The 515,132-nt window shown below is 36.6% G+C and overlaps 20 protein-coding genes, 1 long non-coding RNA gene and 1 other non-coding gene across 33 annotated transcripts; 8 read left to right on the top strand and 14 right to left on the bottom strand.

Annotated features, from left to right (window-relative positions):
- Positions 1 to 47,018: 47,018 nt before the first annotated feature.
- Positions 47,019 to 131,040, bottom strand: ctdp1 (CTD phosphatase 1). Its single transcript, XM_039680874.2, has 13 exons — positions 130,424 to 131,040; positions 128,929 to 129,012; positions 128,638 to 128,731; positions 127,477 to 127,605; positions 125,590 to 125,740; positions 123,708 to 123,798; positions 121,176 to 121,342; positions 119,037 to 119,969; positions 111,560 to 111,701; positions 110,283 to 110,507; positions 104,281 to 104,437; positions 78,599 to 78,810; positions 47,019 to 48,771 (listed from the first exon to the last, which is right to left on the bottom strand). The coding sequence occupies exons 1-13, from the start codon at positions 130,693 to 130,695 to the stop codon at positions 48,618 to 48,620; spliced, it is 2,811 nt and encodes a 936-aa protein (XP_039536808.2). The 5' UTR covers positions 130,696 to 131,040; the 3' UTR covers positions 47,019 to 48,617.
- Positions 131,041 to 133,296: 2,256 nt separating this feature from the next.
- On the top strand, positions 133,297 to 146,147 carry adck5 (aarF domain containing kinase 5). Of its 3 annotated transcripts, none has more exons than XM_039681140.2 (15): positions 133,297 to 133,417; positions 136,432 to 136,523; positions 136,604 to 136,753; positions 137,627 to 137,702; positions 138,031 to 138,231; positions 139,151 to 139,291; positions 139,456 to 139,569; positions 140,992 to 141,123; positions 142,580 to 142,663; positions 142,741 to 142,822; positions 142,916 to 142,994; positions 143,075 to 143,166; positions 143,752 to 144,004; positions 144,211 to 144,327; positions 145,427 to 146,147. In XM_039681140.2, exons 1-15 carry the CDS (start codon positions 133,394 to 133,396, stop codon positions 145,527 to 145,529), a joined length of 1,740 nt encoding a protein of 579 aa, XP_039537074.2. In that variant the 5' UTR covers positions 133,297 to 133,393; the 3' UTR covers positions 145,530 to 146,147. The 3 variants fall into 3 exon arrangements, with proteins under 3 accessions (XP_039537074.2, XP_039537073.2, XP_088978678.1); XM_039681139.2 differs by lacking the exon at positions 133,297 to 133,417 and adding an exon at positions 135,025 to 135,471; XM_089122552.1 differs by lacking the exons at positions 133,297 to 133,417; positions 136,432 to 136,523; positions 136,604 to 136,753 and having other exon boundaries at positions 138,036 to 138,231.
- LOC148971009 (uncharacterized) lies at positions 136,655 to 142,845 on the bottom strand. The gene is made up of 3 exons (XR_016147212.1): positions 142,713 to 142,845; positions 142,180 to 142,266; positions 136,655 to 136,771 (listed from the first exon to the last, which is right to left on the bottom strand). It is a non-coding gene; the product is annotated as an uncharacterized LOC148971009 (long non-coding RNA).
- On the bottom strand, positions 145,672 to 169,073 carry cpsf1 (cleavage and polyadenylation specific factor 1). The gene is made up of 38 exons (XM_039681135.2): positions 168,920 to 169,073; positions 168,443 to 168,618; positions 167,985 to 168,012; positions 167,746 to 167,879; positions 167,575 to 167,655; positions 167,333 to 167,484; positions 166,144 to 166,290; positions 165,688 to 165,827; positions 164,420 to 164,530; positions 164,227 to 164,320; positions 164,059 to 164,146; positions 163,836 to 163,967; positions 162,645 to 162,696; positions 162,471 to 162,562; positions 162,315 to 162,389; positions 160,671 to 160,751; positions 159,582 to 159,674; positions 159,350 to 159,463; positions 158,798 to 158,939; positions 158,531 to 158,709; positions 157,423 to 157,562; positions 157,153 to 157,330; positions 156,831 to 157,037; positions 156,654 to 156,743; positions 156,434 to 156,577; positions 155,341 to 155,493; positions 155,031 to 155,147; positions 154,272 to 154,362; positions 154,113 to 154,197; positions 153,035 to 153,176; positions 151,555 to 151,707; positions 151,294 to 151,470; positions 150,082 to 150,148; positions 149,962 to 150,009; positions 149,722 to 149,877; positions 149,498 to 149,627; positions 147,944 to 148,082; positions 145,672 to 146,603 (listed from the first exon to the last, which is right to left on the bottom strand). The coding sequence occupies exons 2-38, from the start codon at positions 168,584 to 168,586 to the stop codon at positions 146,556 to 146,558; spliced, it is 4,344 nt and encodes a 1,447-aa protein (XP_039537069.2). The 5' UTR covers positions 168,587 to 168,618; positions 168,920 to 169,073; the 3' UTR covers positions 145,672 to 146,555.
- Positions 169,074 to 169,924: 851 nt separating this feature from the next.
- parp10 (poly(ADP-ribose) polymerase family member 10) lies at positions 169,925 to 179,030 on the bottom strand. Of its 2 annotated transcripts, XM_039681136.2 has the most exons (12): positions 178,934 to 179,030; positions 178,621 to 178,694; positions 177,855 to 178,027; positions 177,491 to 177,733; positions 176,715 to 176,945; positions 175,335 to 176,323; positions 174,132 to 174,347; positions 173,917 to 174,046; positions 172,040 to 172,987; positions 171,238 to 171,371; positions 170,976 to 171,150; positions 169,925 to 170,580 (listed from the first exon to the last, which is right to left on the bottom strand). In XM_039681136.2, coding segments are annotated over exons 2-12 (3,540 nt in total). In that variant the 5' UTR covers positions 178,623 to 178,694; positions 178,934 to 179,030; the 3' UTR covers positions 169,925 to 170,281. The 2 variants fall into 2 exon arrangements, with proteins under 2 accessions (XP_039537070.2, XP_039537071.2); XM_039681137.2 differs by lacking the exon at positions 178,934 to 179,030.
- Positions 179,031 to 179,060: 30 nt separating this feature from the next.
- Positions 179,061 to 180,224, top strand: polr2k (RNA polymerase II, I and III subunit K). Its single transcript, XM_039681111.2, has 4 exons — positions 179,061 to 179,217; positions 179,519 to 179,582; positions 179,734 to 179,826; positions 180,029 to 180,224. Exons 2-4 carry the CDS (start codon positions 179,522 to 179,524, stop codon positions 180,049 to 180,051), a joined length of 177 nt encoding a protein of 58 aa, XP_039537045.1. The 5' UTR covers positions 179,061 to 179,217; positions 179,519 to 179,521; the 3' UTR covers positions 180,052 to 180,224.
- Positions 180,225 to 182,040: 1,816 nt separating this feature from the next.
- Positions 182,041 to 195,375, top strand: spag1a (sperm associated antigen 1a). The gene is made up of 8 exons (XM_039681018.2): positions 182,041 to 182,509; positions 183,715 to 183,814; positions 184,240 to 184,392; positions 187,230 to 187,384; positions 190,861 to 191,002; positions 192,515 to 192,641; positions 192,828 to 192,954; positions 194,640 to 195,375. The coding sequence occupies exons 1-8, from the start codon at positions 182,152 to 182,154 to the stop codon at positions 194,642 to 194,644; spliced, it is 1,167 nt and encodes a 388-aa protein (XP_039536952.2). The 5' UTR covers positions 182,041 to 182,151; the 3' UTR covers positions 194,645 to 195,375.
- A 767-nt stretch (positions 195,376 to 196,142) lies between these two features.
- rnf19a (ring finger protein 19A, RBR E3 ubiquitin protein ligase) lies at positions 196,143 to 229,329 on the bottom strand. 4 transcript variants are annotated; one of them, XM_039680769.2, is made up of 12 exons: positions 229,160 to 229,329; positions 214,890 to 215,739; positions 208,091 to 208,299; positions 207,228 to 207,372; positions 206,921 to 207,083; positions 204,365 to 204,479; positions 203,405 to 203,566; positions 201,466 to 201,679; positions 200,821 to 200,964; positions 198,926 to 199,526; positions 197,029 to 197,143; positions 196,143 to 196,706 (listed from the first exon to the last, which is right to left on the bottom strand). In XM_039680769.2, the coding sequence occupies exons 1-11, from the start codon at positions 229,188 to 229,190 to the stop codon at positions 197,063 to 197,065; spliced, it is 2,715 nt and encodes a 904-aa protein (XP_039536703.2). In that variant the 5' UTR covers positions 229,191 to 229,329; the 3' UTR covers positions 196,143 to 196,706; positions 197,029 to 197,062. The 4 variants fall into 4 exon arrangements, 3 of the variants coding, with proteins under 3 accessions (XP_039536703.2, XP_039536702.2, XP_039536701.2); XR_016147211.1 differs by having other exon boundaries at positions 197,029 to 199,526; XM_039680768.2 differs by having other exon boundaries at positions 196,143 to 197,143.
- A 4,767-nt stretch (positions 229,330 to 234,096) lies between these two features.
- Positions 234,097 to 248,250, bottom strand: pabpc1b (poly A binding protein, cytoplasmic 1 b). The gene is made up of 15 exons (XM_039680801.2): positions 247,541 to 248,250; positions 245,623 to 245,816; positions 245,394 to 245,509; positions 241,198 to 241,337; positions 241,026 to 241,120; positions 240,805 to 240,942; positions 238,910 to 239,005; positions 238,464 to 238,736; positions 238,291 to 238,381; positions 237,279 to 237,389; positions 236,058 to 236,203; positions 235,903 to 235,987; positions 235,690 to 235,820; positions 235,515 to 235,613; positions 234,097 to 234,476 (listed from the first exon to the last, which is right to left on the bottom strand). The coding sequence occupies exons 1-14, from the start codon at positions 247,731 to 247,733 to the stop codon at positions 235,521 to 235,523; spliced, it is 1,902 nt and encodes a 633-aa protein (XP_039536735.1). The 5' UTR covers positions 247,734 to 248,250; the 3' UTR covers positions 234,097 to 234,476; positions 235,515 to 235,520.
- Positions 240,643 to 240,783, bottom strand: LOC120485477 (small nucleolar RNA SNORA5). The gene has a single exon (XR_005623901.2). It is a non-coding gene; the product is annotated as a small nucleolar RNA SNORA5 (small nucleolar RNA).
- A 3,062-nt stretch (positions 248,251 to 251,312) lies between the features above and the next one.
- On the bottom strand, positions 251,313 to 270,930 carry ywhaz (tyrosine 3-monooxygenase/tryptophan 5-monooxygenase activation protein, zeta polypeptide). The gene is made up of 6 exons (XM_039680696.2): positions 270,697 to 270,930; positions 266,288 to 266,590; positions 258,764 to 258,887; positions 253,783 to 253,946; positions 253,566 to 253,661; positions 251,313 to 252,145 (listed from the first exon to the last, which is right to left on the bottom strand). Exons 2-6 carry the CDS (start codon positions 266,576 to 266,578, stop codon positions 252,086 to 252,088), a joined length of 735 nt encoding a protein of 244 aa, XP_039536630.2. The 5' UTR covers positions 266,579 to 266,590; positions 270,697 to 270,930; the 3' UTR covers positions 251,313 to 252,085.
- Positions 270,931 to 274,246: 3,316 nt separating this feature from the next.
- On the bottom strand, positions 274,247 to 279,004 carry znf706 (zinc finger protein 706). The gene is made up of 3 exons (XM_039680951.2): positions 278,849 to 279,004; positions 277,825 to 277,960; positions 274,247 to 275,091 (listed from the first exon to the last, which is right to left on the bottom strand). Exons 2-3 carry the CDS (start codon positions 277,957 to 277,959, stop codon positions 274,996 to 274,998), a joined length of 231 nt encoding a protein of 76 aa, XP_039536885.2. The 5' UTR covers position 277,960; positions 278,849 to 279,004; the 3' UTR covers positions 274,247 to 274,995.
- Positions 279,005 to 279,338: 334 nt separating this feature from the next.
- On the bottom strand, positions 279,339 to 290,899 carry rnmt (RNA (guanine-7-) methyltransferase). Its single transcript, XM_039681239.2, has 11 exons — positions 290,806 to 290,899; positions 290,269 to 290,420; positions 288,458 to 288,596; positions 288,204 to 288,326; positions 286,290 to 286,405; positions 285,988 to 286,169; positions 284,126 to 284,290; positions 283,765 to 283,882; positions 281,773 to 281,874; positions 281,644 to 281,677; positions 279,339 to 280,073 (listed from the first exon to the last, which is right to left on the bottom strand). Exons 1-11 carry the CDS (start codon positions 290,822 to 290,824, stop codon positions 280,036 to 280,038), a joined length of 1,188 nt encoding a protein of 395 aa, XP_039537173.1. The 5' UTR covers positions 290,825 to 290,899; the 3' UTR covers positions 279,339 to 280,035.
- Positions 290,900 to 291,290: 391 nt separating this feature from the next.
- Positions 291,291 to 295,975, top strand: mims1a (mitochondrial inner membrane scaffold 1a). Of its 2 annotated transcripts, none has more exons than XM_039681219.2 (5): positions 291,291 to 291,416; positions 291,701 to 291,740; positions 292,353 to 292,742; positions 294,160 to 294,271; positions 295,564 to 295,975. In XM_039681219.2, the coding sequence occupies exons 3-5, from the start codon at positions 292,381 to 292,383 to the stop codon at positions 295,828 to 295,830; spliced, it is 741 nt and encodes a 246-aa protein (XP_039537153.2). In that variant the 5' UTR covers positions 291,291 to 291,416; positions 291,701 to 291,740; positions 292,353 to 292,380; the 3' UTR covers positions 295,831 to 295,975. The 2 variants fall into 2 exon arrangements, with proteins under 2 accessions (XP_039537153.2, XP_039537151.2); XM_039681217.2 differs by having other exon boundaries at positions 291,292 to 291,416; positions 291,698 to 291,740.
- Positions 295,976 to 299,573: 3,598 nt separating this feature from the next.
- On the bottom strand, positions 299,574 to 379,079 carry ldlrad4a (low density lipoprotein receptor class A domain containing 4a). 4 transcript variants are annotated; one of them, XM_039680962.2, is made up of 7 exons: positions 378,929 to 379,079; positions 354,739 to 355,192; positions 345,909 to 346,011; positions 343,966 to 344,103; positions 307,837 to 307,991; positions 305,102 to 305,155; positions 299,574 to 303,223 (listed from the first exon to the last, which is right to left on the bottom strand). In XM_039680962.2, the coding sequence occupies exons 3-7, from the start codon at positions 345,937 to 345,939 to the stop codon at positions 302,696 to 302,698; spliced, it is 906 nt and encodes a 301-aa protein (XP_039536896.1). In that variant the 5' UTR covers positions 345,940 to 346,011; positions 354,739 to 355,192; positions 378,929 to 379,079; the 3' UTR covers positions 299,574 to 302,695. The 4 variants fall into 4 exon arrangements, with proteins under 4 accessions (XP_039536896.1, XP_039536895.1, XP_088978681.1 ...); XM_039680961.2 differs by lacking the exon at positions 345,909 to 346,011; XM_089122555.1 differs by lacking the exons at positions 345,909 to 346,011; positions 354,739 to 355,192; positions 378,929 to 379,079 and adding an exon at positions 343,471 to 343,572 and having other exon boundaries at positions 343,966 to 344,085.
- A 3,811-nt stretch (positions 379,080 to 382,890) lies between these two features.
- Positions 382,891 to 392,924, bottom strand: seh1l (SEH1-like (S. cerevisiae)). Of its 2 annotated transcripts, none has more exons than XM_039681100.2 (9): positions 392,664 to 392,924; positions 391,697 to 391,747; positions 391,408 to 391,554; positions 390,743 to 390,954; positions 390,561 to 390,659; positions 389,058 to 389,198; positions 387,992 to 388,149; positions 386,833 to 386,980; positions 382,891 to 383,155 (listed from the first exon to the last, which is right to left on the bottom strand). In XM_039681100.2, the coding sequence occupies exons 1-9, from the start codon at positions 392,772 to 392,774 to the stop codon at positions 382,972 to 382,974; spliced, it is 1,251 nt and encodes a 416-aa protein (XP_039537034.2). In that variant the 5' UTR covers positions 392,775 to 392,924; the 3' UTR covers positions 382,891 to 382,971. The 2 variants fall into 2 exon arrangements, with proteins under 2 accessions (XP_039537034.2, XP_039537032.2); XM_039681098.2 differs by lacking the exon at positions 382,891 to 383,155 and adding an exon at positions 385,545 to 386,080.
- Positions 392,925 to 393,700: 776 nt separating this feature from the next.
- On the top strand, positions 393,701 to 405,594 carry ptpn2b (protein tyrosine phosphatase non-receptor type 2b). The gene is made up of 10 exons (XM_039680911.2): positions 393,701 to 393,897; positions 394,990 to 395,080; positions 395,202 to 395,302; positions 395,961 to 396,059; positions 396,729 to 396,866; positions 396,999 to 397,208; positions 398,047 to 398,208; positions 398,311 to 398,507; positions 399,619 to 399,720; positions 404,938 to 405,594. The coding sequence occupies exons 1-10, from the start codon at positions 393,841 to 393,843 to the stop codon at positions 404,960 to 404,962; spliced, it is 1,182 nt and encodes a 393-aa protein (XP_039536845.2). The 5' UTR covers positions 393,701 to 393,840; the 3' UTR covers positions 404,963 to 405,594.
- A 3,843-nt stretch (positions 405,595 to 409,437) lies between these two features.
- On the bottom strand, positions 409,438 to 413,770 carry psmg2 (proteasome (prosome, macropain) assembly chaperone 2). The gene is made up of 7 exons (XM_039681194.2): positions 413,582 to 413,770; positions 413,279 to 413,450; positions 413,134 to 413,192; positions 411,740 to 411,858; positions 411,253 to 411,426; positions 411,055 to 411,175; positions 409,438 to 409,694 (listed from the first exon to the last, which is right to left on the bottom strand). The coding sequence occupies exons 1-7, from the start codon at positions 413,636 to 413,638 to the stop codon at positions 409,614 to 409,616; spliced, it is 783 nt and encodes a 260-aa protein (XP_039537128.2). The 5' UTR covers positions 413,639 to 413,770; the 3' UTR covers positions 409,438 to 409,613.
- Positions 413,771 to 419,581: 5,811 nt separating this feature from the next.
- On the top strand, positions 419,582 to 435,253 carry ncaldb (neurocalcin delta b). Its single transcript, XM_039680943.2, has 4 exons — positions 419,582 to 419,737; positions 431,616 to 432,012; positions 433,507 to 433,612; positions 434,997 to 435,253. Exons 2-4 carry the CDS (start codon positions 431,635 to 431,637, stop codon positions 435,089 to 435,091), a joined length of 579 nt encoding a protein of 192 aa, XP_039536877.1. The 5' UTR covers positions 419,582 to 419,737; positions 431,616 to 431,634; the 3' UTR covers positions 435,092 to 435,253.
- A 2,791-nt stretch (positions 435,254 to 438,044) lies between these two features.
- Positions 438,045 to 461,780, bottom strand: grhl2b (grainyhead-like transcription factor 2b). Its single transcript, XM_039681241.2, has 16 exons — positions 461,443 to 461,780; positions 458,927 to 459,113; positions 456,566 to 456,633; positions 455,902 to 456,247; positions 455,762 to 455,820; positions 455,518 to 455,674; positions 453,850 to 453,961; positions 449,371 to 449,465; positions 446,749 to 446,907; positions 445,924 to 445,981; positions 443,954 to 444,093; positions 443,559 to 443,596; positions 442,511 to 442,602; positions 440,214 to 440,299; positions 439,334 to 439,398; positions 438,045 to 439,231 (listed from the first exon to the last, which is right to left on the bottom strand). The coding sequence occupies exons 1-16, from the start codon at positions 461,460 to 461,462 to the stop codon at positions 439,117 to 439,119; spliced, it is 1,797 nt and encodes a 598-aa protein (XP_039537175.2). The 5' UTR covers positions 461,463 to 461,780; the 3' UTR covers positions 438,045 to 439,116.
- Positions 461,781 to 481,763: 19,983 nt separating this feature from the next.
- On the top strand, positions 481,764 to 491,996 carry mc5ra (melanocortin 5a receptor). Its single transcript, XM_039681020.2, has 2 exons — positions 481,764 to 481,910; positions 490,176 to 491,996. The coding sequence occupies exon 2, from the start codon at positions 490,248 to 490,250 to the stop codon at positions 491,235 to 491,237; it is 990 nt and encodes a 329-aa protein (XP_039536954.2). The 5' UTR covers positions 481,764 to 481,910; positions 490,176 to 490,247; the 3' UTR covers positions 491,238 to 491,996.
- Positions 491,997 to 507,741: 15,745 nt separating this feature from the next.
- On the top strand, positions 507,742 to 513,198 carry cthrc1a (collagen triple helix repeat containing 1a). The gene is made up of 4 exons (XM_039680928.2): positions 507,742 to 507,988; positions 509,752 to 509,970; positions 511,381 to 511,597; positions 512,946 to 513,198. The coding sequence occupies exons 1-4, from the start codon at positions 507,869 to 507,871 to the stop codon at positions 513,086 to 513,088; spliced, it is 699 nt and encodes a 232-aa protein (XP_039536862.1). The 5' UTR covers positions 507,742 to 507,868; the 3' UTR covers positions 513,089 to 513,198.
- The last annotated feature ends 1,934 nt before the right edge of the window (positions 513,199 to 515,132 follow it).

Genomic DNA, 515,132 nt, shown 5'->3' on the forward strand with positions numbered 1-515,132 from the left:
CTCTGGAAGGGTCTAGAGCCTCCATTTTTGCACTCAGGTCAAAGTCTCACGGCCCTCTATCATAATCCAGAGTTTTGAGAAGATTGGAGAAACTTAATTTTTCGCCCAAAAATGAAAAAAAACAAAAGGGGTAACACTGTCGTTTTTTTTTCGGGTCGAAATTTTGAATTTTGATATCTCAGCTCTGGAAGGGTCTAGAGCCTCCATTTTTGCACTCAGGTCAAAGTCTCACAGCCCTCTATCATAATCCAGAGTTTTGAGAAGATTGGAGAAACTTAATTTTTCGCCCAAAAATGAAAAAAAACAAAAGGGGTAACACTGTCGTTTTTTTTTGGGGTCGAAATTTTGAATTTTGATATCTCAGCTCTGGAAGGGTCTAGAGCCTCCATTTTTGCACTCAGGTCAAAGTTTCACAGCCCTCTATCATAATCCAGAGTTTTGAGAAGATTGGAGAAACTTAATTTTTCGCCCAAAAATGAAAAAAAACAAAAGGGGTAACACTGTCGTTTTTTTTTGGGGTCGAAATTTTGAATTTTGATATCTCAGCTCTGGAAGGGTCTAGAGCCTCCATTTTTGCACTCAGGTCAAAGTTTCGCAGCCCTCTATCATAATCCAGAGTTTTGAGAAGATTGGAGAAACTTAATTTTTCGCCCAAAAATGAAAAAAAACAAAAGGGGTAACACTGTCGTTTTTTTTTCGGGTCGAAATTTTGAATTTTGATATCTCAGCTCTGGAAGAGTCTAGAGCCTCCATTTTTGCACTCAGGTCAAAGTTTCACAGCCCTCTATCATAATCCAGAGTTTTGAGAAGATTGGAGAAACTTAATTTTTCGCCCAAAAATGAAAAAAAACAAAAGGGGTAACACTGTCGTTTTTTTTTCGGGTCGAAATTTTGAATTTTGATATCTCAGCTCTGGAAGGGTCTAGAGCCTCCATTTTTGCACTCAGGTCAAAGTTTCGCAGCCCTCTATCATAATCCAGAGTTTTGAGAAGATTGGAGAAACTTAATTTTTCGCCCAAAAATGAAAAAAAACAAAAGGGGTAACACTGTCGTTTTTTTTCGGGTCGAAATTTTGAATTTTGATATCTCAGCTCTGGAAGGGTCTAGAGCCTCCATTTTTGCACTCAGGTCAAAGTCTCACAGCCCTCTATCATAATCCAGAGTTTTGAGAAGATTGGAGAAACTTAATTTTTCGCCCAAAAATGAAAAAAAACGAAAGGGGTAACACTGTCGTTTTTTTTTCGGGTCGAAATTTTGAATTTTGATATCTCAGCTCTGGAAGGGTCTAGAGCCTCCATTTTTGAACTCAGGTCAAAGTCTCGTGGCCCTCTATCATAATCCAGAGTTTTGAGAAGATTGGAGAAACTTAATTTTTCGCCCAAAAATGAAAAAAATCAAAAGGGGTAACACTGTCGTTTTTTTTCGGGTCGAAATTTTGAATTTTGATATCTCAGCTCTGGAAGGGTCTAGAGCCTCCATTTTTGCACTCAGGTCAAAGTCTCGTGGCCCTCTATCATAATCCAGAGTTTTGAGAAGATTGGAGAAACTTAATTTTTCGCCCAAAAATGAAAAAAAACGAAAGGGGTAACACTGTCGTTTTTTTTTCGGGTCGAAATTTTGAATTTTGATATCTCAGCTCTGGAAGGGTCTAGAGCCTCCATTTTTGCACTCAGGTCAAAGTCTCGTGGCCCTCTATCATAATCCAGAGTTTTGAGAAGATTGGAGAAACTTAATTTTTCGCCCAAAAATGAAAAAAAACAAAAGGGGTAACACTGTCGTTTTTTTTTCGGGTCGAAATTTTGAATTTTGATATCTCAGCTCTGGAAGGGTCTAGAGCCTCCATTTTTGCACTCAGGTCAAAGTCTCGCGGCCCTCTATCATAATCCAGAGTTTTGAGAAGATTGGAGAAACTTAATTTTTCGCCCAAAAATGAAAAAAAACAAAAGGGGTAACACTGTCGTTTTTTTTTCGGGTCGAAATTTTGAATTTTGATATCTCAGCTCTGGAAGGGTCTAGAGCCTCCATTTTTGCACTCAGGTCAAAGTATCACAGCCCTCTATCACAATCCAGAGTTTTGAGAAGATTGGAGAAACTTAATTTTTCGCCCAAAAATGAAAAAAAAACAAAAGGGGTAACACTGTCGTTTTTTTTTCGGGTCGAAATTTTGAATTTTGATATCTCAGCTCTGGAAGGGTCTAGAGCCTCCATTTTTGCACTCAGGTCAAAGTCTCACAGCCCTCTATCATAATCCAGAGTTTTGAGAAGATTGGAGAAACTTAATTTTTCGCCCAAAAATGAAAAAAAACAAAAGGGGTAACACTGTCGTTTTTTTTTCGGGTCGAAATTTTGAATTTTGATATCTCAGCTCTGGAAGGGTCTAGAGCCTCCATTTTTGCACTCAGGTCAAAGTTTCACAGCCCTCTATCATAATCCAGAGTTTTGAGAAGATTGGAGAAACTTAATTTTTCGCCCAAAAATGAAAAAAAACAAAAGGGGTAACACTGTCGTTTTTTTTTCGGGTCGAAATTTTGAATTTTGATATCTCAGCTCTGGAAGGGTCTAGAGCCTCCATTTTTGCACTCAGGTCAAAGTTTCGCAGCCCTCTATCATAATCCAGAGTTTTGAGAAGATTGGAGAAACTTAATTTTTCGCCCAAAAATGAAAAAAAACAAAAGGGGTAACACTGTCGTTTTTTTTCGGGTCGAAATTTTGAATTTTGATATCTCAGCTCTGGAAGGGTCTAGAGCCTCCATTTTTGCACTCAGGTCAAAGTCTCACAGCCCTCTATCATAATCCAGAGTTTTGAGAAGATTGGAGAAACTTAATTTTTCGCCCAAAAATGAAAAAAAACGAAAGGGGTAACACTGTCGTTTTTTTTTCGGGTCGAAATTTTGAATTTTGATATCTCAGCTCTGGAAGGGTCTAGAGCCTCCATTTTTGAACTCAGGTCAAAGTCTCGTGGCCCTCTATCATAATCCAGAGTTTTGAGAAGATTGGAGAAACTTAATTTTTCGCCCAAAAATGAAAAAAATCAAAAGGGGTAACACTGTCGTTTTTTTTCGGGTCGAAATTTTGAATTTTGATATCTCAGCTCTGGAAGGGTCTAGAGCCTCCATTTTTGCACTCAGGTCAAAGTCTCGTGGCCCTCTATCATAATCCAGAGTTTTGAGAAGATTGGAGAAACTTAATTTTTCGCCCAAAAATGAAAAAAAACGAAAGGGGTAACACTGTCGTTTTTTTTTCGGGTCGAAATTTTGAATTTTGATATCTCAGCTCTGGAAGGGTCTAGAGCCTCCATTTTTGAACTCAGGTCAAAGTCTCGTGGCCCTCTATCATAATCCAGAGTTTTGAGAAGATTGGAGAAACTTAATTTTTCGCCCAAAAATGAAAAAAAACGAAAGGGGTAACACTGTCGTTTTTTTTTCGGGTCGAAATTTTGAATTTTGATATCTCAGCTCTGGAAGGGTCTAGAGCCTCCATTTTTGAACTCAGGTCAAAGTCTCGTGGCCCTCTATCATAATCCAGAGTTTTGAGAAGATTGGAGAAACTTAATTTTTCGCCCAAAAATGAAAAAAAACAAAAGGGGTAACACTGTCGTTTTTTTTCGGGTCGAAATTTTGAATTTTGATATCTCAGCTCTGGAAGGGTCTAGAGCCTCCATTTTTGCACTCAGGTCAAAGTCTCGTGGCCCTCTATCATAATCCAGAGTTTTGAGAAGATTGGAGAAACTTAATTTTTCGCCCAAAAATGAAAAAAAACAAAAGGGGTAACACTGTTGTTTTTTTTTCGGGTCGAAATTTTGAATTTTGATATCTCAGCTCTGGAAGGGTCTAGAGCCTCCATTTTTGCACTCAGGTCAAAGTCTCGCGGCCCTCTATCATAATCCAGAGTTTTGAGAAGATTGGAGAAACTTAATTTTTCGCCCAAAAATGAAAAAAAACAAAAGGGGTAACACTGTCGTTTTTTTTTCGGGTCGAAATTTTGAATTTTGATATCTCAGCTCTGGAAGGGTCTAGAGCCTCCATTTTTGCACTCAGGTCAAAGTCTCGCGGCCCTCTATCATAATCCAGAGTTTTGAGAAGATTGGAGAAACTTAATTTTTCGCCCAAAAATGAAAAAAAACAAAAGGGGTAACACTGTCGTTTTTTTTTCGGGTCGAAATTTTGAATTTTGATATCTCAGCTCTGGAAGGGTCTAGAGCCTCCATTTTTGCACTCAGGTCAAAGTATCACAGCCCTCTATCACAATCCAGAGTTTTGAGAAGATTGGAGAAACTTAATTTTTCGCCCAAAAATGAAAAAAAAACAAAAGGGGTAACACTGTCGTTTTTTTTTCGGGTCGAAATTTTGAATTTTGATATCTCAGCTCTGGAAGGGTCTAGAGCCTCCATTTTTGCACTCAGGTCAAAGTTTCACAGCCCTCTATCATAATCCAGAGTTTTGAGAAGATTGGAGAAACTTAATTTTTCGCCCAAAAATGAAAAAAAACAAAAGGGGTAACACTGTCGTTTTTTTTTCGGGTCGAAATTTTGAATTTTGATATCTCAGCTCTGGAAGGGTCTAGAGCCTCCATTTTTGCACTCAGGTCAAAGTTTCACAGCCCTCTATCATAATCCAGAGTTTTGAGAAGATTGGAGAAACTTAATTTTTCGCCCAAAAATGAAAAAAAACAAAAGGGGTAACACTGTCGTTTTTTTTTCGGGTCGAAATTTTGAATTTTGATATCTCAGCTCTGGAAGGGTCTAGAGCCTCCATTTTTGCACTCAGGTCAAAGTTTCACAGCCCTCTATCATAATCCAGAGTTTTGAGAAGATTGGAGAAACTTAATTTTTCGCCCAAAAATGAAAAAAAACAAAAGGGGTAACACTGTCGTTTTTTTTTCGGGTCGAAATTTTGAATTTTGATATCTCAGCTCTGGAAGGGTCTAGAGCCTCCATTTTTGCACTCAGGTCAAAGTTTCACAGCCCTCTATCATAATCCAGAGTTTTGAGAAGATTGGAGAAACTTAATTTTTCGCCCAAAAATGAAAAAAAACAAAAGGGGTAACACTGTCGTTTTTTTTTCGGGTCGAAATTTTGAATTTTGATATCTCAGCTCTGGAAGGGTCTAGAGCCTCCATTTTTGCACTCAGGTCAAAGTTTCACAGCCCTCTATCATAATCCAGAGTTTTGAGAAGATTGGAGAAACTTAATTTTTCGCCCAAAAATGAAAAAAAACGAAAGGGGTAACACTGTCGTTTTTTTTCGGGTCGAAATTTTGAATTTTGATATCTCAGCTCTGGAAGGGTCTAGAGCCTCCATTTTTGCACTCAGGTCAAAGTTTCACAGCCCTCTATCATAATCCAGAGTTTTGAGAAGATTGGAGAAACTTAATTTTTCGCCCAAAAATGAAAAAAAACGAAAGGGGTAACACTGTCGTTTTTTTTTCGGGTCGAAATTTTGAATTTTGATATCTCAGCTCTGGAAGGGTCTAGAGCCTCCATTTTTGCACTCAGGTCAAAGTTTCACAGCCCTCTATCATAATCCAGAGTTTTGAGAAGATTGGAGAAACTTAATTTTTCGCCCAAAAATGAAAAAAAACGAAAGGGGTAACACTGTCGTTTTTTTTTCGGGTCGAAATTTTGAATTTTGATATCTCAGCTCTGGAAGGGTCTAGAGCCTCCATTTTTGCACTCAGGTCAAAGTTTCACAGCCCTCTATCATAATCCAGAGTTTTGAGAAGATTGGAGAAACTTAATTTTTCGCCCAAAAATGAAAAAGAACGAAAGGGGTAACACTGTCGTTTTTTTTTCGGGTCGAAATTTTGAATTTTGATATCTCAGCTCTGGAAGGGTCTAGAGCCTCCATTTTTGCACTCAGGTCAAAGTTTCGCAGCCCTCTATCATAATCCAGAGTTTTGAGAAGATTGGAGAAACTTAATTTTTCGCCCAAAAATGAAAAAAAACAAAAGGGGTAACACTGTCGTTTTTTTTTCGGGTCGAAATTTTGAATTTTGATATCTCAGCTCTGGAAGGGTCTAGAGCCTCCATTTTTGCACTCAGGTCAAAGTTTCGCAGCCCTCTATCATAATCCAGAGTTTTGAGAAGATTGGAGAAACTTAATTTTTCGCCCAAAAATGAAAAAAAACAAAAGGGGTAACACTGTCGTTTTTTTTTCGGGTCGAAATTTTGAATTTTGATATCTCAGCTCTGGAAGGGTCTAGAGCCTCCATTTTTGCACTCAGGTCAAAGTTTCACAGCCCTCTATCATAATCCAGAGTTTTGAGAAGATTGGAGAAACTTATTTTTTCGCCCAAAAATGAAAAAAAACAAAAGGGGTAACACTGTCGTTTTTTTTTCGGGTAGAAATTTTGAATTTTGATATCTCAGCTCTGGAAGGGTCTAGAGCCTCCATTTTTGCACTCAGGTCAAAGTTTCACAGCCCTCTATCATAATCCAGAGTTTTGAGAAGATTGGAGAAACTTAATTTTTCGCCCAAAAATGAAAAAAAACAAAAGGGGTAACACTGTCGTTTTTTTTTCGGGTCGAAATTTTGAATTTTGATATCTCAGCTCTGGAAGGGTCTAGAGCCTCCATTTTTGCACTCAGGTCAAAGTTTCACAGCCCTCTATCATAATCCAGAGTTTTGAGAAGATTGGAGAAACTTAATTTTTCGCCTAAAAATGAAAAAAAACGAAAGGGGTAACACTGTCGTTTTTTTTTCGGGTCGAAATTTTGAATTTTGATATCTCAGCTCTGGAAGGGTCTAGAGCCTCCATTTTTGCACTCAGGTCAAAGTTTCACAGCCCTCTATCATAATCCAGAGTTTTGAGAAGATTGGAGAAACTTAATTTTTCGCCCAAAAATGAAAAAAAACGAAAGGGGTAACACTGTCGTTTTTTTTTCGGGTCGAAATTTTGAATTTTTATATCTCAGCTCTGGAAGGGTCTAGAGCCTCCATTTTTGCACTCAGGTCAAAGTTTCACAGCCCTCTATCATAATCCAGAGTTTTGAGAAGATTGGAGAAACTTAATTTTTCGCCCAAAAATGAAAAAAAACGAAAGGGGTAACACTGTCGTTTTTTTTTCGGGTCGAAATTTTGAATTTTGATATCTCAGCTCTGGAAGGGTCTAGAGCCTCCATTTTTGCACTCAGGTCAAAGTTTCACAGCCCTCTATCATAATCCAGAGTTTTGAGAAGATTGGAGAAACTTAATTTTTCGCCCAAAAATGAAAAAAAACAAAAGGGGTAACACTGTCGTTTTTTTTTCGGGTCGAAATTTTGAATTTTGATATCTCAGCTCTGGAAGGGTCTAGAGCCTCCATTTTTGCACTCAGGTCAAAGTTTCACAGCCCTCTATCATAATCCAGAGTTTTGAGAAGATTGGAGAAACTTAATTTTTCGCCCAAAAATGAAAAAAAACAAAAGGGGTAACACTGTCGTTTTTTTTTCGGGTCGAAATTTTGAATTTTGATATCTCAGCTCTGGAAGGGTCTAGAGCCTCCATTTTTGCACTCAGGTCAAAGTTTCACAGCCCTCTATCATAATCCAGAGTTTTGAGAAGATTGGAGAAACTTAATTTTTCGCCCAAAAATGAAAAAAAACGAAAGGGGTAACACTGTCGTTTTTTTTCGGGTCGAAATTTTGAATTTTGATATCTCAGCTCTGGAAGGGTCTAGAGCCTCCATTTTTGCACTCAGGTCAAAGTTTCACAGCCCTCTATCATAATCCAGAGTTTTGAGAAGATTGGAGAAACTTAATTTTTCGCCCAAAAATGAAAAAAAACGAAAGGGGTAACACTGTCGTTTTTTTTTCGGGTCGAAATTTTGAATTTTGATATCTCAGCTCTGGAAGGGTCTAGAGCCTCCATTTTTGCACTCAGGTCAAAGTTTCACAGCCCTCTATCATAATCCAGAGTTTTGAGAAGATTGGAGAAACTTAATTTTTCGCCCAAAAATGAAAAAAAAACGAAAGGGGTAACACTGTCGTTTTTTTTTCGGGTCGAAATTTTGAATTTTGATATCTCAGCTCTGGAAGGGTCTAGAGCCTCCATTTTTGCACTCAGGTCAAAGTTTCACAGCCCTCTATCATAATCCAGAGTTTTGAGAAGATTGGAGAAACTTAATTTTTCGCCCAAAAATGAAAAAGAACGAAAGGGGTAACACTGTCGTTTTTTTTTCGGGTCGAAATTTTGAATTTTGATATCTCAGCTCTGGAAGGGTCTAGAGCCTCCATTTTTGCACTCAGGTCAAAGTTTCGCAGCCCTCTATCATAATCCAGAGTTTTGAGAAGATTGGAGAAACTTAATTTTTCGCCCAAAAATGAAAAAAAACAAAAGGGGTAACACTGTCGTTTTTTTTTCGGGTCGAAATTTTGAATTTTGATATCTCAGCTCTGGAAGGGTCTAGAGCCTCCATTTTTGCACTCAGGTCAAAGTTTCGCAGCCCTCTATCATAATCCAGAGTTTTGAGAAGATTGGAGAAACTTAATTTTTCGCCCAAAAATGAAAAAAAACGAAAGGGGTAACACTGTCGTTTTTTTTTCGGGTCGAAATTTTGAATTTTGATATCTCAGCTCTGGAAGGGTCTAGAGCCTCCATTTTTGCACTCAGGTCAAAGTTTCACAGCCCTCTATCATAATCCAGAGTTTTGAGAAGATTGGAGAAACTTAATTTTTCGCCCAAAAATGAAAAAAAACAAAAGGGGTAACACTGTCGTTTTTTTTTCGGGTTGAAATTTTGAATTTTGATATCTCAGCTCTGGAAGGGTCTAGAGCCTCCATTTTTGCACTCAGGTCAAAGTTTCACAGCCCTCTATCATAATCCAGAGTTTTGAGAAGATTGGAGAAACTTAATTTTTCGCCCAAAAATGAAAAAAAACAAAAGGGGTAACACTGTCGTTTTTTTTTCGGGTCGAAATTTTGAATTTTGATATCTCAGCTCTGGAAGGGTCTAGAGCCTCCATTTTTGCACTCAGGTCAAAGTCTCGTGGCCCTCTATCATAATCCAGAGTTTTGAGAAGATTGGAGAAACTTAATTTTTCGCCCAAAAATGAAAAAAAACAAAAGGGGTAACACTGTCGTTTTTTTTTCGGGTCGAAATTTTGAATTTTGATATCTCAGCTCTGGAAGGGTCTAGAGCCTCCATTTTTGCACTCAGGTCAAAGTCTCGTGGCCCTCTATCATAATCCAGAGTTTTGAGAAGATTGGAGAAACTTAATTTTTCGCCCAAAAATGAAAAAAAACAAAAGGGGTAACACTGTCGTTTTTTTTTCGGGTCGAAATTTTGAATTTTGATATCTCAGCTCTGGAAGGGTCTAGAGCCTCCATTTTTGCACTCAGGTCAAAGTCTCACGGCCCTCTATCATAATCCAGAGTTTTGAGAAGATTGGAGAAACTTAATTTTTCGCCCAAAAATGAAAAAAAACAAAAGGGGTAACACTGTCGTTTTTTTTTCGGGTCGAAATTTTGAATTTTGATATCTCAGCTCTGGAAGGGTCTAGAGCCTCCATTTTTGCACTCAGGTCAAAGTCTCACAGCCCTCTATCATAATCCAGAGTTTTGAGAAGATTGGAGAAACTTAATTTTTCGCCCAAAAATGAAAAAAAACAAAAGGGGTAACACTGTCGTTTTTTTTTGGGGTCGAAATTTTGAATTTTGATATCTCAGCTCTGGAAGGGTCTAGAGCCTCCATTTTTGCACTCAGGTCAAAGTTTCACAGCCCTCTATCATAATCCAGAGTTTTGAGAAGATTGGAGAAACTTAATTTTTCGCCCAAAAATGAAAAAAAACAAAAGGGGTAACACTGTCGTTTTTTTTTGGGGTCGAAATTTTGAATTTTGATATCTCAGCTCTGGAAGGGTCTAGAGCCTCCATTTTTGCACTCAGGTCAAAGTTTCGCAGCCCTCTATCATAATCCAGAGTTTTGAGAAGATTGGAGAAACTTAATTTTTCGCCCAAAAATGAAAAAAAACAAAAGGGGTAACACTGTCGTTTTTTTTTCGGGTCGAAATTTTGAATTTTGATATCTCAGCTCTGGAAGAGTCTAGAGCCTCCATTTTTGCACTCAGGTCAAAGTTTCACAGCCCTCTATCATAATCCAGAGTTTTGAGAAGATTGGAGAAACTTAATTTTTCGCCCAAAAATGAAAAAAAACAAAAGGGGTAACACTGTCGTTTTTTTTTCGGGTCGAAATTTTGAATTTTGATATCTCAGCTCTGGAAGGGTCTAGAGCCTCCATTTTTGCACTCAGGTCAAAGTTTCGCAGCCCTCTATCATAATCCAGAGTTTTGAGAAGATTGGAGAAACTTAATTTTTCGCCCAAAAATGAAAAAAAACAAAAGGGGTAACACTGTCGTTTTTTTTTCGGGTCGAAATTTTGAATTTTGATATCTCAGCTCTGGAAGGGTCTAGAGCCTCCATTTTTGCACTCAGGTCAAAGTCTCGCGGCCCTCTATCATAATCCAGAGTTTTGAGAGGATTGGAGAAACTTAATTTTTCGCCCAAAAATGAAAAAAAACAAAAGGGGTAACACTGTCGTTTTTTTTCGGGTCGAAATTTTGAATTTTGATATCTCAGCTCTGGAAGGGTCTAGAGCCTCCATTTTTGCACTCAGGTCAAAGTCTCACAGCCCTCTATCATAATCCAGAGTTTTGAGAAGATTGGAGAAACTTAATTTTTCGCCCAAAAATGAAAAAAAACGAAAGGGGTAACACTGTCGTTTTTTTTTCGGGTCGAAATTTTGAATTTTGATATCTCAGCTCTGGAAGGGTCTAGAGCCTCCATTTTTGAACTCAGGTCAAAGTCTCGTGGCCCTCTATCATAATCCAGAGTTTTGAGAAGATTGGAGAAACTTAATTTTTCGCCCAAAAATGAAAAAAATCAAAAGGGGTAACACTGTCGTTTTTTTTCGGGTCGAAATTTTGAATTTTGATATCTCAGCTCTGGAAGGGTCTAGAGCCTCCATTTTTGCACTCAGGTCAAAGTCTCGTGGCCCTCTATCATAATCCAGAGTTTTGAGAAGATTGGAGAAACTTAATTTTTCGCCCAAAAATGAAAAAAAACGAAAGGGGTAACACTGTCGTTTTTTTTTCGGGTCGAAATTTTGAATTTTGATATCTCAGCTCTGGAAGGGTCTAGAGCCTCCATTTTTGCACTCAGGTCAAAGTCTCGTGGCCCTCTATCATAATCCAGAGTTTTGAGAAGATTGGAGAAACTTAATTTTTCGCCCAAAAATGAAAAAAAACGAAAGGGGTAACACTGTCGTTTTTTTTTCGGGTCGAAATTTTGAATTTTGATATCTCAGCTCTGGAAGGGTCTAGAGCCTCCATTTTTGAACTCAGGTCAAAGTCTCGTGGCCCTCTATCATAATCCAGAGTTTTGAGAAGATTGGAGAAACTTAATTTTTCGCCCAAAAATGAAAAAAAACAAAAGGGGTAACACTGTCGTTTTTTTTCGGGTCGAAATTTTGAATTTTGATATCTCAGCTCTGGAAGGGTCTAGAGCCTCCATTTTTGCACTCAGGTCAAAGTCTCGTGGCCCTCTATCATAATCCAGAGTTTTGAGAAGATTGGAGAAACTTAATTTTTCGCCCAAAAATGAAAAAAAACAAAAGGGGTAACACTGTCGTTTTTTTTTCGGGTCGAAATTTTGAATTTTGATATCTCAGCTCTGGAAGGGTCTAGAGCCTCCATTTTTGCACTCAGGTCAAAGTCTCGCGGCCCTCTATCATAATCCAGAGTTTTGAGAAGATTGGAGAAACTTAATTTTTCGCCCAAAAATGAAAAAAAACAAAAGGGGTAACACTGTCGTTTTTTTTTCGGGTCGAAATTTTGAATTTTGATATCTCAGCTCTGGAAGGGTCTAGAGCCTCCATTTTTGCACTCAGGTCAAAGTCTCGCGGCCCTCTATCATAATCCAGAGTTTTGAGAAGATTGGAGAAACTTAATTTTTCGCCCAAAAATGAAAAAAAACAAAAGGGGTAACACTGTCGTTTTTTTTTCGGGTCGAAATTTTGAATTTTGATATCTCAGCTCTGGAAGGGTCTAGAGCCTCCATTTTTGCACTCAGGTCAAAGTATCACAGCCCTCTATCACAATCCAGAGTTTTGAGAAGATTGGAGAAACTTAATTTTTCGCCCAAAAATGAAAAAAAAAACAAAAGGGGTAACACTGTCGTTTTTTTTTCGGGTCGAAATTTTGAATTTTGATATCTCAGCTCTGGAAGGGTCTAGAGCCTCCATTTTTGCACTCAGGTCAAAGTTTCACAGCCCTCTATCATAATCCAGAGTTTTGAGAAGATTGGAGAAACTTAATTTTTCGCCCAAAAATGAAAAAAAACAAAAGGGGTAACACTGTCGTTTTTTTTTCGGGTCGAAATTTTGAATTTTGATATCTCAGCTCTGGAAGGGTCTAGAGCCTCCATTTTTGCACTCAGGTCAAAGTTTCACAGCCCTCTATCATAATCCAGAGTTTTGAGAAGATTGGAGAAACTTAATTTTTCGCCCAAAAATGAAAAAAAACAAAAGGGGTAACACTGTCGTTTTTTTTTCGGGTCGAAATTTTGAATTTTGATATCTCAGCTCTGGAAGGGTCTAGAGCCTCCATTTTTGCACTCAGGTCAAAGTTTCACAGCCCTCTATCATAATCCAGAGTTTTGAGAAGATTGGAGAAACTTAATTTTTCGCCCAAAAATGAAAAAAAACGAAAGGGGTAACACTGTCGTTTTTTTTTCGGGTCGAAATTTTGAATTTTGATATCTCAGCTCTGGAAGGGTCTAGAGCCTCCATTTTTGCACTCAGGTCAAAGTTTCACAGCCCTCTATCATAATCCAGAGTTTTGAGAAGATTGGAGAAACTTAATTTTTCGCCCAAAAATGAAAAAAAACGAAAGGGGTAACACTGTCGTTTTTTTTTCGGGTCGAAATTTTGAATTTTGATATCTCAGCTCTGGAAGGGTCTAGAGCCTCCATTTTTGCACTCAGGTCAAAGTTTCACAGCCCTCTATCATAATCCAGAGTTTTGAGAAGATTGGAGAAACTTAATTTTTCGCCCAAAAATGAAAAAAAACGAAAGGGGTAACACTGTCGTTTTTTTTTCGGGTCGAAATTTTGAATTTTGATATCTCAGCTCTGGAAGGGTCTAGAGCCTCCATTTTTGCACTCAGGTCAAAGTTTCACAGCCCTCTATCATAATCCAGAGTTTTGAGAAGATTGGAGAAACTTAATTTTTCGCCCAAAAATGAAAAAGAACGAAAGGGGTAACACTGTCGTTTTTTTTTCGGGTCGAAATTTTGAATTTTGATATCTCAGCTCTGGAAGGGTCTAGAGCCTCCATTTTTGCACTCAGGTCAAAGTTTCGCAGCCCTCTATCATAATCCAGAGTTTTGAGAAGATTGGAGAAACTTAATTTTTCGCCCAAAAATGAAAAAAAACGAAAGGGGTAACACTGTCGTTTTTTTTTCGGGTCGAAATTTTGAATTTTGATATCTCAGCTCTGGAAGGGTCTAGAGCCTCCATTTTTGCACTCAGGTCAAAGTTTCACAGCCCTCTATCATAATCCAGAGTTTTGAGAAGATTGGAGAAACTTAATTTTTCGCCCAAAAATGAAAAAAAACAAAAGGGGTAACACTGTCGTTTTTTTTTCGGGTTGAAATTTTGAATTTTGATATCTCAGCTCTGGAAGGGTCTAGAGCCTCCATTTTTGCACTCAGGTCAAAGTTTCACAGCCCTCTATCATAATCCAGAGTTTTGAGAAGATTGGAGAAACTTAATTTTTCGCCCAAAAATGAAAAAAAACAAAAGGGGTAACACTGTCGTTTTTTTTTCGGGTCGAAATTTTGAATTTTGATATCTCAGCTCTGGAAGGGTCTAGAGCCTCCATTTTTGCACTCAGGTCAAAGTCTCGTGGCCCTCTATCATAATCCAGAGTTTTGAGAAGATTGGAGAAACTTAATTTTTCGCCCAAAAATGAAAAAAAACAAAAGGGGTAACACTGTCGTTTTTTTTTCGGGTCGAAATTTTGAATTTTGATATCTCAGCTCTGGAAGGGTCTAGAGCCTCCATTTTTGCACTCAGGTCAAAGTCTCGTGGCCCTCTATCATAATCCAGAGTTTTGAGAAGATTGGAGAAACTTAATTTTTCGCCCAAAAATGAAAAAAAACAAAAGGGGTAACACTGTCGTTTTTTTTTCGGGTCGAAATTTTGAATTTTGATATCTCAGCTCTGGAAGGGTCTAGAGCCTCCATTTTTGCACTCAGGTCAAAGTCTCGTGGCCCTCTATCATAATCCAGAGTTTTGAGAAGATTGGAGAAACTTAATTTTTCGCCCAAAAATGAAAAAAAACAAAAGGGGTAACACTGTCGTTTTTTTTTCGGGTCGAAATTTTGAATTTTGATATCTCAGCTCTGGAAGGGTCTAGAGCCTCCATTTTTGCACTCAGGTCAAAGTCTCACGGCCCTCTATCATAATCCAGAGTTTTGAGAAGATTGGAGAAACTTAATTTTTCGCCCAAAAATGAAAAAAAACAAAAGGGGTAACACTGTCGTTTTTTTTTCGGGTCGAAATTTTGAATTTTGATATCTCAGCTCTGGAAGGGTCTAGAGCCTCCATTTTTGCACTCAGGTCAAAGTCTCACAGCCCTCTATCATAATCCAGAGTTTTGAGAAGATTGGAGAAACTTAATTTTTCGCCCAAAAATGAAAAAAAACAAAAGGGGTAACACTGTCGTTTTTTTTTGGGGTCGAAATTTTGAATTTTGATATCTCAGCTCTGGAAGGGTCTAGAGCCTCCATTTTTGCACTCAGGTCAAAGTTTCACAGCCCTCTATCATAATCCAGAGTTTTGAGAAGATTGGAGAAACTTAATTTTTCGCCCAAAAATGAAAAAAAACAAAAGGGGTAACACTGTCGTTTTTTTTTGGGGTCGAAATTTTGAATTTTGATATCTCAGCTCTGGAAGGGTCTAGAGCCTCCATTTTTGCACTCAGGTCAAAGTTTCGCAGCCCTCTATCATAATCCAGAGTTTTGAGAAGATTGGAGAAACTTAATTTTTCGCCCAAAAATGAAAAAAAACAAAAGGGGTAACACTGTCGTTTTTTTTTCGGGTCGAAATTTTGAATTTTGATATCTCAGCTCTGGAAGAGTCTAGAGCCTCCATTTTTGCACTCAGGTCAAAGTTTCACAGCCCTCTATCATAATCCAGAGTTTTGAGAAGATTGGAGAAACTTAATTTTTCGCCCAAAAATGAAAAAAAACAAAAGGGGTAACACTGTCGTTTTTTTTTCGGGTCGAAATTTTGAATTTTGATATCTCAGCTCTGGAAGGGTCTAGAGCCTCCATTTTTGCACTCAGGTCAAAGTTTCGCAGCCCTCTATCATAATCCAGAGTTTTGAGAAGATTGGAGAAACTTAATTTTTCGCCCAAAAATGAAAAAAAAACAAAAGGGGTAACACTGTCGTTTTTTTTCGGGTCGAAATTTTGAATTTTGATATCTCAGCTCTGGAAGGGTCTAGAGCCTCCATTTTTGCACTCAGGTCAAAGTCTCACAGCCCTCTATCATAATCCAGAGTTTTGAGAAGATTGGAGAAACTTAATTTTTCGCCCAAAAATGAAAAAAAACGAAAGGGGTAACACTGTCGTTTTTTTTTCGGGTCGAAATTTTGAATTTTGATATCTCAGCTCTGGAAGGGTCTAGAGCCTCCATTTTTGAACTCAGGTCAAAGTCTCGTGGCCCTCTATCATAATCCAGAGTTTTGAGAAGATTGGAGAAACTTAATTTTTCGCCCAAAAATGAAAAAAATCAAAAGGGGTAACACTGTCGTTTTTTTTCGGGTCGAAATTTTGAATTTTGATATCTCAGCTCTGGAAGGGTCTAGAGCCTCCATTTTTGCACTCAGGTCAAAGTCTCGTGGCCCTCTATCATAATCCAGAGTTTTGAGAAGATTGGAGAAACTTAATTTTTCGCCCAAAAATGAAAAAAAACGAAAGGGGTAACACTGTCGTTTTTTTTTCGGGTCGAAATTTTGAATTTTGATATCTCAGCTCTGGAAGGGTCTAGAGCCTCCATTTTTGAACTCAGGTCAAAGTCTCGTGGCCCTCTATCATAATCCAGAGTTTTGAGAAGATTGGAGAAACTTAATTTTTCGCCCAAAAATGAAAAAAAACGAAAGGGGTAACACTGTCGTTTTTTTTTCGGGTCGAAATTTTGAATTTTGATATCTCAGCTCTGGAAGGGTCTAGAGCCTCCATTTTTGAACTCAGGTCAAAGTCTCGTGGCCCTCTATCATAATCCAGAGTTTTGAGAAGATTGGAGAAACTTAATTTTTCGCCCAAAAATGAAAAAAAACAAAAGGGGTAACACTGTCGTTTTTTTTCGGGTCGAAATTTTGAATTTTGATATCTCAGCTCTGGAAGGGTCTAGAGCCTCCATTTTTGCACTCAGGTCAAAGTCTCGTGGCCCTCTATCATAATCCAGAGTTTTGAGAAGATTGGAGAAACTTAATTTTTCGCCCAAAAATGAAAAAAAACAAAAGGGGTAACACTGTTGTTTTTTTTTCGGGTCGAAATTTTGAATTTTGATATCTCAGCTCTGGAAGGGTCTAGAGCCTCCATTTTTGCACTCAGGTCAAAGTCTCGCGGCCCTCTATCATAATCCAGAGTTTTGAGAAGATTGGAGAAACTTAATTTTTCGCCCAAAAATGAAAAAAAACAAAAGGGGTAACACTGTCGTTTTTTTTTTGGGTCGAAATTTTGAATTTTGATATCTCAGCTCTGGAAGGGTCTAGAGCCTCCATTTTTGCACTCAGGTCAAAGTCTCGCGGCCCTCTATCATAATCCAGAGTTTTGAGAAGATTGGAGAAACTTAATTTTTCGCCCAAAAATGAAAAAAAACAAAAGGGGTAACACTGTCGTTTTTTTTTCGGGTCGAAATTTTGAATTTTGATATCTCAGCTCTGGAAGGGTCTAGAGCCTCCATTTTTGCACTCAGGTCAAAGTATCACAGCCCTCTATCACAATCCAGAGTTTTGAGAAGATTGGAGAAACTTAATTTTTCGCCCAAAAATGAAAAAAAAACAAAAGGGGTAACACTGTCGTTTTTTTTTCGGGTCGAAATTTTGAATTTTGATATCTCAGCTCTGGAAGGGTCTAGAGCCTCCATTTTTGCACTCAGGTCAAAGTTTCACAGCCCTCTATCATAATCCAGAGTTTTGAGAAGATTGGAGAAACTTAATTTTTCGCCCAAAAATGAAAAAAAACAAAAGGGGTAACACTGTCGTTTTTTTTTCGGGTCGAAATTTTGAATTTTGATATCTCAGCTCTGGAAGGGTCTAGAGCCTCCATTTTTGCACTCAGGTCAAAGTTTCACAGCCCTCTATCATAATCCAGAGTTTTGAGAAGATTGGAGAAACTTAATTTTTCGCCCAAAAATGAAAAAAAACAAAAGGGGTAACACTGTCGTTTTTTTTTCGGGTCGAAATTTTGAATTTTGATATCTCAGCTCTGGAAGGGTCTAGAGCCTCCATTTTTGCACTCAGGTCAAAGTTTCACAGCCCTCTATCATAATCCAGAGTTTTGAGAAGATTGGAGAAACTTAATTTTTCGCCCAAAAATGAAAAAAAACAAAAGGGGTAACACTGTCGTTTTTTTTTCGGGTCGAAATTTTGAATTTTGATATCTCAGCTCTGGAAGGGTCTAGAGCCTCCATTTTTGCACTCAGGTCAAAGTTTCACAGCCCTCTATCATAATCCAGAGTTTTGAGAAGATTGGAGAAACTTAATTTTTCGCCCAAAAATGAAAAAAAACGAAAGGGGTAACACTGTCGTTTTTTTTTCGGGTCGAAATTTTGAATTTTGATATCTCAGCTCTGGAAGGGTCTAGAGCCTCCATTTTTGCACTCAGGTCAAAGTTTCACAGCCCTCTATCATAATCCAGAGTTTTGAGAAGATTGGAGAAACTTAATTTTTCGCCCAAAAATGAAAAAGAACGAAAGGGGTAACACTGTCGTTTTTTTTTCGGGTCGAAATTTTGAATTTTGATATCTCAGCTCTGGAAGGGTCTAGAGCCTCCATTTTTGCACTCAGGTCAAAGTCTCGTGGCCCTCTATCATAATCCAGAGTTTTGAGAAGATTGGAGAAACTTAATTTTTCGCCCAAAAATGAAAAAAAACAAAAGGGGTAACACTGTCGTTTTTTTTTCGGGTCGAAATTTTGAATTTTGATATCTCAGCTCTGGAAGGGTCTAGAGCCTCCATTTTTGCACTCAGGTCAAAGTCTCGTGGCCCTCTATCATAATCCAGAGTTTTGAGAAGATTGGAGAAACTTAATTTTTCGCCCAAAAATGAAAAAAAACAAAAGGGGTAACACTGTCGTTTTTTTTTCGGGTCGAAATTTTGAATTTTGATATCTCAGCTCTGGAAGGGTCTAGAGCCTCCATTTTTGCACTCAGGTCAAAGTCTCGTGGCCCTCTATCATAATCCAGAGTTTTGAGAAGATTGGAGAAACTTAATTTTTCGCCCAAAAATGAAAAAAAACAAAAGGGGTAACACTGTCGTTTTTTTTTCGGGTCGAAATTTTGAATTTTGATATCTCAGCTCTGGAAGGGTCTAGAGCCTCCATTTTTGCACTCAGGTCAAAGTCTCACGGCCCTCTATCATAATCCAGAGTTTTGAGAAGATTGGAGAAACTTAATTTTTCGCCCAAAAATGAAAAAAAACAAAAGGGGTAACACTGTCGTTTTTTTTTGGGGTCGAAATTTTGAATTTTGATATCTCAGCTCTGGAAGGGTCTAGAGCCTCCATTTTTGCACTCAGGTCAAAGTTTCGCGGCCCTCTATCATAATCCAGAGTTTTGAGAAGATTGGAGAAACTTAATTTTTCGCCCAAAAATGAAAAAAAACAAAAGGGGTAACACTGTCGTTTTTTTTTCGGGTCGAAATTTTGAATTTTGATATCTCAGCTCTGGAAGAGTCTAGAGCCTCCATTTTTGCACTCAGGTCAAAGTTTCACAGCCCTCTATCATAATCCAGAGTTTTGAGAAGATTGGAGAAACTTAATTTTTCGCCCAAAAATGAAAAAAAACAAAAGGGGTAACACTGTCGTTTTTTTTTCGGGTCGAAATTTTGAATTTTGATATCTCAGCTCTGGAAGGGTCTAGAGCCTCCATTTTTGCACTCAGGTCAAAGTTTCGCAGCCCTCTATCATAATCCAGAGTTTTGAGAAGATTGGAGAAACTTAATTTTTCGCCCAAAAATGAAAAAAAACGAAAGGGGTAACACTGTCGTTTTTTTTTCGGGTCGAAATTTTGAATTTTGATATCTCAGCTCTGGAAGGGTCTAGAGCCTCCATTTTTGCACTCAGGTCAAAGTTTCGCAGCCCTCTATCATAATCCAGAGTTTTGAGAAGATTGGAGAAACTTAATTTTTCGCCCAAAAATGAAAAAAAACAAAAGGGGTAACACTGTCGTTTTTTTTTCGGGTTGAAATTTTGAATTTTGATATCTCAGCTCTGGAAGGGTCTAGAGCCTCCATTTTTGCACTCAGGTCAAAGTTTCACAGCCCTCTATCATAATCCAGAGTTTTGAGAAGATTGGAGAAACTTAATTTTTCGCCCAAAAATGAAAAAAAACAAAAGGGGTAACACTGTCGTTTTTTTTTCGGGTCGAAATTTTGAATTTTGATATCTCAGCTCTGGAAGGGTCTAGAGCCTCCATTTTTGCACTCAGGTCAAAGTCTCGTGGCCCTCTATCATAATCCAGAGTTTTGAGAAGATTGGAGAAACTTAATTTTTCGCCCAAAAATGAAAAAAAACAAAAGGGGTAACACTGTCGTTTTTTTTTCGGGTCGAAATTTTGAATTTTGATATCTCAGCTCTGGAAGGGTCTAGAGCCTCCATTTTTGCACTCAGGTCAAAGTCTCGTGGCCCTCTATCATAATCCAGAGTTTTGAGAAGATTGGAGAAACTTAATTTTTCGCCCAAAAATGAAAAAAAACAAAAGGGGTAACACTGTCGTTTTTTTTTCGGGTCGAAATTTTGAATTTTGATATCTCAGCTCTGGAAGGGTCTAGAGCCTCCATTTTTGCACTCAGGTCAAAGTCTCGTGGCCCTCTATCATAATCCAGAGTTTTGAGAAGATTGGAGAAACTTAATTTTTCGCCCAAAAATGAAAAAAAACAAAAGGGGTAACACTGTCGTTTTTTTTTCGGGTCGAAATTTTGAATTTTGATATCTCAGCTCTGGAAGGGTCTAGAGCCTCCATTTTTGCACTCAGGTCAAAGTCTCACGGCCCTCTATCATAATCCAGAGTTTTGAGAAGATTGGAGAAACTTAATTTTTCGCCCAAAAATGAAAAAAAACAAAAGGGGTAACACTGTCGTTTTTTTTTCGGGTCGAAATTTTGAATTTTGATATCTCAGCTCTGGAAGGGTCTAGAGCCTCCATTTTTGCACTCAGGTCAAAGTCTCACAGCCCTCTATCATAATCCAGAGTTTTGAGAAGATTGGAGAAACTTAATTTTTCGCCCAAAAATGAAAAAAAACAAAAGGGGTAACACTGTCGTTTTTTTTTGGGGTCGAAATTTTGAATTTTGATATCTCAGCTCTGGAAGGGTCTAGAGCCTCCATTTTTGCACTCAGGTCAAAGTTTCACAGCCCTCTATCATAATCCAGAGTTTTGAGAAGATTGGAGAAACTTAATTTTTCGCCCAAAAATGAAAAAAAACAAAAGGGGTAACACTGTCGTTTTTTTTTGGGGTCGAAATTTTGACTTTTGATATCTCAGCTCTGGAAGGGTCTAGAGCCTCCATTTTTGCACTCAGGTCAAAGTTTCGCAGCCCTCTATCATAATCCAGAGTTTTGAGAAGATTGGAGAAACTTAATTTTTCGCCCAAAAATGAAAAAAAACAAAAGGGGTAACACTGTCGTTTTTTTTTCGGGTCGAAATTTTGAATTTTGATATCTCAGCTCTGGAAGAGTCTAGAGCCTCCATTTTTGCACTCAGGTCAAAGTTTCACAGCCCTCTATCATAATCCAGAGTTTTGAGAAGATTGGAGAAACTTAATTTTTCGCCCAAAAATGAAAAAAAACAAAAGGGGTAACACTGTCGTTTTTTTTTCGGGTCGAAATTTTGAATTTTGATATCTCAGCTCTGGAAGGGTCTAGAGCCTCCATTTTTGCACTCAGGTCAAAGTTTCGCAGCCCTCTATCATAATCCAGAGTTTTGAGAAGATTGGAGAAACTTAATTTTTCGCCCAAAAATGAAAAAAAAACAAAAGGGGTAACACTGTCGTTTTTTTTCGGGTCGAAATTTTGAATTTTGATATCTCAGCTCTGGAAGGGTCTAGAGCCTCCATTTTTGCACTCAGGTCAAAGTCTCACAGCCCTCTATCATAATCCAGAGTTTTGAGAAGATTAGAGAAACTTAATTTTTCGCCCAAAAATGAAAAAAAACGAAAGGGGTAACACTGTCGTTTTTTTTTCGGGTCGAAATTTTGAATTTTGATATCTCAGCTCTGGAAGGGTCTAGAGCCTCCATTTTTGAACTCAGGTCAAAGTCTCGTGGCCCTCTATCATAATCCAGAGTTTTGAGAAGATTGGAGAAACTTAATTTTTCGCCCAAAAATGAAAAAAATCAAAAGGGGTAACACTGTCGTTTTTTTTCGGGTCGAAATTTTGAATTTTGATATCTCAGCTCTGGAAGGGTCTAGAGCCTCCATTTTTGCACTCAGGTCAAAGTCTCGTGGCCCTCTATCATAATCCAGAGTTTTGAGAAGATTGGAGAAACTTAATTTTTCGCCCAAAAATGAAAAAAAACGAAAGGGGTAACACTGTCGTTTTTTTTTCGGGTCGAAATTTTGAATTTTGATATCTCAGCTCTGGAAGGGTCTAGAGCCTCCATTTTTGAACTCAGGTCAAAGTCTCGTGGCCCTCTATCATAATCCAGAGTTTTGAGAAGATTGGAGAAACTTAATTTTTCGCCCAAAAATGAAAAAAAACGAAAGGGGTAACACTGTCGTTTTTTTTTCGGGTCGAAATTTTGAATTTTGATATCTCAGCTCTGGAAGGGTCTAGAGCCTCCATTTTTGAACTCAGGTCAAAGTCTCGTGGCCCTCTATCATAATCCAGAGTTTTGAGAAGATTGGAGAAACTTAATTTTTCGCCCAAAAATGAAAAAAAACAAAAGGGGTAACACTGTCGTTTTTTTTCGGGTCGAAATTTTGAATTTTGATATCTCAGCTCTGGAAGGGTCTAGAGCCTCCATTTTTGCACTCAGGTCAAAGTCTCGTGGCCCTCTATCATAATCCAGAGTTTTGAGAAGATTGGAGAAACTTAATTTTTCGCCCAAAAATGAAAAAAAACAAAAGGGGTAACACTGTTGTTTTTTTTTCGGGTCGAAATTTTGAATTTTGATATCTCAGCTCTGGAAGGGTCTAGAGCCTCCATTTTTGCACTCAGGTCAAAGTCTCGCGGCCCTCTATCATAATCCAGAGTTTTGAGAAGATTGGAGAAACTTAATTTTTCGCCCAAAAATGAAAAAAAACAAAAGGGGTAACACTGTCGTTTTTTTTTTGGGTCGAAATTTTGAATTTTGATATCTCAGCTCTGGAAGGGTCTAGAGCCTCCATTTTTGCACTCAGGTCAAAGTCTCGCGGCCCTCTATCATAATCCAGAGTTTTGAGAAGATTGGAGAAACTTAATTTTTCGCCCAAAAATGAAAAAAAACAAAAGGGGTAACACTGTCGTTTTTTTTTCGGGTCGAAATTTTGAATTTTGATATCTCAGCTCTGGAAGGGTCTAGAGCCTCCATTTTTGCACTCAGGTCAAAGTATCACAGCCCTCTATCACAATCCAGAGTTTTGAGAAGATTGGAGAAACTTAATTTTTCGCCCAAAAATGAAAAAAAAACAAAAGGGGTAACACTGTCGTTTTTTTTTCGGGTCGAAATTTTGAATTTTGATATCTCAGCTCTGGAAGGGTCTAGAGCCTCCATTTTTGCACTCAGGTCAAAGTTTCACAGCCCTCTATCATAATCCAGAGTTTTGAGAAGATTGGAGAAACTTAATTTTTCGCCCAAAAATGAAAAAAAACAAAAGGGGTAACACTGTCGTTTTTTTTTCGGGTCGAAATTTTGAATTTTGATATCTCAGCTCTGGAAGGGTCTAGAGCCTCCATTTTTGCACTCAGGTCAAAGTTTCACAGCCCTCTATCATAATCCAGAGTTTTGAGAAGATTGGAGAAACTTAATTTTTCGCCCAAAAATGAAAAAAAACAAAAGGGGTAACACTGTCGTTTTTTTTTCGGGTCGAAATTTTGAATTTTGATATCTCAGCTCTGGAAGGGTCTAGAGCCTCCATTTTTGCACTCAGGTCAAAGTTTCACAGCCCTCTATCATAATCCAGAGTTTTGAGAAGATTGGAGAAACTTAATTTTTCGCCCAAAAATGAAAAAAAACAAAAGGGGTAACACTGTCGTTTTTTTTTCGGGTCGAAATTTTGAATTTTGATATCTCAGCTCTGGAAGGGTCTAGAGCCTCCATTTTTGCACTCAGGTCAAAGTTTCACAGCCCTCTATCATAATCCAGAGTTTTGAGAAGATTGGAGAAACTTAATTTTTCGCCCAAAAATGAAAAAAAACAAAAGGGGTAACACTGTCGTTTTTTTTTCGGGTCGAAATTTTGAATTTTGATATCTCAGCTCTGGAAGGGTCTAGAGCCTCCATTTTTGCACTCAGGTCAAAGTTTCACAGCCCTCTATCATAATCCAGAGTTTTGAGAAGATTGGAGAAACTTAATTTTTCGCCCAAAAATGAAAAAAAACGAAAGGGGTAACACTGTCGTTTTTTTTCGGGTCGAAATTTTGAATTTTGATATCTCAGCTCTGGAAGGGTCTAGAGCCTCCATTTTTGCACTCAGGTCAAAGTTTCACAGCCCTCTATCATAATCCAGAGTTTTGAGAAGATTGGAGAAACTTAATTTTTCGCCCAAAAATGAAAAAAAACGAAAGGGGTAACACTGTCGTTTTTTTTTCGGGTCGAAATTTTGAATTTTGATATCTCAGCTCTGGAAGGGTCTAGAGCCTCCATTTTTGCACTCAGGTCAAAGTTTCACAGCCCTCTATCATAATCCAGAGTTTTGAGAAGATTGGAGAAACTTAATTTTTCGCCCAAAAATGAAAAAGAACGAAAGGGGTAACACTGTCGTTTTTTTTTCGGGTCGAAATTTTGAATTTTGATATCTCAGCTCTGGAAGGGTCTAGAGCCTCCATTTTTGCACTCAGGTCAAAGTTTCACAGCCCTCTATCATAATCCAGAGTTTTGAGAAGATTGGAGAAACTTAATTTTTCGCCCAAAAATGAAAAAGAACGAAAGGGGTAACACTGTCGTTTTTTTTTCGGGTCGAAATTTTGAATTTTGATATCTCAGCTCTGGAAGGGTCTAGAGCCTCCATTTTTGCACTCAGGTCAAAGTTTCGCAGCCCTCTATCATAATCCAGAGTTTTGAGAAGATTGGAGAAACTTAATTTTTCGCCCAAAAATGAAAAAAAACAAAAGGGGTAACACTGTCGTTTTTTTTTCGGGTCGAAATTTTGAATTTTGATATCTCAGCTCTGGAAGGGTCTAGAGCCTCCATTTTTGCACTCAGGTCAAAGTTTCGCAGCCCTCTATCATAATCCAGAGTTTTGAGAAGATTGGAGAAACTTAATTTTTCGCCCAAAAATGAAAAAAAACAAAAGGGGTAACACTGTCGTTTTTTTTTCGGGTCGAAATTTTGAATTTTGATATCTCAGCTCTGGAAGGGTCTAGAGCCTCCATTTTTGCACTCAGGTCAAAGTTTCACAGCCCTCTATCATAATCCAGAGTTTTGAGAAGATTGGAGAAACTTATTTTTTCGCCCAAAAATGAAAAAAAACAAAAGGGGTAACACTGTCGTTTTTTTTTCGGGTCGAAATTTTGAATTTTGATATCTCAGCTCTGGAAGGGTCTAGAGCCTCCATTTTTGCACTCAGGTCAAAGTTTCACAGCCCTCTATCATAATCCAGAGTTTTGAGAAGATTGGAGAAACTTAATTTTTCGCCCAAAAATGAAAAAAAACGAAAGGGGTAACACTGTCGTTTTTTTTTCGGGTCGAAATTTTGAATTTTGATATCTCAGCTCTGGAAGGGTCTAGAGCCTCCATTTTTGCACTCAGGTCAAAGTTTCACAGCCCTCTATCATAATCCAGAGTTTTGAGAAGATTGGAGAAACTTAATTTTTCGCCTAAAAATGAAAAAAAACGAAAGGGGTAACACTGTCGTTTTTTTTTCGGGTCGAAATTTTGAATTTTTATATCTCAGCTCTGGAAGGGTCTAGAGCCTCCATTTTTGCACTCAGGTCAAAGTTTCACAGCCCTCTATCATAATCCAGAGTTTTGAGAAGATTGGAGAAACTTAATTTTTCGCCCAAAAATGAAAAAAAACGAAAGGGGTAACACTGTCGTTTTTTTTTCGGGTCGAAATTTTGAATTTTGATATCTCAGCTCTGGAAGGGTCTAGAGCCTCCATTTTTGCACTCAGGTCAAAGTCTCGTGGCCCTCTATCATAATCCAGAGTTTTGAGAAGATTGGAGAAACTTAATTTTTCGCCCAAAAATGAAAAAAAACAAAAGGGGTAACACTGTCGTTTTTTTTTCGGGTCGAAATTTTGAATTTTGATATCTCAGCTCTGGAAGGGTCTAGAGCCTCCATTTTTGCACTCAGGTCAAAGTTTCACAGCCCTCTATCATAATCCAGAGTTTTGAGAAGATTGGAGAAACTTAATTTTTCGCCCAAAAATGAAAAAAAACAAAAGGGGTAACACTGTCGTTTTTTTTTCGGGTCGAAATTTTGAATTTTGATATCTCAGCTCTGGAAGGGTCTAGAGCCTCCATTTTTGCACTCAGGTCAAAGTTTCACAGCCCTCTATCATAATCCAGAGTTTTGAGAAGATTGGAGAAACTTAATTTTTCGCCCAAAAATGAAAAAAAACAAAAGGGGTAACACTGTCGTTTTTTTTTCGGGTCGAAATTTTGAATTTTGATATCTCAGCTCTGGAAGGGTCTAGAGCCTCCATTTTTGCACTCAGGTCAAAGTTTCACAGCCCTCTATCATAATCCAGAGTTTTGAGAAGATTGGAGAAACTTAATTTTTCGCCCAAAAATGAAAAAAAACGAAAGGGGTAACACTGTCGTTTTTTTTTCGGGTCGAAATTTTGAATTTTTATATCTCAGCTCTGGAAGGGTCTAGAGCCTCCATTTTTGCACTCAGGTCAAAGTTTCACAGCCCTCTATCATAATCCAGAGTTTTGAGAAGATTGGAGAAACTTAATTTTTCGCCCAAAAATGAAAAAAAACGAAAGGGGTAACACTGTCGTTTTTTTTTCGGGTCGAAATTTTGAATTTTTATATCTCAGCTCTGGAAGGGTCTAGAGCCTCCATTTTTGCACTCAGGTCAAAGTTTCACAGCCCTCTATCATAATCCAGAGTTTTGAGAAGATTGGAGAAACTTAATTTTTCGCCCAAAAATGAAAAAAAACGAAAGGGGTAACACTGTCGTTTTTTTTTCGGGTCGAAATTTTGAATTTTGATATCTCAGCTCTGGAAGGGTCTAGAGCCTCCATTTTTGCACTCAGGTCAAAGTTTCGCAGCCCTCTATCATAATCCAGAGTTTTGAGAAGATTGGAGAAACTTAATTTTTCGCCCAAAAATGAAAAAAAACGAAAGGGGTAACACTGTCGTTTTTTTTTTCGGGTCGAAATTTTGAATTTTGATATCTCAGCTCTGGAAGGGTCTAGAGCCTCCATTTTTGCACTCAGGTCAAAGTTTCGCAGCCCTCTATCATAATCCAGAGTTTTGAGAAGATTGGAGAAACTTAATTTTTCGCCCAAAAATGAAAAAAAACAAAAGGGGTAACACTGTCGTTTTTTTTTCGGGTCGAAATTTTGAATTTTGATATCTCAGCTCTGGAAGGGTCTAGAGCCTCCATTTTTGCACTCAGGTCAAAGTTTCACAGCCCTCTATCATAATCCAGAGTTTTGAGAAGATTGGAGAAACTTAATTTTTCGCCCAAAAATGAAAAAAAACGAAAGGGGTAACACTGTCGTTTTTTTTTCGGGTCGAAATTTTGAATTTTGATATCTCAGCTCTGGAAGGGTCTAGAGCCTCCATTTTTGCACTCAGGTCAAAGTTTCACAGCCCTCTATCATAATCCAGAGTTTTGAGAAGATTGGAGAAACTTAATTTTTCGCCCAAAAATGAAAAAAAACGAAAGGGGTAACACTGTCGTTTTTTTTTCGGGTCGAAATTTTGAATTTTGATATCTCAGCTCTGGAAGGGTCTAGAGCCTCCATTTTTGCACTCAGGTCAAAGTTTCACAGCCCTCTATCATAATCCAGAGTTTTGAGAAGATTGGAGAAACTTAATTTTTCGCCCAAAAATGAAAAAAAACGAAAGGGGTAACACTGTCGTTTTTTTTTCGGGTCGAAATTTTGAATTTTGATATCTCAGCTCTGGAAGGGTCTAGAGCCTCCATTTTTGCACTCAGGTCAAAGTTTCACAGCCCTCTATCACAATCCAGAGTTTTGAGAAGATTGGAGAAACTTAATTTTTCGCCCAAAAATGAAAAAAAACGAAAGGGGTAACACTGTCGTTTTTTTTTCGGGTCGAAATTTTGAATTTTGATATCTCAGCTCTGGAAGGGTCTAGAGCCTCCATTTTTGCACTCAGGTCAAAGTTTCGCAGCCCTCTATCACAATCCAGAGTTTTGAGAAGATTGGAGAAACTTAATTTTTCGCCCAAAAATGAAAAAAAAACAAAAGGGGTAACACTGTCGTTTTTTTTTCGGGTCGAAATTTTGAATTTTGATATCTCAGCTCTGGAAGGGTCTAGAGCCTCCATTTTTGCACTCAGGTCAAAGTTTCACAGCCCTCTATCATAATCCAGAGTTTTGAGAAGATTGGAGAAACTTAATTTTTCGCCCAAAAATGAAAAAAAACGAAAGGGGTAACACTGTCGTTTTTTTTTCGGGTCGAAATTTTGAATTTTGATATCTCAGCTCTGGAAGGGTCTAGAGCCTCCATTTTTGCACTCAGGTCAAAGTTTCACAGCCCTCTATCATAATCCAGAGTTTTGAGAAGATTGGAGAAACTTAATTTTTCGCCCAAAAATGAAAAAAAACGAAAGGGGTAACACTGTCGTTTTTTTTTCGGGTCGAAATTTTGAATTTTGATATCTCAGCTCTGGAAGGGTCTAGAGCCTCCATTTTTGCACTCAGGTCAAAGTTTCACAGCCCTCTATCATAATCCAGAGTTTTGAGAAGATTGGAGAAACTTAATTTTTCGCCCAAAAATGAAAAAAAACGAAAGGGGTAACACTGTCGTTTTTTTTTCGGGTCGAAATTTTGAATTTTGATATCTCAGCTCTGGAAGGGTCTAGAGCCTCCATTTTTGCACTCAGGTCAAAGTTTCGCAGCCCTCTATCATAATCCAGAGTTTTGAGAAGATTGGAGAAACTTAATTTTTCGCCCAAAAATGAAAAAAAACGAAAGGGGTAACACTGTCGTTTTTTTTTTCGGGTCGAAATTTTGAATTTTGATATCTCAGCTCTGGAAGGGTCTAGAGCCTCCATTTTTGCACTCAGGTCAAAGTTTCGCAGCCCTCTATCATAATCCAGAGTTTTGAGAAGATTGGAGAAACTTAATTTTTCGCCCAAAAATGAAAAAAAACGAAAGGGGTAACACTGTCGTTTTTTTTTGGGGTCGAAATTTTGAATTTTGATATCTCAGCTCTGGAAGGGTCTAGAGCCTCCATTTTTGCACTCAGGTCAAAGTTTCGCAGCCCTCTATCATAATCCAGAGTTTTGAGAAGATTGGAGAAACTTAATTTTTCGCCCAAAAATGAAAAAAAACAAAAGGGGTAACACTGTCGTTTTTTTTTCGGGTCGAAATTTTGAATTTTGATATCTCAGCTCTGGAAGGGTCTAGAGCCTCCATTTTTGCACTCAGGTCAAAGTTTCACAGCCCTCTATCATAATCCAGAGTTTTGAGAAGATTGGAGAAACTTAATTTTTCGCCCAAAAATGAAAAAAAACAAAAGGGGTAACACTGTCGTTTTTTTTTCGGGTCGAAATTTTGAATTTTGATATCTCAGCTCTGGAAGGGTCTAGAGCCTCCATTTTTGCACTCAGGTCAAAGTTTCACAGCCCTCTATCATAATCCAGAGTTTTGAGAAGATTGGAGAAACTTAATTTTTCGCCCAAAAATGAAAAAAAACGAAAGGGGTAACACTGTCGTTTTTTTTTCGGGTCGAAATTTTGAATTTTGATATCTCAGCTCTGGAAGGGTCTAGAGCCTCCATTTTTGCACTCAGGTCAAAGTTTCACAGCCCTCTATCATAATCCAGAGTTTTGAGAAGATTGGAGAAACTTAATTTTTCGCCCAAAAATGAAAAAAAACGAAAGGGGTAACACTGTCGTTTTTTTTTCGGGTCGAAATTTTGAATTTTGATATCTCAGCTCTGGAAGGGTCTAGAGCCTCCATTTTTGCACTCAGGTCAAAGTTTCGCAGCCCTCTATCACAATCCAGAGTTTTGAGAAGATTGGAGAAACTTAATTTTTCGCCCAAAAATGAAAAAAAAACGAAAGGGGTAACACTGTCGTTTTTTTTTCGGGTCGAAATTTTGAATTTTGATATCTCAGCTCTGGAAGGGTCTAGAGCCTCCATTTTTGCACTCAGGTCAAAGTTTCGCAGCCCTCTATCATAATCCAGAGTTTTGAGAAGATTGGAGAAACTTAATTTTTCGCCCAAAAATGAAAAAAAACAAAAGGGGTAACACTGTCGTTTTTTTTTCGGGTCGAAATTTTGAATTTTGATATCTCAGCTCTGGAAGGGTCTAGAGCCTCCATTTTTGCACTCAGGTCAAAGTTTCGCAGCCCTCTATCACAATCCAGAGTTTTGAGAAGATTGGAGAAACTTAATTTTTCGCCCAAAAATGAAAAAAAAACGAAAGGGGTAACACTGTCGTTTTTTTTTCGGGTCGAAATTTTGAATTTTGATATCTCAGCTCTGGAAGGGTCTAGAGCCTCCATTTTTGCACTCAGGTCAAAGTTTCGCAGCCCTCTATCATAATCCAGAGTTTTGAGAAGATTGGAGAAACTTAATTTTTCGCCCAAAAATGAAAAAAAACAAAAGGGGTAACACTGTCGTTTTTTTTTCGGGTCGAAATTTTGAATTTTGATATCTCAGCTCTGGAAGGGTCTAGAGCCTCCATTTTTGCACTCAGGTCAAAGTTTCACAGCCCTCTATCATAATCCAGAGTTTTGAGAAGATTGGAGAAACTTAATTTTTCGCCCAAAAATGAAAAAAAACAAAAGGGGTAACACTGTCGTTTTTTTTTCGGGTCGAAATTTTGAATTTTGATATCTCAGCTCTGGAAGGGTCTAGAGCCTCCATTTTTGCACTCAGGTCAAAGTTTCACAGCCCTCTATCATAATCCAGAGTTTTGAGAAGATTGGAGAAACTTAATTTTTCGCCCAAAAATGAAAAAAAACAAAAGGGGTAACACTGTCGTTTTTTTTTCGGGTCGAAATTTTGAATTTTGATATCTCAGCTCTGGAAGGGTCTAGAGCCTCCATTTTTGCACTCAGGTCAAAGTTTCACAGCCCTCTATCATAATCCAGAGTTTTGAGAAGATTGGAGAAACTTAATTTTTCGCCCAAAAATGAAAAAAAACAAAAGGGGTAACACTGTCGTTTTTTTTTCGGGTCGAAATTTTGAATTTTGATATCTCAGCTCTGGAAGGGTCTAGAGCCTCCATTTTTGCACTCAGGTCAAAGTTTCACAGCCCTCTATCATAATCCAGAGTTTTGAGAAGATTGGAGAAACTTAATTTTTCGCCCAAAAATGAAAAAAAACAAAAGGGGTAACACTGTCGTTTTTTTTTCGGGTCGAAATTTTGAATTTTGATATCTCAGCTCTGGAAGGGTCTAGAGCCTCCATTTTTGCACTCAGGTCAAAGTTTCACAGCCCTCTATCATAATCCAGAGTTTTGAGAAGATTGGAGAAACTTAATTTTTCGCCCAAAAATGAAAAAAAACAAAAGGGGTAACACTGTCGTTTTTTTTCGGGTCGAAATTTTGAATTTTGATATCTCAGCTCTGGAAGGGTCTAGAGCCTCCATTTTTGCACTCAGGTCAAAGTTTCACAGCCCTCTATCATAATCCAGAGTTTTGAGAAGATTGGAGAAACTTAATTTTTCGCCCAAAAATGAAAAAAAACGAAAGGGGTAACACTGTCGTTTTTTTTTCGGGTCGAAATTTTGAATTTTGATATCTCAGCTCTGGAAGGGTCTAGAGCCTCCATTTTTGCACTCAGGTCAAAGTTTCACAGCCCTCTATCACAATCCAGAGTTTTGAGAAGATTGGAGAAACTTAATTTTTCGCCCAAAAATGAAAAAAAACGAAAGGGGTAACACTGTCGTTTTTTTTTCGGGTCGAAATTTTGAATTTTGATATCTCAGCTCTGGAAGGGTCTAGAGCCTCCATTTTTGCACTCAGGTCAAAGTTTCGCAGCCCTCTATCATAATCCAGAGTTTTGAGAAGATTGGAGAAACTTAATTTTTCGCCCAAAAATGAAAAAAAACGAAAGGGGTAACACTGTCGTTTTTTTTTCGGGTCGAAATTTTGAATTTTGATATCTCAGCTCTGGAAGGGTCTAGAGCCTCCATTTTTGCACTCAGGTCAAAGTTTCACAGCCCTCTATCATAATCCAGAGTTTTGAGAAGATTGGAGAAACTTAATTTTTCGCCCAAAAATGAAAAAAAACAAAAGGGGTAACACTGTCGTTTTTTTTTCGGGTCGAAATTTTGAATTTTGATATCTCAGCTCTGGAAGGGTCTAGAGCCTCCATTTTTGCACTCAGGTCAAAGTTTCACAGCCCTCTATCATAATCCAGAGTTTTGAGAAGATTGGAGAAACTTAATTTTTCGCCCAAAAATGAAAAAAAACAAAAGGGGTAACACTGTCGTTTTTTTTTCGGGTCGAAATTTTGAATTTTGATATCTCAGCTCTGGAAGGGTCTAGAGCCTCCATTTTTGCACTCAGGTCAAAGTTTCACAGCCCTCTATCATAATCCAGAGTTTTGAGAAGATTGGAGAAACTTAATTTTTCGCCCAAAAATGAAAAAAAACAAAAGGGGTAACACTGTCGTTTTTTTTTTGGGTCGAAATTTTGAATTTTGATATCTCAGCTCTGGAAGGGTCTAGAGCCTCCATTTTTGCACTCAGGTCAAAGTTTCACAGCCCTCTATCATAATCCAGAGTTTTGAGAAGATTGGAGAAACTTAATTTTTCGCCCAAAAATGAAAAAAAACAAAAGGGGTAACACTGTCGTTTTTTTTTCGGGTCGAAATTTTGAATTTTGATATCTCAGCTCTGGAAGGGTCTAGAGCCTCCATTTTTGCACTCAGGTCAAAGTTTCACAGCCCTCTATCATAATCCAGAGTTTTGAGAAGATTGGAGAAACTTAATTTTTCGCCCAAAAATGAAAAAAAACAAAAGGGGTAACACTGTCGTTTTTTTTTCGGGTCGAAATTTTGAATTTTGATATCTCAGCTCTGGAAGGGTCTAGAGCCTCCATTTTTGCACTCAGGTCAAAGTTTCACAGCCCTCTATCATAATCCAGAGTTTTGAGAAGATTGGAGAAACTTAATTTTTCGCCCAAAAATGAAAAAAAACAAAAGGGGTAACACTGTCGTTTTTTTTTCGGGTCGAAATTTTGAATTTTGATATCTCAGCTCTGGAAGGGTCTAGAGCCTCCATTTTTGCACTCAGGTCAAAGTTTCACAGCCCTCTATCATAATCCAGAGTTTTGAGAAGATTGGAGAAACTTAATTTTTCGCCCAAAAATGAAAAAAAACGAAAGGGGTAACACTGTCGTTTTTTTTTCGGGTCGAAATTTTGAATTTTGATATCTCAGCTCTGGAAGGGTCTAGAGCCTCCATTTTTGCACTCAGGTCAAAGTTTCACAGCCCTCTATCATAATCCAGAGTTTTGAGAAGATTGGAGAAACTTAATTTTTCGCCCAAAAATGAAAAAAAACGAAAGGGGTAACACTGTCGTTTTTTTTTCGGGTCGAAATTTTGAATTTTGATATCTCAGCTCTGGAAGGGTCTAGAGCCTCCATTTTTGCACTCAGGTCAAAGTTTCGCAGCCCTCTATCATAATCCAGAGTTTTGAGAAGATTGGAGAAACTTAATTTTTCGCCCAAAAATGAAAAAAAACGAAAGGGGTAACACTGTCGTTTTTTTTTCGGGTCGAAATTTTGAATTTTGATATCTCAGCTCTGGAAGGGTCTAGAGCCTCCATTTTTGCACTCAGGTCAAAGTTTCGCAGCCCTCTATCATAATCCAGAGTTTTGAGAAGATTGGAGAAACTTAATTTTTCGCCCAAAAATGAAAAAAAACGAAAGGGGTAACACTGTCGTTTTTTTTTCGGGTCGAAATTTTGAATTTTGATATCTCAGCTCTGGAAGGGTCTAGAGCCTCCATTTTTGCACTCAGGTCAAAGTTTCACAGCCCTCTATCATAATCCAGAGTTTTGAGAAGATTGGAGAAACTTAATTTTTCGCCCAAAAATGAAAAAAAACAAAAGGGGTAACACTGTCGTTTTTTTTTCGGGTCGAAATTTTGAATTTTGATATCTCAGCTCTGGAAGGGTCTAGAGCCTCCATTTTTGCACTCAGGTCAAAGTCTCACAGCCCTCTATCATAATCCAGAGTTTTGAGAAGATTGGAGAAACTTAATTTTTCGCCCAAAAATGAAAAAAAACAAAAGGGGTAACACTGTCGTTTTTTTTTCGGGTCGAAATTTTGAATTTTGATATCTCAGCTCTGGAAGGGTCTAGAGCCTCCATTTTTGCACTCAGGTCAAAGTCTCACAGCCCTCTATCATAATCCAGAGTTTTGAGAAGATTGGAGAAACTTAATTTTTCGCCCAAAAATGAAAAAAAACAAAAGGGGTAACACTGTCGTTTTTTTTTCGGGTCGAAATTTTGAATTTTGATATCTCAGCTCTGGAAGGGTCTAGAGCCTCCATTTTTGCACTCAGGTCAAAGTCTCACAGCCCTCTATCATAATCCAGAGTTTTGAGAAGATTGGAGAAACTTAATTTTTCGCCCAAAAATGAAAAAAAACAAAAGGGGTAACACTGTCGTTTTTTTTTCGGGTCGAAATTTTGAATTTTGATATCTCAGCTCTGGAAGGGTCTAGAGCCTCCATTTTTGCACTCAGGTCAAAGTTTCGCAGCCCTCTATCATAATCCAGAGTTTTGAGAAGATTGGAGAAACTTAATTTTTCGCCCAAAAATGAAAAAAAACGAAAGGGGTAACACTGTCGTTTTTTTTTCGGGTCGAAATTTTGAATTTTGATATCTCAGCTCTGGAAGGGTCTAGAGCCTCCATTTTTGCACTCAGGTCAAAGTTTCGCAGCCCTCTATCATAATCCAGAGTTTTGAGAAGATTGGAGAAACTTAATTTTTCGCCCAAAAATGAAAAAAAAACGAAAGGGGTAACACTGTCGTTTTTTTTTCGGGTCGAAATTTTGAATTTTGATATCTCAGCTCTGGAAGGGTCTAGAGCCTCCATTTTTGCACTCAGGTCAAAGTCTCGCGGCCCTCTATCATAATCCAGAGTTTTGAGAAGATTGGAGAAACTTAATTTTTCGCCCAAAAATGAAAAAAAACGAAAGGGGTAACACTGTCGTTTTTTTTTCGGGTCGAAATTTTGAATTTTGATATCTCAGCTCTGGAAGGGTCTAGAGCCTCCATTTTTGCACTCAGGTCAAAGTCTCGCGGCCCTCTATCATAATCCAGAGTTTTGAGAAGATTGGAGAAACTTAATTTTTCGCCCAAAAATGAAAAAAAACAAAAGGGGTAACACTGTCGTTTTTTTTTCGGGTCGAAATTTTGAATTTTGATATCTCAGCTCTGGAAGGGTCTAGAGCCTCCATTTTTGCACTCAGGTCAAAGTATCGCGGCCCTCTATCACAATCCAGAGTTTTGAGAAGATTGGAGAAACTTAATTTTTCGCCCAAAAATGAAAAAAAACAAAAGGGGTAACACTGTCGTTTTTTTTTCGGGTCGAAATTTTGAATTTTGATATCTCAGCTCTGGAAGGGTCTAGAGCCTCCATTTTTGCACTCAGGTCAAAGTTTCACAGCCCTCTATCATAATCCAGAGTTTTGAGAAGATTGGAGAAACTTAATTTTTCGCCCAAAAATGAAAAAAAACAAAAGGGGTAACACTGTCGTTTTTTTTTCGGGTCGAAATTTTGAATTTTGATATCTCAGCTCTGGAAGGGTCTGGAGCCTCCATTTTTGCACTCAGGTCAAAGTTTCACAGCCCTCTATCATAATCCAGAGTTTTGAGAAGATTGGAGAAACTTAATTTTTCGCCCAAAAATGAAAAAAAACAAAAGGGGTAACACTGTCGTTTTTTTTTTCGGGTCGAAATTTTGAATTTTGATATCTCAGCTCTGGAAGGGTCTGGAGCCTCCATTTTTGCACTCAGGTCAAAGTTTCACAGCCCTCTATCATAATCCAGAGTTTTGAGAAGATTGGAGAAACTTAATTTTTCGCCCAAAAATGAAAAAAAACAAAAGGGGTAACACTGTCGTTTTTTTTTCGGGTCGAAATTTTGAATTTTGATATCTCAGCTCTGGAAGGGTCTAGAGCCTCCATTTTTGCACTCAGGTCAAAGTTTCACAGCCCTCTATCATAATTCAGAGTTTTGAGAAGATTGGAGAAACTTAATTTTTCGCCCAAAAATGAAAAAAAACAAAAGGGGTAACACTGTCGTTTTTTTTTCGGGTCGAAATTTTGAATTTTGATATCTCAGCTCTGGAAGGGTCTAGAGCCTCCATTTTTGCACTCAGGTCAAAGTTTCACAGCCCTCTATCATAATCCAGAGTTTTGAGAAGATTGGAGAAACTTAATTTTTCGCCCAAAAATGAAAAAAAACAAAAGGGGTAACACTGTCGTTTTTTTTTCGGGTCGAAATTTTGAATTTTGATATCTCAGCTCTGGAAGGGTCTAGAGCCTCCATTTTTGCACTCAGGTCAAAGTTTCACAGCCCTCTATCATAATCCAGAGTTTTGAGAAGATTGGAGAAACTTAATTTTTCGCCCAAAAATGAAAAAAAACAAAAGGGGTAACACTGTCGTTTTTTTTTCGGGTCGAAATTTTGAATTTTGATATCTCAGCTCTGGAAGGGTCTAGAGCCTCCATTTTTGCACTCAGGTCAAAGTCTCACAGCCCTCTATCATAATCCAGAGTTTTGAGAAGATTGGAGAAACTTAATTTTTCGCCCAAAAATGAAAAAAAACAAAAGGGGTAACACTGTCGTTTTTTTTTCGGGTCGAAATTTTGAATTTTGATATCTCAGCTCTGGAAGGGTCTAGAGCCTCCATTTTTGCACTCAGGTCAAAGTTTCACAGCCCTCTATCATAATCCAGAGTTTTGAGAAGATTGGAGAAACTTAATTTTTCGCCCAAAAATGAAAAAAAACAAAAGGGGTAACACTGTCGTTTTTTTTTCGGGTCGAAATTTTGAATTTTGATATCTCAGCTCTGGAAGGGTCTAGAGCCTCCATTTTTGCACTCAGGTCAAAGTTTCGCAGCCCTCTATCATAATCCAGAGTTTTGAGAAGATTGGAGAAACTTAATTTTTCGCCCAAAAATGAAAAAAAACAAAAGGGGTAACACTGTCGTTTTTTTTTCGGGTCGAAATTTTGAATTTTGATATCTCAGCTCTGGAAGGGTCTAGAGCCTCCATTTTTGCACTCAGGTCAAAGTTTCGCAGCCCTCTATCATAATCCAGAGTTTTGAGAAGATTGGAGAAACTTAATTTTTCGCCCAAAAATGAAAAAAAACGAAAGGGGTAACACTGTCGTTTTTTTTCCGGGTCGAAATTTTGAATTTTGATATCTCAGCTCTGGAAGGGTCTAGAGCCTCCATTTTTGCACTCAGGTCAAAGTCTCGCGGCCCTCTATCATAATCCAGAGTTTTGAGAAGATTGGAGAAACTTAATTTTTCGCCCAAAAATGAAAAAAAACAAAAGGGGTAACACTGTCGTTTTTTTTTCGGGTCGAAATTTTGAATTTTGATATCTCAGCTCTGGAAGGGTCTAGAGCCTCCATTTTTGCACTCAGGTCAAAGTCTCACAGCCCTCTATCATAATCCAGAGTTTTGAGAAGATTGGAGAAACTTAATTTTTCGCCCAAAAATGAAAAAAATCAAAAGGGGTAACACTGTCGTTTTTTTTTCGGGTCGAAATTTTGAATTTTGATATCTCAGCTCTGGAAGGGTCTAGAGCCTCCATTTTTGCACTCAGGTCAAAGTTTCACAGCCCTCTATCATAATCCAGAGTTTTGAGAAGATTGGAGAAACTTAATTTTTCGCCCAAAAATGAAAAAAAAACAAAAGGGGTAACACTGTCGTTTTTTTTTCGGGTCGAAATTTTGAATTTTGATATCTCAGCTCTGGAAGGGTCTAGAGCCTCCATTTTTGCACTCAGGTCAAAGTTTCACAGCCCTCTATCATAATCCAGAGTTTTGAGAAGATTGGAGAAACTTAATTTTTCGCCCAAAAATGAAAAAAAACAAAAGGGGTAACACTGTCGTTTTTTTTTCGGGTCGAAATTTTGAATTTTGATATCTCAGCTCTGGAAGGGTCTAGAGCCTCCATTTTTGCACTCAGGTCAAAGTTTCGCAGCCCTCTATCATAATCCGGAGTTTTGAGAAGATTGGAGAAACTTAATTTTTCGCCCAAAAATGAAAAAAAAACGAAAGGGGTAACACTGTCGTTTTTTTTTCGGGTCGAAATTTTGAATTTTGATATCTCAGCTCTGGAAGGGTCTAGAGCCTCCATTTTTGCACTCAGGTCAAAGTCTCGCGGCCCTCTATCATAATCCAGAGTTTTGAGAAGATTGGAGAAACTTAATTTTTCGCCCAAAAATGAAAAAAAACAAAAGGGGTAACACTGTCGTTTTTTTTTCGGGTCGAAATTTTGAATTTTGATATCTCAGCTCTGGAAGGGTCTAGAGCCTCCATTTTTGCACTCAGGTCAAAGTCTCACAGCCCTCTATCATAATCCAGAGTTTTGAGAAGATTGGAGAAACTTAATTTTTCGCCCAAAAATGAAAAAAAAACGAAAGGGGTAACACTGTCGTTTTTTTTTCGGGTCGAAATTTTGAATTTTGATATCTCAGCTCTGGAAGGGTCTAGAGCCTCCATTTTTGAACTCAGGTCAAAGTCTCGTGGCCCTCTATCATAATCCAGAGTTTTGAGAAGATTGGAGAAACTTAATTTTTCGCCCAAAAATGAAAAAAATCAAAAGGGGTAACACTGTCGTTTTTTTTTCGGGTCGAAATTTTGAATTTTGATATCTCAGCTCTGGAAGGGTCTAGAGCCTCCATTTTTGCACTCAGGTCAAAGTCTCGTGGCCCTCTATCATAATCCAGAGTTTTGAGAAGATTGGAGAAACTTAATTTTTCGCCCAAAAACAAAAAAAAACAAAAGGGGTAACACTGTCGTTTTTTTTTTCGGGTCGAAATTTTGAATTTTGATATCTCAGCTCTGGAAGGGTCTAGAGCCTCCATTTTTGAACTCAGGTCAAAGTCTCGTGGCCCTCTATCATAATCCAGAGTTTTGAGAAGATTGGAGAAACTTAATTTTTCGCCCAAAAATGAAAAAAAACAAAAGGGGTAACACTGTCGTTTTTTTTTCGGGTCGAAATTTTGAATTTTGATATCTCAGCTCTGGAAGGGTCTAGAGCCTCCATTTTTGCACTCAGGTCAAAGTTTCGCAGCCCTCTATCATAATCCAGAGTTTTGAGAAGATTGGAGAAACTTAATTTTTCGCCCAAAAATGAAAAAAAACGAAAGGGGTAACACTGTCGTTTTTTTTTCGGGTCGAAATTTTGAATTTTGATATCTCAGCTCTGGAAGGGTCTAGAGCCTCCATTTTTGCACTCAGGTCAAAGTCTCGCGGCCCTCTATCATAATCCAGAGTTTTGAGAAGATTGGAGAAACTTAATTTTTCGCCCAAAAATGAAAAAAAACAAAAGGGGTAACACTGTCGTTTTTTTTTCGGGTCGAAATTTTGAATTTTGATATCTCAGCTCTGGAAGGGTCTAGAGCCTCCATTTTTGCACTCAGGTCAAAGTCTCGCAGCCCTCTATCATAATCCAGAGCTTTGAGAAGATTGGAGAAACTTAATTTTTCGCCCAAAAATGAAAAAAAACGAAAGGGGTAACACTGTCGTTTTTTTTTCGGGTTGAAATTTTGAATTTTGATATCTCAGCTCTGGAAGGGTCTAGAGCCTCCATTTTTGAACTCAGGTCAAAGTCTCGTGGCCCTCTATCATAATCCAGAGTTTTGAGAAGATTGGAGAAACGTAATTTTTCGCCCAAAAATGAAAAAAATCAAAAGGGGTAACACTGTCGTTTTTTTTTCGGGTCGAAATTTTGAATTTTGATATCTCAGCTCTGGAAGGGTCTAGAGCCTCCATTTTTGCACTCAGGTCAAAGTTTCACAGCCCTCTATCATAATCCAGAGTTTTGAGAAGATTGGAGAAACTTAATTTTTCGCCCAAAAATGAAAAAAAACAAAAGGGGTAACACTGTCGTTTTTTTTTCGGGTCGAAATTTTGAATTTTGATATCTCAGCTCTGGAAGGGTCTAGAGCCTCCATTTTTGCACTCAGGTCAAAGTTTCACAGCCCTCTATCATAATCCAGAGTTTTGAGAAGATTGGAGAAACTTAATTTTTCGCCCAAAAATGAAAAAAAACAAAAGGGGTAACACTGTCGTTTTTTTTTCGGGTCGAAATTTTGAATTTTGATATCTCAGCTCTGGAAGGGTCTAGAGCCTCCATTTTTGCACTCAGGTCAAAGTTTCGCAGCCCTCTATCATAATCCAGAGTTTTGAGAAGATTGGAGAAACTTAATTTTTCGCCCAAAAATGAAAAAAAAAACGAAAGGGGTAACACTGTCGTTTTTTTTTCGGGTCGAAATTTTGAATTTTGATATCTCAGCTCTGGAAGGGTCTAGAGCCTCCATTTTTGCACTCAGGTCAAAGTCTCGCGGCCCTCTATCATAATCCAGAGTTTTGAGAAGATTGGAGAAACTTAATTTTTCGCCCAAAAATGAAAAAAAACAAAAGGGGTAACACTGTCGTTTTTTTTTCGGGTCGAAATTTTGAATTTTGATATCTCAGCTCTGGAAGGGTCTAGAGCCTCCATTTTTGCACTCAGGTCAAAGTCTCACAGCCCTCTATCATAATCCAGAGTTTTGAGAAGATTGGAGAAACTTAATTTTTCGCCCAAAAATGAAAAAAAACGAAAGGGGTAACACTGTCGTTTTTTTTTCGGGTCGAAATTTTGAATTTTGATATCTCAGCTCTGGAAGGGTCTAGAGCCTCCATTTTTGAACTCAGGTCAAAGTCTCGTGGCCCTCTATCATAATCCAGAGTTTTGAGAAGATTGGAGAAACTTAATTTTTCGCCCAAAAATGAAAAAAATCAAAAGGGGTAACACTGTCGTTTTTTTTTCGGGTCGAAATTTTGAATTTTGATATCTCAGCTCTGGAAGGGTCTAGAGCCTCCATTTTTGCACTCAGGTCAAAGTCTCGTGGCCCTCTATCATAATCCAGAGTTTTGAGAAGATTGGAGAAACTTAATTTTTCGCCCAAAAACAAAAAAAAACAAAAGGGGTAACACTGTCGTTTTTTTTTCGGGTCGAAATTTTGAATTTTGATATCTCAGCTCTGGAAGGGTCTAGAGCCTCCATTTTTGAACTCAGGTCAAAGTCTCGTGGCCCTCTATCATAATCCAGAGTTTTGAGAAGATTGGAGAAACTTAATTTTTCGCCCAAAAATGAAAAAAAACAAAAGGGGTAACACTGTCGTTTTTTTTTCGGGTCGAAATTTTGAATTTTGATATCTCAGCTCTGGAAGGGTCTAGAGCCTCCATTTTTGCACTCAGGTCAAAGTCTCACAGCCCTCTATCATAATCCAGAGTTTTGAGAAGATTGGAGAAACTTAATTTTTCGCCCAAAAATGAAAAAAAACAAAAGGGGTAACACTGTCGTTTTTTTTTCGGGTCGAAATTTTGAATTTTGATATCTCAGCTCTGGAAGGGTCTAGAGCCTCCATTTTTGCACTCAGGTCAAAGTCTCACAGCCCTCTATCATAATCCAGAGTTTTGAGAAGATTGGAGAAACTTAATTTTTCGCCCAAAAATGAAAAAAAACAAAAGGGGTAACACTGTCGTTTTTTTTTCGGGTCGAAATTTTGAATTTTGATATCTCAGCTCTGGAAGGGTCTAGAGCCTCCATTTTTGCACTCAGGTCAAAGTTTCACAGCCCTCTATCATAATCCAGAGTTTTGAGAAGATTGGAGAAACTTAATTTTTCGCCCAAAAATGAAAAAAAACAAAAGGGGTAACACTGTCGTTTTTTTTTCGGGTCGAAATTTTGAATTTTGATATCTCAGCTCTGGAAGGGTCTAGAGCCTCCATTTTTGCACTCAGGTCAAAGTTTCACAGCCCTCTATCATAATCCAGAGTTTTGAGAAGATTGGAGAAACTTAATTTTTCGCCCAAAAATGAAAAAAAACAAAAGGGGTAACACTGTCGTTTTTTTTTTCGGGTCGAAATTTTGAATTTTGATATCTCAGCTCTGGAAGGGTCTAGAGCCTCCATTTTTGCACTCAGGTCAAAGTCTCGCGGCCCTCTATCATAATCCAGAGTTTTGAGAAGATTGGAGAAACTTAATTTTTCGCCCAAAAATGAAAAAAAACAAAAGGGGTAACACTGTCGTTTTTTTTTCGGGTCGAAATTTTGAATTTTGATATCTCAGCTCTGGAAGGGTCTAGAGCCTCCATTTTTGCACTCAGGTCAAAATTTCACAGCCCTCTATCATAATCCAGAGTTTTGAGAAGATTGGAGAAACTTAATTTTTCGCCCAAAAATGAAAAAAAACAAAAGGGGTAACACTGTCGTTTTTTTTTCGGGTCGAAATTTTGAATTTTGATATCTCAGCTCTGGAAGGGTCTAGAGCCTCCATTTTTGCACTCAGGTCAAAGTTTCACAGCCCTCTATCATAATCCAGAGTTTTGAGAAGATTGGAGAAACTTAATTTTTCGCCCAAAAATGAAAAAAAAACAAAAGGGGTAACACTGTCGTTTTTTTTTTCGGGTCGAAATTTTGAATTTTGATATCTCAGCTCTGGAAGGGTCTAGAGCCTCCATTTTTGCACTCAGGTCAAAGTCTCGTGGCCCTCTATCATAATCCAGAGTTTTGAGAAGATTGGAGAAACTTAATTTTTCGCCCAAAAATGAAAAAAAACAAAAGGGGTAACACTGTCGTTTTTTTTTCGGGTCGAAATTTTGAATTTTGATATCTCAGCTCTGGAAGGGTCTAGAGCCTCCATTTTTGCACTCAGGTCAAAGTTTCACAGCCCTCTATCATAATCCAGAGTTTTGAGAAGATTGGAGAAACTTAATTTTTCGCCCAAAAATGAAAAAAAAACAAAAGGAGTAACACTGTCGTTTTTTTTTGGGGTCGAAATTTTGAATTTTGATATCTCAGCTCTGGAAGGGTCTAGAGCCTCCATTTTTGCACTCAGGTCAAAGTCTCGTGGCCCTCTATCATAATCCAGAGTTTTGAGAAGATTGGAGAAACTTAATTTTTCACCCAAAAATGAAAAAAAACAAAAGGGGTAACACTGTCGTTTTTTTTTCGGGTCGAAATTTTGAATTTTGATATCTCAGCTCTGGAAGGGTCTAGAGCCTCCATTTTTGCACTCAGGTCAAAGTCTCACAGCCATCTATCATAATCCAGAGTTTTGAGAAGATTGGAGAAACTTAATTTTTCGCCCAAAAATGAAAAAAAACAAAAGGGGTAACACTGTCGTTTTTTTTTCGGGTCGAAATTTTGAATTTTGATATCTCAGCTCTGGAAGGGTCTAGAGCCTCCATTTTTGCACTCAGGTCAAAGTCTCACAGCCCTCTATCATAATCCAGAGTTTTGAGAAGATTGGAGAAACTTAATTTTTCGCCCAAAAATGAAAAAAAACAAAAGGGGTAACACTGTCGGTTTTTTTTCGGGTCGAAATTTTGAATTTTGATATCTCAGCTCTGGAAGGGTCTAGAGCCTCCATTTTTGCACTCAGGTCAAAGTCTCACAGCCCTCTATCATAATCCAGAGTTTTGAGAAGATTGGAGAAACTTAATTTTTCGCCCAAAAATGAAAAAAAACAAAAGGGGTAACACTGTCGTTTTTTTTTCGGGTCGAAATTTTGAATTTTGATATCTCAGCTCTGGAAGGGTCTAGAGCCTCCATTTTTGCACTCAGGTCAAAGTCTCGCGGCCCTCTATCATAATCCAGAGTTTTGAGAAGATTGGAGAAACTTAATTTTTCGCCCAAAAATGAAAAAAAACGAAAGGGGTAACACTGTCGTTTTTTTTTTCGGGTCGAAATTTTGAATTTTGATATCTCAGCTCTGGAAGGGTCTAGAGCCTCCATTTTTGCACTCAGGTCAAAGTCTCGCGGCCCTCTATCATAATCCAGAGTTTTGAGAAGATTGGAGAAACTTAATTTTTCGCCCAAAAATGAAAAAAAACGAAAGGGGTAACACTGTCGTTTTTTTTTCGGGTCGAAATTTTGAATTTTGATATCTCAGCTCTGGAAGGGTCTAGAGCCTCCATTTTTGCACTCAGGTCAAAGTCTCGCGGCCGTCTATCATAATCCAGAGTTTTGAGAAGATTGGAGAAACTTAATTTTTCGCCCAAAAATGAAAAAAAACGAAAGGGGTAACACTGTCGTTTTTTTTTCGGGTCGAAATTTTGAATTTTGATATCTCAGCTCTGGAAGGGTCTAGAGCCTCCATTTTTGCACTCAGGTCAAAGTCTCGCGGCCCTCTATCATAATCCAGAGTTTTGAGAAGATTGGAGAAACTTAATTTTTCGCCCAAAAATGAAAAAAAACGAAAGGGGTAACACTGTCGTTTTTTTTTCGGGTCGAAATTTTGAATTTTGATATCTCAGCTCTGGAAGGGTCTAGAGCCTCCATTTTTGCACTCAGGTCAAAGTTTCGCAGCCCTCTATCATAATCCAGAGTTTTGAGAAGATTGGAGAAACTTAATTTTTCGCCCAAAAATGAAAAAAAACGAAAGGGGTAAGTAACACTGTCGTTTTTTTTTCGGGTCGAAATTTTGAATTTTGATATCTCAGCTCTGGAAGGGTCTAGAGCCTCCATTTTTGCACTCAGGTCAAAGTTTCGCAGCCCTCTATCATAATCCAGAGTTTTGAGAAGATTGGAGAAACTTAATTTTTCGCCCAAAAATGAAAAAAAAACAAAAGGGGTAACACTGTCGTTTTTTTTTCGGGTCGAAATTTTGAATTTTGATATCTCAGCTCTGGAAGGGTCTAGAGCCTCCATTTTTGCACTCAGGTCAAAGTCTCGTGGCCCTCTATCATAATCCAGAGTTTTGAGAAGATTGGAGAAACTTAATTTTTCACCCGAAAATGAAAAAAAACGAAAGGGGTACCACTGTCGTTTTTTTTGGGGGGGGTCGAAATTTTGAGTTTCTCTGATCTTCTTGAAACCCTGGATTCTGATAGAGGCCCATGGGACTTACACCTGGATAGACATTGTGTTTGACCGATACAGAGAACATCAAGGGTGCTACCAGGACACGGCGCACAAAAGCGGCTCAACCAATCAGACGACTTGTTGAGGGTTGTGATGTGCACTGTGATGCAGCAAGAAATACACTTTTCTCCAAGACAGGTAAACAAGAAGCAATGCCAGCGACAAGTTCCATCTGCTGAGAGTACACTATCATGGATTGGAGAAATGCTCAATATGCTACACCTGAGCTTCCTTCACCCTTGGACATGGGATGGAAACATGGCGGGTCAGGACTACAGCCCATGTCACAATCCAATACCTGAAAGTTGCCTGGAAAGTACCTGTAAAAACAATACACAACACGCCAGCACAAATGCCGAAAATTAGGGCTGTTATGCACTGCAATATGTGCATGTCAGAGTGATGATGACCAATGTCCTTGATTAAATGTGGAGTTGTAGTCCTCAAGTATACCAAGGCAAGGGGTAACCAAAGAACTTCGAAAAGGACAAAACAAGCGTGCCGCACAAGCCCTCAAAAGTGAAGCCAAAACGTCTCGATCGCCCCCCTGTGACTGGTCCCAGTATAGCTCATAACCCCCGCCTCCCCATGTTATTCAATGGGACACGAGACCAACTAAACAATTAAATTACACTTCACATATCCTTTTTCCAAAGATAGTTTCTGTCATTTACTGTAGTTTCTATCACGTTGATGTAATTTCAAGTGTTCGTTTTTAAAATAAGTTTGTTTTTAGTTAGTTATGTGATGATAAAAACGGTGCTCTGACATCATGATTGACAGCTGTGATTGACAGGTTTTCTGAGCGAGGTAGTCACTGAAAGCACCAGCGGACTTTTTTTAATAATGTTGATTATGTGGTTAGTAGTTGTATTTACCTTATTTTAACGAGGTTCTGCAATCAGCAGACATCATTGGAGAAGAACAAAGCAGACAGAGGACACTTAATGAAAGTGCGGGGCGTGTGCTTGCGTTTGATTCAGCGCGAATGAGGGCGCGGCCTTGATTTCGCGGCTTTACTTCCTGCTCACGACTGTTTGAAGAAAGAAAAGGTGAGATTTTACATTCAAACTGGGACAAAATACAGCTAATATTAATCACATTGATGACAATTAAAAGATTAGAGGAATTACGAGGATTATTCAAAGAGGATGATCTGACTGAAAAGCCCATTGAGGTATCTAATCCTTAATCTTAGGATTAATTCAGTGCCGTGTTATGAGATTTTCACACAACCTCAAGACATGCAGCAGTGTAGCTGTGGGACCTGAAATGATTCAAACATGAAAACAAGTCAGTGCAAACCTCAATGTCACAAGAGTGTTTTCAGAAACTCATTCACTATAAATCGACATCGGTATTCCAGATGTAGTAGTTGAGGGTAAAGGCGAGTTCATCGCACTGAAAGACTAATTAAGTGTGTTTTATTGAGCGCTTTCAAGCAGGTGGATGAAACAAGATCATAGAGATAGGAGGTGTCCAGACTGATTTACTCCTATACAACACTACTGAAGCAATACTGCAAGCCTAATGAGCTTACAGATCATTTTACTTTAGGGAAATCCAGCAGAAACCAAGTGTATTCAGCATTAGTTTGTATTATTGATTTTCATTTAGTCCTAGTGAACAGATGTTTTTTAAACAGACAAAAATCAATTCAAAAAGTAAAAAAAAAAACACCCAGTTCGTTGTTGTTTTTTTTGGACTTTTATCCACAAAGGATTATGCTGTAAAATACGATTTTATTTAATTTAACATAACTTAAAATATGAAATAGGACAGAAGTTGCAATGTCATTTTACGGACATTTTTGTTATTCAGACTTAGTAAAAAAAAAAAAGTTAAAGCTAATAAGTTAAACAAACTAAGATAAGTACAACAACTTTATTATGTAATGTAAAATGCAAGATTATTGACCTTAGATCCATAAGTTATACAATTATTATTTCTACGTTTTTATGTTTGATGTTTGCATACTCTGTAAAAAAATATTGTTGGTTTAACTTAAAAAATTAAGTAACCTGGTTGCCTTAAATTTTTAAGTTGACAGAACTGAAAAAAGTGAGTTAATACAATGAAGGGGATTAATTTAATCATCAGAACTCAAAATAATAAGTTATCTGAACTAAATAAATTAAGTTGATTTCACAAAAGAAAAAAATGTTGTGATGACATCTTGAAAAATTTTTTTTACAGTTAAGTAGATAAAATTAAGTTAAAATAAGTTTTAAGTTCTCTTAACTTATTTTCTTTTACAGTATAAGTGATAACCTAGTTCATCAGTGCTACTGCATGATTGTTGCTATAACACAAAACACTGCATTCAACAACACACTCACAAAAACCTGAGAACACTGGTTTATAAAACAAATCTTTATTAAATGAAAAGCATTTTCTTTGTCAAGTACGAAATAGAATGTACAAATACTTTACATTGTTGAAAACATCAACACGATGAAAATGAAAGAAAATATCCGTCGAAAACGACACAGGTTCCATAACTGCACAAACCTCTGAGAAACATTTGAAACTGAGTTTTGAAAACTGAACACTGGACGCCTTAACGCCTACAGGTCCAGATCTGATCAGTGTGTACAGTGATGGTTCAGGGTGGCACGAGAGCCAACCAAACACCCGGTTTAACGCTAAGCCAAATCAAGACGATGATATCTGTACACAGTGACATCACGGAGTAAAAAGTGGCATTTCAATGTCATCTTAAAGGTCACAAGCATCAATTTGGAGGTAGTTACAGGAAGAGTTCACACAAACATTTACTCACACTCATGCCGTCCCAAAGTGTTATTTCCTGTCTTTTGTGAAACATCAGCTCAAGTGGAACAAAAAACATCCGTGTGGATCGTGACTTGTGATGTCAAGCTCCAAAAATGAACAAATGCATATGATACTTTAGTGTGAGTAACAAACTGATAATATTCCCCTCCACAAAGCTCTGAAATATTTGGTCTTGTGAGCAAACGTCTGCATCAAAAGCCTTAAATATTAAGTAAACGATGATTTTCTTGCATTTTCCTCATCTAAAGTGATCATATGCCTTCAGGAGACCTGAAATATGGATGCAACTTCTTGGACTATAACATTAATAGTCAAAAATAATAGTCGAAAATGACTTTTACCATCCACTTTCATTGCTTTAAAAACAAAAAAAAAAAAAAAAAAAACGGTTGCGCAGGCATTTGGATATCTCATTTTGTGTTTCTTGAAAAAAAAAAAATTGTAATGACATGAGGATGAGTAAATGATGACAAATTATAGCTATTTTTTGTGAACTATTTCTTTAATATGCAAACAATTGTAACAAGCCAATCATAAGCTGTAAATGGAAATTTTCTCTTGCGAATGTATTACAGATGAAGTCATTTTACAATTCCTATTGTCACTAGTTCCTCACACTTTCAAGCAGTTTTTTGGTAATAGTGGCTTTGGGCGTGGCTAAAGGTGCTGGTATTCTGGGATTGGTGCGGCACAGTGTCAATCACACACAGATGACGCACAAAACAAAAAGGAAACAGACAACACGGGACACATTTGGACTGCTGGTGAGGAACACAAACCCCTCCAAATGTCTTCTGAGAGGTCCATGAACAAAGGTCTCTTTGGCATTCGTCACCAATTAGTTGACATATTTCTTTTCATTTAAATTTATATAAAAATTTGTTTTGAATCGGGAACAAAATAAGTAAAACATCATCAGACACAGAAGCTCTACTTCCCACACCGCTACGTACTGTAAATTCACAATAAAACGACTTTGTGTTGAACTCGTCCTACTAAAACTCTATCTGTACATGTCTATCTACTTTGTAAACCCCTTTGTTTTATTCTCACACACACACACACTTACTTGCGCTGTATAACAGCGACACAAACACACGTTTTGTCTCAGGTACCTTATGAGAATAGAGTCAAGTTCAAAAGCATAGCCGATCAATCAGCTCACATGAAATCGTTTAGCTCCGCATCCAGCGCAGCGGCCATCTCGTCCGCCTCGGAGCTGCTGCCCTCCTCATTGGAATCTTTACTGGAGCCGCCACAGTCCTCATCATCATCATTATCATCTCTGGCCTCTTCCAGTTTTCTTTTGCAGCCCCTAAAGACACAAAATACAGAGGAGAAGATGTTAAGAATTTGAGAGAGAGAAATTGGTAATGCTTCCTTTTACAGTCCTGTTACCCATGTACATATTATGTACTTACTGTAGAAATTACAATTACTGGGTAATAACTAGGTACTACCCCTAACCCATGTACTTGCCTTATATTAGCCAGGTAAAAGGAAGTAAACGGCATTTGTACTTCCTGTAAAAGGAAGCGGCACCAGAGAATGTCTAATTGAAGAGAATTGGCACTGGCTGGTTACTTCGGGTTTCTGGACTGGCTGCAGTAACACGTCTCTGTCCATGTGGGGGCGCTCGCGGTCGAGTGCAGAATGAATGGGAGTCAATGGGGTTTCAACCCCAGAAATCCACTTTTCTCAGGATGTAATTTTATGTCATTCGACTTTTGGCCTATAATCTATATTAAACTTGCGGAATCAACAATAAAATCAATAAAATGTTGATTTAACGACAAGCAGGTGAAAGAGACACATTTAGCCGTTTAGCCCCATAGACTCCCATTCATTCTGCTCTCGCCCGTGATCACCCCCAGTGGAATTCTAATGGAACTGCAACCAAGATGATACACAACGGGGCTAATAGGAAGTGCCAAGGCTCTCCGGTACATGGGCTCTGGCGGTACCGAGAAATTCTCATTGGTCCGACTCCATAGTGGACTGGTTGCCAGGGTTATGTGTTGAGCGTGGTTGAGTCTAACTGGTTGCATGAATACTGCTCCTGAGTAGATGAATCATTTAAAACGTGATGGCCTATTGACCATGCAAAGAATTCATGTTTAATGCTAATTGTCAAAAATAGCCCATCAATCATTCCTCTGCCTGGAAGAATATCTCTCAGCAAGATTTTTTAAAGGACAAGTTCGGTATTTTACAATTAAAGCCCTGTTTTACGATAGTTTCTGATGAAATAGAATGGTTAAGATTGTTTTGAGCACATCAATGGTGAGTTTCACGTCTTTGTAAACTAACGTTTTATGAAGGATCGTTCCTGTGCACCTATGCTACCATTGTGAAGGTGTGGGGGGGCAACCACAGAAACTGAAAAATCTCGAGATAGCAGTGTCTGCCTAAAAAACAATCTTAACCGTTCTATTTCATCAGAAACAATCTTAAAACAGGGCTTTAATTGTAAAATACCGAACTTGTCCTGTAGCCCTCAATCGGGTCATGGGGTCTATATGACCCCAGTCGACTTTTACTTAATAAAAAACAAGGTTTCCTTCATCTCAGTGGAATAAGATTTTGTGACTTTTCATACATTATCTATCTATACACACACAAAAACTGGGCTTGATTCGGTTGTTCTGAAGGTATGTAAAAAAAATGTTTAGACTTCTGGTCTTCGGGGTCAATATGACCCCAAATTGAAATGAATGGGAAATGTGAAAAAAACTAAATATATTTTCTTCATGTGTCAAAAAAATAAAAAAAAATAAAAAATCCGGCATAAATCTGAAAATTTTTACACAGAAATGAAGCCCTAGTACTAGAGCATAAATGCAATGTATCATAAAAAAAATAATATTTCATATGCAAGCTAATGGTGTAGTTGCGGAATTGTGTGGTAAATGTGTACAAAAGTACTTTATATCTCCAAAAACACAGCATTAATGAATAGATGAGAAGTAAACAAAAAAAAATAAAAATATATATTTTTTGTGCAATTGCTCAATCAATAGTTGGGGTCGTATAGACCCCGAAGCCCAGAAGTGTAAACAGGAAACGAAGACCATTTGAAGGTTAAAAGAAATTAATGGTGTGTTTACATGACAACGACATGCTTAAAACGGACACGTTTGTCCTTTGACTTTTCCCGTGTACAGATGACACCATTGTCAAAACGACCACCATTAACACGGATCCGCAAAAATGACTAAAAACGCTGTATTCTGCTGCCAGGCCAGTAGATGGCGATCAACACGTGATACGCATTTACATGACATCATCGTTTTCAGAGATTAGTGTCTGTTGTTTACATGAGAATGGGTTTCAAAGTGCAAATTTTTCAAAACGGTCTCCAAGTTTGCGTTTTCAGGCACCCAAACCGCACAAATTTTTACGTTTTTAGTTGATAATGGTGTCAAGTAAACAGAAACTTTTATTCCGCATGGACACATTAAACTGATGAAAAGTGACATCAAAGACGTATAATGTTACAAAAGATTTCTGAAATGATGTGCTTTTCAACTACAGGTTTGGAAAGACTGAATGGATTTTCATTTCGTGTTGGAAACGTCAGCTTCACATGCATGAAAGCCATTCGTGTCGACACTGACATACACACACAACTACCTTGTAATCCAGTTTTGAAGAAGATATAATAATGCTCTGCCAGAGCTAAATAACCGATGGCTGTCATTATATCTGCTGATAGTACTGACAGCTGCTTTGATCCCTGGACAGTGTATGTCTCTCATTTAGTGTAATGATGAATCCACTACCACCTGCTGATAAAGAACCAGTCTGACTACATGAATATAACATAAAAGCAAAGAAAGGACAGAAAATGAAAAACATCAGAAAAGAAAGTCAACCTGACAATGGAACAGAGCATGTGTTTGATGTTATGGACCGAATATGGGGGAAAAGAAGCTCAGTATTGCGTTCACATAACCTAGCATAATTATAAGAAATGAAAGCAAGAAGTTTGTCTCAAAAAAGTTTTTAAAGCCTTTTGAGCATTGCAGCGTTATCATGCAAGTACACTGTGCATGTAAACAAACGGCAGACTTTAGTTTAACAGTGATTCATAGCAGCACACAAATTTGAGTCTTTCATCTTCGATCAAACCACAGAGCAAAGCACAATGCTGTTATTCAGACTGCCATTATTCCACAGTCCTTTTCTTTATGTGATATGGTGGGTAAATGTGAAATTGGCTACAACTCCAAGAATAAAGAAGAATATGAAGGTTATAAAAAAAAAAACTTGTGAAAACTGCACGGGGAGTTCATTAAGGTTATCATCATTAAAACAACAACAACAAAAAAACAATTATGAAAGCGAAAACTAGCCAACAAAATCATTCATTACATTAAAACAAAAAATGGGATTTCAAAACTACATAGAATTGGATATAAAAAAGGACTTGTTTGTCATATTTTCTATCAATGCTGGATTTTTACCACAAGGTTTTTAAATATAATACAAAGGAATTAAAATAAAAAATAAATAAATAAAAATGATGCCCGAGTAAATCTAAACTATAAACAAAATAAAACGGAAAATAAAAGAATCTAGTGAAATTATAATATCAATACATTGGTCTGTCTGAAAGAAAAATACTAGGGCTGTGAAACGATTAATCGCATCCAAAATAAAAGTTTGTATTTACATAATATATGTGGGTGCAATGTGTATAATTATTTTATATATATATATATAATACACACACATGCATGTATATTTAAGAAAAAAAATATTATTTATACATTAAATATTTATATATATATATATATATATATATATATATTTATATAAAATATATAAATCTGTACACAGTATATACATGAAAATACTTCTTAAATATATACAAGCATGTGTGTGTATTTATATATAATAATTATACACAGTGCACCCACATATATTATGTAAACACAAAATTTTATTTTGGATGCGATGAATCGCGATTAATGGTTTGACAGACCTAAAAAATACACATTACACATCACAGAATAAATCAAGTTTGAAATTATCCTCATCTAACACAAAACAAAAAGTAAACTGTCTGAAGCCAATGAATAATTTCACCTCTCACAAACACATATGGTTTGGTAGCAAAACCACAAAGTTTTACTGGTATTGGTGGTGACTACTGAACATGTTGAATAGCTGTATTCTTGATTTGTCTGGAGAGTTTTTTGACAACGCCTCAACTCTAACCCACCAACTGTCTGTGACCCCGCTGACTCAACACCCCACAAGTCTGAAAATAATATGCATGTTTTAGATGCCTCAAGAAAGACCATTGGGAATACTGCTGTCAGGCTGGAAAACCAGCAGGACAGATGGAAATAGACGCTAATGGCACGACGGCATAAAAAAATAAAGGAAGGAATATCTCTATTTTCAAAAAAGCTGTCTCACTCCCTCAGTCTTTCACTGTCTACACGAAACGGATTACATAAGCACAAAGGCTTATGGGGAGGATGTGACTGCAGAGCAAAGAGTTTGTTCCCTCTGAATGCACCTAAAAGATTTAAACAGGACAGACCTCGCACAGCCAAGAGAGAAAGAAACAACAACTATAGAAAACAGTGAAATTAATTCTTTCATCTGTGGAAGTCAAAATAGGATTTGTGGAAAACTGAAGGAAGGTAAGCAAACGATGGCAAGCCACTTTTAAAGCCACAAAAGAGGCATTCAATAAACCGTGGAGGTTTAATGATGTGCGTTCGATTAAACCCACATGGCTTCATTCGTTCTCATACAGCCACGTGTTAAGCACCAGGACGGGGTGTATTGACTGAAGATCGAGGGAGGGTAATTGATGGTCGTACATGCATGTAATGGTCAATAAGTGCCACATTTTGTCCAGATGCATCCTCAAGAATAATTGTGAAGATGAGGTCAGAACGGGCATGTGTGAATGAGGCATGAATGATCCCAATCACCATTCAGAAGATCATTTCAGACATAATGGATTTTATTTAAGACGGACCAGACCGCACACACACTCCGAGTACTGTGGCCCATCAATTACTTGGAAAAAGCGTCATAGCTTGAACCAAAAAAAATAGATCAGAGAGCTTTTGTGTCAACTAAGTACAGCGCAAATAAATAAATAAATAAAAAGAGTTTAAAAGCACACGAGCATCAACACTGCATCGCTGTTTTCCATCTGTGAGCACCCACCAAAATCAATGTTTGTAGCTTTTACTCTGTCTGTGTTCGGTTTGGGGTCATCTACACTATCGTTTAAAAGTTCAGGGTCAGTAAGATCTCTTTTGCTCACCAAAGCTGCATTTATTTGATTAAAAACACAGCAAAACAGCTATATTGTGACATTATTATAATTAAAAATAACTATTTTCTATTTGAATATATTTTAAAATGTAATTTAGTCCAATCTTCAGTGTCGGATGATCCTTCAGAAATCATTCTAATTGGCCAAGAAACATTTATTATTGTAATCATTTTTTTTTTATTTAGAAAAGGGACAGTGTACATTAATAAACATTCTTATAGCCCGAAGGCTAGTTTTCATTGGTAGTCCCTTTGCCAGATGTTATTAGGCTCTAAACTAGAAAAAAAAGAGTTAAACATTACAGCAATACAACAGTCATAAAACTAGTATACAAAAAGACAATATATATATATATATATATATATATATATATATATATATATACACGCACAATTAAACAAAAAATAGAAATTAAAAATATTTTAGTTAAATATGAATGAATAGGGCTATAATAAAATGAATAAAATTTTGAAAGATGTGCTTGCTACATTGTGTTTCACAGGATTCTTTGATGAATGGAAAGTTCAAAAGAACAGCATTTATTTGAAATATAAATATTTTGTAGCATTTTTGAAGCCACTTTTGATCAATGTATTGCATCCTCGCAGAACGTTTACAAAAGAAACTACAGATACAAATGGACCAAATATTGATTTTTACATTGATTGTTACAGCAACATCCTGTGTAAATAGGATATGTCAACACAGGACAATTTTTGTTCAACTATTTCATCTTATCCTCATTTGAGTCTGGATCACGCTCTTTAAACAGCAGGATGTCAGAAAGTGCTGTACGGTCTAAAGCACTGCAGAAAATAGTGGGACTCTCAGTCTTGTGGACTGACCTGCAATGCAATGCAGCAAAAGGACAGTCTGAATGTTTTAGGTAAGTTTAGTTTTTCAACAAGTAAAAGTTGGTCTGGAAGGGATTTGCATAATGGTTGTTTACGACACACTTTTGGAAATGCAATGTCACTTTAATTTATGGCTCTATCCCTCGCCATCACTCTCCCTCCTGTTATTCTGCTAGGAGGCTTCCTGAAGTGGATGTTAAGCGAGTATAATGACCAAAAAGGTTTTTTTTTTTTACTTAAATTTCTATGAATACATTACCGTTCAAAAGTTTGGGGTGAGTATGATTATTTGTTAAGAGAAATGTAGAAATGTTACTAAACAAAGGCTTCTGCTTTGACTTTATGCCTCCATGTCACCCCAATTACCTGCAAGCTTCTCCTTTTGTCTATATGGTAATTTCTCACGTGTTATGATGCAATCGTTAGCCTATTTTTACAAAAACGGTTTCTAGGAGGCCATAATACCTTTTGTCTTTTATACATTGTCGTTTCTTTAGAAATAATGGACAAATGGAGTCTTTGTTTAAAAAAATAATAATAATAATAATAATAATAATAAATTTAAAAAATCAATTAAAAAAATGTAATAAAATATAAAAAAAATAAAAATAAAAAAATAAAATAAAAATGGAGTCTTTGGATGCCTCAGATGTAAAGTTATTTGCTGTCAATGGAAGGCTAACAGCAGGTGATGGTCTGCTACAATGGCGGCCCCCGAGGTAGCTTCAGTTTCCAGCTGATGAATTACCCCCTTGGGTTTTTCCATGCGCAGGAAGATGAAACAATCTCAACTTTTCAGAATGCTGAAGCGCACCCCAGGTCATGTGACAAGAACCAACCAATCAGCTTTGCCCTAAAATTGAAAGCTCAGTGAACATGATGTGGAGAGCGCAGTTCATGGTTGCATAGCAACGACAGACTCCACGGGAGCGCAAGAGCTTTGGAAAAAGGAGACAGAGACTTCCACACATTTTTAGACGCAATATGTGAACGGGCCCCTTAGTCAGCATAAGAAACTTCTTTCAGAAACTTCTATAAAACACCAAAAAAAATCTACACAGCCCCAAACTTTTGAACTTTTGAAGATTTTACCACTAAAATTCACCTCACACAAAAACAGCTTTGCACTAAACAGCTAAGAGGGAAGAGACCCTGGAAAAACATATTGTCACACTTGACATGCTGCCAGCACTTATTAATTTAAGAAATTTAAAAAGAACAAGCTCATTATAAGCCAATTAAACTCTAGCCCTGAAAAAATTAAACACCCCTAATTAACACAAATGCTTATAAAGCCAAGTTTCTTGACTTTCTTGAGTTTATGTACAGTAGGACAAATAATTGTTCCAACATTACCCCAGTGTTAAAAGCAAAACGAAGATTAAACAAAACAACACATTGAAGAGTACTTTTCAATTAAAATTTGCTGTCAGATGACAACAGGTCAAAAAATCCTTTAGATTAGGCATCTTATATTGCCAGACAGAAATGTAAGTCATTGTTCTCTGTAAATTCGAAACAATATGAGGGTGAAAAAATGATGAAAGAATATTTTTTAAAGCTATCGGTTTAAAACAGCGTGGAATTTTGACACCGTTTTGTTCATATCGTGCTTCTAAAGAAACATTTGCAGAAATGTTCAGAAGTGCAGTACACAGAGAAACAACAGAGAAAGAGAGAGGCAGATATGAGAGGGAGGAAGTCCATGCACCTTCTCATCCATCATCTCAACAGCCGTTCACAGTGTTTAATCTATCACAGGTCTGTTCTGGGAGGACATAAAAAGAAGCTAGCCCTATTCAAAGATCATCCATTTACCCAGAAGCCCCCGGACATAGCGGCACTGACGCATCAATTACAGCATGCATTAGAAATGCAGCTACAGTAAGGGGAAAACTCACCATTTATCGACAATTACAAAGTAACTAAGGAGTGATTGCTGCGAAATTTCTAATTTATCTTTATTTAACCATTGGAATAAAATATGATTATGTATGTCCGCAAGGAACCTCACTAACACCTTCATTAAGCAGTCAACGGGCAACTTATTTCTGCCCCATTAACTTCATAAACGTGCCATTCATACCTGACTCTAGTGAAATCATCATTAGTGAGGAAACAAGGATCTTCCAAACAGATCCCATGGGACATTACAAATCCATATCCATATTAATCTACGTTCCCTTTGTCCATTGTTTGTTTCCATGGAGAACTGACCCAAGACAAGGGAAGCAGTAATTAAATTACTTTGGCAGTATATCATACTCTTATTCTCAAGAGACTTCTGATGGATCCATTAGGAGTGAAATAATGGGCTTCTTCTGTGTGTTATTGGACAGCCCATAATATTCACCGGCTGAGGAGATTGAATGTAAAAAAGCACCTACAGGTCTGTTGCCATGGCATTAAGTGGCGGCCTTACGCCTCAAAAATCCTCTGAAAGCGGTTGGAGGAACTATACAGTGTGCAGATGGGTGAAATCCATTAACAGAAATGTTCTAAAAGCACCTTCTTTAATTCAGATTTGACAACGAGAAGAACAACTTAACTGTATGACGTGATGAAAGGGATAGTGCATCAAAAAATGAAAACTGTAATCATGTCCAAAACTACTGTATGAACATTTATTCATCTTTGAAACACAATCGTCCCTCCTCTGAAAATCCATTCCACCAAAACTATAAATCTAATCCATATGAATCGAGTACGCCTTTTCTCAAGAGACCCTTGCGTTAAAACAGATTTTATTTAGGCTTTTATTCACAAATAAACATCGATCAATGTACAGAACATCAAATATGGTTGTGCGGTTTGTTTTCGTGTGGTAAGCAAGTATATTTTCACATTCATTTATGGTATTTGATGTGCTTGATCATTTTTTACTGTATTTGATATGGATATCTTTTACAATGACTTCATGAACTTGTTTCAGTTTTGGACTTTCAATAGAGGGACCGAAAACTCTCAGATTTCAATAAAATATCTTCAAGACGAACAAAAATCGCACAGTTGACAAAAAATGGCATTTTTTTGAGGTGAACTAACCCTTAAATGCCAACTAATTTTAGTTAAATTGATTTCTTTGTCAAATTACGTAAGGAACACAATTCTTTTAGATAAAAGATTTTTAAAAGGATTAGAAAACTGTGTTAAATTCAAGTATCCAAACTTTCGACCACTACACTAAGGCACAATTTAAAGGGGTGATGAACTGAGAAATCAAATTTTCCTTGAGCTTTTGACATCTAAGAGATCATCATATTATAAGAATATCCTGTACGTTTCAGAACTGGTTGAGTTCTTTCAAGATCACCATCCAAAGAGCAGCGTGGACATTCCACCTCCTTTTGACTCATGGAAAAAATAACAGCAAATGGACTTGCAAAGACGTGATGGTGAGTAGATGACAAAACATTAAATTTTGGGTGACCTACGGGACTCGCTCCTTATCTGGCTTTAAGAAAAAAGAAAGAAGCTTCACTTTAACTCCTCCCCATTAAAGCATACATTTGAAACACTTCAAAACAAAACACTCAAGAGCCAAGGTTACGTTTGGATTATTAAAAAAGGGACTTCATTCCCCAAAGCAAAATATCTAAAATAGTACTGCTGATCAAAATGTTAATTATCACGCTAACAGTCTGCTGCATATTCCATAGTGTTCCCCAAAAGTGCTCTGTTCAGATTAATAATTAATTAATGAAAGCTGATGATGAGCACTTTCGAATAGTTGATTCTGAACAAAGCCGTCAGCGTGAAGAGGCAGGGGAGAAATGCGTGTACACTTTCGGTGATAATTAAGTTAATATGGCGACTGGGGCCTTTTACAGACAAGCAGCCAAAATGAATGCCCATGAATGTGTGTACACATACACAAAACACACATGCATAAGTATGGAGAGACAACAGTTTTCATCTCTCCTCCCACAACATGCTCTAATTGATCCTCAGGGAACCGCTACGCTCCAAATCCACGTAACGACACCACACATTTATGTTGCAGGAAACACATCTGAGAATCTGCAATCCACATGCAATCTAAAGTGCAATCAACAGGGGATCTGCAAAAGCATAATATTATTGTATATTTATATTAGATGAGTGGTATTTGCTAAGACAATTTTCACAATTACAACAACTCATATTTACAGATTTTGACATTTCATAAGTGTTGAAGCTAATTTAGAATATTCTTAAACTTTATTTTGCATTTAGTCAATATTTCAATTTAAACTTTTTTTTATCTTTTTTTTCAAATTAAACTTATTTAAATACTTATGTCAATTTTTCATCTCATCTAAGGCTGTCACTAGATTATTTTGTGCGATAAACAAGCAATTGGTTGATTTTTTTTTTTAGTAACAAAAATAGAACAAAGTGAACAATGACTTTAAAATATATAACAATTGGCTAATAATAATGATATGTCATTAATGACTCGCTCTCATGTCGTTCCAAGCCCAGAAGACCACCGGAACACAGTTTAAGATATTTTAGATTTAGTCGTTTTCTGTCCCTCCATTGTAAATGTATGTACGGTATAGTGTCCTTGTCCAGAAAGGTAATTAAGACATCATCAAAGTAGTCATGTGACATCCGTGGGTTATTTACAATGTTTAGAAGCATCGAAAATACATTTTGGTCCAAAAATAACTAAAACTACAACTTGTATTCGGGTTGGGTTCAAATAAATATGGCAAATGTCTTCCTCTGTGTCTAAATCCTTAGATTTGTTTGTGAAGATTGTTTTGTACGGCGCGTGTCTCCCTCAGACCGTAAACGAAGCTCAGGCGCACTGATATCACGTCAGCAGCGTCACTGAACGCGGATCCACAACAGAACCGGAATAGATTCAGATTAAGATTATTTTTATTTTATTATTTTCATGCCATGTCAGCAGTCAGAGCTATTTTCATGGCCAAAATCCATTTATGAAAATACAAAAATCATATAAATACAACAAAAACAAAACAAATATAAACAAGAAGTCATATTATACAATAGATTTTTTTTAATTAACATATGATTAAAAATCCAGAACCTTTTCAGGCATAATCTCATTAAATATGTCCTTCAAAGAAGTAACTTCATAAAAGAGCCTTCTGCTTGCAACCAGAAGAGAATACAATGCTGAATAAAGTCATAGTTTTTGTTATTTTTGGACCAAAATGTATTTTCGATTCTTCAAAACATTGTAACTAACCCACTGATGTCACATGACTACTTTGATGATGTCTTTATTTCCTGTCTGGACTAACAACAAACATGCATTTTCAATGGAGGGACAGAAAGGTCTCGGACTAAATCTAAAATATCCTAAACTGTGTTCCGAAGATGAATGGAGGTCTTGTGGGCTTGGGATGACATCCCAAATCATTAATGACATAATTTTTTTTTTTTTTAGGGTGAACTAACCCTTTAAAACAAGATGAACCGAAATGCATATTTAGAAACTTGATATATTGAAATATGATGGCATATTTCTACTCTCGTCTGTGAAATGTGTCACTTTGTTGTTGTTGTTTTTTTTTGCCAATTACACAATAATTCAGATTCATTTTTTAAAAACCAAGAACTCAAATTTAATCAAGTAATTGGGACATCCTATTCTAGTCTTTGTTATCATAGAGGGAAAAAAATCCATGAGTAATCCAGTAATTGCCAACCTGATAGCAACTCCAGCATTACAATTTTCCAGTCAAACAAACTCTTCAACTTCCAATAAAAAGTAGCCAGATAGGCTTCATAGGCTGGAAATCAAATATAAGTGTTAGGTTGCCTTAGAAATAATGAGTACATGACAAGTACTTTTCCTGGAATCGTTCACAGGATTTGCCGTAAGAACAGCGAGAGTAAGGGTCAAAGACCCAAGGGCTCTTTATTCACACGTGTCAACCGTGTTTCATTAGCACCGAGCACAAACTCAAAACCACCACTACAGACTTCCTCCCTCAGGTTTCAACCTGACGATCCAGAAAGTTACAAGTGAGAGAACTCCCAAAGATCTCCTGTGGTTGTTCAGAGTCTGAGATGATGGACTGTGCTGCGGACAAAAATGGTCTCAGAGATCATTAAAATCCTAAGCAGGCGGGCTGCCTCGATGTAGTTTAAATGATGAGATCTTTATGAAGAACAATGCTCTCGCTCCCTCATTTAGGAGAGGTCCTAAATCCAAGGCTGCACTTCTAACTTTCTCCTGCCCTGAGGACACAAGATCAGGAATTTCCTGTCCGAGTCAGAACAGGGATACTCCTGATAGGATGTAATGGGAAGTGGCAGAGTTTGGTGCTCCAGGGGGGAATGACGCCTCTGATCACTACATGAGGCGAATCCTGCCCTCAGGCATCTGCCAGCCAACGGTTCAGAGAGAATCTCAACATGGTCAGTGTTTGGGAGGAGGACACAAGCCTAACTTACGGCCGCTTCGTAACGGTCTGCTTAACAAATCTGTGTGGGTTCTTGGGAAAACAGGGGTTGGTTTAGAGTTAGTTGAATGTAATCATGCATAATTGATAGTTATTACTACAGTAATACATGTAACGTGTAACAAATACACTGTAAAATAGCGTAACCAAACATTTCTCAAAGAAAAAGAAAGGCTTACATACATATTATATGTAATATATCCATTCTTACATTTTAACTGATTGTAAATAATACGTATATAAATATGAAATAGTTTTAAATATGGTATAATGCCAGGATCAGTGTTGGGTGTAACTAATTACTAAGTAATTAGTTACTGTAATTTAATTACTTTTCCCTTGAAAACGTAAAGTAAGGGATTACTCTTCTGATGTAATTGAGGTAAATACTGTGTATAGATCAATCCGAACTCACAGCGATTCGTATGCATTTTATTAGGTGTCTAAATTGTATGACCGCACTCGTATAAATTCGTATGAATTATTGTAAAATATGTATGAAAAAAGTGTGAAATGTCTTGAGATCAGACATAAAACAATAGTGGGTTTAACATCAAAATGTATTGTCTGATGTTAAAAAAGTGTGTTTTTAATAATGTAACCTTCTCCACCTTGGTCAGTTTAAGGATAATTCATGCAATTTTATAGAATTTATTTGAAAGAATTAAAACAGATTCATGTCTATCCTTGTATTATTATAAATATAAACACAATCATGCAAAGAAAAAAAGCAGTAACCCCCCCCCCCCCCCCTTTAATATAATTTATTAATAAATTTGTATTTTTGTGTGCGATCTGGTGTTCTTGAAGCTGTGGTTGGCTTGTGGATCTTGATGGTGAGTGAGTAGCGAGGCGTACTGTACGGAGAAAAATGCTGCTCTGTGTTTGTTGTCTCCACTGGACCTGCCTCAGACTAGATTTAATGATGAGAACATCCCCTCTGGGGAAATGATAAATACTGGGCTGATTCAATCATGTCATCGATGACTGAACAACATGAGCATCGGGAGGTCAGTAAAATGTGCTCTGCTGCGCCTTATCTCAACTGCAGCGATTTTTCAATTAATCGAATAGTCTAAGGAAGACTACTTTTTTATTTTTTGGGAATATCATCAAGTGTGACAGGATGGGACCCATATTTTTCATATATTTTTCAGAATAACACTTTTAATTAAAAACATTGTGACACATGGTCACTGAGCACATAACTTAAAGGCAGGGTAGGTAGTAGAGCCAGACCGATATATCGGCATTTTCCAAATTATCGGTATCGGCAGTTATATTGGCCGATAAATGAATATTTTGTATCATATTTTGATAATTAATATTTTAACAAAATTTGTGACTATCATGTCCAGTTTTGCTGCTGTTAAATAAGCCGAGAATGAAGCGGAATTAGCTAGTAATAGTTACATTATGTTGTTACAGTGTAGTCATTTTAAATTTTGACAATGTGACTGAAGTATTTCTTTAATAACGCGTGACAGTTATAGCAATGAGACGCATCATCTCTCCTTGGCCCGTTAAATTGAAAATGTATGTTTTACAATTTGTTGCGCGTTTCTGAAATACTAATAAAGAAAAAATATCGACCGATATATCGGAATATCGTATTTTAAAACCAATAAATATTTGTATCGGTATCGGACTTCAAAATCCTTTATCGGTTGGCTCTAGTAGGTAGAAATTTTCTAAAAACTTTTTCCCAAATTTGTTTAAACGGTCTATGTATACCAATACATAATTGCAGCACTGAGAGGGCTACCGACACTCGATGTGTATACTTACTTTTTCAAAGTACTTCCTTTTTAATTATGTATTGTATAGACAGTTTAAACAAATTTGGGAACCTACCTACCCCACCTTTAACATGTGGACAGGTAAGTTAGCTTGCAAATGATGTAGTGTTAGGATAACGTTATTTATGTTTTATTACATTTACATTTATTTATGCATAAATGTTTTCCAAAGTTAAGCAAGTCACACACACTTTTGTGCAATTCCTTTTATGGCAGTATTTTAGAGTAAACACTGGTCATAATCTAACCACAACTAGGACAAAACTCATATTTACTGTATGAGTGTCTAATTTCTTCATTCTGCCCAAAAACACTTACCGGCACTACAGTACAGTAAGCGTAAGCGTTGATTTATCAACGATTCTGATTACAAATCAGGGGAAAAGTTTGAGCATCTTGAGTTTGAGCAAAGTTGATATAAACTGAGTATGAGGGGCACCATGGTACACATTAGTGTCTATGTCCATAGCGTTTGCATAACAGCTTGATCAGAGTGCTTTAACGCCACTGTACTTTTAATCTAATAGCTTTAAATGTGCTCACTTTAGTGTGAGAGAACAGGATTTAGTTACGCAGTCAATTAACTTTTTAGAGCTTTTCATTTAAACAGTTTCGGCAGCGGACACTAACCTTTTGCCTTTAGAGCACTGATGCACCACTAATGGAGTGTCTCATTGTTTACAAGAGTTGATAAAAGCCCACTGGTATTTTACTTTTGGTAAACAACATTTTAGTCAATGGCGTGAAACTCCAAGTACGATAAAGAATGAAAAGCACTGAATCGCCACTGCATCATAAATCACAGAGAAGTGAGCAACAACAGGTCAGTTTATTTAGCATCTGTGTATAAATGCCGCAGTCAGTGTTGGTTATTTCTGTATTATTATAAGACTTTTAGTGCATGCTAGAGGAATGATCCTGCTCTACTTAGTTTTATATCAAATCTATTATTAAATCTAAAATAAAAAAGTGATTAACTAAATTATCTATTGATTAATTAACAAAAAAAGGCATCAATAGGTAATAAATGCACATCAAATTCATGTGCCCTCATAATTTGAATCTAAAATATTAACTTGCCCTCCCACTTCCGATGACAGGGTGCAAGGTCAGTAATCCATCCACTCCAGCAACCCATCACTCACACAATATTGCAGCAATGGCAAAAGACAACGATCAAATCAATTCCCAACGGACAAATAAAGCCTATGTTTTTTCTCGCTCAAGAAACCATTACACTCAGATATACATCACAATATTAAAGAAAAGACAATCTGAAAACCACAACTTCCATTTCATGCCAACTCTAAAACTATAACAAAAACTACAGTCAACACTCATAAGTGTCATGAACACATCCTGTTTAATTCCGCATTTTATACAGTGGCTCACTACTGATGTAATGACTCAATCGGCCATTCAGCATTAAATCCCGTTTAATGATGAGAGAAAGACCGCATGAATGTAATGGAAACCTATAATTGCATAATGTAAACAGAGCTAGGGATCTGGGAAGCTCTCTTGAGAATTGCCTTCATCTGGACCCATGTAACAATGCTAACAGTAATCCTCAGCAATAGCGGGCCTGTGCCAGATTATCTAAATGGGCAGTGTGTTACCGGTGTTATACAGTGTTCTGTCATTTTGCTTTTTTATAGAAATATAAAAAAAGATCTCAACTCTAAAAAATACTTTTAATAGTTTCAAGAAGGCGAAAAAAAACGTACAAATGTTTTGGTTATTTGCCTTCATTAGTGTTTTATATAAAAAAAAAACCATCTAGTTCAGTTACAATCATAAACTGAAAGCGTCTGCTCAATTTAGAGCAAAAGAGTCGAAGCCGGAGTCAGATTTCACTAATGTGAAGAGTAAGGAGAAATGACTGACGGGACGAAGGCAGAGGATTTGGTGCAGATTCGTTGCATCATTTACAAATATCTTAAATGATATTTAATCAAGATATTTCTAAATCATTTATAAATATCTTTTAAAAAAAAAAGTTAATTGCAACTTTTTTTCCCTCAGATTTGCGAGATATAAACTCGCAATCAGTGTTGGGTAAGTTACTCTAAAAAAGTAATTAATTACTAGTTACTAATTACCTCTTCAACAGTGTAATTAGATTACTGTACTAATTACTCTCTCTAAAAAGTATTTAATTACTTTTACTTACTAATCCCATATCAATCTCAACCAGCTGAATAATACAAGGATAGACATGAATCTGTTTTAATTCTTTCAAATAAATACTATAAAATTGCATGAATTATCCTTAAACTGACCAAGGTGGCGAAGGTTACATTATAAAAACATACTTTTTAACATCAGACAATACATTTTGATGTTAAACCCACTATTGTTTTATGTCTGATCTCATGACATTTCACACTTTTTTCATACATATTTTACAACAATTCATACAAATTTGTACGAGTGCGGTCATACAATTTAGACACCTCATAAAATCATACGAATCGCTGTGAGATCGGATTGATCTATACACAGTATTTACCTCAATTACATCAGAAGTAACTGTAATTAAATTACAGATTAATGAAGAGTAATCCCTTACTTTACATTTTCAAGGGAAAAGTAATTAAATTACAGTAACTAATTACTGCAATTGTGTTATAAAGTAAGAATTGCGTGATATGAATTTAAAATTGCGTGTTAAAGTAACTGAAAGATATAAACTATCAACTCAGACTTTTTTTATTGCAATTGCGAGTTTATATCTTACAATTCTGAAAGAGAAACTAAATCACGAGTACACTGTTTTCTCTCCTCAGCACATTACTTGGAGACCACTTCAATCACTCGGATGAAACGGCACATTTATGAAAACTCTGGGAAACCGAAGACATGTGAGACACAAGATCCAAATTTGTATAATCTTCCTCTGAACAGCAAAATGTAAAAGCCCTGTTCTCTACAAAAGCACCTCTGGAATATTCATAAAGTGGGTGTCAATTTTATGCACCGTCCTCGTTTTGTCATTCAAATACAGGCCGTCTCCACATGAGCCTGAGTCATAACACAACAAGCATTTCAGTGTTTTAAATAAAATGTAATAAAATATGACTGAGGTTTTTTTTTTTTAAACCTACACAAATTAAATTAAAAACATTATGTACTTTTATATTGGAAATATATACACTAATGTGTTTAAAGAAATGCTTAATGTTAATAATGTTTAGTCAAATAATATTTTAATAATCTAATCTAATGCAATCGTTTTAATTATATACAAGTCTGAAATGCACAGGGATTCTTATTTTGAAATATTTCTAAACACCATACTGATGCTATCATGTTATATTTGAACTGCTTTTTGCTTGACCACAAATGTTGTCATTTCCTTGTGGATATCACATTAAATAAAATAAAAAAATAAGTATAAAAACCAGTGAAGCTAACTGTTGGTTACTCACCCCTACATTAATGCACAAAAGCCTTGGTCATTAATAAAGATAATATCATAATACCAACTAATGCAATTTTGAAGCATTTCTTACACTGGACTCAATCCCTCATCCATCGTAATATTTATTCGTCAGCAGTGACTTCGGTATCCATCACAAAACATGGCCTCCATCTACAAACATGGCTTCATCACCAATCAAATCTTCCATCACCCAGTGGCTGATTGATTTTTCTTATGCAAACAGCATCCATCACCTGATATCACCACAAGCACATTCACAAGCACAACGCACCAATTCTGACTCAATCTGCTGAGATCTGCTCCAATTTCACTTTTTGCTCTTTCCAAAATTTTATTAGCCTAGTTTAGCATAACTTTAGGACATTAATGAGCAGGATTGATTCAAAATGTTAAGGCACAAGGGAATGGACTCATGCCATGTCCCATTTCAAATAAAAATCTGGGTCCCTTTTCTCAACTAATGAGCACATTATGACACCTAAATATGTCAAAAAACTAACATTAGACATGCACTAGTGTTTTTAGAGAAAAATTTGGAGTCCATGAGATGTTTTTAAAAAGAAGCCTCTTCTGCTCACAAAGGCATTTTTCATCATTACTCCAGTCTTGAGTGTCCCATGATCCTTCAGAAATCATTCTAATATGCTGCTGAATGATATTTTTTGGGGGAAAACTGAAAATTGTTTTCTGATGAAATAGAAAATCCACCATGGCTGTAAACTCAAAATAAAAATTTGAAATTAAACTCCTGTGATAGAGTTATTAAAGACTGTGTGTGACAGAGTGGAGGCTAGTGAGACTGCAGATTTAAGACATGTCTGACATGACTGCTATCACTGCAAGAGGACAGTCTAACATCCCATCACAGGAGACAAGAAGTGACATGTGGACAGAATGGACCAAACATTTGAGCAGCTCCATCACTGCAGTGATCCAGCTGGACATGTGACAGGACAAGACCCTGCTGTCACACACTAACCCACCTTGAACACCTGACAATAAACTATGGAAATGATATAGTAGTGTAAAAACAGTGCAAAACAGACACACCCACCAACACACACACACACACACACACACATACAAACACACTTTTATACACATACACACCAATAAATTTTGATTACAAAAAGTATGTTTCGATTTTTTAAAAATCACAGCTTCATCGCGATGTTACGAAACTTGGTGACTTTTATGGCATTATGTATGTGAACACACAAAAAAATTTAGGTAATGATCTGAGCATGCTAAGTGGTCTTAAAAAAATTGTCACACTTGTGGTCTTTGGTCAAAAATGACCCCATAGGAAATGAATGGAAAATTGTAAAAAAAAAGAAAAAAAAAAGGTGAATACTTGTTTTGTCATTTTTTTTAATAAGAAATAGTTTTTGAGATTGTTTCAACTATATATATACAAATCCAACAACAACAACAAAAAATGTGTTCATAAACAGCTGGGGAATTCACATGCCTCTCCATAGAGAGCTGTACATGCTATCTAGTGGTTACACCATGATTCTACGCCTTTTCTCTATACTGTAACTAGATGGTGCTAATTTTCTTCAAAAAAATTTTTTTTTTCTGAAGGCCTAGACTCTATATTAAGCTAAAATACTGCATTAATATTTTTTTGAAAAAAATAATATATATATATAGAAAAATATATATAATATTTAAAAAAATATATATATATATATATTTTTTTTCTCCATGGCAAAAATAAACCATTAATATTGCATAAATATTGATAAATTCAATTTAATTGTCTCAAAACACAAAATTAAAAAGAATAAATATAACAGAACAAAAATAAATTGCATTGGTTTTACTGGGTTGGAGAAAGTTTCATTTTTAGGTGTCCGGTCACTTTTGACCGGGAAGATAACAAGTGTGACTCCGAAACGAAGAGCACCTGAGGGTTAAAGTCAGTTCAGCAGAATAACTCATTTGGATTAATTGCAGAGTGAAATCAATACTTTGCACTGAGCTCAAGTATTGTGCCGGTTCTGTTTAGTAATTGGAACAGATGCGATTCAATCATTGTTGGTTTAACACGAGAGAACATTGTTTGGATCAAGACAACACAGAGATTTTCTAAAAGAAAAAAAAAAACCATTTAATTGCATATTTTGAAAAGTACATATTCAATTATCCAATATTGCAAAAAATCTGACATGACTAGCAGGAGATTGCCGGTCGCCTGGAGAATGTTACTGCATCATTAATGCTCTGACAGACAAGCGTGAAATCACAATGTCAATATTCATCAGAGGAAAAAAACAATGAGAACCATCCTGGGAAATATCAGCAGGTGTGTGAGAGCATTGAGCTTGTGTCTGTGTATTTGGTGTAAAAAAAACCTGCTGTACACGAGTAATTAGCACACTGAAAGACGAATTACACATGAAAGTTTGAGAACCAAACGGCTGGGTGGAGGTCCATCTTAACAGGTTTCCTAAGCCATACTGTAGCGTTTAACAGTTTGTAAAAACTTATTTTGTATTTTTATGATAATGCATTCCTTACTGCAATACAGCAGACCTTTTCTAGACTAGTAATGCACTAATCATGATTTAAATGGCCAATTCTGTTGTCAACTTTTTTTACAAGCCAATTCCGATACTGATTACTGCTTTTTTTTAAAGCAAATGTATGTGACGTGTTGCTTATTTTCACTATTACAGGCCAAATTGACCTTACACAAAAATATCTGTAGCCATTTAAAATTAGATTTTATTCACAAACCAAACAAAGATGCTACATGCGTCACATGAGCAGTTGTTTTTTATTTAAATTACATTTATATATATATATATATATATATATTATTATTTTTTTGGGGGTAATTTGCATTTTCTTTTCTTCTTGTGAAATCATGCTACATAAATCTTCAATCAGAACTTTTTTGAAGACAGACACTTCCCTTTAAAGATACATTCATATAAATCCAGACCAATTGAATATTTATATTTTTCTTCCTATAATCCAAGTATCACAGTCATTGAGCTTGCTGTGTCTGGTACAGTATTTTCTCTGCAGTCTCGCCTTTAGCGTGTCCTGTCTCTTAGCCTGTGTTATCATCCTATTTATAGACTTCTCAATATTTCCAACAAATTACATTTTTTGATAAATTATTGCAATGCAGTTGTGAAAGTCCGGAACAGATATTGAAGAAAATAAAAAATAAAAAATAAAAAACAATTTATGGTGGCGAACCGGTGCATCTCTAATCTAGACCCTATAAGCTGCAAAGTGGACTAGACTTTGTCATTGACATGAGGATAGCGATCAGAACTCTCTCTCATTGACCTAAACTCTGATCCATCTGCCCAAAATTAGCTCAGGTTAATATTTTATATCAGCGAGAGTCACGGGTCCTTTATTATACGCAACCTTCAGAGGGCAGAGCATGTCAACTGATGTCTCAGGAATGGTCTTGAAATGATCCAGAGGAAACTCAGTTCCTGCTCAAACCAAGGCTATTTCCTCATGATTCATGACTTCCAGATACCCATCCAAAAAAAGCACTGACAGAATTCCCAATGTATGGCAGATGAACTCACATTGATTGTGCCAGCGGCTGTTTGCGTGACTGAGGCAAAGCAGTTATGGAAAGGAGAAAAAGAAAAGACGACTAGCTCTTCAGAGGTTTTGATCTCTGTCCAGAGCCTGAAGGGTTTTGCCCTGTAGCATTTGCATCTGTCAGCACAAATGTAGTACAAGTTTCCCCAGAGAATTACCGCCAGAAGCTGTGCTACAAACAATCACTATTCTTCTTCACTTTGATGGGCTGAACGTTTTCTGTTATGCTCTACTTTTAACCCATCTCATTATTATTATTTTTTTTTAGAAAGAAGCCACTTATGCTCACCAAGGCTGCATTTATTTAATCAAAAAATACAGCCAAACAGTAATATTTTGAAATATTATTAGAATTTTAAAATAATTTTCTATTGGAATATATTTTAAAATGTAATGTGATGTATTCCTATGATGGCAGGTTGTGAGGTTTAAATTAACTTGGAGCATTTTGTTTTTATTCAAATATCATTCTGGCAATTAGCTCACCTGAATAGTTGATCATTATTACATAATTTAGTACAGACCTTACTGTTTATCTGTCAAATTGATGCATTTTGAATTATATATGTTTTTTATATTTGGAGATTTTCATGTTAACCCAACCTCTGTATTTCCACAACGTTGTAAATGAGAAACAGACACACTACACCTCCGGCCATAGTGTTCAATTCCTCCATTGATAATGGGTCTTGTTACTCCAGTTAAGCTTGTATAAGTCAACAAGCCCTTTTTTAATGAAAACATTAATATTACCTTTCTGTGTCAAATTGATATGCTAAACAGGTCATCTGCCATAGGCCAGAGAACTGTAATCCCGGTGGAGGAGGAAGAAACACGGGCCTAATTAACCCCAAATTGAACGTGATTTTGCTTTTGGCAGTTCTGTAAACTGGTTGTTGTATCTTTCTTTCTCTATTTTAAGGTAGAAGGAAGTTCTTCTTAAGTGAAGGACTAGAAAGCTGCTATCTCGACAGGGGTGGGAGGAAGAAGTCCCATTCTTGTTGTTTTATGTCCTTTATGGGCTTCAAGCTGAGGAGCTCAACATTTAATCACATTAAACCATTACCCAACCGCAGAGAAACTCCATAAAAGCTGTGTTTGGCTCCTTACCAGTTAAGCAGTTTATTTCACATATTTATATATATATATATATATATATATATATAAGTGGTGTTTAAACTGCGCCTCGATGACAAAACATTGACATTGTTAACATTAACAATTTGAAAACAAAGTATAATTTGAACATATTTGTGTGATATGATAACTTATAAGCAAAAATTTTACAGACTTTTGATGGTTTTTGTTCGCGCCTCAATAGAAAGCCGCATAGACTAAAAGACCTGGACTAAATAAATCTATTTCATAAACATCGAGACTTAAATTGTCAACCCAGGTCTAGCTTCCACACAGCTGACGTGTGGATTTACCTGATGTATCTTTTCCATGTTGTGAGAATGAAATCAAAAGACAGTCAAAACACAGCATAAGCACTAATGAAGAAATTCATTTTTGGCTGCTGAAATGTTGATGCATCACTAATGGGAACCACCCATAACACCTTAGCAATCTCATAGGTAGGCCCAGACAACCACCCACAACACTAACATCATGATGGTACATTTACTGCACAGGCCAACACTTGAACACAATCTTTCTTTCCGCATATTTGAAAAAAAGAAGTCTTTTTCTGTGAATTGCGGAAGCCAAACGCTTTGCGGCTCAGTCGAATATTGATCTGCACATTACAGGCCAGGGGAAGAACTGAATGCAAGCTTATGCAACAATGAAACACTGTATGCACATTTATTTCTCAAGAAAAGTGAACCGCACTATGAAATAATATAATATATAAAGAGTTCAGATGCAAAAGCCTCTAAATGCCATTTGAAATTTTCTTCTAAAATGATCATTTTTATCAAGCTTGTGTATTTAAGTTCAGTAATTTCACTTAAATGGCAATGAAAATTACCTATTAATTGTAATTTAAGTGAAATTACTGAACTTAAATATACAAGCTTGATAAAAAATGGTCATTTTAGAAGAAAATTTCAAATGGCATTTAGAGGCTTTTGCATCTGAACTCTTCATATTTTTAGATATATATAAAAAAAAAAGTAATCTATATATATTTTTGGAGATGGGAGAGTTTATCGCACCTTTAAACAAAATATAAATAAAATAAAAATAAAAAAACAATATATTACACAAAACTGACAAAGGGTTAAGTACCATACATTAGACCTTTATGGCTCAGAATAGAGTTCATATTCGAGGAGTAAATCTAATTTTATTCCAAGGCTCAAACTGAGCAAAAATATGCAATTTGGATATTTATTTGGCAAAAAATAAGATGAAATTCTAACAGCTTGTCGTGTAAATAAATGAGATTAACAGTATAACGGACTATACATAAATTTCATATAATTATCAGCTGTGCATCTACTGTAGATCTCTCTCCTAATAATATGTCTTATTAAGATGATATTTAAATGCTTAGTTTTATAATCAAAGCTATGTGTTTTTTTTTTTGTTTGTTGTTTTTTTTTTCAGTTGGGTCAAAACATAATGCAAAGCAACACAATGATGATTGAGAGTTGCATCATATTTGATCATATATATCAAAACTATTTTTCGGCATTCATGTGGCGCGCAACTTCATGCTCGTGCGGAGGGTATAAACCCGGCTTAAGGGTCTTACTTTAACCTTATCAAACAGCATTCCTCCAGGACACACATGCAGTGAATGGATTATAACGACTCCAGTTCAAACGATGATAAAAAGAGCTTTTTAATGTAGAGTAATTGGAGGTTTGCTCAAAAATGCATTGGGAAATAAAAGCGGCAGATTACAGGGGAAAAGATTAGACGTCTAATGTACAATAGATGAGATTTCAGAGCACAACAACAGGGAGAATGTAATTAGAGAATCAGGGAGGACTTTGTCTAATCATGCTAATTAAGAAGCATGCCAACTGGGACCTACAATCGTCTTTTAAGCCGGATCTTTCATTGCCCTTTGGGTTTGTGAATGCGGGCAGGGTTTGAGGTGCGATCTCTGCTGTGTGGAGATTGTAAACAAAGCATAATCTGACCAGCTTTCTGTCCTAATTTATGATTACCTGTCCTAATTTTTGATTACTACTAAAATATGTGATTTAATAAAAAAATAAAATAAATTATATATATATATATATATATATATATATATATATATATATATATATATATATATATTATACTTTTTAGAGGACGATTTACCTTACTTTTTAAAATATAATTTTATCTTGCCAAAAAACTAGATTATGTTTTATTATGACCTTTTAGCACTAAAATTCAGTTTCAATTATTAAAAGTGTGTGCGTCAACTTCGCAATGCGTCAACATCGATTTTTTGAGGCGCACTCTTGTCATAAATTAATATATTACTGTTGATTCATAATTTGTACAAAAAAAAAACAGCGCTAAAATATCTATTTAGGAGTCTTAGACCTTTCCAACGATATATATCGTTTGTCATGACTAGATTAGGATTTAATAGTAATATAGTGAAGTAAATTTAGGTTGCCCGTATAGTACCAAGTGACTTAAGTTAAGGGGTTAATGGGTTTCAATGGGGCCATTTTTGTGCTGAGAGGGAGTTTTTTTGTACTTAATGCAAAAAAAAAAATTATAAAAAATTAAGAAAATGACAGTGAAATAGTAAAATTCCAATTAAAATACACTCCTGTGCCAAATTTTATGCAGTTAGTATTAACACAGGCAAAGTGATAAAAAAAAAAAAACAGAACTGAAAAGGACAAAAATGTCCATAAGGATGACATAAGGCTAATCATCATCATCTTACACAAAAATGTTCATACCAACAACATGAGATGCCTGGATTGAGGAAAGTGATCAACATGATTGATATTCAAAATGGTAAACACACGCTGATCTGTTTACAGTTTGTATATCTGCAGTCCTTTTTTTAGCTTTCTAATTGATGAAGCTTTTTGGGCCAGACGCGAGGGGAAAAAAATGTCAGCATTATTATATTTATTATAAGGACAATTATTTCACTTGCACTTTTTAAATCACATTTCAATAAAATATCATCATATTGTAATATAATATCACAAAAAAATTGTTCTCTTAAATCAACATTTCTGCACTACTCCATGATATAAAGCTCTCATAATAAAATAATGCCAAGCTAAACTTCATAGCATTCTCTGCCAATTGTAAACTTTTTTTTTTTTGCTATGAACAACAAAAGCAAATCAAGATTACAGGAAAACAAGACCACATGCCGTGTGTGATTACTGATTTGGCAGTTTGGGGTACTTGACTTGAGACTTGAAATACGAAATATGAGTGAAAGGTCATCCTACAGTTTGTAACAGCAGCTGCGGTGTATTGTTTATCACTTGATTATGCTGTTCATGTCTCCGTCTAGTGATTATTATTTAATGACCATCCTATAAGCAGTGACATTAGTGCCCACACACTGATCAGCAGAGAGCCCTACAACTCAACAGTCAAACCTTCTTGACTCTCCACAGCCACCAACGACATAAATCAAATCATCTCAACCGCACAGGACAGTGAGTGGAGACTGATTGCAATTGCAGGAGCTCTGAAGATGCAGAGGTGGATGCAATGCTTCATTCTTTTAAACATAGGTTTTAATTGTATTCCTATGGAGATTGGTCTTGCCAGGTTACCTTAAAAGAACGAACTCGGAAGGACCCAAGAACAAAGAATGCATCAACTGATCGTCCGAGCACATTATAATTAGCAGCCTATGCACAAATACAAAATAACAACACAAACGTCATAAAATGACTGCAATTGCAGATATTGAACAGAGATGGCGACAAAGAGGAAAAACTGCGGACTGCAGCTTTAAGATTCTTTCATAGTAAAAAAGAACAGGAACTGAAACTGATTCCTTATAGGTACATCCTACATGCACAGTGACTGGAAAACAACAACAATATTATCACAGGAACACAAATTATATGCATATTCTGAGAATAAATAATTCATCAACAGGATTTGATTATCTCCAAAAGTGCAGCTTGTCTTGGCGGGAAAATGCGCTATTTACGGAAGCTAACCTTTGGCCGCCGGGCAGAGGAATCAGTCTCAGGTGGGATCTGTGTTTGAGATAATCTCTATTATTCAAAAAGCCTGCAGCTGCCAGTGGCTCTTCTTCCATAACCACTGAGCATTTTGTCTAGCAGTAAAACGGTTGTTTGAGTCGAGACTGGTGGGCCATTCAGAAGAACAACAGGAGTGATTGTGACTATCGGATGAGCTAATCTACATTTGGCAGTGACTTCGGTTTTTGATCAACATGGCAAAGGCCAGTTCATAACTGCGGTCCACCAGAGAGACAGATGTTATCGCTCACGATTACCATCGCAGAGAAAAAGACAGGCACCAAAAAACATGATTATTTACAATACACAAAAACCAATTACACACACGAGCATGACTGAAATACGAAAGCTGCGACAGAGGATATAAATAGAGTTAGATATTTCACATTAAATGTACGGAAACAACGGTACGTTACGTTCCACAAAATAAATAAAAAGTAATTCAGGTTTCACGCCATAACTGTTCTTTCATATGAGAAAACTACCGTCCAATACATCCTGAAACGGAAACGAAAACTGAAAGATCTTCACGAAAATCCGTCAAAAAAGAAGTTAGGTTTAACTTTTAGAAATTATGACAAAAATATATCACTACTGTACAAAATGTATTTCTCATATTATTATTTCTAAGAAATATCATACAACCAAGAAATTATTGATATCGTATGATACAGAAAAATAATATAATAATAAATAATATTGTGATAATATTTTTGACCATATCGCTCAGCCCTAGACTAAAGTTAGAGTTGTGAGTTGAACTGCAACTACATTTTTCCTCATTAACCAGCAGTATCTCTGTGCACATTTATTTGTATTCACAAAGAAAATGTCCTATTCACTTCGTTCATTTAATGTGGAAAAATTAGCTTGCTTCATGGAGGGAAAAGATTTAAAAATCAGACTTTAATGAAAATTGCATTTCTCCATCACAAAGCAACGCACAGAGTGTTTCCATGGCATCAAATCCTGCAACAGCGACCATTTCCAGCCAATTTTAAGGAAATTGGCAGGCCAACTTATTAAAACATTGTGGTTTGACAAACTTTATATTGCTCCCAAATGAAACTAAAGGCAATTAAGGCAAATGTATGTGCTCTCTATGAGTTGAAACTTTTTGTTTAAAGTGGTTTAAGAAAATAATTTTTTTAATGAGGTGCTATAAAGAGCTAATGTAATTATGGTAAAGACAAGACTAAATTGTGTAGAGTAGGAGGATGTTGTGCACAAATGCGGTCACCCCCTTATATACACAATATATACATAACAGAGCAAAAGAGCTTTGCTAATGGTGGAAAGAGTTGCTGTCGTTCAGCCTTTTATTTCCATGCTAATAACCAGAATATGGCTAATAGCTAATGATTTATATATCATCTGATGTCACTTTCAATCAAGGCCAAGACACTTTACCCGCCCCAAAAACAGAAACATTTAGGATGATTAAAAAATTTACTTTAGAGCAGTTCGGTTGTGTCCAAATGCAATGCACTGACTGACCAAAGCTGTATCATAATTCATAATTGGGAAATGTGTGATGTAAAAAAAAAGTTTAAAGGGATAGTTCACTTTGAAATTAATTTTTGATATGTTTAAGCTTAACTCAAGGACTTCTCTGTGCATGCTCTTTGAGGTGGTGACCATAGACCTCCATTATATGACTGACAGACAAGAACGGTTTGACCTAAAAATATCAAAATTGAAAATACAGTGGAAACAAAGACACCTACATCTTGGATGCCCTTGAGGTAAGCTAAAACATAGCAAAAATCAATTTCAAAGTGAACTATCCCTTTAACACTGACAAACTCGACTGCAAAATGGTATACTGTAGGCAAATACAAGTTCAATGACAAGCAGAATGAACCCTAATTGTAAAAAAAAATCCAAGTTTGTTTTTACTTGTTCAACCTGACGTAATAAATAATGGGTTTGTCGAAAAGTACAAAAACCTTTCCCCTTTTCTAATTTCACTGAGATTTTTCTTGGAAATTGTAAAAAAGGAAGAACATGAGAAAAACCAGGTTCTTCTGAGAAGCTTTAATCACTGGATCCAGGTCCTCCTGAAGCCAAACAGACAGTCTGAGACACTCAAATAACTTATTTTTCTCCTTTACTCATCTCATTGTTCACCGTTCTGAACTCCAGACGATTACACTACTGCATTCATTCAGTTGACACAGGCGGTAGATGCAGCGCTGTGGGCTCTGAGTCACTGCTAATGACTGCTGGAGAGCAGAAAAAATTGATAAAGTAGGACAGGTCTAATATTCCAGAGGAAAATTGGTTGCAGTATGAGCCATATGATAAAAGAATAACATGCTTTCCTGTCCGTTTAGCTCCTTCAGACAAGAGCGGGCCGGCCCAGAAAGCAGCTCCCCACACATGCTGATCTGACAACTTCCTGCTTACTACACTAATGTCGGACAGAAGTCTGGGCAGCGGGTGGGGCATTTGTGCTTGGACAGGAGGATGTAAGAGGACGTGACCCCACCTTCTGCTAGATATCTGCTTCCAGACATTGCCATGACAACCGGCAGTGCTATTTGCTGAAGACGGTGGCAATTTCAGGAGTACAAGGACCTGCTGGAAAACGGGCACGGCCGTGTGTTGCTAATCAACTCTCACACCACTGAAGCAAGAGGTTTAAAGTAGAGCCCGACCGATGAAGGATTTTGAAGGCCGATACCGATACAAATATTTTTGGGTTTCAAAATCCGATATATCGGCCGATATTTTTTTTTTTAGAAACGTGCAACAAAACATTAACAGATTTCCCTAACATTAGTTATTTGTAGTTATTTATGAGTTTTAACTAAAAGTAATATGAAAATGCATTTTATAAAAAAAACTTGTTTCTTTTAGTCACAACAGAACAGACTGATGATAGTGGCATTAGCTAGCTTTATGGTAGCTAGTCTATGATGAGCGAACGTCATACTGCAAATTGTAAAACATACATTTTCAATATAACAGGCCAAGCAGAGATGATACGTCTCATTGCTATAACTGTCACGCGCTATTAAAGAAATACTTCAGTCACATTGTCAAAAGTTAAAAGGACAGACAGTCAACTACACTGTAACAACGTAACATAACGATTACTAGCTAATTCCGCTTCACTCTCGGCTTATTTAACAGCAGCAAAACTGGACATGATAGTCACACATTTTGTCATGCTTATTTGAGTTAAGAGAACTGATGGAGATGTTCTTTTAATTGTTATTCAAGCGATGTATGACTCGTGACCAACTCAACGAGTGTTGCCAACAGTGCCCTCTGGTGGACAAACTATACAACTCCAACACTCATGACATGGTTCAAGCGTGTTTCGTCCGTTTTTATTTTATTTTTGAAATATTCATTTATCTGCCATTATAACTGCCGATACCGATAGTTTGGAAAATGCCTAATATCGGCCTGCCGATATATCGGTCAGGCTCTAGTTTAAAGCTCAAATCACAAAGACCTTATGTCACTTAAGTATGCTGTTTTACAATATGCTATAATGAAATTCATCATTTGAGTTTCGCCAATTTGAAAACAAAATTAAAATTGTCCTTTACTAGTACTGGAGATTTAATACCTGAACATGTTCCCTGTTACAGAGGCGTCTTCTCTGGTTGATGTTTGGGCATTTTCCTCAACAACAGTGGCAAGTGGCGAACCGTGATCTGATGATGGGGCCTTCTGCTTGCTCGTGGGGAGTCTCTCTTCCTCATCCTCCTCTGCCTCCATCCTTTCCTTCCCTTTTCCATCGCTTTCATTGTCACTCTCCTCCCCGAGCATGTCATCCACCTGCCCAAAAGAGAAGTCCAATGCACAATTAAAGATTTATATAACAGCTAGATAAGGTTTGAAGTTATGCAGCATATTTATTTTATTTACACACTGCCAAAACGTCAATTTAGCTCAGGGACATTTTCTGCTCTATCCAACTCTTTCTTAAATAATGTGTTTTTATTGCTTCGAAGTCTTCTGTAACTTCTGTGTTAAACAGCCTTTTTGCATGTGAATGTGAAATAAGTAACAAGTAACAATAAGCCTCTTTTTTTATTTCTTTTAAAGCCACATTACATTGTGAGAGAACTTTTTAAAAAAAACATTACCAGAAATTAAGGGGTAAGACTATAGGTACAAAAGATTCATACCACCACCCAGAGAATATGACCATGTAACGGGGTTCGGTTGTTATGGGAAGGAGGAAGTTTAAAAATAAATAAACAAATACAAAATGAAAGTATAAGCCAGCAGCACACAAAACACAACATAAAATCAGGCCTTTTCCTCTCTCTATCTTCACTGTCGTAACTCCTCCTTTATGCATCTCACAGGTTTAGTTCATTATCACTGACGCAACCGGCTCGCACCGTCCTCTCACGTCCCTCGGACTCGCCCTGCTCGCCACAGACCCCTTTAACATGTATGAATGTTAGCACCCAAGTGTTTAGCCTTGGTCTGAGCTTTCACTGATACATGTTAGTGCTTTCATAAAGCCAGACCAGGGGGTTCAGATCACCCCAATTATTCTTAGCAAGAGTTGTTAGACAGGCACTGGCAAAAATGATCAGCAACTTCACATACGACTGATCTCTCAGCTAGCCCTGTGTAATTGCGCTCTCCTCCTCTTGGGAATAGCAATCACACACACCTTCCTTTTATTATTACAGTGAATGGAGCATCTGAAAAAGCCTGCAGAAATATGCGGAAGCCCCGTACACACGTTATAAATGAGCTCATGGAATGATGTTTAAAAAAATAGACCCACAGAACTTTTTCCAGTTTAATGTGACAGATGCGTATAATGAGGGCGGAAACATTCAATTAAAAGTAGATTGTTTGTGAGGAGTGTTATCTAGAAGCATCTTAGTAGATGGAACAATCCCCAGTCACCCATGGGATGTACAGCACTATACCAAATCTAAAAAGTGAATTAAAATCATACTTTACAGCAAATTCTAACATTGAAGGAGTCATTTACTATGCCTAAACCATCGGACGAAAGGTCAAGGGGAGGATTATTGCAATGATCACAGATTAAGTGCATTAATATTTCGTTCAAACTAGAGAATTGTGTCAATTACCTGGTATAAATTGGTATAAATCTCTCTCTCTCGTCAACACAAAATGTTATTTGCCTTGGATTATATCCATTGACTGAATAGTAAGGCTGGGTAATAAATATCGATTTCTCGATATTAATCGATTCTCATTTTTACGAACCGATATCGATTCTTAAATCTCAAGAATCGATTAGTCATCCTGTTTCATTTGAATGAATGGGGCTGCGCATATCCAAAAAAATCCCCCAAAAAAATCCCCAAAAAAACATTTATAGTTAAAAGTTGATGATGATATCTAACAACGCACATACTTCAGAAAGTATAACGAATAAAGGTGGCATAACTACTAATTACAATAGATCATGTTTTTCGGTCAGTAATTCATACTGTAACATTCGTTTGTTCGTTGTGTCAAGTTGCTGTTTGTTCGAAATAACAAACCTGTTTACCCGAAGGAACACTCAACAAAGTGCTATTAGAAGGCATCCTATCATAGCTTTTTGGTACATAATGGCTACCGTAGATGCAATGCGCATTTGAAAAAGCGAGGGGCTGGAGAGCATCAATTCGTTTAAATGCAAAATACATTTTCACCACTAGATGGGAGAAATTCCTACATATTGTCCCTTTAATATTTCTGTTCAAACATATTGTAATATGTTGTTAATTACATTAATGTTAACTAGCATTAAAATGACTGAAAAAAAACAAAAACAATCCACAACACCCAATACGTCAGCCAAGAATCATAATATTTTTCAGAGGTGGTGCATGTTTTTACATCTCAAATGTGCACCAACAAATCATGCATAATAAAAACATCAACGTGTATTCAGAAATAAATAGGCTCAATTTTGATTTCATGTTTAATTTAAACTACTATCACTGTAAAACCTCTTCAGCTGAACTTCTCATAATATCCAATATCCCAGCAGACAAGCACATTCAAACGATATTTATAAAGCTCACTCAATCACTCAGAAGTCAAGTCAAATGACATTCTACATTCTTCTCACTATGGGTGTCATAATATAAGGGTATTTGTTTGACGATAACCTGGAATTTTAAAAACTGAAATATTGATGTCACGTTAATATTGTAAATAATTTAGCACCATTAACTATGTGGTTGACACTAATATAAAAGATAATGATATTGCACCTTAACGCTGTTCCTCACCTGTTATAAACCGGAAAATAGAAGACGGTGTGTTATAAATGTAATAAATGACATGTAATAAAAATGATATCGTGACAGCCCTACTTCTCACTAATTACTAATACACAAATCAACCACAGTCCACATTCACTAAAAACAAAAATAGCGAATAAACCAAAAACCAGTGACCAAATAGATCAGCACCTCTAAAGAGACCTAGTGCTGGCATAATGCAAAAATAATGCATAAATAAGCAAGGAAAGTGATAAGGGCAAACAGATGGAGCAAAGAGAGAGGCAATTCCCCAGATGCACACATCATTAGCTTGTTAAGACAGCATTTTGCTGGCTTCATCACGGCATGAAATGAGTCACGGCAAATTTGTGCCAGCACATATGGACTTTAACATACAACCTGCATCAGTCATAGAAAAAGCAAGCGTTACATAGAAGATTTGGATTTGAGGGTCGACAGGCTGCCATTACCAGAGCATATTTAGGTGAGGCACCCACATTTTATTAAAACGTTTCATCACAGTATAATTACGCAAAGATGCATGACTCAATAAAGATTAAGGTCATAGGCTTTCAGAAAACCTCATTATACAAATACAACCAAATAATCTTTCAAATGCTTCCACCTTTGCTTGCCATGGTCTACATAAACAAGCGCAAAGTGTGCTAGTAGCTTCAACTTTTGGGTCAGTCAGCCTTACAGCCGACATTTACCAATCAAAGTAACTGGGAAACAGTATTACATGACCTTGCTATGGAGCCTTATATGTTGGAAAAGTAAGAAATCAAAGCCTTTCAACTTTGTATGGGCCACAAAACAAACTTTGTCAGTGTCATTCACAAGTCAATAAAAGCAGAGACCCACCAAGTCAATGAAATGAGATATTGAGAGATATTGGGGATTTGGTGGTGGCTGTTCGCCAAGGGTGCTTTTTTAATATTTCAAAATTTACTTTCAGACACTAGACTGACACGAGTGCAATCAAACAAAGATCTGTAAAGTTAAAAAACCTCACTTATATTACATGTCTTCTCCACCTTGAGTTTGTCTTTGATGAAAACAATTCTCACAGTGACAGAACAGCATTGATAAATCTTGTTCTTGGGATGGAAAAGCAGAATAAACAGATAAGCTCACATTAAAGCTATCACTCCAGTGGGAAAGGTTATTAATTACTAAAATTTGTCTCAATGAGCTAGTTTATAAGGGGATAGGCTTGCACAAATCAAACTACATTTCCCACGATTCTCTGTGACAGTTCACAAAGGGTAAAGCTCTTCATAATATTGCAAAAGTACTAAAAGTCAGGCTTTGTTAAGTTAAAACGAGGAAAATTTGGCACATTTGGAAACATCAATGTGAATTTCATTACTAACAAGAATCGCATCATAATTACAATTACAAACCACTTCTGTGTTTGTAAGCATGAACTTGTCAGCAACTTTTAAGAACACTAATGTGATGTCGAGGGAACATGAAGCTCTCCAGCACACTGTGGGTTTCTCTCTCTCATTTTCAGCTCAGCAAGGAGTCAAGCACTGATATATTAAAGAAAGTAATTAAATTACATGTCTCATCATTCTCTCTGGGTAAATGCATTACATGCTGTCTGCGACTGTCTGAAGTTTAAGGCGGCTGGTTAAGAGGGCCACCAGAATCGCTACAGCTCCACGCAGACACGTGGCTGTTGAGTAAATTTGGTATATTTGAAGATTGCTGAAAACCTGATGAGTTAGTTCAACTCAAAACGTTTGAGGAAACCGATTGCCTTAAATCATTTAAGTTTATTAACTCAAACAATTTAAGCATAAAAAAATATTTGATTTGTTTCCAAGTAACTCAATAACTTATTGTTAAGATAACTTGGGTAAATAAAGTTAATAGTACTAATTAGTTACTATAACTTAAATCTATGAAGTACACTGTAAACCCGAATAAGTTGGTAGAACTCAAATCACTTTTAATAGCATAAACTTAGTTAGCTTTAAAAGCTAATCAGCTGACGTAGTAAATGCTAACATATTAGAAACAGTATGTTATAAGCACTTGCTGTATGAGCGTAATGGGATAATTTGCTCTCAAATCAAGCTGAATGCACCACTTGTCACCATGACGGTAACTATCCTAAAGCCAACATTAACAGAAATTCTTCTAAATTAGCATAACAAAACATTAATCACTACTAAATCTCACACTTGACATTAATATTACACAACAAAAAACATTATATTGCACTTAATTTTAGCGTTTACACTCTTTCGAGTGCCATCGGCAAAGCATGCTGGGAAATAGATATCCCAGCCGTTTCAGTTAAACTTAAGTTCGTCTAAATTACAATAAATAATTTCATAAAACTCAAAACAATGAAACAGTTCAGTTTACTTAAAATATACCAGTTCTGTGAACTTGAAAGAAAAAGAAAGTGCTAAATACTCATAAAAATTAATTTGACTGAACTAATTCGTTGAATTTAAGTTTGTCCTACTCTAACCAATTAATTATTTTGACCGTTAGGGTTTACAGTGTGTGATCTCAAACGAGGTCATACTCAGATGTGGCCAAAGCATTGTGGTAAATGAGAAATATCCTGGGATTTAGCACATTTGCTCCATGTCAAGCTGTGATCTTTAGTGCTTGCTTGAGAGGTTTGCGGCTGAGTGTAATGGTGTTTGGGATGTTTTCTTGGCACACCTTAGGCCCCTTAGTGCCAATTGGGCATTGTATAAATGCCACGGCCTACCCTACCCATGTCCATCCCTTTATGGTCACCATGTACCCATCCTCTGATGGCTACTTCCAGCACCATGTCACAAAGCTCGAATCATTTCAAATTGGTTTCTTGAACATGAAAATGAGTTGACTGTACTAAAACTACCCCCACATTCACCAGATCTCAACCCAATAGAGCATCTTGGGATGTGGTGGAACGGGAGCTTCGTGCCCTGGACGTGCATCCCACAGATCTCCATCAACTGCAAGATGCTATCCTATCAATATGGGCCAACATTTCTAAAGAATGCTTTCAGCACCTTGTTGAATCAACGCCACGTAGAATTAAGGCAGTTCTGAAGGCGAAAGGGGTCAAACACAGTATTAGTATGGTGTGCCTAATAATCCTTCAGGTGAGTGTATATATGACATCACGTAACCATCTGACAGATAGGCTTCATGCCAGTCAGATGAGGGGTGCCTTTAGTATGTGCATATAACACTAGTTAATAAGGAGTAAAAAAAAAGTATATGTTTAACTTTAACTTAAAAGTAAAAGTCAAAAGTACGTTTTTGTCCTGCCTTATAACTCTTATATTCCAATTGAGTTTGACTCAAAAGGTCTGGATGAAACTGACAAGGGTGTCTGGCAATTTAAAATTTCCCAAACTAGTGAAAGACTAATGCATGACTACCCTCACTTCCACATGCACATATCTTGCAGGAAAACAAATTAGTGAAGACATTTCTTTGCCCGGAGCATGAGGGCAAAAAAGGCTTACAATGAATGCGGTGCCGAGTGTCAAATAGGGGGCCATGCAGATTTGCCTGCCAAAGCCTCGCGTCCAAATAACTGTCACCCAGACTAATTTGGAATGGATTTTTTTCGTAATATGGCAGCTGTCTGGGTGAAAACATGAAGGCTGACTGGGAGAGTTTCACAAAGTGCCGCTGGAAAGGAAAAAGCATTTGGACACATTACATTATTCATAACCTATAAGGTAAAAGATATTGCATGAACTCAGTGATGCTATGTAAAGTTCCCCAACACACCTCAAGGCTGAAGTCGAGCTGACATACTTTACAGCCCATCACAGTACAGTTGAATTATTTATTACAGCTCCCGTGAAATATACAGCACAGATTTGGTAATGTCTCAGAAGGTTCCTCTGAGTCCACACGGTAGTTTCTCACCATAAAAGACGAACACCCAAAGCTTGAAAGAAGGAGAGAGAATATGATGGAGCTCTTGCTATATTTACATCTATGAACTGTAATATGAGGGTTGCATGCATCTTTTATTTTAATTTTTCATTTATTTTAAAAATTATTTATTTATTTATTTATTTATTTATCACGAAAAAAGATTAAACCTAAATAAAAACATCACAATATATTTACAAGGCACAAACAATATTTATAAAAAGAAAAATCCATAAAGAATATGATTGTTTTAAATACTCAAATCATAGCCAGGCATTTACCTGCTTGACCTGAATCTGAAACACTTTGCTAGCGGCTTAAAAATACAAATAAAAATCGCCCTTAACTCACTTATCACAAATACCCCTAACATAAAGATCTTCCACCTACACAAAATGACACAAATGCACAAGTGAACATAGTTAAATGGCTAGTCTGAAGGTATAAGTCACTGTTCACGTAGCGCACTAAAACACAGAGAAGATGAAATACTCCAAGGCACTCAAATGATGAAGTAAAATGCCTTTAAATAACTGGGCTTAATCATTAAAAACAGTTAGCATTTCAGCAACACTGCCTTTTTCAGGATCCCGTGTAGCCAAAACACAAAGATTGAACTGTTTTTAATGATTTAGCCCAGCTAGGTAAAGGGTTTTTACTTCACCACGAGTGCCTTGGAGTCTTTCATCTTCATGATTTGATGTCTACCTCCAGTTTATCCAACAAGCACCAGTCTAAAGACAACCGTGTAGCACTTTCTGCTTTCTGTTGATTTGTAACATTATTTGTACATATATTTTTTGTAATGTACACACACTGTATAGTACGTATTCATGCGCACACACACACACACGGATGGGTTTCAGCATTCAGCACATCCACTAAAACACGGCATATTTATTGCAATATTACCAATAGAAAAGAGCAGAGAAGGTCATCTATAATTTCATTAGTGTTTGCTGTGTGAAAGTACACTCACAATGAGACAAGGCCGACGAAAAGTACACAACACTCACTGGGAGCACAATCAACCTTGGTACCCCATTCAATTGGAAATATATGAGGCAGTTCAGGTAAGTGTGAAGAAATAGAGGATGTTACATAAATCTTCTGGGCATAGAGTTTGTTTATCTGGTGCAATTTGTGGGAGAGACAAGACTAAGATATTGAGCCTGGACTCAAGGTCAGGTTTACAAATTCTCTTTTGTTTGAACAAAGGTCTGATGTGAACTGGCAGGGTTGGCTGCAATAGGGAAAATTATTGAGCCAAGTTGAGTGTATTGGGCCAATTTAAGCCATGCATGGCAACAGTGAACCTTCGGAATAGAGGAAAAAGAAAAACATCAGCTACATTGTTTTTTTAAGTGTATGTTCAGCCCTCCATGTGAAATATTTTACGGTTTCTACATCTCACAATAAAATCTTCAGAAAAATAATTCTCTTTGAAGCCACAAGCACAAGCTGTGTCTTCAGAGTATGCTATGAGCATATCTAGGATAAATGGAGAGCTTCAGTACGCCCTACAAAGACAGCGGCATAAAGACCTTTAGATCTTCAGCAAGACCTGAAGCAGCACTACAAACATTCAGGCCAGGTTTATGATTCTGGTCATGTTTCTATTAAAACCTAAAAGCTTTGTCCACAGAATAATAAAAAGAACACAAGTACGACTAGCAGAATTTAGCAAATGGATAAAAAAAAAAATCAGTGTTTTCTACTCTTGCCAGTGGGGTTCAATTTTACAAGGAAAAAATGGATAGACATGCACACAAAGAAATTAACATTTAATGTCCGTTCAAAACAACCCCCTACAGACAACCTTCACATATTAAGGTTCAAAAAATCCCATTGTGAATCCTTATTTTCCACCCCGAAATGTGAAGGCTCTTAAATTGATCATTTCAGATATTTAAGACTTTATATTGACCTATATTGATCAAATGGCATTTAAGGTCACGCAAGAACAGCCTTACACAAAGCTATAGTGTGGCTTTAAAATATTTATTATAATGTTTATAATTATGGTAATATTTTACTTAAAAGTCTTTATGTACAATTCATTATGAATAAAGGTATTCATAATGTGAGTTATAATACATTATTAATTGTAGCCCAAGTTAAAATGCATTGTATTTGCTGATTCCCTATTACATCTGAAATTGGTTGTTTGTCATGTGTTTTAATGGATTATACTTTCTAAAGGTGTAGCATAAGTATTCCAATGTGCTATAACTGTGGTTACAATTATTTATGAGATCATACAATGCATTATAAGGTGCATTACAAGGCATTCAAAATACGTTTATGATGTATTATAGCCAAGTAATTAGCCAAGTCACACCACCTGACCCTCAGTTTGAGTTCTGAACAAATCCAGATCAGAACACTAAGACCAAAGTAGTTTTCATTTTGTTAACGGAATCTATGCTGAATAAAAAAATAGATGGCAAAATTAACACTAGAACAAAGTCTCCACTCCATATCTTTTGCTCAGCTTTGATAGCTGAAAAATGTAAAGAGCTGAGAGACAGAGAAAAAGAGTTTCCAATCTTCTTCAGTGTTGCTTAAAATGACAACTTGAGAGGATAATTTCATTCCTGTCTGGAAACCAGGCTTTTCAATTAGAAACAGTAGAGCTTTGGCTTGAGGAGGGATGACAGCATTGATGAAGATGGCGACGATGATTACAGAAGCACAAAATGACCTGAGTGACAATGTGCTCTGTTCCACAGAGCTTCCTGACCAATGCTTGAGACGTCCTGACAACGTCAGCACTTTCAGCTACAGTGAAAAGGACATTTTTGTCACTTAAATTGGGTGAAAGATAGGATAAAACTAAAGAATACGCAAATATTTACATGAACATCATAAATTTTCATAAAAAAGTGATACATTTTAAACAAGACTTGAGTTGACCGCGGTTCAGCACCCCTGGAAACAGTGAGTGATCGCTGTGGCATTTGCGGAGTCCTTTACGTCGTAATGCCATGTGATGTGTGGCCAGTGCTGAAGATCATTACTGTGAGACAGACTCGACTCATGAAGCGACGCGAAAAGGCAAGAGTCTGTACTAGACATGCATCAAAGCTCTTATAAACTGGACCCTTCAACTTCAAAAATGTCTCTGATGTTAGAATTTGCAAAGCGAGAATTAGGCTGCCAAATAGGGGAGGGGGAAGAATCAATTCACATCTATCGATTTGTAACGATTCACAAATTTCAAATATACATTTTTTGTTAAATGTTATGTTTTACACTTATTAAACTTCGCCATACTAAATGTTACTGACACGTTAGAGTGTTATAAATCACAAGCTGCGAATAAGGACATACGGTGCTCATGCTGATAGACACAGTATTTACGATATCAATAAGCCATTCACAGGTCTTCATCTGCCATGTGTTTACATTATACACAAAGTTTGAAGCAAAACGGTTAAAAATAAGAGGGTGATTTCAAAGCATTTTGAAAGTGACACACTTCCTGCTGCCAGTTGGTGGCGCTATACCTTTGACTCACAATAGTCACATCCATGTGATTGGCCACCTACAGCGAACACACTGCGAAAGTTTCATCAAGATCAGTTAATGTATGCTGAAGTTATAACACACTTCCTGTTTCACATTTCTCGCCATAATTTCGTTTCCACGCCACGGCCAAACCGTTCGAGATATCAAAAATCCCCTCGCAAACTTTCATTCTCAATGTCTTGACTTCAGACTGACCAAGTTTCATAGCATTTCGATCAGTTCTCTGGGAGAAGTACTTTAAATTCCATTGCATGCGTTTTCCAAACAACCCTAAATAGCTGACTTCCTGTTGGGCTGGGGTCAAAAGTAAGAGTGTGAAGTATATATGAAACGATGAGATCTATATGTGTACCGAGTTTCATATTATTACATGCAAGCGTGTTTGATTTATGGACCAAGTTTTCGGACCTCGTTCTAGGGGGTGCTTTCGAGCCCCCTGCCACGACCGGGGACCAGCTTCTGACCGGCCCTGATGGCCGCGGGTTCTGACCCGTGTGCAAAGTTTAAGAGTTTGAGCACGTCAAGGGCCCCAAAAGTGCCAAAAAGATAGTAAAATAATAATTGTCCTAATTTTCCTAAGGAAAACAATAGGACCTTCACCTTTTCAAGGCTTGGGCCCTAAATAGTGTAAATCTGCAGTTGGCTTGGAGATGTTTAAAAAAATAGCACACAGAAAAAAACCCAGCTAAATAATCCTACTGTCATAAAACAAAAACATTGCAAAACACAATTTCATGACTGATAAGCAAAATTGATGGCTGATAATTTCTTTTACCCACTATTGGACCCTTGTCAGAGAGGACATGGAAAAAAAGTCATTTTGCAGCTCAAACATTTTTTCATGACGCGATAACAAACCTAATTGATTCTTGTTCTCCCGTTATTTAGTATGCATATTGGTCAATGTTTATACGTAAATAAAAGCCTAAATTAAATCTGCTCAGCACTTTTTGAAGTTTTTGTTGCATTGACTTTCAATAAAGGGACAGACTCTCTAATTTAATTGCCTATATCTTCAGTTGTGTTTAGAATATGAATATGTGTTTTTGGCTTGGAACAACATGACTAAATGTTGCCAATTTTTATTATTTTAATTTTGAATGATGAACTAAGATTTTAAATGTCATAATTTTGCACTTAACCTGAAATGCAGGACAAAAGAACTAAATTCTCTGAAGAAATACATGTTTTTTTGGACCCAGCTTGCTAAATAAAATTAGAGGCACGAGTGGGTGTACAGGGCATCTTTGAACAGCCTGTGATAGAAAAGCCATTAGCTGTAATCAAATTTCAGAATCACTGAACACAAACAGACCTCTATTATCAAATCTCTGCTGACTGGACCTTAGTGATAAAACAAGGAAAGAAGCCTTGTCTTCAAAAAAAAAAAAAACATCAAATTACAGAAAAATATAGTTCTGGGAACTGTTTTTCTGAGTAAAGAAAAGGCAAAGGCTGGTACGAAAGCATTTCACAGCTGATGCCATTTCTAATGTATATATATGTACATCAGCAGTGGATGTTTTCTGAGGCGATGGGGGGATGAAGCCTTATCAATCACACATTTCACTCTCGATGTCAACTGATGATCACAGAACCAATGCCTCCAGGTTTGTTAAAAACATTTGGTGTCAATCTGGATAACAAGTGGGTCTCAGCCTCAGACACCACACTCACAAACTGCCTACAGTGGGTTCACTGCTTCTCTGATGCACATAACTCAAATTTGCAAACAATTTACAAAATCACAAGCTCTGATTTGACTGGCTGGCATTATGCAACTTCTCTATCAGGGCCACAAAACTCCAGAGCTAAGACAAACTTTGCTTCTTAAAAATTACAGATGGAGCAAAAGAACCAGACATTTCAGGGCTTGATGCTGCCCCAAAAAAGGCACATCTAAATTGACACTTATAAGTGAAAATATTTTGCTCAAAGTGCATTAAAAAATAGCTTTAGAGGTGCAATTAAAAGTATTACAATGATTTATATGCCTACTTTAAACTGTATAAACTATAATAAACAGAGTATTCTGCTGACACTAGTAAAATCAATATATTGAATAATATTTTAAATAAATGTTCTTTCCTTCCAGTGATGGAGAGGACCAGAGAGAATCAACAAGTGTTTACTTTGGATTAAATGCCAGTTATAGATTGTTGTGCAATCAAAATATCAATAACAATTGGACTTCAAATATTAATTATTTACTATTGTTGGCTACTCATTAAAAAAGAAGAGGGCGATAAAATATGCACTCTTAAAGCATATTACAATATAAACACCATAAAAAAACATCGTCAACCACCCATATTTGATTTATTTAATTTAATCACAGCCTCAATAATCACATTAGGCCGGAACGCAGATTCCTATTTTTCCACTCCCAAATTTAAGACCTCTCAAAATTGTCATCTGTTATACCATATCAAATATTTAAGAGTTATGACCTCAAATTACATAAAACTAAATTTTAAACCCAGATTTTAGTGATTAGATTTTAGACTTTTTTATATTCGCACATAGTATACGCTCCTATTTTACAGTTCGTACACATAATTTTAATGAAACGCTTGCACTGTCGAGCCCTGCATTTAACAAGCTCTCCTTCTTCACTTTATACTTACTTTCCTGCCACTTCACTCACTACTGCATCATGCAAATAAGAAGTTCCCGTGACAATTACATTCTTCAGCTCCACATCCAAAGTCATTTCACAGCGTGAGTACTCCAACACCCTCCTTTACCCGCCTGAATCTACCATACATTCCCATGAGTGAAGACACAATGATTGTTTTGACTGTATAGAAATATCTTTAATGTATCTCAGGTCTCTGCACTGACGACTGGTTTGGATAAATACAGACTTTATGAAACTGCTCCTGCCATTCCTTCCTCACAGGCCTGACAATGAATGGACCCCCATTAGGCACTATAATCAGCCAAGTATCTTTCCACATTAAGGATTCCTGTAGGTCGTGAACCTCAATGGCGGAACTAACAAGAGTAAGACCATTTCTCGTCATGTGCTGAGACTTATCATTTTTTTCATGTCATAATGTAACTTTGTTATGCAAAAAACACACAAAATGTGCTGTAAATATAAATATAATGTAACATTTTAAAATGTTTGTTTCCTGTGATGGCAAAGCTGCTATTACTCCAGTCTTCAGTGTCACATGATCCTTCAGAAATCTATTTAAAATGCATAATCTGCTGCTCAAGAAACATTTCTTATTATCAGTGTTGAAAACCAGTGTTTATTTCAGGATTATTCAATAGCCGCGTTTCCACTGCCGGGCCAGGGCCGGGCCGTGCTAGTGCGTGCCAGGGCCAGTCGCGTTTCCACTGTCACTTCCGGGGCTTGATCGGGGCTTCCTCAGGGCCAACGGCCAGGATTTCTGGCCCGTCGAATACCTTGGGCCAGAGGGGGCCAGCTCGGGCTAGAGGCGTGCTCAAGGTAAAAGGCGGAGTTTATCGGTGTTATGGAACATTATGATCTGAAGCAAGATGCACATAGGGGTGTCCATGTTTAACCTATTAACCGTTTAAAATTGCATAACATTTTAATTTGAACTCTAGGCCTATGCCAAATGCTATTCAAAAATATATAGGCTATAGGCTACATATCGACGAATTTTCAGATATTTGTTTGATTTTTTTTTTGCCCCCTAAACATTTAAAATATTTGACAAATTAATATGAAAAAAATATATATTTTTCTGGTTTTCTGAGGCCAAATTAGAACCTGGAAATGATATTTTCCCCGCAGTGCTGAATGAGAAGAGCCGTACAGCCTACAGAAAGGTGATTTATAAGCTATAATAAATGTGTCTGATAATAAAATAATACAAAATAACGAGGCAGTAATTGTTTATTAATAAACTATTGTTTTCTAAATCATTTTCGGCTAAAAATCTCCATCTCCGGATGCACATTTAGAGAGAAATTAATTAGCTACATAATTACATAGTCAGAAGATATTGGCTTTCGATTCGAATTTGTTCGTTTTAAATTGGACATTTAAAGCTTTAATCTACAAAGGATATAACCCCTGTAGACTAAAGCTTTAAATGTCCAATTTAAAACGAACAAATTCGAATGCGGTGGCTGTTTCAGGTCTCGCTCTTCAGTTCACGGAGATCATGAAGCGCGCCTTGATTAATTGTTAAAGCACAACGTTTTCTTGTTATTGTGAGTTTACGCAAATAAATGTATTTGCGAATAATGTATTATTATTTTCTGTATGACCAGAAATGAAAGAGTATTTTAAGTTGTTTCCACTGAAAGAAATGCAATGAAACTGCAAGTGTTCACATGGGCGTCTCGCAGCCATCAGTGCGTGCTCCACACACATAATGCGTCAAAAATATTGTGTTTATTTGTGCTCTATCTTTTTTGGATAAAGGCGTCTTCTATACGCAGCCTAATAAAATGTTACAATAATGATGATGGTTATTATATTATTATTATTATTTGCAGACAAGGAGTTTTTGACGTGAAATGGACGCTTATTTTCAAGTGGCAATTTCAGTTTGAAGGGTGATGGAAATGCGGCTTTAACTGCTCCGTAGCCTAGGCTACTTGCTGCGTTTTATTTCTATAAATTAATTTCGTTTCAAATGGGGTCCAATCAGTTATTAAAGGTGTTAAAAATTAACTCTGTATCTCGAGGTTGCGGCGCGCACACTATGGTTAAGCGCTGTGGGGCTACTGGCCCGGCAGTGGAAACGCAAGCCCGGTGCTTGAGGCCCGAGGCCACTAGCTCGGCTCGGCTCGCTGTTAGCTCTGGCCCAGCCCTAGCCCGGCAGTGGAAACGCGGCTACTGAGTAGAAATTATAAGGGCTATTATTTGAAATAGTAATCTTCTGTAACCTTATAAATCACTATTAATATTTCCTTGATGAATAAAATAATCCCATTATTTTTCTGAAGGATCATGTGACACTGGAGACTGGAGTAATGTCTGCATAAAATTCAGGGATGCCACCACAGAAATGCATTACATTTTAAAATATATTTAAAAAGGATACAGTCATTTTAAATTGTAATAATATTTCACAATATTACTGCTTTTATTGTATTGTTGATCAGATAAATGCAGCCTTTGTGAGCAGAATTCTTTCAAAAAAAATTAAAAATCTTTCTGACCATGTTTGAGCTTTCAAAACAGCCTGAAAGCATGTATCCATCACATCAAATAAGAACCACTTTACTCTCAGAGAATCATAAAAACGCTTACCATGAAGGCTGTTAAAAACTTGAAGCAAAGTTGGTTAAAACTCCTGAGACGAGTATAAATATGTATAGTCTATTATTTCCGCTGGTATTGTATCATACAATTATCATCAGCAATAATTATGCGCTGCTGCCCTATATGGCCCTCTAATGTCACTCTGTAATGCAATACATCTTGCAGTTGCAAAAATGGCCTGTATTCTTGACAACTTAAGTGCTGCGTGTGAAGTGGGTGGGCTTATGGAGTCATTTATATAAAACCATAGCTTAATTATATGAAAGTGAATATATTTTGAGGAAATCATGCATATTGATACAGACCTTTAACACCCAGCATGCATGACTTAAATTGCAATGCATTTGTTATTCCAGGTCTGAGGTTCCATTAAAGTACTTCATTTGCATTTTAAAACATTTGAAAGTGACAAAAAAAGTGCAACTCTGATGGCATAATTTAGGAAAAATGATGATTTGGTTTTAGGGGAGAGGCAAAACTAAGCTTTGCTAATAGCAATCTCTCATTTGGAGCAAAGTGAATTTAACGCCCCTCGGTTTTAACTTTCAGGATTTTTTTCAAAAGAAGAGGCGGAGCTGAAGTGGGGATACAGAGAAGACGGTGTTCTAATTTATCAACTTGTTAGCACTTAATGTGGTGCTAGCAGTGGTGAGGCGGGTCCTAATGAAAGCTGAGGTGTGTAATGTGCAATGAGGCTGATGACACTGTGCTAGAACTGCAATCAAACACACTTCATCACACACAAAACGGACTCACAGTAACAAATATACCAGCTCACTCCTGCTTCAGAGTAAGGCACGACTAGCATCACAGACACAAACACACAAAAAACTAAAAATTTTGTTTTAACAAATACATAATTTTTTTTTACATTACTCAAGGTTGTCAATTTGCCATCAGCAATTATCATTAAAAACCATGCAAATATTGATATTATTAGTACAACTCAATGTATGGCTTTTGCACTTTTTAAAGTACACTTTTACACTTAAATACCCTGATTTAGGGTTTTATTTAGTCATAATATAGTATAAGCCTTACTATATACACCCACAGCGTATATTTTTTCGATAGTAAACCTCCAAAATAAAAGTTTAACATTTGAAAAAGAAGAAATAATAATAAAAAAAAACATTTATATTTTCATTTTCAATTAATAATCCCAATAAAATCATTAAAACTATTTTATCTTTGGGTTTATCTTTTATATTTGGGTTTATTAATGGGTAAAAAAAAAACTGGTGACTATGATGACTGAAAAGAAAAAAGCTCACCACTAAACTGCTACTGCTTTTCAGTCCATTAGAAATCACCAGGCCTAATTTGCAAAATCCCTTTTTAAAAGTGGGATGCCTTGGGTTAACTCCACATTAGTTTGGGTAAACTCCATCACAAATGCGCATCAGATCTCATCACGAAGCAGCAGAAACCATGAACACATTTCTAATGCACCCCAACTGCCAATCCTCTGGGTCACAGCACACAACTCGTGTACGCAGTGGTTGTTGTTGAATGACTGCCAATGTGTGAAAGTGTGTATCCGACCGAATCTTTGCCCCCCCCTGAGAAAACACCAACAGATCTGATAACATATTGCCCTGAACATATCTCTTCCCCCCACATGGCACAAGGACATTAAGAAATAACCATTCAAAACTGCATGTTCAAAATCTTTGAATGCTGAAATCTAATACAGGACTTAACATTTGTAGTTGAGATGTAGTCGTGTTTCAGAGTGAGGCCACGCTCCTATCAAACACTATTGCGTTACTGCAAGCTGCTAGACAAGATAGTAAGACGTCTGGATGAGAAAGGTCACGTGTGCACATTATGGTCTCACAGTCCTAAAATGCTTCCTGGCAAACCGGATTGTGATTTCAGAATGTGGCTCATTGGTGACATTTCAATGCTGGGTTTCATACCAGAGTATAACTGCCAGACAACCAATTAGGCTTTATTTTTCTCATTCAGAGCTTTCAGAACATTTGAGAATGCCAAAAGGCATTTAGGCTGCAGAGATAATAGAAGCAGATTGACATTTGAAAACGAAAACTCAAATTTCCCAGAACGCAAGCATATGTGCAGCTTTTCCCTTTAATGCTAATGTTTCAGGACCAAAACAACCTGGAGTAACTGCTATTAACTCTTTGAAAATAAATGAATAAAATACATATCAAATCAAACAATATGTTTTTTAGTAGTCCAAATGAAAAGAGCCTACCCAGCACTACTCAAATTCACAGCATTCAGGCTTACAGTACATGCAACTTTTCTTTGAAATTGTAACTGGACCAACCCAAACTGGATTAGCTGCTACTAACTCTTTGTTTTCTACAAACCTTATGGGGTCTTAGGTGTTTTTGGGGTACTTGAGCTGACATTTGCGCTTTTTTCAGTTACTTACAAACACATTAACGGCACAGGTAAAATTACAATCTATTTAGCACAAACAGGGCTACCATAATATGTGAGCAACATGTATGTGTTTTTGAGAGAATATTGTTTATACATGGTTATTGAAAAAAAAAAAAATACAGTTTCTAAAATATGAGCCACAAAACACATACTAAATATGTGTCCACAAGACTTCTGACTAATGGATGTTGTCATCTAGAGTTTTTGCTTCAAAATGACCTGAAAATCATCCTGCCTAATCACTAGTTGGCAAAATGAACTACAATACTCTGAAGCAGAGTCCAGCGAACAGCTTTGGCATTTAACTGGAAACCTTTTGATCTTTGTATATCCTTTAGATCAGGAGATCCCATGAGGCTGCAGTTCACTCAGACCCTGAACTTATATGAACTTTATGTTCCAGACATGGAAAATGTCACATTAGCACAAAGTGCTCCAGTCTAGCAGTGACGATCGGATTTATCTGTAAGCCGTGATGATGTGTAATGCCGTATCGGTTTATGTGTAAGCCGTATGACCATAGTACGGGGTTAACGCGTGATCACGTGCATTGTCGGCTTAATACACACAATCGGGTTAAGAACATGCACTCTTTTATTTCTTCTATTTCTTATTTTGAATAAACTGATATTGATTCTTAAATCCAAAGAATCTTCTATAAAGAAACTTTTAGTCTGCTGTTTTCAGTTGAGTAAACCAAGCTTCACTTAACATTATTCATAGCACGCCTCCCCTTCAAATAAATCACAATAAACTTTGGGATTTGTTACTTAGTTTTTATATTAATGTCTTCGCTTACAAATTCAGTCATTTGTATTTCAAAAATCAAACATTAAATGTAATTTTGACACTCTTTAATCACTCTCGTACTTCTGTTCAAGCTGCACGTGATCTTATCGACTCTACCTCCTTATAGTAAATGAACAACATACGGTCTGTTGAAAGTTACAGTACAACTTACTAAAATCCATCATTTGCAGTGTTTTAACCGCAGAAAGATGTCAATAAAACTGCTTGTAAACAATGTCACAATGCATTGCTAAATACAATGCATATATATTACATATTCAATATGTTTTTTCTTAATCTGATTTCAATATTTAATGTACATTTGATTAAAAATGGCGAAAACAAGTTATGATAGCCACTGTTTAAATGTTTATTTAAAAAAAACTAATTGGAATAAGCAATTATATCCACAAAAATTTATGGTTTCACTTTATTTTGATGTTGACTAAGTAACATTGCACCTACATGTCTTCAAACCCTCATTACAGTTTTAGTAGACTTGGGTTAGAATAAGTTGATATGTAGCTGCGAAGTTATGTATAGTTAGTAGAATGTCTGTTGGAGGACCATCACAATCAGGAGTTAGCAGATATTAAGCAGACAGTCTACTAATAGTCTTATTGAGAGTTAGTTAACATGTGTACTTATGGTTAACAGAATGTTCAAAAGGTACCATCAAAATAAAGTATTACCAAAGTTGTTATTATTATAAAAAGTAAGCTTTATGTGCAATTTAAATGTGTGAACACAATCACTTTAAGATTAAAGTAATGTACCGACTAGTGTTGGGTATCGTTTGAATTTGAACGATTCTGATTCCGATTCTGATTCCTTGTTTCGATTCCGGTTCCTAACGATTCTCGATTCCGATTCTTTTAAGAGGCAGGGTCAAAAAGGTTTAGCTAAACTTGCTAACCAACGGCCTTTCTGAAGGAAATACTCCTTCCGTCACAAATACTCCTTCTGTCACAAATACTCCTTTTGTCACAAATTTTGCATTTTGCCGAGATTTCGTTATTTTTAGAAAAGTGAAGCCACACTTTGGACCGCCGACGTAAGGTACTCATGTTCGACTCACGCGGTTATGCCAACACTTCCGGTAGACGCTTCTTCGTTGGTGTTGTTCAGCGGTTTCTTCTTCCGCTCGGCGGACTGTGAATATCGAAACTAGGAATCGAAATTTTAACTTTTGAACGATTCCGGGAAAAACGAAAAGTTAGTCTCGGTTCCAATCGATACTCGATTCTCGATACCCAACCCTAGTACCGACTGACAGGGTTCCCGGTTTAGTTTAAAGCATTAGTTTGTCAATAGACCATTTCACAAGATGTAAACAACACTGGTCCAGAAGCACTTCCTGATTTAGTTTGTAGCTGTTTTCTTTATTTCACATGTAAAGAAAACATCTTAAAGATGTTTGTTTAACTTTTTGATTCAGTTTTAAATGTTCTGTTGGTTGTATTTTATCCCAGCTTTTATGTAGTGTTAAAAAACTGAAACAGGAAGTGCTTCTGGACCAGTGTTGTTTACATCTTGTGAAATGGTCTATACCCAGCCCTAGCCACTAGTAACAAACCATTGAAACCTTCTCACATTAACAGCTTTCATTCAGGTCAACATGCTCATCACTTCATTCACAAGGTCCTTCCAGAGCCTGAAATTACTTAGTTTGTGTGACAAAAATCTGTTTTTCAGTGTTTGAAAGGAGAAGATTAGTGCTACCACAGTCAGACGCCAGAACCCCAGCCATTCCACAAGTTCATTCCTACTTACTCCAAGAAGCCATGCTAAAAAAAGTACATACGAATGCATCCCTTTAAAATGTGACATTTCAAATAGCAATTTTTGTTCAATCAAACTCAGCTTTGTCATATATTACAAGCTGCTACAGCTCTCTCCACGTGCTACATTTAGAAACGATTCTATTTCCATTCAGGTTTAATGAACAAAGGACAAACCCCCTAGATATCCCAATTCGCAAAGTCCCAGAATAATAACGTTGTGGTTTCCTGCACCTCATTTGGGATGTTATATTTAGTGAATAAGGGGGGCTATTCAACAAAACCCCTGTTATGCTGGTAGAACAATGGGGCACAAATTGAGCAGTGGCACATTGTACCCATAAGTGACAAAGGGAGAGAAAATGAGCTTAGGAATGGATCAAAAACAGGTTGTTTTTACAATAGTCTGACTGCAGTCTACCTCTGAAAGTGCACAATGTGAATTTCATTTTATAGGGTTTCCATTTGGGGATATTTACGGCCTAAATAAAGTCCCTAAATAGAAGGTTGCTATAAAGGTGGAGGTTAAAGGTTCCCAGTCATTTAAATATTAGATGCCACATCTGTCACCATTGATACTTCTGGCAAATAGATAAATCCCACTTTATCATGAAAACTGACCTTTTGAAAGTACAACATGCATTATTTCCATAAAAAGCGTTCATGAATTTGGGGTTGGTAAGATTTTCTAAATGTTTTTTAAAAAAAAGTCCCATTCCCTCACCAAGTAATTTACGTTTTACAATTCACAGCCATTACTCCACTGTGACATGATCCTTTAGAAATTGATTTACTGCTCAAGAAACATTTTTTACTATTATTATTAATGTGGAGGAACACATTTAAAAAGAAAAGCAACTACTTGAAATAAAAATTATAATAGAATACAAATTAAACCAAATTTTATGTCACTTTTTGATCACTTTGAACTTTTGGAAAAATGTTTAATTCTGTAAAAATAAAAATCATACTGAGCCCAAAGTTTTGAACAGTAGCATTTAAACATATTATTTTTCAAATGGGCTAAATGTAAAATTTAACAAGATAAGGGTCATATCAATGGCACAAGCTAATATGCGTGTTCGACGTAAACCTGTCATGTTTTCAATTGTGAAATGAAAGCTTTTCATTTCCTTTTATAGAATAAATGAACTTTATCTTGGGATCCTGTCAAGCTCTTGGGTTAAACTTTGTTTATGTCTGACATATTTGTTCTGGCATGAGCAGTGCAGACTGCATGTGCCCTTCAGAGGCGTTGAGAGGTGTTTATACCTCATCCGTTCACCCTGGCATGACTCTCAGAAGTGACAAGCAGCAGTGAGGACAAAATATAAGCTGAACCAGCAAGATGCAGCAGTGAAAAGTAGTTTCCAAACTTTACCCAACAAAGGTATAATATTTCTTGTTTAAAGGGAAGTTTACAGATCCCATACAGACATCCCTAAAGCTTAATTGGCAAAGCATGACAATGTTCAGCTCATTGGTTTGACTTTGAGAAAACACAAGTTGTATATAATCAGTTGTCATTAGCAAAATAATATGGATGCCGTCTAAACATTGTGATATCCTCATCCATCGGCCCAACCCTAAAATAGGCCTTTTGTGCACATAGATCTTTGAGTTCAGCTCATGAGAAATGGGAAATGGGGGCAAAAACAAAAGTGTTGCATTTATAATTCTGTTCAGTGTAAATACATTTCTGGTTTTTAAACCCATATATATTTTTGTTTAGCTCTCATCATTGATTTTTTGAAGTAGTAAAATTATTATTTGAGATATGACTTTTATATATGATATATACTTAAAATTATTTTTTGTAATTGTTGTTTTAATTGTGTCAGATCGTCAATAAGATAAAGAACAAGTAAGAAAAGCATAAGCAGTGTTTTAACCATCTGCTCGATTACTAAACGCATGTGGGTGTCACCTCCCTGCATCTCAAGAACTTAAGTTAGTGGATAAAAATGTAAACGCATTTATCTAAACAAGAACAACTGAGCAATGGGAAATTTCAAATCCCTTCACCTGTGTAGAAGTCACCACTGAGTTAAATGGTAAGACGTGGCTTCGCTTCAGCTGTGTGAAGGTGAACAGAAAAAAAATGAAGCTATCTGACCTGTGATGCGCAACACTGCTGTTATGAACAGTGTCAGCAATGACAGGATTTTGACATGGACTGCTGAGATGTTATAACTGCTAAGCGGAGAACTGAGACAGGCCCGACAAATGAGAAAGAAATCAAAGAAGCTCTGAAGCGATGTTTCTAGGTCAGTGATTTTAAGAGGGAGCCATGAGGCACATCTTCCTCTTTCACACTTCAGAGAGAAAAAAAGTGGAAGACAAGACAAAATATAAAAGGAAAAAGCTGAAGGACAAAAAAAATCATTCCATTTAAAGTCTGACGCAGCACTTTGAGCAATGAATGTGTAGCTGGTGGCAACAGAATTGGGATAAAAGAAATAATACAATTTCATGCACACGTTTTTTTTTTTAAATCACACACCCATGACCAATTTAAAGAAATCATTAAATTAAATCGTTAATAACGCATAGCCAGCCTGCAGAAATATGACCTTAAATGAAAAGCAGGGTCAGAAGAGGAAGGCTGGGTGGAGATGTGCTCATAATACATAAGCAAAGCAATATAAGTGCAAAGATTCATATAACGCAGCAATAATACCGATGCAGCGTGCTGGCAGGAAGATAGTGCCCAGTTCTCCTATTATTCACTCTTAGAAGAAAAGGTTCTATATAGAACCTTAAAAGGTTCTATCAGCGCTACGTATTTGGAACCCCTAAAAGGTTCTATACACTCTTAAAAAAGGGTTCCTCTGGGTTCTATATTGAACCCTGGGGTTCCATACTTGGCTAATAGAACCTTTTACCAAAAAAAATGGTTCTATATAGAACCGTTTTGGAGTTCCATATATGAAGCGGGGGATGGAACCATTTCTGGTTCTAAATAGAACCATTTCTTCTAAGAGTGTTGTCCTTTATGTCTGTGTGTATGCTCATTAGAGCACGACCGATAAATGATTATGAAGGCCGATACCGATATAAATATTTGTTGGTTTTAAAATCCGATATATCGGCCGATATTTTTATTTTATTTTTTCTAGAAACGCGCAACAAAACATTAACAGATTTCCCTAACTTTAAGGTTTTAACTAAAATAATATGATAATGAATTTTATTGTTTCTATGTTACTTTATTTTTATTGTTACTTTATTGTAAATAATATGATAATGAAGTTTTATTGTAAGTGATTTTTATTGTTTATTGAATTTTATTGTCACAACAGAACAGAGGAACATTAAATATATTAAAGTTCTGATAAATAAAATAATAATTAGTCCCTTCATTGCCTTATAAGCAACCTGGAACCTGGATCAGCAGATTGCAGGATGTGTGGCGCGTTATACACGAGTGTTGCCAACAGGGATGGCGTAGAGCGCCCTCTGGTGGACAAACTATACAACTCCAACACTCATGACATGGTTGAAGAGTGTTTCGTTCATTTTTATTTTATTTTTGAAATATTCATTTATCGGCCATTATAACTGCCGATACCGATAGTTTGGAAAATGCCTAATATCGGCCGATAATATCGGTCTGGCTCTAATGCAAATGAAAAGTTTGCCCTTACTTTTAAAGTAAGGGAACATTTTTGATTAATCTGTTCCTCAAAAAAAATTAAAAATGTTTATCATTGATTAATGTTTTCCATTCACTAATTTAAAAAAGCCAAAAAAAAACAACAACATTTGCTTACATGAGCTTTACATTAGCTTTAAGGAGTACGCTTTAGTATTCCATTCTTAAATCTACTGAACTTTCTATTTAGCAAATGCATCTTTATTAGGCAGGAACATTTTAATTTTCCTTTTAAAAAATTCTTAGGAATTCAATTTTCGCTTTGCTGTGATCACAGTAATTTTCTTCTTACATGTCCTCTTCAAACAGTCTTTCCATTAATATTCAGCAGCTTCTGATCTCAGAGGGTGATTAACATTGGCTCACCGTCAGGGAATGTCTTTGGGATATTTGTTCAGGATTTTTAATTAGCTTTTATGAATCTTAAAAGCTCTGTGTGGGGGGGGGGGAATATAACTGTGGCTGACATGAATTAAACATGTAACGCCACAGTAAACAACTCGATACATGAACTATCAACACAAACAGCAATGAAACAGAAGAATAAACATTAACAGGAACACCAAAGTTTAAATGCATCTATGTCTGTCTATATATATATATATATATACACATACACTCTCCGGCCAAAAACAGAAAGCCACTGTTTGGATTTGGGAAAATAGTTATGAGGCAAATGCTATGATTGGATCGTTATGTTTCTAGCATGTTACAGACCTTATTGACAAAATCTTTGATTTTGAATGGGAATGAAAGCAAGGCTGAGAGACATACATACATCTCTTCAATGGGCTGTACTGTTATTTAATGTGTTTTTTGATTGTTCTGCTCATGAAACACTGGAAAAATATCTTTCCAAGAAATTTAAACAAAAAACTGTGCTGTGTAAAATTAATCTAGGAGCTTTATACAGCGGGTGCCATTAGAAACACGACAAGTCTATCCCTCACAGGCTCACTTTCATACCTGCTCTGAATAAGGTCTATATGTTCGGTAACAGTTCTTCTAACCCTAATTGATGGAGTGTGTAACTTTTCATTTCTTAAACAACCATGTAGGAAGACTCATCATGGCAATATTCCAGAATGACAGCGCATTCAATGACAGAAGATTCATCAGGCTCAAATTGTCAAAGAATGGTTGGGAGGGAGCATGTCAACTCCAGCAAATCCCAAAGACTTTCAATGAATTTAAATCTGGACTTTAGGTCTGGATTTGCCAAATTCATGTGTGAAAATTATTCAGTTTTTGGCCAGTGCTCCTAGTATATTTCCTTAGTATTTTTTCTATTGTGTTTGTAAAGTAGACATAAATTACATGCGTATGTAAAAAGTTTGTGTTCCAACTTTACCATATTTTGGGGACCCAGAGGTGAGCTAAATCTAATGAAACCTCCTTTTGGAGATATTTAAAATTGTAAAAACGCAGAAAGTTTTCTGTTTGGGTAACTATATAATTATTATTACTATTATGGGTCAATAACGATCAGTGGCTGATCAATCTGAGCACCTGAACACAGTGCAAGTTATCGTAAACCACGTGTGCTCGCACATTAAATAGAGCATACTTTGAACAGAGTATACTTTGGTCTTTAGGGTTAGAGTGTGGGTTATGGTATAGTAATTATAGCTAGCAATTTATAAAAACAATTGATGTTTTCAGATAGCTAAGATAACGTATGTATGTGTGTTTAACCTCTTTATCCATGCTGTCCAGATCTTCTTTGCAGAGTGTGTAGAGTGGCATGGATTCAGACATGCTGGGCTGTCGTTTCCTGCGTGAAGGTCCAGGCTGCTCGTCGTCAGCACTCGATCCTGCAGCCGCGTCCCGCTCCTGAGACCCCTGACCTGACCTGAACAAACACATCAACAATCAATCGCTCAACATTCATACTCTGGTGAAGCAAGAAGCAGTTTAATCAGTCACTGGGTCAAATATGTTTCTCAGGCACTACTGGTTGAGTTTGCTCTGACAAAAAGCAACACAGAACAGCAGCGCAGCAACAACACCTAAACATACACACAGCACAAGCCTGTCCACAGCCCACAGTAAACATTCAATCACATCTCCACTTCTGTCAGAGGAGCCACAACATGATAATTATGACACATAACAGGGCAAGAGATGGTCAGAGCAGACAGCGTCTGAAAACCAATAACATCACTACACATGCTCCTGCTGTGCAGTCTGTTTAAACCAGTGGTCACCACTAGAGCCAGACCGATATATCGGTCGGCCGATATTAGGCATTTTCCATAATATCGGTATCGGCAGTTATAATGGCCGATAAATGAATATTTCAAAAATAAAAATAAAAATGGACGAAACACTCTTCAATCATCTCTACTTGGCCTGTTATATTGAAAATGTATGTTTTACAATCTGCAGTATGATGTCATCTATTGCTAAATTATGGCTCATCATAGACTAGCTAATGCCACTATCATCAGTGGAAGACCGCTAACGTTAACATTAATGAGCTTGGAAACCACAATGAACTTTTTCTGCCTAAATAAAGTAATTATTACTGTATTTATAACTCGCATATCTCTAGTTACAGTCCCTGCATTGTAAAATGTAAGTTAGACTTGCGAGGAGTGAACATTTAGAAAAAGTATCAAACGTATCTTGTGCAGAAAAGTTAGCTTTTCTTTTACACGTGTGTGAAATCCAACAATATTTAATAAAAAAAAAATAAAAAAAATTATCGGCCGATATATCGGAATATCGAATTTTAAAACCCCAAAAAATGTGTATTGTTACCGGCCTTCAAAATTCTTTATCGGTCGGGCTCTTGTCACCACCCTTTTTAAGCACAAGATCCCTTACCTCGGCCTTGATAACAGGCAAGATCTACCTATTAGGAATGTCAATTAACATAAATCCACATATTTGATCATTGTTTAAAGGTGCTGTGTGTACGTTTTTTATTGTACTAAAGCTTAAAAATAGGAAACTCACTTCTACAGCCAGTTATTTTACTTTAAAATGAGCGGTCCATGTCGGGATGTCTGTGCAATGTTGTTTTAGTCTGTGCAATACCGCACATTGCCAGTTCATCCAATACTATTTCACCACCACAGGTTGCCAGGTGGCGAGAGAAAACGGCATTTGCCATGGAAACCAGCGAACAATATTATATTTTATAAAAAAAAATTGTATGTTATAAAAGTATCATTTTTTTAGGCAACTCTTATTCATATTCTAAAGGCCAAGTTTGAATAACATCATTATGTAAAACCCATTTCAAAACATTGTAACAGTAGACCTAGACGCCACATGCTGACCTGTATATCTCAACAGCAGTCTTGGAAAGGTCAACATGTCAGCCCATCAGAAATAATCACTAGCCAACCTACTGACAAAACACACCTACTGTAGTTCAAACCAGCAAGACATGGACTTAAAACATTGACTTTCACAGCATAGACAATGTGCACCGATGCATCATGGTAATTAGCAACAGCCTCTAATGTAGCACATCTATGCTTTGAAATTTCCAATCAAACGTTTAACTCTTGTACATTCTAGAGCTGTGGAAGGCATAATGGTTTCCGTAGAAACAATCTAAAAAGGTCCGGCGGGAAAGCTGTAGACTGGTCTGTGAAGCAAACATCTCTGAAATTACTAAGGAGACAGAGGGACGATGGAGCTTATCAAACCATGTCTTCTGCTGATATGAGAGAGACTTGACTGACACTAGACTGCACTGGGAGCTTTACTGGACAGAGCAACTTCAGGGATACAGGTGTGATGACTCCATCCTTTATCTATGTGCATGCATAGATATATTTTTATAGGGATGCTCTAATCAAGATTTTTACAGGCGATATTGACTATAGGATTCTTTTCATTATGATTGGCTGATACTGATCCCGATTATTCAAGTTGTATATACGATCTCTGTTGGCTGTCACTTTAAACCCCTTACATCCTGAAGGCATTTTCATGTCCATGGTCTCATTTGACAAAAAAAAAAAAAAAACCTTTAAAAGAATTAAGAAAATAGATCTTGATCATCTTTCGAGGTTCTTATGTTACAACACTGGACACACAACATGGATAAGCTATAACAGGTAAATTTCAGCTCTGTGAATTAGCCTGACAAAAAACATTTAGCATTTTTAATTGATCTTATCTTTTTCATTCGATGTGCAAACAAAACTTCATCAAATATTACATTGTAACATGTCTACGATTTAATAATCACAATGAGCTTTGAGTTTTCTTATTGTTTTTGTTACTTTTTTGATATAAAACAGTCAAATAATTCAAATTCTGTTAATTTTATAGCAAAATTCAAACCATAAATGTTATTATGACACTCACAAAGAAAATCTAGTTATAGACCTAGTGGAATTTCTTGTTATCCTTGAAGCGCTTCAAACTCTCAGGAGCGCTTAAAGAACTGGTCTTGGATCAGGGTCAGATATTAATCGCTCTCTCGAGCACAATGAACATTCATACTAAATCAGACAATTCCCATTGCCGTAGTTCGGCAGCTCATTTGTATGATGTTGTGACATGTGACAAGGCCCACATGAAATCTGCTACCTTTTCATATATTTTAATATTTAAAATAAAATGCTGAAAACTTAGGGAATGAACTCAAGCATGGTTTAAGTTATACAAATCTGGGTGATTTACACTTTGATGGAAGAAAGCATGATCAAATTAGCCATAATATTTAATAATGTGTACTGGATGAAGGATATCTTACAATATTATAGAGATTATGGTTTATAATAAATTATCGATTGACCAAGTCCAAGACGTCATTAAAAAGACTTAGAAGTCACATCCTAATTCTTTCATTCTCTAAAATATTTACAGGTTTCCCAAGAGCAAGGAAACTCTGACAAATTGGCAAAGTTTTTAGACATCTGTCAACCCTGTCGCCTAAAAACATCTTTCAGTGGCACATACAGTTCTTTTCTGTTTTGCTACCTAGCAACAAAAGACAAACATGGATGATTTTGTATTGATGCTTGTGTCCTCTCATTTTCTGTTGCCTGGAGACGTCCTCTCGACAGCAGCACAAGAGCACTCACTGCCAGCCTACATGTGGCGTGCCGTAACAGGTCATCGTGCAGTCCAGCTATTCATTCAACATATCAGGCCTGCTGTAAAGTTGAGTGCTCATTATGATATATTAGTTCAGCTTGCAGATGCCCAGAGTGTATCTGTCTGGAGAGTTAGTCAGGTACAGCGATTGTTTAAATATTAAATTTAGCTGCGAACTCTTGTAAATGGCTCCTAGAGGACAGTGTATTGCTTTATTAAATCTGCAGCCAACTGCATGGACAGCAAGTGCAAGGATAAAGCAGAAACAAGACAAATGGAAGGAGACTGAGATCAAGCTAAGAACAAATGTCTAAACACAAGATCAGGAAAAGTGTGCACAATCCTTCTCCTGCAGAGTTGAGATCCAGCTATAATCCACACCTAAACAGCCAATCGATTTCTCCAGGTTTTTTTTTTTTTTTCAAAATCACATGCAGGAGTGGCACTATGGGTTAAATTTGAAATGAAAAGTAGCTGGAGACAGCATCTCTGTCCCAATTTGAGACACTCTCGCACTGTACTCCCTAATTTAATGCACATAACACACACACACAAAAAAAAGAAGAAAAAAAAAGGAAAAGATAGGGACTGATGAGATGTGGGGGAAGGTTATCTTATATTATATTATCTTATATTATCTTATTATATCATATTTTATTTTATGCAGGATTGACAATGGCAATTGTTACATAGGACAGTCCCTCCAGAAAAACGCGCTTATGCGATCGCTGAATTCAATGCAAAATCAGCCAAAGTCCGCATACTTATGCGAGGGCCGCATTTTTTCAAATACGCCGCACTTTCGCCGCATAAATTGCCGATTTCCGTGCAAAATATGCGGGGTTTGCATGATTTCATAATCCTCGCATTTTCGTTACAAAAAAGTCACATGTATCTTAGCAGAAAGTTGAAAAATGTTGCGTTTGCTTCACACAAGAGCTGCCATTTCCCCCTGTTTCCATGGGAACATTATGAAGTGACGCAATTACGCGACGGGATAGCTCACAGCTGAAGTTAGGCCAGACAGACTCACGGAGGCGATTGACATCTCACAAATCGAACTCGTATAACTGTCTGTCACACGTTCTACCGTCACATCGTTACTTAATAAACAGCATAAGATAAAAGTAGCATCAAACAGAATTTACCCGCACACATGGGGTGTTCGAGGCGCACACAGTTCAACAGGGAGCGCGCAGCTCTTAAAGGGGCCACACCTTATTTACACTCGTTGCAGTCTGAAATAAAACAAGATGAGAAATTAAATATTCCCAGCACTTTCTGTGATGTAGTATGCTTGCTTATCAAAGAAATGACTCTTTACATTAAGGTAGTAGCCTAGTGAGAACAGGGTGTTGGGAAATCACTTTTTTTCCTCTTTTTCATCAATCGGCAGTTTTTGCAAGTTCCCGCAATTTCATCGCATAAAATAGCATAAATATCCCGCATAATCCATCGCATTTTTAAAGAAAACGGACCGCGTAATCAAGGATTTTTGGCCGCAACAATCACAAAAAAACTCTGATAGGAGGAAGGATGGAAATAAATATCTACCAACACAATATGGGCAGTATGATGGTAGTGGGGAATGGGATGGTGATTGTAATGACAATGGTAATAAATAATAAATGGTTACTTTGTTTACGCATACACACACATACCCACACTCACACCCGCTCACATTCACACTCAGATCAAACACTTAAATCACTCTTGTCACTGCTGGAATTATGGATTTACAAGATCGCTCACTACTGCACTATGTTGGTTTGTTTGTATGTTCGTCTGACTGTTAAATAAAATAAATAAATAAATAATAAAAAAAAAGAAAAAAAGAAAAGTAGCTGGAGCTTAGCACCAGAAAAAAGTATCCTAGAAGTATCAAAAGTGGTCTATACGACTTAAAATCAAAATATAAGTTTCAAATATAAAAGTTGTATTAAACAATTTTTATGATGTTTTTTTTATAGTAATTTTGTATTCGTTCTCGTTATACTGAACAGCATGGGCAGGATCTGTTTTTAAAGTTCTCATTTTGTGTTCCACTGCAGACAGAAAGTCACACAACTTATGAGTAAATAAATATGGTGAACCATTTCTTTTCTAATTTATTTCTCTCCTGAACAAATGCTGACGCAGGAGGTGCTGATTTTTTCTCCACTTCTTCGATCAGCATTTACAAGCTTGTTTTTATTATTCACTTGTCACAGCAATGACCAAAGGTGCTGATGGAATTTGCAAATAATTTCTGTTTCACAATCTCAGGGCTGTCAAGGCGCCATGCTTTATTTCTCGCAGATTTTATTTAGAGCTTAAAGATTAATGCGAAATAGACTGCATGAGAAATCCAATAGGTGCTGGGAAAGAAAAAGGCAAGCACAGCATACGGGCCATCTAACTGACCAGGCACATTTCCCACTGGCCTTTTATACAAATGCCTAATACGTATAAAATCAAACATCATATATCATTATACTCCTTTACTGTGCCGAAAGTGCAAAAGTAGAACCATAAAACATATTCATGATTCTGATACAACCATGAGCATTACTATGACTGTTATATTTACACATGAACATCTATCTGAAGTATAAATAAAAATTAAAAATAAACATAAAAAGTACATCACGTACCTGAGGGTGGACATATCTCCTTTAGTCGACATGGACGATCCATGCGAGCGCAGATAAGAGGGTGGACGGGAGGCCTGGGGACCCCGGCGGATCAGTTTGCCGGTGACGGGGTCATAGGTCCGCATTTCCGGTGGTGCAAGAGACTTGTGCTGAACAGGAGGGGCCTGGAAGAGAGGCCTCGGGACGGACCCCTGGAGGTCTAGAAATGCGGCGGGACTACTGCTCCTGAAGGACGGTGAAAGATGTTCCACATTTTCGTTTTGTTCAGATTGCATATCACAAAATGCCACCAAGTTATGAACCACATTTTCTACTATTCCTCTGTGTGTCATTATCATTATAGTGGTGGACTTCTCTGTTCTCATAGGATTAGAAGAATTAAAAAAACTTTACTTATTCTTGTTGTGCATGGCCTTTAAAGGTAACACAAGTATTTCATATCGTCATCTATCAGTCATCTGAAGCCATATGATGACTTTAAGAGAACAAACAGACTGAAAAATCATGCTTGACAGTCGTGGTGACAGCACTTTTCATTGATATTCTGCTGTGCCAAGAAGGAAATTCATGTGCATTTGGAACAAAATGCCATTTGTACTAAATAATTTGAAATTCTTTAATACTGCAAAAGTCAGTAAATGCTGAAGGTATTTGATATTCTATGTGTGAGTGTTGCAGTTCAGCGAGTGCAAAACACAATGAGAATACTGATAAAACAAAATGTTGTTGCTACGGTCTTAGGCTCAATCCCGTTTCACCCATTGCCCCTATCCCTTGTTTTCGAGTGCATCCCTTGACCCTTAAAACAGAGTTACAAGGGCCAAAGGGGTTGAAATATTCCCCTACTAAATGGAAAAACCCTTAATGAACCCGATAATAAGTTTTTATAGGATTTTATAGGATTTCTAAACAATGAAATGGGGCCAAACACAGTCTTAGTATGGTGTTCCTAATAATCCTTTAGGTGAGTGTATTATTATTATTATTATTACCTGGGGCTAAATTAAAATGTTTAACCGTTTGCGAAGCCATCTCACTTTTGATTTGCGAGGCATTCTGGGAACTTTTTCGTAGCCCTTCGTTCGGATTGTGTCTCTGAAAAATCTCCATTTCGAGGGCTATGTAGGCCTACCCTTTTATCGCAAAAAGAATCGGGACTCCCTACCCCTAGATGTGAACGCACAAAACGGAGTGATAGGGGCAAGGGGTGAATTAGGATTGTGTGAACAAATGATAAAAGAAAAGCAAGAAAGACAGAGGCGAAGGGAAAGACTTACCTGTGTGATTTGTTATAGTCCTCTTTGAGAGGAAAGAGTTGCTCCTCTATTCGCTCCCAGCGCTCCAAGCAGCCCCACAACCAATCAGGATTTACTACATGAAGATGTTTACAGTCCTGAGCTTGACGAACTTTCTCTGTACCTGACAGAGACACACATATAAATTGAGATAAATAACACCACACTTTCAATATGCAAGTTTCTTGCCAGTGTTCACTCCACTATCAGCTGAGAGGAATGTACAGAGTCACAGGCATGCACATCAAACTATTGTCTTAAATTGCAGCCATTTTATAAAAGAATACACTACTATTCAAAAAAATGTGGCTAGGAAGATATATATATATATATATATATTCTTTTATATTTTATATATATTTTTTATATTCTATTATATTCTTTCTATTCATTAATCATGAATTATAAATCAGGCACAAAAAAATAATTACCACCAAGGACTGAGCCATTTTCAAAAAAATGTTTAAAGACACATATTTTTCTTAGGCACCTGACAATTAATACTAGCACTTACCTTTTCTATTCTATTCACTTTATTTTTCTAATAAAAAATAAGTAAAAAGAAAGAAAACTTGCTAAAACTTGTGTGCTTGACTAACTGTAACTTGTTTCAGCACTTGTACACTGTTGGTCTGATTGTTTCTATTGTTCACATTTGTAAATGCTTTGGATAAAAGCGTCTGCTAAATGATTAAATGTAAAAAAAAATGAATTAAGCAGCAAACCTGTTTTTAACATTGATAAGTGTTTCTTGAGCAACAAATCAGCTTAATTTCTGAAGGATCATGTTACAATGAAGACAGGAGTAATTTCAGCGTCATCCTCACAAGAATAAATTATATTTGAAATTATATTTAAATAGAAAACCTATTTTAAATTGTAGCAATATTTCAGAATTGTAATGGGTCTCATTCACTAAAAAATGCAAACACACACATTTGGTGTGAAATCTGCGTACCAACGTTTTCATGAACAAATGATTCAAAAATGTACGCAATTTCATCTTAAATATATATTCCATCACATACTGTGAAAGAGTAAGAAAAGCTGCATTATAGCAGCTTCAGCAGTGAGGTTTCTCTGAATAATATTTAACGCAGATATTTAAATCTGGGTCTGTATAAAATAGGAAAGCTCTTACATGGAAATGTTTTGGGTGTGTTTTATGCAAATGAATAAACTCATGCATGCGGCCGCTCTTTTAAAATACTTAGAATACATTTAGAATATAATGAAAGTTTATAAAATATCTGCAATAAAAAAATAAAAAACATTCATAGAATCAAGACTGGACATTTGAAAAGACAACAGCATTAAAACTTTCTACAATAGCTTTTATGGTGGAATTTAATCATCGAAACCCAGAAGCAAAAACATCTTGATGAAGTGATTGGGTTCATAAAGTATTATTATATTACAGGAGATTTGTATCGATTTTATTGTTTTCAATCTCCTTGCATTTTGATGCAATTTAATGCAGAGTTTTGAGCATGTGATGACTGAAGAACAGTTACACAATCTGCCTGCTGTCTATCTATGCATACATATTTTTCTACCATTGTAGTCAAAATTGAGTGGCGCTATGAGCAAAAGTTATGCTTGTCTTATCAAACACCACTAATCATGTTGGTCCAAATAGGACATGTATAAAATCTGCTCACATCCACCTACTGACTTTCATTATGGAACGTCCTGTTTGGCTTCTCTTGTCTGAATTGATCATGTGTTAAGTTGTGTCCGTAAAAGCGAGGGATTAGAAAGCGGGAAGGACATCCACGCAATTACACAATCCAGCCACCATAGAAATAATTTGGCATCAAAGGCTGAGATCTGTAAAAAGCTGTCAAAAAAAAAAAAAAAAACAGTATAGGGAGAGAAAATTTGGCAGCTCGTTGCTTATTTTTTCTCCCGTATGGCTTTGTGGATTTCAATTCCAGTCTTCCTCTCATTAGCTGTTCAACATTTAAACCATCTTGCGGTTTCCGTGTTTGGCAGAGCCGAGGCTGCTGTCAGACAAATTTGGGGGGGTTAATATGGCAGTGTGGTGACATTGGAGTGTGGAAATGTTTGCTTAATGCTTAATGGTGGCCAATTAGACAGCACTCGACAGTAATTACATTTGCACTTGATCGTCCAAGTGTGTGTCTCAGTGTGTGTATGTGGGCTTTTTCGGGGGTGGATGGTGTCAAGATGAGCACAGAGGAACAATAAACTCATTTGAGTTTGAATAAATAAAGTTCATGAAGCTCCAAGACTGTGTGTCAGACTTGATGTTGACCTTCGTCTAATTCCCATCCTGTTATTTACACTTTAACCCTCTGGGGTTGTTCGGCCCAAATGGACCAGGAAGAATTTAAATAAATTTTTTTTTTTAAATCACAGCTTCCTCGGAATAGTCAGAAATTTGGTGACTTTGTTGGTATTTGGTATTTGAACACCCAAAAAAATTGGGGACAGGATGTGAGTAGTCTAAGTGGTTGTAAAAAAAATAGTCACACTAATGGACCCGCATGGAAAATGAATGGGAAATTGGCAAAAATGTGAAAATAGTGAGTTTTTTGTGCATACAATCTACAAATCAGCCACGATCTTGAAAAAAAGCACACAAAAGTGAAGGGGTGAATCTATAAAACATCAAGAGTGCAAAACAGACACATCCAGACACACACACACACACACGCACACAAACACACTTTTATACACAAACACACCAAAAAAATTCAGATTATACATGTGTTTTGCATTTTTAAAATGCTCAGTTTGTCCACCAGATGGCATCCATCTCATTTCAAAAATTGCTTTTATGAGGCCTAGGCTTGACTCTAAAATGAAATACAGCTTTAAAAAAAAATTCAAATATTTTCCATTTTTATTTTATTTCGTCCATTTTTATTTTATTTTTGAAATATTCATTTATCGGCCATTATAACTGATGATACCGATAGTTTAGAAAATGCCTAATATCGGCCGATAATATCAGCCTGCCGGTCTATATCGGTCTGACTCATGTCACGATTCGATACATATCACGATACTGAACTCACAATACGATATTATTGCGATCCTCCAAAACATTTAGTAAAAGGTTAAAAAAAATGTACTGTTGATTGAAATACTAAATTTGGTGTTACATTAGGGTTGGGTATCGAGAATCGACTATCGATTGGAACCGGGACTAACTTTTCGTTTTACCCGGAATCGTTCAAAAGTAAAAATTTCGATTCCTAGTTTCGATATTCATAGTCCGCCGACCGGAAGAAGAAACCGCTGAACAACACCAACGAAGAAGCGTCTACCGGAAGTGTTGGCATAATCGCGCGAGTCGAATATGAGTAGCTTCGTCGGCGGTCCAAAGTGTGGCTTCACTTTTCTAAAAATAACGAAATCTCGGCAAAATGCAAAATTTGTGACAGAAGGAGTATTTCCTTCAGAAAGTATTATTTCCTTCAGAAAAACCTTTGGTTAGCAAGGTTAGCTAAACTTTTTTGACCCTCCCTCTTAAAAGAATCGGAATCGAGAATCGTCAGGAACCGGAATCGAAACAATGAATCGGAATCAGAATCGTTCAAATTCAAACGATACCCAACCCTAGTGTTACATTGGGGTGGAAATGAATGGACTTGTGGGCTGGTAACCCAATACACAGGACAATAGCGACACCAGAAAACAAATATTCATGATTCTGAAGCTGAAAATACAGAATTATTTTAGACAAATATGCTTACACTATCACTGACTAGATATATTGAAAATAATGTAGGACACTTTTTACTGGTAACATAATACATTTGGCATTTCAGGAGTCAGGACCCAAAAGTATTCCATTATACATTATTTTCAACATTATATATAGTAGTTTAATGTAGTACTGGCACTAAAACTCTGCAAACTTGATTTTTTTTCCCTCACACTAGGGGGAACTATACAATCACATTTCTGAATTGTTTTTATACATTTATTGTTACACCCCTACAAGATTGTCAAAGTCACTTTCCAACATCCTCACTGACACTCAAAATTAAAATCGTGGCGTGCATTTAAAAGAAAGCCATTGTGCTATTGTTGGAAATGTTTTGTCTGGAAAAGAAAAGGAGGCTCGAGTGTCTGCACTCTGCAGTCAGTCATGACTCGACAAAAGAGGGCATCATAGTCAGAGCTGTGGTACACCTGGACTTCACAGGAACTGTCATTCAAATCCTATTCTGCTACAAACATCAGATTCAGGTGAAAACTGACATCTTTTTTTCTCTTACAGATAATGAGCAAGTAAGTAGAGAGAAACAAACAAAGCGCTAATCATTTTACTAAGCCCATCATTTGTGTTGACCTCTCTAATTAGCACAAAGTTGAGAAAAAGTTCATCTCCACTCCTTATGACAATGCACCAATCAGGCGAGTCAAATATATCTCTTTAAAAAATTACCAATCAACACCTCTATGAGATCTGCTCATCACATTAACAAAAGGATCAAAATAAACCACAACTTAACACAGGGCACTGTGCATTTAAATAACAGATATGAGTAAGCAGACAAACCAGGACCATTTGGTGCAAAATAAGCCCTTAAATGTCTATTTATCACTAAAAAACATCTAATTGTGATTTTTCTGATAAAAATTGTGATTAAAAATGAGCTGTAAAAAGGGCAGCACAAGTTGGTCAAACGTTTTATGATATCATATATAATATGTGTATACTGGTGTATACTATAATATAATAATTTTACAGTACAAACTGTAAAATGACCATTACCCTGTTAATTTTCAAACATTACATCTTCGATTTTGCCAGAAGACCTTACAGCTTCTATTTTGTTGACAACACTCATTACAAGTATTGGAAGACGGTCTCATGTTCACAAATGCGCGTTATAGTGACCTAAACTCAGATGCAGAGTTGAAGCTCGAGTGGAGCAACATTTATTGTGAAGACACTGAAAACACTGGATCATGAGCAGCACACGTGCTATGAACAGAAGATGCTTTGCTCTGAAAGACGCAGCACGTATATTTATTCAATCAAATCCCAGCTTTTGAGATTTGATAATCGCACTAGACCATAACCCCAATTTCAGTTTTATTTGGATTATATTTACGCATTTTTCCAAAGTGACTGACAAATTAGGAAAAAAGTTAGTAATGTAAGTGTACAGAGCGTTTAATAAGAAGATACTTTATAAAGATAGTTCACTTCGTGTATACAGACAGGAGCCATCTTAGAAAGTAGTCTCGACAAGTGGATATACAGTTCAGGTCACAAACTTGACTTGTCGTGACTGTTTTCCAAAGATGGCTCCTGTCTGTATTAGTGTTAATTTCGTTAACGAAAACTAAACGAAAATATTTTCGTCAACGCACATTTTTCACCGAACGAAAACTAGACGAGACGAGACTAAAATCCCGACTAATAAACAATAACTGGGACTAAATCAGAAATAATTTTCGTAGACTAATAAAGACGAGACGAAAATGCAGTTCGGTAAATAAAGACTGGGCTAAAATCTATGGACATTTTAGTTCACGAACAAAGACGAGACGAAAATTACATATTATTATATGATATGGTTTTGTCAAATCCCGTCTCCTCCTCCGCCTCCTCCTCGTCAGCTCTTCCGCCACACACCCACTTTCAAACCTGGAGCGGGCGGGCACAGTCAGTCAGAATAGCCTACACAACACTGAGCAGACAGGAGCTGGATTCACGGTGAGGCGGCGGCGACAGGTTAAAAGTAAAACATGCTTTGCACGGGGCTCGGGAGAAAGAAGAGACGTGATATATGGACACATTTTGATGATAAACTAACTAATGATGGCTAACTTTCATAGCATTTAGTATCCAGGCTGGCTATGTTGCGTTAGCTTCTTAGCACGTAGCGACCGTAGCCAGTTGTTGATAAAATTGTATGTGAAGTTAAATTTATGCTAACTTAGATATGTTATACTGGCCGGGCAACTATAGTTTCAGTTACATTTGATTAAAGCAGACAGACGCTTTAAAAAGATTAGTTAAAAAGATTTCATACGTTCTAGCAATCTATGCCTTGTTTCACCTTAAATACTGTACCTTTATATACCATGTGAACTAGCTGGCAGGAAAGCACTTTTGTTGTATCAGTTGGAGTTTTTTTTTTTTCACAACATTGACCTCAAATCTATTTATTTTATTATTCTATGTGAACTAGCTTTAAACAGACAGCACTTGTGTTAAGTTCATAATACACTTTATTTTATTTATTTGTTTCCTTTGTCAGGTGTATTTTATTTGTTTTAATGCAAGCATTTGTGTTTGTGTCTTTGAACCTTAACAATGTTCAAAATAAATATGCAAATATTGTCAGAACATCTTCCATGTCTGCATGTGTTCCTTAAAATTGTGTTTTTTTATCAAAAAGATGAGAGAAAATGTTGAAATGTGAAATAATTTTAGGAAATGTTAAATATTATCTGCTGACAAAAAAGTAAAAGGTTAAAATGATGTCCTGACTAAAACTAGACTAAAATGTTGACAGTTTTTTTTTTTGACTAAAACTAAACGAATAAAATTATGTTTTCTTGGACTAAAATAAAGACTAAAATGCTCGACTTATAGTCGACTAAAACTAGACTAAATAAAAATGGGATGATGTCGACTAAATGTGATAAAAACTAACAAGCGATGCTGAAACTGGACTAAAACTGAAACTAAATTTAAAAATGGCTGGTAAAATTAACACTAGTCTGTATACGCGAAGTGAACTGTCTTTATAAAGTATCTTCTTATTAAACGCTCTGTACACTTACAAAGTTCTCAATGCTTCGTTTTGCATGTATAGAGCCTTATTATGTTACTGCGTTAGTGTGGGGCTATTTTGAGTCTTGTTAGTGGTATAAACTAGCGATTTCTTTTTACTTAATAAGTAAATCCCCCCATTACTAAACAGTTTTTAGAGATAAAACTCTTTACATTCGATTATCATGAAAACAAATCTCAGAGAACGGTTGACTAGGTACCAATGTTTTATTAGACCAAAGGTTCCTTTAAAGGGATACTCCACTTTTTTTTTAGAAATAGGCTCATTTTACCACTCCCCCAGAGTTAAACAGTTGAGTTTTACCGTTGTCCAATCCATTAAGCCGATTTTCTGATATTTAGAAGAATATCAGTAACCAAACAGTTTCTGGTCTCATTGACTTCCATAGTATATTTTTTTTCCTACAATGGAAGTCAATGAGACCAGAAACTGTTCTTCTAAATATCAGAAAATCAGCTGAATACATTAGAAAACGCTAAAAACCCAACTAAACTGTTTAACTCTGGGGGAGTGGTAAAATGAGCCTATTTCCAAAAAAAAAAAGTGGAGTATCCCTTTAAATATGCGCGACTGCTAATATTTTATACATCTTCAGCTTCCACTGATTGTGACTGACAGCATTGAGACTTCAGATAGTCAACCCACAAATGAATCTGACAGCGACTCACCTGCACGTGCAGCGATAAGGTGGGTGGTGCGGTTAGGGTCTTTGTCATTGAGCACCAAGGTCTTGCCAATCTTGGCACCCAGTGCCTTGGCGTGATACCACTCTCTCGTGCGCTCCATTGGGTAGTTGGTGGGATACAGGCCGCTGAAAATGATCGTAGCGCCCTCCAGCGTGCGGCCTTTCAGTTCCGGAACGATTTTTCGAATGTCCGGAGTCTCTGAACTTTCTTTCCTAAGGAAGGCCTCATAGCGTGAGTAATACTCAGTGTGGATTCGAACCAAAACCTCCTCTAAGTAAATGAGGTGGTCGTCCTGGTCAATATCTTCCTCTTCCTCATCATCCTCGTCCTCCATACTGTGATCTAAAGACTCCTCACCCATAGTGACAGCTGACTGCTCACTGTTTTGAGACTCTGTTTCAACTTCCTTCTTGTCGGAACAGCCGTTGCCTAAATCACCGAGACCCTCGGGATCTGTTTCTGGGATATCATCCCCCTCTGTCCTCGGTTTGTCCCCATCATCCTCTTTGATTTTACACTCCTCTGTTTTTGTTTGTTTGGTTTTCCCAGCGTCCACTGGCTGGCCTTCGCCGTCACTGTCAGATAATCCCATTTTACCCTCGCTTTCGCTGTCGCTCGAGAGGTCAAAATCCAGATCATTGGCAGCAGTGTTTGGGAAGTCAGTCTCACCTGAGGTAGATGTCACACCTGAGCTGCCCTCGCCCTCCGTTTTCACATTACACTTGTCATCTTTGCTCTCACTCTCCCCTGTGGGATGAGTCCTCTCATTGGCTGAAGCTCCCTGAGTAGTGGTGGTGGCAGAGGACAACTCCTCATGCCCAGTTTTTCTGTCTTTGCTGGATTTCCTGAGGCCGTTTCTCTGTTCCTCCTGTCCTGATGATTCCAAGTTCTCTGAAGGTCGCCCAGCCTGGCTACCTACAGCATGGTGACAGAAGTAATGCTTGGTTAGTATTAATATAACAATTAGTTCTTTCAAACATTCACTCTAGATATAGACCCCTTTTGCACCGACGTCACAGTTACGTCACGGCACTAGCTGGAGTCAAAACAAAGTGAGAACTGGAGGCGGCCAATACAAACCAGCACAGATTCGGCTACATAATAAGGAGCTTAAATCAGTGTTTCCCTTGCGGCGACCCGCCCCCCCCTAAAATGCTGACGAAATCCAGTCATAAAAAAGGATTTTACTGTATATTTTCGAGGAATAAATAGAAAGCGGTTCAGTACACTTGAAATAAAAATCGCGATATAGACTAGTGTGTGTGAATATTAAACCACAAATACTATTTAAATACGAATCCTGTTCATATGAATCGTATGGTGCAGCCGACGCGCAGTTTTATTTACCACACACACATACACTGAAGACACACGTGTGACGCTTGCGCTGTTTTTTTGCCTACATGAAGACAGAAATGATTGAACTTCCTCTCCAGGCTCTAGATACACTCTGAAAGTCACTTTGTGATCATTTAACCGCTTCATTTGTAAAACTATCATCATGATGATCATCATGACAAACCATAGACTGTTAAAGTGACAAACACACAGAAACTCCAAAGGGCTTCACGGCAACCCGTCAAAATAAAAGTTCGGTTTAACTCGACAGAAATATATTACTGTTGTACAGTAGAAATAGGAAATGTCCACATGTAATAATACTTTAACACTAATACGAATAAATGATGAATTTTTTAAACAAAACTGAATTTAAGGAATAATCCATGTTTTAATTTTAACAGTAAAGCTCATTGTGCAGCCCATTATTTGACAAAAAGTTTATGATAAAATTAGTGTTTTATGGCTTAATTTTATTACCAGCAAAAACACAGAATTAGTGTGAATTTTTTTCATATATCTATATATTTAAAAAAAATAATAATAATACATGATTTGAATTATTATACATTCTTTTTGATGTCTAATAATAATAAAAAAATTACATGCCCGCTCCGCTACAGTAGCAGGTTGTTTAGTGTACTTTTATCCGTACAGAGTTGCTCTTGTCACAAGTCACTTTAGGTTAGGATACTGTCTAAGAAGGTAGCCTATATGGACTAATAAGACATTAGGGAAGGTCACTTGGGTAATTTTGCAGTTCGTTAAATGGAGTCACATTACCTTTTTTGGCCATCTGGGCCTCTCGTGAGCCCGGTGGGGCGTTGATGTCACCGGTGCCCTGGAAGTAGATATATTTCTTCACTGTGATGAGGTTGGGGGCGAACTTCCACACATCCTCTCTATCGTCTATGATGCACACCATGGAGTCTCCACACGGGAACAAATTTCTACAAAAGGCACACCAGTTTTTATACTGACATTTTGATATGCTCACATTTAGCAGCTGGTGGTCAGTTATGGCTAAATGAACAGAACCCAGACAGTGCCAGCCTGCCAAGACCAAAATGTCAATGAGCATTTTATAACATTAACATTATACCAAAAATAGTGTGTCCAAATACTTTTTGGATAATTAACTTTTCTCAAGGTGATTTCTAGTGGATTATATGAGTTCTGTTCTTCTTGAAAAATTATTTTTGTGCAGTCTCCCTTTCAAATAAATACCTTGATCATTTGTTATTCAGACATTTTGAAGTATCTTGAGCATTCAAACACGTTTGGGGCCACACCATAATGAGTATAGATTTATCTGTAAATGTCTGGTACATCTGAACAGCCCACGGACATCTTTCTAACAGCTTGAGTTTTGAAATGGCAAACAAAGCCATTCACACTAATCGAAGCACTGGGTGCAAAGACTCGGCTTCTGTACGTTTATCGACCTAAAGAAAGTAATCTGTGTGCAGTTGAAGTCTTTATATGACACAGGGAGATCTGTAAAACTGTTCTTCCTTCAAGGTCAGTATAAAAGCTCCATATGAAGCCCACACATATCCAGAGTCCGTCATGAGGAAAGTGAACTGGATTTCCTGCAGTGTAGTTAAAGCTTAAAACAATAAAAAACAGTCTGTGCCAGGAACCCTTCAGATGTTTTTATCATCAAAGCAGGATAATACTATGATATAATATTAGTGTATGTATACATTTAATGATTAAAATGTTCAACATTTAGCTTCCAAGGTTTACGGAGTGTTTCACCTCAAAGGAAATAACATGAAGGATGTAAATGAGAAACGAATGCTTGACAGAAATGGGATATATTTTCAGAAAGATGGGAAAAACCTAAAAATGCAAGGTTGAAGGTTCAAAAAATATATAATTCCTTTGAATATGACATTAAGATGATCATGTGGCATAAATGACTACGTCACGCAGTGCCCAATGAATATAATGTGGGTGAAAAGCAGGGGTCTGCAAGACTGCACCTTATATCGGCGCTTGAAAGCAGTCTTAGGAAGAGTCAGAGCTGTTCTCTTCAGTGAACGTGCATTCGTGCAGAGAACTTTAGTTCACACTGCTGGAGTCAAGAAAATTACTGCCAGCATTTTCAAATGAGGTTGACTAAGTTTTATGCTTAACAAGAAACCCTCTTTGGATGCTTGGCTTTTATAAAAAGAGAAAGAAAGAATGCTAATGTAATTTATTCGTGTTTTATTCTAATAAATTAATTTATTATTTCTAAATTATAAATATTATTTATAAATTATTTAATTTGTTCGTCCTTGCAGATGACACAGAATGCTTTGGATGCTAATGTAATTTATTCGTGTGATGATCAGCATCATTACTCCAGTGACTCCAGGAAGTTATCATTACATGATCCATCAGAAATCATTCTGATATGCTGATTTGCTGCTCAAGAAACATTTATTGTTATTATTAATGTTGAAAACAGTAGTGCAACTTAATATTTTTGTGAAAACTGACCTTTTTTTTCTTGAAAGTTCAAAAGAACAGCATTTATTTTAAACAGAAATTTAACATTAAAAATGCCTTTACTGTCATTGTTGAACAATTTAATGCTTCCTTGCTGAATAAGTTTGGTAACAATTTATTTTAAGGTGATGTAGTTACATGTTAACTTTATAAATGTACTTCAGTATAGTAATAACAGTGAATTATCCATAATTACAAGTAACTAACCCTAAAACAAACCCTAACTGTACCTCAAAAGTACGGAAGCGTATTGCATTCACTTGCAATTACGAGATAATTTTTCATGGAAAAAAACGTTTTTGCTTTGTTTTTCTGAATTAACGAGTTAATTATATCAGAATTACGAGAATTTTTCATGGAAAAAAGTTTTTGCTCTTTTTTTCCTGAATTAATGAGTTAATTATATCAGAATTACAAGATAATTTGTCATGCAAAAAAGTTTTTGCTTTGTTTTTCTGTTCTTAATGCAGAAGAAATCCATGAAAAATTATCTTGTAATTCTGAGATAATTAACTCATTAATTCAGAAAAATAGAGTAGAGATATTTTTTCTTCAAGTGAATGCAATACGCTTACATACAATAGTGAGTACATGTAGTTAGTTAATATTACTCGGTATTGATTTGTTTAAGTACAACATAACCTCAAAATAATGTGCAACCAAAAGTGAATTTCTTTTGACAAAAAGACAAACTTTTGAACGGTAGTGTAAATGAGTAGAATATGATGCTTCATATCAAGAAAGACAATGGAAGTGTAAGACTGAAATGAGTGAAACTTGTCAATAAAAAAAAGAAATGAGTGAAACATGCCTCACCTGAGGTTGCCAGTCTTAGAGTAGGGGTCGATGCATTCATCTCTAGACATGATCCGATGTGAGAAGAGTTTCTTTTCAGGGTCTAAAAAACCTTTTTTTTAAAAGAGAAAATGTGGAATGAGTGAGAGAAAGAGAGAGGAAAGGATAAAGTGTAAATTAGAGCTGGAAGCAGAGCTATAAACACAGTGATTTCGCACAGACCGCATTGAGACTATTTACAGCTGTAATAAAAGGAAAAATAAAACAAATCAATGCTTTTATGTTTCCAAAGGTTGACAGCGCTGACAAGCTTTCAATCTCCTGTGTGCGCTTCCTACATAAATCACTTTAAATCAGAAAAGTTGACCCATTCCTTTTTTTCTGTTTTATCTACTGATGTGTCTCAACAAGACTACAGAATATGGGTTTATGGGAAGTACTGATGCCAAAAACTTGTTAAAATATGAGAACTACAACTCAGGTATATACACCTGAAAAAGAGAAAGGTGATCTACTGTGCCAAATAAATTCAGCAAAATCCTACCTGAACTAAAACCAAACTGTACACTCTCAAAAGATACCAACTACAGGTCCCATAAAATCTAGATAAAATAATTAACACATCACAAATAATGATTGCCATTATAACATATTTAGATGCCCAGACAATGGAACATTAGTAAACAGATTTTATCCAACGCAGCTAACGGGACACTGAATGCAGATGACACTTTTCCATGTTTGTTGTCAATTTGTTGCTCTAAATATTCAGCAAACGATGTACTTCTCAAACTAATAAAAATACTGAGAATATGAAGAAATGCTGCCACCTGGTGTCATAGTGAATTCAATTCTGGTGACATAGACAATTCAATCTCTAAGAGTTACAAGACTGTTTTGCATGTTTACCATTCAAAATTAAAAAAGTCTGATCGCATAGATAGATCGCAGAGATTGCTTCTTAACAAGCCGCATGTTTGTAGCACAAATGGAGCAGGACAGTTTCCACATCTAAGTTTCTTAGTGATCCCATGTTTCAAACTTTAGTTATTGTGTAATGTTGTTGTTAGAGTATAAATAATATCTGTAAAATGATAAAGCTCAAAGTTCAATGCCACGCAGATATTTTATTTAACAGAAGTAGCCTACATCGAACGGCCCGTTTGGACTACATCCCTCTACTTCCTTCTTTAATGACGTCAGTAGAACAGTTTTTTGACTAACCTCCGCCAACAGAAACGCTCCCTCAACTCCCTCAATTTAACTTAACGTTACTCAGCTCTTTTTCTGAAGTAAAACTGACGCTTCATCTTTTGTGTGATGTTCAATAAACTTTATTAAACTCATTAGTGTATGTTTGATCATCAATCGGACATGGTCCGAAACAGCAGACTTGTAGGCTATTAATAAATAATGGATACATACAAGCAGATGACAAATACGTTATAATAACCATAATTAAACTACTAAACTATACCTGTTCCATCTCTATACAGCACTCTGACTCTGTAGGCATTATTGTCCGACTGGAAATGAACACCGTTACTGAGAGTTTCCGAAATTATCGTCATTCCGTGAGATGAAATTGTCCTGAGAGACTGAGCACGAGCTCACGAAGCTCCGCCCCCTGTGCCGGCAGCAGCAGCTCATTTGCATTTAAAGGGCACACCACACACTAAAACAGCACGTTTTTCTGAGCCCCCAAAAATGACAATTTAAACATGCTGTAAAAAAATGATCTGTTGGGTATTTTGAGCTGAAACTTCACATACACATTTTGGGGACATCAGAGACTTATTTTGCATCTTGTGAAAAGGGGCATAATACGGGATCTTTAATACTCAGGGTTAGGGGTTTCTTTGCACTGAGCCGTACAGCGTCCATCACATCATTAGAAATGTACCTGCAATGGTGTGAGCGTATAAACGGCTGCCAAAGGTGAAGACGTGCAGCTCATAGAGTTTGGCGATCTTTTCTAGAAAGTCTTTGCAGTGAGGCCGCAGTCGTGTATGAAGCATAGGCTCCCCTCGTCCTAGCTGGAAATGAAAGATTCCCTGGAACAGAAAATTACACAATATATACAACCTTTCAAAAGTTTGGGGTCTGTAAGATTTTTTTTATTTTATGTTCCTGAAAGAACTATGAAATAATAATTCGATTTAAACATATTAAACATATTTTAAAATGTAATTTATTCCTGTGATGGGTCTTCAGTGTCACATGATCCTTCAGAAATCATTCTAATAGGCTGATTTGCAGCTCAAAAAACATTTCTTATAATTACCAATGTTGAAAACACTCGTGCTGCTTAATATTTTTATGGAAACAGTGATATTTTTTTTCAGGATTCTTTGATGAAAGAACAGTATAGCATCTGCTTTAGAGCGAAAAGCAAGACTGTAAACATATTCTGCTGCATTTCAATCCTGTCCAGTAGCAGGGGCTTTTAGGAGCATTCATTTAAAAAAAGCAGCACACTGACACAAAGACATACTGCGTCTTTGAGGAAACCATTTAGAGCCTTTGATAGCTCAGTTAATGGTCTTGTAATTGTTGGGTATAAAGATCTGAAATAGATCTTTGTTTGAGCTGATCTACTGAGTGAATGCACGCCGACAGAATGAAAGTATAAACTCCTACGAGAAGAATGAATCGACAATGGAAGACAGATAAGAAAGGAGCATGATGCAGTCGTTTAAAAGAAATCAATCAATGCTTTTAAGCTCTTCACAGCAACACTTCTAGATACAAGCACAAGAAACATGCAAATTAGATCACTTAAAAGTGTAAAGAAAACCATTCGGCTGTCTGTATTTTCTCCTTTTGCTGTTGTTAGTGTTAAACTCAAACAAAACGAATCTGTGAATAAATCTGTTGAAGCCATCATAACATCAATGGCGGATTAAACTAATGCCTTAAAATAAATCAATGGATGAATCAAAAGACAATCAATGCTACTATAAACCAGCTAAAATGGTACATGATCCATGAAAAATAAAATACTGAGTATTATTATTCATGCTTTTACAAAGCTTAACAAAGTCTTTAAATGTTTACAATCAGCTAGATTTATTTCAATTGATCAAAAAGGACAGTAATTACATTTATAATAGGGTTGTCAAACAATTAATTATGATTAATCGCATCTAAAATAAAAGTTTGTGTTTACATAATATATGTGGGTGCACTGTGTATAATTATTTTGTTTATACATAAATACACACAATATTTAAGAAAGAATTATAATTTATATATAAAATATTTATATTTATATATAATATAAATTATATATAAATCTATATACACTATGAAGACATTTCTTAAATATATACAGTACATGAATGTGTGTGTATTTATATATATAAAATAATTATACACAGTGCACCCACATATATTATGTAAACACAAACTTTGATTTTGGATGCGATTAGTTGTGATTAATCATTTCACAGCCCTAATTTATAATATTATGAAAGATTTATAGTTTAAATAAATAGCTATTTTTGCTGAAAAAAAAGTATTCATAGTTCAATGAAAAATTAAAAGTATGGTTTCCACAAAAAACATGAAGCAGCATGTACATAGCAAGAAATTTTTCTTGGGCAGAAAATCAGCATATAATGATTTCTGAAGGATCACTTGCCACTGATGACTGGGGTAATGATGATGCTGAAAACTTAGCTTTGCCATCAGAGGAATACATTGCATTTTAAAATATATTCAAATAGAAAACAGTTTTTTTTTTTTTTTTTTTACAAATAGCTAGTTTAATGAGATCTTTTACTGTTACCTTGTTGGACATCCGCTGGCAGTGCTGTTCAGTGGTGTGGATCAGCGTTTGGTCCAGATCCACCATCAGCACTAACTTCCTGTTCCTGTGAAGTCTTTGCTGGTCCTCTCGGCCAAGCTGCTCTGCTTGCTGCTCACAGAAACACAAGGACAAAGAGTATGAACACCGGACACTGATGGTGCGAAGTAAAGGTTCAGTTCACAAACTGTTTTATGCCTCATTGAAATGGATTTGACCTCACAAGCCATTATTACAACACCCAGCTTTCTGCATTTAGATGCACGTCATTGCCTCAAATATAGCAACAAAAAAGTGTGTTGAATCATAATGCTTAAAACTAGACCTGCACATTTCTGGATAAATTGAGATTTTTGTTTTTGTTTAAAAAAGAGATCACGATTCTGAATAGACAACGAAACAAAATAGCATGTAATACAGGTTCTGATTAAATGTTTATTGCTGAAGTCTATAAACAATATTTTATTAATTTGAATTATGGAGTCAAAAATTCATTGAAACCATATTTTTTCAAAGTAAAGACTTCACCTGTTTACTGGAGAATGGAGCATTTTTAAACAAATCTCTTAAATGAATAATTCAATGATAAATACAATTTTAAGTCCCTTGTCGCCACCTACTGGTGTAATGATGGAATTGATAAATTGTTCAAGTTACTTTCAAAAGGTGATTTACTTGATTTAGATCGCTACCACAGACATCAGTGTTTTCATCTGAACTATAAACTTTTATCCTAGAATTTATGTAATAATTTGAATTATTGTAATATAGATATAATTCTGTGAGTGGACAGTCAGCGGTAGTGCCAACAGTTTTGAATGTTCGCTGTGATCGTACTCGTCAAAGGTTTAACAGACACAGCTCTAACTGGCAATTTCAACCAACAGCGGAACGGCTGCGGATTCGCTCCGGAACGGCGGCGGAGTCAATAGGTTTCCATTAAAGTCAATGTTCAAAGCAGATGACCTCGTGACTTCAGCTGTCAGTCATGGCCACAGCCGTTCCGCAACAAATCCGGACCTGGTAGATATTGAAGGACGGGGGAGCTCAGAACCGATCCACAACCGTTCCGCACTTGGTGGAGATCCGGGGTTATACACACTTTTCAGAATCTCCATCCTCACAAGTGGCAAACTCACTCACCTCTGAGCTGACCATCAGCTCGGGAACACTGTGCACCATGGAGACGGTCGCTGTAGAGATGGGCACCTGCTGCTTTCCGTTCTTGCTCTGAAGTCTGGAAGGCAGAAAAAAAAATGTAAGTGCATCTTCAGGACCATCTAGTTAAAAACATCTCTGAGAGCCGAGACCAGATAAAAACAGGAAAAGACAATAACAGCTTCTTCTGAATGTCACCTGACAAACGTCATTTCACTTTTTTTAGGGTAAGAGGAGAGAAACCATTAACAGTGCAAAAACAAGAGGTAGACTCACTGTGTTAAGTCCTGGCCACATTCTGCACACAAGCCCTTCATTACGACGGGATGACTGCATTCTTCCACTTTTGCTATCACACCCCTGCCAAAAAGATAAAAATGTGTAGAAATAAACAATACAGGTACAATAAATGCACTTTATACACATAGATTATGCTTGTTAAGAAGTAAAATCAAAACTCTATATGCATCATTATGGTGAGATTCCACTCAATGGACTTGTTTCTCTTCAAATTCCAGCGCAAACTGTTTTTATAAAAAAGCTCATTTTTAGTAAAAAACAAAACAAAACAAAAACGTTCGACCAATGTTTAATGGTCGCAGCACCCTCTACTGTTAAAGAGGCAATCAAAAACACATTAATTATATTTAAATAATGTAAGCTGGATCGAAGGACTCGTTACATTAAAAAATAATAATAATAATACTCAATAATAGGCATAAAATCACACCCATGAACCATCACCTAACTGCTAGTCAGTCATAGGCTATTGGAGAAGGCAGTCTTTAAACTGTGATGTTGAATTTTTGGTTAATAACATTGTGGTTTTGGCCAATTTTTGGTTTGTTTTGTTGTTGTTGTTGTGGTGATCATCTTTAAAAATCCTTAAAACGTAAGATATGCGCAACAAAAAAAATACTGTAAGCTGTGTAATCATTTAGCCGTGTATTTTGATGATTGTGTAAGATTTTTCTGCTCTTTATCTTTTTATGTATTTATTTAAATAGTAGTTATGTTTTGCTATTCGAATATGTTGTATTTGTATTAAGTTTTGTGTTTATCGAGGCATGTTTTGTATTTCTCTCAGCTATACTTTTAGTATTAATGTTTTAAAAGTAAAACGAAAACACAAAAACATTCTAAAGACACCATTTGAATCTAATAATAGACATGATGAGACAACTCATTTTTATATAAGGGGGTAGTTACTCCCACAAACTTAAAATTTTCTGCAATAAACCATTGAAAGTTGAGCAAACACGTTTCTATTCCACTACTAGACTTGGTTGAATTATTCCGCCTGCATGCGTTCAACGACACACCCTCTTCCAAAGCCCCGCCTTCTAAATTCCTGTCAGCCAATCCGACGGCAGCAACAAAACGACGCACGAGATGATTGACTGACAGAGAAAGTTTCTGATTGGCTAAAAAGGGCGGGCCGCTCCCCCAACTCTTGTTTTGCTGTTTACAGAGCTTAGGGCTATATTAGAGCTTAAAATCTCTCAAGAACGCTGTGGCGTAAAGTGGTATATGTCAGATAATACGAACAATTTGTCACTTCCAACACCTTTATATGTCATTAAACGTGTTTATACTGTACGCATGGAAGTTTAACTGCTGCTGTCACGAGCCCAGCGTGAGCGCCAGTGCGCGTGCCACTTAGCTTTGCGCGAGCACGCTCAGCTAATGAGCAAAGGCAGCAAATTTGAACGTTAAACGATATGTCAACTGTTAAATCGTGGTGTGTGATGCCCAATAGAGCGCGACTTACCCAGGCGCAATGACCTGCCCGAGTTGACAGCACAGTTCCCGCACAACTCCAGCGCGGTCAGACTTCAGCTTCCTCTCGGGCGCTCTCGACTCGCTTTCGGCGGTTATAGGCGCACAAACCGCGATGACAGAGTCAACGTTCACCCGAGCTCCGGGTTTCACCTTCCACTCGAGCAGCCGCAAGGGACGCGCTCCAGCGGGGTAGCGGATCTCCGTCACCTGCACCGTGGGGCCCTCTGGTGCCGCACCGCCGGAGTCTACCGACTCCTCCATCGCAGCTTCACACTTCAGCCACACACACGCGGCGGACCGCAGCGAACTGACAATTAATAAAAGAAGTAAAAATCTCTAAAATAATCCAGAGACGTGCAGGACGACAATGCGATGAAAACGATCTGTAACGCAGGACAGGCTGAAGCGCAGGTTCACTCTTCCCGCCCGTAAACAGGAAACACAAGGCTGCTGCACGAGCGAGATTTCTTCCACTTCCGGGAGACTTTATCACTCTTCATCATAAATATAATACGACTCTTAATCTAAAACTACATTCATATTAGTGTCTAATCTGTATAATACACTAATAACATTTATTTACGTATATTAGTATTTTAAATACAATTTTTTTTTAAATTACACAGAGTCATATCAAACTGGTGGTTCAAAGTAAATCTGATTTGAGCATTTGTACCACTACCAAACTGTATTTATGTATCCCTCCCCCTTTTGAGACAGGCAAACCCCTGCTTTGTGATGTAATCTGATGAAATATCATGATCATGCCATCTGTCAAGGGATTAAGCAGCGCGTCATCGCAACGTCTACTCTAAACATTTTAGTTTGGGGTTAACGCTTATATTTCACGTTTTTTTTACTTGGGTTGAATTTCAAAGCGGGATTTACATCACCACTTAATCAATTATTCAAAATATGATCGAAGAGGAAGGCATCTTGATCTGTTATATCTTTTAATGTATATGGCAGAGTTTTATTCACAGCGGTGCCTTTAAGGTGCACCCTTCTTTTAATCAATACAAGTGTTGCGGTTCTTATAATGCAAATCTTATGAAGAACTGGGGAAAAGTGGCTCCAAAGTAAAAAAAAATGCATCTAGACATCTTTCCTTAAAGCTGCAGTCCGCAATTTTTCCTCTTCGTCGCCATCTCTGTTCGATATCTTTACGGGGAGAGCGGGGCACAACATAACAATTTTTGTCAATTTGTGTAAATCTACTTTCCCCATATTAATTTACCACATGTCTACAAAAATTATGTGGTTTTGTTTTATTAATACACTGTATACTTTTTTTTCTTGATTTACCCTGAAATAATGGAAGTGAAATGTGACAACATGCCCCATAGGTGGGGTACATTGTAACATGTGAGGGGCCAATTGTAACATCACCATATGACAACTTAAAATGCTATCTCATCTAATCAAAAAATATACACAAAAATATTTTCTCAATAAAATTGTTTTTTTTTTTTGTTTTTGTTTTTTACTTTTTCATATAAAATAATGGCATTTTTTAATAATTAAAAATATACTAATTTTTGAGTTTGACAACAAACACCTGAAAACACAGCTAATCATTTCTGAACATTGACTCTCAGTCTTTATTATTTCTAATAGGGGCACATGTGACAACAACTGCACAACTGGGGTTTAAACCCTGCTAGTGTCTTCTCTTCTGCTAGTTAGCGAAGCATTAAATAACTACAGTATAATGTTCAGTTATATCTTACAAAGATTTCCGAATTTTGGTGCAATTTTTTCTCTAAATAGTTTTGAAATTGCAACTAGTAAATACACCAAGTTTTATCATGCCAGCATGTGTGGAAGTTTTTAAAAACAAGTGTGTTGCAACTAACCCCACGTTAAAACATTATTACAAGCTTACCGTTTTGAATTGAAATTCAAAAATTCAAATATATGTTCAACATGTATTTGAATTGAAATTCAAATACATGTTCAACGCCATCTGCTTTACGGCAAGCAGATGGCGTTGAACATGTATTTGATGTATATAGTATATGTATTGGTTATGTTTTTTCTCAAATATGTATTTTGGATCATTTTAAACCCAAAAAAGCTACAGACTGCAGCTTTAACTTACTTGATGTGAGTATGTAGTTTTCTTTATATATTTATGTAATTCTGTGTACTGTCCCTTTAATTAAAGGCATACACTGCACTTCATGTAAAAAAAAAAATATTTAGCATTTTATTTCTGTATGCTATTTTTATTTTATTTTTATTTAGTTGTTTATTAAATTTGAATGCTTAAGTTTTTGCAAAAACTGTCACATGAATGATGATGTCACAGGCTCTTTCAAATTCCATTTCCATTCCAAGTCATCTGTCCAAATTCCATTTCCTTCCTGTCAAGTATTCAGAGTGGAAAATCAATATAGGCAAGATCTTTTAGAAGAAAAAAATCAATTAATTTCTTAGATTAAGTTTATTTGGGTTGCAGCACATGTGGGTATTGAGGGAAATGAAAAGATGGATAAGTTAGCAAATGAAGCCCTGAAGGCAGAACATATTTACAAGTTTCACTTAGTAAATCAGAAATTAAAGTTATCATTAAAGATACTGTTAACAAAATGTGGCAGGATACATACAGTTAAAAAGTACAGTAATCTGAGACGGCAAAGGAAAATATGCTTACAAGGTTGAGAATAGGGCACACAAGATTAAATGGCTACGAACACCCCAGACTGGACTTAAGGAAGTTATGATCTTTCTGAAAGAAACTCAGCTTGCAAATAGAATTTAGATTTTTTTATTTTATTTTATTTTTTCTCGTGTAAACTACAGTCCAGAAGATGGCGGCAATGCACCTCGTTTATAGAAGAAAACTACAGAAGTAGAAGAAGAACTACAGGCGTGCGTGATCTTGAAGCGCGAGGAAGTGTCCGCGAGAGGGAAGTCTCATTCATGCGATCTTCATCAGCCCGACCGGACCGGACACATGGCGGCAGAGACATTTACATCGGTAAGCTCAGCATCGTCGTTGGCCAATCACTTCGGCTGTTGTTCAATCGATCAGTGACTTTCTTATGTGCTCGAGCCGCCTGCTGCAGTCAGATTCTCAATGAAACAAAAGGTCACTGTATTTCGATTTCATATTTCAGGATTTAATGGAGATGCATTTAAATATTCCATGTCATTATCCAGTCTGGAAGTGCAGGTCTGATCCTGAATCAGCAGTCAAGGCCAGAGAAAATGTCATTTTCAAATTGTTTTTATCACTTTATACTTAAATCCCGAACTAAAGACGGATGTTCAAGTATAGGGAAGATTGCCTGTCCTGCAGTCTGGCACTTGACAGCACCATTTCCATGGTAACCAACCATAGTAACACTCCCAACAGTGCGTGATTTTTTCTTCTTTTGCATGTGCCATAACAATCCCACATAGTTTGGATATGCAACACCGTAGTACCATGGTGTTTTAAGTACTTTTTTAAGGTGCATGCCATTAGCAGGATACATGAATATTGTAATTTACCGATCAATCCTGAAAATGTGCTTCCATTCATGTACTTGTTTACCACGTGATACCATGGCTTTGTCAGGGTTACTATTTAGACTGGATCTGATGTTACCTTGAACATTTTTGGAAACGGATTGATTTAAAGTCTCTTTCTTGGACAGAAGCTCTCTGTTTGGATTGTCTCACAGACCTTTTTTGCAGTTGTGTGTAAGAGAACTATGGGCTGTTGTGTAATCATGATCTATTTAAGCTGGAGCACATCCCTGACCTGTCCACAAATCATCCCGCCTGAGTAAAAACATTGTGTTCCCTGCTTCTAGAAACATTCAACAAACAAACAACCCCCTTCTTTCACGTTTCCCTCATGGCCTTGATGGGGAAATTCTTGTGTTTCAGTGTACAAACTGAACTGAATTTAGCTGAAAACACACCTCACAGATCATCTCTTGAGATATTTTGACATGCTACTGTAGCTGGGATGATGCCTCGGGTTGAGGAAGTTTTGGCCAGTTACCTCTCACCCAACCTCGCAATCATCCCTTAAAACATCGGTACTGAAATAGTATTGGCCAAAACAGTCAAAAAATATAAGTGACTTAATATTATTACCTTGTTTGTTGAACTGTCAAATGAAATCAGCGTCACATTTTCAATCGTGATGGTTTTTTGCCAATTGGTGGCTCTCAATTGGCAAAAACCCCTCAAAATATTTATTACGGAGGTGAAAAAAATGCAGAAAATCATTATATTATAGAATGCATTTTGCCAATTCAAAGAGAGTACAGCCACCTTTTTCCCCAAATGATTATAACACAAACAAATCATCCTTCTGGCGACTTTTTCTTTGTCAAAAGCGACAAAGTAAAAACATTTACTGGGTGTTTTTGGAGACTTTTGTGGTATTTGGAGACTCGGGGTCAGGGCCTGAAATTTTTTATATTTTAATACAAAGTGGACAATTAGCGGCAATGGCAATTGGTTCATGAGCGGCTGATTTATGACAGCGACTGTTTCGTAACGTTCATGCGATCAGAAAGAAGACGAGGCCCTTTTCTGACTACGTTTGGATGTGCGAGTATTAAACTTGGTGAGATGGGATGAGATAATGTAAGCTAATGTAGGCTACACAGTTCAATGACAGTTGCACAGATGTTCCAAATGTGCATGTTGAGAGTTGGGAACCGGTGAGAAAATGTCCAGTAATAACAATATTAATTTAGTTCATAGTTAACGGTTCCTGAACGCTGTAACTAAAAGCTGTTAAAACCTGGGTCAGGTCAGTTTGAGATTTTATTTAATGGAATTTGTTTACAGTAAAGAATACACAACAACATTATTTTGGTTTAATAAACTTTATTTAAACTTTCGTTTGGGGTTAAGTGCGCACACTCTTTAACGTTTAGTTTAAGTTTATTCTTACCGTTCTTTTTGTTTGTTTGTTTGTTTGTTTGACACGTCTGAGTCCCGTGAGCTGTGCACCATCGAAAGGGGTTTGATTGGAAACATTGGACTATTTATATGGTTCCGGCCGATGATCGGGCCACAACCATTCCGGTTTGTTTCTTCTCCGGGGGGAACTTCAAGGACTATTTTGCTTGCTTTTATTTTGTTTGTTTATTAGAAGTATATTTATTAAGTGAAGTCATTTGAAGTCATTAGTATTATTTGAGGTGTTTGTCTATGTATATTGGGTGTTTTCATATTCGTTTATTGTGTGTAATGGCCAGTATATGTCTGTGTATCCCCCTTTATGTGTTAATTGGTGCTGGCCACCAAGTTAAAAAATGTTTCTGTATGCGAGTTAGTGTTTTGTGAGAGGTTCTGTAAGCCCTTGACCTCGGTGTAAATGTTTGAGAGGCAAATGCAGTGACCCATCGTTATTGTATGTTGTTGTTGTTTTTTTGTTATTTGATTTTTGGTATGTTTGGTTTACCACCATTGGGTTTGCTTTGACTTCACTTTTGTAACCCCATCCTGTGGAAATAAACACAGTGACTAAATCAGCCATCAACACAGACGCATGTGATTTGTTTACATACGAGTTGCAGTAGGTCTATCTGTTGAGTATATATATATATATATATATATATATATATATATATATATATATATGTATAAATATATATATATATGTATAAATATATATATATATGTATAAATATATATATATATATATATATATATATATATATATATATATGTTGTGTGTGTCAAAATCAATGAATAAAAAATGTATGTTCTTAGAGTTACTATTACTTGACAGCACTTAAATGTGTATTCTTACAATATTGTGAAATTCCCAGGTATTTTTTTTTTCACCTTTATGAGCCAAAAAAAAAAAGGCAGGTAAAAAGTCTCTGTGGCAGGTAAATTTTGAAAGCAAAAATAGGGGCAAAAACAAAAGTGTTTCATTTATAATTTTGTTCAGTGTAAATGCAAATTTTGCCTATATTATTATGTTTGAGTGAACTTGCAGTTTGACTGGTGCTTAATCTGTCTTGTCTTGGTCTTCAGTTAAGGCTGTGTCGGCGTCACATGTCTCTGTTAAGGAGGTGTCCTCGGCTCGTAGGTCCACAAGAACATCAGAAGTTCTTCTCCTCACACAGGTGGGTTTCATTAGCTTTATGGGGTCTGTTCTGGATGTTATAGTAGGTATATGAAGAAGACTTGTGTTCTGTTTTTCTAGAGTTGTAAAGAGTCCCAGCCTCTTTAGGAAACTGTTGTTTGCCGTCTCGGCGGGGGTGCCTCTCGTGGTCGGGGTGCGATATGTGGTCTCGGAGCCCAGAGAGAGGAGGAAGATGAAGATACTTGCAGAGGGAGTCGGGCGCTTCTGCAGGTCAAGCTCTTTAATAAGCTTGTGTAAAATAGCAGTATTTAATATAAAAAAATCTGCAGGGGCGTTGAATGCTTGATTGGTTGACTAAATGGAAAAGGCTAAAGTAGTTCCAGCAGGTCTTGACCGCATACAGTTCTACATCACTTTGCGTATTTGACTGTAATAACAGAAAATAGGATACTTTGTATCTTGCGTTACGGCATTACAAGCAGCGAGAGATACGAGACTCTGCTGGTGGTGGTGGTGACGTAGCTCTGCCATTTATTTACAGAATAAATTTAAAGCTTTTAATATGTTACACCCGAGTTGGGAATGCGGTCACGATGCGAAGCGGAGTAGAATTATTTTTCTAATTATTTTTATTTTTCTACACTACCATTCAAAAGGTCAGTATTTGTTTTTAAAGAAATGAAGACTTATTCAGCAAGAAAAAAACCTTTTCAAACCTGTTTTCAACCTTGATATTATAGTAATACGATTTTTTTCTCGAGCAGCAAATTGCATATTAAACTGATTTCTGAAGGATCCTGACAAGACTGGAGTAATAATGCTGAAAATTCAGCTTTGCCATCACAGGAATAAATTTAAAGTTTTACAATATACTTGTTTTGCTAACGGCTATTTTAAATTGTAATAATATTTCACATTTTTACTGCTTTTGCTTTATTTATGATCTGATAAAATCAGTCTTTGTGAGTATGCAACTTTTTTTTCAAAAACATCTTACAAACCTTAAACTTTTTAAAGTTAGTGAATGGCATTATATTACCCATCAGGATCTCTGATCACTAGATGTCAGATTTTGCTTTTGGTTTTGACATACCTGTATCGAGGCTGAAATGTAGATGTATATCTGATTCTGTGTCACGTCAGGTCTCTCTGTGTCGGGCTGATGATATCAGCAGATTACTGGTGGACATCCAACATTGTTCTGCGTGGCTTGGATGAGGTAGGTTTATATCCCTGTAAAAATATTTATTTATTGGGGGTATTTCAGTCTTCAGTTATTTGAAAGGACCCCTCATTTTGTTTCAAACCTGTATGGCATTTTTCAAAATATCTTTTTATATTTTAAAGAAATTTATATTACAGATTTAAAGTGACATGAGGGTGAGTAAATGATGACAGAATTTTCATTTTGGGGGGAACTATGCTTTTAAACCTTTATGACGTTTTATGCACATATATCCAGTGCAAAATATTGTTATAAAAACAAGTAAACAGTAAAAATGCCATACGATGTGAGCTCTAAACTCTGTGTCCGTCCCCGTCGCCAGAGCAGTCCAGAGTATGAGGAGCTGATGTCAGCGTGTCATCAGAGAGCAGCCAGTAACATGGTAGACGGGGCCATCCAGAACGGAGGCCTGTATATTAAGCTGGGACAGGGACTGTGTGCATTCAACCATCTTCTACCTCCAGAGTACATCCGCACCCTGCATGTGTTAGAAGATAAAGCGCTCAACAGAAGATACAAAGAGGTGAGCCGCTTCAGGTTAAGAAGCAGAACACATTAAAGGGATAGTTCACTTTGAAATTAATTTTTGATATGTTTTATCTTACCTCAAGGGCATCCAAAATGTAGGTGTCTTTGTTTCCACAGTATTTTCAATTTTGATATTTTTCGGTCAAACCGTTCTTGTCTTTCAGTCATATAATGGAGGTCTATGGTCACCACCTCAAAGAGCATGCACAGAGAAGTCCAAATTAAACATGATTTAATGACTCGTAAATGTAAGTACACATTGATGGCCTAAGACACGAAACGAGCGGTTTGTGTGAGAAAACCAACAGTATTTATATCGGATTTACCTCTTGTAATCACAGCCATGTCCAACTGATCTGAATCAGATATCCAATGTCCAACTGAACCATGTCCAATGGTCCGCCGGAAGTACGTCATTATTGTTTACACAGAGATTTCGATACATCTAAATATCTAAACATATTTAGATATATCGGAATCGTCTTCCAATGCCAAGATATTTTTAGATCTTCACAGTGACATGGCTGTGGTTACACGAGGTAAAAACGATTTAAACACTGTTCGTTTTCTCACACAAACCGCTCGTTTCGTGTCTTAGGCCATCAATGTGTACTTGCATGTACGAGTCATTAAATCATGTTTAATTTGGACTTCTCTGTGCATGCTCTTTGAGGTGGTGACCATAGACCTCCATTATATGACTGACAGACAAGAACGGTTTGACCTAAAAATATCAAAATTGAAAATACTGTAGAAACAAAGATACCTACATCTTGGATGCCCTTGAGGTAACCTAAAACATATCAAAAATTTATTTCAAAGTGAACTATCCCTTTAAGTTTTAGCTGAAATCTCTGTCTAAATACATACAGTATATCACTTGTATATCAAATAAATCTCGATCCATGTTCTAGGTAGACGCTTTATTCCAGGAGGACTTCAGCATGACTCCAGATCAAATGTTCAGGACGTTTGACTATGAGCCTGTGGCCGCTGCGAGTCTGGCTCAAGTGCACAAGGCCGAACTGCATGATGGGACACCCGTGGCTGTAAAGGTGTTTTAGGGCTGCACATGATGACATTTTCCTTGATTCATCAGTTTGATGGATGATATTTTAATCGGTTAAACGTGATTTGATAGTCCAGTGCAGTATTGCAAGAACAGGTGATCCAATGATGCATGTGTTGTTATGAGGATCTGTCGATGTGTGTTGGTCAGGTGCAGTATATTGATCTCAGGGATCGCTTTGATGGAGATATCAGGACTCTGGAGATTTTGTTGGACATTGTGAAATCCATGCACCCCAGCTTTGGCTTCCGCTGGGTCTTACAGGTCAGTGCGTGAAATATAATGCATGAAATCAAACCTTACTCTCAAAACTAGAGACTGAAAGGAGTGTTAAAACGTCCCACCGCTGGCCAGATGATACACAAACTACTTTTCATGACCGGATAAAGCAAACTCGAGTCTCGTTAGTGAGTTTTAGATGGATTGTAATGAGGTTAACCCTTGTGCATCCTTATGGACATTTTTGTCCTTTTCAGTTTTGTTTTTTTGATCACTTTGCCTGTGTTAAAGCTAACTGCAAAAAACTTGGCACAGGTGTGCATTTTTATTATAATTTTACTATTTCACCGTCATTTTCTTAAAAAAAAAAAATTTTTTTGCATTAAGTAAAAAAAAATACTCCCTGTCAGCACCTTTTGGACAAAAATGTCCCCGTTGAAACCCATTAAAACTGCCATTTTTAATCCCCGGTTCAGTTAACTATAAAATTATGCAATCTTAGTTAAGAGGCTTTTTTTAAGAGGCAAGGCTTCAAATTTTTATTTTTTACTATTTTTTTATCAGATGGTGCCATTTTTTTAAAGTTTGGCCTATAAAACAAATATCGCTTTATTCCTGTTTTCTGCTTCGGCATATTATAGAGCCAACTGGATAAATTATGCAACGATATTTGTGTGGGTGTGTTGGTATGGATGTCAGAGTGTGGTTGGTATGCGTGTTATAAAAAAATATGAGTGTGTTTGTAATACTGAGAGAGAAAAACTGCAAATAACAAATCCAATCACTGTGAGCTCCAGTGGGGTTTTGCTGGCACCCAATGGGGAAAATATGTTACTACGCCCAAACAAACTGTTACTGAAAGCTCATTTTTTGAGATATCATCCTCAAATTTGGAACACAACCTATTTAGATTTATGGCTTTGATTTTATTGCAGTTTTGAGTTCAACCTGATTTATAAAATATATATTTTATATAAAGTATTTTTTATAAATAATTTTCATAAACTTTTTTTTTTATTCACTTATTATTATTTTTTTACTTCAGCAATAATCTGCAAAGGGTCTTCTTTAAAATGATACCAAACTTAAGTCTGTGCTCCAAAGCGTCACATTTTTATGACAGTTTTTTGACATGGACATTTTTGTCCTCTTTTACCTATGTGTAACTTTTTTTAACTGATGCACAAGGGTTAAATACGTCTGCGGTGACGTACAGCACGCGTGAGTCTGTTATTGATGCACAAACCGGGTTAATGTGTGCTCTCGACGCACTGATCGCACGTTGTATTTGTACATCGTCACATTAACGCTGTTTCCACACACATTCAGCAGAATGTTTTATCTGTCATGTGTTTGTGTTTCGTAATTCTGAATGAATCCGTGTATTGTAGTATATAATGCAGTCAGGTTAACACGGATGGAGACAATCTCTCATTGTTTCTGTATTTTTCTCCATGATGCTGGTAGGACTTGAAAGGAACACTGGCACAAGAGCTGGACTTTGAGAATGAAGGCAGGAACTCTGAACGTTGCGCGGAGGAACTCAAGCATTTTAAATTTATCGTCGTGCCCAAAGTATTCTGGGATCTGACCAGCAAGGTGAGAATCTTCGTGTGACGGGGAAGTGTTTCTTTGGTCTAACGTTTCAGTTCGGTATGATTTTTAATGGTTATAAAAGTAGTCTCTTCTCTTCACCAAGGCTGCAATTATTTGATGATTAATAATACACAAAAAAAGTAATATTGTGAAATATTTGTACAATTTAAAACAGCTGTTTCTATGTGAATATATAGTGAAGTTTAATGTGATCAAAGCTGAATTTACAGCATCATTACTCCAGTCTTCAGTGTCACATGATCCTACAGAAATCATTCTAATATGATGATTTGATACTCAAGAAACATTTCTTATCATCAATGTTCAGAACAGTTATTTAAAGTTATTCTTTGTTGAATAGAAAGTGAAATATAAATCTTTATTAACACTACCATTCAAAAGTTTGGGGTCAGTAAGAATTTTTATTTTATTTTTTTTTTTGGGGGGGGGGGGAAGGAAAAGAAATCAAGACATTTATTCATCAAGAATGAATTAAATTGATCAAAAGTTATAGTAAAGACATTTATAATTTTACAATGCATTCTATTTCAAATAAATGCTGTTCTTTTTTTCTGTTATAGGGGACATATCATGCTAAATCCACTTTATTAGCCCTTAAATACATTTTGGATTGTATATTTATTTGGAGTGTTTATAAGTACATATATATATATATATATTTGGAGTGTTTATAAGTACAGAAAAGTTCAAATTACTCTCTTCAGATGCTTCGTTTATATCTTTATATTCTGTTTTGGTCATATTTTGAAACCAAAACAGAAACAGAGCATTTCGATAAGCTGTAAAAATCGTTAATAAGAAATAAAGTACTGGTCGTGGTTTAGCAGTGCCTCTCTTTGTTTGTTTTTGTCTTGAAGTAAAGTTACACGTCTGCAGTATTATTGTTCTGTTCATTTAGCTGCTGTGTTTTCTGATGCTTTTCTAAACGTATCATATTATCAATACAGATTTTTTCTCATTTATCTTGTCAGTGTGCTTGTTTTAACGAGAGAAATAGTCGACTTTCACTAATGACACAATACAGTTAACGTTACATACCACCGCATCCATATGAAGACGTTGCTCTGCAGGTTCGTCGTCGTCTTTTTCAACTCGCTCGCTCTGGCTCGAACATGATGGACAAGTCTTCCGTTGTTAAAGTAAAGAAAAAAAAAATCAACATTTATAATAATAATTAGTGTTTTTTTAGCATCAAATCCGCATATTAGAATGATTTCTGATCAGGTGACACTGAAGACTGGAGTAATGGGAATGATCACAGGAATATGATCTTTTTAAATTGTCATAACAATGAATACATTTTTGTATATTTAATCAAATGAATGCAGCCTTGGTGAGCAGAAGAGACTTCTTTTAAAAACATTAAAAATCTTACAGATCCAAAACGTTTTGACTGGTAGTGTAAATGGAGACTAACTATGACTTTGTGCCCATGTAGAGAGTCCTTACAGCAGAGTTCTGCGATGGATGCAAAATCGACAACGTGGAGGAGATTCAGCGTCAGGGACTGAGTCTAAAAGACGTGAGTTTAATGCCGTCTATTAGAAATCAACTGAACTGCCTCACATCACCTCCGTTAAAGGTCCATGATTTCCTCAGGCAGCTGAAAAACTCGTCCGCACATTCGCAGAGCAGATCTTTTACACCGGCTTTATTCACGCTGATCCTCATCCGGGAAATGGTGAGATTACTGTAATTACACTTAATAATGGGAATGAATGAATACATATAATGATGCTCAAAATCCCTTCGTGACTAATCTTGCTCATTTTAGTACTGGTAAGAAGAGGTCCAGATAAAAAAGCTGAGTTAGTTCTGTTGGATCATGGGCTGTATGAAAACCTCAGTAAAAGGTGAGAATCACTCCAGTCACTGGGATCAACGTGAAACAGGAAACAGGTGACAGGAAATACTCACTCTCTCTCTCCATCAGTGACAGGACGGCTCTGTGTCAGCTGTGGCGATCCATAATCCTGCGGGATGAAGCCGGCATGAAGACATATGCAAATCAGCTCGGGGTCAAAGGTAAAGCTCTATTTTAAAATATATTACAATAGAAAACTTAATTGTAATAATATTTCACTTATTGTAAAAAGTAGGAGTGTAACGATACCCTCATGTCACGATTCGATACATATCACGATACTGAACTCAGACATATAGTAAAAGGTTAACAGAAAATTGATTAAAATGCTAAATTTGGTGTAACATTGGGGTGGAAATGAATAAGCTGGTAACCCAATACACAGGACAATAGTGACACCAGACTACAAATATTCATGATTCTGAAGCTGAAAATACAGAATTATTTTAGACAAATATGCTTACACTGTCACTGACTAGATATATTGAAAATAATGTTGGACACTTTTTACTGGTAACATAATACATTTGGCATTATCAGGGCCCAAAAGTATTCCGTTATACATTATATACAGTAGTTTAATGTAGTACTGACACTAAAACTTTGTAAAATGTAATTTTTGGAGAACTATCCACGATACATATTGTTGCATTTTTGTATTTTGTGACGCTATGTATTGTTACACCCCTATTAAAAATAGTATTTTGATATTATGGTATTCATTGCATCTCGCTGGACCTTCCCAGAATACTTCCTGTTCAGTGAGATGCTTCTGCAGCGGCCAATCAACATGTGGGAAATGGGGCTGGGTAACATCTTGACTCGGGAGGAGACGTCTTACATGCGTGACATGGCCATGAACCGCTTTGATCAAATCATGCAGGTGTTGAAGTCCATGCCGCGGCCCATGCTGCTGGTGTTCAGGAACATTAACACGGTCCGCTGCATCAACATCACTCTGGGAGCTCCAGTCGACCGCTACTTCATCATGGCCAAGTGGTAGGGGACTTATGAAAGGACTAGCACCTCCTAAGCTCTAGTATTGACCTAAAAATCGATGTATTTCTATTCTTTTTAATGTCCTATTCCTTCTTGAATACTGTAGAATAACTTCTGCCTCTTGTAAGTTTTCCTATTTATGGTTCAGTTTAGAATTTTGATCTGCCATCCATCATTTTAATTAATATAAAAGGACTGTGTTTCAGTGCTGTGAGAGGATGGGGCAGAACTCTGGCCGATGACACCAGGATTCTTCCCAGACTGTCAGTCTTCCGCTGGTTCTGGTCCTTTTGGGAGAGCGTCAAGTTTGAGTTCGCTTTAAGGTGATGACACTAGAACCCTATGAAATCTGATTTATTTTTTCTTCAAAAATTGTTTTTATTTATTTATTTATTTATTTTTCTAAAAAAAATTCTGGATTCAATTTTAGAAATTAAAAAGCTTGTCTAATTAATTGAAAGTATATACGTATACAATTTAACCAATTTATTTATTCAAAGTTGAACAAAAATTACATTTAGGAAATACTATACTTTTTTTTGCTCCAAACTTGCAATTGGATCATTAAAAAGCATGTATAATTAATTGGATAATTAATTGAAAGCATAAACGTATACAAAGTTGAACAAAAATTACATTTAAATGGGAAATACTAACTTGCCATTTGAATCATTAAAAAGCATGTATAATTAATTGGATTCATAAAAATTTTAAGAATTTAGGGATTTATTCAAATAATATTTATTTTAATAACGTTTAAATGATGTTTGAATTTTTTCTGGATTTATAATTTAATAGAATAAAAAAAACATTAGATATAATCAAATGAAGGCATAAAACACGAGCAATTATTTAATCTTTTAAAATTTAATTTACTAAAAATGTAATAATTCTTTAAATTTTTGGCAAAGTGATGAACAACAGTTTTAGAAATGAAAACTTTACAATTGATATTCCTTTAAGTTTGAATAATTATTATTGATATTATTATTATTACTTTTAATCTACTCTACATTCTAGGGTGTATAATAGTTTCCTCAAATTAAACTAAACTTTTATTTTGGCGAGTTGTAATGAAGACAGTTTTTGTGAAATCATCTCGGCTACTCGTGCATTAAAATATTCTACGAATTACCTAGTGTTCATGTGCCTTTTCCACATTGGTTTTTGGTATTTACCATAATTACCATAGCACACGAACGCACCATAATTACCAGTATCCAACCTGACGGAAATACATATTTGTATTATATATATATATATTACATATTTGAAATACGTATTCTATACATATCATGATTTGATATCTCAGTGGCAGATGAAACTAATATTAAACTGGAATCAATCTTGTGCTTTTAGCCCATATGGCAACCGTATTGTTTGTGTGTAACAAGCATCAGACGTCATTGTGTGTTCCTCCAGGTCAGAGATGGCGCTGATGAGTGTCACTCACTCTCTGCTTAAGCTGCTGTCTTACTGCAATATCATCACGCTGGACCAGGACGTGTATCAGTTTCTGAAATGAAGCGTCACCTCTGAGCGTGGTTTCACTCGTGTTGGATATGGCTTCGCTCTCAGTGCTGTTTGTTCTTATAATGAGTTTCACTTGAACTTGGGCTCTAAGGATCCTCTCTCTGTGTTGCTTTTCTTTGAAATAAGCACAACACAATTTAATTTAATTAAAGATGATCACAGCTTTAATTTAGCTTTTATCAATTATGATGTTCCAGCATTTAAAATACCTCTTTCTTTCAAGAAGCAGTGAGACCTGCATTCATTTCTTTTATAGGCCTCAGAAACACTAAAATGATTCATGATGATCATTTAACGGTGGCATTAATGGGGGGAAAATCACTCTGAACAAAGTAAATGTTTATGCTTAAAAGCTTTTACCTCACGAGGTTTAACGATTTATTGCAATGACAATTTAAAAAAAAAATTTTACTACTTGTAGTTAAATAATTGTGCCAGGTTGTTTTGTATTTATATGGATTTCACTGATTAATTGATGGCGAATATGTAGTTGATGCTGAGAGGTGTTGCACTGTCAAAAATGTGTGTGTAAATCATTTTTACAGTCAGTCAATGGTAATAAATCTTCAATGGAATGTATTTAGAAAATAAATCATTTATAAGAGGCTATCATTTCAGTTTTGTGTAATGTTTGGATTTTCCAGAGTAAAAACTGATGCTCTTGTATCTCACAAGGTTCCCGAGGTTTTCTTAAAAAGCCTTAAAAGCATTTAATCTGTTCAATTGGAAGTAATATATTTAAAAAAAAAAAAAAACTTTAAAAAGTTTTTAAACCTTTAAAAACTTCTCCGTACTGAATGTCAAGATGCAAAATGTGTTCATTTTCTTTTGGTTTTTACTTACAAAATAATCCATGAAATACAATGCCATTTACTGCATTTCCTTACTTCACGCAACAAAAAAATAACAGTATGACAAAGTTTAGTTTTCTGATTTTCTATCAAAACACTGAAATATAAAAGAGCAGGCAGAATGGGAAACTTCAGCTGATGAAATGCATTGAGAGAGTAGCAGCTCTTCAGAAGTGAGCCGTTACTCTGTCAATCTCCAGAAGATCATCCAAGATCTGAAACACAGAGCAGAATAGCTCATGAACCGGAAGGAAGGAAGGAAAACGTGGAGAATATTACAGTCAGCGCTGCTTTAATTACTTCAGGTAATTACTGTAGTATTTGATTCAACAACAAGTCTAGGTCTCTCATTTGATTGGCCATGAGGCATGCAGTGATGCCAGATATTTAATGCTGCCTTTCATAAGCAACTTTACTTTAAACACGTTAAATAAAATAAAATGTAACTTAAACTTTTAAATAGAAACTATATAGTCATTTAAAAAAAATAAAAAAGAGGGGAACGTTTTTTTTTTAATTACAAAACATAATAATAGAAATAAAAAATAATTCAATATAAGAATAAATTTTATGCATACTGTATGTATTTCTATTAGTGAAAATTGCATTTATTTGCCTGAATTTCCAGAATCATCAGCAAGCTATCTAGAATGATGGTTTAGATGGTTGCCAATCAATGGGATGCTATATATCCAACATCCATTAGATATTGACTACACATTTTCTATCAATTTTGACTAGTTAAATTTCCCCAAGAAATAGGTAAGAATGAACCTGCACTCCAAGGTTCCTATTCTTTCCAACAACAAAACACTTGAACACGACAAACTCATAATGTTTGTTTTTTGGCCACGTTCAGCTAGTGCTTCGGCTTCTTTAGGAGCTATTTCATTCCCAGAGCTGCATTTTTTAGAAGCACAGGTTAATTTATATCAAGTTCTTGTTTTTTGAATTTATAAAAAAGGCGCTACGTTTCCAGCACAATAGAGTGCAGAAGTGATGACGTCACTTTGTAGGACAACTCGGAAGCTAGCGGCGCATGGGTTCCCTCGATCGAAAACCAATGCATTTTTCCCATAGACTTCTGGAAAATCACAAAAAAATAAGATCAGTGTTCAACAAAGAGTTGTGACCCTTACAGGTTTTGTCTATCAAGATAATCTTTACTAGTTAATCCAAAATGTATACATTTTGAAGCCTATATAAAGTTTTTTAAAAAGACACAATAAACCACAAGCTGGTTATAACTGTGTGTTTTATGTCATAGATCAAAACGTGAAAATATTTAGAGGCTCTGTTCACCACAGACCTTATTTCAGGCGATTTAGCAAAAACCCATTCAAAAATCCCATAGACTTCCCATAGAGCGAGGGAACCGGGAGTGCTAAAATGCTAACTCACTTCCGCGTTTTGGCCTACAGAGTGACGTCGTAACTTCGGCACTCTATTACTGCTTACTTATAAAATGATTATATATTTCCAGAACTTGCTCATAATTGTCACTGCACTGAAAGTGTTTCATTCACTGAGGTAAAGTGTTACAGTAAGCACTCACAATGTCTGACGTTGTGCCGATCTTCTTGGCCAGTTCGCTTCGCTCCATGGTGCTGAGGTACAGGTACTTATTCAGCAGCTCTCCGTCCAGAATGTTCTTCACAGCGTTCTGCAACGTCCGCCGATCGTAGTGCAGCATCCTGCAGCAATACACAGTAGGAAATGCTGAGAGGTGCACTAAAATACGCAACAGAAATGCCAGGAAATGTCTTTTACTGAATATATATTTTTAGTTATGCTCAGCCCTAAGATATTTATTGGCTTTTAATAAAATGCTCACATGAGTAAAATTTGCTCGCATGTCTGTCCATTGACCAAGTATTAATTCATATCAATTGTTAACTGTCACCGTCCCACAGGTGGGACGCTTGCCATTATATTTTTAAAACAATAATATCTTAGAAAAGACCTTAAGTAATATTGACAAACTATATATCATTTGAAAGCTTACAATCTCTAGTTTCCATATTTTTCTGACTGATTTTCAAAATAATTTACACAGGAGGTGTAATATATCAATTTGCAACAAGAATATTTTCATACTCATAAAGTGTGTTCAGACCTTTATTTTGAAATAGCAATGAAAAAAAGTTAGAAACCTCAGTTTGATTTCATGCCAAGAGTTCAAAAGATAGCATCCATTCAATTATTTTAGAAAAAAAAGGTCTGAAAATGTTTTAAATATTACGAAAAAATATAATAAATAATAAATTCACCATTTGTGTTATGGCAATAAGCTATGCGTGTTCTTTGTGTGTGATTCCTAGAGGTTGAATTCATATCAAAATCTGCCAAACTACCCATACTACTTCTGAATAGGATTTCAACTTCATAAATTGTGTGAAATTTGTGAAAATAATGGTTCAGATCACTCAAACACACATATGGAAATGCAGGCGCCCTTATATGGGCTGTAATGGAGACTGGTTGTGCCCTAGTGGAAGCGTTCGGTACTGCACCCAAACTAAATCTCACTGAAAGTTCATTTTTTGAGATATCAACCTAAAATTTGAAAAACTTGTTCAGATTTTTGGCTTTGATTTTTCTGCCGTTTTAGAGTAGCCCAGGTTTTGAAAATATACAGTATATTTTATATAAAATATTAATATTTTTTTTTTCATTGTACATTTCTATAAACTCAAACTTCTATAACTTTTTTTCTGTTTCACTTTCTTAATTTATTTAACTTCGAGAAAAATTTGCCAAATGTCTTCTTTAAAACGAGACCAATCTTACGTCTATATTCCAAAGCATTCTTGAATTACAACCATTTAAGTTTGAAATGTTGAGCATTTCCATGTCTATTCAAAAAAGGGGGGGTGACTAACAGTTAAGAGGTTAAACCAGTTCCAAAGAAAAAGGCGATTCCAGACATGCAAACAAATTCCTTGAGATTCTACCCCAATCTCTAAAAGCTATTCCTAAAAAGTGAATGGGAATCCATTGGTCAAAAACATTGAATCCCAAGAAGTGGCGTAATTCAATGACAAGCTGGAACTTTGTAGCGTTTTGCCGATTCGCGTCTCTCGGGACGTCAGCAGAGAAGAATCAGTACCTGAAGGCCTTTGGGTTGAGCCCAGCATGATGTGGCAGCATGGTGGTGAGGGCGTTCTGCAACATTAGCAGTCTGCGGTACGTCTTCTCCTGCATTGGCAGAAGCATGCCGACGCCACCGTCCAACGTAGCTGAACAGACACAGAATCACAGTTAAGTCTCTAATGAACTGGTTTGGGAATTATAAAATATTGATGGCTTGATGATCATGTTTCAGAGACTCACCGAACCAGGTGATGTGTTTGTTATCCCAGGTGAGCGCTTTTTTGCTAGCCGTGTCCAGAGTTCCTCGGCATGGCATCCTCCATAAGGCGTTCACGTGAGCGCCCACGTTAAAGTCTGCTCGTCGCAGCAAACGCATGCCCCCGAAACTCTCCTTGGCTAAAGATGGTACAATGAAGGACATGTGTTTGAACACTGAAAGAGTCTAAATGTATTGCGGAAAGGATCAAATAAACGACTCACCTTCGGGCAGGTACATGTAGACCAACAGGTTTTTGTCTCTGTCTGAAACTAAGAAAGGGTTTAAGAGGTCAAATGAGTGACGTTTACAAGAGCGCTTACAGAAGTCAGTCAGTCACTTACCTAGAAAGCCAAGCTGGTTATTGTCCACCATAAATTCAATGCTATAAACTTCCAGGGGCTTTGCATCCTACAACGAAACATGGGACAATCAGACCTGGACACATATTTTAACTTCAATGTATTTATCCATTTGTCACGATAAGCTGCAAAAGGCAAGTGCCATCTTTGCGTTTGACTCCGTCTGGCTGGTTCCTCAAGTGAGGAAGTGTGCTTATCTGGACTGAATGTGCACTTGTAGTGTTTATAGGTCATCATTTTATCATTGAAAATATGCAACTCTAAATATATATTTAAATAAATTACATTCAAGTTTCAATAGAAATAACATTAAAGCATATTTTAGTTGTAGTTTAGTAACTGTCGGTACATTCGGCAGTATACTTTAATCATGTCAAAGACAATAGAAATCATTTTAAAATTATATATAAATATTAAAGGCTGTCAAATGATTAATCGTGATTAATCACATCCAAAATAAAAGTTTTTGTTTACATAATATATGTGGGTGCACTATGTATAATTATTTTACATATATATAAATACACACACATGCATGTATATATTTAAGAAAAATGTGTTATTAATATATCAAATATTTATATTTATATATAATATTAATTATGTATAATTATGTATATTTAAGAATGTATATACTGTATATAGATGTATAAATAATTTATATTATATATATAAATATTTTATATATAAATAATATTTTTTCTTAAATATACATGCATGTGTGTGTATTTATATATATATACAAAATAATTATACATAGTGCACCCACATAAATTAAGTGAACAAAAACTTTTATTTTGGAAGTGATTAATCGTGATTAATCATTTGACAGCCCTAATAAATAAGGGATAACTTTAATCTAAATGTAAACTCTAATACATTTTCATTGTATCGTGAATAACATATTATTCGTTAATATGTTATTATTAACGAATTACTATGTTAATATAGTAATGAGTACTCTTCTTAAAAGTATGCTAAAGTGTATTTCTGGACTTTATGATCAAATTTACAGTGCTATTTTGTTATTTTTTGGGAGTTTGACTGCTTTTAACTTCATTCATTTTGATTACATGTCTGTTAAACTTACTTTGTATTCCACAAAAGAAACGTATTGGAACTAGTAAATGACAGCATGTCAATTTTGGGTGAACTTTCCTTTTAAATCAAAAAAGGAATTGACTGATATTTTACCCTGCTGACGAGCGAGAGCGTCTTGCTCTCTTCCTGGTAGCGCAGCAGAGAGACGCTCTTCATGACATCAGCAGCGAGGATGAAGTTCTTGATGCTGTGCATCTGATGGATGTAGAGCTGCGTGTCGATGAAGGCCATGCCAGTCAGATCATTATCCCTCAGGCTCCATAAGAAGATCTGCACACACACAAGTCCATCACACAGATTGAACAGAAATGCCATTATATTTGATGTGATCCAGCACATGTAAATGTGTGGTACCTTCTGTCCGATGGCAGACACCAGATATCCACTGCAGTGACAGAGAGCCGTAACAGGTCCTTTCTGCTCCTTCTCATACAGCACTTTAAACTTATTCTTGGTGAGGGGCTGACCGGGCTCTGGCACGACCTCAATCACATCCACAATCAGGATCTGTCAGACAGAATGAACCCAGATCAGAAGTTTAATGAGAAGGATTTACAGAAGCAGGGGCTGCACGATCTTTAATAAGAACAACTATAAAGTGTCTATATATGACGAGTAAAAACTTTCACTCTGACCTGACTTCTCACTCTCACCTCTGCCCGGCATGATAGAATCATGATGCTGGGTGACTTTAATATACATGTTGATTCTGATTTACTGCTGCAAATGATTTTATGTCTGTTCTGGACTATTTTGAAGTATTTCAGCATTTGTATATCCCTACAGATTCTCAATGTCATACTCTCCATTTGCTTTGTACTGTTGGTATTGAAAATGTGCATGCTCAGGGTCATGTTCTCGGCTTCTCACTACCATATCTTACCGTAACCTGAGATCTATAACTGTTGACAATTTCTCTGCTGCTATTACTGCTACCTCGAGTCCTGATGAGATAGTTTCAACCTTTCAAACTTAGAGGAACCCATTCCTCTCCTTGGCTTACCCCTAAAATTAGAACACAATGTAGGCGTCTTGAAAGACTTTACAAAAGATCTTCCCTTCTTTTCCATGCAATGGCCTTTTCAGATTCACTAGTTAATTATAAAGAAGCACTTAACAGCACGGTGAGAATCGGTCACTATTTCTCATGGTGTTCCTCAAGGTTCTGTACTTGGTCCTCTTTTATTTCTCATTTATGTGCTGCCACTAGGCATGGACTCAATTGTCATAGTTACGCTGATGATATTCAAATTTATTTCACGGTTAAACCCAACCCACTTCACTTTATGAAATTTTAAATATTAATATTTGAAAACACTTTTTTTTACAGTGTCCTTGTTATGTATTTCATATGTACTTACTATAGCAATAACAATAAATTATTAATAATTACATAACCTCAACCAAAGCCTAATCCTGCCCTAACCCTAAAGTAAGTACATGTAGTTAATTAATATTCCTCAATACTTTAATATATAATTACACTAACACAGACACCTTAAAATATATTGTAACTGAATATTATTCTTGCACCAACTCATCACTTCAGAAGGCCATTATTAGCACTTTTATGATGCTCTTATATGTTGCACTTTTATGGACTTTTAACAGAAATGGCCATTCACTGCCATTATAAAGCTCGGAAGAGCCACTAATTTTTTTATACAACTCCGATTATATTCACCTGAAAGAAATGATGACGTGTTCAAAATGACTTGGGGTGAGTAAATCATGAGCTAATTAACATTTTTGGGTGAACTAACTATCCCTTTAATGCACTACTACTTACTGCACCTGTCAGGAGTGTTTAGAGATGTATGTAAGTGAGACTCACTCTGCCCCTACAGGTGACCTCCTCTCCTTGCAGGAGGCACGTGCCCATGGCCACGTATCCCTTCAGCCCTGATACGGTCTCCTGACTCTTCAGAGCCACTGTCTTCATGCACGTCACATGCTCCCACTCCTCCAGGTCAATGCTGACGAAGACAGTTCAACAATATCATAAAGACTGTTCTGTTTATTTTTCGTGATGCTCATCATTTACTCACCCTCATGACATTCCTGCATTATATTACCTGACTTAAAACACAAACTTTTCTGTCCCTCTAATGAAAGTTAATGCAAACAAAACTTTGTGCATTATAAAGACACATCAACTATAGTAAACTTATTTGTACTTGCTCGACATATTAAAACCAATGAGGTTTGAGCTTCCATACTGATATGCGCTTTGTATATGTGCTGATGATCAATGTTTAAATGTGAATAAAAGCCTAATTTAAATCTGTTGTTCATCATATAAAGCGATCATGTCTCTTCAAAAGACTCAAAAGAAACCACTATTCATATGGATAACTTTAATGATCTTTATGAACTTTTTGAAGCTTGAAAGTAGGGATGGGCAACGATTAATCGCATCCAAAATAAAAGTTTGTTAATTTGTACAAAATAATTAATTTGTATATATAAATACACACACATGAATGTATATATTTAAGAAATATTTGCATATATATATATACACTTTATATATATTTATACATAATTAATATTATATATAAATATTTGATATATTAATAACACATTTTTCTTAAATATATACATGCATGTGTGGGCATTTATATATACAAATTAATTATACACACCACACACACATATATTATGTAAACACGTACTTTTATTTTGGATGCGATTAATCGCGATTAATCGTTGCCCATCCCTACTTGAAAGATGTGCTAACCAGAATTTTCAATGAAGGGACAGAAATAAAATAAAAATATCTCCAATTGTGTTTCAAGATGAACAAAACTCATCTTATGAGATTGGAATGACTTGAGGATGAGTAAATGCTGACAGAATTTCAATTTTTTGGTGAACTATCCCTTTAAGTGAAACATGAAGGAGGTTCTCACCGTGTGTTTGGGATGGCCTCCCAGCTGACCGGAGAGATGAGCTGAATGGAGAATTTGTCCTGCTGAGGGTGGATGTACCGCTCATCTGAGAGAAATAATTCAACTATTAAGACCCCCTCAAATGAGACACATTCACATTCCACACAAACAGTGTCACACCTCTTTCAATGGTCTCAAACTCCTTCTCTTCTCCAGTCATTCTGGGAATACGAGTGCACTGATCTTTAACACTGGTGCACACAGCGTACACCTGAAACACACACATAAACACATGACTGCACACATTTACATAGCAACAAAGAGCTTGAAATCTTAAAGGTACAGCAGCCTAATTCTAAAGATGCAGTCACAATAGCGAAATTTTAGGGTCACTGCCCAATGCCAATAGAGTAGTGATGCATTAAGCACTGGCAACACAGAAATAACTTTCAAACAAAGCACCTCTCTGCTGGTCAACACAGCCATTTTTGTGCAACGAACTGGAACACGATATATGTGAAATATGCTAACTTTTCACCCTAATGCAAATTTTGTCGAAATTACAGGTTTTCGCATGGCAAAAATTTCGCAGAGCAGCGATAAATGTGACTGTGCATCTCTTTTTTCTGCGGAACACAAAAGAAGATATTTTGAAGAATGTTGGTAACCAAATAGTTTCTGTTCCTATTGACATCCGATCTTAACGGAAGTCAATGGTCACCAAAAGTGCTTGTTACCGACGTTCCTCAAAATATTTTGTTTTATGTTCCAGCAAAGTAAGAAAGTCAAACAGGTTTGGAAAAACATAAGAAATTTTACATGATGATCGAATTTTGATTTGTGAGTCCATTTACGGGTCATAGGTTTTAAAATGATGCCATCTAAATTACAACTACATTCAGTGAACTCCTTATCAACATCCGAGAGCATTTGTATTACCTTGGATTCCATGTGGTACGACACATAGTGAACTGTACACCTGAGAGGAATCTTGCGGACAGGCCAGGGAGCATCATATGAGAGGTAAGTGGGTAATACACTAATCCTCAGCTCGCCCTAAAGAGGCAAATGCACTTCAGTTACACATTTAACCTGTCAAGATCATCTTCCCAAGATATCCTGATACATAGGAGGGTGAATAACACTTTTAATATAATATTAAACACACATTATATTATTTAATATAACAACACAAGTCATTTAGCATCCAATACCAAACTTTAATGTACATTTTAGAACTTGGTTGTACCTGTTTGTTGAAGTAGAGGAATCCTTTGGGGCAGTTGATATTGTGAAAGGGAGAGAAGGACTCGATAGCGCCATCTATCGTCATGGGGTGGAGCCGCATTGCCCCACGAGAGGTCACCAACATCCAGTGAGGAGACGGCCCGCAGATAAACACCTGAAAAACAGCGCCAACCTAAATGTAGAGCTTATCTTACAAATTAAAGCCAATTGAAATAAAGCTGAAATAAAAGAAAAAAATATTAGTGTATATAGTAATATTCAATATTATATTTAAATAAATAATATTAGTAATATTAAAATATTAATATTAGTATAAATATTAGTGGTGGGCATAGCTTTTTTTTTAATCTAAATTAATCTCACTGTAATCTTGGAATTAATCTAGATTAAAATGGGTTATTTGAATTCTGGCGATGTGTGCTACCCATATAAATAACCTCACTGGTAGTTTGTAAGATGGGCAACGGAGAACTGTCACGTAACATTGTTTTTTCCTCATAAATGCGTACACGAAAAATAAGACAAATGTCCCTAATACTTTTTGTACTTTTGCCACCTAAAATTTTTTTTTGTATCACATCCATTACAGATATGTATTTCCCTAATATTAAATATAAAACGCATAGACTGCGATAAACAGATGTTTCAATATATAATGCCCCCTACAGTGCAATTCGACTAGGTATACATCTATGCTAAAATATCATCATTAAAAAATAAGTTATCATTGCTTGTGTAGTATAGACTCCCAAACCTTTTTTTTTAATCGCCCAATAAGCACGTTAACGCCAATAATGGCCCACCACTTATAAATATTAAATGAAAAAAAATTGCCTTGGCATCTACAGTAAGTGATTAAAGTACTAAGAACTCAAATTACTAAAACTGAAACAATAATGAATTAAAACTAAAAGAAATGGATAACAAAAATAAAAAGCTAATAAATAATATAATAGCAAGAAAAGAATACAAAAATACACTTTATTTCCTTATGTACATTTAGAATTGAATATAATGTAAAGGCAAAAGAAAGCAAAAAAAAAAAGAAAGACCAGAAATAAACAGTTTTTAAACCAAGGCAAAGACAGACGTACCCCTGCGTATCCTGAGATGTCCTGGAAGTATCTGAATCTGGCCACACGACCCTTGACCACCAGAGTCTCCTCTCCCTGACCCTCAGACTTCTTGTCCTTTCTAATTTTGGACTTCTTCTCTCTGAAGTTAATGTTATGAGGCATCTGACAGGAAGAAAACACAGTCACCACTCTTCATGGTTCAAGCATCCTGAGGAGATTATTTATTGTTGGCTTGTACCTTCTTAAAGCGCACTTTCAGGTTGCTCTGAGCTTGCTGCTGGTCATATGGAAAGGCCTCATAGATCAGAAGCTCTTGATCAACATGTGCCTGTTTCGATTTGATTGACAAATTCAGGAAATTGAAAACCATAAACTTCATCTCATCCAGAAGAGCAGGTTTCTGTGATAAACTTACCAGCAGGTAAGGACGGCTGTGGTTGTAGCCTAATGACACCAGAGAAACTTCTTTGACCAATGGGATGTCTCCCTGCCTCGTCACTTCCTCCTTTTTGAGCTCCCCTTGAGTTGCCGATTGGCTCGCAGAGCTGTCAACCAAAACACGCTGACCAACAGGGAAATTTTTCACCAGGAAAACCAAGCGCCAGTCGGGAATCTGGTAGATCTGATTAAGAAATGACAGAATTTTAATAAGCGATAATAAGAACAAAACACCACCATAGATATCATATAGTGACTAGATGCCCTATTGGCCACAGGGCACTAAGCTCTATGGTCACCTCCATGACTCCGTTCTCTCTGACCAGCAGACACCAGTGTGACGGCTCCAGTCTGCTCTGGCCACCCTCTCTTCCTGTCTGGGTCGAGCTCCCTGCACGGCTGGACTCTTCTTTATTAGGGCTGGTCAGAGGGTTCGACTCCCCATACAGCATCTCCTCCTCATCATCCAACGCATTACTGGCACAGAACATGAGGGAAAGATAAAAAATTAATAATTATAGACAAAAGTCAAAAGACTGGAAATAATAGCAAAATGAGTGAGTGGATACCTTATGTCATGGATAATGGTCTCCGTCTCTGATTGGGTTCTGATGGGCGCTTCCTCTTTGGCCAGGAAGTTGGCCTTGTTCTCAGTGGTAAACATGCCACTGACGTCACGGTATGCGCATAATGTAATAACACGTGATTGCTGAAAAAAATAAATAAATAGAATTGGTCATATTGAGAACATTTAAAAAAGTATTCAACATTTAATGCATTTCAGTACATTACTGTATTTTGGTAAATACAGAAATTATTTCTGTATTTCATTTAAAACAATCTAATGAGATTAATGGTAATTACACAAAAAATTATATGTATTATTGTGCATATATATATATATATATATATATATGTATGTGTGTGTGTATATATATATATATATATATATTAGTAATATAATAGTAATAGTAAATAAATAAAATATAAAATGAAATAAAAAATATAAAATAAAATATATAAGATTTAAATATAAAAGTAATTTATACTATATGTTATCATTTACTACTATTTGAACCAAATAAAGCAAGGAAAAAAAAGAAAAGAAAGAAAATGTGTTTGTCATGAAAATAAAGGGGGGGGGGGGGGGCCTTCGGTCCTAAACATAGGAATTATTGTCTTTATTTGCTTTAGATTTAGAGGTCAAATACAGTTTTTCAGAAAATACATTTCATGAGTTCATAATTCAATACGATTTTTTAAAGGAAATTAAAATGTTTATTCAACAAATATGCATTAATTTGATCAAAAGTGATGGTCAAGGCAATTATAATGTAATACATAATTATAATATATATATATCAAATAAATGTTTTTTTTTTTTTACTTTCTATTCATTAAAGAATCCTGAAAAAAAAAAAAATCAGTTCACAAAAATATTAAGCAGCACAACTGTTTGACACTGATAATAATAAAAATTGTTTCTTGAGCAGCAAATCATCTTAGACTGATTTTTGAAGAATCATGTCACACTGAAGACTGTTATGATGCTAAAAATTCAGCTTTTTCATCACATTTTAAAATATATTTCAATAGAAAGTAATTATCTTAAATGGAAATAATAAAAATCTTAGTGACCCAAAACTTATGAACGGTGAGATATCTGCATGGACTGACCGTGTGGATTTGTGGTTTCTGCAGTGCCAGGCGGTGGCTCTTCCCCATGTACGAGTCACTCTTCAACACAAACATGGTGACCACTCCCTCGGCTGTCATGATGACCACGTAAGGATCGGCCACAGAGCAGTGCACTATGGGAGAACCCAGGTCCACGGGTATAAAGTGGAGCTGTGTCACTGAGTGCAAGAAGAAACAGAGACCAGATGAAATACAGGTCATCCATCATATGGTCATAGTTAAAAATATAATGATGTGCTCCCTTACCTCCCTCTAGCAGTCTGATGCCCATAGGAGACACCTGGATGATGTATTTATTGTCTCCGATGTTGCCTGCATACACAGTGGGACCCTGTGTGGCGAAACCACTAGTGTCCAGCTCCATAATCTCCTGACCAGTTTGCAGGATCTGAACACAAACAGCAAGAGCAATGAAACACTGTGAAGCTGGTCACATTAGCAAAATTACAGCGAGTTTTCACGGGCAAGTGACTGCAAGCATTATGATTGGTTGAAAAGTATCCAATAAACATGAAGCTCATATGAGATAGCAATGATGGGAATATCTGTCAGCCTGGAATGACATACTAGCATACTGCTTACTATTGACTCTTTAATAGATTGCAAGCAGTCTAATAAAAAGAAATTGTCAAGGAGAGGTTAAAAATTGTGGCAGTACATTAAAGTGCATTGTATTGTGGATTAAAATACTGCAGTGTGCTCTATTCTATGCCCATACATACAATGCATGTGAAAAATATATAATGCATACAGTCAACACAGTAAAAGTAATACGGTAGTATGTTATACTGTGAATACCATAGTGGAGTCTTCTCTACTGAGGATGAGGAAGCCATGTTTGTTCTTGTCATCCTCAACCGTGGGCTCTTGCTTCTCCTCCTCAGGACCCTCACTATCGCCCTCAGCTGGAGACTGCACACATGGGGAGTTTCAAAATAAAGAAGTTAGAGAAAAACAGCTAAACAAGATTATTTGTGATTTATCAAAAAGAAGAAAGTGAGAAAAGTGAAAGGCGTTTGTAATAAATTACCTTTTCAGGTTTCTCCTCACAGTATATGACTGTCCACATGTCATGGCATCCAGGAAGTTCAAACGTTGTGACCACCTGCGGTCTGATGCTTTTCTATAAACCAGCAAAAAAAAAATCACAAGTTTAATATAATAAAGTAATAATTGTTGATATAAGTACTTTTCAATTGCAAGTGGCCAATATTTATCGTCAACATTAGACCTATAATTCCAACACAGCAAAAAGTGCTTTTTTTACTCCATATTTCTGTGGTTTTGTGATATATAAACACTCTTAAATCAAGAGACATTTAATTGAAATGCATTGAGACATTACAAAAGAGAAAAGGTGAAATATCACTGGAAAAAGAACACTTTAGCATCCGCGTTAATATTAGAAAAATACTTGATTTTCACATGGTTTGTCTTTAAGCATATTAAAAACATCACATATACATATAAACAACATTAAAAACATAATTTTCACCACAGGGGGACTTAAACATTGGTCTCATGTGAACAAAATTGTTCAGATGAGAAATATCACCATTCAAATCTAGAGTATCTTATGCATCTCCTGAGACTTACCATCAGATTTTGAAGGAAGGGACACACCTTTTCATTCTTGATTACAGTTTTCCACATTTTAGATGAATAGTAAAGTTATTAAAACTATAGATCATAAATAGAATTATGGGAATTATGTAGGAGACCAAAACTCTCTTATAATTGTCAATTTGGTTTTTTTTTTAAAACACGTTTGACACCCGAGATGCATGTTAATACTAGGTGTAAATGGGGCCTGATTATGAACCCATTTGCACTTAACACCTGACAAATAACCCTAGTTTCATGCATCCTGTGTGAAATGCATGAGCAGTACATCAGCAGTGTGCCTCTGCTGTCTCTCGGGTGTTTTAAAGGCCTCTCCAACCATCTCTGAGGCAGCCCTGGTAAAGCCCAGACGTCACTGTAGCACCCGCACTAACCTGCGGCAGACGAGCCTCACCGCCGCAGGACACAGTGCTGTGCATTTCTGCTTCAAACATGCAGCACATGCAATTGCCATCCATGATTAGAGGACCAGGAGGTACTGTGGTAATAATCATACCTGCAGTACAGAAAGAGCTCCATTCTTGCCGTATCCTGAGCACACCACCACCTCTAGATCCGGCTCTGGGTTAGATTGAAACTGACAGAAGAATTGACATTGTGTCACTCACAGTCACAATAAATCAAAAAAACAATATTTTTTCCCAACCCAACAGTACAATGGAACATAATAATGTCTCACTTTTCATGCTGTGTCTCATCACACTGATCTCAAATGCAATAGGCTTTATGCGGAGCGTCACGTGACAAAACCGGAAAACGGGTCTCATCGCATCCGCTTGTCAGAGAAAGTGTTAACGGCCGTAAGAACTGACTACGATATCTGTGGATTTTTAAGGTAATCAGCTAACCTAACTAGTTCACTTTGTTATTGGCGTTTTATTCCATTTAAATATCAAAACGTTACTGTGAAGAAGAAAAATATAAAACGTTTAAATATCAATCTGCACATGTGAGGGATATTGGTTATGCTAATCTTTACTCGCTCCTTTTAAGTTATCTTGAGTAAAACCGCAAAAAATTTCATGAAGCACATACAAAAGACCTGGACCTGAAGCGATGCGACCTGTTTTACAGAATGCGGAAGTAAGTTGTGCATAAAGCCTATAGAGTGCCAAAATCAAGAAATGAGTTGCAGTTTAGCACTTCTGGCTTCATCATCCTGAAGTCAATAGGTTTTTTTTAATGAGTTTTTAGTTAAATGCCTAAAATAAGGTCTGCGATTAACAAGTTGAAAGTATTTACTTGTTTTATTCTAGAGCCCGACCGATAAAGGATTTTCAAGGCCGATACAAATATTTTTGGGTTTTAAAATCCGATATTCCGATATATCGGCCGATTTTTTTATTTTTTTTTTTAAATATTGTTGGATTTCACACACGTGTAAAAGAAAAGCTAAATTTTCTGCACAAGATACGTTTGATACTTTTTCTCTATGTCTAAATGTTCACTCCTCACAAGTATAACTTACATTTTACAATGCAGGGACTGTAACTAGAGATCTGCTAGCTATCAGAAAAAGTTCATTGTGGTTTCCAAGCTCATTAATGTTAACGTTAGCGGTCTTCCACTGATGATAGTGGCGTTAGCCTGCTTTGTGGTTAGCTAGTCTATGATGAGCCATAATTTAGCAATAGATAACATCATACTGCAAATTGTAAAACATATATTTTCAATATAACAGGCCAAGGAGAGATGATTAAAGCGTGTTTCGTCCGTTTTTACTTTATTTTTTAAATATTCATTTATCGGCCATTATAACTGCCGATACCGATATTATGGAAAATGCCTAATATCGGCCGGCCGATATATCGGTCTGGCTCTATTTTATTCTACAGCATTTTTTTTAAGCTTTTATGGTTGCTAACAAATGGGACTACAGAGGTTGTCGGGGACATTAAACTTCTTCATGCTGAACAAGAAAACACTAATCTACCCACTAGTCCACTTTCACAGCCTCAATGGGTTTAAAAACCCATTCTCCTGAAATTCTAACTCTAATTTTCGGGGAAACCGTTTTTAAATAAAGTCTGAAAGGCCACAGACATACTGCAGTTAAATTCGGTGATGCGAATTTACGAGGGTTACGGTAGCTTACAAAAATACATCATCACCGCAGTACTCTAGAGAAAATAAAATGTACCTCTTCAGACAGGAAGGCCGGTTCTCCCATGGAGGCGCTGGCACAGGGTCCAATGTTCAGTATGCTGTCACAAACCTGGACATGAACATCAGATGACATTTCACAGTCCCCAATATTGTAAAGGAAATGTGCAATAGAGATCAGATAGAACCTCACCTCAAATGAGTATGTGGCCAACTGAGTGCCTGACTGAGCCTCACTCCCGTACACCTCGATTTCATCAAGCTCATCGGGTGGATTCGCTTTACCTGATCACAGCAACACACATATATCCAAAACACACTAAAACAATTATCTGGTAAAATAAAACACTTTGATTAATTGCACTACCTGTCCAGTTAGCCGTGGAATCCACACGCTTCTTTTTATTTGGAGGCTCTTCCTGGAAGATAGAAGCATTTAATATAAGGGAAAAAAGCTTTAGATTCTTTTTACACAAGATTTTATGTTTTATGTATTTTGAAAGACAAAACTATCATTTGGCCGGATCTCAGCATTAGAAAAAGATTGGCTAAATCTTATTTTTAACAAGATATTTGATCATTTTGGTCACATCATTACAGTTCATGTGACTGGCAGAACCAGAAGTGTTTAAGACACTTTTATAAAGTTCACTTTCTAATGTAGTACATTTTAAATCGTGTTTTAATCTTTTGTCATGCTTTAAAAAACACTTATTTCGATGTGTTTACTAACAAACTAAAGCTAAACTAAATGTGAACAACTTGATTATAATTTTTACACTGTGAAATTCAATAAAAAGTTAATAGCCTTTAAATGTAGTAAATTGCAACATTATCATTACAAATGCATAATTACAGATATATCAATACAATTCATGACATTAAAGCATATTTTAGTTTCCCATAACTGCTTTTCAGTACATTCAGCAGCACACTTTAACCAGATTTCAAAAAGACAATAGAAGTAATTATGAAATTACATAATACATTTTCATCTACTTGCAAAAAACATGCAATAAACATCAGATGACGTCAAATCTAGTTCAATGAAGTGTCCGAAATCATTACATTTAGTTAGCACTGAACTATCAGCGTTCCATAATAAGAACTCTTTAAATGTTATTAAAGGGATAGTTCACCGCAAAATGAAAATTCTGTCAGTATTTACTCACTCTTATGTTGTTTCAACCCCGTAAGACTTTTGTTCATCTTCGGAAGACAAATTAAGATATGTTTGATTAAATCTGAGAGCTGGCTCACTCCTCCATAGGCTTCTAAGGGATTGAAACTGGCCGGCCCAAAAGTTATGACAGACATCATTAAAATAGTCCGAGTGACAACAGTGGCTCAATCTTAAGTTTATCAAGCGACGAATACTTTTTGTACGCAAAAAACAAACAAAAATAACGACTTCATTCAACTATTAATTTCCTTCGAAAGATGAACGAAAGTCTTATGGGGTTGGAACAAAATATGGGTGAGCAATTTTCATTTTGGGGTGATCTAACCCTTTAATGTTTGCTAAAGGGATGTTTTCTTCACAAGGGATCACACACACCTGTTTCTCTTTATCCTCATTCTCTTTGCCCTCTTCCATTATTGTTTCCTGAGGTTTCTCTGTGTACCTGAGCAGCAGTGAGTTGCCCAGGCGAGAGCCTAAGAACAGATAACCTGCCTCCATTGTCATCATCTGAGAGATGGAAGGAGCATGTGAGTGTCTGTGAGCAAGCACAGAGGATTGAAGTATGTTTTAAGAGGCTTTCACACAGCTAAACACCTACACAGGTGGTCAGGACACTGGCGGCAGCCTTGTCGAAGTGGAACGCCCGCACGCTCCTCATGCCATCTGTGATGAGCGTCAACACGTAACTGCACACACAAGACACTCGAAATCAAATAACCAGTTCACACCAATCCAGTTTTACAGTCAAAAAAACAAAGGATCTCACATTTCTCCTCCTTTTAGTGAGATAACCATCTTATCCGAGGTAATGAAGGATGCTTGAGAACAATCCAGCGTGATCTTCACTTCCTCCTGTGGCCCTAAAGAGCAAAAAAAGATTGAATGTAACCATCAAAGTGAAAACTCATCAATTACAGTAGTAATCATAAACTTTATGAAAAAGCCCCAGAAGCACTTACTCATGGGGAAAGCTGTGGTGCCATTGGTCAGACTGTTGAGTGACACTCCAAACGGAGGAACACTCTGGTTTAGATACAGCAAGGAATTCACAGCGAACACCACAACTCCACCTGAAGAAAAAACACTAAATTATCATGCAAAGAGCTTCATGGGATGGATGCTGGGATGTTTTGAAGCAGTATTGAATGAGTTTTCATCTATACTGGACACTGACTTGCTGTTCCTTCATTTTCAGGTCAAAATCGCCTAATTTATAAGCACTTAAGCAGGACCATTTGATCCCGAAGGTCTTCATGTTACTATACAGCTGTCACATTTAAAAGTCTAAATTATATTAATCATACTAATGCATTTAGAGATAATATTGGTTCAAATTCATATAGTTAAAATAAAGGCTTTTGAAACTTAAAATAATACTCAAAAACATAAAATCACACCCGAGGAACTGTAAATATTATTTTTCTGATATGGTACAGTAAAATCTATTCATTAAGAAACTGTTCAAACTGTTAACAAACAACCAGCGGTCCAGGGTCCAGTAGGGCCTCAGCTAACTTCCAAGATGACTTACAACGAATTAAAATACAAAAAAAAAAAATCTAAAATATTCCAAGATGGTCGTATTTACCCACATCAACAACTTTTTGTGTTCTTTTGAGGAACCAGAATTCCAACAGTCGTGGAAAACGGGAATATATGAGGAAGGCTAATTTAAAAAGTGTGATTTCTAGACCTATAAAAAGTCAGGTCAATTAATAAAATATTATAATGAATATATATCTTACTTATTAGTTCTAAAATATTTTATCTGGTGGAAATTAAGTTAAAAAATGTTTGTAAAACAATCCTTAATACTTATATTATTAATTTAAGACCTCTTGAAATGATAATCAAGACTTTTCTTAAACCATTTAAGGGGATACTCCACTTTTTTTTGGAAATAGGCTCATTTTACAACTCCCCAGAGTTGAGTTTTACCGTTTTCGAATGTATTCAGTTGATTTTCTGATATTTAGAAGAATATCAGTAACCAGACCGTTTCTGGTCTCATTGACTTATGGAAGTTGTATGGGAGTTGTAAAATGAGCCTATTTCCAAAAAAAGTGGAGTATCCCTTTAAAACCTTTTATTGCTTTAAATTTGATACTGAATTTTAGACTTTTTAATGACCCGGATTGAGACAGATTGAGAATCACTGCCATTAAATCAGAGATGAATGTCTACATGAAGCTCTTGCAGGTAGAGGCAAGTATGGAAGAAATGTTACCGATGGGTTTGGGAACAGCCATGACCTGAGTGCAGTCAAAGGGCAGGTTACTCAGCGACCAGATGACTGGATGAACCTTCTGCATGATGTTTAGAGAGATTGCCACGATACTGCACGTGTCCTGGCGAACTGCGACACGCCTAGCCACAACAAACACATCTGTTTATCAGCATTTGGTCAGGTGTATCCATAAAAGTCATACCCCTGGATTTCACAGACAAAGCTTAAGCCTAGTCCCTGACTGAAATGCATAAATGAAAGCAACTTCCACTGACATATTTTATAATATATCAGTGTCATTGTTTTGTCTCAAGACGCACACCAGTAATTCTAAGGCATGTTTATAAAAGCTACTTAATTAAAGCCTGTCTGTGAAACCAGGCCTATGTGCATCATGCTAAAGACTCATCGCATATGATTGAGACAGGAAATGTATGTGTTGATAAGCAGTCGTACCCCGGCCACGTCTGATTGGGCTCGAATAGAATAAGAAGAGTGGGTTCGTAGTAACCATGGAGAAACTTCATATCGATGATGTTTAGGAGCTTCTCATCCAGTTCACGAACATCAATTATGTAACTGGGTAGGAAACTCGATTTCTGCCTGAAAGAAGAGAAACACTTTCATTGAAATCATGACGCAAAAAAATGACTAGTTTCATTTTCATAGAGTCTGATACATTACTCTTTTTTTAAAGACATTGCATTTTTCATTCAACAAATGTGCATTCAAAATTGAGGTAACACTTTTCTTGAAGGGGTGTGCATAAGACTGACATGACACCTTCATTACCATGACATGACACGTGTTGAATATGAAGTAAGGTTTATGCATGTTTATGACAAAGTGTCTTTCGCTCAATAATTACATTTTGAATGCAAATACGACATTGTCTTTGTTATGACATGATCTTGACATACATCATAACCTGTCAGAGTCATTGTCATGACAACTTGACATTAAATTAAGTTAAACTGTCATGTGGTTGGCTTTGACATTGGCTGTCATGAGTACTAATTGAATTTGTCATTAAAAAGTTATAATGGCTTCATGACAGCCAATGTCAAAACCAACCCCCTTACAGTTCAATGTAATGTTAACCAATAAAGTTAGGTGCTATATTAAGTTTGATCAATAATCTGCTATGTCATGTTTATGACAGGTTGTGTTGACTTATTAATGTCAAATTGTCATGACAAAGACACTGACATTTTATGATGTATTGGTTTATGTCAAGGTGTCAAAGACAAAGACATCTCAAACAATGTCATACAAACATGCATAAAAGTTCCTTCATATTCATAACATATGTCATGTCATGATTATGAAGGTGTCATGTTAGTCTTACTGTATGCACACCCCTTCAAGTAAAGTGTTACCCAGATTTCTAATTCAAATAAATGGAGTTTTTTTTTTTTACTTTTTACTCATCAAAGCATTCTGAAAAAAATCAGGTTTTCCATAAATTAAGCAGCATATTAGAATGATTTCTGAAGGAGGATGTGACCCTGAAGACTAGAGTGATCTAGTCTTGCCATCACAGGAATAAATTACATTTCAACAATATTTTAAAATAGAACATTTTTGAACAGTAGAGTGATAATTTTAAAATGTGAGCAAATATTTCGAAAATATTTGTTAGTACCCCTCTCCCACAATCCCTTCTTGATCATCGGTCAGCGTGTCCCTCCTGAAGGGCAGAACCACCAGGCGGGTGCCGTACACAAGCATGACAGCGCAGCGGTTTTCTGGGTCCACACGCACCATGGGAATGTGCATATTCTGAACAAACCCTTCCTAAAGTGATCCAGATACACACCACAGATCAATCAAAACACATCTACGCAGAACAGCAGTTCAACACATGCTCATGAACGCAATACACACTCTCAACTCTGGTTCCTCAAAATAGTGCAGTGACAGAGTCTTGAGGTCATGTGTGCCTGTATCATACTCCACAATTGAGAGCTGAAAGGAAAAACAACATACAAGCATTGGATTTAGATTAGATTAGATTTTCACTTTTGCAGGAAGTAGCTTTGATGTAGTCAAACGTACCTTGGCATCTTTGAAGCTCAGAAGCAAGGCGTCTCTGTTGGTGGCTGCGAGCTGAACACTGGCCATGGACATCACATTTCCAAAGAGAGAGAACGACGCCACCTGCTCCAGCTTCTCTTTACGGCTCTTGCCATCTACAAGGTTTATTTTTAAACATATTAATAATAATGACAATCAAATCTATCTTAATCTACGGAATAGTTGATTATGGATAATAAAATTATCCAAAAAAGACCTACCTGATGGCTTTTCTGATTTGGAATTGCTCTAGAATGAAATGAGTACAAATGATTAATATTTACATTAATGACTCATACATTTTTAGATGCAAGAAAACCAAACAAAGTGGCATTTATTTTACAGTAAAACATTTTTTTTTTTTGAAAATTTGTGTCTCTAATGCTCACCAAGGCAACATTTATTTAGTCAAATACAGCAAAAATGGTAATATTGTGAAATATTACAATAATATATATTTGGTGGTCTTCAAGGAGATTCCCCCTTCCATATGTAAAGCGCTTTGTGCACCCAGAAAAACGCTATATAAATGTAACAAATTATATTTATGTGTGTGTGTACCGTTCCTCTGATCGGACACCTATGTGAACTGACTTCATTCATCCACCTTCTTAAATGACAGTTGCTGTGTCTAAACATCTTCGTACATTTCACTTGACAAAAACACTCTCACCCTCACCTCCACATCATAAATGATCCTGTACACATACAGCTGAGATGTCCCTGCCACCACCAGGTTTTTCTCCTGGCTGGAAATGAAGTTGCAGTACACGGCAAACTCCACAGCAGTGGGCGGATGAGCCTGACGATAAACTGCATACATGATGAAGAGCAGCTCCTCTCAGTCAGCAGCACCTTACGAACCAAACACAGTGTGAGTGAAGAAGACTACAGTTTCATACTGATGCTGTTTGCTTCTTATCTCACCCTTTACCAACTCTAACGTTACAATGGGACTTAACATTCTCTAACACAACCGATAATGCGCTAAATATACACATTTACTGATTTATTTGGTCGATTTATTGGTTTATACGCCGATTTTAACGTTTTATTGACATTGTTTGCATCTCAGGCGTATCCTGCTAACATGCTAGCCAACTGTATTTTCTCGTAATAAACCATTTGTACATAGGCAAAATAAACTCTGACATACCTGCGAATGATTATGCAAAATTTCAAATGAGCCCTTTGACCACTGGGTCTCATTAATAAAGATATTTAACATCAAACTTAGCACATTATAAGCACACTGGACAGCACTTTTTCATTCATTAGCTACACATCCCACAATTACTCGCGCTAGCAGTGCTACGCTGAAATGTGTCCGACATGTGTAAAGTGTGCAACATGAGTTCCTTCCTGTCACTGCGAGGTATAATGCGCATTTTATTATCGAACGATAGATAGTGTATTATTACCGGTTGTATTTTAATAAATATAAAGACAAGTAAACAGTCAGTCTTACAATAAGAACAACTGAACAAATTACAAGCTATAGCACAAATAAATAAATACAATCAGGACTGAGGGGATTGAGTTTATGTTATGGAGTAGCACAAAACACACAAAAATGTCCTATGAGGTTCGAAGAACAATTAATATGTTGAAACAATGGTATTGGGGACACATGTCATGCCAAGTATGGAGGAGCTGTTTACAGATTAAATGTGTTTTCCAACATTAAAGCAATGCCAAACACACCACGACCACACCACACACCAACAAAGTTGCCCACAATGAAAGTATTCATGCTCAGCATTTTGAAGTCTTCAAGTGGCCTCCTCAGTACTCTGACCTCAAAGCCATAAACCTTTGAGAAATTATATAAACCTGAATTGTGATATATCATGTAGATCTTCCAGTTGCACAACGTTTAGTGAGCCAATGCTCATGGAGAATGGCTGCTATGCTTATTTCAGGTGAGAATTTTGTTTTTAATGCCTTTATTTGTTGTTGCATAAAAAATAAAAGCCCTATTTAATTATATGCTGGAGTTTGCCTTTCTTGACAAATAATGCTGTGTAATTATTTAGTGTTTTCACCTTCCCACTATAACAAACTCCTCATATTTTAATTAGTGTCGTTAAAAGTAAATATTCAAATGTGTTATAAAATGGCAGTTGATAGACGTACAGACAGACAAATAGACAGATAGATAGATATTTACATTATTCCAGCATTTATTTACTTTTTTTGACATCAATATTAATGTGAGTGATGTAAATCTGGCAGGCTTAAAGCAAAACATTTATTTTAAGATTTAATACATTTGTTTAAACCCAGCAGTAAATAAACAGCAAAAATATAAAAATGTCCTGTGAATTTCAATACATAAGAATCAAATTATTCACAAAATGAGAACACTCAACTGTTGTTCAGACAAAAGTACTTAAAGTACAACAGTCCATCAACAGTAATGTAAGAGCAGATCTTAAACCCCAGTTTAATGATGATTAGACATGATTGCCAGGGATATCATGAATGAATGACAACATACGCATTTGAAACGATGTAATTAACCGTAGATCTTCTTGCATGTGATCAGGTATTGTGGATAAGCTTGTGTGTCATTAAAGATGACAAATAAAGTCGGGGAGTCGATCTGATCAGCCACGCTGTGGTATCTGACCGGTACTGAAGAATTCTCCTTAAGCGGAGCTGTTTTCATCTCATGTTTGCCCACGGTGAAGTCTCCGGTGAGCACTTTAGCCACAAAAATATACTTGTGCCCATCTGCATTGGGTGGGGAGTAGGTGTCTGACACAGAGAGCACAGCGTTTACCGCAAAGTAGACACCTTGACCATACACAGTCGCTGTGAGGGAAAAGACAACATCCATTTATTATTTTTAAATTCATATCAGTGATATTTTAGTATGATTACAGTTTTTTTTTTGTTTTTTTTTAGTTCATTCATATTGATTTATTTCTTATTTTTAGATTCTATAACGTTTAAATAAAGTATCACACACACATTTTTCTTCACACGTTCTTTTAAGAACTGGTTACTTAAAGGGTCTTTGGGGAACCAAAAATGGTTCTTCTATGGAATCGCTGCAAAATAAATAAATAAAAACTTTTAGAAGCTTTATTTTTATGAGTGTAACAACCTTCTATGCATTTGGATGATAGAGATGTGCCTGGTTAAATCCCAATGTATGAGCAATGCTAACAGTAAAGCCAACTCTAGCATACTTAACAGCATAATACCATTTTTTCCACAGAAGCTCCTGTTGAAGCCATGAATGCATATCTCCTTCACACTGGTTTCACTGGTGCCATGGTAGAGGATGCGTTCCACTTGTTGCTCCGAGGAGCACCGTTCAATGCTGGCCTTTTTCAACCTGTACTGGTCATTCAGAAGTTTATTCATGAGCTTCTCAACCTGAAAGTCAGCGTGAGAAATCAGTCAATAGTGGACATCATTCCTAACCGATAATTCAGTGTGCAAACGAAAAATGTTGAATCGTACCTTAATGATTCTGATTTTGTTGTGGTTGTCCTGAAGGGTGTCATAGAAGTCTTTGACCACCTCCTGAAATTCATCAGAATCTACATCCACGGTAGACACTTCAGGCATGCTGGACAGTAGGCTGTAATCTTCATCTAAAAAATAAACATCATTAAATTAATAATATCATTTCTATTAGGGATGCCAATTTAACATTCATTTAGGTGATTAATTACAAAATTCACACACAAATAATCATGTGCTGCAGTCACATTTACTGTTGATCTACATTTTTTTGTAGACTAAATGAAAATGAGGCACCAACAGCAAAAATGGTGGATAAACCATTGAACTGGACTTCACTCTTCCACATTAAGTATTCTTTATAAAAAGTATTCAATTTTGTATCCAGCCTCTCGCGGGGATTTTGGATGCCCCAACGCCTGTGAAGAGACGACTGAACGCCGGCGATATGTTATGGCGCCGTTTTATATTTATATTTAATATTTATATATAAACAATATGAATGTAAGCCAGAGGAGAACTGGCCCCCGACTGAGCCTGGGTTCTCCCAAGGTTTTTTTCTCCATCCAATCTGATGGAGTTTTGGTTCCTTGCCACTGTTGCCTTGATTTTGGCTTGCTCAGTTGGGGATATTTAATATTTAACAATATTATTGATCTGTGTTGTACTACTTTCATGTTATCACTGTGAAGCTGCTTTGATACAATCTGTATTGTGAAAAGCGCTATATAAATAAATGTGTCTTGACTTGACTTATTCTCCTTTTTGGGGATTTCATAGTGTTTATAAAAATTTGTACCTGTAGCATCCGTGTACAAGTCCTCTGTGCTTAGCCTTTTCCGTTTAATAGGCACAGATTTCCCAGATGCCAAACTATGTTCTTCCATCTTCTCAAAGTCAATGCTGTATGGCTGATTGTTGAACAAAATATCAATCTTCTTCTGCTTTATTCTCCAAGCATTCTCAATGAACACAGTGGCATCCGGTGGGTACGGTATCGCCTTAGATGACCCCTGCTCGTACCACACCCACTGCACGGCCTTTACGATTTCAGCGTCGTTCATCATGTTCTCCGTCCGTCTCAGGACGTTCTTCAGGTCAATCACGGCCTCAGAGACGTAATCTCTAAAGCCAGAGAGGATGGCGGTAGTGCCCTGGATGCTGATTTCTACGGCATGCTTCCTCTTAATGAGCTCTATGCATTTCTTCTGATGGGAGGAGAGTTTCCTCAAGTTTTTGTTCTCGATCTTCTCCTCACATTGTCTCATTCCAACCTTCTTGCCCAATGCAATGTCCACCCTTACAAGATCATGGTTGTAGTTAGCATATACGAAGATCTCGGCTGTATTGGATGACTTGATGGCGTCTTGCAAAGACATTTCGAACGCTCTCTCCATCTGCGTGTTGTCCTCGGTTGGCATGGAGTCTCTCTTGGAAAGTTCAAGAGCCGTCTGGATGTCCTCTGTTTCCGTGCTCTGGTTGATCTCCATTGAAAGCTGAATCGCCAATAAGAGGCTTGCGTCTTCATCCAGACTGCAGGCGTTCATGGGTGTAGAGGAGCTCTGCAGGTCAAGAGTCTGCAGTGAACGGGGTGAGTTGGCTTCATCTTCTGCCTCTGCTGAGGTCTCTTGGCTCTGGTCTGAATACAGATCTTGAGATTCAATGTCAATGGATCCTAAACTAGAAGGTTGGGGGTTTAAATCGCTGCCGATGACAGCCAACATCTTCTTAGCTTCTTCAATACGAGCTGAAAGACAGTAAAATCTTTAGTAACCTTCAACAGATTCCCATTGTATTTTATTTTCATAAAGTAAAGGACTGAAACAAGAGGATCTTGGTCCCCTCCAGTGGTGGAGGAAGTACTGAATCTCAGTACGCAAGTAAAAGTACAAACAACCAGATACATATTTACTTTAGTAAAAGTAGAAGTAACACAATGACAACCATACTTAAGTAAAAAGTACCTGATTTTAAATGGACTTTAAGTATTAAAAGTAAAAGTACTTGCATAACAATTGATTCTCTTAATGACTATTTTCTAATGATTAATAAAACGTTTAATTCTAACTCATTCAACCTAATACTCCTATAATGATGTTCAATAATGATGGAAAAAAAATGTCACCATTTCTGAAAAAAGCTTGCAATTAGGCAATATAAACCGTGCTTATCCTTACTAACTTATATGTTAATAACTATGTTTGGCAGTAAACGAGATTAATTTATGGTGTAATTCTGAACCTCTTGGCTTGCCATAATTTTAACCAAACGTACAGTATATTACACACGGTGTGTTTCCTATGCACGTAAAAACAAATTTTCGCATATAAATTGCACGATAAACACACTGCGTGCGAGACGCATTTAGTTGATGTATCTATGGCAACCAAACGTCACTGGTGAGACAAACGTGCAATGAACGGACGGTCAGATTACGTTTTGGCAGGGGAAAAACTGATCAGAAAATGTAACAGAAGTTGTAGAAATGTAGTGGAGTAGAAAGTATAATATTTGCTGCAAAATGTAACGAAGTAAAAGTAAAAAGTATGCACTATTTATTCTACTTAGGTAAAGTAAAGATACGTGAAAAATGTACTTAAGTAAAGAAACAAAGTATTTGTACTTCGTTACATTCCACCACTGGTCCCCTCCTAATTAAAAATCAATCACAATGACCTGAAGTACGTGCATCACTCGAGCTGTGCCCGTTCAGTACTCCAACATTGGATTCCTGAATGAAATTTGCACAGGAACTTCTCTGGAAGTTTTGACAGTGTGTCATTTTAAATGCCAGCTCCAATACGTCCTGTGGAAAACACAACCACAATCGACTATAAAGCATTACTGAGTATTTGAGATGCATTCAGATAAAGTGAGGCTGGATTCATTACATTGTCTTCTAGAGGCTCCCAGCGCACTTTCGACGTGTCTATGTAGACCTCGAATTTGGCCGTCATCTCTGCCAGTATGCTGATACCCTCCTCCTCCTCCAGCAGGAAGCGGGCAATGCCAGGCTGCTTGACCACAATGTTCCTTGTATAGACTGAGCCAATAATGGCACTTAATAACTCCGTCGCCGATTGACACACAGTCGAATCTCCCTGAATCTGCCAGTGAGATAAAGAGATTACAAGATGCATCTGTAAGCGTTATAGAAGACAATGATCGCACAATTCATAGTGGCATTGATTGTATATGTAAAAATTAGGGCTGTGAAATGATTAATCGCGATTAATCGAATCCAAAATAAAAGTTTGTGTTTACATAAGAGATGTGTGTGTAGTGTGTATAATTATTTTGTATATATAAATACACACATGTGCATGTATATATTTAAGAAAAATGTGTTATTAATATATCAAATATTTATATTAGGGCTGGGAAACGATTAATCGCGATTAATCGCATCCAAAATAAAAGTTTTTACATAATATATGTGTGTGTGGTGTGTATAATTAATTTGTATATATAAATACACACACATGCATGTAAACATTTAAGAAATATTTGCATGTATATACTTTATACAAAATTAATATTATACATAAATATAAATATTTGATATATTAATAACACATTTTTCTTAAATATAGACATGCATATGTGTGTATTTATATATATACAAAATACTTATACACACTACACACACATATATTATGTAAACACAAACTTTTATTTTGGATGCGATTAATCGCGATTAATCTTTTCCCAGCCCTAATTTATATTTATGCATAATATTAATTTTGTATAAATATATACAAAGTATATACATGCATGTGTGTGTATTTATATATACAAAATAATTATACACACATACATCGCGATTAATCGTTTCACAGCCCCAGTTAATTCACATAGGAAGGAATTATAAGCAAAAACAATTATATTAAATATATGAGTTGAACAAAATGTAATTATATATTGCACAATTTAACTTTATTATTTTACAGTCATTTTTTATCAATTTAATGCACCCTTGCTGAATAAAAGTATTAATTTATTTAAAATAATAATAATAATTTGACTAGTACCGCACCACTAGTACCGCACATGTCAATTAAATAAATCAAAAGAATGCAAACTTGGTAACTAACACTCAATCCATCTCCAGTCTCCAGTGGGAATAAGATGACCTCTCCCATGTCTGCCAGTAGATCTCGATGATGGAGTTGCAGAAATTGGAGCATTCCTGGTTCCATAGACAGGACTGTCTCCTTCTGGTGTGGTGTGCTGAGAAACTCAACGATCTTGTCTTTTTTGTCCTTTTCCATCCCTGTCAGGGTCACCACATTAATCATTCCACCAGTGTCGGAAACTTTGGCACAGCAGAAGTCCAGAGACACCAGAAAGTCCGACCACTCCTCTGAGAAGACCACGCTCTCGTATTCTTTGGCCATCGGAAGCGTAAACTCTGCTATCTGGGACTGTATCAGGTCTTGGGCCTGTTTGACTGCGCTACGGGATGAAGACGTTACAGTGACCATATAGTCTGACACACTGAAAGTTGATGGTATATCCTTTAAAGACAAGTTTAACCTCTTTTTAACATCCTCCCTCTTAAGAAACTCAGCTTTGAGTTCGTCATATGTAAGGTGCTCCTGCACAACACCAGTCAAGAATTCCAGAACTTTGTTCTTAAGTCTTTCAACCTCAATTTGGTCAGGACCTTTGATTTGGACGCCATCTTTTGCTAGAGTGACGTCAAATCGCAGATGAGCCTTTGTGAGGTTCTCAGGCAATTTACTCAAACTGAGCAGCTGATGTTTAGTGGCATCAGGTACAGATATAAAGCTAACACATTCCTTCTGGATAGATGGCTCAGTAGCAGATGCTGTAGTTGTGTTCGCTATATTTGTGGTGTCGCTATGTACTGAGGTGGTGCTCACCACTGGGTTAGAAACAGTAGGGCTTTGGGCTGAGACCATGTCAATTTGGTCAATCCCTTCCGTTAATGTTTCCCGTCTGTCTTGAGCGCTGCTCACAGATGACGGATCCACCGAAGCATGCAGGAAGTCAAAGTAAGGCTTGACTACTAAATCGGTCCCTTCCAAATTATGGGATTTTTGGAGAATGCAGTCCACAGCTGTAAAAGACAATGCTCAATTGAGATTCAGAACTTTAAAATAGGCTGCATTTACACTGCGGGTCTTGATGCCCAAATCCGATTTTCTGACGACCTGCTTACATCATCTTTTAAAAGTGACCCATTTCCGATTTTTGCATTCACACTATACACTGCTGAAACTACCAAATGCAGACGTTCTGATGGTTCTGAACCGGGAAATTAAGCAAAAAAGATCTGAGAAAATCGGAATCCATGCGTTTTTTTCCTGCTTACACGTTAACTGATCATATCCGATCTGTGCCACATAAGAGGAAAAAAATCAGATTTGGGTCACTTGAACCATGCAGTGTAAACGAGGCCATAGAGACTTCAATAAAAGTGACAAAAGAAGAAAAACATCTTGGCTTACATTTCACATCCTTAAATGTAACTTTAGCACATCCGTTAGCCAGCATGCTAACTCTGAGAACATCTGCCCCTCCACCACGACTACTCTCAAAGTAGAGCTCCAGCACATCCTCTGTGTGGGCAGGAGACAGATTGGCCACCAAAACCGAGTCTGTCGATTCTACCTGTTCCAGAGTGACCTTTGCTCCATTTAGACTCTTCTTGGAAACTTCGTCACTAAGCATCTGAAAATCTGTGGAATCACGTACACAATGACAAAATATTTAAGACAGACTATTATTGTAAGTAATTAGTATTATACATTCATTGGTGAATTTATTTGAAATGGTTCTAGTTGTGTCACATGATCCTTGAGAAAACATATGCTTCAAATGATTTGGTTGCACTATATTTTACAGTACATATGCATTTATAGTGTACTTAATAGTAATGTAAGGTAACTACATGGGTAACGGTTAGGATTGGGGCTAAGTACAGGGTTAGTAACTAGCTATTACTCAGTGTCATTACTACAATAAGCACATGCAAAACAGGACCATAAAATAAAATACTGTCACTTTTGATTAATTGAATACATCCTTACTGAATAATTAATTCCTTTTCTTTTTAAATTTACATTTTTTGAGACAATTAGATTCTTTTAAAACCGTTTTGATTGAAAAGTAGTCTGTGTTATATTTCTTTCCAATTGGTTTAATATTTTACTGTCTAACAAAAAGACACATTTTAAGTGTGGCTAAAGCGTGCTGTACAATGTAAAGTTGAACAGCTACAAACCTTTAGGCAAAGGTCTTTTTAGGTGTACTAGAACCAGGTCCTTGTTTGGAGATGGATACAAGGTGAAGTCTGTTTCAAATGCCATTCTAGTAATGTTTTCCATAAAAAGTTCCACATGGTCCAGGGAAGTGTGTGGATTGAGCCCTCTTAGCAACAGTTTTCCAGGGTCTTTTGGTGGTTTCCTTCGCAGTGTCAGTGTGGTATTGAAGAGGACATGGGACTTGGAGAGAACTCTCACAGCAGCTGGTGTAAGAGAAACAAGATCTTAATATGTTTTACGTATACATGCCTGTAATACTTTAATTTTAGAGAATCCATACTGAGGACACACAATATCTAGAATGGTATGGTAGTGATGTCTTACTCTCAGCATCTTCAAAAACTATGAACGCTTGGTTTCCATGTCTCTCCAATGAGACCAAGTTCCCTCCTCCAGAGCGTCGCTTGTTCTCAAAGTAGAGAGTGAGAAGGTCATCATCCATATCATCAGGAATATCAAGTACTTCCAAACTCCGCTCCTCCGGGCTATCAGCCATCCTAACATGAAACAACATAACATGAAGTATGAAGTTGAGCAAGTTGATAACTGACATTCCTGCCACAGTTACTAGCAAAACCTTATGTAATGTTACTGAAATAAAATAAATGAATTACAAGGTTAAAGGTTGCTGTGGTTGGGTTTATTTCGTTCCTTTTTGAGTGAAATGGGCAGATTTTGTGAGATTAACCTACCTATTGTATAATGTCTATTATTTGTATTGTTTTGTGGTTTTATTTATTGCTACAGTGTGTTTAGATAGATAGATAGATAGATAGATAGATAGATAGATAGATAGATAGATAGATAGATAGATAGATAGATAGATAGATAGATAGATAGATAGATAGAGTTAATATTAGATTATTATACATAGTTGGTAATCGGATGTTATGGAAATTGGATAATGGAAATCGTATGTCGTGTCCAATGCCAAGAAAGAGAAACTGAAAGGCTGACGCTGGAACATCGTACGGTAACTCTCAAAATATAATACAATATGAATATAAAGTGTGCACGAAAATGTTTGACCATACGTACATAATAATAACACTGAATAATATATATTGACAGTTAAATTGAGTAGACTCACATGAAAACTGCACATTCACAGGCCAACTGCTCCGACTCACTAACGTTAACGTTACTTCCTGCTTCGAGACAACACTGACACAACAAGTGACACTTGATAAAAAAAAAACACTTTAGAGATACAAATACAAAAATAAAAATTATAATAATAATAATAATAAATACATTTCTATTTGTAAATAAATGTTTATCGGACTTTTGTCAAAAACAAAACACATTGAATGACAGTGATATAGACATATTCCTAACAGTCAAATTTTCTAATAATTAATCAAGTTAAAAATACTTCATCAATATCTACACAAAATACGTACGGTTGCCGATAAATGGACTTTTATTGACGTCGCCGCGAGTTTTTCGCAGTGACATCGGGTATAAAATAAAAGTTTCCTGATAGACCAGTAACTGCGTATAATAATAAGCCCCTCCTACTAGTGTGTGACGAGCCCAGCTCATAGGCCCAGCTCAGGCGTTCATTTTGTCAATAACCCACTTCAACCAATAGCAGCGTGTGTTACTTTGATGTCGTCCTGTAAGTAATGCGCATGCGTGAACGCCAACAGCGTTTTGTAGCAAACCGAGGCTTCACGCGTGAAAGGTAATGCTTTTAAAATGTGTATTTTAAATAGTTGTAGATTCTGATAAACGAACTGAACACTGACATTTTTATATTCATTGAAGAATACATCTAGTTTTGTGTGTGATAGTTCTAGTACGTTACACACATTAGACAGTCCATCTGCACTGAATAGAATAAATCTCATAAGTGTTTTTTGGTAGACCAAATAATTTATATATACGTAATATTGTAAACTAATTAATAACAAATTATATCTAAAAAATCATATAATTGCACTTAATTAAAAAAAATGTAATAAGTAGTTGTGTATCTGTTTCAGGCAATGGATCCTCCGAAGGATATTCAACCTCCCAAACAGCAGCCAATGATCTATATTTGTGGAGGTAATAACACTCTTTCTGCATTAAGTTATGTCCGTCATGTGTTGTGTATTAGCCATTTTATAAATACAATCATGTCTTGTATAACTATGCAAACACAATTCCCATCATACAATGTCTCTGAGCAGTTGTGTGTTTTGCTCTTGTGTTTCAGAGTGTCACACAGAAAATGAGATCAAAGCTAGAGACCCCATCAGATGCAGAGAATGCGGTTACAGAATCATGTACAAGAAAAGGACCAAAAGATGTATCCTTTAAACTAAATAATGTTTAGAATTTGAATTGAATTGTTCACCCAAAAATGTCACTCACTCACATGTTCAAAACATAATTGTCAAACATCAAATGTGGTTAAATATTGTTTTTAAGTCAATATATTATATTTATTTTTTTGTGTTCTTGGTTTATGCCTGATGTTCTTTATATTTACCCTTGACTCCTGTTTCCAGTGGTCGTTTTCGATGCCCGATGAGATCCATCCTGCTGTTTTCCTGATCATAATTAGCCTTTTTTTTTATCTTTGATGTAAATACATGTATACAATTTGAATACGTAGTAATCAAAATTGAGTAAAAAAATTTACAAAAAAAATTCAAGTGTTTGTTTTTATTTTTTTTAAGGTAGAAATTGTTATTTTGGGATCGATTCATGTCTACTGACTGAGTTGTTCTTCTAAGATTTAGAATGGTTTAAGGTTTTTTCATTACAAATACAAATATTATGATCCATCATTAATAAGGTGTGATTACATTTGTGAAATATCCTGAGCCAATAGTAAGAAAGTTGCCAGTATTATAGAAATTATATGAAGCACAGAAGTCCCCTTCATATCAAGTAATTTTATGTTTCTTGTGACCAACAAATATTTGTGGGGAAATCCTGATCATGTGCAATCTTACTGAAATGACTGGATTTTGCCAAGAACGATAAATGTTATTGCACATTTATTGGATTGTAAAGTAAATTTGAACTAAAGAATGTAATAGTATTGTATTAATTTTAGTATATTCAACAAGTTTGTGTGAAATGTGATGATCATGTGATTTCAGAAAAGAGTATCTTGTGCTTCAGTGGATATTTCGCAAAAACAATTGAGCACCTGTACAAATGAATTCAGATGATTAAAATAGCTAACATTTGGACAGGTAAATGTTTTGAAATCCAAGCTTTTTTATTTACATGTTCTTAATGGGAAACATTTATTACAGTACGTTTTACTAGCAACTACAATATAACAAAACTCATCTATCCAATGTAAACACACTAGCATTAAATCAAACCACAACAATACAAATAATAAACATTGCACAATAGGTAGGTAGGTTAGTCTCACAAAATCTGTCCATTTCAATTAAATAAAAACCCTGATTATTGGAGTGTTTTACAAAAAAAAACTATTTCAGTCTTTCTACTTCTGAATTACAGTGATACAAATTTCACTGGCTGAACAGAATAACTGTCTTGTACTTGAAAACGACATTCTAGCAGGTCTACACAGACAAAGTTAAAAGTTCAATAAAGAGGGACAATAAAGAAATTCAAGAAGATAAAAATGAATGAATAAAACAAAAACTTTCACAGAAGAGGAAACGATAACACCATGTTTATAGATACATATACTCGCATTTCTGCTCTCTCCTATTTGATAGTTACTGAAATTTGTCTCAATCTTCCATCAAAAGTATTCAAATAAAAGTGATAGTTCACCCAAAAATGTTTGTCGTCATTGACATTAACGTAATTTCAGAAAAGAGTATCTTGTGCTTCAGTGGACACGTCGCAAAAACAATTGATGTTTTAATCAATTCAGATGATTAAAATTGTTAACATCATCGTCATTAACTGACATCAAAACTAGTATTCAAATGAAAGTGATAGTTTAATAATTAACTGGTGCTCAAGTTGTTTTTCCATAACGGTACGAGTTTCTTTCTTCTGTTGAACTGAAAAAGAAGATATTTTGAAGAATGTTGTAACCAGACAGTTAATGGTAACCATTGACTTCCATACTATATAAGTCAACTGTCTAGATATACATCATTCTTCAAAATATCTTTTTTTCTGCTCAACAGAAGAAAGAAACTCGTACAGTTTCGGAACAACTTGAACGTCAGTAAATAATGAAAAAAAATATTGTTTTGGGGTGACCTATCCCTTAAAGTCTAACGAGTAAGTTATTTGTTTGCTGCTTCGGTGAGATACACATTTAGCTTTAGGATGACAGTATAAAGCACGATAAGAACATTCAGGAGCCATAAAATCAACACGAGTCTCCGAGAGCACGCGTTGGCCGAAGGTCTCTGCAGCTGATTTTCTGCACAGTGAAATCCAGCAGGGCCTTCTGAACTCCCCTGGCTGCTGTTTCACAGGACAACCACCCCCACTCTGCAGCAGCAGCGCAGCCCCTCCCCCTCGGTGATGTCACAGCTCAGTGCACCCGGCAGGAGGTGTGTCTTCCTACTTCTGGCTTAGCCTGTACAGTTTGCGCAGGGAACAGGAAGAGAGGGAGTGTGTATGAGTGTTTGCGTGAGGACGAGAGCTCGCTTTACTCTGCTAGGGACTGAGGGCAGCCATGGGGAATTCACAGAAGAAGGCCCCCGGTCATGGAGAGGGAGGGGGGCCGCACTCTCAACCTGGGACCCCGGGGCGCAGGAGGAGCCATGGAAACAACACAGCCAACTCAAAGGAAGTCCAGGGGAAGAACACGGCAGTGAATGGCACCCTTCCAGCCGACAAGAGCCAGGATGAGCCTCAGGGCTCTAGTACTGCGTTCAGTGGTGGGGCGAGCTGTAATCTGGATGCCCCGTGTGGGGCCCTTCCTCCTCCACTAGCCAGGCTAAAAAACGAGGGCAATATGTTGTTCAAAAATGGACAGTTTGGGGACGCGCTGGAGAAATACACACAGGCCATCGATGGATGTATAGAAGCTGGTAGAGTACAAATATTCTCTTTGAGTATTTTAGTACATTTATTATGTGTTTATTATAATAGATATAACAGTCGTTTAATGTTAGCAAGATTATATACATGTTTTGGTATGTAAGGCGATTTTCTAGTATACAGACTTAAGATGTTTAATTATCTTGAAATGATACAGCCTATGCTTGTTAAAACAATATTTTTTAGCAGGTTTCGGTGTTAATAAACTGTAATTTATAGTACAGTGTAACTAAAGTACTGGATATTTCTAATAAACCTAAAGCACTCTGGTGGGGTATAGGTATTTATCTAAAAATAATATATATGTGTGTGTGTGTGTAAGCCTAACTTTAAATAAAAATTAGCATTAATTTGGCAGGGTGACGTTATGTATCTTCATACTTTTTTATGTCAGTATACTGACATAAAAGTGCTGGACTTTTCTAATTGTAATTAGCATATTTCAAAGATTCAGGTGGGGTAAATTATAAATGATGTCTGTTAAAATAGTATTTAACATTTTGATGTAACCAAGATGACCTTTTTTGACCATTGTTTTTATAATATACTGTGTTTTTCCCAATTAACCAACATGTTTTAATGAATCTGGCATCCTACTTAAATATCTATTGGGAAATAATACATATTCTCTGCATGTTAAAATATTATATTATATGCCACTATTGACAGTTTACAGCGTGTATTTTCATACTTTTTCATAGTTTTCGATATTTGGGGCGAAAAATCAACCAGCACATTTTAATTAGTCATTTTCTAGTGTGGACTACGAAAGCATCAAGTGCGCAAACATTGCATAGATCCTGTTCAGGGCTAGGTTTCCAAAGCCGGTTCGTAGAGAGGCTCAGCTGTTTACATTTCCAATGGAAAAGGTTTCGAGCTACTGCATTTTAGGGACAAGTGCTTCATTTTTATATTAGAAGTGAAAGTGTTTCACAAGAAACCTGCCAATTTCCGCCACATTGCATTGTGGGTGTGCCCGCTAAAGTTACGTAATGGGCCTTTTGAAAGACGGGATGTGCCTCAGCTTCCCCAGCGTGTTTTTTTTTTCTATGACTAGTTGGGTTTGTAACATGATATTAGGTGACTAACCAAAATGAATGGCTGCCTGCACTATGAACCCTTCCTCCTACGTGTATCCATGCAGAACTAAAGCTGCTTTCTTGGTCTATTTTCAGTGCTGTGCTTGTACTTGCAGGTATTGACAGCCCAGAGGATCTCTGTGTGCTGTACTCCAATAGAGCTGCATGCTACCTCAAAGATGGAAACAGCACAGACTGCATTCAGGACTGCACCAGGTTAACCTCACATTTCTATGCACACACTGTTCAATGGCATTCACCAAATAACAAGAGCCACGATGCTGCGTTTAGCTTGGATTTATGTGTGAGGTAATGCTGCAAGTGCGTCCGATTGTCTCAGTAAGATTAACACCCAATGCAGTTAGTTGCACTGTAAGGAGCTTTACCAGCAGACTGGTTATACAGACTGTTGCCATTTTCTGCTCTGTAAATAATACAGTTATTTTCATTCTGTCGATGAGTCTTGTAATCATCCACTGTCCTACTAAACGCCGTAGAGGAAAGACACGGGACAGTTTCAAATTGCTCAAAACACTCAAACACATGCAGCTTTATGAATGGCTAGCGTTAGAGAGTTAATTGTACGGCACAGGATCAGAGAGAGACCTTGATCCTCTGTGTCTCATCCTGTTTATTTATAGGTCCCTCGAGCTCCACCCCTTCTCCCTGAAGCCCCTCCTCCGGAGAGCTATGGCGTATGAATCTCTGGAGCGCTACAGGATGGCGTATGTGGATTACAAGACAGTACTGCAGATAGACATCAGCGTGCAGGCGGCTCACGACAGTGTGCACAGGTATAATGCAAAGCCCACGGGGACACTTACATTTTCTGAGTGTTTTAATGTTTAAAAATGCAGTTTATTAGTGTCATTCTGTAAAATTAAAATCTAAACATCCTTGAGAAGACACATTGCGTAAGAAGTTAAAGGAGCAGTTCACTTTTAAAAAAACTTTAATTAATTTACTCACCCCCATGTCATCCAAGATGTCCATGTCTTTCTTTCTTTAGTCGAAAAGAAATTAAGGTTTTTGATGAAAACATTCCAGGATTTTCTCCATATAATGGACTTCAATGGGGTCCAAAAGGTTCAAGGTCCAAATGAGAGTTTCAGAGTAGCTTCAAAGGACTTTAAACGACACCAGACGATGAATAAGGGTCTTATCAATCAAAACGATTGCTCATTTAATAAATAAATAACAAAGTTTAAGTTTTATAAGCACAAATGCTCGGCTTGCTCTGTTCTGTGATGTGCGTTCGTGACTCTCCTATTCAAACTCGTTTATCAAAATGAACAAATCTTTTTTCGAGTCATGACTCGAAGGGTCCGACCCTTATTCGTCGTCTGGTGTCGTTTAAAGCCCTTTGAAGCTGCACTGAAACTCTCATTTGGACCTTGAACCGTTTGGTTCCCATTGAAGTCCATTATATGGAGAAATCCTGGAATGTTTTCATCAAAAACCTTAATTTCTTTTCGACTGAAGAGAGAAAGACGTGGACATCTTGGGTGACATGGGGGTGAGTAAATTATCAGCAAAAGTTTTTTTTTTTAAAGTGAACTACTCCTTTAAGACTACACACTTAGAAGAAAAGGTTCTATATAGAACCTTAAAAGGTTCTAAACCGCTACGTATTTGGAACCCCTAAAATGCAATGCATGTGAATGATCACAAAATTCAAGATATGGTGGTTAAAAAATTTAATTAATTAATCACGCGAAGAATGCCATTTCAGTTTTTGTCCTCCAAAAATCTGCATGATTAAAATGTGATATTAAGTTACTATAACAGTTTATAATATATATGTATAATAATTTAATAACAACTACAAAATGTAATATATGAATAAATAATAATAGCTTTTAAAGAACCTTTGTGCCAAAGTGTTCTTTCTTGTCATTATTGAACCTTTTTTAGCATAAAATGTGCTTTGGAGTTGAGTAAAGAACCCTATGCTACGTATATAGAACCTTTTTTCTAAGAGGATTTGGAATGTTTATGCTTCCATTGATAGTTTTTTTCACTCTAACAACAAATTTTACTCATTGATTTTACTCGTATTTTGCATTATTCATTATGTTGTGCTTTAGGGTTACATGAAATGTCTTTAAAATGAACATTGAATACATATTTTTTTTTCTTGCATTGTTAAAAACATAACAAAAACAAAATAGGATATCAACCATTAGGATGAAAAGTGAACTTTAAAGGGGTGATGAACTGAGAAATCAAATTTTCCTTGAGCTTTTGACATCTAAGAGGTCATCATATTATAAGAATATCCTGTAAGTTTCCGAACTGAAAACGTCCTTGTTAGTCCAATAAAAGCTTTTATTGACACCAGCCTCAGCAAACAACTTGTTTTTCAAAGTGGGGAACTATGACGTCAAAGAGGATAAAACACCACCCCCGCAGGTCATCAACGCCAACTTCAACACGGCTGTTAGCCCCGCCCACCAATTTGCGCATTACACGCATAGCTAAATAACATAGATGCCTACCTCGTGATGACAAACCGGATCGAGCTACCGAGCAATACAGAATATTGTGCAGCGCCTGGTTGTGGAAGAAGACAGTCACTGCATAAGTTTCCTCTGGATCCCAATAAAAACATTGTCAGTCTGTTCGCTTCATTTTACTGAGGATTGTTTTGTAAACAAGACTGGATTTGCAGACCGATTAAGAGTAAAGAACGGTGCTGTGCCGTCTATATTGGATCTGACAGGAATTGTGCAACACACGGACACTAGGTTGAATCATTCCGGTTGCCATTTTAAAACATTAGACGTTTTCAAAACAATTTCCTCAAGTGCATCGACGGGTGAGTTGAAACTCATTATAATATGCAAAACTGTTCTCCACTCACAGCAGTGGGCGTTTACTTCCAAGTCTTCAGTGCGAGACGCCCATAAAAACAGAGCGTTTTTCAGCTAGGCTAAAAATTTGAGTACAAAATAGCCTATCATTTATTCATTTTGATGTTTTTGATTGCAAAAACCAAGCGACGTCATAAGTTTACCTCAGACAACAATATAATAAAATTTAAAAAGCCAGTTCATGACTCCTTTAATATTCAAGATGTATTGTCTGTAAATAAGTAGTTTTTTTTGTCCTCAAGTCAATAGATCTCATTTCAAGGATGTTTAGATATGTTTAAGTACTTAAAGCTACACTGTGTAACTCTTTTAGTTTATTCTTAGCTAAAAACACTTGGTTCTTTCAAAAATATATGTGTTCATTAATGTATATTTACTTCGTTCAAGTAATAAAGTATTCTCGTGAGTGTATAATATGTCATTGAAAATACATACGGGTAAGGGGTTCTGATGTCGGTCGCCATGTTGCCCCTCCATCTTGAATGTACATTAGCCAATTCAAGCTTCGCCTTTCGCGTTTACGTTTGAGTTAACACTCATGGACGAGGTCGAACTGGAAGCCATGTTAATCTTGGACTACATTGGCCACCGTAGGAGTTAAAACGAAATCGGAATTGAGAGGAACAGAAACTAATATTCACTGAATGATCATATACCTTTTCACCACTAGATAGGGGTAAAAATCACACAGTGTAGCTTTAAGAAATCTTCGAGATGAAATGGTAAAAATCTGTTCTGTGTTTGCTATGTGTTCTCAGAATCACTAAAATGCTGATAGATCTGGACGGTCCTGACTGGCGAGAGAAGCTTCCAGAGATACCAAAGGTTCCGCTTTCTGCCCAGCAGCACCGTAAAGATGAACCCAGTGCAGAGGTTCTGCAGGCCCGCGCAGAGAGAGCAGAACAGGAGAAGGGTGAGTTAGACCACAACTCAATCAAAACCAACACTAAAAGATAAAAGTGGCCAAACAGAACAGTTTTTTACTCAATAGTGATGCTTCTCTTGGAAAAACACAACCCTGCTGAAAGATCCAGGGAAAAGGTCACCAGCAAAAGGTATGGTTTGTATGCTGGGACCAGCTTGGGATGCTGGTGTGCTGGTCGACCAGCATATATTGTCTTTTGGAGGCTGCTATGATCCCAGCAAGACAACAACAAAACTTGTGTACGTGTTACATAATTTATTAGTGTGTGTTCGTAGTTAAAGGGGTGGTTGATTATGATTTCACTTTTTTGAAATCTGGGAATTTAAAATTTGGCGGCTTCACAATAGAGCCAGACCGATATATCGGCTGGCCGATATTAGGCATTTTCCATAATATCGGTATCGGCAGTTATAATGGCCGATAAATTAATAATTAAAATATAAAATAAAAACGGACTGAACACGCTTCAATCATCTCTCCTTGGCCTGTTATATTGTAAATGTATGTTTTACAATTTGCAGTATGAGGTTATCTATTGCTAAATTATGGCTCATCATAGACTAGCTAACCACAAAGCTAGCTAACGCCACTATCATCAGTGGAAGACCGCTAACGTTAACATTAATGAGCTTGGAAACCACAATGAACTTTTTCTGCCTAAATAAAATAATTATTACCGTATTTCTAACTAGCATATCTCTAGTTACAGTCCCTGCATTGTAAAATGTAAGTTATACTTGCGAGGAGTGAACATTTAGACATAGAGAAAAAGTATCAAACGTATCTTGTGCAGAAAAGTTAGCTTTTCTTTTACACGTGTGTGAAATCCAACAATATTTAATACAAAAAAAAAATATCGGCCGATATATCGGAATATCGGATTTTAAAACCCCAAAATTTTTGTATCGGTATCGGCCTTCAAAATCCTTTATCGGTCGGGCTCTACTTCACAACCAGAAGCTCTGCAATGTTTTGGCACCATTGATTCTTACTGTGATTGACGACACGCTGACTGTTCCAAGATGGCGTTCGATGTGGATTTATCAAGCGGCAACATTCTAATCTGAAAGACCCGGAAGTGCGATAAACTGCAATACATCTCAAATCCGCTAGAGGGCGGTCCCAAAAGGGAGCAAATATCCATAGACGTCATGTTATAATGTCCGTTTTCACAGCATAAATTCATATGTTTACAGTTTGGTCCCATGGACTTTTATTGTAATCTTCAATATGTTCCGCGTGCCTGACAACTGAGAGGGGGTGAACTCGTTAGTTTAGATCATATTTCGATATAAAACGTATGACAAATAAGGGCGGTTAACTTTGATTGACAGCTGATAACGGGCTGCGCCGAGTGAATTTGACATCTCGGCCATGATCTGACACAACACATCAATCATACCACCTCTGTATCCTTTCTGAAACTTTTGTATTTTGTATTTTCCAAGATTTTCCAGTATGGCGCCGCCCATACCCCCCATAAACAGAATCAAACCCGTTCTTCAGAGAGTCTATGGGTGACGTCACAGACGCTTTGTCTACATTTTTTTATACAGTCTATGGGATTTATATATCTATGTTTAATGGGTAATGTAGTATGTTAAACATGACTATTTAAAAGCTGAAAAAATGCAGGCTGACGGCTTCAGCAGAAGCAAATACCATGGATTACTAATCTCGTAGCTCACATTAGGTCTGTCTTTAAAGGTTTATAAGATAGCGTTCAAAATCATTTTGAGTTTTTACTTCCTGAAGCCAACTGTTGCACTCTATTGCTTGAGGAATTTGCTGCACAACATGCTTTCAAGAATGTCATGAGACGAAACACTGTAAAGGAAAGGTTGTGCGGAAAACCTTTATATGGAGGTGTTTGGGAGTGTTTTACGCAAATTACTATCCTGCAGTCGCTCATTTAAAAAATGTAAATCCATTAGCATTACAATAACTTAAGAACAAGTTTAATTGCATAGATGGAAATGTTTCGTGAGCCGTTCTCCTGTGCATATAAATATGAATAATCCATTCAATTGTTATTGAATGAGATGCACTGATTGGACTAGTACGGGTTGTAGCAAGCACGGTTTTAATAACTCACGCCAACCAGTATAAACTAGTCTCAACCTGCTAGGATATTCATGCTGAGGTTATGAAAGCTGGTTGCATGGATTAAACAATGCTTTTAAATGCCGTAACACCACAGAACTACAAATGCAGGCCGGTGCTGATAAATAATACAGTGTGACGCTGACAAAAATAAACCTGAACAATGATAATAATAGACATCTAATGGAAATCCTTTGCATGTGAGGTTTATATTTTTGCTGTCTCCATGTTTATAATAATTATGTAAGTTTCAGTCACGAGCAGCATCTAACAGCATTTGTCAGCATGGCAATCAATTATGCAAAGGAGTAACATAGTCAGCTTTCATCGTAATGGAACCAGACAGCTCCGGTTTCATTCTGAACTTAGAAAGGAAAACCCACATGATCACACAGCACACATCAGCAGCACCTGATCACATTAACAATGGGTCAACCTTTGCTCTGTTGTACTATGAGCCAGATGATGTCATAATAATGGGAGTATTCCCACAGCATTACTGGAAATGAGAAGAACTATGGCAAACATTCTGCTACATACAGTAACATACTGTGTAGTGTAGTGCATCTCTTTAGTGTAACTCTAACGATAACATGTTCAGGTCTCATTTTAACCTAAAACCGAAAGAAAAATTCCCAGTGTTGTTATTAATACTAAAACGAAATCTATTAAAAAAAGGATTTATGTAACTGAAATAAAATGAAAGACAAATATTAGATGAAAAACACGTAAACAAAACTATAAATGTTGCAATGGGAACTAACTGAAATTTGACGTTTTAAACTGAATGTTTAAGTTTTAACTTTTAAGTTCTACTAAAACTAATTTTAAAATGCTATAATAATAAAATAATATAATAATAAAGCTAAAGACAAAAGCACACACTAATATTAAAATGAAAGCGAAATTATACAGATAAAAGCGCATTCAAAAATATCAATAAATACTGTAGTGCAATGGTATATAAATATTAATAAAATAACACTGGAAATTAAACTTTTCATAAAGAAAAAAATGAAGCCGATTTGTACGAGCCTTGAGATTGTATCTATGAATTCCGACATTATTTCCATGACAATTCTCACAATAACTATGATTTTTGATTTGTTTATTTCAATTATAAAAAAATTTAAAAAATCTTGTTGCATTACGATAATGAGAATTTGACTGGAAAGTGTGTTTAAAAATCATGAAAATATATTTTTTTAAACTATTTTGAATTGATGGGTTTCGTTACATCCTATTTTGAATTGATACATTTCGTTACATTCGTTACATCAATGATAACTGATAAAAAATAAGGTGACGCCTCTCTGTCTTGGGACGGAAGTTTAATTCTACTGTATCTACTTTTTTCACAGCCAGAAAAGCAGAGGCTCGATTCACATTGATGAAACAAGAAGGAAATGAACTAGTGAAGAATAGCCAGTTTCAAAGTGCTGTGGATAAATACAGTGAGTGTCTGGCTATCAAATCTGACGAATGTGCCATCTACACCAACAGGTAAACATGCCCAATTGAGCAGGTGAAAACAGGCTTCTATTTAAAATGCTTTACAACTGTTTTTAGTGAACTGTGTTCAGAAAAAAAGCAAACCACATACTATTTCAGCAGTATGTCTATTGTACTGTGTGCACTGCAGTATGCATATTTTGGTATGCATGGAAAAGCCAAATTATTAATTAAATGACTTACTACTTGCCAAAATGTTAAAGGGATCATTCATTTTGAAATAAATTTTTGATATGTTTTAGCTTACCTCAAGGGCATCCAAGATGTAGGTGTCTTTGTTTCCGCAGTAGTTTCAATTTTGACATTGTTGTCTATCAGTCGTATAATGGAGGTCTATGGTCACCACCTCAAAGAGCATGCACAGAGAAGACCAAATTAAACATGATTGAATGACTTGAGGTAAGATAAACATATCAAAAATTAATTCCAAAGTTAACTATCCCTTTAAGTATATAACACAGCACACTGTGCAGAAAACTGTATCCCACAATCCAATGTGCATGAATCAACCTGACAAATATTCAGTCGGTGTGTTCAAGAATGGTCCAGTATGACGAATTATCAAATGAATGTTTCATTTTGAAAACGCTTAATTAAAAAAATGGAATAAACATAGATCACGTGAAAACCAGTGTTGTTATTGTTAATTAAAATTCAATTTGTTTTTGTTAAATTAACTAAAGCCGAAATATATAATCTGATAAATATCGGATGAGAAACTTAATGAAAGAAATGGGAAATGTTGCCTTGACAACAAGCTGAAATAAAATGTAAATTTTAAAATTGTCGCATGAAACAGAATTTGCAAGAGTCATTTCTTTGACTTGATTCTGTTCATAGGGAATTGATTGGATCATTGTGGTTTTCTATAGCTATGATCTCATGTGATTGACAGGTTGTCCCATCCTCATGCCAGTAAACACGTAATGATGGAGAGGAAGTTATTTTTATGAAATATTATGAGGGCACATGACTTTTTTTTTTTTAATGATGTGCACGGATAAATAATTTATAATAATAATTAAAAAAGATTTCTTGGTGACTTTAAATCTAAAATAAAAATTTAATAGAAAACTTGACAAAAAAATGACAACAAAACAAATTTAATAAAAACTTAAAATATATACTTAAAAATATAAAACAATACTATAATTGTTTAGAAATAATACTAAAATAGCACTGGTTAAAGCCATATGCACATGAATGTTTGAAATGTTGCATAATGCATACTGTCCGACATACTGTACGTGGGTTAGTATACACTGCGCAGTAAGAAGCAAGCCATACTCTAGTATTTACAGTCGCAGTTTGCTGCTTCGCAGTTCACATTAAATACTAGCAATGAATCCTGAATAGCTGTCCATGTTGTCCTGTCTCTCATTTGATCGAGCCTTCGAGAAAGTGCTGAGACTGGAGCTGCTCAGATGAAGCTATTCAGTCAGCAATCAGCTCGGACAAGCCAGGCCGCATTGCTGAATGAGAAATGTCTGTTGTGTTTTCCAGAGCTCTGTGCTATCTCAAGCTGGATCGCTTCGCAGAAGCCAAACAGGACTGTGATTCGGCACTTCAGATCGAGCCAAACAATAAGAAAGCATTTTACAGACGTGCACTGGCACACAAAGGCTTGAAGGTTTATATTTTGTCTTAACGGTGAAAAGGGAGTGTCTCTCCTTTATTTTTGTGCATTTTACCGTGGTTAATCAATCCATTCCAAACATTGTAAATATTTATTTTGTGTGCAGTAGAGAATAAACTGACTAGTAGTAGCACTACTGTAGAAAGAGTTTAGATGGTCTGTCTATATGTTTTCTCACAGGACTACCTGTCAGCCAGCACTGATTTACAGGAAGTACTGCAGTTGGATCCAAAAGTGCAGGAGGCCGAGCAGGAGCTGGAGCTGGTGACTAACCTTCTAAGAGAAAGTCTACTGGCTAATTCCCAAGGTAAACTCTCACTAGCCAATGAATCAAACACAGTTTAGACTATAGGAAATCAGTTCCTTGGTACAAAATTGTTTCCTAAATTGCGATGTGATGTTATTCCAGTGAAAAGCAGTTTGTATGGCTGTATCCAAAATCACTATAAAGCGCTGCAGTGATGACGTATTATTGTAGGACAACCCGGAAGTTCGCTTCACGCTTGTTCACTCGACAAAACCCAGTGGACTTTGGATTATAATAATATAGTCCTGTGCTAAAAGGCATTTTTTTCAATTTTTTTTTTTTTTTTGTTTTAACGGGCTCTGACATGACCCAGTACCCAAAATACTAGCGCACAGGAAACAAAAAATTTGAAGAAAAAAAAAAGCCGATTATCACCATTTTGCAAGATGTAAACAACACTGGTCCAGAAGCACTTCCTGTTTCAGTTTTTTTAACACTACATAAAAGCTGGGATAAAATACAACCAATAGAACATTTAAAACTGAATAAAAAATTTAAACAAACATCTTTAAGATGTTTTCTTTACATGTGAAATACCGAAAACAGTTACAAACTAAAGCAGTTTCTGGACCAGTGTTGTTTACATCTTGCAAAATGGTCTATATTATCACAGGACCTCAGTGTTTGGTGAAATATGGTAACTTATGTCATTTGTGGCGAAATGTTTACTATACAAATTGTTACAGACATGGACGATTCGCAGACAACCTCCGCAGTGATAACAAATGACTAATGTTAGAGAGGTCACTGCTAGCGAATAGGGCTTTTGTCATGGAATAACCTTAGTTTACAAACTAAGAGTTAAAGTTTGAACGTTCTTGTTGCCTTATCATTTATTTTCAAGATCTGAGGTAAACCATTGTCGCTTATATTATGGCTGTTAAAGTTTAAACTAAAGCAAATATGACATTCAAATTCAAATTAAACCATTTTTGCGTAACTTACCTGAGATCATCATTGAGCTGTAGAGTCACATCACAGAAAGAGAAACGATAACAAAAAAAGAATCATTGCGGCGTCTAAACAGTAAACGTTAGTCTGGTAATGTTGGTTAGCACATGGTACAGTTATTACTATTTTAGCCTACATGTTTATATTTAAGCAATATCACAACAGCACGTTAATACTGAGTAACTTAAGTTACATGTTACACACAGTCATTTCTCCTTTTACTATGTCTATTCTTATTTTTCACCAACAAAACAGCTGTGGCGCCATACAATAAATCAGTAACGATACTTTTTGAACGAATTGGTTACTGTACCGCCACCTACTGGCGTAACAGCGTAACCTGCAGAAAGAGTCTCAGAAAAATTGCCACAACTAATATAATTAGTATAATATATATATATATATATATATATATATATATATATATATATAAGCATCATAAATTATCATAAATTGAAAAACTCTCTCTCTCTCTTAAAAAAATCTCTTATAAAACTCCATGAGATAATCCCTGTGATGTCATGTGAGTGACAGTCATCAGAGAAGAGAAGAGATGTCATTGGGGTCAGAGGAAGGGGAAGTTATAAGATTATGATTATGAGGGCACATGATGAAAATGATGTGCACTGGTATCATGGTGACTAGTTGCCTTTAAAGGGGTCATGACATGTTTTTTTGTTTTGTTTTATTATATTTTATACATGATGCTGACTATGATTGTTTCCTCTATGTAGGCTGACATCGAGACAATAAATAATGAAGTGAACAGAGAGCTACAGGAAGAACAGAGCCTCCTTCATTAAAGACAGACACAGCGGATCCAGCGAGCCTGAGAATCCCAGCTCTGAGATCCCACAGTCCCGCCAAGAGGCTCCATTCATCTTTGTGTAGACTGTCATGCGCCGCAACTAAAGTTTCCCTTCCAACAAACACTCATCTCACGTTCTTCTAGGAATATTGTGTCTGATGCAATGCTGACATGCAGCGCATGCAAACGGTTCATAATCTCTAACTCTGGCTTCAATAGGCACGTGTGAGCATGGCACGGCTGGGAAGCGTGTAACAAACGGGATTATGGAGTTGTACTAATAAGAGAATGTGCCTTTTATAAGAAGCTGTGGCTCACATATGGAGTGATTTAACACTCTCAGATGAAATTGTAAAGGAACGTTTAATTTGCTACATTTAAAATGTCTCATTTCTCAGGATTTAATATATTTTTAATAGCTATTCCATTGTTATGTAATTTAAGAATACATGTAGCTCATGTGGTGTATTTTTTTTGTTTTGTTGACATCTTCCAGCCTTCAGCCCAACTATTGTCTCAATATGCATAAATAAAACTAGATCTCACAAGGTATGAATGTACAAAAATAACATGAGATGTAGTTTTTTCTTTGGGATGTCAGCAACAGAAATGTTTCAGTTAAACATATTTGCATCAGCTAAATAAATGGCTTTATAAACTTCTTAGGTGATGAATGTTTGCCATTTAGAAATTATGTCTTATAAAACAAATGTTTCATAATTGCAAAAGCAAAAAAATCATTCCCGGTGATTTTGGATAATGCATCCAAATAATCGGACTATACACTACCATTCAAAAGTTCGTAGTCTGAAAGTTTTTGTTAAATGTTTTTGAAAGAAGTTTATTAAAATAGTCCAAAAATACTGTAAAACTTGTAATAATAACAATTGAAATATTACAATTTTAAATAACGGTTTGCAAAGTGAATATATATATGAACATATAATTTATTCCCCTGGTGGCACAGCTGAATTTTCAGCATCATTAAAAAAAAAGCAATAAAAAATTAGAAATACATAATTTAGAAAATTTTTATATATGTCTTTAATACAGTCTTGCTAAATATAAAATTCAGAATATAAAAAAATGTACATGATAGACATTTTTAAATTTAAATTCAGTAGCATTTTTTAAGGTTTTATTTCTTTTTACTGTTTTTGAATTGTAAGATTTTATTAATTTAAAAAAAATAAATATTTAAGACTTTTTCATATAAGGCATTTCAAATTATGTATAGGTCATTAATCAAATTTGAGACATTATGTACACAAAATGTGTACAAAAGTTGTTGATATCAACATAAGATTATAATATTAACCAAATTAATATTGATTTAATTTGAACCTTTCACTCAAATTATGTTAATATTTTACACCCCATATTATACATTATGCACCTCAATACTGAAGTTTTGAACAAACAGAAAATATCTGGATTCATGTTTTTATTTTCATTTATATATGCATTTACACGCATATTAAAAAGCAAATATACAAATACCAAGCTGTTCTGAACAAGTTAGAAATCAATCGGCCCTAGCCTCTGAAGTAATATTACAGATATGGGCAGGAAGGCTCAAAACATAAGAAGAAAAAACACTAAAGAAATAGAAGGAACAAAAAAACAAGCAGCTTGTGGCATTGGATCAGTCCCGAAAGATTAACGGAGCAGCACCAGAACGGCAGCGTGATAGACGAATAGAAATCAACTCTTGAACTAGACCCGTGCGCTCACGGCACGACTGTACACGCGGACCGTACTAGGATGAACAGTGCAAACACAAGGGTCAGAGCCTCGAGTCCGAGGAGGCGTCTGTAAACTGTGAGTGCGTCGAAGTGTGCAGGGGTCACAGGGGTGACGAGTCGTCGTCGGTGAGCCTGAGTGCTGTCTTTGGTAGGCGGTCGGTTGTGTAGTCCCTGACCGTTTAACAGGGACGATAGGAAACCATGCCACGCCGCCTCGCTAACATTCAATTCAGCCTCATCCAATACATCTGATTTCATAAGACACAAACCGGAGGAACAAACATAGTTTTTTGATGATCCAAAAGGCACCATGAGTCAATACAGATACAAAAAAAGATAAGAAAAAAAACTGGTTGAAGACCTAAATCATAGCCTTTACAATGCAATTATTTTTTTAAACAGGATGCAAATTCGTCTGAATCATAGTTACAAACCATTTGCACCCATAACAGTTGTTTTATTGAGAATTATTAGTGGACTTGGCTTTGTAAGAACATTTTTTTTTTTTTTTAAACACACCAGACTTGCTTCTCGTCATAAATGGGTTTGGTCAAAGTTCCCCATCCTTACCAGCAGGGGGCGCGACACAGCTTCATTCAGCTTCTCACTGGCTTTTCAACTCAGAAGCAGCACCCTGCACAGGGCTTGAACATCTTTTCCCAAAAATGGAAAATGAGCAGTGACACTAGATGAGAAAAATGAAGAAAAATCCCAAGAAAATTAAAAACACAATCATGTACAAGAATCATTGCTGTGAAAAGGGAAATCTACTATTGCCTGGTCCCTTATAGGCTCATCTTGTATGATGATCTCAAAGAGCATTAGATTCCCTCCTGACTTCCTTGGTGCCTTTGAATAGATGTAGACTCCTTCAACTAAAGCTATATGCTGGGTAACTGAGAATACATGAGTGTATATGTGTGGTGAAGGTGCCTGAATACACGGGTCAAACACGTGGAATCTGTCAAGAACAAGTCATGATCATATTCCATCCCAAAATCACAAAGTAAGGAATTATATTTAAAGAAAATGAAGCCAATTTAAAAATAAGATTAACATTTTGTTTTCATGAAAATTAAATGCATTTCTCCTTCTGAGCATTATAAAAAAAATAAAATCCCATTCTTATTACTGCGATGCATTTAAATCACACTGCCTTTATGCATATTTAAATAATTCTTTACAGTAATACAGAAAAATACTGTGTGATGGTTATAAAAAAATAAATTTAAAAAAGCTACATTTTAAGAAGCAGTACAATACAGGAAGGTGGATGTCCTTAAAGGGATAGTCCATCAAAAAACAATTCCCTTAATTTACTCAAATTCAAGTCGGTGCACGACTTTCTGAAGTGGATACAAAAGAAGATATTTTACAGAAGGGTTAGGACCCAAACAGTTCAATTAAAGGAGAACTCGGGCGCAAAATGAACCTTTGGTCTAATAACACACCGTTCTCTGAGATTTGTTTTCATGATAAAGAGTTTTATCTCTAAAAACTGTTTAGCGTATAATGCTAGTAATGGGGGCATATAATAAGTAAAAAGAAATCTCTAGTTTATACCACTAAACAGTTTTTAGAGATAAAACTCGATTATCAGGAAAACAAATCTCAAAGAACGGTCGACTAGGTACCGATGTTTAATTAGACCAAAGATTCATTTTACGCGGGAGTCAATGGGAACCAAAACTTTTTGGTTACCAACAATTATTTCTTCAAAATATCTTTCATGTTCTGCATTAAAAAAAGTCATGCCGATTGATAAGACGAGGGTGAGTAAATGACGACAATTTTCATTTTTAGCCGGACTATGCTTTTAAGTACCTTGAAATTGTCAATTTGGCCATTTTTGTTTGGATTAATACAAATTTATCCTAAACAGAGGCTTCATTTCATGTATGAAAGGACTGATTTGTTTTCCCCCGTTTTGATTCTTTTAATTTTGGGATGAATAATGAGCTAGACCCTTTTTGTAAGATTCATCCATATACTCGTACCTCACTAGGGAGGTGGATTCATCGCGGTGACCCTGAACACTGAAATAGAGGCATGTGTGATTGACAGCTACATCATCAATTGCCCTACATTCATCCACTGACCTTCTGAATCTCATCTGAGCTTTAGTCTAACCTGGGTTTGGTCTTTACATGACCTGCCAATCAAACGGTAACCTTTGGTCACGGCCAGCTCACTGAAACCTGCCCTCGACTAGTGTAAATCTCCAACATTCGAATCATCACCCAATCGGGACTTTAAACCTCCATGAAGCCCTCCATGAATTCAGTGTGCAATCCTTGGTAATAAAGTGGGTGTTGAGGTTAGCTGTGAAAGCATTTAGGTTAACTCAATCTGGTTATATCTCTGTTTGAATGCAGGCGTTGCGCACAGGACTAGCTGGCTGGGGAAAGTTGTTATTGTGTTCTTTAGGCGAGCTTCGGCCCGCGTCAGCCGCACAGATTAAACTCACGTTCTCCTCCGCAATATAGCACAGTGGACGCTCTGCTGCCCCGTCTGGGGTCAGAGGGGCGACCGCAGCTTGTGGGAGGGTCCCAGAGGCGGGGAAGTTTTCCAGCCGGTCGTTCTCGACCTCAGGAAGAGGGCTGACCGTTCCGCCTGCGTTGGGATGCCGGGTGTGAGACTCGTAGCAAGAGGGTCTGCAGGCATCCAGGTCGGAGCAGCTGAACTCGGAGAAGTGGCTGGAGTGCGAGTCGGCCACGGACGGCAGGCTGCCGCTCAGGGAGGGCGAGTCCAACTCGCTGGAATTGGTGCTGCGGCGCTCCAGCAGCTGGGCATCCATGTCTTCGCGCGTCTCGTTGATCTTGGTGCCACCGCTCTTTTTGCGCAGCTTTCCTTTACTCTTCTTCCCGGAGGAAGAGGACGAGGTGGAGGATGGCTCCTTGGCCCAGCGAGAAGACACGCACTTGCCCTCGTGGGGACAGCCAGAAGGGCAAACGCTGGCCCCGTGGCCTCCACTGCTGCCGTCGTCCATACTGCTGCTGCCGCTGTGGTGCCGGAGCTTCCCTCGTTTGGATTCCACGTCCACCTGCACCTCCATACTGTTCCCGTCTCTGCTCCACAACAACAGAAGACTGTTAATTACAGCTCCACTTCCTACAGGCCCTGATGGTACATCATTATTACTAGGGCTGCGTGTTGACACAAATTTCACAATTCGATTCGATTTCAATTTCGATTCAATATTGCTTATTTTCAATATCAGTTACAACTAACTCAGTTTAACTAATACTGTAAACTATGGGAGTCTAGTTGTAGACTTCATTAGCCTAATATGAAGGTAATAATGAACTGTTTTGTAGCTATACAAACACTTAAATTACACTTATTTATTTTTATAATAAGAAGATTATATGAAATATAAACATTTAAATGGTGGCTGTCATAAAAACATGCCAGATTTATTCAAATATACATTAAGATTATAATGCATATGTAATATGGTATATATATTTAGCAAAATGCTTCTCTCTAGAGTTATTTTTCTCTAGCTGACTAACGAGTTTATGTGGGTTTTCTGAGGTAAATATGACGATACATGACATTGATTACAAGCACGTCTTTCCACGGTTGAAACGCTGATTGAGCGAATCAATGTGACATGATCCGGATTTGGATAAGTTGTACTCTATCTTTAACACACTTTCAGATGCTCATTCATGTTTATTTGGCGCTGTGACTGGTATTATTAAGCCGGAAGAGAGATCAGCGCTGCTGTTTCTCCAGAGCGATCTCACGCCACAGCGACAAAACGTTATTTATGTTTTTGAATTTCTAAAGAAAATGGACGTAATTTGAAAACTGAGACTTTGTTTCATATCAATAGTAACAAAGGACAAAGATTATTGCGTTTTTTTTGGATGCGCGCAGCCGCGATACAATGTCCCATTCATTCAAATGAAACAGGATGACTAATCGATTGTTGAGATTTAAGAATCGATATCGGTTAGTAAAAATGAGAATCGATTAATATCGAGAAATCGATATTTATTACCCAGCCCTAATTATTACACAAACAGATTTGTTGAGAAGTCTCAAAGTGCTTGTAAACTACAATTCTTTTACAGTAGACTTTTAGTACAAGACTTTTACAGTAGAATATAGCATACATGAATTAGCCGTAGCTGATCTATATAGGTGGAGCTGGGGAAGATGGAGGGTTTCTGAAAGCACTGCTGAGGCAAATGCTAACCAAGTATTTGAAGGTTGAGCATGCCAGCTAACAAGCTACTGATACAACTGGAGAAGTATATAATTGCAAACATGTAAGAACCAATTAGCCTGCACCATCTAGAGTTTCATTACAGAACTTTGTATTTAAATTCTATCAGTTATAGAAACACAGACCTGTCCAGAGGCAAGTAGGCATTGAGAATGGATCCAGCCATTGCTTTGGTACTAGCGTTGTCACTGATTGTCCCCAGACTGACGGTACCAGACTCCCCACTCAAACTGCAACGCTCCTTTTGAACATCAGCTTGAACCTCCAACCTGAGACAAACAAACAAACAAATTAAAGGCTTGTTCACAGCAACCTTAATGTTTGGCATACATTTTTTGGACTTTACCATTGACTTTTGGATTATTGCAGATAATAGGCTCCATCACCAGCTAAAATGTATTATTAATTGTTTTGTTCATCATGATAATATTCACAACAATGAATTTTGAAGCCTAAATAAAATCAGCAGTAGTAAATCGCTAAACGTAGGCTACAAACGAACTATGGCAAATCACTTGCTTCCATCTTTATAAAAACAAAAAAACGAAAACACAATGAGGCTGTGAAAGCAGACTAGTGAATAAATGAGAAAAAAAGTTGAGTAAATGTCCCAGAGAACGTCTGTACTCAGATTCTTGCAGAGAACATGTATAAAATGGTCTTTTTGGACTGGGACTTCAATTCAAGAGACATGGCCCTTTAAGGTTTTTTTTTTTTTTTGGCTAATAATTGTGCACATGACTTGACATTAAAAACAAGGTGTCACTGACCTGTTAAAGCAGTTGACCATGGCACTTCCTGACAAGCTGCCAGTGATGCTGGCCCCAGCAAGTGCCATAGTGCTGGCGTTCTCACTCAGGTTGTCTCTCATTGCTCCAATGCGCTCCATATGGCTCCCGCTGGCACTCAGGCTGCCCGTCAGACCCCCTACACTGCCCTCGCCGATGCTGGGGTTATGCCTGGTCTCTGCGACTGAAGTGGTGTCTGTTGAGGTAGAAGGGGCAAACTTTTTAGGCTGTTTAGGCCCCTATGATTTCAGTGATGTGGAAAACGCAGACATAATCGTAGGATCTAGCCATAAAAATATATAAAAAAAAAAAATGTGTGGCTGTATACTTGAATCAAATGGACATGTCTGTGAAAACTCAAGCACAAACAGAATGCATGTTCTGCATGGCTCTTACTACATACAAACTTGAGCACACGTAACGCTCATGTTTTTTCAGCGTCTGCAGTCTCACCATATGAGCGAGGAGGACACAAGCTTCATTTTCAAAGCTGCTCTGAAAGTCACTTCATCAATATTTTACCATTTAATGTGATAAAACAGAAACTCAAAGGTCTGATTTACAACTCATTACAACTAGGGGTGTTGCAATATACCTGTGTTGATATTCAAAGCATGAAATATCGACATCGTGTTAATTTAGAGTGTGGCAATATACCGGTATTGGCGACAACCATGATGTTTAAAATGAATAGGACTGTTATGATAACATGACACGCAATTACTCCAACGCGAGTACCTGGTTGACCCGTCAGGTGGCTGTTTTGCACCCGCTGCGGCAGACGCTTATTAAAGACGACGCACCCCGGGCTATTCTTTCTATTGTTTGTAGCCCATATGCTATGTCTTCATGTATGTATCGTGTCTCACAGACAGAACTTTGGATTAAGATTGTTGAAGGGTGACATGCTGACATCGCTGCTGAAGGACTGCTACACTACAAACCTTCAATAAATTATTCTCCCCACAAGAACTCTGGTCAAGCTTACTTGTGTATTGGGATAAATCGAATCCATTGGCGAGCCACCCAAACTACTGCTCGGCCAAATACAGCAAATTTAACACTATGACAGAAATATATTACTATTATCCAGTAAAATGTACTTCTCAAAGTAATGAATGAATGAATGAATGAATAATTTTATTTCTTTTCATTTCCTTAATACTACGCTTTATTAACACATGATATTGTTTTTATAGAATATCAGTTTTAAATTTAAACTAGTAATCAAATGAAATGTGAACAGTTCAGTTTTACAAAATTAATTCAATTGTTGAAGTTTTATGCATTCATTTGATTAAGTTTGATAATAAAATTGTATATATCGAAAATATAATCGGACAACACAGAATAAATGTATTAAAAATAAAAATATATATATATTATAAATTAGACTGATTATTAAAACTTACTTAAACAATTAATTAAAACAGAATGCAAAAAATGTCATGAAAATTTGAGAAACCTGATTGTAGCTTACACCGCTCATCAAGACAAAGGCTGTTTGTTCCCAGCGTTACTTGAGCTTCATGAGAATTATTTGGTGTTTGAGCAAAACAACAACAACTTGATCCTTGATTATCAGTAGTTGTGTTTGAAAAAGGATAAACCTCAAGGTCTCTAGATCTGGCTCACCTTCAATTCTAGTGGGACCCACTTTACCCGATAAACTGTGCACATTTTTGCAAACCCCAGGAGGAGCACTTTAAACAACAACACATTTCACATATTTGTATTAAGCCTGAGCAACGAGTAGAGAAAGTGTAAAATGAGAGACAAATCCCGAGGGAGAGACGACCAAGACAGACACTGTAAATGAGAGAATAACAGAGAAGGCGAGATTCTGAAAGCTTTTCAACACGGTTAGCCTTCGGTGCACTCCGTTACAAAGGTGTAGTGAACAGCAGTGTGTTTGCCTCACCAGTCACAGCAGCTCCGGTGCCCACGTTCATATCGTTCTCATCATCAAACTCGATGCGCACACCTTTTCCATTCCCCGCAGACACGCCACAACCACCGCTGCGGCACAGAGAGATGGGCACCACACCGTAGACGTATGCCAACATGATGGGCACTCCGATCCCTATGCAGACACAAAATATAATGGTTACTCAACACTACTATACAAGCAGTACAGCCACCTTTAAACCAGATAGATTATCAATTAAATCTGGATTTATAAGAAGTAAAGTGTTAAGGGCCAAAGATAAGAACTATAAAGTCGTAATTATTGTTCTAATTCTGTGAGAATAAGGAAGGGCTACATAACAATAACAACGATACGATCCAACATACAGTCCCTGCATTGTAAAATGTAAGTTATACTTGTGAGGAGTGAACATTTAGACATAGAGAAAAAGTATCAAACGTATCTTGTGCAGCAAAGTTAGCTTTTCTTTTACACGTGTTTATAACAATATTTAAATCCAACAATATTTAATAAAAAAAAAATATATCGGAATATCGGATTTTAAAACCCAAAAATATTTGTATCGGTATCGGTCTTCAAAATCCTTTATCGGTCGGGCTCTAGCAGTTAGTGCTACTACAGCAAATCCAATGTTAAATGATGGCCATTTGTAGATTGAAAAGCGTTCTGACTGTATCGTTGCCCACAGTATTGCTCAGCGTTGAGACCGATCAGTGAGTAAACGCATCTGAACTAGTAACTCGTACGGATAAATTGTCCGTGTGGTGCAGTTCAAACAAGTAGCGCCATTTGATTCCGCTTTATATCAAACATTTATTAAACTCGATAATCGTTTTTCGAGAAAAAGTGTTTTGATAATCGTTCTTTAAAAATAGTGCAAATCAAACTGCTGTAAATCAAATCAAAATGACTCATTGGGGAGAAAAAAGAAAATAAATTGAGTCTGCTTACCAACAGTGACAGCGGCAACCACTGGAGACACGATCACTGACAATGTCACCCCGCCGGCTATGACGAGGTTCCTCTTGTGCTTAGAGATGTCCTTTCCCTCATAACGATTATGAATCTGAAGTAGATGGATTCAAAGAGTGAGTGAACACTGCTCATCCACATTCATTATTCTCGATTAAATTACAACTTAATGATCTAACAAATCTCTTGAAGATCAAACAAGGTGGATAAGTGTGTGAGAAGAAATGTAGGTCATCATATTTCACAATGCACAGAATTCAGGTCAGATAAACAGACTGTTATGGAAATCCCTTCATAATGAAATTCAGATTGAACAGCACATTTCTGAAGTGCTATTAATCATTGTAAAAAGTAACCAGGTTGCAGTGGATTCATCTAGTTCAGAGACAGGGGCTGCATATTAACTCAAACACGAAACCAAATCCTAAATGTAGGACACAAATTATACTTATTTGCTGGACATAAATCTCAAATCTATTAATACAGATGTAAGACTAGCGCTTGCCAAACTGGTTTCAACATGTTGGCACAATTCTAACTGGGTTTATAATAAGCAACACTGTTTTTCTAGTCAGATAAAACGAAGGCCCTTTATTATCTTGTCGTCATGACAAAGGAATTTGGAGAAACTGCCTGCATTTTCATGACCGCTCATTTTGTGAACCAAATCCTCTGAAGTACATTTTTCCTTAATTTAACCCATACTATGTGCCAATTAGCGGACATTACAAGTTAAGGTTGATAATGCAGGAAATGTAAAGATTAATTACATAAGATAGTCCATGATTATCAGGACAGCTTAGAATTCATGAAAGGTTTGTTGAAAATATATGCAGGCTTTTTACACACAGGCAAAAAAATATTACAAAATACAATATGGCTTTTAAATTTATAATATAAAAGTGTATGGTTTAACTTTTAAAGAAATTAAAATGACTATTTTTACAGCTATACTATATTTTTATTAAACCCTTTTTTATTTTACAATATAACAGCTTTATTAATTATTATTTATACAAATTATTAATCTTTAAAAACAATTTTTGTATATTCTTTTGAATTTGTCAGAAACAGTAGAATTGTGCATTTCCTAGTCAACACTTGACTATGGTTACTGAAAGAGGTCCCCCAAATTATCCAGCCTTAACAGGATGGACTGCACTCAAAAACTTTTTTTAATAATATACATATTTTTTTTTTATCATATGTATTATACATATGCCCCCATCCCTACAAATTAACCCCTTTTTTCTAGAATTATTTATTCTTTCCTAATTGAACTATTCAATTCAGTCTTTTGATATCCCAATATACTTTGCATAAAAAAATACTGCAATGTCAGTTTTCAACATCAAGCATTTCTAATTGTTTTCTAATCCAAGTTACAAGTATGTAATGCCGCACTTACGTTTGTATTTCAAACACTAAATAAAGAGTAAAATTTTTGGCTTGAATTTATAAAGTTCATTTTCATTACGAGTTCAGTATCCTGCAGGATTATCATGATCGAGTAAACAGAGACAGACTGTTCAATTCTCAGTCCTCCTATTCCACAATAACAGCTACTCTCAGTGGTTGTAAAAGAAACTTTTGGCACCAGGCTGACAGTCACATTAGGGACTTTCACACCAGAGGAACCTTTTCATAGTTCTTGGAACTATTGGCAGAAGTACCCACTTTTTGGCTTAGTCACACTGTAGGAACCAGGAACGATTTTATTTTTAGGAACTACTGTTGGGGGAACTAAATTAGCTCCTAGTTCAGAGTAGGGTCTAACAAAGCACAATAGGAACTACCAGTGACACAAAAAGTTGTGTAAATATTTACTCCATGAATATGGAAAACAGCGATGACGCCATTTACTTTTCTCAGCCTCGATGATATGCAACACAGCAAGTTTTCATAGGAGATTTCGTCTCTTAGGCCCACTTTTTGTTCGTTCAGTCGTGTAGATTGCGCATTTACATTACATATCAGTTATCACGAAACCAGAACACAGACAGCCCCAATCATGCCATCCTCTATCCACCGGTTGTTGACGTTAATAAATGGCACGCTTAAAGACGCCTATGTCTGCCGCTTCTTAGCTCTTCCTGACGGTGTGAATGCAATCAGGAAAATGGCTGGCAGGGAATTAGTTCTCAGGGAACCATCATAAACAGTAAAAGAATTGGACACAGCGACCCTATAGACTTCATTGGAGACTTCAGTCTTGGGAACCATCCTTGTGGCTAGTTCCTATAACGAAGTTCCTAGAACAACCCCGGTGTGTAAGCCCCTTATTACTATGGCAAACTATTTAGATAAAGCAAAAAAAAAATTTTTTTATAATTTATAATTTTTATAATATAATTTTTTTTTTGCGTTATCTAAATAGAAAAAGCAAAAATATATACTATTATATATATAAAATAATAATAGTATGCATTTATGTAAATATAATACCTTGCAAAAACCAATCACAATTGGGTACAGCAGAATTAAACTTTACTTTTCATTCTCAACATTCAGAGATTATTTGGAGTGGCCACCCACCTTTCTACCCACATACACAGGAATCCCAATGATCATTGCAGGTATAGCAATGCCAGCAATAAGTGCAATGCCAACCGGAGCACCCACAAGTGTCCCCAACTGCCACAGGATTTTCTTCTTCCTGCTCCAGGGCTTCTTACCCCAAAACGTGCATCCTGAAGGACTGTGATAGAAACAGAGAAATTAAACCTAGAAATGTAACCTTAGCACAAAAAGAAAAAGTTTCTACCACTCTTTGAGCTTCATCAGTTCTCACAGATTTACAGCATTATATTGTGAATGTTGCAGTGGTCTTCAGTACACTGACCTTAAGTAGTGCAGGTCAGAGATCTCCTTCATACACAGCCAGCAGAACTCACAGCCACACACAGCACAGGTCATGTGATTACAGCTCCCATCGTTCATCTTAATGATGTAGGCCGCACAGCGGGGACATGGCTTTATGTCATCAGCTTTAGGGACACAAGACACAACAGTTAAAACCACTCCGCGCTGAAATATGAGATTTCAGACGTTTTCACACCAAGTTTGAGATACTCATTTGGTACAAATCACAGTATATCATTTTCTAAGGGAGAGATGCCATTTTCATTCTAGACAGCACTTGATTGGTTTAAACTGATTGATTTTAGAGCAGTTTCATGAATGAAACTTCTGACTAGAGCCCGACCGATTTTGAATTTGAGGATTTTGAAGGCCGATACAAATATTTTTGGGTTTTAAAATCCGATATATCGGCCGATTTTATTTATTTATTTATTAAACTGGAGATGATTAGTCACAAATTTTGTCATGCTTATTTGAGTTAAGAGAACTGATGAGGATGTTCTTTTAATTGTTATTCAAGCAATGTATGTATCGTGACCAACTCAACGAGTGTTGTCAACAGGAACGGTGTAGAGTGCCCTCTGGTGGACAAACTATACAACTCCAACACTCATGACATGGTTGAAGCGTGTTTCGTCCGTTTTTATTTTATTTTTGAAATATTCATTTATCGGCCATTATAACTGCCGATACCGATAGTTTGGAAAATGCTTAATATCGGCCGATAATATCGGTCTGGCTCTACTTCTGACATTAAAGATATACCACCAATAAAACGGACCACACTTTGATGTCAAGTGCCCATTGGTCTGCACTGTGCTAGTGTGAGTTTAGTGGGCTTACCAGCAGCGCCGCTCTCCTGGCTGTAGCTGAGTGACGATGATCTGAAGGGTCTCAGACGGAGACTCTGAGCTCTCTGCTGTCGGGCGGCGTCACAGGTCTGATTTGGGTGCCACAGCTGTTTACAGTGGTAACAGAACTCCGTTCCGCAGCCCTCACGACCACACGTGATCTTTGGACAGCTGGCACAACCGAAGGCGATGACTGCATACCTGTCAAATCAAACAGACAAATACTTTCACAGCTATACACGAACATAACAGAAAAGATGCATTCTCTCATACATATCTGAGGGCACTCATCTAGATGCTAAACTAATAATAAATAATAACAGTAAACTAATAATTAGCAAACCAATCATTCATGTTTGTCCATTCTCCAAAACAAATATGCCATGTTACATAACTGCAGCAATCTGGAAAAGCATGTGGAGTCTTTTTGACCCATCTAGATTAACAGCCCTGCTAATTCAAACTGATGGCATCATTAATTACCGCTGGCAATGGCCATCGTGACCCGATCTCTATTAATGAGAACCTATTAAATGATGCTTGTCTGTAGGGATAATGGTTGTTGGAAAGTCACAAGGGGGCAGACGGAGTGATTGAGAGAAAACAGTGACAGGATCACTATGCTAACTGATCTGTGTGCTAGACAAAAGTTGCATAAGAGGCTACAACAGTCCTTGTAATGTGATAAAGCACTAGAAGCTGAGAAGCGTGAATGTGCGCTACAGGATCAGTCGGTTATTCCAGCAACAAAGAAGACATGATCTCAAACCTCATGAAAGAGTCTTATGTTTGCCTGTGTGGACTGACATAATTACACAATTTAATTTGATACAAAAGAAGCTACAACTCCTTGGTGCAATCCAGATGTCATTTGGTGAACTGTCGGTTTTCAGCCCGAGACATCTGCTTCCAAAAACAATGTGGCCTTTGTCATTAGAGTTTGCCAAATTTCTAGAGGAGTCTGAGTGTACGAGTTAACACAATGTTGGAGACATAAGGCACCCCCTTGCCTGATGTACAATCAACCCTAAAAAAATAAAATAAAATAAATAGTAATCTCAAAACAAGTATAGTGACAGCACAAGATCAAAGGTCACAGCAAAACATGGCACACAGCCTTTCCTCTAAACAGAAGACATGTTAAAAAAAAGTGTTAGTGCTGTCAAACGATTAAAATATTTAATCGCGATTAATCGCATTAATTTCATAGTTAACTCGCGATTAATCGCACATTTTTTTCTATTCCAAATGTCTCTTGATTTATTTTTGTTACATTCTTTTTTTCTCATTTTAATGCTCTTATCAATATGGAAAAGTGCAAAAAATATTATTGAAAATAACATTGGAATAGTGTTCAATTTCACACTAACATATACAAATAATCAATAAAAGGGTGAAAGAAATACTGACGAGGTCCTAATATTGGTGAGGGGGCGGAGAATTCGCATCATCTGTGTGTGTGTTTGCTTGGCCATCATCAAGTGGTGTTTCAGACTGGACGTGCTGCGATGATGATCGCTCAGTTCACAACGACAAAACACAGATCACTTGGTCTTGTCAATGGGACAATTTGGCAAGTTTTTAAAAGTAAACTTTCCATTCAGAATGTTAGGGCATCCATTTCGGCGTCTCGCACTCGTCATCCACTCAAAAGTAACGTTACTATTTGGCCGGCTCGCAAGCCGAAACGAGTGTGTGCGGCACAAAATGTCCTTGCGCTGCGCTTTGAAACCCATTCATTTCAATGGCTTGTGCCGCAAAAGAACGTTTTGTTGCTTCTTTAACCAAAGCGCAAGCTACAAAAAAACTACAAAAAAACGGAAAAACTACAAGTTTGCTAGGACAAAAAGACCGTTAATCGCGCGATAAAAAAATTAACGCCGTTAAAATAGGTTTGCGTTGACGCAGTTAATAACGTGTTAAACTGACAGCCCTAAAAAGTGTACATATTTTCTAAAACATTAACCTTACCTAACCTTAGCCATCCCTGTAGTGCAACAATGCAGAATCAATGCAACTCACTCCGTCTGCTATTCACAATATCTATGAACATGCTCTCTACTAAATGCCTGACAACAAGAAAGTGTCTGAAAACAAGTTTGCTTAAAGCACTCAACATTCCAATATTGAAGGTGTCAACTCAATATGAAGGTGGCTTGCTTTAACACTGTTATCTAATGCAGGGTTTTATAACCTGGGTCACCTGAGTTCTCTCTAGCTCTTTTCCACCAGAATACTTTGTGTTCTCGGCCAGGCAAAATGGAGCCTGTTACGAACTGGCCGCATATTTCCACAGATTTGAGGAACAAACAGTGATGTAATGCTGTTATGTGTTGTTTACAAGACTAGAAGGAGTCTAAAATCTAACAGTGTGCATCTCAGTGTTTGCGACTTCTGTTTTGCTGTTCACACTAGCAGGAGTGATTCTAGCTTATCGGCAGCGTACAGTTGATTCACTTGTTCTCTCACGCTCTTGCATGCACAGTTTTATACATCTAGATATAGAGAACAATGTTTTGGCCAGGAACACCCTTTTCTGCAGCAGAAATACGCAGAACAGATCAATAACGCACAAAGTCCGGAAGTGCATCGTTGGAAAAATCTCTCTCTGATCACCCCTCAAAGCATACCACAGTATATATATATAACTGCAACCTGCCATGACACATTGACTAGTTCTTTTCCTACATTATTGTTGGTGCTATGGCGTGTTTAAAAAAAAAAACTAGAATACAATATACCTAATGAATCTAACTGGAAAGAGCTTTTTGCTAGGAACAACAGACATCCTCTTGATAGGTTGCCTCTAGGTCTTCAACCCAGCTCCTGGCGACCCACTGTCCTGCTAAGTTTTTCCAACCTGCTTCTGTATTTAAGCGATCCTGAAGAACTTGATTAACAGCTTTAGGTGTGTTCAATTAGGGCTGGAAATAAACGTTGCAGGACAGTGGATAGCCAGGAGCATGGGCGAAGACCTCAGCTCTATAATGACAGGTATAATAGTACCTACTGAGAAAATAAGTACACTCACCGGCCACTTTATTAGGTACACCTGTCCAACTGCTCGTTAACACTTAATTTCTAAGCAGCCAATCACATGGCGGCAACTCAGTGCATTTAGGCATGTAGACATGGTCAAGACAATCTCCTGCAGTTCAAACCGAGCATCAGTATGGGGAAGAAAGGTGATTTGAGTGACTTTGAACGTGGCATGATTGTTGGTGCCGGAAGGGCTGGTCTGAGTATTTCAGAAACTGCTAATCTACTGGGATTTTCACGCACAACCATCTCTAGGGTTTACAGAGAATGGTCCGAAAAAGAAAAAACATCCAGTGAGCGGCAGTTCTGTGGGCGGAAATGCCTTGTTGATGCCAGAGGTCAGAGGAGAATGGCCAGACTGGTTCGAGCTGATAGAAGGGCAACAGTGACTCAAATAACCACCCGTTACAACCAAGGTGGGCAGAAGAGCATCTCTGAACGCACAGTACGTCGAACTTTGAGGCAGATGGGCTACAGCAGCAGAAGACCACAACCCGGCCACTCCTTTCAGCTAAGAACAGGAAACTGAGGCTACAATTTGCACAAGCTCATCGAAATTGGACAATAGAAGATTGGAAAAACGTTGCCTGGTCTGATGAGTCTCGATTTCTGCTGCGACATTCGGATGGTAGGGTCAGAATTTGGCGTCTACAACATGAAAGCATGGATCCATCCTGCCTTGTATCAACGGTTCAGGCTGGTGGTGGTGGTGTCATGGTGTGGGGAATATTTTCTTGGCACTCTTTGGGCCCCTTGGTACCAATTGAGCATCGTTGCAACGCCACAGCCTACCTGAGTATTGTTGCTGACCATGTCCATCCCTTTATGACCACAATGTACCCAACTTCTGATGGCTACTTTCAGCAGGATAATGCGCCATGTCATAAAGCTGGAATCATCTCAGACTGGTTTCTTGAACATGACAATGAGTTCGCTGTACTCAAATGGCCTCCACAGTCACCAGATCTCAATCCAATAGAGCATCTTTGGGATGTGGTGGAACGGGAGATTCGCATCATGGATGTGCAGCCGACAAATCTGCGGCAACTGTGTGATGCCATCATGTCAATATGGACCAAACTCCCTGAGGAATGCTTCCAGCACCTTGTTGAATCTATGCCACGAAGAATTGAGGCAGTTCTGAAGGCAAAAGGGGGTCCAACCCGTTACTAGCATGGGGTACCTAATAAAGTGGCCGGTGAGTGTATAACCGATTATCAAAAAGGACAAGAGAAAAAAGGCTGCTCAAATGTTGTGTTATTCAAACACAGGGCACAGCTGAGTGCTTAGCATGACAAGATACGCTGCCAGGCTCTCCACTGGCCTGATAAAGTCTCCATTCAAAGTGACAGTGTCACCAGTGTCAGGCCTTCAAAAGCGCTGATCACAACACAATACTGTGCCTTTGGCTTGTGTTAACTTCAAGATGATGACCCAGACAGCTCTGCCTCAGACTACAAGCCGATCAAAAAGAGAAAAGCTGAATCCCAGCACAATATCACAGCGCTCATCGTAATAAAGTCTCTGGGGCCTTTTTAACTAAGAACATTTACACTAATGTTCAAAACATTGGGTTTAACACTTATTTTGAATGTTCTATTCAAAGAATCCTAAAAAAAAATGATCACGGGTTTCTACAAAAATATTAAGCAGCACAATTGTTTTCAACAATAATAAGAAATGTTTTTAGAGAAGCAAATCAGCATATTCATGAAGGATCATGTGACACTGAAGAATAATGGCTGCTTAAATTCAAACTGAAAAAATAAATTATATTTTAAAATATATTCAAATAGGAAACACTATTTTAAATTGTACTTATGAATAATAATAATAATAATACAAATATTACTGGTTCTGTATTTTTGATTTTTGATTAAATAAATGCAAGTCTTGATGAGCATAAGACGCTTCAAAAACAAAACAAAAATTCTTACTGAGCCCAAACATTTGAATGGTAGTTCACATTCATGTATACTTTGACAGAAAGATTAAGAATGTAGCTGAATTGGTGTAGCTTAGCTTGATTATAACTATCTATGCATGTAAACATACATATTGACACTTCTAAAGTCAATTTAGGTAAGAGGCTGTTTATAAATGCTTACACACACAAAATGACCTCTACACTCGCATATCAAAACAAACAGACCACAAATAAGCAAATACACACAACATGCAGTCATGGCAGCTGTGGCAACACAACGGCAGCTGTCGCAACATCACAGCCATGCAATGAAAACCAAAGCATTGATTTAGACCTAACCAGGAAAAAGAAATGTCATGAAAACCCCAACTCCCATCATGCTGCTATAGCAACAGGATGTTAGCAGCATTGTCAACGTTCCTTTTCAGGCAAATCCTTTCACTCGGCAGCCATCTTTGAAACGCCTCACAGGCAGCTATTTCGGTCATGCAAGTGCAGCTCCCCTCTCTTTGATTGGGGAACATCAAATTCTCATAATACATCGAAAATATAATGGATAGGGGTGATCACAAAAGTGAACTCACGAAACTCACGATATTTAAAGCCAAAATAAAGAGTTTTTTTTAATTTTTTCTTTATTAGTATAATCAGGATCCACAAATATTGTTATATAATAATATACAAATATAATTATACTGCATAATTATAGCCAACATTGTGTCAACATTATTTATATTCATTTAAACAGTGCTTGCTATGTCCCGACTCTCCTGCTATTAATGCACTATAGACCATTTCAAAAGATGTAAACAACACTGGTCCAGAAGCACTTCCTGTTTCAGTTTGTAACTGTTTTCTTTATTTCACATGTAAAGAAAACATCTTAAAGATGTTTGTTTAACTTTTTGATTCAGTTTTAAATGTTCTGTTGGTTGTATTTTATCCCAGCTTTTATGTAGTGTTAAAAAACTGAAACAGGAAGTGCTTCTGGACCAGTGTTGTTTACATCTTGTGAAATGGTCTATACATATAAAAATAATCCATCTAATACTTATACAATAATCATACTAATAAAAAACTAAATGTAATATGGTGATTTAAATTATGTTTGCGCTTTAAAATCTTATTGGTTTGAAACATACGGTGTGGTACATCTAAACTTTTGGATGCATTATACCTTACAGTGAGCTGAGCCTTGGATAAAACTAACTCGTATCGAGAATAATACCATATTCGCGATATCTCAATATAACAATGTATAGTTACACTCCCCTAGTAATGTATTGATAAATAATTTATTACAATTGAAATAGACACCAATAATAACAGTGTTAAAATGTTTAAATGCATTTCTAATCCAAAACTCAATTCTTGACCAGGGTCATATTAATAAACTAATATGATATTGAAACTAAATAAAGCATTAACTGAAATGAAATGTAACATTAAAAACAAAAATAACTTAATTTCAGCCAGTTTCCAAGGAAACATCACATTTTCATTTGGTTTAACTTGATGTAACAAAACAAAAACAAAAACTAAAGAATTTTTTTTTAAATGAAATGGAAAATATAAAATCAAAAATGGAAAGTATTAATGAGAAGTATAATAGTATCTAAAAGAGCACTGCTGATTTCATGTACGTCTGAGCTTGGACAGTTATGATCCGTCACAGGTCCATCCTACACATTTTTGTTTGCAGAAAGTCTGCACATACATTCAAAAGTTTTGGGTAAGTTACTTAAACAAGGTCACACTGGATGTTTATGATGGACGTTTATAATGTTGAAAAAGATTTGCCTTTTTTGTCTAAACGTGCACTTACCCGCAGTCCGGAGCAGGGCACCAGCGGCAGTCAGGGTCTGCCACCAGCCAGCGGCGCAGCATGAACTCCTCGTACTTCTCCATGAGCACACGGTCATTGAGTATCATGCGGATGTCATGGGGGTTGAAGCGCTCGGAGCACTCTGGGCAGCTAATGTTGACCCTGCTCTCAGATATCTCTATGCGAAGATACTGTCGAAGGCAGTCGGCACATGAGCGGTGGTGACATGTCATGATGTCAGGGAAACGGTCTCTGGTGTGACGGAGCAGGCACAACGGGCACTCCAGCAGCTCAGAGGTGGAGCCCGAGGATGAGGAAGATGAAGATGAGGTGGAGGCCACACCGGGTGCGGAAAGTGCCGAGACGTGGTCCGGCTGCTGGCACATTTCTGAGTGCACGCTCTCCACACTAGCGATGCCATCCACTCCAGCGGCTAGAGCCCGTGATTTACGAGATTTGGGCTCCCCGCAGCGACGACGGAACAGTGAGCGCAGCGAGATGCGGCGTTTCTTAGGCGTCTTCCGTACAGAGGGCAAACTGACAGAGGAGGTGGCAGAGGGGAGGTCCCTCTCGGACCCTTGTTGCTGCTGATGCAGGCTCATTTCTCCAGAGGAGGCACTGTGGTTTCCAAAGGACTGGGAAGCTTCTACAGGGAGGGCAGGGAAAGAGGAGGAGGAGGGGGAGGGGGAGGGAGGGGAGAGAGAGGGAAAGGGGGACAGGGTTTTCAGAGGGGAGCGCGAAGTGTTAAGACATGGTGGTGAACTCTCTGCAAGTTGCTCCCTTGATCCAGGCAGCTGAAGTTGAGACACACGTGTCAGTTTGGAGTCACCAGGCTGGATCTCGACCTGATCTGTGAGAGAAACAGAGACAGAAACTGAGTGAGACAAACTGTGGAAGACCTCATTTAACACTTTTTTTTGTGCTGACGATTCTACATCATTTTCAGATGTCAAAGCATTAATGACTATAAACTAGGGCTGTCAGTTAAAAGAGTTATTAACGGCGTTAACGCAAACCCATTTTAAAGGCGTAATTTTTTTTATCGCGTGATTAACGCGTCTTTTTGGCCTAGCAAACCTTGTCGTTTTTTTTTTCACATGCTTTTGCAACAGGACGCGGCGCTGCGCTATGAAACCCATTCATTTCAATTGCTTGCGCCCATTGCGCCGCGCGAGGACGTTTTGTTGCTCCGTCGACCAAAGCGCAAGCGAATCTAGCTAGACCAAAAACAAAACAGGCACGCTACACACACTTGTTTGGGTCTACGAGCCGGCCATGTTGATAAGAGCATTAAATTGAATCAAGAGACATTTAGAACAGATTAATCACGAGTCAACTATGACATTAATGCGATTAAATATTTTAATCGTTTGACAGCACTTCTATAAAGCTATTATAAAAATTGTAATTTACAAAATAAGTTGTATGGGGAAAGTTTACGTGGGAGTGAAGGAAGTGCCATGAAAACAATAATTTGAAAATTAAATACATTTTCATCATTTACTCACTAAGACATTCAGTGAAACAAAAGGTCTTGAGAAAGTCAATGTGCACCAAATCTGTTTAGTTACAAACATTCTTAAAAATGTTGTTCCATGTTCCACAGAAGAACTAAAGTTTGGAACGACACGCACGTGAAACAATGACAACGATTTTTGTTTGTGGTCACTTGTTCCTTTAATTCTGCTTAACCATTTTTATAGAACGTCACTTTGGCTGTACATTGAGCAGTTGGAGTGACATTCTTTACCCAGAAATGAAAAGATATGCATTTAAGACTAGAGCCCGACCAATAAAGTATTTTGAAGGCCGATACCGATACAAATATTTGTTGGTTTTAAAATCCGATATATCGGCCGATATAATTTAAAAAAAAATGTATTTCAGAAACACACAACAAAACATTAACAGATTTCCCTAACATTAGTTAATTGTAGTTATTTATGAGTTTTAACTAAAATAATATGATAATGCATTTTAAAAAGAATGTAGGATGTGTTGCGCGTTATAAACGAGTGTTGCCAACAGGGACGGTGTAGAGCGCCCTCTGGTGGACAAACTATACAAATCCAACACTCATGACATGGTTGAAGCGAGTTTAGTCCATTTTTATTTTATTTTTGAAATATTCATTTCTCTGCCATTATAACTGGCGATACCGATATTTTGGAAAATGCCTAATATCGGCCTGCCGATAAATCGGTCTTGCTCTATTTAAGACATGTAATTCCAGCTTTAAATCTACTAGAAATTAAATTGATTTGATACTGCAGCCAACTGACTAACGATGATACATTTTTGTCAAAAAGAGATTTGAGTATTGAAACACTAGTACACTGTGATTACACACATACTTATGCATAGCAATAGTTCAGTTCACAAACTTCATGTGAACAGCAAGTTTAAAGGTTGAAATTGATTCCTGCTGTCTGAAAACACATTAAAACTCTGCCAAGATGAGAAGAACTGACTCAGTGGAAAAGTTGATGAAAGGCTGAACACAGTAAGTTCATAGTAATGAAACCATTACAAAAAGACTGGAGAACCACTTTAGAACAGGACGCATCATCACTGATACTGTACGGGATAGAAGAAACTATTGCATGGGAGTGAAAGCCACAAACCATATTAAGGAACCCGAGACAGAGCAGCAGAACAGAAGTGACCGGAGAAGAGAAAGAGAATCATTCGTCATTCACAGAGAAGATCTTCTCGCCCTGCCTGCAGGCCTTTCACACTGTTGAATATGACATATCTGCTCTGCCTCAAGAGTTCTGAGAGCTCACATTTCAGACCTCAACAGTAGTGATGAAGAGTATCAGTCTCAATTGATTAGCACAAAGACTCTTAAACCAAATGAGGAAGAGACACTCGACAGACATGAATCATCTAAACTTCCCAAAAATGCTGCAGTCTGTCACATGAGAGCTGAGAGGTCATATGAATAAAAGGACATTGTACGTAATGACTCTCAAAAATAAAAGGAGTTTTCCACACACTCTATTTGGCAGTATGAACCAGCTGTTTCTCTCTCTTATAATCCAAGACTCTAAGAAGAAATACTTCAACCTCCTTGTGCAAATACTAGGGATGGGCATTTTTCAAAAATATTGTATTCGAATATTCATGCTCATAAAAATCGAAAATACGTTTATTTAAATGACGTTTAACGGGAAAACAATTAAGTTGAATTTTTTTTTTTACTTTTTTGCTTACAATATATAGTTGAAAACCTTAAACAGTAGGCCTGTGTAAACAAAAAATATTAAAAAAACAAAAGTAGGCTCAAGTACGCACGCTCAAGCAGCGAAAACGGAAAAAATGCCTAATAAAGCAGATTGCGCCAGATATCGTACAGAACGTACACACACTCGAGTCAGCATATGTTTATCGTGTTTATATTGTTTGACGTTTATGTTGAGAAAAACACTAATATTCACATGCAGGAGCGCCGCCAGCAAATTATGCTTGAGTGTTCTTAAACCAGTCTCCCTCAACGAAACTTAAAGGAAGTGTATGTCTCAAAATCATTTAAGTATTAGATAAGTTATCATCTCTGATCACTCGCGCTACAGCTGTGCTTACCTGCAGTCGTGGTCAGCCGTCTTTATTCATTCGACTGTTTGGATTTCATGTGATTTCTCATTGTGGTATTGATATTATAACTCAGATTAATTAATTCATTTAATCAAAGGTAACTCCATTTAGTAAGATCATTTTCAAGTAATTCCAAACTTCGCGAGGCAGACGACAACATATTTTTATTTTATTTTATATTTTACACTAAAAAGTTAAATAAGCGTATCCGTTCCTTGAGAGCAACAGTATCGCATAACGAGTGTGGTCTCTATATCTTTTATCTACAGACGTTTTTAAATCTAAACTCTAAAAAGCAATGAAATAGTCGGACATCCATTAATGCATGCGAGGGAAACAACTGGAAATACAGCGCTAAATGTTTTAGCCATACTCGACAATGACAGAATCCAATGGTGTGTATGGGGCGAAGGTATAATGTGCGTCTTAATTTGTATGAAATAATCCAGAAAAAAAAGCACAAACACAGCTGAGGGTGATGCTAACAGACAGCAGACAAACAACGACAAGTCACTCAGTCACTCAAGTGGCCACACCCTTAATTATGCAGAACTTTAAGGCTTAATATAATTTAAAAGAATGAGTTGTAAAAATAAATAAATAAATAAATAAATAAAATAAAAAACACCACCCTCAGAGTCACCATGAAGTGCAAAATTAGCAATATAGACCAAAAAAACTATTTGCCACCAGGCATTTTTTTTCCGCAGTGAAGTTGGGCCTTTTAACATGGGGAAGATACAGATTTGACTCACTTTTGCCATCAGCCTCAAGTGGCCAGTCAATGAATTGCAGTTTAATTCACTTCCGTGTTTGTTTCAAGAGAAAGTCGGGGAGGTAGCCGCTTGCTTAAACCTTACATTTCACAACCAGGCAGCTGATGAGTCTTAACATTTAGTTAGTTGACCTCAGCAAGTTTTTGGGCTCATCATTATCAACAGATGCCAAGAGCGCTGTATGTTTACGTAATACAAGGAAATTGAGCTAGATGATTGTTTCTGAATAACAACTGAAGGAATAAAATACATTCAATACCACTCAAGTAACATGTCAAAACACACGTAAAGACACGCATGAACCCTTAAGACAAATACCATGTCAAGCTGATAACATTCACGAAAGATAAGATACCATTAACAGCCACAATGAAGATGCACCTTACACTCATTTGGGGTGCATCAAATTCCCAACACAAAACAAACACAGATAACATCTGCACTGTTCTGCTCAATGGGTTTAGTCTCGTCCTGATAACACTGGCTAGCAATGCGCAAACAGATCTTTTTATTCAACATTTGATGGTTGAGTTGCTAAAAAAAAACAACTAAGAGCACAGAATAAAATAGAACTGATTTAATAGCTGAAATGCAAAACGTCTGACGCCGTTGAACATTCCCACACACCTAGGCCAACATTGTCCAACCAGTTTGCATGCTGTTTAGATGCATCATATCAACATTACTCAAATGTTTCTAGTCTGCTTGAAATGCCCTGCTTGATTTCCCCTAAGGCTGAAACAACTGTAAACATATCTTGTTTAGATCTGGTTCGTAAAAAAAAAAAAAAATTACAATAAAACTACATGGAATATTAAATTACACATTAGAACCCCAGGCACTGGTATGCCTATGGAAATGGCAATTAAAACATCAAAAGCATTAGCTTTTAATATTTTAGTACATGTGCTTTTATGAAGAAAACATTTTACAACATTACAGTAAAAGAAAAAGTAGCGATGTTCCAGTGATGGGGTCTTTGTTTACAAAAGGGGTCTTGTGGAGTTCACGTAAACACTGGAGGAGTTAATTAGGCTACATCTGTAAGAGCTTGACAGAAATCCATTTACCAGAGACAACACACAAAAAATCCCACAGGACTCGCAAAACCACAATCTTTAACTACTCAAAATCTATTTATACCCGTCATAAAGGCCGCTAAATGGGTGGCTGACATACAACTAAGACGGTACCAAATTTTTATGTTGCGATAATTGGTGAAGCTTTTGTCATGACATATGATATCACAATATTTAAATAAGTTGCAAAAGTGTTTTCATACTAGAACAGCTTTAATCATTTTTCTTATAACAAAAAGAACTAAACATTTAAATAAACAAATGAATACATTAAACAGATTAAAGTAATAATCCGCTTCAAACACATTAAAGGTCAAAAGAATTATAGGCTAAATAACAAGTAACCCTTAATAAAGTCTTATTAGTTAACGTTCGTAGATGCATTAAGATTACACGGCTCTGTCTGTGGAATACTTGATTCTGATTGGTCGGTTGCGCCATCCAACCGCTGAAAACAAATAACAAGCACACAACTGAAGTCAGCAGCGCTATATGCTAGCCAGAAACATTTTTTCTTCGTGGACGTTTGGTGAGCTCATCAAATATTCAAACTAATATTAATATCAAATCAATATTTTGAGCGCAGTTGTTAAATTAAGTCACTCTCGTTTAATTCAAACGCAGCTGGGACTATTGTTTTGTAAACTGTTTGGATTCAAGGAACAATCTTTAAACCGTTCCATCTAAATCAATATCTCTTATCCCCATATTTATTTATGTGGTGAAATGTTGTGTATTAAGTGGTATGACTGTGCTATATCCCTTAAATGTCCTAGTTTGAACTTTCCAAGCCAGCAACTGCTCTCTCCGCAGACTCTTTGGGCTTAAAAAACAAATAAATTATTTTAGACTATCAATATTTCATGTCTAATTATTTACTTATGTGCCAAGTAGCCATTTAATAAGCGTGATGATGTAGATTATTGTAGATATAGATTGCAGCAGGCTGATGCAAGACCCCTCTTCTGCTGAGCACCGTCAGGCTTTATTCTGAAATAACAACCGGCCTGCCATGTACATTATCCTTTACTTAACCATGAGCAATAGCTACATGTGTTACAGACGTTATTATTCTTTTTTAATGTTACAAAGAAAATGCAACTGTTAGTTTATGTTAGCTCAAGTCTATCAAATAATACAGTTACAAGTTTTTATTTATTATGAAAAGCTGAAATTAAGATTCAGTATTAAATTAAGACGTATTCTTTATTGTCAGTTTATGTCAACTAATGGAGCCTTAATGTAAAGGCTTTTATTCTTTTATTTATTTTTAGTCTTTTATTCCACAGAAATAAAAGCTCGACTGGAGTTAACGTTAAAATGAAAGCTCACAGGTTTCTCTCTTGCATGGATAGAAATTAACAAAGACACCAATTATATAACGTATATATGTATAATAATATACGGTACAGTATTATGTAATGTACTGTAGTCAGACACCGTGTCACAACTGAAAAGAGGTGCGAGTCCAGACACAAGTCAAAGCAGACTTTTTCTTTGTTCAATTTGAACACTGAACATGGGTTGGACCTCTTCAGTTTGAACTCTCAAAGTGCACAAGACAGATGAATTTAAAAGTGTACAACATTTTCTTCCCTTTAAGAAATTTAGGGTAATTTTCTTCTGTATACCCTACGGAGCGAGGTCCACCCACAAAATCCTGTGGGAAACACTCCACAAGGAAGCCATTTAGCTCATATAAATTAGCAGCCAGCATCATAAAGAGCAGCTCACATAAGCGAGACATTTAAAGATTTATAGGGCCACTACAGTAACGTCTGACTCCATGGAAGCATGTAAACCATTTAAGTTGCTAAGAATTACCCAAAGCAACTGAGAAAGAGCAGTCAAAGCAACAGCCAGGGCGGAGGACCAGCACAAAACATTCTACTCCTACCCTTCTTTTTTCCAGTCAGCTGAGGGCCGGGGCCCGGGAGGAAATGATGTCAGCAGCTAAGCATTTTGTGAGGCCAAGTTCATCTGCTCTCTGTTTGTGTGTTCCCAAAGATACCAAATAGGCTTTTCTTCATCAGCACAATTGCTGATTATGCCAGTAGAAGAGCGCTTGCCACTGTCCCAGCTGCTTCACACACACATCTCTCTGACAGAGGCTGGCATCCAGTGTAGAGCCAGACCGATATATCGGCAGACCGATATTAGGCATTTTCCAAACTATCGGTATCGGCAGTTATAATGGCCGATAAATGAATATTTCAAAAATAAAATAAAAACGGACGAAACATGCTTGAACCATGTCATTGGTGTTGGAGTTGTATAGTTTGTCCACCAGAGGGCGCTCTACACCATTCCTGTTGGCAACACTCATTGAGTTGGTCACGAGACATACATTGCTTGAATAACAATTAAAAGAACATAACTCAAATAAGCATGACAAAATTTGTGACTATATGTCCAGTTTAAAATAAATAATTAAAATATCGGCCGATATATCGGAATATCGGATTTTAAAACCCAAAAAATATTTGTAGCGGTATCGGCCTTCAAAATCCTTTATCGGTCGGGCTCTAATCCTGTGTGTAGCTCAGTAGAAACAGGTATACATGTACAGAGTATGAAGTGGGATTTCTGTAATGAGCTTATTAACGCAATTTCCTCGAACATTCTTCACTGAGGACAGACTTCCTCACATTCGGTCTACTCCTAACGCCTGCCCTGTTACTTCTTGATCACTCACCGTGTTTCACCTTGTATGATCACACTGATACTTATACTGGACGCAGAGCTTTGATCAGATATTAAGCATGACACACCAAATCCAAAAGCCCTGAGCTTTCTAAACTGCTGTCAGCTGAGCAGCTAAAATAAAAGGCTTATTCAGGTTTGGTATAATCCGTCTCCATTCCAATCGAACCGTAGGAAGGATACTTAACACAGGATACTTAAGTATAGGAGCTTCAACTAGCAGTGTTCAATGGCCCTTATACAATATTTACCAAGCAAAACGACCTCTGATTAGCAGGTGGTGCTTGTGCCAAAAGACATAATAAAACCAAAATAGCTCAGTATCCTGTGCATACAGAACAGAACAAACGGTTAAACATCAATATGTTGTCTGGCAGTGTCGGGGAGTAATGATCCAACTAACTTGACTTTTCAGTAAAACTTTAAAACAGCTTTTCCAGTATTGTGATAAACGTGAGATTTCATCACACTTTATTGTGCAAACTGCTCATGAGACAAAATGAAGAAACAATCTAATGCCCTCCTAAAAAGTTCTCAAAAGGGCATTTGGAGGTACAATTCATTCAGACCCTGTTTACACAAGAACGCTCGCGGGTGAAAAAAAAAACGTAAAAATATTTTATCTGATGTGCCTTTCGTTTACACGGCGACGGCATTTTTAGGGCATAAAAACGCAAAAAAGTGAAACCCCCCTCAAGAGTGGAAATTGGAAAGTGGAAACCACCCTCCACCGCTCCGCTGTCATGTTCCCGTCTAAAGGGTAAAAACGCAAAAGTCTGCTAGACAGCGAAGGTTGTACGCAGGCACACAGACTTGGTGTTGTTGTGTGGCATAAAAAGTAGCGCAAGACCGATTTATCGGCAGGCCGATATTATCGGCCGATATTAGGCATTTTCCAAAATATCGGTATCGGCAGTTATAATGGCAGATGAATGAATATTTCAAAAATAAAATAAAAACAGACGAAACACGCTTCAACCATGTCATGAGTGTTGGAGTTGTATAGTTTGTCCACCAGAGGGCGCTGTTGGCAACACTCATGTATAACGCGCCACACATCCTGCAATCTGCTGATCCAGGTAGCTTATAAGGCAATGAAGGGACTAATTATTATTTTATTTATCACAACACTTTAATATATTTTAATGTTCATCTGTTCTGTTGTGACAATAAAAGAAACAAGTTTCTTTTTAAAATGCATTATCATATTATTTTAGTTAAAACTCATAAATAACTACAAATAACTAATGTTAGGGAAATCTGTTCATGTTTTGTTGCGTGTGTCTGAAATAAAAAAAAAAATAATAATATCGGCCGATATATCGGAACATCGGATTTTAAAACCAACAAATATTTGTATCGGTCTCGGCCTTCAAAATACTTTATCGGTCGGGCTCTAATTAAAAGTGATAACTTTATCGTTAAACGTCATACAAATAAAAGCATATTCATTTTTTATGAGCCTGAATATTCGAAAACGAGTAAATCGTGAGCTAATTTTCATTTTTGGGTTAACTACCCCTTTAAGGCTTTTACTCTAGGGACACAAACTTTTTGTGCCTGATATATCAGTCTCTGACTGCATCAAGATACTATCTGCAGAAATAGCTGCAATGTATTTTTAGTAGCTTGTTAGTAACGTATTAATCTATCAGAACAATGGCTTGACTTGTGAAACTTGCTTACAAACTGAAATTTTGTTTGGGAATCAAGCAGATTTCAAGCTTCTTCCCCAACATTGCCATCATTTTATCATGAATGATACACAGCAAGACTAACAAACTCTGTTGAATGATAGTAATACTGCTGAAGGTTGAGAGTCTAATCTAAAAGGAGCTTCCCTCCCAGATCCTGAATGAAGGATGGAGATTAAGACGTCACGACCTGATTCAGACGCTGCAAGTTCAGCTGGCCTCCCCAGGTCATTCAGCAGTAAGATTTGGCTCCAATCGTGAGCTAAACAGAGACTTTCTATAAGAGGCTGCTGCACACAATGTCTGCTTGGGAAAGTGACACTGAAAAAATATCAACTGTGTGCGAGCATGAATGCAGAAGTTTAAAATTAAACTACACTGGCAACTATAACAAACAAATTGCCTCTGCATCAAAATAACTGCATTAATCGCCATCATGTTCCACTCATATCCGAATATAGAGCGCTCCTGTAAAAGTGAAAGTGATCGGGTCAGATTTATCTGTAGCTTTTAGGAAATTACAGCTGAGCTTTCATGCAAAATGACGTAAATTCTTACATAAAAAAGTTTACATAAATCAACAATATCAGTCGTTTTTATTCTTCTACATGAACGCCACGTGATTCATGTTCGTTGTTCTTTTCAAAAGGGCAGATTCTGTTTACAGTACATATTCTAGAGCCTTGCCAGATTCAAATTCATAGTAATGGAGTTACAGCCACTATTTACACACTTCCTTTAACAAACACACATCCCCGTGGATTTCCTGAACACTGTTTTGTAGTCACCACACCGGTAGATAATTCTCCCATTCAGAAATGCGGGCACAGAAAACATTCAGCCAAAGGACACGTAAACTTAACTAACAAAATAAAATGCTATTACAGCGGTATTTAGACAAATAAAAAAACTTCAGCAGAATTTAGTATAACAGCTGTTTACTAAAGCAGCACTATGCAGGATTTCCATTTTTGTCAAACTGTGACCCCTAGAGTTGCTGTGGAGTACTTGTACTGTCGTAAATAGCACTCACGGCCTGATCATTGCCCTCTGCATTATGAAGGGCCTCTGTAGTACTAGGGATGTACATGAGTACTCTACGTGACAGCCACAATCAATCATGAAAACAGTGATCACCGTGACTTTTCTTTCTTTTTTCCGAATTGTTACTACAGAATTTTGGGTGGTATCTGAGGTCTGATTGGTTAGCGATAGGCAGTCCAGACCAGCGAAATAAAGCGGAAATCATAGGGCCCTACATGAAATACGTCTCTTACAAATCTGGAACGGGGTCATTCATAAAAGTATCGATACTAATAAATAAAGGTATTGTGAGGTTTTTAATGTCCAAGTATCGCGATACATTTGAAGTGTCGGTGCACCGTGCAACACTAGCGTGCTCTGCAGTTATCGCAAATACAAATTTAAACTTTCAGCTCTTTAAATTTGGTTGGATTCAGATTGGCTTTCAATGTTATCGTTCATCAGCTAGAAAAAAAAACTTTCTGAAATTGAATCCAACAATATCGTTCCTAAGTGTTGTTATAGTGGATTTAAAACGATTATTAAAACTAATAGAAGCTGTTAATCATCCTTATAGTGAACAACACTTTCATTTGGAATGCTGGTACATTGAATCCGCAGCTTGAAAGTACATCATAATCAGAAAAAAGTAACCAGTCATTAGATCATTACGGATCACTGCCAGTGAGGTCTTTGAAACCATTGCATTGTGGGCCCTTATGAGTGCTTATGAGTGAAACGCTGTGGCCACTATGAGGCCCTGACTGCACACAAAGAATTCATCAACTACATTACAAAATGAGAACCAATCCTTAAACACTCGTACCTGAGGCACTGAGACAGGCAAAAACATTTGTCTCTACAGCAAAGACTGTAATACATTAATTCTTGTAGGAAATAAGTTGTCACATTTTAACCCTGTTTAACATTGGCCATGGTACTACAACAACATCCATTGCCATTTTGAGGCATGCCTGGCCTTCAACATACACAAACTCTTATTAGCTCAGTTTGGTATGTGTTTAGTAAGCCACCTGACTGCATGGCACTTCCAGCTCATGCATAAAGCGCCCATTGTTCTCCCACTACGCAGAGAGAAACAAGCCCAAGACTTTGATTAAGGTCAAAAACAAGACCATGGGGAATTCGTAAACAAGATAAACACACACGGAACACAACCTTAGACTGGTTTTCTCCTAAAGTACTTCATCATAACCTTCTCAAGCAGGTCCTCTGCTCATTTGTGGTTTTCCAACTAGCCAAAACCGGTCTAATAAACTTGTGGCAGAGTGAGATCTAGATCTTTGAGGACATCTGAATCCTGATCCTAAATAAAAGACTGCTTTGCATGACACACATAAGCATAATTAGGGTTTTTCCTGTATTGAAAATATTTTTGCAGCCACCAAAAATTAAATTTTGTCCAGCCAAAGATTTACTTGATAATTTAATGTGTAGATACTGCAGTACCAGTACCTGCTGATAGCAGGCTGCTTTAAAATACTCACGCAAGTGTTTAGACAGGCGCTGTGAAGAGTATCAAAGGTTTCTAGAGCCAGACCGATTTATCGGCAGGTCGATATTAGGCATTTTCTAAACTATCGGTATCAGCAGTTATAATGGCCGATAAATGAATATTTCAAAAATAAAATAAAAACGGACGAAACACTCTTCAACCATGTCATGAGAGTTGGAGTTGTATAGTTTGTCCACCAGAGGGCACTCTACACCGTCCCTGTTGGCAACACTCGTTGAGTTGGTCACGATATATACATTGCTTGAATATCAATTAAAATAACATCCCCATCAGTTCTCTTACCTCAAATAAGCATGACAAAATTTGTGGCTATCATGCCCAGTTTTGCTGTTAAATAAGCCGAGAGTGAAGCGGAATTAGCTAGTAATAGTAACGTTACATTGTTACAGTGTAGTTGACTGACTGTCCTTTTAACTTTTGACAATGTGACTGAAGTATTTCTTTAATAGCGCGTGACAGTTATAGCAATGAGACGCATCATCTCTCCTTGGCCTGTTATATTGAAAATGTATGTTTTACAATTTGAAGTGACGTTATCCATTTCTAAATTATAGACTAGCTAACCACAAAGCTAGCTAATGCCACTATCATCAGTCTGTTCTGAAAAGTTTCTTTTTAAAATGCATTATCATGTTATTTTAGTTAAAACTCATAAATAACTATAAATAACTAATGTTAGGGAAATCTGGTAATGTTTTGTTGCGCGTTTCTGAAATTAAAAAAAAATATCGGCCGATATATCGGATTTTAAAGCCAACAAATATTTGTATCGTATCGGCCTTCAAAATCCTTCATTGGTCGTAGCTCAAACAGTAGCGCATGCAATGCAATGCCAATGTCATTTCCCCACAGCAAAAATGTTAAAAATAGACCAAACTCCTTGAAAGCTTCATTTTGGGGGGTTTGTGACACGACAGTATGTTTACACACAAGGCCACAAACAACACATTTCTTTATCTGACACCTCTAACACTGACCTAGAATAATACGTCATAGGTCAACACCTCTCGACCACCAGTTTCCATAGTTCAGAGACAACACTAGTTTTAGCTAAAACACTTGCGGGAATCCTACAGCTATGATACAAGAAACTAAATTAGCTTATTATCACTATTACTACAAGAAACTCCATTGGGGAATAACCCTTACACTAAATCAGCCTTTGAACACACACACTGGATGATTTATCAACATATCTGAATTCTCGTTTCCAGCAAAACACACTCGATTTCTACAGAAGTGTATTAGTTCGTGTACATACATTTTTGAAAAAGTCCAACGTACAATATGTAACTAAGTCTAAATACACTGAGCAAAAAACTAAGTTACAATGTGGTGTAACTTGCCATAAATATTAGGCGTGTAAACGGTTGCAAAATGAACCACTAACGCTAAGCCATTAACAATGAGTCTAAATACAATCTCTGTGTATAATGCAGATCAAAGGTTTGGTGACATTTAACCGCAGCGATAACGCTAGGTAAATGTTTTATTTGCACAGACTTCCTGGTTACACAGGTGTGAATTTAAACTGAACAAACAGAAACAAATGACAATGCGAAAGCTGGCTAAGTTAACGTGCCTACGGTAGGTCCATCTAATGTCGGACCCACCACAGGCCCTTTAAAGCGATTTTACTTCCCTGTACACCAGGTTACAACATTAAATAGGCGGTTACAACATTAAATAGGCGGTTATTTGTTGTAATAGTACAAATGTGAGAATCGTCTTCGTATAATGTTTGTGTAAATATTCGCTTTCACATTCGCCAGCGAGAGCGAGAACTGAGAAAGCGAACACACGACCGTTAGCCCACCCGTCAAACTAGCCTTTAATACCTTGCTATACAACGGCGACTCACCTTTCAAATCATCCACGTAAAAGCATTTCATTCCAAGTAACAAACAAAGGCAATCAACTCCGAGTGTGGTTTAGGAAGAAGGCTACGTTAAGGAGTTGTTTTGTGGGGCTAAAGTCGGGCCGTCCTGTGTCCCGTCCTCCGCTCGCTCTGACTCACTGGCACTGGCATCCGTCTCGCTCTCTTCTCACATATCAGTTTAAACTCAAATCTCGCGAGAGTCTGTCGATGTGTAGTCCTCAGAGCAACAACAGTCTCCGTATGCTCATTTCAGGAAAGAATCAATAAAATATAAAGTAAATGTTTTAAAGTATATATTATCAAGTTTATAAAAACATTCTTAGATGGTGTTTTACATTTTTGTTTATACCTGATATTCTCTGAAATAGATTGGCGTATATTTGACCATAGCATCTAGGCTACTATATATCATTTGTTCACTTTCTATTTAAATATAAAGCTTTAAAATAACAAAGTCTATTTAAAGTACCATGGTATTACTAGGTTATCACTGTACCAGACCAGACCATTAGCCTACTTTTTTTTTGTATGGGTAAGTTATTTCTATTTTCAAATAAATAGTTTCATGTGTCCAATAATATTACATGCCAGGAAACTCAGGTCATTTGGATCATTGTGGTCAAAAGTCAAACAGTTAGATGGCAAAAGCACTCGAAACCTTATTTCCATATGGAGCAGATTCTAATTATGGAGCGTTTAAACACAAAACTTTCCACATTTACAGTTAATCAGAGCCAAGCAAAATACTACATTTTGTTGGATCCTGCAGGATGACAAGGCACATGGTTCTATATCGTTTTATGAATAAAGTAATCTTTTGTGACTTCCCCTACAAATGTGCAAATCTTCTATCTTTATGTAGCCTATAACAGTGATGTTTTCTTTTTTTTTCTTCTTTTTTTTTATTGCAGAACTTGTACAAAAATACCAACACAGGGAAGTAAGGCAAGGTGTACAAACAAACAAACAATAGTACCCAACAGAAAATAAGCATCCTCCTGGGTATGCATCAAATTATGTAATACATAAAAAAAGAAAAGCATAATTTACGGCCAAGTCATGTCTTTGAATAAATCATCTAATTACATCAAAAAATTGTTCACTTTTCTTGTTATTTATAAGTCTAAGGGACGAAATAAAAGAGTCAAAATCAGCAAGAACAGTGATGTTTTCCAAAAGGAAAACACATAAAGGAGTGATGTGCCTTGTGAGTGCTGAAGATGTCTCATCACACACGCCCAGTTACCCATGCAAACAATGGCCTCTTACAAAACAATCACAAGGCCATTTGCATCTCAGTGTTCAATGTATCACAGCCTGTGTGCATATGTATGTGTTCTGTAGCAGAGTCCTTTCTTATTCTAATGTGAGAGAGAGTGGGGAAACAGCATTTACCAGGGTTTACACAATATGCATCTCTTCTATAGCTGCTAAAGAAACAGATACAACCTAGCTGGAACCAAAAATGGGCCACAACATCAAGGTTTAAGTCAGTGTGGAGACAATGGGTGCGTATCAGTGTCTTCCTAGGTCGAGAATAGTGTACACGAATCCAGGCACTAGTAAGGACAATAAGGCTCATATTGCACACGGATGCTGATTTAATGTGTTTTCGCCTTGGAAATAATATAAAAATTTGAGTGAGTGTGCGGTTCAACTCTTTACTTGGAGAGAGACTAACATACAAATATACATGCCTATTATAAATGTGTCTTTTGTGTGTTCACACCACACAAACTGTAAAAAAAACCAAGTTCACATATTCCAATATCTGTTGCCCAAGAATGTGGAGTAGGCTATGTTTTAATGCAAGAAGTAAACAGGATCTTACCAGAATCAAACGCAAGCTAAAGACAGGCTTTTTTGTCTTTTTGTTTTCATTCTAACGATGCTGATCTTGATTATACAGTATTATTTGTCTTCTGGGCAAGTTTCATCTTCATAAAGACAGATGGACGCATCCTCCTACTGGACGCATCAGGAACAACAGGGGCTTCAAACTGCCATGAGCATATAATAAACTAACTGGACTAACTTATTCGGGTAGAAATTACATTTATCTGCAGTATTTACTTCTTCACCACAGAATTGTTTTTATCAGTGGAGTGTGTTCTTGAATCAGGGTTTTCTTCCCCCAGTCCATCTGGGACACAACAAGATGCAGGAAAAACCTGAATCATTGATAAATGATTTACATAGATCAATCACAACTCAATTTATTCAGTCGAAGAGAGAAACAAGGAAGATTCTATTATGTATAAAGGTTTCCTTGCCTATTTAGCTGAGTTGGTTGACAAAGGTAATGAATAAAATTAACTAATGACCTCATGATCTAGAGGTAACATTAATGTAAGTATGTTATTTGTCCTCAAGGACTGCAGTAAGGAACCCTGCATGTGCTCAAACTTGTAAAAGTCAAGCATTATAGCGTTATATTATGTATCAGTGGGCAAGCAAAGACTTATCATCGCCTGCAGACTAGACTAAAGAATCATCAAAATCATTAAAAGTTTCGATCAAGATAAAACATTTTTTTAAAGAAATTTTGTATTATTGATTTGATTTTTGATGTCATGCATTAAAATGATCAAAGGTGACAGTAAAGTATTATATATATATATAATATTAACAATTTTTTTAATGATTTAATTCATTGACCGTTACAATTTTTTTGCGGTCTCTTGTAAGTATAACCCCTAACGATAGCAAATAAAATTGTAATGGTAAAATAAAGGCAAAAATAGAAAAACAAAGCAATTAATTTATTCATGCCGCTCTGGGAGTACACTTCCTCAGATCACAGACAGAATTAAGTTGACAAAACTTCAATGGATTAAGTAAGAAAAATTTGATGCAATTAAGTTATGCTTACTTAATGAAATTAAGGCAACGAGTTTGCTTAATAAAATTAAGTAAACTGAACTTTTTACAGTGTATCTATTAGTTTTCAGTGATGATTCCCATATATTCTCAGTACTTACAGCAAAAAACAATATCATTTTTAATTAGTTGTATTTTAATCATAAACTAAAATGAAAACAAATAATACAATGTATCTTATGTATAAATATTTTAACAATTAAAAAACAATAAGAATGACATATGTTTGCTTTCATTAATATATTTGTGAAGAAAATATCTCTCTATATATAAAATATAAATATATATATATAGCCTATACATTTCTTTTTTAAGTGCGGTTAAGGAACTTAAATCAGCTACTTATGGTTGTACACTCTGTTTAATGATCTCTGAATATCTGTAACAGCAGGGCCATAATGGGCATGTTCATTCATGTGTAAGGTAAACCGCATGACCATCTCACAGCATTGCCCTGCGCATAGCAACTGGTGTCAATGGAGATCATGCTCTTCCCTTTCAAGAACGCTTCTGTGTTTCGAGTCAGAATGCATTCAGCTTAAGGCAAATCAATTCAACTCTACGGGAGGACAGTCTTGTTTTCATATAAGCTCAGCATCACTCCTATGCGCCAATGGGTTTTCTAGCACAGTTACATCATTTCTACTGCAGTGTAGATGTAAAATCAGGCTGTAGGCATTCATTTAGCAAAATACTTTCATCAAAAGTGCATTACATTCAGTGCATATCAGTGTTTCCTGTGAAACAAAACCATGACCTTTACACCACCAAGAACATTTCTGATGCTCGAGGCATTTCATGGAACAGCTGTTGAGACAACATGTTATGTTCACCTGGTTGGAAGGGAAAATCAGTGAGTAATTGTAATGACTGGCCCTAGGAGAGTTGTTAAGAGTTCAAGCACTCAAGCGTGAGCAAGCAGTTGCGAACAGGTAATACGGACATGCGCATTTGGTCTCAGCCTTATGGAGACAAACCATTGCACAACTGATTCAGATCACTTGGACGTCACTGTGATGACACAAGCTAAAAAAAAGATATAAATACTCGTTTTCTCACACAAACCGCTCGTTTCGTGTCTTAGGCCATCAATGTGTACTTACATTTACGAGTCATTAAATCATGTTTAATTTGGACTTCTCTGTGCATGCCCCTTAGCCTCCAGTGTATGACTGATAGACAACAACGGTTTGACTGAAAAATGTCAAAATTGAAAATACTGTGGAAACAAAGACACCTACATCTTGGATGCCCTTGAGGAAAGATAAAACATATCAAAAATTCATTTCAAAGTGAACTATCCCTTTAAGGATTTCAAAAAACATCAAAAACACTTGAGAAGTGCTGAGCCATGTCAAACCAATTATCATTCATCACTCTTTTGCCTTGGGCCAGTATAATAATAATAATAATATGTTTTATGTATATACTATAGCGCCTTTCCCAAGCTCAGGATGCTTCACAATAACAGTAAAGAACAAACAATCAGTTCATACATAGATGGACAATAAACATTTGCCCAGTCCAAGTAACAAACTATTGAAGTTGCATATCGCATTATAACGCATTCTCATCCCAAGGCGTCATATACGACACTTTTGCAAAAGCGTAAACATCACCAGACGTTAGATGTGCCTCCATTGAAAATGTTTATAAAACGGTTAGTTTGAATCCTTGATTCTGATTGGTCAAGAGCTGTGCTTTATTCACGATAATGACCGCTTCACCAACACTGCGGTTCTATGTTGTTTTTATTTGAGCTTGCATGCATTTTACACACTGGAGCGTTGTTGCTGTCCACGCTCAGGGACTATTTTTTCTAGCGGAAGGAAGGCTTTTAGTGATTTTACTTCAAGAAAGTTGCACTAATGCATTGTTTTTTACTTTAATATTGTGTGGCAACCGTTTTATAAAAGCAATAAGGTACTCGAGGCAAGTGCTGTATCGTGAATAAGTAACGGCTGAAGGGGTTGCAGGCACTCCGCTTCGCAAAACAAGGTTTTGGCGTCCCAAATATTCCATGGACAAATGAAGACTCACACATTTTAACGAACTTTATTTGAGCAAGCATATTGTCAATTTAACATAACATCACATGGCTGGTTCTGCCCGTTCTCACCTCCCTACTAAGAACATGACATAGCCAGGCTTTGAAAGAAATAAAACAAGGCAGGAATGCTTTACGGCTGTTTACTCCCTAAACTGTGGATTTTTTTTTTTTTTTAAACCCCCAACATAATTTTTGATCTGTTTTTCCTTTTTTATTCATTTTTTAAATACCTTAACTAGGCCCAGAATGCTTCTCTCTAGACCTGGCTCTTTCTAGTTTCTTTTTTAAATATGGTTTTAGATGTTTTGCGATATTTTCTGTGTTTTAGGTTCTTTTCCGATGTTTGTGAAGATTCAAGGTGGCACACCCCTGTAAAACACAGACATCATGACCCTCCTATCTCCAACGGACTGAACGTTTGATGTGAGTGGAGAAAAACACAGACAAGTAGGGCTGGGTATTGAGACAAATTTCACAATTCGATTCGATTTCGATTCACAAGCTTGCAATTCGATTCGATTCAATATTGATTATTTTGGATATTAGTTACAAATGGCCATTTTTCTCAAGGGAATCAAATCTCTCAACTAATGCTGTAAACTATGGGAGTCTAGTTGTAGACTTCATTAGCCTAATATGAAGGTAATAATGAACTTTTTTGTAGCTATACAAACACTTAAATTACACTTTTATTTATTTTTATGATAAGATTATATGAAATATAAACATTTAAATGGTGGCTGTCATAAAAACTTGCCAGATTTATTCAAATATGCATTAAATATTGAAGAACATTAAGATTATAATGCATATGTAATATGGTGTATATATTTAGCAAAATGCTCCTCTCTAGAGTTTTTTTTTCTAGCTGACTAACGAGTTTATGTGGGTTTTCTGAGGTAAATATGACGATGACATTGATAAGCTGCTTAACTGACGTCTTTCCACGGTTGAAACGCTGATTGAGCGAATCAATGTGACATGATCCGGATTTGGATAAGTTGTACTCTATCTTTAACACACTTTCAGATGCTCATTCATGTTTATTTGGCGCTGTGACTGGTATTATTAACCCGGAAGAGAGATCAGCGCTGCTGTTTCTCCAGAGCGATCTCACGCCACAGCGCCAAAACGCTATTTATGTTTTTGAATTTCTAAAGAAAATGGACGTAATTTGAAAATTGACACTTTGTTTCATATCAATAGTAACAAAGGACAAAGATTATTGCGATTTTTTGGATGCGCGCAGCCGCGATACAATGATCCATTCATTCAAATGAAACAGGACGGCTAATCGATTCTTGAGATTTAAGAATCGATATCGGTTCGTAAAAATGACAATCGATTAATATCGAAAAATCTATATTTATTACCCAGCCCTACAGACAATAACAAAAGGAACATTACCTTGGCTTAAACGCTTGGCACGCCAGTAGAGTTGGTCACGGTTTTTTGAGCGGCTTCTTTAGCCTGGTGAGCCTGAAGTACGGCCACTGCCTCGTCAACCTGTCAGACCGAACATTTATGCTTTTCAAACACTTCACTTTCCATACTAAAATAAACAATTAAGAAACCCTCCAACCTTGGAGCGCAGAGACTCCGGAGACTCCAGCATGTGGAGAAGCTCAGAGTTGTCGATTTCCAGCAGCATACCGGTGATCTTGCCAGCCAGGCTGGGGTGCATATTCTGGATAAGTGGGAAGAGACGCTCACCTGCGAGAGGGAAATTATGTATTACCCTCCTTTTATAGTGTGGTGGGAGGAACAATCAATCAGACAACTCCACGATCTTTACCCAGCATCTGCTTCTGTTCCTGTGGAGGAGCAGCGGCGAGCATGGAGGCCGTCAGGGGTTCCTGTCCTTGCACATGCACAGCAGGCTAACGGAGAGAGTCAATCAGAAGTGTAAACTCACAAATCACATCTTTCACATGTTGCCTTGAGTCTTACCTGCTGCATAGTGACCTGAGGCTGTGTGTTCATGTGCTGAGGGTTGCGGACGCTGGGTGCGTATTTGTACTGAGGCACGCCGCGAACTGGAGGGGCAGAGGCTGCAGCCGCTGCAATGGAGGGCCGTGGACCCATAGTCTGAGCGGCTGAGAGAGAAGTGAAATTAATTGGATTTAAACTTAATGCAGAAGCTTTGCAGTAAAATACTTAAAAACCACTAGGCCAATGTTATATATTTAGTTTAGTCGATTACTTAATATATCCTAAATGTTTCCAACTATTTGTAAATTGTGAGAAAATTGCGATTTTAACCAAGGAAACGGGACGTGTGAGCAGGGGTGAGGAGTCGCCAGTCAATGACGTCTTATCCGCCCAGTTTCCGCCAGGTTTGACCTCGTACTGTAATGGTAACCATGGCGACAGACGTGGACAACTGGGTCGGTTACGCCCGTTATGCGTGCTCAACAGCGTGAGCGTCCCTAGCAAGGATTTGCTCAAACATTTTGGACCATGGCAAGCAGACTTTGAGACAAAAAGTGGACTAAAACAAAGATCAACATCTTTCCAGATGCCGAGAGCACCACATCCGCGACTAAATTCGACTTAGAAACGCGAGTGTTGCAGGTTACTTGAGCAAACCAATGTATATAAAACTAATAAATGTTATAGTTCAACATGATGAAAAGTTAGAATATGATCTGTATGTTATTCTCTAATGTTAAGTCTCATTCAGCCAACAAACAACCTAACTAACAACATTCAACACACCCAAATGCCGTTTGTGAAGCAGCGCTGCGTTCCCTCAAGGTTTAATTCCTCGAATAAACTGACCTGTGTGAGTAATTCAGCACTTGCGTGTATTTCGGTAGAATTAAATGTCCTTATTTCTTTATATCGTCGTGTTGCGTGTTGATTTAACTTTTTGATTGAATCCATTTTTAATGGATTGTTCTTGCTGCTTCCATAGACACAAATAATAAATCTATTGTTTTGGTAGTACTTATGTATGTTTAAATCTCTGAAACCTAAAATTATGTGGTTGAAAACACTAATTGTGATATATGAAAAGCGCTGAGTGCGTTTCACAGAATCACTGTACAAGTCTGTTCTCAGCATCGCCCCTTAGTGGTCAGCTGATGCAGAGTGCCAAAATCCGAATTGCTGAAGAGACGAAGACGAAAATATCGAGTGGAAAATGTTTTTAACATTCTTTAGACTCACCAACACGCTGAGTGGACATCATGCGGGGCACTTGTGATGCAGGACGCATGGTGCTGAAAGTCTGCGGTCTGGGGGCAGATGGCCGCATTGTGCCTGGCATGTTTTGGAAGTCTGTAGAAAATAATGAATGTCTGTTAGTATTAGAGCCAGGCCGATATTATCGGCCGATATTAGGCATTTTCCAAACTATCGGTATCGCCAGTTATAATGGCCGATAAATGAATATTTCAAAAATAAAATAAAAACGGACGAAACACTCTTCAACCATGTCATGAGTGTTGGAGTTGTATAGTTTGTCCACCAGAGGGCACTGTTGGCAACACTGGTTGAGTTGGTCACGAGACATACATCGCTTGAATAACAATTAAAAGAACATCCCCATCAGTTCTCTTAACTCAAATAAGCATGACAAAATTTGTGACTATCATGTCCAGTTTTGCTGTTAAATAAGCCGAGAGTGAAGCGGAATTAGCTAGTAATAATTACGTTACATTGTTACAGTGTAGTCGACCGACTGTCCTTTTAACTTTTGACAATGTGACTGAAGTATTTCTTTAATAGCGCGTGACAGTTATAGCAATGAGACGCATCATCTCTCCTTGGCCTGTTATATTGAAAATGTATGTTTTACAATTTGAAGTGACGTTATCCATTTCTAAATTATAGACTAGCTAACCACGAAGCTAGCTAATGCCACTATCATCAGCCTGTTCTGTTGACTGAACAAGTTTCTTCTAAAATGCATTATCATATTATTTCAGTTAAAACTCATAATTAACTACAAATAAGTAACTAATGTTAGAGAAATCTGTTAATGTTTTGTTGCGGGTTTCTGAAAATAAATAAATAAATAAATAAAAATCGGAATATCGGATTTTAAAACCAAAAAATATTTGTATCGGCCTTCAAAATCCTTTATCGGTCGGGCTCTAGTTAGTATGAATCAAGATTTCATGGATCAGTGACATCTGATTTATTTATTACAGGATTCTGGTATAAAAAGCCAACTTACGCTGAGGACGGACACCCTGAGTGGCCCAGCGGGGACTAGGTCTGAGCTGCGCGAGCTGACTGGTAGGGTAATATGCAGCTCTGTTCTGGGCCTGTGATGTGAGAAAATTATGTAGAAATAAGCAGTAACGCTAATCTAAGCAACGTGACAACCAACCATGTGACTGTGCTTACCTGCGGGATGGCAGCCATGAAGTATCCTGACGGAGGTGCGGGTTGGTAAGGGTTGATAACTGGGTTTGGCACTGCACGGACGCTGGCCATCCTCTGCATGTACTGGTTGGTGAGATGGGCCTGCCGTTCCTCTTTGCGCTGAGCAAGAGCCACATACAAGGGCTTAGTGGCCACAATACGGCCATTCATCTCAGTCACTGCTTTAGTGGCTTCCTCAGGGGAAGAGAAACAGACAAAACCAAAGCCTTTACTGCGCCCACCATCCATCATGACCTGCGACAGAAGAGGGAGAAGACTTCAATTTTTGCTCAACACAACACATTAAATGGCATTTACAACCTATTTTATTTAAGTAATTGAACTTTTTCAGAATGAAACTCATTTGAACAATATCTCATGTTGACGAGTATATAAATAACCAAGACAGTGATGAGCAGTGATCATACCTTGGCACTGGTGATTGTTCCAAAGGGAGCAAACTCTTTACGAAGACGCTCATCATCAATACCATCATCCAAGTTCTTAACATAGAGATTGACACCCTGGAAAGAGAGCAAATGACGATGGAGAACTGCATCTGAGAGGGCACTTACAATGCACTAGATTTAATAAACTATTACAAGGTTCGTGCAGATTTTTAATTCAAGTGAAATTCAAGTACTTTTCAAGAGTTCAGTGAATAAAAATGTACATAAGCCTATTTGCAAAACAGAACCCAATTTCAGTAGGATTAACTGCTACAGAGACTATAGCCAAATTTCCATTTGATCCAACAGAAATAGGAAAAGTGTTTCCAACGACTTTCCCTTTCTAAAACGAACAAATATGAAAAAAATTTGTTTTTTCTAACCCTAACCCTAACCCACAACATGAATGAAGCTTTCAGCTGCGCAGCCAAAACAAAAGAACGTAGGAAAAGAAAGTTAACACTAATTTCTAGTGGAGTGAATCTTCACTTACCTCACGTTTGTTTTATTTTGGTTTGCTACATTCAGGAAGTGTACTTTCTTGGAGCAGATAAAACAAAAAGGGAGTTCATGTATCTATTCTAACTGCTTGTATTCATTGACGAAAATGAAGCCATGTACAATAATATAAAATATTAAGGATGCAACGCATCATGATATCGAATCAAAGACATAATAATTGTAATCACATTGAATTGTGAGACCAGTGAATATCCACAGCCCTAATAATAAGACTAGTAGGAATCATTTCAAATAGCCTATTAATAAAAACTGTTTCAGGGTACCTTGGGAGGCCAGTAGCACCTCAATGCAGTACACGAGATCCACGGGGAGGAGTCGGCTCACGATCCAAGGGGTGGAGATGAGTAGGATTAGGGTTGGGTTTAGGGATTAGGGGGCGGAGTTGGGTAGGGTGGGAGGAGTTGGATCTGGATCCGACTCCTCCCCATGGATTTCATGTTCTGCAGTGAGAACCTGGTTTAAACTGATTAGCAGCATTATGCAGACACAGACATCTCATACATCTCTTTTAGCTGTCATTTATATGAGCTCATGAAGAACTCGGACTTGCTTTGAAACATTTATGAAGATGTGAATGCAATTTTCAGGTACCAATCTATCACGTGTATTTCTTCCAATGTGTTTAAGTGACAATTCAATGGACAAATGAGTCATGACTCTTTCTTAAAGGTTTTGTTTTTCTTGTTTGGAGACATTCTTCAATTTCTTAAAGGTTATTTTTCTATTTTCTAAGAAAAACAATCTCACATTTTCAAGGATGCCCAACACATTTCAAACCTTAAAACAATTACATTACATTACATTAAACAATACACATTTCAAACCTTAAAATGAAAATTCTGTCAGTATTTACTCACCCTCATGTTGTTCCAAACCTCTATGTGTTTATTTGTTCTGCTGAACACAAAGGAAGATATTTGGAAGAATGTTTTAATCAAACAGATCTCATTACCCATTGACTACCATAGTATGTATTTTTTTTTCCTACTATGGAAGTCAATGGGGATTGAGATCTGTTTGATTAAAACATTCTTCCAAATATCTTCCTTTGTGTTCAGCAGAGCAAATAAACACAAAGAGGTTTGGAACAACATGAGGGTGAGTAAATACTGACATCATTTTTGGGTGAACTAACCCTTTAAGAACCAAATGCAGTCACATAGCCTAATTTAGGTCCATAAATAAGATACTATTGTACATAGTTAGTTATGTCCCCAGTCTCCACTATGAAAGAACATGGCGCCCATGGACTAAAAAGTCACTGTTGCGGCAATTTTGGCCAGTGCGGTCCACTGAAAAGCAAAGGAAACACTGAATTTGACAAGGCTGCAGAAGTCCGTTCAATTACTGACCTGGTACCGAGTCATCCGGTCTTGCTTCATCTGCTCAAATTTGCGCTTGAGCTCAGTTTGGCGCTCCACTTTTTTCTGAGCACGACCCACATAGATAAGCTTCCCATTCAGTTCTTTGCCATTCATCTCATCCACAGCCTGTTCCAAGAGATCAAAAATGTTTTTTGGTACTCCAGAAAGTCAAGTACATAAGTTTGAGTCCACATTAAAGCTGAACTGACCCTCTGCGCATCCTCGTGTCTCTCAAAACTCACAAATCCAAAGCCTCTGGACTTCCCATTTTCATCAGTCATGACACGGATGCTCATAGAATTACCTTAGCAAATCAGAAAAAAAAAATGATTTGGAAATGTATCCAAACCAAGAGAGAAAAAAAAAATTAAAAAAAATTACCATATTTGCTGAAGACGTCCTTGAGCTTGTCATCATCCATGTCTTCCCCAAAATTTTTAATGTACACATTGGTAAATTCTTTGGCTCTTGCACCGAGCTCAGCCTCCCTCTCCTTGCGAGATTTGAAGCGCCCTACAAACCTGAAGGCAAAGAGCAGCGATCAATACGAGGTTGTAGTTAATCTCAACAGTGAGAGAAATGGAACTTAAACTCCATCTACACATTTAGCATCCTTTTCAACAATGCAAAATATACAACGATCAGGCATAACATTATGACCACTTTCCTAACCCTTTATTGTATAGTGTTGCCATATGGCAACAATTACTTTATCTTAATTTTCTAAAAAGCTGTGATATAAAATCTATGTTTCTACAGTTGTTAGTTGAAGAAAATACAATTTAGGAGGTCGTATGACCAGGATATCCTGTTTGCCAGTCCTTTTTGTTAATGGATATTGATATGGAAACATCACTGTCTGGGGCTCCCCAAAATAGCATTTTATTCTGAATTTTGGAAAGTTTTCATCAAATAAAAAAAATTAAATCACTATCTGGGGTAAGTCAACTTTAATTTTTTAACATTAAATTCAGTCTTGATTTTATTTTTATTTTTTGATGTATGCTAAAATACATTTGTTGCCATATGGCAACCACATGCAAATATGGAAACGTCCTGGTGCATTCAACCCAATGGAGTCCCATTGACTTACATAGCATGAATTTACTCTGAGACTATGTTTACAAATTTTTCTTATGTTTTAAAGATAAACACATTATTATGAAATGAATAAATGGTACCACTGCATTGTATTCCACATGATTGACAGCTTTACAGAAAAGACCCAGTCCCAGATGCCAGAGAATGCCTATCTCCCACTGTTGGACTTCAAAATCCAAGTGGCCTCATGCTTGTGCATGGAGAGTAATGGCACTTTTCCACTGCTGGCACGGTTCGGTACGGCTCAGCTCGGCACGGCTCGGTTCGCTTTAGCTCGGTTGCATTTCCATTGCAGTTACTACCGCCTTAAAGTGGGTGGGATTATAGACTGATCGATAACAGCGGTGGCTGTTACTCGCTATTTAAATCTAGCGGGTTTGCGTTCCCGTGTCGATGTCTATTGGTCGCAAATACAATGACGCTGGTAGTGACGATTCTGTCTGACCAGTCAGTGATCTGCAGTGTTTCATGTCACATTTCAGTACCGGTACAGTTCGCTTGGAACCTCGACAGGCCAGGGGTGCGTTTCCCGAAAGCCATTAGCCAACTATGGTCGCAAGTTCCGTCGTTATCAGTATTGTTCAACAAAATGAGTTTTTTGGAAAACAAAAGTGGATTTTATGGTACTTTCCAAGGATGCATATTGTTGCCATTATAAACTTAAAAAAAAAAAAATTATATATCTGTTATTTAGCTCATTTTAAGTAATAAAAACATGCAAAACATTTTTTACCATGCCTAATTAATATTTCATGCAATAGAGGGCTAATGTTGTGTTGGTCCCTCAAAACAGCCCTCTGGACTCCACTAGACCCCTGAAGATGTACTGTGGTGTCTGGCACCGAGATGTAAGCAGCAGATCCTTTAAGTCCGTTAAGTTGCAAGGTGGGGCCTCCATGGATCGGACTTGGTGGTACATGTCAAGGTAACATCCACATGGATGGCCAGACCTAAGGTTTCCCAGAAGAACATTGCCCAAAGCATCACTGGTACCATGTGTTCCCCAGGTAAGTGACGCATTCATGTGATTCATCAGATCAGGCCTCCTTCGTCCAGTTCTGATGGTTGGCGCTTTAGGCGGTGGACAGGGGTCAGCATGGTCTGGTCTGCGGCCATCCAGCCCCATATGCAACAAACTGCGATGCACTGTGTATTCTCACACCCTTTCTATCAGAACCAGCATTATAGATAATAGCTTTGTGAGCAATTTATAATAGCTTGTGTGTTGGATCGGACCTCACGGGCCAGCCTTCGCTCCCCACGTGCATCAATGCGCCTTGGCTCATGACCCTGTCGCCGATTCATCACTGTTCCTTTCTTGGACCACTTTTGATGGATACTGACCAATGCACACTTGTCTGCAGCTACAGTTTTGGAGATGTTCTGACCCAGTCATCCTAATTTGGCCTTTGTCAAACTCGCTCAAATCCTTACGCTTGCCCATTTTTTCCTGCTTCCAACACATCAACTTTTAGGACAAAAAATGTTCACTTTCTGCCTTATTTAAGTGTCGTGATGAAGAGATAATCATTCACTTCATCTGTCAGTGGTCATAATGTTATGCCGGTGTATATCTTCGTCATTAGGGGTGGGCACTAGTACTCAAGTTCTCGAAAGTGATCATCGTGAAAATTAACATGTGACTGGTTCTGGTATTATGGGTGGTACCTTGAGGTCTGATTAGTTAGCTTTGGGACAGCAAGCCAAAAACAAAGACAAAATAAAGAACAGTTATTATTAAAGGGGCTGTAAGTAAGAAATTTATTTCAAATAATCATAAAATGGCCCTGATATGTCACTAGACATTAAGAATTGCAATGACAATGATCTTGAGCTTTTAAACCAAACAGGTCTTGTCTACTTGTGTTTGTATGTCAAGTCAAGTATATTTATATAGCTCTTTTCATAATATAGATTAACAGTATCAATCAAAACATAATAACAATGTTCGTTTCTTAGTGGAAAAACAACCACGTTTGGTATGTCATATGAATGATATATATATATGTGCCCCATACATGGAATCACAGTGCCTACTGTATTTAGTAAATGGAAAATCTCTACAGCATAAGGCCAACTACTACATGCATTCAGTTAGTTTCTACCATTTATTAGTAATGATTTACACAGTTTGTTTACTACTTATTATATACCTGAGCATTCAGTATTGTGCAATATAGCATTACAGAAGGTGATGGACATTTTGGGGGAAAGAAGTGCTGCATCTTATCATTTAAACATGTCTTGTCATGAAAATTCTATAATCCAAGATTGCCGCCTCCATATGACGCCATACTATGCAAATGTAATCCCAACATAAACTTTGGATCATCCTTAATATTTCTCTAATTTACAGAAAGTCTCTATCTTTTATCACTTTTAAGATATCGACTTTTGAAATTAAGATATCCAAAAAAAAAAACAAAAAAAAAACTCTGGCGCCAAAAGGGTTAAATGCATATTCGGATGATAATGCACCAATAGTATACAGCAATTTTGCAAATTAATAGGCAATATAAAATATCATTTAAAACTTACATTTTCAGAATGCTGCTTAATTTTATTTCACCAGCAAATAATATTTTAGATTTTTTGATGTACTGTACTTATATGTTACTACATGTACTTGTATAGTAATAACTGTAATAACTAAACCAAACCCTAACCGCAACTCTATAGTAAGTACATGTAGATAAATAATATTACTCAGTACTTATTTCCATATTTTATATTGGCAAAAAATATATTGTAAAAAGGGTCCAATCCTTCCACACACACTTCAAATCCATATCAAGTCACTTTCCACGTTAGTTGGCACGTTCCTTTAGCAATTTTCCTTCACCCGTCCCTAATAGAGCCAGACCGATATATCGGCCGATATTAGGCATTTTCCATAATATCGGTATCGGCAGTTATAATGGCCGATAAATGAATATTTAAAAAATACAATAAAAATGTACAAAACACGCTTCAATCATCTCTCCTTGGCCTGTTATATTGAAAATGTATGTTTTAAAATTTGCAGTATATGATGTTATCTATTGCTAAATTATGGCTCATCATAGACTAGCTAACCACAAAGCTAGCTAACGCCACTATCATCAGTTGAAGATCGCTAACGTTAACATTAATGAGCTTGGAAACCACAATGAACTTTTTCTGCCTAAATAAAGTAATGATTACTGTATTTATAACTCGCATATCTCTAGTTACAGTCCCTGCATTGTAAAATGTAAGTTATACTTGCGAGGAGTGAACATTTAGACATAGAGAAAAAGTATCAAACGTATCTTGTGCAGAAAAGTTAGCTTTTCTTTTACACGTGTGTGAAATCCAACAATATTTAATAATAAAACATGTCGGCCGGATTTTAAAACCCAAAAATATTTGTATCGGTATCGGCCTTCAAAATCCTTTATCGGTCGGGCTCTATTCCCTAATGCTTAAGTTTGGGAAAACACCAAAATCTCACTTACACTTTTCTGTCATTCAGCAACATGCCGTTCATTTTCTCAATGGCTCTTTCGGCAGCCTCCTGGGTCTCAAAGTGTACAAAGCCGTAGCCCTTTGAGCCATTCTCATCACAAACCACCTTAAGAAAGGATATCAGGCATAAAAATCATGCCCCCACTGACCAACAGAAGCACAAGCATAAAAAAATAACATACTCAAATCACTGCAAAAAAGAGCATGCATGTGTCTTACCTTGCACGACAGGATGTTGCCAAACGCAGAGAAGGTGTCATAAAGGGCTTTGTTATCAATAGACTTATCCAAGTTTTTAATAAAGATGTTTCCAACGCCGCTTTTCCTCAGAGAGGGGTCCCGCTGAGACCACATGATGCGGACAGGTCTACCCTTGATGACGTCAAAGTTCATTGTGTCTAAAGCCCGTTCAGCTGCAAGTGAAAACAATTATCAATCCACTAAATCGAAATGAATTTCTCCTCCAGCACTCAGCCAGAAATCACTCCTTCAGTAGCATTTCCATTATGAATCTTTAATATGACTCGGGAATAACCAGTTCTCACAGAGAGAGCATGCATGCGCAAAATCCTATGGGCTCTGTCTGTACAAGAAACCGGCATGACTAGTTCAATGTTCGGGTGCCAGTCGTTCGTTCATCATATGATAGCCCCATTGGGTAAGGCAATGCAGTTTGTACTGGAAACAGAAATGATCAGTTCACCTTTGGGTTTGAGTCATTCGTTCATCGTGTGACAGCCAAGCCAACCTATTGAATGTGGTAATAAAAGAGTTGGTTAATGCTTTAAACTTCATCCGTATGGTGGGGGAAACCTAATGTTTAGAAAATATCATGATAATGCAAAGAAAATCCCATATTACTGACCTGTCTAATACGAGGGCTTGGAGCCAGAGGGGCGTAAGTGGCATTTTGGGCGAATATGAGTTCTTTATATCAAAATAAAGGTCTCGATGAGCAATCCAATGGTACCAAAAACACCTATCTGAGATCAAACTGTACTGAATAAAGCAACAAAAAGGCGTATCTGACGTATTTGATTTTTTCTTTAATGTTTTAGAACATGTTCATTGTGTTAATATGCCATACATTTTTTACTTAAATACTCATTTCATGTAAGTATGCCTGTGGTTGCAATGTTTGTTAATAATACAGGTGATTGAAGTGTGGTCAAAATTTTGTTTTGTCTCTCCTGTAAAGTTTGTTAAAAGCCACTTTCTGGCTCCAAGCCCTCGCTACTTTTGTACCAACTCAGCTGTAATTTTTTTTTTCTCTAATGATGCATCCCCTTGTTTATATTCTTATATTTATATTCTGAAAGTTTTTACAAAGAGGTGTTATCATATATAATTTGCCTGACTTCTATGAAATTTTATTAATAAGACATGTTTATATTTTTTTTTTCTGATTTATGGGGTGATAAAATAGAAATCCAAATCCCTTCTGTAAAAAACCTCACACTCCAACAGCAACAAAATGAAAATTGTTGAACTGGCTTCATCCAATATTCTGCTTCCTGTTCTGGAAATGTGAAGGTGAAATAAAACCATCACAAAGTACTTTGGTCAAATCTACTAGTTAATTTTCACCTGCGGTGTTTTGCCTTAGATTTACAATAGTTATCGAAACTGACTAAAAACGAGGGCATATTTTGTCTTAAATAAAACTTCAATTTAAAATTACAAAAACACACAATTAAAATAAAAATATCAATCTGATTCTGAACAATTCGACCTAGAATAAAAGTGAAAAATACATTACATGGACATTGCTTAGTCCCTACATTTTGAAGTTTTGAAATTGCCCTGATGATAACCACATTAAATGTTGTACTTTTGAACAAATAGGCCATATTCAATGTGTTCGATACACTTATACACTTTATCTCTGCTGCACACTCTGCCCCACCCACGCCCTAAATATGACAATCATGCAAGTCACTGCTGTCAAGCATCATCACGCGGTGTGTGCATGCATGCATCCCTCATCTTTAACCCTTTATAATCAACCGAACACATAGATTTCATAACAAATGGTCACTACTAAGATTCTCAATGAATATGCATAACATTGATGAAACCCTGCATTTATTTTTCAATGTGTCATTCGCGTAAAAGGCATCTTTTGCACCACACTCACCGTCTGCAGGCTGCTGAAAGTTGACATAGGCATAGCCGAGCGACCTGCGGGTGATCATGTCCCTGCACACGCGGATGGAGAGGATGGCACCGGCCGGGCTAAACTTCTCGTAGAGCATGGCTTCAGTCACGTCCTGGTGCAGGTCCCCAACATACAGCGATGCCATGGGGTAACTAGGAGCGCTGGGGTTCATTTTCTATTCGGTCGCAGTTGTGAACTTGGCAGAAATTTACGTGTTTCGCGGCACCAGCGCGTGAGATCAACTACGTCAGAATACAGTTAGCTGTCAAGCTATTCTAAACACGACAAATTTTACAATTTAAAATCGTCGACTAAAAGATTATTTCTGGAACGATTTAGGCGTTTGGTGCTTCGTTTAAAATGACAAATAATAAGGGTAACAAAAATGTAAAAACGCGAGAAAAAAAAATCCAATGCAACGAATCAAGCAAACCGCTAGGCCGAGCTCACAGACTGTCCTTATTTTTTCAGGGTTGGTGCGATGTTTCAAGGCCTCCAGCTTCCACTTCACCGATTTTTATTTTTATTTAAAAAAAAAAAAAGAAAAAAAAAGAAAGATTTTTTGGGGTTTTTAAAAGTTTTTAATTTTTTTTGTATTTTTTTATTTTTTATATAATGTGTGCCGAGGCAAGCTCCGGAGCACACACGCACTCACACAGCACTGACAGCCGGGGGTTTCGGGAGGAGTGGGATGGGCTGAGCCGTCACATATATACCCGCGGGTACGTCATCCACCGTGCACGCGCATGAGAGAAACTCACCGGTTTGGATGATGATTGGATGAGAAATCTCAGAGCCTGTAGATTTGTCTAAAAAATAAAGGGAAAAAATAAATGATTGAATTTCATTTTTTACAGTTTATTAATGGAGTTAATTTAATGTAGAATTTGAAAATGGCTTTGTTAAATATAGTTTATTCTTTACTTTATTTATATATTAAATATTAAATTGTATTAAGACGGTTAATACTATCCATTAACGACCAAAGGAAGCAATAGGTTTTTTTTTTTTTTCTGAAGTAATACAAATTTCCACCACAGTGTTTCATTGTCACATTTGTCCCTGACAAATGATCACAAATACAAAAATCACAAATACAACAAATTTGCACCTTATCTTTATATATATATATATATATATATATATATATATATATATATATATATATAAGGTGCAAATTTATTGTATTTGTGATTTTTAAAGAATTATACATAATACATAATTAAAATAGTTTATGGGTTTTTTTTTTTCTTTTTTTACATTTTTTGTATTTTTTTTAAAAATATTTTTAGGTTAATATTGAAAATATGGGTCCCGGGCAAATGAAATACATTAAAATCTATTAAAGGGATTACAAAAAGCAAATTTGACCTTTATATAACAAAAATATGTTAGTAGAGAAAATTTGGCAATTTTCTGTCCAAGCTTTTATAAACTGTTTGTTAAACTAAAATTAAAGCTGGAACAGAAAATTGCCAAATCATAGAAATGCTACCTTACCAAAAAGTCATTTAACAATAACTCGCTGCACTTCAACCCCAAATTAGCGTTGCTTTGATAAAATAGGACAGCGTGCTGAAGGGAGAGGTGGGGTGTCAATGTTGCCTTTTATTTACTTGCACAGTCTGTTACTTGTTTAGTTATACTTTTATCAGTCATGTTACATGAGTGAGTTACAGGATTGATTAACAGCTGCATATGACTGTGCTGAAGAACACCAATAGGGGGAGTAACAGACCTTGAAGAACCACTGACAGTGCAGATATCCGCAGTGAAATTACATCACATGAACAAATGTCTATGCTGGATGTCGGTATTAAAGTTGTGCATGTCTGTCTATCGAGTGAGTGAGCGCGTAATCCACAAATGCATTAATTGGTAGCATCCCCCCAACAACATTGTATCCCACACTTAATTGTTTATGTACAGACTAATTGCAAATTTTGATAATACATTTCATAATTTCATGAACAATGTTGTTATATATCCTTCTCCACGTGTTCTTTGTACTTCTTTGAGCTTATTGTGCAGCTAAAAACGACTTTCACATTACAAAGGCTCTGGTGGTGCCCATATCAAAGTTTCCTTGTGAAGTGCCGAAGTGTTCAATAATCCACATGCATTGTCTCGCATGACAGTGTGCTTCGTCATTACTCAGAGAAGTTTATCCCAGTCCCATCCCTTCCTGAAGTTCCTGCTGATTACTCATTCTCTTTCCACATAAGTAGCTACTGTTGTTCAGTGCAGTCTGTCCATCTCCATGGCAACACGTAGCCCGAGGATCTTCACCGACACACCCAAACCGAGAGGAACAGTGCCTTTTCAAGAAGCTGTCCAGACATACAGGGACACCAGAGTTCATTTCATTGGATGGACAAACGGATATATATATATACCCAGGGTGTCCCCTGCCTGTGGCCAGACATGCTGGGATAAACTCCAGTGGTCCAGCAGAGGACAGATGGATGGATAATATAAATATACAAAGTCAAGGAATTTTAACATTTAATATATATATATATATATATATAATTATATATATATATATATATATATAGGCTAGGTGACACCCTGGGCACATGACCAGTCACAGGGCTCTCACACTCACATTGACCCTTACTGATAATTCATATTTAGCAGGTTTTTGGATTGTGGTGAAAATGAAAAATGGAGTGAACCAGATTTTGAAAACCTGCAAAACCAGTTTTCCCCACACATTTTGCTCAGTATTATTATTTGGACTAGGGGATCAGTTTATATTTTTATGAATTATTCCAGTTTCAAAGAGCAATTTCTAGCCACCAAAATGTGCATTCTCAAATCTTACTGAACTACATACGTTTTCAAGGTGTGTATAATATAACATTTAATAATTAATAAAACCTGGAAATATGGAATTTTACAAATGGTAATTTCCATAAAATTAACCCAATTCATTACATTACACACCCTGACAAAAACAACAAACATTGCGGACAACTGAATTACTAGATTAATGGATGATTTTTGCTTTTTTAACAAATTATTCCACTTTTAAAAAGCAATTTCTAGCCACTGAAATACACTAATGTTCACGACTTGTAAATATTCATACATTTTAAAACCGCCTCATTTCCACAAGCAGGATGTCATTAATCACTGTGAACTCAGTACATGACATGAACAATTCAACATGGGCTCATGACTGGAGGACACCGGTCAGATGAGGTCATGTAAGTTAGTCAGCGTTTACCAGAGTCACCTGTCCTGAAAGTCACCTCTCCGCTGAATCTGGCGCAGGACTCGGAGGCTTTTACAAACTCAAATGACTGCAGCTTCCACAGAGATTATATGACCTATTTCCTGCTCTGAATGTAAATCAGGTCTTAGAAGACATTAGACAACCACTTGACCACTAACACCACTCAAAGCCAAAGAATAAGGTTTCTATTAAAGCAGCATCTCAGATTAGAAAAATAAACATGTTTGTTCCGAACTTTTCCAAGTCTGATTTCCTATTCCTATTTGTAGTAAAACAAGAGCAGATTCTGCCTAAAATCTCCTTTTGTGTTCCAGGAAAGGTGTGGAACAACATGAATTATGCAGCCTTTCAATTTTGGGTTTTTTTTTGCTTGAAAATCCTTTTTAATCGTCTTTGCGTCCGAGAAACAAACCTCATTTCCCAAGCAAGCGCAAAGCTAAAAGAAAATTTCAAGTCCAGAAATAGGATCCTTTGAAAACAGCAAGGCAAAAAGACCAAGAGATCATGTGGTTGGTGTTTTATCTGTTTTAATTCCACTAACATGAAATCCAGATCCCTCCGCCCACCCTCCATAACAAATAACAATAATGCTGAGTGTTCTGTATGAAAATTCAAAGACAGTTTCTAGGCAGCCCAATCAGCCAACTCCAGTCACCCTGATTAACTAAAGCCACATGCATTTTAGGCAAGTATCAAAAGAGTAAACAAAACAAACTAAAAACAGATTTAGTAAGTAGTAGTAGTACAAATAAAACAAAACCGAAAATCCTAATAGAAAACCGTATTAATCAGATAAGCACATGAAAAGCGTTACTCCGGTAACAAGACTTTTATATCAAAGTTACAGTATAAGCCATGTGTCAAGTCTTTTTGATCTTAGGTCTGGTCGACAGAGATTGTATGCGTTACTCACCAACGAGAAATCTCTCGTTCTCTCACATATGCGCCTACAACTAACTTCATGGTGACTCGCATCAGTCATGCAGAAGCATCCCAGTGAGCATTTTTACAAACAAACTATACTGCATTCTCCAATCCACAATGAACACATTTTAAAGACAAACAACTTGTGTTTGCCACCCCCCTCCCCTTTCCCCTCTCCCAAACAAACACACGTACACAAACACAGTCTTTCCTTCGCACTCTCACATCCAAACACACACACACACACACACACACACACACACACAAATGACGGGCTGGTGAGTATGAAGCTGGAACTGTAAAAGCGTCAGCGTCGTCTCTCGCTGTGCTGACTGAAAAGGTTCTTTGTAGAGTTGGCTTTAGTTTTCCCGGCCCTCCTCTGCTTCCTCACCGTCGGCCTGATTATCAGAGGTCCACAGCTGAGAATCAAAAGACAACAGTCATCCTCTTACATTCCGGTGTATTTCCGACATCTTGAACGCAGAAAATCAAAAGGGTAGAAAGGAACTTGATGCATCTAGGGCTGCATACCTTTTCATTTGCTGATAACTGAGATAATTACATATTTATTAACAACACAGATGAAAACTTAAACTGATAAAGCGCACAGCATATTTCCCGGCACCATTGTTTTTTGTTATGTGGACGTAAGAACAAACCGGCATAATCCATGGAAATGTACAGCCAAGTAACATCACGTCGCTCTGAGAATTATTTCAAGATCTATACAAGGTTAGATCTTTATAATAATGATACTCAGTAAGTAATAACGAACTGTACCTATTTTGGCTTTGTTCATTGAGTAGCATTTTCAATAAAGGTATATTTGTATCCGAATTAAGGGAGACATTCTCGCATTATAAGCTCTGCATTTTTAAGTTAAATTTGTCGTTCATTTTTCAGATCTGAATAGTTAATAGGATAGTTCAGATATTTGTAAAAATAAATAAATAATTAAATAAAAAATTAGTCCTTATTTTCACCACAAAAACACTTACATTTATTAAACAGGGTAAATTAGCACGAGTGCAATTCCAAAAATGCGCCGATGGGATTTTAAAGTTAAGCACGCATTTTTCTGACAACACAGACGCAGTCGGATCATTTCCATAATGACCAACACAATATACCAAGAGCAGCGCAAATTAGTGTCTAGTTTTAAGACAAGCTTTTTTTAATTTTAAATAATAACAGTAAATTAACCAGTGCAAACCTTTAGTAAATCACCATGCGTGATTAAAATATTGTAGCTGACCCCACACCGTAAAGGTTAAGGAGACTCTTATTTTAAAATGTTTCACCTTATTTCCATGGCGACATGCTTGTCACGAGACACCTCAGCCACAATAATTCTGTATGATAAATTAATTACTTTTATTTTGTTTTTCACTTTTTATTCATAACGACCAGCGACTTAACTATATCATGAAAAATCTGATATTCACATTCTCAAATATGTGTATGTGAATGTGTTTTGTCGTTTAAAAACCTTTATTTCCACCTTCAGGAGGGAGTAAAATCATAAATTAAATTAATCGTAAATTAAAAACATTTTTTTTTTTGCGGTGCCGCGGTGAGCAAGTGATGAAACTGGTGATGCGACTGAACACCACGTAACACCGGTAACACCGACTACCATAGCAAGCCTACTGGATTGTACTAATTAAGACATGAATTGAATGCCCGATCTGTATGAGTTTTTTAAAATTCCTATTATGATTATAATAATATTTTAATACGTCGTTTTTAATTAAGTGAGGGTTAAATGGTATCAGTCAAGAAATTCTCAGTTCTTCTCATATATCCTCACTGGGTTAATATCACAAACAAAGGACTCACTGTCAGATTGTCTCTAAGTAGCTGCATGATGAGTGTGCTGTCTTTATACGAATCTTCAGTTAACTGGTCCAGCTCAGCAATGGCATCATCGAAAGCCTACATAAAAACAGATACATGGATAAATAAATAACACTAAGCATTACATTCATTCAACACAAAAGCTCAAGGGATATTATTGTGTATGAGCTTTGAGTTCATCATGAGCATCCATTCTTACCTTCTTGGCCAGTTCACAGGCCTGCTCTGGAGAGTTCAGGATCTCATAATAAAAGACTGAAAAATTGAGAGCCAGGCCCAGGCGGATGGGATGAGTGGGCTGCATGTTGTCTTTGCTGATGTCAAAGGCGGCCTGGTAGCCTTCCTGAGACTTCTGGATGATATCTGCAAACAAAGACAAAAACTATTTAAGCAAGAATCATTTCATACTTGCCTACGAAATTTAAGAAAAAAAAAAAAATTTAAGCCAACAATATGCACTACCACTCAAAAGTTTGGAGTTTATTTATTTATTTATTTTTAAAGCTTCACTGTGTAACTCTTTTAGTTTATTCTTAGCTAAAAACACTTAGTTCTTCCAAAAATGCTCATTAATGTATATTTACTTCATTCGAGTAATAAAGTATTCTTGTGAGTGTATAATATGTCATTGAAAATACATACAGGTAAGGGGTTCTGATGTCGGTCGCCATGTTGCCCCTCCATCTTGAATGTACATTAGCCGAAGAGGGACATACCCGTTAATTCAAGTGTTTACGTTTGAGTTAACACTCATGGACGAGGTCGAACTGGAAGCCATGTTAATCTTGGACTACATTGGCCACCGTAGGAGTTAAAACGAAATCGGAATTGAGAGGAACAGAAACTAATATTCACTGGATTGTCATATACCTTTTCACCACTAGATGGGGGTAAAAATCACACAGTGTGGCTTTAAAGAAATTAATGTTTATTCAGCAAGGCCAAAAACAGTAAAGACTAGATTTCCATTTCCAGGGTTTCTGCAGGTTTCACAAAGTCAAATTTAAGACTTTAAGACCCATTTAAGACCATTGTGAATGAAATTTAAATAGGTCTTATTACATAGGTCTTAAATATAATCGCTGCAGGAGCATTTCAATTGAGATTTACATGGACGTAGGAAAATTAAGACCCGTTTAAAATGAATTAAGACCTAGAACACAATACTTCAGCAAATTCAAGACTTTTTAAGCCCTTAAATTGTGATTTTGAAATTTTAGACTTTTTAAGACCCCATTTCTGAAGAATCATGTGACGCCGAAGACAGGAGTAATAATGCTGAAAACACATTTTTAAAAATACTAAAACAGAAAAGTCATTTTAAATTGTAACATTTCACAATAACAAATACATCCATGGTGATTATAAGAGTAGGCCTAGTGCAAGAGTACAATTTATTCTTAAGGATTTGCTGAATCGGATTTAAATTAGCTTTTTATTTGGCCCGTGTCCTAAAGACAGTTTCATGCCCTCTCCTTGCCTTGTGTAGGAGACCATTACAACAGACGTTTTAACATTTTGTTCATAATGCGGTTGCTTGCTTATATTGATCTGTGCTCCGGGAGAAATGCCTAAATATTTGAAGATGGTCAGCTCTGTGCAAGCGTTTCACGCTCATTTCAATTTGTTCATTTTAAGAGCTTTAGGAGACAGTGACCAAGCGGTGCATATATTAAACCCACCCGCAGGAGGTTCTGCCTACTGCTGACACCCAGCTGGAAAACACACATAAGCCAGATGCTGTTGCCATGACGATGCTCATGCAGCCCATCATACTGACAGTAGTAGGTCAGCGGATGCTTATGCTCAAATAGATCAGCGATATTTTTCCTCTCTCGTAAGAATGTATAAAAAACCCGCAGCTTAACTGTAATACTATATAAACATAGACTGATCTAGGATCTGCTGCACAGTCTGGTCCTGTCGTTTCCACAGATGGCAGAACCTTCACTCCTGTGCTGCCATAGAAACACACCAGGCTCTTAAAAATTCATCAAACCCTGCAGGGAGACGCAGCAGCCCTAATAACCTCGTGCATCTATCGGAAAGACTGAATTATTACGTCAAAGCCAAAGACCACATGTGAAGGGAAATCACTCAATAACCTCATTGGTTAGGTGGAGCTGGATACTAGTGTTGTCACTACTTTTGCAAGGTCCATGTTGGACGCACACAAAAATCAACGGCTGCCTAATTCACAACAAAATCACTAGATTGGGCTATTTTATTTGCAATAAAGTAGATATATTAGCAACCGCGAGGATAGGCACAGGAGGCAGAAAACATCACACTGGGCGATCTCAAATTAATCTGCAAGCAGCTTGTGTCTCGAGAGCTTTATGAACTAGGACACAAGACCTTCAGATCTAAACCGCCATCCTTCATTTCCAAATATATAATTAATGAAACTCGGAGTCTGTGGCTACTTCATGCGATTCTAACTCTATTGATACTGACCCCTTGAGTTCAAAAGCAACAAACACGATCAGCCAGGTAGTGCTATATAAGGAAACCTCACACTCTCTTCCAAACTGTTGCTAAGCTAACAACTCACTATTCTAATAAGCACAAAAATGCACATATATTTGGATAGAGCATATTTAATAAGATTGGGTTATTTTCAATAAATTCTTTAAAGTATCTAATAATGTATTTATATTTGAGATACTTGGCCAAATTATGCTATTTTAAAAGTTCATTATTTTGATTTATGTTCAAAGCACATCATTTTTCACAGAATTCTCAGTGTCTGAAACATGCTGAAATACAAAGCCCCTCCTCTGATTGGTCAGGTGACCTAGTGAATTGTGATTGGCGAAACACCTCAAGCGTGTCAGAAATGTAATGTAACCTATTCCTGTGAATGTTTATGTAACTTCCTTTGTAAACTATTTTTTTTTTTTTATTTCATTGAGAATTGTGCATTTCTGCAAGGTCTGCCTGAGCTGTTGTCTTTTTTATTTTATTTTATGTTGTGCTGTTCATTCTGTTGGAACAAAACTAACAAAATTTCAATAAAAAAAAATGTAAAAAAAAAAAAAAGAAAAAGAAATGTAACACACCTAACCATAATCGCAAGCTTCAGCTTCCAAGGCTTCTAAATAACGGATTGTAGTTGATACGAACCAGGACCCAAGGTACGAAACACGTGATTTGCAGATTAATCGCATTTAAACATTATATAGTGAAAGTTTTTAAGTCTTGCCAATTTAAAATGTTTTTAAACCATTCAAATGCAAGAAGAGGCAAAATAGATCTTGATTCACATAAAATCTCTATACCTGAATACTAATAATAGTCCCACCTATTTGTACATTTTCTATTATTTTGTCTGTGCATTTGTCTTTGATAATGTTTGAACTTTATTGGGAGTTTTTGCTGTGGTAATAAAGCAATTAAAGTGTTCTTTAAGTGATAAATGGGATGCAAAGTTACATTTGTACTGCTCAGGAACAGCTTTATAAATCAATCTTAACTCCAGAAAGCAAAAGTGCTCCATATAAAGTGACATGACAGACAACACTTGCCTTCATTGTGCGTGCCTTTGAGTGGGCATTATGCTAATATTTCACATTGTGACATGGACGTTTGAGGTTTAATATCTGGACTTTGATCGAGGAATTTTAGATCAATGTTCTCTGTTAAATAGAATAAAAAAGCTTTGTAATTTTGTAGATTGTGAAAAAACAGATGCATTACACTAAAGAAAAACATTAAAAAGCATAATTTGACCCCTTTAAAGTAATGCATTCTTGGATTGTCTTCATGAGACAGTTCATGATATACTGCAATAGATGTTGGCTAAAACAAGGTATTGGGTAAAGCAGCATCATTTTGCTGCATAGTGTTTGGAGCAGCCTTCGTGTTGGCGTGCCTATGATTTCTCTAGGTAGGCAGCTGGAGAGTTTGGAGCAGAGCCAGTATATTAGCTCAAGGACAAACAAATGAGTAAAAAAAGGTATTAAATTCACTACAAGAGATATATTGGTAGTTATGTAAGACTCTTCATGGGCACACATAGGTCTGTTCCAAAACCTAGTGGGCTGTCAATATGGACAGCATTTTAAGGCATCATTCCAGCATTTTAAGGCTCATCCCTGATAAAAGGCTCTTAAAAAACATTTAATATTAGGGCTTGGTAAAAAAAAATAAAATAAAATAAAATATATATATATAAATTTTTACCAAGCCCTGTATATTTCTCGATTTTAAAATCGAGCCATATCGAACCAATATAGATTCTTAAATCCCAAAAATCATAGTTTTAGTTTTTTCAGTTGATGCATGAAGAGAACATTGTAGCGCGCTTCCCATCCCAGAAATAAAAAATAAAAATATAATGATAATAATTTGCAATAAGCTTTGTGATTTGTTACTTTTGATATAAAAAGACTGATATATGAAAATATATAAAATTCTGTCCAATTCATTATGAAGTTTTGGCACTATTTAATGTGCCAGATCGCTGTTGTCGCCTCAGATCAAGCAAATCGCGTGAGAACTGATCATCTTTTCCACTCAACTACTAATAACAGCACTAAAATTAAACACGAATCCACATCAGAAGGTGTGTTAAAAAATACCTTACATCCTACCGAAATCCGTATCCTCTCATGCAATCGCTCAATAAGTGTTTCAACCACAAGAAGACATCAATAAAACAGCTTATAAACAATGTCACAATGTTACACTTACCTCAGAAAAGCCATTCAGTGACCATAAACTCTTTAGTCAACTCTAGAGACGAGCATTTTCTAAATATATGCACCATATTATAAAGACTAGTGGAATTATAAAATAAAATGAGTTGACCAAACATTCTGTACAGAAAAGCTGAGTATTTTATGCAACCCTGGTGTGTGGTGTGTGCATCTCGTTGCTTAATATTGTACATTCGGAGCCATGAACTATTTCTGTTTTAAAAGATTTTGTGCAACATTCCCTCAATAATAAGTCATTCAGGGTGTGGAAGCACAAGTAAAGACCTGTTCCACTGGTAGCTAACAAAACTCCTAAAAATCTGCATGTGTGTGCACAACTCTCACGTTCAGAGGCTTGTGCTGAACACCAAAGGCCATCTAATATTTGGATCCGTTTCTCAAATGAAAATAAATTGTACTAAGAAAAGACAACTAAGAATGTGCATCTTGTATAATAAATGTTGTTTGAGAGAAACTCACTGGTTTTCTCGTCTCCTGTGGCGACCTCTGCCAGGTAGCGGTAGTAGTCTCCCTTCATCTTCAGGTAGAACACCTGGCTCTCTGCTGGAGAAGTGTTGCGGATCAGAAACTTGTCTAGGAGATGCTGTGGATGAGAGACACATGAACCTGAACACACAGTGCAAGACAGTAACGTATAATCAGACTGATTAATGTGTAACGTTTAATGTGATCATAATCAGAGCATGTGCGTGTCAGTCAGTGATTTATTTATTTGAGGTTATTATAGCATTTAAAGAGCACAGACCGATGCAAAGGAAACGCCTTGTAAGAAATACATTGTAAGAACATTTTTAACATTAATATAATTTGTGAATTTATGTAAATCATGTTTTGTGTGTTATGTATCTCGAATGCCAAAGATGAATTTCTCCATCAGGAGACAATAAAGGCTAATCCAATCCAATTACTTTCATTTTCAGGAAAAGTATCGAAATCGCAATTCTTGACTTGGTATGGGTATCGAAACAATAATTTTGGTATTGTAACACCATCAAAAACGCAATTGACTGAACACAAGGTATGAGAATACAGGTGATTTCAAAAGGGACTTCAGAAAGATTTGGCATCATTCACCATCAACCAGGATGAACAAAGATGACGAAACTGAACTGAAAACTGTGCATCTTAGGCACAAGATATGAGTTTTCACAGTCCAACCAATGAATACCCATAACATATCAGGATGTCACAGTAAAATTGTAATAACGCAATATTGAGCTTGAAAAACAGCAGAACCAATATGATGCTGAACTCATTGGACGAAAAAACAAAGCTAGTTTTGGCAGGAGCTTTAATTCAGCCATTTTTTGATTATGCTTGTGGTGCATGGTACAATGGTCTCACAGTAAACCTGAAACATAGACTTCAGACGTCTCAAAATAAATTAATAAGGCTAATTTTAGACCTCCCCATTAGAACTCATCTGGAACCTTCCCACTTTGAAAGGGTGGGATGGTTAAAAGTTGAGGATCGGGTGTCTCAGATGCAGCTGGGTATGGTACAAAAAATTGTTTATGGAGATGTTCCTAAATATTTTAGAAATTATTTTAATAGAGTAGACGAAGTTCACAGGTACTCCACTAGGGGTAGCTCAACTGATTTTGTTCCCCCCAGATTTAATACAAATGTGGGCAAACATTCTTTTCTTTATGTTGGAACTACCCTTTGGAATCGGTTACCTGGTGCACTGAAGACAGTAAGAAGTATAGGTCATTTTAAACAAGGTCTGAAATTATGGTTTAGGGGCCAAAAGTAGTTTTTTATAATACTAAGGTTATTTATTTATTTATTATTATTTTTTGTATAATATGTATGAATTTGGTTTATGTATGTGAATGATTGATGTGTGATGTGTTGCCACTTGACTTCTTCTGCTGCCTTTATAAGGGACCACAATGGAAATAAGTCTTCGGGCTTTATTGTGTTATCCCTGACTACTTTTGTATTTGTTTTTAATGTATGCAACAGTTTTCTTACTGTTCTTCATATTTTTATATTTAAGTGGTCAAATAAATCTAATCTAATCTAATCTAACTCACACACTACTTGTCAGAACAAGCACAAGGGTTGCAAATTCCCACACTTTCTGCCCAATGAATGCCCATCATTTTTCTATAGATTTCCATTTTTATGGAAACACATCAAGATTCATAGCGGTTTAAAATACTTGACTGCAAAACTCTGGAGTGTACGGTCATATTTTGTTCCATAAACAATTATGTACACAACTTCTCTCAGTTGTCCTTGTTTATGGGTGTTTGCGACATCTTAATGTTAAGCTTTCCATTTTTGCAGATGGTGCATCACCGTGAGACATCAGATATCGTCACACTTGGTGTGAATAGGGTGTAACGATACCCTCATGTCACGATTCGATACATATCACGATACTGAACTCACGATACGTTATTTTTGCGATACTCCAAGACATATGGTAAAAGGTTAACAAAAAATGTACTGTTGATTAAAATGCTAAATTTGATTTTACATTGTGGGTTTAAATGAATAGGCTTGGACTTGGTGCTGAAACCCTAGGGAAATAACAATTTTCATGATTCTGAAGCTGAAAATACAGAATTATTTTAGATGAATATGCTTGCACTCTTTCACTGGCTCGATATATTTAAAATAATTTAGGACAGTTTTAACTGGGAACATCAGATATTTGGCATTATCAGGACCCACAAATATTCCCCCATTGCATTATTATACATTATAATCAACATTATATATAGTAGTTTAATGTAGTATTGACACTAAAAGTCTTAAAACTTGAATTTTCTCACACAGTCATTTTTATTTTGGGGGGACTATCCACGATACATATTGTTGCATTTTTGTATTGCGATATATTGTGGCACGAAATATTGTTACACCCCTACCATATCTATATATATATATATATAATAGCTTGTTTTGTTCCGCGTCATGCTAAGGGGCATGAAATGTAACGATGTCCCAACAATGATATGCCAGGGTAAAACTCTTGGACGTATTTTAAAGAGTCTGTGCCATGAACTTTACATACTTCACATACTTTTGAAAATCCAGCATTTAGTTGATCCTGATAAGCGCTCTGTGTCACAGTTGTAAAGAGAACGGCTTTCTTCTTCCATAAGCGGGTTTGGCGTCAGACAGCGTGATGGCTGACAGACATCAATGTTTAGACGGCATCGGCATTGAAATCTTAATTGCTGATGAGATATAGAGGGAAATATCTAGTGAAAAGGAGAATATTCATGACATTGTCCATCGCGATGTTTTACTGTAGACATCATCTGATGCCAAATTGGTAGACGTCGCCCAACCCTACTTCCAGGTGGAGGTTAAAAAACATGACATGTCTCCCAGAAATCAGAAGACGACTTTGAAATCCCTGAGGTATTATCCAATTTTGTGTGCCATTTGCATCAGATGTTCAGCCAATGGTCTGTGGGCATGACATCAGAGGCTGAGACTACCAGCGAAGACACAAGCACCTCATAACTTCAAGATGGTACTTTATCTCTCCATCTTAGAGCTTTTGAAGGTTGTTTAGAGGATACTAGATGTAATGTCCAGCAGGTTCTCCCTTTGTAGAAGCCAATTTCAACCCATTACCCTCCTACTGCCAGATTAAACATCACATTCTTGTGGATACAGTCTAAATAACATCTGGAAAAGGGAAGGAATGTCATAAATGCAAAGCAAAACATTCCGTGTTTCACCGTTTAAGACGCCTCAGGCAAAAACCCAACTAAAACAGCCCGGAGAGGGCATGGTCCTGTCTGATCCATTAAGGCCTTATTCAGTAGCAGAGTCATTTTCACTTTCAGTTTCCTGAAAAAAAACTCTTGCAACCAAGAGCTGATTTGTTGATCATTTAAAGAAAATGCTTATTGTTTTGCGTTTCTGGAAACAGTTTGGGCAAAACTGACAACCTCTAACCACTGACTGACTGAAAACCTGGGACAATATCAAAAAAAGTTTTCAGCGTGAGCTCCGCATGCTCGCGAATTATTTCGTTATATTTCGCGAATAGTGCTGCGTGAATAGTGCTGTGCGAATGCACTACGGCGCTCTGCACTCAAATTCGATTTAAAATAGGCTTAGTAAAAAAAAAAAGTAGATCAAAAATCAATGTGGCGGTCAGTGTTGATATTAGTGTTGTCAAAAAACTCGGTACTTCGGTACCAAGTCGGTACTAAAAAAAAAAAAATGTTACGGTACCAGCTTTTCTAGGTACCGAGTACCAGGTTAATCCAGTTCTGTTCTAGACGCGATGTCTGAAACGTGCACAGTTGCGTCCTCTTTATAACGCTGATATGGCTCTCTCTCTCTCTCTGAATCCACTTGTTGAAACGAAAGGAGGAAAGAGCCACATATGGAAATATTTTGGATTAGGCTAATGTCACGTTGCCATAAGAGGCCGATTACATGCAAATTCGCAATTTCAAATATAGGCGCGATTCAAGCGCGCTCATAATAAAAACTCGTTGGCGTTGCATAGCAACGACAGACGCCGCGTGAGAGCAAGCGCTTTGGAAAGAATAAGCACGCGCAAAAATATAATTAAAAAACACGCGCGACATGTGAACGGCCTCTAAAGTGCTTTCGGGGTAGTTTTACGAGTACATGAGCACAGTAGTATCCACCCGACACCAGAGTACTACTGGTATTAGTATTGTCATTTAATGTCAGTGCCAGTTCTAGGCGTATTCTTGCCTTTATAACTCAGCAGGTTTAAAAAGCCTTTTTAAAATTAAATATGAATGCAGTTTTTGATTAAATAAAAGGACAGTCAAGTCAAATAAAACATGTTTTATGGTAATGCTACAAAGATACCATTCATCAACATTACTTAGTTATCAACACATTGAGTGAACAATATATTTTTACAACATTAATTAATGTTTGAAAATGTTATTTATTACAAACACCTGATTGTTCATGTTTGTTCACTTAATTCATTGTGCATTAAATAAATAATGGATTAAAACTTTACAAACAACTTTAAAAATGTGTTAGTGTATTACTATTGTTTATTTTAGGTCATTTTATCTAATCTTTTTCTAAAGCGTTTATAATACAAATGTACAGTTTCCATACTTGTAACCGTGATAAACACTTAAATATATGTAAATTTAAACTAAGCTTTGGTACCGAAATTGGTACCGAGAACCGTGAATTTTAACTGGTATTGGTACCGAATACTGAAATTTTGGTACCGTGACAACACTAGTTGATATTGTGGTGGGCCTCCACAAATAAATGAATGTATGGGAAATTCTGCACCTCTAATTTTACCGTCACCTTCCTCAGGGATGATTTAAATTGTGTTCAGTTGTATCTTTTAAGTTTCCAGGCCTAGTAATCTTTTACCGTTCTCAGACCAAGGGGGATTATAAGTGCTGCTGCTAATGCGTCAAGGTTTTTTATATAAGTGTTTACCAGATATATTATTATATGTAGGCTTAATATAGTGTAGGCTAAGCCTATCCATATAGATTTTTATTTAAAATGTATATTGTCGCTTCACGTTTTCACATGCAACCGGAGAACCAGTGCACAATTATTTTTTATGTATTAATTTTCTGTGCATAATTTATTTTGATACATTACATAAATGCTATTATCTGTACCGTATCCCAACTGTTACAATAAAACATCAATTGAGCAATATAACACGCATTTTTATTCAGTATAAGCAACATTTAGCTTTTTATGTTAATAGAGAGAAATTTACATTCTCAGGAAAATAGCTGCTTATTAGTAGGGCTGCAACTAACGATTATTTTGATAATCGATTAATCGGACGATTATTTTTTCGATTAATCGATTAATCGGATAAAAAATTATATTTCTTTTTTGTTTATTATAACAAAATAAAACCCTAAAAACCACACTCTTTTGTGTGTTAAACAATCCACTTAATACAGATAACTTCATTATAAAGAAAAACAACAAATAAAAAAAATATATATGACCATAACCTATGACAAAAATGCTATTGTAAACTAGATTAGTGGATAACTCAGCATAACTTAGCCTAGAAATATCACAAGTGCACAATAATTTTATAAAATCTAAACATTTAGTGAAAAAAACATTCCTTAGTGGGGAACAAATAAGAGACAATAAGTGTAGCACTAACTCTGGTAAAACGTTACACATTGCTCTTTGTATTGTTGTTATACATTCATGAAAAACATCGTAAAAATCAGATGCACAGCTGTTTTAAATGTAAAGCACAGCTGTTTAGTGAGGAAGCAAAATATAATAGATAGGACAGAACAAGAAAGGCTATTAATAAGATTTCAAAACCATCATAGACCTTTATCTACGGATCAATTATAATAATAACATTGAATCATCTTGGAAAGAGATCATCATGTTAACTGTTGTAACGCGACGCGCTGTTTGAACACCGAATAGAGAATGACTGACAGCCGCAGTGGAGGGAAAAGCTTACGTTAACTTGAATTTAATGACTTAAATATACATTTCTATCTCACATTATACTATAGTATGGCTTCATAAAGTATACACGATTAACGTCGGTCACCTATTTTGGTTTCAAAACGGCGAATTTACCGAAAGGTGAATGATTTTCGTGTATGCTGCATATTGATAGCGGTTTCCTGATGCCCGCAAATTAGTTCAAACTCACGGAATCAAGAGTGCGCATGCGAGACAGAAGATAATGTGCTCCAAACCGTCCGTGTTGCGCGCGCGAGACAGGGTAGAGCGGCGAGGGAGAGAGACTGCATGTGCGCCTCATGAAGCGCATTTAAGAAGCGCATGTTCCATGTAAACAATCCCCGTGACGTAATCAGACCAACTAATCGATAACGACATTCGTTGACAACGATTTTCATAATCGATTATAATCGATTTTATCGATTAGTTGTTGCAGCCCTACTTATTAGTTAATCGATCGATAAGGTCGATCAACTAGCGATTGATGAATTAATCGATAATTTGCATCTTTACCTCAAAACCAAATCTTCTGCCACTGTCTTGTCAGCTCTAATGTTTAGACTTCTATACCAAGTCGGTGCTGAAATATTTACAAAATGTAACGCTTTGATCGCTGTTGAGCAAAATCGTAAACACCTCTGATTGGCCATTGTGTTCACGCGCTCATCGGATATGTCTGTGATTGGCTAAAATGATCAACGCACGGGAGCGTTTGAGAGCACACAGAAGTGTTTGAAAGTTTGTTTGTTTTTTAAACGTGAGTAGGAGCTTTTGAAAGCACAAGCAGCCGTCTATCAGTGGACCGGTGTACATTGATGTGCATTTACAACATGTTTTTGAAGCGCTGATCATTGTGGCCAATCATAAACATTTAATGACGATTCCGCTCAATAGCGCTAAAAGCGTCACATTTTTTAAATTTCAGTACCGACACCAGTCAGCTCCTCAATCTTCTGTGTTGTGTGTTGCGACTCTTGTTCGGCTCATGCTGCATTGAGGAGACATTGAGACAACCCATTCAGTATTTAATGGTAGTGTCTGTTCTCTGACATAACTAAATTATTTTTATTACTGTAAAAAATGTTAATGACTGTGGGAGGCGGTTCTGTGCAGGGCAAATTATGTAATCGGTGTGTGGCGTGTAACACTGACTGTTGCAGCAAGCCTTAAGCAATGTTTATTTAACCGAACAATATTTGAAGACTACATGTAAATGTTTTAATGGATTATTTACTCATAAATAGAGTTAAAAATAAACTAATTACACTTATTTACTATTTATAATTTTCGGATAAATAAAAAAATAAATCAACAAAATAGTTACAATAGCTTTTGTTAAGGCACCGTGACAACCCTATTCCGTTCCAGAATTGTAATTTTTTGTTTTCTTTTCACAAAATGAACACTAGTACTTTTCAACCCTTTTTCTGGTTAAGACCAAAATTAAACCCTGCTGACAAGACTTTATTCATTATTTGTACTTGTTATGATCCTATCATTGGTTCTTTCCCTTTCAAAGCTTACCAGAACGTCTTTGCAGATGGCCTTCAGCTCGGTCTCAATCTTCTCACGGTACTCTTTAGCCATCTGCTGTTTGTCACTGCCCTCAGTTTTCTGCTCGATGCTGGACACTACCCTCCAGGCGGACCGGCGAGCGCCCACAACATTCTTGTAGGCCACAGAGAGCAGGTTTCTCTCCTCGTCGGTCAGTTCCTCTCCAAGTTCGGTTACTTGCTTCATGGACTCAGCCATGTCATCGTAGCGTTCGGCCTGCTCCGCCAGCTTGGCTCTCTGCACTTGTTGGCTCTTGTCCATGGCTGCTTGCTTCTATAAGAAAAAAAAAACAGTTTAATTAAAAGATCAATTAATATGTACATTTATAATTAGCGATATAGTTAGGGAACTAAATTGTTTGTTAATTGGACATCTTGATTGAAAAGGTAAACTATCATGTTGAATCTTTGGTGCTATTTGAACTAAAGGGTAAGAGATGATCACTTAAGGATTAGGGTTGGGTATCGAGAATCGAGTATCGATTGGAACCGGGACTAACTTTTAGTTTTTCCCGGAATCGTTCAAAAGTTAAAATTTCGATTCCTAGTTTCAATATTAACAGTACGCCGAGCAGAAGAAGAAACCGCTGAACAACACCAACGAAGAAGCGTCTACCGGAAGTGTTGGCATAACCGCGCGAGTCGAACGTGAGTAGCTTACGTCGGCGGTCCAAAGTGTGGCTTCACTTTTCTAAAAATAACGAAATCTCGGCAAAATGCAAAATTTGTGACAAAAGGAGTATTTGTGACAGAAGGAGTATTTCCTTCACAAAGGATTATATGCTTCAGAAAGGCCGTTGGTTAGCAAGGTTAGCTAAACTTTTTTGACCCTGCCTCTTAAAAGAATCGGAATCGAGAATCGTTGGGAACCGGAATCGAAACAAGGAATCGGAATCAGAATCGTTCAAATTCAAACGATACCCAACCCTACTTAAGGATCCATCTGATCTGAATGGTAAAATGGCTCCACGTTTTAAAATTCCATTGGCAGGAGCCACAAGACGCACCGATTAGAAATTTCTTGGCCGATTACGATTTTTCAGTTTCATCTGTCGATACTTATTTTTAAACAATTCCGATTTCATTTTTTCTAACCACTTTACACCAAACACAAATATTTATTTTCTTATATACTGGCGGAGGTTGTTGAAGATGGAATCCTTGAAGTGCTTCAGGTCAAAACATCAAACAACCGAACATTTTGACTTGCCCTCTCGTAACTTCTGCATCATTGAGCTTGGACTACAAAATCGGAGCGAGAAATAAAAATGGCGGATTGCTCGAAGTGTGTCCTTATTTGGCAGTTCCACTGCAAATACTGGGACAACTGTTCAAAAAATGTTATAGAGAACAGAAAAATCTGAACAGGTTGAAAAATACGACCAAAACAGAATATAAAGATATAAACGAAGCACCTGAAGAGAATAATTTCATCTTTTCTGTACTTAAAAACACTCCAAATATACAACAAAATGCATTTAAGAGCTAAAAAGGTGGATTTTGCATGACATGTCCCTTTAAAGAAAATATATGTTTGTGTGTGCTGTAAAGTGGTTAGAAAAAATGAAATTGGTAAAAAATTGGTATCGGCAGGTCAAAGTCAAACTAGGTACAGGTACAGACCTCCACCCACAAATACTGTGAGAAACACAGTAGACTATATGATGGTCCGCCTCGTTTTGAGCCAGGAAAAAGCCATATAGTGTCTTATTAATCTAATTAAATCTCTTGATTAAATGTAAGAATTAAACACAGAAGATGATTTAATTAGGTTAAAAATGGCTTCATAAAGGTAAAGATGCCCATATTAGGCGAAAATCTATCTATTCCTAGCACTGACACAGGGAAGAGTTCACTTCAGTGAGCATCACTTTTATGAATTGAGTGAATCCAAGCAGGAATGCTGAAATGTTGGCTGACTTATTGGAGCTATTATCATGTAAGACTGAAAACAAGGGCCTTAAATGGAAAGTTCACCCAAAAATTAAAATGATGGCATCATTTACTCACCCTTAAGTTGTTCGAAAACTGAAGGAATTTCTTTCTGTCGAGCACAAACAGTGGGTAACCAAACAGCAGATGGACCTCAAGGTATTTTTGTTTTCCATACTATGGAAATAAATTGGATCCATCAACTGTTTGGCAACCCATGTTCTTCAAAAGAACTTCTTTTGTGTCCAGCAGAACAAAGAAATTCATAAAGATGTCCGAGTAAATGACAACTATTGCTTTAAAGTCAGCACAAAACAGAAGCTGTGATAGTATGTAAAAGAAATGTAGTGCAGGACTTGATTTTGTCCATTTGTAATTGATTGGATTGTTGTGGTTCGCTACAGAGCAACACAGTCACGCCCACAGCCGGTGCCGGAAGTAAGAATTCAATACAATTTAGTCCATTGACATTTGGGATATAAGCCATAAAAACATAACCATACATGGTAGACTTAAAACCAGCAACAGCTGTACTAAATGATTGTATATGCTCATATAAATGCCAAAAGTTAATCGAGCACTAACCTTGTTTTAAGATAAATGCCTTTAATTCACAATGTCTTGGATACTTCATTACCCACAATCCTGAACAATCCCACAGTAATGCATCTCATTGGTGGAAGTCATGTAACTGTCTGGTTAAACCACGTGAAGGTGCGTGAAGACTGAAGATCGCGTAATGACGTAGGGCTAGTTCATTGGTCGCACCTCTGAGACGCCCATGCGCCATTGGATGTGAAGTTGCCGCAGCACATGAGCGAGCCAGATGCTCAATGTTTTAGCTGTGCAGCTGCGTTTAACATATAAGCTTCAGTAAATCGAGGAAAAGGAGTTTCCCTGCACATTCACTATATAAAATTCACTGGAGGAAAAAGTTCACGTGGCCGTCGTCAGATTTGGAAGTCACTCAAAAGGCTTTTTCAAGGTGGCTTTAGTCGATTTCAGTGAGGAGCGGTGGTTTATTTATGGGACGAGTAGTTCCTTTGCTCGAAATGAAAAAATGTACTTGTAGTAGAGTCTTGTACCCTTTACTTTTTTTGGATTTTCTCTTCATTTTTTCACTCGAAATGATATGTTGTATGTTGTTGTAGCTGGTTATCCTCAGACATGCTCTAAAACTCTTTAGATATGGATTCTACAAAACATCAATGGGAGAAATGAATGGGAAATTTACTTCCGGCACCAACGCTCTCTCCGGCTGTGGGCGGGACTGTGATGCTCTATTGCTGTGATCTCATGTGAGTGACAGGTTGCCCCGCCCCCGCGCTGATAAGAGAAGAGCAACTTGTTGTTTCAAGTGGGAGATGAAGTTCCATGTTTTAAAATGTAATACTTCTACTACTACTACTAATAATAATAATAATAGTGTGATTAATCATTTATAGAAAATACATCAAGTCCATACAAAACCTTTACTTTGCATAGGATATGTGATAGAGTGAAAAAAGAAAAAAGAAAAATGCGGATATGACTTCGGCGACCACGCCCAGTCCACACACACACACACACACACCAGCGCACAATGTTTAAACAAGACACCTCGATCTATCCATAAAGCTGATATCCAGTCTGATCACGGTCCATCCGGGGATTTATGTGTGCGAACTGCTCCCGCCCAACGTGCGCGCGTCCAATCGAGTGCGTTCCGCTCTTTACCTGACATTACGTTACTTTTCTAGTATCCGCTTTGTCTCAATACGAAACCAATGCTAAACTGGGGTTTTGCCACATTTTATCTTCCAATGCCATTTCAGACTAAGAGAACATATTCAATTGTGCAGACCAGGAGAAAAAAAACAAACGTTATCATTTCCATAAGCAAATACACACGGTCGATACCTTCAACTGACAGGAACTCCACAGTAGTAAAGCAGTGAGGTAAACGCCCTACTTTTTACCCAACGTGCCCGACAAGATCTAGCTTGCCAGATGTCCTCTAGGACTACGCTTGAAAGCGATAAATCACAATTTTACACTTATATTCTGAGTTCATAACATGTGAATGATAACAGATGAAGTGAGATTTCAGTGCGGAGGTGGAAGACTCATCCTTCCGTTGTCTGGAAATCTGAAACGGCTTGAAACACTAACAGGGATATGCGGAAAACAGCGGGGTTATTTAGTGACACAACAGCCATGGCTGCGTTAAAATAAGCAATTCACGGCGAACTTTTAATTCTGGTATGATCCGCACTGAACCACGAGTTGTTTCTCAAGCAAAAGCTTCGAAGCATCCCTGTACAAGTAACCTTAACGTTAGCTACGGCAAAACATTTGCTTCGCGTGATAGAAATTGCTCGGTTAAAATGAGCACTCGGAACAAAGAAACACAGTTCTTATTTATACAACGGTACACTGAAGAGTAAAATGAAACGAAAGTAAGCCAACCTGTGAATGAGAGTCTGTCTCCGGCTGTACAGTTCAGCTGCCACTCACTGACTGACTGTGGCGCGCAGCACAGCGTTCCCGTGCGATCCACGGGGTTTCCGTCCCACTCGTACTCTGCTGGAGCAGGGACTGGGCAGGGGCCATGACGTCAACCGCTGCCAAGGCAACCGGAATTTTGATTGGCGTGCGCTGCTATGGCTGCAAGGAGAGCCTCGAGCGCGTTTGATTCTGAGATGAATCTAAATGGGGAGAAATTATGATTTTAAATTAACCCTATAAACTAAACCCTGTTATATGAAGTAGTCTTTTTAAAATTAAATAGTTCATTAAAAAGTTTGGATATGTGTTTTATGTCATATTTGATACACCAGGTTTTTGTGTAGGCAATCTAAATTGTTTGTCTTTTATGGCCCATGTAGTATATAATGAGATTAATTTTTGGAGCTCATACTTGAGAAGGAAAAAAAACGGCCAAAACACTATGCACATAAAATGAAATTCTGAAAGCTAATGTAATACATGTTTATAAACATAAAAATGTACACTAAATACAGTTGTTTGTATTTATATGTAATTTATGCCTTTAACACATTAATCAAAAGAAAATGTTGATATATAAAATATTAAATTTTTATATTATTCATATTTAAAACAAAACATATTAAAATAATGATTTACTCCTCCCAAAATATGAAAATTCCCATTTAAAACAAGAATCTAAAAAGTATGATTATACACAAAAAAAGTTAACATTTATTTGTTTTTTAAAATGTTTTATAATAACCATTATCTTTTGTTTATTTGTATAATAAATGGCTTCTGTCTTCTATAGTGAAGTCATGCATCAAAATGTTATTGACACTGGTGAAATACTCTGTTTAGATTTATCTGATTTACATGGCATGTAGTGCTTAATTGTCTTGCGTATACAACTTCTGTACTTGGGTGTTAATCATAATGAAGCACAATAGTTGACTCAGAGGACATTGATGTGTCAGACATGCTTGCTAGACAGTGTCTGGTATGAAAACAGAGGAAGGAAGACAATATAGTCTGATCTGATACATGGTCTGAACACGCTGTCATAGCAGCTCGCTCTCTAAACTGGAGCAGAGGAATGAGATATTAATAAAAGCAGAGTGTCAATTATCTTCCATCGAGGTCCATAAAGAGAACATGTTCTAATTTTTAACAGGGTCACATTTTCTCATTGGAAAGTCGTGTAAAGATATTACAACCCAATTTATGATTGTAGCCAGATCTCAATCCTGTTGGCATGGTTTTCAATGTTAAATCAGTGGTGTAATAGTTATATTGCGACTATCAACAGATGATTACTGTTGCTCAAAAAAGCTACACTTTCTCAAATGTAAGATTTTGACTCATATTGGATTTTTACCCCACCCACAGGCACACCTACCTCAACATGTTCAGCGGCGATAAACCATCGTTGTCACTGGTGAGTCATTGATGACACAGACTAGAGATTTATCTGAGGTCATTTACACAAATCAGCTCAATCCACAGACAATTTATAATATACAGTTGTGCATTGCCAACAAAGAAACTAAGAAATTAATCTCCCACTTTCCATAATTATACACTAGAGCCACAAATCCCAAAATGCTTGTGTGACATAGCTATGGTTGATAAACTATCACTTAACATCAAATTAACCTACCGTGAGAAAAAACTCTAATTAAAAAACTCTAAAATAGTGATTTTGGCATGTCATACCTCAAAGGTACATTTCACTAAAAATCTGTCAATTTGACATTCAATTCAGTGTTGTATAAAGCTTTTTTCAATCTTAAAGGAGTTGGGTTTTTTTTCAAACTTTTGCTGATAATTTACTCACCCCCATGTCATCCAAGATGTCCATGTATTTCTTTCTTCAGTCATTTTTGATGAAAACATTCCAGGATTTTTCTCCATATAATGGACTTCAATGGGAACCAAACGGTTCAAGGTCCAAAAGACAGTTTCAGTGCAAACTGTTCAAAGGGCTTTAAATGCTTCCAGACGATGAATAAGGGTCTTATCTAGCGAAACAATCGCTCATTTAATAAATAAATAACAAAGTTTAAGTTTTATTAGCTCAAATGCTCGCCTTGCTCTACTCTGTGATGCGCATTTGTACTCAAACTTGTTTATCAAAATAAACCCATCTTTTATCGTGTCATTTGGTTCATTCAATGAACGAAATGAATGAATTGACTCGGAAAAAGATTCATTCATTTTGATGAACGAGTTTGAACAGGAGAGTCACAAACACGCATCACAGAACAGAGCAAGGCGAGCATTTGAGCTTATAAAACTTAAACTTTGTTATTTATTTATTAAATGAGCGATCGTTTCGCTAGACACAACCCTTATTCATCGTCTGGTGTCGTTTAAAGCCCTTTGTAGTTTGTACTGAAACTGTCTTTTGGACCTTGAACCGTTTGGACCCCATTGAAGTCCATTATATGGAGAAAATCCTGGAATGTTTTAATCAAAAACCTTCATTTCTTTTCAACTGAAGAAAGAAAGACATGAATATCTTGGATGACATGGGGGTGAGTAAATTATCAGCAAAAGTTTTTACTACTCCTTTCATCATGTTTTAACAATTTCAGGTCTTTTTACACTCCGACTCGGCATGAAAATTTACTAGGTGGTACTAGGACTTGATTTTGTCCATTGTGAATTGATTGGATGGCTGTGGTTTGCTATAGTGAGTGACAGTTTGACCCGCCCTTGCTCCAGTGAATGCGATCAGGAAAAAGACGTCATTGCAAGTGAGGGGAAGTAATTTTGATTAAAGATTAAATAAGGGAAAATAAAAAAAGAAGTGCACAGATAAGTCATTTATCATAAATACTGCAATATTCCATAAAAAAAAATCATATATATACCAATCATGTCTGGTGGGGGTCCTGCTGTATTTCACCTAGTCCTTCTGACTAGCCTTCCCATCAGAATGATCTATTGGAGGGTGTGCCCTGTATGAGGAGCATCCCGACTCGTCTCAACCTGCAGGGCAACTTCCTGTTCTTCCACTTAATCATCATCGACTACCTGCATTCTCCTGAGTGAGAGTGGGACAAATAGTGATTTACTATGGGGAAAGCATTATTGTTCCCTGAATGTGATAAAAGCACCCTGCAGTTAAATACCTGAGCTCTCTTGCGGAAGCAATTATGACAAACTGATTACTAAAATGATCTTTACAACAACAAAAAAAAAAGAGAGAGAGAAAATAAATTCCTCTGTTTGACTCTGCAACTTAAATAAATAACTAAATAGTTCAAATGCATTAATCAAGCAAATGGATTTAAAGGCTTAGTTATAACTCTATGAGTTCTAGGTCAAAAATACTTTAGTCTGATTGTGTTGTGATTAATAACCTGTCGTGTTGTTGCCACGGTAATGATGCATAATAACACTTTTCATTGTTGTTTAGATCACTAGTTTAGATCAAGGTTTTTGACTTACAATAAACCAACAACACCACTCTCAGAATGGTCAACACTGACTTGAAAACATGCCTCACATGCCTGACAACGTCTTAAACAAAGTAAAATTTTATTAAAGAGATATATTACATTGGTGTGGAAACCAGGTGGCTTGAGCAGGAATATCAAACATTGAGGCGATATTGTTTGAGACGATTCCAAAGAGAAATGAGATATTCTGCAGCGAGATTAAATTAAAAATAATACAGTTACTCGGGCACATCCAGTGATTTTACAGAAACGCATTAGAATCCAGTTTTCAGTGTACAGAACCACATTTGTTTTGGACTACAAGAGTTTCAGTGGAGAGCAAAGTTAGTAACTGAGAAAATTAAGGTAAAAATTAAAAAAAAAAAACTTTTTGCCCAGGCTAAACGTCAAGTAGTGGGAAACTGCCCCCATATCCATCATTTTGCACTCCTCTTATCAAACAAGCAAAAAGCAAATATATCTGTGACTACCACATTTATAATCAATGGATGAAACTGACTTAATCACTGGTAGTGTTCTGCTAACTTCTCTCAATCCGTTTAATTACGCAAGTAAGATGAGAAAGGAAAGCATGTGAGCGCAGGCTGAGGTAATGCACCGATCTGATCGTAGCCAAGGCAAGTGCTCTGAAACAGTGTCGAGAAGCTTAACATCATCAGTCTTTGATCCACGGGATTCGTGTCTGTGGTGAAAGGGAGGATGCATGTATAAAACTCAGGTAAGAGCACTGACCGTGTCCTGCTGAACAAAATTTGAGATCAGGACCCTTATTATGAGGTTTTATACAATCAGCCTCCGGTCTCTTGGCCGTTCATGCCTCAACGCCCTCCAGCTCTGGGGGAAGGGGGCTCTTGGGGTGCTTGCTCTCAAAATGTTGCTTGAAGGTCTTGGGATCTGGCATTTGTGACTGCAAAACAAAGAGGTTGCATGGTTTAGTTCATCACATTATGTCTTAAGGAATTTACTGGCGAAGAACACTTTTCACAACGTCATTATTATCCAATCAATTCCTGAAGGATAAGGTGAGCGGTTTGACCAAAAATCACATTATGCATTATATTGTTTAATTAACCGTCTGTAAAATAGACCAGCCAATTTTAACCTGATTTTTTTTTTCTTTCATTTGACTTTTGCACTGGTAATGTTTTCATTCTTGAGGTTGCCAGAGTTTAAATCCCACAATCAGAGATTGTACTTTATTCTATTTTAATTTTTTGATTGTTTTATTGATTACAAATTGTTTTTCAAGCAGCTTCACATTAATAAAACAGGGAAATAACAGTGTTAATGTTGTCAACTTCATTATGAACATTTAATTTGCCATTATAATATCCCAGTGAGATTTTTTATAGCATAAGGAGTCTGACAACAGCCAGTATGCTCCACACGGAGATCTGATCTCACCATAATCGATTCCATCTGGGATTGCATAACGAAACAGAAAAAAATACTAAATCCAGAAGAATTGAGAAAAAAATTTCCAAGACTCTTGAAGAAAAAAAGTTATGTACAGATTATACCGGCTCTTGTCACTCCTAGTTGAAACAAAAATCTCGCTGGATTATAACCATTAATGGCAAAATGAATGTTTGGAAATGTAAGCCGACACACTACAGCAAAATATATAAAAAGCTGGCTTAAAACTATTTTTGGGGGGTGAAAATACTAAAGTGGCTAAGACTTTTGCACAGTAGTGTATATCAGACTTTTGCACGCTCACAAGAAACTTTATCGTGCCCTCGAAAAACTACCGTATTTACATGCGCACAGGAATTATTTTCCATTATGCATTACAATTTCTAGTTTTATCTACTAACGTAATCTATGAAGAAAAAGAAAGCAAATACGCACATGCGTTAATAGAAATCTGGGCCCATTTGCTAAAAATTTACCTTTTCTTTGGGGTAGTACCTCTAATATCAATTTAATGCATCCTTCGTGGCGGCAAACAAAAAAAAGCATGACAGGAAATGGGCTGATGGCACAATATGGCTGTGTGCATTTTCCTATTTGCCAAGTTCAATGGTCTATAAAAACACTGGTGATTAAAAAAAAGGTGGTCAAAATTTGGCTTTCATTAGGGCAGTACATTATCCTATTTCTAGATCTTAGGTCTGCTTTAACACATACTCTATGGCGGCCGAGAAACCACATAGTGAAATGTTCTAATGGTGCAATAGGTGGCACAGGGTCCATGCAAATGTTTTATTTTGCAAAGATCCTTTTAGTGGCTCTGTAAGAATGCTAATAATATCATGAGAAGAAACTCAAAAAACTTATAATCTGCATTTTTGCATTTTGAAAAAGTGCAACTTGAATTCATTCAGTCGTAATGACAATCACTCAACAGCTGTCATGAAAACACTGCTTTTGTATGATACATTTATTTTCATTCAATTCTTAATTTTCTATTATGGAAAACTAAATAGAGTCAATAGTCTGGAAATACAAATATTTTTCCAGACCTGGAAAATGACTCAAATCAAATTCCATCCTTTTCCAAACTGTGTAGGTACCCTGAATATTACAGATATTTTGCACCAATTTGCCATGAAGTGGCGATTTTGTTCTCTTGAACACATAGGATGGAAAAGCTGCTTTATTTGCAAATGTTTTATGTGATATTTTAAGCTAAGATAAATTGTCAACTTTCTATGGAAACACAGCTAATGTCAGTTTAGTTAAATATTAGTGTGAATATCAATTATTTTTAATTTAAACCACAACTAAGCCAAAACTGAGTCAAAGGCAACAGTAGTGAAGAAAACAAAACTTCCCAACCATATGCATGTGTGCAAGGCAAGCGCTGGTGATCTGAAACCACCGACAAACACACATTGAACTTTGGTGAAATTCATTGCCAAATTCTGCTCAAATGAGTGTATAGGTTCCTTCACATGTTTACTTGTGTTACAATACAATGTATACAACGAATATAAAAATGTTAACATAATTAGGAACTGATTTTAGGAATTTCACAGTTTTCGCTTTTGTGAGAAGCTTCTTAAGGTTTCGCCAGTTTGAACAACGTTAAGAGTGTGTTGATGTAAATGGTAAATATAATGAATGTAAATAAAATAACCCCTGCACGTGAGTTGATGTTCTCTTGAATTGAGCTTATACAATTCTGATTAAATGTTTAATGAGAACAAGTATGACTAATAATCACAATTATGTTTTTTGAGCAAAATAATTGTATTTATCAGTTGTTTAACCATTAACGTGCACCTTATTAGGGAAATTCTCTGAACATTGCGAACGCCATTTCATTTTGACTTTAAGCAGTTTTCATGCACGTGTGATTCTCAGTTACTGGTAATTAGTTGGTGTGCTGACAAGTCTGATTTGATACCAACAGTGAGAATAACTTTCACAGTCAGAGACAAGTTCTAACTTGGTGACAAAATTTCCCAGCACAACCAGTCTCTGTATACACCCATATTTAAAATTTGAAGCTTTATATAGACAACATATCTTTATGCAGGGCAAACAGGAGTTCATTCCTTGAGCTATGTTCAGTAAAAGTCCATAGTGCATGAAATGTGATTAAAAAAACATTGAAACAATACAGAATTTGGTTGAAAAGAACCTCCAAAGATGATCTGTGGGGTAAAAATAACCTGTTTTAATTGCAACTGACCCTGCAGACGCCACACGTGAACACCAGTGCCGCTTTCGCCGCGGTCTTCTGGTCGTGGCCTTTGGATTTCTTGATCTCCGCCTGCTTCTTGGCGTTTTTCTGTTGAGACTGGATTTTCTGGTGTCCACGCGCCATGCTGTTGGATTGATGACAAAATGACATCAATAACATACAGAGACTGAGACGGTCTCAGTAAGACAAAGTCGAAATATTTACATACACGGCGATCAAGAATAAACAAGAAAAAATTGCAAAACATGACATTATCTGTGTGTTTGTGTGCTAGTTTTCTGTCAACAATCCAAATTCCACAATTTACTGAGCTAATAAAAATGCTGTCTGATAATACTCATCCAAGACTGTGTCCTTATAGAGGAGGGCATATGATATCAGAGATTTTACTAAGTTAGTGTACACCATGTTCTGCCTTTGGCTCAGTTTGAACCAATAACAATGTCAGGAAGGCAGCTAATGTTGTTGTTGGAAACAAAATCACACAGTGAACAAGGTTACAGGAGATACATAATCTCTTTTACTTACATATTAAAGGAGAATAATATCTCTAATTAACAACTATTACAGCATTGTTGCATTCAGAATTTTTTAAATCACAAATAATATGTGTCAATACACAATAATGGGCGGTTTTACTGTTCAATGTTAGCAGTTTATGACTGAGCTAAGTTAGCTGTCAATGCAACTGAGGCTCGATAGCCCATTAGCTGTAGCTACATTTGCTAGCACTATTTCATACAACCCGGCGATTATCCAGACTTTAAAAGGACATTCAGGGGCTAAAAACTAAATATTAGACGTAAAACCTAGCATACTGTAAGAGTTGAGATAGATTAGTGAGCGGAGATACTGGGCTTGGTTAACGACACCATATGGTTAGCCAGCTAGCATGCTAAACACACTAACAAAACTAAATCTTTCGACACAGCTACACACGAATACTCATACGGGTCATTAAAATCCTACTATATGTTCTTTTTTTTTAATCTATTACTAAATATGAACATACCTGGCGAACAGAATCGATCCGTAGGCAGCTACAGGCTTTGACTCCCGCACGCTTGTGACAGTTGTGCTCTTCCCAGAGCTACTCTCATGTAATTCCTGCACTGACCACAGCGACACTGAGCGCTAGAGAGCGACATGCGCGCTAAAGAACATGCATGTGCCTGTACCATAGATAGACAGTACAGGCCTGTACGTTGTCTTGTGCCTCCAATCTTCTCAAAACTCTGGATTCTGATAGAGGGCCACGAGTGCAAAAATGGGGGCTCTAGACCCTTCCAGAGCTGAGATATGGACATCCCACGTAGCATTTACCATCGCAGGAATACATTATTTTAAAGTGTATTCAAATCGTAATGTTCTAACTTTGAAATGGAAACTAATATTGACTAATGATAATATAATTTCCTGCAATGACTATTCGATTTTTGTAATATGAGAGTGTATACAGCAAGTGTGTCTTACCTTGAAAATAATTTTAAAAGACACAGGGATACAATTGATGTAATTCAAGGTTTAATATTCCTAAACCAGGTTTTAGCACTCTACATACTGAAATCAGAAGGGTACAGACAGAAATAAACATATTTTCTGGTATTCAAATACATTTGAAGAGAAACGCATTGTGCCATCATTACTAAACAACTGACAAGTAAAAAAAAAAAACTAAAAATAAAAAGATTTTATGGATTAAAGTTAGACACACCTCCACTCCCAGCCCAGTCATACATTAAACATGATATCAAATAAAACTTTAGTTTTAACTTCACACAATATTCTTGACAAATGGACAGAGCTTTGTTTTGTTACTCAAGACAGTGTTAAATCAAGCTAGAAGGGAAGGGTAGATCACAATCAAAGTAAAACCCAAACGGACTGCATGACTAAGATCTACCAGGTTAGTACATCGCTTGACTTGAAGAGAAAGGGGAGCGGGTGAAAAGGTTAAAGACAAACAGAAATACAGTATCAGACAGAATATTGACCATTTGCATTTGTATTCACTTCCTTACACAAGCTCAAAATACACTTGAACAAACAAACACTCATGAAAGAAAAGCCCTGTTTGTATAAAAATATTTGATGGTTTGCAGAATGGACACGCTCAGCAGGCTTTTGGAAACCGAATGGATGACAATGAGATCCCACAAGCGTGGCTCACTCATCAACTCGATAGTGAATCCCTCAGACTCATGACATTTTCTCAAACACATACACCAGGTATATGCCTAAAAAAAGAGAGAGGAAGGAGAGTGGTTGGTCATCGCATGGAAAATGTTCTAAAATAAACTGCAAAAATATCACTTTTTGAAATAAATTAAGACCAAAAATATACTCTATGGAAATATATACACAAATGTGAAAGTGAATCCTGATGATACTTCATTGTGGACTAATCAAAATTGCACAGATCCCACCTCTCCTGAAAGGCCCGGAAGCCTCCCGCATATTGATAGCGGATCCAAATCATATACAATTTCCCGAAAATCGAGCGAGCAAGAAAGCCTGGTTTCACCAATTAAGATGCGCTTCACATTCCAGCACCAGATCGCCTATTATTTAAGATTTAAGAAATTTTTATTGTTCAGATTTGGTGGAGACCCACACCTCTTTTTTTGTCACACTCAACTACACGTTCACTTTCAGAAACCCTTGTTAGTCGGCTTACATGGATGAATCTAATAGTTATATATATATATATATATATATATAATACAATGCATCACCCAAAATGAATGTTGATACTAGGTGTAAACCAGAGTTACCTTTAATCGTGAATAAATAAATCTCAATTTTACTCTACACTAAATACAACATATAAAATTCTATATACCCAAGCATTTAACTAAATATGTCTCCATAACTAACAAACTTGAATTAAATCTGTTTAAAACATTTCATAAAATAAATTAAACTTTTCAAAGCTACACTACCATTCAACAGGTTAGGGTCGAAAATATTTTTTTGATGCTTTTGAGGTCTCTTCTGCTCACAAAGACTGCATTTATTTGATATAATAAACAGTAATATTGTGAAATATTATACAAATTTTAAATGAGTGTTTATTTAAAAATGTATTGTAAAATGAATTATTCATCTTAAGTCTCACTCGATCATTCAGAAATCAGTCTAATGTGCTGATTTTCTGCTCAAGAAACATTTCTAATTTTGTGCAGCTATATATTTTTTTTTAGAAACTGATAAAAAAATTTTTTTGTATAAATGTAAAAATATTCACTTGTTTTTTGTTGTTGTTTTTTTTACTTTTTCATGTTAAGTGTACATAGAAACAGAGAGAGGACCGTTAGGAGAATGTGTCTGTCATGAAATATAAACGAATTTATTTTGACATATAGTCATATAGTTTAAATTTATTTTGACATATAGTACCACATTCGTATCCATCTTATACATGGTGCATCAAAGAAAGTACTAGCATAGCATTACTTTTCTGTTAGTGCAAGCTCTTTTTTTTTTCTTTGATGGCCAAACCATATGCTGTACTTCACTAGAAGGAAAAATTAATTAAATTAAATTAAATTAACTATATCTATAGAAGAAAAGAGTTTTCACAGCTACGGTCTTTCATTTCTTGGCTTGTATGTGGGCAGAGCTTTACGGTAAATAAAAAAAGAGACTTCCAGCATATGAATACGGAGATCAAACAAATCATAAATTTGAATTAATATCCTACATCTTTTTGTTTTGTGAAATCAGAAAAACCTTAGAGAAAACAGTTAAAGCATCTTTCAATATCAAAAGACACTTGTGTTTAACAGGAAGAACATCACCACGTACTTGTAGCCTCCCACTCAGACTTGCTCAAGGTTCCCTATGGAGAAAGAGCAAACTATCAGAACACAATTAACACAAAGATTTGTTTCTTTGTGGTTTTAAAGAAAATGAAATAAACACATTAAGGCTCACCAGTGGATGTCTAACAGCAGGATTCGCAGCTATTCTCTTGGCATGATCATACTCCCCTGGACTGTCGGACGCCAGTCGGCCCCTCTCGTCCGGAGGGTATTGCTATGACAACAAGATTAAAAGATAAGACAAACTATTTAAAAAGATTAGGTGATATGGTTCTATAAGCAGAAAACACTAAATAAAACTCTGCTCTGGGTGACTGCAAGACTGTATAATATTCTGGTACATACAGTAGATGTGGCTTGTTCATGCTGCTATACATTTGCACACCTTTACCACGGTGATATTTTCAGTCGCCTATCTATGATATCAAAAAAGAGCCAACTTCTATGTCACTATGATCTTGTAGAGCTGAGATCTGGCATTTGCATGTTGCTAGGATACACTATGGTTGCTAGGGCATGCCTATACAGTTCAAAGAGTAATATGTCCAACTGCTTGCCTGTCAAGTCAAAACAGCCCACCAAAGGAAGTGGTCTGGCTGACAGTGAAAGTGGTAAAAATCAAACAGTTTCATCAGTTTCTTTTTCTAAAGCAGTTCAAGGCAGGCCCATTCTCCTTTTGCTGTCTGGATTTTACTATTGACGATTTGACATTAGGGATGCACGATATATCGGCCACATTTTCGGTATCGGCCGATAAATGATCATTTTTAATGTTATCGTTATCGGCCCAACAAGAACATTTAGCCGATATCTAAAAGCTGATGACTAATGTATTATTTCCTTTAGTTTAGATGTGCACTGTTCAACATGATGCTTTTAAATTGCTTGATATATGATTGAAATCACTTTAAAAAAAAGGAAATTCCAGTTAAAGTGCAAAGTCTGTCATATCGGCTACACAATATTAAAATAAGAACATCATAATTGTGTTTGTATCTTGACTTTTAATGAGGAACTTTTTTTATAAACAGGCTCTCAAAAATTGTCTAAAAATTTGGATTTAGATTTATTGGCCAATATATCGGTTATCGGCTTTCAAATATAAAGAATTATCGGTATCGGGCAAAATTGTCATATCGGTGCATCCCTATTTGACACGATCTTGTCTAGGATTGTTAGGTTCTTTGACGCTCATCCTGGCATTCCTGTCATAGCAACAAGTCTGTCAGCTCAAACCTGCTCAGGATCATCAGTCGTACATCACATACACGAAATTTGACTATTTAAAGATGAAAGTCTGTCTCAGCCATTGCTACTTTCTTACAAGAACTATGTTGATAACTTTACTTAAAGCCATTATATAAATGAATTCATAATGTACATCATAATGCATTATATCTTTTTAGAAAGAACTACATCAAAAGTTAAAATGCATTATAATATTCACAGATTTAGTCACATCTGAAATTGATTGTCACATTTTAAACCAATATAGAATATACTTTTTTTTAAAGATGCATTATTATTAGGGCTGTGCAAAAATTAATTGTGATTAATCGCATCCAAAATAAAAGTCTGTGTTTACATAATATATTTGTGTGTGCTGTATATAATTATTTTGTATATATAAATACAAACATATGCATGTATATATTTAAGAAAATGTGTTAGTCATATATAAAATATTTATATAATATAGATTATGTATTTATATATACAAATATACAGAATTTAAGCGCAAATAATTCTTAAATATATGGATGCATGCATAGGTATTTATATATACAGCACACACAAATATATTATGTAAACACAGACTTTTATTTTGGATACGATTAATCGCAATTAATTTTTGCACAGCCCTAATTATTATTATTATGCATTATAACTGTGGTTACAATTATTCATGAGACCATACACTGCATTATAAGATGCATCTCCGTTTTAGAGAGACTACTTAGCACTCAAAATGTGTGGTTGCAATTTTTCGCAATAATCAAAAACACCAGATCAAATTGTTAAGAGACTAATAAATGAATAGATAAAATAATCTATCAGCAGATTCATCGATTATGAAAAGCCAGTGACGGTCCGACACACATACCTCCAGCGCCTGCATCCACTGCATCAGAACCTTGTTCTTCTCATCTTTAACTTTCTCCTCAAAGAATTCACTGAAGGTTTTCCTGTAAACCAGGCGCATGTTGTACTTTTTTGCCATTCTAGACAGAACAAAAAAAAAAGTAAAATAAAAGAAATGCAATTTTTTTTAAAAGACTCATTATTTATGATTTTTTTTTTCCAACACATAAACATTACAGTTGAATAATATGTTTGTATAAGAATTTTCTAGAAGCAGAAATACACTTAAAAATCAAGGATGTATTTATGAAGCTGTTGCGCCCTCTGCAGGCACACCAGGAAAGTAACAATCATGATGACGCGATGTGTTTTGAGATACTTACTCCTCAAACAAGGGGAAATACACCAGGAACTCTGGGACATTGACAACCCCCTCCAGGTTGAAGTCATACTGACAACCGAACAGAGGGTATTCCCCTTTCTTCTGGAAGGTCACACTGAACACTTCGTTTCCAAAGCTGTTGGAGTCTGACTCCTCCAAGCGCTTCCTATTTAAAAGCAATCAGTTTGAAAGTTTTGGTTAACATGAATAAATTACTGTTTTGTTCTGCTAACATGTGAGGTTTAATCATTGAATAAACTGCAATATCAGTTATGTGGCTGGCGTTGTGAATTGTGAATCAAATAATTTTTTTTTATATTGCAATGATTTTGGTTTTTAATTTGACCATACTGACAAAGATATTTTGCACACATCTCTGATTTAAACTAGGGATGGGCAACGATTAATCGCATCCAAAATAAAAGTTTGTGTTTACATAATATATGTGTGTGTAGTGTGCATAATTAATTTGTATATATAAATACCCACACATGCATGTATATATTTAAGAAATATGCATGTATATATTTTATATATATTTATTCACAATTAATATTATATGTAAATATAAATATTTGATATATTAACGTTTTATTAGCAACGTTTTCAACATTGCTAATAATAAGAAAATGTTTCTTGTGCAGCAAATGAGTATATAAGAATCATTTCTGATATTTTTAGAAATGATGCTGAAAATTCAGCTTTGGCATCATAGGAATAAATTAATTTAAAATATATTAAAACATTAGAAATTTTAAGTTAGAATAATTTTTGTTCAAATAAATGCAGCCTTTATTTTATTTTTTTTAAATCTTACCAATCTTAAACGTTTCAACAGCAGTAGTGTAAATAATAAAGCAGATTCTAGGAATGCACAGATAAAAAAAATTGGTCGATACTAATTATTTCTTTATATGTAATCTAAATCGATATTTTTTTTTTTGAGAGCTTGATTTAAAAAGAAACCCAAAAGAATCACCATTAAAATCCATGTCCCACGCACTTTTGCAGTAGTTAGCCTAGTTTGAACCAGTGCCAATTTAAAAATGTATTTTACACACTAAACTAAAGATCTAAAATGAATATTACTTGTTTCAAATAAGAGCACTGCTGTTTGAGCTGCATGAAAGAAGCGCTTTGTTAGCAGGCTAATTACCTACACATCCTATATGAGATTAATCAGATATTTATACATCAAACATAATAAGAGTGCCGAAGTGATGACGTCACTTTGTAGGACAACTCGGAAGCTAGCGGCGCATGGGTTCCCTCGATCGAAAAGCAATGCATTTTCCCCATAGACTTTTGGAAAATCGCAAAAAATAAGATCTGTGTTCAACAAAGGGTTGTGACCCTTACACGTTTTTACTATCAAGATAATCTTTACTAGTTAATCCAAAATGTATACATTTGAAGCCTATATAAAGATTTTAAAAAACACAATCAGACACAATAAACTTTTAAAAACCACAAGCAGGTTATAACTGTGTGTTCTATGTCATAGATCAACACGTGAAAATATTTAGAGGCTTTGTTCACCACAGACCTTATTTCAGGCGATTTAGCAAAAACCCATTCAAAAATCCCATAGGCTTTAGAGCGAGGGAACCGTAGTGCTAAAATGCTAACTCACTTCCGCGTTTTGGCCTACAGAGTGACGTCGAAACCTCGGCACTCTATATTACAACTTATTCCTGCCTGGGCATGCACAAGTGAACTTAAACTAAGTCAAGTGCTAGTCATAATGTGCAACTCCTGTTGTGGACAGTGTTTAAATTCACTCAGCCCAGGCCCTACAACACATTGTGCATGTAAACCGTAATAGATATAAATATCAGAGTGAGAGTGTGTGTGAGAGCTTACACCAGCTCGTACGCATCTGGAGTTGTTCCGATGAAGAATCCTCCAGGCCGTAGTCTCTCACAGGCGTTTCTCAGCATGGTGTCAGCCTGCTGCTCGCTCTCAAAGGAATAATGATACACAAACTGACAGCTGCACAAGTCGAACTGCATCTCGGGGTCTCGCAACTTCTCCGACAGCAGCTCCTGAGAAAGACAGAGTGTGTGACCCCTATGACTTTCATGTTTCTCCTTTTTAACAATGAACAGAATCCCTCTAACAAATGAAACGTGCACTGCTAAATAAAAAAACCCACTGGCTCGTACCCTGCTGCAGTCTGCGGTGATGAACTCGGCAGAGAACGTGCGGTCGTTTGGGTGACCCCTCCGTCTGATGTCATTATAGCGCTGCTGGCACTGCTCAATGGACACCGCAGCGATATCTGTGACATGCAATCATATATACAGAAGAAAGTGTGATTCCCAAAGACATTTTTAAAAAAAGGACGCAGTTTATACATTTATGAGCAAGTCAGGCCATTTACACCTGCTGTTAACATCAGTGGTGGAGGAAGTACTGAATCTCAGTACTTAAGTAAAAGTACAAATAACCAGATAAATATTTACTTTAGTAAAAGTAGAAGTAACACAATGACAACCATACTTAAGTAAAAAGTACCTGATTTTAAATGTACTTTAAGTACTAAAATAAAAGTATTTGCATAACAATTGATTCTCTTAATGACAATTTTCTAATGATTAATAAAACGTTTAATTCTAACTCATTCAACCTAATACTCATATAATGATGTTCAATAATGATGGAAAAAAAAAGTCACCATTTCTGAAACAAGCTTGCAATTAGGCAATATAAACCGTGCTTATCCTTACTAACTTATATGTTAATAACTATGTTTGGCAGTAAACGCGATTAATTTATGGTGTAATTCTGAACCTCTTGGCTTGCCATAATTTTAACCAAACGTACAGTATATTACACACGGTGTGTTTCCTATGCACGTAAAAACAAATTTTCGCATATAAATTGCACGATAAACACACTGCGTGCGAGACGCATTTAGTTGATGCATCTATGGCAACCAAACGTCACTGGTGAGACAAACGTGCAACGAACGGACGGTCGGATTACGTTTTGGCAGGGGAAAAACTGATCAGAAAATGTAACAGAAGTTGTAGAAATGTAGTGGAGTAGAAAGTATAATATTTGCTGCAAAATATAACGAAGTAAAAGTAAAAAGTATGCACTATTTATTCTACTTAAGTAAAGTAAAAATATGTGAAAAACGTACTTAAGTAAAGAAACAAAGTATTTGTACTTCGTTACATTCCACCACTGGTTAACATCAGTGTTGGATGGTCTGATCACACGTGGATAGAGCTAAATATTAGCGTGAATGCTCTTAATTAATGGTCGATCATTATACTGGCCGATTAGAGTTTGCATTCAAAATTCTGGACGGAATGAAATGTCATAGCAACGTGTTATTTACTATTAGCAAACAGTGTTGGGTGTAACTAATTAGTTACTGTAATTTAATTACTTTTCCCTTGAAAATATAAAGTAAGGGATTACTCTTCATTTATCTAGTTACTTCTGATGTAATTGAGGTAAATACTGTGTATAGATCAATCCAGTCTCACAGCGATTCGTATGCGTTTTATGAGGTGTCTAAATCATACGACCCGTACGAATTATTGTAAAATATGTATGAAAAAAGTGTGAAATGTCATGAGATCAGACATAAAACAATAGTGGGTTTAACATCAAAATGTATTGTCTGATGTTAAAAAGTATGTTTTTATAATGTAACCTTCTCCACCGTGGTCAGTTTAAGGATAATTCATGCAATTTTATAGTATTTATTTGAAAGAATTAAAACAGATTCATGTCTATCCTTGTATTATTCAGCTGGTTGAGATTGATATGGGATTTTGAAAGTAATTAAAAGTAATTAAATACTTTTTATAGAGAGTAATCAGTACAGTAATCTAATTACACTGTTGAAGAGGTAATTAGTAACTAGTAATTCATTGCTTTTTTAGAGTAACTTACCCAACACTGTTAGCAAACCACTAACATGGTAAACTTATTAAACTTTGTTGGTTAGGTATGGCTTTACCTTTTCGAAAAGCAAAAAAATATGGCCCACTTATTGTGTAAGGACCAAATAACTTTACAGACACAGGAAAGCATGAAGAGGAAGAGGATTGTGTAGTTACCTGCACAGACCAGTTTATCAATGCGTCCTTTTTTCCATTTGAGAAGATCCCCACCTTTGCCACAGCCCAGATCCAGCACGGTTATATCTCTCCGTCTTTGCCTCACCTTATCCAAAAACTCCCCTGAGGAGACCAACACACAGACCCCAGAACAGTTAATAATTCTCATGCCTGACTAACCCAAATGCCACTAAATACGGTGACATGAAACATTTTGAGTTTGAGAGATGAAAGAAAGCCTGTGTTCTTCTCACCAATAAGAACGCTCTTCAACCAGTTGTTGAAGTTGCGCATGTGGACTATCCTGCTTTTATTACGCTCTACCAGGCCACACTCCTGAAGTTTGTTGTAATGTGTGGCCACTTTTTGACTGTGAAATGATTCGTCTGTGACCTGCAAAAATAAAGCATGTATTGAACTGGGCAGATGAGTTGGCACACTGAGACGTTAGCATTACTACTAGCACTTTTTCTCAGTAACTAGATTCAGAGATGAATGACAATTGCAAAAAATGCTTCATTTGAATACTTGGTTTTATTACAATAGTGTTTATTTCTAATTTTAAGCTGTCACTTTTAATACACTCAGGTGATTTATTGATGAGCCCTGTATTCATCAAATAAATAAAAAAATTACATCAAACATTTTTTTTTATTATTGTTGATGTTTGTAACACTATACTATGTTATATTGCCTTGCCATTAAATTGCAGAAAACTTGTTAACACAGTTGTTTAAGCATTTCTAACACAACGGCTGAGGGAGTGATGGCAAATGATCAATCGTTTTATGTTTTTCCTTCTTTTGTAAAATCCTAAAAACGCTATTGTGGATTTTTTTTCTTTCGTTATTGGAGCAAATGGAAGTGCAAAAATGATAATTGTTGTCATTTCCGTTCACAGCCATGTACCAAACTATGATGACTTCCACTTCTGAGGACATTTGGAAAGGGTCCATTAAACATTTGACACATTTCATGCATTTTGAATACATATAAGTTTTGGAACTAATAATAATAATTAACCTTAGTCAGGGTGATCATATTGAATTTTGACTGAATATGATCACGATTGAATCAAGACTTAGGAAACATTACAATTTCTTGTGTGCTTGATGTTTTTAAACAAAGCCTCTAAAATTTCAGAACTTACAACTGTTTTGTGGAGTTCCTGTCTAGTTTAGTTTTATAAGGAAACAACTGAAGAACTTGCAAGTTTTTGAACAACAGTAAAATCTATTGAAACATATATTGTACTGGCTCGGCTCGTTTTTATTTCTGTCAAAAAAATATATCCATACTGAGCACTACAGCTCAATTTTAATAAACAATAAATATCCAGAGAAAATTCTCTGGAGTTTATAAAGAGTCAACGTAAATTACATAGATTAGAGAGTGCTCATCATTTAACTCTTTTAAGCTTAATCTTAAGAAATGGCTACTACATAACCAACACTGTGAACATTAACACATTATTATTATTACTAACCTTATTATTAATTTTATTATAGACCTATTCATTCATATTTAACTAAAATATTTTTAATTTCTATTTTTTGTTTAATTGTGTCTGTATATATATATGAAGAGTTCAGATGCAAAAGCCTCTAAATGCCATTTGAAATTTTGTTCTAAAATGACCATTTTTATCAAGCTTGTATATTTAAGTTCAGTAATTTCACTTAAATGACAATTAATAGGTAATCTTCATTGCCATTTAAGTGAAATTACTGAACTTAAATATACAAGCTTGATAAAAATGATCATTTTAGAAGAAAATTTCAAATGGCACTTAGAGGCTTTTGCATCTGAACTCTTCATATATTGTCTTTTTGTATACTTCTAGTTTTATGATTGTTGTATTGCTGTAATGTTTAACTCTTTTTTTCTAGTTAAGAGCCTAATAACATCTGGCAAAGGGACTACCAATGAAAACTAGCCTTTGGCTAATTTGGGTACATTTACATTTAAGAATGTTTATTAATGTACACTGTCCCTTTTCTAAATAAATAACAATAAATAGATGTCTATGGAACATTACATATCAATTCTGATGGTGGGAGCTTACCAGCTTCTTCCTGTGAGAGTGATCTTCATCTCCCTCATCGCCGTCCCTGTGTCTCTTCAGTGAGGATGATGAAGTCTGGAAACCATCTAAAGATCTTGTGCTGTCCTGATCGTCCTTTGGATCAGCACATTTACTGTCCGCCTCAAACAATCCTGTACATAGAAAAGCAGTGCATTAGTATTTATGTTTTTATGAAATTTGCATTCGCCTTATAAAACTAGTAATTGACCACAGAAGGAACAAACAGAAGTCGTGATTTCAATTATTTAAATTGTAAGCAATGGGATGGGTAACTTATACATTAAGTTTATGTAGATAAACTAACATAAACGTAAAATTGTAGTGCGTCAGAGTTGAGTTCATTACAACAGCTCATGTCAAGCGTCCGTCTCGGCACGTGTTTCATCTGCAAAGACTGACTGAGTCTAATTGAAAATTAGACCAACATTATACATCACATTAACTGTTTGTGTGCTCAACGCCATGATTGTGTAACAAACAGATCAATGAACACTGAAACAATGTTGCTGCACTCACTTGAGTTTTGCGCCATCATGTATCCAACAAACAGCGCACTTCCCGATCTTCACTGCAGTACTATATGAGAAAACCAGCGCAGCGCCGCCTAGAGGACTGGCGGACTTCTTGCATTCGCACTTGGAATACTTTTTTTTAATACTATTTAATGGAGGCATGTTATTCTAAACATAACTTAAGTGTAACATCATTATAAATATACACAGACAGATATAGTACATACATGGTATGTATAGCCTACATTTGGAACAGGAGGAAATAGTTTTTTCTTTCTCTTTAAATAAATTACAAAAAATTCCGTGTATATACTTGTTCCCCACATACACATACATATCACCGCATTTTAATTTATTTTGTATTAAAACACGTCTATAAGCGCTTGTAAATTCTCGACGTCGCCGTGCATTCTGGGAAATGTAGTTCCAGAGAGCGACATTGCTTCAGGGAGAAAAGGTACACACAGCACGACTGGACTACATTTCCCACAACACAGTGCGAGCACAGTTACTATGTGTAATGTTGCTGCGTCTTGTGGGGAGTTGTGAATGACAGAAGGGACATTAAAGTGTTTGTGGTGGGAAAATCACATCATGCCGGATCTAGTCACTCATGTATGTAACTGCATATTTCTAGAGTATCATTTCTGTATGTTGAGTCAGGAGGACGAGTGAATCTTTGATTAGTTTAGTTAGTAGATACAGTAGACATCCCTTAGCAATGCTAGCTGATTCACGTTTGGTGCCTATCGTAGGACACTTCACACATGTGAAGTTATACTAATAAATCTGAGTTTTAAATACGATTAGTAGGAGGTTAGTTTGTGATTATTTCCAGAGTTTCTTTCTGAATGTGATTGAGTATGTGCAGATTATGTTTTCCTTAATATTTTCAGCAGTTCCTGCACCAGTGACCTCATTCTCTATGGGATATTGAAGGTAGAGAAAGTAATCCACGTCAAATTGATATGATACCCGATATTTATTTCTTATTTTTGTACTGTTTTCATCCAAAAAAAAAAAGTGAAATTCCATGCTCCGATTGAATTCAGACATCAAAACATTTTAATGTGCAGTAGAAAATATGGACAAATGTGCATGTAAATATATATGCTTCCAATCTCAGTGTTACACCAAAATAAATAAAAGGTAAATTATGGTAGATACTGAGTTGCTCACAGATGCAGTGGCGTCAGAAAGTCTTAAAATCTAGTTCAAACGCCTCTATTTTAAATTACATAGATGAGTAGTGTCACATATGTCTTTAATTATATATATATATATATTTATAATTTTAGTAAAAATTTTTAATGTTCCTTTTATTATTATAAAACATATTTCAGGATTTAAATAAAATAATTATAAATGCGGTCGATGCGGTCTCAAGCTTTTGCACCCTACTGTATATTGAGCATGGCCATCTATTTATATTATAAAGGATCCTTTGTCAAACTGTTTTAATATTTTGGATTTTTTTAATTCATATTATCCATGTTCTTGCGCCTTAAGTCAGGCCCCTGTCAGACTGTCTTCTTGTTTTTATGCTGACAGACCCTTGGGAGAAGAAGCTTGTTTTGCGATGCAGCGGTTTGTGAGTGCCAGTGTCTTCAGGCAGACTGCAGTCCTGCTACCGATCCGTCCCCCGTCCTGTAGCCGGACCGCACAGAGGCCGAATCCCCCGGCGCAGCAGTGCTGGAAACACCCACGATGGCTCAGCAGCTTCAGTGCGCTCTGCTCTCCGGCCTCTCAGAAGGACACCAGCGGTGATCATCTGGTAAACTCAACTCCAGTACAGGAGGATCCAGACCCTCTGCAGGACAAATCCAGCGGCCTCATTCAGAGATTCAAGAAGACCTTTAAGCAGTATGGCAAAGTCATGATCCCCGTGCACCTGTTGACGTCTACATTGTGGTTTGGTACATTTTATTATGCTGCAATGAAGTAAGTAAATGATGGATCACAGTTATGTTCTTTATTTTCAAACGTTTATTTTGACAGAAAACGTATTCTTTTTTTGTTGTTATCGATAAGCACTTTTCATTACAAGTATGGAAATATGGCTGGCACATGCTGCACGGGTTAAAGGGGTCATGAACTGGCTTTTTAAATGTTATTATTTTGTTGTCTGTGGTCAACTTATGACGTTCGCTTGGTTTTTGCATTCAAAAACATCAAAATGAATAAGTAATAGGCTATTTTGTACCCAAGTTTTTAGCCTACCTGAAAAACACTGGGTTTTTATGGGCGTCTCGCACTGAAGACTTGGTCTGTCAGACTAACTGCCCTAATTTCAATTAAAAATACTTTCACGAAAAAAATCAATGTAAAATGATTTAAATATGTATACAAATTTAAATATAAATATATTCTCAAACTAGTTTATTAAAGTCAAAGAAATACTGAAGAAATATGACCAGTATCCCACAAAGAAGCACAACGTAAAGTTAAATAAGGAATGTCTGTCAGATTTCCTCAGCGATGTGTCGGCTCTCAGGCGGTAATCTGTTGACCAGATCATTTTCTTTTTGCCTGGTCATTCTGTCTGTATATGGCGTATGCTGGATTGAGGTAAATGGCACACTGGAATGTTTACTCGGCAATACATCTGGCTGAATGTGGGTCACCACTGTCTAGACGTTTCAGAAATGTGGGAGGTGGTAATGGATGCTTGAATATGGGCTATTTCATTCACTATGACCTCACTCTGCAGAGAAGCTCCGAGTTATCAGTTTGCCTTGTCATATGTTCCCCACTAATCTTCACACTTGAATATTTCAGCTGTTTAAACATTTGATTCTTATGTTTTGTATTAACTTTATATTAAAAAAAAAACGATAAAAAAATACTTATTTTTCATCTCAGTTGCCAAATATCATCAGAAGACTTAAAAAAAATGTCCACTTATTAAATTGATGTGCTTTTTGAAGCTGTTTCACGACAGGTTTTAAAGGAATAGTTCACCCAAAAATTTAAATTGTCATCATTTACTCTTCAGGTTGTTTTAAACCTGTATGAAATTCTCTCTAAAGAAGATATTTTAAAGAAAGTCAGTAACCAAATAGTTGATGGTCCCCATTGACTTCTATATACCCATAGCAGAAGAAATATTTTTTTTTAAATCTAAAAAAGAATTTTCTTTTTAGAATGTTTTTTTTTTCATACAAATGGAAGTCAATGGTCTGCAATGTTCCACAGGAGAAAGTCATACAAGTTTGGAATGACATAAGGGTGGATGAATAACAGAATATACATTTTTGGGTGAATTGTCCTTTTAAGAAAATTAAGATTTGATTTTTAATAAAAGAAGAAGGAATAATATGCTTGCTTTCTCTGTTTGTTTGTTTGTTTGTTCGTTTAGAGGAGTGAATTTGGTGCCATTTCTTGAGTATGTTGGGTTTCCTGACAAGGTTGTGAAACTCCTGGAGAACTCTCAGAGTGGCTATGCACTGACGGCATATGCCATGTACAAGGTGGGAAATTTTTTTTTTTTTTAAATAATACAATGTTTTTTAATAAAATTATTTACTAATAATTTAATTGTTGATTTTTTTTATGTTCAAATTAGAATAAAATAAATGTTGCAAACTTTACCTTCAGCTATAGAACTTCAAGAGTGATTCATATTACCGAGATGCAACTAAATTAAAGAAGTAGTTCACTTTTAAAAAAAAAAGTCATGTCACGTCATCTAAGATGTCCATGTCTTTCTTTCTTCAGTCGAAAAGAAATTAAGGTTTTTGATGAAAACATTCCAAGATTTTCTCTATATAATGGACTTCAATGGGGTCCAAAAGGTTCAAGGTCCAAATGAGAGTTTCAGAGCAGCTTCAAAGGGCTTTAAACAACACCAGACAATGAATAAGGGTCTTATCAAGGACAAAGGAAAAAGATTCGTTCATTTTGATGAACGAGTTTGAACAGGAGAGTCACGAACGCTCATCACAGAACAGAGCAAGGCGACCATTTGTGCTTATAAAACTTAAAAACTTTTTGAAAAGTGAACTACTCCTTTAAAGGCACAATATGTAGTTGTTTTTTTCACCACAAGAGGGCCCAGTGTTGAAAGTTATAATGTTATACTACTTGTTAGTTAATTTGCTATACGAAACTAGCAGTAAGCTAGATCAACATTAGAATAACACACTGACCATATTCTAACATTTCATCATGTTGAGCTAACGTTATATAACATTGATTTGTTTAATGTACATTTGCTCACCTGTCTAATAAAGCTGTCTCCAGTCCAAGTTAGTCACGGACTTGGAGTTCTCGGCATCTGAAAAACGTCACGCTGATATCGATCCTCATTTTAGTTTTCCTTGTTTGTCCCAAAGTCTGCTTGCCATGGTCTATGTTTGAACTGCGTGCCGCTAAACGTTACGCACTACGCAGTTGTCCACGTCTGTCACCATGGTTACGTCATGGCTATGGCAGCATGAACGTGAACCGAGGATAGCGCCGCGGATATAACGTCATTGACAGGCGACATTTTTAAATTTTTAGAATTTCTCTAAAAAATAAAATACAATTTTTGGAGACTTTTTGTAGAATCTTTGTAGATATAAACATATATAGCACCTTGCAAGTGATTTTGGGATATTTTATAGTAAAATTCTTACATATTGTACTTTTGAAGACAATTTAGGTTCAGAATTAGAATGTCATTGACTTCAAACCTTGTGAGAGTCACTCGCTACATGAACAAACTTATTTTCAGTTCAAGTTAATGTGACGCTGGTTTAATTTTCTTGATCTCCTCAAGATCGCCACACCTGCGAGGTACACCGCGACTCTAGGAGGAACGTCCCTGTCCGTGAAGTACCTGAGGAAGCACGGCTACATGTCCACTCCTCCGCCCGTGAAGGAATACCTCCAGGAGAAGATGGAGGAGACCAAAGAGAGGATCTCTGGGAAAATGGAAGAGACCAAGGACCGTTTCTCCGAGAGAATGGAGGAAACGAAAGACAAGTTCACTGAGAAACTTCAAGAAACCAAAGACAAAGTGTCTTTCCGAAAGAAAAAGGAATAGGTTTATATACCTTTACGAAAGGTCATGAAGTGACTTTATCTTCCCATAATGTCAGGAAGATTCACGTTATTTAACAGTATAATACACTTTAAGGAAAGCGACCCGTCTTTAGTATTTTTAAAATATTATGTTCTACACTCACTGTTCACATTAGAGTTTAAGTCTAAACTATAACAAAAAAATGTGGTATTCAGATTCATAAATTGACCATATATTTACAGCACAGAAGTCTACTGAAAGGCATTGGACTTAACTTGAAATACCTTTTAAAAGATGAGAGTGTGTTTTCTAAAGAGAACAGCAAGTGTAATGCGCCCAATATTATATATTTATTCCTTTGTTACCTTACAAATAGCACTGCCTCTTTCAATTCTCGCATATATTATGGATTGAAGAGAGTACTGACGTGTCACACAAGTTACTGAGAATGAAATGGTCATGTTGTAAAATCTTGAAAATTGATTGTAATTTTAGTTATTATGCAAAGTCAGAAAGTTGTAAAAAAGTTGTACTGTTGCTTATAATGCAGGGGGAAAAAAATCATAAATTGTCCTGACAGTCATTCTGGAAATCATCAAACTTTACGTCCTGTTTCTGCCATATTCATGTTTAATTTACGCAACCTAAATATTTTTCAAAGGCCTGTTTTTGTTTTAAATGAAGGTTGATAATTGAACTTCCGCTGCTGATGAAGCATTTAGACTGTTTGATGGGACTTTGAGGCCTTTGTGTCTGTTGAAGGATGTCCTACCTGGCTGTCAATCAATATTGACAATAAACAATAGTGTTTTGATGTGTGTATTAAAGAGGTTGAGGTTTTTTTTAAACATGCACATTGAACACACCACTTAAAATAACTAATGATCACTAGTGAAATGAAAATATAAAGGTGCAGTATTGTATTTTTACAGTGACATTTTCAGTGTGAATACTTAAGTTTTATACCAGAGCTGTTAAGAAGTGATCATCTCAGCATGTTTTTTTTTGTTTGTTTTTTGCCCGAAGTAGGCATACAGTTCATTTCTTCTGCCTTTACGTGCTATCGAAAGGATCGTAAACCCTAGTTACTAGGACATGAACGGCCTCTCAAGTCAAAATTCAAATGCGATGAGCTCGTAATCACGACTTCAGAGGTGGAAAACAGGAATTTTTACGACAGCACGTGAAAGCAGCAATAGTTGGAGCAACTAACTTTTTACTATTCAATTTTGAAAATGCATTTTTTGGTAAAAATTGTTTCACCAAATTAACCAAACAAATAATGTAATCATAGTTTAATTATATTTGTGAAACAAATCTGATATGATATAGGCTATTTAAAGGAGCTTATTGAGCGACTATTTGAGCTTATAAAACTTAAACTTTGATATTTTTTTTTTTAAATGAGCGACGGTTCGCTTGATAAGACCCTTATTCATCGTCTGGAATCGTTTAAAGCCCTTTGAACAGTTTGCACTGAAACTGTCTTTTGGACCCCATTGAAGTCCATTATATGGAGAAAAATCCTGGAATGTTTTCATCAAAAACCTTAATTTCTTTTCGACTGAAGAAAGAAAGACATGGACATCTTGGATGACATGAGGGTGAGTAAATTACCAGCAAAAGGTTTTTTAAAAGTGAACTACTCCTTTAAACGTAGATAAATTATACGTAAACTGCAAACTTTGGCAAAAAACAAAACGCTCTGAATCATTTTTTATTTATTATGGGGAAAGTGACTTTTTCACCTGTGCAATCCGTCAAAAAAAAAAAAAAAAAAAATCTAATCATACTCCATATTCCATACCAGATGGGGGCAGTATACCTCCAGAAAGTGACTTGTGCCGCGGCCACGCGCACTCTCACGTCTTCAAACAACACGAGCGAGCGCTGTTTTGCTCTCTCTCCCTCGCGCATATTAATCACAAGTTGCGTATTTTACAAGGATGCTCGTCAGTTTCCGGTTGGGGAGATTGAAGCGGAGGAAAACGGGATTATGGCAGAGTCTTCAAAATTTACTGTCCTCCCGTCTTTGAAACTAAACTTTCATACGTTTAAATGTAATTTTATATATAGTTATGTTTATTTAATATAATTTTAAAAAAGAAGCATAAACACAACGAGGGGTACCTGTTTTGTCTGTTTTTGTGACTAACGTTTCTTTAGTATAACCATGTAGTATAAAATTCAATATAAATTCTCGGTATTGCATTGGACTCTACGATCGGCGGAAGTTATGGAGCATCCTCACCGGAAATACCGCCGTGCATAGAGCCCATTGACACGATAGTTAAAGTTTGGAAGACCACAGTTTCACGTGGAACATTTGGAGATTTTTTAGAGATTAGCCTAGTCTCAAAGAACACCTCAACACTAAATTATAAAAGCCATCTCATAGACACCACCAGTCTCAAATACAAGTTGGTGCATATGGTTGGGTATCGAGAATCGAGTATCGATTGGAACCGGGACTAACTTTTCATTTTTCCCGGAATCGTTCAAAAGTTAAAATTTTGATTCCTAGTTTCGATATTCACAGTCCGCCGAGCGGAAGAAGAAACCGCTGAACAACACCAACGAAGAAGCGTCTACCGGAAGTGTTGGCATAACCGCGCGAGTCGAACATGAGCTTACGTCAGCGGTCCAAAGTGTGGCTTCACTTTTCTAAAAATAACGAAATCTCGAGATCTCGGCAAAATGCTAAATTTGTGACAAAAGGAGTATTTGTGACAGAAGGAGTATTTCCTTCAGAAAGGATTATTTTCTTCAGAAATACCATTGGTTAGCAAGGTTAGCTAAACTTTTTTGACCCTGCCTCTTAAAAGAATCGGAATCGTTAGGAACCGGAATCGAAACAAGGAATCGGAATCAGAATCATTCAAATTCGAACGATACCCAACCCGCATCAACGATATGGGAAAATAATAGTCCGGGCTATTATGTGAAGTTTTACGGTATTTGTTTTGTTCATACTACATTTTTATTGTTAGTTTGAATTAATTTGACAGACAGCATTCGCTGATGTTGACCAAGCTAGCGCCATTCAAAGCTGCCAACTCTAACGAATTCACCGAGAGACACGCCACACATCAATTTTGTCACGCACAGAAAAGGATACGGAGACTAGACAGGAGCAGGTTATGATATATATATAAAAAATCTCAGCTCTCAGATTCAGTCAATTTTATTACGCAATTCAAACAATAAATACCGTTTTGGCGCTTATAAATGTTACACGACAGATCCCTAGCGCAGATGAACCGATCATCTCTACTAGCTAGCAGCTAATGCTAAAAGAACACGAACACTGTTGAAAGATACAGTATGCTACAACTTACCAAAATGTATTCCTCATGCATAATATCCACCAATCATTTTTTGAACTCTTCCCTGAACTGAAATGTAGTAGTTGGCTTTACTTTCCACACGACTGACATCACAAGCATAACCGTGCGGCTGGTGTTATGTTGCCCGCTCGCATACTGCCCAGTGCCCCCCCATGGCTGAAACTCGTATTATGACACCTGCCGGGCCGGGGCTAGTAATTTAGCATGCTAATTCAGGTTAATATCTGCAGCACTATAACTTGTATTTTTAATGACATCATCAACCTTATTTCTTCTCATTCTTTTGATGCGTGTAGCTCATTTTTTTAGATATTTTAAACCTCAATTCTTACAGATGGCACCTTTAAAGGAAAGTTTGCAATCGCCTTCAGGAGCATTTAACAGAATGACACGAAACACAAAAGAGACTCATTCTGGTTATTTTTCCTCAACTTTAATTGCTCTCTCTAGCCATTTGATGACAGCGAAAGAACAAGCGTGGAATCGTTTCATGAGGGACTACAACAGTATCTTTGAGCAATAGTTTCATTGTTTTGTTTTTCCCCCCGTGTTTATTTTTTATAATTTTTTTTTAATCATTTGTCACCTTTTTTCCTGTAAAAGTATTGCAATTACCAGACCTCAAACTGAAAAACCGCTGACATCACAATTAAATAGAACAATAAAAAATAAAAAGGCGTAAGTGTTCCTCGCTCACTGAACTGTTTTTTGTTGTGGTTGTTAAAAAAAAAAGAAAAAGAAAAAAAGTTTGTAGTCCAAAATTTCATAGTCCTGTGATCTCGCTCGAGGCCAATGATGAACAGTGCTGTGGATTCGTCGGAGTTCCAGATCCATAGAAGTCGTCAGTCAGTCGTTCACTCGTTTATTCGTTCATTCAAGCGGGTTCAGGGAATAATTACCGAGTGTTCTGGATCCTTTCGGTGCGGAACGAGACTGCTATGCCGAGGAAAATGACAACATGAACATGCAGTAACAATCAGCTATGGGCTGGATTCTCATGTATGCATTAATTTGATGCTTTTTTATATAACGTTACCACACAACTCGAACTCGATTATGTGCATTTAAAAAAAAGAACAAATTGTTAACCCTTGTCTCACCGATCCAATAAAGCCTCACCCTGAGCTTCTATTTGATATGAACCACGAAACCATCTCTCGGGCTGGAGAAAAGGCCTCGTGGGAGCCCAAAAGTCGGCAGTCAGTCGATGAATCTACGGTACAATTACGTCATGCCGAGTTATTATTTTCTGCGATCGGTCGAGCGTGGTTAATACACGCCCAAAACAGCTATAGCAGTCACAAAATATAAATTTCAATAAATAAAAATGACAAGCGCTGGCATTTATAATTCTTTCTCTGGAAGTTACAAAAGCAGCAGCTAGTTATCCTTTATATAACTGCCTCAGAATATTTGAATCACATAACAGATTTGCATTTACTGTATAGGAAAAAAAAATATAAGAAGTCTTTTTGTATTTATTTATGTGACCACACTGTAGCATTTCTCTTTGCAAACTTTACTCTGTTTTACAAAAAAGACAAAGCACAATTGAAGGCATTCACAAAACTTGATGCCACCGTGTTAAAGTTTTCTTTTTAATATTATCTATACATTATATTACAGTATTAACAATGCTTTCTTGTGGTTTTCTACCCATTGGGTAGGATATGTGCATAATATATTCAAGTTATATACAGCACCGTACAAATAAACAGAGTCCGACTACTGAAAGAAGCACCATAGGAAGTGAGGCACAACAAAGGTGGGGACTTTTGAGTGCAAGTGGGTTTCTATGTCTGCTTAAACATGACTGTTAGGCACCGAATTTGCTCATGTACATAGTAACATGCAAACCTCTCGGCTGCAAATGTAAAAAATACATTTGGATTTGTTTTCCTAGCACGACTATGACAGCGGAAATGCTCTAATGTTAACGAAGAAAACAACAAAAAAGGAGCACAAACAACTATGTCTCGGTTGGTAAGCAAATATAAAGTAATGAAAAGCGGACATAGGCCTACACACCGAGCCAACAACAGCAGCAGTAGCAGTAGCAGCGCATAGCAGCAGCAATACAGTACGAACTCAAACAGAATGAGTGACAGAAGCAGAGCCTATGACAGGAGGAGGCCGTTTCGGAGCCAAAGCGGATGGGTGATGATAGTAGATTCTTGCTATTTAAGGGGCAAGAAGGTTGTATAAAAGCCTATTTTTGACTTTGACTAAATATCAGTTCAAACTGGTCACTTTAATAAATAGCTAGTTAATAAATAGGTTATCTATGGTACTTTTTTTTTTTTAAGGAAAGGCCAAAGACTGATGGTTTACAAAGTTCTGATGTGATCAAAAACACAATCAACATGTCTGAAAGCATTCCAAATGTGTGCCATGTGATGATTGAACGCAACTTCTAACAAGGAAAGAAAAAAAGGAGGGATGTACCTCGTCGTGATTGGTACACTTTTTGTTTGGGTGACAATCTCAGAACATATAAACAGACAAAATGTGCTCCCGCGGTGCCTTGGAATAAAACGGCATTCCAGGAGATGAAAATAAGGGATAAAATATGAGATCCATATATGATTGTGAACTAAAGTATAGTATGGATTACTGGGAGAAAAAAAAAAACAACTATACGCATGCTTTTTATAGTGGGAAAACAAACAATATGACACACTCATTCAAAAAGGGACAGGATGTGCATAAGACTACAGTTCCCATGATTCCCTTCCATTGGACCCCATGACAATGCTGAAGTGACGTAAGTTTAAAGTGCTACTCGACAGAATGAAAGTGGCATATGTGTCGTGACTTCCATCTGCGGATATCCATGCCAACATCTCTCACTTGGTCAGTGAAAAAAAAGTGAACTGGAATTTGAACAACCCTTTTTCTTTAAATAAGTGCCATGATGCAGTTCATTTGTAGAGATTTTAGGCTGGATCAGAGTTCTACATCTCCATTTCAGGACATAAAAAGGAAGGAAATAATTCCCAGGAACCATCAAAGACCTGTGACAGATTGACATATAAAAACTAACTAAGGGTTGCTGTTTCTACTCTTTAGAGAATAAGTGCAACATAAAGACTTTAGTTGTTGTTGTTGTAAGTCACATCCCCAAGGTTTAAGATTTTATCATGGCACTCAATTTGGATTTTGATTGAAGTCCTGGAAATGCACACAAACGAATAGAAAATTTCTCAATCCTATGACCTACGCGGTCTCTCACGCAAACAATCTGTGCCAACACGCGTGTTCTTTAAATACACGAAAGCATACAAAACAGAACAACAAAAAAGAGAGAGAGATTTAGCCGAGGAGCCCAAACATCCATACAAGGCCCCGAAGTTCTAGCAAAAAAAAAAAAGAAAAATACAAAAAAATAAACTTTGTAAGCTTGGTTCCGCAATATTCAATTCAAATTGTGCAAGGGGAGTGGTCTAACAGTGAAGCCACTCCCCTTTAGGTCCAGGAAGAAGTACCAGAGAGCACAGATGATGGCGCGCGCTCCCTACGGCACTCTCCGTGCCTCCTAGTCACACGGGTTTGTCTCGGCTATCCTTAACCTTGACAAACGGGGTTGTGCTTGCGCCAGGCTGGGGGGAGCGACTGGCTGTCCTCTGGTTGGAGGGTGGTGCATTATTGCTGTGCTGGTGCAGAAAGGAGGCGGAGCCTGGGCACGTCTGACCCATCACCTCGCTGTAGGTGGGCGGCGGCCCCTCCACGTGCGAGTTCGAGGCGCTCTTGCCAGAGTTGCTGCTCGGGGGCCGTGGCCCGCCTCCGTGCACATAAACGTCTATCAGGTCGCTGTCGAAAATGGTCCGGTTGGGGGGCGCGCGAACGGATGCGCGGCTGAGCTCGAGCTGCTGCTCCGGGTCTCTGAGCTGCAGGGTGCACGGGCCCTTGTAGGGCGGCAGCTCCTCGCCATCCGACAGGCAGATGGTGGGCGGCAAGTGGATGTCCTGCTGCAGGTATGGGTAGGTGGGCTGGAAGCGGCTGAATCGGTCCCTTTGCATAAATGAAGGTGGGTTGAAGCGCTCTCCGCTCCGTGGCCCATACATCACCTGAACACAGAGCAGAATATATTCATTAAACCTTTAGAATTTCAAAAAAGAATAATTACACATACAATCAATATACTATACTTTAGAGCCTGACCGATTATGGATTTTGAAGGCAGATACCGATACAAATATTTTTGGGTTTTCAAATCCGATATATCGGCCGATATTTTTTTATTTATTTTTTTTTATTTCAGAAACGCGCCACAAAACATTAACAGATTCCCCCAACATCAGTTATTTGTAGTTATTTATGAGTTTTAACTAAAATAATACGATGATAATGCATTTTAAACACAACAGAACAGACTGATGATAGTGGCGTTAGCTAGCTTAGTCTATGATGAGCCATAATTTAGCAATGGATAACGTCATTCTGCAAATTGTAAAACATACATTTTCAATATAACGGGCCAAGGAGAGATTGGTATAACTGTCACGCGCTATTAAAGAAATACTTCCGTCACATTGTCAAAAGTTAAAAGGACAGTCGGTCGACTACACTGTAACAACGTAACGTAACTATTACTAGCTAATTCCGCTTCACTCTCGGCTTATTTAACAGCAGCAAAACTGGACATGATAGTCACAAATATTGTGTTAAGAAAACTGATGGGGATGTTCTTTTAATTGATAGTCAAGCAATGTATGTCTCGTGACCAACTCAACGAGTGTAACCAACAGTGCCCTCTGGTGGACAAACTATACAACTCCAACACTCATGACATGGTTGAAGCGTGTTTCATCCGTTTTTATTTTATTTTTGAAATATTCATGTATCTGCCATTATAACTGCTGATACCGATAGTTTGGAAAATGCCTAATATCGGCCGATAATATCGGCCTGGCTCTACTATACTTGTCAAAGGGGGTTGGGGTTTGTATTATTATTTTATTTTTTATTTATTTTTTAGGAAAACTCTTTTGCTCACCAATGCTTAATTTATTTTAATACATTTTAAAATGTAATTTATTCCTGTGATGTCTGAGCTGAATTTTCAGCTGCCATTATGTCACATACACTGTTCTAATACACTGATTTGGTCCTCAAGAACCATTTCTTGGACAACAGTTGTGCTGCTTAATATTGATAGATTTTTTTCAGGATTCTTTAATGAATGGAAAGTTCAAAAGAACAGCACTTATTCGAAGTATAAATATTTAATAATATGTCTTTACTGTCACTTATTTAACGCATCCTTGCTGAATTAAAGTATTAATTTATTTTTTTTTAAATCTTACTGACCCCCAAACTTTTGATCAGTAGTGTATATTTTATAAAAAACAACAACAAAAACATGGGCTGTCAAACGATTAATCGCGATTAATCATCGCATCCCAAATAGTTTGTGTTTGTGTTTCCATAATATACTGTATGTGTGTGCACTGTGTATAATTATTTTATATATATATATAAATACACACACATGCTTGTATATATTTAAGAAATATTTTCATGTATAGATTTATATACAATTAATATTATATATAAATATTTTATATATAAATAATATTTTTTTCCTAAATACAGATGCATGTGTGTGTATTTTTATATACAAAATAATTATACAGAGTGCACCCACATATATTATGTAAACACAAACTTTTATTTTAGATGCGATTAATCGCGATTAACCGTTTGACAGCCCTAGTAAAAACAGATCTTTATTATTATGCAGTGTTATGCTGTTGTATATAAATAAAAAGAGTATTAATGTGTTTAATTAGTGGACAATATAGTAATTTTAGAGCAAATAGATAAATATTGACTGTCTTTGAAAGGGTTAACAATATTGAGCTCTTTGAGCTATTAGCTCTTAGCATGACAATTAAACATTAGAGTAATAAATAACATTATGCAGACAGGCTGAGTTGACTAACCTCAGTGGCTCCTTGTTGCGTCACCAAACTGTCTGTTGGCCATGCACAGCCGTCCTAGTATGATGCAGAAGAGAGAGGACCGATGTGAGCCATGCATTAAAGACAAAAAATTAAAAAAAAAGCTTCAATTGATGCATTAGAGTTTGGAGTTTGGGCAGAAAACCAAATTTGCTCCAGGCATCAGAATACTTGATCTAAATGCACATACAGTAAATATGAGAATACATTAATACATCATGTATTATTAATTCAGGGCTGCTGAATCAGAAGAATGCAGCTGTAGAAAATGTGCTGTTCTCTAAATTTATGAGCTCGTTTCTAAATTTAAGAGCTCAGTTCCTTTCATTCTGTTGCTAAATCACATCTTCACCTTCCTCCTATCATTTTACGACTCGGAGGTGAAATGGACTGCAGTCTCTAGACGAGCTTGTCTCAACAACAAGACATAAATCAACATAAAGAACAACCAGGGATGTGCAGAACTACATAATTCCCAAATCAAATAGTCTGTGGGTTGCCTGAACGACTAGTTAGACTTAGGGATGCACGATATATCGGCCACATCATCGGTATCGGCCGATAAATGATCATTTTTAATGTTATCGTATTCGGCCCAACAAGAACATTTAGCCGATATCTAAAAGCTGATGACTAATGTATTATTTCCTTCATCTGAGGCACTTTAGATGTGCACTGTTCAACATGATGCTTTTAAATTGCTTGAAATATGATTGAAATCACTTAAAAAAAAAAAAAGGAAAATCCAGTTAAGGCAAGGCAAGGCGAGTTTATTTATATAGCACATTTCATACACAATGGCAATTCAAAGTGCTTTACATAGAAGAAATTAAAATAATCTAAATAAATCAGAATAATTAAAACAGTTTAGAATAAAAAATTAAAAATAAAAATAATGATAAAAATAAAATACATTTAAAGTGCAAAGTCTGTCATATCGGCTACACAATATTAGTTTGTATCTTGACTTTTAATGAGGAGACTTTTTTTATAATCAGGCTCTCAAAAAATTGTCTAAAAATGTACATTTAGATTTATCGGCCAATATATCGGTTATCGGCCTTCAAATATAGAGAATTATCGGTTATCGGTATCGACCAAATTTGTCATATCGGTGCATCCCTAGTTAGTAGGGGTGGCACGGTTCACAAAACCCACGGTTCGGTTTGTATCACGGTTTTAGGGTCACGGTTTTCGGTTCTGTACGGTTCTTGTTATTTTTTCTTTTAATCTTTAACACTCCAGAAATGTACTTCAGCATGTGATATATAGCTTAATTATCCACACTTTAGGATACAGTATTAAAAATATATATATTATATTCATGCAATCATGCACAAACTGAATTTGACTCTTTGACTTTAAGCACATTTTGGGACTATCTCAGAGGAAAGCTAGGTGAGATTTAGATACAGCAAGAGAGAAGAAATTGACATGCTTTTTGTTTATTTGGCAAAAAAAGGAGAATGTGTATCACTATCTCTACAAGAACTTGTGCATTTGTATCACATAAATCTTATTTACACAAAGAAATTAACTTTCATGTATCAACTGCTAACTTTTGTAGCTCTTACCAAAATTCTATCTTTTAAAAGAAAAAGAGAGCAACTCTTAAAACACTGTCTTTTAAATGTCAATATACATGAAACCTCATTGCCTATACTAGATAATAAAGCTATTGCAATAGCAAAGGCCATAAACATAAAGTGAAATTTAAGTTCAACCTCAACACAAAAACAGTATCAACAATGCTTCTATTCCCAAAATGTGAGGGTACTTTTTTCCACTTAAAATTAAAGTGCAGGGTTTGGAAACGTATGACTGAAGCTCTTATCTACATAAAGTGCCACTGTAGTTAAATTAAAATATCATAACATGAAATCCAAAATGTTCCCACACACTGGACTTATACCATAGACTTATACGACGCTGGCGCGTCCTCCAACTCCCTCATCTCTCCCACTTGCCATTTCCCCGCGTGCCGTGACCTGCAGCGCTCCATACTCCACTTTTACTGGCTTGTTTATTAACTTGAACCGGCGCTGCACAGAGCGATCGGTAATGACATCAAATACCGCGAAAGTGATGAATGCATACGGAGCCGACTCGCGCTAGATTGATGTTATTCACCGATCGCTCTGTGCAGCGCCGGTCCAAGTCGAACAAGTTTATGTCGCGCGAAAAGAAAACACACGTCACATACGGGCACGAGGTTACATTGCGCATGCGTCGAACCGTGAGACGCACACGCGCTCCGAACCGAGACAAGCGAACCGAACGGTTCGGGTGTTTTTTCATGTACCGTGCCACCCCTACTAGTTAGACTAATAGAAACCCTAATATAAATGGGTTGGTTTAGCATTGTGTCCACTGTAAGATTTATGAAATATGGATAACTGCAACGTTTTCCTCACAGAAAACAGGCCTGTGGATTATAATGCAGAGTAAAAAAATAAACATCAACTGACTAATGGAGCCAGCCGACCATCATGACCCATCCCAAGGAACTGCGTTATGCATTTGTGCAGGTGTACCGACACAAAGACCCTGAAGCTGGCACGCACATTGCCGAGTCCCACATGAACGCGGTCACAAAGTCACACACATGGTGATCAAACAAAAGAACAGGAACTCTACACCCACTCAGACAGGACACACATGGCGACTGGAGAATCAAACGAACACCCACTCAGAATAAAAGTCACACGCACACTTACCGGCTGCATGCCCTGCTCTCGTCTTCTGGCCTGGCTGTGGCGTGTGAGGAAGGCCCAGGCCGACAGCCGATAGTGGTTCAGCAAACAGATGATCACAACTACCATTACAGTCATCACCACAATTATGATTATTATCTGAACAAACTCCAGTTCAGCTGCAAGACAAGAAAAACAGAGAGAAAATGATTGGTGAAAATGGGTGGTGTTTTTTTTTCCTGTGCAAAACTCCCAGCTAGGGTGTCGTGGGTGGTTGCCAGGGCAATGCTATGCAGTTGCTAAGATGGTAATTGTCTGCTTTAAAAAAAAACAAAAAAAAACACAACACAAACCTCAAAAATGGCAGGAGATATTATTCAAACTGTAGGCATTACACTTTAGGGGTTATTATAGTTAATTCAAAATAGTATTAATGATTACTCTATTAATGATTTATACGCTTTCAGGGACATCCGAGAGAGACAGCGTAAAGATAGACAGAGACAGCAAGCACAGCATGTTCTTCATTCTTACCACCAGGGGGCAATAACATGAACACTTCAGAGAGCATTGAGATTGGGTGTGGGGATCAGACTCAAAAAGTGACGCAACAGACTAATGTGATAACATGACATTTCAAATGGCTTTTATGACCTACATCAAGTCAAGAAGGGAGAAAAAGAGATTTTTGGGTCATTTTTATTATTTATAGGACAGCTCAGAGGATGTGACGTGAGCTAGATTTTGACTTGCACTGCCCACATGAGCAGCACGGCTCAATATGTCAGAGCATGTGCACTTACTGCTAGGCCACAACTCTGATGATTAGACCTCAAACAGTCAAAGGATGAAATTAATATTTGATGTTTCTGGTCATTCTTCCGCTTCACAGATGTGCATGTATTGGGAATCCTTTGAATTGAAAGGAATGCCTGAATGAAAATGACAGTCTTCTCTTAAAGGGTTAGTTCACCCAAAAATGAAAATTAAGTCATTAATTACTCACCCCCATGCTGTACCAACCCCGTAAGACCTTCGTTCGTCTTCGGAGCACAAATGAAGATAATTTTTATTAAATTTGAGAGCCGAATCACTACCACATAGGCTCCTAAGGGAATGACACTTGACGGCACAGAAAGTCAATGAAGAAAATGTTTAAATATTCCATGTGACTACAGTGGCTCAACTTTAAGTTTATCAAGCGACGAGAATACTTTTTGTGCGAAAAAACTTTTAATTTTCATTTTTGGGTGAACTAACCCTTTAATATCAGCAAATTTGCACTAGTGTAAAAAAGGGAGCAGAAATATTGTCACAAACAGAGCAGACATTTCTTTTCAACCTCCTGCTGACCCCTTGAACACAGCCCACCCTGCCGACACACTTTCACACACAGATGGGCCCAGTCAATACAGTCCAATGTTCTCCAGTCACATGAAAATCACGTAGAAATGTGCCACACATCGAGACGATGGGAAAAACTTCGGTACTTAAGTAAACCCCAACACTGATGTAGGAGTCGACCGATTATCGGCACCGATATTTTTTTTTTATAATTAGTATTTTATTGAGTTTTAAAGTTGAGTTTGACTTGAGTTAAAGTTGACTTGAGTTTTAGCATTGTAGTCAATATTACAATTGACATCTTAACATATCCCATAATGATGCTACATTTTTAGATAACAATAAAACAAAAAATAATTAAACCAAAAGAAAAAAACAAAAAAGAACAAAAACAAAAAATAACTAAATAACTAAGTAAAGGGAAAAAAAAAGGAAAAAAAAGGGGGAAGAAAAATTAATAACACCATTAAAAACACCATGATCTCATCTAGTTGCAATATATTGAACATATTTTCCCCATTTTGCCATATATTTTTCTGCCCTATCATTAATATTGAAATACATTTTTTCATATGATGCCTCTTTTGCTAGCTTTTTTTAATATCGGCACCGATATTAAGCATTTTTATGGTTATCGGTATCAGCCATTTTAAAAACCGATTTGCCTATAAAATAATTTTATTTTAAACTTATGTCCCCTTGACTGATAGACTTATGTAAATTGAATAAGTTTGATGATTTAAATTAATTAGAAATGCTTTTTGATTACTATAATTGTATTTAAAGATTACAATAGAGTCTTTAAGTTTTTTCAAAATGTTCACAGAATGCTGCTGGATGCTCCCTGCCCTTTTTTCCAAGTTACTAACTAACTAACTAACTAACTAACTAACTAACTAACTAACTAACTAACTAACTAACAAACAAACTAACTAACTAACTAACTAACTAACTAACTAACTAACTAACTATCTATCTATCTATCTATCTATCGGTTCTCGGTCTATTTGATCTGTAATAATCGGTATTGGCATCGGCCCTGAATATCACATATCGGTCGACCCCTACACTGATGTTTAGTGTAATCATTTTCAAACCTACGTCTATGACATCAGCAACGCACAGTGGACTTTGGTTTACACAGGACAGAAGATCTGTATGAAATGGGTGCTTTGCTCGCCACTGCAAGCTAACGTTCATCTGCCTCCGCTTTTGATTGCAATGTCCACAAATCTCAAAATCCAGTCAACAACCAATGCATAAAACCAAGCTCCTACCCTACATTTTCGATAATCCATTACATTTGAATGCATGAATGCGAAGAAAATATCTGCTCCAGTTGGACGACTAGTCATCCATCCTGAGATGTCCAGCTAATAGTTTCTATAGGAGAGCCGTTTCAAAATTGAGTTACTAACATTTCCATCATGACCACTTTCTCTCTAGCAGAAAGGCCGTTCCCAGGATGCAGTTGGGCCATGTAGTGGCATTGTTAAATAAGCTGCGTCGGCGCTGGCTCTTTGCCATGACTCCTCTGGAGAGAGTGCTTGCAAGACAAGACCCCATCTGTTGAGGGCTTGGAGGAGAGGACCAGAGACCAGACGCATCCCAGGAGTTAACCCAACATAGGAGATAAAACGGCCCAAATCTGCTACCCATAACCGGATTACGGCCTGGACCAGATCCAAGAGACAGACAACTGGTGGTTGATTGGGGGTGGGGCAAACATATTGGAACTGACACACCTCTGAGATATTAAGTTTGTAATCTCTGCCAACCTACAGTATCAGGCACAGCTCAAGCACCATTCCCCCATCCAAGACTGCCCGCTGCTGCTGCTGCTGTAACACGATGTAACAGTTTTCTCTAAATTGACAGGCCATTGACTGTGGCCTCAATCTATCCTCCTTCAAAACGGCCTGTTCGAACCCAAACAACAGATGATGTCATCTAATATGGTCAAAATCGACTGTACCAAAGTCCTTTTAGGCAAGTTGTGCCACTCGGCTGCCATCTTGGCAACGCCTCCGGGCAGCTATTTCGAACTAACAAGACCAGGCTCCTATCTAAATGAATGGGCAGAGCACTGGTCACCGGGACAGAAAAAGAAACAGCAGTAAAATATGATAAAAATCGCTGAAAACATTTGATGACTTTGCCCCAAAATAAGGTTTAAAACGCCGTTTTCCCACAGCGCATGTGCAAGGGTTCTCTCGCTCTCTGTTGCGCGTGCGCTGCACAGTTTGAAACACAATATGTGCGCGCTCTTGCTCTTGCTCGCTCGCTCTAGATTCTGGGAGATTTTAACTAATTTGCGGGCATCAGCGAGCCGCTATCAATCAGCGGGAGACTCCCGGAACTTGGTCAGTCGCATTGGTCAGTGGAACCAGACGATAGGCTTAATTGTTTCCCGGCTTGAGTGTTAAAAGTAGACGATTGGCTGTCCAGCGGGAGGGGCGGGACATGCGCATACAACCGCCATCTTTGGTGTTACGGGTTTTCCCTATACATTTGTATTAAGGATTGAGGAAGTGGCATGTCACTATAGACCCCTTTACAGTTGGTAAACATGGTGACGTTTTTTGTGGGCGGAGCTTAGGTGGAGGCAGAAAGATCCCTCTGGCCGCTAGTTAGCAAGGATTGTTAGCTTGTTTTTTAACAATGACTGGAGAAAATCCGATATTATCTTAATGATTAAGGTCACTCAGTGTCCAGGACCGCGATTGTGATTTCCAAAAGTTATTTTTAACGGACGGAACCAGATTGGCCGACCCGTAGCCGCCTACACGCTCACTCAATGCATGGACGATCTGACAGGATTAACGTTACGTTACCTCGGTTGAGTGGCCTGACTTCTACACCTACCTTATAGAGAAACCGATCGTAAAGAGAAACTGAGGGCATATAAATCTTTAGATGCCTATATGGTCCTGTACAAGACTTGTACGATCCGCAGTTCTGCCGAGCCAGCGCCGAGACCACGACAATGTAAAGAGTGACATTACAGTGCGATTTTAATGATGTGAATATTTTCTAGAAATAAAAGTTCCAGATACAGCATATTCATTTTTCATCAATTCTTACACCAAACAACACAACAAGATGACATTTAATAATAGTAACAATTATTTAAGCTCCTTATTATGTAGCCGAATCTGTGCTGGTTTGTATTGGCCGCCTCCAGTTTACACTTTGTTTTGCCTCCAGCTAGCGCCGTGACGTAACTGTGACGTCGGCGCAAAAGGGGTCTATATAAATAGTCTCTGACTGTACTCATATTTTGAAAACAATACTGTGGTCATGTTTAATTTTCAGAAGTGAAATTTTTTGCTCACTCAAAATGTTTCGCAATAGACACCAGTATGAACTGTACACAGTCCTGCTTTAATTTGTCAAATTAAACGTTGTCTAACCTTACTAGGGTCCATTAAAAGCAGGTGTCTACTGAGTGTGTTAAATGAGCTACTACTCAGATAACAGTGCAACTATCAGCATAGTTTATTTTGTATCTCTCCGCCAAGAGTGCAAGTTACGTAAACGTGCAATCCTTACATAAAATCATATTGCTTGAGCTTCGTTTAACCTTCCCTGTGCTAGTCTAAGTCAGACGTGACGGCATCCCGTAAGATCTGTTAATGTGTTATGATTACAGACACAAACCCCAGACAGAGCAGACACAACAAACCGTCGTCAGCCTGTTTGAGACGGGGCAGAAATGTAAACAGGCTGTGATAATGTGGCAACAACTGCACAACAGCAAGCCTCAGAGCGAGGGAGAGAGGCAGCTGGGCTAATTCGGGTTAGCCTTATGTGGACTCTGAGATTAGACAGCCCAATCCTCTTACCACTACGTATGCTGCGCCATTGTGTTGTTATAGCTAAGAGGAGATATGCGCTAACACCTGTCACCGAGCCTCTAACTGGAACAGTCGTCACCTCGTCTCTAAGGTCGGCGGCACAGAAGTGTGCTAGACGGCTCGGTTCTGTGGAGGCCATTCCACTTCTGAGCTGAAGGAAATGGAGGAGGCATTACATAAGCCTATCTGAAACTTTTTCCCCCCTTTCTCGCTCGCTTTTTTATACTGAGCTCACAAGCTGCAAAGACAACCAAGTCTGGCCTCCAGATCTATATTTCATGAAGCCATTTCCTGTTTCCTCCTCTCCGCAGTTTCATAACAGAAGGAAAACAGCTGTGCTCTCACGATCTGGGAGTAAAGAAATGGAGAGGGTGGAGGAGGAGGGGGAGAGAGAGGCTGGAGAATGGGGACTGCTGCTCACTGCCAGCCATCTGTGCTCCGTCTCCAAACGTCTCCCCGGTACTATTCTCATGGAGTCGGGCACAGTCATGAGTGATCCAACAGTTGAACTCACAGCAGTGAGGGAAAGTTCTTAGACCGGGCTTTGAATTCCTACCAAAGCACACATTACACAACAGATTTCCACGGGAAAGATTGTGTGCGCGCGGTGAACGACTAATTTCCAAGTGACTTCATCGGCATGGCAAGACATTGAAAGTTTCCTTGCGTCCTCGCTAGTTTGGGCCAGCTTGTGGTGCAGTGAGTACAAACAACACTGGACATGCAGAAAGCCATCGGCCACCCATTTGGTAGAGCCCGACCGATAAAGGATTTTGAAGGCCGATACCGATACAAATATTTGTTGGTTTTAAAATCCGATATATCGGCCGATAATTTTTTTTTGTTTTTCAGAAACGCGCAACAAAACATTAACAGATTTTCCTTACATTAGTTATGTAGTTCTTTATGAGTTTTAACAGAAATAATATGATAATGCATTTTAAAAAGAAACTTTTCAGAACAGACTGATGATAGTGGCATTAGCTAGCTTCGTGGTTAGCTAGTCTATGATGAGCCATAATTTAGCAATGGATAATGTCATACTGTAAATTGTAAAACATACATTTTCAATATAACGGGCCAAGGAGAGATTGGTATAACTGTCACGCGCTATTAAAGAAATACTTCCGTCACATTGTCAAAAGTTAAAAGGACAGTCAGTCATCTACACTGTAACAACATAACGTTACTATTACTAGCTAATTCCGCTTCACTCTCGGCTTATTTAACAGCAGCAAAACTGGACATGATAGTCACACATTGTGTCATGCCTATTTGAGTTGAGAGAACTGATGGGGATGATCTTTTAATTGATATTCAAGCAATGTATATATCGTGACCAACTCAACGAGTGTTGCCAACAGGAATGGTGTAGAGCGCCCTCTGGTGGACAAACTATACAACTCCAACTCTCATGACATGGTTCAAGCGTGTTTTCATCCGTTTTATTTTTGAAATATTCATTTATCGGCCATTATAACTGCCGATACTGATATTTTGGAAAATGACTAATATCGGCCTACCGATATATATCGGTCTGGCTCTAGCACTGCTGGTTGTGCCGGTAACAGGAGAAAAAGTGAGACAGACATAGCTAGTCATAATAGCACTGCTTCATCAAGCACAAGCCTTAATGTAGTTAACCATCCATTCACACACGTCACAGCATGCACCAGACAACAAAGGCATTATGTGAACTTGAGAAGGGACGCATTTCCCCCTCCTCCTGTGTTATCCGAGTTGTCCCATCAGAATGCCAGACAAAAGGAAAGGGCTCATGCCAGACGCCCATGTGCGATGGGGACTTGTGAGACGGCAGATTTCACCCAGAAACACGTTCATAAGGAAAGCCTGAACCTGCATGCCCCTTTTCTGGAACATTCCCTAGCAACATACTATGAGTCATTTTATGAGAGGCTGTGGAAGGGGCAAAATGACGAAGAAATGTCTGTGGAAGGACGATAGACCACTGCTATTTCAGTAAATATTTGCAGGCTTCTTCTCTATCCAGAGGCATTTTAGCGTTGTGGAATTTTCCCGTTTTTCTGTTTTGGGGAAACTGAGAGAAAGGGGAGGGGAGAGCTTGTGAAGTCTTTCACCAGAGCAGCCCTTTTCTTGTGTGACAGACATTTTCCATTCACACACAAGGTGAATAAAAAACGCAAGAGAATGTGGGAGACAGAGGAAAGAGAAGAGAGAAAGCAAGGACACTTCAATAAACCGAGTCTCATGGAACAAATGAGATCAGAGAACAACTTGAGGCACACCCCATAATCAATGAGTTAAAAAAATGAACGCCGCTTGCTAATGCATGGTCTTCCACAGTGGGAGGAGAGATAGCAGGACGGGTGATTTAATCGCGCCAGTGGCGGGAGCTGTCACCTAAGCCACTGACCTCGCTCTCTAATCTGAGATAAAGCTCTCGTATTAAAGGGACACCCCGTTAGGGCGCCAGACACGTCTAGACTCCCCATGCCATAACACCCACTTTTCTTTTAATTATTTAACCTCCTCGTAAGACTGTACAAGATAAGCTCTGCCTGGGCCCAGACGCCACCTGCTACACCCGCCCCCAACCTGCAGCTCATTTCATCACACCCACCCACCGGTGACGCCGACTTACCACAAATATTGTTTTACACCCCTCTTCGACACCCCCTTCTCTTCCTCCTCCACCTCTCACTACCGTTCGCCCAGGCAGATTGAGTCATATCCCCTTGAAACTGGACCCAGCTCTGGGTTTAGTTCTCCATCAAATAGCGTTGGGTACATGATGTTCTCTCTGGAGTTCTGACGGCATGACAGAGCTCTTCAAGCACTCTACGATGTGTTCTCACAACAGGCAAATGCTTCATACGGTATACATTGTCCTATCCACAAGTTTCCAAGGGGCGCTCCGGTAAAAAATAAAGTGGGTGAAACTTCCGGTGACGCGGCGGAAGTAGCATTCCAATGGTGTTTTGTGTGTTAGTTAGCGAAGAGGCTAGCTGTTTTTCGGAGAATTATTTTACTATTTAAAGACGCAACTCTTTATGAGAGATGTCGTTACGGAGCTCAGGGACAACATGTGCTGTTCGCTGTTGTACGTATAACCGGACTAAATCAATTCAGCGGCTTAAACGTGATTGTTTTGAACATAACACCGTGTCCTAACTACACGCGATAAAAGTAATTTTATCTCTTATCTAGTAAATTGCATGTTATATGGTTTTGTTGTCTTTTCAAAATCTCTATTTTAAACAACAACAACAACAACAAAAGTCATGATTCTCAACTAGTCTAATAGAAACATTTGGTTCCTGTGCAAATCAAGCACTGACGGACTGCACAACAATACCAGGAACATGTATTAACAAAAGGATTGAGTTTTATATTGCTATTGAGTTGTTTCAGCAGAGAAAGAAACAACTCAATAGCAGAAACAACACAAAGAAAGACATTTGCATATTCTGAGCTGCACTGATATTAATAAGCCAAACCCTCATATTTGGATCAAAAGATTAAATTGCCATAGTTACCCATTTAAAAACTCCATTTTCCTCCATTTTGTTTATCTTCTCTGCATGAACCGAACAACATAAATGATTGGAGAGCAAATGGCTCTGTGGCTCTTACAACAGACACAAGTGACACAGTGCAAATTACTCTCAAATATGCATGTGTCACACTGCCAAACCCCAGACAAACTCTACTTTTCCAAAGAAATAATGAAAATTATCACAGAGGGAAACCATAAAGAAAAAACGCTAAACCTTGCTAGCTTTGGTCCTTTGGCAGGGGAACGTCTAATCTAAACATAGCGCTGAGAATAACTGCAAATATCAAGTCAACAACGTGATGATTATGACTGGGTTCAGCGTGTGACTTCACTGACTGCTGTAATATGAGATGTGAAGGTAAGAGCCCATCTTATCTGAACACTGACTCACTAGATTAACACACATGCAACCCCTCGGCCTCCGCGCGCTCCCCGAGGAACACACTACATCCAGTGCATCATCTCCTACGCAACTGCACAGCCATAAACGCAGATAGAAGGAGTGGTTGACGAACAGGGCAAAAAAAATAAAAAAATTAAATAAACAAGACCTGGCACCTACTTGATCGCAGAATGGATACAATTCTTATTTTGGATGCTGACTGGTCAATACAGCATTCCAGTCGTGCTAAAATATCTCATATAGTAACATCTATGATGTAACACAGCTCTATCAACCTTAATTTTCATATCATGTAGGAGACTATGGGCTCTATCTATGACTTTATACACTAATGCATGTCTCATTCCTATTTTGCACCAGCGCAAAGTGGGCTTTTTCCCTTCGCAGACGCACGTCGGTAAACTAGGGAATGAACTTGCGTTCCCTGGGCGGGTCGGCGTAAAAAGGAGGCGTGTTTCGGCGCAAACATTCCCTGGTGCTATTTTATACTTCCAGAAAACAATTGACAACACTGAGGGATCAGACCTTTTTGCCCAATAGTGACAAGAAACATTAGTATACGGTTATCGTGAGAGCCCTAACTGTATTGGTATCCTCTCGTACCTTTTTGGTCAAGTATCTATGGGGACAAAACATATTGATGGGTAAAAACAACACTATTTGTCTGGTCATTCACTTATGGCCCAGTGTAGAAATTAGAGCCAGACCGATAAAGGATTTTGAAGGCCGATGCCGATACAAATATTTGTTGGTTTTAAAATCCGATATATCGGCCGATATTATTATTATTCTTATTTCAGAAACGCTCAACAAAATATTAACAGATTTCCCTAAGATTAATTATTTGTAGTTATTTATGAGTTTTAACTAAAATAATATGATAATGTGATTCTTTTAAAAAGAAACTTAAGAAGAACATCAAAATATTTTAAAGTTCTGATAAATTAAATAATAAATAGTCCCTACATTGCCTTACAGTTATAAGCTACCTTATAATTATGTCAGCTTGCTTATCCTTTACCTGCACTTTTTGACAACACTCATGACATGGTTCAAGCGTGTTTCGTCCGTTTTTTATTTTATTTTTGAAATATTCATTTATCGGCCATTATAACTGCCGATACCGATATTTTAGAAAATGCCTAATATCGGCCGATATATCGGTCTGGCTCTAGTAGAAATCCATATTAGATTCTCTAACTGCATTTACAAGCCATTTACAGAATACTTTGTGAGCAGTATTGTCTGACATGTTGGGTCAAGGAAAGTAATAAAACATTTTTGATTAGAGAACATTTGCAAGCCATTAATAGATCTTAGCGTCCATGAAACCGTGTTCTGTTTCATTTTTTTCAACAGAAATATTTGTGACCTTAAGATATCTGTTAGCAGTTTATTCCTTTTCGTCAAACAGTCGGGTAGTTTTCCTGTCACAAAAACATGAGGACAGACACAGTGAATTTGTTACTCATATTTAAAATGTAGCGGCTTATTTTGATAAATCCATACATCACCATATGGAGTTCTGAAGGGAATTAAAAGGTCCAATTTTAACCTGCTTTTGACAGTTGGTAAGTGTTTTTTGGACCCTGTTTATATGTAACATAACATTGCATCATATATATTTCTAACAGTCGTGTGTGACTGAGATTCTTGAAATGTGATACGCAAGAATTGTGGAATTATTTTTTACAGATATTACAGATAAGACATGCTCGAATCTCCCGCGGAAAAATCCACTGGAATTAAAAACATTATTTTTTTACCGTTTTGAATCGACAAGAGGATAGTTTTGTACAACACCGCCAGGTTATGCATTCTCAAATATGTATTTTGGATCATTTTTAACCCCAAAAAAGCTTTGGACTGCATCTTTAAATAAAATAAAATAAAAATATTTAGATAACAGAAATGAAAGGTGAAATTCAAGAGGTAATTTTTCCCAGACAGACCAACTGCTGACTTGATCTTAATAAAATTATGCTCCCCCATTCTTTTAATTTGGGGTCAAGCGCCGAAAGGGGTGACGGACATAATCAGATCCCCGACTGACTTTCAAATGGGGGTCTGCACACATCCCTCATCCAAAATACCAGCCACACGACAACAAAGCTTTAATGTGATGGAGGAGGGTTAATGTTGCTATAAGATATATGTAAAATATATAATAAATAAAATAATACAAAGTATAAATAGTGTTCCATTTCATGTGCAAATTAAGCATAATTGTGAATATTCCAATGATTGAAATGCATATTTTATTAGGCCATTACATTTCCCTCTCTGACTTAAACTGGAAGTCACTGATGTGATATTATTCATGTATTCTGTGTATCATTACATTGGTGCATATATATATAATTTTTCATTGATTTCATTTAGTGAAAATCTATGGAAAATATTCCATAAATTGTAGAAAACTCCACAAATCCAATCATCAAGTTAATTGTGATCAGTGAAATAAACCTCAAACCTATTCCAATGATTGCTAAAATAATCCTTTCTGTTTACCCAGGGTTCTTTTCTGGCCATTTCTGATGCAAAAAAGATTGTTTTCATATTTAAATCAGGCAGCCTGAACTCCACGAGGACGAGCCCGATGAATAAGAAGCTAAGAGTTACCGAAGAGACCTTCTGACCTTTCAACTCTGAGAGCAGGGGGATGTGGAGGAGTGATGTCTGAGAGCAGGGCCGAGAGCAAGCATGCCTGATGAGAGGGGATGGGTGTGAGACACACAGTCTGATAAAATCACGTCTGATCTGATTCTGTTGCGTCTGCTGTCTCTCTTGCCCGGAGCACCGATGCACCATTTTGCAACAACAACAACAACAAAAAAAGGCAGCGGAAGGGAGGCCAGATGCTGTGTGTGTTATGCGGACAAATCGTTTACATTCCCGGGTAAAAACTAAACTAAACCTGAACTAAAAACTATCCTGGCTGTTCAGGATTTTTTTTAAATGCATTACAAAAATGTTTTTCTTCTATAAACTTCACTGTAAAACAAATTATGCTGTTGCTTAAATATTCTGCTTTTGTGCTCAGACAATAAAAGGCTTTCGATTTACAGCTAACCATGTGAAAAATGTTCTTGATTACTTGATGCTTTAATTTAGCTTCTTTTTTTACTGAAAGCTGCCTCAAAGATATTGCAGAACGGTGCTCATTGGATTCAACCCAGCAAAACTTATTATACAACTTGTGATAGATCGATATATATTGATCTTTAGCCATTTAGATCAAAAACAGAGATGATTTGTGATTACCAAAACTTCCTTGGATTACATATTATGTGCTCAGATTAAAATATACACTACAGATGAAAAATTATGGTCACTAAAGCTGCATTTATTACATCAGAAATACAGTAAAATCATTACAAATAACTGTTTTCTATTGTAATTTATTTTAAAATCATTCAAGCATCTTCAGTGTCATACGATCCTTCGGAAATCATTCTAATAAGCTGATTGGCTGCTCAAGAAACATTTCTTATTATCAATGTTGAAAAAGATTGTGGCGCTTAATTTTTTGGTGGAAACTAATAAAAGGAATTTCATGAACCTAGTCATTTTAAGAAAATTAAATTGTCACTAGTCGTATACATTTAGAGATTTTTTAAGAAAATTAATTTGAAATAGAGGTAACACTTTACAAGGTTCATTAGTTAACATGAACTAACCATGAGCAATACATTTGTAACAGTATTTGTTCATCTTCGTTGATGTTAGTTAATAAAAATAAAGCTATAAAAATAAATGTTAGTTCACAGCACATTAACTAATGTTAACAAGATTTTAATAAAGTATTAGTAAATATTGAAATTAACGTTTACAAAGATGAATAAATGCTGTATAAGCGCTGTTCATCATTAGTTCATGCTAACTAATGAACCTTATTGTAAAGTGTTACCGAAATAGAATAGATAAAAATAACTTTTACTGTACACCACTTTATTAATCACTAATCTTATTCTTGATGCTGTTTTGCCTATTTTTAAAACCTGTATCATTTGACAACTAGAACTTTAAAGAGTTCAGAAATTGGCTTAAAATGCACTATACTTTTTCATTAAAATAATAATAAAATGCTGAACAAGACACAACTGTGCCACTGTGTTTGTGTGACTGCCTAAAGGAAACGACCTCCAAATAAAAAGGCTGACATCAGACACATGTCTGGTCCTCTGGTTACACAAAAGCCAAACACAGAAGAGAGATGTGCAACTCTTAAACTTTATCCATTATCAGCTCACCCCCATCAGACAGCATGAATACATCCATGGGTCTGTCCAGATACGACTCAACTAGGCCCGCACAAAACACACAACATGCCCCCCTGCAGGGCTCGTCAAACCCCAGCATGCACCAATCTCCTCTGAGACGAGTCCCCTGGGGCCCATGGAGAATCCCAGAGGGGGGGTGCGGGGCCAGACACAAAGAAGGGGACCATGGCCAATGTCAAGGCTGGCTGACTGCTGCAGGGTGAGGCTCAGCTGCTGCTGTCAGAGGGCAAGAGCGGAGGGTGACACCCTAAAGCTGCCCCGTTTTTGTCTTCCAAAGACACCCAGTATACAATGGTAAAATGACCCAACAGCACTCACATAAACAAACAAACAAACAAATGTTTTGGATTTGAGACTATTGAGTCACCAAGGGGTAACTATCTAAAATACACTCTTAGAAGAAATTGTTCTATTTAGAACCAGAAATGGTTCCATCCCCCGCTTCATATATGGAACTCCAAAATGGTTCTATATAGAACCTTTTTTGGGGGGGGGGGTAAAAGGTTCTATTGGCCAAGTATGGAACCCCAGGGTTCTATATAGAATCCAAAGGGAACCCTTTTTTTAAGAGTGTATAGAACCTTTTAGGGGTTCCAAATACATAACGCTGATAGAACCTTTTAAGGTTCTATATAGAACCTTTTCTTCTAAGAGTGCAGTGATGCTGACTTAAATGCTGACAAAGCTTTTTCATAAATGTTTCCATTACTTTTTCCAACAAGTCATATTGTAATGCAATCAGGGGCAATCCTCAGTAATCAAATGTGTTCTCTAGATGTCGTGACAAAACGTAACTATTTTACGAGCTCAGATGTCGTGACAAAAAAACGTAACTATTTTACGAGCTCAGTGGGGTGTAAGCAGATTGTACGAAACCGAGAAACAAGATTGTATGAAATTGATACTAATTTTGGCGCAAATTCACCAAAAAGTTACGAATTTGCCAAATGCATTGAAGAGTCCGATTCATTCTATTAAATCAATTTGTTGAAGTGGTTAGCAGGGATGGGCAACGATTAATCGCGATTAATCGCATCCAAAATAAAAGTTTGTGTTTACATAATATATGTGTGTGTAGTGTGAATAATTAATTTGTATATATAAATACCCACACATGCATGTATATATTTAAGAAAAATGTGTTATTAATATATCAAATATTTATATTTATATATAATATTAATTGTGAATAAATATATATAAAATATACACGTGCACATATATACATGCATATGGGTATTTATATATACTAATTAATTATACACACTAAACACACATATATTATGTAAACACAAACTTTTATTTTGGATGCGATTAATCGCGATTAATCCTTGCCCATCCCTAGTGGTTAGTGTAAATGAACTGATAAAAAAATTACAGATATTTTTTTCCAAGTATTGAGTGCAACCTACTTCATTATGTAGTTCAATACATTAGAGTGTAATCATTTTTTTTGTGTGTTGCTGTATTTTGTTGCTTCGTTTACAAATCCTCATTGTTATGTGCCAGCAAATAAGTTAAGTTAAATTATTCTATTGCATCGTTATACTGTTGAAAATTGATTTTCTTTACACAAAGCTTTAATGTAGTGACCTCATTTTTTGTAGATTGTAGTAACATTTTCAAAAAAGAAGCTTGTCTGTAGTTCTAAGTAGGCTGTAGCTCACAAAGTCACAAAGACGCACGTTTTTTAAGTTGCGGTTACACATTTCGTTCGCACAGCACTGTTATCTTGCTGGAATGGATCCTCGCTACGTTTAATGGTCTGAAGAAAATTGAATGGTGCATTTTAGTAGTGTTGTAAAAATGAATCCAGTTACCCCTCAGCAGGCTGACCCACCCCATGTGACTTAAAACCCTTTTGACATGACACAGAGAGAGTACGCACACACCCTCCTAGGAGCGCGAACAGGCAACACAATGATTAGCAGGAGGGGTTGACAGCTGACCTCCGCTGTGACCTCATCACACTTCCTCACAGACGTGCACGCACACACCCCTCTGAGCTCATGCATTAGGTGCATTAGATTATTGGATGGAGCGCTGTTATGGCCGAGATGGGCCTGTAAAGTCCAGTTTTGATTGCCCTGCCCGGGGTTACTGGGGCAGGGGTGTGACCTTGAGTCTATGTTGAAGAGGAAGAGACGAGTATGCATATTGTATTGGATAGAGTGCTAGGGCCCATTGGGTCGCTTGACTGACACCTCTCTAACAAGGCAATTACTGATCTCACCGATGTGTTCGCACACTTCACACAACTGCTTCGCTCACAAACATTTACACACACAATGTGAATCACTACCACATTCTCGGCAACTTCACTTAGTCAAAAGCTTATAAATGTGACTAAAATGTTGCACAAAACATTGGTGATCATACTGGACAATATCAGTGAATTATTGTGGTCTGATTAGGCAAACATTTGGTGAATATACAGAAAATAATTTGCCCATTGACCTCTGTCCATCATGGCCTCCTCATCATCCTCATATACTGATTGGCTCTATCACTCCCGCCTCCTCTAGTCAAAACCAATAAGCTGCACATTGGTGGTGGTGGTGGAGCGAATTATTAATTATTATTATTAACAAGAATAAGAGTGAAGAATGGAAGAATGCAAATTTTTCAGCCAAGTTTCTATGATGTGAAGCATCTTTAATCACATCTTTAATCACATGAAGCATCACATCTTTTGATGTGAAGTATTTTTAATTTTTTAAGTCAAAACATACTAATATCGGCCGCATTTGGACTATTCGTGCAAAAATTGTCTTACATTATGAAAAAGTGTGTCTGAAAACTCAATGTTTTTCAATCTTATGAACATTATTATTATTTTTTTTTTTCTTATGTAATTTTTTATTTGAAGATGTATATAAACATAGGTAGATATGTACAGTATGTTGATGATATGCATGTTTTTGTTTTTTGGTGTGTAGAGACAAATAGATCAAAATGTTCGGTCAACCGGTTAATTAGTTATAATTAGTTGATAGATGCTTCTTCCTACTCCTTTACGGACATGTTTAAGTTTAAATTTGTTTTTTTCTACATGTTCGAAATAAAAACTTTTCATTCATTCAACATAAGCTGACGGCATAAACGTTAAATGACATTTTAAACCACAACATCCTCCCACGCTGAACTTTTACTACTATTTTTTCTAAAGCCAGCATCTGTAATAAATAGTTAAGAACACAGACAGAACCTCTGGCCTCTGACAATAAACACTCAACTCTTGTGTATGCCGTCTCAGTCCTCACCCTGTAGTCTGGGCCAAGCTTCGGCCCGCCAGTGGAAAATAAAAAAGGTGCCAAATTGATGCAGAGATCAGATATTGACGAGGATGGTGTTTTTGTCCCCTGCGTATTCGTTACATACGAGCTGCGGCACACTAGTGAGACGAATGCCAGTCCAATATCCTGTTTCTCCATTCTGGAGCTTGACTTTGGCCACTGCCCCACTGGAAATGGACTACACTAACCCCGTGTGTGCAGCCATTTGTTAGTTAGAGAGCAAGACAGCTAGAAAGAAAGACTAGCATTCTATGCAGGACGACTAAGTGTGCAACAGTGGCGTTATACACGGCGGTCTATTAATAGCCGTGTTCTGTTTTCACTTGAATTAGCCGTATGGTGTAAGGCCTTTGTCAGATAAGATAAGCAGCCTTTAGCTTGCAAAACCTCAGACGTAGACTGTGCCGAAAACAGCAGACAAAAACCAGGAAAAGACAAGCGGGAAGGAAACTCCTAGAATCCGATATCGTACACACAGAAGAAAACTCGTTTGATGTGTGCTAAATGCTAAGGCTAGTACGACACTGATTATACTGGCAAGTTTTGCATTCTGAGCCCTGGAAGGTGTGTCCTTTTTTGCGTTTTGTGTGTGTCTGCTGTGTTACAGTGGCTCCCCAGTTCGTCTCCGGCCCTGAATGCAGCCAGCACTGCAGTAGAATCTAAGCGCCAAGTCACCAAGCATTTCACTGTCTGCATGGCCCATCCTGAACCGCACAGAAACCACAAACGCGCTCTGACACACATAGGGCCGGTATGCCTTATCAATCAAGAACAGGAACAAATACCATACACATAATTTGCGCCAAAATCACTCTGAGAAGGCAAATTGGTAAAAAAAAATAAAAAAAAATCAATGTGCATCTATACCTGTCAAGAATGAATACAGGTCATATTTAATCTCAAAAAATCAAAATCAAGTTTATTTTCGGCCGAAATTTATTTTATTATTATATATATATTTTTTTTTTTTGCATTGTGACATTTTCATTAAGCAAACTGTAAAAAAAAAAAAACGCCTTTAATTTATGCTGATTTTAATTTAACAGTCATTGTAGTGCAATAGTTTATTTCATTGTCTTATGATGTTGAGAATGTACACATTTCAATGTCATCAAAGCAAAACTTCTTTAGTGGTGAACGGACACTACAACAAATATAATTTTTGCAAAAAAAAAAAGAAGAAAAAAAAGATTGTGTTTCTAAGTCTTTACAAAAGAGTGAAAAAAATATTGAGAGATTGATTACGTTGGTAAGAAAAGATATTAAATTTGCCATCACCCCCTTAGCCACTGTATAAGAACACACACACATACACACACAACAGCGTTAACTAGTTTTCTGTAATTTAAAAACCAAGGGTAATATAACACAAAGCATAGTGTTATAAATGTACACTATTTTTGCAACAACAACAATAAAAAAACTCAAAAGTAAACAACTTTTCGGATTTGCAGTAATGCAAAATGTGATGATGTGTCATGAAAATAATGCAAAGATTCAAACTGGTTTCCAAACTTCCAAATTATGCTTAATAGTATTCTTTACACAAAATATAATTAATTTTTTCTTAATTGCATATGCATCATGCATCTTACAGAACAGAAATCCATTCAAGTTCATGAAGTTTCTGGGGCAAGACATCAGTGCCATCTACCAGGGGGCTTTGAGAAGAGGGACAATTCTTTCATATGAAGGTTTACTTTCAATAATTCATCCCATTTGCGGCAGAAATAGCCAGTGCGAGTACTGATTATGACCGGCCCTTTTGTCCTCTGTGGATTCAGACAGCCCAAAGTCTCAGCCAGTCTGGGCTGAAGTGGGGGAAGGGTTGACTGACTGACTGGCTGGCCGCTCCAGACCGCAGTGAACCAATTCCCAGCAATAACGCCGGCAGACGTACACACAACTTTAAGATTTTCAGCAACATCTTACCCTACAGCTTGCATGTTAAACAACAAGAGGCAATAAACAGAGCAATTCCATCGGTGCTCGGGCCCTAATTAAGTAATATTACATTATATATCACACATGTAGGCCTATTGCATCAATGCTAATAGATTAAATAATACATTAATGGAGGGAATAAACACATTTGGATAACTAGAGTTGTGTTTTTCTGGGAACCCGACAGAAGGGATTTAGTTAAAGAATGTGTGCTGTATGGCAAGCTAGTTTAACATTGTCCATCAAATAATTTTTTTAATATTACCTTCTTTTCTTCAAATTTACTAGTAACTACTAATATTTTGTATGTATTCAATGTTACTATATAGAATTCAACATTTCAGTTTTGTATTAAATAGGCCTAAATATGCGCTAGTAGTCTGCCTTTATTAGATGCTAGTGTTTTCCAATTGTTTTACAATAATTCATCTAAAATGTAAAGTATAACAAAAACAACTGTCTACTAATAACAAGACAAGAAAATCTACTAGTCACATTTTTTTCCTCATAAATCCGTGCTAGTAACGTTAGCTAAGTAGGCTAGCTAGTAGTGACAAATTAAAAATTGTAGGCTACTCATCACTATTGCATTACCAACTCGCAATTAATAAATGAGCACTTTTAACATAAAACAGACAGCAGTTCGTTTTCGGGGATAAATGTTTACGGCTTGCCATATTGTGCGCAGCCCCCACAGCAATCTCCAACTGATGCATTGAGTTGTGCTCCATTGCCAAACACTCCCAGACGCCCGAGTCATCAGCAACACTCACTTGTATTATTAGATTTTTAATTGGTCAAGCTGTTTAAAATACAAATACGTCAATTTTTGACAAATACGTCGCATTTTCGCTGGGCTGAACGAATAGTTTAATACGCCACAGACAAATTCAATGGGTGTACAAGTCAGATAGTGACAAATACTGTAATATTTAGACCTGAGAATGACATTTACACTCCAATAAATCGCGTTTGACTTTCGAACACCTTCCATAATCGATTCGAAACAGCCACACTTACATTTGATTCATTTTCTAATGCAGACCGAATTAAATTATTGAATTTAAAACTGTAACATCGCCACCAGGGTGAGTCGAGTAGCCTACGGTGGGTTAAAAACATCATATTTTCATTCGGTACACGTTAAAAAATTGATAAAATGTAAGAGTTTGCGTTCCCTCCGCATTCGAAAAAGGCTCAGAAAAACCCGCCCTACTTACATATATCCATTCCCTGTGGCTGGGATAGGGTGCAGTTGCAGGAGCATGTGTCATTGGAGTTGGCGGCGTTGTTGTTGTTGTTGTTGTTGCTGGAGCTGCTGTCCGGGACCGTGATGTTTCGCATGGGGGCTCGGGGAAGTGACGGGACGGGGGGAAGAGAGCCGCCGGCCGCGGCCCTCACATGAACTGAGGAACACTTCCACAGCAGCAGCCTGCGGTCTCGGTCCACGCGCGTCTCATGCCATTCTCACGACTCTCTCCGACGCATTTTCTGCTTCTAGACTACGGTAAATACGCTCCCCGCATCCTGACGGCCTTTTCCTCTGCTTTCATTCAGTAGAATGGCTTTCTGTGACGGTCTCAGGCTCACAGCCCACCTCCTCCTGCGCCTCCCTCCTCCGAGAGGGGAGCAGCTCCAGACAGACAGACAGGAGCGGTGGGAGGGGAGACTGGCGCTGACAATGGCGGTGGTGAGAGAGAGAGAGAGAGAGAGAGAGAGAGAATGTTGCTCTACCCTCAATGTGACTGTGTGTGTGTGTAGAGGCAGTTAGAATTACACACACACACTCATTAGTGCCAGCCACGACCAATCAAGGCAGGCATTGAAAAGGCTTTAACCTTGGGCTGACCCCGCAGTCTAGCAGATATTCAGCAGATGTGTCAGACACCCCCCTTCTTTCCCAAACTGTCTGCGGTCTATAAATATCCGGGGTGGTTTTGGTGTGGGGAATGTCCGGCTGAGTGGGCAAAAGTGAAGTAACACTAACACCACCAAAGTATTTGGACTCTCAAGTCACTTTAATTTGTGAATATCAAATAGCCTGGTTAAAACCAGACCATTCTCGGTTGTAACTGAGAGTTATGGTCTGGCCTAAACAAATCACTTCCAAAGGGGCGTCACCAACGACCGTATAGAGAGCCTAAGTCCCTCCCCTTCCGGTCGACCACCATGGGACCTTATTTTGGAAAAATATTGAATGGTAGTCAATGGCGAGAGACGACAAATATTTTGATCTGGTTTGAATTGTGCCCTGAATTACACATATGATGTTTGTCAATTTAAAAGATACATTTTAAAGTAAAGAAAGTCACAGTTTGATGTAAAACCGTTGAGACTGTGAAAATACGTAATTACAAAGACTACAAACCCCAAAGGCGCACATTTTCTCTCAATGAATGAGCTAACTTTACTGAGGCTAATGTCTGTGATTGTTTCTACAGTCTTACGTTATAATCGTAACGTTACGCCGTCATACCAGAGTGTTTTGTACCAGACTGCACACACAAGCAGCAGATCTCGTTTCGCTTCCTGGGAGATGTAGTTCATTGAGCGATTTTCACATAAAACTAAATGTTACTCTTCTGTTGTATGACAAACTGCGACGTTTTTGACTTTTAGAATTATCTTTTAAATTGACAAACATCATATGTGTAATTCAGGGCACAGTTCAGACGGAATAAAAAGATAAGTTGTCTCTCGCCATTGACTACCATTCATATTTTTTACGAAATAAGGTCCCATGAGCCGGAAGCGGAGGGGCAGGACTTAGGCTCTCTATAGCTCAAATGCCTCAACTGGATAGACCTAAAACCAATCAGGGGTGCGTTTCCCGTACAACGACGCAGTTCGCTGCTTCACTACCATAGTACGATGCATCGTTGGAGAAATCAACTAGCTAGTCACGACTGTTTCCCGAAACTCATTGTCGCAAAATATCGTTCAACCACGTTGGTTTCGCACGTGGTGGAGTAATAACTACTTTTAACGAAACTGTTTGAGATCCAATTAACGCTAGATAGCTAGAAACACGGTACTTAAAATCTTTTGACAAACTGAAAGACGTAAATTCCATTTGTATGTTTTCTAAATAATTGGCATCGGTTGTACTGAATGTCAGCTTGCTTATTTTGCTCAAGATAAGGATGTATTACCTCCAAATGTCATGCAATATAGAAACGAGCTGTCGTTCAAACCACACAACTTTGCGATGCTGTTTGCAAATGTTCGTTGGAACGATGGTTTCGGGAAACACCGACTCGTTAAACTATGCTGATAACGATGCTTTCGGGAAACGCACCCCAGAGCGATGAATGAGATGACTTTAAATTGTTAAAATGATAAAACATTCTCTATGATAAAAAAAAATGTTTGTGAAAAAAATATTTTAAAAACATGGTTTTGCCGGTTATAGAGTTCTTATGACGGTGTTCAACTATAACTATCACACCCCTAGTTTCGTCGCAGTGCTGTCGCCATCATTTAAAGCCCATTAGTGTAAAACGCATTCTCATCCGAAGGCGTCATATACAACGCTATTGCCAAAGCGTAGACATCCAACGCACATGGCACACTTTAGCGTCAAATGAGATGCTTCGGTTATGGTAGGTTTAGGTATGGGGTAGAGTTAGACCACTAGGAGGCGCCTTCTGCCCAACATATATCTGCGTCTCATTTGAGACGCAGATATGCGTCTAAATTTGACGCCATGTGCGTTGGATGTCTACGCTTTGGTAAAAGTGTTGTATATGACGCCTTGGGATGAGAAGGGCCCATATAAATATATATATATATATATATATTTTTTTTTTACATTTAATTTCTTAATGTTTCTATTTAGCTTTATTTTAGTTTATTTTTTTTAAGTTTCATCTATTTAATTTAACTTTTTAAATTATTTATCTAAATGATCTAAATTAATTTAAATTATTTAAAATTACTATTTTTTATAATTTATTCTAAATTATTTTTTTGCTATAGTTACACTGTTATTTATACATCATTGTATATATACAGACAGAGAGAGAAATACTGATTTAAATGTTTAACAGTTGTATAAAAAAATATTGTGGCAGTCAAAAATGACTATTACAATAAAATAATCACTATTAAAAATGATGGGGAATGCAAACATTCCAAAGAAAATGTGTTGAAGGTTATTTGAAAAAATCGTTATCTTCTTGACTTTGATGTGAAATGTGACCCGGACATGTTGCTGTGACACTCAGGCCATTGTCCTAACTCTAATTAAAGTAAATGAACACATACTAGCTGCGAATAGACAAAACAAAGAAATGTTTTCGTCTCAAAAACAAAGGACATGCCTCTTCATTCAATTGTGTTTACAAAGATGAAACGTTTACACCATTAAACTGTTGTCGTTTTTAGGGGCTGTTTATCAGACTTGAGAGCTAAAATTGGCCTTGTTATGACTGAAATTGAAAGAGATGCAGATTTTGCTTTAGCGCCCTCTGGCGGCATCTGGGGTCATGGCACCACTGCATTACTTCAAATGTGGGAAGAGTAACCGGTGTTTGTGGCCTACTTTCTCCTGTGACCTCTCACTGACGGTGTGATGGTTTAAAGTGTTTCAGGCCGAGTTGCGGTAACAGATATGCGAAGTGTGTGCCTGTGAGGATATTTACAACGATAAGACAATCTGTGGTGAGACGAGCTTTCCCCGTGCGACTATGAGCCGGTCACTGTAAGGTCAGACAGATAAGAAGAATTTATGACAACCTCTGATTTTACTGGGGTACCATTTCAATGTTATAACTATGAATCTTAAAACACTTACTCTTTATACTGTTTTGCATGACTTTGTCAGCCATGCAAACATATATCTGATATGTAAGACAAATGATTTATGGTATCATTAATGACACAAACAATTACACGCCAATGTTTAGTAATTGTGCAAACCCCTAACCTCAAGTATGAGCAATAGTAATGCCTTAGTAAACACAACTCATGACAACTGACAGGAAAGAAGAAAATAAAGTTTCCGCCTTTAAATGATGTAGCATCTGTCCTCATTATTTTCAATTTATTTTCACTATCATTACTGTGAGTCATTTTTAACGGTCATAATAAATATATAATATACGTAATTTTGAAATATTTAAATCAGTATATAGGCAGTACAAGATATCAAATGATGATGTACATTTAATTGAAATAATAATAAAATATTCAATGAAACAAACAAAAACATTTAGTTTTCTTTGGCAACTTATTAAAATTAACTATATACATATATATAGACACACACACTATATATCTGTATAAACATTAACATATTTAAAAAGTTCAAATGAAAACCTGAAAATATATAATAAATCATTTTATATTTACCCTGTATCAATCTACTTTTCTTACAATATAACCTCAAGCCACAGACGACTCCTTGCAATGCTTTTCAGTGTCTTTAGTGATGACTCACCAAGCTTCTTACAGCTGAGACACACACAGACACATCAGTCTGCCTCCGTCACACCACCTGTGATTGCTCAGGTGGAAGTCTAAATCACATTGCTGCCAGCCATCACATCAGCAGAGATCAACATCCCAGTTAGACCAAGTCTAGCCAAGTAAATGTGCCTTATATTCATGGAAGCAGACAGGAACTTAAGACTTATATATTCATTGCACTATGTATTTGGACACTATAAGATGGAAATAATGAAAATTAACTAACTGAACCAGGATCACTTTCTCACAGCAGGATCATTTCTACAACACACAAACTTGTACGGATACACTAGTGAGAACCTTCCATTGACCACTAATGGTTTTTATATTCTGTTTTATATTCATATAATACAACGTGGAATACAGTTCATAGTCAATTTAATTTTATATCGGTCACTTTAAATTTGTAAACAATTTTTTTAATGCTACAGTTGGTTATCTTATACTGTAAATGCTTTAAAATCGCATTAGATAATTTTACTGTAAAACCCTGTCAAATTTATGTTTTTGGGACTTCAAGTAGCTACTTGAAGTCCCAAAAACATAAATTTGAATCTAGAATCTACAGTAATATATTTTACTGAATTCATTAAACAACATTTACTTATAATCAACACTTTTAAATAATTAAACACTTAAGATTTTTAATAGTAGCATTTTTAAATTTTTTTTTTTCAGTTCAAATTACATTTTTAAATTTAATTAAAAACAATATGTGGGCCATTTGACAGCTGATTGACATAATTTGACTCGAAACCCATTTATATAATAATAATGAAAATAATAATAATAATATTTTTTTTCACTTTGGGGTTTTCCCCTAAAAAGGGGAGGTTTTGTCAGATTTTAAAAACGGTAAACTACTGGCAGCTATGGTTGCCAGTAAAAATACGGTGTGTTACTGTTTTTGTGTTAGAGCATATAGCTGTTCAATTAAAGTTTTATACTCTAGCTGACAATATGGAATTTAGCTGTTAATTTCAAAAACAGTAACACACCGTATTTTTACGGTATGATGCTGGCAACCACAGCTACCAGTAGTTTACTGTTTTTTACAGTGTAACTTTCTGAGACAACTGAATTAATACTGAATAAACAAACTACACTACACTACACATGAATAGGCAACAGTATTGATTAGAAGTGATTATAATAGCTGCAGTCAGCATTAACTAATAATGTAATCCTCATTAGTTCTCTCTCTGACTGGACTATCAACTATGGTAATACCCCAAAATGTGCAACTAAAGAGTATAAGGAAGGAACAAACAAATGCAAGTATAGGTACTTGCCAGTTTGCATCAAGACTTCCAAGTTTGTTTGAGTGTGTGCGTTTACGTTTACCTGAGGATGGGAGATATTGATAGGCTGTAAAGTCATGGGCGTTGAGTGGCCGTTCCCCTGGGAGCTATGCAGTCTCTCACTGCTGGTGTGATGAAGTGTTTACATGAAGGGATCACCCTGAGGGGGCGGTATTCATTAACCACCAGACTTACAGACTCAGACTATTGACTTTTCGCTCTAGACTGAACCTCTCTCTCTCACTCACAAACACACACACACACACTTTTACCTTTAACACACTTTCCACAACTTCTGTTTGAGTAGCTGCTCTTGAACATGGACTTTTGTTATTGAGCTCTGTTTCCACTTAGAGCTCCACAGCACCTCATTTTATTCATTTACAGTCTGTACAGACCATGCCTAAACTGCAGCTCTAGGAGTCTTTGATGCACGAGCAATAAGAAAAAAAGGAGAGACGACATTTTTACATGTTACGAGGAAAATATGTTCAAATGCTTGTGGAATCTTATCTATCAGAGGTCGCGTTAACATAAAATCTTGAATTTTTTAGCAGAAGGCTGTCTGTAATTGCAACATGACATCATGACTTTTGCGTAAACATACACGCCACTTTCGAGTCAAGTGGCGTGTTATCTCTACGCATTTTGAGCTATCCGCGTGTATGTGTGTATGTCTACGCCATTGACGTCCGAGTGATTCCGCGTGTCTGTACACGCCGTCAAATGTCCGCGCGAAACGAAGCAAAATGTGGATCTACATCTGGGGAGCGATCTTTTTTTTTTCCTAGGATGGTAAGGGAACAGTCATAAATGCCATTAACCCCAGTGACGGGTAGGTTTAGGGACGGGGTTGAGGTAAGTCATATATTTATATATACAGTAATAACGTTAAGTCAACGTTCATAAACACGCTGAAAAGCGATTATGCGTCTTGATAGCACGCCAAAAATGGAAATACGAATTGGCGTGTCATACACACGCTACTTCATGAGATCAGTCTGGTAATTTTGGCAGATTACACTGAGGATGATCTATTGTAATGTGTTACAGTAATTCCCACTCCTGTCCAGTCGGTGGCGAGTGAAATCCCACACTGCAGCCGATTCTAAATATTCAATCACTGTACTGATTGCCAACACCAAACTCTGAACTGGTCTTTATAAAGTATCTTCTTATTAAACGGTCTGTACACTTACAAAGTTCTCAATGCTTCGTTTTGCATGTATTGGCCCTCATTATGTTACTGTGTTAGTGTGGGGCTATTTTGAGCCTTGTTAGTGGTATTAAATGACAGTAATTTTCATTACTGCCCTATATAAACAGTTTTTAGAGATAAAACTCTTTACATTCGATTATCATGAAAACAAATTTTAGAGAGCGGTCGACAAGGTACCAATGTGTTATTAGACCAAAGGTTAAAATAGTGGCTGTCATAAAAACCTGACTGATTTATTTCAAATATTCATACATGAAATATTGACGAACCGTAACAAATATATATGGTGCATTTATTTAGAAAAATGCTCCTATCTAGAGTTAATTGTTAGTTGGGGGCAACCTTAAACACATCTCAGTTCTCCAGCTTTTTCTCGTCCCTCACAGGACACTCATGGTAAGTAAAACTACTTTTAAAAACCCGCACACAATTCACCAGGGGAAACATATGCCTATGTTTGTCCTCACTGACTGTCTCGCCTGGCTTTTAGCAAACTTTAGAGTCTCTGCTACACGACTGTGACCTCAGATCAGGACATCTTTTTTTTGTCATTTCTTCTGCTCTAAAGACTGGGACAGAAAGACTTTCTATGAAGCTCATTGTTAGCTATTTCCATCTAAATTTCAATAAATGTTTTAATTAAATTATTAATTTAAAGAGAAACTAGAATATAAAACAATTAAAGTGTATCTGTGGACCCTAGAGGAGTGAATCTTTAGGTAGACAGTGAATCGCTAGCCATTCAGGAAGCCCTTTGCTGAGTACCTGTTCTACACAGCTCATTTCTTGCTCATTTCCAAGGATTGTATTGTAAGCTTCACTGCACTACTGAACATTTTATTTACCATTGTCTGCTGTTAATGTTGCTTGTAGTAAACACTGTGACAGGATAAAAATTTTAAGGTTTGGATCTTCTTGGTTCATTCTGACACCGGTGAACCCAAGGTCCTTTGTGTACTTTTACTTTTGTGCCATTGCCTGAAATAAATAATAATAATAATAAAAAAAATTAAAAAAAAAACTTTGCCACTGCTATGCTGTAATAAACTTAATTTTTGAGATCGTCCACATCATTTTTTCTTACACTACTCTCTAAATTCATAAACATGGCTATCAAAATTGAATTTCCCCTCTCCTTTTCACCATAGTCTTTCTCTGCCTGTTGATATCTCCTTCAATGAGGCTTCCAAATGCATTACAGTGCTAGTGGATTCAGGAGCAGCTGTTCATTTTATTCATGCAGATCTGGTTAAAGAACTCAGCAGGGATACATGGAACAGTGGGGATGCTATCAACATCATCACTGTTAGTAAAGAACCCATTGGCACTGGAATAACCCATCAAACAGTCATTTCACTGTTTGTCATTGACACGGTCAAGCAAGTATTCATCCTGGGCCATCCATGGCTAGCTGTTGTCAATGAGAACTGTTAACCAATGCAGCCCCACCTGAGAGCAGAGTATACCCGATCTTTCATCTTGAAAGCCTAGCCTAGCTTAGTGCAGAATTTGACACTATCGACCACAACATTCTTTTAAATAGACTTGAAAATTATAGTGGAATTGCATTAGCATGATTTAAATCATTATCTGGCCATTATCAGTTTGTAGTAGTAAACAAAGAGATGTCATATCAATCACAAGTTCATATGGAGTACAACAAGGCTCAGTATTAGGACCGTTGCTGTTCATTCTGTACATGCTACCCTTGGGAGATATCTTTGGGAAGTATGGCATTAGTTTTCACTGTAATGAGTTATATATATGCATCCAAAGCACAGGACCAACTACTATGTCTACATTCAGAAAACAGACACCTTAGCAATAGCTATAGAGATCCCAATCCCTTTTTCATCACTGCAAGAAATCACTGTAACTCAAACGTCATTTAGAAGACTAATCCCAACCGAACAGTGCTTTTGGGAGATGTCTGATTTGTGGATGACAGACCAGACCACACCCAGAGATCAGCTGACAGCTGCAGGAGCATTAAAAAACACTCTCTCTCTTCCTTCATCACAGAACCAATGGCGTACTACCAGCAACTTGTTTTCTCTCGTCACTCCTCATTGCACGTAAACTGTCATGTTCCACTCGCTCTTTATAAACTTTATTCAATCTATGAAAGCATGTGGTTTTATTCATCCCATGTGAGATTAGATAACTTCCAAACAGTCACATGCTTAATCTAAAATCAGCAGTTTCGAGGCAGACTCTGGCTTTAAAATCAAGTATCTGCAGTCTGCCGTCCCTCCTGTTGCTGATGCGGTGTCTCTGACTGTTTGGGGGTTTGGTGCAGAGAGAGAGAGAGAGAGAGAGAGAGGGAGGTAGTGTACACTTCACCATCGACACACTCACTTCCTTCCCCAAACACATGAACACACTCTGCGCACAACTGCCAGAGGGAGGGAGCAGAAAAATATTTAAGGGCCGACTCTACCGTACTGACAAACAACAGGCAGACATCTTGAACGCCAGTGACATAAGCACAATGAAACGTTATCGCATCACAATATTTTTTCTGAACCGCTCCCTACATTAAAAGAGACAAAGACAGACAGCAAATGCAAAAGAGACAATGATTTTATCTGATAATGCAGTTTTAGCTTCCCTTGGGTTTTGTGCATCTTATATTGTCTTCTTATAATTTTGGATTATTATTTCTAAAGCGTACAAATCCTTGTCCTATTTGCAGGCTGCACTGGTCAGGATATGAGTGTTTGTTTGTGCAGAACACAGCAACAGTGTTTTTCAATTCACTCCAATTACATCCCACAGACAGACTCGATACTCTGATGATTCCTTCTGTGTGTCCAGGTGCCACAATGTCAGGATATTTCCACCTCCCAAATTCAGTATCTGGTAAAGACTGAACATACATTGTGGAAAATTGGCAACAGATGTTCTCCCTAGTTCACACGGGGCACATTCTTGTGTCCTATCGGCACTACTTTACGATTTTTAGTCTAAACTGTAAAAAAAATGTTGGTTTAACTTAAAAAAAATAAGTAAAATTTTTAGTTGGTTGAAATGGAAAAAGTGAGTTAATACAATGATTTAATCATCAGAAACTCAAACTAAATAAATTATTTAAGTTGATTTGACAAAAGAAAAAATGTTGTGATAACAAATCGTGAAAATATATCCAACTATAAAGAGCGGGCAAAAATATAGTTACTTACATACAAACAATTACGATATAGTGTATATCACCCTATGCGAGTATCCTGTGTGTATATTTTTTTCACACCTGGGGTTCCATACTTGGCCAATAGAACCTTTTACCAAAAAAAAAAAAAAAATGGTTTTGGAACCATTTTGGAGTTCCATATATGAAGCAGGGAATGGAACCATTTCTGGTTCTAAATAGAACCATTTCTTCTAAGAGTGTAGCCATAGACTATAGTGATGCTATAAAACATTTTGTTCTCTATAGCTTTTTATGCTATATTTGCTACTCAGCAGCACATGCATTGGCGAAATGTATGCTTGTATAACAGCACAAGCTAATTCTGTTTTGATATAGATTTTTGCAAAGGATTTATTGTGTTTTAACACAATTCTGGCCCATTCCATACAAGTGACTTAAAAACAGCAGCATTGAATAGGCCAGGGGTTGAATAATTATGCAAAAATTCCTATAACATAAAAGCATTACATTTATATATTGACATTATCACTTTTAATTTGGCACTAAACTGTTGTAGTGGCAATTTTGAATAATTTAGTTTGTAAGCGTATATATTTGCGCTTCTCTCTGTGAGAGGGATGATAGGTGCTGACGCCCGCTGAGGTGGAAAATCTGCAGTGACTCAGGCTAGGTTTCTTTCCTGCTCAACGTGACCTTCCCATAGAACTATGTGTGTGATATCGACCTAATTGTTACACTCGACCAGTTTATCTGTGGTTGGATTCCAGCGGTGATATATGTCAAGAGGTCAAGAGGTGACTGTCACAGTGGCTATATTCCAATTCTTGAACACTTTAAATATGAAATGTGTCAGAAGAATAAGAAAATATCTGTCTCTACACTCTTAGAAGAAAAGGTTCTATATAGAACCTTAAAAATTTGGAACCCCTAAAAGGTTCTATACACTCTTAAAAAATGGTTCCTTTGGGTTCTATATAGAACCCTGGGGTTCCATACTTGGCCAATAGAACCATTTTGGAGTTCCATATATGAAGCGGGGGATGGAACCATTTTCTGGTTCTAAATAGAACCATTTCTTCTAAGAGTGTACATCTGTCTTTGAGGCTGCCACAGTTAATGTGTTAACTAATGACATTTAAGTGAGTTTACTTTTAGTTGTAATGTAAATGTTTCTCACTCTAAATCTCATTGTACCTTAAATTATTTAATTGAATTTTATTTTATTTTACCAGGAATAATTTTACCAGGGAGTCCTGACCAAAATGGCAGCACAAAAAGTTTTAAATAAACCGATCACAAACACATAAAAAACAGAAAAATAAGAAAAAAATGAGTCTCTCTCATCCAGTAATCATATGAAAAGTTACATAAAACACAAGTTTCCTTCAGGTAGGACTCAGGTAGGAGGTTTCTAAAAATATTTAAAGATGGGAGTGCTTTTAACATCATAATGCTCTGCATTTGAGGAACATAAGAGGAAAAGGCAGTTTTTCCAAACTCAGAATACACAAGGAATAATTAAAAGTAATTTAGAAGAAGATGTAGTCTAGTATAATATAATAAGATATTATACAAGTTGGCAATTTACCTAATAGTGTCATGCACACACACACACACACACACACACACACACAGACACACACATATATAATACAGTATTCTTAAGTAAAGCATTTTATAGGCTGCCATATAGTAAATCTCAACTGCTTGATTGCTTGTGTCATTACAAAATATAAACTATATCACACAGCTCTAATTTGCTAAATACTACTATAAGGCATAAAGATATTAAGAAATTATAAACATTAGCATCATGATTTTCTGTCAAGCTGTATTGTGACATGACTTGATCAGACAGAAGAAAGTTTGGGTGATGTTGATAGAGAGTAAGCGATGATAGAGTTTAAAATAGGGATAATGTTTAACAATGTTGTTTAACAATCATTTTACATTGTCTGTTTCCACCTTGAGGCTCTTCGGGTGAATCCAAACCCCCTGTGATATTGAAAGTCACATCCTTTCTCCTGTCTGTCTGATGAGCGTTTGATAACAAACATTTATTTTCTGCCTGAAAACGCTTTCATTTTCTCAACTCACAGTGTGTGTGTGTGTGTGTGTGTGTGTGTGTGTGGGGGGGGGGGGGGTGGGGGGGTTGTAGTGTGAAGACCCCTCTCGCACAGGGCCCCCCCTGACTCACCCAGACACCAAGTGTCTAGACCATATTCATGATCCATCTGTCTGAGTGAACGCTACACTACCGCCGTAGCCATTAGAATTGAAATAATTTTTCAGTACCCAATCCCCCCACCTCCCCACTACCCCTGTCTGTTCATCTCTCGTTTTGCCTCCTCTCTCGCTTGCTGTCTCTTTCTCGACATGAAAATCAGCAGTCCTCAGCCTCTGAAAATTCAATCACAGCACACACAGGTGTCTCTAAAATAGCAGCCAGCCGCAGACGCTTTCATTAACATGCCGCCCAGACTGCTAAATATTTTAAGTGCAGCAGTTGGACTTGTTCCATCGGTAAAGAGTGGCCCTTGTCCTGCAGACAGCAAGGGAAAAAATAGAAAGAAAAAAAAAAGTTTAAAAAAAGCACACAAAACCAAGCGATCCCAACGTGGGGAGTGCTCACACTCTTAGAAGAAATGGTTCTATTTAGAACCAGAAATGGTTCCATCCCCCGCTTCATATATGGAACTCCAAAATGGTTCTATATAGAACCTTTTTTTTTGGTAAAAGGTTCTATTGGCCAAGTATGGAACCCCAGGGTTCTATATAGAACCCAGAAGAACCTTTTTTTAAGAGTGTATAGAACCTTTTAGGGGTTCCAAATACGTAGCGCTGATAGAACCTTTTAAGGTTCTATATAGAACCTTTTCTTCTAAGAGTGATGAAGAGATGGATGATGGTGAAGGAGAAAGAGGGAGGAAATGGACCTTTCCAGGGAGGAAAAGAAGGAAAAAAAAGTTCTGTTGGTTATAGAAAACTCTGTAAAAATAACGCCAGAGCCATTTTAAATTTTCCTCGTCCATCTGAACTGATTTGATTTACATGAATTTTTTTATGTATTTAAATAATAAAATTATTTAATAATTAAATGTACGACAACTAAAACTAAATACGAAAACATTTTCGTTCCCTGAAATAAAAGAAAACCATAATTAAAAAAAATTAAACTAAATATAAAATAAATGTATAAAATAAACTAAAATAAATTTACATATACAAGTTATAAAATTGTCTTCATACCAAAAACCCTGTGCCCTTGCCATGTATTCCTTTTAATTTTCCCAACTGATAAAGTTGACAAACCTTTAAAAAGCGAGGAATTGTGGGTAAAATTAGCTAAACAATCATGTGGATGCATATAGAAATCCATTATCAGCTTTTGTAGCCATGCACATGGCAGGTTTGTTATTAACAAAAACTAAAACTCTGACTTTTTTTTTCTCTCCACTTGCTATTGCATCTTATAAAAGTCAGAATTGTGAGATATAAACTCACAATTCTGAGAAATAAAGTCAGAAATTCAGAATTGTGCGATAAAAAGGTTGTTGCAGTTACCTTTTTTATTATATATTTTGTGGTAGAAACAAGCTTTCATAGAATAGTGGATAGCATTAGCATTGCTGAATAACACCAGCTAAACCCACTTACAGTATATACACTCTTAGAAGAAACGGTTCTATTTAGAACCAGAAATGGTTCCATCCCCCGCTTCATATATGGAACTCCAAAATGGTTCTATATAGAACCTTTTTTTTTTTTTTTTTGGTAAAAGGTTCTATTGGCCAAGTATGGTTCTTTATAGAACCCAGAGGAACCCTTTTTTTAAGAGTGTATAGAACCTTTTAGGGGTTCCAAATACGTAGCGCTGATAGAACCTTTTAAGGTTCTATATAGAACCTTTTCTTCTAAGAGTGTACATTCGGTTAAGAAAAATGAACCTTAGCACATGTGTTGAAGAGTTTACCTGGCCTGTTTAGTCTGGCCTTGAGTGACTGACATTATGCACGGAAAAGAGAGTGTTTATGTATGCGAGTAAAACTAAAGCACACACACATTCATCAACAAATAGCGTCCATCCACAAACACAGATTCAGACACCTAAGCAACGCATTCATGCACAGGATGTAAGGGGAAGGTCATACAAACAACTATACAAACCGATTCGGTAAAAGCCCCTGTTAAACAAACACACAAACGCAGTCTGATAAAATAAATAAATAAAAATCAACCTTCAACAACAGCCAGATGCAGACAGAGTCAAAATATAGATGCATTCAACTTTCAAGAGGATACCATTAATAAGACTACCAAACACTATTCCAATGCAATATCTAAATTTGATGAAATCACTAATACTTGCTTATATTTTTATTTAGCAAGGATGCATTCGATCTAACGTGTCAGGAAAGATGATTTTCATTTCAAATAAATGCTGTTGTTCTCTTTTTCTCCTTCTAGTCATCAAATAATACTGAAAATTCTGTTTTCAAAACAATATTAAGCAGTCCAACTATTTTTAACATTGATAATAATAAGAAGTGTTCCTTGAGCAGAAAATCAGCCAATTAGAATAATTTCTGAAGGATCTTGTGACACTTGTGGCAAAATTATTATTACATAAATAAATAATATTTCTAAATAAATAACACTTATATATGAATATTTACTTTAATTGAATTACAGAAAAATGTTGAGTAGTGCTTAGTTTAATGTTGACATGTTCAGAGGTGGGAATGTGTGTGTGTTCCAGCACAAATTGTGCACAAATTTCACATAATATTGCAACCGTTAGCCTATATTTGAAAACATTGTCTATTACAAATTAAAGGGCATCAAACCGTATTCACTTTATAGCCCTTAATCCTGTAATTGTGGACAAATGTGGGCACAGAGGACTCAGGTGTGATCCTAATTTGTATTTATTATAAATGTTATATCACTGTCTTTGATAAAGTTTTGAAAAAATAAAAGAATTTATTTACATCAAAAAGTACCATATTTGCTATGCAAATTATGCTTATTTTTATGTTTTATTATTATTATTATTTAACTACATTAAAATATTATTCCAATAAGTTCTTAGAGCTAAAACCTAAAGATGAAGTGACTTTGCCGTCACCTGGTGTCTTATTTTGGCTTATTTTTGAATGCTCTAAATTACAGTATTTCCCTTTCATTTCTATGGGTGCCCATTTTTGACCCAAATACAAGATTAAGGAGTTGTTGTTGTTTTTTTTCACCCACTTAACATTGTAGAATTGAGTCTTCAAGGGAAGTATTTTTTAAAAATAAATCAAAACTACTTTGCCCACATCTGTCCAGAATACGGTTTTAGGGTTAAATCATAAAGCAATTGGCAGATTAATAAATTATCAAAATAATTATTTGTCAGTTAGCAGTATATACACTCTATATACCACGTTCATAACCTAAAAGTCCTTAGTCCAAAATTTTCGTAAGCGGTTTTTTTTTTTTTCGTCATTCGGTGCCTCTGAATTGTCAAAACACCTCTCAAAAAACACGATCCGATCCCAAAAAAATTATGATGTACAAAAGTTTTTTCTTTTTTACTTTTTAACGTGCAAATATTTTCAACAAGGATTTCGGAAAAGGACCTTAACTGTACCACACACATCTCTTGGCATATTGTTATATCAATAAAGCAAGATGGACCAGCAAAGACAACAGTAGAGAACACACAGCAAAGATATCAGGCCGACAGTACACACCTAAATTACATTTTTCAGTATAACAGCAGTTCAGCTCTTTTCCTAATTGTGCAGCTTTTCCAGCTTAAGTAGTGTTATATTGCTGTTTTAATGTCACATTAGATTACACACTCACCTTTGCAATTAATTGTGACAGTAATCAAACATTCAGGTACAGTAGTCTCGTCGCTCATTGAGAAGTCTGATTCAGTTGCTTAGTTTGGACTATGACAATATACTGGTTCAAAGAAAGAAAAATGTATTTAACATATCTTATTTTGAAGTGAAATAAATATTTAAATACCACTGTTTAGTACTATGTTGTCAACTGTATAATTGAGGGTTAATTTTTTAGTGTAAGTAATATGTGTATTCAAACACTGATGAAATAAATGCTTGAGGATGGCAGGATGTTATAATCAAAAGATTAAGGGCAAATTTGATATCTCATGCCATGATGACCCTAACTGGCTTCAATGTAACTACTTTTGAATAGTTTACTGCCGTCTTTTCTTAAATGACATTTGGCCGAGCATTAATTCTGAGAAGCTTTCTACCCCAACACTGATGCAATATCAGCCGCCAGAGATGCAGATGTGTTGTTGAGACGGAGGTGGGCGGATGGACTTACTCTGGATGGTGTCTGGGGGTGGAGGTACAGCAGCAGGACAATGTTCCTCATCACTGTTGTCTCCACATTCATTCAGATGATTACAAATCAGCGAGAGAAGTTTCAGACATCTGCCATTGGTGCAGTGGAACTTGCACTCTGCAGTAAGACAAAGAGGAAAAAATGTGCCTTCAACGGTGGATGGTTAGGATTGTTAGAACACAATGTGACACTATCATAAAACCGAAGGCATCACATACCAGACAGACTGAATAATTAAGTATATGCAGGTTGGTGGAGGAAAATAACAATTATAATTTGGCTTTGGGTGGAGCGCTAAGATAGAAAGAGATATTTCAAAACTTTATAGCACATGGGAAACATTTCAACCCGGTCGCTCTCTAAACCTCAGACGGTACGCCCATAGACCATTCACTGGCTGTCTGATGGATATGAGCTGGCTAAAACGGTAAGCTCCGATCTGACTGGCTGGCTTCTAAACAATTTATGGGATTCAGAGTGCACAGGTTTTTATGCTGATCTAACTGCTAGGCCACGGTTTCAATAAGTGACTGATAACAAATAATTACTTGAATCATTATTGTATATATTCTAGCAAAAAATTAAAAATATACATTAAAATAAATGGTAAAACATTACTTGAGACCAACATGACACCTTCATCATCATGACATGATTTTGACAAATTTTATGCATATTTGTTGTGACATTTTTAATGCAAATATGACATTGTTTGAGATATCTTTGTTATGACACCTTGACATAAACCAATACATAATAACCAGTGTTGGGTGTAACTAATTACTAAGTAATTAGTACGTAATTACTAAGTAATTAGTTACTGTAATTTAATTACTTTTCCCTTGAAAATATAAAGTAAGGGATTACTCTTCATTTATCTAGTTACTTCTGATGTAATTGAGGTAAATACTGTGTATGGATCAATCCGATCTCACAGCGATTCGTATGCGTTTTATGACGTGTCTAAATCGCACTCGTACAAATTATTGTAAAATATGTATGAAAAAAGTGTGAAATGTCATGAGATCAGACATAATACAATAGTGGGTTTAACATCAAAATGTATTGTCTGATGTTAAAAAGTATGTTTTTATAATGTAACCTTCTCCACCTTGGTCAGTTTAAGGATAATTCATGCAATTTTATAGTATTTATTTGAAAGAATTAAAACAGATTCATGTCTATGCTTGTATTATTCAGCTGGTTGAGATTGATATGGGATTTTGAAAGTAATTAAAAGTAATTAAATACTTTTTATAGAGAGTAATCAGTACAGTAATCTAATTACACTGTTGAAGAGGTAATTAGTAACTAGTAATGAATTACTTTTTTAGAGTAACTTACCCAACACTGATTATAACCAGTCAGTGTCTTTGTGACAACTTGACATTACTAAGATTATAACACAACCTGTCATGACAGATTAATGATCAAACTTAATATAGTCCTGTGGTTGGTTTTGTCATTGGCTGTCATGAAGCCATTATAACTCTTTAATGACCAATTAAATGTGTTGTAGTTGAGGTTACGAAAAATATTCATGACAGTTATAATGGCCTCATGACAGCCAATGTCAAAGCCAACCACATGAAATTGTCATGACAAAGACACTGACAGGTTATGATGTTATGGTGATGTTATGTCATAAAGACATCTTAAACAATGTCATATTTGCATTCAAAATGTCATTATTGAGCAAAAGACACTTAATGACAGTTGTTATAAACATGCATAAACCTAACATATGTCATGTCATGGTTATGAAGTTGTCATGTTAGTCTTATGCACACCCCTTCAAGTAAAGTGTTACCAAATAAATGTTGAGAGTTGTTTTAGTAGTATTTATATACCAATATTGTATTTTGAATTAGCTTTTCAATTAAAAGCTCATTTGTGGAGAGGCTAGGGAAAAATAAACTCACCTGCCTGTAGCCTTAGTAATCCTGAAGACATTGATTAGCTAAACTCTGCAAGACAGCGGCGCTTCAGGACCGATGTCGCCTATCCCTGACTTAGGATCTGTTTCTATCAGTTTTAATGACAAAATGAAGGAATAGAGTTTATTGGTAGTGCACTGACAACATAATTTTATATAGGCATTTTTTTTTTTACCTTCAGACAATTAACAGTTTGATTAATGACAATGTCACAATGCAAAAAATAAAAAAAATAATAATAAAATAAATTTCGGCCTAAAATAAACTTGATTTTGAGATTAAATGTGACCTGTATTCATTCTTGACAGACTTAAGTAGATGCACTTTGATTTTATTTTTTTACCAATTTGCCTTCTCAGAGTGATTTTGGCACAAAAAAACAAAAAAACATTTGAGCTGCAAATGATAACTTCACACTCGTTTGAAAGTGACCTTTATCTAAATTTAAAATATCTCATGGATGTGGCTATTGTGCTATCTGACGTTGTTCTTTTACATTTACTCGCTTTAAATCCATATTTCCCACTGTGCACAGTTGAGGCCAAAGAATATATGTACACGAGGGTCAGCATGACACAAATTTCATAATAATAAGAGTACGCGCATACTATACAGGCGCCAGGGCTTGGGCCCGTCAGCGCTGCATGCAGCTATATTTTTAGTTTCAATTTGAGATTTTGATGTTTTTTTAATATGTTTTTTTTTAAACAATTGTATTTTGTTTTGTTTCTAACTTAAAATTATTTTATTTCAGTAGTTGCCAAGAATATTTCACATTTATGTCAGCAATATTATTAATAGTTTTAGTTAACAATACAACTGCAAAAGGCACAAATTTAAGTCATTTTTACATCATACGTTTTTATTTTACAAAAAAATATTTTCAATCTTTATATTAAGTGGCTTTAATTACTATGTACTTATATTGAAAATAAGTACAATGTACTTATTGTGCTAATGCTGTACTGTATTGTATTAGGTAGGTTTAAGTATAAGTATGGGTCAGCTTTGTAATTACAGATGTAATTACATAAATTAGTTACAGTTGTAATTACATGCTTGTATTTTTAAAATATAAGTACAATGTAAAAACATGTATGTACACAATAAGTCCACTGTATCAAACTATTTGTTTCAATATAAGTACATAGTACTTAAAGCCACTTAATATAAAGTGGGACCTACTTTTTATTTAAAAAAAAATATTTTCAATTTTTATAGCTCAAAAGTGAAATGGCTTATTTCATTATATAGAAAACAGCAGTTTGGACATTCTGCAAAAAAAAAAAAAAATAATAATAATAATAATAAAAATAATCTTGAGTTAAACATGAGTGTTAGTGAATGATGACATCATTTAAGGATAAGACCAATACCACTGAAAAGATAACATGACCAAAAAAAAAAAAAAAAATCATTGTAAATGTCATCATAATTTCTAATTTCCAATCAAAAAAGACCCTTTGTTATTATTCTTTAGTACAGGTGCATTTAAAAGATCCCAAGGAAGAGAACATACGAGGCAGTCTCTCAGCAGGCCGCTCAGAATAAAAGAGGTCAGGGATGCTGTGAGAGCGTTTAATCTACCCAGACTCATGATGCGTGACCTGACGCCGCACCGGATGACATAACATCTACCATAAAACGTTCACTTCAGAGCCATTATAGCACGCAGGATTTCTGAAAGCTTGAATCAGGCCGTTAGCTGACACAAATCGCAGATTTGATCACCAGCAGAGGAAATGAGACACCATGTTTTTTAAGACGCCAGTCTCTTCACAACAACAGCCAAACAAACTCCAACACATTTGAATGTCTGGTTGAGGACAGACAACCATCTATCTGTCCTGAGAAGACAGCCAGGCGTGTCACTCAATTTCAGGATGATCTAGAAATGTAGACCAAAGTCTGAGCCATCATGCAGACATTGCTGCAATTATCTCTGTGCACTGCAATAGATTTTTTACCATTTCTGAACAAAATGTGAGTGGTGCTTATTGTTTGTGGCTTTCAAATCACTTTGCGGTCACTTCAATCCGATCTGCTTCATGTTAATTTGTTGCCTTCACTCTAAACTCCAGATTGCGCAGATTCCAAAATTTTGCAGATCAAGACTAAACGTAACGGTGCCTTTAGACTGTCATTTGGTACGTTGCCAGTGTGTCTGATACAGCAGTGTTTTTGTCCTGCAGTTTCTCTCTGACCGCTCTCCGTGTCATCGTCTGCCCATCGCACAATCGCCTGCCATTCTCGTGACTCATCCGACCCTGATAAGACCTCAAACCACCCTGCGTGTCTGGGTTCTCTTCCCTGGCCCGGCTGTTGATGTCACCTGCCCTCCTCTCCCCTGAAGCAGTCAGACAAGGCCATCTGTGTGTGGCGATGGAGATCATGGGATGGAAGTGTGTGAGAGAAGCCTCAGTGCCTAAATTTACCCTGCACCTGGGATTCGGAGTCCGCCAGCAAGTTCAGGCCAAGTGTGTCAGCTGTTCATGTCTGCGGTTTGGTGTCTTTTTTGTGTTAATTTTCCAGTTGACATCATGAAATAGCATTGGCAACCCACTTTATTTCTACAACATACATTACATGACACTTTATTGATCCGGAAGACCAGCTTGTTCCGAGCGCCATACGTCATTATGCTATTTCAACGGCATATCACATGCGCAGTCCTTTCGGTTTTGGTTTTCAATCCGATCAAGGGCCAGTTGTTCAAAGGAAAGCTGATCGGATTGGATCAAATCTTGAAAATGGGTTGTTCAAAAGGGAAAGAAGGAATCCAATCCTAGTTTTAATCTGGATCAAACCTTCAGTTTGTGTTGTTCAAAACTTGTCAGTGGGATTTGGATAACTTTGATCCCAAAAAAAACGGGTTTACCCTGATCCCAACAGGGGGTAGGATTTCAAGGTGGATTTCAGGAAGAAAATGTAGTAAAACTTTAAAATTTGTATCATTTAGTGTATATACTTTTATTTATATTTTGCACTTGACTTGTGTAACCGTTGTAACAGTGATATATGCTAACAATTAAGCTATTCAGTATAGTAAAGTAAAAATAAAAAATAAAATTATCGTCCCCATTTGCGTTTTGTCTCAAAATAAGAAACGTGACCCCATGTTGGCTCTTCTACCTGTTATTTACATTGCTGTGATATTGTCCCATTTAGAGAACTGGTAATCTTGAAAACTGTGTTTCTGGATCAGGGTGATCCAGTCCAATGTTGCTTTGAAAAACCGGCATAAAAGTAAGATGGATTACCCGATCCTGGAGAGGAAAAAATGAGATTTCCAAATCCAGATTAAATGTTTTGAACAACTGGCCCCAACATGTTCTCTCGATCGTATAAGATAAGGAATAAACCACCCCGTCAATCAATAAAACACGCCGTCAATCTGATTACTGACTGATAATTTGGTTGCATGTAAACATAGCCAATGTCTAAACCACTAATTAGCCAACACATTAACCAATAAACAGCCTGTTGAAAGATAGCATGAAATGGAAACTCGTCCTTTCTAATTTCTAATGATTCATCCATCCATTTTTTAAACTTGTAATTTTTTATCAAAAACTCGGTATAAGTCACTCGACAATGCTCTAATTAAACAATGCGACCCATTTGATGGGTCACCGATGATAAAACTGTGCTAGATGATGTGCGTTCTGCGATGGAGGGACAATGAGCATTTGAGCGTATGACATACTGTACCATGCTGTTGATCAAGTGATTTTCAAGTTGAAATTGTGCATTACGAACAACAGTGACTGAAATATGGATTTTTGAGTTTTAGAGTTTTGATATTTGGGATAGGGTTTGATATGATTGGCTATTGGACTAGTTCTGTTTTCCAGGACTGGCAACCCTGGTCCTGCCCCCAAATCAGGTTTTAATGTAAAGCTATGTAGGATTCTCAGTGTTTTGAGCCATAGTGCCACCTACAAATGGCTTTACTGATAATTGTCTTTGCATGTTAAGTTGTGAATTACACAAACTACCTTTAAAAAGATGAAAAAGAAAATAGTCAGAATCAGATATTATGTATTTTGATGGGCTACTTTGCCGTCTAGCTTTGGATAAGATGTCTTGCTGCATTACATAAGTCTTGTGTACCTCTCCGCTGGATTTCTCCTTCAAGGCTGCGAAATGAGTTTTGTTCTTAATACCTTTAATCTTATTTGGACCTTGTCTCCCACACATCACGCTTTATCTTTTGTCACTTTCAACACTCCCCTCCCTGTCTTTCTCCCTCAGTCTGTGTCTGTCGCCGCCTCCAGGTCTTGGCTCCTTTATTAAGAAAAGAAAATAAGAGCGAGGAAGCCTGCGAAAAATTTCTGCGCCAAATTCCCCAGCACATTGAGGGGGAGCGGTGTGTGTGTGTCGTGGTGAGAGGAGAATGACCTCCGCCGGCTGAGCTTGGATAATTAAGCGTGCGTGCGTCGCAGAACCCAGTCTAAAAAGTGCGAGACGGAGCAGCCGTCGCAATATGTTCTCACTTTATTAACATTTCAGTTAAATGTAAAACAGACAAGGGCTAGACACTGTACTACATATAGCTGGTGTGATGGTCTGTTTTTAAAGTTGAAAACTATTAAGCTAATTTTGCCAGACTCTGAAACACCTTTAACTTTAGATTTAAAGTGCATGTGGGGCGTTTAATTAGGTCAGTCCATCGCAATGCCTCAAAAACTATAAAAACAAGCACTGCTAACTGGAGATTAACCTTGCAAGTATCAATAGTTTTTGTGGTCCTACAATAGTTAGGTGTCTTTAACTATATGCACTAGCATTTAAATTAACTATAAATTAAATAATGTGATACGATGCACTCGTGTAAGCGAATATTTATACAATTTATATATGTATATGTGTGTGTTTGTATATATATATTTATGTGTATATATATATTAGTGCAAAATATTGTGCAAAAATTAATTGCGATTAATCGCATCCAAAATAAAAGTCTGTGTTTACATAATATATTTGTGTGTGCTGTATATAATTATTTTGTATATACGTATAAATACCTATGCATGCATATATTTAAGAATTATTTGCGCTTCAATTCTGTATATATATATATATATAAATGCATAATCTATATTATATAAATATAAATATTTTACATATGAATAACACATTTTCTTAAATATATACATGCATGTGTGTGTATATTTATATATACAAAATAATTATATACAGCACACACAAATATATTATGTAAACACAGACTTTTATTTTGGATGCGATTAATCGCAATTAATTTTTGCACAGCCCTAATATATATGTGTATATATATATATATATATGTATATACATACACATATATATACACACACATATATAGAGTACATATATAGAGTACAGTAATTACAGATGTGATTGATTTGCTGTGATTAATCTCCATCTGTAATTACTGTACTCTGTTGACCCTTCCCTTAGCCTACTTACCCCTTAACTGACCCATAATCCAACCCAAACCTGTCCCTAACCCATATCCCACCTCAATAGCAGTAAAACTGTTTTGCAATACAATATCAACACAATAACTACACTATACTATTTTTTTTTATTTTATTTAAGTACACAGTAGTTTAGGACACCTAATATAAAGTGTAACCAACGCCCCCACCCTGTTTGTTTAGTATTGCCGTATTCCCCGGCATTTAGCCCACGGTAAACTCCCCCAACCTTTCTGAATCTCCCTACGCAAGCCTGTGTGCTGTGGGCTCACAGAATGACGGGAATCGATTTGGAAGCCGTCCACACTCAAAACGCCTCTGCCATGAAACACCAACACAATTCCTTCTTCATGAAGAATGTGTGTGTGTGAGGGAGAGCAAGCACAGGCATCAGTAGTTTCAGTCTCTGTTGCTAGGCAAAATCATGAGCAAATTAAATCAAATCATATTGACACAAAAACAGTGGCAGCATACATTTCTTTGATTAGGATCAAATGACCTTTAACAGATATTAAATGAAAAGTGACTAGAGACGTATATCTAACTAATTGCATGATACTGGGATCGTGATGGGTTGTATTTGTATAAAGAGATCTACTAAGCGTCAATGCTTGTCTCCGTCGACTACTTTAAAGCAATAAAATATTGTCATTTCTGTATTTAAGTTCAACTTATGTTAAAGAATAGTTGACAAAAAAATAAATCTAACATTTTCTTTATGCATGGAGCACAAGAGAAGCGCTCTTCCCCCTCAGCTGGAGAGCCCATCACATGCTTTTGAACAGAATGTTCTGCTTTTTCATTTCTCTCCGCGATGAATAAAGAGCAGAACAGTGTGACCCCGGCTCAGCTTGGGGGCCATCCAGTTGTTAAAACAATATCCTCTACCTCAGGTCTCTCAGGATTTTTTGGATGTATGGGTCCAAATTCCACTCCAAGTTCAAATTCCACATCTGATATTAAGAACTGGATCCTGGAGTATTTTCAGCGTCAGCACTTGGCCGGCCCCGGACAAAGACAGAAGTTTCGTTTTCTGAAAACATTCTCCTTTTTGATTTTTGTGAAACATAACCTCCTAACATTATAGTGACTCCTTGCAGTTTAAAAAGATGCGATGTGCAATTTCGGAGAGGCTAGCTTTGAAAGCGTGCGCTCACTAAAGTCACGCCGGCCTCCTCCAAAACACATGAACGCGCACAGCAGAAGTCAGCAAAGCATAACAAACGATGCTGTTAAATTATGTCTCAAAGCACATAACATTACAATAATAATGAACAAACAACTTAACCCTCAAACCGTATTCACTTCATAGCCTTAAATCCTGTAATTGTGGACAAATGTGGGCACAGAGGACTCATGTGTGATCCTAATTTGTATTTATTATCGATAAATTTTTGTGTATCAATTTATGGTGTTTGTTTTTATTTTGGGGGTATTTTTGAATTTTTTTACTTCAAAAAGTACCATGTTTTCTATGTAAATTATGCTTATTTTTTTACTACATTAAAATATCATTCCAATAAGTTCTTAGAGCTGAAACCTAAAGATGAAGTGACTTTGCCGTCACCTGGTGTCTTATTTTCGAATGCTCTAAATTACAGTTTTTCCCATTCATTTCTATGGATGCCCATTTTTGACCCAAATACAAGATTAAGAAGTTTTTTTTTCCACCCTCTTAAAATTGTAGAATTGAGTAAAAAAAAAAAAGTGTGTGTTCAGGAGGCAAACTTTGGAAAAGTAGCCAAATCTTGTACCGCTCAGATCAACGTAAGTATTTTTTTTTTAAATAAATCAAAACTATTTTGCCCACATTTGTCCAGAATTCGGTTTTAGGGTTGAACCACCTGACTGCTGCAGTTTAATTTCAGAATTGATAGAGTTGACAAACGCAAAAAGCTGTGTATGAGGACGTGAAAAGCTCAGAGTAGAACGCCAGTCCATCTTCTAATTACGGTTAGCATAAGCTTGTCTTTTGGTTCAGGTGGAAGTGTAAAAGGTGGCTGCTGTTTGTTTGTGGTGCTCACTGACTGTCTGTCTAAAACTCCTCATGAAACGTGCTAATGATGAGGCTTGATGATGAAAATGCATAGGTTGACAGGCAGGTAAGACATCATATCATTCGGACCGATTGCAATGATTGGATGAAAATGTTTTGTTCCCGAGACTTTCACAGAGGACGTACATGTTTTGAGATTAGATTTTAGATTTTCAGTTTAAAACATGATTCGTGACGCAACTCAATTGGAGCTAATTCACACACATGAATAGGAGATTTCCTATTTATCAATGTTGGAAAATGGAAGCTGACTGGTTATGTGATCATGGCAGCAACTGCAAGGACTCGCAAGTGAAAAATGATGTGGAGTCTTAAAGGATTAGTTCACTTTTGAAAAAACTTTTGCTGATAATTTACTCACCCCCATGTCATCCAAGATGTCCACGTCTTTCTTTCCTCAGTCGAAAAGAAATTAAGGTTTTTGATGAAAACATTCCAGGATTTTTCTCCATATAATGGACTTCAATGGGGTCCAAACGGTTCCAAGGTCCAAATGAGGGTTTCAGTGCAGCGTCAAAGGGCTTTAAACGACACCAGACGATGAATAAGGGTCTTATCATGCTAAACGATCGGTTATTTCAAAACTTATTCCAAAAATGTAACTTTTCTAAGGACTTTTAGAAAAACGTTTGTAACGTCACGTAATACGTAATTACGTTCAAAAGGTCACGGGCGACGTAGCCGGAAGTACAGAATCAAAATCTTCCGACATCGTTGTTTTACCTTTTAATTCCTTTTTTTGTAAACGGCGTTTGAGTTAGTTTGCAAACTTGTAAACACTGACTCTGTACTTCCGCCTACGTCGCCCGTGACCTTTTGAACGTAATTACGTATTACGTGACGTTACAAGCGCGCCTCACAGAATAGAGCAAGGCTAGCATTTGTCCTTAGAAAAGTTACATTTTTGGAATAAGTTTTGAAACAACCGCTCGTTTCGCATGATAAGACCCTTATTCATCGTCTGGTGTCGTTTAAAGACATTTGAAGCTAAATCTGAAACTGTTATTAACTGTCTTTTGGACCTTGAACCGTTTGGACCCCATTGAAGTCCATTATATGGAGAAAAATCCTGGAATGTTTTCATCAAAAACCTTAATTTCTTTTCGACTGAGGAAAGAAAGACATGGACATCTTGGATGACATGGGGGTGAGTAAATTATCAGCAAAAGTTTTTTTCAAAAATGAACTAATCCTTTAATCAGATGCAATAGTACATACATTTTTATATTTCATATATAACTTTAAGGAGAAACTTAATTTACTTAGTGCACATATCAAGGGGTACAGTGATTCTTACCTGTGTTATTATATGTGGCTGGGTAGTCAGCTGCCTGCATACTGCCCTTGCAGTAATGCTTTTATCTGCAGCTTTAACCAGTCCAGTAGAAAGAGTGTTGCTGTGTGACCTCCATTTTGGATCCTCTGGTTCAGCTCATGTGTGGCAGTTGTTCTTTAAAGTCCTCCTGGCCAGAGGAAGTGCTGGATTTGCTAAATGACCCGTTAGAAAACTCACAGTGCTATGTTAAAACAAGGGACCCTATCCTCCAAGCCATGGGTATGCAGCCATGGCCAACTGTGCAAAGTTTCACTCTAAAGCTTGGAAGTGTTCAATGTGTCTGCTAAAACTGTCTTTCTTTCCACTTTTCAAGCTTGGCATGTGAGTGACACAGATGCCCATAGGCACCATCCTATCCAATGTGCCATGGGTGCCATCCTTTCTCAGGAGTTCTGGAGTTTCTTCTTAGGAGAAACTGTAGGGAAAAAAACAGAGAAAAAAAAAAATGGTTAACGTGATTATATTTGAACAAGTGATTCCTGTTCCCCTTGGCTGGTTCATTTCGGAAGAGAGCCATATGGAAGACTACACTGGAGAAACAACCTTCTTTATTTGTTCAGATGCAAAAACACAGCAGGGTGGCACTTTGAAGTCTGGAGATAAATATAACTGGGGGTGGCGTGCACACACACCTCTGAAAGTAAAATCATCTCCACTTCAAACACTACAGGGAGAAGAGAAGACCGCTCAAGAAAAGGCAAATGAAACATTGTTAGCAAAAAGTACAAATAAAAAAAATACAAAGCAAAGAATATGGATACATGTAGGGCAGCCATGGACACAGCAGTCTGGTTTCGACTCTTCTTATCTACCAAAGTCAAGTCATTAGGAACCGGAGACTCTAGCCATCTGTGATAGAGGTTTCAAAATCGGATGCCTTAACGACTAGTTGACTAATCATTCTTAAGAAAGCTCTGTATAATTAGGCTGTTTTTAAGTTCACTCCACCCTGACTGAACATGGTTTTAAATGGGTGCTTGCTTATATAAGGCACATTTCTTACATTCAAAAACAGCTGGATGGAGAGCAGCAGAATGTAAGTGAAGTTATGGAAGATTGGAAGAATGTAAAGCCCCTTTCACACAGCACGTTGATCCCGGGAAATTGCCAGAACGCCTTCTGTGTGAACGCAAACACGACCCGGGATTAGAGGTAGACCGATTAATCGGCCGATTTTTAGCATTTTTTTAACATAATCGGCATCGGCCAATATCCAAGTATTTCAAGCCGATTATTAGGTAGGCGCATCTGTGGGCAGCCTAGTGTTGTCGTGGAACACGTGTTTGCCGCACGCTGCCGCTAAAGAGTCATTTTCCAGGCGAGTGAGCAGCGGACCTAAATATGAACACGTTCAGGCACAACATTGACCGTTAGTTAGTAGCTGGATTAAACATGGTTAAAATGCTGGCCAAACAGTGTTAAGTGCGACAGTACCAGAGCCCGTCTAACGGAGAGCCTTGGCACTTCCTATTAGCCCCATTGTGTATCATCTTGGTTGCAGTTCCATTAGAATTCCACTGGGGGTGATCACGGGCGAGAGCAGAATGAATGGGAGTCTATGGGGCTAAACGGCTAAATGTGTCTCTTTCACCTGCTTGTCGTTAAATCAAAATAAATTTTATTGTTGATTCCGCAAGTTCAATATAGATTATAGGCCAAAAGTCGAATGAACGAGTACTTATGTCCTTTTGATTTCTTACAGGTTAGGCCGTTGTTGGCCGGAGCATGCTGGCATTCTGCTATTGTGTGACGTCATCACGGTTTTGAACGGATTTTTAGAACGGATAAGTGAACTTAAAAATGCAATTTTCAGCTGAGTGTATTATCTTAGCCCTCCCTTTTGAATGCAACTTTCAAATTACTTGACAAAAAATTACATCCTGAGAAAAGTGGATTTCTGGGGGTGAAACCCCATTGACTCCCATTCATTCTGCACTCGACCGCGAGCGCCCCCGCATGGACAGAGACGTGTTACTGCAGGCAGTCCAGAAACCCGAAGTAACCAGCCAGTGCCAATTCTCTTCAATTAGACATTCTCTGACTGTATTTCACTGTAGACTAAAAGGTCCAACAGCGGGATGCCGTTGTCTGAAGAACAACAGATGGACGGTGCGTTGTGGTGCATTTAAAGTTTTGTAAAATATCATTTTCCCATCTGGTGGTTGTTTTTGTCATTCAACAGCAATTTACTAGTGAAATACGTTATTGTTAGAAGTTAAATTAAATAAAATATAAAAAATTTTATATATAAAAAAATAAATCATTTAAAGTTTTTTTCCCTCCTTTTTTGTGATGTCCATTTGTCTTTGTCCGACAACAAACAAAACAACACAAAAATACATCAGGACATTTTTTGAGAGGATAAAATGTTTTTGTTGAGAAAGTTTGTTAAGTAATTGTCATTTGTTTTACATTTTATCTTTCAAATAGAGGTAAAAACCAAACAAATATCGGCCAAAATAAATCGGCAGCATTAATCGGCCAACCCGGATTACAAAAGATCGGTATCGGCGTGAAAAAAAAACATATTGGTCGACCTCTACCCAGAATCGATGCCGGGTTGGGGACCTAGTAACATTGCCGGGATCAGTCTCGGAACGCGCGCTGTGTGAACAAAAGCCAGGACCAATGCCGTGTCATAGTGATGACGCTCGTGCCATCGCGCGACTCTGTTGCTCTTAGAAGAAAGTTTGTGTACGTCAGCAACAAAGAAAGGACGAACAAATGTCTGCAAACTGGAACGAAGCAGAGACCAGGAGCTCCTCCTCACTATCCAAAGCTGAAGCTGAGATCATTTTTATCTTGAGACTTCAGCATTCAGTTGAACTCTGCTACATCCAGTCCAAATGTTTTCAAACAGAAGAACTCGTTAAGAAATATGTCTGCAAAATTACACAAAATTCAGATATCCAGCGAGTCAATTTTAAAAAATATTTAGGTTTTCCTGTTTAGGAGAAAGACTACTAATATGTGGATGCAGATTGGCACAGACAGTGTGTTTAACTCAAGGATGAGAATGTCTCAGAATTTGAAAACCAGTGGAGTTGATTTATAGCGATAAGGATGTGGAGGAAGTTAGGAAGGAGCGTGAGTGAAGTTTTCTTTTTGTCCCCAGGACAGAGTTTGTTCATTGTTTGACTGACAGCTCCGACATTAGCCAGCACACACACACACACACAAGCCAAGACTCTCTCTCTCGCTCCTCTCCTCCTCCTTGAGGACAGTTCCTCCTTGTGTCAGCATTCTATGCGACGAATATCTCTCTCTGGAGATCGGCCAGAGCGCCACGGCACGCTGTGACGAACAGAAAATGGAAGATAGGGCCTCAGTGCAACAACTGCAGCAGATATAGAGTAGTGTGATTGTTAGTGTGTTAGTGTGACTGTTTTAAGGTCCCTGATACTTTCTAAAACCAGAGCCCGACCGATAAAGGATTTTGAAGGCCGATACCGATTTTGGTTTTAAAATCCGATATATCGGCCGATATTTTTATTAATTTTTTTTATTTCAGAAACGCGCAACAAAACATTAACAGATTTCCCTAACATTAGTTATTTGTAGATATTTATGAGTTTTAACTAAAATTATATGATAATGCATTTTAAAAAGAAACTTGTTTCTTTTATTGTCACAACAGAACAGACTGATGATAGTGGCATTAGCTAGCTTTGTGGTTAGCTAGTCTATGATGAGCCATAATTTAGCAATGGATTACGTGATACTGCAAATTGTAAAACGGGATGGGTAACGATTAATCATGATTAATCGCATCCAAAATAAAAGTTTGTGTTTACATAATATATGTTTGTGTCGTGTGTATAATTAATTTGTATATATAAATACCCACACATGCATGTATATATTTTATATATATTTATTCACAATTAATATTATATATAAATATAAATATTTGATATATTAATAACACATTTTTCTTAAATATCTACATGCATGTGTGGGTATTTATATATACAAATTAATTATACACACCACACACACATATATTATGTAAACACAAACTTTTATTTTGGATGCGATTAATCGCGATTAATCGTTGCCCATCCCTAAAACATACATTTTCAGGCCTAGGAGAGATGAAACGTCTCATTGTTATAACTGTCACACGCGAAATACTTCAGTCACATTGTCAAAAGTTAAAAGGACAGTCAGTCATCTACACTGTAACAACGTAACGTAACTATTACTAGCTAATTCCGCTTCACTCTCGGCTTATTTAACAGCAGCAAAACTGGACAAAATTTGTGACTAAGAGAACTGATGAGGATGTTCTTTTAATTGTTATTCAAGCAATGTGTATATCGTGACCAACTCAACGAGTGTTGCCAACAGAGACGGTGTAGAGTGCCCTCTGGTGGACAAACTATACAACTCCAACACTCATGACATGGTTCAAGCGTGTTTTCCGTTTTTATTTTATTTTTGAAATATTCATTTATCGGCCATTATAACCGCCGATACCGATAGTTTGGAAAATGCCTAATATCGGCCTGCCGATATATCGGTCTGGCTCCATCTAAAACGTCTTAAACTTTTTGAGAAGCTGACACCGTCCAGGAATCCTCGTACAGAAACCCCAGGTGTGTCTCTTTGCAGCACACAATTCATTCATATCAGCACATCTGACCATAGATCTGTTCTACAGGCCACATCTTGTTCCCCGAAACTGGGCCAAGAAAGCACATCTGCAGCTGAGGATATCCAGGAGATGTATAAATGCTTTCTGGTCATGACTGAATGATAAACAAAAGGTTCTATGAGACGGGAATCTTGAGGCTCGGCTTTGACGTAATATACTGACTAATCCTTGCGTTCGCCCATCAATGGCTGCCCATACATTTCCATTATGACACAGCCACATGGCAGCACTCTCCTTTGAGATGAGAAACGCCATAGGGCATGTTGCCCTTCTGACATTGATTAACGATCTAACAACTTCCCACCATGCCAGATAAAGGCAGTTTGGCTGAGGGGCAAACTAAAGCACACACACAAACACACGTACTGTACAGTGAAGGTGAATCCACACACTGTTGTCGTTCCACGCAGAGCCAAATGTGTGAAAACATTTCAGTGCCATTTCAACTGATCATGTGACATATAAAACTTTGAATAATGACTTTAAATAATTCTAGACCTGGACAAGGAGAAACCCTTTGTGGGGAGAGATGGATGATGAGTGAGCGTTTGAAGGTTGTTATTTGCACCACTGGGATGATGTAGTCTAGTATTTAAAAAGCTCGGTTTGTAACAAAGACATTGTAGGTTAAAACTCAAGTATTCAAGTATTAAAACTCGCTATTTTAAATCACCTTGGATAGAAGAATCATCTAAATGAAAAAATAGTCAAACAGACATTAGCATTGCATCGTCAGATGCTGTAATGTAATTCTTGCACTTAATGAGAGCTGAAGTACAGACCCGGGCAGAGGCTTGACATAAGAGAATTTATGGAGGTTAACACAGGTCAAGTTCCAGTTTTCTGTGGGGCTTTTGAAAGACGCAATTAGGTCAGCAAGAAGTGAGTTCTGTGAAATAACTACTGCCTAAATGAGCAGCTTAATAAAGCTTGAGCCTAGAAAAGGCAGAATTGCAGACCATAAATCATTGCAAATGGCCCGTTTTCCATAAAGTCAAGTGGTCAGCAAAGTTTAGCGTGACTCCTACTGGTTTAGGGAACTGGTAGAACCACTATGCCACATAGAACCCTTTTTTTAAGAGTGCATAGAACCTTTTAGGGGTTCCAAATACGTAGCGCTGATAGAACCTTTTAAGGTTCTATATAGAACCTTTTCTTCTAAGAGTGAGCAAGTTGCCTTTTGGGCAATCCTGAAGAGTTTTTTAAATAAACACTTTTTGTGTTTGCTTGTCATATATACATAATGTAGAGAGTTAAGGAACAACAATCTGCAACTACAATGGGGGTCACCATCTCATGTCCCCAGGCCTAAAGGAGGGAGATCCCTTATTTGGCACCAGATGATTATTCACCATAACTTTTGTTGTTACAGAAACACACATTTTCTATTATAATATAAAGTAATAAATTATTAAAATTTAGTTTACACCACCTGGTTTGTCGAGTTCAAGCATTAAATAGGGTCTGTCAAACCACACCAATTCGTGCCCAGATCAAAATCTGAATAGAATCAAAAAGAATAAAGCACTCATGCTGTTCAGCCATTATTTGGCATAGTTCCTGCTTCTGGTGTAGGAGTGCCCACGTAATAACCCAGCAAGAATATTTGATGAATATTTTATCTTACGTAAGGTCCCAAAACCCATCATCGTCTCCCTATCTGCTCTCCAATGAAGGATTTCCTTCTTAGTCTCTATTGTTCTTCATTATAAGGAGCTGTGAATCAGCCCGGATGCTCTCAGGCATATTCTGCCACCTAAACATTGCCCAAACACACACTGAAACACTTACACAAACCTGCAGTACCCCATTTATAGAACATCCACCTACTCTCAAACTATCATTTTTAACTATTTCTTTTTACCACTTGTCTATTCCGAACTGGACAGACACTCATATACACCTGTTGTCTTCCGCAACCACTGATTCATTACAGTCATGACATGCACCCAAGTGTGACACAAGCCTTTTCTCCATTAGATGAGTCACAGCTCAATTAAACCTCCCCTGGCAGACACACACACACTTTTAGCAGACTGAGCGCTCAGGGGGGTGGGACTGGCTGTAGCAGACCTAGTCTCAGGCAAACATCTTTTTCAGACTTTTAATTAAGGCCACTTTAAACCTCGTGCGGGACTGTTTTCTTAGTCTAGCTCCTGCTGAATTTCTGACCATTACCACACGCTCATAGTCAGACATTCAGCAGGAGGGGACGGGATGCTTGGATCTACTCCCACCCACACCTGCAAACATTGTTACAGCTTGTAGAAATTATGGAAAAAATTACACAAATATTAGGGCTATGCTAAATGTTTAGAATAACAGAGATAAAATATTGTGATCAATTTAACTGACACGATAAAGTAATGCTAGCACCACAAAGGACACACATTTGGCCAGCTTTACTGTAAAAAACATATTCAAACGCGTCTATTAGTGTCTATTATTATTTATGCGTCTTGAATATTATAATTATTCAAGCTCTCAACGAAAGAATGTGAGGCGTTCGGAAAAATAGGTCTACAGTTTTACAATGACTGGTAAAACACCATCTTTTGCAGCGATTATTCCAAGCAAATTTTAACTTAAGATTTCTAATTAAAGCAACTGATGAATATGTTTAGGTTTTTACTTGGCAAATCTTTGTAAATTTCCTAGCATTTTCTGAGTGGAAAAAGTTGCCTAGCTTTTTTCCAAGTAAATCCTACTCCACATTTTTTTCAGAGAAGTAAACATTTTATTCCAAGTTATTAACCTGTGCCCTCTGACCCCATGAATTTACTTTGCCAGCCATTCAGAAAGCATCTTGAGATAATAACAAGTGCATGACATTTATATGGCCAATAAGGTTTCTCTATCCTGCTCCTCCCGATCGCCTGTCCTGCACAGTTCATCTCCAACCCTAATTAAACACACCCGAAGCAACCAATTAAAGTCTTCACGGTCACTTAAAGAGATACTCCGCTTTTTTGGGGGAAATAGGCTCATTTTACAACTCCCCCAGAGTTAAACAGTTGAGTTTTACCGTTTTCAAATCCATTCAGCCGATTTTCTGATATTTAGAAGAATATCAGTAACCAGACAGTTTCTGGTCTCATTGACTTCCATAGTATGTTTTTTTTCCTACTATGAAAGTCAATGAGACCAGAAACTCTCTGGTTACTGATATTCTTCTAAATATCAGAAAATCGGCTGAAACTCAACTGTTTAACTCTGGGGGAGTTGTAAAAGAGCCTATTTCCAAAAAAGTGGAGTATCCCTTTAAAAATTAAAGGAAGGTGTTTTTGATAAGGGTTGGAGATGAACTGCGATTGGGTTTCATGGGAATGCATTGCGAAACATAAATATTGAAAAGATTGACAGGTCTAGAACTGTTGTGTACTGTCTGTATTTGCGTCTCACATTTGGAATTTGTGTATCATTGTATTGTGCCGAGGTCTCATTATTGTCTGGGTGTGTGTGTGTGTGTGTGCACAGGGGTTCAGGGCTGAATGGTGCCAGTCTAAGAGTGTCTCTGTGGTGCCTGCCTCAAGATTGATTTATCAAGACATAGAGAACAAGGCAACACCCCCCTCACACCATCTTTCTGTCTCTCTTTAAAAAAAAAAACACACAAACTCCCCAATACAACCCCACCCCCATCACAATCACATTTTCCCCTCAGACAAGTGCTTTGCAGCCGGAGCTAGACACCGTCTCACACACTCATGCAGGGCGTGGGCCGATGGGGTGGGGGGCGGCTGGCACCGAGGGGAATCATAACACTTGATGGTAGCAGAGCATGTCGGATGTAAACAGCATCATTTTCTCTTATTTCATTTACGACAGAATAAAATATGGAAATAAAACATGTGGGTGGATGCGTCTCCCCCTCCCCGCTCAAAAACTTCCGTCTCTCGCCCGCATCATTATCCGTCTGCGGCGTTTTCAATCGGCTGGCGAGACTGAGAGCTCACGGGGAAAAGAAAAGCCAGCAGAACATTTTTAATCTCTACCCTGTTCCTGACAAGAAAAGAAAAAAAAATCTAAAAAAAATAGGAATGAAAAAGCAGAGGAGAGAGGAGTTGCAATGTGGGTTGAGTGAGATATGAGGGGGGCTTTTTTATAAACAAAATACTGTATACTATTGTACAGTTATGATATAGGAAAGTAACGGCATGGTATTTTGAATTATACCATGGAACCAAATTATTACTAAACTGCATAGTTGGACATTATCAGCATCAGAAAATATGTTGTCTGTTTGGCTGATTAACAGGAGAGCTCTTGAAAGCACTCTCTCTGACAACCTTGTCAACAACTAATAAACATTTTCTAGTTTGTTTTTTGTTTTGTTTTTTTAGTTGAGTAAATATTGCATAAAATAAGTGTTGATTTTATTTCATCTGTATTATATCTTATTTTCTATCTATATTAGCAGGGTGCAAAGTAAACATTGCCCAAGTGCCAAATGCAAGTACAATTTGGCTTACGTGATTAAATAAGTTGGCCATGATGGCTGCTAACTTTATTAGGAACTGAAAAAAATGTATGATTTAAGTTGAACTGAAGAAAAATATGTAATGATTCAAGGAGTAATAACATTAACATTAAAAAAAACATTAAATTTGTTTTTGTTTTTTCTCAAGAATGTATTTTCCCCACATTTTTTCCTTCCTGATTGATTCATTTTATTAAAACACAAAAGAAAGTACTGAAAGAGTCTCAAACCAGCACAGGTCCAACACAAAAATGAAAAATAATCACAAAACTGCTATTTTTCGCATGAAAATAGCTAAATAATCCCAAAGGACATCATTTAAGAATTACATTCTATCATATTTTAAATAAAAATAAACCAAAACACTTTAACGTTCCATGTCAGATAAAAAGAAAAATAGCTTTACATTTTCTTCACCCAGGATTGTCAAAACACTGATGTTGGACAAAACTTACAATTAAAAAAATACTTCAAAATACTTCAAAAACCACAATGAAAGTCCCATGATGATTTTTTTTTTAGTTACAGTTGTAATAGAAATTATTCAACCCCCATTGCAAATCATGTTTATTGGCAAACTGTTTGCAATGAACAAATAGTAAACAATAGTAATTGGAATCATAACAGCAATGAAATGAGTGTTCTATTAAATACTAAATATGCTTGCCGTGAAGAGGTTGAACAATTCTGAGACTGCAGAAGTCATAAGAAGAAGCATTTTCAGTTAAATTTGGGGAAACCACTTAAAACGTTTGTTGTGTTGAGCTAGTCCTTATTGCAAACGACTGAAAGTCTGTAAATTGCCAATAAACCAGATTTGCAATGGGGGTCTAAATGTCTCCCATATTGCAGTAAAGAAAATAGACACACAATGAGTTGAAAGGTAGCTTATTTTGACTTTAGAGGACTTAAAGCTTAAGACGATAAGAGTCAGATCAGTATATAAGGAGATGAATTCCACATCAGATAAATGCTAATGCAGCCGTTTCAGCTTGATCCCTTGTTTAAAGATTGTATCAGAATGTACTTGTTTCTAAAGGGCAGGTTTTTTTTGTTTTTTTTTTAACTGCGTCTGGCTCAGCCAGACAACATGATCTTATATATCTGCAGCAGAAGCTTTCACAGATCATTGGTTGACGTTATTGGCTGGAGAAGTGCGGACCTGGGCTTCATTTCATCCTTTCTAATTGACCTTCTATTCTTGCTGTGCTGATGGGGTTATTTTATCAATTTCTGTCTTAACGGAATAGTCCCGTCAAATCTAACAATTCTGGTGCATGCAATATTTACCCATATATTTACACACGAGGAGGCGTTTCGTGGTTGTTCTATGTTTATTGTTGTTTTTCTCCTCCTTTTTGGAGTTTAACAGCCCAAATATATCTTCATTTTAACATAAAAAAAGAACATAATTCAGGTTTGGAATGACGTGGAGGTGAGTAAATGATGGTGAACTACCTCTTAAATCAATCTCAGAGATGAATACAAAACAATCGCAGGTGAGATATGAACTAAAATAATAGTCTACTCTAGACAGAAAATGACAGAACGTGTGTTTGTCTGGTTCATGAAGACATGAGGTGTTTGTGACCATCATTTGCCCCCTCAGGTGTCAGCTGAGAGCCCGTCTTTTGGGGCGGCGAGAAGACGAGAGAGAGCCAGAGAGAGTGCATGAAAAGGGCACAAGCACATTATCGTCTCGTTTGGTACAGAGGGTGCCAGACTATAATGAATAAAGGAGGCGATATTAAAAAAATGAGAGAAAAAGAGGTGTGAGGACGCCAAGCGCTTGGAGAGACACAAAGGGACACGATAAACCCTGATAAAGTCAAAGAATCTTGGGAATGGAATACTAGTATGTGCTTTCTTCATACTGAAGATACTCTTCGTACTTCATACTCTATATACAGTGTGCTGCCAACTACTATTTTAAAATCAGTGTGTGAAACAGAATGCAGTGTGCAGCAATAAACTTTTCAAGAATTTAAAGTTTAATAGAAAATTAAATCATGGCAATTTTTTGGCATGGTGAAATAAACAAAAGCAAAGAATCAAACTTTTCCACTGACATTCTGAAGTAAAGTTTGATAAGGAGGCGCTTCCTCACGGTGCAATTTCAGGATCGGATGGACCCAATATTTTCTCTTTCTTCTCTTTTCAATAAGAGAGAGGGAAACAAAATCATCCTCACTGCTTGACAAATCCATTTTGTATTTTTGCGTCCCACAAAGGTTTAATAAATACGCATCGGACTCAGTGTGCAAGGTTTCTGTGCGTGACGAATTTTTAGGCTGACGGACACGGAAAAACGCATGCGAAAATTTCGGACTCAGTGTGCAATGGCCTTAAAGGGTTAGTTCACCCAAAAATAAAAATTAAGTCATTAATTACTCACCCCCATGCTGTACCAACCCCGTAAGACCTTCGTTCGTCTTCGGAGCACAAATGAAGATATTTTTGATTAAATCTGAGAGCTGTATAACTACCACATAGGCTCCTAAGGGAATGACTCTTGTCGGCCCAGAAAGTCAATGAAGAAAATGTTTAAATATTCCAAGTGACTACAGTGGCTCAACTATAAGTTTATCAAGCGACGAGAATACTTTTTGTGCGAAAAAACAAACAAAAATAACAACTTTATTGGACTATTCCTTTTCTTCCTTGTTGGCCTGAAACGAGATTTCAATACGATTTCCACGACGCATGCGCGAGAATTGCGATCAACTACTTCAGTTCAGCTCTCGCGCATGCGTCGTGGAAATCTCTGGAAGTCTCGTTTCAGGCCAACAAGGAAGAAAAGGAATAGTCGAATAAAGTCGTTATTTTTGTTTGTTTGTCGACTTCGGACAAAAATGAACATTTCTAGAGCGCAAGCGTCGACTGCCTGCATTCGTGCACGCTAACAAACGGAGGATACTTTGAAAGGCATATTACAGCATAGAGCCAGACCGATAAATCGGCAGACCGATATTATCGGCCGATATTTGGCATTTTCCAAACTATCGGTATCAGCAGTTATAATGGCCGATAAATTAGTATTTCAAAAATAAAATAAAAACGGACGAAACACGCTTGAACCATGTCATGAGTGTTGGAGTTGTATAGTTTGTCCACCAGAGGGCACTCTACACCATTCCTGTTGGCAACACTCGTTGAGTTGGTCACAATACATATTGCTTGAATAGCAATTAAAAGAACATCCCCATCAGTTCTCTTAACTCAAATAAGCATGACAAAATTTGTGCAATTTGCAGTATGACGTAATCCATTGCTAAATTATGGCTCATCATAGACTAGCTAACCACAAAGCGAGCTAATGCAACTCCCATCAGTCTGTTCTGTTGTGACAATAAAAGAAACAAGTTTCTTTTTAAAATGCATTAGCATATTATTTTAGTAAAAATTCATAAATAACTAATGTTAGGGAAATCTGTTCATGTTTTGTTGCGCGTTATTAATAAATATCGGCCGATATATCGGATTTTAAAACCCAAAAATATTTGTATCGGTATCGGCCTTCAAAATCCTTTATCGGTCGGGCTCTATTACAGCATGTTCGACATATGCTAGAGTAAAAAACAAAAGGTACTCTTTGGGCTTTAGTACCACAGCACTATATAGGGGACTGGGGAAAAAACACACTGGCAGGTCTCTACGGTGTGTGCGTGTTCATGGAGGTGTGGACAGCAAAAAGGCCATGACATTAATGCCGGGTAAGGGGACGGGGGGTCCAAACACTCTGCTGGTAGCACTCGCTCTCAGCAATGCTGGAAGTGTCAGCTTCCACCCAATCAATGGTTCTTACGGTAGCACTAACAGTGTCTAGACGACAGGGTCATTGACTGCTCTTCAGAAGTGTGTGTGTGTGTGTGTGTGTCTGAGTACAGAGGTCGCACGCAGGGCACGCGCTCTCCAGCAAGACAGACAAGGCATTACATTGAGCGTGCATGTGGGGGGAGATTGCTATCTCGTCTCCACATACCTCGACACACACACACAATCTGTTGGCAGACTAAACATTTGACTTCAAAGGCCACGTGGTGAATTAAAGCATGTCTGTTCTGTCTGCGACCGTGTCTAATGTATGAGTACACTAGAAAAACGAAACTAAATTCAAAACGCGTGTCCTAAAAGGCCCAGGTTTAGACACAAAGATGACATAACTTTACAAAAGCTCACCAACACATCCTTAATTGCTTGGTTCCTGTTGTACATATACTTAACGTGCACTGTTGCCTTACTGTGATGTTAAAAACCTCAGCGCTCAAGGGAGAAATAGAGTTAACTTCAAATGTCTGCCGTTAAACCTATTCAGCTATTCTTGTTTCACTAGCCTGGATGCCAGCCCAAACTCCGCCCACAACATTTTTTGGTCGGGAAGTTCGGTAACTGTTCGGAGTAATTATGATCAGACAAGAAATGTTCGGGCCAATCAAATTGCCAGGGCGGGCTTTATACGATGATGGACAGGTGATCTGCAAGGACGTAATCATCACGTTATGAAAGAGCGCTTAATTGCTTTCCCATTAATTTTAATAGACAAACAGAGAACTGCAATCAAGGCATTTGTCAATCGGAAGGATATTTTTGCCGTCCTTTCTACATGATTCGGCAAAAGTGCAACTTATCAGCTGGCTCTGACGGTCGTTAAGAAGACGGGACGTAATGAAAAGCCTGTGGTCGTTGTGGTTTCTCCTTTGGTCGCACTCATGGAGGACCAAGTAAAAGACGCAACACTCGTTATTTAACTTCTAAAATAAGTAAGTTCTATAGTTGAAAACTGTATTTGACTTACTGCATTGCTCTGATTGGTTGTAGGTCTACCGACTATCCAATTGAGTGCAGAGTTTGTTTTTTTCCCTGGCTCGATTAAGACACGCCTCATAATCAAAGAAGCCCAATGAAGCAGTTTCAGAAGTCAAGCTATTGTTTCACATGAGCCCCTTTTCCACCAAAGCATTTTGAGAGCCGGTTCGGAGCCGGTGCCTGCGTGCGAACCAGTTCTTTGTGTTTCGACTGCCAAAGAACCGGTTCTCGGCCAGGAGAACTGGTTCCAAAGCGGAACCAACTCTTTGCTGGACTAGAACCGTTCTTTTACCACGTCATGCTTACGTCGGGGTCTGGGGCGGGTTTAGACGTGTCCTAAACAGAAAGCCAAGAGAAACATTTGCAGAAACACGACGGAGTCCGCCTTTGTAATTGTTATGCTTGTTAAGCGTTTTTTTTTTCTTCAATAAAATTTTTTTTATTGAAGACATTATAAGCAAAGAAGAAAACAGTCACAATATAGAACAAATAAATGGAAAGAAACAAAGACACAAGACAGGGGTACATAACTTATCAGAAAAGATTACATACCAACGACTTACATATTTTTAATTGTTTTTAAAGCATTCTTGGTACACGAGTTAGAGATAATCCCAAAGTAATAATGTACTTGCAAGCGTTTCTAGCTAAGACGTATGGCGACGTACACAGTGACGTAACGACGTCGTTCCCTGGGCGCTCTAGTCAGTGGAAAAACAAATAGGATCTGAAGCGGTTCGCACGTTGACCCAACTTTGAACCAGCACCAGTTCCGAACCAGTTCTTTTTTTGGTGGAAAAGGGGTAATGGATCATCATAACATCCATCCATCCATCCTTCAATAGACCTCTCTCATCACTTAATTCGTATAGGCGGAGAAAAAAGGACAGCATGTACTGTCCTACATCCCATCAGGTCAAGCAAACGTCATAATTTCTCTTAAAAGCATGGAATGCAAAACAGAACGTTTTATTTATTTATTTTGACACAAAACTCCCATCTGCTTAAACATGGCGAGTTTTGACATTTAAAACTTCGTTCTTTTAGCTAAAGTGTTTTTAAGATTCGCCTGTTCTGTCTCCCCGTTCCTGAATGCATCCGATTGTGTTCACAATGTTCCGGAGCATGCAGCCTCTTTCTAAAGACGCCCTGTGTTAACAGATGACGAGAGACACAAGCCACAGCTGTACGTGCAGTACAATCTAAAGAATGAGGGCTTGTACAGTGCTGTTCTGTTCCGTACACACACACACACACACACACACACACACAGAGATCTCAACTGAAACCATGCCAACTGCAGACAGAGTCTGCCACAGCACCAGCGAACATTTATAGCATAGTTTTCACACAGGAAAGGTGAGGTTTGTGTGTGTGCAAGAGAGAGACACGGGGAGCATTAATGTGTGTTAGCATTTACGCTTTGCTATTTAAAGATTTTGCAACAATTTTCACCCAAACGCCTCTATGAGAAGTCAACTAGCACATGGTTTAGACTTTAGAGGTCATCCCTCTCACTCAAATAAGACAGAATAAGAAAGTGTCTAATTTCCTGAAAACGTAAGTGCGGTTCATACCAACTAACGCCACCACATTGGCTCAACATATAATTCTGTCCTCTGAGAAGGCGCACCAGAGGGGTATGGCCTGGGTCATAGGCTTTGCCCCGAGAGGGGATTAAAAAAAAAACACTATGCAAGCCTGAAGCGTGTCCATCTGGACTTTCTATCAGAAATCATGTCCCACAGGCGCTAACTTGGGGCACGTCCATGCAATATGTTCCGCAAGAGCTAGCCAGATCTTAGCAGCACTGGCAGAAGACAGACAACACTACGAAAAGACAAAGGCTTAATCTGAGGTATGAGACACAAAGATGGTCTGTACATAGAAACACTGGAAGCATGTAGAGCTATGCTGTGCTTCAAAATACAAGATTCATTTATGGGTGAATCATAAATTCAAATTTGACCCCATTGACACTACTTTTTTTGAAAGAAGTCATTTGAAAGTGCCCGTATTGGTTTTTCGAATATTTCCTTTCATTAACTGTGTTTGTGAATGTAAACGTTGTAAAGTCAAAAGTTGTCTCTCAAAAGAAAGAATTACTCTGAACCGCCTAAATGAGTCGTCTGTAATCTGTTCCCAAATCTTGAAGTTCAACTCGGGTTTCACAAAATGCACTTGAAACTGAAAGATGGGTCAGTACCCCAGTAGCTTGCACCTCAGAATCACAACCTGGAAGTATGAATAATTACTGATGTGTATTTTGAGCACCAGGTAGAAAATATATATTTACATTTATTCATTTATCCAAAGCGACTTACAATTGCTTTATATGTCGGAGGTCGCACGCCTCTGGAGCAACTAGGGGTTAAGTGTCTTGCTCAGGGACACATTGGGGTCTCACAGTGGATTTGAACCCGGGTCTCTCACACCAAAGGCATGCATCTTATCCACTGCGCCATTACCACCCCTGTATATATATATATATATATATATATATATATATATATAGTTTAGTGTTTTATACTGTGTAAGTTTCTGGCTAACTCACATCAGTCCCATTCGATTACATGGAGAGGGTGGTGTTTATGACCTATCCTTCAACCAGCCACTAGGGGACAGCCAAAATGTTTTGACTTGACTTTTCAGGATGCATTTGGCAAACTTGGCTAGGACAAGGATGTGCTAGCCCTATCCCAAATGGCACCCTAAGCACTCGCAGTCTTCCTAAAAGTCTGCACTTTCACAAGGTAACGGCGCTTTGACTGTCGGGAAGTAGTCTGCTGTGGAGCTCGCATCAGTGCGGCCTCGGCAAAAGTGCATATCGACCGCAAAGGGAGCGCTCGCGAGCACCCTTCTGAAACCTAAAATGACAAATGGGACACGCTACGGTCTTTTGGACTTAACAGTAGGGTTGGGTATCGTTTGAATTTGAACGATTCTGATTTTGATTCCGATTCCGATTCCTTGTTTCGATTCCGGTTCCTAAAGAGTCTCGATTCCGATTCTTTTAAGAGGCAGGGTCAAAAAAGTTTAGCTAACCTTGCTAACCAACGGTCTTTCTGAAGGAAATACTCCTTCTGTCACAAATACTCCTTTTGTCACAAATTTAGCATTTTGCCGAGATTTCGTTGTAAAAGTTTCGTTTAGAAAAGTGAAGCTACACTCGTCGGACCGCCGACGTAAGCTACTCATGTTCGACTCACGACTCACGCACTTCGTGAAAAATTCGAGCTAGAAAGAGCCGCCGATTTTGCATGTGTTTTACTCGACAGGTGAGTAACACGGTGTTCTGTATTCAAATTTCATGTCAGTAAACCATGCAAAACAATTAGTATTATTGTTAGAATGTCTTGTTGTCTATGCATTTGATGTGAAAAGGTCATATTCACCGCGAATATTTCTCGGAATGTGAACTGTTGGCTGTATCTTAGAAAACGGTTATTTCAGTTTAATGAAAAACAAGCATGTCATTAAACGCAAAAGTTATAGAAATCGAACTTTACCTCATCCGTGACAACTAATTTTCGATTCCCGTCTGACTGATTTATCCCATCATCCCATCATCAAGCAAAGCCGTTGTTGTTGTTTTAAATGTAACGCCCTCTAGCGGCATACAATCTTAGGTATTGCACCTTTAATGTCCTAGTCATTTTTGCTGTGATATCTAAATTATGTATAAAAATAAAATAAAAAATTCACCAGCATCTAAAATGTTGGTTTACAACCATAAATAAAAAAGGTTGGTTGATCAAAGGGTAGAAGAATAGTCTGTCTCAGTAGTGTGTGTCGTGCCCTATACTGTGAGACCTTTCCTCTTCAGGCCAAGCGAGTTTGGCTGAACACGAGCCATGGCGCGAGTGCTGTCCCGAGAACAGTTTGACCGCACAGTCGGGAGAGGGACGTCACACATTCCCCGCCTGTGTCAGGAAGCTTTCCCGCTATGCTGTAGGAATGCAGGCTTCTATCGGCTTTCTCTCCTCGAGCCAGGAAGAGAAGAGGGGGAGGGAGGCCGTGCGAGAGAGACGTGGGCAGGCCACAGGCGAGGAGCAGTCTGCCTCGCCACTTATGGGCATGTTAGGTGGCAGCAGCACAAATGACCATACATGAGTCTGAAGCTGGTGGAAGGACTGTTGATGTCACACAATGCAGTTCTGTGGCATCTGTTGCCTGGTTTGGCCATCAAGCAGTCAGAGTTAAAGTACAAGTCTCATCTCATTCCATGAACTGTAATCAGGATCCCTGACCCCAATCTTTGTCATAGCCATAGCCATGTCTCAGGTCAGCTGATGAATGCTGCACCACCATAGCTGGCTGAATGATGTCTGCATGGATCAGCAAAGCCATCTAGACTCATCACACCACAGCGATCAAATTACAGGCCTAGCCTGGCTCACTCGCTCACCAGACGTGAGACAGGGTTGGGAATGTTTTTATTCTGTGTTTTTGTCCATCTAATGTGCATGCAATTTTTTTAGCTATGACAATGCCACGCAGAACACCAGTGCTGCATGCATGCACCAATGGGATATTACCTCTCCAAAATACTGAAGTTTGCAAGTATAAATATGCAAAACTACATGTTTTTAAAAATCCAAAGATTTTTAACCAGAAACGCAAAATTCATGATGAAAGATGCAATGTAATGGCCATTGCCCAAATGTTTGACCCTTGTGTACTGCTGTATTTATGCTTTTGCATAAGCACCACCTACTGTCAGAACATTTGCATTGCTGTGAACAGGCCTTTAGGATTTGGTCGCTGGAGCTTTTATGGAGATTAATTTAAGCACACATAATGTCTCAGAGTAGGTTTTAGCATGCTAGCATGAAGTGATGATAGAAATTACACACTTTACCTTTAAAGTTCTCCCATACAAAAAAAAAGTGTACCTAGTCAAACATAAACTCGTTGGACGACTAGCTGACAATCCTGACCCATACCTAATAAATGTTTTTGGGTTACAAATTGTTGCATGTTGAAAATATCTCCAAAGGTGCCTAATTGCTGAACTATTTCTTGGTAATTTTCAGTGTCCAATAATGCATGCTTCTTCTTTTTTTTTTTTTGCTAATATTAACCACATTTGCATGAGCAATGAAAAGGAAAATGTTCTTAAAATTAACATCTTTCAGTTGATTTCTTTAAATGTATTTAATGCTAATGGATTAAGCTAGAGGCTGAATAGTTCACAAAGGGGTCAGTGGCATTAAAACACTATACTTTTATGTGGTTTCACTAATTGTATTGTATTAGAATGTAAATTGTGACCTCCGAAATTTCCAGGTTTCGGCAATGGGACGTTTACGAATTTAATAATTCTGGTTTGAGAGCCGTTCAGCTGGAACGCTTCAGAGACATGTCTGAGGACAGACTACACTTCAATGGACACAAGAGAAAGCAGGAGAGCGTTCTCAGATTTAATCTCCATGAATAAATATGTTGGCAAGCAAAGGCTAGATATGCATCAACACTCTCTCAACATATAATATTTCATTCTGCTCTGCATTTTGGATGTGTGATTGACGTGGGGTATTTTTTTTTTTGCTTTGTTTACTGGCTCCCAAAGTAAAATCTACAACAAGTAGATAAAAGAATAATATTATAACCGCACCAATCCGTTCAGTTAAAAGTCTTGAATTATTTTTCAAAAAAATACTAAGATTGAAAACGAAAACGAAAGACCTTGGCATTCTTTCCAGTGCCGTGCATCCGACCTCACAGGCTTGAGGCAGGCCTCGAAATCACTAACACTCCCTCTTCCTGACCAATGAATTATTCCTGCAGGAAACTAATCCATCAATAAGCCTTCAAAGCAAAAAGATGCGTTGAACCAGGACTCTGATCAATATTTATGGGGCATACATGAATAAAACTGAGCTTCTTCAAAGAGAAACCTGCAGAAAGACAGAAAAGCCCTTTTTCTGTTCCTCGCCACAGCCGTAGATGCTAAAACCTGGTGAATTTGGAGTCTTAGCCTGAGCTAGAACCGAGAGACTCCCTGGGTGGACTGGGAAGGGTGCCTAAGATGGCTAAAAATAAAGATCGAGGAAAAACAGCGGCCTGTTAGTCCCTAATCAGTCTCCCAAGCTTAGGAACAAGTACATAGATGGCTTGTTGCTAACAGGCTTGCTCCCTAATGCTCCGGCACCACAGGAGTGTAGATTTATGTAGCACATCTATTATGATGTAGTGATTGTTGTTGATGGAAGGCATGTGAATGAGTCACAATAAGCACTGTTTGCTGGCTCTGCTCGAAACATTATTACACCCCGTGAAATCAAAAGTGAAGCTTTGTAGGTTTTAGTCTGGCATAGGCATTTGGCATATAGGCCGACACATTTTTACAACACCTATCTTTCCCTTCTATGAAAATTAAACACATCATCATCATCATCCTCATCTTTTCACAGGCATATCTTTAAAATGAGAATGCCCCCTCTCTCTGGACTAGAAATAGCAAATTATGGGCTGTTCAACAAAGTGCTTGCTTGCTATTTACTAGAGCCAGACCGATATATCGGCCGGCCGATATTAGGCATTTTCCATAATATCGGTATCGGCAGTTATAAATGGCCGATAAATTAATATTTAAAAAATAAAATAAAAACAGACGAAACACGCTTCAATCATCTCTCCTTGGCCTGTTATATTGAAAATATATGTTTTACAATTTGCAGTATGATGTTATCTATTGCTAAATTATGGCTCATCATAGACTAGCTAACCACAAAGCTAGCTAATGCCACTATCATCAGTGGAAGACCGCTAACGTTAACATTAATGAGCTTGGAAACCACAATGAACTTTTTCTGCCTAAATAAAGTAATTATTACTGTATTTATAAATAGCATGTCCCTGCATTGTAAAATGTAAGTTATACTTGCGAGGAGTGAACATTTAGACATAGAGAAAAAGTATCATACGTATCTTGTGCAGAAAAGTTAGCTTTTCTTTGAAATCCAACAATATTTAATAAAAAAAAAATATCGGCCGATATATCGGAATATCGGATTTTAAAACCCAAAAATATTTGTATCGGTATCGGCCTTCAAAATTCTTTATCGGTCGGGCTCTACTATTTACTGAATACTACCGTACCATATCCACAGCATATTAAAAAAAGCAACTAAAACAGTGGGCATTAACCTATCATGAGCATTTCAAACATGCCAAGTCAAAACAAAATAAATGTTACATATTACAGCTGTAATCACACAAAAAATAGAAGACCATTCAATTCACGTACATTGCATTTCATTTGGCGTAAAATAAATCCAACTGTCTAAAAAACAGATTTGTCTGTTTCAAATATAAAACACATCAACTATAGCAAGAAAATTGAATTTGCAAGCCATTTCATAGCATCTTCAACATGAAGTTAAAGTCAAAATCCTGCTACAAATAAACCAACAGCCATTTATCTGCATCAGTACATAAGTATGAATGGACTCCATAAATACACTGAAGGAGCGAGTGAGTCATGGCATGCTATCAACATATTTGTGGTAGGATTCAAAAGATTACGGTGTGTGTTTGCTCCAAACTGGACTGCGTTTTTTATCAGCTGTGGACAATGGCAACAATATAAGGTCACTGGCAAAATACTGTGATGTAAAAACAACAAAAACTGCAGCACCCAGCATAAACAGCTGGGCCAAACTTCAGACAGGTCAACAAAAAAAAAAAACTTCATGGAGGACAACTTTATTTTTCATATCCTCTCAGCACTATCTTTAATACAGTCCTATCAGGGCAGAAGGCTCTCTCGAGAACAACATTAGCTGCATCAAGTTATCCAGGCTTTGCTCATGCACGGGCTCAGATGGAATTTCAGGAATTTATTCCCCAATTTTAAGTGGAAAAACTGCGTAATTAAGCCATGAATATGATCACACTAGACTTTGAGCGAGTAACTTTTGAGACTAGACTTTTTTTACTCTACTACTACTCTCCAACCACTTTCCAAGAGGTCACAGTGTGACGTATCATTTATCTATTGGTCACACACATCTTCACGTGACCAAACTCGAACTTTGGAACGCAGCGAAACGCACAACTTCTTTGTATAAGCTTGTATTTTCAGCTTGTCTTGGTTTGCATATGTTTTAATGGAAGGCATTGGATTGAAAAGTGTAGTGTGAACACCCCCTTTATGTGTTTGAGGCCTGGTTTCACAAACATGGCTTAGATTAAGCCAGGATTTGATAAAAGTGCCTTACTGGTGTGCACCTTGAGATAAAACAACAGCACTGACATGTTTTAAGATATGTACTAACATGGATTTTAGTCTGGGACTAAGCCTTGTTAATGAAAGCGGGGGGGAAAATGTTTTAAAATGATTATTTTACTTATAGCTGAGAGTGTCATCATCCAATTATTCAAAATATTCAGTAAATGAATAAACTAATATTTTCATTTAAAAATGTTTTTTTTTTTGTCATTAATTACTTCATAATTCCCTCACCACTAATCGCTTGGTTTAACTTCGGAACACAAATCAAGATCTTTTTGATGAAATTGGAGAGCTTTCGGACCAATTTTTAACCAAAGAATTCCAAATCTGATTGCTTTTTACATGATGAAGAGATTGAATTTAGGCTTTTATTCACATATAAACATTCAACTCACACATCAGTTCTAGTAAACAGAAGCATGATCGCTTGACAACCAAGAAACAATGAGATTCATTCCTGTGTGTTACGCAGCACATTTGAGCTTCTGCATGAACCAATGAGGTTTATTCTTGTGAGTTAATGTTCGCTGATCAATGTTTAAATGTGAATAAAAGCCTAAATTCAATAGCTTCAGAAAATTTGGACTAAACCGCTCAATTCATATGGATTAGTTTTACTTTTTGAAGCGTCGAATTGGTAGTTGCGTAGCTGTCAATGGAGGGAGATTTCATCAAAAATACCTTAATTTGTGTACCAAAGATTAATAAAAGTCTTGCAGGCTTGGAATGACATTAGTATGAGCGATTAATGAGTGAACTAACATTTTAATGTTGTTTTAGGTGGGGTACCACTGCTCTACAAGACTATACAAGACCAAAAGTTTCCATGACGTACTTTTGATGGGTGTTTATGAAATGGACACTGAGAGAAACCGTAAGTAGAGGGGTCAGTGTGGAGGAGTATCACTTAATTTGCCAGATTTAAGAAAAAGCAGAGACTATGTTCCAAAACCTATTAAGCTGTCTTGCTGTCTACTGCCTACAAAAGGCAACTGTACCAGCAGTATTCCCATGATGCTTTAAAATAGTGCCTACTCAGGCAGCTCTGTAGTTTTCAGAACAAAGCCACATCCTTGTTATGGCGCTGGACTGTGTGCATCACTAGGAACAAATGAGGAAATCTAGGGCCTGGGGCTCCACATAATGCCACTTTATGTTACTTCAAACATGCAAAATGACCCCAGGAAAGAGACAGAGGAAGTTTTTCCAAGAATTACTGTCTAGCCACATTTTAAGGTACCAGACAGTATGGGCTGAATTATGCATCTTTGTGAGACTGAAAGAGATTGCAGTCATGGTCTCTGATTCACCTCTCTCTCAGACATGATGAATTATGAGTCTTCAAATTGGACCCTGAGGATGTTTATACGCCTATAAGGGAGTAACAGTGGAAGAGCGCCATTACATGTCAAAAATGCACAAATATAAACATTTTGAAAGCACGCTTCATTATATTATTTTGCTGTGTGTATGCTGTGCGCATAACATGACACATTGCATAAAAGTGTACTACAAAGCCGTACAACTTACAACAAATCTATAAAAAAAAGATAATGCAGAGACAGCATCCTGATATTTCTGTTGCATAATACAAACTGAGGTTATACGGTCACAGGTAACTTATATTTCTAAGTTCATACTGTGTTTACCTTCTCGACAGAAACTTTTAATTAGACGGGGATACTAAAGTTCTGACTTTTCAGCAAATAAAAATAAAAACTATTAGACCAGAAAGTTTAGAATGGCACAGCCCCGTGTATTTAACCTAAGAACACCGCAGTCGTGAACATTTATGCAGCATAAATCAATAAGCGACGGTCCCTTTAAGAACGTGAACGCGTCTTTTCCATTGCGACTGTCTGCAACAACTTCAATTGCTTTTTCTTTGCAGAAATGCAGCACAATTACTCCCCCGAAACACCCCGGGCCACCATCAAATAACTCCATATGATAGATAGAAATGGCTTACGTTTGTAAATGTGTCGTCGTGATGGGGACCGAGCCGCAGAGGGAAGTGTCTCTCCTCCAGACGAGGCTGTCAAGAGCGTCTAGACTGACTGTCTCACTCTCATGGCCAAAACTCAGCAGAGCACAAACTCCCGTTGTGTTCCAGTCAGTCCAGCCCTCCGTCTCGCTCTAGGAGTCATTTACAACACACTAGAGCGACATCTGCAGGACAGGAGTACCAATGAGCGCACAGACAGATGATAGATAGATAGATAGATAGATAGATAGATAGATAGATAGATAGATAGATAGATAGATAGATAGATAGATAGATAGATAGATAGATAGATAGATAGATAGATAGATAGATAGATAGATAGATAGATAGATAGATAGATAGATAGATAGATAGATAGATAGATAGATAGATAGATAGATAGATAGATAGATAGATAGATAGATAGATAGATAGATAGATATTTTGAGCTCATTTAAATAAAAAATTGAGTTTCATAAATAGAAACTCAAAATATTATGTTATCTGAACCACATAAATTATTTACGTTGATTTTACAAAAGATACAATTAAATTTACGACGTCACTCTGTAGGCCAAAACGCGGAAGTGAGTTAGCATTTTAGCACTACGGTTCCCTCGCTCTAAAGTCTATGGGATTTTCGAATGGGTTTTTGCTAAATCGCCTGAAATAAGGTCTGTGGTGAACAAAACCTCTAAATATTTTCACGTTTTGATATATGACATAGAACACACAGTTATAACCTGCTTGTGTTTTTTTTTTTTTACTTTTTTGTGTCTGATTTTATTTTTTAAAATCTTTATATAGGCTTCAAAATGTATACATTCTGGATTAACTTGTAAAGATTATCTTGATAGACAAAACGTGTAAGGGTCACAACTAAACACTGATCTTATTTTTTTTTTTTTTTTATTTTTTTTTTTTTTGCGATTTTCCAAAAGTCTATGGGGAAAATGCATTGGTTTTCGACCGAGGGAACCCATGCGCCGCTAGCTTCCGAGTTGTCCTACAAAGTGACGTCATCACTTCGGCACTCTATACAGTTTGGATAGATGATTGATATTGGATGGATGGGTGGACAGACAGACTTATAGAATAGCCTATGTGTATAACAGACAATAATGAGGATGAAAAAAAAGGTATTTATTAGCAACCAGTATGGCAATGCCTGTGTGTGTGAAGACTGAAGGCCAGACATCACCACCTGGAGTGAGTTTAACTGCATGGGGCCTGTGTGTGTGTGTGTGTGTGTGTGTGTGTGTGTGTGTGTGTGTGTGTGTGTGTGTGTGTGTGTGTGTGTGCGTGTGTGTGTGTGTAAGTCTGTCTGGAGGGATGAGACAGCATTAGGATGGGGAAAGGGAGGTGCTAATTTTGCAGAGGTGTTGTGTCATTTATCCTCTTAAAAACTAATTTACCAAAACATGACTGAACCCCCTGGCAGGGATTTAACAAGTGTGTTTGTCATTACTGTCTGGTTGTGTTGTGTTGTGTATGAGAGAGTCAATGTAGACATGGCCACAGGGTTGGCAGGTGTGCAATCAGGCCACGATACTACAGTATGTTCTCTTGATTAACACACTCTCAGCAGCCTGAGGATCAAAGCCCTGAACAGTTACATCTGCCACAGACAGAAGAAATAAACCCAGAACTACTATGACCCAAATTGTTAGATCCGGCTCAGTAGCCTAATGGATGGTCAAGGCAGGACTTAGAAAACAAAATTGCAATTTGATGTATAGACACTATTCGATTTGTAACTACAATAAAAATGAGCAAATTCATATATAAATCTGTATTAACCTCACAAAATGCACAGTACAAAATTATTTCTTTGACAGTGTTTTTATTATTATTATTAATATGAGACAAATATTTGGATCATATGTGAGGATTAATTTCAAGGACATGCCTAAACATTTACTGTCCTAAAACAACGCCCATTTTAAAACTATGATTTATTTTTTATTTTTTTCATTGTTCCATTTTCATTTAAAAAAAGAACAATTCTCTAATACTACAATGCAAAAAAAAAATATATAATTTTATTACTAGGAAATACAAATATTTTAATACTGAAATGCAAAAAATATTTGAAATTATGTGTGCAGTACATCACAGTAGCATCTGTTTTACTGTCCTTGAAAAATTATTTGAATAAAAAAAATGTTTAATAACTGCATTTTTTACTTTACCCAAACCCAAAAATATTACAGTAAGGTATTACATTACACCAACAATGTAAAAAAAAAAAAAATCTGAAAAAAATATTATTATACATGTTTAAATAATGTTTTTTATGCTTGTTCAGTGAACCATAACTAATTATTGCACATGCACCTGAAGAGTCCATAAGACACTAACAGTTTAGTCAGTAGAATTGGCATTATCATTATCAGATTGACATGCGATCACCGTGATCCGATCAAGCACATCGGATCATTACCAGCCTCTGTATCTGGATAATTGATGGGATTTCTGTTTCCTACATAATATTTAAATTAGGTCTGTGGCATGACACCAGATCAAGAGTAAAGATGATACCAATTAAACAATGTACCAATTTCACTCACGCACTTTAAAATTAGGTTCAAATGAGGTTTTTTAATACTTCCTAAGTTAATCATGCAAAAATAACATTGATAAACATGCAGAAACAATAAAAACATTTAAAACATTAAAAAGTTCAGATTTCGACTATTCCTCTGGCAAAGCAGCGTGCCGCTCTTCATTAAGACTGTTACAGTCGATTGTCTCGTACAGATAATGTTGCACAATTAAAATGAAAAATGACACACATTGTATCATGTAAGTCTAAATAAACTGTTTTAAAGATTGATGTTTATTGTAAGGTTCAAATAAGTGAGTTTGGCCATTGTTTTGTCCTCGACCAGTAGCACCACATTGCAGTACACGAGATCCAGGGGGCGGATCCAGATCTGATGGGTGGAGTTGGGTAGGTTTAGGGGTGGGTTTAGGGATCAGGGGGTGGAGCTGGGTAGGTTTAGGGGTGGGTTTAGGGATCAGGGGGTGGAGCTGAGTGGGTAGGAGTGGGTTTAGGGATCAGGGGGTGGAGCTGGGTAGGTTTAGGGATCAGGGGGTGGAGCTGAGTGGGTAGGAGTGGGTTTAGGGATCAGGGGGTGGAGCTGAGTGGGTAGGGGTGGGTTTAGGGATCAGGGGGTGGAGCTGGGTAGGTTTAGGGGTGGGTTCAGGGATCAGGGGGTGGAGCTGGGTAGGTTTAGGGATCAGGGGGTGGAGCTGGGTAGGTTTAGGGGTGGGTTTAGGCATCAGGGGGTGGAGCTGGGTAGGCTTAGGGCTAGGTTTAGGGATCAGGGGGTGGAGCTGAGTGGGTAGGAGTGGGTTTAGGGATCAGGGGGTGGAGCTGGTTAGGTTTAGGGGTGGGTTTAGGGATCAGGGGGTGGAGCTGATCCCTAAAGCTCCCAGTGGATTTCACGTTCAGCAGTGATGATCATCTCTCCTCGACTACCTCCAAACCTGGACACACTGATCGGATACTATTCCGATCAGAAATGCGTTGTTTACACTTGCTTTTCAATGTGTTTGTGGACAACATCCGGAAATACACCAGGGTCCCTGATCACCTGTGTGAACAACATGCCATATTCCTTCTTGCAGGAGGACTGCAGATGTGGACAGAGTTCGTAATGTAAGAAGCCTAAGATAGTGCTACAGGGAGACAGGAAGGATAGCTGATTGTCTTAGCAGTGTCAAACCCCCAGACATGTTCGAAAACTTACAAGTCTTGGTGGAAGAGTGGAGAAAAATCTCACAGCAAGAACTGGCAAATCTGCCGCAGTCCATAAGGATGAGATGCACTAGTAAGGCAGCTGAGAAGGCACCAGATACTGACAGCTACTTTTGATTCCCCCACCTCCCTCCGTCCCTCTCTTTGTACAGGGACATACCCATATTCCATCTATCTTCATCAAATGTCTGTGAAATTTGTTACGTCTCAGTTGTTGGATCTTTTTCTTAGGGGACGGGGTGATTATGATGTGGACATAAAGACATTACTGATCATTTAAAAGAAAAATGTCAGTGGGTTGACTGGCGGAGTTCACCATGTGTCGATGACGTAGCGGAGGTGCATGGTTGGGATCAGGCTCATTCATTTGCTCGATGAGAGAGGGAGGAGGCAGGAGGTGGCCCAGACGAGATCCAGCTCTGGGGGAGTCCAAATGAGGGAAGAAGTACCTGTAGGAACAGAGTGGGTATGAAGCCCAGCAAGCAAAAGAAACGAGAAACGCCCACAACACAGACACACAAGGACAACAGAAAAAGGGATAGCATTCTCAGGAGTTAAAGAAATGCTCCAGTTTCAATGGGATGATGGTTTATCAGCAGAATCTGAGATAAGATGTACCACAAATATCAATTTCAGCTTATCTTTCAGTTTGTAAAAACCACAATCACGTTTATCGACAATGCTTTAACAATGGAAGCCTATGGGAGACTGTTAACTATAAGAGCAATTTTTGTCAAAATAATTTTAGAATTTAATCAATCAAAAAATTGGGAGATTTCGTCCAGCCACCAAAATTTCTAATTATTGGTCTACAAACTATTTTTCTGTGATTTTCCACTATACACTGTAAAAAAAATATTGTTGGTTTAACTTAAAAAAGTAAGTAACCTGGTTGCCTTAAAATTTTAAGTTGATTGAACTGGAAAAAGTGAGTTAATACAATGAAGGAGATTAATTTAATCATCAGAAACTCAAAATAACAAGTTATCTCAACTAAATAAATTATTATAAAGTTGATTTGACAAAAAAAAAATGTTGTGATGATAAATCTTGAAAATATTTTTACAGTGTACTATATATTTAAATTAAAAATACTAAAATCATCTAAATTAAGTTGCCTCTCAGTATATGACTACCTAGGAAAAAGTGAGTTAATACAATGAAGGAGATTAATTTAATCATCAGAAACTCAAAATTATATGTTATCTGAACTAAATAAATTATTTAAGTTGATTTGACAAAAGAAAAAATGTTGTGATTACTACACTGTAAAAAAAATATTGTTGGTTTAACTTAAAAAAGTAAGTAACCTGGGTTGCCTTAAAATTTTAAGTTGATTGAACTGGAAAAAGTGAGTTAATACAATGAAGTAGATTCATTTAATCATCAGAAACTCAAAATATTAAGTTATCTCAACTAAATAAATTATTTATTTATTATTATAATAGTTGATTTGACAAAAAAAATGTTGTGATGATAAATCTTGAAAATATTTTTACAGTGTACTAAATATTTAAATTAAAAATACTAAAATCATCTAAATTAAGTTGCCTCTCAGTATATGACTACCTAGTTTGGGAATAAATGTTAATAAAAGGAAATAAATGTCAGCTACTGCTAAACTAGACATTAAAGAAGAAACGACTTGTTCTTAATAATGGGAGTGAATGGCGGTGCTGATTTTGAAGTCGTGCATCCATCCAATCTTTGATGCCTCTTGCTGTTCAGACAAACAAGGCTGGCCAACAAACTCAAGCTCTTCTCTTATACCAAAACTAACATTTCTCTTTAAAAAAATCTCATTTTCGACTTTTTATTCGTGACCGGTGTTTTGTTTTGCTCAATCTTCTGTTTTCACGTTCTTCCAATACGTCAAGCGTCAGGTTAGGGGTTACTCTTTCGCATATAACAATGCGTACAGCCACCTGTCAGAACAGAAGCTAGTTATTTTGGCTTATAAAGACATAAATATGTATTTTTTTCTTAACACTAACGCATCGCTTTGCTTCAGAAGGCCTTTATAAACCTCCTGGAGCCATGTGGAGCTCTTTGCATTTTGGCCTTCAAAAATTCATCCTCCATTCACTGCCATTATATAAATCTTAGAAGAGCCAGGACATTTTTTTAACATACAGCATCTCCGATTGAATTGTCTGAAAGAAGAAAGTCATATACACCTTGAGGGTAAGTCATGGGGTAATTTTCAAGTTTGGGTGAATTTTCTATTTAAAATAACATGTTATTCCTTCAACATACTCTTATAAGATCTCTTTAAATGAGCAGCACACAATTCAGAGAAACCTCATAAAGGTTTTTATTACATAAATCAGAACTGAAAAAACAAACTTTGTTTTACAAAAAAAAAAAAAAAAAAAAAGACAGTTACATTAGTCTCTAGAACTGTTTCAATTTTCTCTTTTTAAATTTCCAATTAAAGAGGCAGCACTACAAATAATGTCATATTGCCAATATACAGAGTTAAATATCAGATGCCAGCTCTTCATTTATTCATGCACCATAACTTTTGGTGGTTTATTAACGGAATTAGATATTGCTTAGCAGTGCAAATGTTTCATCGTTGAATATTAGGCTTTAGAGATGCAAAAGGTTGCTTGTTTTAACACAAACAATATGTGCATGTGCCTATACCTTAAAATAGGTACAGAAATACTAGAATACAGTTAGTTTGACAAATTAAATGTAATGTGCTAGTAATTCCAAAGGCATATTTGGAGACAGAATAAAATTTGAGTGACCCAATGTTTCCCTCTGCTGTTCACAGCACAGAATACATGGTGATCAGCTTCAAACTAACAGCGCAGACGTGTGTAGTGTTCTTTTTTGAGCAAATGATTTTATTTTATTGTTTAAAATTAGGTTTTCTTTTGTGTATCAGCAGTAAAAGTTCTAGAACAACATGAAGGCAAATAAACAATGACAGCATTTTGAGTGATCTGTTCCTTTAAAAGCAAGAGTTTTCACATTTAGTCAATGAAAACGGGTGCAGACAACTATGCTTTGAAACGTCAAAACATTAAAATAAATAGTTAATACTGCATCACATCACAACAATTAATAAGAATGTCAATATTAGAATTATGTTTAGTGTAATTTCTTCAACGATACAAAAATGCTCTAATGTCAGGTGAGTGCCACTGAAGAGAACACACAAAGCACAGCTCCTTTAACAGCCACACAACAGATTGTGCCGTCAGCACACGCTTCTGTCAGATTAGTAGCTAGAAGAGTGTGCGGGTGTCACACCGTGCAGAGGAGGGGTCAATGAGGTCTCTGTCCAATCCTGTGCGTGTGCATGCAGCAAGCAGCCAATCACCATGTTATGCCGTTAGCCTGGCATCAGCTGAGCTTTTTTTCTGTTAAAATTAAGACATTTAATTATGAACAAACCACAAACTTGGAAAAAAATGCAAATGCATTCAAATGCATATATAATAAGATTTTTTTTTTAAATCAGAACTTTAACACTTTCCCAGCCGTTGACGGAAATTTTGGGGAAATTTTCGTAAGTTATATGGTAGGGGGCGCTACTATGCATCTTACACTAGAAATAAATCTCTTTGATCAAAACACAGGCAAAGAAATAAGTGATATCATACAAATCAAAATTGACTAATGTTACCGAATGAAACATCACCCAGGACGAGCTATAGGACTGTGCAGCTTAGTTGAGTTGATAGACTCAATAAACCCCATGTTTACATCATCGTTCTAAATCAGATCCAGACGTAGTAGACAAATTCAGATTTTTGCTCAAAATGTTGCTTTTTTTTAAATGAATCATACCCATATTCAAGTTTGATAATAAAAAAAAATGCATTAAGCCCAGAATAAATTTTTTTTTTTTTTTTTTTAAAGCTGAGGGTCTGTTCTTTCGTTTGATATATATTCACATATTCATAGAACAAAATATTCTGGGGGCCATCAAACTTTTGTGAAAATGCTGGCATTGGCTGATAACCTTTTTCAAAAACGCTGATGGGGAAAGAAGAACACTTATCTTAATTCTATCAACTTTCATATTTCAATTTAAAACTTTGACCGTTTCAAGCAAAAATATCTATATCGAATTATAAGTCATACTCTACATCACAGCACCACCACATACCTGCCAGCAGAAGCCGCCCCAACAACCATCTGAGCCGCTCCAGGGACGCCCACGGTGCTCAGAGCAGCAGTGTGTCCAGAGGAGCCGTTCAATGGGCTCCCGTCTCCTCTCAGGATCTCTGTGCACTTCCAGTTGTCCATATAATTGGCTGCAGACAAGATGAACCACAATTCACAGCATAATTTAAATTATGTGATATATCACTATTAAACATGTTGGGATATTATTATTCCATATAACTTTCCCCCAACCTGAGCAGCCAGCAGAAAGTAAAAGCAGTTTTAGAGGTTTAAGTTTAAAAGGGTTGGGTTTCTGAATATGAAGTCTGGCACTTATATCCTACGATTGGGTTGTGATAATATTTATTTATTTATTCGTTCACGCCCTTTTACAACATATTACTTTATTTCCATAATAAGGTAGTTAAAAAAACATGTATAAATCATAAACAAAAAGATACATCATATAACATTTATGTAGAAAATTGAGGTGAATTTTCATTTTATGCTGACTTTAAAAAAATATTTTTTTTTTTAAATCACGATCTTGATTCAAAACACCCAGGCGATCTTATTTCTAACAACGATTCGGCTGTTTTGAACATTTGATTAAAAAAAACCTAAAAAACACAGCAAAACATTGAAATCACTGTATCTGACCCAGAGAGAACAGTTTCACAAACAATCTATTCACCCTCACAGTATCATTATTTCGGAGTTTTTCTAAAAGATTTCTAAACACTGATGTTTAAGGTAGCGATAAAAATGGAGCGAATCACCTTTTGAAAGGAACTTGGCGCTTTCAAATAAGAATGGTATCATTATATCACTTTTAACTGTTAAAAAATGTATTTGTCATGAAGAGATAGTTTAAATACGCCGATTCATCCAGTAACGAAACAAGTGAAGTATTTATGATTCTTAATTTATCCAGAATCGTGTAGCTCTCCTTTAAAGTCTATACACTTTGATGAAAGCTAAAACCTATTTGTAATATTTTATTGCAATTTTCATAAAAAATGAAAAGTATTTATAATTTTATAATTTAAAAAAAAGTTGGACTGTAAAGCTAATATCTAAAGCAATGATCAAGAGATATTATTGAGACATGTTTTTCAAAAGATTCACTCAGCAGGAAGTAGACGGAGTTGACAGCTGACCTTTCCAGAGTCGCACACAGCCATCATCTCCAGAGGAGGCCAGGAGAGTACTGGTGATGTTCCAGCTCACGCGCCACACCTGAGAGTTATGACTGTCAAACTGAGCCATCACTTGCACCTCAAACTTAGTGGGACCAGAGCTGTTGGCGCTCTCTCTCCTGTCAGACAAATAACATGAACGTCAACTGTTCGAAAAATGATGCTTTGTTGCATTTTCGGGCGTTTTGGTTCCTCTTCACAACACACGGATTTGCTCTGGTCCGAATTAGCTGATGAAACAAACCAAAATGCATCACAGATGTGTCTCTGAGCGTATTTCCATAACTGCACTTTCGATTGGTCAGGGTTAATGTGCAGGAAAGTTCAACAGATCTATGAAACCCCCTTTCCAGCTGAATTCTAAGCGAAGAATTCACTGTTCTTCGAGTTTGGACCTAATTTGGTAATTAGACCAAATTTCTATGAGGCTCCGCAGCTCCTCACAACTCCAATTTTGTCAGTGCAAACTAGAAACAAAGATTCTTTGTTTTCTCTCATTTCTTTATTTTGAAATAAAACCATTAAGCTTTAACGTTGCAACAAGACGCATTATGAGCGGTATGCACATCGAGGGCTTGGAGCCAGAAGGGCGTAAGTGGCTTTTAACAAACTTTACAGGAGAGACAAAACAAAATTTTGACCACGCTTCAATCACCTGTATTATTAACCTTAAACCACAAACATTGCAACCACAGGCATACTTACATGAAATGAGTATTTAAGTAAAAAATGTATGGCATATTAACACAATGAATATGTTCTAAAACATTTAAATACGTCAGATACGCCTTTTTGTTGCTTTATTCAGTACAGTTTGATCTCAGATAGGTATTTTTGGCACCATTGGATGGAGCGCATCGAGACCTTTATTTTGATATAAAGAACTCATATTCGCCCAAAATGCCACTCACGCCCCTCTGGCTCCAAGCCCTCGATATAAACGAGAACTTTACTTGTTGAGAGATCGATTAAGATGACCAATTTGACTGCTTAGCTTTCTTACTACCGAGTGTGACATCATATTCACCTCAATGGTATGAGTTTGAAAATGCGGACGTCTTTGGTCGCTATCGCCAGCACATGGAAGGATCTCCCAAGATTAGGAGCAAAGGCGATGTCATGTACTGGGTCAGCCACAGTCATCAATGTCTCTGCTTTGGCATACTTCCTGAAAGTCAAGTCAACATAAACCATTAGAAGCATGATTAGAACAGAAACAGAAATGAAAGTACTTTATATTTCTATTAAATCCTAATCTAATTATGACAAATTATATATCGTTGGAAAGGTCTAAGACTTCTAAATGGATATTTTACCCCTGTTTTGTGTTAAAAATTATGTAGGAAGAGTAATTAATGAATTTATGACAAGAGTGCACCTCAAAAAAATCTGCATCATAACAGGAGTTTTGACCTTTGTCACAAAAAGTCGATGCACCCACTTTTAATCATTGAAACTTCTGTTTTTATGATGAAAGTTCATAATAAAAAATATAATCTAGTATTTTTCAATAAAAAAAATATAGTATAATATTATCATCTAAAAATGATATTTATATTTATTATCCTCTAAAATATAATACTATTTTTTATTGCCTTTTTTATTACATCACATATTTTAGTAGTTATCATAAATTAGGTATCATTTGAAAGCTTATAAACTGTTTTATAATTGAACGTTGTGTTACCATAGAAACGGTACTTATTTTATCAGGCTCCTCCCCTTTTGGGCGTCATTATATTTCATAATTTATGATCAAAACCTTTTCTAATCTTGACAAAACTGATATTGTCAGAAAGGTCTGAGTCTCAAGGTTCCACATTTTGTGACAGAATTGATATTTGGACAGAAATGTATTAATTTGTTAAGGCAGAATGTATACGACTAAATTCAATGGAATTCAATGGCACCCGGTGGCTATTTTTGGTACTACGCCTAAACAAAATGAACTTCAATTTTTGTGATATCAACTTCAAATTTGGAACATAACTTGATAAGATTTATGGCTTTGATTTTATAGAAATTTTAGAGTAAAAAATATATTTTATATAAAATAAAATATATATAGTACAGTATATTTGATTTACTGTAAATTTAAACTTCCAAAACTTTTTCATACTTTCATTTTTTGAAGTGTTTTCTTTAAAACAAGACCAAACTTGGGTATATATTCCAAAGCATTCTTAAATTACCAACATTTAAGTTTGAATAGTGCATTTTAACCCCCATTCTCAAAAAGGGGGGTGACAGCTAAGGGGTTAAAGTAAATAATGGACCTGGGGCCATATTCTTAAAGCTTTTAAGAATCCTACCAGAAAGTTCCTAATTTATTTATTTTAAATATCTGAGCAAGGAAAAGACAAAAAATGTTATCTTCGTGAGGAGGAGGCGGGCTGAGCCCGTCATTAGGTATGACACAGTATTTTGAACACTTTGATTGACTGGTTGCCCCTAAAGGAAAAAAAAACCATGTTGCAAAACTGATGAATATTTTGTTTTTGGGTGGAGACTTCAAATATTATTAAAATACCTTGTATTTTCATTATACTCATAGATTTGCACTTTGCCACTGTATGTGACATTGCTGTCGTCACTGCCCACAGCTATCATTGGAGGATGTGCTCGAGAACTAAAAGGCAGAACAAACAGTTGTGACAATCAAGAATACTTCCATCATATTCATATGTTAGTGTGTGTGTGTGTGTGTGTGACCTGGAGGGGTTCCATGAGATGCAGGAACATGAGATCTTGCAGGAGATCTCATGCTGTAGTGACCACTGGCTGAGGTTCATCACATCAGGAGCCTCGTAGATGCGCACCACACCGTCTGCAGAGCAGGTGGTCAACATCAGGCCCATGTGCTTTGGTGCAAACTTCACATCGGTCACTGACGTACGACTGTCCACAAGTGTGGTTCTCTTAATCTGGAGAAGCACAGAAGAAATTAATAGAAGATCTATGACACATTGCTTCAGATTTTAACACAAAAACATGATTACATTTGGCAGAAACTTTATCCAAAGCAACTCTGACATCAATGTATACTCTTGAATTATGCCATACTTCATGCACTAACCCATTGCTAGCACCAAGCTCTACTCTTTGAGCAAATATGACATGGAAAATTGCAAAATCCAGTCAAAAAGAAAATTGTACATGTTTTAATTTGAACAATAAAGCACTATTTTACAGCACCTTGTTTGCAAGAAAATGAATTTAACATTGTAAAATCATTTGATTACATTTTAAAAGACTAATTCATTTGTTGTAGTTTTATGCATTCATTTGATTACCAATACATTTGTATTAAATCATAACACACAGAATCCAGAAAGCAGACATTTAAATCTGAATTTAAAGGGCTATAAATAACATACCCAGTGACTCTGACCACGCTGTTTATCATTGGATTCACCGACAATCTCCTCCCATACAGCCGCAGTGCGGTCAAACGAACAGGATGCCAACACTTGACCGAACTCAGGATGCGCCCATGTCACCCTCCAAACAGAACCACTATGGGTCTAAAACAGACAGACAGAGATATTATTTATCACATTTAGAGTGCTACTTTTTTTATTTTAGAGGTATACAAACATAGGCTTACATGAAGATTTACCCCAAAGGCAAAGCACATAAAAAGTAGAATATAAAATAAATTCATACCTTCCAACTAGCAGTGCAGTGCCATTCTCCATCATCACCTTTGTCCCAGACCTAGAACAGTTCAATAGAGCCAAACGTTTGTCAACAATATGAATAAGACGGGTGTAAATAAGCTAAAGAACCACAGTTGAATCAATTGAATAGCAGCTCCACATCTGGATCTCATGTGATGCAATGAATAGAGGCTTCTTGATTATTTTTGGACTTCCAAATTATTGTTTACCATGTATCGCAACACCATCCGTTTCTTTTTTATTTCCACGATATTTAACCCTAAACTTTGAGAGTTCTTGATCATTACATTAAGTCAAATTTTAAGTCTAAGGAACAAGAAATTGTTTCAATACCTTGAAATTTGCTAGACCATCCCAAGCTGAGATATTATTGATGTTTCCGTAAACATCTTTATAACCAAAATTTGTCGTGGGCCATGACACAAAGAGGCTCATGGTTAAAGTCGAATATGTTAATGCCCTTCATACGACGTGATGGACATTAACATATTCGTCTCCAATACAAATCTATCAATCATTTATTTAATAGACCAAACCTCTAATTTCATAGACTCTAACTATACCCTCTCATAAAGTATACTCTGGAGATACAAATATATAGCCTAAATATATCCATAATAACAATAAGCTGATGGTTATTACGATCGCATTTAACACAAATGGAAAAGCACTAATAAAACATTATCATTATTTACATACATAAGACCGTTTCTTAAGGGAAAGTATTCCCACACTAATGTAGAACTGCAGGAAAGCATTTTCAACCACTGTTAAATGTAATATCTGGCTATCATGTCTCAAAACCTGGTGAGCTGTCCGCCTAGACGCGTTCTTGGGTGTCACGGGCGCGTGTAGGGTTTATTTTCTAGGTGTGCAGCTAAATATAATTTTGGACAAAGTCTCTATAAAGTTCTGTGGAGTTAAACAGATCACACAAAAGAGTGTTTTCTTGCCTTGACGCTCTGATCACTGGAGCAGGTCGCCATCCTGCGACCATGAAAGTCATAAGAAACATCGTGAATCAGATCTTTATGATCCGCTGCGATGCTCTTCGCCACGAACATCTTCTAGTAAAACTACTACTTGACGCCACCAAGAAAATATCTCAGACAATTCACTAAACGAAACAGCATATGGGCGTTTAATCAAACTTCAGGAGAGATGTTTAACTCAACTGGCGCCATGTTTTTTTTTACTCGAAATCGTTGCTCGCTCGCTGCTTTATTGGGGATGAAAATCATCTGAGAGCGGATTACTGCCACCTACTGCACTAGTGGAGTTACTGCTGCCACCATTAACCATACAACCGAGAGTTACCAAAAATAATCCAATTTTACCACATTTAACAAAACAATAAATGTTTTGATATATTAAATTCATGTTAAATATATTCTAAATTCTTGAATCTTAAACATGGACATGTTCAGCTCAATATTAAATTTTATATAGTATGGTTATTTTTTATTTAGAAATTTAGATTTGCCTAAATAAGATTACATTTTATAAATTATTTATTTAGGTAAACTAAAATATTAAGACACGTTTTGCTACCAAATTGGTCTGTCTACTCTGCACGCAAACACTAGCATATGCCTTCATTTCTAAGTATCCACAGAATTTCCACTTAAATGTGAGTATTTTCTTTACCTTTGTAAAAAAAATGACATATTACACAACCATAAATGTCCTTTGTCAAATTAGTCACATAAAAATAAATACTTTTTGTACTTTATTTTACATTTCTTTGTATATTTATTTATGAAATTTTGCTTTTTTTTTTTTTTTTTTTTTTTTTTTTACATTTCTTCGTATATTTATTTATTTATTTTTATCTTTGGCATTCCATAATGGATTATCCCCTTTGAACAAATGTAAAAAATGTTCGTCATGCCCTGAAATCTTGAAATCTTGGAAGCTGTCTTTCCATGCGCATGAGCAGACCAGCGCCGCTCTCCTCGCCGCGCATGCGCAGATAACTGAGCTTCTCGTCGCAAATGTCAGCGACACGGACAAACACTGGCAGATTCTCTGACGGCTCAGTGTGAGGACGAGAAATGAGTGATTTCTACAGTTGTGACGTTCATTCTTAATAAAAAAAACAAGCTTAAAGTGGAAGGAATTGACGGAGATATGGAGCAGGAGTTTGAGGACATAGATTCAGAGGGCCGCTGGCAGAACCTTTATTTAGTAAGTGAAGCTAAGTCAGCTAAGTTAGCATGCTAACGAGCCACGCAATCTACAGTTAACGTTAGCCGTTAGAGAAATGCCATTGTATATCTTTTATCTGTCTCCTTTTTAACTTCGATTCAGTGTGCTCTCACTGGTCTTCGTTTTTACTGTTGTTGAAATGGGGATACAATTAAAGTGAAGCTACATACCAGGATGTTATGGTGGTTGTCCTGATGTAAACTGTGTTATGAGTGAAACTGTAACTGAATCCTAGAATCTAGTTAACTGCCTATCTAGACTGTCACAGCATATTTGGGAACTGGGTCTGTTTGTTTTACTATTACTTTAAAAAATAAATTATTATACTTTGTTAATTTGGCATAACATCAGAAAAACACAGTGTAGGCTGAGATTGAAATCAAAACATGTTAACGTGTCTTTAACGACAAAAATGCTGTCTTGTTACTAGGGAACACGAGGTCTTCGGACAGACATCTGATGACGACAATGTTACATTCCCACCGTAAATGTTAAATTACTAACAGCTGTTAACTATTTCTGACCTAAACACGTTATTATATTTACTGTAAACAGCAACTGTTACGTTTTCCTAATATCACTGACTAACTGGCACACACAAACATAAAAAAACAACAAAAAAAAAAACAGTAAAGTCTGTTAAATCCAACTGCCCTGTATTATTCTTCACATACATTAGTATCCTATGCACTCTTGAACAAAGAAGTATTAAAACAGCTTTAACTGGTTTTCTAATCTTTTACTCATGTGGTGCTAAACAAACAAGCATATTTTTATTGGCCTCATAAGTGTATATGGTTTGTTGATAGAGTTTGCCTTAACTAAACAAACATGTTGCTTCCTTAAGGTTTCCAGTAATATTATGTTACTATTTGTGGAAGCATGCAGTCAAAATCAACATGATCAGCTAATTTCTTTTAAATGTGGTTTTCCTGTCCTGTGTTTCCCGACATGGGCAGTTTACTTGGGAAATGAACTCAAATGAAACTTGATGAATCTAATTAGTAATTACTTTGCAATGGTGACCTAATTTAACTGTTGTTTGAAGCTTTGCATTTGTTTCTTTTTCAGGAAATACGCAACCAGTCACACGAGTGTGCTTTCAAAGTTGCCAAGTATCCAGAGAATCGCAATAGAAATAGATACAGAGACGTGAGCCCATGTAAGTATGTAATGTCAGGTTCGCCTAGGTTCTTCTAGGCAGGATGCTTCTCATCATGTAATGTAATAACTTTAATATTGCATTCAATATTGTTTCCCTTTTTTTTCCCCAAACAAATCAGTCGACCACAGTCGGGTGAAATTAGAAAACACAGAAAATGACTACATCAATGCCAGCCTGGTGGTTATGGAAGAAGCCCAGAGAAGATACATACTTACCCAGGTAAGTAAACTTCACCCATACCATTAAATTTCCTCCTGAAGCTCCAAACATGCGGAGCTGACTGTCCCTTAAAAAGACTTCAGTTCAGTTTTATCAAATTTAAGGCTATTTTTTTTTTTTAATTAGAAATCATACTTTCGATATGTTTACAAGACTCCCCGGATAAAAAACAAAACGCACAAATAAAGCACCAAGTCGGGTTTGATTTGGGTTGTGCTAGCTTTAACAGCTGTATGTTGTGTTACATAAACTAAAAGAATGTTTATATATATAATATTTTTTGGCTAGTTTACTTTAGTTTTTTTATATAATACACAACTATCACCCAAACTGAATAATTAAAAACAAATTTTTACTGGGTAGCCTAAATCTTCTATACAATTTTTGAGTCTTTATTGTCTTTATTTACAGTATTTGCCTACTTAAGTTCTTATTAAAACTTACTAGACATGCTTATTATGTGCATTTTTGGGCACCTTTTGTGTGAAATCATTTCACACAAACCTTGTGGGAGGTTTGACTTTTGAAACAACTTGAGGGTGACTAAATGATGACGTGATTTTCATTTTGGGGTGAACTATCCCTTTAAAGGAGTTATTGTATAAACCATGTTATTGTGACCCATCCCTTCTTATTGAGCGTGTTTCTCTATTTTCAGGGTCCTCTGAGAAACACCTGTGGTCACTTTTGGCTGATGATCTGGGAGCAGAAGACCAAAGCAGTTATCATGCTCAACAGAGTAATAGAAAAAGGCTCGGTAAACAGTCATCTAAACTTTTTCTCTTTGAAAGCACCACACTTTCAGCCTCCATACTCATTGATACAACAATAAAATGTTATTGCTTTCTCTTAATTCATATAAGAAAGCTCAGGAATCTAAATATATATGTATAATACTGTTAAGACTATTAAAACTAGTTTTCCATAATTTAAATAATATAAATATTAGATGAGAAAAATGTAACAAAAAAATATTTTGCCTTGTGAAATGTTGCCTTGATGACCAACAAAAATAATGCTACAGCTGAATTGCCGTCCTTTTTATTTTTGTATGACATTAGGGTATTTTATATAAAACATAATAAGAATAACCCCAGCTGCTTAATAATCCTTAAAGAATAATCCTTGCATGGCTGACACCGCCATCGGTGTATGAATGGGTGAATGAGAGGCAAAAATGTAAAGCGCATTGGTGGCCATTAGGTTTCTGAAAGCACTATACAAATGCAGTCCATTTACCATTTACCAAATCCTAATTTTGGCCAGATAACTCAAATAACTATCTCATGTTCATTTGTTTTGGATGTTGTAGAACCTCTTAGGTTTTAAAAACAATTTTATATCAGGAAGTTTTTACCACTTCATTTAAGTAAATGTTCTAAATCTGCTTCTACATTTCATTATTTCCACACATTCCTTAATGCAGGAAAAGTGTGCACAATATTGGCCGACACAAGAAGAACGAGAGATGTCCTTCCGTGACACACGCTTTGTGGTAACGCTAGTGTCAGAGGACGTCAAGTCATATTACACCACCAGAGTGCTGGAACTCCAGAATGCAAATGTAAGTTTCTCACATTGACCACTGAAACGCACATTCATGCTTTTACAGAATCTGATTTTTTTGGCAGATTTTAATTGCTTTGAGCAATTTTAATATCTTATACTTTTCTTTTTATTAATTGTATCCACTTAGACGGGGGAGAGAAGAGAGATTTATCACTTTCATTATACCACATGGCCTGATTTTGGTGTCCCAGAATCCCCAGCCAGCTTTCTGAATTTCCTGCTTAAGGTGAGAGAGTCTGGTTCACTCGCGGTGGACCATGGTCCAGCAGTGGTTCACTGCAGTGCAGGAATTGGGCGATCTGGAACGTTCTCTCTGGTCGACACTTGTCTTGTCTTGGTGAGTTGGATCTCTAAAACTAGGAGCCTACAGGATTTTAACTACCACGTTTTTTTTTGTGATTTCGTAATGGCAAATTCTGCCATTTTTTCTACCATCATAGCAATTATCAGTTTTGCTGTGGACAGTAAGTCACTGTAAGGCTGATTTTCAGTTATATGGCTACAAAACAGACAATACTAGGGCCCTATGATTTCCGCGATCACGGAATCTCGGACGGAATCGCGGAATTGGCCAATTAACGCGGAATCTACTGTAGTGTTGACGCGGAATTTTAAATATTTGGTTTAAAATTCTATTTTAGTGTGGGAGAAGAACGTATGTCTGTATTACCACAATAAATTAAGGTCATTCCTAATTTCTTTGTATTTTTTAATACATTTTAATCATTAACTTTAAAAGCACACTCTTTTTACAACTAAAATAACAGTCAAGGGTAAAAAAAAAACCCCTAATTCCCAAAAATTAAAACGGAAAAAAAACGGAATTGGGGAAAAAAATAAAACGAATTTCATAGGGCCCTACAATACAATCATTTATGTATGCTGTCTTATTTTAAGCATTTTAGCCTTTAATAGGTATTTTCAGTCATGAGAAAAAAATCCAGTCAAGTGACTGATAATATTTAGTTTTTCCAAAAATAATTGAAAGTAAAACTGTTGTTAAAAAAACTTGTCTCATGATTAGACATAATATTATGGTGGTGCCACATCATAAGTTATACTCAACGGTATTATATTATCATGAGGCTTGGAGTGGATATAATGTTCTTCTTTCCAATGTTCTCCCACTCAGAGTTAATTAACCACTGCTTTTCTTCTATCACTGACGTGTTCAGATGGACAAGAGAAAAGACCCATTGGAGGTGGATATCAAAAAGATTCTTTTAGACATGAGGAAGTATCGGATGGGTTTGATTCAGACCCCCGACCAGCTGCGTTTCTCATACATGGCTGTGCTGGAAGGTGCCAAGTACATAATGGGAGACTCCTCTGTGCAGGCATGTCATCACCAGTGCATTTTAAACAGAATCACCAGTAACTGGACTCTGGATTAGACTGTGTTTGTGTTTCTGAGTTTGTTTTTTTATGGCTGTGTGCAGAAACAGTGGCGAGAACTCTCTAGAGAGGACCAAGAGCCCCTATCTGAGTCTCCCCCGCCGCCTCAGCCTCCTAAATGCACAGAACGCTACAATGGGAGCAAGCTGTCTCATCTGGAGGATGGGATGGACTCAAAAACAAGCAAGAAAACAGCCCTAGAGACCCCCAATAAGGAACCAGACAGAGATGCTCGAACAATGTATGCAACAAGTGTTTTTCCAAAACTGCAGTGCATTGTAAACAGAAAAGATGGCTGACACTATTGTGCACATTCTGTGAGGGAGATCCCAGATCCCACCCTCTATGGGCGGGTTGAAAACATGCGGGACAGCAGAGTCTTTAGCCTCTGGCTGAAAAATTCCAGACAAAAAAATACATAAATCTCTCATCTTGGGGTATATGAGGGTGGAAAGCGTGGTAATTCAAAAATACTACAGGTTTTCTACTAATACAAAGCTTAATGCTAAATCCTGAAGTATCCCTTTAAGAAAACAAGGCATATTAGACCATTTACTTGTTTGCGTTGTTTTTGTTTTTTTTCAAGATAAGCACATTCACATCGCCACAGCGCCAAAACGCTATTTATGTTTTTGAATTTCTAAAGAAAATGGACGTAATTTGAAAACTGAGACTTTGTTTCATATCAATAGTAACAAAGGGCAAAGATTATTGCGATTTTTTTTGGATGCGCGCAGCCGCAATACAATGTCCCATTCATTCAACTGAAACAGAATGACTAATCGATTCTTGAGATTTAAGAATCGATATCGATTCGTAAAAATGAGAATCGATTAATATCGAGAAATCGATATTTATTACCCAGCCCTAATTAAAAATAATACCATGTTATTACTTTAAATCAATGTATAACGAATGTTTAGTATAAATTACAGTATCTGGAGGCATTTACAAAATGTGCCTATTCAAATTTGGCACACCATGTCAAGGCGGAGCCAATGCAGATCCTTAGGGTGGGTTTATTATTAGCGAGATGCTCGCGTTCGCTCTAGACAGTGTTATTAGCATACTTTACTCATGACACGTGGCAAAAGAGCTAAAAGTATTCGTAATATGTTGGAGATTTTATTGACAGTAGTATATACCTGTTGAAAGATGCCTTCACAAACACTCGTAAAGAGCTGTATTTGTGATGTTGAGTTGGGGAGGCGCAAAAATTAGCTGTATTTTTGTAATTTCACAAGATGCCATATGTGTCGCAGAAAAATACTTTTTACTGTAAATGAGACTTGCTTAGTTAGTACCTTAAAATACCACATTGTCATGTTATATTCATTGTTTTCTCTCTTCAGTGGACACAAAAGACCAAGAGACGAGAAAATGGCCAACTCCATCCAGAAGACTCAGAAACAGACAAAACCCAGGATCAACGACCCTGATAAGAAAAGAAAAAGGTGAAACTGTCTGTCTGGAAGGAATGTCATTTGTATTGTGCTCTACTTTTCACTGACTCCCTGAATCATTTCAACATGTCTGATCATGTGTGTGTAATTTCATATAATCCCACAGATCCTCCAACCCACTCGGTTCTCACAATGTCATTTGGTATTTAGTGTCTCAGATGCAGGTTGCCTTATTAGAAGTTACTATTTACACTTGTGGGACATTTAGAGAGCAAGCCTTTTGCAGACTTGTGGCACAAAATACCTCTGTTGTGTTGTGATTTAATGGCACCTGCAGAAGCAGCGCAGTTACACCAGTGCGGATCAGTGTACTGCTGTTCTTTACTCTGATTGATATGTGTGGCATCTGCCCAGGAGAGATTTGAGTGCTGATTTTGTGTGCCTTTGTAATGTATGTGTGCCAGAACTGGCATCACTAATAATACTATTATATTTATAATATCTTCATTTAATATAATAATAAATAGTGGATTATCACGCTGACACGTAGTACTTCTGCATTTAGTGATCTTTGCGCACTGCCACCGATCACTCTGGCGAACTCATGACGGACTACACGAGGTTTATTTATACGGCATCCCTGGTAAATTAGTCTGATTCACTAAAGTTGAAAAAAAAAAATTGATGGCCGGCCGCGGGAGCGATAAAGATGTATGGCCCATTCTCTTTACGAATGCAGTTGCTTTTATGTGGATCAAACAGACGTAACGTGCAAATAAACATCCCTCACCCCCAGTACTTTTTACCTATTAAAATACCTGTAAAGGGCCAATACAATCATTATAATGCATGTTTTCACCTGCCAAAAAGAGATTAAAGCCTCTACGTATTAATTAAGTTGATAATATTCATGACTGATTATAACTCACCTACTACTTTTTACCCATTAAAATACCTGTAAAGGGCCAATACAATCATTATAATGCAGTATTTCACCTGAACAAACAAACGCGCTACTAGGGCTGTACGATTTTGGCTAAAATCATAATCACGATTAATCGAACAAGTCACCTCGATTACGATTATTGAATGATTATTTTAATTTTTTTTTCTTTCTCATGTCATTGACAAGGCTTTTTGTAAATGTGTATGTATTTTTTTTTTCTAATGAAAAATCGTTGAGATTCTAAAATAAGGAAACACAGATAGTTTTTAATGCTTATTAAATATTTGTAAAAAAATTTGAAAAGTCATTTTTGTAAATAAAATAAATTATTGTAAATATTGCCATCTAAAAAGTAAAATACAACTTGTATAAAACTAAAAATGTTTCAAAACTAAAATTTGTAAATGCTTGTTGTGTTATCGAAAGCTGCTGTGTGGAGTGGAGGCATTTGTCAGTCTCTCTTTTTCGCGTGTTTCTTTGGTACAAGCAGCTTCTGTTACTGAGTCTACTCAGTGTTTGAGGAATCAGAGAGTGTGTTCACACACAACCCGCAAAGACATATAGTTTGCTTATGAGCTGCGATTATTTATTTATAATTTTTTTTGAAACCACGCTTATGCATTTTTTTTCTCTGATTCGATCATAAACTAGCGCATTACGTACCGTTTCACGCTGGCGAACGATCCCGGCTTAAGCGCGATCATTTCGACACGGCATTGATTACAGGAAGCAAGGAAACACACATATAGCTTTTAATGCTTATTAAATATTAAAAAAAAAAATATTAAAAAAATTTAGAAAAGTCATTTTTGTAAATAAAAAAAATTATTGTAAATATTGCCATCTAAAAAGTAAAGTATAACTTGTATAAAACTAAAAAACTAATCATTTTCATATTGTATAGCCAGTGTTGGGTAAGTTACTCTAAAAAAGTAATTAATTACTAGTTACTAATTACCTCTTCAACAGTGTAATTAGATTACTGGACTAATTACTCTCTCTAAAAAAGTATTTAATTACTTTCAAAATCCCATATCAATCTCAACCAGCTGAATAATACAAGGATAGACATGAATCTGTTTTAATTCTTTCAAATAAATACTATAAAATTGTATGAATTATCCTTAAACTGACCAAGGTGGAGAAGGTTACATTATAAAAACATACTTTTTAGCATCAGACAATACATTTTGATGTTAAACCCACTATTGTTTTATGTCTGATCTCATGAAATTTCACACTTTTTTCATACATATTTTACAATAATTCATACGAATTTGTACGAGTGCGATTTAGACACCTCATAAAATCATACGAATCGCTGTGAGATCAGATTGATCTATACAGTATTTACCTCAATTACATCAGAAGTAACTGTAATTAAATTACAGATACATGATGAGTAATCCCTTACTTTACATTTGCAAGGGGAAAAGTAATTAAATTACAGTAACTAATTACTTAGTAATTAGTTACACCCAACACTGTGTATAGCATTTGTAAATGCTTGTGTTATCGAAAGTTGCTGTGTGGAGTGCAGGCACTTATTGCTGGGCGTTTGTTAGTCTCTCTCTTTTTCGCGTGTTCCTCGAGAAACCACGCTTATGCATTTTTTTTCTCTGATTCGATCATAAACTAGCGCATTACGTACCGTTTCACGCTGGCGAACGATCCCTTAGCATTTCGATCCCTTCGGTTTCGATTATTTTTCGGTTAATCATCCACCCCTACGCGCTACCTTGTTTTATTTTAAAGTTTGGACCTTCATCCCGGTGAACCGCTTTAATCCACTTCTTCCTTATAATCAATTCAGTCGGGAAACCATGAAAACTTAAGTAGGGTTGGCGTTGTTGGTTAGATTTACAAAGTGGCCATTGTTGAACTGCGTCGGAAGTGGACATGCACAAAGTTGACAAACCCGGAAGCGTGATAATCCCCTGTTGTATAGACGTGTTGGCCAATATGATAGCAGATAATTATTTTGGATAGTTTATTTTGTACAAGTTTACAATATCCTAGATCTAGTATGGTAGATCTCTTGACAAGACTTCAGGTTTGAGTAGGCTAGTGGGTTAGTCTGATGGCCTATTTAAAAAACTAAGGTTTTTTTTGCATTGTGACATTTTCATGACAAGCAGATTTCCCTTAAATGCTCATTATTGTAATACACTGTAATACAATGTTTTCGTGTAATAAAATTAATTTCAGTATGACGAATACTACTATGATCTTTACTTACAACTGTACTTTACAAATGTATCATTGCTTTTAAAATACACCATTAGTTTGCATGTTTTTTTTTGTTTTTTTTTTACAAAATGGAAAAATACAAGAAACTGGTTTTAATTGTGTTTAGTTAACATGCCATTTCTTATTTTTAGATTCAGCCTTCAGCAATTTTGTAAGTGTAAAGAGGTCACGTTGCATATGTCGGGTCAGGTCGGCGTTGTGTTGAGGCTTGTTTGTGTCTTATATTATGGTTTCAGTCTGGGCTGTATTTGCTGTACGTGACACAGCGAGTGCTGCCCTGTTGGGAAACCTCCCCAATGAGGCAGCAAAGGCACATCTGCTGGATTTTTGTAAAAAACAAGCTTGACCGGGCTCCTCAAAATCCTCAGGCTGTACGTGAGAGCCACATGTGTGCTGTGACATGCTGGTTTGGAGCTTGCTGCTGTTCTTGTGGCTGTTGGCGTTCTTCAGCATGGTGTGATGTTTTTGCTTTTTTCCTTAGTTTTAGACATTCGCCTTTACCACTTGAATGAGATTAACCAAATACGCAAGTCATTGAGGGCCATAGATTTGTGTTGGGCTTATGGTACTTCTTCTATATTGAAATGTGGAAGGTCTTCGCACAGCCTCAGACTAGCAAATTTTGTGGGTGTGTGTGGTTTGCGTGCAGCACTGGTATGTTTCCGCGGACTGAGCTGAGAGTGTGTTATGCTTGGTTAATTGTCGCTAAAGTAGATTTTATTTTTGTTTAATTCTGCCATTTTGAGGCTGACCAAAAACGATGCATGTATTACATTAATAAAACTTCCCTCACTCACTCACTCCTTCATACCCCCCTTTATCACACTCAGGTTTGCAATATTCTCATCACATCATTGGAATTGCAACAACTCAACTGACATGAACTCACTAATTATTTGTCATTGGATGGATAAATATTTGTATCAGTCTAAAGATGGACAAAATAGTCCTAACCAGTGATTCTACTTCCCTTGAAAAATTATTTAAATGTAGTTATATTAATATATTTATTAAATGCTTAACTGTAAAAATAAAGTTGGACAACTATAACATAATTTTGAGGGGTTTTTTTGGAAAAAAAGGTGAAGGAGCAGGGAACAATATAGCAATATTGAAAGTCACGGTAATAAGAGCTTGCTCCATATTGGTTGGTAATGCCCCTGCTGCATGTTGGGATATTAACTGTCATTTATTTCCTAATAGACTGTGGCAGATATTGCATATATATATTGAATGGGCTATTTAAAGGGATCACCCAAAAAATGAAAATTTTGTCATTTACTCAATACATTAGAAATGTATTGCCACAAGAATTTGTGAAATGCCACAAGGTTAGCCACGGAGTGCATGTCACATTTCATTTACACACGATAAAAGCCGCATAATCACCTTTAAGGTTGCGTTTACATTACAAGTCTTAATGCACAGATTTGATCTTTTGACCATATCCAAATTTCTATTTTGATCCCACCTGTTTATATTCACTTAAACACGAGTCACAACTGGTATCCGGTATCTGTTTACATTAATCCCCGTCAAAAATGATTCTGTTGTTGTTGATCGTTTTACTATGCGACATGGTTGAACCTCAGGTTTTTTTAATTATTTATATAATTCATGTTGTAGTACCATAATTATCTGCCAGCATGGGAAAATTAAAAGCTGACAAAATCTGACTGAATGCATAGGCTATAGACCGGAAAATAACAGTAATTATGACAGTGAAATAAAGGGGGTAAGATTACATTTATTATCAAATTAATTAACGAGAAACGGAGAGATTGTGAGTGTGAATTACCTGTGTCTTTCACAGCATCTCCACGGCCCTGGTATTAAGATGTTTTGGTCGATGCATTGGGTCTAGAACGTTCTGTGCTTGTCCACTTTCGGATGCGAAAATCAATTTTGTCTGATCTGTAATAAATAAATAAAAGATTAATAATGCAGGTTTAGAACAAAGTGAGGGAGAGTAAATGTTTCATTTTCATTTTGGGTGAAGAAACCCTTTTTAACGTTGTGATTTGAAATATAACTTATTTGACATATTTGCATTTTGTGATTTGTATTGACAGAGCGAGAACAACCAGTGACATCTAACTCCATGGCAACCTCTGCAAGATATCTCCATCCCATAATCCCCTAATTTTTTTAAAAGCTGTTTACAGCATGAACCCCTCAAGAAGGTTTCTCCACTCCGAACAACAGCACACACCAGCACTAGATCAGTGGATGAAGCTCAGTTATATCAAGAGGACAGCGCATCGCCATGGTTTGGATTTGGTTTTAATTTCATTGGACCCATTTTGTGTCTTTTTTTTATTTCGCTTTTTGTTGGAAAAAGCAGCAGGATCTGAAATTGTTCTATGCATTTCTAATGCTGTTCACACATTGTATTTTTAGACAACTTTTTTTTCAGAGGCAAAATGAAATGCTCTATTTTTTTATATGAAATTACTTGAAATTTCCTATCATATCTACAGGGCTGAATGCTCAAAAATCCAGTTTGTGAGATTGTTAGATGATGTATTAAGCTGAAGAGTGCTTGCATTGTGTACATAGTGTACCTTATGAGATGTAAAAACAAAAGACAAAAAAAGCAATTTGATTGTACAAAATGAGACATTGCATTTGGTTAAAACAAACAGACCAAATCAGCATTGTCTGATGTTGAAGAGTCTTACTTTTCTTTATCCAAGAGTAGCATCCATGAATAAAACTGCTATCATTTAGTTTCTGTAATGATGTGTTGCTTCATTCACTTTTCCCAGGCTGTCAACCACTAAGCTAATATTATTGCTCATCTCTCTCTATAGACTAAACTGGTCATATTTTACAATATTTTATTTTCCATTACTGGTATAGATCACTTTGTGTTTAGTGTGAAGGTAGATCTCATGAAGAAAGGCCAGTAAATAATTCACCCTGAAATAAGACCATTTACTTTTTCACAGGGTGGCATTTTCATGACAATAAGCACGTAAATATTTAATGTAATGTAGGGAAATTTTATTTTTATTACTGTAAAATATATATATTTTTTACTTAAACCAACAAATTCAGTAGAACATTCCTGTGAATATTTTTGAAAATTTTCCACTTTTCACATTAAAATGCTTAGTTATAATTAAATAAAAGTATATTATGCTCATCAAGTCAGCAATTATTTGATCAAAAAAAGTAATATTGTGAATTATTACAATTTAAAATAACTTTATTTTAATAAATAAATATTTTAAAACATTATTCTCTCATGCATTTTCAGCAGCCACTACTCCAGTCACATCATTATCCTTCAGAAAATAATTTTAATATATGTATTTTGCTGCTCAAGAAACATTTCTTATTAACGTTGAAAACCGGCGTTGTGCTGCTTCATAATTTTGTGTAAACCGTAATAATTTTTTTTCAGGATTAACGTTAGTTGATGAACAGAAAGAACAGCATTTATTTTAAAAAAATCTTTTAGAACCATGTCTTTCCTGTCACTTTTGATACATTTCATAAAAGTATATATTTTATGTAAAAGTAAAAATCATACTGCCCCCAAACAGTAGTATATGACCTGGATATTTCTTGACCATTTTTGTAGTTCACAAAAAAATGAAAATTAAGTCATTAATTACTCACCCCCATGCTGTACCAACCCCGTAAGTTCATCTTCGGAACACAAATGAAGATATATTTGATTAAATCTGAGAGCTGGATCACTGCTACATAGGCTGCCTAAGGGATTGAAACTTGACGGCCCAGAAAGTCATTAAAGAAAATGTTTAAATATTCCACGTGACTACAGTGGCTCAACTATAAGTTTATCAAGCGACGAGAATACTTTTTGTGCGGGAAAAAAAACAAACATAAAAAACGACTTTATTCGACTATTCCATTACTTCATTGTGGGCCTTGAAACGAGAGTTGAAGAGATTTCCAGAACGCATGCGCGAGAACTGAGATGAGGATGTTCTTCCTCGACTACTTCTTGTTACCCGCTGCTCACCGCTTAAGAGTATTACCGCCACCTACCGTATAAAATGATGTGCCGGAAGTGCAAAACTTTGTTGTTTTTTTATTTTTATTTATTTATTGCAATTTCAAGATTTACAAACAAACATGGCTGCATAACTTCTTTTTCTTATATAGAATACAAAAATAATATAGCCAGAGGGAGCAGCACTTAATACAGCAAGAAAATAAATGTAGTCCGAGTACAAAAAAATAAGGATATTTGTAAGGAAAATAAACATTTAAATAAATAAATCATAGGAATTATGATATAACAAACATGACAATATAAGGGGTGAATGCAGCCTATAAGGTGCACTTAAAAGCATTTAATCTTCTCAAAAAACGACAGTGCGCCTTATATATGGATCAATTATTTAACAACACTCCGGGTTATTAAATTCGCCCTCGAACTCGCGCTCGTGTCCATCTGCCCGCTTTGTCACACGGCCAGTTCATGTATGTCTCCCGCTCACGCGCGCTCACTCTTAACAACAGACACACGAACTGACTGTCCCCGGCGCTGCTCGCGCGTCACAAAATGTTCATAAAGCGCTCCCCGTTCACAGTAACCGGGTAGTCTCATTTAAAACAGCCAGCTGTTGCTTTCAGCGAGCCGCCGCACATTTAATACTCAGTGAGTCTGGCTGCGAATGTAAGTTTCGTGCACGCCCCAACGCGCTCACAATAATAAACGCCTCACCTCCGGCGCCATCTAGTGGATGCATAACGCAAACCCATTCAAACGTGTGACTGCAGTATCTTATGCACCTCATTATCCGGTGCGCCCTATATAAAAAAAAATGTTCTAAAATAGGTCATTCATTGAAGGTGCGCCTTAAAGTGCGGTAGACACATAAATGTGCTGCAGGTCTCGCTACATTATATACAATTGCTAAAAAGTGGGCATTTCCAGGATGTCCGAATCGTGAAAAACCAACCAGAGAACGTAAAAGTGCTTCAATATTGCAAAATGAACGGCTTACCTTTTTCACTTTCCCATTTAATGATCTTGAGCGACTGCTGGCTGTTCAGCGGGATGTTAAGTGTCTAATTGAAAAGCGTATGTACAGCGCGCGTTTTCCTCTGCTTGTAAACAGAAAGTTTTGCGCTTCCGGTACGTCATCTTATACGGTAGGTGGCGAGCATAGATATATACACTAGACTCACCTTGGGGTTCTAAGCATGCGACAAAACCGCCGCCATCTTGGAACAGGGGTCTTGTCATAGGAAGTAGCTAGGTAACGCTGCTATCTCTGCCTTTACTTCGAATTCATTGATGGTGGCGGACTTTTGTGCAGCAATAATGTTCACGGATGAAATTCTGAACTAGGAAGAATGTTAAAAAAAAATTCTTTCTGGAATCAATGATAAATACATGTCTGGCCGTTGGAACAAACCAAAAAAAACAAAAAAAAAAACAAGAAAAATCGCATTCATGATGATTTATGGTGATTTTATTTCCGTTAGACCTGTGTCTACTACATTGACGCTGATGCATTAAAGTGGAGGGGCTCCCCTGTATCAAGATGGCGGCTCTATTGACGCATTCGTTCCAATGAACTGCCGTAGCCAAGGTGAGGTCTAGCGGTGAGCAGCCGGTAACAAGTAGTCGAAGAAGAACGTCCTCGTCTCAGTTCTCGCGCATGCGTTCTGGAAATCTCTTCAACGCTCGTCTCAAGGCCCACAATGAAGTAATGGAATAGTCGAATAAAGTCGTTATTTATGTTTTTTCGCACAAAAAGTAGTCTCGTCTCTTGATAAACTTATAGTTGAACCACTGTGGTCACATGGAATATTTAAACATTTTCTTTAATTTCTTTCTGGGCCGTCAAGTTTCATTCCCTTAGGCAGCCTAGTATGTTGCAGTGATCCAGCTCTCAGATTTAATCAAAAATATCTTAATTTGTGTTCCGAAGACGAACGAAGGTCTTACGGGGTTGATACAGCATGGGGGTGACTTAATTTTCATTTTTGGGTGAACTAACCCTTTAAACCCATAATAATATTTGCAGTAATTTCCATCACTGTGCTCTATTTTTTATTGAACTTTTTCTTATTACAATAAAGAAATTTAACAAAGAAAAAACACATGACATTCTCAAAATGTACAATATAAATCTTATTGTATTACAAACCAAGATTCACACCTCCTGCACATCATCCAAAAAGACATCCTCTACACTGTTCGCATGACAAGGGAGAACAAATAGACTGAAGGAGCTCAAAACACTAAAAGAAAAAAAGAAAGAAAAAGAAAACAGAGGGACTCAACTCATCCGAAGTGTCACTAAGACAGCAATGAATGGGACATGACCTGACACTTTTAGCATGGTAATTCTTGGTGCATCAACAATGAAAGCATTGGGGCTTTTAAATGTTTTCACTTTCTTCCCAGAATGTCACACATAATTGCTCACAGCTGCGTCACATTACAAGAACTGCAACACTGCTGGGAAACTCGGTGGAAGAGAGCCAAACCTATTCTGTCATCAACTGATGGGTGGGGAGATGAAAAAGTATCAGTGTGACTAGCAATATACGAAAGAGAAAAAACAGCACGGGACACACAATTTGGCAAAAATAATGTTACAGGTTTTTATTTGTGTTCTATTTCACTTATTTACAAGCAAAATGTGTATTGAACGCTTTGTGCACTTTGACGGTTGTTATCCATGTTATAAACACCTCCATTTCAGCAGAGTTGATAAAGCATGTCCAGGCGCAAGCGTGATGTTTCAGCCACGCTTCAGAAGAGAAGAGGCGGGATCCCGCTGCCGAACAGCAGCTTCCATGAGGGAGGAACCCGCCACTGCACTGAGCCCTGCGTCTGAGAAAAAACAAACAGCAACACTATCTTTAACTTCTGAAATTCTGTATCCACATCCTTCTAAGATAATGTGCCATGCTCAACATGTTTTGAGATTTATTTAGTGCAGGGTAGGCTGCACCCTTGAAACTGTCTTATGGACCTTGAACCGTTTGGACCCCATTGAAGTCCATTATATGGAGAAAATCCTGGAATGTTTTCATCAAAAACCTTAATTTCTTTTCGACTGAAGAAAGAAAGACGTGGACATCTTGGATGACATGGGGATGAGTAAATTATCAGACAAAGTTTTTTTTTTAAAGTGAACTACTCCTTTAAATTTACCTGATTTACCTATGGCAAGCCGTTTTAGCTTTTATTCATTTCCAGGATATGAATTCTTGATATCAACAATTTCATTCTTGATATCAACAATTTAATTGTTGATATCAAGTATTGAATTATTAATATGAACAATTGAATTCTTGATGTCAAAAATGGAATTTATGATAAACAATTGAATTCTTGATATCAACAATTGAATAGCTGATATCTGTAATTGTATGTTCACTAGTGAAATTTCACCATAGGCTGCCATTCAAAATGAATTGTTGATATCAAGAATTGATTTTTTACTAGTTGAAATATAATTTTTGACATCAATAATTACATTGTTACTAGTAAAAATGTGAATTCCTGATATCAATAATTAAATTGTCACTAGTTGAAATGTCTATTCTTGATATCAACAATTCAATTGTTACTAGTAAAAATTATAATTTTTGATATCTGAAAATGTATTTCTGTTATTAATATTGTTTCAGATATCTAAAATGGCTTTCTTACTAGTAACAATCACATTCATGATATCAGAAATTAACATTGTAACTAGTAAAAAATGTAATTATTGACATCAAAAATGAACATTCTTACTAGTAGCATTTCAATTGTGGATATCAAGAATAGACATTTCAACTAGTAACAATTGAATTCTTGATATCAAAAATAAAGGATTTTACTAGTAATAATTGTATTTCTGATATGTGAAATTGGAATTTCAACTAGTAAGAAATCAATTCTTGATATCAACAATTGGTTTTGAATGGCAGCCTATGGTGACTAGTGAAAATACAATTGTTGATATCAAGAATTACATTTTTGATATCAACAATTGAATTCTTGATATCAAAAATGTAATTGTTGATATCAAGAATTTAATTGTTGATATCAATAATTTAATTTACAAAAAATGTAAATTGTTGATATCAAGAATTCATATCCTGGAAATGAATAAAAGCTAAAACGGCTTGCCATATTTACCAGATACCCTGTTTGTTTCATCAGCATTATTCAGGTTCACTATACTTTCTCCCACACTTACAGGTTTTTCCAGCAGATGGAGCCAGTCATTGAGATGGTTGATGAGAGCAAAAGCATCCGGGATGTTGTCCCCCTCTGAGCAGAAGATCAGAACTACTGCCATAGGGATGTCCTCTGTGCAGCTGGAAGACAACAAACTCCATTGGACGAATTCAAGATCGTAGATTTGACCATTTTCCGATTTCTAGCAGTTTTTTACCAGTCTGTGTAAAGGGCTTTGGTCACTCCTCCTCCAGGAATGTAGAGCCGCTGCTCTGAGTCGGAGATCTCAGGGAACACACTGATTCTCTCCATCTCCCTCCAGCCCAGCTCCTCCACCCGCGGGCCCTCCTCCTTCAGCAGAGACGGGCTCAGCAGGTACCGCAGAGGAGTGCTGCCCAACAAGACCATACAAGCATTTCAAAACTACCCATACTAAAATATTTGAATCATCTGGGGTTTTGGTGACTTAGAAGTTCACACAAGTGTAAAGAATCATCTTCTAAAGTCTGAGGCGCAATACATTGTTTCATCATTTAAAACATGTTTAATTTAAAAATAAAAATAAAAGTGTGTGTAAGGTGTGTACCTTAAAATGCATGGCGTGAGGTTTGAAATTGTCATCTAATATAATGTTATCAAAGATGAGAAAATGAACTTACTAATACAATGACATTTCTATCTATCTGTCCTCACTGTTTCATTACCCATGAAGCTGTTGGTCGTCTCTCTGATAAGCGTAACTGCTGGACAGCAGCACACTTCTGAGGAATCCACTACTCTTGATCCAGGAAACAATCAGCTTTCGGAATGATCTGACCTTTGTCTAAAATGAACAGAAAAGAGCAAAGACTCATGTGCAAGTGAAATCAAGTTGTATCTGTGATATATCGGCCGGTATTTGGCATTTTATAATTAGCGACGTCAGCTGAAAGTTTTTCTTTTTCTGTTACAGTGTTTTTTATCAAGTGCAAAATATTTTTATGTTGCTTTATTTTACAAATTATATAGACCATTTTGCAAGATGAAAACAAGACTGGTCCAGAAACACTTCCTGTTTCAGTTTGTAACTGTTTTTTTATTTCACATGTAAAGAAAACATCTTAAAGATGTTTGTTTAACTTTTTGATTCAGTTTTAAATGTTCTGTTGGTTGTATTTTATCCTATATTTTGTGTAGTGTTAAAAAACTGAAACAGGAAGTGCTTCTGGACCAGTGTTGCAAAATGTTCAATACATTATTAAACTGAATAAACAGTTATATATACATAATTACATAAAATTTTCGCCTCAGCGAGGGGACCAATCACAAAACGGGAGGGAGGAGCAAGACGATGACGTCTATGCAACACACCGAAGCTGTTCGTTTATACTGTACCTATGGATCCAAGATGGCAGCAGTCGCGAAGTTACCTTTCGATGCAGCCTTAGATATTGTTCGAAGTAGTTTGGAACGCAAATAAATCTATGATCCATCGTCTTCTTCTTCCTCGTCTAATTTCTGTCGCTCTGGTATAATTGAAACGACTGGCTATGATGAGCTACGTACAGGCGCATCCAACAAACATTCTTAGGACCCAATAAATATATCTATAATTTTGTCATATATATTTATTTGATTTAAATAAATGTATTAAAATAAATTAATATAATACTATAGAAAGTTAAAGATGTAGTGATGTAGCAAAATAGAAACTGTAACATTTCCCAGATGATACTTTACATAGCTATAATGTAAAGTTTTTTATTAATGGGGTCTTTATAAATGAAAATATGAAGAGGTCAGATGCAAAAGGCAATGAAGATTACCTATTAATTGTCATTTTAGTGAAATTACTGAACTTAAATATACAACCTTGATAAAAATGGTCATTTTAGAAGAAAATTTCAAATGGCATTTAGAGGCTTTTGCATCTGAACTCTTCATATATAGCTTTGTTTTAAATTTTAGAAGTGGGTCCCTCACACAAAGATGGTAAGTATTACAGACTCTGCTCTATCATACTGGCATCACCGGTCAAAAACTCCATATCGGTCGACCACTAAATTGTAAACCTGAACAAAGAGTAAACTTGTATAAATGCACACCACTTGGCACTAACCTGGATGATGGGTGTTCTTATCTGCAGGACAGCCAGTTTTAAGTCACTGTGGGAGTAAACTGCACCAACACATTCACAACATAAGACATTGTACATGCAAGAGAAAATATGATTCTCGTGGATTAAAGCTATAGTATCCCATTACCCTCTGCGCTGATGCTGAGCCGGGCAGCATCCTCAGTGGATGTGACATACGGGTTGTTTCCAACCATGGGAATCAGACAGTCCGTGTGGAAGTATCCCACTCTGGGCATATTTAACGTAGAGATGAGGAGATCCACGGCGAGCTGTCCCACGTTTCCAACAGATACTGCAGGCTATGCACAAGAGAAACAATTATAAGTAGCTCAATGTTTGATAAGTGCAGCATACAGAGGATCAAATGTGTTTGTTTGTGTGATGATGATGATGAAGCTGAAATACTAATGAAGGCAAATACTTTACTTACCATTATCAACGTAAAGCCTTTAAAAGATGGAACTACATCTCCCGCCGAAATAAACATTTTTAAAACTCTTTCGATCTAATTTTGACGATAAATTCAAATGAATTGCAGTGGATCTGTAGTGATTTTTACTTTCAATTTCTTGCGCTGTGAAAAAGGACCTGACATTACTGCGTCATCATGGCTCACAGGGACACCCTGATGCCTGAACAAAAACAATCAAAACTATTCATTTACGCGACGTGTATTTTTGACCAGTTTTAAGGACGTAAAAAAATGTGTGATATAGCCTACATAATGATATTACTGATTTTTTATCAGACCATAAGAGATATTAATTTGTCCGTCACAATCATTTATTGTGCCAGACACATGTCAAAATAAAAGTCTTTACCCAACAAATTTACCAGCTAAACAATATATTTTTTAATCTTATTATTGTTTATGTTGTTGTTCTTTATCAGTATATTATTATTAATATTATAAACATAAAAGTCCTGCAACTGCTGTTTATTTACACTGCTCATTTGAAAGATGTAATTTTATTTTTAAATACATTAATAAAATTAAGCTAATATTTTAAGATATAATTTTTCCGGAAGTAAAACCATCATCATAAGATAATGTAGTTTTATTAGAAACTCACTGCATAAGCGCAGTTCACCACGAATGACCAGAAGATGACGCTGGACTCTTAAATTAGAGGAGAAAACATAATTTGCCATGTCCTGTGTTACTGCTCGTACAATAATCACGAGATTCAAATACAATTCAGACGAACATTGTGTGTTAATCACAACAGAGATTAAGTAGCGGAGAAGAACATAACAGATAGTTTCAACTAAAAAATTCTATTGATAGTTGCTACTACGTGTGATAATGCAATATATCCCTGAGCCAAGGGCTATGAAACTTACAAAACACAATAAAATAACAGTGACTTTTCTGCAGGGATATTCAGAAATATGGTGTTTCACAAATGACAATGCAAGAAATCGATAGTCATCAGCCTCAGCCAAAGGCTTTCATAGAATAAAGCTTTCAGTCCAGCAATGAAATATAATAGCAACAAGCTAAACAATAAACACAATTCTGTGGATGTACTTTTACAAAGGCACGCCTGCAGACATGGAGACTCAATTGTATGTCATCTTCAACTAATTTTTGAATATTTATGGATGTGTCTGCAATAGCTTACACAAATTAGTCTTGTAACAAACCTTTTTCTTTTGTCTTTGGTCACTTAATTACATGGACTGAATTGGAGACGACGTCATTTCCTATATTGATGGAAAGACATTCTTCTGTGCCTTCATTGATCTTCATTATATTCTATTTTTTGTACTGTAACACATTTCTACAACTGACTGATGATGAATTTGAACACATATTTATATAAGATCTATTTTTTTACTGTATAAATGACTTTAGAGAAGTATAGGGCACACTTTGTGAACATCTTAAAGAACCATTTAATTCATATTTATTTTAATCTATCAATTATTTTATTATAAAGTTTAACTTTTAGTATTTTGCAGTTCTATTTAGTATCATTGCAATTGGCCTATAATTATAATACTACTCAAAAATAAGTAGTTTTAATTTTGTTTTTTCTTGTATTATTCTAATTAGTTAAAGTTTTAGTAATTGTGTTGTGTTTTTGTAATTTTTATAGCTTTTTAGAAATAAATGTGTCTATATGGTTTTTATGAATTTTTGTACATCAAGTTAAGATAATTGAAAATGAGAAATGTTGCTTTGGTAAATACCTGAAATAAAAAAAAAAAAAAACATATATATATATATATATATATATATATATCTTCAGTTAACATTTCTATTATTTCTATTATATATTTTTCTATATTTCTATTTAATTTTTTTACATTTTTAAATTTATTTTAGTATTTTTTTTTAATTTTTTTTTTTTTACCATTTCCCATACATGAAAAATAGATTTCACTGGAGCATCTTCAGTATATTTTGTAATTTACCATTACTGGAAAGCTGTATTGATAAATGAGCTTTCACTGAAAGCCTTTCAGGATCAGAACTATCAGTTTCGCAAAGATTAGTCTTAATGCAAATTCTTGTTTAAACTAAGCAGCAGCTTTTTCAGGGTGTGTACTGTACATCACCAAGGGTCACGAGCATTATCTGATTATCTGCATGACCTCATAGTTCACCTCATAGGGTCACCAGCACCAGTTCAGTTTGCTCCATCTCCAGTTCTGGATCAGAAGCATTCTAACAAATGCTCAGTTTAATGATTTTATATATATAATCTCTAATTGTTGGTGTGTGTGTGTGTGTGTGTGTGTGTGTGTGTGTGTGTGTGCTTCACCTGGGAGCTATATATAGATCATTAGATAATGACTTAAACAAAACCCCTCTTTTCACATGCACTGCAGTCGTAACACAGCATTTAATAATTTGATTATATCAAAGTCACAATGTCCAGCACAATAATAATTCAGAGACCACAAACACACACACACACACATTCAAATCATTTTTGCTGTAACCTGTCAGAAATGTAAGTGCAAGGTTTAATTCGACTGATTTAACCAAATGTGCAAACTTTAAAACTTTTCACAAAATGCAATGTTGATCCCTTCTTTTTCTTTGCATCTTCCTTCAGTAAAAAGTATAAGCTTACTACTTTTTGGGTCTTTAAATGTCTAAACTATATGTATTTTGAAGACCAAATACAATCACCTGAAGTAAAAACCAAAACAAAGGCTATAAACAATGTACGTCACGGTCGGTTGACTTCAACATCCCCATTAAGCTTTTAAGCACCATTGAACTCTTTCCGTTTTTATTTAAACACATTTTTCCTGAAAGTTTGAGTTAGAATAGTTTGCAAGAGCGTGATTGTAAACACGATGAGTTTAGTTGTTTGTCATGTTGATGTTTAATGTCCCAGACGGCCTCTATAGTCTCATTTGGACGATGTATTTTTTTGTTGTAGAATAAAACGTGAAAATATCTTGAGCTTGAGTTAGCCACACACCTTATTGCAGCTGGCTTTAACCAAAAATCCATTGACTTCAGCGCGCAATGGAAATAAATGTGCTAAAAAAATAATATCTTGGTTTTAGCCTATAAAAATATGCCATCCTTGCAGAAATCTATGTACTTTGGTGCCTACACTGTAAAAAAATATTTTCAAGATTTATCATCACAACATTTTTTTTCTTTTGTCAAATCAACTTAAATAATTCATTTAGTTGAGATAACTTATTATTTTGAGTTTCTGATGATTAAATTAATCTCCTTCATTGTATTAACTCACTTTTTCCAGTTCAATCAACTTAAAATTTTAAGGCAACCTAGGTTACTTACTTTTTTAAAGTTAAACCAACAATATTTTTTTACAGTGTGATAACCTTTGACCCTTACCAATAATTATGACACCAAAAATTCACAATGCAATAAATATTTAACATTATCTTCCTTTATCTTTAAGACTAATTATAGTCTTATTTGAAGTAAAAATAATAATAATAAAAAATCCCTTATTATATCTGTTATTATAGTTAACCAACACTAAAACAATTTAAAAAAAAAATATTTTCACACTGTAAAAAATATTGTTTTTTTAACTTAAAAAAGTAAGTAACCTGGTTGCCTTAAAATTTTAAGTTCATTGAAATGGAAAAAGTGAGTTAATACAGTGAAGGAGATTAATTTAATCATCAGAAACTCAAAATTATATGTTATCTGAATAAATGAAGTTGATTTGACAAAAGAAAAAATGTTGTGATTACTAACCATGAAAAGATTTTTTTACAGTGTCAGTGGTAAATAGTTTTTCCATCCTGTGAAATGCACTTCTAAAATGTTAATGCTCTATTTAGAGCTTAGATGTAACATTTAGGACTGCTTAGTTGATGTCATCAACACCATCCATGAACGAGAACCACATTCTGAGTTCATTGTCAATCATCTCTGCGGCACCATCACCTTTTTGCTGACATTGCAAGATCCACATGAACTGATGTCTACCAATGTCTTAAACCCTCTAAAGCCTTGTCTTTGGAACAAAGTGAGTAAAGGACAAACCTGGACACACAGCATTGGATAGCTCTTCACCTTCTGACTGAAATAGCAGCTCCTCACGCCTGCGGGGCGTAAGCGGGCGCACGGTTAGGTAACAGATAATCATTGAGAGCTCTGCCTCTCATTATCCACGCTAAAGCTGACGTTATCTAAAGATAAGAGCCCGTGGCAGTGCATGGACTGGCTGATAGAGCTGTCGGCTCTGAGCCAACTGCTGCCCGATCACTCGGAGAACGTTACAGGATAGATAAGGCCAATTTTTATCCAGCGAACATCATCCTATTAGCTGGAGAATTATCTGCTCGCATGAAAGAAAACTCACAAATGAGATCTCTTAATACAATATATATCCATTGTGTTGACAGCAGTGAGATTAAATACTGGAGGCTCCTGCTTTTGTCCTGATTAAAAATGTTTCCTCTAGAGATTCATTGTCTTAAATGAGATGCAATACGCTGATTTCACGCAGCCGCCATTTTTGAAACGGCTCCGGTGGGAAGAAAACCGCCTTTAATCATAGGAGAGAATCGGAAATTCGATGGAAATTCCTAAAAATGTAATGGCTTGTTTTCTCTTGAGAAAAAGACACTAGTGATTTTCCTTGTTTCTCGGCTAGAAATTCCCACAGCAATGTTTACAAAAAGAGATCTCGATATAAACTCAAACATTTCTCATTAAATGAATCCAAGACCAGAAGAGTAACATTCTGCGCAATCAAATATTTATTTAGTAATCTCACGTCTCCTCGAGTGTTTCGAGATCTCAACGATGTCTCAAAAGCGGCTCAGATTTGTCAAGACACCAAAGATGTGCAATCAAATTCAGAGGTCTCAATTTAAATATTATGATTATAAACATTTCTCGTCAATTTCTTTTAAGACTTAAAGAGTTGTTAAATGCAAAAATCACAAATGCGTGACAGAGCAACCTCTCTAAGCAATATGATCAACACCAAGGGACATGTTCCTGGATTAACATAGTTTGATTCCCCATATGCCATAACTTATCCCTAAAATCAGAAAGGAATGATAGGTGAATAACATTGATGTAGAAGCACCTGACCCTGGTTGTAAGCCTAAACTTGACATTAAACTTCAAACTTAATTGAGATGTTTTCCCTCATGTTGAACATGTCCTTGGTGAAATCAAGTTCACCCAACATTAAGGTAAATACATCAGCAGCACTGGTTATAATAATAGTATTATGGCATATTGTGTTTCACGGATTGCGTTTGCAAATCATGTCTGCCGCCGCGTGGCGTGAGATCATGCCATATCTTGTATTTTGCATGTGCACCCGTGTTTTGTCGTCATGCATTCTGGGTTGGATCTGAGCGCCCGTGCAGATAGCAGCCCAGCAGATGACTGACTCAGCATATGTAGCCTTAAAAAGTGTTTGTTCGTTAAGGCTAATGAGAGGAGGCTTTGACTTCCCTTTAATCTGCTTAAGTAAAGCATGGCCTCCAATGTGAGAGACGTCTGCTCTTAACGCTAACGCTCTCCATCTGTGCATCTCAATGTGATCACGACAACAAAGTCATCGCAGGGCAAAGAAAAACACACAAAACACCATAAATGCAACAAGTGATGAGAAAGCTTCACAATTTGTGTGTGTGTGTGTTTACTGTAACAAGTGTAGCCTATAAACGATTGTCTATGATTTTGACATTTTCCACCACTAAACGTTGCAATTAAATTGGCAAAACATTAAAACAGGATTGAATGCATTAACTAAGTTTGAAAAGTAATAGCTATTTTTTTTTCTGACATTAAGAAATAATCAAGAAGTGCAAGGAGCAAGAGTCAATGCTGAGTTCCTGTTGCCAGGGCAACGGCGGCTCTCATAGGCTTTTCAGGCAGGTCATGTGACCAGCAGCTTTGACGTCACCGTGGGAGGCAGTTTGGTGCTCTGAACTCAGCTACGGGTGAGTCTTGTGGAGTTTTTCGTTGGAGCTGCTGGTTGCATCTAAGCTTGTTCCTGAGACCTGTGGCTGCATATCACTACCGAGGCCACACAACGCCTCTTCCCTGCAGAGGACCCCGGGTTATGGCCATCTAAAATCTCACGGCACAGCAACAGAACAACCACCTGAGGTGAGTCCTATGCTTTCATCTTTTTCTTGCAGCTGAAGTTATATGATGCACAAGAGGACAAGAACATGAAATTGAAAAGAGACAGCTGAGATTTTTCAGTATCCCAAAAGGTTTGGATGACTGGAAGCAAACTGATGTTTGAAAGTGAACAGGATACAACAGTTTGAACTATTAGGATGAGGACATCAGGTTACCTGCATCTTTGGTTTTCTTCCACTGAGAAACCTGGATCTGACAGCATGCTGGAATTGGATTTGGATAAATCCTGGAACATACAGTAAGGCTTAGAGGAGGGAATACTGCGAGAGGCTACATCTACATTACATGCATATTGAAGTGCCATGTAGATGATGGAGTTTTTTTTGTCAACGACATGCTTGGTTAAAATGTATATATGAATGTATAAAAGAAAGTCTAAGTTCTTCACAATTTTTTTGAATAACCCTTCAGCTTTTATACACTTATGATTATGAATTTTTACAAATGCAAAAAGTCCATGTAATTAATACGAGCCCATAAATTGTCATTTAAAAAGTGGCATGTTCAAAATCACATTCAAATATTTTTAAGTGAGTAACGCAGTTATAACAGCTCACATTGATTCAGTCACATGCATCATGTGAAATAGGAAATAAGCCTTTTGATAGTCATTGTAAGTATCACAAGTTAAAAACATGTTCTGAGAACACTTAACAAAACATCTCAGGTTGCAGGAAGTAGTTGAGACACTTTTTTCCCCCTTTATTGTTGAGGCATGCATGTAGGTTACACGGTGACGTTTATTTTAATTTTATTTTAATTTTTATCTGACTGGCTGTTCAGAAAGCATTCAGAGTGTTCAATCACAATCGGTCTAAAAAGACACAAGTGGGCGCTTGGAAAAGCGCGATGGTCTGTAGGCATGTGGAAACAGAGACCCCAGAGAGCCGAGAGAGAAAAATCAAGAGAGATAGACGAGGACATTTAGAAAGGGAGAGGGGAGTGTGTGTTTAAAGAGCTGCCGACACAGAGACGGTATAGAAAGGGAAGGAAGGCGGAAAGAAAGCAGGCGACATCAAAAAGTAGAACAGGTGGAACTGAAATCGCATCATTTACGTCAAAATGGGTCGGAGAAGGTGAAAGTTCTCCCTTGCCACTGTCACCTTTGGCTTGTAGCTTTGGAACAATGACATATCTATATTCAATTCAGACAGTCTGTGGGTAGTTGACATGACATATCAAAGAGTAGGCTACACTACAAATGGCGTTTTTACAGTGAACAAGCCATTCTGGGTTCCTCAAAGAACAATTAAAGGGATACTCCACTTTTTTTGGAAATAGACTCATTTTACCACTCCCCCAGATTTAAACAGTTGAGTTTTACCGTTTTCGAATCCATTCAGCCGATTTTCTGATATTTAGAAGAATATCAGTAGCCAGACAGTTTCTGGTCTCATTGACTTCCATAGTAGGAAAAAATATACTATGGAAGTCAATGAGACCAGAAACTGTCTGGTTACTGATATTCTTCTAAATATCAGAAAATCGGCTAAAAACATCTGAAAATGGTAAAACTCAACTGTTTAACTCTGGGGGAGTGGTAAAATGAGCCTATTTCCAAAAAAAGTGGAGTATCCCTTTAAGTGAACTGAAGAACCATTATCCACTTTAAAAACCTTTTGTGCAATGAAAAGGTTCCATGGATGTTAAAGTTTCTTCATGTTGTTTGATTTGATTTAAAACTATTTTAAACAAAAGTTTGCAAATTCTTCTAGAATTATTTCAAATAGCAACATGACATCATGACTTTTGCGTAAACATAGACGCCACTTTCGAGTCAAGTGCCGTGTTATCTCTACGCATTTTGAGCTATCCGCGTGTATCCGCGTGTATGTCTACGCCATTAACGTCCGAGTGATTCCGCGTCAAATGTCCACGCGAAACGAAGCAAAATGTAGATCTACATCTGGGGAGCGATCTTTGTTTTTCCTAGGATGGTAAGGGAACAGTCATAAATGCCATTAACCCCAGTGACGGTTAGGTTTAGGGACGGGGTTGAGGTAAGTCATATATTTATATATACAGTAATAACGTTAAGTCAACGGCGTTCATAAACGCGCTAAAAAAGCGATTATGCGTCTTGATAGCACGCCAAAAATGGAAATACGAATTGGCGTGTAATACACACGCTACGTCATGAGATCAGTCTGAGTGGTGTGTTAGATACGTATTTTGTATGTCTGCGCCGTTAATGTCCGAGTGATTCCGCGTGTATGTACACGCCGTTAAATGTTTGAGCAAAATGTAGATCTGGGGAGCAATATTTTTTTCCTAGGATGGTAGGGGAAGACCTATGCTATCTCACGACCAATTCGTACGAATTCACAAGTGGCTACGAATTTGTACGATTTGTCCAAACCCACGTGATGGGAAGGTTTAGGGGCGGGGTCAGGGGAACGAATTCATACGAATTGGCCAATTCGTAAAATATGTACGATTTAGCAAAAACGTACTAATTCATACGAGTGAGGTCGTACGAATTGTTACGAATTAGCCACCTCGTAAAATTCGTACGAATTCTCGTGAGATCGGGTTGGGAAGACTCATAAATGGTATTAACCCCAGTGACGGGTAGGTTTAGGGACGGGGTTGGGCTAGGTCATATATTTATATATACAGTAATGTAACGTTAAGTCAACGGCGTTCATAAACACGATGAAAAGCGATTATGCGTGTTGATAGCGCGCCAAAAATGGAAATACGAATTGGCGTGTCATACACGCGCAATAATTGAGTAACTACATAGAATACTTGTATTGTAAAAAAATAAATAAATAGTAAAGTGAACAGCGAAAATAGTCATTAAAAATGTTTCTTTGTGCACTTGGCAGTGTAAATATAGACCTGGTGGCTCCAGCTTCAGTATAATCATAGTAAAAGCATATACTGTGACTCGTCTCACTCCTGAGAGCTTTTCACTTAACATCTCCAAGTCGCAGTGGACTCTAAGGATGGTCAATTGCCCTCTGTGTTTGGATTGACTCGTGAGGATTGTGTGTATTTTTAATGAGGCCGAGGCTAGTTATTATTGTAATGTCAGTGACAGCAGATGAGAACAGTAATAGCACATTGTAATGAGAAGTTGAGTTGAGCCGTAGTGATTTCACGCTTGAGTTCATCCACAATCAATTTGTAAGCACTGTGATATAAAAGCATTTCCAGTTTGCTGACATGTCCCGTCACAATTGCTGTAATGGACCGTGATTTATAAGTGCAAATGGTATGAAAAAAATGTTTCCAAAAATAGGCACTTTGCAAATATTTACGTTAAGAGCATGTGCTGGAATCGTGGAGCATGTCTCACGATGCCGTTCTCACAGACGGATGGAGGATTGTGTCGAGGTCAAGCAAGGACAGTTTACAAGCAGTTAATGCTTTTAGATTGATCGTTGAACGTTTACATTTGAACTGAACATGTTTTACGTCAAAAGTCAGGGTATTAATATAAATTTGCTGTTTCTTCTGACAGGAAATATGGACCTTTATACGACTAGTATAAAATAATGTCAGCCTAGGGTGTGTGATATTTATAACTACTTTCAAGTACTGAATTCACTGAATTTTTCTCAAGCAAGACATTTAGATGGTCATTTTACTCTAGCTTTCAACTGCTTATACTTTTATATGTAACCACAAGGCTAATCCAATGTATTCCAAATGACACGCATAGTGTTTTAAAACCAATTTGTGAAGGCAAAGATCTACTTAGCCCTGCATATCCTCATATTACGGTCACTGACTACATCCATGAAGAATGCCGGCTTATTTTGGAAAGTTTTACACATTTAATTGTTTAATTGCATATTTTATTCTCATATTTAATATTGGGTGATCCTGAGGTTACAGATTAATGCAGACTCAACAGGGAAAAATGTATTTATGTATGCATGACTCAAAATTTGATTTTGACTTTTGAGAAAAGCACATTGTTGTAGCTATTTTACGCATTACCAATGGATTCCATACCAAGTCCTGGTACAAGATGTTTAGTGGTCCTTACATAACAGACATTAGTCTATATTTATATCCTACTGCTTCAGATTAGCCCAACAGAACCTTGAGTTAATCCTTTAGGTACAAGGAGAAAGAGAGAGAGAGCGAGAGAGAGAAAGAGAGAGAGATTTTGAAGCAGATTTGTTGGCTACACTCTTAGAAGAAAAGGTTCTATATAGAACCATAAAAGGTTCTATCAGCGCTAAGTATTTGGAACCCCTAAAAGGTTCTATACAGTCTTAAAAAAAGGGGTTCCTCTGGGTTATAGAACCCTGGGGTTCCGTACTTGGCCAATAGAACCTTTTACCAAAAAAAAATAATTTTTGGAGTTCCATATATGAAGCGGGGGATGGAACCATTTCTGGTTCTAAATAGAACCATTTGTTCTAAGAGTGTAGTTAGCAAAGGACATTTAAACTGTGTAGTTAAAGGAAAGTGTCTGATGTGTGTTCTTTGCAGACTCCTGCTAGCGAATTTCACATTTAATATCTCCAGAAACCCAATATTAGTATTTAATGACTGCATCACTTAATAATATCCAGATCTTAAGTAATTCATGTGACTGTTCACTGGGACGGGTCATTGAATCTTTCACTCGGAAATTCATTGGATTTCATTCAGAAATGGACCACACGCTGTGTTGTTGACGAAATAGAAAAAAAAAAAAAAACAGACAATATTGTGTCTAAAACTTAACTTAATAGTAACTTTTTATGTTTAATGAACTGTTGTATGAAATCACATTTGCAATCATGCTGATATTTGAGAAAAGCGGCTTTCTCGTTTGTGTGATATTGCTTTATAATATGTAACTACACACGTAAATAATCGTATCTAACTTACCTTTAAAAACTAAAAGCGTATTTTTATTGCAAATTCTGTTTCTTAATAGAGTGCCGAAGTTACGACGTCACTCTGTAGGCCAAAACGCGGAACTGAGTTAGCATTTTAGCACCTCGCTCTAAAGCCTATGGGATTTTTGAATGGGTTTTTGCTAAATCGCCTGAAATAAGGTCTGTGGTGAACAAAGCCTCTAAATATTTTCACGTTTTGATCTATGACATAAAACACACAGTTATAACCTGCTTGTGTTTTTTTAAACTTTATTGTCTGATTGTGTTTTTTAAAATCTTTATATAGGCTTCAAAATGTATAAATTTTGGATTAACTTGTAAAGATCACAACCCTTTGTTAAAAACAGATCTTATTTTTTGCGATGGGGAAAATACATTGCTTTTCAACTGAGGGAACCCATGAGCCGCTAGCTTTCGAGTTGTCCTACAAAGTGACATCATCACTTCGGCACTCTATAAATATTTAGATATTTTGAAACTATTCATTTTTATCATCTGGACCTAAATGTTACAGAATACTGAAAATGGAGATTGCCTTCATCAATGTTTCGATGGGGAGCTCTAACAGACCTAACGAGGTCATGATTTTTATGTTTCATGGAAGAAAGAACTTGGATAAGTACGTGGAGAAGCCAACCCTCCATCTGCAACAACATCACTCTCATGGAGGGGTTTTGGATCAGACTCGATGGCAAGATCCGGCTGGTGATGCCACGAGAAAACTCCAGTGGGTCGAAGGATCTTCTTTTGATGTAGGCAAAGAGAAAGAGGACTCCGTGGTCGACGTCCAGCCCCGTCCTGGATGCAAAGCATGAGGTCCTGACTGACCAGGTGTGTGAGCTTGCCACAACATCCATGCCAGTGGGAATATTGGTGCTATAAGGGCAACACGGAGGTAAGTGTTGCCCACCCACAAAACTAGTCCTTTCCTTGTGTCTTCATCACCGCTGGTCCTGTCAAGCCCAAGTTCTTCATCTTCACCAATCTCAGTCATCATATTGTTCTTCGTCAACACCATCCCTGTGCATCAAGGAGCCTTCCACACCCAATCTTCTCCTACTCACTCCACCGAAGCCAGCAATTCCCTTGGCTACCCTGAGCCCCTCAGCTCCACTTTCAGCCCCGATCTGCCTTGTGGCTTCAAGACCCCATCTCTGGCCTGGCATGAGGAGTCCTGGGCTCTGCCTCAACCTTGAGCCCTCAGTTCCACCTTGGCCCATCAACCAATTGGCTTCGCCTCCGCCCGCCTCTATATACCATCAACCTTGGTTTCTCCCTCCATCACTCCCAGTGTGGATCGCCTGCCTCATAGCCATCTCTTCTGGGTTGTTCTGAGATCTCGTTGGCCGTCCATTCCTCCCTGGATCCAACCGCTCCTTCCACCGTCATCTCCTCCATGGCTTCTCTCGCTCTCCGCTCCACCCTAGTTCCTCCCATCTGCTTCCCTATTGGTTTCCAGAACCTTGCTGGTCCCTCGTCCACCTGCAGATCCCCTTGATCAAATCATCAGGCCGCGCTTTCGCGATCTGTGTGTTTAGTTTAATTTTCATGGGCATTTTGTATGCCTCAGTTTCTTTTGTTTCCTTTTTTGTTTCCCGCCAGTGATTAGTTGTCATGGAAACTCATTCGGTAATCATACCTGTTCATTATTTTGTCATCCTCACTGTGTATATAAGCTCCTCTTTTTGCTCTGATTGCTTTGATTTAGTGGTCCGTATTTGTTGTGTTCTACATTGAACCTTTGGGACTCGTCATCATTCTCTTCTAGACAAAAAAATTACAATTAACAGCAAACATTTATTTATTTATTTTTTTATCTGAATACAGCATCCGCATTTGACTTATTTTTACAGAAAAATGAGTAACGCTTTCCTTTTACAGTACAGTACTTACAGTGTACTTACCTAGAAAATACTGCCAAATATAAGGTAAGTACATGGGACAGGGGTAGGTTCAGGGTTAGTATTAGTTATTACCCAGTAATTGTAGTTACTAAAATAAGTACATAGTATTTACATGGGTAACTGGACTGTAAAAGGAAGCATTACCGAAAAATGCATATACACGACCACTTAGAACAAATTTAAAGCAAAAAAACAAAAACAAATTATGAGAATTATTACCAAATGTATTCTTAAGTTTACATTTTGAAATCTGTTACACATATCCTAACATGAGAAAACTAAATGAGACAAATTGAAACTTTTAAATAATTGAAATTGATGTGGAATGAATTTGGTGAGAGCGTTGCACAGATGTAAAGTGCAGATTGAGGTAAACAGCTGCCAGCAATGAGCCACAGAAACCAACAGTCTTGCAAGGGTTTGGCATGACATGAATAGCTGTATATGTCAGAGATGAGAACCGTGAATTAAAAACAAATTGATCCTGATACATTTTCATTGTTAATGCTCACTTGATGTTTCCCAATGATTTTAATTTGAGCATACACTGAACCTACACTCTAAACAATGCAGGGTTGTTTTAACCCAGATATGGGTCAAATATGGACTAACCCAAATGCTGGGATAAAAATGTCATTTAAAATCTTCAACTTTCAACTGTAATTTTTTTAATTACATTTTTAACCCAACATTTGGGTTAGTCCATATTTGATCCAAATTTGGGTTGAAATAACCCAGGATTTTTAAGAGTGTAGTCCTGTAAATGCAGCACTGTAGATGACTTCTGATATGTGAAGGAAATTTAAACATTGACTAATGTCACTAGATGTATATACCCATGATAACTCATGCTGTACTTTCTTGCACCGTTAACACAGTGGTTTATTTTGGTGGGCATGGGAAAGAACAAGGAAACTATGAGAGTATTGATGCATTCATTTCATAGCCCCCTCACAAAGATGACATTTTCCACAGTCATACTTCAGTTTCGGTGCTTGTGGTGCTTCATTCGGTCTCTGTGGTTTTGAGGAGTGGAAGAGAAAGAGCAAACTCTCACCTTCCTGTGTCTTGTTCTGTCATTTTGTTGAGAGAATATTATTTTCTATCTCTATGATGGCTCCTGCTTTTGTAAGGATGTCACAAATCATTAGTTTTGTTTGAAAGTGTTCTCTGGCGATGCATCAAACTCATTGAATCAAAGATGAGTAGAAAAATAGTTTAATTAATGGCTCTGCATGAGTTCTTTCTTTCATTCACTTTTTATTTTATTGATTCACACACGCACATCACTGCCCTTTGAATGAATTAATTAGTGAATCAGTACTTTTTGTCTTGTCTAGAAAAACGATATCTAAATATCGTTAAAAGTATTTATTTAAAACTAGGATATGTTCTGTAAAATGTGAAAACTAGCAGGGTGAGCCTGTACAGCATTTACTTGAAATACGTTTTACCCCATTGGCAAACTGTCATCATTTTAATATTATTTCAGTTTGAATCATTTTGTTTTTGTCATTTTTTTCTACTTTAATTTTTCTGTATTTTTATTTCAAGTTTCATACTTAAATTGAAATGTATTTCAGTTAGATGCCAATGCAACATTTATTTATTTTTTAAGTTTTTTTTTAATCAAATATTTATATTCTCTTTAATTTGATTTTAAGTTTTAGTACACAATATTTATATAGCTAGGCTATATGTATGTATATAAACTACTGTATATGAAGAGTTCAGATGCAAAAGCCTCTAAGTGCCATTTGAAATTTTTTGATAATTTTTATCAAGCTTGTATATTTAAGTTCAGTGATTTCACTAAAAATGGCAATGATAATTACCAATTAATTGTTATTTAAGTGAAATTACTGAACTTAAATATAAAAGTTTGATAAAAATCATCATTCAAGAAGAAAATTTCAAATGGCATTTAGAGGCTTTTGCATATGAACTCTTCATATATATATATATAGTTTGGTGGGTGTGATTTGTTCTTGAGTAAAGTCGCCTGTCCTCAGCGTACTGAAGGGACATCTGTAACTTGTGTCCACCTGTAGCACCACATGGCCAAGCTGTCTGTGGGCCTGGGTTATGCAAGTGTGACGTCACCGAAGTGCTATTGGAGGCTCTAAGAGTCTTAGAGTTAATTTGAGAAAGAGATCTTTGAGCTGTTGTCCAAGAACATCAGTGATCCCATGAGCCACACGGGCTAAGCTCAGGTTCAAGAACATGGCTCGTCCTGAGGAGGGATCAGAAGTGATGTCATCAATGATCGAAAAGGCCAAAAGATACCGGACACAAATAGACATGCTATTCTATCTTGATATGTTTCAAAGAATCTAGTATTCTCTGTAGTTAGATTATCCAAAAATACTGTTGAATACTGGAACATGTTAGATACAAAGCTGAATGTTGTACGATTAGACTGTCTGTTACCATGACAACGGGTGGAATGTAATATAAATGCCGCATATCCATTAAGCAATTACACTTTGATTGATCACAATGCTTTTATCCATCTGCTCCATCTACAGAAGCGGCATGAAAGTCTGTTGTGAACAAATGGGTCTGTTGTGCTTTGTGTGCTCAGAGTGCATGGGTGGAGGTATTAAGAGTGTGTGGTTGAAAGCTGCGGTTTGTAGAGAGAGGTATAAGGAAGGATGGAGCGTTCGGTTTGGTCAGGCCTTTCAAGATCATGGGAGAATACAGAAATTGTTCAGAAAACAGTTTATAAATGGTCTAATGGTGCAGTCATGTGTAAGCAGTCAAAAAATAAACCTGAAAAACCTTTGACAACGCAATGCTATTTTCCTCTAGGTTTCCATGGGCACATAATTCAAAGTTAAAATGACCATTTAAAAGTTTGGGGTCAGTAAGATTTTTTTTATGTTCAATAAGGCTGCATTTGATCAAAACCCTGTAAAATATTATTACTAGGGTTGGGTATCGTTTGAATTTGAATGATTCTGATTCCGATTCCGAATCCTTGTTTCGATTCCGGTTCCTAACGATTCTCGATTCCGATTCTTTTAAGAAGCAGGGTCAAAAAAGTTTAGCTAACCTTGCTAACCAACGGTCTTTCGGAAGGAAATACTCCTTCTGTCACAAATACTCCTTTTGTCACAAATTTTGCATTTTGCCGAGATTTCGTTATTTTTAGAAAAGTGAAGCCACACTTTGGACCGCCGACGTAAGCTACTCATGTTCGACTCGCGCGGTTATGCCAACACTTCCGGTAGACGCTTCTTCGTTGGTGTTGTTCAGCGGTTTCTTCTTCCGCTCGGCGGACTGTGAATATCGAAACTAGGAATCGAAATTTTAACTTTTGAACGATTCCGGGAAAAGTTAGTCCCGGTTCCTACTCGATCGATACTCGATTCTAGATACCCAACCCTAATTATTACAATTTAAAATATAACTGTTTTCTATTTTTAAATGTAATTTATTCCTGTGATGGCATTTCTCCAGTCTTCAGGTCCCACGTTGGTCGACCGGAAGGGGAGGGACTTCAAACGTTCAAAAGAAAAGCATTTATTTAAAATAGAAATGTTTTGTAACATTATGAATGTATTTACGGTCACTTTTGATCCATTCAGTATTTTTTTTTCCTGAATAGAAAGCATTTCTTCAACAACAAAAAAAAATATCTTACACAACATTTGAACAGGCCAAGCTAAATGATTATTATGCTAATAGCCTATAATATATTTATTTAACAGAAATGACCAAAACTTAAAAGAAAACATTCTGACTGGTAACTATTTCTTGACATTCATTTGACTAATTAATTTCAACTTCAAAGATATTTCACCATTTATGACAGACAGTTTCCCACAAGCAGATAAATGGGGCAGATAAATGTGCACTAAAGTTAAAAAATTATTTGTAATTATCCTCTCACTTTTTTCACATCATTTTGTTAAATAAAAGATATAAAGACACTATATATAGCAGGACGGTCACATGCGCTACGTGAGGAACAGTGAAAGGCAAACTGATGGACTGCTTCCTGTTTACAAGAGGAGTTTCGTTTCTCGATCTTATGTTTTTTTTTGTCCCCAATCATCCTCCATCCACTCATCTCAGTGGGCATGAATGAGAATAAAGAGTCGTTGTACATGCCATTTGTGTGCCTGACATAAATATTATGTATATAAAATTAACTTTAATTGGGATTACTTAATGCATTGTTAATACAGATACATCATTAGGATGTTTGCAGTGTATTAAAATGAACTAGGAAAAAGCAATGATTTCACATCAGAATTAGCCTAGTATGTATGATCTCTCGAGATCATATGGCAGGCACGTGGGTTTTTATGCCAGATTTGCATCAGGAAATGATTTTGGTGCAGCTGCACGCACACATAGACACACACTGCAGCCGGTGAAAGCATGCACTGCGGTCTACCAGCGGAAAGTTCAGTTGACAGATGGGAAAAGGAAGAGACATTTTCGATATGTGGAGGATATGTGTGTTTTGCATACATACTAGTACAATTATAAATAGGGGCTCGTACCGTCAGGGTTTAGGCAATGCAACATTGCTGTTTTCTGCAGTGTATGTTTATTGCAGAGCTCATGAGACTAAAACAGAGAATCTTATATTTGTCTCTAAAAAAGGAGGAATAGACACGTATGAGAAAATTGTTGAGCTATAGAATGTGTGCGAATAGAAAGTCAGATCAGTGATCTGGAAAAAAATTGATGAGAAAAGTTTGAGTACATATTGAGATCTTTAGGCAAATCTGAGCACAGATCGAGATCTCTTCACGTGAGATCACAGGGGGTTTCTAATGATACAAATCTACATAAGAAAAAGTCTCCATTTAATAATTCCACTGATGTCTCGGAGAAAGAACCAACCGAGATAAAAAGATAGTATTTTATTCCATAGAGATCAGAGCTTCTAACCAGGAGGCTTATTGCATTTAATATAAATATTAGTATTAATTTTCATGTTAACATGCAATTAGGTGTAGTATGTTTCTTTTTCACAAAGGTTCCTATTTGCCAAGGCTGAGTTAAGTTTACTTAACTTGCAGTACTGTTAGACATTTAAAAAACAGTTATTCTCTTTTTTTTCTCCTTTAGTTGAAACCAGACCATCAACATGGGAAAACAGAACAGCAAACTCCGTCCCGAGGTGATTCAGGAGCTGCTGGATAACACAGACTTCACCGAGCATGAGATCCAGGAGTGGTACAAGGGCTTCCTGCGGGACTGCCCCAGCGGTGCGCTCAGCATGGACGAATTTAAGAAGATCTACGGCAACTTTTTCCCCTACGGAGACGCGTCAAAGTTTGCGGAGCACGTCTTCAGAACCTTCGACGCCAACGGAGACGGAACAATAGATTTCAGAGAGTTTATCATTGCCCTGAGCGTCACGTCACGCGGCCGTTTGGATCAGAAGCTAAAGTGGGCCTTCAGTATGTACGATTTGGATGGCAATGGATACATAAGCAAGGCGGAAATGCTCGAGATTGTACAGGTGTGTGTGTGTGTGTGTGTGTGTGAGTTTATGGGTGTGATTCTGCATCACTCTCGGCCGAAACATTACAGACGTCTCCTAACAAATTTTTTTAAATTTAGGCTACTTTCTTTTTCTTTCTTCTAGAGCCAGGCCGATATTAGGCATTTTCCAAACTATCGGTATCGGCAGTTATAATGGTTGACAAATGAATATTTCAAAAATAAAATAAAAACGGACGAAACACGCTTGAACCATGTCATGAGTGTTGGAGTTGTATAGTTTGTCCACCAGAGGGCGCTCTACACCGTTCCTGTTGGCAACACTCGTTGAGTTGGTCACGATACATTGCTTGAATAACAATTAAAAGAACATCCCCATCTTAACTCAAATAAGCATGACAAAATTTGTGGTCGGCGGAAGTTTCCTTGGCCAGTTATATTAAAAATGTATGTTTTACAATTTGCAGTATGACGTAATCTATTGCTAAATTATGGTTCATCATAGACTAGCTAATCATAAAGCTAGCTAATGCCACTATCATCAGTCTGTTCTGTTGTGACAATAAAAGAAACTTTTAGATACTTTTTTCATATTATTTTGGTTAAAACTCAGAAATAACTACAATTAACTAATGTTAGGGAAATCTGTTAATGTTTTGTTGCGCTTTTCTGATTTAAAAAAAAAAAAAAAAAAAAACATCTGCCGATATATCGGATTTTAAAACCAAAATATATTTGTATCGGCATCGGCCTTCAAAATCCTTTATCGGTCGGGCTCGACTTTCTTCTATCAGCAAGGAAACAAAAACATTATTTTTTTTAAGTTTAAGTAACTTTTTATTGTGGTCCCCCAACAGACATTCTATTTCCTTTGGTTTTTAATACTTACAGAATAGATATTTTCTAAACTTATTGTATATATATTTCAGCTATTTCTATTCAGTGAATAAACATGGCAAATGGATTTGGCTTGTGCCTTATTACCTTGTTTTTTTTTAAGTAGGTTACTTCATATAGCAATATTAATTTGTGTTTTGCACAGACAGGGAGAGTTGAGTGCAGCAGGCAATTCTTTTTGCTTGCATTTAGGTACATTTCACAGCATAGTAGCAATTGGTGAGATGTGTCAGCTTCCTAAGTGCACTCTCTGAATCTTACAGCTGAGTGCACACAAATGGCTGTCATTTCCTTTTCAATTCATTCAATTACCTGAGAAAAGCAGTCGCTATGGTTACTTTAAAAAAGTTACGAAGTGATGGCTCCAGTTCCAAATCATTCCCCGAGTCCTCTAATTTTCTCTAATAAGATTTACAAAAGGCAGCTTTTAGTGCCTGTTTCGATGGTAACAGCATCATACTGTAGGTGCACTCCTAAACCAAATGCTAACGCAGCATTGCATGTATCTTTCCCAGATAAGCCAATCCCATTATGCATTGCATTGCAACAGGTTCAGAATCCTGTGTCATGTGTACTTAGCAGCATGGTAACCCCAAACTAACTGTTTCTTTTTCAGGCCATCTATAAGATGGTATCTGCAGTGATGAAGATGCCAGAGGACGAGTCCACGCCTGAGAAACGCACAGAGAAGATCTTCCGCCAGATGGACACAAATCGTGATGGTGAGCTTTCTGCATATTATCATATTAAAGATATAAAAGGCAACGTACTGTAATCGTACGTTCATGACTGTTTCTTAACACACTGAAGTACAGATTAAGGCCAGATTAAAATTTTACTTTAAAGTACATTTTCATTGAAGATGAATTTCATACACTTAAAGTGCAAATCATTGTCTTAATAATAGTTTGTCATGATTTAAAAAGAAAACTTGATTTGATGTGACTAACATATTTTACTGAAGAAAAAAAATAATATATATATATATATATATATACACATGTATATATGAAGAATTCAGATGCAAAAGCCTCTAAATGCCATTTGAAATTTTCTTCAAGAATGTTAATTTTTATCAAGCTTGTATATGTAAGTTCAGTAATTTCACTTAAATGGCAATGAAGATTACCTATGATTTGCCATTTAAGTGAAATTACTGAATTTAAATATACAAGCTTGATAAAAATGATTATTCTAGAAGAGAATTTCAAATGGCATTTAGAGGCTTTTGCATCTGAACTCTTCATATATAATTGAATAAATTGAAAAGGGAAATAAATATGTGTGTGTGTAGATAGATAGATAGATACACTGTAAAAAAATATTTTCAAGATTTGTTATCACAACATTTTTCCTTTTGTCAAATCAACTTAAATAATTTATTTAGTACAGATAACTTATTATTTTGAGTTTCTGATGATTAAATTAATCTCCTTCATTGTATTAACTCACTTTTTCCATTTCAATCAACTTAAAATTTTAAGGCAACCAGGTTACTTACTTTTTTAAGTTAAACCAACAATATTTTTTTACAGTGTAGATAGATAGATAGATAGACAAACTGTAAAAAATAATGTTGCTTTTAAACTTAAAAAAGTAAGTTGGTTGCCTTAATATTTTAAGTTAATTGAAATTAATATGATGTGATACTCAATATGATGATGGAGATTGGTTTAGTAAATAGAAACTCAAAATATTATGTTATCTGAACCTCATTAATTATCTGAGTTGATTTGACAAAAAATAAAAAGTGGTGACAATAAATCGTGAAAATATTTTTACAGTGTATAGACAGAGATTACTCATTTGAAACTTATCAAAAAAAATAATTACAAATACACTTTAGTATATTTTGTATATTATTATATTTTGTATATAATTAAATAGTATATTATAAAATAGTCATAAATTGTTGTCAGAGCATTTGACAGTATTTCAAAGTAATTATGAAAACATCCCATTTAAAGAGGTACTTAAGTCTGGTATTTTTGAGATTCAGATTCTTGCTCAAAATAGCCTCGTATAAATACTTGTGCTTTCGAATGGCTTAATGACTCATGCCAAACAGGTTTTTTTTTTAACCTTTGACCCTTTGTTCTCCCGCAGGTAAGCTATCACTCGAAGAGTTTGTAGAGGGAGCAAAGAACGACCCATCCATCGTGCGACTGTTGCAGTGCGACCCCAGCAGTGCCGGCCAGTGAATCAACAGCGTCTCGCTACTTTCATGACCTCTCTCACACAAGTCTTTTTGTTCGGTCAGAGCCTGGACTCCAAAACTACACCCCTATCTGAGTGTCTGTGGGTTTCCCACTGAACACCAGGCATGGAAACATGCAACTATATTTTCCCCACAGACACACGGCAGATAACGTTCAGAAACTCAAATACAGAGGCCAAACACACTAAGAAGCTGGTGTACATGTGTCTCTCTGTGAATTCCTCACATTTTTAGGCAGTGATGAAAGTGACATCGCATCCTGTTGTAAAATTTTGGTACTGAAATAAACCCCCTCAAAAAGAGCTTTCCTAGAGGGAGCTGAAGCAAACTTTTCTAAAATCCCAGATTGCATATGCTTTCTAAACACCAAACTATAGTTTTTTTTAATAATTGTTTTTAAGAATTTTCTAAATTAAATCATTTCACTCATACAATAACTATTGTCATTCCTAGTGTTCCTAGTACTTCAATTCCATTCAGCACATATGGACTGTACATCTATTTAAGAGAGGCGCTTGGGCGACAGAGTTTTTTTACTTGAAGTTTTTTTTCTTTTTCTAACATTATGATGACAGAGCCTGCGATAGAAAATAAAAGGACGGTCTTAAAGGGATGGTTGGGATCAAATTTGGTCATGATGGTGCTCCTCTTATGAGCACAAGTATAATGTTTATAAAATATTATACTTAAAATATTTTTTAAATATTAATACTTGATGCATAGGACTGACAAGTCAATAATAGTTGGAAAATGTCATTTTACAAAGTAATATTTTCATAGGGATGACAATAATATTGACTTTTGCTGCTTTAAAAGAGGAAACATGAAAAAGTATTAGACAAAGAAATTGTAGAGTAATTATGGTGTAATTTGGTGGGTGATGAAAATGTATCACACCACAGAAGATGCTTTTCATTATGAAACTGCTATTATTGAAATATGACATTTTCTTCTGTTTCAAATAATATTTGCACAGTTAAGCCATGTATGACTGTGACAATGAGCAGACAACACATTTTTAATGCGTATACACCACAACACCATCAACAAAATACTACATTACAATTAGCAACATGCTAAAGCCAATTCAAATTTGACTGAATCTCGGCCATAGTATTTTATTTTTATACCCCGGGTAAAATAACAGCTCAAATCATTTTGCACATAATGCATGTTGGTCAAACTGAATGTATCCTTTGCATTTCCATGTATGTATGAATGTGGTGCTTTTTGAGTACTCGTGTGTTTATCCAGTGTTTGTCTATGCATACATTTCGGTCAGGACTTGTGAGCATTCGGTCAGTGACGGGACTATGGAGAGACAAGTGTGCATGAATATGTCTGCAAATCCTCAGGGTTAGAAGTGACTATGTTTTAAAATGCAAGGGACTGTGGTGTGGTTAACACATGCTTTTTGTGTAATGCAAATCCACTGTCCATTTATAAACACACAAACACTCGCTCACAAGCAAACCACATCTTATTTTAGGCCACGTGTATGATGGATAGCCATCAGAAAATCTCTGTGGTTTCCACTGACTTTGCTGTGAAGTCAAGGCTGTAATGATCAGCCACATGCTACTCAGAACGATTCGTGAAGTGGCTTGAATTAAAAACTAATTACAAAAGGTAAAAATGTATTGTTTTCTCATGTTTGTAGATTCACTTTCATTAAAAAAAATAAAAAATGATTTAGCATCTGGCATTCTAAACCGCACAAGACAGCAACATGTGGTCAAGTGCCAAACACAGATAAATATAAATGGCAAAACAAACAGTGTTCTATCACTTTATGCTGTAACCGTTATCTGTCAAACTAAATGTTTGTCATTATCATTTTGTAGATTTTATATGGTAACCTGTACGTTGTGTGAGTGTGGACATTATAAACACAGGCATCTGTTTTGGTTATATCATAAATAAAAATATTAAAGAAACAAAATGTTTCTGTGTCTGGTCTTGCATGAACATCACTTTTAAACCCTGGTTTGACAAACTTTTAGAGTGAAATTCTCATTAGCATAGGGTTAAAAGTTTCCATAACATCAGGGTTAAGGAGTAGTTCATTAAAAACAAAAACAAAAACTTGCTGATAATTTACTCACCCTCATGTCATCCAAGATGTCCATGTCATTCTTTCTTCACTCGAAAAGAAATGAAGGTTTTTGATGAAAATATTCCAGGATTTTCTCCATAATGGACTTGTAAACAAACGGTTCAAGGTCCAAAACACCGTTTCAGTGCAAACTGCAAACTGTTCAAAGGGCTTTAAACGATTCCAGACGATGAATACGGGTCTTATCAAGCGAAACGATCGCTCGTTTAAAAAAATAATAACGAAGTTTAAGTTTTATAAACTCAAATGGTCGTTCTGTGATGCGCGTGCGTGACTCTCCTGTTCGAACTCGTTCATCCAAATGTCATTTGGTTCATTCAGCGAACGAAATGAACGAATTGACTCGGGAAAAGATTCGTTCATTTTGATGAACGAGTTCGAACAGACCTACTCCTTTAATTAAGTGCTAATTTCCACCTGTTTTTCCAAATCGTTTTAAAATAAATTTTTAAAAAAAAGTTGTGTAAGCATCTCATTCAACTGCGAAACAACAAACGTCTTTGTTTAAAGAAAACAGAGTTATCTAACGTTAACTGACAGGAATTAATGTTAGCTCGTTCAGTTCGGTAATAATGACAAAGATAAGTGTCATTTTGCAGCCAAATCAGAAAATTGTACACACGATTTACATTATTTAAAAGTTTAACAAGTCAATCGTTTACTTATATGATGTTAAAAAAAACACAGTTCCACCACAAATAAATAAAAAGTGTTTTATATAGGCTAGTACTTTCACTTTAAAACTCCTGCGTCGCCGGTTTCTCCCGTGGCATCATGGGATAGTAAAAGAAAGGCAGAATGAAAAATCCTTGGTCAAAACTTAATAAAAAATGCATTTATTTACATACAAATTATAATTATCCGAAGTGCCCTTTACATAATTTTCTTTTGGAAGACAATGATATTCAAACATTACAAAATAAACAGCTCATCATGACACTGATCGACTGAATCTGGACTACAAAGTTAATATGCACCTGTCACACTATAGACAAACACTAAGACTGAATAGTTCGGGACAGACCTTGGCTGTTTCAAACCTCCTCAAAGGTCATGAAATCAATGGAACCTCTAAAAAATATTTCCACATTAAAACATGAGTGCAACGCATAAAACATGGCTGAAATGTATCTGAGCAACACATTTGAAAAAAATTCTGATAATGCAGTATTGTACAGTTACTATACTGAAGACATTATTCATTCATATTTCCTGTTTTGCACTATTAAGCATATACAAAAAATGTGTGGCATAGTAAAAAAAAGCTTTCTTTGTGCATCAGAAAATATGTTTGTAAATATTCAGACCTAAATTATATCTACCAGGCAAAAATATATATATAATAATATTACTGACAACATAATAAACAAATTAAAAATAATATTTACAGTAATGGACAATTTTCACAGATCAATAGCTCTGCAGAGTCTCAAATTCCACAGAAAAGTCCTAAAATCATATTTTTGCTGCATGCGTGCAAATGTATTTTAGCATTGTAGTTTTGTAGTTTGATTTATGATGAAGGTGTTTCGTATTTCTCCGGTTAAAATCTTATGAAGGTACTGTTGAAATTTAGGGTCTCCAAAATCAAGTGAAATGTGAAATTGTCTTCACTTTGGTCATTTAAATGAAATTCAATAATCACACATTCAACTAGCAAAAGTCTTTACATCCACACTAGAACAGTGAAATCCTGGAAATGTTTGGGACACACTGAAACTCCAATTGACCCTTTAAAAATCATACTTGAGGTCTCTTAAAAATGAGGTATATCAGCATTTGCCGATGTCAATTCAATTTTTGGACAGCTGACGATGAATTTGACCAGGTTGGAGTCCAAGTAACAAGTCTTTTAGCTTAAACACACTGAATGTTAGAAACACATGAGAAGTTCATATTTCCATTAATGTGATTTTGTATGCATCTGCGTAGTTCTCGATACTCAGGATAAATGTGTCCTCATTAGAGTAGTGCTCAATGATATTATCATCCATATTCACCAGGATCCTGCAATGGAGGAAATAAATAAAGTCAAAAAAGGCTTATTAGTCGTCATGTGAAATACGTACTCTTGTGATGTAGTTTTTTTTCTCTCAATCAATTACTCACCCTTTCTTGCTCTTCTTGTAAATCTTGACCATTCTGTCAATGGGAACACCATACTTCTCAGAAATCTGTCCATATGAAAGAAATCATCAATCGTTTATCAGAGCCTCACAAACTTACAATGATTTAATTTTGATTTTGGTAAGGTCATGCAGGATGTTTTTGATATGATTTGGTATGAGTGAAATAAATAATCTGAATGCACAATTAACTTTTAATTTAAAAGTATTTGAATATTTTACAGATTATTGTCTTTTCTTAATTTCAGGATTTTTCTCAAATGCATTCAGCCCTTAGTGCCTTCGTTGCTGAAAACCTGTTGAAATGGACAAAGAGAGACTGAACACGCAAAATCGTGCGCCCTATTTGTTTCGGTAGATGATTATTTCTTAATAAATTACTCTTAACTGCACATTGCCACTGTATGATTTTGTCACATTATACGAGAAACATTTAATTTAATTTAAAATGCATTTAAAATATCAAATCGTTTCACTTAACTATATTAATTACATCAGATTTGTAAAAATGACTAAATATAATGTACTTATTCACTTTGTTAATATTACTCGGCTTAGTTAAGTAGATTCCATAAATGTGAAATTTACTTAAAAACATTTGTGCAAAAACTTGTCAAATAAAAAGTGAGTAAATTTTACTCTACTTATTTTTGTCTCAGTGTTGGATCTAGCTTTGGATTTATACTATTGAAAATGGTAAAGGATTTTATTTTGATTTTACTTAGAAAATTTTTTTGGAAGAAAAAGGTGAAATCTTTTCACTGAAGTTTCATTTTCAAATCGATGAACTGTTGCATTTGACATATCAGAACAATGCTTGGGTAATTTAGAGTAGAGCGCCCCCTATAGCAACAGATACTCACTGCATCCATGAGTCCTCTGAGAGTGGGCGTCCGCAGCATTAGAGCATCAAACACCTCATCTGACTCCTTCCTCACATACAAGAGCACTGTAAAAACATACAGTCATGGAAATAGTAAAGTACAATCACCTTACATCTTTCTTTAAAATGTACATGACTACAACACCAAATATGCATAGCTGTCAAATAAGGGAGATTTCCCGGAATCCATGGCCAAAATAAGGGATCTTTTTTTTACACGATTCTTACCCACAAACTGTAAAAAGAAAGCACTAATTATTAAAAGTCTAAAGAGTTTATAACTAGCCTACATATGTGTGAGAGAGAAAGAGACAGTGTGTCACTGACAAGTCGCAAGACCGGCAAGACCTCATTTCGCTTGGCTGTGTGCACAGCTTTTTTTATAACAGCACGCGCGGGATAATTTACGGGAAAATACTAAAAACAGTGGGAAAACAGGTAAAATACGTGAGAAACGTGAAAAAACGACAGCTATGCAAATATGTAAAAAAAAAAAAAACAACTTTTTTTTTCACCATACATACAGAATCCCATAGAGGCAAACAATTCAGAGAAATTTTTTTGGGTACTGTTCATGGCCTTTGTGGGAGTTTGGAAACTATTTTATTTTTCACTTCTGTATAGTACAGTAGAATACCAACACAATCTCATAGCAATTCGTATCCATTAGAAGTAGACTGATTAATCGGACGATTTTTGGCATTTTTTTAACATAATCGGCATTGGCCAATATCCAAGTATGTCACAAATAATATATGCCGATTATTAGGCATATTATTATTTGTGATAATTATGTTACGTCCATTTGTCTTTGTTTGTCAACAAACAAAACAAATCAAAAATACATGTTTCAGGACATTTTTTCAGAGGATAAAATGTTTTTGTTGAGAAAGTTTGTCTATGTTAAGTAATTATCATTTTTTTTACATTTTATCTTTCAAATAGAGATTAAAAACCAAGCAAATATCGGCCAAAATAAATCGGCAGCCTTGTGCATCAATTAAAAAAAGTTACACATAGGTAAAAAGAGGACAAAAATGTCCATGTCAAAAAAAATTCATAAAAATGAGACGCTTTGGAGCACAGACTTAAGTTTGGTATCATTTTAAAAGAAGACCTTTTGCAGATTATTGCTGAAGTAAAAAATAATAATACGTAAATCAAAAAAAAAAAGGTATATAGGTATAAGTTTATGAAAATTATTTATAAAATAATATTTTATATAAAATATATATTTTTTAAATCAGGTTGAACTCAAAACTACAATAAAATCAAAGCCATAAATCTAAATAGGTTGTGTTCCAAATTTGAGGATGATATCTCAAAAAATGAGCTTTGGGTAACAGTTTGTTTGGGCGTAGTAACATATTTTCCCCATTGGGTGGCAGCAAAACCCCACTGGAGCTCACAGTGATTGGATTTGAATTTGCAGTTTTTCTCTCTCAGTCTGACAAACACACACATGCGCACACACACACATTTTTTTTTATAACACACATACTAACCACACTCTTACATCCATACCAACACACCCACACAAATATCGTTGCATAATTTATCCAGTTGGCTCTATAATATGCCGAAGCAGAAAACAGGAATAAAGCGATATTTGTTTTATAGGCCAAACTTAAAAAAAAAATGACACCATCTGATAAAAAATAGTAAAAAATACAATTTTGAAGCCTTGCCATCAGAATGAAAGCCTCTTAACAAAGATTGCATAATTTTATAGTTAACTGAACCGGGGATTAAAAATGACAGTTTTAATGGGTTTCAATGGGGACATTTTTGTCCAAAAGGTGCTGAGAGGGAGTATTTTTTGTACCTAATGCAAGAAAATGACGGTGAAATAGTAAAATTCCAATAAAAATACACACCTGTGCCAAGTTTTTTGCAGTTAGCTTTAACACAGGCAAAGTGATCAAAAAAACAAAACTGAAAAGGACAAAAATGTCCACAAGGATGCACAAGGGTCAATCAGCCATTGGCCGACCCGGATTTCAAAAGATCGGTATCGGCGTGAAAAAAACCTTATCGGTCGACCTCTAGTGTCCATTTTAAGTTTGCCAAATTGGTGGCTAATTCGTATGAATTTGTACATTTCTCAATTTTAACGTGACGATTATGTTTAGGAGCGGGTTCATGGGGTCATGATCACTTAGAAAAAAAAAAGTGATTAACACATCGCACAAATTCATACGAAATCACCACCTTGTAAAAATATTTTTCTTTTTGGAAAAATACACACTCAAGCTGTAAATGTGTGACCTTTCTGACCTCTCTTCTGTGTCTCCTCTCTTAGCTGTTTATGAGGCGGTGGGCAGAAGTCATCGTCAGATGATCGGAACATCCTCTTTACCAGCACACTTCTAAACAAATACAGTGACGTCAGATTTACACAACACTGTTTTCAACTAAAAACGGAAAACATTTGATACGTTTTTGGCTGTGACGACAACAGCGTTTTGAGGGCCTGCAAACTGTTTTTGCAACAATACCGTTATTGTTTCCGTGTAGACTACAAAATGTGAATTTGTGAAAATGGTGACGTCATGAATAATTAAGAGACATTGTCTTCTCATAGGATATAAAAACTCAGTCTCATTAATAATTATGAGACGCAGGTGAGTCATAAACGCACTCTCAGTCCACGGCTATGCCACAGCGTGTGACGTGGACGCAATGAAGATTTAAAAAAAAAAAATCAAATTTAACCATTTTAACCCTACTATTAAATCTAATGCTAGCATTGTCTTCAGTGGTGTTCAACACACATACCTCTGTTAAAATCTCAGAAAATTTAGTTTGGGGTTTCATGACCCTTTAAGAAACACTACGCACCTATGGACTGAACATTATGTGGATCTTTCCAAAACAAAACAAGTCTAAAATTACATTTTTTAAAGAGAAATGGTTGTGATTTTTTGGTATTCAAAACCTCAGTTACTATTCACTCCCATTACAAAGCTTGGAAGAGCCAGGATATCTTTAATGTAACTCTTGTGTTTGGGTGAAAGAAGAAAGTTGTATACACCTAGGATGGCTTGAGGGTGAGTAAATTATGGGATAAGTTTCATTTCTGGGTGAACTAACCCTTTAATGTTATGGAGGAAATAATTTTTTTTTAATTAAAAATTAATTAACTTTTTTTTTTTGCATTAAACATTAGTGTGGATAATAAATATTCTTGAAGATCCCTATAATCTGCTATCGTGTCAATGCTATTTGTAAATCTGAGGTGATGTGATGTTCATTCAGTTCTGATACAAGAATACATTTTTTTCTGGTTTGCAGCTGAAATATTGAGGAAAAAGGTTAAACTCACCCCTCTCGTTCAATTTCCTCAGTATTAAATGCAAATACCTGCAAAGAGTACAAAGTTTGTAGTTTTATCTCCTTTGAACATTTATATACTCAAACATCAAGTCTCAAAACAGACATTTCAGCAGATGTCATTCCAAATAAACAAATGTCACCTAAGTATCAAGATACCCGCATGCTTCAAGTCAGGTTTTGAAAGGTCAGTCCCTCTGTAATAAGTCTCAGTCTCGTTAGACACAGAAGGGAGACACTAAGAGACACTACTTCAACCTTTTTGAGATTTCGGCAGACTGGGAGACTGCAATTATGGTCGTCGGCAAAATGGCAGAGGATGCTTAACACAAAAGAGTGTGTGATCTGGTCATTGAGTGTGTTTTCCGTTTTCAGGCTGACTCATACCTGTCCTGCCCTCTGTAAGTTTCCAAAGTGCACATCCGGGATGAAGAGAACCGGCTGAGCATCCAAATCAGTCATCATTTTAAAGAAGATGGCGTCACACTTTTTTGGGAGATTAACCGCCCCAACGCCTCCATCCTTTCCTAATGAGATGATGTCATTTGAACATGTAAGAATAACTCGTAATGACTCATCCCACACATCATGGTTAAAGGGATAGGTCACCCCAAAAATGAAAATTCTGTCAGTAATTGTTCCAACCCTGTAAGACTTTCTTTCATCTTCGGAACACAAATTAAAATATTTTTGATTAAATCTGAGGGCTGGATCACTCCTCCATAGGCTTCTTAAGGGATCGAAACTGGCCGGCCCAAAAATTATGAAAGACATCGTTAAAATAGTCCGAGTGACTGCAGTGGCTCAATCTTAAATGTACAGTATGTCATTTTTGGCCACCAGGGGTCGCTAATCTCTTACAATAAAAAAGGTGTAAGCGGAATTATGGACCTTGTCGTCAAGCTGATGGATCTTTTATGGATTAGTGAATTCATTAATGTCATTAATAACATGACTGTGGTGTGAAGCAGGGCGTGATTGCTTATAAGAGACGTATACCAGCGCGATCATACCATATCCCACTCGTCAAGTCGAAAGAGCTCTCTGCATCTCGAAAGATGTTGGTCTTCCTTCTAGTCCTTTTTTTTGTCTCAAAGTCTGCTTGCCATGGTCCAAAATGTTTGAACAAAACAACAACACCAACAACGTGAGTGTCCTGCTAAGCATAAACCAGTTGGGCACGTCTGTCGCCATGGTTACTATGGCAGTAACCGAGGGTAACGGGGATTTGACTCCTCACCCCGGCTCACATGTCCAATTTTCTCACGATTTACAAATAGTTGTAAACATTTCGGATATCGCAAGTAATCAACTAAACAAAATATATATAACACTGACCTAGTGGCTATTTTAATGCAAAAATCCTACATATTGTACCTTTAAGTTTATCAAGCGACGAGAATACTTTTTGTGCGCAAAAAAACAAAAATAACGACTTTATTCAACTATTTCTTCTCTGTAGGCCGTGAGATTTCACGTAGTGATATTGCGCAAAGCTTCTGTGTTGTACGTCACACGTAGGCTCACTATTGACCAACGCTGGTCATGTGTGTGATGCGTGTGACATACAACCAGAAGCGTTGCCCAGTTACACTACGTCAAATCTCAAGGCCAGGCCAACAGAGAAGTAAATGAATAGTTGAATAAAGTTTTGTTTGCTTTTTTGCACACAAAAAGTGTTCTCGTCGCTTGATAAACTTAAGATTGAGCCACTATAGTAACTCAGACTATTTTAACAATGGGCCGGCCATTTTCAATCCCTTAAAGCGATACTCCATTTTTTTTGGAAATAGGCTCATTTTACAACTCCCCCAGAGTTAAACAGTCGAGTTTTACCGTATTCGAATCCATTCAGCCGATTTTCTGAATTTTAGAAGAAAATCAGAAACCAGACAGTTTTTGGTCTCATTGACTTCCATAGTATATATTTTTTCCTACAATGGAAGTCAATGAGACCAGAAACTGTCTGGCTACTGATATTCCTCTAAATATCAGAAAATCGGCTGAATGGATTCGAAAACGGTAAAACTCGACTGTTTAACTCTGGGGGAGTGGTAAAATGAGCATATTTCCCAAAAAAAGCGGAGTATCCCTTTAAGAGGCCTATGGAGGAGTGATCCAGGTCTCAGATTTAATCAAAAATATCTTAACGAAGGTCATAACGAAGGTCTTACGGGGTTGGAACAACATGAGGGCGAGTAATTACTGACAGAATGTTCAATTTGGGGTGAACTAACCCTTTAATAGCAGTGATGTATCTAAAAAGCCTCTTGATTATTTAAAAACAAATGCACAAAATATGTAAATACTTTTTTTATGAATTGAAGATATTTTTAAATTTTTTTAGTGCTTCAGACCTTTTGTTTTCTTGCGGTTCTGTTTCCTCTCCTCATCTCTGATCTTCCTCTCCGCTCCCTGTGCCACACAAACACAGACCGAAAGACATACAGAGGAAATTAGATGACTGCAAGTGCTGTGAACAACCACAAGGTGGCACTACAGTTACTGAGTTTGAAGACCAAGAACAACAGCATTAATGATGTCAGAATTCAACTGACCCACTTAAGCTGTAGGTAAAAACAATTCACTGCTTATTAGAATACGTGATCATGCAATGCATGCAAAATAAAGGAATGAGAAAGCATTTTTAGCGTCCTAAAGTTTTTGAATGGGTTTTTCGTGAAGATTTATTATGATTATTTTCACATTTTATTCAATACATCACATTTTTTGACTACAGAGGCAGTCTGGAATTAACGAACAAATAAACTCATCTACTCACTACTCCCCTTTCACTTCACTGTCTTTATAATTGTGCTCTTGCAAACTATTTTAACTCAAACTTTCAGGGAAAGCGCTCCTAAAAAAAGACTGAAAGAGCTGTTGAACTTTAATGGTGGTGTATTTAGGCTGCAAAATTCATAAAAGTTGTGTTCATTTTTGAAAATTATCATGATAAACAATAAATCTTAGTCGCTCACAGAGCTTATTTTCTGCAATAATCCAAAAGCTAATGGAAAAAAAACAATTTGTGTGTTTTTGAACTAAGGGGTCAAGCCACAAAAATATGTCATCATCACTGCAGCGCTCTTAACAGTTCTCCCTGACCGCTTCCACAGGTACTGCATTTGTTGGAATACTAATATAAAAACAGATTCAAAAGGTTAAAGGTCATGGTTCACCTTATCACAGAAGACCTTGATCTGGCAGTAGGCTCTATGCAGTGGTTTGTTACTGCGGTTGTTGTAGCTGTAGGTGTCTATTTGTATCATCAGAGGAAGACCCTTCACCCCCTTCTGAGAGGAGAAATCTGTGCTCAGACAGTTCACCGTGATGAAGATCTAACAATCAGAGAAAAAAGACAAATGAAAATGTATGTTTGCAAAATGAGCAAATAAACTAATTTTTTACAAGTGTCTGTCTCTGCCACTAGCATTTTGTATATGTAATGTACTGTATGTTCAACACTTTGCATCCAAATGCACACATGTAACGGACAGTTGCATAAGAACTTCCATATTCATATTTTCAAACAGCTTTGACCTACACAATCCTGACCGTTGAAAGAGCACCTTGTTTTTCACCCACCAGCCACCTACACACGCAAAACAGGTGCCTGCCTCGACACGTCTATCAGAAAGCAACGTTAAGACTACACTCTAAAACCTGTACCGTTTCAACTGAACAGATTACTAAATGCTCCGAATGCTTTTATATTAATACAATACCAATTTTTAATCTTAAATGTCATCTTTAAATGCAGTTTTAGCCCTCAAAGGTTTGGAACAGAGTCTTGCTCTCTAAATATTTATGTGGTTAGTTATTAACAGTTTCATATAATCAACCATTGCTAATGCCAGAGGACAAGAAAGAGGCCATCGTTAGGTGAAGCATGGTAAGAAAACTGGATTGGAGAACTTCACATGAGCTGTATGGTGTTGTGCAAAACATTTCACACTGATCAAAATCTAACTGAGCACATTCTGAATTAGAATTGGGATTAGAATCTGAATTAGACATTCAAAAATATGTGGTCAGAAAGATTTTTTTTTTTTGAAAGAAAGTAAGATTTATATTCAGCAAAGATGCTTTAAACTAATGTCAAAAGTGAAAAAGACATGTATAATGTTACTAATGTTAAATTTCTACTTTTTTAATTCACTAAAACAATTTTTTTCATTAAAAATATTAAGCAGCACAACTGTTTTCAACTTAAATGTTTCTTGAGCACCAAATCAGCATATGAAGAGTTCAGATGCAAAAGCCTCTAAATGCCATTTGAAATTTTCTTCTTTAATGATGATTTTTATCAAACTTGTATATTTAAGTTCAGTGATTTCACTTAAATGGCAATGGTAATTACCTATTAATTGTTATTTAAGTGAAATTACTGAACTTAAATATACAAGTTTGATAAAAATCATCATTAAAGAAGAAAATTTCAAATGGCATTTAGAGGCTTTTGCATCTGAACTCTTCATATTATTTTAGTATTTTTATATTATTTTAGTATTTTTATTATTGTTTTTATTATTATTATTATTATTATTATTTTATTGTAGTAGTTAATCATGTAAATTTTATTGTGTATAAAAGCCCTTCCAGGGACAGGAGTTGAAAATTTGCAATAGCTATAAACTTTATATGCAACACTTCAGTGACATGCTTGGTCTTGACACTATGTTTGTTTGCATTGTCCCTGTCAAATAAATAAATAAAAAAAATAAAAATAAAAAAAAATATTAGAGTGATTTCTGAAGGATCATGTGACACTGAAGGAGACAGAGGAATACATTACATTTTAAATATATTATAATAAAAATCAGTTATTTTAAAGTACTACTTTGGACCACTTGAAAAAGAAACTGAGCTTTTCCACGCTCCAAAAAGGACCTCATTTCCACCTCACAGATCAATGGCTCACGGAGAAACTCAGTTTATGGCTTCCTCCATTCCAGCCAGCCATGATGGGAAGAGCTTTGAAGGGACTTGTAATAAAAGTTGAGGGTATTTTAGGTCAGAGTATGAGATGCTTATCAGATCAAACTGAGAACATTTCACACCCCACTGCATGCACACCCCATTTTACATGAGCTCAGACTCGAACAAACACACTCATATATGTCCAAGGGCGGCTACGCTAAGACATCATCCAGTCCATATTAATAGGTATTACCAGTATGAGTTGGCCCAATAAAAAGCAAATGTTTGCGTAGAGCGCTTTAGTTGAATATAGGCGAGTGTTTGAACTGAGCTGAATTGCAACAGAAGAGCCACAATAGGAGGGCAGGACTGCACCTGTGAGGCAGGGAGGATCCGTGTACACAAACTTGGTCCATTTCCTACTGTCAGTAGCATACAGGTGAAACCCGAGAACACGTCCAGGACAAAATAGAGGTTTAAATTAATAGACAGAAGTGGGGAAGATGCGGCAGGGAATTGTGAATCCCAAACGTCACGCTATACAGGGCTCTTTGGGAGGGTTCAAGAGACTAATGTGTGTAAAATACACATATCATATGTCGTAACACTCCACCCTGTGTCTCAATAACATTTTGTGTATCGCACACAATGCTGGTAATAAGACTGAATGAGAGTTTGTGACAAAACATAGATTTGCTGATGTAGACAGACTGAAACCGAACCCTCGGTTGAGCTAAACAACTACACCAGCCAATTCATCATCCACGGTGACCATTAAAGTACTGTAAGCAGATGTCCACAAAACCAAAACACACACCGGAGAACGTAGTCACGTGCCACGTCTGAATCAATGAGTTAAGTCTTGGTGGTGTATGACTTACCTTGGCCTCCTCATTCACGTCCCAGGTAAAGGACACGGCATTGTAAGCGATTTCTTCAATATTCCCAATTGTGTTGAAGCTCTCTTTGTAGTCAGCTGTAGATAGAACAGGAAAAGTCAGTTTTTATCCTTGCGGGAAAGGATATGTTGTGTTTTGGATACAGGTTTGGTAACAGCTATGCACCACAACACCAAAACTAACCTGCATACACCAGTCAAAACCAGCATAAAATTCACTTACAGGCTGATACTTGCATTATCGTACAATTTGTTTGGTATATGATTACACTTAGAGAGAGATATAATAATTGCAAGAACTGGGTATGTGAGTGAAGAGCTCTGACGACGAGTGTTGGACAATGGCGACACTAAAACAATGTCTGCCAAAGCAAGCAGTGCAAGCATATGAAACAGCACCCTTCCACGCGAGATAACCCTTATCTGTTTGTGTAAACAAACACTTGCTTTTTTAGTAGCCGCTTGACAGGCTATTTATGACCACTCACTTTAAACATGTCTGTGATTCAGTCTACAAGTCATGACTTTATAGATTTACAAAAAAAGACAGGTGATCTCATAACTGTTTCAATGGCTGGAGTCAGTCTGTCTATGCTAGGGCAGTTAACTTTACATTCTTGACTGGTACTTCCTAAGTGCCAGTTTTATTTGTGTATACCAGCCATGCTAAAACATTACTCAAGTTGATTAGAAAACAAATAGTACCCATTTGTCAACAAACAGTATCATTTGAGGAAGGGGTGAGTTTAGCTTCAACCCTAATCAAACACACCCGAACAAGCTAATCATTGACTACATTTACATGCAGCCAATTCAAAACCGCGATATTGGCAATAACCTGGTCACGAACGGCCATGGCAAAAACCCGAATATGCTCATATCCCGTATTTTAAAAACTGGGATGTTATACCCCTTTTCAAACCCAAATCTTGGACTGGAAGTCAATGAGACCAGAAACTGTCTGGTTACTGATATTCTTCTAAATATCAGAAAATCGGCTGAATGCATTCGAAAACGGTAAAAGGGAAGTTGTAAAATGAGCCTAATTCCAATAAAAAAGTGGAGTATCCCTTTAACCCGACTACATGCATGTTAGTTTTGAACAGGGTTGGATCTAAACTCAAAGTTGGACCAAAGTTGCCCATCCCTGGTTTGAGGTATCATTCAGGTTAAGGCGGGCATACACTGTGCGATTTTCGTCCGATTTTGAGCCGAATTCTGACTCGTGCGACTCTTTTTCGTCTCGGACCGATTTTCAGCTTTGTCGTTTGTTGTGCAGTGTTCGTGCAGTGTACAGGGAGAAACGAGAGGCGATTAACCTCTCACGATCGACAATCGGATGAATTTCTGGTATGTTCATCCAAAATTTTGTCCGAAATTTTGGTCGCTCCTCGTGACTATATCGCACAGTTGAAGCAAAGCCCTGAACTCAGTGTTTTTTCCCTCACTGCACCTGCGCGGAAAAAGAAAGTTTAACCATTTCATCTGCAGCAAAAATAAAATTAAAATAAAAACGAAAAGAGGGAGATCTTTAAGTTCTGTAGTTCAAACTAGCTACAAATTACTGTTGCTTACCTCCAGTTCGTGTTGCAAAATGGATAATATTACCCACATCTTCCAAGCCACCTGCGATGTAACGCCTCTTTTCATTGATGATTAATTATGGCAATGTTCGGACATATTATAGACTGTTAATAGTTATTTTATATGCCTATAATTCATTGTAATCGACCTAAATGTTTGACAATTTTTAAATGAGGAGTTAGATTATGTCATATTTTATTATCCTCACAGCACGTTGGTTATGTGCTGTGAAAATATTGCGTGGCAAATTAATTATATTAGCCTAGCGGATCAATCAATTTAATAATAAAAGAACTTCCTATAGCCTATAGGCCTCCCCTAATAATGATAATACAATAATACTACTAATAATTAAATGCATAAAATGAAAATGCTAAATCATCTTGATACTGATAGCATAGCAGATGCTTGTTTTGACAATATCCCTGGATACATACACGTAAATAGGCGCAATCCAGGGGGTTATCGCAGATATTACACGTATAGTGTGAGCAGTGAAGCAGTGTATGCCCGCCTTTACACACATGCTCATGCATGTACAGTATGAACTGTATTACCTATTTACAATCTATTTTTTTTTATTAAATTCACAGGAAGGGGGGATTGTCATGACTCTTGAAACCAAATTTGTTCAAATCCCAAACCCTTAGTATGATTGGTAGAAATAGAGGTGATTTGCTATGCTAATTAGCCATTCTTTCTTCAATTATGGAGCACTTTGTACTTCAATAAGCTGTCATTAAAGGGGCGTCTATATCCATGAAAAGTAAACCCAACACCTGTCTTACTTTGGGGTAACTTGGGGATTAAGAAGGGCAAAACTCTTCCCACTGGACTGCATTTGGGTGGTTTACCAAGCACACCCGTTGATGCCCGTAAGTGAGCTCAGCTCCCCCCCATTAAATAGACCCATTCAAATCCCAGCACTAGTGACATGGCCCCAAGCTTGAGGAACAATCCCGCCTCAACTGCTATTCAAATCCCAACTGTGTAGGTGTCAGGTTTCAGTCACTGTCTCCCCTACTTGGCTTCAGCATACTGCCGTACACCATGTGCCCAAAGGTCTGTCCAGCTCACTAATTTGCTTTCCATCCCGTAGCACAATATTCACCTTAAAGTGTCTCACCAAAACATTCCTATTTTGCCTCAGGGTTTAAAACAAGGATGGCTCAGATATTGCCTCAGGGTGCTCCCAGGATTTTTAAAGTCTTGGGGCCAAATCTTGACAAAGGACATAGCAAAGCGTCTGATTACTGGAGATGAGGGGAGGACAAGAAGCAACAGGCTCAGGATGACTGTTCTTTCAAGGTGTGACAAGACCAAGAATAAGATGGGAATTGTTTGGGCTCATCGTTCCCCCACGCCAGGTGGACTCCAAGAATTTAGGACCGGTGCATTGTTTTATTTTTATTTTTTTTTTCTTTCATTCAACTTGAATCAGAAGCTGGGCTAGTGATCTGAAGGTCACAAGTTCAAATCCCAGGTGGGGTGACTTAGGATATTATAACACCAACAGTACTATCCAAGTGTGCAGTTGTGGATTAGAAACCATCGAATAACTAATTAAAATCACAGGTTTAGCAAGAAAGGAAATCTGTCCAAATAATTTTGTAAATAAATCTGTTTCTATCAATAGACCATTTACAAGATGTAAACAACACTGGTCCAGAAGCACTTCCTGTTTCAGTTTGTAACTGTTTTCTTTATTTCACATGTAAAGAAAACATCGTAAAGATGTTTATTTTTCTTTTTGATTCAGTTTTATATGTTCTATTGGTTGTATTTCATCCCAGCTTTTATGTAGTGTTAAAAAACTGAAACAGGAAGTACTTCTGGACCAGTGTTGTTTACGTCTTGCAAAATGGTCTATAGAATAGTAATCTTGATAGTAATCTGTGTATAGTAGGGATGTGCCCGAAGCCTAAATCTGAATTCGGAAAGGCACGGAATAAAATATTGCATTCTACGGAACACCAAATGGGACATGGTTAGGCTGCAATAGTTGGTGAAATTACAGTACATCAGATTTCATTAATCATATGAAGATAGTAAAGTGAGATGACTAACAGGATGTTCATTCGCCAAGATTGTGAGCGTCATTGACAAATATCTGGTCTTTTAAAATGTGTGGTCAGTACCGCAGCTGGATGAGCAAAGTAAAAACCAAGCATGCTTGTAAAAGTGATTTTTTATACCTTGCATATTGATATATGCCAGCAAATTATAGACCATTTCACAAGACGTAAACAACACTGGTCCCGAAGCACTTCCTGATTCAGTTTTTTAACACTACATAAAAGCTGGGATAAAATACAACCAACAGAACATATAAAACTGAATCAAAAAGTTCAACAAACATCTTTAAGATGTTTTCTTTAGTCTTTTTACAAACTGAAACAGGAAGTGTTTCTGGACCAGTGTTGTTTACATCTTGCAAAATGGTCTATATACAATAAATTACCCAACTATATAATAAGTGTATATTATCTTTCCATCACCATGTCCCTTTAGGTGCTCCGTAGAATGCGTAATTTGTTTTTCTGAACAAGGTATTCGGCTTCGAGGCACATTTGTAGTGCATAGCCATTTAGCAACCCAGTACCCTTTAGCTGAGATGGGAAAAACCAAGAGGAACCAATCTCCCGAAAGCCCTGGGGGCTTATGGGATGTGAGGCACCATCAGTCTTCAAATTAGTGGTGAATGCACAATGAACCATTTTTAAGGCAATGAGTAGTTTGTTCATAGGGCGATTCAGACCAAAGAGTGACGTTTGGAAAAATATGATAATGTGCAAATATTTGAACTGGTGTAAGTCGGCAATTGCTGATTCAAGATCGAGATTAAACATTAAGCACAATAATGGAGAGGAAGCCTCACCGATGTCTAGAACCCTCTGCTTTGCAGTGTGTTGGCGGGAGTGCCAATACTTCCAGTATTTCAGCTGCTCGTCACGGTTCTTATCTTCACTGAATACAACCATGATGACACTCTGAGAAAGGATGTTAACAGAGGTTATCACAATCCACTCACTTACTTCATGTCTATTCCGAATGATCAAGAGCTGACTAGCATTTTGATAAACTATTACCATAACAAGAACGGACGGCATAGTCATACACTATCATTCCAAAGTTTGGGAATTTTGAATGTTTTTGTTTTTTAATGCTTAAAGCTCCATCAGATTGGAATAATCTTCCCTGCTCGCTCAGATCTATATCTTCTTTTTATGTTTTTAAATCATCACTTTTTACTTATCTTCAAACAACATGTTCTTGTTTTTGATTCATTTTTATTTATTTACTTCATTTTTATATTATTATTTATTTATTTATTTTTGTTTGTTTTTTGTTTGTTTTTTTCTCTCGGGGAAACCTGTATGGGTTTATGAATGTTTGTAAGCATATCCTTATTTTGATTGTGTATTTTTTATTTGACTTGTTTTTGATGATGGTAGGGGACAAAAGGGAAAGGGAGTATTATGGGTGCATTGTTTGAAAGTGTGTGTGTATGTATGAGAATGTCAATGTATTTAAATGTTTGTAATTGTCTTGTGTTGTATTTACTTTATTTATGAATTTCTATTATGATCTTGTTTGTTGTAAACAAGGGACCCCCTCGAAAATGAGATGGTTCATCTCAAGGGGCTATCCTTGAAACAAAATAAACAAACAAATGCTCTCAAAGGCTGCATTTATTTGATCAATAATACAGTGAAAGCAGTAATATTGTGAAATATTATTATAATTTAAAATGACTATTTTCTCTTTAAATTTTATTGAAAAAATATATAATTTATTCCTGGTGAGAAGCCTGAATATTCAACAGCAATCCCTCCAGCCTTTGGTTATCACAGCTGAAAGCAGTTGTTTACAAAAGAACAGAAGTTTTGTTTTATAACATTTTAAATGTATTTACTGTCACTTTTGATCAATTGCTGAATAAAATTATACTTTGATCAAAAGGGACAGTAAATATATTTAAAATGCTACTTTAAAAATAGTTATTTAAAGCTACACTGTGTGATTTTTACCTCCATCTAGTGGTGAAAAGGTATATGACCATCCAGTGAATATTAGTTTATGTTCCTCTCAATTCCGATTTCGTTTTAACTCCTACGGTGGCCAATGTAGTCCAAGATTAACATGGCTTCCAGTTCGACCTCGTCCATGAGTGTTAACTCAAACGTAAACGCTAAAGGCGAAGCTTGAATTAACGGGTATGTCCCTCTTTGGCAAGATGGAGGGGCAACATGGCGACCGACATTAGAACCCCTTACCCGTCCTGTATGTATTTTTAATGGCATATTATACACTCACGAGAATACTTTATTATTCGAACAAAATAAATGAGCACATTAGCTAAGAATAAACTGTAGCTTTAATGTTTTTTTTAAGTTTTATCTATAGAAAAGAGCTGTCAATAAAATACATATGACAAATAAATCAAAGCTCCCAAATTAATATAATTCAATTACATGGACATTGTTACATTATACCTTTCCTAGTTATTTTTAAATATCTGGTTTGATAGAAGAACACCACTCACCCTCAATTTACTGATGGGATGTCGTAGGCGTTTATTGGCACTCGTCTCATTCAGTGTAATAGCGTAGAACTGGCCCTTGTTCAGATAGGTCATAGGCCCATCACCCTGTTTCTGTCGCAACGACCTGCTGGCCTCTAATGTGTACTGGAAAGTGTCTCTGTTGAAGAACATTACAAGATGTTTTTCAGTTCTGTGAGAGCAGATTCACCATGATAATACAAGCCTATTGGTGTATAACACTTACAACATGTCCGACTGGTCAAATATGAAGTCATCAGCTCCGATCGACGATGGGGGGTACTTCTAAATCAAAGAAATGATCACCCATTAATTTGCTTAATGCATCCCGGTTTTATGATATTAATCAGCAGATATTAATCTCACTTCATTGCTGTCTTCTTCATAGGTGCTATCTGGACTACTGCGATGGCCATCCTTCCTATATCCGCCATGACACACAGCCGAGGTGTCGTACGAGTGGGCCTGTTCACAGATGACCCGCATCTGTTCCTCTCCTTCTGTCCTGTAGTGAACTCCCGAAGCCATGAAAGCCGGAGTGTACACCTCAGCCTTCACCACAGCAGCGGGTCCACTCTCTCCGTACTGGTCCCGTTTGGTGTCCTGGTGGTCCGTGTTGAGTGTCAGATTTACAGGCACTGATTTCAGTACCTGCACACGGTTATCCACTGTCTCCGGCTCCATTTGACTGCTGTTTCCCACTGTAGTGTTTCTAAGACAATATATGAAAGCATAAAAGATTTCTTGTGTAGACATGTAAAGGACAAGAACAGAATTTGCCCTCTGAATGTAACCCATCCAGGTTAGTGCGCACACATTGGGAGCAGTGAGTATTGAACACATACACACTGCAATCAATGGGTTATGTGCCTTGCTCAAAGGCACCTCAGTCATTTCCTGCAGGCATTGACAATCAAACCCGCAACCTTCATTGGCAGTCTGACTCTCTGACCATTAAGCCACAACTGTCCCTTTTCAAGTGACATTTATTCAACTCCATATTCACCATTGTTTTAATAATTTCACTGACCTCTTTTCCAGTTCCTCTGAAATTTCAACCACTTTGCTGATTGGTAAAACTCTCTTATCTTTGGGCACCTGCAGAGGATAAAACATCAATATCACTTTATTATCACTTAAATTGCTTTATTGGAGATTTATCACTTCATAGAGGTAAAATAATTGACTTATGAAAACTGAAAACTGAAAGAAGCAAAAAAAGAAGAAGCATTATATCCTTACTATGCTTCTACACTCTTAGAAGAAATGGTTCCATCCCCCGCTTCATATATGGAACTCCAAAATGGTTCTATATAGAACCATTTTTTTGGTAAAAGGTTCTATTGGGCAAGTACGGAACCCCAGGGTTCTATATAGAACCCAGAGGAACCCTTTTTTTAAGAGTGTATAGAACCTTTTAGGGGTTCCAAATAGGTAGCGCTGATAGAACCTTTTAAGGTTCTATATAGAACCTTTTCTTCTAAGAGTGTATGTTTTGGGTAATGTAAGCTATAAAGTTATACCTTGGTTGAATTGACAATTAAATAATTATGCATTTGTTCATTAGTAGTGGATGAAAAATGATGGAAAGTGGAAGTGTAGAAGTAACCAGGTGACACTTTTTGTATTTGCGTCTATTTTAATTATATATAAATAACCATATTTTCAAGATTTATTTATTCAAATACTTAAGTCAGCATAAATATGTTAATTGTGAAATGTAATTTCGTCTGTTAAAAATTATGAGTATAGTTCCAATATGGCTAGCTTTGGAACATGCGGGATTTAATTAGTTGAAATGTTTATGACTGTTCCCGCGCTGCATCAAATACAACATTGTGAGCGTCATCATGATAACGTCTGAAGCACATGTGAAACTAGACCAGAAAGCACATCGAAATACAACAGCGTTAGCTTGTGTTCTTCAGCAAGCATCTTTGTGTGAAACTGCCATCTTATTTATTGTTGTCTGTCCAAATGTATATATATAGCCTAACGTGGCTCATACTATAGACCATTTCACAAGACGTAAACAGCACTGGTCCAGAAGCACTTCCTGTTTCAGTTTTTTAACACTACATAAAAGCTGGGATAAAATACAACCAACAGAACATTTAAAACTGAATCAAAAAGTTCAACAAACATCTTTAAGATGTTTTCTTTGCATGTGAAATAAAGAAAAGAGTTACTAACTGAAACAGGAAGTGCTTCTGGACCAATGTTGTTTACATCTTGTGAAATGGTCTATAGTCTTGCAGGATTTCCATCCTCCACCTGTGTTAGTGGACTACTGTAATATAAGCTTCACTTGCATAGCTCTCATTGGAGGACGTTGGACCAGTTACTATGTTTTGGGTTGCCTAGGAAGGGATCCCCATCCTCAAAGCTGTCTATTACAAATTGCTTGATGAGGCAAGGACCGCTTGTTTGGTCCAGGAGGGCCACTGTCCTGCAGAGTTTAGCTCCAACCCTGAAAAAATCCCCTTCTAGTAGACCTTGATTAACTTGTTCAGGTGTGTTTGATTAGGGTTGAAGCTAAACTCTGGCTACGTCCACATTAATCCGGATACCTTTTCGTTTAAAAACGCTCTCCGTCCACACTAGCGTTTTCAGGCGTTTCAGTGTGGATGAGAATATTCTGAATTCAGTTTACTTCGCATGCGTGAAAACTCACAAACGCTCACCGAGATGATACAGATGGAAAAATAAATACTAAAGTGATTTTATTTAGCGAAATATCTCACCATCACTGATGCGTTCAGGTCGCACTCAGTCACCATATGTTTGGTCTAAAACGCAACTGCTCTCCTGTATTGACTGTATTGCCTCCATTGACTTAAATCGCCATCGCCAAGGCCAAAACGGAGAGAAAAATGTACGTTTTCAAACGAAAACGTATTAGCGTGGAGTGGACATAGCCCCCCAGGACCGAAATTGCCCATCCTTGTTCTTCTAAATCCCTGTTTTCGGGGGTTTCCCTCCAGGAACTCTGTGATGTGGCAGGCTGAGCCTCCTCAACTCACTTTCATTAGATTTTACAGTCTTCACACCAGGGTAGGCATATATTAGTCAGCATGGCACAGTAATTCAAGATGTAGCACCAATCCGTATTCGTCTAGTTTCACACATGCTTCAGACGCTATCACGCAGAGAATGAGAACAGGGGTTATAGTCTTAACCAGAGAAGGTTTACATATACAAAAATTGGATTTATTGATCATAAATGTATAAACCTGGTAATTGTGAATTAAACATAGGCCCAGTTACTATTCACTTCCATTGTATGAAAAGAGCAGAGTGAGCATTCGAACACCATGAAGGTGAATATAATGTGGAATATAAAAGCATTATTATTATGATGAAAGTAAGAGTCTTATCTGATGACACTGACCTTGTAGTAGTCATAGAGGAGCCCCAGGGCGGCAGCACTGTCTTCATCTCCATTTATGCTCATCATGGCCTTTGTGGCCGCAGTAAGCGGATTCTCCAGATAAGACCTCCAGGCCTCATCCTCACTGGTGTAGGCCCGACGCTGGTGGAAGGACGTCTCATTGGGCACCACTACAACCAGCCTCTTACTGGGACACGCACAGACATAAAACAGAACAAACACAAAGATAAATGATCCAACTGATAACGCTTCATGTAAAAGCTCTATTTTGCATACTGATGAAAACAACCCTGCACACTGCATCTTTTGTGAGAGTGTGATGTGTGTTGATGACAGAGAACATCTAACCAAACAAATACTGACCACAGAAACTTCACATGTCCTTCTGCATTTTACTGCCTGACAGACAAGTGGAGCTGAAATGTATGACACCTGGCATGAGGAAGTACAACTGCTTGTTTTAGAGTATTTTGATGTGTGAGTCTCCATATTTGATGTCCCAACTTGATATTATATTATATGGAAATCTATTATATTATATGGAAATTGATATTATATTATATGAAAATCTGGATGCTTTCATTCTTCAGTATGAACAAGATATTCAGTAAGGCCCCAAAGAGTTTTGGATACTTTAGCCTAAAGATACAATAAAATATACAATTACTTTAAAATTGAGGCAACAAAAAACTTAAAATCTTGACGTTTCATCTGAACATCATTTGTGAGATTTATTCCATATGAACTATTTTGAGGTTAAATGGTTCATTTAGATAATAGTGATCTGTGAATTTATTTTGTGTTTAGGCATTTGTCAATTTATTTATTTTTAATTGGGATATTTTGTGGAAATGTGTTAAAATTCATATGTTAACAAATATTAAATGTTTTTATTCTGAAAATAAAAGTGAGCTCCTTGTACCCCACTTACCCTCAGCGTGAGAAAATCCTGACTTTAAATGTTGTGCTGTAACTATATTTAAAAACATGAACTATTATAAATAGTCCCCTAATTTTATATATATACACATATTTATGCATCATCATCCTCTGCTAAACTCATCATTAAATATTTTACAATTTAACAGCTAATTCACACTGCTTTCAAGAGGAGCATCTTACTACATCTTCTTACCCTGCTAAATGCATCAATTCTAAGGTATAGATATTTTTTCCAAGCCAACCTAATTTTTATGGGTTGGGTTCACTTTAGTTTAGAAAAAAATGTACTAAAAATATTGCAGTCTGCAGTAGTGACATGTTTTCGCAACACATATTATTAAACTCACACATGAGCAGTGACCTAGCGTACTCCTGTGGGGTCTTTCACTGGAAAATGCATGGGGTAAAGTGGAACACATAATCTAATTCACCTTTATCATTACATGTTTTTTGCAAAAACAAAAAAAATCAGCATATGGACTGACAAAATAGGTCCTAAGTTTTGACAACTTCAGAGGATTATTTGGACCACAGTGTAGGCTAAATTAAATGTATGTTCAATTTAGGTATGTTTAAATGGAAAGTATGTTCATGCAAATCAAGTTATGACCATGTGAGGTTATAGGCCTATAAAAAATATTTGTGAGACATTTTGATGTTAAGGGAATTACACGTTTCGGTATTTACCTATTTATTTACTTTTATCTGTGTTGTGTGAGGAACTAAACCATCTGAAACATATTTTTATGCACAAAATATCACAAAGTTTCCCACTTTAGATGTATTCCCCCAGTAAAAGTGGATTAGCAAAAAAAAAATACGTTTTCTTTTTAATTATTTGACACACCTAGAGATGAATTAGCTACTCTGAGAAATGTAAGACACGTAACCAAAAATCCTAAAGGGAAACCAGAAGTCCATTCACGTAGTCTCTTGAATAAAAAATGTTTTAATCACCACACACAAACTACATAGACGGGTTGTTATTGTGGATTAGCCAAGATATGATTCATATCATATGAACTCTGTGGGCTATAGATCAAAATAATCAAAACAACCGACTTAACACAATCTTTTCAAACTTCACATTAACCCAAAAATCTTGAATTAAAACAAACGTTGTGATAAACACTTCTACAATAGCATGATCCCCAATGAGCGAAACAAACGAAATAAAACATGCTAAAATTTTTTTTTTTTTCGTTAAAAACAAATAGGCCTATATAGCGAATAAATATTCGTTTTTAAATAGTAAATAATTGAGAATGACTCTCAGGTAGGCTAACTTATATTCAAGGTGTTTCCTCCGTGAAAAAATGGCGTTTTGACCGCAAAAAAAAAAAAAAAAAAAAAAGAAAGAATAAAGAAACCTTTCCCACTGCGTTGGTTTTTATCTAAAAAGGCTAATTGAATGCATCGTTAATATATCTAAAGCGATTATAAAGTACAGTTAAGAGTTTAGAATGTTTAACTTTTACGAAAGTAAATAGCCTAAACATGCAGAATGGCACTCGTTGACGTTCCGATACTTGTGTTGAGGTAATGGAAGATTGTGTCGCAGTCATGACTCTTACCTGTCTGTCTCCTGTGACATATTTCTCTTCCTCCGCGGTTCTTCCTTGTGAAACTGGACTTTCAAGTCGGTGCAGGTAACAGAAGACAGAGCGTGAGTGAGAGATGCCAGAACCCGGGCTACAGGTAAATCGACTTTTCCCTCTCTCTGATTAGCCTATTTCTCAAGGGCTGAAGGAGCAGGTACGAAGCACCTGAGCACCCTGTCCCGTCCTTTCTCAGAGATTTTAACGTTTAGCCTAGTTTTGAGTTTCAAAAATATATTTTAAATCTTTATATCATGTTAAATCCACGTTTACTGCTCGAATTGTTTGCTTATAGACCTAGCCTATAGGTAAACTTTGATGGTTTTTTTCCCCCTGTGTAAAGTATTTGGGTTCGAGTAGGGGCTGGTCAGCGCTCTGATTGGTCGAGGTGAGGACAGGACGCTCGCTGATTGGCTGACGCGTCAGAAGACAGGTTAGAAGGCCCACCTCGCTTCTAACACAGGTTTGTGTAGGGCAGGATGGAGAAAGCCTTTGTGTGATTTCGGGAAACAAGTTGTCTGTTAGGCTATTTATCCGTTTCCTTCCTGAATGTTTGGTACAATAACCAAATTTAAGACTGGCCAAATGTAAAAGTAGGCTATGGTGGAAGAAAATCCTATGATTGACAACTATTCTAAATATTAAATGTGTCTCAATGATGTCCACAGTGTTTCTTTCTTATCCACAAAATGCTGGATTAGTTTAGCAGGTGCAATAAAGACTATTCAGAAGATTTAAAATTCACAATTGCATCATAATAATTTAACCATGTTAATATTAGAAACACAGTGCAGGCTACAGTTGACTTGTTCCGCAATAAATAACACACATCCTATTTTGAATCTTAAGAATTCAAATCATCAAGACCCGACACGCCCTGAAGACAAATAGTAGTCCGTCATAGTAGGTCCTTAAAGAGGTAAGTGCAATTTTGTGTGAGAAAAATTCAAGTGCCATTTCCCACACATTCAGGCGCTGGAAAATCTTGTTTTATTCCAAGTGTCAGGAGTGAACATGCAGGCTACATAGTGACATCACTCGATGACAAAACATGGGAAATAAGACACTACTCAAACAACATATAAAAACACAACAATACCAACCCTATTACAAGGAAGTTAGCTGATACCAAAAATGATGTGACGAATTATATATTACTCAAATATTATGAGTGCTGTTTTCTAAGTTAAATTTCACTAATGCTTATTTATTACACTGTTATTTACACCACACATTTGCGCTAAGGACATGAATAATATATAAAATTATGCAGATTGTTGAAGAAAGTAGTGATTTTACTTTTCAAAACAATTGGGTTTATTTAACCTGGTGGATGAAAACACCAAAATTGAGCTAGAGCCCAGAATATTTTAGAAACTTGAGATGGTTACACATGTGAATCTTTGAATTTTTTTAAATTATTTACTTAATTGAAATGCAGAATATAACCTACTCAAAATTTCTACCACTGGAGAGCTTACTAAGTTGTTTACCCAATGTTATTGTCTTCTTAATGAACCTATTGTGATAGAATGTAATGTTTGCCATTACCCCTTCTAAACAAACCAATTTGCGGCAGCTTTGGTAAACCTTAGGTCATTGGAGTCTGGGCATCCATTGTGAGGGAGTTTGAGGACTGACACCTTGGGCAAGCAAACACAGGCCTTTGTTTTGAGCATAGCTCAGTCATTCAAGAGAAGCAATAAAAAGCCTGGGCCAGAGACAATGGGTTCCTGCTTTAGGTCAGGCAAGGATAACATCTCCTCGGTCTGCCTTCTCCTTAAGACCCCTGGCCTGACCTCATGCTCTCTGGATGCTCACAAAAGACCACTGAGACTCCTAACAGTAGCAGAACAATGAGGCAAAATTTTGACTTCTTTGTCATTTAAATGCACGATTCTTTCAAAGAGATGTGATGATATTCTTTTTTTTTTTTATGAGTATTTATTTATTTCAAGGTTTGCATGGTCCACAAGTGCGACCACATATAATTATGAACAAGACCAGGGTTTGCTTGTGTACTAAAACATAAACATGTATATTAATAAGTTAGGTGGTATGATATGATATTCTTGACCTGCTATTAGACTGAACTCTGTAAAAGTAAATTTACAGTATAGTTACTTTAGTACAATTAATGGTATTATTTTGAATTACCTAGATTTTATGCTTATAGGTTTTAGTAAATTGTGTTATTTTGTCATTTTTGTTCGTTTTAGTTTTTTTTATAAGCTTTGATATATTTTTATTTCATTTTTTATTAATTTTAGTACTTCAACCTTAACTTTTATTTTAATTTACTGTTATTACTATAGTAAGTACATGCAACATATGTAACAAGAAGACTAAAATAAAGTGTTACCTTAATATTTAATAATATACATTTTGGTATATAAACCAGATTTTCCCATTCTTAAAGATAATTTGAGCAGTCTATGCCCATGCAAAAGTTGCCAGGGCTTTCCTACTAAATGCTACTCTTAAAGTAGTAGTTCATTTTTGCTGATGATTTACTCACCCCCATTTCATCCAAGATGTCCATGCCTTTCTTTCTTCAGTCGAAAAGAAATTAAGGTTTTTGATGAAAACATTCCAGGATTTTTCTCCATATAATGGACTTCAATGGGAACCAAATGGTTCAATGTCCAAAAGACAGTTTCAGTGCAAACTGCGAACTGTTCAAAGGGCTTTAAAGGACACCAGACGATGAATAAGGGTCTTATCAAGTGAAACGAGCGGTTATTTCAAAACTAAATAAAAACAAGTTTAAGTTTTAGAAGCTCAAATGGTCGTTCTGTGATGCGCGTTTGTGACTCTCCTGTTCGAGCTCGTTTATCAAAATGAACCAATCATTTGATTCATTCAACAAACGAAATGAATGAGTTGACTCTGGAAAAGATTTCTTCATTTTGCTTGATAAAACCCTTATTCATCGTCTGGTGTCGTTTAAAGCCCTTTGAAAAGTTTGCACTGAAACTGTCTTTTGGACCTTGAACCGTTTGGACCCCATTGAAGTCCATTATATGGAGAAAAATCCTGGAATGTTTTTTATCAAAAACCTTAATTTCTTTTCGACTGAAGAAAGAAGATATGGTTATCTTGGATGACATGGGGGTGAGTAAATTATCAGCATTTAAAAAAAAAAAGCTCCTTTAAGCATCATTTGTGTTATTATTCATGTCCATAGCCCAAACGGTGTTGCAAGATGAGTTGCCAAAGTTTAATATTTAGGTTTAGCGGTTTAAATCACTAACCTTAAAACTGATGCTTGGCAAACACCACTAATAAAATCGTTGTCAGCAACATCAAAATATCAGATCAAGCATAATAGTAGACCATCTTTTTGATCTTTGATAATTGTAACTCATCTAATCTCACGTCGGGAGCACCTGGTGTTTTCACCACTGTGTGCTAATGAAGTTGCTAAATAAATACAGGTGGGGTCTCAAAACGGTATTCTTCAGGCTTTCCCTGAAGGCTTATAGCTAATGCAGAAAAACCGCAACATTGCCAACAAGCCTGTCTCACCATGTTCGGACTGCCCGCAGTAAAAGGACAGGATGTACAAAAAGGAGTGGATTACACACTGTATGTACACACAAGCAAAACCGATAGCAGCCAGGGCTTCTTTAAGACTAGTTAAACAAACTTTTGTAACCCATAACAGAAGTCAAAGCTAGCCCACTATTGAATGAATTAATTGTATTAATTAGTTTTGAACCTAAAATTTAAAAACGGGCTAGTTTGACAGCTGAAGTAGGCTAGTAACCTGACAAGTGGCGGACAGGCACAGGCATGAAGTGTGCGTGTGCGGGGTGTCACGATTTTGTTCTATCCATCGCATGCATTCCTGAAAACACAGACTATGAGTAAAAGAGGGAGGTATTCTGCATGCCATGGATTTCTGAGATGGGAATAGGATGCCTGTTAGGACCTGCCCGACTACTGGCGCGCACACACCCGTTTGGCAGGTAAAGCCCCAGCATGCAGCGGAGGAATGCAGTAGAAGGAGGCCCCGGACAGCGATCGCATCTCCAGCTACTGCACAGGTGTGCAATCAGGGCTCAGAGGTTTTCTTTAGGGGGGTACACTAGCATTCCAGTGGCCCTTAAAGGGACAGCACCGCTTTCTCCACACATGCCGGCCAGTGCGTCTTCAATCGAGTCCTGTGGGAAGCTGCTGAACAGGTTGGGTGAAGAGGATCATTTTCTTTGCATCATCAGCACCATAAACCCGTCTCTGGCTCTGCAGTCAACAATGATGAATTTGTATTGCAGCGCATATGCATTTGCATTGGCAGCACGTCACGCTTCAATTGTACTTCATAGGAAGCTCTCAGAAGAATTAAAATTGTTGATAATAACAGACCTTGAAAAAGAAGTAATACTTTTGCATAATTCTTATTTTGAAAATAATATATGAAGAGTTCAGATGCAAAAGCCTCTAAGTGCCATTTGAAATTTTCTTCTAGAATGATCATTTTTATCAGGCTTGTATATTTAAGTTCAGTAATTTCACTTAAATTGCCATTTAAGTGAAATTACTGAACTTAAATATACAAGTTTCATAAAAATCATAATTAAAGAAGAAAATTTCAAATGGCATTTAGAGGCTTTTGCATCTGAACTCTTCATATGTTATTTTCATAATAAGAATTATGCAAAAGTATTACTTTCAGACTTAATTGCGACTGAATAGAAATGCATTGGTTTAAATTTTTATAACAAATGAATTTAGCTGAAAAGTGACTCAATTAGATTTAAGAATCCTATATATATTTTATAAATACTTTTTTATGGTAAACTAAAATACACTCTAAAAAATGCTGGGTTGTTTTAACCCAATTTTGGGTCAAATATGGACAAACCCGAAATGTTGGGTTAAAAATGTAATGTAAAAATTTAACCCAACGGCTGGGTTAGTCCATATTTGACCCAAAGTTGGGTTAAAACAACCCAGCATTTTTTAGAGTGTACTTCTATTGAAACGTGTATTTTATATATATATATTTAAAAATGTTGCATATTTGAATGATGAACTAAATCTAATATTGAAAAACACACTAAAATTAGCCTCCTCAATTAAGCTACTTTACATGTGCTTTAGTTAGTCAACACATCAAAAAAAGTGCACTTCTGTAAAGCAAAGGATTATTGAAACAATGATTAAAATAGTACATTTTAATCATTGTTTCAATAATCCTTTGTTTAGGATGAACTAATCCTTTGATTAGTTCATCATTAAAATATGCAACATTTAAAATATATATATATATATATATATATATATATATATAAAATACACGTTTCAATAGAAGTATATTTTAGTTTACCATAATTTTTTTTTTTTTATAAAATAAAGATATATAGGATTCTTCAATCTAATTGAGTCACTTTTCGGCTAAATTCATTTGTTATAAATTCAAACTAATGCATTTCTATTCAATCGCAATTAAGTCTGAAATGTATTTTGTTATATAGTATAACAAAATTCATTTGTTATACTATAGTAATCACAACATTTTTTCTTTTGTCAAATCAACTTAAATAATTTGTTTAGTTCAGATAACATATCATTTTGAGTTTCTGATGGTTAAATCATTCTCCTTCATTGTATTAACTCACTTTTTCCAGTTCAATGAACTTAAAATTTGAAGGCAACCAGGTTACTTACTTTTTTAAGTTAAACCATCAATATTTTTTTACAGTGTAAAGTAAAATCTTTAATTTGACATAACTACAAAGTACACTATTTAAAATTGCAGAAGTCATGAAAGTGCACCTGTTAACAAATCACCTTTTTCATTGATATTGTATTTTGTGTAAGTGCACATTCAGGGAGCACTGGTATATTTGTCAGTACTTCTGCCATTGTGGTGAACTAGATGTATTGTTTTTAATATGGTTGGATGCCAGTGGAAAGCAGAGGAAGTAACTGTAATGGGACTGATCAGAACAACTTCCTCTTGTGTTAAACTCGGGTTCCTCCCCCACATCTGAGAATATCGAGAGATGCAATTAGTGCGCATTAAAATACAAGAAATGCAAGAATTTCCCCACAGCTTTGTCGAGACTTGATCAAAGTTCTTAAAAGCGGTGAAAAAATTATAGACTCATTACAGGTAATTTTACGCCCACATAATGAAAAGCATGCAAGGAATGATCTTTTCTATTTCTTCAACACTATTAAAGGGAAAGTCCACTCAGAAATGAATATTCTGTCTGAATGAATATGAATTTCTTTCATCTGCCGAACACAAAGAGGATATTTTAAAGAATGTTAATGACCAAACTATTTTGGTTCCCATTGACTTCCATTGTATTTTTTGTCCAATTGTTTAGTTGCCACATTCTTCAAAATATAATCTTTTGCATTCGTTATTGACTATCCCTTTAATTTAATAACATTTGAAATTAATACAAATGTGTGGTGTTTTCTAGGACCCCTAACCTTTAAACTTTGAATATGAATGATTGCTCAATTCAAATCATGCAACTTTACTGTTCGGAGGGATCAAACTTGCAATTTTTGCCTGTTGTAAGATATAATAGGCCAAAAATTTTAACCCTTTTTTTGCGATTAAATTATTTATTAAATGCAGAGTAGATGATTTGTTCCAAAAAATGTATATCGTCTGTGGAATGTGTAGGACCATAAAATGTTCGCCCAATCATTGCATTCGGTCCGAATGTAATGATATGATTTCCTATCTGACAACGTATTTATTTTCATACCTCCATACGCCCCTTTTTACAGTTCTTCCTGAACCAAAAAAGTAAGTAACCTGGTTGCTTTAAAATTTTAAGTTCATTGAAATGGAAAAAGTGGGTTAATGCAATGAAGGAGATTAATTTAATCATCAGAAACTCTGAACTAAATAAATTATTTAAGTTGATTTGACAAAAGAAAAAATGTTGTGATTACTAATCATGAAAAGATTTTTTTTTTTTTTTTTTACAGTGGTAATTTGGAAGAGATGGAAACCCGTGAGGTTATACTCGGAGTGGTTCGTGACTCGCATTTATGCCTTTCAGTGGCAACACTGAAATGAATCTGCAGCAGTCAGGTGGTACAAGTAGTGCTCTTTAAGTTTATGCTCATTATTATTGTAATATTATGTGCTTTGAGACATGAGGTAGTTTATGCCGCCTCTTTTGAAGTTTTTGTTTGCTCCTGTACGCATTCATTTTTTTGGAAGAGGCGTGGCTTTGAAAACGCTCTGAAGGGAGGGTGGGATCTCATGCTTTCAAAGCTAGCTCGCTATTACTAGACTCTCTAAAAATTGCTATACCCTACCTTTAATGTTAAAGGTTATTCGTGGAATCATAGATGCCAATTTAGAACCTTTACTTTTTAATTGTAAAGTTGTAGAGAAAATATTATAATAGATGTCATGGCAACCGCACAAAACAACCTAGCAACCACACACAGCACTTTCACAATAGCCTAAATAGTTTAGTAATATGGTTGTTTTGTGATATGAATAATGCAGTTTTCACCCCCAGAAGGTCCACAAAAAAAAAAAAGGGATGCCTGTTGAAAATCCTTTACTTTAGCGGAACAAAGGACAGACTGATATAATTCCCGTGTTGCAATTGAGGGTCTGATACCTGGGAGATTTCCTTTCAGAAACCCTCAGGCATGACATCTCCACCCAAGCATGGTCGAAACTTCACCCAGCATTCATACAAAATTATGATACAGTGTGTAAAAAAAACCAGCTGGCTTGATTTAGAACACTATTTCCTCATTGTATATTTTCCTTGTGTCCTCATTAGGAATGATACTGGTCAGAATCTCTATTCGTTTCTTATGACCTGAATAGAAAAGAAACATAACACCATTGACAAGAAACGTTTCTCACAATGATACAGTTTCCCTCTTGAAAAAATAAAACATGTCATATACATATGTTTAATAACATTTTAAACTAGCCTCAAGCTATAGTCGAGTGAGAGTGTTTTGCATATTCAGACAAGCCATAGCACGGAAGGCTAACGAATTTCCTTCTGTTTTCAGATCAGCAGAATATTTTCTACTGGAACTGAAAAAGTTGACATTTATCCATTGGTTGATGCTGATAAACACATTATATTTGTATAATATGTTATTGATAGGTTTATTTAAATGAATCCAAGTGGTATCTTTCTTTTTTCGTTTTCTTTTTTTTTTGTCAACAGTTGATTCATGTGCATGGAGAGAGTTAAAACAGAGGGAAATATAGGCTACTGTAGGAATAGTTAACCCAAAAAGTGAAGATTGTGTTCTAATCTACATGCATGACATTCGAAACTGCATGAAATGCAAGGAGTTTTAAGATTGAATTGCTTTTCCATGAAATTATAGTGAAAATGAACTGTGGACCTAGAGATTGCAATATCACATTTATGATTGAAAGCTTTAGTCCTCATTTATTGTAACTGCATGGATAAACAAACAACCAGCACAAACTTCAGAATTGCTCTTCATTAATTCATTGTATGCATAAACATGAACATTTTACTTAAACCTGTACTACAATATAATATTAAATATTAAGAAATGAGCTAAATTAAGCTAAAACTGGGTTTTTAATTTTGAATTGGTTAACCTGGCATTGCAGAGGTAGGAGAGGCCAACAGGGGTTTTAAAGATAAATACCGCCACCTACTGGTATTGAGTGAAAATACACTTCATGTGTGAAAAGAAGCCTCACGGAACGGAACCATTACATTTCCACAATAAAAGCCAAGAGGTTGTTGTTGTTGTTGTGTGTGTGTACGTGTGTTTTATGTTTTTTTTTTTACTTTTTGAAACGATTTGTATTAGCAATAGTATTAAATAATCAATACTGTAGGCTATATATTTACGCTATGTTCTAAAAAGTCTTTCAAAGTCTGCAATCATTTGTAAATAATATGACGGATAAAATATGAAAAGCTTCTTATTCATGCATGGTTTGTTCCCTTTGTGTTATGGACTGAACGGTTGCATTTTTAGATGTTGGACAATCAGGTAGAATGGGTTTAAATAATTCTTTAAAAAAAAAAATCTTATATTTTAACTAAATCTTAAACCGAGTAGTATATCGATAGCTAGTAAAGTTTATTTAGGCTACTTTGAAATTTAGTAAATTTAGTTAGCTGCAATTTATTGTGCAGACTCTAGGCGGCGATGTTACGTGTTATTTTTTTCTCAGGCCAGATTTGATTGAACCAAACAAATAAATTGGGGCTAACCCGGTTTCATAAAAGGTAATTGAAGTTCACGCAATCGCACTAATTTGATCCAGGTTTATCTAGTCCAGATAATTGCGTGTGCACGAGTTTAAACACAAGAGGAGAACACAGAAACAATAGAAACAGAAAACGCTTCCACTTAAAAGTACAAAAGCACCAGGAATGTGACAAATGGCAACTGAGAACACATTTCATCATAAGAGTCCAAAAGATAACACAAAACCTGGATTACGACATGATGTTTTCCCCTTTAAAACCATTTACTCTACGTTCTTGTATTTTTCATGTAGCCTACAATTTTTATTAAATATGATCTGTATTAATCTGATAACTGCATGCTTTTTCATTAACCGCCACAATTATAACATCTCTTCCATAAAATTAATATTATCTGGGTGTTATGAAAGTAGCATAAACTTTCGTAATCTTCTATTTTTGTTGAATCTATTTTAATCTGGATGAATACATTGAAACGACATCTGCTGACGTCAAAGGTTTTTGAGGCAAAATGTCAGTGCTTTAGGCTAAGCATTTTCTGAATAACTGAAAAAAAAAATGCAAGTAGGCCTACAAGTGACAATTGCACAACAACGTCAGTTATGTCGGATGACGACGAATGGGGTTCGCTTAGACTTAAAGAATACACATATGACCCAGAGGGATATGGCAAGCCGTTTTAGCTTTTATTCATTTCCAGAATATGAATTCTTGATATCAACAATTGAATTCTTGATATCAACAGTTAAAATTATTGATATCAACAATTAAATTCTTGATATCAACAATTACATTTTTGATATCAAAAAATGTAATTCTTGATATAAACAATTGAATTCTTGATATCAACAATTGTATTTTCACTAGTGAAATGTCACCATAGGCTGCCATTCAAAACCAATTGTTGATACGAAGAATTGATTTCTTATAGTTGAAATTTCAATCTACAATTATTACTAGTAAAATCCTTTATTTTTTATATCAAGAATTCAATTGTTACTAGTTGAAATGTCTATTCTTGATATCCACAATTGAAATGCTACTAGTAAGAATGTTCATTTTTGATATCAATAACTCAATTTTTACTAGTGACAATGCTAATTTCTGATATCATGAATGTGATTGTTACTAGTAAGAAAGCCATTTTAGATATCTGGAACAATATTGATATCAGAAATACATTTTCAGATATCACAAATGATCATTTTTACTAGTAACAATTGAATTGTTGATATCAAGAATAGACATTTCAACTAGTGACAAATTAATTGTTGATATCAGTAATTCATATTGTTACTAGTAATGATGTAATTATTGATATCAAAAAATATATTTCTACTAGTAAAAAATCAATTCTTGATATCAACAATTCATTTTGAATGGCAGCCTATGGTGAAATTTCACTAGTGAAAATACAATTACAGATATCAGCAATTCAATTGTTGATATCAAAAATGTAAATGTTGATATCAAGAATTCATATCCTGGAAATGAATAAAAGCTAAAATGGCTTGCCATACGCGGTCAGCCTCACTGCTGGTATGCCAAAGCAATTGCGTCCACTATCCTTTTTAAAAAAAAAAATTTTTATTCAAGTTTTACAAAAGCTTATAATGACGTTTTACAACAAAAATATGGCGTCCACTATCCAGTGCAATTATGGCAAGCCGTTTTAGCTTTTATTCATTTCTAGGATATGAATTCTTGATATCAACAATTACATTCTTGATATCAACAATTACATTCTTGATATCAACAAATACATTTCTGATATCAAGAATTCAATTGTTGATATCAACAATTACATTTTTGATATCAACAATTGTATTTTCACTAGTGAAATGTCCCCATAGGCTGCCATTCAAAACCAATTGTTGATATCAAGAATTGATTTCTTACTAGTTGAAATTCCAATTTCACATATCAGAAATACAATTATTACTAGTAACAACCTTTATTTATGATATCAATAATTCAATTGTTACTAGTTGAAATGTTATTCCTGATATCAACAATTGAATTGCTACTAGTAACAATGTTCATTTTTGATATCAATAATTCAATTTTCACTAGTGATAGTGTTAATTTCTGATATCATGAATGTGATTGTTACTAGTAAGAAAGCCATTTTAGATATCTGAAATAATATTGATATCAGAAATATATTTTCAGATATCAAAAATGGTAATTTTTACTAGTAACAATTGAATTGTTGATATCAAGAATAAACATTTCAACTAGTGACAATTTAATTATTGATATCAGGAATTCACATTTTTACTAGTAACAATGTAATTATTGATATAAAAAATGATATTTCTACTAGTAAAAAATCAATTCTTGATATCAACAATTCATTTTGAATGGCAGCCTATGCCGTTTTAGCTTTTATTCATTTCCAGGATATGAATTCTTGATATCAACAATGCCAATTTTTGATATCAAGAATTTAATTGTTGATATCAAAAATTGAATTCTTGATATGAACAATTGAATTCTTGATATCAACAATTCAAATCTTGATATCAACAATTGAATTGCTGATATCTTTAATTGTATTTTCACTAGTGAAATGTCACCATAGGCTGCCATTCAAAATGAATTGTTGATATCAAGAATTCAATTGTTGATATCAAGATTTGAATTGTTGATATCAATAATTACATATAAATAAGTAAAAATGTGAATTCCTGATATCAATAATTAAATTGTCACTAGTTGAAATGTCTATTCTTGATATCAACAGTTCAATTGTTACTAGTAAAATTGTTACTTTTTGATATCTGAAAATGTATTTCTGATATCAATATTATTTCAGATATCTAAAATGGCTTTCTTACTAGTAACAATCACATTCATGATATCAGAAATTAACACTATCACTAGTGAAAATTGAATTATTGATATCAAAAATGAAAATTTTTACTAGTAGCAATTCAATTGTTGATATCAAAAATAACATTTCAACTAGTAACAATTAAATTATTGATATCATAAATAAAGGTTGTTACTAGTAATAATTGTATTTCTGATATGTGAAATTGGAATTTCAACTAGTAAGAAATCAATTCTTGATATCAACAATTGGTTTTGAATGGCAGCCTATGGGGACATTTCACTAGTGAAAATACAATTGTTGATATTAAGAATTCAATTGTTGATATCAAGAATTACATTTTTGATATCAAAAATGTAATTCTTGATATCAACAATTGAATTCTTGATATCAAAAATGTAATTGTTGATATCACGAATTGAATTGATGATATCAATAATTTAATTGTTGATATCAAAAATGTAATTCTTGATATCAAAAAATGTATTTGTTGACATCAAGAATGTAATTGTTGATATCAAGAATTCATATCCTGGAAATGAATAAAAGCTAAAACGGCTTGCCAGCCTATGGTGACATTTCACTAGTGAAAATACAATTACAGATATCAGCAATTAAATTATTGATATCAACAATTCAATTCTTGATATCAACAATGCCATTTTTTGATATCAAGAATTTAATTGTTGATATCAAGAATTTAATTGTTGATATCAACAATTAAATTCTTGACATCAAAAAATGGCATTGTTGATATCAAGAATTCATATCCTGCGGATGATTAAAAGTTAAAACGGCTTGCCATAGATCGGCCATGATCTGACACAACACATCATACCACCTCTGTATCCTTTCTGAACATTTGAATTTTGTATTTCCCAAGATTTTCCAATATGGCGCCGCCCATACTCCCCATAAACAGCCTCAAAACTGTTCTTCAGAAAGTCTATGGGTGATGTCACAGACGCTTTGTCCATATTTTTTAGTCTATGGGAGAAACACACACGCTGTTCAGTTCAGTAGGCAGGAATCTGAAACATATACAGATAACCCTCAATAATTTTTCACAACAAAGAAAAGGTCTCTATTTCCCCTCCTCCTCATCATCATCATCTTTAGTCAGCTGACAGGAGTTACACTGGCTCACTTATGAGTCACCTTCACAGTCTGGATTTTGCCTGGCTGCATGCTTTATCAATGTGCGTTACATGGTGGAAGACACTCATTGGGGTTTGATGAGGCCACCGGAGACCTTGGGAACACATGAAAGCTAAAGTCCTGGGAAAACGCCACAAGCAAATTACGGTGGAATCGATCAAAGGGAACAATTTCACCAAGTTCCCTTCCATTTATTATGCTTCAGAATATGATTATCAAATCATGCATATCTAATCTATTGCCAAACTCCGAATATCTAACTATGAAGTTTTGTCACACTTAAATAAAAGAAGATATTATGAGAAATGTCTCAGTTTGTTTTTATGTTCATAAAAGTGAAGTCTGTTTGGTTTACTAAATATCGTCTTTTGTTTTTTCATGCAGTTTTTAAATGAGATGACAGTGCATTTATTTTGATGTTAGTTTTTATTTTCTGTTATATCATCCCTATTGTAAAGGTTTTGCAGGTTATTCCACAAGAAACAACTCTTCCAAAACTCTTCTCATGGTTGTCATATGATGAAAAAAAAAAATGAAGTACCAAGCAGTACAGCACATTTAATTGAATGTTATGGGAGGATTTTCTGCTTATTACACATGCATCCAGATTTGTGAAGGGCACCAGTATCTTCAGAAAACAGAAGAAAGGGAAAAAGCATTCTCTCCTGCAGTGCCGATATGAATAAAAAAGCTCTTATAAATGCAGCCGTTATTATAATCCTTCGTCAGCATTCATGCATTCCTGTCAAGCTTCTAATAAGCGGTCAGCCAGGCAACTAATTAATTATACTGATAATTTTCTGCTGTGCTAATGCTCTTGTAATATGATGAAGTGAATCCATCAACTTCCTTTGGGATCCTTTGCGTGTGAAGCCAATTGTGCACTCATATTGTGCACTAATTTTCAAACAAATGATTCTGCATGGATCACAATGACGATATATTATCGTCTGTCATCATTAATGTAATTAATTTAGAGATATGTAGGATATGAACTAAATAATTACATTTAGAAAAGTGAGTACAATACAAATACAATATATAATACATTCTCACCCCTTTTTTGCATTTTGACCATGTTTAAATATCTGACGCTTAAGCGTCTAAATTTAGCGCCTAAATTTAGGCGCCCTTTAGCGTCAGTTAGATGACGCCGTAGGATCGCTAAAACGTCAAATATTGAAGCATGGTCAAAGGTGATGCCTTGGGGTGAGAATGCGTTGAATAATGAATACACCAATACAAATATTGGTAGGGCAGGTAAATAACTTTTAATTGTTGTACTCTTCATGCATTTTCCTTATGTCAGAAACATCTTATTATAAAGAAGACCATTTGGTTTTCTTTTCCATGAACAGCTTTATGAACCAAAAGACATTGTTAAGTGTGTCTTGCTAATTAAATCTAACAACCTGTTTTGCATACACCCTAAGTACTTCATTAAAGCTGTTGTTTTTGATCAAGAACACATCTCTGTGTGCCATTAAGCACAGCTGCCACGGGTTGTAAACAGGCTTTAATTCCAACAAAGTCAATTCAACAAGGTACATCCAAAACACAACTGCACTGAGACGAGACCCGACAAACTGAACTGAACTTAAATAGGGGAGATAACGTGACACACACACATGAACATAATGATGAAATCTAAATGAATAACCATGACAACTGACAAGGAGCGGGACACGGATAAAGTCCGTGCGGTGTGACAACAGCAGCTTTGCTTCATTTATTTTATGTTCAGAAAAAACTTCAACACAGCAGTGCATGTTTAATGATCTAGTGCCTAATGCCACATTTATAATGATTCCTTTGAGTCTAGTTCTTTTGTCATGGTATACTGATGATCAGAGACATGCACAACGATAAGGTCAAGCAGTAACCACTGGAACAAAAGCTTTTAGATATATTTGGGTGAATAATAATAATAAAAAATTAAATATATATATATATATATATATATATATATATATATATATAGGTGAATAATAATTAAAAAAAAAATATATATATAGGTGAATAATAATAATAAAAAAGTTAAATAACAATATTCATAAAAAAAGAATTTTGCTTCTCTAGAGTAAACACCTGTCAGGGTTTTAGTGTATAGGAGATGCCGAAGACACAAGTACTTTAATATAGTCGATTTATTTAAAAACTCAACTGTTGGATATACAGGAACATACAAACACTGAGGGAAAACACAGGGCTTAAATGAACAGGGGCTAATGGGATAATTAACAGAACACAGGTGAAGGGAATTACTAATTAAACAGACCTGGAACCACTAACAGGACTAAACCAATTTAAACCCAATTAAAAATATCTTGAATAACACATTTTGTTGAGCTTATCGTGTCTATCAAACATAAAATGATGCCTTTCCTGTCTAAATGCATCCAATTCGCACTTTTCACAGCATGCAGCACGACATGAATAATTAATATGGTTTACACAGTTGTTGATTTTGTTGTTGATTATAACACTTGTTATCTTTCATGAAACAAGTTTTTAGGTGTGAACAAACAGTATATTTATATATAAATAACTATATATTTGTGAAAACCACACACACACACACACATAAACCCCTTGCAGATAGCTTGAATAAAACAAAATAAGAGGGATCATACAAAATGCATGTTATTTTTTATTTAGTACTTTTCTAAATAAGATGTTTTGTTTAAATAAAATACATTGATAAGATCAGCTAATACATTTGTCTATAACAAATTATAAAAGTTTTAAAAAAATGTCTCAGTGTATGTTAATTTAATTGGCAGTGATTTTATCACAAAACATGCATTTATTTGTTATGTAATCTCATCTATAAAGACATTATAAAGCTTTCTATAATGCTGTAATGCGCTTAAAGATGAAGTAATTAATCAAATACAAAGGAAATGGAAGTTATTGATGGAAGAAATTGTCTGTCGTCCCGAGGGAACACTAAAAATAACTTTCTCAGAGAATATCGAGAAAGATTTGAACAATGATATTGACATAAATGTTGCCTCTCTGTTATCAGATGTATAATAAAATACAATGTAGCCATCTTGTTCTGTGTAGCAGCATATGGCATTATTAAGTCATTAGGCTGGGGGAAAAAAATCTGATGGCAAACAGAAGACCATGACACAACATTAAAGAGCTTTCTTGGGTCTCCACAAAGAAACAGACAAAGAGTGCAATACACTTTTTTTTTTTAATTCACTGTTGTCAAATATTTTTCCAACACATTTCTCACTTTGATTAAGTGCTTCATGGTGTAGGGTCCAAAAGCCCATATGCTACAGAGAAATCTGTTTTATGTTCATAAACATTTGTTCCTTCCAAACAAGTTTCATGTTTGTAATTACTTGACAGGCACAGTTCTCATTCTGGGGATTTTTCCCCCCAAAGGAATAACAACTCTTAAGAGTTATTTATGCAACCATGCTACTCTAAATCTTAAAAAAAGAACAAACTTGTGACTGCCATCACAAGTTTCTCATTAGCTGACACCCAATTTACATTTAGTGCTATGCATTTAACATCCCTATAGACAACTCTTGTTTCAGCCTCCGTCATCAGTAATGATCTCCAACAGTTATATGGGATTTTTTTATTTATTTGTTCAGGCAGTGGTAACAGAGATGGCCCTGATATTGCTTTCTCAATGCATCTTTTGTTCCCATTTGTGAAAACAGTCATGGGTTCTGTTAAAGCATAGTCCTCACATGTTGATCCTGATGTTAAGCTGTCACTCATCAGATGAATCTGGACGACCTCAAATAGGCTTGCAAATAAAAAGGTAATTAATAATTAAGCGTAGCTTCAGTTCTGGTAGGTCACGATAGTCAGCTCTCATACACATCTACCTATAAGAATAACGCTCATCACTGAATACATATAAACTCAGAATTATCAGCAGCTTTATCGTGTTTCTCAGGAGCTTATTGGCCTCAGTATGGCATCCTTGAATCAGAATCAATTCTGGAATTATGTTGTACTTTAAAATCTTGATTGACAAATCTTGATGATTTCTGCAATACATTAATGTTGGTCCTTTCTGGTTATTGCTGCTCTCGTCCAGAACAGAACCATACCGCCAATGCTAATTGTCAATTGTATTTGAAGATAGTGGTCCTGACAGAATAGAGAAAAATAAATCACAATGAATTGAATACAATAAATCATAATGGAAATTGAGTCTACAGTAAGAGAAATGATAAAATGATATTGATTTGATAATCAATTATCAAAATGTTTAACATAAATGATACTAACAAGCAATATATAGTATATAAAATAGAAGAATATTTTATATTTATATTTTATAAACTAATATTTTCTCTTTTTTAGTGAGTGAACATATCCAAAATAATATTCTATACCGAACATAATCGGATTGCTTTAATATCGCTATTTGTATCAAACCTCCGAACATCCGCTACTGGCTTCAGCCTGCTAGCATCACTAGTGTAGGTCTCCTAGACATTAGTTAGCTCACACCCAAGGCATTGCAAATTAAATGATCACAGATAATAGTTTTGATGTTTTAAACACGAGCCCCGTCTGAGGGGTCGTGACGACGGTGTTGCAACTATATCACTCTCAGAAAAAAAGGTACAAAAGCTGTCACTGGGGCTGTACCTTTTCAAAAGGTAAACTTTTGTCCATTTTAGGTGCTCATATGTACATTTGAGGTGCTAATATGTACATTTTATGTGATAATATGTACATTTTAGGTACTAATATGTTCATTTCATGAGCTAATATGTCCATTTTAGGTGTTAATATGTACATTTTAGGTGGTAATATGGCCATTTTAGGTGATATGAACATTTTAGGTGCTAATATGTCCATTTTAGGTGGTAATATGCACATTAGGTGATAATATGTCTATTTTAGGTGGTAATATGCACATTTTAGGTGATAATATGTACATTTTAGGTAATAATATGTGCATTTCATGAGCTAAACTGTACATTTCAGGTGCTAATACGTACATTTTAGGTGCTAATATGTACCACTAAGGTACCAATATGTAGCCTTTGGATACAAAAGTGTACCTTTTGAAAAAGTACAGCCCCAGTGACAGCTTTTGTACCTTTTTGTACCTTAGTGTATAGAGATATTCTTAAAGTTACTCAGAAAACAGGACACAGATTTATATCATTTGAAGGGCTTGTGCTAAATATTACACTCAGATTAGAAATAAAATTCCTACTATCTCTTGCTTTGGCAACCGTATATTTCTCCAGGGCCCTTTATTGATTTCCTATTCTCTCAGACCTATTGTCTAAAGTCGATAAAGCATTGATTGTTGGAGATTTTAACATTTAGGTGGATAATACAAAGAATGCGTTATAGTACATTCTATCTTTTCCAGCAGTTCTGTGCCTCCATCCTGTAGGCTACAACACAACATTCATTCACTTCACATGTTAATGCAGCAATAGAGTTATGCTCTTGTGACACTAAAGTTATTCAGGGTCATAAAGGATTAGTCTGCATGCGTTAATCAATGCATAACATAACATAGCATAAGATTTAATTTGCATGCTGCTCTGAGCATGTGAAGCTTGTGTACAGTGAAAGCCTGCAGTGCTTTGAGTTCTGAACAAATTATCATTTGTGTCTTATTGGGGTTTAACTGGCATATACAGCATAAACACAGTCGGTTATGTCTAAAGTTAAAGGAGAACTCCGGCGCAAAATTAACAATAGGTCTTAAACACATTGGTACTTACAGTAGTCAACAGCTCTCTGAGATTTGTTTTCATGATAATCGAATGTAAAGAGTTTTATCTCTAAAAACTGTTTAGCGTATAACGCTAGTAGGCTATATGAGGGCACATAATAAGTAAAAAAGAAATCACTAGTTTATAGGCCACCACTAACAAGGCTCAAAATAGCCCCACACTAACACAGTAACATAATGAGGGTCCATACATGCAAAACGAAGCATTGAAAACTTTGTAAGTGTACAGACTGTATACAGATTTAAAATATATGACAAATAAGGGCGGTTAACTTTGATTGACAGCTGATAATGGGCTGGGCCGAGTGAATTTGACGTCTCGGCCATGATCTGACACTGACACAACACATCAATCATACCATCCTTTCTGAAACCTTTGTATTTTGTACTTCCTAAGATTTTCCAGTATGGCGCTGCCCATACCCCCCATAAACAGCCTCAAATCCGTTCTTCAGAGAGTCTATAGGTGACGTCACAGACGCTTTGTCCATATTTTTTACAGTCTATTCTGCTCCGCGAGCCCAGATTTACGATCATATGAGATTTTTTGCCATGTATAAGGCAAAAGCTAGAAAAGTGTTGTCACTTACTCTTGACGGCTGTCGGCCCGGTAAAAACTTTGTCAATTCCAAACAAAATGAGCTGGTCCTATGACTCCCATGCAGTTAGGTCCAAACAAAATAATCCATCAAGTCCGTTACATTTTGCTACACAGGCTATCAATTTCCGTTGGTGATTATGTTTCTGATCATCTCTCAACACTTTGTACCGTACGCAACAGGTAGCTTTGCGTATGACGTTACTGTCTGTGGCATTATGGGAAGTGAAGTTCTTTTCCTGTAAAGTAAATGTCGAATCCTTGTCGAAGCCTTGTTGACCAAAAAATAAACATTAATCAAATTGTGTCAAAATTTGAATCAATATTCCCATTTTTAATCAAAACTCCCATCAACAATGCCTCATTGAAGACACTGTCCTTTACTACACTCTAGTGGCCACTTTGTTTTGCGTACTACGAAGTAGTAATTCATGACTCTTAAAACGCACCAGAATACATGAAATCCCATCTAAATTTTAACATTTTTCCTGAGGGAGGACTTGGGACCTCACTTTACTCTTTTGTCTAGGGCCCCCAAATATCTTGAAACGGCCCTGCTTGTGACGTCACATGCAAAGTATGAAAATTAATCTCAATTGATTTATTCCTGATTTTTATTAATGGGCTATATTAAATATATATAGACCTGTGTTTGGACCAAATTAATATATATATATATATATATATCAGCACGGGGAGCTTCAGCTCTGGAGGTGGAGCTGTTACCCGATCCTATATATTTATCTGATGCAGCAGAGCTCAGTTCTTCATGGAGATCTTCAGGCATCCTCCTCCAGCGCCAACAAACGGCTCTGGACTGAAATAAACAGTTAGTCTTTGAGATTCTTAGAGGTGATACGATTCAGCACAGACAACTTCTTCTCCAAACAAGTGAGTCAATTGCTAAACTTCAGCTTGGTCATTTCTATTATAGCCTAAATGTGTCTGTGGTGCGCTACGTCCCACCAAAACTTGCAACATTATTCTGACAAATATCTTTTTTTTTCTTCCTTTCGTTCCACTGCGCTAAATATATATTTACTCGCTCATACATTGTTTAATGTCAGAAGCCTAACGGCGCCACCATCTCGTTTGAATATAGTGCTCCGGTAGATGCTGAATGTGTTTAGCATGCATGTGAATTTTGCATGGCGGGTTTACAACATCAGGCTGTATTTCACCCATCCTTTCATTTACTGAATAAATGACAATGATCAGATCGATCATTAATTCGGCGCTGTCCTAGTGCTGAAATATCATTCATGTTCATTCATCAGGATTCACTCGCGCGCGTCATTTAATGCCATGACTATTTGTAACTTTTAACGTGGAAAACCCTGAAAGCAAAGTATTTTGTCCTATATCCTGTATCAGAAGTAACCCTGCTATCATGTTGTTGAAAATGTTGAATGTAGGCTAGTTCATAGTTGTCGGAAATGATAACTCTCCAACATAATATGCATATGATGTATAATTGAACTAAACTGGCATTTTATTGGATTCTGCAGTTTGTTTAATGATGTTGTGTAAAGCGTATGAACCGGATTGTTTTGTTTTATATATCTTTGTTGTTTTTTTGTATATAAGTGGTGGGAATCGCGTTGCTATAGGTACTTGAGGGTGTTGCTTCACTAAATCACGGCGTGCCTGTGGATTATAGCTATCTCAAATAGCAAGCAGGCTGTCCGATGTGCAGATTACAGTGACAGTGAATTGCTGGATCTATTGCAGTGGTAAAATTGGAAATAGGATAATCTTAGCCTACTATTTATTCCATTTAAAGTCAAGGTATGCCTGAAGTACAGTAAGATTGATATATGCAACTCTCGCCTGGTTCTCGTCATCACTTTTCTGAATTGTCCGCACTGAATGACCACTGACGTTCAAAGTTAATTCACGCGCGCCTCTCTTCGTTAACTCGACTTGGCTAATGATATTGATACATACACAAATAAAACATGTAAATTGTTGAAAGACCTTATCAATAGCCTAAACTGTATTGTATGGAATCGTTTAAACATTTGGAATCATTTAAATATTAGTTATTCACTTGCTGAACTCGCTTCTCCCTTTGACGATTAAAACATGAGTTAAACAAAAGAATTGTTTTAAATGACAGAGTTGAATCGATTATAGCTCAAATCTCTGTTTGGGAGTAAATCAGTGATGTGACATTCACTTTAAAATCATTCAGTATTAAACTAGGCCTAAAGGTATACACACTTTATTTTGTACAAGGTGCCTTTGTTAAAGCCTTATTAGGCCTATATAATTAAGTAGTATTAATTAACATCTAGGTTTAGGTGTTTTGTTTAGGGTTAGTAGCTTCATATACTGTTTTGACTGCACTGTAAGTAAGATGTGTAAAATAATACATTACCTAATTGTTTTTACAAAAACAACACTGTAAAAAATAACCGTGATTTTAACGTACTGTAAAAATGCTACAGTGCAAAACTGTTAATTGCTAAACAGAAAGTTTCCGTACTATACACGGTAAATAACTGTGATATAATTTTAAAGTAAAATACTGTTAAATTTACAGTTTTTGAAAGTGAAAAAGAACAAATCATTGTATAATTTACAGTGAAAACCGTAAATTGACATTCCCACAATTCCCTGTGTGACACTTCACATTTTATGTATTTTTGTTGAAATAACTATGGTTCCTCATAGTTTTATAGTTTTTTTTCTAATCAGTTATGTACATTAGGGTTTTATGTTGTTAAATTAATGTTTATTGCATTTTTTTTTTTATTTCAAGTATGTTACCATGATGGTGCTTAATGTTTGTGTGAATGACATTGTGCAGCTTCTTTAAATAAGTATTTTTATTTACAAGTATTCACTTGTGATGAACTGTGATTGCTCATGTAACTCATCACTGCTGTGATGATTGTTGGTTGTTAGTGTATTACAATGGTCTAAAACAGATATCAATACGTCAATAAGTCGGTAAATCCACATTTTATCAGAAAATAAAATATGGTTTATTACTGTAAATTTTAAGTTAAGTCTAACCATTAACGTTCCTACCATATTTTTAACGGTAAAGTTCTGGCAACCACAGCTGCCGTTTTTTTACCGTAAAATTTACGGTTTATTTTTTACAGTGAATTTATGCCCAGAAGCTACGAACGAATATTGCACAATGTAACTTAATAGCCATTTAGTTCTTTAATTATGAAAAATGCCATTGAAAGTACTCTACTGTATAAATTTGAGTGTGAAAGGTGACTTGCTGGAACCATAATTTTACTAAATATTTCAGTACAAAAATGACATGCAAAATGCTGCACTGGGAATTCTGGGCTGATTTGAACTGCTGAATTGGTTTATATTTTTCAAACAGATCTTGACGCAATTTTTTTGTGCTAAAATACATTTTTGGCTATAGGTGCAATCTGAGTCAGTTCAGCTGTGTGTGTTTCTTTGTATATATCTTATGGTGTTTTTCGTGTTGTATTGTCTTTCTAAGTGTAGTGGATACATTTGTTTTTAGAATGTGAGATTTACTGACTTGGAAAGCACCTCTGATGTAGGCAGATCAATGAGTTTTGAGACACATCCAGCATTAGGCATTGCAGAGCGTGTTTGTGTCTGAGTCAGAGCTGCGTGGGTGTGTGTGCATCATGCCTTGTCTCTTTACGTGTGTGTGCCCACTGCAGTGGTGCTTACAAAACCACAGCTGGAACCACAGTCTTGACTGAAGGTCAAGAGGATTCTCTGAGATTATTTAATAGAAAATGCAATAAACATTCACATAGCTGAAGTTGTTTATTTGGCATGGGGTTTAAATCCACAGGCCTGGCTCAGACACTCCCTGCTTTAATGAGCCCAGGGGTTTGAACACAGATCCCACAAAAGTCTACAGATAACTGCATCAGAACACTGATAAACATTTAAAGACTCTCTGTTCCCTCAGTGTTGTGTAAGAAAAATGGCCAGAATTTGTGTCCTTGACATTGTTATGATTGTGAGATGCTCAATTTGTTACTAAATAGCAAATTTATAGCACATTGCTGCAAATGTCGCTTGTTCCGATTATTATTTATATATTATTTCAGTAAATAAATGTTAATTTATTAAACAGACAATCAATTGTTTTGAGAACAACAGGGCAATATACACAAGACACACCTGAAAGCAATCAAAACAGTGAACCAAAGGAACCACATGACAAGATCACATGAGGGGAACACAGAATCACTAAAACATGAACATCAACCTACACTCTCAGAAAAAAGGTACAAAAGCTGTCACTGGGGCTGTACCTTTTCAAAAGATAAACTTTTGTCCATTTCAGGCGCTAATATGATTGAGGTGCTAATTTGTACATTTTATGTGATAATATGTACATTTTAGGTGCTAATATGTACATTTTAGGTGCTAATGTCCATTTCATGAGCTAATATGTACATTTTAGGTGTTAATATGCACATTTTAGGTGCTAATATGTCAACTTTAGGTGTTAATATGTACATTTTAGGTGATAATATGCACATTTTAGGTGCTAATATGTCAACTTTAGGTGCTAATATGTACATTTTAGGTGATAATATGTTAATTTCATGAGCTAATATGTCCATTTTAGGTGTTAATATGTACATTTTAGGTGGTAATGTGTACATTTTAGGTGCTAATATGTCCATTTCATGAGCTAATATGTCTATTTTAGGTGCTAATATGTACATTTTAGGTGCTAATATGTACATTTTAGGTGCTAATGTCCATTTCATGAGCTAATATGTACATTTTAGGTGTTAATATGTACACATGTTGTGATCCGAAAACAGTTTAGTGAAAATAGTCTCTTAAATGTTTGTATTTTACTATGCATAATAGCAGGTATTTGTCCATTGCTCTTGCATGTTATTTGAAATTCAAGTGTGCCTTGTAGATATTGTAGTTTCCATCAAAAACTCATGAGCACGCACCTTAAAGTGTTTTGAATATGTACCCTCATTTTTCATGCTTGTTCATAAGACTTTCTGTAGAACATGTCTGTGTGATCCATCCGTTCTATACTGCGTGTCTGGCTTTTCCCTTTCTGTATTCAACAGCAAAAACGAAAGGGTTAGCGATTGTGAAAACAAACAAGACATCGGTTCATTATCCAACCACTCAGAAATGTGGTCTCAGCATTATCAGATTGGAAGAGCACTAGGTGTTCCCATCATCTTTTATTCATGAAGTGTCACACCAGGACATTTTGAAGCTCTCTTTAGAAAGCAAGCTGCCGTTATGGTTATCAACAACAAAAGACAACAGAAAGTAAATGCATTTATTATGAAATATTCTTTCATCTAACAAACAAACATTGATCTTAAGCTCAGTGTTTAGCACCAGCACACCATCAGAATGAGGCATTAAATGTGAGGAGATCTCTGTGTTTCTGTTTTATAACATGATCATCTGTAACCAATGACGCACAGATCAGTTATTAAAGCTTCTCATTATGATACGTCCATGTGCATTGAGGTTCATTCAAGGTGAAACGGATCATGTTATCAAGCTAAAATCATTCTCACACTTGTGATTTATAATTATAAGGCGAACCATTCCAACATTTTCATGTTGAAAAAAATATGTCTTATTATATTAGATGAAATATTTAAACTCACATTTAAAATAAACAGCTACATTTATTATTATCATATTTAAGTGAATAATATTTTTTTTGATTTACATTATTATTTAGTATTTGTATGTAAGATTTTTGATTAGTATTTATAGGGACATAAATAAATAAATGAGCAATATCACAGTCTGATAAAAGCAGTCCGATACTATTTATTACATGACTCTGTTTAATACTTGATTCTGATGATAACACAGGTAAATAAATGCATTGACTTATGTCTAATTTTCCTTTTATGTGGTTTAGCCTATGTATTCATTGTCTCTTCTAAACTATTTTGGGTTTGAGACATGACTTGCATATATTATTAACCCAAAATGATATGTGTAGCATGTTTACTCTCTATAAACTCCAATCTTCGTCCCCCATTTGTTAATTTACATTACATTTTGCTAAGGCGCATTAAAAGGTATTATAGAGTAGGAAAGTTAATCCTCGTGGCCAGAGGAAAAGCTTCCCTTGAAAGTCTATAAAGAAAGATAATTTTGTGAGGTTTGATGGCTTGCTTTTGATCATAAATGTATCCCCTTAAAGATTATCCTGACAATCTATGTATTTTAGGACAAATGACATATTAATATTTAATTATAATTTGACTTTTGATAGTGCAATTGTTTGTTGCATTCATTGGCAACTTATTCTCTTACGGGTCGGGTAATTTTATAATTTGTAAGTGATTCACGATCATGTTTCATGATTAGTTTTTAAAATTATATTCCCTCTATCTGAGCTAATCCCAAGAAATCAACATTGTTTAAGAAATCAACTCTGTTTCCCGAAACCGTTTTGTTGTAAAGTGGTCGTTCAACCACGGTGATTTATGACGACAATAATGTGGTGGAGTAATAATAACTTATTTTAATGAAAACGTTTGAGATAAAATAAATTAGATATTTTGATATATGTTACAGGACTATTTCTAATTTTTCCTCAGTTTTTTTAGCTTTATTTCCAGATTCAATCATTGGCTCGATCTTACATAAAGCACGTTCGCACATGCGCAGTCTTCAAAAACGGTGCTTTATTTAAGATGCAAATGACATTTGTATGTATTTTAAATAAAAGACACAGGTTGAACTGAATGTCAGCTTGCTTATTTTGCTCAAGATACGCATTTCTAGAAACTCTAGAAACTGCCTCCAACCACAGGTCGAGAGCTGCCGTTCCAACCATACAACTTTGCGATGGTTTCGGGAAACACCGACTTGATGAACTATGCTGATAACGACTGAACTTGCAACCGAAGATGCTCTCGGGAAAAACTCACTCCTGGGTGGTTGCTTATCACTCATAAAAGATGTGTGTCCCATTTCTGTCAATGTCAATCAATCATCTATGTGATTTGTGCCTATTTTCACCTCATTGAGGTGAGGGCACAAGCCACATAATTTGAGACATTATTCATGATTGCACTCACACACACATTTCGGTGTCCAACCCTGAACACATTATTTTCTGCTCTCCCACTCACAACCCATCATTACAATCAGTTGATTAAGTTGTAAAACTGTAGTTGTTACTTTCATGTTTTCTATGTGTTTAGTCTGTGCAGGCAATGAATCATTTACCATACAGTTATCAGCAGATAGTAGATGACACGCTATTGTGCGAAAGCCTTCTGACGCTCACATTGAGATAGAAGACCCTTCATCCAGACACATGACTGATGATCACCACAGTAGGCACAATTAATATTCTCTTTTACAGTAAAAGTAATTCACTGATAAATTACTTGCATGAACAATGGGCTTGTTTCAAAACCCCACTGGCCATCCGTCATGAAACAGATGATCATATGCTTTTGAGGATGTGTCTATTGGATTTCATGCCGTACAGTAGCGTGAAGACCTTGGAGCATGATCATGTTTTTTTCTACCTTTCAAAGCGTTATCTCAGAGAATAAAGCGGGAGATGATGAATTAGTGCAAGGCAATAATTCATAACCACAATTAGGTAACCTCTGGGTCTGGTTTTGAAAGGTCTGGTTATTTAAAATGCCAGATTTAGTCAATAGCGTCTGTTACGAGACGCATGCATGCTTTTTTGTTTTTCATCCTGAATTGATCCATATTCTTTGTCATCTACATGCTCTTTAATGACATTTGTTAAGGTAAGCTTCAGTACTTTTATAAATTATTCTTAAATGTAAGGATTTAAATAAACCCCTCTCACCGCTTAGGATAAGATAAGAAAAAGCTCTGTTTATTTACTGCTAAACTGGTGGTTTTTAGTGTAAACAGAATATATGAATGAATGTACTATTGTTTTTATAGGCTGTTCATCCTTTTCGATAAAGTGAAATATATATTTTAGGGATGCACGATATATCGCCAGCATATCGGTATCGGCCGATATATGTTCGTTTTTAATGTTATCGTTATCGGCCTGTTAAGAAAATGTGGCCGATATATTAAAGCCGATAAATAATGTATTATTCCCTTCAGCTGAGACACTTGTTGAGCACTGTTTATGTTTTTGATTTTCTTGAAATATGATTGCAACCTCTTCAAAAAATGAAAATACGGTTCGGTCCAACATGTGCAGCGCAAATCTGTCATATCGGCTATAATATCATTATAATTGTGCTCTTGGGACATGGATTTAATTGTGAGACTTTTGTATTTGTAATCAGGCTCTCAAAATTAGATAAAAATTTGGATTTAAGTTTATCGGCCGATATATCGGTTATCGGCTTTACAATATAAAGAATTATCGGTATCGGCTAAAATTTTCATATCGGTGCATCCCTAATATATATATATATATATATATATATATATTGGCATTGTCGTGTTTTAAATAAAATGAAACATGTTTTAATGTCTTATTTAGGTTTCCTCGCTTTCATACTTTGTTAAGCCCAAAGTATATTTTTTATTATTATATTATTCACAAGGCATTAAAAAAGGTTAGGTTCCTGTTGGTTGTCAGTTGAGGTTATGGGTCGGTACACTGTAAAAAATATTTTCAAGATTTGTTATCACAACATATTTTCTTCAACTTTATAATAATTTATTTAGTTGAGATAACTTAATATTTTGAGTTTCTGATGATTAAATTAATCTCCTTCACTGTATTAACTCACTTTTTCCAGTTCAATCAACTTAAAATTTTAAGGCAACCAGGTTACTTACTTTTTTAAATTAAACCAACAATATTTTTTTACAGTGTAGTAATCACAACATTTTTTCTTTTGTCAAATCAACTTAAATAATTTATTTAGTTCAGATAACATATCATTTTGAGTTTCTGACGATTAAATTAATCTCCTTCATTGTATTAACTCACTTTTTCAAGTTCAATGAACTTAAAATTTTAAGGCAACCAGGTTACTTACTTTTTTTAATTAAACCATCTATTTTTTTTTCAGAATTATGACTTCAGAATTATGTACCTGGCCAATCAGAATGAAGCATTTCAGAGAGCCATGTACTTTAGGTTCTTCAAGGAACCATTAATGCCAATAGATAATCTTTATTTCAAGAGTTAAACATGATTTGTTTCATTTTGTGCAGGTTAAAGATGCCCAACACACCATCACAGTGACTCCAAGAAAAGTCCACAACAATCCCATTCAATTCCTCAAGATGAACACTTCAGAGACCACCCCTCTTTCCCTCTGGGCCATCCCTGTCAACTCCAGTCCCGTTTCGCACATCCTCAATGTTACCGAGACCTCACCCCATGCCAAGCCAAAAGCATGCGAGCAGCTCAACATTGCCACTGAGGTGTTCCTCATCCTCGGCATTGTCAGCCTACTGGAAAACATCCTGGTCATCTGCGCCATCGTGAAAAACAAAAACCTGCACTCGCCCATGTATTTCTTCGTCTGCAGCCTGGCCGTCGCCGACATGCTGGTGAGCGTCTCCAACGCCTGGGAGACCATAGTCATCTACTTGCTCACTAACCGCCAGCTGGTGGTGGAGGACCATTTCATCAGACAGATGGACAACGTTTTCGACTCTATGATCTGCATCTCTGTGGTGGCGTCCATGTGTAGTCTTCTAGCTATTGCCGTCGATCGCTACGTCACGATTTTCTACGCTCTACGATACCACAACATCATGACGGTTCGCCGGGCCGCACTCATCATCGGGGGGATTTGGACCTTCTGCACCGGCTGCGGAATAGTCTTCATAATCTACTCCGACAACACGTCCGTCATCGTGTGCTTGGTGTCCATGTTCTTCATCATGCTAGCACTCATGGCCTCTCTTTACAGCCACATGTTCATGCTGGCGCGTTCTCACGTCAAACGCATCGCCGCCTTGCCGGGCTACAACTCCATCCACCAGAGAGCCAGCATGAAGGCGGCCGTCACGCTGACCATTCTTCTCGGGATCTTCATCGTCTGCTGGGCTCCGTTCTTTCTCCACCTCATCCTTATGATCTCCTGCCCCAGAAACCTCTACTGCATGTGCTTCATGTCTCATTTCAACATGTATCTCATTCTTATCATGTGCAACTCTGTCATCGACCCGCTCATTTACGCTTTCAGGAGTCAGGAAATGCGGAAAACGCTTAAGGAAATCATCTGCTGCTATAGCCTGAGGAACATTTTTGGAATGTCGAGGTAGCGTCAAACCAAAAAAATATATTTCACGTAAAGTCTGAGAGCAGAATGTGCCAACCCCCTGTTGATCTAGGTGAATAATACGATTTTGTGATGATGTGCACCATGTACTTACTCATACTCTAGAATGCAAACACTTGAAATCAGCTGGAGTATTAATTAACTCTTCAGGGCACAATGATGCAAAATAGAATTTTTAATGAGAAAATGTTTGATATAAATATATGTAGATGTTGTAATATTGTTGGAGGAGATTTAAGGAGGCCTTAAGGAGGTTCTATGGAACAATACACTGTAAAAAAAAATATTTTCATGATTTGTAATCACAACATTTTTTCTTTCGTCAAATCAATTTAGGTGATTAATTTAGTTCAGATAACATAATATTTTGAATTTCTGGTGGTTAAATTAACTCAATTTCAATGAACTTAAAATTTTAAGGCAACCAGGTTAAAAAAAAAACTTTTTTTTTTTACAGTGTATGATCCTCGTTGAACAATATGATTTAATAAAAATCTGGAGCTCTTGATCAAAGCCTGTGGGAAAAACAAGTGCAATCATTTGTCAAATTAACAATGCAAAACAAAGCCTGTGCAGTCTCACCCCAAAACGTCATATAACTGACGTCTTTTGACCATACGTCAACATCCGCCTTTTACCCTTAAACGTCAGTTAGAAGACGTTATCGGATCCTAACCCTACCCCAGAGCTAAACCTACCCCTAAAACATGTTATTTGTTCTTATATATACACAGAAGCAAATTGTGTGGTGAATTTCTTCATTTTGCATGGTAAATATTATATCTATAAACAAAAATGCATTTCAAAATGTAATCTATTTTTAATAGAGATTGAATCGCTGAGGAAGTCACTTAAATTAGTTATATTGTAATCAATGCCCCCACTTAGTTTACCAAATTATATGAACATTAAAAGTGTCTATAGGAAAAGAAAGAAATATTAAGCTTTTTTAATGTATATTTATTTTAGTTTTTATTTGTATTTTTTTCTTCTTCTTCTCCTTTATTTTTGTTATCCCTGTTATTTGTTTAAACACGTTTTAATATATGTGATATCTGTCATGTGAAGCATTCCTGTTATATACCGTATTTTGTAGTTGGATTTATTTCTCAATAAAATAAATAAAAAAAATAAATAAAAAAAAACCTAAACCTACCCCGTCACCTAACCTACGTTAAAGGTAAAACGTCAGTTGTATGGCGGCCCGGGATCGTCATGTAACCGATGTTTAAGGGTACCCTAAAAAGGCGGATGTTGACGTATGGTCAAAATACATCAGTTATATGACTTCTTGGGATGAGACTGTGTTACAGCAGCGCTGTGTTAGTCTAGACATTAATGTTGTATATAGGTAATGTAATATTGCATGCAGTTTACATTGTTGCATGTGCTCTGCTGTTGCTATTGATTCCTAAGATGAAATTCAGTGACAAAACTGCTGCAGCAGACTACAACTTTTAAAAACATGGAACAATTTATACACACATTAATACATAACATGAAGTACATCAAATAAAAGAATGGAACCAGACAGACTGACTGTGAAAAAAATAGATTTTAAATACATTTTACGAACAACATAACAAAGAGGATGACAACATTTCTGGTCTCATGTCACTAACACATTTTTTTGTTCGTTTTTAAAGGCATCAGGAGTTTTCTAATATAGTTGTAATTGAATAGAAATTCTTCACATATCCCTGTAACATATTGGCCCTCATTTATCGAAAGTGCATACACCAAATTTCCAGCGTACACCCAAAACCACGGTGACTTTGAGATTTATCAATATGGACGTTGGCGTACGGCACGCTCAAATCCTACAGGTGGTGTATGCACGTTTTGAGTTAGTGCGGAAATGTGCAGAAAAATTCCTAACACCACAAAACGCACTGACAAACTTAAAGATATGATATATTATGACCCACTGTAAAAAAACAAAAACAAAAAAAACATAGTAATTATAAACGTATTCATAATCTTACGCCAACATATACGCCCGTTTCTACGCTAGAATGATAAATGAGGGCCATTGTGTGTAAATCTACAGCTGCAAAAACAAAATCAAAAATATATTATGATTTATACTGTATATTAACTATATTAAATAGGTTTTACCTTATTAAAATAAGTATTGCAACTACTAAACATTTCTGACATGTCCTAACAATTACAAGCATTTGTGGATATGTTGGCAATTTACATATTATTGTAAGCACAAACATGCACTTGAATTTGGGGGTCTGCAGTTATTCTCATTTAGTCCCTTTAAATGTTATGAAATTAAATTCTATGGCTTTTTTATTTATTTATTGTATTTGCTATTAGGGCTGGGCGATATATCGAATATGTACGATGTATCGTTATATTTTTTGAAACGATATGGAATGAGGCAATACCGTTTATATCGATACAGTAGTTTGATATGAGCACATCTGAAAAATAGCGGAGCTTGCAGTGTGAGCTGCTGCAGTGAAAGTAGCTAGTACAATTTGTCCTAAACATGACACAAGCTTATATTAATTGCGTCAAAATCACTTTGATATAGTTAACAAGTTTAAGGCAGCTTGCCGCCCTGTCAAATGCTCTGACAAACACTGTTGCTGACTGACAGATATACTTGCGCTGTTTAATGCGTTTGAGATTGAGATGTGGTGCTTTCCTCAGTGCTCAACTTACATTTCACATATTCTCCATCTGTAAATGTTAGAAAGTAAAGCAAATATGTCCATTTCACAACAAATATGTCCATGTCAGAAGAGGACGAGTTTCTGCAAGTGAATCTCCGCTAAAATTCATGCTTCCTTGAACGAGCGCCGGCGCGCGCATGCGCGTGAATAGTACTACGTAGTACGCAATAATTCTGACTAAAATAAACATATTGCTAAAATATTTGTTGTTGGAGAAAATAAATGTGCCATATGTGGAATTTTAAACCTACAAGTATATATTTTTAATGAAAGTGAAAGTGATTATAATGGGGTAATCAAATGCAGGCTAATATAATTAGTTTGTGCTTTTGTTTTTGTTTTTATTTTCATTTTTAGTTTAGCTTTTAGTCAATATAAAAACAAAAGCTTTTGCACATAATATATTGCATAGCCTATATTATATTTGTTTCCATATCCTTCAATATCAACATTGTTTGTAGGATATCATTGGGCCGAATGTGAATATACTGTATATATATATATATATATATATATATATATATATATATATATATATATATATATATTAATATAAAGATTTTCTTTATCTAAATAGAAAACGTAGAAAGTACCGAGATATATATCGTATATCGCCATTTGACCAAAAAATATCGAGATATGATTTTTTGGCCATATCGCCCAGCCCTATTTGCTATACAATTTCAGGGTGAGAATCGATGTTTGTCATCATGCTGCTTACTGCTTACAGTCACTGCATAAATGAATCTGTTTGAAATTATTAGGGTAAAAGCAAGTGTTTTATTGGTTTTTCCTTCAGTTAATATTTCCCATGGGGTGGATTTTTCTATAATAAAGTGCTACATTGATAATAAAACATTAAAAACATTTGCAAAACTGGAGAATAATTCTGAAAATGTCAACTACATTTGTTACTCATCAGCTACATCATTTTAGTTTGGATAAAAAATATTATCTATTTAAAAGGGTTTTAAATTAGATTATGGGTATTTTGACTCAAAACCTTAAAAGATATAGTCCTTGTGATAACTATAACCCTGTGTATAAAACACTTATCCGACGGCATTTATACATCAAAATGTAAATCTGTTCATGCTATGTAAATTCTATGAAATGTTTACATTGTAATTTGCAGTGTAAAAAAGATTTTCAAAATTTGTTATCACAACATATTTTCCTTTGTCAAATCAACTTTATAATAATTTATTTAGTTGAGATAACATATTATTTTGAGTTTCTGATGATTACATTAATCTCCTTCATTGTATTAACTCACTTTTTCCAGTTCAATCAACTTAACATTTTAAGGCAACCAGGTTACTTACTTTTTTAAGTTAAACCAACAATATTTTTTTACAATGTAGTAATCAAAACATTTTTTTCTTTTGTCAAATCAACTTAAATAATTGATTTAGTTCAGATAACATATAATTTTGAGTTTCTGATGATTAAATCATTCGCTTTTTCCAGTTCAATGAACTTAAAATTTTAAGGCAACCAGGTTACTTACTTTTTAAAGTTAAACCATCAATAATTTTTTTTACAGTGTGTAGTAGGCTCGTTGATTCTTGTCTTGTATTGACTTATAATGAAATTTAACTGAATTTATGAACTTAATCTGACTTATGGCCAGAATTTAAAAGTGTATGTAGGTAATTGCTCAGACTGTCCAAATACGTTCAGTTAGTCAGATGGTTTTTTGTCAATTTTGTCAGTTCATTTCAGTTCAAATCACTGTCCAGTCACTCAAGCGCAATGCCAACCCTCCATACATGTGCTCATGATGGTAATATGTGCCTTCAATGTGTTTTGTGTTGTCAAAATGATCTCTGATCTGTCCTCTCAGGTGCTCAGGTTTGCTGGCTCTAACCCTTCACTGTTTCAACAGAAAACAACTTGAATCCCATGCACTCACAAAATAATTTGTTCTGGAGTGGTTTCACACACACAGACAATTATTAGACAAGAGTCATTAATTCCAATCATCCAAAGTGCCACCCACTATGTATATAAAGAAAGTTTTTTCATTGTATTGTGTGAAACAGTGATACAGTAGTAAGTAGTTTAGATTTGAGCTCCTCACTGTGATAAATGCTCTGTGCATCTGTGTTATGCTGTATAATCTCTTATTTTCACGTATTTGAATGCATGTATAATTAAAATGTGAGAATAAAGTTCATTCTTGTGACCATTTTTACTGTTCCATGTCTTTTGCATTAATGATTAAAGACCTGGCTTGCAGTCTCCACTCACTCTATCCAGTTATTTGGGTTAGGGCGATGTGGAGGTGGTGTTCTGGATGATAAAAATCGTTCATCAAGCAAACTTTCCCTAGACACACTCTCTGATTCATTGGCTGGCCATTCAATATTTATTTAGTCTAGCAACAGCGTGAGACAAAACCCCCAAAAGCTCCTCCTTATTGTTGATAAACTAGAGCGTCCTACAAAACTCAAACCATGATGTGTGTAAAAAACATTATTTTGGGTTTTTAAATCAAATGCTTTTGTGATATTTAGGCAAGATAGTTTTTTTGTTTTTTTTGGTTTTTAAATAAAGTCCTTGGTTTAAATCCTAATGGGGTCAGAGCTTGACCAATTATATGTTCAGAGCATGAATATGATTTTGCTAGAACATGATATGATAAACATGTATTATTACTCGTGAACAACACCAGGGCTTTATATTGTACAGAAAGGTTGCTCTTGGTTACCCCATTAAGGGATTCAGAGTCTTGCCATGAAATATGGCCATGAAATTAATTGAATAATCTTTTTTTTTCATTTTGGATATGACAAGTTAAGAAAAAGGAGCCTTTCATAATAAAAATGGTGCCAGAGGAAAACAATTTGAAGTGGAAAAACAAGTTGAAGACAAGGAACACCTTGAAAAATAATAATATTAATAATTATAATTATTTATAATTATTATAATTATTATATATATATATATATATATATAATTATTTTTCCACTTCAAATTCAACTTTCAAGTATTCAACATTCTGGTAAACATGATTAACCTGCAGCTGCTTTTCTTAACAGAGCAGAAACTCATCAAGACAAATGAAATTGTGTATTGCATCGTTTTTACTGAGCATTACAATCAAATCACAGCCTCTCCAACATACACTTTTCAGATCTTTCTAGATATTGCAAGACCTTTTAGACTGCTTATAATAAGAAGATGATTACATTTCACAGAAATGCTGCTTTCCTGGGCTTCAGATAGGAACTCTCCTGAGAAGACATCATCTGAGTTATGTCAACGTAATAAAAAGATTAAACATCCCCCTTTCATTTGCAGTAGCAAGAAGTCGCTGCGTGCGTTCTTTCCCTGTGGACTCTTCTTTTGATGTTTCTTACAGTAGACGAGCCATCATCATTTCTGCACGTCATTCAGTGCTTCAGGGCACGAGGTCCACAAAGCACTATTTGAAAGTTCTGCAATGACCTTCAATATGAAGGGATAGCAGCCTGAAGCATGTGACCCTTCATCACACGTTGCCACAAGTGATAGGATCATTTGTGTGGGAAGAATGCTACGCATCTAATGTGTTTTATGTATTTGTGAGGTATGAGGTATCGTTAATATTATTTATCTGTGTTTTTGTACTCAAATGCTAGCCTGATTTCGTCATACTCGTATTCTAGTCAGAATGTGAGTCTGAAACTGCTTCAATGGGCTTTGATTATGAGGCGTGTCCAGAGCCCGCCTTGGCACTTCCTATTAGCCCCGTTGTGTATCACCTTGGTTGCAGTTCCATTAGAATTCCACTGGGGGTGATCACGGGCGAGAGCAGAATGAATGGGAGTCTATGGGGCTAAACGGCTAAATGGGTCTCTTTCACCTGCTTGTCGTTAAATAAACACAGATTTTATTGTTGATTCCGCAAGTTCAATATAGATTATAGGCCAAAAGTCGAATGAACGAGTACTTATGTCCTTTTGATGTCTTACAGGTTAGGCTGTTGTTGGCCTAGCATTCTGCTATTGTGTGACGTCATCACCGTTTTGAACGGATTTTTAGAACAGATAAGTGTAAATTTTCAGCTGAGTGTATTTTCTTAGCCCTCCCTTTTCAATGCAACTTTCAAATTACTTGACAAAAAATTACATCCTGAGAAAAGTGGATTTCTGGGGGTGAAAGCCCATTGACTCCCATTCATTCTGCACTCGACCGCGAGCGCCCCCGCTAGATAGAGACGTGTTACTGCAGCCAGTCCAGAAACCGGAAGTAACCAGCCAGTGCCAATTCTCTTCAATTAGACATTCTCTGGCGTGTCTTAACCGAACCAGGAAAAACAAACACTCTGCACTAAATTGGATAGTTGGTAGACTAACAACCAATCAGAACAACGCAATAAGTCAACTACTTTGCATTTCACAGTTGTCAACAGAACTTACTTATTTTAGAAGTAAAATAACGAGTGTTGCTCTTTTACTTGGTCCTCCATGAGTGTGACCAAAGGAGAAACCACAAGGACCACAGGCTTTTCATTACGTCCCATCTTCTTAGCGATCATCGGAGCCAGCAAAATAGGAAAGGTACATGCGTTAGTGTACAAAGTCATTTGCGGCAGGTGTAAGATAGGGTACAAAGAGTGTAATTTCTGGTGTTCCGGCTAATTCCTTTAACATGCCATACTCCTAGCTTTGAAAGGAAATAAATGTCTTTGAACACTGAAAGCTTCAAAACAAGACATGGTGGGCTGAATCCGTTAAAAGAAAAAAAAAAGATCAATCCTGTAAAAATAAAATAAAACAAGAACTAAATGGAAAACGGATTGTCAAAGGCTCACTGTGTAACAAATGGAATTATGTTTTGGCAAAAAAACAAATATATATATATATATATATATATATACACTCACCGGCCACTTTATTAGGTACCCCATGCTAGTAACGGTTGGACCCCCTTTTGCCTTCAGAACTGCCTCAATTCTTCGTGGCATAGATTCAACAAGGTGCAGGAAGCATTCCTCAGGGAGTTTGGTCCATATTGACATGATGGCATCACACAGTTGCCGCAGATTTGTCGGCTGCACATCCATGATGCGAATCTCCCGTTCCACCACATCCCAAAGATGCTCTATTGGATTGAGATCTGGTAACTGTGGAGGCCATTTGAGTACAGCGAACTCATTGTCATGTTCAAGAAACCAGTCTGAGATGATTCCAGCTTTATGACATGGCGCATTATCCTGCTGAAAGTAGCCATCAGAAGTTGGGTACATTGTGGTCATAAAGGGATGGACATGGTCAGCAACAATACTCAGGTAGGCTGTGGCGTTGCAACGATGCTCAATTGGTACCAAGGGGCCCAAAGAGTGCCAAGAAAATATTCCCCACACCATGACACCACAACCACCAGCCTGAACCGTTGATACAAGGCAGGATGGATCCATGCTTTCATGTTGTAGACGCCAAATTCTGACCCTACCATCCGAATGTCGCAGCAGAAATCGAGACTCATCAGACCAGGCAACGTTTTTCCAATCTTCTATTGTCCAATTTCGATGAGCTTGTGCAAATTGTAGCCTCAGTTTCCTGTTCTTAGCTGAAAGGAGTGGCACCCGGTGTGGTCTTCTGCTGCTGTAGCCCATCTGCCTCAAAGTTCGACGTACTGTGCGTTCAGAGATGCTCTTCTGCCCACCTTGGTTGTAACGGGTGGTTATTTGAGTCACTGTTGTGTTGCCCTTCTATCAGCTCGAACCAGTCTGGCCATTCTCCTCTGACCTCTGGCATCAACAAGGCATTTCCGCCCACAGAACTGCCGCTCACTGGATGTTTTTTTCTTTTTCGGACCATTCTCTGTAAACCCTAGAGATGGTTGTGCGTGAAAATCCCAGTAGATTAGGAGTTTCTGAAATACTCAGACCAGCCCTTCTGGCACCAACAATCATGCCACGTTCAAAGTCACTCAAATCACCTTTCTTCCCCATACTGATGCTCGGTTTGAACTGCAGGAGATTGTCTTGACCATAGGTGTTTCTCAATGTCAAGGATACTTCCTTGGCAGGACGGGTCCTTCCAAGTCATTTCCTTCAGAGGCTAGGCAAGGGTCCTCTTTAGCGTTCGGAGAACACGTAAATGGAACAGGCTAGCAAGTGCACGTCATTGCGTCATTACATCAGTGAAAGGTCCGCTTCGGCGCTGCAAAAATCATTGAGCTGGTGTACGGCACTGTTTAAATACACTTGACAGTCCTTATTTTGTCTTGTCAGTCCTCATAGAAATAAATAAATAAAGGGATAATGTATAACCAGGCGGTTGCTATAGTGAATACAACCCCGCAAACTCTAATGAAGAGGGGTCTTGATCAGCCGGTTGTATTCGCTGTAACAACCGCCTCGCTATACATTTTCCCACTTATAACATGGCTACCTACCAAATAAATCAATAATTTGACACAAAATATTGATTTAAAAGGGAGTTTATTCATTCAAAAACGATTATATTACCGGAGTGAACAGAACTACCTCCATAGCAACATGATCTAGCTGTTAAAACACATGCAATTGTAAAATATGTGACCAACAGAAAAGGCTATGAAGTAAAAATTAAAAAGTTAATCACCAGTAAAAGGGAACAGCTTTAAATCCCCTCAGCAAATTTGAGCCGATATGTTAAATAGTTTAACAAACATTAAATAAATGGTTAAACTGAAATTATACTTGCTTACATTTGAAAGCATATTGCCGTTATCACTCCAACTCCGCTAACGGTCGACATTTTTTAGTTTTTGAACAAGATAGCAAAGCTGCGCATAGGATTGTGGGTGAGTTAAGAGCACGAAGGCTACACATATGCATCCTTTCCTGTGTATGGGATATTTTCCGAACGAAGGACTCAGTCCTTGGTTGAAATTCTGAGGATCCTCGACATTGGAACAGTCCTTCGACGGACGTCGATGACGTAGCATCCTTGAAATTCCGGCTTCCGAGGATCCTTCCTTGACATTGAGAAACGCCTCATGTCTACATGCCTAAATGCACTGAGTTGCCGCCATGTGATTGGCTGCTTAGAAATTAAGTGTTAACGAGCAGTTGGACAGGTGTACCTAATAAAGTGGCCGGTGAGTGTATATATGAAGAGTTCAGATTTAAAAGCCTCTAAGTGACATTTGAAATTTTCTTCTAAAATGATCATTTTTATCAAGCTTGTATATTTAAGTTCAGTAATTTCACTTAAATGGCAATGAAGATTACCTATGAATTGTCATTTAAGTGGAATTACTGAACTTAAATATACAAGCTTGATAAAAATGACCATTCTTTCAAAAATTTCAAATGGCATTTAGAGGCTTTTGCATCTGAACTCTTCATATATAAGTGACATGTTTAGACTGATTTTGAAAAAGTCTGCTGCCAGTAAGAGAGAGGCAGTATGTAGAGCTGTGCAAGGTCTTGGTTGCCCATGGCAACATCTATGGCTGCTTCAAAGAGTCAACAGCGGAGTTACATGTGCCCTGATGTTTGGGGGGGTTGAGTCCCTGCAGAGCAGCATTAATGATGGGATTTCATGTGTCTGAGCACTAGTTCATTAATGTGTGCTAAACAGAAGAGGCAACAGATCTTTACCGCAAAAAACCAAAACAGACCCTTCTACACAAAAGCACCACAGGGAACCTCCAATTCACTTCTACTGTCAAACGTGAGTGGCGCACAAAATGACAAGGACACTCTTTAATCGTAAATCCAACACGAAACACAAATCAGAATCACAGGGTGTACATAAATCACAATAATACCAGATCAAGAACTGAATGAACCAAAGGATAAGAGAGTAAACAAGGGAAAACAGAACAGGTGTGGTACTAAAGGGTTCAGGAACTGGATCTGTTGCCATTTCTTTGGAATTTTAAAAATTGGGGTTGCAGCTTAACAACCATGGAGACAAACTAGCACAGGGAACACAAGCAAACCGTGAACCAAAACACAATGAAACTCAACAGACTATACATAAACCTTAAAGCTGCAGTGGCAATCCGAAAGAAAAAAAAACACATCTTATGGTTGCCATAGCTTAAGAAAAAATTAGATGTCTTTAAAAAGTTGTGTGCCGTCGTGACTGCTACAGTAGCAGTAAAAGACTGGTCACTAACTGAACAGAATAACCAATTGATACCAATTAGACTAATGAGAACTCAAAAAAAAAATATTAAACAGAAACAGAACATTACAGTGACAGCAGGTGTGAACGGACAAAAATATACAACACGATATGCCTAATTGTTATAAATTCTAAACTGATTTTCTATATTATATTTACATATTTTAATTGAAAAATTAAATATTAGAAAATTACTTAAAAAATAAGCATGAAATTGCATATTTGTGATATATATCCGAGTAAATAAAATAAAAATATAGGGAAGATTTGATTTTGTCAATCAGGAATTTATTGGAATGTTGGATCATTGTTGATTGCTATTGCTGTGATCTCATGTAAGTGACTGGTTGTTCTGCCCTCACACAGGTAAACACGTCATCAGAGAAGAAAAGTTATGTCGCTCCAAGAGGGAGGGAAGTTATATTATTTTGATTAAAGATAAATAGAAGGTTATTATTAAAAGAAACCATGCATTTACTGCCAGTTTTGATGCATTTTTTGATTCTTGCTGAATAAAAGTATTAACTGACTTTTGAATGGCTGTGTGTTCTAGCCTTCATTGTCTAGCTTGTGTAATTCAGTGTTGTTATTTAAGTAAATTATGAAAGAATTTTCAACAATTCTTGTTACGAAACACAAAACATTTTATGATGTGGAAGAAGTACATTTCCTACATGGACAAACACAAACCCAACAAAAGTGCGCACAGTTTGAGTTCTGACTTCATGCTGGAAAGCTCCATTAATGGACGTGAGACAGCTACAGCAATCATACTTCAAAGTACAAAGCCTCAGCAGCACCATAACATAATGTCTTGAGCTGATTTAAGATTTTCCTCCCTCTATTCTGTTTCTCCCCAGCTAGCTGTGCCAAAATTTCTCTGAACTACAGAAGGACTAATTAACTATTCTAAGGCCACGATCGAGGCTGTGACGTTTCTGCTGAGCTTATGGACCGTGGAAAAACAGTCTGCGAGAGAAGAATCTGTGGGAGACAGTGATGTATTGGAACTGTGTTTTGGCTAATTGGCCATGGAGAAGAGGATGTCGGAACATCATGCAGACAGTGAATAATAGACTAATGGGCATGGCCCTAATTGATAAAGCATCGGCTTCTGAAGCAAAGCTTGTGGTTATGGAGCATGAACGGGAAATCCCACCATGAGCTCTTTTTCTGACTGTTGCTGTTGTGTCCTTGAGCAAAGAATCTTAATCTCATCTGCTTTTGGTCCTAAAAATGGTTCCAGTTAAACCAGGAGTTACAATCTGGCAATGTAGGACATTTTACAATGCGATTGCTTTCTCTTGCCTTATACTTTAAGCTTTTATAAGCTTGTTAAATTGAGTTTCCTCCAACACCCTCTCATGGCAAATTCATAACTGGTTTACTTTTCGTGCAATCTCATTTTTGTCAGGACCACTCAATCATCAGAGATAATTGACAATTCGCCTTTGGCTAAGCCACTCCCTAGAATGTAGATTGACCAATCACAGCGCATCCAAGAACGAGCTCCCACAGAGGTCCGACACTTTTTCATAGCAACACAGGCGTCTCATATTTTTGGTCTCGGCAGGCTATTATCGTAGTTTTATCAAAAATATGGTTAAACATCGTGCCTGGGGTATATATAACACAGATACGTGTTTCCCAGTGAGGTTGGAGGGGGTGTCCGTTTTTTTCCCTTCCCAAAACCGAAGTCAAATCCCGACAAGTGTCGTCTTTTGGATTAAACTGTAGCTATGGACGTCCTCAGTCAGCTAAACCCCTCAAAGATCAACAATCACATATTTTATTGCTTCTAACCTTAGCTACTGTGAAGTTATACCAAACCGTTTTATAATGTTTCAGGTTATGATTTCGGTTCATAGCGTATTTCGGTTGATACGCTAGCGCTATGTTGCTAATAAACAACGTTAGCTATAGCTACTCGTGTAGTCCGATTGCTATGTAATATTATAAAAGTGAATAGAGACCTACCCAGCTTTCCATGAACAGTGTTGTTCCCTGATATTGTTAGTCCCAGCCTCCGTCTCGATTAGTAGGCTATGCAGTGTTTCATGTTTTGACTGTGACGGTAACGTCGTGCTTTTGCCTCTATTTGGATGCCTTGTTGTTTCTTGCGTTTCATCTGTATGTCTTGAATATAGCCTTCAAACGCATATAGGTCCCTTTTGCCTACTTCTATCGGACACTTAATTTGCTGATTTATAAAAGTTTGATAACATTTCAGCAGGAAGAGCTGTCACGGCATAAGCCATGTTGATACCAAACCATAACCCGGATGAAGTTTGACGGACAGTAACTAAGGGGGGCGGGGCTTAGCCAAAGGTGAATTACCATTCAGTTTAGATTTGCGGTAGGTTCTGTTCTGGGCAAGACACTGGTCCCTGCCCATCCATGCAGCCTAACTTAGCGTGCATAACCCACCTTAGGTCAGAACCGACATAAATGTATTGCATATATAATTGTTCAATCATTTAGGCTAATGTACAACATAATTCAAGAAAAAATTGTCTGATTCGAAGAGGAATATCAAAAGGCTCATACAAGTCATTAAATAGCAGCTGTGATTCCAGCTTCACCAAGTTTAAGTTTGGATGTTCAGGCTACTCCGTCCTTGAGTCAACATCTCTAACTCTTGTCTGAGGCCTTTCGCATCTTTGTGAGCACAAACTACACAACTCTGTGAGGGGTCCAGCTGGTCATACAAAGATGTATTTCCCATAGTGCTCAACACAGCATTTCGTTCCCACCTTTTCAGGGAGCAGGGTTACAGTCAATTAACCCGAGACGTTCAACACAATATTCTCTCTAATGGTTAAAATCCTTCCTTTATCTATGCTTTTGCGCTGAGCAGAACAATAAGACTAGGCTAACAACATAAAATGGCATTTTCAACATGTCAACAACACTTATAATTGTGTTGTCCAACCTCTCCATGGAAAACACAATTATATTAGAGGTTCCAAAAGACTTGAAAGGGTTTATTCTCAGCAGGAGTTTGGAAACAATCAAACTCTAAATAAGTGCACCGATCATATTAATTAAAAAAGAACAATAATAAAAAAAAGGCCACTAGGAGTTTTGTCCTATTTAATTGCCTCTAATTTCTTTTTACGGTAATTCTATTTACTCAAATGAACAAACTCTGCTCTAGTGAGAGACTTTCCACCTCTCCTCCGTGTTAACAAAAGAACTAATGTCATTTTGTTTTTACTTTCTAATTATCCTTATTGTGCTTTCCCTTCGTTGAATTTAACAAACCAAGTCACTTTGAATCTCAGCAAACTGAAGGGTGTATTTCCTTGTAATTAGACTAACAAGCTGTCTAAAATGGGAGCCTGTGATTTAAATGCAAATTATGTAGCTGTTTGTTCTCTATTTGTTGCAAAGAAACAATATTACAACAAGGCTTTACTTTTCTTAAGCAACGGCTTCCCACTCGTTGCCTATATTGCGAATTGTCATTCAGTGGACAGGAGAGTTTTGGCTCATAGAGTTAGACACCACACGATACATAGGTTTAGAAATGTCTCTTGTGCAGTGGGATTTATAAAGCAGATTTTTTTTTTTTTTTTACAGAATTTTTTTTTTCAGAGACAGAATCAAACATCAAACATGAGCAATAGCCTTAACAGGAAACGTTCTCATAAAATCATAATTATAAAATCATGGTTAATTTTCATAACGTTCTCATAATGTTTGCAAAATGATAAAAATGGAATATTCTCGTAATGTTTTTATAACAAAGATTATTATTTTATTATTATTATTATTATTTAAAATATGTAATAAATTGCACATTTTAATTGTTCAGAGATCATTCAGAAATGCAATTTTCATAACTAAATGGGAATGTTTGTTAGTGAAGGTGATGCTGTCTTAAAGTCATAATAATAAAACAAAAATGTACTGTCTAAATGAAGTGTTGCCTGTACTGGTGTAGTATGGTTTGCTCCTATAACTTTTGATTTCTTACTAAGATGTTACAGTTATCACTTTGAAAGTGCATTTTATAATTGGTGTGGATGTGTGCCATATTTTGAACAGGATGAGTTTTATAATAAAGCGCTTCTGCCATCTACTGGTTCCTTTCTCTGATGTAGAAATAGATAAAACAGTAGCCCACTAAGTCATTTAAATTGTTAAATTGTTGATATATATACTCATAGAAAAGAGTAATAAAACGTTTATGTTCATATTAGCTCTTGAAAACTGTTTTGTGTATGTCTCGGTGTGTGTGTGTGGCCTCACAAGGATAGTAAAACCTGGATTATTCTACATTGTCGGATCAAAACTTTTGTTGCTATGAGGAAAACAATGTATAAATCATGCTAAATTTTAATTAAAAAAACACTAAATGTTTTTAAACGTCATTTTGATTTTAGTTTAAGATCTGTATAATGTTATATATATATATATATATATATATATATATATATATATATATATAATTGTCTATTTATGTACTTCAACTTATTTTACATAGTTGGCAATGCAATATTTCTACTGTTTAAGTTTTTTTTAATTGTAATTTTTTAAGTAAGTCTTTTCATGTAATGTTTACATTTTATTTCAGCTGTATTTAATATGTTTTTATAGGTATTTGCTAGGTTTAGTTTTAGTTAAAAACAACAAAATAACAATAGCTAGTAAAGGCATTAAAGTTATTGCTTAATTTTAAATAATGACCAGTTACAGGACTTACAACAAGTGAAAGTTTGAAATTGAACTGAAATTTCAGATTAAATTGAGACAGAATTCTATTGTGGGCAAAATGTTTGCTTTTTTCTTCAGATGAACATTATGAATATGGCTAATGTATGTGTTTTCATATGGCATGAGGCGGGCTAACGGGATGTTGACAGGGAAATACCTCAGCTGTGGTCTGAGACCCCCTTCAGTTCCTGTCTCTGTGGTGCCTCCGGGTCAAGAGAAGGAAAAGAAACAAACGAAACTCACTGAATGAATAGACTACTTGTTCAGGAACAACTATTCTTTTTTTTTCACCTTAAAGTCATTATGGCGGATTAGAAAAGCTTCAAGTCACCTTTAGAGACCCCAAAGCCATTTTATTACCTCAAAACTTGAACTTTAAATAAAGTTCTGGTTTTAGGTTGATACTTATTGACTTTCATGTGTGAATGTAGGCTACATAGGTTACATTTTTTAAATCACTTTCTGTTCAAATTAAAAGAAATTTACTTATTCTGAATGGTCACATTTACATTTAGCATAAAAAGTGGATGCTTTTTACACTGGGTGTAAATAGAAGTAGATGTTGTTTGTGCCAAGCAGATTGTTTACATTGTTTCACAAGTGTAAATAGATTTACACACAGTGTGAATAGACATATAGGCTAACATGCTGTTTGATCTTAAAATCTGAGCAATGTTGGGTGGAGTCAGTGCATGAGCTATTGCAGTCAGATTGCACTCAAGTTTATTATTAAGTGTGTTGCCACGTGGTACATGTTAGTTTTCTCATCGCACATCTGGAAGGATCAATCGTTTGTGATTAGACGATGAAGCTATGCATGAAATAGAGATTATTGGGCGTATTTTCATTTATGTATTATCAGTATTAATCCTCGAAATCTAAGTATACTAAGTCTACATGTCTAGGCTACCTCCAATGATACACATCCCGAAGTTTGAACACTGCAGCAGTCTATAGATCTTCCTTCGTTGTCACGCGCCCCCTGCAGGAATACAGAACAGCTATAGTCTCCTTCTCTTAGAAAAGTTATTAGTTGGCAACAGTTGGATCAGATCAGGCACGCGCACGCAGTAAACCTCTGCAGTTTAGTAATGATGGTTAAAATACTGCCTCAGTTTCTCATTTGCTTTTGTATAACTTTGCCATTCTGTTTCGCCGAGAAGGCTAAAGAAAGGAACGCCCGGCAAAGAGACGCGGAGTTTACAGACAAGGTAGGCTATAGCGTTTTAAAGAAATGTTAAATGCAAACCCAGGTCAAAGATAGGCAAGATGCATCGTTCCAGATGATAAATATTGTATTATCCGCTTCTTGTTTAAAATGTGTGTGTCAAATAGGCTGTTTCGGAAAATGGAAGTATACTTCATTTGGATAAAAGACTAAATTATTGCCCTTGTTAAAGTAGCTTTTTACCCCTGTAATTAGATTTTCTGTTCTCCGTTACGGATTAGTTTGATTGATTTAAATAAAAGTTTAGCTCATTTGGGAAAGGCAGAATTCAGCCTCATAATTGGACGTTTCACTAAATGTGTGGGCACTCACCATAGGCGTAATGCTTTTACTTTGCAAGCTGTATTTTCTTATTTTCTGATTGCTGAACTGAACTGTCCAAAATTTAAGAATGAATGAATGAATATATATATATATATATATATATATATATATATATATATATATATATATATATTCTATATATATATTTTTAAATGTTTTAAAATGTTATAGTTTTAAATTTTATATATATAGTTTTAAATGTTATTTTTTCTATGTACTGTTTCTCGTCTTCCATGAAGGACCACAATGGAAACAAGCCCTTGGGCTTTCTTGTGTTTTTATCCTTTTGAACACTTCATGTTGATTGTTGTTCAATAAAGTTTTCAATCAACCAATCAATCAATATATATATATATATATATATATATATATATATATATATATATAGGCTATATATAAATAAATCAAGTCTTTATTCACTGGTAAGAGTTCCACTCAATTTATTTAATTTTAATCTTATTCATTCAGTTGCTCAATGGAGCAGAGACTTTGAGACCAAAGACCAAAGTGGTGACAGATGCTAAAATTGAAATTGGCCAAGTGTGACCAAGATGACCTTTGCATTTAGTACACTTGGCGAATTTTGAAATGCCTTTGGTTGTCTAACTTTAAAAAGCAAGCAAGTAATATAACCAAACATAAAACTTTGCACATTCTTATCAGAGGATGCAAACAAACCACACCACTAAGACTCATTTGGATTTGTTATGTACATATGGGTATGATTCCATACAACCTGTGAGAGATGGCCTTGCTCTGTAAAACCACTGCAAGGCAATAGAGAACTGTATTGAAAAGCCCCAAGAAAGTGGATTAAATTATAAATTTACTCACTGGATGAAAATCTGACAAAGACTGATGGCTAGTTCAAACCAAGGAGGACGATAACCAATGATAAAAATATTTTTTAAAAATAAGTCAAAATTTATGAGCATTGCAGAGTCCAACTGCATCATTTACTCACACTCAAGTTGTTTTAATCTGTGACACAAAAGAAGATATTTTGAAGAATGTTGGTAACCAAACAGTTGATGGGCCCCAATGACTTCTATCATATTAAAAAAAAGTCAATGGGGCCCATCAACTGTTTGGCTACAGTCTTACTCTTTAAAATATCTTTGTGTGTGTTTGTGTGTGTTCAGCAGAAGAAAGAAATTCATACAGGTTTGGAACAACTTGAGGTTGAGTATTTTTGGGTGAACTATCCCTTTGAATCAATGTGGCTGTGGTCAGGGGATTTAACACAAGTTTTTCATCCAATTTTATGTTTTCATTGTTTTTGCCATTTCGGCACAAATGTATCCGTCTTCAAGAACGGTTCATGGTTCTCTCCCACCCACAGCAGACTGTGCATCATTGGTGAATCACTGTCATCCTCATGAAGAATCTATATATATCTTTTCTTCATGTTTTTGTCATTAGTACCAGCCATGCATGCAGGGTGTACCTGGAGTGCAAGGCAGGGATGGGAACCCGGGGATAAATGGCATTCCAGGAACACCAGGAATCCCTGGGAGAGATGGGATTAAAGGCGAGAAGGGAGAGTGTGTGACAGAAAGGTTTGATGATCCCTGGAAACCGAACTTCAAACAGTGTGCTTGGAATTCATTAAACTACGGCATTGATCTAGGCAAGATAGCTGTAAGTATGTTCTATTGATTGCCATTTTGTTTTGAACACTGTAAAAAAATATTTTCAAGATTTGTTATCACAACATATTTTCTTTTGTCAAATCAACTTTAGAATAATTTATTTAGTTGAGATAACTTATTATTTTGAGTTTCTGATGATTAAATGAATCTACTTCATTGTATTAACTCACTTTTTCCAGTTCAATCAACTTAAAATTTTAAGGCAACCCAGGTTACTTACTTTTTTAAGTTAAACCATCAATATTTTTATTTATTTATTTTTTTTCATAAATGGTATGCGACTGATGACTCGGGAGCCTCAGGAAATGACATCATCACAACACGGATTGGCTGATGGTCCTGCAATAACATAAACAGAAAACCTTCGCTAGTGAAAAAGCTGTAAGAAGGGGCTAACAGCCAGCTAAACTTTAAGCTTACGACTGACGCATTTCGATGGTAATACAAATAAATAATGAATGTATATCAACAAAAAAACAAATGACAACCATGTTTGAAAAAAAAAAACTAACATTAACTGATGGGACCTTACTGTAATGAGTTACCCATTTTTGCATAATGATAAAAAAATACAGATTTTATACATATTATAGGTAGTTCATGTCATGTTTTGAGAATACGTCATTGAGCGGACAGTCACAAATCTAGCTAGATCTAGCGGCAAAAGTTCAAATATTAGCACAACCAAAGCTCAAATTTTGCATAACAAAAAATGACACCCTTGACCTTTAACATTCACATTTAATGTAAGTTCACATTAGCCTCCCTCGACAAAAACTACCACTTTTTCCAGAATGACTCCGATACCGATTCTTACATTTTTAATGCTTGCGGATGTATTTTCACTGAATTTGCATTTTTTTAATATATTGGGTATAGAAACTAAAAGAATATGAATCATAGTAGTCTATTCTATCATGTTTTATCTATCATTTAATAGCACAGCACATTTTTAGAGCTGCTCTTTCAGAATTTCTCTGAGAGTTTGAGTTATAGTTTGCATAAACATAATAAACATCATAATGCTGTGATATCAGACTGGCATGAGGATGTTTAATGTCCCAGACAACCTCTGTAGTCCCATTTAGACACTTGTTCGCAACATCCAGACAAGTAAAAGCTGTTGTGTTGCTGATGTATTTTATGTCATGGACTAACATGTGAAAATATGTTTGAGTTTGGATTAAACACAGACCTCATTTCAGGCATATTACCATTAAAAAAATCCATTGACTTCAAGAAGCCGGAACAGGAAGTGGTAAAATGAGATTTAGCCTATTAATATGTGCAGCACTCTAGTGTTGCCAAACCAAACCTCTTCAGACTTTGCAGAGGTTGCCTCTTCAGACATTCATTCAGTGATTTAACAATGGAAAATGTCTTGATTTCTCCGTCACAGGAGTGCACTTTCACCAAGCAGCGTTCAGACAGTGCTCTGCGTGTGCTGTTCAGCGGTTCGCTCCGGCTTAAGTGCAAGACGGCCTGCTGTCAGCGCTGGTACTTCACCTTTAATGGGGCTGAATGCACTGGACCGTTACCCATAGAGTCCATCATTTACCTGGACCAGGGCAGCCCTGAACTCAACTCCACCATAAACATCCACAGGACATCCACAGGTATCATTAACTATCTGATCTGCAAGATTTTTTGGGGGGGTTTAAGTCAGTAAATTGCAAAAATACTATAAATTTTACATGGACAAATAAGATAATCACTGCTTGGATCTGTGCATTAGAAATATTGTAAAATGTTGCCAATAAAATTAACATATTTGAAAAGTATTCGCTTGGATATTATAAATATACATATTAATGTATTGACATATATTCTAAAATTCAAAGCTTGATCTTATAAACATATGTGTACTTGTTTATGGATGCATATGTGTGATTCAGACACTCTGCAATTATGCAGACACATTTCACATCTATTTATGGCTTTGTGGTTTCAAAATATGGCAAAACATAAAATAGACTCTACACCACCAAAATATACATTCCATTTAAAAATATACGAAGAGTGCCATTTGAAATTTTCTTCTAAAATGATCATTTTTATCAAGCTTGTATATTTAAGTTCAGTAATTTCACTTAAATGGCAATGAAGATTACCTATTAATTGTCATTTAAGTGAAATTACTGAACTTAAATATACAACACGCTTGATAAAAATGACCATTCTAGAAGAAAATTTCAAATGGCATTTAGAGGCTTTTGCATCTGAACTCTTCAACTCCACATATATTGTGTACTTACAAGAATTAGTTTATTTAAAACTTATCCACATTCATTAATCACGACCGACACATCATTAACTGTTTTTAAAAATACTATTCTGTTTGAAATACCATTCTTTCATAACCATAATCCACTATTGTACTCATTTCTTATTTTTGAACGCAGAAATAGACTCTCATGCAGATTTCTTTGTCACATGGATTCCTTTGTGTTGTCGAAGGCAATTTGGTAGTTTTCGTAACCATCTATGCAGCAATTACGGAGAGACCAGAGGAATTTGAGAGCTCTTAGTGGTTTCTCACCAGCTCACATCTCAACATCCACTAACTGATCTTATCTGTATATATAGCACACACCCACCCACACACACACACCAATGAAATATATGCCTTAACAGACATCACAAATAAAAAAAAAAACTTGTTAAAATTCTCTCTAATCCCTATTAAAAACTGTTTGGATGGACTTGTAATATTCATTAACTGACAGCGCTAATTAATTGATTAAAAAAAATTATAATTGTGACTTGTTAAAATTCTTAAAAACGATCTATTCTTTAGTAAGTTAAATCATATTTTTTGTGCTATACAGTGTTTGTTTATTATTAGGTTTAATTATTATTCTTATATAATTAATTTTGTATATATAATGTGTGTCTGCCTCTGTAACAACACATTTATTCCATTATACTATTGACGAGCGTCACTGCTTGTGTTTTTTCTGCCAGTCGAGGGGCTCTGTGATGGGATCCAGGCTGGTCTGGTGGATGTTGGGATATGGGTGGGAACTTGTGCCGACTACCCTCGTGGTGACGCGTCTACAGGATGGAATTCTGTATCCAGGGTGATCATCGAAGAGCTGCCAAAATGAGCATGATCACTGTCACCATGGCAATAGAAGACAGCGACATCATGTTCCTTTCACAGAAAGGACCTTCCTCATAGAAATTGGACAAATAAAAGCTAATATTGTTGCTTTGAGTCTGTGACACTCTCATGTATTAGATTATGATTCTCCGGCTCAGTTAAGAGGGATTCAGTATGCTCAGTTTAGATACTACAGACAATTAGAGAGGAATAAGTGTCCTGTTAGTACTACGGTTCTTTGGAAAATACCATGATACAAATTTGAATGATGAAAAAGTATCTTTTACTATTGAAATATCATGGTAAATGAATATGGTATTGAAACAGTACCATGTTGTTACCCAAGATGTCATCACTGTACCATGTTATTGCCATCATTTTTTTTTAACATTGAAAGTCCAACAAAGATGATCCTTACTTTGCTAATATTTATTTAATGGTTCTTCTTTGTGCCTGTATGACTAGAACGCAACATATTTTTGTGTCCATTGTGTTTTTTCTTTAAATGACCAAAGGCTATGAAGAAAAGTCAGGGTCAAGTTTCACCTCACTAATAAAAAATGTAATATGGAAACAAATCTCAATTTATTTAATGTTATATATTATTATTCAAAATAAATATTTCTGCCATCACATGAATAAATCAAAGGAGAAGTCTGGCGAACAATGAATTTGGTCTAAAAAAACATCGGTACCTAGTCAACCGTTCTCTGAGATTTGTTTTCATGATAATCGAATGTAAAGAGTTTTATCTCTAAAAACTGTTTAGCGTATAATGCTAGTAATGGGGGGGGGGGGGGGGGGGGGGGCATTGACTAAGTAAAAAGAAATCGCTAGTTTATACCACTAACAAGGCTCAAAATAGCCCCACATTAACGCAGTAACATAATGAGGCTCCATACATGCAAAACGAAGCATTGAGAACTTTGTAAGTGTACAGACCGTTTAATAAGAAGATACTTTATGAAGACAGTTCACTTCGTGTATACAGACAGGAGCCATCTTAGAAAATAGTCTCGATAAGTCAAACCACGAACGCCATAGTGAGTGATCTGAACTGTATGAAGTTCAGCGAACTTCTGAATTGTATGAACGGCGTTCGGGGATCGACTTATCGAGACTATTTTCTAAAATGGCTCCTGTCTGTTTACGCGAGGTGAACGGTCTTCATAAAGTATCTCATTAAACGGTCTGTACACTTACAAAGTTCTCAATGCGTCGTTTTGCATGTATGGAGCCTTGTTAGTGTGGGGCTATTTTCAATCTTGTTAGTGGTATAAACTAGCGATTTCTTTTTCCTTAGTCAATGCCCCCATTACGAGCATTATACGCTAAACAGTTTTTAGAGATAAAACACTTTTACATTTGATTATCATGAAAGCAACGATTGACTAGGTACCGATGTTTTATTAGACCAAAGGTTCATTGTTCGCCGGAGTTCTTCTTTAACTTTAAAGATATTTTATATTATTTTTTATTACAACAATATTACTGTTTTTAATGTATTCCTGATCAAATAAAATGCAACTACAATTTAAAAACACATTTATACATTTTTTAAAGAGCTTGTTAATAAAACTAGTTGAGGCCAACTACTTGATAATTAGCTTAAAAATCGAATCGAAAAAGCATAAAGCACCACATAAAATGGGGTGTAGATGGGAAAATGCAGTGAACTGCACTTTGTAGCATGACTAAGGCTTGGAATGTCTGGTGTGGTATTGAAGTAGTTTTGCAGCTGTTGTGCTGCTGAGAATTCAATATAAAGAGAAATCAGAGTACTTTTAGTTCAGGTTAATATAGATACACTGACACACACAACATTATAGAAACGTAAAAATGTGACAATGACTGTCATTGCATAGTCATTGCATTAAAAATGGCGAAAAAGACCATTAGTATTGTCTTTGACATTCTGTGGTTTTCAGTGGATCATGTTGATATTTAATGATGCTGTGACACCAGTGTGCACTTGAGAACTGAATTGATATATTACCTAAAAAACAAAAAACAAAAAAAAAAACACACCAAATGATTGAAAAAAAAAA

Source organism: Pimephales promelas, chromosome 18 (genome assembly GCF_988280905.1).
Source record: "Pimephales promelas chromosome 18, fPimPro1.hap1.1, whole genome shotgun sequence".
In the NCBI taxonomy this organism is placed as follows: domain Eukaryota; kingdom Metazoa; phylum Chordata; class Actinopteri; order Cypriniformes; family Leuciscidae; genus Pimephales; species Pimephales promelas.

Coding starts and splice junctions, on each gene's coding strand:
- ctdp1 (XM_039680874.2), bottom strand. CDS start 130,695: ATGGAGGAGTCGGTAGACTCCGGCGGTGCGGCACCAGAGGGCCCCACG. Junction 123,799..125,589: donor ATACGCTCACACCATTGCAG/GTACATTTCTAA, acceptor TTTAAAAAAAAG/GTTTTTTAGACCCTGAAAAG. Junction 111,702..119,036: donor CCTTATCGCTGCACGTGCAG/GTGAGTCGCTGT, acceptor TGTCTCTGTCAG/GTACAGAGAAAGTTCGTCAA.
- adck5 (XM_039681139.2), top strand. CDS start 135,436: ATGGTTCCGGCCGATGATCGGGCCACAACCATTCCG. Junction 135,472..136,431: donor ATCGGGCCACAACCATTCCG/GTTTGTTTCTTC, acceptor CTTGGTCTTCAG/TTAAGGCTGTGTCGGCGTCA. Junction 139,292..139,455: donor GGACACCCGTGGCTGTAAAG/GTGTTTTAGGGC, acceptor TGTGTTGGTCAG/GTGCAGTATATTGATCTCAG.
- cpsf1 (XM_039681135.2), bottom strand. CDS start 168,586: ATGTATGCAGTTTATCGTCAGGCTCATCCGCCCACTGCTGTGGAGTTT. Junction 166,291..167,332: donor GAAGGGATTGTGGGAGAGGG/GTACTAACAAAT, acceptor CTCTTCTTTCAG/GCAGAAATCGAGTTTCCTAC. Junction 160,752..162,314: donor CGGCCTTCCTGTCTGAAGAG/GTACATTTTATT, acceptor TTCTTCTGTCAG/TTTCAATCTAACCCAGAGCC.
- parp10 (XM_039681136.2), bottom strand. Junction 176,324..176,714: donor TACATTTAAGGATGTGAAAT/GTAAGCCAAGAT, acceptor TGTCTTTTACAG/CTGTGGACTGCATTCTCCAA. Junction 174,047..174,131: donor GGGAGCCTCTAGAAGACAAT/GTAATGAATCCA, acceptor TGTTTTCCACAG/GACGTATTGGAGCTGGCATT.
- polr2k (XM_039681111.2), top strand. CDS start 179,522: ATGGATCCTCCGAAGGATATTCAACCTCCCAAACAGCAGCCAATGATC. Junction 179,583..179,733: donor AATGATCTATATTTGTGGAG/GTAATAACACTC, acceptor CTTGTGTTTCAG/AGTGTCACACAGAAAATGAG. Junction 179,827..180,028: donor CAAGAAAAGGACCAAAAGAT/GTATCCTTTAAA, acceptor TCCTGTTTCCAG/TGGTCGTTTTCGATGCCCGA.
- spag1a (XM_039681018.2), top strand. CDS start 182,152: ATGGGGAATTCACAGAAGAAGGCCCCCGGTCATGGAGAGGGAGGGGGG. Junction 187,385..190,860: donor GAGAGCAGAACAGGAGAAGG/GTGAGTTAGACC, acceptor CTTTTTTCACAG/CCAGAAAAGCAGAGGCTCGA. Junction 191,003..192,514: donor TGTGCCATCTACACCAACAG/GTAAACATGCCC, acceptor TGTGTTTTCCAG/AGCTCTGTGCTATCTCAAGC.
- rnf19a (XM_039680767.2), bottom strand. CDS start 229,190: ATGAAATGCTTTTACGTGGATGATTTGAAAG. Junction 204,480..206,920: donor CTGTGTATGTGGGTAGAAAG/GTGGGTGGCCAC, acceptor CATCTACTTCAG/ATTCATAATCGTTATGAGGG. Junction 200,965..201,465: donor ATGGTCAACTGCTTTAACAG/GTCAGTGACACC, acceptor TGTTTGTCTCAG/GTTGGAGGTTCAAGCTGATG.
- pabpc1b (XM_039680801.2), bottom strand. CDS start 247,733: ATGAACCCCAGCGCTCCTAGTTACCCCATGGCATCGCTGTATGTTGGG. Junction 245,510..245,622: donor GCAACATCCTGTCGTGCAAG/GTAAGACACATG, acceptor TCCTTTCTTAAG/GTGGTTTGTGATGAGAATGG. Junction 235,821..235,902: donor GGAACAGAAGCAGATGCTGG/GTAAAGATCGTG, acceptor TCCCTCTCGCAG/GTGAGCGTCTCTTCCCACTT.
- ywhaz (XM_039680696.2), bottom strand. CDS start 266,578: ATGGACAAGAGCCAACAAGTGCAGAGAGCCAAGCTGGCGGAGCAGGCC. Junction 253,947..258,763: donor CACAGGAGACGAGAAAACCA/GTGAGTTTCTCT, acceptor CTTTGTTTGCAG/ATATCATCCAGAAGTCTCAG. Junction 252,146..253,565: donor TACTTAGAGACAATCTGACA/GTGAGTCCTTTG, acceptor TTTGATTCTCAG/CTGTGGACCTCTGATAATCA.
- znf706 (XM_039680951.2), bottom strand. CDS start 277,959: ATGGCGCGTGGACACCAGAAAATCCAGTCTCAACAGAAAAACGCCAAG. Junction 275,092..277,824: donor TCACGTGTGGCGTCTGCAGG/GTCAGTTGCAAT, acceptor TTTGTTTTGCAG/TCACAAATGCCAGATCCCAA.
- rnmt (XM_039681239.2), bottom strand. Junction 281,875..283,764: donor AGTGGATGCAGGCGCTGGAG/GTATGTGTGTCG, acceptor TTGTTGTCATAG/CAATACCCTCCGGACGAGAG. Junction 280,074..281,643: donor GTCTGAGTGGGAGGCTACAA/GTACGTGGTGAT, acceptor CTCTTTTTTTAG/GCATATACCTGGTGTATGTG.
- mims1a (XM_039681219.2), top strand. CDS start 292,381: ATGCAGCGGTTTGTGAGTGCCAGTGTCTTCAGGCAGACTGCAGTCCTG. Junction 292,743..294,159: donor TTTTATTATGCTGCAATGAA/GTAAGTAAATGA, acceptor TTGTTCGTTTAG/AGGAGTGAATTTGGTGCCAT. Junction 294,272..295,563: donor CGGCATATGCCATGTACAAG/GTGGGAAATTTT, acceptor GATCTCCTCAAG/ATCGCCACACCTGCGAGGTA.
- ldlrad4a (XM_039680961.2), bottom strand. CDS start 354,778: ATGCAGGCAGCTGACTACCCAGCCACATATAATAACACAG. Junction 307,992..343,965: donor ACCCCCAGACACCATCCAGA/GTAAGTCCATCC, acceptor CTTGTCTTGCAG/CTGAACTGGAGTTTGTTCAG. Junction 303,224..305,101: donor CGCAACAAGGAGCCACTGAG/GTTAGTCAACTC, acceptor CTCTGTGTTCAG/GTGATGTATGGGCCACGGAG.
- seh1l (XM_039681100.2), bottom strand. CDS start 392,774: ATGTTCGTGGCGAAGAGCATCGCAGCGGATCATAAAGATCTGATTCAC. Junction 391,748..392,663: donor CCAGTGATCAGAGCGTCAAG/GCAAGAAAACAC, acceptor GAACTGTTCTAG/GTCTGGGACAAAGGTGATGA. Junction 390,660..390,742: donor ATCTCATGGAACCCCTCCAG/GTCACACACACA, acceptor TCTGCCTTTTAG/TTCTCGAGCACATCCTCCAA.
- ptpn2b (XM_039680911.2), top strand. CDS start 393,841: ATGGAGCAGGAGTTTGAGGACATAGATTCAGAGGGCCGCTGGCAGAAC. Junction 398,508..399,618: donor GACAGAGATGCTCGAACAAT/GTATGCAACAAG, acceptor TTCTCTCTTCAG/TGGACACAAAAGACCAAGAG. Junction 399,721..404,937: donor CCTGATAAGAAAAGAAAAAG/GTGAAACTGTCT, acceptor TTGTATTGACAG/AGCGAGAACAACCAGTGACA.
- psmg2 (XM_039681194.2), bottom strand. CDS start 413,638: ATGTTTATTTCGGCGGGAGATGTAGTTCCATCTTTTAAAGGCTTTACG. Junction 411,859..413,133: donor TAAGAACACCCATCATCCAG/GTTAGTGCCAAG, acceptor TGTTCATTTTAG/ACAAAGGTCAGATCATTCCG. Junction 411,427..411,739: donor GACGACCAACAGCTTCATGG/GTAATGAAACAG, acceptor CTTGTTGGGCAG/CACTCCTCTGCGGTACCTGC.
- ncaldb (XM_039680943.2), top strand. CDS start 431,635: ATGGGAAAACAGAACAGCAAACTCCGTCCCGAGGTGATTCAGGAGCTG. Junction 432,013..433,506: donor AAATGCTCGAGATTGTACAG/GTGTGTGTGTGT, acceptor TTTCTTTTTCAG/GCCATCTATAAGATGGTATC. Junction 433,613..434,996: donor GATGGACACAAATCGTGATG/GTGAGCTTTCTG, acceptor GTTCTCCCGCAG/GTAAGCTATCACTCGAAGAG.
- grhl2b (XM_039681241.2), bottom strand. CDS start 461,462: ATGTCACAGGAGACAGACAG. Junction 459,114..461,442: donor ATGTCACAGGAGACAGACAG/GTAAGAGTCATG, acceptor TGCGTGTCCCAG/TAAGAGGCTGGTTGTAGTGG. Junction 449,466..453,849: donor GCAGAGGGTTCTAGACATCG/GTGAGGCTTCCT, acceptor TTCTATCTACAG/CTGACTACAAAGAGAGCTTC.
- mc5ra (XM_039681020.2), top strand. CDS start 490,248: ATGAACACTTCAGAGACCACCCCTCTTTCCCTCTGGGCCATCCCTGTC.
- cthrc1a (XM_039680928.2), top strand. CDS start 507,869: ATGATGGTTAAAATACTGCCTCAGTTTCTCATTTGCTTTTGTATAACT. Junction 509,971..511,380: donor TTGATCTAGGCAAGATAGCT/GTAAGTATGTTC, acceptor TCTCCGTCACAG/GAGTGCACTTTCACCAAGCA. Junction 511,598..512,945: donor CATCCACAGGACATCCACAG/GTATCATTAACT, acceptor TTTTTCTGCCAG/TCGAGGGGCTCTGTGATGGG.